Source organism: Pinus tabuliformis, chromosome 1_1, assembly GCF_031772625.1.
Source record: "Pinus tabuliformis cultivar Carrire ecotype Pingquan chromosome 1_1, CPIR1, whole genome shotgun sequence".
NCBI lineage: Eukaryota > Viridiplantae > Streptophyta > Pinopsida > Pinales > Pinaceae > Pinus > Pinus tabuliformis.
The window spans coordinates 644,271,211-644,771,430 of record NC_142297.1 but is presented as its reverse complement, the minus strand read 5'-3'; the positions used below and the strand labels follow the sequence as shown (position 1 = coordinate 644,771,430).

At 39.2% G+C, this 500,220-nt stretch overlaps 2 protein-coding genes across 2 annotated transcripts; both read left to right on the top strand.

The window, feature by feature from the left end:
• The first annotated feature begins 14,800 nt into the window (after positions 1-14,800).
• On the top strand, positions 14,801-371,720 carry LOC149214994 (beta-galactosidase-like). The gene is made up of 15 exons (XM_089392482.1): positions 14,801-14,951; positions 35,072-35,212; positions 135,343-135,437; positions 170,119-170,224; positions 208,732-208,816; positions 208,908-209,026; positions 209,292-209,456; positions 243,520-243,740; positions 277,290-277,399; positions 281,917-282,026; positions 282,323-282,430; positions 322,998-323,102; positions 370,624-370,832; positions 371,126-371,266; positions 371,423-371,720. Exons 2-14 carry the CDS (start codon positions 35,144-35,146, stop codon positions 371,241-371,243), a joined length of 1,620 nt encoding a protein of 539 aa, XP_089248608.1. The 5' UTR covers positions 14,801-14,951; positions 35,072-35,143; the 3' UTR covers positions 371,244-371,266; positions 371,423-371,720.
• LOC149214995 (uncharacterized) lies at positions 166,218-169,744 on the top strand. The gene is made up of 3 exons (XM_089393123.1): positions 166,218-167,105; positions 167,223-167,497; positions 169,703-169,744. Exons 1-3 carry the CDS (start codon positions 166,364-166,366, stop codon positions 169,742-169,744), a joined length of 1,059 nt encoding a protein of 352 aa, XP_089249249.1. The 5' UTR covers positions 166,218-166,363.
• Positions 371,721-500,220: the final 128,500 nt, after the last annotated feature.

Below are 500,220 nucleotides of genomic sequence, written 5' to 3'. Positions count from 1 at the left end.
TCCTATGTGATTTTCCTAAAGATTATCTTTATAAACATTGGCATTGCTGAAGAGAGGATACTTTTGGGTATGTATGAGGAAATATATCGAGAAGTATGTCCAAAATTGTATCATGTGTCAACTAGAAAAGACTAACACTATCATGCAAGTTTGTCTATATTGTTGTTACAGGTCATTTTGTCACATTCACTCAAATGGCCTAAAAAACCAGATCAATCAACATCCTTAACACCTTTGTCATTATCCTTTGCAAATCCCTAAGCATTACTTGTCCAAAAAAGTTTGAGTTTCTAGGCCAATTTGCTCAAAAACTATGTTTTTGGCCCCAACACACTTGCACTTCAGTCCCCCTGCAATGGTTGCATGTTGATCTCCTTTGCTAGTGTGATGGTTCTAGAATTTTGGGGAAAATAAAAAATAATTATGAAAACTTCTCTTTCCAGAAGCTTCTAAGGTGGTTTTAAGTTTTAACCATTTACTATTGATTAAGATCTCGACTTGTATCCTAGAGGTCTTATCTCTTATCCTTAGAGCTTATCATCCTTCATATGTGGGATCTCAAGCCTAGATTGGTAAATCCTAAACTGCCACTTTTACCCTATAAATTCATTGCCTCCCATAGAGTCTAGGTTTCCTTTTGAGATTACTAGTGCCCTAGTGCCCTCATCCTTGCTTCCTCCACCAAATGAGGGAAAGTGTGTTGCAATGTTTCGACTGTCATCCATTTTGCATGTGTTGGTGTGTGTCCCTTCTGACCAATCAGATATGATAAGTAGGTTGTTAGTGTGTATTCCTTTTCCCTAGAGTCAAGAATTGTATTGTCGAGAAGAGGAGGCTGAAAATCTGGAATATTATCTCCTGGATGACGAACTGTAACAAATTCCTCAAACAGAGGTGGTTCAAAGAGCTTGAGATTTTTTAATTTAAGCACATCGTGGATTCCAAGCTAGGAAGGCAAGTCCAAGCGATATGCATTGTCGCCACGTGTTCCAGAACATTATATGGGCCATATCGCAAAGGGTGAAACTTATAGTGGTGGCCCTTGAAGCGTTGCTTGTCCAACAAGAGCCAGAAAGATCTCTAGGTTGAAAATACAAAGGTTTCTGTTGCTTGTCATGCCTTTGTTTGGTGCGATCTTGGGCTTCCTGTAAAGCAACATTTACTTGAGTTTGGCGTTGAGATATGGAGTGTATGAAATGCTGAGATGATTTTTGTTCCTGTTGTTTGTTGAGTGCAGAACCAGAAGGGTGATAGTCAGTGGCATCTTAGAGGGCGCACTTGGCTAAAACACAAAAAAACCTCAAAAGGTGAGAAACCAATTGAGAATTGTGTGGCCCTATTGTATCTATGTTGAATGATGTGCAAATATGTATCCACTATTTGCTTCTGGAAAAAGAATTGCGAAGGGAGTGAACCAAAGTACGATTGACAACTTCGTTTGTCCATCTGTTTGTGGGTGAAAGGAAGTCGAGAAACAAAGTTGGAAATCCAACAAAGACCAAGAGTACGCCAAAATGTATTGAGAAAATGAGAGTCACGATTAGAAATAATGCTACTTGCAACCAAAGTGTGGCCAAACATGTCAAAAGAAGAGATTCGTGGTCTAAGCAACAGAGGTAGTCTTATGACAAGGAAGAAAGATAAACATCTTGGAGAAACTACATACACTACCCAAATAACATCATGTTTATGGAAAGTAGTAGGAAGACCACTTAAAAAGTCCATGGAAATGGATTCCCAAGGACGAGAGGGAATTGGTAATGGCTGATACAAACCATGCTTACGGTTTGAGGGATTTCTTTGTGAATAGAGAGAACATGCGCGAATGAATTTTTCCACTTGCTTGGGTAATGCAGCCAATAGAAGTGGCATTGAAGATTGAGAATGGTCTTGGTTGTGCCAAAATCCCTCCACATGAGAGACATGTGCATCACAGATGAGAAGGAGACGATCATCAGATTGTGGCACACAAATGATTAAGTTTATACAACCAACCATCATGGATGGTATAATCAAGAAAGGGAGTTTGGTTGATGACTGTAGGTTGTTGCAGAGCTTCCCATATCTTCCAAAGACCGATCTGTTGCATACATATATTTCTAGGCATCATATGCAGCACAACGCACCTCTAGAATGTGTAGGACCTGAGTAGGTGGTCGACTTAACAAATCAACCATTTTATTTGTTGTCCCCTTCTTAAATTTAATCACCAGATGGAATTGTTGAATGTAAGCAGCCCACTTTAGATGGCGTTGCTCTTGAATCTTGTGTTGTGAGTTGATGAAGATCAGTGGATGATGATCTGTATGGAGGATGGTCTCTTTTCCAAGAATGTAATGGTGCCACTACTTCAAAACTTGCACTAAACTGTAGAATTCCTTGTCATATGTGTTGTACATGAGCTTAGCATCCGCAAGCGCCTCAGAATGGTATGCCACAGGGTGGCCTCCCTATTTAAGAACAACCCCAATGGTGAATTGAGAGGCATCATTTCCAGCTCAAATGGTTGATTCATAAATGGTAAACGAAGAACAGGGGCTGAGCATAATGCATTCTTGAGGTGAGAAAACCGCTCACTCAGATTTGACATCCAAATAAACTTTGCATGAAATTGACAATTGGTGCAAAGGGCGAGCCAACTGTGAGAAATGAGAGACAAATTTTATGTAGAAATTAATACCTCCCATGAAATCTCTTGAGGTCATGTGCATTGGAAGGTGTTGGCCATGTTCCAAAGCCTATATCCGAGAGGGATATGGGCTAACCCCTGTGCTGTCAATAATATTGAACTGATGTTTGTCCAAACAGGATTTCTTCTCTTTGACCTAAGTTGATGTGTTCGCAATAACTCAAGTATGTTGTGAAAGTGTTGAAGGTGATCTTCCCAAGTTCTGTTGAATACCAAAATATCATCAAGGTAAATGACCACAAACTTACCCAAGTGTGCCTTGAAAAACATCACTAATGAATCTCATAAAGGTGGTTGGTGCATTGGTCAATCCAAATGGCATGATCAACCATTCAAATAGCCCAAACTAGTTTTGAAAGTAGTTTTCCATGTGTCAGATGCATGCATGCGAACTTGATGGTAGCCTGCAGTCAAATCCATCTTTGTCAAGAAACAAGCCCCATGTAAGTGGTCCAACAAATCCTCAATGCGCGGGTAGGGGGTAGCGGTTTTTAACAGTGGATTTCAAAGAGGTGGATGGCTTCCAAGATCTTATGCTCTAATACCAATTGATCTACCTGAAGATCTGAAAAACTGATCAGAGAATCACATAAACAGAAAAGAGGATAACATAACGACTATGGAAAAATATCATCATTTATTATGAGGGAGAGATGAAAATTTTATAAACAATGCAAACATTCTCCTTATTTTTAATTTTGTAATTACAAAAGATATTGCATAAAAATCAAATACATTATTAGATAAAGCAAATACATTGAGATGTTTCCTTCTTTCCTAGTTTTTTAGATGTTTCTGTCTTTTCTACTCTTAGATGTTTCCAAGGAAAGGAGTGCGCTTTTTCTTGGTTGCCCAATCAGTTAGAAGTTTTTGATTTGTGTGATTGTCTTCGTTGCCCACTCTCACTCTAAAGCTCACAGCGTGCGCCCCCACATGACACATCCTCCACACCAAGTGCCATTCACTCCCCCTCCTGCACGTCAATTGCCTTCATACGGGACCTCTCTACTCTCGTGCCCCATTATTAATTTCATCGTCCCCATGTCATTCATTCCTTTCTCTTGCTTACACTCTCCTTCCAACATTCTCCTCAGCGCTCTTCTTGACTTCTTGTTTGCAATTCTTCTCTGTGTGAGCATGAATCATGATAGGGGGAGAGGTTGGCACTTGGCAAAGGGAGAGGTCGGGGGTGCCCCCCAACCACTTTCAATGATAAACACCATCCCACCATGTTTGATAGCGGGATTCCAAACTCCATACGTAGGGAGGTCATGGCTATGGAAGAAGTTGAACTATGCAGGGGTTTCCCGACACTTTGGGCACCCAAGAACCTCCTTGCGCGCCAGTTGAAGGAACGTGCCCAAGAGAAAATGAAAGCAGCTAGTTGGATATCTGAACTCTCCACTCACCAAAGTCATGGTGTCTCCTCTATCAGGAAACTTGCTAGAGACCTTCGTTTGAATTCCCACCCAACATTCCCTCCTCCTCTTCCCAACTCCTTCCCCCTCCAACTCTTCATCGGTTGGCTCCTCCTCCCCTCCCTTTCCTCGTGCTCCTGTGGCTCATCCCCCTCCTTCCCAGGCTCCCATCCCCTCGATGGTTGAGGCGCCCTTGTCTCCTCCTCGCCCCAACCCTTGGGGCTACTACATTCTTGAGGAGCACCTAGCAGACACAGGCAACATGCAGGCTCATGGCACTGGCCAGGTGCAATGCGGTTCCACCATGGCCATGATGCAGTTTCAATGTGCAGATTTAGCTCTTGAACGACATGGAAACTCTTAGGTCAGTTTTTCCACTATATTTTGGTCTCTTTGCAAGTCACTTCAGTTCCATCTCCTTCAAGGAAAACAACTCAGAGCCCCATGGCTCTTTGGCTCAATTATGCACCATTTTTTGGCACATTGTGCATCATTTTGTTATTTCATGCAACAAATATGTATTTTCTATTCTCAGAAGCATGATTTTGATCAACATCTGTCTTGTAATGCAAACTATAAAACTACAAGACCCTGGTTTCTCCTTCCTGGGGCAGAGTCCTTCTGATCCCTATCTTTGGTTTCCTCCTTTAGAGGAAGAGAATGGACGCTTGACTGCAATTTTGTAACTTCTCGCTTGTTATATAATGTGAATACATTTGCTTTATAATAATAATAATAATAATAATAAGAGTTATAATTTAATTATTTTTTATATTTTTGAAAATGTGAGATGTATCATGAAATGTTTTGATATTTATAATACGTTGATGTTCAATTGATATTTACCAACCATTTATTTATATGGTTGTACTAGTTACATCATTACTACATTAAAAGAAGAAGAAAGTTTTGTTTTCACAAATCAACATCATCAATACAAAAATAAATAAAATAATCCTAAAATCAACATCAAACTAATATTTTTACCTTTTATTTTATTATATTGCAATGTTCAAAACCTTAATCTTCCATGGTAGAAGTCACGAAGCCCAAGTGAGATATCTCAACTGGCGATGGTTGTGTAAGTGAGGACTTTGGTCCCCTGAGGTTCCGGGTTCAATCATCCCTAGGTAATGTACTACTAGCCTACAAAAAAAAAGAGATAGAATTCATGAAATACAACATACACCAGATATTTCTATAAATAACACCCAACATAATAGTCTTGATTTGTATCACAATAGCCATAAAAAGTTGTAAAACTAAATTCACCAAAACATTATATGGCTTTTAAAAAATAAAGTAATTTAGTTTTTGCAATTCTTTCATTGCATCATACTTAAGTTTCTATACCAAACTTAGCTTCTTTATAACTAAAGGCGAGACTACACCAAATTTAACTTCTTTACACCCAAAAAGGTCAGACCAACCACTTTGTGGATCCCCTTGTTTAATGTTTTTTTTTGGTCAATCAAACTTCCTTCATTAATTCGTCAAAACAGTGCATGAGATTTTCAATGGACTCCCAACTCTCTCGGTCTCACTCCAACTAGATTTGTTGGCCAGGAGAGATAGGCAAAAATTAGAACCAAAATGCCGAAAACTACAACATGCCTAGATACACCTAAACACCAAAAGACATTGAGAATACATACTTGACCAGTTAGCATTAAAATGGGTTGAACTGGGGGGCCACCAGCTTGACGAGGATCATGAGGGCCTGGCCCCTCGTGTGCATGAAACTCCATATGTTCCATCCACCCCTCCAATTGATATAGCCTTGCTGTGATGTAACACGAGCCTATACAAACGAAGTATAACCTGTTAAGCATAACCCATCGTTTGTGCTGAAGATTGTTCATGAAGGCTATAATTTTGTTCCTGTCATCATGTCGTTGTTGTTGCTTCTTAGCCAAGCTCCCTACTACCCATGAATTTGCGGGCAATGGACTCCAGCGAGGGTGGCTCTTGCACTAGGTCAGGAGAGCAGGGATGTTTTCCCTCGTCAACTCTCCATCCAAAATCACCTTCGTACCCCCTTCCTCGCCGACAACCTCCCTTCTTTCTCGACCTGTCCCTTTTCCACATGGGGCCCATCCATGTTTTGGCATGCCCGCATTGCGGAGCATGACTCCACCAGTGACCCTAACACACAATTCAGACCACCTCCTTCACACACGAACCCCCTTGAAGATCGTATGGATTCCCTTCAATTGAGAGATGGTGGCCAAACTTGTTCCAGGTAAGGATCCAGCCAACACCACTAGCACTCGAAAATTTCTAGAGCCAACACCCGAGAAGGAATGAGACCAAAACTCTCCCACTTGGAGATATTCTAAGCAACTTCTCCCACCTACTCCAGAAAATTACCGCCAATGCTAGACACCAGGTGTAGAATGTGGACTTCCTCCCACAATTCACTATACTTCTCAGGCAACCAACCCACACAGACAACCAGAAAATAGGGATGATAGAACATGATCCTCTATCTACATAACTCCAAGAAATGAAATTGGCATCATTGCCACTTACCCAAATTGCAACAACACCTGAGCCAGGGTAGAATGATGTCACCACCACGCTGTGCTACGACCCTCAGCTCTACTCTACATCTAGCCACCCTCTCTCACTAGGGTCCCAAACCCACACATTCCATCGCCTACCTAAGACCCACTCTCCTTCACTCCGATGTGCATAAATCACTATGTAATAAATGTACCAGAGAATGAGCATGCACAGGTGACGCTCTTGTGCATACTCGACATTCAAATTGCCACCTTCAACTCCCATTACCTGTCATAACGATTGCTGAAAACCCTACTACGCGTCCCATATGACCCTCCTCAACTTCTCGAAAGGTTCAGGACCAGGTTTGCTGCACACCACTTGTCATAAACACTCATCATTCCTTGTCCGATTTCTTTTGGGATGGCGTACTCACCACCTCCTAAATTTATTATTCTGCTCTCTCACCCACCAGGGTAAAAATTTCTAATGTTGTTTTGCAAGTGTATATCAAATTAAATTTTGTAACAACATTTTTGACATTTAGGTGGGTGCCTTTCCTGTACATGTTTGTATATATTAGTGTAGTTGTGTGTGTGTGTGTTAGATCTTAATTTTAGGTTTAAAATTTGAATGAAGCATAAATGTATAGTTTCCCAAAATATTGATATTTAGATGGTTTTGTTTTATTTTTTCAAATGTAGTAATATTATCATAATTTAGTTGTCAATTGATAGTAAGGACATAGATTATTGGTTGCTATATGTGAATGTGAGTTGACTCCTCAATGTTATTTAAGGAAATCATGTATCACTTGAAATGATCCACTAGTAGTATGCATATGGGAAGACTTTCACTTAGAATAGTCTAATGATGCCACAATTTTCCCTCGAAAAATAATGGAAATTCCAACAATATTTTGACAAAATTCGACTGAATTTTTTAGAAATATGGATTGACGCAATTAAGCTTCAGGATTTTGGGTCCCTTAGGGGTTCTTGATGATGTTGAATCCATTTCCACCATAAAAAAAGTAATTCGAACGCTCCAACAATTAGATTTTTTGAAATTTTTCTTGCCAGATTTCGACGAGAAATTTGTCGCCCGAGAAAAATTGTGGACTCCGTAGACAATAACCTTTCATTTTGGCCAAATACCTCTAGGTCTAGGTCATTAAATTATTTTATTAAGTTTAAGGAAGATGAAATGTTAGTCAATTTGTGATAGCTCAAGTTACTTTTAATAAATCATGTGCTTTCTAATAACATATAACATTCTCATATTGAAAAATTGATCTCATCCTCGAATAAATTACTCAACATGTTACCAATTCCCTTGGATTAAAAAACTTTTAACCTTTTATATATATATATTTATATATTAATTTAAAATTTTTCTCATGAAACTTTGAAGTCTCAATGTTTGTGTTACATCTATTAATATTAGAATACATTAAATATTCATAATACAATAATATACAATTTCAAAAAAATAAAAATAAAAATAAAAAATAAAAATTCCACATGTAGCTCAAGCGGCAAGGGCGTGGAAATGAAGTCTCATCGAACCGGAAATTTGGGCTACCTTCCCCGTAGAGGGGTAATAATGGACATGTAAATGGAGAATCCCACCGAGCTTACAAAAAAAATAAAAATAAAACATTAAATATATCACATGTTAAAAAGGTAAATTATGTAGGGTCTGGAGTATACCTTAAAATTGTTTTTGTTTGGCTAAGAGCTCATCTTTCTCAGAGGTAAGGAAACAAGTTAACAACCCAAGACCTAGAGACATCTAGTAGGAGCGAAACCCTGTCCCCCCTGTCCCCATATCCCCTTACAAACCACCAATGAGAAATTCCAGGTGATGTGGTTCTCCTTGAATAATAATGATAAGTCAACTTGCACTTGTGAATAACAACTCGTGATGACGTTCCCCTTGTCCCCCTTTCCCCTTACAAACCACCAATGAGAAATTCCAGGTGATGTGGTTCTCCTTGAATAACAGTGATGAGTCAACTTGCACTTGTGAATAAAAACTCGTGATGACATCCCCACAGTTGGTTTGACAACTAACTTATAATAAGTTTTCCCATTGTAGAGGGAAAAAAAATGATATATTTAACATTACCTACATACACATAATGATAAATTTCCCCAACTTAAAACTAAAAAGACCTTAGTATATCAACTAAGTGAGACGATGACAACCAACCGCCTTCATCTTAAAAATAACCCATTCGAAAAAATAATTTTTAAATATTAAAATAAATTAATAAACTATTTAAAACTAAAATTTAATAAATATATATTGTTTTTATAAATAATTATAATAATTTTCATATTGCATATATATTAATTTAGGCGTTAAACCGCTTTTATCTTTCTTTATTTTAATAAATGCAAAAGTATTAATCTAACATGCTTCTAATAATTTATGGGAAAAAACTGGTTACATACTAATCATGTATAATAAAAGGGGAAAAACTGGTTACACCTAATCATGTAAAGGGTAACTGTCAATTGTATAATAAAGGGACAAGTGTCCTTTGAAGGTGGCCTCGCTCCCTAGTATGTTTTTTTTAATGTCAAAAAAATATAAAACAAAATTATAGTAAAATTAATTTAAAAATTGATTATTAAAAATTTAATATTTAATTATTTATAATTTGGTTTTTTTTTAATGTTTTTTTTAGAATATTTATCGTGATATTAATTTGGAACTAGAGAATCTAAGTGATTATAATATATTCTATAATGTATATGAGACTCCAAGTGATTATAATATATCGAATTGTTTTTAGTGAGATTTTTTAGGGTTTGTTTTTGGTGGTTTTTTTTAGTTTAATTTCTCTAAAATCTGGCACGAATTTATTGAAATCACAAATTTGATGGGTAACCTTTCCATAATTAAAGTGCCATCGGGTATTTTAGGTGTTGAATACCAATTTAAATAACACAAATAAAGAAATCACACTGAAAACAATTCCATAATATGCTCCATAACTTATATGATATTTAGTTCAATTGAAACTAAGTGGAAATATATCAATCAATCTTTTTAATCACTCCATCAATCATTTCTCCAACTCTTTTAATTAAATTTAATTAATTTTTAATATATTTAAATTTATATTATAATTTTTAATATATTAAAATTTGTATTCTTATAATATAATATAAGAAATTTGATTTTTTATTTATAATTAAATAATAATTAAAAAAATTAAAAATTTAATTTAAAATATTGATATAAAATCAAGTGTAGTTATTAGTATTATTTTTAATGATAATGATGATGATTAATCTCCACTAACACCAATATGATCTATTGGACCTTAAGAGTGAAACGTTAATTGATATTATTTAAGATTTTATTTTTGTGATAAAAAAGAGGGAAATAAGCGTTCTTTCCTTACTGAAGAAGTCAACAAGGTTGGTAGTGGGGCAAATGTTATGGAAAAGAGAACGAATGTAAGGGTCAGACAATCCGAGAAAGTGTTTTTCTTTCGTCCAAGGAACCTTGGGAATAGACCAATCCAATTTCACTCTAGAGCTCATGAGAATTAGTTCTATCCTTGCAATATTCATTTGCTTCTTAGCACTGGTTAATACATAAAGGTAATTCTGGTTAGCAAGTGTGGGGTTGATTACCTCCTTATAGTATCTTAACTTTCTTTTCCCCTCTAACTCCTTATCACTCCACAACTTATCCTTAAATTTGGAAGTAATGATGTTCTTAATATTATCCTTATTCCCCAAGAGGATCTCTTCCCTTATCTCCAATGGTTGAGCCAGGACTTGAGATTCTAATGCCACCCTTACTTGAGCCAAAGGTGGTTTTGACTAGAGTTAGAAGCAATTTTTGGGAGCCTCTTGGCTTTCATGTTGTACAATTTCTTCTTGTACATTAGGTACCTAAACATAGGAGAAAACTAGCTTTAACCAAGAGAATAGGGTAGGAAGTATTACCTTTAATCTTGAGGTTGTAGGTTATGAATTGCTTTTGGATCATTTCAATCTTTATCCAAGAATCTCTAGATAGACTACAACCCTACACCTCGCATCCATATAAATTAATAGGGGCGACAAGAGTCTCGAAGAACTTTTTTTTACTCCAAACCCAAAGATCAATTGTCTTACAATTGTTTTCAAGCTCATAGTAAGCTTTCCAACCTCCTAAAATCTTTTTCTCAATGCGATAATTCCAGTTGAGTTGATGGCGAATGCCAATACCTAAATATTTGTAAGAAGAAACACTCTCTAAGTAATTTTTATTATAAATGAAATTGTCATAAGTGATCTTTTTGGATTTAATAATCATAACTTTATTCTTATCAGTATTAATAGTCATATCCATCTTGATATAGTAGTCACGAAGGGTTTTAAGTTGCTTGTCGAGATCGTTGGGGCTCCTGGCAAGAAGGAAAATATCATCAACATAAAGGAGAAGAGTAATGACTATACAACCAAGCTTCGCTCCTTCACAACCAACAACTTCTAAGCATTCCTCAAGCTTGTCAATGTAATTGCCGAAAAGGGTAGGGGATATGGGACACCCTTTGCTTAACACTGATGTTGCATTTAATTTTAGTAGACCAACCCTCGGTGGTCTTAAGCTTGGCAATAACATTCTCATATAATCTAATAACAACGACCCTTAACTCGGGAGGAACCATTATTTCATTGATCCTTTTCCATAACTTCTCTCTAGGAATAGTGTTGAAAGCTTTTCTAAAGTCAACAAAACAACAAAGAGATCAGTCTTACTATTACGACAATCCTCGGCAATGGTCCTAAGAGTGACAAGGTGGTCAATCGTAGAGTGGTGCCTTCTAAAACCAACTTGCCCAATGACTCTTTTACCATGGGTTTCAAGCCAAGCACTAATCTTCTTTTCCAAAATGAGCCCATATAACTTGGCTAAAATGTGGCTAATCATGATAGTCCTATAGTTAGAGGGAACATTTTTATCCCCACTTTTAAAGATAGGCATGATAAGGCTCTATGTCCACAACTTGGGGAAACCATGTTTAACCACCAAGTTGAGGAGATTGTGCAAGTGCGGGTGAGGATGGACCTTCCAATTTTGAGAATTTCAGCTTGGTATCCTTCAATATCCCTAGCTTTCCCATTAGTGAGCTTCTTAATCCCAGACTCCACGTCTTCCAAAGAAAAGGTATCTCCCTCTATATGAGTGTTTCTGATGTTGCCCATGGTGCTCGGGGAGTCGTAGAGGTTCTAAGATAGACATCCCATTCCTTTAAGGGGATCAAATTGTTCTCTTTTGATTTACAGACAATAATGCTTCTCCAAAACTTTCTAGGCTCAACTTTAGAGAGGTTAAGGAGAAGATATTTTCTCTTGTTTATACAGTCTATTTTTTTCCTTTTGATAAGAGCTTTGTACACCTTGATTTTCTCATCCTTGATAGTTTCGTTGGGAGCATCTCTAATTGCTTTCCTGGCATATTTACAATCATTGTCATACTAGGGGTTGGAATTCCTATTGTTCTTGTTATATGATACCTCCTTATAGAAGTTGTTAATCATAGTGGAGAGGATAGTAGTAAAATTATGGTAGATGTGATCAATGTTGTCATTATATGTTAAGGAACCTAGTTCTCTTGTTAAAACATCTAAGAAGAGATATGTTTTACTTTTGTCAAATGCATGTGTCTTTGACTCTCGCCATTCTTATGCATGTGGTTAGTGTACATATCAAGGTTAAGGGTTAAGGAGAGAGGTCTATGGTTAGAGTCAAGCTCATGGTCATTTAAGAGATCAAAATTAACTGTACGATGGAGAACCTGGGTATCGGATATTGCATAGTCCACAACACTGCTACCACGCCCATGAATACAAGTCATTTGACTAGAGGAAGGCCACTTATTGATCCCATTACAAATAATCAGGTCTTGGGAACTGCAAAGCTTAATTAGCTCAGTGCCGAAAAGGTTCTCGGTGGTGTCTTCAGAGTTTCTTTGGAATTTACCAATTAGAACATAATCCTCATCAAGCCATAAGGGGATAGGGTTAGAGTTATTACTTAATAGAGTGGCTTGGTTAGTGGTAGTTCGAGCATTAAAATCCCCAAGAATGAGGATGTTTCCTTCATTCCTTAGGTTGTGGATATCACACTCTAAGTTAATGAAAGGACAATTCTTATCTAGGTTGTTCTTCTTGTAAGAAGACTTAATGAGAGCAAAGTAACAAGTTGCAAGGAAAATTTTGTTGGAATTGGAGTCAGAGATTTCGATCCAAATGTATTGATTAAGGGGGTCAATCTTATGAAGCCGCATGTGGGAAGCAATGTTATTTTTGATACAATAGGCTATAACACCCACCCCACGACATGAGGATCTCTTGTTTCAGGTAGACCAAAGAATGAATCCATCAATGTGGGGAACCCTACGTTCGTCATGCTCCCAAGTTTTGACCAAGAGAATAAGATTAGTATCACTCGGGATCCAACTTAACATAGGACCTTTGCACCATGGAAAACCATGACAGTTCCAAAAGAGGATCCAAAGTGTTCTTAATTCCTATTTATCACTTTTATTTTGGACTCTATTTCTAATAATATCTTTTTTATTTATAATGATTGCCCATTTGCCTTCCTTTCTAACCTCTTTTACCTTTTGGACCTCTTTCCTTAATTCAACTTGGTCTTCTGGGATAAGATCCTCATTTATAAAGATTCCTTACCCTTTTAGACTGAGAGATTTACTAAGTATATTTAATTTGTGGTTATTGCAACTTGTCTTAGATTAGTCAATGCTTATGCTCAAGAATCTTGCCCACCCTTTATGCTTCTATTAGATAAGTTGTTTGAATTTGTGAGTGAGTTTTCAGTGGTTATTTTACTATAGCTAATGTGCCCTCATCTTCTTGCTCTTTATACCAACAATGATAAGGTTTAGGGCTGTTTTGTGTCGTTCATGATCCAATTCGATTAATTTGTTCATTTCTTCTTTTATGTGTTTGATATCAAGTTGATTCGTTGCGTTGAGTTATCATCTTGTTTTATTTTTAAAGCTTTAATCTCATCTCTCGAGGTGCGATCTTCTTGGACCATTAATTGTTTTTCGTGTTCTAAATCTTGCATCCTATATTTCATTTTTTGAATTTCAGTCAAGAAAATTTTAATTTTATCTTCTAATGATTTGTAGTTATTACTAAACATTGTGGATAATTCAACTTTATGTTTTGTAAACATTGTGGACAATTTGTATTTATACCAGGTTTCTCTTTCTTCCCTTTATTGTTTTAAAGACTTAATGTGTTTTTAGAGAATCTAGTATAATTTTGTTTGGCCTCCCTCCACTCCAAATAGATTTAGAAACATGGAGAAAAGTACTCATATTTTAATAAATATAATTTATTTATTCAAGCTTATGTGGTCGATAATGAATTAAGCAAAATTCTTTCATCATCTCATGATGAGCCACACTTATTGGTTAAAAAGCATCATCATTTCTATCAAAAGACTTTGGTTAAATATAATTTAATAAAAAAAATAATTTAATAAAATAAAGAGACAGAAGAGCCGGTGCACCTGAAATGGTTGAAGAGGCCAGTTACATTGCACAGAACAAAACGGTAGAAAGACTCCCTCCGGGATCCAAGAAAAACTCGAACAAAGACACAAAAGCGAACCGAGTATAAGTGATCCTCAACAGAAGGCGAACCGCAGAACCACCGAGAGATTGATAAAATCACCGAAGGAACAAAGATACAAAGGCGAATCGATTATAAGTCATCCTCAACAGAAGGCGAACCCCAGAACCACCGAGAGATTGATAAAATCACTGAGGCAACACAGAGAGAGCACTTATCCTCAACAAAAGGCGAACTGTTTATAAGCGAGTCGCAGATCCACCCACCGAGAGATTGAAGTCGATGTTTCAGGTCTCCCAAGAAGCACAATGCATATGTCTACAATAAAATTCGTGGAGTGCCCTCAACCCTCCCGTGCCGCCGAGATTTCACCACAGACAGGGTTAACGCAGGTCCAATCAGAGTTCACTCGAAGACCGCAGAGTTCACCTGAAGACCGCATAGTTCACCCGAAGACCACAGAGTTCAACTGAAGACCGCATAGTTCACCCGAAAGACACAGAGTGTTGACAATCGATTTAAATACAATATTTTAATATTAAATTTGTTTTTTCTTCTCGTGTATACCCCAAGATCGCAGAGTTCAGACCGCAAAGTTCAAATACCTGAAGACTACAGGGTTCAGACCGCAAAGTTCAAATACCAGAAGACCACAGAGTTCAGACCGCCGAGAAATGTTAGTTCTCAATTTCAGACCGCAGAGTTCAAATACGCGAACACCGTAGAGTTCAAACCCTATAAACCTTCTAATGTGGATTTTTACTATATTTTTTAATAATTATCTTTTTTATTTTAATTAATAAAATTAATTAAAATAATTAATTCTGATATATAAAGCACTGTGATTTTATGGTATTCATTTTTGGCTTTTTAAATTCTATGATCTTTAATTTTCTTAATTTATTTTTTCTCGGTAATGGTTTCGGATTAGCGGCACTCTGCCTCAATGCCACACTGCAAATGAAGCCTCCCACGGTTCACCACTCTTCAAAAGACTGCGCACTCGCCAAAACCTTCCCGGGCCCGCAGTTGTCTATAAAGCGACTTTTTGAAAGTTTTTTTTGGTGGGTTTTTCCGGTTGAAATTCGGAGGAATTTATTGGAATCGCAAGTTTGATAGTTAATTTCTGCACAATGAAAGCGTTTCAGAAGTTTTTCAGGGTGCTGAATCCAAATATGCAGTTTAAAAACCATTTTAACTGCAACAAATCAAGATTTAACCTTAATATCTTCCGCCTGATTCCGTCACCTGATAAAGTCACCTCTAATGTATTCCGTACAACATTTTGGTTAAGGACAACGCATTTTGAAAGGCTCGCTATCTTGCCATCATTCAGTTCCGAAAAACCTTAATTGCAGGTGCTCTGCTAAATTAGCCCTTTGCCACCACTCAGTTCCCAAAAAGGGCCTCTGCTAACCTGGCCCTCTGCCAGAATTCGGTTTCGAAACACAATGGCAGGAGCTCTGCGAACCGCCGCGATATTAGATGCTGCAATTCTTTTCAGGACGTTGTACACGGTGACCACAAATTTTGCGTTGGAATGCAGTTATTTATTTAAGAAAAAAAGTCTAATAATAAGAGTGTCTAAATAAGATACCCAAAATCCCCAAATTTTTAATAAAATAGCGCAGTCTCTCGTAAACATTCACGTTTTTGCCTTTGTATATTTCCGCGGGAATATTTTTATATTATATTCTTTGATCGTAATTTATATTAGTTTGGTTAAAATCCGAATAAAAAATGTTAGAATCATAGATGGTATTTTTAACTTTGAATATGTTTATATATTCAACCATGCATTTCAAGAATACTTAGGCGTCTCCTTCCATAACGCTACACAAAACGGGCAAGAACAAACCTTCCGAGGTCTATATAAATGATACCCACAACACATTCCCTCATAAATTCTTGGTTCCATACGATGAACCATCAAAAAGCACCTGAAGAATCTTAAAGCATAGAAACACTAGAATTCAGGCATGGTACAAGCTACTGCAGTCCTAAAGTTTTTTCCTACCGAGAACTTATAAAATGGCGTGCCAGGAGATGTAACCCACAAATTTCAAAAGGTGTTCTTAATCAAAGGACGGATAATCCATTACTTCGCATCCAAACGGTATTGCTGGTATGTGACTTCTTATCAGACCCACAATTTTTTCTTTCAGGGAAGCCCATCATTTCTTTATAGGTGATTCATCGCCCTATGTGTCCATAGATCCTTGGTTCGAGACTTTACTGCTATTTCTTGCATGAAGGAAGTAATTTGAAATTAGCAGGTCCTGTGTACTCATAAATTCTTGGTTCGAGACTGCGCTGCTATATCTTGCATGGGGGAAGGGATTTGAAATTAGCAAAGTCAGGTTTCTATAGCCGGGCTCCTCTATATAATGTTTGTTCAGCAGAATACCCACATGATAGATTATTATATGGTTTGGACAATTGACTAGGTTACAATGCACTAAGCGATGTTCAGACAGGAGCAGATAATTTCACTGAAAGCTTTTTAAATACAGCTATTGGCGACCTATCAATGGGTGGGACACGGTGTCGCAGTTAATGACATATGACCTCGTAACCCAACTTAACTACCATGATAGTTTTCGCTAAGACAGGCGAACATGACATGCGGGGATCGAAACGGGCCGATAGCAACACCAGCTTTTATTGACCCAACAAGAAAATCATGGCACCTTCCACTTATCAAACGGTTTTCCTGCCTGGGAAATCGAAACCAGGGGAGGGAATAACATCACCCCATTTGCCAAGCCCTTTTTTAGAGGGGCATATACTTTTTGACCCGATTTGTAGGCACTTAGCATGATTGCCTAGGATACTGCATTCTACCTTTAATCATATGTGGTTTATACATTAATGTACCATCAAACATGTCCAGGATGCTTATTAAAATCACTGTAAACAAAATCTGTACTCCCATTCAATTTTGGTACCCAGTGTTTGGAGGCAGAATTATAGAAAATATTTCTATGTAATCAATGAAAGGTTTGTGTTCGATGGGTTAAAAATATTAGATAACTATCAAGATCACAAAGATACTAAACAATCCTTGAAGGATACAGCTGATTAGTACTTAAACAATACACACATAAGGGTATTTGAATTTCAGGATACCTTCTATCTTTTCCCTAACAAAAATACACTAAACCAAGTGAAATTTAACGCATATATACAAATAATAAAAAAGGGAGGTCGATTATTTTGTTGTTGTTTGCTGCAGGTTCGAAGAGTTTGACGGCGGCAGGGAGAGAAAAATTCGACGACATAATAGTGAAGGTCGACGGAATGGAGAAGGATGAGAGTTCAAAGAGTTTTGTTTGCAGATGTGCAGCGACGGCCGAGATGAAGAGCAGGTCGAGCAGCAAGAGTTGAAACGCTGAAGGGTTTGGACAGCAGTTCGCTTGCAGGTTGACGAAAAGGAATGCAGGTTATGGTGGCAGCTATGCCGTTTGGGAGCACTAGTGAGGAGGGCAAGGGAGAAATGAGCAGCTCGGACCAGGTTTGCGGAGGAAGTGGCAGCGTGAAGGGTGAGGGATGGTACGCGGAGCTGCGTGAGGGTTTAAGGGTCAGGTGGGAATGGGTGCAGCAGATGGAAAGGAGAGACGCCAGAGAAGGGAAGGCAGATAGGGAATGAAGGCAATGAAACGCGTGAATGAAGAGATGGACGACTGAAAGAAACGCTGGTTTTGTTGCAGAGGCTTGAATGGTGAATCGATGGAGAAATATGGCTGCGGCAAGGGAGGTTGAATAGCATGGATAGAGCAGAAGAAGGTTTGCAGCAACGCTTCTTCCACAAATACGTAAAACTTCTTCAACAAGATGTGAAACCTCAACCCCAGGCAGCGACAAAAATACCTAGAGACTTCCAAAAAAATTTATGTTTGAAATTTTCAATTTAAATGTTGAATCCAATGCTTCAGATTTATTTGAAAAACCCTCAAAATTTTTCTTTAGATTTAAAATATTTTGGAACTCTTAAATTTTCTTCCAGATTTAAAGAAATTCAAACCCTTAGACTGCAAAATGCTAGATAGTTTCCTACAAAAACAATGTTGATTGACCTCCAAAGATCCAGATCTTACCCTCCGGGGCCTAGATTTGGACTCTGCACAACCTTTAGCTTCAGATCTGCCATCTGTCCCTGAAAACATAAACAGCGAGAATCTGAATATGCAAAAATAAATGAATCCCGAAAAACCCTAAGTCAGAAAAATGAAGAAAATTACAAATCTATATACAAAAATGGCAGATCTATCAGATCTAGGGATTGTGACTCCGACACCGCTCCCAGATTTGATGATCTGCGGCTCTCAACAGCTGGATCTAATGATTTAGCATAGAAAAAATAATTTCTTTTTGGATTTTCAAAGGAGGTACTAAGCTTTAAACCCTTTATGCATCACCCATAAAAATATCTTATGATAAGCCCGGGATCAAAATCAAATTGGGTTCTTCAGAAAACGTGGATCGAGAGTTGGCTGGTTCAGCCAAAAACTTCCCCAAATGCTTGACGATCTGATAATCAAGGATTTTCCTGCACAACTCAATTCAGTCCTCAATCATAGAGCGAGAGAACAGTAATAAAATTCAGATCTAATAGAGATACCTATTATTATATTCAAAACTTAAATTACCATTCAAACCCCAGTGACTAAGCAAGATACATGTACTCAGATCGCTCTTCAGAAAGCTATATCAATGGCCAAAAAGAAATATATGCATGAAAATAATACATCTTACAACATTTCGATGAAGAGTAACACCAACAAGAATTTAACCCCAAAGTTTTTTTTTATTGCTCATAAAAAAAAAATTACAAGAGAGAGCTTTTCGCTTAGTACACGATCAAAAGATCGGATGATTTCAATTGACAACTGACCTCCTATTTAAAGACAAATCTTCCAACGGCTAGTTCAAGTGATCACTGTCAAAACAATCTCGATCGTTGATGAGGATCAAAATTCCTTTTAATCTCATCCGTCGAAATTTTAAATATTAAGAAATTTCGAAATTATCAATTAAATGTATTTTAATTAAGTTAAATTTTTGAACCCTATTACTCCTAAAATCTATGGTCTCCCCAAGATTCACAAGGAAGGAGCCCCCTTAAGGCCCATCGTCAACACCATTGGAGGTCCTACCTACCTTCTTGCGAAGTTCCTTGCGTTAAAGCTTAAGCCCTTAGTTGGTCATACGGAGTCCTTCGTGAAAGACTCTGCTTCCTTTATTGAAGAACTCAAGGACATTAAGCTTGAACCTGGGGACATTCTTGTTAGTTTTGATGTTGTCTCCTGTTCACTTGCATCCCTATTAATGAGGCCATGGAGGTGATCAACCGCCTAATAGATCCTGACACTGCCAGATTGGTTGAGATCTGTCTCACTTCCACCTTCTTCAGTTTTGAGGGAGAATTCTTCGAGCAAACCTGTGGGGTTGCGATGGGCTCACCCCTTTCCCCTATCGTTGTTAATCTGTTTATGGAGGATTTTGAGTCCAAGGCTCTTAACTCTTCCAGGCTTTTGCCAAAGAAGGTATGTGGATGACACCAATGTCATCTGGTCTCATGGCCAGGATGAGCTTGATCTCTTCTTTGATCATCTCAACAATCAATCCTCAGCCATTAAGTTCACTAAGGAGTAGGAAGTTGATGGATGCCTTGCATTCCTTGATATTCTTATTTCTAAGAATAGTGATGGTTCCCTCGCCCATTGAGTTTTTCGGAAGAAAACTCATACGAAGCAGTATCTTCATGCCAGTTCCCACCATTTACCGGCTTAAAAGATGGGTGTTCTCAATACCCTTGCTGCTCGGGCCCTAAGGATCTCGGATGAAAAGAGCTTTGAGAATGAAAAATCCCATCTGCTTGATGTCTTTGTTGAGAATGGTTATAGTAGATACTTGGGTCAGAGGGCTTTCCTTAAAGCTTCCAAGAATTCTCTGACTAAAAGGGAACTGAAGGAACGAATTCCAGGTGTCCATCTTCCGTATGTTCAGGGGACCACTGATAGAATTGGAAGGATTCTCAGGAAGCATAGTATCCCTGTGACCTTTAGGCCCTTGAACACCATTCGTATGTCCCTCAGATCAGTGAAGGATCCCATCGACCCTAAGGATATGAAAGGTGTTTATATGATCCCCTGTTCCTGTGGGACCCCCTATATTGGGGAGACTGGTCGCTCCATTAATCAAAGGATTAGCGAGCACGCAGCGGACCTTAAGCATAGGAGAGCTAAGTCTTCCGCTTTAGCTGAACATGCTGAGAAAACCAATCATCATGTTTGTATTGAGGAGGCTAGTGTTATTGCTAAGGTTTCGCATTTCCATCATCGAAAATTTCTCATTTCCCACACCGGTTTTCAGTTTCACCTTATTTCTCCAAAATAGTTAAATGCCCTTTCCCATATCCATACATTCAACAACAGAAAAATAAATTTTGTTGAAAACACAAATTCTGGAAATATAACAAAATGCTGGAAAATGCAGAAATAAATATCAGCACATACAGATATCCATTTAACACATTTAAACACAGTGATTTTTGGTCATGGTGACCTTAGAAAAACCCCCTACAACTCTTGGGGAAAACCAGTTCAAAAGCTCCTTATTTCTGAAAAATGCTTTTACAGTAAGAGAAGTATTCAGCGAAAAAACGACAAGCAAACTTTTACAACTTATCTCGTTTTCCGTGCCTCACAGCCAACTGGAAAAACTTGCAAACAACAAAATAGAACAGCAATAAATGCTGTATGGCCTCGATTTTTGTGCCCAAATTTCAGCCTTAAATGTTGATGTACGGACTGCCTAGAAAAGCGTGCATGTTGCCATAAATGCTGTTGTACAGTTTTCCTCGATTTCTGTGCAGAAAACAACAGTACAACTATACGGATTTCTGCCTAGAAAAGCGTGCCAAGGTACAACCACTTGCTGTACAGCCTCCCTTGAAAAATGTGCCAACAAATTTCAGATTTTCTGCTCCTCGATTTCTGTGCTAACTTGTTGTACGACCTCCTTGGAATCTGAGCCAAAACTGCTGTACGGCCTTTCTAGAAAATTGTACGCAAAACCTGCCTTTCACTATGTGCTAACTTAGTTGTACGGACTTGCTGAAACGCTGCCTTGGAATGTGTTCCAAGCTACTGCCTCATTCTCCTCACTGTCCATAAATCTCCCTTGCTCTCTTGCTCTTCTTCTCTCAATCTGCTCATGTAAGAATGAGTGACCTTTTCCTCCTTTAATCTAACCCTAAGTGACTTTTGGGGAATCCCTAAATCCAATGGCTGAAATAGATTGAGATCTAGGACTGAGATTAAATGCTCATTTAAATCTCACTTTCTATTTTTTAATTCACCCCACTTTAATAGAGACCCACTTAGTCATTTATTTTCAAAGTCACTTTTCCTTTCTAATTTTACATTGACTTTATTAAAGTCACTTTAAAATTAGACTTTAGTAACTTTATCACTTAAAGTCACTTTTAAATTAGATTTGACTTTATAAAAATTATAAAGTCACTTTAGGAGAAAAATTAAATTCTTTTGGACACTTTTCTTTAGGCCAAAGATCAAAGCCTTAGGGAACCACCTGTCCTCCGGTACCAAATTTCAACACTCCCTCTTACCGAGGAAGGTGTTCCTCACCACACCCATCTTGTCTCTAAAGTAGACATGCTTGCTCCGTGGTAAGGCTTTGGTAAGAATATCTGCAACCTGCTCATCAGTGGGAATATACTCAAGCTTCACAGCTCCCTTCTGAACATAGTCTCTGATGAAATGATATTTGATCCCGATATGCTTTGACCTGTCATGAAACACTGGATTCTCCGTGAGTTTAATGCAACTCTGATTATCACAGTAAATTGCGGAAGGTTTCAACGGCTGACCAAATAAGCCAAACATCTTGCGAAGCCAGATGGCCTCACAACTAGCTAGACTGGCTGCCATATACTCTGCTTCAGCTAAACTCAATGCTACTGACTGCTGCTTCCGGCTGAACCATGACACTACTGCCGAACCCAACCCAAAACAACACCCTGAAGTGCTCTTCCTATTAGAAGCACAACTTGCCCAATCAGAATCAGTATAACCTGCCAATCTTACTCCATCCCCCTGCCTGTAGTCCAGACCATAATCCACTGTCCCCTGCAAGTACCGCAAAATGTGTTTTGCAGCCACCCGGTGAACCTTCCTAGGCTCACACATAAACTGACTCATCGTATTGACTGCAAAACAAATATTTGGTCTAGTGTTGACCAAATACATCAAGGAACCAATCAGCTGCCTGTACAATGTGGGATCCACCAACTCGGAATCCGAAGCATGAAGCTTCTTCCAGTTGGTGATCATCGGTGTCGACATGGGTTTACTATCCTCCATGTGGAATCTGCCAAGGATGTCCACAATATACTTCCCCTGCCCCAGGAAGAAATGCCCCTCCTCCTGCCACACCTCCAAACCAAAAAGTAATGCATCAAGCTGATGTCCTTCATCTCAAACTCCACTGCAAGATCTCTCTTGCAGTGCTCTATGAGTCTCTCTGCACCTGTAATGACCAAGTCATCCACATACAACACTAGAATGAGAGGCTCCTCACCTATCACAATATAGTAAAGGTTCGGATTTGCCTCACTCTTTGTGAAACCCATCCCCTGCAAGTATGTATCTATCATGGAGTACCAAGCTCTGGGAGCTTGCTTCAGGCCATAAAGGGCCTTCTTCAGTTTGCACACATGGGACTCCTTCCCATGCACCTCAAAGCCCTGTGGCTGCTCAATGTACACCTCTTCTTGTATGAAGTCATTGAGAAATGCGGTCTTCACATCCATCTGGTGGATCTTCCAACCCATCTCTATTGCTATCAATATAATGGAGCAGATCGAAGTATATCGAGCCACGAGAGCGAAGGTCTCCTCATAATCAACTCCCTCTACCTGGGAGAACCCTCTAGCCACAAACCTCGCTTTGAATTTCTCAATGCTGCCATTTGCAACATGCTTTACCTTGAAAAGCCATCTGGAAGTAACCACGGATTTGCCTTCAGGCCTCGGCACAACCTCCCAAACATCATTCTTCATGATAGAAGAATACTCCTCCTGCATGGCCTCTCTCCAGGCCTGCTAGCCAGCTGCCTCCTTATAGCTAGAAGGCTCTGAGTCAAGGATGCTGGTCCATTGCCAAATAGCTACAAAACCTCTCAGGTGGTCTACTCTCTTTGACCGGCCTCTTAGGCTCAGCAACAGATGTGGCATCTTCAAGGTGTCCTGAACCCACAGATCAACAAATAGTGATGTCAGTGCCAATGCTAAAAAATGCTTAAAATAGTAAAAATTGCCAAACTTGATGAAAAATCAATTTTTAGGATATTTTTAAGGGTTGGACTAAGAAAATTTCAGATCTGATATACTTATTTCAGCCGTGAAATAGTGGCAGATTAGCAAGATAAAATTGCCAGAAATAGATAACCAATATTTTTAGAAATGGCAAAATATACTAAAACTTGAAAATTTCCAATTTGAGGGCTTTAAGAGAGTTTGATTCAACAATTTTCAGAACTGATAATTTTATGATAGATCAAAAGATTGAAAATACTACATATAATTCCCACAATGTTTAAAAATAGTAAGTTTGCTGAAAAAACTGAAAATTCAGATTTTTTAGACTTTAATTAGGATGTGATTAAGAAATGTTCAGATCTGATTTTTATAATTTTGCAAAATTTTCCAGCAAACTAAAATGTCAAATCTAGGTCAAATTAGAGATGCCCGAGTGGCAAAAAATTGTGAAAACAAATATTTTGCAATTCTAAAGAATTTTGACCATATAGAATTTGATTTTAGGGCCTAATTATCTGTGATTTAGTTGCTGTAATGAAATTGAAGCAAACTAAGGGTTTGGAGGTCAAACCCTATGCCTAAGGCCTTGAAGATCCCACTGTTGAAAATTGTTGAAATTTTGGGATTACCTTGCCGCTTGCTAGATATGAATTTTGAGATCTTAATCCTGCAAAACCGTCAAGTATTTAGCCTTAAAACTTCAGCTTAGGGTTTTGGGTCAATTTTGGGGCAAAAGAGGCTAAGAATTGGAGAACAGGGCTAAGAAAAGCCAATTTGTAGGGATAAAAGGGCTGAAATGATAGATCGGGGGTTGAAATGGCAAGAGGAGGCCAAAAATTGAAAACCATTGTCTTGAAAATTTCTAGATTTGAATTTTGCCGTCAAATCTTCAGTGAATGGCCCTGCAAAATTGTATAGAGACTAGATCTTACCTTTAAGGGCCTAGATCTAGCTCTTCTCTCACTTGATCCCTTTATCCAACCTGCAAAAAATGAAAATAAAAACACCCAAACCCCAAATATATACAAAACCCCAACCCAAGTTAGAAAAAATAAATTACAATTACAATTTACAATTTAATTCACAAAATATACATGCGTTTTTAAATGGAATTTGAGAAAATAAAATTTTCAATATTTTTTACTTGAAAGAATGACTAAAATGCTTCAAAAAAATTAATGATTCACTATAGCCCAAGCGAAGTTTAAATCCACCATATAAAAACTAGGGATTCAAGCAACAGTGATTCTTGCCCAAGTTTGTGAACTTGGAGACCAAGGACTAGAGTACTTGCAAACACTATGTATTTATCTCAAAAAATAATCTGTTAGATCACATGGGGAATCAAACCACCTAAGATTAGCTCAAAACTATCAATAATATGATTTTATCTCCATCTAATGAAAAACATAGCTTACCAATATTCAACGCAACATAGAGATGCCCATAGTCAGCACATACCACAAATCAATAAACAAGAACACCTTCAATTGCACCCCAAAGTCTTTTATTATGATAGAAAAAATAGTTCCCAGCAGGACAATAGTTTACACAATGCTTCAACAACGAGAGATCAAGATGACTAGAGAGTCAGAGACTCAAATGACTTTCTAATTTATAGATAACGACTAGATTCCTTGATCCTTGTCAAAATAAGCTTGGCCGTTGATAAACACTTCAAGATCTTTTAATCATGGCCCTTGATTTTTTATTTTTGAGGAATTTTCGAATTTATCACTTAATTCCATTTTAATTAGCTCAAAATTATTATTTATTTATTTATTTTTTTCCTGAATTGGACTAATTCTATTAAGCAAAAATATGGTACAAGAGGATACATTCAAGAGAGACAGAAAACCGCAACCAGAAATGATAGGACTATCAACCTCGGTTCCGGAGAAGGAGTAAGACAAACAAGGAGCTACAACATGTGGCTGGGAGCCTAAAGAAGCACGGACTTCTACCCTAAAAGGGTAGAGGCCTCAACACGAAGCTTTTTCCCTTTCTTTTTTTTGACTTCGACCTAACCATTTTGGGGTGGATGAGCAATAACAACTTGAAGATTGGGGTCCTCCACAGGGGAGCCCTCCTTTTCTGAATCAGAGGAGGAGGACAAATGGACGCGTTTCTGAGCAGTGGCTGTATCAGAGGAAGGCGCCAGACCATCGGTGGAAGGGACCACGAAATGAGGGGCCTGATTCAATTCTTCATCGCTATCTTCATCTTCAGAGCTGGAGGAATCAGAATCCACGACTGGAGGTGGAGAGCAAGGAGCCCATCGTTTGGACTTAGGCTTGGAGATGTTGGCCTTATTCTTTTTTGCTGGGCGAGATGGGTAGGTGTTCTGCAAATGCCCAGATTGGTGGCAATGGCGGCAACGAAATGCAATATTCTCGTAATCCAGTGTCTGGGTCCAGACAAAGTCGTTTATCTTGAGATTGATTTGTTCTGGAAGTCCTTTGCTCAAGTCTAACTCCACACATACTCTTGCATATGAGTAGAGACCTTTGGATTCCCGCCATAAATCTCCCCTAATGAAGCTGCCCAAGGTGTCGCCTATAGCTCTAAAGACACGAGTATTCCATAGGTGGGCAGGTAAGTTTGGAAGCCTGATCCATACAGGTGTCTTGGTAATCACTGCAGTTGCTGGATCAAAATCTGGGAACCAAGGAGTCAAGAAGAGCCCTGCAGTTCCCATGAACCAAGGGCCCTCTTCTAAGGCCTTTTCATAATGCTTACTGTTATCAAATAGAACAATGAAGTAACCTTTTGAACAAAAAAAGATCTTACAATGATGTGTCCAGTTTGCATGGATCCATGCATAGAGATCCTGAGATCGCGGCCACAGTCCATTAAATCTGCAAATGATGGCTCTTTCTGCAAATTCTTGAAGTTGGGTTGCCAGATCTTCATGGGTGAGTTCAGCAGAGGGAACTTCTTCAATCTTGTCAACCAAGAAGGCCTTAGATTTAAGGGCTTCCGGGGGTTTGGGGTTCTCAGAGTGTACTGCATCTTTGTATGAGAAGGGCCGAGCAGAGGATGACTGTCCCGCTGCACCTCCTCTCAGACGAAGGGTTACCACCACAGAGCTGTTCCTGGAAATGCTGTAAGAAGAGAGGGGAAGAGGGTCTTCAAGTTGTTTACCTTGAAAGAGAAGTCGCTGAAGGCTTGATGGGATCCCCATCCGGCGTTCTAGATTCAGTTTGAGTTCCTGCACCAGATCTGAAGGACTGACCCATTGCATGATGGTTCTGCCTGTAGGCTGAGAAATTTGGATCTGAAAGGAGTCAGAGAAGTGCCTTGACCCCATGCCAGGGCTTCTTGTGCTTCCTAGAGCAGATCTGCCGTGGCTATTTCCCATCCGGGGTGTCGGACCTGCAAGATCTTGGCCGATCTGTTTGTTGAGAGCCCGATCTGATTGATCAGCGGCGGATCTGGGGATTTTGTACCTTCTTATGCTTGAAGTGAACATCCCGGCCCCTTGCATCGTTCTCCCAGGGGCGGAGGTAGCAGATCCGTGAAGTGGGGTTGCTAGTCCTGCGCTGACGGCGATGCAAAACCTGTTTTTCTGATTGCGAGTGTCTGGGAGCCTGAAGGGCCATGCGTGATCAATGAGGAAGACGTTGGAGTCCTTGGCCGTGGCATTGCAGGATAGCACCAGGCGCCTCTGCTTACCCTCTTCACCGAGATCGATCTGGAGGAAGTTGCTTCCAACGAAAGTTTCCGTGGAAAGCTTGTCTAACAAATGTTGAAAAAGGATTTGGGGAACGCCTGGAGCTGCTAATAAAATGGCCTGGCCCTCTAGATCTTTGGGTGTGGACTTGGAAAGATTCACCGCTTGAAAAACATCATTGCACCCAGTGACGGCGGCGTTTAAACTGCCTTCTCCCAACAGTTCCACTCGGAAGGGCTCGAGCCTTTCTGCAGCGCCCGGTGTGCCCAAGAGATGGCGTATCTTCGTCTCATTCTCTAGATCGCTCACTGAGGCATGAACGTTGTAACCCTGGTTGAGGAAGCCCTTCACTAGCCAGGAATCCATGAAACCAGTCGCTCCCGACGCGCGCACAGAGGTTGCATGGACCTTGACCATCGCAGGAGCCATTCTCATGTTGCCCCAATTAGCTCAAAATTATTTATTTAGAGCTAATTTCCTAAAAAATTTGACTTTGACTTGACCACCAAGGTCCATGGGTCCAAATTTTCTATGAAAAGACAGTACTCCCTTGGTGGAGGACTTTTTAAATTTGATTCTTTCAAGACCCACGAATTTTTCCATTTGGAGAATTTATTTTCCTAGACAATTTAATTTTGACTCTAATTAATTAATTTTCTGGCTTAGGATTTAATTTTATTTTGCTTGAAAAATTAGTTAATTTATACATGAGGGGATTAATTATTTTTCCAACCCTCTATTACATATGATTTTTCCTTTAAAGACCCAAAGAGGAGATACACATTTGTCTTAGATCCTCAAGACACATAACTCATCTGCGACTCAATATGATCTAGTAAACCAAGTGATTTGTAATAAAATAATTTAGCTAATTAGCCTAAATTATTCCCAAACCACTTTTACATTGGACTCTACTAAAACACTAGGACTCACCTAATAATTCAACAATAAATTTCACCCTAGCTTTGGGGGTTTAAGCTGGAGGGAAAAACTCTTCTAATTAGCTGTGTCGAAAAACACTGGTAATCAATGAGGTTAAAAAACCTCCTAGGATGGAACTCGTTATCAAATTATAGACTTACTTAGGTTGTTACATAGACTCATAGTTTTACTAAGATCATTTACAATATATAACTTGCAGAATGAGATGACTATGACACACAATTTGCTAATATGTGATCCGATCCTTGTTGAAAAATTTGGTACTTCCATTTCCTTGGAACTTTGACAGTTTGAGTGCAACATCTTGCTCCATATGCGGACACGTTGCTTCCATGATGTAACGTGAGAACCCCAGAATCCTACATCCAAGGAAACAAAAGTCCATCAAATAGATATCCATTCAACATTGAAATCATCATGCATATATAGAAAATACCACTAGAATATAAAATCTATCTTAGCAAAATGAAATATAAAAAACATAATATAAATGCGTGAAACAAACTAGCTAATGCCCTAAATGAAAGGGAGTAGGGTTAGAGATACTATAGGAGATGCCCTATGGCATCATATGTCTTCAACATGGTGCATACTGAGGATCTGTCGACTCTCTGGCAAGTCTGTGGGCTGCTTTTCGGATGTGCCACGCTGAATTCTGAAAATGCTAGGACTGTGACTCATCTGAATATCCACCTATTCTCAGCCATCAAATTCATGAAACTTCTTTCTCTTTCCTTTTCTTTTTGGTAGGCCATGATTTCAATAATGTGACTACCATAGATTTTCATTCTTGATTCTGAGAATGCCTGGATGAAGGATCTGAACAATCTAAAATATGCCCAACCTTATTATGAATGTACTTTGTCAAAGGTGGTACATACATCTGATCTTGCTCAATTTCTTTTCCAACCTTGGCACTTCCAATTGACCTGTATTGAGTGGGGCAAGTAACCTCCTGGCAATGAGTTGAGAACTGCTCTGGCGGCCTAGGAGACCTGTGATTCGTGAAAAGCCCTTTGTGCTTCCCCTCTAAATCCTTCAGTTTGTGCTGAAGTCCCAAAATCTGTATCTTTTCCATTATTTGTAGCTTATTCTGAAGAGTGGTCTTTTCAATTCTGACGACATCCATCTGGTTAGAGTGTTCAACCTTTAGAGCATTGATCTCTTTGGCATGGCCTTCCTCCATGATCAACAACTTATTCTGAAGGCATATATGATTGGCTTCCATATCCTTAATTACTTTGTCACTATCCGTTTTTATGGTAATCAAATTATCCTGCATATTGGACATCATAGCTTCCATCTCTTGAGCGCACTTTTCTTCTATAGTTGACAACCTGCTCTGAGAATTGATTTCCATGTCCCTTATCACGTTATTATGAATTACTTGAATATAATCAATTTCTTCCTTATGATTTATTTCCATGGTGACCAGGCAACTTTGCATGGTGGCCATCTGATTAGAATGAGCAATTTCCATGGTTTTTAGATCCTCAGCATGCTGCCTTTCTATGGCTAATAATCGGTTTCGAAGATTGACCTCCACATCCTGAATAGAGCTTATTTCATTCTTATGATTTTTCTTTTATGGAGCTTAAGCTCTTCAACATGCTTTTTCTCCATAGCCATCCACCTAATGTGTAAGGATTTCATTTCCTTGGAGTGATCTGCCACTAATCTCTCTTGATTAAGTTCCATTGTTTTCATCAATTGAGCTTGATTGACTTGCATGTCTCTAAGCCTTTGGGTTAATTCCCTGATAAGATCTGCTTGATCACTTGTTCTCGCGTTTCCACTATCTCGGATTCTGATCGCAAAGGCACATGTGGATTCATCATGAAAGTGGTCACAAGGTCTACAATATGGGACTTCTTGATCCTTATTATGCGGCAACTCATTCTCTTGATACCTTTCTATGATATTTGGATCCTTCACATGACCACTTTCATCTTTTTGCTCAGCACTAGAGGCACAAGGTGAGCCCCTTTGACTTTCATATTTATCTTTAAAAGCATTGATGATGTCTTGTAAAGAATCAAAGGAGTCATCAAGAAACTTGCAAAACCAATCTCTAGCATCATCTTCCAAAGATAAGTCCATATTGATGTCTTCATGATCATAACATGAAGATCTACAACACATGATCATACAACGAGTAACCATAAGATATGTTTTGCAACAATAATTTCATCATTACCCATGAACAAAGGCAATTTATTAATGTCATTTTTTGGAATATCGTGAAGAATGTTAGTAAAATGACACGGGGAAGACAAGTCATCCATTATGTTCTGCTTTATGGGAAAGGGGGCTAATGGATGTCAGAGAGAAATCTTTGTTCAAGAAAAACAAGAGATCCACAAGAAGCGAACTTCTTGCAGAAATTATTGTAAGAAATGAAAGAAATGGAGTCGCCACATGAATCTAGCTCCAAGATCCAAAAGGCAAAAAACCGAAAAATTAGTCAAGGATCAAGCAGATGGATATCAGGGAGAGCTTCCTGCTTGAGAAAAATGGATGAATAAGTGGAGTCGCCACCCATACAGGAAACCAACTTAAATGTCCAGGTGCTAAAAGTGTGAATGAACAAAGTGATAAAGTGATGAGAAGATGAAAAATGATGAGATCTAGGTGCCAAAAATGTGGTGTTGGTGGGATAAATGAAAAGATGGAATATGATTTCGAAGATTATGAGAAATTGTCGTAAAGCCAAGGTCCAATAAATTGGTCCCTGCCAATGGCGCCAAAAAATGTTGTGCCACTTGACAGGGTAATGAAATGATAGCGAAATGAAGGATTGTAGGATAGGAAGATTGTCGTAAACCCCAACAATGAGCAACCTCGTACTCGGCAACGACGCCAAAAAATGTTGTGCTGCTTGACGGGCTAGACGGAAAAATGAGAGATCAATAATGAGAATGACATAAATCTCGATAACGAGATAAACTCGTCCCTGGCAGCAACGCCAAAAAATATTGTCGCCCGTGTTGTAGAGACACCGCGACAATGCTCAGGATAGGGGTTGTCACTCTGATTCCCGCCCACTCCATTCTAGCTGTCTCCCAACAACAGGCTATGGGGGTAGTCCCTATGGAATGAGGTGAAGGGAAGTAAGTTGAGAAATCAACTTACCTGAGAGACACGGATGAGTGGCCTAGCCACTTGGTTGGCCTTCAAGATTATAATTAAATTAGATTTTCTATTATGAGACTAGTGCCTTAATGGAGTCATAAATTCTTTCTTCTTATGAATTGGGACCAAATGACCGGATGGACACCCGTTGCTCGAATGGTTGACTAACCTATGTGAGATGCTTATGCAAGAGATTATGAGTGACTGCTATCTTGGATTAAGATTGGTTAGATTACTTAAGTACTTATGTGAGATTTATCTTAAGAGTACTTAACAATGTTATGATGCAATCTTAAACAAGATAAGCTTCAAGAGATACGCGTGTAAACTTCAAGTAACCAATTCACCAATTAACACAAGATGTAATGCCAAGCTACGAGATCAATGAGATTAGCCAATTTCAGATGTATTTCAACAATAAATATTTAGAAAATTCAGACTTGATCAATGTTATAACAACATTAAGAAAATGCTAAACCAACAATGCTTATGTTTGCCCATGATCACAAAAATATGTCAACTTAGAAAATATGTATGTTAGCTTTCTCAAGATATATCTTTCAGTAAAATTTCTGATTTGAAGTATAATTTGCAGCAATAAGTTAACCCACAGATCAACAATAATGATGTCAACACCAATGCTAAAAAATGCCTAAATATAGTAAAAATTGCCAAACTTGAGGAAAAATGAATTTTTAGGAATTTTTTAGGGTTGGACTAGGAAAATTTTAGATCTGATATACTTATTTCAACAATGAAACAGTGGCAGATCAGCAATATAAAATTTCCATAAATAGATAACCAATATTTCCAGAAATGGCAAAATACACTAAAACTTGAAAATTTCCAATTTGAGGGCTTTAGGAGACTTTGATTCAGCAATTTTCAGAACTGATAAGTTTATGACAGCAGTATATTAATGAAAGATTAATAGACTGAAAATACTACAAATAATTCCCACAATGTTTAAAAATAGTAAGATTGCCAAAAAACTGAAAATCCAGATTTTTTAGACTTTAATTAGGATGTGATTAAAAAATGTTCAGATCTGATTTTTATAATTATGCAGAAATTTCCTGAGAACTAAAATGTTAGATCTAGGTCAAATTAGAGATGCCCAAGTGGCAAAAAATTGTGAAAACGAAGGTTTTTGCAATTCTAAACAATTTTGACCATATATAATTTGATTCTAGGGTCTAATTATCTGTGATTAACTGTTGTAATGAAACTAAAGCAAAATGAGGGTTTGGAAGTCAAACCTTAGGCCCAAGGCCTTGAAGATCCCACTGTTGAAAATCGTTGAAATTTTGGGATTACCTTGCCACTTGCTAGATATGAATTTTGAGACTTTAATCTTGCAAAAATGCCAAGTATATAGCCTTCAAACTTCATCTTAGGGTTTTGGGTCAACTTTGGGGAAAAGAGGCCAAGAATTGGAGAACAAGGCTAAGGAAAGTCAATTTGTGGGGATAAAATCGCTAAAATGATATATCGGGGGCTGAAATGGCAAGAGGAGGCCAAAAATTGAAACCCGTGTCTTGAAAATTTCTAGATCTGAATTTTGCCATCAAATCTTCCATAAATGGCCCTGCAAAATTGTTTATAGACTAGATCTTACCCTCAAGGGCCTAGATCTAGCTCTTCTCTCACTTGATCCCTTGACCCAACTTGCAAAAATGAAAATAAAAACACTCAAACTCCAAAAATATACAAAATAGATCTAAAACACCAACCCAAGTTAGAAAAAATAAATTACAATTTAATTTACAAAATATACATGGGTTTTTAAATGGATTTTGAGAAAATATTTTTTTCAATATTTTTTACTTGAAAGAATGACTAAAATGCTTCAGAAAAATTAATGATTCACTATAGCCCAAGCGAAGATTAAATCCACTATGTAAAAAACTAGAGATCCAAGCAATACTGATTCTTGCCCAAGTTTGTGAACTTGGAGGCCAATGATTGAAGTACCTGCAAACACTATGTATTTATCTCAAAAAATAATCTGTTAGATCACATGGGGAATCAAACCACCTAAGATTAGCTCAAAACTATCAATAGTATGATTTTATCTCCATCTAATGAAAAAACAGATCTTACCAATATTCACCACAACATAGGGATTCCCGTAGTCAGCACATACCACAAATCAATAAGCAAGAACACCTTCAATTGCACCCCAAAACATTTTATTATGATAGAAAAAATAGTTCCCAGCTGACAATAGTTTACACAATGCTTCAACAACAATTCTAGTAAGAGATCAAGATGACTAGAGACTCAAATGACTCTAATTTATAGATAAATCTTCCAAATGGAAAAATAATGGCTAGTTTCTTTGATCCTTGTCAAAATAATCTTGGCCATTGATAAACACTTCAAGATCTTTTAATCTTGGCCCTTGATATTTTATTTTTGAGGAATTTTCGAATTTATCATTTAATTCCATTTTAATTAGCTCAAAATTAATTATTAGATCTAATTTCTTCAAAAATGTGACTTTGACTTAACCACCAAGTTCCAAGAGTCCAAATTTTACTTGAAAAAGACAATATTCCCTTGGAGGACCTTTAAAATTTGATTCTTTCAAGACCCACGAATTTTTCCATTTGGAAAATTTATTTCCCTAGACAATTTAATTTTTGACTCTAATTAATTAATTTTCTAGCTTAGGATTTAATTTTATTTTCTTGAAAAGTTAATTAATTTACACATGAGGGGATTAATTATTTTTCCAATTCTCTATTACATATGATTTTTCTTTTAAAGACTCAATGAGGGAATACAATTTGTCTTAGACCCTCAAGACACATAACCCATCTGCGACTCAATCTGATTTAGTAAACCAAGTGATTTGTAATAAAATAATTTAGCCAATTAGCGTAAATTATTCTCAAACCACTTTTATAGGACTCGACTAAAACAATAGAACTCACATAATAATTCAACAATAAATTTCACCTTAGCTTTGGGTTTTAAGCTGGAGGGAAAAAAAGTCTCGTGATTAGCCATGTCGAAAAACTCAGATGATCAGTGAAGTTAAAAAACCTCCTAGGATGGATTTCGTCATCAAATTATAGGCTTACCTAGGTTGTTACATAGACTCATGGTTTTAGTAAGATCATTTACAATATATAACTTGCAGAATGGGATAACTATGACACACGGACTGCTGATATGTGATCCGATTCTTGTTGAAAAAATTGGTACTTCCGCTTCCCTGAACTTTGACAATTTGAGTGCAATAGGGTCTACATGTTTTTACTAATTATCTTAAAAGTACTGTCTTATACCCAGGAATTCTTTGTGTCTCATTGATTGAGTGTCGTGTATGTTTAATAACATAGGCTTTAAATTGATTCTTGTTAATTATGTTGCACATTCTTGTGTTCCAAGATGTGTTGGTAGAGTTTTTAAGCAAAAATAATGATACTCCATTGTGATATGATAAGTTAGACCTTTGTGTGCATATGACATTTCATGCCTTATTCAGGTTGGCACGTTTGATCTATCAAGATATGAAATGTAATACATTGTGCATAGTTTTCATATTTGATTACAAGAAATAGCGACTATTTTACTATTTATGACATTTTTGTATTCAGTGAATATTATCAATAACAATCAGCAAAATGAATGCCTAATGAGGCTATTTTGATAACATAAATACAGTTGGATTTTTTTGTTTCAGTCTGAAATTTAATTTTATGCTAATATATCTAAAAGTCAATAGCTGTTCGTTTTGTAGATAGAGAATGAATATGGAAATGTTGAAGCTGCTTTTCCAGGCGGTTCTTCATATGTGAAATGGGCAGCAAGTATGGCAGTGGGATTGAATACCGGTGTTCCTTGGGTCATGTGTAAACAACCTGATGCACCAGATCCAGTAGTAAGTATCATCTAGTTATATGTCATTTTTTATTATATTTAGTAGTTAACTTTCTTAAAAATCTACAAAGGTATGGCTCTATTGTTTATTTTTGTGTTTTTAATATTCATGAATCAGACCGGGGAAATGAGTAACTTGGAAGAATCTCACCTGCAGGACACAGTCTTGAAACCTTTGTGCTGCCACTATAAACCCCAATTTTTACACTCAAAGCCTAGGATTTGAATCAAGATGGGCACATTAACACTAGTAATACCAACCACTCAGTCTACCCTTGACGGGTGTATAGCTCTATTGTTCATTTACTAGAGATTTTTTTATTTTAAGAAACTTTTTATTTTTATTTTTTTTGGTTTTCTTATATAAAAAATACGAACAAATAATTAAATTTTGAATTGACCATTATAGATGACATTGATATAAGGATATAATTCTTATTTTTATTGTTTATCTTATTATAAGGTTCACAGACTCACATCTGGTCTTAGAAATGCGTAAATTTTGAGAAATATTGTTTAATGCAAATTCAGAAATTTTTCCTCAACCTTGTGGTTCCCAACTTTATTGTCTGTGGACTTTTAGCATTAGGCTGGCTCTGAAATAACTGCAACAGTATATATTTCACTCAAGTCAAACCAAATACACAAGCCAGTCCAAGAATATAAATATCAAACAATTGTACTGCAAGGAAAAATATGTTCCCAACATTTAAGACACAATTCCTCACAAATAATATCTGAAAATAACTTAATGATGGCAGATTTCTTACATGCCAAATCTGCCCTCTTAGCTTCTATATACTTGTCAAATCACTCAATAAAACCTTCTAAATGTTCATGATAAATTAGCATACCAAACAGTCATAAAAACTATTCATTCACCATGAGAATATAAACCGAAATCAGACCTGCAAGTACACAAAGTTTGGGCAGTGTTACTGCCCAAAACATTGTTTTATGTGATAAAGTTCTAAAGCACAAGACAGACCCTAGGGACACTACATAAGACATACCCATTGTCACCAGGTAGCTCCTTGACACTTTTTTGGTTGGCTCCCCTCCAGCATAAGAGGTGTATCCCTAAAGTCCCTCGACCTAAAATGTGATGGATTAAAGGAATAATGATAAGACTTAGGAGGACAGATCTGATCTCTTTTTTTATAATTGAATATATTTCACATTTATTAACAACAAAAGGAATTGTTGATTTTATAATATTTAGAGGTGGTTGAATGGGATATTAACACCTAGAACAGTTTTGGGCATATGGAGTCGCAAAAGACAATTCAATGGGCTGTTTTATTATTATATATGGATAGTATGTGGCTGAGATAAATTTGCAACAATTACGTAACTTTGTTGCCCTATTGCAGAAAATCAACTAGAGGTACTTGTTACCCACCAAAAGTGGGTAACTCATAGGAGAAATTTTTTCTCGTCATTTGAAAGCCAGCCAGCCATCAGGCCCTATGATGGTCTTCAGATAGCTTTATGCCAGAGCTCTCCACCTATTGCTCCAGTTAGTGCTCTCGCCCATCTAGCATTCTTCTTGAAGGAAGGTGGGTCATCTATCAATAAGTACTTCAACCATTTTAGCAATCATGTGCTTTCATTTAATGTTATGGGCATATTAATATGAATTGCAGGGCAAATTGAATGATTGACCTCTCCTGATTGTATCCTTGTTCCCACACTTCTCTAAGGAGGCTAGTCTTTGACCGCAAATTGAATGATTGACCTCTCCTGATTGTATCCTTGTTCCCACACTTCTCTAAGGAGGCTAGTCTTTGACTCTAGTCTAGTGGGACCTCCTCTAAGGCCTTATGGTTTAGGAAAAGCACTAATAAGGGGCACTGATTGATATAGCATGTCCATGATAATCAATACATACTAATTTTCATCCTTACCTATTATTCATCTCCATTCTTTGGCTTGAAACTTGATTGTCATTGGTCATTGGGATTGGCACCCTATGTCCACATCCTTGAATCAGGGCTTGGAAACTTGGGTCCAAAGTTTGATGTAGTTGAAAGAATGATAAAAGCATATAAATCCATGATAGAAAGAAAATGTAAAATGCAAAGGATGTCTGGGACTTATGTAGCACGTGGGCAAAAGCCTAGCATGAGCTCTACCCGCCTCACTAGCCATCACCCAGTTCCTTAAGCATTTAATGCTTCATCTAAAATAAAGGAACTCTTGAATATCCTGATATTGATCCAATTAGCAGGGTTGCTAATGTCTTGGCAACGTGTTGGATGGACACACATAGGGTAGGGGTCCATTGTTACCTTGAGACAAGCGCCCGCTGTTTAGGATGAACAACCTACTAAATGGGCATTGAAGGAGTCCCTATGATAAACCCCAAATGATCCCAACAAGATTAGTGCCTTATATGGGGTCACTTGAAGTGGAGGTGTTAAATTCCTGGAACTGCGTAGCTGTAAAAGATGTTACTGTCCAATAGAATACTAAAAAGTGAATTTAGTACTGCCTAAACATAAAAGATATGGTCTGTGACCAGTGGATTTTGGTATACATAAGATAATCTAACCAATATGTGATATAGAAAGTTATAGGTCAAAATAGTTTGTTGTCCTATATGTCAGACTGTAAAGCTTGCGTACAAATGCATGGGAAACAACTTATTTGGACCACAACAACCACCCTACAAGTGCCTAATCACTTGGAGAGGTAGGAGGGTCAATCTTGAGGGTTTTGGGGCCTCCATCAACCTAAAATGACTGGAAAAATGAATTTCCATCAAGCCATAAATTACTTTTCAGAATTCTTGGTGAAATATTCTTGGTAAATTCAACCAGATATATCCAAACTTAGATTTTTGCTTTAAATATTGTTGGAAATTATCTAAAGTTTACTCTAAACACAAGAAACTGTGGAATTTAAGTACAATAGAGTAAATGGAGGAGGTTTAGTGATATATTAACTTACTTGGATGGCTAAAACCTCTCTTTTATCGCAGATCCAGATCGTTACAACAACGAAATCTTTAGATATACAAGACAAATTAGCTAGATACAAATGTAAAATACCGGAAATGAGACTTGTACCTGTCCTTGGTTTAGATTTAACAAATTGCCCAATTTTCCTTGATTAGATGTTTGCTAACAAAAATAAATTTTAAAAAACCAGTAAGCTAATTTACCATAAACTAATTCCAAAAATTAAGAAGTTTTAGAGTTTTTAATAAGTAGTTGTTGGATTATACTCGTGCTTTTACTTACCCCACCCTTGTGAGAGCATGAAATTGACAACCTCTTAGGTTGATATAGCCGACTAAACTCAAGGGAGTGGGTTGGTGTTGAATGGAAATGCCCCCACTATTGACTTAACTTAATTGGTAGTTTACGAACCCAATTAGGGGCAGCCTCTCTCAAAGTGGCATCTCTAGCCTTCAACTCCTATGTGCAACGAATACAAGATCCTGCACAATTCAAAACTCCCTCTTGCAATGGTTTGATTGTTTGGATCAATCAACCTGCAAAATCAATTGATAAAGCGGGGTTGCCCTTTAGTTTTCCCCTTCCATGTGACTATGTAGCCCCTCAATGGCAAGATGCCAAGATCTGTTAGCTTTAGCGTGATTTTATTTTTTATTATTATAAGTTTTTTTCCACAGGTACAACGTTGTATTCCATATGAGGAATATACGGATACTGTCAGCATCTGTTATGTCACTTGCAGAAATTGAACCTAGGTGGGGAGGATTCTATTCTTTACTCCCAACCACTCGATATAACCCCAATTAACAACATGATTTTATTTATTACCAATAAAATTTGAATAAAAATCCCAGAACATATATCAAGAAAAATAATGAAAATAAGAATCACTCCATAGTGTATATTGAAGGCATATACAAAGGTTTTCAAGAATGAGTTCTTCTATTATGATCGAACTAATTTGAAATGACAACAACATTACAAATGAGGGGAAACTAGCCTTTATATACAAAATTGTAACGACTATATCATGGCTAGCTAACGACTAGTTTTGAATCAAGAAAATATTTTAATTTTTACTGTTCATCCACATGTTGAAGACATTGTAAATAATTCATGAAATATTACAAAATAATTTCTAATCCACCCACTAGGGGGTTGACTTGGACAACTGTTAAAATTGGAAACTAGGGCCAAACTCCATATGGGTCATCTTATTTATGGCAGCTGATATTTTTCTTGTATTCTTCTCGTCAAGAGGTGTAGGATTGATCTAAAGATCATCCGATTCTGATATGTATTCATGGAGATATGAATTTATTTGTGTTATGGGACAATTCGTCAAGGTTGGCCAACAACCAAATTGCCCCCACTTGTGCTCAACGTTTTAGTATAAAAAGAGGTGGCTTGCTAGTCATTTGGACACACACTCTTCTTGTGATCTCTTCTTCCCCACTTGTCTTTGGGTTTTGGTGGGAGGTGAGATCCTAAGAATATACGCTGCCCTAAGAGGAGCTGCCGTAGATGCTGTGTTAATTTTAGGTATGTTCTATGCTTAGAACAATTTATTTCAATTTTCACAGTTAGCTCAATATCTTTTCCAGATTAGCAATCACATCAGCATTAAAAGCAAATTACAGATAGAACATAAACATAGATTGCAGAAGATAAGCCAAGACAAGAGGACACAAGATGTGGCACTAGCTAGGGACAAACCCCAATGTGGGGAAACCCTTGATCAATTCTTTTTATATGTTTCTTCAATAGTTCAGTGGAGAGAGAGAGAGAGAGAGAGAGAGAGAGAGTACATTTACAATAGAAGTCAACCCTTTGAATTATCTAAATAAGAGCATAGATCATCTTTAAGTAGATGATACATGAGGTAGCTAAACTCAGTTGAAGACATGCTGCTTCAACTGATTCTCCCAGGTGACTCCATCACCATGCTGCGCCTATCATTCTGTTGCTCTGTATCATCATGTTGCACCTCACCATGCTGCACCCATCATCACTATGTTGCATCTCATCATGCTTCATCAATCATGACTGTACCCATCGCTGTACTACATCATGTACCATCATGTGCCATAGCTGCCCCATGTTTGCCATACTGTTCCATGTGCTTGCTGCACAATGCATGGCACCATGTGCTTACTGCACCTTGTTTACCATACTGTTGTTTCATTGTTAGCATGCCTTTGTTGTTGACCCATTGTTACATTGCTATACCATGCCATCATTGTAACATTGCTGCTATCATGTTGTCATTGTAACATTGATGTACCATGCCATCATTGCTATCATGCTGCCCATGCATCTTGCTGCGCAGTGCACTATCATGCATTCAAACTTCATGGGTCACCTTGCTCTCACATTCCTATGATTGCTTGCTATCCCATTTGTGTTTGCAGCACCATGTGACCTTGCTGTCCCATCTTCCTTCGCTGCACCATGTGACCTTGCTGTCCCATCTTCCTTCGCTGCCAACATTGTTGTACCATGCCACTGTCCCAATGTGTTAGCAGCACCATCCTATTGCTACTGTCCCAATGTGTTTTCTGTCACAATGTGTTAGCAACATCATCCTATTGCTATTATCCCAATGTGTCAGCAACATCATCCTATTATTGTTGTCCCAATGTGTTTGCAACGCCATCCTATTGTTGTTGTCCCAATGTGTTAGCAGCAACATCTTATTGTTGCTATCCCAATGTGTTAGCAGTAGCATCCTATTGTTGCTGTCCCAATGTGTTTGCAGCACCATCCTATTGCTGCGGTCCCAATTTGTATCACAACTCCCTTCCAACACTTTCAGATCCCTATTTGTCCTTAAGACAGTCCTGAAATCCACGCTGTAATTTCCTTTCTTTGCCACAGCCTAACTCAGAAGTTATCCTTCTCAACGAGCTCCTTTCTAATGTATTGAGTGTTGCACAATGGATTGCGGCTAGGGCATCCTTAGGACTGCAGCTAGGGCTTCCTTAGGATTGCATCTAGGGCTTCTTTAGGACAACATTTAGGGCTTCTTTAGGACAACGTCTAGGGCTTCTTTAACACAACGTCTATTGCTTGTTAAGGACAACGTTTAGGGCTTCTTTAGGTCAACGTATAGATCCCTTCCATAGCTTCGTTGGTCTGTCTTTTTTGCTACGGCTAGGGCAACCTCCTTTCCTCCAACGTCTAGGGCTTCCTCTCCTAGATTTCTCTTCCACTAAAACCCAAAGTGAGTGGAGAGAAATCAAGAGAGAAGTGTGTGTAAAATGCCTCTCAAGTCATCTCCTTTTATACTAAAACGTTGAGCACATGTGGGTGTTATTTAGTTGCTGGCCGACCTTGACGAATTGTTTTATAACACAAATAAATTCACAACTTCATGAATACTTATCAGAATCGGATGATCTTTAGATCAATCCTACACCTCTCGATGAGAGGGATCCAAGAAAAATATTAGCTGCCATAAATAAGATGACGCACATGGAGTTTGCCCTAGTCGCCAATTTTAACATGCTGCCATGGGAAAGAAGGATCTAAGTTGCCCTAGCCCCTAATGCTGAAATGGAGATAAAGGCTTAACACAGTCAGGAAGATGGGATTCTAATGCTGTTCTAATGTTGCCCTAATAGAAAGACCTAGCCGTAGTCAAGTAGGAGGTTTCTATACCCAACAAGCGCAGTCCTAATGGAAGGACTACAGTCTTACCCTAGCCACAGTAAATGACAAGATTTGGCCACAGTCCTAGGGGATCTCTAGAGCTTCAATACGCTGCCTGAATGATTCCTAATCTGCAGTCTCAAGTCTGCCCTAGCCGCAATAAAAAGAGAAGGTTACAGTCACCAAAATGGAGGACTATAGCAACTGTCCATTTGTGCTTCTAACCGCAGTCAAAGGAGGGCTAGTACCAACCTAAGTTGCACGAAATGGGCAAACGGAAACGAGTTTCCGAAACGGGAAGCGATACGAAACGCGACCTCCCCAAATTTTGGAAACAGGGAAACACGAATATCTATATATATATATATATATTAAAAAATATTTAAAAATTATTATATATATGTGCAATCATAAAGCATTAATGATACATTATAATTGATTACATTTAAACATTAAGATTAAATTTACATCACATTTACTCATGAGTCATGAATGATCACATAATGAAAATAAAAATATAGGAAAATCCAAAAGCAACCTTTATTATATATCCAAGGGAAAAATCTCAAAATCAACCTTTATTTATATTAGTATATGAGGTTGCAAGTACAATAAAGACTATAAGGCTGCAAGAACTATAGAGACAAAAGACTAATCCTCATCATAACAATCCTCATCAAAAATAGAAGCAGCACAATGCTCAACAGTGGATGGTGGTGCTGAAGAAAATGATGCACCAATTCCACTTCCAGACTCGGCCTCAATATTCAGGGCAGCAAGAGAGAGCTCCAAATCAGGATTTTCTGCATCCACATCCCATTCTTTAGAAGGACCAGTGTTGTATTCTGGACCCCTACGAGATGCAAGGTGAAGGTTGGAGTGCACATAAACAAGATCCTCTGCCTTCTGTGAGCCCAACCTATTGCGCTTCACAGAATGAATAAAACCATAAGTGCTCCAATTCCTTTCTGCTGATGAAGAGCTTGCCACTTGTGAAAGAATACGAATGGCAAGGTTTTGCAAATTTACACCATTTGCTCCATGACAAATCCACCACCTAACTGGATTCATGGTGCTTCTCTCCTCCAAAGCTGATATATCTGCATAATCATCTATTCCTGTAGCAAAACTGGCAAATTCCTCCTTTACCTCCCTGTGTAGATGAGAAGGAAACATTCTCATAAGGGCTTTTTTCACCCCATTAGCCACCTCTCTATCCTTATGGGGTGCCTTCCTCTTCCCATTGCTTTGAGCAATAAGCTCCTCATCATAAAATTTGGGGTTCAAAGCATGTGCTAAAGTGTGCAATGGAGTATTGAAATTGTTCCACCTATCAACAATGATTTTCTTGATCAAACCAGCAAAATGATCATCAACAAACAAAAGTTGTGGAGACTCTTGCGAAATGATTTCCATAGTTTTCTCAACCATGGAATCCATGCCATCATATACCTCTCCCAAGAAAGGTTGGTCAGTGTCAGCACTTCGGAGAAGCTCAAATGCAGGGGTTGTGAACTTTAGCAAGAAATCTACCTTGCTCCACCAATCCTCATCAAGGCACAATCTACGCACCATAGATCCCCGCTCTGAATCTGCTTGTCTCCACTCAATCCAAATTTGACTCACCACCATAGAAACTAATGCCTGCTTAACCTCAACAAGGCGGCGCAACATCACGAAGTTTGAGGCATATCTTGTCTCAGCAACTTTTAACAACTCCAATTTGGAGTACTCTCGAAATATGGCCTGAGACTGGTGGTGGTTGGTGATGAATTTGATAATCTCCCTTGCTTCCCCTGTGAGTTCCTTTATCCATGAAAGTTTGTTGTCGATCTCCTCTAGGATCAGATTCAGATTATGGACAATGCATGGTGTCCAAAAGATGTGGTCATACCTCCCCTCAATAATTAAACCTGCAGCTTTGCAAACTGGTGCATTATCCGTGATAACTTGCACCACCCTGTTAGGCCCTATTTGTTCAATAGCTTTTATAATAACATCAGCAATGAACTGTGCATCTTTCACCTCTCCTGAGCAGTCTTCTGCCTTGATAAACATTGCTCCTTTTGGGGAAGTGGCAATGATATTTATCAATGGTCTGCGCCTTATATCTGTCCAACCATTTGAGACTATGGTAACCCCAGAGCTACTCCAGGAAGAACGAATTGGAGCTAAAATTTCCTCCACAAGGTCCTTCTCATTTTTGAGAAGCTGGGTTCTGACTTTTTCATAGTTGGGCCCCTTGTACCCTTGAGGAGCTTTGTTAACTGCCCTTATCATATCTTGCCAGTAAGGAGAGCGAACAACATTGAATGGGATACCACATGCATAAATGCACCTAGCCACTCTGGAATCAGTTTCTTCTCTTGCTTGCACATTCACCAATCTAGCAATTTTGCTATCCTGAACTGAAGGGGATGCCCTTGGGCCTCTGGTATTTTTGGGTGCTGGTTGTTCATGTTGTTGAGTGTGACCAGCTCTCCTCTTTCTTGCTTCAGCTACAATCCTTGGCTCAATGTTAGATGGAGTTTGAGTAAGGTCATCATGCCTTCTCTTAGTACCATCCGCCTCATCTTGCTCTCTTTGATATGCCCTCCTTGCCAATGGATCTGCTGTTTTTGTGCAACCTGAAACCCCCTGTCCTCCTCCATGCAATAGATGTGCCTTCACTCTTAGGTAGGAGCCCTTGTACGTATTATTGCAAAGATTGCATCGCCATTCCCATGAGCCACCACCTCCACATCTTTGAAGCTTCGTCACATGCCTCCAAAGAGGATAATATTCAGCCCTTGGGTTGGCCCTAGGGCTTGAACTTGCAGCTGCACTTTGGCTAGAAGCCATTGCTGCAAAAATAAATTAAAAAAACAAATCTGTAAATAAAAAACATTTTTCATATTTTTGGCTGCATAAACCTCAAAAAAATTGAAGAAATAGTAAGAAAAAACTAACAAAATGAATGTGGCTTACCCAAATTAATTTTTTGTAGCTGAAACTACCCTAAAATGCCAGAAAAGAGGAGAAATATTGCTGTAGCTGAGCCAAATCTGCTGCAAAAATAAATTTAAAAATCAAATCTATAAATAAAAAACGTTTTTCATATTTTTGGCAACATAAACCCTATAAAAATTGAAGAAACAGTAGGAAAAAACTGACAAAATGAATGTTGCTTACCCAAATTAATTTTCTATAGCTGAAGCTACCCCAAAATTCTAGAAAAGAGGAGAAATATGGCTGTAGCTGAGCCAAATTTGCTGCTGCTGAAATCTCTTTCTCTTGCTGCTGAAATCTCTTTCTCCTACTGCTGAAATCTACTTTGCTCACTGCTCAAAACACTCTAGCTGAAACAACTGCCAGTCTCCAAGAGAACGACTTGCTGAATAGTGTGATGAGAGAATGAGACAAGCTTCTCTTTTATAAGTTTAGACAGGCTTCTAGAACTCACTAGATAACCCTAAAAAAAATTAAAAAACAAATTAAAAAAAAAAAATTAAAAAAAAACACAAGTTATTTGGGAAACGTCGGCTGTACGGCCGTGAAACGCGTTTCCGGCCGTATTGGCCATGTTTCCGTTTCGGGAAACGTGGCAGTACGGCCGGAAACGCGTTTCACAGCTGTACCAAACACGTTTCCACGTTTCGCCCCCGTTTCCGTACGGAAACGGACCTGCCCCCCACGTTTCCTGCAACATAGGTACCAACCCTCAAGGAGGTCATCATGGCTGCAGTTGGAGAGGAGTCTATCAGCCAAATGATGAAGGAGATGCTGTAAGGTAACTCAACTATCATCTCACATTTTGGAGGATGTGTCCTTATGCCACTTTGTTGTAGGTGACAATGTGGCTCATTTAGGAGTGCTGAAGAAGGGTGACCGTAGCCTTGGGAGAGATATTGCAACTGATGTGTGAGGGCTGGTAGGACTTCATTAATGCCCTAACCAATCCATGACCACATTGTGAAGGCTGTCTGAATTGCTGTTTGAGTCCAGCGATGCAAAAAACAACATGATACGATATGATGTGATAACATTGTAATAAAGTGCATCATGATGATGAATGCTGCAACATGATGATGGGCATAGTGATGAAGTGTATCATAGTGTGATGAGTGCAAAACAAATGTAACAAAGTGCATCACAGTGATGATGAATGCTGCAATGAGGTGCAACAGTATGATGTATTGCAGCAGTAGTATTGTGATATACTGCAGTATGCATTGAGTGCATAAAGGGTACAACATAGTGTAGCATGAAGGATGCAGCAGAATGTTGATGAAGCACAACATGATGGGTACATCATGATGATTGGGTGCAACTCAGTGATGAGAGCAATATAGTGGTGAAGAGCAGCTGAGTGATTGGGTGCAGCACAGTGACAGGGGCAGCACAGTGATGGGTGTTGCATGGTGATGGAGTCACCTTGGAGGATCAGTTGAAGCCAGTGTTTTTAAACCCGGCCGGCTCGGAACCGACTTGGCCGAGTTGGTCCGAGTCGGTCAAAAAAATTTCAACTCGGCCATTGAACCGACTCGGCCGAGTCCATATCAACCCGGCCGGGTTACGTACAGCAGCCAGTGAACCCAAAAAAACGTCTTTTTTTTATTTTTGGGAACTCCCTGGGTTTCCCTGTCTGACTCATGGGTTTCCCTGTTTGACTCTGATCCCTAGTATTGATATGTTATTTATGGTAATGTTAAATTCTTAAAGTAATCTTAATTTTCATCCTTTTACTTAAATTTTTAACATTACCGTGAAATGACTTAGGATGTTTGAGAGTGGTTCCGGCCTCATTGGATTTCATATGGAGAAAGTAGAATTTTAGATTTCATTCAAGATCCAGTAGACTTATCAGTTTTTCAGGATTTCAGGATTGGGGGATGGCAATGTTTCCATTGAATTTTGTCATGTATTAGGGTATGGAACTCTTATTTAATCAAGAGCACCAATCCCTCTATGTACCTTGATGTTAGGGACATTGGTTGTCGAACTCCTCCGGGATTCGCTCCCAAACTGGGAGCTTCTGAAAATGTCGCTCTCGTTCCCTGCTTTCGCTCTCGCTCCCAAGTAACACTGAGCCAGATGATGTTGGCAACTCTAGTAGTAGCTAGTAGTATTGGTCACAGACTTTTGTTGTAGAGGCCATTTCTAGCCCCCTTGGTTATGTGTTTTTGTTTTGATTTCTATATCATCATCGTGTATGTATTGGACAGTGCACTAGGTGCCATTTTGATATAATGGATATATTCATGAGCCTACTTTGATCATATGTGGTCTTCTATCTATATTCTAATGCTGTGTGTTTGGAAACATGAATGAAATTTTTTAAAATTATGTATTTTTATAAAAAATAAATATTTAATGTATTTTTTACAATGATCGAGTCACTGAAATCGAGCCGATCGAGGCGATACGGAGTCGGAGTTTTAAAACATTGGTTGAAGTAGTATGCCTTCACCTGAGTTCAGATTAGCTACCTCATGTGCCTTCTTCTTAGAGATCTCTACTCTTATTTAGATAAGTCAAAATGTTGATTTCTGATGTATATGTACTATCTCTCTCTCTGCTGAACTATTGAAAAACATAAAAAGAATTGATCAAGGGTTTCCCCACATTGGGGTTTGTCCCTTGCGCCACATCTTGTGTCTTCTTGTCTTGGCTTGTTTTCTACGATTTATGTTTATGTTCTATCTACATTTTACTATCATGCTAAATGTGATTGCTAATCTGGAATTGATATTGAGCTAATATGGAAAATCGAAGTAAATTTGTTCTCAGCATAGAACATACCTAAAATTAACATGGTATTAGAGGTGAGGTGAAGACAAAGCCCAAGCAAGAGTGAAAGAGAAATCATCGAAAACAGTTGGAAAGGACAAAAGGCTCAATGGGTTCCTCATCCCACTTCAAATTCACCAAGGGTGAAGTCCAAGCAGAGAATATTATCCGAGTGGCGAAACGGAAGCATATGATGGCCTACCTAAAGATCATTTCAATGGGAAGTCCGGATCTAAGGGTGGAAGGAAAAGAAGATGCCTGCCTTGCAATACATTCAGCCATTATGTGAAGAAGTGTCCCAATGGTAGGGACACATGATCCAGGTGGATATTGGTGGCCACCTGCCAAGTCCACCTAGACCCCCACCATTGTCCCTCTTGACATTTTCAGTTTCCTTAATTATAGCACAATTTACTATTTTTAGCAGTTTTCGGGTCCTAAACTTCCGGAGCAGTTTTGAGGCCCTAAACGACGTTTTTTGGGAAATCCCGCTCTTTGCGATTTTTTAGTTAAAAAATCGTTGTTTGCGTTATAGTCCTCAGAAAGATCTTTTCAACGGGCTATCATGCGCGTAAAACGGAGATCGTATGCCAAAGTTACGACCCCGGGAAGTTGATGTACCAATTTACCCAAACGGGGCCCATAGTTTGGCGTTTTCATCTTCTAGGGTTAGGTTTTGGAATGTTAAGGGTTTTCCATTGTTTCTCAATAATAAATAGGCCTTCGAGCCTCATTGTAAAGACAGTTCGAAACAGTTCAGAGGCATGTAGCCGACACATCTCTTCTCAGAGATAAGCTACCATCGCCCTAGCTGGGTTATTTCTATTTGTAAGCATATTTCAGTATTCTCCATTAATTAAATGAAGTATTATTTCCGCGACATCTCTGTTTTTATGGTTATCGCATATTATTATTTCTGTTGCATCTCTGTTTTTATGGTTATCGCATCTCTGTATTTATGGTTATCTCTGTAATCTATTGCGTTCCTACTTAAATCCGGATCAACACATCACTTGATGATGATGACAATCATTCCAGGGACATCTTCAATGACCGGAGGAATGACAGGTAATGCAGGTCATCAAGGAAATGGCCGACTCTTCAAAGAAAGCAAGGAACTCTAGGTATGAAGAATCAAATGTTGTTTCTGATAAGCTAAAGAAGTATTATCTTATATTGGACCTCTCCACTACTTCTCCTCCAGACTCTTTGTGAATCTGGCTTATTGATAGTAGTGCTTCAAGGCACTTGATTGGATATAAGGAAGCTCTCTCTAATAATTAATTCGATAGAGAAGGAGACAATCGTGGAGATTATTCTTGGAGACGATGCCACCCATCCGGGAAAGGGTGTAGGGAATGTTACCCCTCAATTGAATGAGGGTAACACGATTCATTTAAAAGTTCTTTATGTACCTGATCTCAAGAAGAACTTGGTGTCCATTTCGGCAATGGAAGTCAAAGGTTTCAAGGTGGCATTCATCGATGGAAACATACGTGTTTGAAAATAGAATTTTCAAGATGCTTTTACTCATGGGTTCAGGGATTTGCAATTTGTATCAAGTTGCAGGAAGTCCATTGGGGACCATGTTGTGTGACACATATCTTCAATGGCACCGGAGGGTTGCTCATCTTCATTGTAAGACCCTACCTGATGTGAGTCAGATGGTGACAGGCATGCCTGAATTCAAGAAGAGAATGAAGGTACATGTCTGAGATGTACTGAAGGAAAACTTACAAGGGGACCATTCCCCTCATGTAGCAAGACCCCAGATGTGGAACAACCTGAGGGGTTTGAGATTCATGATTGGGAATCTCAAGTATGCAGGTGGAAGAAAACTCTGTATGTTTTAGAGCAAACACCCTGGGCTTGATATGAGAGGATTAATAACTGTCTAATGAAGCTGAGATTCATTAAGAGTGAAGCCAATCCAAACCATTACTTGAAGGTGGTGGATGATAGACCTCTCATACTAGAACCTTATGAGGACGACCTCTCTCTGACAGGTGCAAACCCTCTCATTTGCAAAAGTAAGGGGGAGTTGGATTTTGGAATTGGAATGGTGAACTGCAAGCCCATGCCTACCTCGATGGAACTTAGCTTTCAGAAGTTATGTGGTAGTGATGTCGGACTTGATTTGGGAAATGCCTCTGAGTTCCATAAACTCATTCGCATTGATGTTCTTGGTGAACTTTCGTCCAGATATATGTTTTGCATGTTGGGCTCATATATGGTTGAGCCTCACTGGTTTGGTGTAAAGAATCTTCTGAGATATCTTCGGGGCACAATCCCTCATGGATTGAGATACACTGCTGGAAATATGAAGCTACATGATTATTCTGATGCTGATTAAGCATGCAGTGTGGAAGATCGCAAGAGCACTTTTGAGTGTTGGTTCTCCTTGGGTTCTGCTTTGATATCCTAGATGAGCAGGAAGCAGAAGTCGGTTGCTTTGAGCACCACTGAGATCGAATACATAGCTACAAGTATGACCTCGTGTGAAGCTTCCTGGTTGAGGAAGTGTTGTAGCGGCTACAACCACCCTCCAAAATTTTTCCTTGGCTTTGTTTTGGAGCGTCCCTACCAACCTTTCACAGCAACATGTCTTGCTTCGTCAAGTACACAAGCTTCAATGATTTTCTTGTAGAATGACAGCCTGTCCATCAGAGCTTGTTGCATTCCCCTCATAGGTTGTTCCTCTGGACTTGGTCTAGCTGTATGCTGAGCAACTCCCTCAAGAAATTGCGCAATTTTGGAGGGTAACCAGCCTTCCCTCCAAAAATTGCGCAATTTTGTCTGGCCGCCTACTGGGCTCCAAAAATTACACAATTATGCCAGTCAGGCTTTATCTAGAAAATTGCGCAATTCCTCCCAACAGGGCCGATTTGCCCCAGAATTGCGGAATCCTGGGCAACAGTCAGCTACTCTGCCCAGAAATTGCGCAAATCTCCTGGGCAGCCAGCCCAGCTCCCTTCCAGAAATGCGCATTTTCTCCCAGCAGTTGAGCAGCCTCTTGCATGTGTAGTTGAGTTGACTGGTTCCCTCCGAGACTGAGCAAAATTGATTTGCATGCATGGGTTGCTTCTCCCAAGGTAGCATGCAAAGGCATCCTTTGATTCAGGGATCTACTTTTAGTAGTTGGAGGTTGCATGCAAGGATCATCTCGGAAACCTCCCACCAAGTGTCAGTCTTCCTAGATTTGTGGCATGCATGTTACGTCTTCTATTTTATGAAAACTCATGAACCGGACACTGCAGACCTCATTCCTAACATCAACCTTGCAGCTTTGACATCCCACACCGCATCAAGGAGCCATCGACACATTCAGCTCAACTGTTTTTGGGTAAGCCCGCTTTCCATGTCTTGCGTTGCATTTCTGACGCTTTTTGTGTTTTGCTTAGTGTGAATGTTGTTTGCTTGATTTCAGTGAGCGCTTGCTATCATTTTGATACATACTAGCTTGTTCTAGCACCATTTCAGTTTTTGTTAACATCTCACTACTGTCGCATGCATGAAACTGTTTTTCACGAACGGTCGTCGATTTAGCGACTCGCCTCACCCACATGCATTTTGTTCCATTTTTTGAATCTTTCATTCACTATTTGCATACACGATCATTCACTTATGTTTACACTCAGTATTGCCATGCATTCGCATTCACATTCGCTTTCAGTTGCTTGTGGCGAGTCTAGGCAGCTTTGTGCCAGACTCTGCCTCACCAAGACAACATTGCACAATCCAAAGAGGGAAGGCTCTGTCTTCCTCTCAGGAAATGCGCATTTCTGCCTAGTGACTGTCCTCCAATCTTGCATTGCGCAATTATGAGGGACAATGACTGTTGGCCCAGAAAATTGCGCAATGCAGTCACTGAGCCTACAACCATTGCCAGTTGAGATTGCGCATTGCGCAATTCCAGTAGTCAACAACCAGACTGGACTGTGCATTGCGTAGTTCCAACAGTTAGTTAGCCTCCCATCAGCCTAGACTGTGCCTTGCGCAGTCTTGGCAGTCAGTTTCCCGACCTCTCGACGGAAATTGGGCAACCTTCATGATCAGTCACACAAGTATGTTGCAAGTCAGTTCTCAAGTTCATTTTGGTTTTTGACAGACAGATTGCTTGCCATGAGTGTTGCCATGTCTCCAGGTATTGCAGGTGTTCATTTGCCTCTCAGCAGGACAATTACAATGGTTTCCAAGAGAGCAGAGTCGAAGACACTATTCAGAGCATGCTTGGCGATGCAGTTGATCAAGTGTCTATGAACTTGCCTACGCATGAAGACATCAAGTTGTTCGTAGACAAGGACATCAAGATATGACGGCAGCAACATCACAACGAGAGGCATAATGAGCAACAACTAAAGGCAACATACCAGATGCAAGGAATGCAAGGGGAAGGTTGTTGACAACACAGTGGCAGAACAAAGTTGCAAGCTCACGCAGATCCACTTGTGGTGAAAGCAACTTTGGAGGCTCAGGCTATGAGGTGACGGTGCGACATGAAGATCACGTGAAGGCAGAGAATGGAACAGAGAAGGAGTTGCATGTGCTCAAACAACAACTCAAGGAAGAAAAGGAGTTGCATAGACAAGAGAATGAGTTGTAGCAAGAACAGGTACAGCAGCGGGCGCAACATGCACTCATGGATGAAACTGTGCCCGTACAAGTTAAAGATCCATCCCAACAGCTGGCACGGAGCAGACATGGTGAGCAGTGTTGTTGATCGCATGCAAGGGAATTTAGCAGCATGCATGTCATTGTGTGTACGCATGCGATCCCACCCATTCAGCACACTCACTGAGGCAAAGACAAGAAGCAAGTCCAACTGGAGCTGAACATGTAGTTGACAGTTGATGCACATGACCACCAGCACACACTGGAAGATCAACATGGACACTATGCATCAGTGTGTTGCCGGTTTGGCCACACCCAAGAAGACCATGTGCATGTTAGCAGACGAGTTGGATGGAGGAGCCACACCAATGCACCTGGATGCAATGGAGGCAAGAGTTCGCTTCAACAAGATGTCACCATGGAGCGCATGCACACCATCACGGACGACTAAGCTTGGCATCAACTCACCACCTTGACCATCACAAGCATGTCAAAGAGTTGGTCTCACCAAAACAGATCGAGTGCCAGTGATGTCTTGCATGGCTTGCTCAAGCCATTTTGTCTCACATGGGCACATGTGCATTGTAATGTAACGTCTTGTCAAGTGGAAGTTCAAGTGTCGATAGTTGGATGTAACAGCCATGGAGTAGATGAAGATTCATGAGGGTAGATGAACTGTCATAAAGGGGAATGTCAAGGGCCACCCCACCATTTGCTATAAATAGAACCTCATAACTCATTGTAAAGGCTTTTGGTCAGCCAAGCTTCCGATAAGACTATCTTGGAGAGAGATTGGACAGTATTGTAATGAGCCTTGGCTTCTCCACTGCGCAGAGCTAGTATATCTCTTTGGAGGAGTAGGCGGTTGTGGCTGTAACGTTCCGCTGTCGGAACTAGTGGTTAGACATGGATGTATTGTATGACTGGAACTTACTTAATATAACAGAGCCAACATGTTTCATGCATATGTTGTATTGTATTCTATGCTATCTGGTTTACTCTAAATGGTATATGTATTTGTTTTCTTATGCATGCATGTATGGACTATTTTGTATAAGTATGTATGGCTCTTTCTGAAATGTGCTATTGGTTTAAGCATCACTTTGGATTGCTTGCTAACTTGCTTTCTAGCTTGTGATGTGTTGACCACTACTGGTCAACTACCCATGTAGTACCCCCCCCCTTTTCTTTGCAAAAAGGGGCAGCACCTGATCAGCGTTTCCGTGCCATCCTGCAGTCATCAGCAGTTTGATCATTTTGATTGTAAACCCAGTCTGCATGTATGAATTGTAAATAATCTTAGCAGACATGAGTCGTGTATGTGTATTGCCTAGGTGGACCTAACTTTCTAGTGGAAATCTACGTCCCGGAAAGTTTTTCGTCTCACCGATCCATGGATCGGCAATGTTTTCCTTCAAACCTGACCCCAAAGCCGGGATGGATTTTGTTGTTGAGATTGCAACAAGATGATGGAGCTTAGTGAAAAGAGTCGCCTTCACTAAGTGGGCCCGCAGGCTATTTTTGGCGCAAGTCTATTTTTAGACTATGTCTATTTTTAGACATGTGGATCATGTCTATGTTTATGGATGATTGATCAAGTTGGGAAAAATAGATGGACTTCTATTTTTGATGAAAGTGTGAGTGATCACAGTGTGAGTGATCAAAGTCTATTTTTAGACTGGCTATCAAAAATGGAAAAGTCAAATATTATTATCTCACAATAATATTTGGACTATAAACTTAATCTTATTCTCTTGGAGCACTTCAGTTTGAGCTACAGAAGTGGCACATGCAGCTGTCAGAAGGAAATACGCTTTTCTTATGAGTCAGTTGAGTTGTTGCATGCATGACTTCAGTTAGAACTCAATCAGTTGAGTTTGGTGGAGTTGATTGTGGAGTTGATGGAGTTGTGTTCAGTTTAGCTTTGTTAAATTGGTTGTATTTAGTCTAACTGGCAAATAGACTAGAGATGAGTTGGGTGAATTAGTTATTAATTAATTCACAAGTTATTAACTCATAATACAACTAATGAATACATCAGTTAACTCAGTTGCATGTCAGTGCATGTTCAGTTCAACAGGGACAGGTGGTAGAGAATCAGATTGCTATCAGTTGTGACTATAGTTGTGCATCAGATCTTGCACAATCAAGGGATTGAGTATGCCAATGAGTTTGCTCACATATTTGGCCCACATTTTAGCCTTTGCTCACGTCCACAAAGAGTGAGTGACTATTTTGCAGGTGAAAAACGAGTTTGGGAAGCCATTCTCATCAGTTCTTGAGCAGGTATTGAGCAGTGGAGGCAGGCAAGCAGTGGAAGAGATTTGGAGATCAGATCTGAGCTGTATTGTGTGTAACAGAGGTGGAGATACTTGTGAGAAGTATTATGCTATGTAATGTTACATGACTCAATCATTAATATACAGATAGTTGGGGTTTTTAGCGCGATGCTTTCCCCGGGATACATACTGTGTTAATGTGTGAATGCTCTTGATGTTTTATTGTTATTGATGCTGCTATATTGTTGATCAACGTAGAGGAGCTTATGTATTGTGTATGTTTTCCGCAATAGTACATGATCAAGATAATCTTTGTTGAATATGTGTTAAATTATTCAAAATTTCTACATGGTATCAGAGCGAGCTAGATAATTGTAGAAAACGTTTCTACATGGTATCAGAGCTGTTGATCATCAGATCTACTATTCAGGGAGTGTTTACATTCTATTTCTCTAGGCAGAGCCTGTAATCGGGCCAGGTAGCCTCTGGATTCATCCTTCCTTTGGAAGGTGAAATATCCGGTAAAAGCCCATACAGTCAATCTCTGTACGAGAAATATTGTGTTCTCACGAATCTTAGATCCGAGGCGGTTGAGTTGGTTGCTGGTGGAATTCGAATTTGCAGCAGTGTTTTCTTGGTGACAACGCAGCAATGTCTTTCAACGGATTGCGATTGGAGTATGCTCTTGAGGGCAGCTCAAACTATATTGCATGGAAGGACAGGATGGAGGCAGTATTGGATGATAACGGGCTGAAGGAGTTCATAGATACGGATATCCCAAAGCCTACTGATGCTACTCAAGCTGATGCTTGGCAAAAGAAGATCACAAAATGTCGAAGGATTCTGTTGGAGGGCGTGAAGGATCACATTGTGTCCAGCCTCCATGGAAAGGCTACTCCATATTTGATGTGGAAATCATTAACAGAATTATTCCAAAGCAAGAGCGATCAGAGGAAGCTGGCGCTCAAAGATAAACTCAGAAACATCAAATGCGAGAAGGGAGACAGTATTCCCAAGTATCTCACGAAGTTCACTCAGTGTCGAGATGAGCTGGGAAGTGTGGGGGTTACTGTCGATGATGAGGACTTGGTGAGCTTGGCTCTCCTTGGTCTTCCGAAGAGTTGGCATTCCTATCAGGACTCAGTCAATGGTCGGGAGAAGTTGCCAGGATGGGAAAGACTATGGTCAGATTTTGTGCAGGAGGAGATCAGGCGGAGTACCAGGGACGGATCTTCGTCAAAGGGAGCTGATGAAGAGAATTGTGCTTTGGCTGCCAAAGCAAAGAAAGGGAAGAGCAAGAAAGCTTCTCAATCTGGTGCGAAAGGCAAGAAGCAGGATATGTCCAAGGTGAAGTGTTTTCACTGTCACCAGCATGGACACTATGCCACAAATTGTCCGCAGAAGAAGAAGAACAAGCAAGCTGCTGGATCTACAGGGGGAGAGGCCTTAGCTTCTCAGTTTGAGCTTGATTTTTCATTGATCGCATGCTTGGTTTCAAGTGTGATGGGATCAGTGTGGTTCTTGGACAGTGGTGCGTCTTTTCACATGACGGGAGATAGAGATTTGTTCTCTGATCTGGAGGACAAAGATCTTGGAGTGCACATCGAGATGGGCGATGATGGTAGATACAGTGCGACCGGTATCGGTACCATTTCCTTTGAGAGGGAGTCTGGTAAACCCTTTGTATTTAAGGAAGTCATGCATGTTCCAGGATTGAAGAAGAATCTCATCTCAGTGGCGATGTTAGAAGACAAGGGGTATGATGTTGTTTTCAGCGAGGGAAAGGCCTTCCTGCGCAGCAAGACAACTGGTGAGACCCGGAAGATAGGGGTTCGAGTGAGGAACCTTTATCAGTTGCATGTAGATGGATGTGCAGCAATGGCAGGCAAGGCAGAAGGATTGGTGAGCCGGGATGATGGCGAGTTGTGGCACAGGAGATTGGGTCACCTTCACCATGGAGCCTTGAAGATACTGCAGCAGATCACTACAGGGCTTCCTAAAGGCACACTTGCACAGTCAGATCAGTGCAAGGGGTGTACTTTGGGGAAGTTTGTGAAAGCCACCTTTCACGAGAAGGATAGTCGCGCCACGACGATCCTTGAGAGAATTCACACAGACGTGTGTGGACCTTTCTCAGTTGCTTCGACAGCAAAACACAGGTATTATGTGATTTTTGTTGATGATTTCTCTCGTAAGTGCTGGATCTTCTTCATGCAGAAGAAGAGCGAGACATATTCAAAGTTCTGTGAATTCAAAGCACTAGTCGAGAAGGAGTCGGGGAAGAAGGTGAAGGCTCTTAGGAGCGATAATGGTGGTGAATACATCTCGGACGAGTTCAAGGATTTCTGCAAGGCAGAAGGGATTCGTAGAGAGCTCATAGCTCCCCATAACCCACAGCAGAACGGGGTAGCTGAGCGGAAGAACAGAACGATTGTGGGTGCTGCACGGGCAATGTTGCATGATCAGGGCCTACCCCTTCACTTGTGGGCGGAAGCATGCAATACAACAGTTTATGTGCAGAACCGTTGTCCTCATAGGATACTTGGCATGAGTACACCCGAGGAGGCTTATTCTGGTAAGAAGCCTGATCTTTCTCATTTGAGGATTTTTGGTGCTAACGTTTACATGCATGTGACGAAGGATGCCAGAAAGAAGTTGGAGCCGACTGCAGAGGTTGGGATATTTGTGGGGTACACTGATACGCCCCACAACTATCGTGTGTATTTGCCAGACAGTGGTAAAACTGTTATGCGACGGGATATAAAATTTCAGGAGGAGAAAGCCATGAAGTGTTCGCTTGAGAGGGAGCTACACTTGCATGCAGATGAGGAGCTATTAGTTCCTAAGGATGAGCTTCAGGACGTGGATCAGCCACAGGACGAGGTTCATGGAGTGGAAGAGACCACTCATGCAGCGCCAACCATCAGAGGGCGAAAGCGCTTGACAGAAGCTGAGCGACTGGCTCAAGATGCAGAGAAAGTTGTAGGACCACCTACAGCCCAACGCAGGCAGAGATAGTCACCTGATCGGTACACTGGATACATGGCTCTTATGAGCAAGTGTGTCGTGACTGAGCCATCCTCTTTCGAGGAAGCTGTGGAGGATCCCGCATGGGTAGATGCCATGGTGGAAGAGTATGATTCTATTGTCAGAAACAGTGCATGGGAGATTGTTCCTAGACCGGAAGGGAAATCAGTGGTGGGTTCGAGATGGATCTACAAAGTTAAGCAGGCAGCTGACGGGAGTGTGGAGAAGTACAAGGCAAGATTTGTTGCCCGAGGCTTTTCACAGATTGAGGGGATCGATTATGAGGAGACCTTTGCACCTGTCGCAAGGTATTCTTCCATACGGACGATTCTTGCTCTCTCAGCGCAGATGGGATGGCACATTCATCAGATGGATGTGAAGACTGCGTTCCTCAACGGAGTCATTGAGGAGGAGGTGTACATTGAGCAACCCGAAGGCTTTGAAGTCTTCAGCAGTGAGTCGCATGTGTGCAGGCTCAAGAGAGCGCTGTATGGGTTGAAGCAAGCACCACGTGCTTGGTACACACGGATAGACAGCTATTTCACAGGACTTGGATTCTCCAAGAGCGAGGCGGATCCGAACCTATACCAGATTGTGGTGGAGGGTAAGTTGCTTATCATTGTACTGTATGTTGATGATTTGATTCTAACGGGTGATGAGCTGTTGATACTGTCATGCAAGAAGGATCTTGCTACAGAGTTTGAGATGAAGGATTTGGGCCTCCTTCACTATTTCCTAGGATTGGAAATATGGCAGCGCAGTGGTGGACTGTTTGTTTCTCAGGGCAAGTATGCTCGGGAGATACTGGAGAAGTTCAACATGCATGGCTGCAAGCCTGTTGATACTCCTCTTCCTGGAGGTTGGAGGAAGGAGGATGCCACTTCGGGAGAAGTGGATGCCACTGTTTATCGACAGTTGGTGGGGTCGCTGATGTATTTGGTCAATACACGACCTGATATATGCTATGCAGTTAATCAGCTTTCACAAGCTATGGTTAAGCCTACCAAGCTCTTCTGGAAGGCGGGCAAGCATGTATTGCGCTACTTGAGAGGCACATCGGGATATGGTTTGTGGTACAGACATGAGGATGAGGTGAAGCTATGTGGCTTCACGGATGCAGATTGGGCAGGGAGCCCAACAGACAGAAAGAGCACATCAGGAGGGGTCTTCAGTATCGGATCGACAACAGTTTCTTGGTACAGCAGGAAGCAGAGATCCGTGGCACTCAGTTCAGCGGAGGCCTAGTATATGGCAGCAAGTTTGGCTGCATGCGAGGCTATATGGATGAGGAAGATCCTGGTTGGTTTGTTCGGTTCTCATTTGGATCCTACTGTGATTTACTGTGATAACCAGAGTTGCATTAAACTCTCGGCTAATCCTGTATTTCATGATAGATCTAAACATATTGACATCAGGTACCATCATATCAGAGATTGTGTGCAGCGGAGGATCATGTTACTTTCGTACATTCCAACGGAGGATCAGGATGCTGATATTCTGACGAAGGCTCTCACTAGGAGCAAATTCGAGTACCACCGAGGCAGGATAGGGGTTGTTGATAATCCATATCTTGTCGAGAGGGAGTGTTGAGATTGCAACAAGATGATGGAGCTTAGTGAAAAGAGTCGCCTTCACTAAGTGGGCCCGCAGGCTATTTTTGGCGCAAGTCTATTTTTAGACTGTCTATTTTTAGACATATGGATCATGTCTATGTTTATGGATGATTGATCAAGTTGGGAAAAATAGATGGACTTCTATTTTTGATGAAAGTGTGAGTGATCAAATTCTATTTTTAGACTGGGTGTCAAAAATAGAAAAGTCAAATATTATTATCTCACAATAATATTTGGACTATAAACTTAATCTTATTCTCTTGGAGCACTTCAGTTTGAGCTACAGAAGTGGCACATGCAACTGTCAGAAGGAAATACGCTTTTCTTATGAGTCAGTTGAGTTGTTGCATGCATGACTTCAGTTAGAACTCAATCAGTTGAGTTTGGTGGAGTTGATTGTGGAGTTGATGGAGTTGTGTTCAGTTTAACTTTGTTAAACTGGTTGTATTTAGTCTAACTGGCAAATAGACTAGAGATGAGTTGGGTGAATTAGTTATTAATTAATTCACAAGTTATTAACTCATAATACAACTAATGAATACATCAGTTAACTCAGTTGCATGTCAGTGCATGTTCAGTTCAACAGGGACAGGTGGTAGAGAATCAGATTGCTATCAGTTGTGACTATAGTTGTGCATCAGATCTTGCACAATCAAGGGATTGAGTATGCCAATGAGTTTGCTCACGTATTTGGCCCACATTTTAGCCTTTGCTCACGTCCACAAAGAGTGAGTGACTATTTTGCAGGTGAAAAACGAGTTTGGGAAGCCATTCTCATCAGTTCTTGAGCAGGTATTGAGCAGTGGAGGCAGGCAAGCAGTGGAAGAGATTTGGAGATCAGATCTGAGCTGTATTGTGTGTAACAGAGGTGGAGATACTTGTGAGAAGTATTATGCTGTGTAATGTTACATGACTCAATCATTAATATACAGATAGTTGGGGTTTTTAGCGTGATGCTTTCCCCGGGATACATACTGTGTTAATGTGTGAATGCTCTTGATGTTTTATTGTTATTGATGCTGCTATATTGTTGATCAACGTAGAGGAGCTTATGTATTGTGTATGTTTTCCGCAATAGTAAATGATCAGGATAATCTCTGTTGAATATGTGTTAAATTATTCAAAATTTCTACATTTGTCATTAGAGCTTTAGGAGAATCCTAGTGTGTTGATCTGCTAGATTATAGTTGTGTCGCAGAACTGAGTGTTTTGTGAGGGTCTGTATTAAGTGGGTTTGTCCCCTTGAGATGTAAAATGTAAAAAGTCATCATGAAATGTGTCTTGAGGGTTGAAAATGTTTTAAATCCCCTCGTGAGTCCTAAGTCTGAGGTCCTAGGTGATGTTTCCAAAGGCTTAGTTCGATAATCCATTTAAAAAATGAGATAAAATAATAAAATAAATAAAAATTAAGAAATTTAAAAATTTTAAAAATGAAATAAATAAAAAATAATAAAAAAAATTTTAAAATTTTAAAATTTAAAAAATAATAATAAAATAATAAATAATAAAATTTTTTAAAATTTAAAAAATAATAATAAAAAATTAATTGAATAAATCGACGGATGAGATCAAGAGATGTCTTGATCCTCATCAACGGTCGAGATCATTTCTACATGGATCATTCGAACTAGCCCTTGGGATCATTTCCTTTATATAGAGTCTTAGGTGGTCATTTCAGATTCAATTGGATCTGTGAGTCTAAGACTGAAGAAGCTCTCTTGTAAATCTGTTTCTGGTTAATAAAGGAAGACTTTGGGGTTCATATCTTGCTGGTGTTACTCTCTTGGAATGCTGTGAGATCATTTCATTTTCTGCATTTGTTATTTTCAGCCATTAATAATAGCTTTTTGTAGAGTATTGTGAGCACAGGTATCTTGTTCACTTGCTGGGGTTTGAGTGCTGTTAGGGTTTCTGAAGTAATGGCAGGTATCTCCATTACTGTTTGAGATCTAACAGCGTTTTTGCCCTCTTTATTGACAGTTGTTTTGAGCTGTGCATAAAACATCATTGAAGGAAATTTTGTGGGCATTCGGGGAAGTTCTCGGCTGAACCAGCCAACTCCCGCAAGCATTTTGTGTTGAGCCCAGTTGGATTTGATCCTGGGTCTATCATTCGGTTTATTTTTTTTAAATTTGCATGAGAGATTTTCTGAAGTTCTTCACAGTGAAAATTTGAAATCTTTATTTATTTAAAATATCCCTGTTCTTATTGTCGAATCTGGCCGTTAAGGGGCCAAATCTGTATGTTAAATAAGCTGTCTTAGGGTTTCGAATTTTTCTGATCTAGGGTTTCAAATTTTAGTACAGTTTTTATTGGGGTTTTGTCTTTTTTGCAATTGCAGGATCGCCATCAAGGTTGACACGCCGACACACTGTGCATAACCAACAGATTTCAACGTGATGCATTCTTTGGTTGCTGGGTCTTGAGCTGGCCGTTTTTGTGGGCACTTTCTGGCGTTTAATCTTCAACGTACACCTTGGGGTCTTATCGGACCTCTAGACAACAGCCACGTCCTGCCGTCCTCACCTGTAAAATTGCGTATGGATGCCGTTGGGAAAATTGTGTAGTCCTGCAAACGTTTAGGGTTTTTCCTTCAAGGTCATCCGCAGGCAGAAGCGAGCTCATCTTATCATGCAAATGGTGCTTCACGCAGTGGACGTGCTGTGATCTCAAATTTTCATTCTCATTTATCTGTTCTGATATGGCAAGGACGTGCTGTGTGTGAGCATCAGCAATGCTCAGAATCGACCCGCTTTCAGTAGCAGACAGTGAAGCTCTAAACCGATTTTGATCAGAGGCAAATCACTCCAGGTAATGCGTATCAGGTATGCGGCTATGGTAAGATCGATTCACGGTTTCTGAGCGTATTGCGTGATTGCCGTCTGCGCATTTCAAGGATGACCAACGATTTCCTTTCATCACGCCAGGTAACAAAGCCAGGTAACAGTTTAAATCGTGCTGAGAAACATCGTGTGGGTTTTTGTTTTCATCGTAAGTCTGCAGTCGGCGAACTCATTCAAATTATGCCGTAGTCATAGTTGCGTTTAATACGTTTTGTTCCTTTGGTTCTTCGATTTTTTTTGGTTAGCGTAGATTCCGTAGCAGTGTTTTAGTTTTATTTTGCATTTAAAATTTAGTTTTATGAATTGACGTAGTCATGCTTTAGGCTGAATTAGATTAAGTTTTAATAATAAAGATTTTAGATAAGCTTAGTTTAGTTCTAGAGTTTTACGATTTCTCTGTAGCGTAAATTTAGAATTTAGTTTCTTTTATTTATTTTTATTTTTGACTTTAATGTTTAGATTTTAATCTTAGGCTTTTGTTAGATTAGAATGTGATTTAGATTTCAATTTTTTTTTTTTTTTTTTTAAATAGTTTAGGTTTTGTTTTATGTAGTTTTTTAATTTAGTCTTTTTTTTTTGGGTATTTTGAAAATATAAAAAAAAATAAAAAAGATTTATTTAATTTTAGTTTAGTTTTTTTTAGATTTTTTCCTTTTTTAGATTTTTATCATATAAAAAAAAAAATAAATAAAAAATATAAAAAAGATTTGTTTAGGCTTAGTTTTAGTTAGATTTTGATTTTATTTTTGTTTTATTTAGATTTTAAAATAATTTTAAATTTTGTTATAAAAAATTAAAAATTAAAAAAAATAATAAAATTTAGGGTTTTAGTTTAGATTTAGTTTTAAAATTTCATTTTCTTTTAAAAATCTTGAAAAATATAATTTTTTTTTTTGAAAATTCTCTGTTTTGTCAGATTTCAGTCATTTTCGGGAGCTATCATGTTATATCTTTCATGCTGAGATCTAAATTTTCAAGTCGAGATGCGAAATTGATATCTGGTTAATGGTTTATGATTCGTGGTGGTTTCAAGCATTCATTCTCGTCATTCTAAGAGCATTGTGATTTAGCTGATGATAGATGATTGCTGTTCACGGTCCATATTTTTATATCATTTAACAAGTAATCGTTTTAACCACAATCTCTTAAGGCACTGGTCTGCTAAATTAATCAAATCCATCTAGTGCTTTTCATATCGTATCTCGTGTCTCCCAACCAACTGGTCGACAGTTGGTCTCATCATCTCACAGGGACTACCCCCCTTAGCCGCGGGAGACAGGCTTAAACGGAGGGATCGGGGATCAGAGTGACAGCCCCCGGTCTGAGCGTTGTTGTGTCAATCCGCGCGACAACATTTTTTGGCGCCGTTGCCGGGGACATTTTATTCTCGGCGTTTCAACGACAATCTTCCTTCTCATTGTTATCTTTGCATCTGGCCCGGCAACACCAACATTTTTTGGCGCCATTGCTGGGGAGTCTTTGTTATCGGTGTTTCAACGACAATCATCCTTCTCTTTTTTATCTTTTCATCTGGCCCGACAACGCCAACATTGTTTGGCGCCGTTGTCGGGGACAAAGTTTTTCTGTTCCTGGAGGTTTCATCGACTTTCACCTTCTCATCTTTCTCATCTCTCATTTTGAGCTGGCAAATTCAGCCTTTTGGGTTATCATTTGCATCTTTTATTGCCTTATTTGTCGCCATATCAGTAGCATCTCTTCGGTTTGTTTCTTGTTTGGGTGGCGACTCCACTTTCTCATTTTTTCCCAGACAAGAAGCTTTCCTCATATCTGCTTGTGATTCCTTTTTGAATCTTAGAATCAGATTCATTGTTCAAGTGGCGACTCCACTTCTTTCATCTCTTGATTTTCTTGAGCAGAGATCTAGTTGTATCATTCATCTAATCCCTTATCATTCATCATGGATTATTCATTTAAGCCATGTCGTTTTACTGAACGTCTCCATGATTTTCCGGAAGATGCCATTCCTAAGTTACCTATGTTCTCGGGTGGTGATCCAATCGCTGTTAGAAGGCATATAGTCTTGTTTACTCGCATCATGACCATATACTGTAGATCCCCTCAGTTTCATCATGATGATATCAAAATGCGTCTATTCGTCCTTTCTTTAGAAGATGATGCTTTGAATTGGTTTAACAATTTTCCTAAGGATTCTTTCACTTCTTTGGTTGATATTATCAATGCTTTTGAAGATAGATATGGTTATCCAAACAGCTTGCCTTCTGCCTCTAAAATTGTGCAACAGAATGAAAGTAATTTGATAAGCGGTCCAGCTGAAAGATCCCAAGACGATTCATCATGTCAGAATGTGTCATCCACCGGAAATATTGCAGATCAAGTTTATGATAGTGAAAAATCAGGGACAAATGACAATGAAAGGGAAGAGCAAAAGCAAATTTTACGAGATCTAATGATGCTGGTGAGAAATATGGAAATCAATCAAACTAATTATGTCAATGATGTGAAAACTTTATGCACCCACCTGGAAAAACGTAATAGGGAGATTGAGGTCACGCAAAATCAGCATGCTAAAGAAATGGAGGCCATGAAAACTAAATATGAAACAGAAATTGGAAACATGCATAGCAAGATGTCAGTCTTAGAAGAAAATATGGTGACCATGAAAGCTGATCATGATAGGGAAATTGACTCTATGCAAAATAAGTTATTAACTATGGATGAGGAAATGACTATCATGACATTCAATCATAATAATCAGTTGGCTGACATGCAAGCGAATCACAAAGAAGAAATAAATTTTATGCAGCATTGCTTGATGGACATAAAGGAAGAGAATGTTAAAATAATAAAAGACATGCAGGAGCACCATGCCAGACAAATCGGTGATATAAAGGTTGAACACTTTAGACAGATGGATGCATTTAGAATACAGGTTCAAAGGTTTCAGCAATTGGAAGATGAAAGAAACCAGGTAACATCAACAGATCAGGAGTCTTCTCATTTGCTGCAACAAGCTCCATCTTATTATGAGGAGGTTATTGATTCGATTGAAAGATGGTTAATTGAAGGTGATCCGGATAGACTTAAGAATGATAAAGATCAGATGCAGGATAAAGAAAGACATATCACGCATACTTCATCTGATAGTTTTGAAACAGAAAGTTCCAGGTCATCAGTAATTCAACCTGCCAGAAAGAAAAAACGTAAGAGAAAGAAAATAAGAAGAAGATTTGATGCATCAGACGGCCGTGAGCAGCTTGATTTTCGGATAGGAAAAAGTCCTACCTTATGCAGAATTGGACATGGTACATCCGACAAGCAGCCGACAGATTTGCTTGAAAGCAGGCAAATGCTCAGTATGCACTATATTGAACACATCTAATGCCGTAGGGCATCCTTTGTATCGTATTTCTAACCCTACTCCTTGTTTTTTCCGCATTTTCGTTTTTGCTTTAGATAGTTAATAAATGAAGAGCTTTTATCTTTATTGTGCTTAATGTATATGATGATTTTGGAATGGACGCTACTTATTTTTATCTGTGTGTTGTATGGGTGCAGATTCTGGATTCTCACATTCCTACAGTGCAGCAACGTGTCCCCAAGTAGAGCCAGATGTTGACCACTACTGGTCAACTACCCATGCAGTACCCCCCCCCTTTTCTTTGCAAAAAGGGGCAGCACCTGATCAGCGTTTCCGTGCCATCCTGCAGTCATCAGCAGTTTGATCATTTTGATTGTAAACCCAGTCTGCATGTATGAATTGTAAATAATCTTAGCAGACATGAGTCGTGTATGTGTATTGCCTAGGTGGACCTAACTTTCTAGTGGAAATCTACGTCCCGGAAGGTTTTTCGTCTCACCGATCCATGGATCGGCAGAGTTTTCCTTCAAACCTGACCCCAAAGCCGGGATGGATTTTGTCATTAAAACTTTAGGAGAATCCTAGTGTGTTGATCTGCTAGATTATAGTTGTGTCGCAGAACTGGGTGTTTTGTGAGGGTCTGTATTAAGTGGGTTTGTCCCCTTGAGATGTAAAATGTAAAAAGTCATCATGAAATGTGTCTTGAGGGTTGAAAATGTTTTAAATCCCCTCGTGAGTCCTAAGTCCTAGGTCCTAGGTGATGTTTCCAAAGGCTTAGTTCGATGATCCATTTAAAAAATGAGATAAAATAATAAAATAAATAAAAATTAAGAAATTTAAAAATTTTAAAAATGAAATAAATAAAAAATAATAAAAAAAATTTAAAAATTTTAAAATTTAAAAAATAATAATAAAATAATAAATAATAAGAAATTTTAAAAATTTTAAAAATAATAATAAAAAATTAATTGAATAAATCGACGGATGAGATCAAGAGATGTCTTGATCCTCATCAACGGTCGAGATCATTTCTACATGGATCATTCGAACTAGCCGTTGGGATCTTTTCCTTTATATAGAGTCTTAGGTGGTCATTTCAGATTCAATTGGATCTGTGAGTCTAAGACTGAAGAAGCTCTCTTGTAAATCTGTTTCTGGTTAATAAAGGAAGACTTTGGGGTCCATATCTTGCTGGTGTTACTCTCTTGGAATGCTGTGAGATCATTTCATTTTCTGCATATGTTATTTTCAGCCATTAATAATAGCTTTTTGTAGAGTATTGTGAGCACAGGTATCTTGTTCACTTGCTGGGGTTTGAGTGCTGTTAGGGTTTCTGAAGTAATGGCAGGTATCTCCATTACTGTTTGAGATCTAGCAGCATTTTTGCCCTCTTTATTGACAGTTGTTTTGAGCTGTGCAGAAAACATCATTGAAGGAAATTTTGTGGGCGTTCGGGGAAGTTCTCGGCTGAACCAGCCAACTCCCGCAAGCATTTTGTGTTGAGCCCAGTTGGATTTGATCCTGGGTCTATCATTCGGTTTATTTTTTTTAAATTTGCATGAGAGATTTTCTGAAGTTCTTCACAGTGAAAATCTGAAATCTTTATTTCTTTAAAATATCCCTGTTCTTATTGTCGAATCTGGCCGTTAAGGGGCCAAATCTGTACGTTAAATAAGCTGTCTTAGGGTTTCGAATTTTTCTGATCTAGGGTTTCAAATTTTTGTACAGTTTTTATTAGGGTTTTGTCTTTTTTGCAATTGCAGGATCGCCATCAAGGTTGACACGCCGACACACTGTGCATAACCAGCAGATTTCAACGTGATGCATTCTTTGGTTGCTGGGTCTTGAGCTGGCCGTTTTTGTGGGCACTTTCTGGCGTTTAATCTTCAACGTATACCTTGGGGTCTTATCGGACCTCCAGACAACAGCCACGTCCTGTCGTCCTCACCTGTAAAATTGCGTATGGATGCCGTTGGGAAAATTGTGTAGTCCTGCAAACGTTTAGGGTTTTTCCTTCAAGGTCATCCGCAGGCAGAAGCGAGCTCATCTTATCATGCAAATGGTGCTTCACGCAGTGGACGTGCTGTGATCTCAAATTTTCATTCTCATTTATCTGTTCTGATATGGCAAGGACGTGCTGTGTGTGAGCATCAGCAATGCTCAGAATCGACCCGCTTTCAGTAGCAGACAGTGAAGCTCTAAACCAATTTTGATCAGAGGCAAATCACTCCAGGTAATGCGTATCAGGTATGCGGCTATGGTAAGATCGATTCACGGTTTCTGAGCGTATTGCGTGATTGCCGTCTGCGCATTTCAAGGATGACCAACGATTTCCTTTCATCACGCCAGGTAACAAAGCCAGGTAACAGTTTAAATCGTGCTGAGAAACATCATGTGGGTTTTTGTTTTCATCGTAAGTCTGCAGTCGGCGAACTCATTCAAATTATGCCGTAGTCATAGTTGCGTTTAATACGTTTTGTTCCTTTGGTTCTTCGATTTTTTTTGGTTAGCGTAGATTCCGTAGCAGTGTTTTAGTTTTATTTTGCATTTAAAATTTAGTTTTATGAATTGACGTAGTCATGCTTTAGGCTGAATTAGATTAAGTTTTAATAATAAAGATTTTAGATAAGCTTAGTTTAGTTCTAGAGTTTTACGATTTCTCTGTAGCGTAAATTTAGAATTTAGTTTCTTTTATTTATTTTTATTTTTGACTTTAATGTTTAGATTTTAATCTTAGGCTTTTGTTAGATTAGAATGTGATTTAGATTTCAATTTTTTTTTTTCTAAATAGTTTAGGTTTTGTTTTATGTAGTTTTTTAATTTAGTCTTTTTTTTTGGGTATTTTGAAAATATAAAAAAAATAAAAAAGATTTATTTAATTTTTGTTTAGTTTTTTTTAGATTTTTTCGTTTTTTAGATTTTTATCATATAAAAAAAATAAATAAATAAAAAAAATAAAAAAGATTTGTTTAGGCTTAGTTTTAGTTAGATTTTGATTTTATTTTTGTTTTATTTAGATTTTAAAATAATTTTAAATTTTGTTATAAAAAATTAAAAATTAAAAAAAATAATAAAATTTAGGGTTTTAGTTTAGATTTAGTTTTAAAATTTCGTTTTCTTTTAAAAATCTTGAAAAATATATATATATTTTTTTGAAAATTCTCTGTTTTGTCAGATTTCAGTCATTTTCGGGAGCTATCATGTTATATCTTTCATGCTGAGGTCTAAATTTTCAAGTCGAGATGCGAAATTGATATCTGGTTAATGGTTTATGATTCGTGGTGGTTTCAAGCATTCATTCTCGTCATTCTAAGAGCATTGTGATTTAGCTGATGATAGATGATTGCTGTTCATGGTCCATATTTTTATATCATTTAACAAGTAATCGTTTTAACCACAATCTCTTAAGGCACTGGTCTGCTAAATTAATCAAATCCATCTAGTGCTTTTCATATCGTATCTCGTGTCTCCCAACCAACTGGTCGACAGTTGGTCTCATCATCTCACAGGGACTACCCCCCTTAGCCGCGGGAGACAGGCTTAAACGGAGGGATCGGGGATCAGAGTGACAGCCCCCGGTCTGAGCGTTGTCGTGTCAATCCGCGCGACAACATGATGCATCTTCACTCATTTATTCTCTTCCAATCCGTGTACTATTACAGGTTTCCAAGGGGCGCACTCACCTCACCCTCAGTGTGTTAGAACCTCTCATGCACCTTCCTTGACTTACTGCAGCTGTCACACCCTTGCTACCAACAGGGACATCTTACTTGCCTCTATGTGAAATCGTAGTCAAGGCATTACCGTACGACCCACTGCTAGGACTCCTACACCAAACAGTCTGAGGTCTAATTGGGACTTCTTACCGGGGAGATCCCCTTACATGTTGGTGGGTCCAACACCGTCAACAGGAAGCTCTTCAGTGAGCTGTTTAGACATGTGCTGCATACCATCGTGATATTCCGTGGCAACTAGAGGGGGATTTGATTGTTGAGGTATCTCGTATCGCTCCAAGCATATAGACATTAGGTACCACTTTATTTGGGATATGGTACATAGAGGAGCAAGAAGGCTCCATCGCATTGGGACTGATGCGCAAGTCGTTGACATTTTGCTGAAGCCCCTGGGAATGGTCAAATTTGTGACTTTCTGAGAACGACTAGGAGTCATGGAGAGACTCTCTCCTAAGGGTCTTGTATGATATGGACATTGAGCTCTGGCAGCTCCAGGGGCTTGGGGGTACTTCTTGGAGCGATGAGCAACCATAGGGTGAGTAGTTCAACCTTCCCCTAGTGGTCTGCTATGTAGGCAGGATAAGTGGTTCATCCTTCTCCTGTTGGGACACAGTCATTGGGTGAGTGGTTCAGCCTTCCCCTAGTGATTTATTGTGTACAGGGTGAGTGGTTCAACCTTCCCCTGGGATATCCCTGGCGACATGTAGGCAGGATGAGTCGTTCGTCCTTCTCCTGCTGAGACATCCTACCCATGTAGTCTGGGACTCATGGGAAGTACCTCTCATCTGGCCAATGAATAGGGAAATGAGGATAGGGACCATAGTGGTACCGATGGACGCATTGTGTTACTACCGTACTCCCTATGCTAGGATGATATTGATCTGGGATCAATTGGAATTGAATTCGGGTTAGTAAGAGTGATATAACTCACTCTCTTTTGGAACTAATTTTAGATTAGTAAGAGTGGTATGATACACTCTCTTTATTTGGCACTGATTTCGGATCAGTAAGAGTGGTATGAGACACTCTCTTTTATATGGGACTGACTTTGGGTTAATAGAGGATGGTATGATACATTCTCGATCACTTCTTCTTCTTCATAGTTCAGCAGAGCATAGCAGAGTTGAGCAGAGCAATGCAAGGCACTGATGATAGAGCTGGTACAGTTTGGCAGATGGATTAGCAGATGGAGTTCTCCTTAGTTGAGAGGGAGTGTTAAAATTGGCAACTAGGGCCAAACTCCATATGGATCATCTTATCTATGGCAGTTGATATTTTTCTTAGCTTCCTCTCGATGAGAGGTGTAGGATTGATATAAAGATCATCCGATTCCGACATGTATTCATGGAGATATGAATTTATTTGTGTTATGGGAATATTCGTCAAGGTCGGCCAACAACCAAGTTGCCCCCACTTGTGCTTAACGTTTTAGTATAAAAAGAGGTGGTTTGCTAGTCATTTGGACACACACTCTTCTTGTGATCTCTTCCTCCCCACTTGTCTTTGGGTTTTGGTGGGAGGTGAGATCCTAAGAATATACACTGCCCTAAGAAGAGCTGCCCTGGATGCTGCCATGGGAAAGAAGGATCAACGCTGCCCTAAAGAACATGCCCTAGTCCCTAACGCTGGCATGGAGATAAAGGTTTAACGCAGTCAGGAAGATGGGCTTCTAATGTTGTTCTAGCGCTACCCTAATGAAGCCCTAACATTGCCCTAATAAAGAAGCCTTAATGCTGCCCTAATAGAAAGACCTAGTTGCAGTCAAGTAGGAGGTTTCTATACCCAGCAAGCCGCAGTCCTAATGGGAGGACTATAGTCTTACCCTAGCTGTAGTAAATGACAAGATTTGGCCACAGTCCTAGGGGATCTCTAGAGCTACAATACGTTGCCTGAATGATTACTAATCTGCAGTCTCAAGTCTACCCTAGCTGCAGTAAAAAGAGAAGGTTACAGTCACCAAAATGGAGGACTATAGCAGCTGTCCATTTGTGCTTCTAACCGCAGTCAAAGGAGGGCTAGTATCAGCCCTCAAGGAGGTCATCATGGTTGCAGTTGGAGAGGAGTCTATCAACCAAATGATGAAGGAGACATTGTAAGGTAAGTCAGCTATCATATCACATTCTGGAGGATGTGTCCTTATGCCACTTTGCTGTAGGTGACAATGTGGCTCATTTAGGAGTGTTGAAGAAGAGTGACCGTAGCCTTGAGAGAGATATTGCAATTGATGTGTGAAGGCTGGTAGGACTTCCTTAATGCCCTAACCAGTCGATGACCACATTGTGAAGGCTGTTTGAATTGCTGTTTGAGTCCAATGATGCAACAAACAACAACATGATACAATATGATGTGACAACATTGTAATAAGGTGTATCATGATGATGAATGTTGTAGCATGATGATGGGCTAATGAAGAAGTGTATCATAGCATGATGAGTGCAGCACAAATGTAACAAAGTGCAACACAGTGATGATGAATGCTGCAATGAGGTGTAGCAGTATGAGTTGTATCATGATGATGAATGCTGTAGCATGATGATGGGCTAGTGAAGAAGTGTATCATAGCATGATGAGTGCAGCACAAATGTAACAAAGTGCAACACAGTGATGATGAATGCTGCAATGAGGTGTAGCAGTATGATGTATTGCAGCAACAGTATTGTGATATATTGCAGTATGCATTGAGTGCATAAAGGGTACAACATAGTGCAACATGAAGGATGCAACGGAATGTTGAAGTACAACATGATGGGCACATCATGATGATTGGGTGCAGCTTAGTGATGAGAGCAGCATAGTGATGAAGAGTAGTTGAGTGATTGGGTGCAACATAGTGACAGGTGCAGCATGATGATGAGGTGCAACACAGTGATGTGTGCCGCATGGTGATGGAGTCACCTTGGAGGACCAGTTGAAGCAGTATGCCTTCAACTTGTGCCATCTTCTTAGAGAAGATCTCTGCTCTTAGTTAGATAAGTCAAAATGTTGACTTCTAATGTATATGTACTATCTCTCTCTATGCTGAACTATTGAAAAACATAAGAAGAATTGATCAAGGGTTTCCCCACATTAGGGTTTGTCCCTGGCTGATGCCACATATTTTGTCCTCTTGTCTTGGCTTGTTTTCTACGATTTATGTTTATGTTCTATCTGCATTTTACTATCATGCTAAATGTGATTGCTAATCTGGAATTGATATTGAGCTAATATGGAAAATTGAAGTAAATTTGCTCTCAGCATAGAACATACCTAAAATTAACAACAACTCACCACAATTTAGCTCAAAAGATCCCTTTTCTTGTGGTCCACAATGTTCAATAGTCAAAATAGTAAACTTTGAAGGCTCAACATTCCACTGGCTTGGTCCATGACAATTTTGACTTCATCCATGGAAGAGTAGGACTTGGTCATTTGGTGGACCTAATCATCTTGCAATGGCTACCCTCTTGGTCCAATGCTCAAGTTCCTGGTCCATCTTCCTTCTAACGGCTAGTTCCCTTCAATAGCTAGATTGACTTGACTATTCCCTTTGAATAATTGGACTTAGTCACCCTATTGTTGGATCTTCAATGCCTTAGCTCACTTGGAAATTTTGGAACCTAGGTATTAGTCTACTAGTGTTGATCTGTACTAGATATTTCTTAGATTTTTCATATCCCGTAGGGCGTTGCCACATCATCACCTTGTATGCCATGTCATCACCTCCTTGTGTTGGTTCTATAATGCCCTAACTGATCTCTGAAATCTGACACGAGTATTGTTTGTCTCTTCATGCTGATCACTTTTGACGCAATGCACATACAATTTTGCCCAAGCTTATCTTGCTCCTGGAAACTTGCTTTGACGTGTTGACGAAGCTTGACCAAGTTGTAACTAGCCATTGGATGCTTTGATAAAAAAAAATCATGTGGCATGGAATCCTCTAATCAAAATGCACATTCTGAGACCAAGTTGACTTTTGAGCATTGGGACCATGTTACATTGGGAACTATGAATTTCCTCGGGAAACGTGAAATGTTGTGAAATGAGATTGCCATGCTCTTAGCGTTGTCATGGGGAATACTGCACAAAAACCAAGGTCGCCTATGGACTCAATAGACCCTAACCACACGGAATGGCATAGGTGCATCTTGATGTGGGATGGACTGGCCCCTAAGTCACATGACACGAGGACACGAGACACGGAGGACACGTAAATACGAGTATTCAATACGAAACGCAGCGACCTGGAAACAGGACACAGGGGACACGTTTTATATATATTTAATAATATATATATATATATATATATATATATATATATATATATATATATATATATATATATACTGAAATATAGTTTTTTATCCATAATATATATATATATATATACTGAAATATAGTTTTTTATCCATATTAAATTGCAGGTTGCAGCTTATCTAATCAAATTAAAATATAATTACTTCTCAAAGTTCATAGTTCACTTTAAAAAAATAAATAGAATCAAAATTTACAACTTACAAGCACATAAGAAACTAAGTAGTAAGTACTTACTACTAATTATAAATTTAGAACTTAGATATTAAAACCATAAAATGCAGATTTTCCATTAAGTCATCAAAATCAAAATGTATCACTGTTCAGTGTTTACAATGTACATAGATAGATCATAGACTATAGTAGATACTGACTCCTGAGAGAATGCCAATGGAAAATACAAAAGAGTAGATACTAGATACAAAATAAGTAGGAATATCATAGCTCGGTACTGGTCCATGAGTCATGACTCATCACTCTATCAATAGTCCATGTCCTCTATGTCATAGTCACCATCACTGCCACTGCTATCTGACTGTACTCCATCCTCCTCCTCTATGCCCAATCCAGGATCTGCTGCTGTGGAGGATGACCCCTCAAGATGCTGTGTCTCATCATCAAAAGTCACTGGCTCTAGCACTGGGTCATTAAGATCCATGTTGGCTAATGCCAACTCAATACTGTCGTCCAAGCCCATATCATCAGGAAACACATCCCACATCTTTGTTTTTCCCTTCAACCACTCCTGTCTCTGCCTGTAAATAAGACGAAGGTTGGTGTGCACATACACCATTGTCTCCGCCCTGGATTGCTCAAGCCTGCTCTTTTTCAAACTATATAGATTCCCGTAAGTGCTCCAATTCCTCTCACAACAAGAAGATGAAGTAATTTGAGAGAGGACCCTCAAGGCTAACTGTTGTAGAATAGGGCATGCTGCCCCATGAGTTGCCCACCATGCATAGGCACTTTTGACCCCCCTATCTCCAAGTACATCATACGCCCCAAATCTCCTGGTGCCAGTGGAGAACTCTACAAAGCCTTCCTCCACCTCAAGAAAAGATGTGTTATCCTGAAACATCCTTCTGAATGCTATCTTCCTCCCCTGTGAAATCTCTCCATCCATGTGAGGAGGGTATCTGTGTGAGGTCCCACCATGGAGCCACTCTTGACTGTAGTACTTGGGATTCAAAGAGTGAGCTAAGCAATGCAAAGGTGTGCAATTCTTATCCCACCTAGAGATAAGAATATCCTGTATGGTGGACCATAAGCTCTCTGCTGATGTCTCATATGCAGGGCACTCATTCTCCATAACAATAGTCTTCGCAGACTCAATCATGGAATCCCAACCCTCATAAACCTCTCCTAAGATGGGCTGGTCCGTGTCTGCAAACCGCAAGAAAGAAATGATAGGGTTCATGATCTTTATGGTAAGATCCACCCTTTCCCACCAACCATCATCTAACACTATGTCCTTTACCTTTTTTGAAGCTGTTTGATCCGTCTTTCTCCAAAAAGACCAAAGATCTGAAATAACCATGGCCCCAAGAGCAGCCTTCACCTCCTTCAACCTCTTAAGCATGATGAATGAGGAAGCAAATCGAGTATCTGCAATCTTCAACAAGGATAGATGTGTGTACTCTTTATATATTGTGAGGGCATTGGTATGGTTTTGCACAAAATTTCGGATATGGCGTGCATCCTCAATAAGATTGCCAATCCATGTCACATCTGAAGCAATAGATTTGAGTGCCAAATTCAAAGAGTGAACAATGCATGGTGTCCAAAATATTTGTGGATATTTAGTTTCCACAATCAAGCCAGCTGCTTTGCAAACAGGTGCATTATCTGTGATAATTTGCACACAACTTTCAATGCCTACTTCTTCAATAACTTTAATAAACAGCTCACCCATATATTGTGCATCCTTGTATTGTCCAAGAGCATCAACTGCTTTCAAGAAAACCGGTCCATTTTGAGAATATACCATGAAATTGATGAGAGGATGGCGTGCTGTATCTGTCCATCCATCAGAGACAATACTGACACCAGATGAGATCCATGATGATTTAATAGGTTGTAGAATTTTATCCACCTCCTTCCTTGCCTTCACCAACAATGTGGTTCTAAGTTTTTCTGAACTTGGAGGCACATACCCAATTGGAGCCTTATCAACTAGAGCTCGACACATCTCAATAAACATAGGAGACCGTGCAACATTAAAAGAAATGAAGTTGAGATAGAAAAAGAATGCCAATGTAAGATCAACCTCATCTCGCTGCTCACGCCGAAAAATCTTGTCCATTGGACCACTATAAGTTTGGGCTGCCCTCTTTTTTGTTGGCTGAATTTCTTTTCTCCCAAATCTACTAATATTAGAATTCCTCAAGAATGGAAGAGGATCTTCATTTTTACTAGTTTTCCTGCTTGTTGCCACCACATTCACAGAGCCAGCTGCATCCTCCCTTTTCAAATCCATTCTTTTGTCCTGACTGATCTTCTTGCATGCTCCAATTCCACAAGGAAGGCCCAACAAATGGCCCTTAACTCGAAAGTAAGTGCTCTTAAATTCACCCTTGTAGAAATTACAAGACCAATTCACATTCCCTCCCGGACCAGTCTTTGGCACTCGCTTCTTGGTTACATACTTCCAGAGAGGGTATTTTTTTAGCTGTGCTTGTTGTCTTGCTGCAACAACATCACTTGGCTGAGAAACACCTACAGCCTCACTTGAAACACTTGGGGCACTATGACCAAGAGAAGGTGAAACTGAAACAGAAACACTTGGAGGGGGGGGACCACGAAAAGCACCGCCCTTCCTTTGACCTCTGCCGGCTGCCTTGGATGATTGAGCCATTAATCTTCTCACTGTTATAAAGTACCTTCACCTACAAAAAAAACAATTAAAGTCACAATTAAAGTCTTGCTGTTTCTTACTGTTTACAAAAAATTGTCACAAACCGCAATAATTATGCACTGTCAAAGGTCACAATAATCTATCATTGTCATATATGTGTTTCACTGTTTTAAGAATTTTTCAATTTTAATTCAATATTCAGTTTGTTACAAATTGTTGGGGTGTCTTTGATGTGATTAATGACAATTACAAATTGTTAAAAGTTAGGAAAAGGCTCTGTTTTCTGTCTTGCTGTCTGATCCCTTTAAATGCTAAATTGCTAATAGTTTTTAGTTTCACTGATACGTCTTTCATCTGCAATAAACTGCAACAGATAACTAATTTTTTCTGCAGAGCCAATTATATATAGAGCCAAATTTCCAGTTCCAATGAAAACCAACGGAACAATGTAGAAGCAGCTGAACTTTCTGATATTTTATTAGATCTTAAGAACTTTGCTAGTTTAATAGGAGCATATATAAAAGAGGAAGAAACCCTCCTTGCCACCTGGAAAGAAACGACTGCACCTAATACTAATATGGCAGATCAGAAAACATTACATAAACAGAGGCATTAGATTGAAGCCTGAAGGACCAAGGTTAATGACAAAGAGAATCTGTCCATATGGAATGTGTATCGGATCAGCAGTATTTGGTCTTGTGGTGTAACGTTAATCAAAAACAATTTCACCCAGTTTGTTGATGTTGTCAACAGTAGCTTGCCAGGTTGTGCTTGTACTCGCACTTGTGGATATGTTGTTCACCAGTGCACAGACAGGAGGTTGGGACCAGATGCAAAGTCCTGGGAAGCTTTGGTGTAATAGATTTAGGCTCCTTAGCCTATAAAAGGAAGATACAGTTCTAAAAAGAAGCAGTTTGTCGATGACATAATTTTGCCTGATGGTGCATCTACAATCATGGGAAAAAGATTTAAAAAAATTCTAGACAATTTCCTCACAACCTCTGAAGAAAAACTAAACAGCAGGAGATCCAACAAATATGATGATATCTACGCAGGATATCTATAATCCTTGACTTCAGTTATGAAGCAGGGTAATAGCATGCCTTGGAATTTCAATTGCTGTAGAGGAAGGTTAGCTTCCAAGAACTGGTATCCAGTTTTAGAAGAGTTTATAAGGTAAATTCAACGTTGGGATGACCCTTATACAGGTTCTCCACTCTCATGGCTCTGCAAGGAGTGCGAAGTGAAATATAGAAAGTTAAAACAGTTTGGAAAGGATGGAAGTAGCTTTCAAATCTTCCCATTCATTTGATAAAGCAGAAAGAAATGGTCCTAGCCCTGAAAGATTTAGCTCCAACTGCTTTCAGAAAAGAGAAATACTCCTCATGGGGAAACACGAGGACTATAACACTGTAAAGCAAGTGTAACTTACTAACTTACTATTTTGAAGCAGTCTACTCCTGGATTATGAGTTTCCATCATGTGGCAAGCATGGCTGAGCAGAAACAATCCCATTTAGTTGAGCACTTGAAAAGTTCCATGTGTTGCCATAATCACAGAATCGATTATGAGTCTATGACAGATTACCAAAAGAATAAAGGGAATAGAGGCTCAATCCCAAAGTGAAACAGTCAGAAATAGAGGTTTAGTCAGAAAACCTTCATTTCATCTTAATCTCTCTGGGAAAAGCATAAAAGACTAGATAATCTCCCAGGAAATCTTTGTTCACTTCTTTGATCAAGGTAAAGGAAATGCTGGGCCTTCAGGATCTAGTGGTCTAAAAATAATTGACTCTGACGGAGCCATAGTCCGCAAATTCCCTTGGAATTTAGGAGATGCCACAGACAGCCTGGCAGAATACTTGGTAATTCTCCAAGCAGCTGAATGCCTATTTACAACAATCCAAATCAGATGGTTTGTGGTTCCACATGTAATACTATGTTGCTAATATTATAAAACAACTAGGCTAACCTATTTATTGTAAAATCCCTTGGTAAGAGGTTCATTGTAGGATCAAATATCTATCCCAAATTCCATTGCATTACGATGTTGAAGTTACAACGTCGATTATTTATTGGTCCGAAATATACATATTGGCAACAGACAGGATATTGGATAAGGATTACGGCACTGGTGGAGTGTTCCATTAGCACAGATGTAAAGAGAAGTTACCCCAGTGATGTTTAGAGTACCTCAGGCCTGAAATCAGAGCGGAGGGTCTTTGGCCCAGCAATGCCTGAATGCTGCACACTGGCACACTTTGCTCGCAGCTCCAGACTTCAAATAGATCCAGACTTCAGCTATAATGCTAACTTCAAAGACAAACACCCTGCTACAGCTCCAGACGACGGCTCCAGACGACAGTTGGACGAAAATAACCCGGAATAGACCAACGCGTCGGCTTTAAACTATGGTTTTTTCGCAGTACGTATTCAAACAGTCGAAATATGTTAGGGCAACGTATTCTACCTACGAAATACGCGTATTCGGAATGTGGGACACGAAAGAAAACTTCGAATACGTATTCAAATTTTGATGACACGTTGAAAATCGTATTGGACACGTATTAGGGCCGTTTTCGTGTCCAATACGAAAAATATGGGACACGGGGCCCTAGGGGACGTGTCCTGTGACTTAGACTGGCCCATACACTGGTGATCACCCCTACAAATATAGGTTCCCATAAAACCATGAGTCCACAACAGAGTTCGTCTAAGGTCCTCCAATCCTATATAGGATGAGAGTAACCCAAAGTGAGACTTTAAGGGAACTGTCATGGTTTGACCAAGACAACAAAATACAGACTCAATGACAAAGACAGGTCTAGGATACCTAATACAGGGCGTCACATGGTTTTTACATCACTTTTGATTTGTGACCTTGACTTGCATTGTTGGTGATAAATATTGCAAAGTGTTCATATGCACCCTTGTTGACATGATGGGTAATAGTTGGCTCCAACTCCAGGACACATGCTCTTCTCAAGAGGATGTGAGAACCACAAAATCTTCCACTTGTCACTTGAAAACTTGACAATATAACATCAAATATAGTAAGAGAGTCATATTGAAGTCCTATCCCTTCCTAATATGCCAACACAAATAAAAATGAAATGACAACTAATCTAGGAAATGAAATAACATCAGATCTTCCATTGGACCTTAGTTTTATGGAGAGCGTTTTACTCCTTAGTGATTTGTTGATGTCATGGGCCGCCTCACTAGCATGGCAGTATGATCAGTAGGAGGAGACTATGGTTAGCTCATGCGAATAAAGATCCTTTTCTGCAGGAGTTGGATTATACCTTCAGGAGTTCATTCTTGAGGTACACAAGATTAGTTCCCTAGTAGGGCAACTTCTCGAGGAGTTGATCAAGATTTTGCATTATTGAGATGCTCTACTTATTGGCGGTGTTCAGAGGGCCTCTGGTGCCTATACCTTGTTGGACAGTGAATGGAGTGAGGAATGCTTCACGTTGAATAGGATGGTTTGGGATCCCGGTATCAAGGGATTCATTCATGTTGGGGTAGTACAGTGGCTTGGAGTGGCTTAGTGGCACATTTGGGACCCTGGTATTAGTTTCAGTTTGGGTTAGCTTGTTAAGCGACAACTTGTGATGACATTGCTTGAGGAAAAGCAATTTTAGGGAGGGAGTGTTCAAAAATGTGTAACTAGGTTCGGTCTTCATAAATATGAAATGTACTTTTGATTCTTGTATATTGTAAAACAAAAGAAAATTATTATTATTATTTTTGGAGCATGGGTTTCATGCTCAAGGTCTTTTATTTTATAGGTCAAGCACCCATTGAGTGCTTCTAGGGTTTGTCCTAGGTCAAGAAGTCATAAGAGTCATTGTCATAAGTTGAATACCCCATCGAGCACATTGTAACTTGTAAAGAAAATTATTTTTGTCCTTAAAAGTGTCAAAATAACCTTCAAGATCAAGCCAACCTGGCAGCTCGTAAGTCGGCCTAATTTGAGGAGCCATGTCCACCCTTGAGAAGCCTATATAAAGGAGGAATCTTGACCTCCTTGAAGCACATTCATCTCACTCACCCAAGTGAAGGAGGAAGAAGAAGGAAGCGAAGAAGGAAGAGGACAAAAAGAAGACTTATTTTGGGTTATTTCTCTCTCACATGTGCGAAGGAAGGCTAGGGTTTTTGCAGCAGATCTAGGGTTTTTCTTCCATAAGTTTGCTCTTGAAGAAGGGGAGGAAAGAAGGTCAAGCGAAGGTCACAAGAAGCCATCCACAAGCAACGGAAGGATGAGAAAGCCAAGCGAAGGTCTAAGGAAACCTTGGAAGGCTAAACGAAGCTCACACGTGTGGCGGAAACAACCGCAGGAGGGCTGAAAAATTCAAGTCTGCAGTGGAGGCTGAAATTCTGCAGCCGGGGGTGAAAGTTGTGCTACTAGAAGAGATTTGACTGGGTTTGACTTGGACAAGGAAAGCACATCATCCGGAAAGGTTGGCCCTGGTCTTGGTCTAGAGGTCTTGGAATTCGTCATTTGAAATACCTATAAGGAAGAGAAGAGATTTACGGGTTTTCCTCTCAAGTGGAAAGGTTTTGGCCCTGGCTTGCAGCCTATATTTTGTGTTCTTGTTCTTCTTGTTTTCGGTAGCTGTTTACTGATATACAAATATAATAATAAAAGAAGCTAATAAGTAAGAAAAAGTAAAAATACATCACAAGCAGTTTCACTGCCATATAGATATCTTAACATGGTATCGGAGATAAGGTTGGCTAAGGGCATTATGAAGATCTCTACTACATTGAAGAAGTTTCTCAAGAAGTGTTCACAGGTGGAAAGTCATCTCAATAAGGGTATTAAAGAAGTATTGAATCTCCTATTTTCTCCAAAGAAGGAAGCAACCAAGACAAAGGACGAAGGACTCTTCTCAACACTCAACGGCACATTTCAAGATGAGAGTATTTGGGTGATTTATAGTGGAGCATCAAGACACATGAATGGTCATCACAAGCAACTAAAAACATTGTCAAAACAAAAGTCTTCTTAATTCGTAGAACTTGGTGATAATAAGAGCTATCCTATGAGAGGAATTGGATCAACCTCGATAGAGTTGGAGAATGGAGGCAATATTCATCTCAACAAGATCCTATTTGTTCTAGGTTTGCATAAGAATTTACTTTCTATTTCAAGTCTAGGAGATAAAGGTGAAAGAGTAGCCTTCACTCATGGAAAAGTTGTAGTATGGGGTAAAAACTCAAGTATAAAAAATGCTAGAGTGATTTGCTATCTCCCCTTGCTCAAGCTCTAGCTCACATTGAAATCATCCCATGTGAACTTTGACATAGAAGATTCGGTCATCTCCATTTCAAAATCCTTCCAACCCTAAATTCGATAGTAGATAGAACCCCCGAACTGAAGGAAGATCACGAAGGAGTATGCAAGGGATGTGCATTGGATGAGAACACTAAGAGACCATTTGGAAGCAATGCTTCGAGGTCAAAAGAAATCTTGGATCTTATTCATTCTGATTTCTGTGGTCCTATGACTCCTAAACCTCTTGGAGGTCATCTATACTATGTCACATTTATGGATGACCATTTAAGGAAAACTTGGGTTTACTTAGTGAAATCCAAGGATGAAGTATTTACCAAATTTCAAGAATTTAAAGCTAAAGTAGAGAACCTTACAGAAAGAAGAATCAAGGTATTAAGATTTGATAATGGAGGAGAATACACATCTAAGGAAATCATCGCTTTCTGTAAAGAGTCTGGGATTAAGAGGGAGTTGATAGTCCCATATAGTCCTGAAAAAAATGGAGTAGCAGAACAAAAGAATCAATCCATTGAAGAAAGTGTGAAAACAATGTTACGTGATCAAGATTTACCGAAATTTATATGGGGTGAAGCTACAAAGACAACTGTATGCATACAAAATTGAAGTCCCCATAGGTCACTGGATAACAAAACTCTTGAAGAATTGTTCCTGTCTATATTCATATACATGAGGACAAGAGAAAGAAGTTGGATCCATCAGGCATGAAGGGAACATTCGTTGGCTACAACAACTCTTCTAAGGCCTATAGGATCTACATAAAACAAGGGCACCGAATAGAAGTCAACCAAGATGTGATATTTGATGAAAGTATTCCTTTCAAGAAATCAAAGGATGTCCCTAAGGACTCTGATGATAGAGAATTTCCTGTATTTGAAGAAGAAGTTACTAAGGAAGAAGAAGAATCAAATCTTGAAGATGAAGGTCCCAGTGAACCTATACAACCTATGGCTATCCCTGAATCTAGAAAAAGACCTAACTGGTTGAAGTCTACACTTCCAGATGCAGAAGGTCATGAACCAACTCAAGGTACATTTAGGGAAAGCAAAAAGCCCAAATGATATTCTGGATATGCAGCCTACATGACAAAACTAATAGAAGCAGAGGCATCCACTTTTTAAGAAGATGTCAATCACCAAGAATGGAAGGATGCCATGAATGGAGAATATAAATCTATAATGAAGAATGGAGTTTGGGATATCGTACCTAGGCCTGAAGACTGTTGGGCTAAGTTGTAGGAAACGTGGGAAGAGGGTCCGTTTCCATACGGAAATGGGGAAACCCATACGGTATGGCCCAAAAACTTGTTTTTGGCCATATTGGCCCGCTTCTTGAGGAGGAAATGTGGCTAGTATGGTCGGAAGCGAGTTTCCACGCAGTATGGCGGAGTTTCCCCACGCAGTTGATGGATTTACATTGTGGGTTTTCCTAATTACTTTAAACCCTTAACCAAGATCTACTCCTTTGTAAGAAATCAAAATCAATGCACAGCGGAACTTACTTTCCATCTTCAAAGGCTCCTGGTCTTTGACTTGAGTTATTGGCTCTTGAATCCTTCCAAGAACTTGCAATCCTTTTCTCTGGCTATCCTAAATGATAGAGTATCTAGTCTTCAATGGAGCAGACAATCTTTCTGAGATGATTGCAAGCCTTGGAGACTCAGCCCTTTTATAGCAGTGCAAAACCCCAATCCTAGGGCAGCTGAAATTTAGCTGAAACAAGTCTGTCAAGAAATCTGAAATTTCAGATTTTGAAATCAATCAATCAATCAGAATAGATTCTGATTTCCTTATTCAGCTCAAATTTATTACTGCTATTATTTTAATCAATTATAATCGGTCCATTAACAATTATAATTGTTTAATTTTATTCTATATGTATTTGTATCCAAATCCTTTATTTAAATACGTATAATGCCATGACTTAATTAATCACATTATTTGGCATATTTTAATCACTACATAAATGTAATCTTGCTGACAGTATTTGACATCATAATCATAATGCACGCATGTCCAACTTAATTATTGTAATTAGACGTCTCTAAATCCAACAATCTCCCACATGGACAAGTGCAACCTTTTGATTATATATCCTTAACTTTATTGCATGCAACTTTTCTGTCTTTACTTATCGTATTTCTTAAACAATTCCGTCCATCAATTATGCTAACAAAGGACTTAAGCGGCATTTGTCACATTTATTCGCAACTAAACTGACATAAATCACGCTACCAACATAACTGAATGACATGAATCTGATTTGGACATATAGTTTAGAAATTACACGCAAGTGTGATTAGACGTGCCTATTTCTAATTGAGTCACCTTTACTTTACTGTATGAGGCCAAAAACTTAAACTTTAAAGAAAGAAATAATGAAACTGAAACTGAATGCAACTTGTATATATCATCAAAATTGTTTACAATTGCATTACATAGAACATCAAAACAGAACTTAAAACATATTCCGACTCCCACATTTTTCTAATTATCCTAAACAGATATTACACCCATACAAGCAACATGTTGGTGAAACTTCTTGGGTGGTAATCCTTTAGTAAGAGGATCCGCAATCATGGAGTCTGTACCTATGTGTTTTATACATAATTCATTATTCTGCACTCTCTCTTTTACAACCAAAAACTTAATGTCAATGTACTTCGACTTTGACGAACTTCGGTTGTTGGTTGCGTATAACACTGCTGAATTGTTGTCACATAATAATTTGAGTGGTTTCTGAATAGAATCCACAATTTTCAGACTTGTGACGAAGTTCTTCAGCCATACGCCATGATTTGATGCTTCAAAACATGCAACAAATTCAGCTGCCATAGTGGAGGAGGCTACCAATGACTGTTTAGCGCTCTTCCATGACACAGCACCACCTGCCATCATGAAGATGTATCCTGATGTTGATTTCATGCTGTCGACACATCCTCCAAAATCAGAATCGGTGTATCCAATGACCTCGAGCTGTTCCGATCTCCGATACGTGAGCATATAGTCCCTTGTTCTCTTTAGGTATCTCAACACTCGCTTGGCTGCCTTCCAGTGTTCCATACTTGGGTTACTCAAATATCTCCCTAGCATTCCGGTAATGAACGCAATATCCGGACGCGTGCATACTTGTGCATACATGATGCTACCCACGGCTGAGGCATAGGGAATATCTTTCATGAGGTTTTTATCTAAGTCAGTTTGGGGACATTGTTTCAGACTAAACTTATCTCCTTTTGATATAGGGGTATCTCCTGGTTTGCTGTTTTGCATGCCAAATCTTGTTAGAATCTTATCGATATAGTTCCTCTGGGATAACCTCAGAATACCTTGAGATCTATCTCTAAGCATTTCAATCCCTAGAACAAATGATGCATCACCAAGATCTTTCATTTCAAAGTTCTTAAATAAAAAATTCTTAGTTTGATGCAACATGTCCTTGTCGTTATTGGCAAGCAATATGTCATCTACATATAAAACCAAGAAAATAAATTTACTCCCACAGAACTTAAGGTATATACATTCATCTACTATGTTAGACTCAAAACCAAATGAGCTAATAACTTGGTGAAACTTATAATACCATTGTCGAGATGCTTGTTTTAGCCCATAGATAGATTTCTTAAGTCTGCAAACCATAGACCCTGCATCACCTGATACAAAGTTTTCTGGCTGCTTCATATAGATCGTTTCATTAATGTCACCATTGAGAAACGCCGTCTTTACATCCATCTGATGAAGTTCTAAATCATAATGTGCTACAAGCGCCAATATAATCCTTAAAGAGTCTTTCGATGAAACTGGAGAGAAAGTCTCTTTATAATCAATGCCTTCTTTCTGTGTGAAACCTTTCGCAACAAGACGTGCCTTGTATTTTTCAACATTGCCTTTAGAATCCCGCTTAGTCTTAAATATCCATTTGCAACCAACGGGTTTCTTGTCTTTAGGCAATGGAACGATATCCCAAACATCATTGTCATACATAGATTTCATCTCTTCATTCATGGCATTAATCCACATTTGAGAGTTAGAGCTTTCCACAGCGTGTTTGATATTAACAGGATCATTTTCAAACATGCCAATGTCAAACTCATGTTCTTGAAGATATGCATAATCCTTTGATTGTGTAGATCTTTTCTCTCTAGTAGATCTCCTAATTGGCACAGGCTCTAGATTTTCTTGAGGTTCATTTACAACTTGATCTTCAACAGGAGGAAGAACATCATTACCAACTTCTGAATCTCCCACAGGCCCTAGGCCATCAACATTTGTCATGTCAATGTGAGGGTTTGGGTTGGGTTCAGGTCCATTTGTGTTCTCTATTCCCTGTTGAGTTTCTAACTGAGTTGTTTGGGATGATGAAGTTTGCACATTGTCAAAAGATGTATTTCTAAACGCAATCGGAATTTGAACAAAACTAGGACTTTGGTCCATAGTCTCATTCGCATTCGTCTCTTCTTCTTCAAAAATATTTCTAAACGCAATCGGAATTTGAACAAAACTAGGACTTTGGTCCATAGTCTCATTCGCATTCATCTCTTCTTCTTCAAAAATACTATCTTTTGTCATATTTCCCCCCACAAACTCATTATCCTCAAAAAAATTTGCACTTCCTGACTCGAAAACTGTATGTTCTGTTGGATTATAGAATTTGAACCCCCTAGATCGTTCAGAATAGCCTATAAAGTAACAACTAACGGTTCTTTCGTCCAGTTTCTTTTTGCTTGGCTTATAAGGCCTAGCTTCACATGGACATCCCCAAACTCTCAAATGATTCAAGCTAGGCTTGCGCCCAACCCATAACTCGTAAGGGGTCTTGTTAGCTGCTTTAGTAGGCACTCTATTAAGTATGTATGCTGCAGTCTTTAAGGCTTCTCCCCACAAATTCTCAGGTAGAGTTGTACGAGCAATCATACTTCTCACCATGTCTTTAAGGGTGCGATTTCGTCGCTCAGCAACACCATTCATTGCAGGCGAACCTGGCAACGTATACTGAGGCACAATTCCGCATTCCTCTAAGTATTTTGCAAAGGGACCTTGATGCTGTTCTCCTGATCCATCATAACGACCGTAGTATTCACCACCACGATCAGAACGAATGGACTTTATACGTTTGTTAAGTTGTAACTCAACTTCCGTTTTGAACTTTATGAACACGTCTAATGCTTCCGCCTTTTCTTTTATTAAGTAAATATGACCATATCTTGAATAATCATCTATGAATGTGATAAAGTAACGGTCACCATTTCTTGTAGCCTTTGGAAAAGGACCACAGATATCCGTATGAATTAATTCTAAGACATCATTACACCTTTTTGCATCATACTTACGTTTATTAGTTTGTTTTCCCTTTATACAATTTACACAATCACTTAAGTTTGTAAAATCTAAAGGTTGGAGAATATCATTAGACACAAGACGTTCTATCCTTTTCATAGAGATATGTCCTAATCGCTTGTGCCATAATGTTGCAGATTTCTCACAAGTTAATTTACGTTTTCTATTATCTATATGCAGTGCCTCTGAATGTGAAGTGTCTATATCTAGAAAATAAAGATTATCATAAGAAGATAGGATACCAGAAGCAAGAAGCTTAGAATCTTGACACAAACTGAAATTTCCTTTACCAAATGAACATACATAACCATTTTTGTCCAAATAAGATATAGAAATTAGGTTCCTTCTGAAAGATGGAACCACTAAAGCATCAAAACTTAAATAAAATCCTGTCTTACATAATAATCTAAATTTTCCTATGCTTTCCACTTCTACTTTATTGCCATTTCCTACGTAAACGTAGCGCTCTGCCTCACTTGGCTTGCGATGGCTTAGGCAACCCTGCATCGACATACTGATGTTAGTCGTTGCACCTGAATCTATCCACCAAGTATATCTAGATACAGAACTTAAATTAACTTCAGAACAAACCAAAGCAAGAGACATACCTTTCTTTGCCAACCATGCGTGATAGTTGGTGCAGAATTTCTTTGTATGTCCTGGCGCTTTGCAGAAAAAACAGTGCCTTTCTCCTGCTTTCGCAGAAGTATCTTCCTTCTTGCTTTTCTGCGCGGCATTGTTTGCAGCTACCTTGGTAGGTCCCTTTTCCTTGGCAGTAAACTTGCGCTTCTTGCCTTTACCCTTAGGATTAGATGTTACTACATGAGCACTTTCTCCCTTAGTCATTTTCTGTCTCTCTTCCTCCTGCACCAACCGAGCCTCAAACTCAGGTAATGTCCACGTCTCTTTTTGACAATTATAAGTCATCTTGAATTGACTAAAGTTGGACGGGAGAGACAAAAAAATGAACTCAATGAGAACCTCATCAGAGATGTCATAATTATGCCCTTTCAAGGCACGTTGAAGTCTTGTCATCTCAATGACATGCTCTCTAACCCCTTCTTTTCCCTTGTATTTTATTGTTGCCAACTTCACAAAGAGTGTACTAACATCAGTCTTTTTACTCTTTGTGAATTTTTCTTCAAGGGCCTTAAGGTATGCAACAGCGCCTGTCTCTGTATCAGGTATGATGCCTCGAAAGGTCTCATGGATCGTTTGCTTCATCACCATTATGCACATGCGATCTGAATGCTCCCATCTAGCAATATCAGCCTTCTCTTGAGGAGTTACCTCACTCTCTTTATTAGGCTTGGGGCGATCAAATCTCAGTGCTGTGTCCAATTGCATGATCCCTAAGACTAATTTCAGCTTTTCCTCCCACTGTTTGAAATTGTTCCCCATGAGGGGCTTAATCTGACTTAGACTTGACATTATGTTTGGATCTGAAAAATTCAAGAACAAGGAAATAATTTAGATATGATGCGTCACGATTTGATCCTTAATCATAATTCTAAAATCTATCTAAAGGCATGTGTAAAACTATTTGCTCCATTAAAACTTTAGCCAAAACACCATTCAGTAATGAAACACCTTTGGGTGCAATCATTACCTTCAGGCAACCCTTATGCACCAAACAACTTAGCAGGCGCCAACCCTCCTTTGGGAAAGCTAACACCCACGTCCATTGCCAGCACGTTACTTCAACTTGTCATGAGTCATCCTTGCAATCGTCTTACAGAGAGCGGTTCGTTTGCGGACATCAATGCTTGACTCATGCGAAAACAACACATGTATACCAAACACCGTCTTTAGTTAGATTCCAAAAATTATGTCTAAAACCTAATCTAGGACGTACCTATAGAATCTACTCGTCCTATATAGAATACAGTATCTCATAACTCTTTTAAATTTAATATGTCAACTATATTCATCAAAATAATTATTAGGTTTTAGTAAAACTTTAGCAGTTTCTACAATGATTACCTTTTAGAAATGCTTCAATAATTTATTTAGAGAATACTAAATAATTTATTTAGAGAATACTAAATAATTTTATGGTTGCCAATATTGTACATAGCAGAAGAAGAGAAGAATTAAAGAGAGGAAAAATTGTTAACTGAGATCCATAAATATTAAAACAACAGTGTTAATGCAAATGAAGACTGTCATGACCAGGGTTCTGCATATGACAAGCACTTTGAAAATGGCCCTCTCCAGAAAGCCAGATCCCAAAGATAAATCAACGCCACAACTCAGCTAGATTTATTATATAACATTGTCAACCAACACGCTGAAAATGCTCAGAATTAAACATACCATTTTGTTGTTTTGGACAGCATTGCACACAAACCCACCAGAGCAGACAACAATAAAAAAGATTTTGAAAATGGGCAATAACTTAGTTAGAATACTTCATAATTATAATTTATATCATTTTGTTGTTTTGGGCCAGCATTGTATACAGAGCCACCATAACCTTCTTGAAACATGGAAATTTTGAAATAAAAGTACAATTTTGTTGTGTTGCACAACACTGCATTCAAAACCACCATCACCCACTTCCCCAACAACGAAATACAGCGTTTGAGCATGGGCAGTGAGAATTCACATTATTAAAAATAACAAATTTGTTGTTTTGGAAAGCCTTGCAACAGAGACACCATAACTCGCTTCCGCGACAATGAAGTACGGAGGTTTTGAAAATAGGCAGTAAGCATATTCAAAATCAAAGTTGAAAAATTCAATTTGGCAAACGATTCTAACGGTTTAACTCAGACTTGACGAAAACTCAACAGTAGAATTCATTCCAAATGAGGGTTTTTCCTTTCGCTTTTGGTAGTTATAATTGATGGCAACGATCTTTTTCCATCCTGCTGAGAGTTCGACTTGCAGGGCAGTGAATAGCCTACAAGTCCTAGAGGGTCTGCCTTGCTGCTAGCCAGTTTGACTCACCAGCAGAGTATCAAACTGACTGAGTTAACTCGTCTCAGCAGGACCGATCATGACCCCGGAGAATATGGAAGATATGGCGTCTTTTTTCAAATATGTTCAGAATCATACAGCATTGCAAACGATTACAAACCCACTACAACCCACTTCCCTAATACTAAAGCACAAATATTTTGGGAATGTGTAGCAACAATACTCAGAACTAAAATATCCTTGTGTTGCTTTCGACAGAACTGCATGCCAAACCAAATAGTTCTATGATCTGACCTTGTTTACTTTTCTGCTGATATGTTATGAACAGGGTATTACAGTGACCTTCACGGTAACTGAGCATTCCAGAGCAATGCATTGAAAAGTTTTACTTTAGCACATATATTTCTGAATTCAACTGGATCAAACTCTGGATCAAACTATTTACTTGACATTTTGAAATTGAAACCTGGTTTTTCTGTCTCATTGAAATAAAAAATACGATTAAGCAAGTCCGTCCGCCAGTAATTGAAACAGTACGTTCGTAAGTGCCTAATAACATGAAGTTACAGTTGGCCCTGATCTTTGGCAGCTCAAACTCAAAACGAAATTTAAAAATCAGTTAATCTTCAAAAAAAAATAAAAATCAGTTAATCTTCAAAAATCAAGCACGGATTCTTACATAAGGGTGCTCCGATACCAATTGATGGATTTACTTTGTGGGTTTTCCTAATTACTTTAAACCCCTTAACCAAGATCTACTCCTTTGTAAGAAATCAAAATCAATGCACAGTGGAACTTACTTTCCATCTTCAAAGGCTCCTGGTCTTGACTTGAGTTATTGGCTCTTGAATCCTTCCAAGAACTTGCAATCCTTTTCTCTGGCTATCCTAAATGACAGAGTATCTAGTCTTCAATGGAGCAGACAATCTTTCTGAGATGATTGCAAGCCTTGGAGACTCAGCCCTTTTATAGCAGTGCAAAACCCCAATCCTAGGGCAGCTGAAATTTAGCTGAAACAAGTCTGTCAAGAAATCTGAAATTTCAGATTTTGAAATCAATCAATCAGAATAGATTCTGATTTCCTTATTCAGCTCAAATTTATTACTGCTATTATTTTAATCAATTATAATCGGTCCATTAACAATTATAATTGTTTAATTTTATTCTATATGTATTTGTATCCAAATCCTTTATTTAAATACGTATAATGCCATGACTTAATTAATCACATTATTTGGCATCTTTGACATTTTCTTAATTTTTATTTTATTTTATTTTGTTTCCTATTATTTAATTGGGTGACTAAAGTGGCTTCTCGCTGCTTCGAGATGCCTCTCTCAAGTTATAAAAGTGACCTTCGCCTCATTCTCTCATCACACAGTTGAGCAAGTCGTTTATCTTGGAGACTAACGATTTTTGCAAAGGAGAAGAGAGGAAGAGAGCAGTGGTTCCAGCTAGGCTGTTTTCAACAATGAGCAAAGGAGATTTCAGTAGCAAGAGAAAGATATTTCAGCAGCAAGAGAAAAAGATTTTAGTAGCAGATTTGGAGTGTAGACTCTAGAGTTTCTGGCTATGGCATTCTTGGTTTTTTGGCTCAGCTACAACCATATTTCTCTTGTCTTTTTTGGCATTTTGGGGTAGCTTCAGCTACAGAAAATTAATTTGGGTAAGCAACATTCATTTTCTTAGTTTTTTTCCTTCTATTTCTTCAATTTTTCGAGGGTTTATGTTGCCAAAAATATGAAAAACGTTTTTTATTTACAGATTTGTTTTTTTCATTTATTTTTGTAGCAATAGCTTCCAACCAAAGTGCAGCTGCAAGTTCAAGCCCTAGGGCCAACCTAAGGGCTGAATATTATCCTCTTTGGAGGCATGTTTAGAAGCTTCAAAAATGTGGAGGTGGTGGCTCATGGGAATGGCGATGTAATCTTTGTGATAATTCGTACAAGGGCTCCTACCCAAGAGTGAAGGCACATCTTTTGTGTGGAGGAGGACAGGGGGTTGTGGGTTGCACAAAAACAACAGATCCATTGGCAAGGAGGGCATATCAAAGAGAGCAAGATGAGGCGGATGTTATTAAGAGAAGACATGATGAGCTTACTCAAGCTACTCCTCAAGCTCCATCTAACATTGAGCCAAGGATTGTAGTTGAAGCAAGAAAGAGGAGAGCCGGTGCCACTCAACAACATGAACAACCAGCACCCAAAATACTAGAGGGGCATCCTCTTCAGTTTAAGATAGCGGAATTGCTAAATTGGTGAATGTGCAAGCGAGAGAAGAAACTGATTCCAGAGTGGCTAGGTGCATTTATGCATGTGGTATCACACTCAATGTTGTTCGCTCTCCTTATTGGCAAGATATGATAAGGGAAATTAACAAAGCTCCTCAAGGGTACAAGGGACCCAACTATGAGAAAGTCAGAACTCAGCTTAATGAGAAGGAGCTTGTGGAGGATATTTTATCACCAATTCGTTCTTCCTGGAGTAGCTCTGGGGTTACCATAGTCTTAGGTGGATGGACAGATACAAGGCGCAGACCATTGATAAATATCATTGCCACTTCCCCCAAAGGAGCAATGTTTATCAAGGCAGAATATTGCTCAGGAGAGGTAAAAGATGCATAGTTCATTGCTGATGTTATTATAAAAGCTATTGAACAAATAGGGCCTAACAAGGTGGTGCAAGTTATCACGAATAATGCACTAGTTTGCAAAGTTGCAGGTTTAATTATTGAGGGGAGGTATGACCACATCTTTTGGACACTGTGCATTGTCCATAATTTGAATCTGATCTTAGAGGAGATTGACAACAAAGTTTCCTGGATAAAGGAAATCACAGGGGAAGCAAGGGAGATTGTCAAATTCATCACCAACCACCACCAATATCAGGCCATATTTCGAGAGTACTCCAAATTGGAGTTGTTAAAAGTTGCTGAGACAAGATATGCCTCAAACTTCTTGATGTTGCGCCTCCTAGTTGAGGTTAAACATGCATTAGTTCCTATGGTGGTGAGTCAACTTTGGATTGAGTGGAGACAAGCAGATTCAGAGCGGGGATATATGGTGCATAGATTGTGCCTTGATGAGGATTGGTGGAGCAAGGTAGATTTCTTGCTAAAGTTCACAACCCCTGCATTTGAGCTTCTTCAGAGCGCTGACGCTGACCAACCTTTCATAGGAGAGGTATATGATGGCATGGATTCCATGTTTGAGAAAACTATGGAAATCATTTTGCAAGAGTCTCCACAACTTTTGTTTGTTGATGATCATTTTGCTGGTTTAGTCAAGAAAATCATTGTTGATAGGTGGAACAATTTCAACACTCCATTGCACACTTTAGCACATGCCTTGAACCCCAAATTTTATGATGAGGAGCTTATTGCTCAAAGCAATGGGAAGAGGAAGGCACCCCATAAGGATAGAGAGGTGGCTAATGGGGTGAAAAAGGCCCTTATGAGAATGTTTCCTTCTTATCTACACAGGGAGGTAAAGGAAGAATTTGCTAGTTTTGCTGCAGGAATAGATGATTATGCAAATATTTCAGCTTTGGAGGAGAGAAGCACCATGAATCCAGTTAAGTGGTGGATTTGTCATGGAGAAAGTACATTTGCAAAACCTTGCCATTTGTAGTCTTTTACAAGTGGCAACCTCTTTACCAACAGAAATTAATTGGAGCACTTATGGTTTTATTCATTCTGTGAAGTGCAATAGGTTGGGCTTACAGAAGGTAGAGGATCTTGTTTATGTGCACTCCAATCTTCTCCTTGCATCTCGTAGGGGTCCAGAATACAACAACGGTCCTTCTAAAGAATGGGATGTGGATGCAGAAAGTCCTGATTTGGATCTCTCTCTTGCTGCCTTGAATATTGAGGTCTAGACTGGAAGTGGAATTGGCCCATCATCTTCTTCAGCACCACCATCCATTGTTGAGCATGCTTCTGCTTCTATTTTTGATGAGGATTAGTCTTTTGTCTCTATAGTTCTTGCAGCCTTATAGTCTTTATTGTACTTGCAACCTCATTTATTAATATATAATAAAGGCTGATTTTGAGATTTGGATATATAATAAAGGTTGCTTTTGGATATTCCGATATTTTTATTTTCATTATGTGATCATTCATGAGTAAATGTGATGTAAATTTAATCATAATTTTTAAATGTAATAAATTATAATGTATCATGTATGCTTTATGATTGCACACACACACACACACATATATATATTTACGTTTCCTCGTTTCCAAAATTTGGGGAGGTCGTGTTTCGTACCTGTGCCCGTTTGGGAAACTCGTACCCGTTTCCCCGTTTCGTGCAACCTAGCTGTTGGGAAATCAGAAAGGTAGAAATATTTTCTTTTGTTGATAATTACTTGTGATATTCTTATGTTCTTATTAAATTCCTTGTGTTCTTTTATCTTAATTCATCAAGCAATTACCAAAACCATAACACGAAGATCAAAAGCACCAGATGTAAGCGGACGAGGGAAAAACCCCTATACAGGGGAAAACCCAGTCAACAACTCTTCCTTTCGTAGATTCATATGATAGTGAGACAACCAAGACCCTAGACCAACAAACCTTCGTCCTCCACCAAGTCAACCATTTGATATTATGCAACAACCTTCAATTTTTACCTTTTGTTTAGCAGCTTCATCCCAACAATATTCTAGAAACTTCAACTTTGATGCAACTTCCAAGCTTCGACCTTGATGCAGCCACTTTGCAGCTTCGGCCTTGATGCAACAGCTTCACAACTTTGACCTTGATGCATCAACTTCACAGCTTCGGCCTTGATGCAACAGCTTCACAACTTTGACCTTGATGCATCAACTTCACAGCTTCGATATATAGGCTTCTTGTGAGATCGAATTACCTTGTTTGAGGCCGACTTGATCTTCTTGAGGCCGACTAGTGGAGGAGGACTAAATGACCTAATGTTACAATAGAATAATTTTCTTTTTTGACAAATAATTCCCCAAAAGGGTTCTTTATAATATCACAACAAGGACACTTGACATAAACCCTAGAGGTCTACAATGGAGACCTTGAACTAAAAACAATTGACCCAAGCATGAAACCCATGCTTTAATAAGTCAATATATATAATAAAATTTCTTTTTCTTTCTTTTGATAAATACATTTCATTATGATTCAAATACAATTATGAAGACCAAACTTAGTTACATTCTTCAACACTCCCTTTTAATTAGGGACGTATTCATAATTACATATATATACAAGTACATGGAAGATCTCAAAACACATGAACTACAAAGAGTTTAGGCGCACACGATGCCATGGACTAGATTCCTGACCAGGGCAATCTATCTGGGTGGGACTAAGATGGACTAAAGCTTTCAGCCAGTCTAGATACCATCAAGCTTACTTGCTAACCATCAACCCAGGGAACTAGGTGCATAATGCAAGGTCATAGCTCTATGACCAACTCCACCCTCCCTACCTCGAGAACTAGATACCAACACACATGCCGACCAGATGTCCTCCCAGGAATTTTGTATTACATACAATGCATCAACACTCTTGATTATTCAATTCGGGAACAACAAATCTCTCGCGATCAAACAAATCAGTAACATCAAACATGCTTCCAAAACTTCGAGAGATTTACCTGTACAAACACAAGCCCAATCAGTAAAAAACTTTCAAATACACATAACACAAACCTTCGGGGTATTCAATCATCTTGATGCCACTTATATCAAGTTATGCATATGCAATTAGTCGGAAGCTTTTCTTCTTTAATTTCTTTAGTAGCACAAATACATCCTCAATATATATTCTCCAATTTCTTCTTCAGTTTATCCATCATGACTATCATAATATGCCCTCCCTCTCAACTTGGGAGATATACCCTTCATTTCATCCAGGCTCCCTCTTAACTTAGGGAGATCAACTACTTTCTATAACATCAAAGAGTCTTTCATGGCTTCATTCCTTCTTATCAAAGTCATCTTGATCATCCTCATTCATATATCTTCCTTCATCATGCTTACCAATATTATCAAGTCAACTTTATTTATTAATATCTTCAATATCTTGAAGATTATGTACCTGCACAACTTAAACAACAAGTACAACCAAGTACATAGCTTGAAGTTAACTATATCATAATCATATAATAATGGAAGCATTAGACTTTAGACATCAAATACCTACACTTGGTTAGGTTCATCATTAGCAAGAGACACACACTTCTGTACTTCAACTTCTTGCTCGGGTTTGGTTACAAACCCTAAATCACATTAGTAACTCAATCAAGATATCAGCCTCATTATATTTAGGGCCTCAATATTTCTTTCAGAGATATGACAGACTCTACTATGATATATTGCAAACTCTAGAAGCAATTCAAACAAGTCCAATTCTACAATGCATCTAACAATTTTCAGAATTTATATGTGAGACTTCTACAACGATTTAATGCAAACCCTAGATGCCATCTTAGATATCAAATCATAGCACAATCTGAGGTTTCAACAATATGACCAACGTTTTGTAAACCCTAGACTTTATCATCACATTTGAAACAATATCATCATGTCCTAGAATATCAAACTTCTAGTAGGGCTTAGTTACAAACCCTAGAATTTACACACTATGAGCATCAATAATTAGGTTAGCACATATACATATCTAGGATTTCATAATCATGCATAAGCATATCACAACAACGTATATCAGGCAAACCCAAGACACAAATATTAATACATTAAAGTTAGACATATAACAATTTTGATCAAGCTAGTGTTTCGATCATACAGACAAATATACATGTTAGGGTCCCACCCTAACCCCCTTATTTATGTAATGGGATCACGTCATAGTCAAGAGTCAATAAATCCCATATTAATAATTGTAAGTGGTTAATCCGCAATTAATGACGGAACCACAGTTAGTTGCAAATGGGCCGTAGTATTAGATAGATGGTATTAATGAAACCCACGATATTGGCCTGTGGTATTGCATGTATGAGTCATATATAAAGGATAGAGACTCCCTGCGAGGAGCATTGTGTCTTATTTTTGTAATCGAGCTCTGCTCTATTGGAGGTTGCCCCCTCGAAGAGGCAACTGAACATTACTCTCTGAATAATAAAATCATTGCTATTCTGTGTTCTGGGTATCTTTTCTTCGCATATTCTGTATTTGGGTATCATTTTGCAGGTTAAGAGCATAACAAGTGGTATCAGAGCACTTTCCAGGGCCGGTGGGATCTCCATTTCTTAGCAGAATTTTTTTTTTGGCTAGAGACGTGTTCCGGCGTCTTTAAACCACGGGATCTGTCGTTGAGCGCATAAACCTGTGGATTTGGGGAGGCATGCACGCAGGAAATACAAGAGGTGGTCATGTTTGTTGGACTCCCTTGTAACCCCTGTGGGTACCCCTTCGAGTAGTAGCGCATTAGACAGAACCGCGCACGGATTGTCTTCCATGTACCCTCTGGGTATATTGGAAGCCCCCTAGGCTCCCTTGAAACCTCGCCATAGATAAACCGTCGGCCGTCTTGTGGCTACAGTACATCGAGAACAGCACTCGGGGAGATTACTCGCCCGTACGATAGGGTAGTCGGGTTGTACAGCTAAGGGTACGGTTGATCCTCCTTAGTTAGAGCCCTGAAACATTGGGCCGAGTACTACTGCCAGACCCTTATGTATATTGCGATCTGTAGCACCTGACACTCCTCAAGACCATAGTTCCCTTTTTCTATCAGGGGATCACACAGCATCTCTTCCAGACCCGCTTGTGCAAAAGGGTGCAGCAGCAGCAGACATCAGTCTCGCAGTCTCGAGTTCGCAGATCAGCCATTCCGATCTATTATATCCATCAGATCCGCAGAAGCAGTCTGTTCCGCTATCAGATCCGCCATTCAGATCTCTCAGATCCACCAGATCGGAGTCGTTGTGAAGGGTTCCTATACCGGGGTATAATTCTCGCAGGACTTTTGGCCACATTGACATTTTGAGGATTTGGCCACTGCAGTATTGATAAGGAAGGAGTTTTCAGAAAAAAAAAAAAAGAACGTCTGAGATCTTCCGGGGCGCTTATTGGTGATCTAGCCCATCAGAATCAGGACGACGAGCTGAGCATGGTGGTACCATTCAATTATTAGTGAAAATTTTTAGGCGGTCCCAAATTTTCATCAGGTTGGTGTATGGTAGAAACTAGAGCTCAAGCGATGGCCAATGAAAGGATCGTCAAACTTGAAGAATCCATGCAAGCCCTCACCCTTCAGCTTAATGGACTAAGTATCCAGGTTGCGCAACTCATCGCGAAGGACAAGGAGCCAGCCCACGAGGAGGCGTATAATGGCAATGGATACAATGAGGGTGAGTCTAACCACTCTCCTCACGTCTGGCACACCCACCAACCACCCAGTCAGCGACCTCCCAAGTTGGATATGCATAAATTTGACGGTTCTCACCCGTCGGCATAGATAGCACAAATGGACCAGTATTTCAAATTGAATCGTATCTTAGATGATGCGACTCAGCTTATGTTGGGGAGCATGTACTTGGACAATGAAAGGTGGCAATGGTGGGAATGGCATCAACGTTGCAATGGACCTTTTAGGACTTGGACCCAATTTACAAAAACTCTTCAAAGCCGCTTTGAACAGGAGGACTCTTTTTTGGGTCGTCTTACTAAGCTCCGACAGATTGGTACAGTGGATGAATATATTACAACTTTTGAAGCCTTAGCCTTCCGCACTTGGGGTCTCTCAGATGCGTTCTACACGAAATGTTTTATCAGCGGTCTTAAAGAAGCCATAAAAGCTCAGGTCCTACTGCACCACCCTCCCACATGGACGGAGGCTTGCAAGGTAGCTCCTAACGTGGAACGTGCATTAGCAGCCCAATACAGTCGCCCAAATTTCTCCGCTAAAGGTCGCCCCCCACAGGCTCACCACACGACTCAAACAATTAAGGTCCAAAAGGTGTCACCTGCGGAAATGGCCGAAAGAAGAAAGCAAGGACTATGTTACTACTATGATGAAAAATACTCCCCAGGTCATAAATGCAAGGAGCCCAAATTTTTTCAAATAGATGCCACTGACTACAGCTCAACAGAGGAAGATCCACCACTTGAGGACCATGAGGCGCTAGAAGAAGACAACCAACAGGACAATGTCCCTGATGAACCAGTTATTTCGCTGCATGCGTTGGCAGGGATTTCTTCCCCTCAAACTCTCAAAATCAGAGGTTTTATTAAACATCGCCCAATAGTAGTTTTGATTGATAGTGGAAGTACACATAATTTCATCCATCAAAAAGTCGTAGAAGCAATGCATTGTTTTGTATGCGCAGTTTCTAACTTCCAAGTTCAAATTGCGGATGGAGGCACAATGAAATGTGAAGGCCGCTGTGAAAATGTCAAACTTCAAATGGGGGATTATCAGTTGAAAACCCACATGTTTGCCATACACATGGGGGGTTGTGACATTGTCCTCGGCGCTGAATGGCTTCGCACTCTTGGGCCAATCACAATGGATTTCCAGGAATTATATATGAGTTTTAAGCAGAACAACTACACACATACCCTCCGTGGACTCCAGGCGGGAGCCCCCTCTATCATCAGCTCGCATAGAATGGAAAAATTGTTAAAAAAGGGCAATCATGGAGTTGTAGCTCAATTTAATGCCATCCAGGCAGTCGAAACAAAGCCTCTGCCAATTCATCCTGAGATGCAACAGATTTTAAATAACCATCTGTCGGTCTTTGACAAGCCTCATGAGCTTCCACCCTCGCGAGGGGAACATGATCATAGCATCACCTTGGTTCCAAGGGCCCAACCCCCAAATGTGCGCCCATACAGATATCCGTTCACCCAAAAGAATGAAATAGAAAAAATCATCAAGGAACTTTTGGAAGCAGGTGTCATTCGTCCCAGCATTAGTCCTTATTCATCCCCAGTGGTCATGGTGCTCAAGAAAGATGGGGAGTGACGGATGTGTCCCGACTTCAGGGCCCTCAATAAGTTGACAGTCAAAGATAAATTTCCCAGCTCGGTGGTTGATGATTCGCTGGATGAACTCAATGGGGCTCAATTCTTCACTAAGCTGGATCTTTGCTCAGGCTACCACCAAATTCGCATGAAGGAAGTCGACATCCCCAAGACTGCTTTCAGAACTCATGAAGGCCATTATGAATTCCTGGTCATGCCATTTGGTCTTTGTAATGCCCCCTCTACTTTTCAGAGCCTTATGAACCACATTCTCAAACCATATCTCAGGAAATTTGTCCTTGTCTTCTTCGATGACATCCTCATCTATAGTTGCACTTGGGCCGCACATCTTCAGCATGTAGATCTACTCTTGCAACTGCTCCGCAAGCATAAATTATTTGTCAAGATGTCCAAGTATTCGTTTGGCATGGCAGAAGTAGAGTATTTGGGCCACATTGTGGGGCGTGAAGGTGTCAAGGTGGACTCCAAAAAGATCCAGGCAATGCAGGGATGGCCTCAACCTAAGACCTTGAAGAGCTTGAGAGGATTTTTGGGTCTCACAGGCTATTATCGTAAATTTGTCTGCAACTATGGTCGCATAGCGAAGCCCCTCACCCAACTCCTAAAGAAAAATTCATTCTTCTGGAATGAGGAAGCACAACAAGCCTTTACAGCTCTAAAAAATGCCATGTGTTCCACTCCAGTCTTAGCACTCCCTGACTTCACCAAATCTTTTGTCATTGAATGTGATGCTTCAGGTACAGGTATTGGGGCGGTCTTAATGCAGGAAGGGCGACCGTTGGCCTTCACAAGCCAACAACTCAGTGGGAGGAATCTGGGCCAATCTACCTACGAGAAGGAAATGATGGCCATCTTACATGCAGTCGAGACCTGGCAACCTTACTTATTGGGGCGACGTTTCCAAATCCGCACAGATCATCACAGTCTTAAATATTTTTTGGAGCAACGCCTATCCTCCCCACAACAAAATAAATGGCTAGCCAAAATGCTGGGATATGATTATGAGATCATTTACAAGAAAGGGAAAGACAATAGTGTAGCAGATGCATTATCTCGCCAATTTGAGGAGGAAAGTACTCTGCTAGCAATTTCCCTCTCCATTCCAGAATGGATTGAAGAGGCTCGCAGGGAATGGTTTTCACACCCCGGGCTCTCCCAACTCATTTCTCAATTGCAGGTAGATCCAAATTCCACCAAGGGCTACTCGTGGCAGGATGATATTCTTCGCTACAAGGACAGAGTCGTAATATCACCAACATCCACCCTCAAAAGTCGCATTTTGGCAGAATTGCACTCATCTCCCATTGCAGGACATTCGGGCTTTCAGAAGACGTATGCTCGCACCAGAAGATCATTTTTTTGGACAGGCATGAAAAAGGACATCTTTACTTTTGTAGCAGAATGTGATGTTTGTCAACGCCACAAAGGGGAAACCGTCAACACACCAGGCACATTACAACCATTGCCCATTCCGACATCAATTTGGACGGAGGTTTCTATGGATTTCATTACAGGTCTTCCAAAGTCAGGGAACAAGTCAGTCATCATGGTGGTTGTAGACCGACTGTCGAAGTATGCTCATTTCTGTTCCCTACCCCACCCGTTTACACCAACTTTGGTGGCTCAATCTTTCATGGATCAGATCTTCAAATTGCATGGCATGCCCACTTCTATTGTGTCCGACCGCGACCCGATCTTCACCAGTAATTTTTGGCAAGAACTCTTCAGAATACAAGGCACTCAACTCAAACTCAGTACTTCCTATCATCCGCAAACAGATGGTCAAACTGAAGCCGTCAACAAATGTCTAGAAACCTACCTTAGGTGTTTCACTTCAGAAAAGCAACACCTTTGGGTACAGTGGTTACCTCTGGCAGAATGGTGGTATAACACCAACTACCATGCCACCACCAAAATAACTCCCTATGAAGCAGTATATGGTCAGCTCCCACCTTCACCTACTTCATATCTCAAGGGATGCTCAAAAGTACAAGCAGTGGATCAACTCCTACAACACCGCGCAACCATGCTCGCCCATCTTCGAGAAAATCTTCATCAAGCTCAGAACCGCATGAAGCAACAGGTAGACCAACATCGCTCAGAGCGCCAATTTCAAGAAGGGGATCACGTCTTTTTACGGCTACAACCATATAAGCAAACATCACTCAAGGACAAGGGGTGTCAGAAACTCTCTCCCAAATTCTACGGACCATATCAAGTACTTCAGCGCATTGGAGAAGTGGCATACAAGTTGGCCTTGCCACCTACTGCAAAAATCCATCCAGTTTTCCATGTCTCATGCCTCAAGAAAGTGATTGGGAACAATTGTAGAATTCAGACCAGTCTACCTGAATTGGACGAAGAAGGGTCCATCTGGCTTCAACCCGAACAGGTCCTAGACACACGAGACAAGCAACTGCGCGGCCGCATGATTAAGGAAGTCCTCGTCAAATGGAAAGACACCTCTCCGAAAGATGCAACTTGGGAACCAGCCACTATTCTTCAATAGTTTCCGCAGCTTCAGCCTTGAGGACAAGGCTCGTCTTAAGGGGGAGGGCATGTTAGGGTCCCACCCTAACCCCCTTATTTATGTAATGGGATCACGTCATAGTCAAGAGTCAATAAAGCCCATATTAATAATTGTAAGTGGTTAATCCGCAATTAATGACGGAACCACGGTTAGTTGCAAATGGGCCGTAGTATTAGATAGATGGTATTAATAAAACCCACGGTATTGGCCCATGGTATTGCATGTATGAGTCATATATAAAGGATAGAGACTCCTTGCGAGGAGCATTGTGTCTTATTTTTGTAATCGAGCTCTGCTCTATTGGAGGTTGCCCCCTCGAAGAGGCAAGTGAACATTACTCTCTGAATAATAAAATCATTGCTATTCTGTGTTCTGGGTATCTTTTCTTCGCATATTCTGTATTTGGGTATCATTTTGCAGGTTAAGAGCATAACAATACACCTAGGGTTTCATTCCTAGGAGCTTACTCTAGATATTGTAAGGGTTTTGCTCATAAACCCTAATTTACCAAAACCTTAATGGTCTAGGAATTCGATACATAGACATTACCATCCAACCCTAAAGGACTAGGGTTTCCATAACAATATCAAAACCCCAAACATCAAAAGAATAGTATTTACTAGATTTCATCAATAACCCTAAGAAGACTAGGGTTTCACAATCAATATTGGCACACCCTTAGGTTAGGATTTTATAGAGAACCTTTTCAGGGTTCCATAAGAATGATCAAATGTATAACGAGGGTAGATTCTACTAGGGCTTAGTTACAAACCCTAGAATTTACACGCTATGAGCATCAATAATTAGGTTAGCACATATACATATCTAGGATTTCATAATCATGCACAAGCATATCACAACGTATATCAGGCAAACCCAAGACACAAATATTAATGCATTTAAGTTAGACATACAACAATTTTGATCAGGCTAGCGTTTCGATCATACAGACAAATATACACCTAGGGTTTCATTCCTAGGAGTTTACTCTAGTTATTGTAAGGGTTTTGCTCATAAACCCTAATTTACCAAAACCTTAATGGTCTAGGAATTCAATACATAGACATTACCATCCAACCCTAAAGGACTAGGGTTTCCATAACAATATCAAAACCCCAAACATCAAAAGAATAGTATTTTCTAGATTTCATCAATAACCCTAAGAAGACTAGGGTTTCACAATCAATATTGGCACACCCTTAGGTCAGGGTTTTATAGAGAACCTTTTTAGGGTTCCATAAGAATGATAAATGTATAATGAGGGTAGATTCAATCTAATGATTAATCATCCAAGTAAGAATCTTTATGATTCAAAGGTTCTAGACATAACGATGTTAGTAATGTAAAGCATATTTTAAAAGAAATGAATATACGTTTGTTATGAAGAGAACAAAGCTTATGGTCTTAAGACATACCTTTGAGTTGTTCCTTAACAAACCTTGTAGGATGTCAATTCTTGGAGAGATTCTTTTGTAATGGAACTTCTACCATGCTTATCTTGTGAGGCCTTCTCCATAATTTATAACCCTAGAGTATTCAACAAGCTTTCCTAAACAAGGAAACTATGAAAAGAAATGTTATTAGCATCTAATACAAACACATATAGATAAGAGAGGGAAACCAAATATAAAGGATAATGCAAGGAGTAAGATACTTATCTTTGGTAAATGGTGAGGGCTCCCTCTTAATCCAATCTTGAGGGATACCTATAACTTTATCAAAACAATTCAAAAATGTTCTTCCAAAGCAAGTTATAAGTACTAGAAATCAAAACATAAAAGAAAACAATGTAGAGTAGAGGACTAAGAGAGGGAGGACTTAGTAGTGTAAGCCCTTTATTTCTGATTCTTCAGACTTGTTCTTCTTTGGTGATCCTTCATCGACAACATTTTCTCGATCTTTGTGCCTTCTTTTATTCCTTGGATTCTCAGGACAATTACTTCTATAGTGACCCATTTTGTGACAATTGTAACATTCAATCTTGGATAGGTCTATCTTCTTCCTTGGCCCTTTGAACTTCTTGAAGGTTCCTTTATTCTTGTGATGAGCGGAATAGGCATTTGAGATGTTCTCCTCTTCATTCTCCTTGTTGCTTACTAATGATATTCTGACTTCTTCTTGACTACATGCATTCCATAATTGTTCGAATGTAGGAGTATCCTTCCAACTGTTGATTCATGATGCAAAGGCACTCCAAGATGTTGGTAATCCTAGAAGAACAATAATCACAAGCTCCTTTTCAAGTACTATTTCATCTATTTCCTAGAGTTCATCTATGATTCTAGCTATCCTTACAAAGAAGGATGCCACAGTATCATCTTTTGTCACCTTCATAGTTCTTACTTCATTCTTGAGGCTTGCAATTTGACCAACGTTCTTGATTGTAAACAATTTGGATAGGGCCTCATACATTTCTTGAGCAGAATCTATGTTGGATATATATGGAATGAGGTTGTCCTTTATTCCATCCACTATTAGGCTCATGGCTAATATATCTGTTTCTCTAAACTTTTGTTTCTCTGCTTCACTTGATTCATTTGTAGGCTTCTTTCTTTTCCTTTGACTAGATCCAAAACCTTATTCTTCTCAAGGATGAGATTTTTCCTCTTTTTCCATACCCTATAATTGGAGGCTCCTTCGAGTTTGTTTTCTCCCTTCAATGAGTTAGACATGGTTCTTGAAGATAGTAGGCTTTATCTCCTTATATGATCCCTTTTTCTTGATGAATCTTCTTCAATCTTTTTAAGATTCCTTATTCTCCTTTCAATAGATCTTCAGACTACCTTTTTCTTCCTTCTTCACATTAGCTCTAATACCATGCTGGAAAATCAGAAAGGCAGAAAAAATTTCTTTTGTTGATAATTACTTATGATATTCTTATGCTCTTATTAACTTTCTTGTGTTCTTCTTTTATCTTAGTTCATCAAGAAATTACCAAACCCATAACACGAAGATCAAAGACACTAGATGTAGGCAGACAATCAGGGAAAAACCCCTATACAAGGGGAAACCCAGTCAACAACTCTTCCTTTAGTAAATTCATATGATAGTGAGACAACCAACAAAACTTCCTCCTCCACCAAGTCAGCCTTTTGATATGATGCAACAACCTTCAATATTCACCTTTTGTTTAGCAACGTCTGTTATCGCTCCAAGAAACTCTCCTGGGTTGTAGCTCGGAGATGCCTGGTAACATATAATCTTCAATATTGTTCTAGGAACTATTGGAATGGATGATGGTTTGGTTCAAGCCAGATAACCACTTCAACTTTGTTTCACTCCAGACATGCATGAACACCCTCAACTTACAAGGCTTTAGACCATTAATGCTCAATAGTTTGCAGATTAAGTGAATGAATGAAGAATACTAGCCACACCAGCAGATGCATACATAACATATGATGGCCAGCTGCAGCTAGTGAGTGAAGCTTGCAACTCTAATTTATCTAAGCAGAGATAAGATGACAGTTATCTAACGTTAGATACAGAAGAAACACAGATGACCTATTCAATAGCCAATCCAATTCACCAAGGCAAGGATAAGATCACAGTTATCTAGCATTGGACATAGGAGAAAGCATGAATAAACCTATCTAGGTGCAAGTTTAGAACAGAGGGGAAATGGACATTGAACATATAACAGCAAAAGAAGCTTGTATTACTGAAAATGAAGATGAGACGCTGCAAGGAACAGAGTATCTACAGTCTCCAGAATTTGAACCGAAAAACAACAACACTTATTACATTTTCCTTTATACTATTTATAGTTTTCCTTTACAATGATCCTTAGCCGTTTAGGGCTGGAGATGTCTCAATCGACCACCTACTGTCATTAACTGTTTGATTGCGTTTCAGGATGCAATTTCCCTTCCATCACGAAAACATTAATCAATTCTGGTATTGTGTTGTCCTGTTAGGTGGTTGGCTTGATTGTGGCAGTGGAGCTCCATGACTGTTTAATTCTGTTTGTTGAGTCGTGTTGTGTCCTTCTTCCTTCGGCCATGCTTTTTGTTAATTCGGTTCAGCAGTCAGACTGTCCCTAGGCTGACAGAGCCGGCCATCTTCTCCTTCGGGTAACAGATTGGGAGTGGAGTATGGAGTGCATGGGTGGATGGACGTGTCGAATCGGACAGTCAGAGAGGTGACAGAGTGTTGGAGGACGATTGGGGACAATCGTGAACAAGGGTCGTCGGATCGGGGAAATGCACTGTGGAGATTGTCTGTAGGGGATTTGAGGTTGTGGTAGGAGAGGGACATGTTCAGACCGTTAGATCTTGGGTGGACAGATAGGACGATTATCGGGTGGAAGAGGCGCGCGGATGATAACACCCGGGGGTGGTTTGGTTAGAGCGGTTATGGTTGATATCGGGTTCTCATTGGGCAGTAAGTGGTAAACGGTGGAGTCCGTCCAATTCCATTCAGTGGATGACACGTCGCAACAGAAGAGAGAGAAAAACCGCTCTCATCGGGTGAGTACTTTTCGCGCTAGTTGTCCGTGTGATATGAGTGAGAGTTGTTAGATCTGGCAGGGATGATCTAACAACGGGGAAAGATCGGGCATGTTTCAATGATCAGGTGAAATGTGGGTTGTGAGATCAGCGGGGAAATATCAACAGTGGAGGACGCGGAGGTACGGGGTGTCCTCGGGAAATGTGCGGATGGTGCGCATGGCGGAAAGGTGAGGTTTTGCGGGGGTTTTGGGTTAATTTGCTTAAGGCTAAGGAGAAAGGGGGTTTCGTCGGGATGTGAGGGTTAGGTTAGGAAACGAGCAGAGCGAAATGTGAGTGGAGTAAGTGAGAAAGTGGGGTAATGATCTGTGTGGGACCCTCTTTAAGGATAGCAAAGTAGATCAGGTCCTTCCTTCAACCTTCAAAAATGGTAGCGCTGCATCTTATGGCTAACACTGGCTCCTTCTGGAGATGAAAGCCTCCTTGTGAGGTTTCAAGAACTGTAGACCACTGCCTTTCCAGTAAACAACAAGATTAAATCTACTACATAGTGTTCCATTGGGCATGGAGTCTAACCAGTATGAAATAAAACCGAAAAACATATTTACAATACCAAGGCTTTAAAGCCTTAAACGAAATAGGGTTTCAAAAACTACCCATTGACTGAGCCATCAAAAACATCTTCTCCCTCTAATTTTTGCAGAGTGAAAGTGTTGTTCATCTGAGCTCGAGCAATGATAAACGGTCCTGTCCATAAGGCATCAAATTCACCATGGTTTCCCTTCTTTTCCTTAAATGCATCCCATTTGAGAACCCAGTCACCAACCTAAAAACTGTCCATCTTTGCTTTTTTATCAAAGACCTCCTTGATCTTCTTTTGATGCACTATTGATTTCTCAATCAGTTGATCTCTAATCTGGCGAACTTCAACTAAGTCACTCATTCTTCTTGCCATGTCACTTTCCTCATCCTGCTCTTCTTGCAAGAATTTAGCCACAGGGAGGGTCAATTGGATTGGAAAAACAGCCTTAGTACCATACACCAGCTTGAATGGAGAGTTCCCTATGGATTTCTTAGTGGTAACTTTGTTAGCCCACAGTGCAAACTTCAACCTGGAATCCCAGTTTCGTTTGTTGTCTTCCAGCAGTTTTTTATTATACTTACCAGGCTTTTATTGGATGATTCTGCTAAGCCATTGCCTTGAGGATAATATGAGGTAGAGTGCACTAGTTTAATGCCCATTGATTCACACATATCCACCAATTCCTTTGCTCTGAAAGCTGCTGCATTATCAGTAACCAGTTTGGTTGGGCATCCAAATCTAGTGAAAATATTCTCAGTTAAGAACTTGATGACAACCTGGTGATCAACTTTCTTAGTGGGGATGGCTTCAATCCATTTGGTAAAATAGTCAGTGGCCACCAAAATCCACCTATGCTGGCCACTGGAATGTGGATGAATCTCCCCTATGAAATCTAAACCGCACTGCTGAAAGGGACCATTGGTGTGTATTGGCTTCAGGGGAAAAGATTTCAGCTGTTGTCTTCCTGCAAACCTTTGGCATTTGTCACAAGACTTCACAAATGAAAATACATTAGAGAATAGAGTAGGCCAATAATATCCAGCCCTTAGGATCTTGTGGGTCGTGGTTTTCTAGTAATAACGACCTCCACAGATGCTGGAATGAAACTGGTGCATGACCCCGACAGATTGTTCTTTGTCTAGACATCTCAGGGGGATTCCAGATGGATCCCTCCAATAAAGCAGGTTCTTATTAATACAAAACTTGGCTGCTCTGAGCTTGATGGTCCTAGCCTGACTTGAGCTAAGCCCTGGAGGGATTTCCAGCTTCAACAAGAAATGAGATATACTAGAATACCACTTACAAGTAGTCAAATTCTCAGCCAATGACTGGTTTTGCCCTTGTTCTCCTGTTGCTTCCTCTCCCTGTTCAACATCTGAATTTGCACCCATGCAATTTATGTCTAGCAGACTGCAATTCTCCTCAGACATAAGCTGGGCCAGGCCTTGGGCTCTTTGCCTCTTTGCATGATCTGCAACTGCTCATTTGCTCTTCTATATGGATTCAGATTTCTAAGAGCAAAAGTATTAGGAATTCTTCCTTTCACAGGGAGTTGCTCCACTTTTAATTTGGAGATTTCAGAGGCTAGTGACTCTATCATCTTGGTCATCTTATCTATCTTGGGGTCTGAAGATGAGGAAGATTCACCCCTCTGTCTCCTTCGGTCAACATGTCCCTTGAGTTTTTCTGCAGCCATGATGTTGGACTCTACCTCCAAGGCAGCATCCTGCATTTCAGCCAAAGAAGCACATCTTCTCTCCCTCAATAGTAGATAGAAATCAGAATCGAAGGCATTGGCATAGGTGAGCTTAGCAGAGGTAGGGGTGGGTTTCACTTCAGCTAGTATCTTGTTGTACATGCGGTTAAACCTTTTATTGAAATCAGAAAGTGACTCCCCATTTTCCCTTTTCAGGTTCCCAAACTCGGTATGATAATAGAGCAGATCTTTCTTATCACCCCAATGCTTTGGGAATACATCATCTAAGGCCTCAATATCAGTTATAGATCTAGGGGTTAATTCTCTGAACCATTTTCTGGCCTGTCCATCTAGGCTTTGGACAAATACTCTCATCCACACATCATGTTCACTGATGTCTAGATTATCAGCATAGCTATAAAAGGACTCAAGATGTTCTTCCGCTGTAACTCCTTCGGTCCTAGTGAACTTAGGCATGTATTTCTGATATTCTCCAGTAGGCATTGCATTCAAAGAAGTGGGCAGTACTAGAGGTCCATACCTAGCAGCTATGATTATTTCCATTTTGGTGAGTGCTTGTGGACTTGCCATGGATGTGGTGGATACAAGAGTGCTGGCAGTATGAAAGGTAGGGAGTTGAGGAGTGACTGACACACAATTTGACTTAAGTCTCTTCCTCTTCCTGAAGATTGTCCTCTACCTCTGCTTTGACTTCTATTTTGAGATTGTCCTCTACCTTGATTATTATTTCCTTGTCCTTGAAAGTAGCCTCTTCCTTGGTTGTTTCCTCTACCTTGAAACTTATTCCTTCCTGAACTGTTGCCTCTATTAAAGTTGTATCCTCTGCTTTGGCTTCGACCTCGGCTTTGTACATTATGTGCTGTTTGATTCTGATTGAAATTCCCTCTGCCTCTGCCTTGAGAACTGCCAGTTGATGATTTACTAGTGCTGGCCTCTGTGAAAAAGACATCTTCACCAACTTTCTTCTTCCCAAAGGTTGTATCATGTTGGGTCAACATTTCACAGAGCTCATCAAAATTTAGTTTCTTTAATTTCCCAGTTTATTGTAGAGTCTCCAAAAAATGCGTGTAGGAAGAAGGAAGTCGAGCAATTACAATTGTGACCATAAAGCTATCATCTATTGCTGGAAAACCAACATTAATGATTTCCTGCCTAATATTCTTAAGTCTTGAGATATATTCAAGAACATCACCTTCTTCAGTCAATTTTTGTTGCAACAATTTTAATTGTAGATCAAATTTCTTTGAGTATCAAAGAGGTCTTTAAAACTTTTCAAAGCAGACCATGCATCTGTAGTATTTTCTATATGGACATACATTTCATCATTGACATTTAATAAGAGCTAAGGCTTTGACATTATTAACTTTCCATTTTGCTAGTGCAGCTGCATCTGTGGGTTTATTTGGCTTAATGTCACCATCACATATACCCTGCCATAATTCTTTGTAAGTGAGAGTGCTTTTGATGAGGCGGTGCCATGTTTTATAGGATTTTGTACCTTCAAGTTTGTCGGAATCAGAGAACAAATTAATTAACTTCGACATTGTAGTGTTGAAGCTTTGCACCAAGAATTAGAACAAATATGTCAAGATGGGCAACACAACATGCAACACACCACGCAAAAACACGATCTATCGGGGCTTGGCCTTGACCCTCATATAGTTGTTGAAACAGGAGAAAAATGACTGAGCTTTGCACTTGGCTCTAGTTAATTTCTCAAAAAATTACAAGTTAACTTTCAAAATTTGATTTTTACAACTATGCTCTTGCAGGGCTTGGTAAAAAAAAAGTTACCCCCCTCAAAGTAAAATTACTTTGAGTTACACTTATCCCTTCAAAAAATAACAATTGAAATCCCCTTGTTACTCCAAAAATTCACAAATCACCTTATTACTCCAGAAACAATAAATTCCCAAAATTAAAAAATCATCAGACCTCTCCAAAATACAATATTCCTTATTTCTCCATTACAAAAAAACTTTATGATCCACCTTATTTCTCCATTACAAAAAAACTTTATTATCCACCTTATCCCTCCATTAACATTACTCTCTTTTCTTTTAAAACTCCCATTAAAAAAAGGTGAATTTTACGTGAACTTTAAAAATGTGAATAAATCTACTTTTAAAGCATACATCATGCTTAAAAAAAAAAACACATCCTTTGACCATTTAAACTAACTCACGTGCATGCTTTTAGCAATCCACGCTTGTTTGCTCACGCTGGCTCTTTGTAGTAAATTATGAATGCTCACGTTTTTGCTAAGTCACCGGATTCGTCCTAAACCCCCTACGAATCCCGAATCCAGCGAATCCGACACGATTCGGTCTGGATTCGTGTCCAAATCATATGACATGTCGTGTCCTTTTCCGACACGTCGAATCCGAGGTCGTGTCACGATTTTCAAAAGCGTGTCGCGATTTTGGGAAACGTGTCCTGTTCATGGTAATGTTAAATTCTTAAAGTAAAAGTGACATTCTCCTTAATCTTCATTTTCATCCTTTTACTTAAATTTTTAACATTACCATGAAATGACTCAGGATGTTTGAGAGTGGTTCCGGCCTCATTGGATTTCATATGGAGAAAGTAGAATTTTAGATTTCATTCAAAATCCAGCAGACTTATTAGTTTTTCAGGATTTTAGGATTGGGGGATTGCAATGTTTCCATTGAATTTTGTCATGTATTAGGGTATGGAACTCGTATTTAATCAAGAGCACCAATCCCTCTATGTACCTTGATGTTAGTGACATTGGTTGTCGAACCCCTGTATCATGACCCTCCTAAAAATGTACTCATCACTCAAACAAAATCTTAACTTGACATGTTATGCTTGTTCTATCTTATGTTAATGCTTAAAGGGTGATATTAATGACAAAGATCCCTATACAGATACAGAGGTAATGACAAAGATACCTCTGGATATTAATGCTTAGAGGGTGATATTAATGACAAAGATCCTGATTTTCCAACAAGACTAAAAAATTAGACTCGAGGTGGCAAGAGGGCCAAGCATAAGAAATAGATAATAGATTGACATGTATTTGAATTTTGTATGTACTATGCATGCTAATAGTTATAGATGAAGATCTATGTTTGAAATCAATAAATTTGTATCATTAATTAAAATTCGTGTAAGAAATATGATAATATCTAATTTTTAATATATATATATATATATATATATATATATATATTTAATAAAATAATATATAACGTGTCCTAACGTGTCCTGTTCCGGGGGGTCAGCGTGTCCGAATCCAACACCACGAATCTCGAATCCTACGTGTCCCGAATGTCCGTGTCAGGTGACTTAGCGTTTTTGTCAAAAATCCTTGGGACGCTTGGGGTTTCGAAAGGCCTTAAAGTTGCTGCTGTTGCTGAGGGAAATTGAAGGGTCACTCCTCCAATTCAACCAATGAATTGGAATTTCTATAGGCTTCCCAAAAGTGAGAAGAAGCCCGCTGAGAAGAAGCTGGTTGCAGAGAAATCTTTTGCGGCCGAGAAGAAACCTAAGCCAAAGGCAAAGAAGAAGCTCCTGAAGGAAAGTTTGAAGGCAATGGAATTACGTTGAGTAGCTGGCTATGGCTATTCCGTGTTTCTCTTGCAGCAGCAACGCGGAAGCAATGACATGAACTTGGTGATGCCAGCACATTGATTTGAGGTGAAAATGGCTCGCTTGACTTCTATGCATGGATCTGAGTCGCAAACAGCAAAGAAACAACCCAACGATGAAATACCAATGGCTCACCTCACGGATCTGATATCAGCGCATCCCCATAGTGGCAAGCCAACAACAGAATGGCCAATTTTCTCCGTTTTTCAATTTTTCTAGCCTGATATTTTAGCGGTGATGGCGAAATGTGGCTGTGGCTAGTAGTAGTGGGCGCAGATATTCATTTGTAGGTGAGACTCAACATTGAATCCCACTGAAAAGCAGAGTCTCCTGTTCACCGTTGAACACACCACACAAAACAATAACAAAAAAAAATGGCAAGTGCAACTTTAACGGACTTCGATTGATTCGTCTTCACTGTTAGTATTGCAGCAAGACTCGTGGAAACTCCTCCTTACGATGCGTTATTCCGAAGGCTGCGATTTCGTGAATTGTCAACAGTGCCACGTTCCATTTATCCAAATCGATACAGGATAGTTTGGTGCAGTAATCACTTTATTTTGATGAAAACCTCAAATGATCTAGTTTTTTTATAAAAAACTGAAATTAAACTAAAATATAAACTGGACAATTTTCATACGCATCATTTGCTCATCAATTCAATGGAATTTTCCAAAAACTTTTAGAGCTAGAATCTCCTCCAATTCACTGTAGCATTACTGGAGCTCTCATACCACAATAATGGCAGAAGTGTCCTCAGACACATAATTTTATTAATCAGGAAAAAATAAAAAAATTACATATTTGATTTTGCAAGAGGTTACACTCGAACAACAAAACACTCTTGCAATGAGCTATTTATAAGCTTAATGCCCTAACTACCTCTAATTATGGATCACTTATTAAATAACAAGTGTCCATTTACAATAAATGCTATTCAAAACAACTAGCTAACAAATCTCTTAAAATAGAGTCTAAGATACGACACATTTGGAGAGTCATATCTTTTTACAACAATATACTAATTCTAAATGTCTCCATAAAATAATTAAATATTGTAGAATAATAATTATTAATTTAATATCTTAAATTAATAATTATTTTATTCCAAATTTATAACCTATGATAATATTTTATTTTTGGATCATCTAACAGAGATCAAACCCTTAGGCCTTAGGCTCTGAAGGTCACTTGCCCAAGTTGCCAAAAAAATTTCAATACCTGAAGCACAAATTTTTACCAATTTTTCTGCAAAAGCCCACCAATGATTAGCTTCAGAAAATCAAATATTCAAATTAGAAATGGAGCAAGGGGAATCTAAGGCCAATGAGAACTAGCACTAGGCCCAATAGAAACTAGCGTTGGGCTAGGAGAAGGCATATCTGGGCTTAGGAGCCCCAAAACTTGAAACTTTTGTTCTAAAAAAATATATTTTGCTTCATGTCTTCAAATTTATTGCAAAATCTTTAATGGTTGGCCTTGCAAAAATATTTGGGACAAGATATTGCCCTCTAGGGTCTAGATCTGTCTCAAAACCCCCAGATTTGCTTAAAAAATCTCAGATTTGAAGATTTATTTGGCTGATTTTCTAGATCTATTCCCGAAAACAATCTTTGAGCCTAGATCTTGCCCTCTAGGGTTTAGATCTAGCTCAGATCTGAAGATTTTCTTGGCTGATTTCTCAAATCTATTCTTGCAAACAATCTTTGAGCCCAGATCTTGCCCTCCAGGGTCGAGATCTAGCTCAGCTTTGAAGATTTTCTTGGTTGATTTCTCAAATCTATTCCTGCACAAGTGAAAAGAGAAAACCCAATACTCAATATGTACAAAAATAGAGAAAATCCCCAAAACCTAAGTGTTAAAATTCAAAATTATGTTTCAAAATTTCAGATCTACACAAGTAAATAACAGATTTATACAAATAATTTACAGATCTATACAAATAATCTACAGATATATCAGATCTGAGGAGTATGAGTCTAACTCTGCTCCCATATTTGATAATCTAAGGCTCTTAATAGCCAGATCTATCAAAATTTCTACAAAATATTTAAAAGATTTTGCAATTTTAGAGTTACTAGCCCAAAAACACCTTGCAGAAAAAAGATTATCGTTAGATAAATCTTGAGGCTTATATGAAGTAGGTGTTTCAAAAAATATGTGTTGAGATTTCGTTGGTTCAACCGAAGACTATCCCTAAATGCTCAATGAGAACTTGAGAGATCTTTTGCAAACACTAGATCAACCATCAAATCAAGTAGAGAAATAGAACAACAATAAAATTATGAAGAAATAGAGATACTTGTTACTTCAATCAAAATTAAAAATGTTACCCTAGATCCAACAAACTGAATAAGATACTCGTATTCAGATTATTTTAAGAGAGCTATTGATTGATGGTTTTCAAATAATATTAAGCAGAAATTAAAACAATGTTACCATGAATTCATGATGATGAACACTACAGCACGTTGAAACTCCAAAGACTTGCATTAATTCAAAAAAGTATACAAGAGAGCTTGAGAGCTTCGTATACGATCTAGAGATCAGATGAATTGACTTACAAATGACCTCTTATTTAAAGATAAATCCTCTAACGGCTAGTTCAAGTGATCCTCGTCAAAGCAATATCGATCGTTGATGAGGATCAAACTTTCTTTTTAATCTCATCCGTCGAAATTTTAAATTCTTGAGGGAATTCGAATTTTTCAATTAAATGTATTTTAATTAATTAAAAAATTAAAATTTTGAATTAATTTCTTCAAAATTTTGACTTTGACTTAACCCTAGGGACCAAAGGCTTAAAATTTAGCAAAATAATCAATTTACCTTAGTCCAGGGACCTTTTAAATTTTGATTTTAAGGACCGATGAATTTTACCTTTGGAGAATTTAAATTTACCTAGGACCTAGAATTAATTAAATTTCTGGCTTAGGATTTTAATTAATTTTTTTGGCCAAAAATTTAATTAATTAACTTATGAGGGGATAAATTATTTTTTCCAACCCTCAAGACACTTTACATCATAAGGGGTAAAACCTATTTTTGAAAAAGGCTCTCACAGACTACCAATTTTTGCGACACAAATATAATCAAATAGATCAAACAATTTATAATAAATAAACTAACCAAATAGTTAGGATTATTTCCAAATCACTTTTACATAGACTCGATCTATAACACTAGGATTTTCCTAAGATCCCAGTGACAATCCATTCCGGTTTTGGGGTAACGCTGAAGGAAAACTCTGCCGACCATTCGAGAATGGATCGGTGAGACAAAAAACCTCTCGGAATGTAGATCATCACTAGAAAAGTAGGTTTCCCTAGGAAATTACATACATGACACGGATCTGTTGAGATTATTTACATTATATACATGCAGAATGGGTTTACATTATATCATGATGATCAAGCTGATGATGATAGCTGAATGGCACAGACACGTCGACAAGGCGCTATTCCTTTTGCGAAAAAAGGGGTTGTACTGCTATGGGTCGTTGACACGTAGTGGTCAACACTTTGTTAGCAAACCGTCAGGCTCCATCCAGCGGGATGAGCTATCCTGGAAGGGTCCTCGCGCTGCTACTAGGAGTCAATAAAAACTTGGTCAGGTTGAGTAAGCTCCGAGTCATCTCAATGCCCAGTGATCTCGCTAATTCTCTATTGTGCTGCGCCAAAATCTTTTGGGCTCCTGCTAGCGGGATGATGTCATATTGATATCACAACTACCATGTGTCAACCAATGACTGGTGACAGGTGTCACATAGAAATGGGCCATTCGGGTGTTCAAAAACACCAATATGACTGCCATGTGTCCACCGCTGATTGGCCTATGCTGACATCATCACCTATGTCATCTGGGCCAATCGCATGCCTCCACCTGTCCTACTGAAGGAGAGAGAAAGGGTCCTGGAGGCCCATTTTGCGAGCAATTTCTTTTGTTAAAAAAAAAACCACTGGGTCCAAGAAATCGTTCTCGACACCACTCCTATGCAATTTGTGTTTTTGGAGGAGAGGTCCCGTAGTAAACGTCTGCTTTTGATCTACACAATCGGCGGTGTGGGAAACCACCCCTCTGACCACTAACCATATCTAAAGGGTTGTGTCAGGTGCTGTTAGAATGTTGCCACATGGCTCGACACTTACCTCCCTGTGCTCTTCTACCGGGCCGACTCTCTACTGCACTACAACTTTGTTAAACCTCTGAACTAGCCCTTAGCTGGCTGAGCTCTCGGAGTGGGATCCTCCATTCAAATCTCATTGGTCAACTCTTTGCTGCTGTGTCCCAGTGCCAGTCTCTCGATTTATTCCTTTTGTGCGCCAAAAGGGTTGTGCCAGGGTGATTCCGTAGGGCTATCACTGCCGAGTGGGCTCCACCTATGGCGAAGGAAATGTCTCCCCACTGCTTTGCTGTCGGCCACGTCTGCTTGGGGCTTCGCGTAGAGGTTCCATCAACCTTGCCGCTGCACTTTGGCAATGTGCCAAACTTCCCTTTGCGCCAAGGCTCCTCCAAACTCCCTCTAACTCTGATATCTTTTGACATGGGGACACCGACTTTGACTGGCTCTATTTCACGATCCAGGAGGCCATTTTCGAATTTCCACATACCGTTGGAAAGCTCTGTCAAATCTCTATCCATATAAGTGGGTTTCACCTGCATCTGAGATGATTTGCTGGTCCAGAACTAGCTCCAAAGCCTCTGCTCCATTCTGACTACCTTTGCTATTCTTTGCTATTGCCTTTACCAGTTGCAATGGTTTTGCCTTTGCCTTTTCATTGCTTGTGCCACCTCTGCTATTGCCTTTGCTTTTGCTTGTGCCACCTCTGCTATTGCCTTTGCCATCAATTTTTACCTTGACCACCAATGACAACATATTTACCATTGCAGTTACTTTTCCATTGCCTTTGCCTTTGCATTTGCTTTGCGATTATCACCTTTGCCATTGCCTTTTCCATCAATGACAACATATTTTAACAATCTCCTCCTTTGGCATTGATGGCAACACCAAGATCAAACAACACATTATTACCAATGATCAATAATTTTCTTAGATATTTCTCCCTATGCTTTGCCAATGATCATTTACCATCTTGTGTTTAATCAACAATACTTATCCCCCTTTGACATCAATGGCAAAGATACTAACATGCTCCCCTTGTCAACAATCTCCCTCTGTCTTCTGATCTTGTGGACCTGTCAACTGCTTCTTATGCTAGAAACTTCAGGTACCTTTGATATGATCCAAGCAGCATCCTCTCTGTCTTGTGAAGAAGATTGAGTTGAAGGGAAAGGAATATTTACTCCCAATCTCTGCCTCAAGTAGGCAAGAGGGATCTCTTGCTGAAACAACACATGCTTGTGCAATTGAGTCATGAGAAAATGATTCCTGCTGGTCTGAGTCTCAGCTAGGATTACATTCATAACAATGCCTACCTAGACACATACACCTGACCTCTAGCAACAAGAACAACCTTTCCTATGCATGACACCATCAAAAGACAACTGTTAGAGTGCATAGAGGGACTCTCATCAATGCATGCCTAGACCAACAACTTAGCTTGTATCTCTCCTGGCAGACTTCTAATGACAACAGATTCACCATGATGCTTTTGAGTCATAATCATATAAATCAGTACTTGCCTACCAACAATTGGACCTACAGACAACATGAACACCATTACTCTTTGACAAAGAATCTAATGAATGTAAATACCAATTGATAGTACCTTTGATACCAATTTAAAATGACGCTAATTGTTGAATCGATGCTACTTTTAGCATTTGTTGAGCACTTAATGACTGAGTGTCCTCATCTTCTAATCGTTCTCCTTTCACCACTATGTTTGATACCAATTACCAATTGGAACATCATAACAATCAATCCATTTATCATATCAGCAAATCAAGATAACATGCAGCGAGAACATTAGCCTCTATCACGCAACACACAACTGATACTAGTTAATGATACCAATTGTTAATGCATAATCTGGTACTTAAATATTGACTTGAGTATACTCCCCCTGTGGCCATGCTCCCTCTTTGCATTAGTTATTTGCAAAGAATACTTGCATTAGTAGTAAATAGATCATCACCATCTATCTATCAATCTGATTTGACAACAACATTCAATACTTCTCTTATCCTTTAGACGCATTTCTTGGCATGTTCCTTTTTGATCCTTGCATTTGACCTTTCTGGCTTCCCTTGAAGCCAACCTCTTCTCTTTAATGAAGAGGAACAAGGGGTCTACTCTTCCTGAGTAGATTATCTTCCTTTTTCTTCCACACTTGGATATGAGCTGATTTCTTGTGCTGGTTTGCCTGACTGGGTACTTTCTCCCATTGCCTGAGCATACAAACCATTGTCCATTCTTTTTGTTTTCTCTAATTAAAGCCAATTTGCAATTTACTTGTTGCTCTTCTTTCTCTCCATATTGCTTTAGAGGACTGTCATGGTTGATGTTGCTTCTTTTGTCTGATTGGAGTCTCTGCCTATCTGTTAATTTTAGGTATGTTCTATGCTTAGAGCAATTTATTTCAATTTTCACAGTTAGCTCCATATCTTTTCCAGATTAGCAATCACATCAGCATTAAAGTAAACTGTAGATAGAACATAAACATAAATTGCAGAAGACAAGCCAAGACAAGAGGACACAAGATGTGGCACTAGCCAAGGACAAACCCCAATGTGGGGAAACCCTTGATCAATTCTTCTTATATGTTCTTCAATAGTTCAACAGAGAGAGAGAGAGATAGTACGTTTACAACAGAAGTCAACACTTTGACTTATCTAGATAAGAGCATAGATCATCTTTAAGAAGATGATACATGAGATCAGTTGAAGACACGCTGCTTCAACTAATTCTCCAAGGTGACTCCTTCACCTATCATTGTGTTGCGTTTCGTCATCATGCTGCACCTCACCACGCTGCACCCATCATCACTATGCTGCATGATTGCATCTCATCACGCTTCATTAATCATGACTGTACCCATCACTGTACTGCATTATGTGCCATTGCTGCACCATGTTGCCATCTTGACCTATGTGTTGGCTGCACCTTGCTTGCTTGTTGTCCCTAGCATGCTTATTGTTGTATGTTAGTTGTCCCTTGCATGCTAGCTGTAACATTATATGCTTGGTGTATTTGCTGCTAAGTACCATACAACTATCCCAATGTTAGTTAGTTGTCCCTTGTATGTTGCTCTCCTTCGAAGGCAGATGCTCCTGCTGTTTTGGCAGTTCTCGACAATTCTGGCAGTTCCGCCTATTCTCGGCAGTTCTGGCTGTTCAGTTTGTTCCCGACAATTCTGAAAGTCCTGGCAATCCCGGTAGTTCCATCTTTTCCGGCAATTCTGGCTTTTCCGGCATTTCTAGCATTTTTGGCTTTTCTAGCAGTTTTGGCTTTTCCGACATTTTTGGCTTTTTTGGCTTTTTTGGTAATTCCGTCTTTTTCGGTAGTTTTGGCTTTTCCTGCAGTTTCTGCTTTTCCTGCTTTTTTGGCAGTTCCGACATTTTCGGTTTTTCCGGCAGTTCCGACTTTTCCCGCTTTTCTTGCTTTTCTGGCAATTCCGACTTTTCTGGGCATTTATAGCGGTTCCAACAGTTCTGGCTTTTTCGGTAGTTCCGACTTTCTGCCCTCTAGATCAGTGCAATGTTATTCCTTAGGATCTCTCCTCCTACTAAAACCCAGTAGAGAGAGGAAGAGATCCCAAGTGTCTTGAAATGACTTGAAGGCCATCTCTATTTACACTAAAACGTTGAGCACATGTGGGGTTTATTTGGTTGCTGGCCGACCTTGATGAATTGTCTTATAATGCAAATAAATTCATAACTCCATGAATACTTATTGGAATCGGATGATCTTTAGATCAATCCTACACCTCTCGATGAGAGAGATCCAAGAAAAATATTAGCTGCCATAAATATGATGACTCACATGGAGTTTGGCCCTAGTTTCCAATTTTAACACTCCCTCTCAACTAGGGAGAACTCCATCCGTTGATCCATATGTCCGACTGTACTATCTCTGCCATTAGTGCCCTGCACTGCTCTGCTCTGCTTTGCTGAGCTCTACTCTGCTGAACCATGAAGAAGAAGAATTGATTGAGAATGTCTCATACCATTATCTACTGATTCGAAGTCAATTTCATCTTAAGAGAGTGTGTCACATCACTCTTACTGACCCGAAGTCAGTTTTATTGATCCCAGATCAATATCACAAGAGAGAGTCTCAAACCACTCATACTGATCCCAGATTAGTTTCATTGATCCTAGATCAGTTTCATTGATCCCAGATGACAAGCCAAGACAAGACGACACAAGATGTGGCACTAGCCAGGGACAAACCCCAATGTGGGGCAACCCTTGATCAATTCTTCTTATATGTTCTTCAATAGTTCAACAGAGAGAGAGAGAGATAGTACGTTTACAACAGAAGTCAACACTTGACTTATCTAGATAAGAGCATAGATCATCTCTAAGAAGATGATACATGAGGTCAGTTGAAGACACGCTGCTTCAACTAATTCTCCAAGGTGACTCCTTTACCTATCATTGTGATGCATTTTGTCATCATGCTGCACCTCACCGCGCTGCACCATGCTGCACCCATCATCACTATGCTGCATCTCATCACGCTTCATTAATCATGACTGTACCCATCACTGTACTGCATTATGTGCCATTGTTGCACCATGTTGCCATCCTGACCTATGTGTTGGCTGCACCTTGCTTGCTTGTTGTCCCTAGCATGCTTATTGTTGCATTCTAGTTGTCCCTTGCATGCTAGCTGTAACATTGCATGCTTGGTGTATTTGCTGCTAAGTACCATACAACTATCCCAATGTTAGTTAGTTGTCCCTTGCATGCTGCTCTCCTTCGGAGCCAGATGCTCTAGCTATTTCGGTAGTTCCCGACAGTTCTGGCAGTTCCGGCTGTTCCTGGCAGTTCCGGCAGTTTTGGTTGTTCCTGGCAATTTCGATAGTCCCAACAGTCCCGACAGTGCCGGCTTTTCCAGCAGTTTCGACTTTTCCAGTAGTTCCAACATTTCTGGCTTTTCTGGCAGTTCCGGCTTTTTCGGCATTTCCGACTTTTCTTTTTCGGTAGTTTCATCTTTTCTGGCAGTTTCAGCTTTTTCGGCAGTTCCGGCTTTTCCTGCAGTTCCAGCAGTTCCGACTTTTCCGGCAGTTTCAGCTTTTCTGGTAGTTTCGGCAGTTCCGGCTTTTCCGGCATTTTCGGATTTTCTAGCAGTTCTGACTTTTCCGGCTTTTCCAACAGTTTCGGCTTTTCTGGTAGTTCCGGATTTCTGCCCTCTAGATCAAGGCAACGTTATTCCTTAGGATCTCTCCTCCTACTAAAACCCAATAGAGAGAGGAAGAGATTGCAAGTGTCCTGAAATGACTTGAAGGCCACCTCTATTTATTCTAAAACGTTGAGCACATGTGGGGTTTATTTGGTTGCTGGCCGACCTTGACGAATTGTGTTACAACGCAAATAAATTCATAACTCCATGAATACTTATCGGAATCAGATGATTTTTGGATCAATCCTACACCTCTTGATGAGAGGGATCCAAGAAAAATATCAGCTGCCATAAATAAGATGATCCACATGGAGTTTGGCCCTAGTTGCTAATTTTAACAGTTGGTTACATAGGAGAGGTCAACATTTTGCTGATTATATTCAAAGTCTAACACTGTTCTATGTTGCCTCCTTGCACCATTTGATTTGCCTTTCTTCTGAATGTTGAAATAACTCTTGTGCAGTTCTCTTTGCTTGCTCTCCTCATGATCCAGACCTTCGTTTGTAGCATTTTGAAATGAGGATTTCTTTCCCGATCTGCATGTGGCTGCGTTATGCCCAAATTGCTTGCACCTGTAGCATTCATCGTTATTTAAGAATGGGACAAAGAAATTGAACTTCTTACCAAAGCTTAGACATGCTCAATTTCCAGGACTATAATTCTCTCTCTTGTTGCTATTGGGCCGCTGAAAATATATCCTTTGAGAGAAAAAGGCTCTTTGTGCTTGGCTATTCAAATTGCTCTTAGCAACTTGTGATTGTGGTTGAAATAATGAGTTCCACCTCTGTTGCTGCACGTTCTTTTTATTTTCTGTACAGTTGGAGGCAAATTGCCCTGTGTTACTGCAATAGAAACATATGAGGGGCTGCATACCTTTGTTTTGATTTTTGGAGGTCTTTTGGTCTCCTTGGTGCTGCAGTATTTTCTCTTCCACTGTTGTGTGGTGGGATCTTCCTTTAACCCAATTTGTGGGTCCTTTTGATGATGTTGCTGGGTCACTGCCAACTTTAACTGTTGTCTCGACTTGAGAGAAAAAATGGTTGGTTTGAATCTCCTTAAATACTTCAGAATACTTTGCATTCTTTTGAAGATTCATCAACTACTCATTTAATGTCTTATTTTCTTCTTCCAACTTCATATTTATAGCTCTGAATTTCGTAATCTCCTCAAGAGCTGATATGAGCTCCTTCTTCAAATAGATATTTTCTTCAAGATTTTTCAAATCAATAGAGGAGCAATTGGATTCACAACGAGTGTCTATTTCACGCTCATCTCGTTCAAGAGTTTGTTCCTCTTCACCAGAGGTGGTCCCATTGTCTTCTTGACCAATGTCTAGATCTGTTATTCCTATTAAGGTAGCTTTATATTCACTACAACTTAATAGGCAACTCTCACTTTCACTAGTACTTACAACTGCGTAGTTTGAAGATAAATGGTTTATTGTTCTACAATAACAACAAAACAACAACTTACTTGCAGATTTCATCTTCTCTAGGTGTTGATCGTTGACTTGGCCTATTGATATAAAATAATCATCATCTGATTCATGATCTTCAACGCTCTTTAAATCTTTGACTACTTCATCCTCCATGGAAAGCCTCTTGACATCACATGCAACTTGCATGTCTACTTCATAGATGGACTGCAATTTGTCCCATATCTCCTTAGTAGTTTTAAAACAAATTATTTTTTCAATATCTGACTTAGACAACCCTCTCATGATTTCTTCTTGGCTTGCAGATTTAAGCCATTCAAAAATGGAACTCCATCTGAGGTAATCCTTTCCTGATTCTCCATGATCCTTGATCTTACTTCCAACTGTTAAACTGATCTTGAAGGACACTGGCTCTGATACCAATTGTTATAAACAATGGAAACCAGGACACTACTGAGAGGGGGGTTGAATCAGTCGTGTTGCCAAATTATACAATTTTCACAAATTAACTCTTCAATCACTTTAGAAATTTATTCATGGATCAACAACACAATCACACAAAACATATCATAACATGCACATGAGCAACATATACACAAGACACCATTTCTTTTTTTATTACAAGCTTCAACTTGATTACATCATTGCCCTACAAGCTACCACTTGTAGGTTTATTAGCTGCTACTGAAAGGAACTCTTATCCCCACTCGTTTATCAGCTACCATGAAAAGGGACTGCTTCCCCTGCTCATTTATCAGTACTCATTGGAAGCGACTCTTGCCCTTGCTTGTTTATCCGTCTCTATTAGAAGGGACTCTTGCCCCCAAATATTGGCTAGCACCCACTAGGAGCTTCAACCCTTGATTTTCAAGCTACCTCTTGCTGGCTCTATTCCATCTTTTCATCCATTTTCAAACTCAAATCAATAGTCCACTTATGCCACAATCAAATAAATATCGCTCACTGCTACTGCTCACCAAAGACACCATACAAACACCTTTAGCAATTTCACATCACCGTTGCAAACACCTTCAACAATATCTGATTACTGATGCAAAACACCAATAAGATCACCTTCAGCAATTTATAATTACTGATACAAAACACTAATAAGATCACCTTCAACAATTTATAATTACTGATACAAAACACCATGCTTTGCTCACCATTAACATCAACATCAATCACTAATAATGCATACCAGCATCATGCAACCTCTAATCCACACACTCTGCTCTTACATGCAACACCTCAACAACATTCTGTTGCTCCCACAATTCTGTTACACACTCCAACAATAGCCCTCTCACTTCCATCTCTCTGCTGCTTGAATTCTGCATTATTATTTTTGAATTGATCTTTAGTTATCTTGCTGTCAAATTTGCTGCATGAGTTAATATTTTTTCCTTTGTCTTATTAATTTCAGTCCTATGACTATGTTCACAAATTTTAAAACTTTGATCTGTAGTTTTGGGCTCAATTTTTGAGTTAAACTGATGTTCTCCTCAATTTTGGTCTTGTTATTGGATTTAGCTGGGCTCCTGCTATTTTTAACTGCAGTTAAATTTGGCTTAATTGCCAAATTTACTGCTAAACTGACAGTTCCACCGAATTTGAGCTTAAGTCCTTTTTCTCTGTTGCTTATTTGTTTCTTCTGCCAAATTTGCCACCTAAACAGGTAGTCTTGTAAAAAACAAGCTTCTGACTGTTCGTGCCAAAGCCCAAAGGCTTTGTTGAATATCGCTGCCAACTGTTCTTTTCTGCATGTGCATCATGCCACTGCCACTAAATTGGTCGTGCTCCCAAATTTTGCTTCCCTGGGCCTTTTTCTTCCAATTTTGCCAAATTTGGCCTTTAGGCCCCTTTTGTTGGCACCTTTCCTGTTATCCACCATAAGATCGGGTCTTCATGACCATCAGATTATGCCCTGGGTGCTAAGCTCTTTTAGTCCTACGCGGGCCAATATTTCTTTGTTAACGGCTTTGCACCGTTGTTCACATTTCCACGCGAAATGACCAACCACAAGCCTAAAGGCCAAAGCTCTTTATTATGACTCTTTTCATTTTTTCCGCCCCCCTTGGTCCTGTTTCTACATGAAACAAGCCAAGGGACAAGTCCAGGCGCTTGGTCGGATCTCCCAAGAGCCTTTGCAAATCTTTTCTCTGCAAATTTTTACACGAAATGACCCAAGGGTTAGGTCTAGACGCTAAGCTCGGAACATTCCCTTTCCGCCGCGCCTGTGGCCAATATCTTTGTGAAATGACCAAGGGTCAGGGCTTGGCCTATAGCCCTCTCCATCCCGTCGCTTTTGTTTTGTGCACCATAATAAACCCGCCAGGGTCATGTCACCAGGTCGACGTGTCCTGTGGGGACCACCTGCCTGTGCTCCGATTGGTTGTCGCTGTGTGCCTTTGTGTCCCAATGCCTGCTGCCTGACGTTTTTTGTTGTGCTCTATTAACAAACTGTCGGGCTCCATCCAACGGGATGAGCTGTCCTGGCAGGGTCCTCCCTTTGCTACCAGGAGCAAATAAAAACTCATTCGGGCTGAGTCAACTCCTTGTCATCTCGATGCCTAGTCATCCTGCTAATTCTCTATTGTGCTGCGCCAAAATGTTTCGGCCTCCTGCTAGTGGGATGATGTCACACCTACCACGTGTCGACCAATGATTGGTGATATGTGTCACCTAGAAATGGGCCATTCGGGTCCCCAAAAACACCAAATATGATTGCCACATGTCCGTCGTTGATAGGTCGGTGCTGACATCATCGCTTGCGTCATCTAGGCCAAACACATTCCATTACCTATCATGTCGGAGGAGAGAGAAAGGGTTCTGGCGGCCTGTTCTGTGAGCAATTTCTTTTGTTTCAAAAAAAACCACCGGGTCCAAGAAACTAGTTTCGACACCACTCTTGTCTGGTTTGTGGTTTTTGCAGGAGAGGTCCTGGACTAAACCTCCATCATTGATCTACGCGATTGATGGTGTGGGAAACCATCTCCACTGACCACCAAGCCTATCTAAAGGGTTGTCTCAGGTTCCGTCGAAATGCTTCTGCGTGGCCCGACGCTTACTCCATGTGCTCTTATGCCGGGTCAGCTCTCTGCTCCACTACAACTCTGTTAAACCGTCCGGCTAGCCCTCAGTGGGCTGAGCTGTCAGAGTGGGATCCTCCACTAAAATCTCATTGGTCGGCTCTTTGCTACCGCCCGTCTCTTGGTCCATTCCTTTTGTGCGCCAAAAGGGTTGCGCTGGGGTGATACGCTGGCTATCAATGAAGGGTGGCCTCCACGCGTGGCCAATGAAATGTCTCCCCACTGCTTTGCTGTCGGCCACATCTTCCTAGAGCTTCGCGTAGAGGCTCCTCCAACCTTGCCACTGCACTTTGGCAATGTGCCAAATTTGGCTACGCGCTAAGGCTCCTCCAAACTCCTAACTCTGATATCGTTGACTTGGGGTCACCGACTTTGACTGGCTCTATCTCACGATCCATTAGGTCATTTTTAGATTTCAACATACCATTGGAAATCTCTTTCAAGGCTCTATCCATCTGAGTGGGTTTCACTTGCATTTGAGTTGATCTGCTGCTCCAGAACTAGCTCCAAAGCCTCTTCACCATTCTGGCTACCTTTTCCATTCGTTACTATTGCCTTTACCAGTTGCAATGCTTTTTCCTTTGGCTTTGCTTTGCATGTGCCACCTCAACTATTTCCTTTTCTTTTGCTTGTGCCACCTTTGCCATTGCCTTTGCTTTTGCCTGTGCCACCTCTGCTATTGCCTTTGCCATCAATCTTTACCTTGGACACCAATGACAACATATTTACTAATGCAGTTACTTTGCCATTGCCTTTGCATTTGCTTTGCCATTATCACCTTTGCCATTGCCTTTGCCATCAATGACAACATATTTCAACACTCAGAGCCTTAATGCTCTCTGGGTCAATGTCCTTAGCCACATTATATGGCACCTGGTCAGTATCCTTGACCTAAGGAGAATGTTTGCCCTTGATGCTATAACATCAACACTCCCTCTAACTGAGGGAAGCATTCTCAACCACTCCAAGCTTGTCCCTGAAGTAGACAAAGTTCATTTGGGACAGAGGCTTTATGCAAATGTTAGTAGCCTACTCGTTTATAGAAATGTATAGGAGCCTCACTGCTCCCTTTTGTACCATGTCTTGGATGTAGTGGTACTTGATCTCAACATGCTTCGACTTGTCATCACAACCGTCTCTAGCACCTAATCGAACAATCCCGTGAGCAACTTCCTAATCCACACTGCTTCACAACTTGCCAAATTCGCTGTAATATACTTAGCCTCTGCAATGTTGAGTGCAACAGATGTCTGCTTCTTACTCATCCATGATATCATAGCAGAACCCAAACTGAAGCAACATCTTGATGTACTCCTTCTGTCTTCTGCACTCTCTCCTTTGAATCTGTATGTCCTTGCAGATGTACTTCATCATTTGAGGCATATCTCAATCCATATCCAACTGTACCATCTCGGTACCTCAACACATGTTATGTCGCATGCCTTGGCTCAACCATAAACTGACCGACTTCCTTCACTAAATCCATTACCACAACTGCTTTTCGGTCACCTGACTTGCTTCTTATGATATAATTCAACAAGTACTAAACTCATATAAATTTCAAGGAAATCCTCAATTTGAGGGGGAAAGAACTAAGGTTTCCCTCTTGGAGCAACACCTAGGGCAAGATATTTTATGGATGAAATTTGAGTGGGTGCCCACTGTTAAACACACATGGACAGCAAGAGAGATATGAAAGATAAACATGCAAGTATATTTTTATTAACAAGAGATATACATTTATAGTACATGTGGTGACCGTTGGGTTTCACATCCCAAGGTCTCTTGGACTCCTTTTGTCCATTTGGCTTCCACACTAACCCATTGAGGATTAGGTGTCCAACATTCCCCCCTTAATCCGAAGGGTTATGTATGAGTCCAAGAAGAGAGCTGTAATACAAAATGTGCAAAAAATGCATGGCAGCACTAGGTTGAATGTGCTCTATGAAATGTTGGTAAAAAGGGCGGTCGTTTAAGGATGACCACCAACACTGGAACGCTTAGTGCAGTTCCTGGAACTCTTCCAAAACTGGCAAGAAGCTGAAGTCTTCTGCTAGAGGAAGTGCTCCTATTGTTTTGAAGAGGGAAACCTTCAACCAATAAAGGGAGGTCTCACCCCACATAAAAGGGAGAACTTCAACCTGAAAAGGGAAGGCTCAACCTGTGATGGTTTAAGGATGACCAACAACTCTGGAATGCTTAATGCAATTCCTGGAACTCTTCCAAAATTGGCAAGAAGCTGGTGTCTTCTGCTAGAGGAAGTGTTCTCAATTGTGTTCCTGGAATGCTTCCGAAACTTGCAAGAAGCTGAAGTCTTCTGCTAGAGGAAGTGTCCCAGATTGCCAACTGAAGGCATGTTCACGGGCATATTTGTATCTGGCTACAACTCTGAAACTGGTGTGGCAGGTTGTGGCTCAGGCTCGCTTGATGTGACTTTGAAGCTTGTAGATGACCATCATTTCCCCCCCTGTCAGATACAAGGTGAGAAGATGGAGAAAACTCAAGTGCAAGACTATTCAATACTCTGGAACAAGTTCTGACATGTGTTTGGAATATCTTCTTGGCTGCTGATGCCCATTGCCAAGAAGCGATCCATCCAAGATGAATCTTTGTTCTTGCAGGACGTTTATTTCTGAAGCATCTGTGTGAAGAATGATTGGTTTTATGACAGTGCTTACATGGATGAAGATCAAAACAATGATCTTTCAAATGGCCAACTCGGTCACAGTGTTGGCATTTCACGATGTTGTTGTTGTTGTTGATGTGGAAGAGGGGCAGAGTTTGGAACAGCTGAAGCTGAACTGTCATGAAGAGCAGGTGAACTGTCATGAATGAATCCAGCACTCTGAAACTGAATGGGCTTGGCATAGTCTGGAATATGAAAGGACAAGTCCTTGTCATATCCAAGACCAGTTCTGTGCTTGTTGTGGACAAGCTGTTCCCAAGGTCTGATGATGGGCTTAGGAAGTGCAGACTGAGTTTCTGCATCTGCATGTACAATTGCTGCTTTATTTGAATGAACAGTAACATTATTGACTTGTTGTTGATGGGTTGCAGTCTCAATGTTCTGAACAAAAACAGGTTCAGAATGATGTCTATTTTGATGTAGCTCTTCTTGCTGTAGCTGTGATTCAATCTGCAAAAAATCAATCTTTTCCTGTGCATTTTGTAGACATGTCTGAATTTCTGAGAGAAAATCCTTACTGATTTTGACTGTCCCATCAACAGTGGAAAAGATTAGACTATTTAATAACTGTAATGCATCATCAATTTTCTCCATTTAATGACAATGTTGCACAAATATCTCACACAATGCCAAATAACCGCAACTTTAAAGAATATAGACAGCCCCCAATGCTTATGAACATTGAACTCTGTCGTTCCAATTAATCCTCCAATTGATGAGGGTGCCCTTTTAACAGCTCAGACCACATTAATAGAAATGTCTCAGTTCTTTGATGGAATGGATGAGGATGGAAATCTTCGAAATACCAATGGACATGACAAAGATGGAGATGCTGGTTATTTTGAAAAATAATGCAAAGTGGCACCTTCTAGTAATGGCAAGCAACAATGCTATAAGGGAAGGTGCAATCAGTGGTAAACAAGGAACCCAACCGGAATAACTGAGAGAAAACCACAAGGAGTCCTGAGTTTGTATGGTTTGGTCCACTGTTCAACAGAGCATTGCTATAAGGGAAGGTGCAATCAGTGCTCAGAGAAGAATGGTTGAACGAATGCTGGGATTTCAGTCGTTTAACAAACAACTCAGTGCGGTACGAGAGATCAACAAACTTCTAGAAAATGCTCGTTCTGTTGCTTCCAGGGATAATGGTAAATCTGTTTGTACAACTATAGAGTGGCTGGAGAGAAATAACATTCTCCATCACACGTTGCGATCCCAGGTCCAAAATATTATGAGGCTTCTGCGAGACATTATATGGCTCGATAATGAGAAACCCTTTTACAAGGGTCAGGTTTCTCGACAGATGCGCCTGCAGCAGCTAATTAATGATCATAACTTGATTGATCTGGTTGTAAGCAGTCTTGTGCAGTATATTGCTATGCCGCATAAATTTACTCTTTCAAAACCTCTAAGCACACTCCTCTTAACTATAGATCTCTTACGTTTGCCGTTGTATGGAACTGGAAAGCATCAAATGCGCAGGACATTAGCTTCACTTGTCAACTTTTTAAATCTTTCAATCGAGCTTGAAAACAGCGGCGTTATGGAATCGGGAGCTTCGAATCCCCGGAGCCCTGCCCATTAACCCTGTCAAGCGCTCAAAGCACAAATAAAACAGAGACTTGGCTTTGGAGCCTGAAAGATACTCTCCTTTTCTCTTCTCGAAGCTTTTCAACGTGAAAATATGCAATTTACCCACTGGACAACCTGAAAATAACAGTCTCTCGAGTCTTTCCACCTCTAGACCACCAAAGATATAAGCACTCCGAACGTCAAACTCTCAAAACCCTTGCGTTGTACTACAAATATCGTACGATACACAATGTCCCTCTCGCTCCAATCTTTAAGCATCGCAACACTGGAAATTTAAACTTCAGGAATTCAAAGTCCCCTTACTGACTAATTCTCTCATCATCAAAATGAACTCAGACGTCAAAATAATCGTAGTCCAACTCGAAGACATCCAAATACACTCGGTAGAAGCTTCAAATCATCAAAATAAAAGCACTCCCTTCAAATCATCAAAATAAAAGCACTCCCAGCAGCAAAACTCCGTGATTTGTTCAATTACAAGACTAGAAACAGGAATACTTCAATTTCCTTATTTTTGAGATTCGAAATTGCTTAGACTCTGCCCTTTGTCATGAAATTTCACTTTTAATGAAATCTTGGAAAGTCTTGCTCAGAACGTCCATAAACTTACCAGCAATGATGCACCCCGAGGCCGATTTAACCGCCGAAAAACCACAGTCTTGTTTCTCGAGCAATAACCACAACTGTAGTTGCTCATTCAGCATCCGCAGACCATAACGACTCCATACCATCAACGCCTGAAAGTTTTACTGTCTTTTTTTCAGAAAAATGAAATGGCTCCTTCCACCATTCACGCAGCCTCAGTTTGAAGAATCTCAAACGTTCACCATGTCAGGCGTTAACCATGTCAGGCGTTAACCAACGGATGCACAATAGCAGACAGATGCGTTATGGCAGAGTATGGGACAGAGGAGTTACAAGTCACGCCAAAAAAGGAGCCTGGGACCTGTGCTCCGATACAGCGTGCCACAGTGTTCAAGTTTAATGGCTATTCAAACACATTCAGTAACGCAGGTGAGAATAATCAGGTGAATTGTCAGGCAGTAGAGGCGCAGGTGTAATGACGCTCTTTTTTTAAATGTTTATGACAGTCAGAGAGCGATTATTGTATTCAGAAGAACAGGCAGGCAGAATTAATGGAGCGTTACAGGTAATGAAGACTAGGCCAACACTATTCAAGGCAGCTCAGACCGGTTGCTCAGGGAATAACAACATCTCATTTTTTAACTAAAGGATAAACCCTGAGGAAGAAAACTACACAGGCCACACATCATGGCTCTGATACCATGTTAAACACACATGGACAACAAGAGAGATATGAAAGATAAACATGCAAGTATATTTTTATTAACAAGAGATATACATTTATAGTACATGTGGTGACCCTTGGGTTTCACATCCCAAGGTCTCTTGGACTCCTTTTGTCCATTCGGCTTCCACACTAACCCATTGAGGATTAGGTGTCCAACACCCACTAAACTTGGAGAATAGGTAGCCTAGAACCGAAGCGTGATGTTTAGGCTCTCAAATCTCCAAAAAGCCTCCCTAAAATTTCACTGCAAGCCCTAGATTTTCACCCTAGCCTTAAAGGGATTGATTTTAAGGGAGAAAATTATAGAGAATATTTAGGATTGATCACCAATGACTTGGACTAGTGCCTTTTCCTTTAGGTATATGGAGTCCAGGATGAAATAGATAAGCTAAATTCTTTCTAAGAAGGCTAAAAATTGATTCCCTAGGTATCAACTTTCAACATTTACCCACTTCAAAAGAAAATAGAGTTTGATGGGGAGTTTAAATATTTCCTCCTCTAAGAACATCCATTACATGTTGTACAATGAATAACATATGCAATACTCAACTAGATAGCCTTTCAAGATTAATTTTCAACAATCAGGGCACAAAATAACATAACCTAGAAGCAACAATTCCATACATTAGACAATTTCCAAATAAAAAATATTCAACAATAAACACTTACAAGACAAAATGTAGTATATCCATCCATTATGCAAAGAAGTGGCTCCAATGACAATAAAAAATAGCTTCCAAATATCAAAATGCATCCAATAGATCTCCAATAGCCAAGAGGGAACAAGCGCAAAAATATTCTAATATATCGAATTCCACGTGTGATGATGATGAGAGACTAAATAAGGTCTCTCATATTGATACATGTCCAATCAAGTCTAATATTGGCTTAAATCCCCTCTTAGTTGTGAAATGGAGGGAAAAAAATAATCGTGGTTACAAGCAAACCACATAGCCAATGTGAAATCATAAAGATAAACCCACAAGAGGGCCGAAATGATGACATCATCATTGCGTGGGCCTCTTGGAGGCATGCATTGAACTCTCTTGGTGCCAAACTGAAGGAAGAGGGCTCCAAAAATCATCCTATAGGGGTAGGACCCTAGATACCAATGTAAATCAACCTCCTAAAGAAATGTTTCTAGTCCCGACCCAGATATGTGGACAAGGGGAGGGGGTGTGCCAGTGCCTTGTAGACCTAATGGTAATGTGGATCCAGAGAAGGAAAATGATGAAATTGAGCTTGTAATGTGTGGAGGGGAGTGAAAAATATGTAACAAGAAAATGAGACCATGCTACCAAGATCGAGGTTTCCCAAGTAGTGCCCTTCCTAAAGCCATGGGCTAGTAGGGGAGATCCCATGTGACTAGGATTGAAGATTAACCCCCCATTTAAGGTGAGGGAACAAAACCATGGTCAAAGCCCTTCCTTCTTCCAAGTTACCTAATAATCCATGCCCAAGATGCCCAAATGAAAAACAAGCATAAGCACCTGACTGCACAATGACAAAAGTACTTTTTGGGTCGGATTGCCCACCTTCTAACATATGCTCTTGACAGATGGGTGAGGAAACATACAAGTAATGTAGTGAGCATAGATAAAGTGGCACAACACATTTGTTATGAGTTGGCTCTCAGGTGCTGTTGGCTGCCCGCTGGAAGAAGATGAATAGGAGAAAAAACTCTCCTAGGAGTACCCAATTTTTGTGGGAAACAACCCCAACTGGTTAAAACCTGCTAATTTGTGTGTTTTATTGATCTGGTAAAACCTGCTGTATTAACTGTACAGGTTGAATTGCCTCCTTGCGCAAGCTATCTCGGCCTCCTTAAGTGATGCGCTCTCCCTAACCTCATGCGCCGATTTGGAACTATTTTCGTGAGCTCAAAACACAAATTCTCACTAGTGCATGATCATATGATTCACCAAGTCTGCGCTCTTCCCTTTATAGGATCAAACTGCTCTTCAACTCAAGTGAATTGGCTCCTTGAACCCAAGTCGAACTGCCTCACTAAACTCAAGTCTAACTGACATCTAGAACTCAAGTGAACTGGCCTTTTGAACTTGAGTCAAACTGCCTCACTGAATTGAAGTCGAACTGAGATAAAATCTCCATGCATGGTCATTTCGATTTACTAGTTTTGACTATAGGAAAATTAGAGAAATTTCCCAAGTCAACAATAAGAGAAAGTAAGACTGCGCCTTAGCTTCGCATGCGGGTTCTTCTGCCAAATATATTGCACTGCTAAATTTAGCATAATCCTTCCATCTCTAACTTCAATTAACAAATGATGGGTCAACAATATATATCAAGTCTCAAATATGATTCTGAAGTGGTCAAGAACTGAAAAATCAAACAAAAAATAGAGCGAGTTCATACTTCCATCTCTAACTTCAATTAACAAATGATGGGTCAACAATATATATCAAGTCTCAAATATGATTCTGAAGTGGTCAAGAACTGAAAATCAAACAAAAAATAGAGCGAATTCATATTAATTTGTGCATGTAAAATGTTTGTTACAGTAATATAATCCATGGGGATTTTATTAGCCATAAAGAAAAATATCCATGTTGGTTCATGCGTCTATATGGACATGCATCCGATGGATATTTATAATTTTGGCTTGAATGGCATAAGCACTTGGGCATGTATGAGCCATGGTCTAGAGGCTAAAAGGCCCACAAGGTGTGTTCTTGATAGGTCTCCAAGCTACAAATAGTGCCACAATGATGTATATACTATAAACAACTTTGAATATCTAATTACTCATAGGAACCAAGTATTTTATCATGTTAAGTTTGTATTTTCAAAAGTTCATGTACACATAAAACTTTGATTATATGTGTCTCTATTGACGTATCTCCAACTGTGCCTTCCCTTCTTATGGGCTCATCTTTTGGGCCTAGATGATATGATCCATGTGGGCTTGCATGACATTATCCTGGTGGTCATGTAGATCTTATGCCATAGAAATGGGTCCTATATGCCCATGAGATAAGGGTTAACACGATAATGGACAAAATATTGATTATTTGGTAAGAGTCCATATTAGTGTGTGTATATGTGTGGGTTTGTGTATATAATGCAATATAAATGTAGCTATATATTTTACTCTTTTTGAATCTAAATGCAATCATTAAATTCCACATTTTGAATTACTTGTTCTCATTCTACTTTTTCTTTTTCTTCCATTAGAGCAAATTTTAATACCAAGTACTTTGTAGTATTTGTAACATCCCATTGAATAATTTAAAGTTGCTGTTACAGGCATTAATATGGCACTTTGTTTTTCAGATCAACACTTGTAATGGTATGTCTTGTGGAGATACATTTGTTGGCCCCAACTCAAACAACAAGCCTAAGATGTGGACAGAGGCTTGGACTGCTTGGTATGTCTAAATAGCAAATAAATCAGTTTCCTTATTATGAAGTGTTACTTTAGCTTTTATGACAAAGAAATTGACATATCGTCATGCAGATATGGTTTCCTATCTCTATAATCAAGATGTTAAAATTTGTTATTACTAAAACTGTAAACATAACAACATATTTTGTAATACAAGAAATATGAAGAAATCCGGGGTTCTGCAAAACTATCAGAGTTGTATACATTTCTAGGTGAAGGGACTAACAATGCACTAGGTGCTTGTTGATCACATGCAACCTTATATGATACCGGTGCAGGTTTTGTGTCACACAATCTTCATATAATAATATAGTACTTTTGGTTAGCATTGTTGCACAACAAGTATCCGTACTAAGCTCCAAAACACCACAACTTTTTTTCTTCTAGGTAACATAGCTCGGGGAAAATCCTTAGACATTTTCCCTCATTCCGAGGATTGTAGCTACGTAGATTCTTTGTGGTGCAAGGCTAGGTCAACAATAGGGCTCAAAGCTGTCATAACAATATACTCATTCGGAGGACAACATGTCATTTATGAGGATATAACGTGGGGGGTGGGCATTAGGGGAATTTTGAGGTTAATAAATGGGCCTTTTTATCCACCAAAATGGGTAATCCTATAGAAGAAAACTTTTCCCCTATCTTGGATAGCCAACCAGCCGACAGCCCTACACATTGCTCAGTGATGATGATATGCTACATTCCTCCACCATTTGCACGGGTCATACACTTCTCTCACCATCCAATATTCCTCTTGAATGAATATGGGCTACCAATCAGTAGCTACTTTAACCATTTTGCATTCAAGTGCTTATAGTTAAAGTTATGGGCATTCTAACATGGATAAAAGGGTGATCTGGATGATTGACCGATATTCACTGTAAACTTGTTCTCTCACCTTACCAGGGGGGTTCAGTCTTTAGCCCTAGCCTAGTGGACCTCCTCTAAGGTCTTAGGGTTATAGGAGAGGGGCACTACTTGGGAAACTTGGATTGAAGTAGCATGTCCATAACCATTCCATACTTAACATCTTCCATCATTCCCTTGATACTACATCCATCCTTTAGGTTATCTGTCTTTAGACTTTGGCTCATTGGAATTTGGCACTCATACATCAACATCCTAAAGTAGGTCTAGAAATTTTTTCTATCTTTTAGGTTATCTGTCATTGGCTTATTGGAATTTGGCACTCATACATCCACATCCTTAAGTAGGTCTGGAAAATTTTGTTAATTTTAGGTATGTTCTATGCTTAGAGCAATTTATTTCAATTTTCACAGTTAGCTCAATATCTTTTCCAGATTAGCAATCACATCAGCATTAAACTAAACTGCAGATAGAACATAAACATAAATCGCAGAAGACAAGCCAAGACAGAGTATACAAGATGTGGCGCTAGCCAGGGACAAACCCCAATGTGGGGAAACCCTTGATCAATTCTTCTTATATGTTCTTTAATAGTTCAGCAGAGAGAGAGAGAGTACGTTTACAACAGAAGTCAACACTTTGACTTATCTAGATAAGAGAATAGATCTTCTCTAAGAAGATGATACATGAGATCAGTTGAAGACATGCTACTTCAACTGATTCTCCAAAGGTGACTCTTTCACCTATCATTGTGCTACATCTCGTCATCATGCTGCATCTCACCATGCTGCATCCATCATCACAATGCTGGACCTCATAACTGCTGCACCTTATGCTGCATTTTTGTCCCATATGCCTTTGTTGAATTATGATTGCTGTTGTCCATGCTTGCTGTCCCATTGTGCCACTGCTGCACAATGTCATTGCTGTCCCATCATTGTTCTGTCTCATCATACTGTTGTCTCAACATCTTACAACTGTTCCATTGAACATTGCTGCACTGTACCATTGCTGCCCCAACATAGTGCTGTCCATGCTTGCTGCTGGCATGTCACAGTTGCTGTCCTACTTTTCTGCCAGGTCATATCACAGATGTCCTACTTTTCTGCTGCTGCACAATGTCTACTGTCCTATGTCATAGGGCTGTCCTATCATAGTTGCTGCCCCAACATCTTACAGTCCCATTGAACATTGCTGCACTCTACCATTGCTGTCCCAACATAGTTGCTGTACCTAGCTGCTAGTACTGCTGTCCAACATAGTTGCTGTACCTAGCTGCTAGTACTGCTGTCCCATCACAGCTTGTTATCTCAAGCAACCCAATATTGCTGCTGTCCCAACAAACTTACGCTGCTCCAAATATGTATGTACCATTACCTAGCTGTCTTAGTTGTACTGTTGCACTACTGTACCTAACAGTCATGCCCAAAACACTGCTGTTCTGGGCATATGGCAGCCCCTAACACTTCCTTCAGCTCACAGTTCTAGGGTCCTTTGATTGCAGCAATCTTGGACTGGTTAGGGTACTTCCTAACACTTTTCAATCTGCCTAGAAGTGCCCTCCTTTACTGCGACTGCCCTTCTAAGAGAGGAGGAGACCCTACACTGCATTTTCTGGGCAGTCTATCCCTCATCAACAACTTCGACCTTCCTCTGTTTGTTGCGGCTTGCTATATCGAGTCTCTTATTGACTGCGGCAGCCCAACACTCTTCCAAATGTCCTAAAACAGTCCTTATTGCTGCGGCATAAGGCCTGCAGTTAGGGACCCCTGGACATTGACTAGGGCACAAACTGAACTGCGGTTTAGGGCCTGTCTTCCACGTATAATTAGGCCTCATCCTTGGCTACGACTAGGGCACGTTGAGGCCTCCTTTATACATCATTCATTTGCGTCTATAATGTTGCATTAGTCTTTCTATTCTCTGTGGCTAGGGCACAACATGACCCTTCTTTCTCTGCGGTTAGATGTCTTTTCCTAGGACAGCGTTTAGGGCTTTTAAGGACAGCTGCATAGGGTCTCTTCTGGACCTGCGTTTAGGGCAGTTAGAACTCCTCCTTGCTACACTATAGAAGTCTCCTCCATGACTGTGTTAAGGCTTCTTCATTGACTGCGTTAGGGCTTCTTCATTAGGGCAACATTTAGCCTAGGGCACTCCCTCTAGATCTCTCCTTCATCACAACCCAAAACAGAATGAAGAGAGAGATCACAAGAGTGTGAGTGTGTCAAAATGACTTGAAGGCCATCTCTATTTATACTAAAACGTTGAACACAAGTGGGGGCAATTTGGTTGCTGGTCGACCTTGACGAGATGTCTTATAACACAATTAAATTCATATCTCCATGAATACTTATCGGAATCGGATGATCTTTAGATCAATCCTACACCTCTTGATGAGAGGGATCCAAGAAAAATATCAGCTGGCATAAATAATATGACCCACATGGAGTTTGGCCCTAGCTTCCAATTTTAACAAATTTTTCCCTGGAGGTAGATGTAGTTGCAAGAAAGATAAAAGCATGAGATGGACACAATAAAAGAAAAAGAAAATTTAAAATGGAAAAGATGGCCAAGACATAATTATCACAGGGGCAAAAGCCTAGCATGAGCTCCACCCTCCTCATTAGCCATCACCCGATTCCTGAGCACTAGATGCTCCATCTCATCATAAGGAACCCTTGCATGTGCCAACCCCGATGAGCAAGAAACTGACATATCTTAAAGGGGTAAATAAATGATATCTAATAGAAAAGAAGCTTGGACCTTTGAAATATGATCCATATAAAATCATTATCAAAAAGAAGTAAAAGGTGCACTAGAGGGGTGGAAAAAGTAGGTCGAGGAAAGGGGTAACTCATGCTTCCATGATTTCTCCCTCCATTACATCTATACACTCATGATGTAGACCTCCATTAGTTGATCCCATGGCCATGGCACTTGGCCATAAAGTATTTCCCCCTCCATTGCCACCTATTGTCACTAATAGCTATGAATTGAACGATTGACTTTGGAAATGTCACCTCCCTTTAGGGGCTGGAAGCACCTAATAGGGTAGACTTATTTGTGGCCATCAAATTTATTCTACTTTTTCCTTTTTCTTTTATGAGTGCCGATCTACTGATGATCAACTGTGTTCAATATCAATGATCTAGCATTAACTTTTTTCTTTTTTTATTTTCTGCCTTTTTGTCTTATTTTGTGTAAATTGATGTGATGCCAAAACCATTTTTGATCCGTTTGCCTTGCTTGATTCAAAATGTGTTGATAAAAGACTTAATGTACCAAGGTGTCCCGCGGAATTCCCAACCTCTTTATTCTTGATCTGCTCTGTCATAGGTGTTGGAAAGTTCGCCAAAACTGCATAACTTCTTGGCTTGTAATACTAAGAAGGAAAGAAAGAATTTTTTTTTAATGTCCACGAGGCTAAATATAACCTATGGGACAGGCTACTTTGCCATTTGATTTTTGTATTCAACCCTTTTCTTGTGCAACCTCTCAATGAATGCTCCCAACTTCTCAGCAATCCCCTTGTTGAATAAATTATCCCAAGAGCTAGCTGTTAGGATATTTACATAACTATCTCTATTGTCTTTGAAGGCCTCACATTCTAAAATGAAATGCTTTTCAGTTTCCACTTTTCCATGTGCAAAAAATAAACGCTTTTTCTTCCCAAGATTCTTTTGGTCTTTTCCAGCACCTTGTTTCACAACGAAGTTGATGAGAAATAGTCCTTAGCTGAGCAATAACAATTTTGGCCCTCCAAGAAATATTGCCCCCTATGTACGCTTTTCGATGATGATTACGGGTGGGATTAAATTCTTCAATATATTTCTTTCACTTTCTCCCTAACTCTTTATCCCGAGTGAAACTTTTCCATAACAAAAGCATTTATCTCGTTACTATTTGTGGGACACATGTTCAAGTAAATACCCCATTTACTAAACCATTTGTTATTTTGCTGCATCCAAGTCTTCTTTCTTTTGTAAAATATGTCATTGAAGACAACCTTAGGCCATCTGCCCTCTTCCATTTGCTTGATTGTTTTTAATTATCTTATGATTTGAACCATAGTGATTGCTTCAATAGGAAGAACCCCCATTTCACTTAGAAAGATATCATAAGGAACTAGAATTTTAATTTTGAACTTGTTTGTAATCAAGCGCTTCTGAATTTTCTCAATTTGCTTCCACAAATGATCCATAAATGTATGAGCCACAAATGCTCTCATTGTTTTGTTCCTTTGGGTTTTCAACATGAAATTTTCTTTCCAATTCTTTGTCCAACCTAACCATGATGCCATCAATGTTGGGATTGGTGGCATATGTCACGTCCATTTGCAGGTTACCACCCAAATCAGTTGCCCACTTCCTTGATAAAAGCATCCCCCATGCATCAGGTACATCAATCACCACAATATCCACAGTGATCATAATATCAGGATATCTTGCCAATTGGACTTGGAGATCCTTAACTAAACCACATACTTCAATCCTTTTGGAGTCCATTACACAAATGTTGTGGTAAGTCCTAAATATCCTTCGATTTAGTTGATTCGTGACCTTCTTGGTTATAATGTTTGAAGAGGTCCCTAAATCCAACATACAATTGTGCACAAGATGGCCATTTACCAATAAGGTAATGAAAAAGGGTTGATGATGTTGATTTTCCACATAACTATCCATATTTTGCAGTGTTATTTGAGTGTCTTCATGTGCATCCCTAGGCACTTTTGCACTAACTTCTCCTTGAGACACTTTAATAGCTTCTAATAGCTTTGATCTTTGAGATGGTACCTTCAAAAGTTATGATACTAGAACTAAAAACTTTACATTGTTAATCCAACCACTTAAGTCAAAGTCCAAATTAGAAGTGGAGGAGAGAAAATTCTAGGAGTGCTTTGTTTCTGATCATTCCGTCTCTGGTAAGTTACCCTTTTATTTTTTGCCATGGAATGGCCTGTTAAGATGAGGAATTTCCCCCAAAAAGTTTGGTGACATTATCATTGGTACAAATCATGCTATGAACCCCACAAGAATCAAACACATTATCAACACCTTGAATTTTTTCCATGGTTTTAACGTTTTGCTTCTTTTAATGGTCTCCGTCCAATCCTCCATGGCAATGGTGAACATGTTAATTTTCTAACTAGTTCTAGTTCAATCTCCTCCAACAATGCCACTTTTAATGATCCTTCTAACAATGGGGCAAGTGAACTCCTCGTGGAATGCATCACAATTTATATAATAAGGAGGAGCTTGATCCACCATGTTGGTTGATTCTAATGGGTTGGGTGGTCTTTGATGTTGCGATGGGCCCTTCTTTTTCCGCCTATCATTTTGTTTAGGAGGAGATTTTTTTGTTTGAGACCTATCCATAGCCACCAACTTGTTTTGTAGGCATTCATTTGGTTGGCATGATTGTTAAAATTGGCAACTAGGGCCAAGCTCCAAGTGGGTCATCTTATTTATGGCAACTGATATTTTTCCTGGACTCCTCTCATCGAGAGGTGTAGGATTGATCTAAAGATCATCCAATTCCAATAAGTATTCATGGATTTATAAATTTATTTGTGTTATAAGACAATTCGTCAAGGTCGGCCAGCAACCAAATAACCCCCACATGTGCTCAACGTTTTAGTATAAAAGGAGATGACTTAAGAGTCATTTCATACACACTTCACTCTTGATTTCTCTCCACTCGCTTTGGGTTTTAGTGGAAGAGAAATCTAGGAGAGGAAGCCCTAAACGCAGGAGGGAAGGAGGCTGATCTATGCTGCCCTAATGGAGATCAAACCATAGTTATGGAAGGGACCTATACGCTGACCTAAAGAAGATGTCATTACCATTAACAAAGTCATGGAAGGAGTGTTAACGTAGCTATGAAGGAGGCTAAACAAGCTCCCCTATCCGCAGTTCTAAAAGGATACCTAGTTGCAGTCAAGGAGGGTTACATGATGCCCTAGCCATAGGTCCATGGTGCCCTAGCCGCAGACCACTTCAAGTGACTGAATTAATGGATGGAGGGCCAAGGTTCTAGGGCCGAGAGGGAAAGCTCCTAGGCTGAGTAAAGGAGGAACATAACACTGTATGGAGAGGCCTAAACGCAGGCCTAATGCTGCTTTCCTAGAATACCATAGACGCAGTCATTCACTGCCATATGCTATTCTAAATGAGGTCTATTCATACTTGCAGGGAGGCTGATTTTGGAAAGGAGAATTACAGATTGTTTGAGGGTAGCAAAAGGTAAGGTAAGACTGTTTCGGAAGGCTCTTAGTGTGCAGTAGAGGTCTGTGGTAAGCCACAGGCCTAGCCACTCCAAAATAGGCTAGCGTGTAAGTGTTAGGGGCTACCATATGCTCAGAACAACAACATGAGGAGGCAGCCATCTACCTTGACTAGGCCGCAGTTCATTAAGGTTGTTCAAGGTATGTTTTCGGGCATGATTGTTGGGTTGCTATAGGTTACAATGGGACTCCAGCAAGCACGGTGCTGCAAACACAAATGGGACAACAAGCAATCATAGGAGCAACAATGACATGTGGCAGCCAAAGCACATGGGACAACAGTAGCAATGCTAAACAATGGGACAACATCATGGTGCTGCAAGGGATAGTAGCATGGTCAATTGTATAGCAGGACATGGTGCTTGTTGGGGCTTGGTACTTGGTTGAAGTTGGGACAACAAGCTATGACATGGCACAACAATGCTAAACAGTGGGACAACAACAAATGCAATCATGGTGGAGCATGGTAGATAGATCATAGGATAGCAAGGAAATGGTGCTTGCATGGGACTGCAAGCAATCATGGTGCAACAATATGATGTGTGCAACAAAGTAATGAGGTCTAGCATAGTGATGATGAGTGCAGCATGATGACGAGGTGCAACACTATGATGGGTGATGGAGTCACCTGGGAGAATCAGTTGAAGCAACATGTTTTCAACTGAGTTGAGTCATCGTCTTAGAGATGATCTATGCTCTTAAATAAGATAAGTCAAAGCGTTGACTTTTGTTGTAAATGTACTCTCTCTCTCTCTCTGTTGAACTATTGAAGAACATATAAGAAGAATTGATCAAGGGCTTCTCCACATTGGGGTTTGCCCCTGGCTAGTGCCACATCTTGTGTCCTCTTTCTTGGCTTGTCTTTTGCGATCTATGTTTATATTCTATCTGCAATTTTACTTTAATGCTGATGTGATTACTAATCTGGAAAATATATTGACCTAACTATGAAAATTGAAATAAATTGATCTAAGCATAAACATACCTAAAATCAACAATGGTTTATTTCAATAGCCTTGATTAATTGAGTTAGCTCTTTGATAGGGTCATGTTCAACTTCCTTAGCCTCAACTTTGTTCCTTGAAGGGTTTCTTCTTGTGAATCCTAGAATGTCTGATTTTCCTGAAGCCCTTTTAGTTGCGGTTTGAGATTCCCTTAGACTGGATGTCTCCTTATCGCACGACTCATATTGATAATCAGTGTTAAAAGCCTCAATACAAGAGATGATAACATTCTTCTCTGGGGGTTTGATATCTTGGGGTAGACATTTGACTATGTCATTGAACTTTTTATTGAACTTTTCCATTATTTCATTTATATTCTTGTTGATTCTGTTCAATGCAACCAAAAGGTGGTGTTAAAATTGGCAACTAGGGCCAAATTCCACCTTGGGACAACTCATTTGACGGAGATGATGATTGCATTAAATTCCTCTTTTCAAGAGGACCAAAATTAATATAAAGATCATCCAATTTGGACAAGCAGAAATGTGTTTTTGAATTTATGCCCACACATGTGCAAATTGTTCAGGTCGACCACATCATCATGTAGGCTCACGAAGCCCAATGGACGTGACTCTTCACCCTCAACGACTTGTATAAATACAAGTGCCCTCTCACCTCATTTGGCATCATCATCACATGCATTTCTTCTCTTTCCTTCTCTCATTGGTTCATACAACGATTGGGCAGATCTTCTCTGTCTCACACGTGTGGTAGAAGCAATGTTTTTAAAACCGGAACCGGTGACCGGACCGGTCCACCTAATGAACCGGTTTACCGACCGGAACCGGTCTAATCGGGACTGGTTTGGTCTAAATGAACCGGTTTTAAAAAAATACATTAAATAATTAATTTTTAATGAAACAAAACTATTTTTAAGATGTAAAACCATGATTCCAAGCCAATAGAGACAAAATATGCAAATTTTGCTCATTTATATACCATGTAAAGGTGAATATATCAAAATGGCACCGAGTGCAATACATATCATCAACAAAATAGCAAAATACATAAGAAATGAGGCTCTAAATGGCCTATAAAGTCCAAAAACAATGCTGCAAGCTATGAGGCCATTGGCCTACTACAAGTCTACAGTGTACACATGATCAATCATCAAGTTCATCACCACTACTAGACACAAGATCACCATCGGGAGCTACATAGACATCATCTGGTTCAGAGTCTGAGGATGCCTCAGCCTGATCTGCAACCTCAGTATCAATGCCACCAATGACAATAGAAGTGGACCTAATGGAAGCACGAGTTTGTCGACCTGCATGAATAGTGCCTTCCATTGGTTCTTTCCTTTCCTTGATGACGCTATTGATCCTGGTTCTGATGCCACCACATAATCTGCTTCATCCCCTGCCAAAGCCATGTCGATATCAAAATCAGCCTCAAACACAGGTTCTTCAGTCTCCTCCACCCATTCTGATGTTGGATCAATATCGTCCAACACAATGGGATCTAGATCAGGAGTTTTTCTCATCATTTGGAGCTCTACTTGCATTTATTGTTTACCCCCAAACCATGAAATCCTAAAAACCATTAAGTCTGCTGAATTTTGAGTGAAATCTAAAATTCTAGTTTCTCCATATGAAATCCAATGAGGTCGAAACCACTCTCAAACATCCTGAGTCATTTCATGGTAATGTTAAAAATTTAAGTAAAAGAATGAAAATGAAAATTAAAGGAAATGTCACTTTTACTTTAAGAATTTAACATTACCATTGATTGCCAACATTGTTAGGGTTGAAACACCCTTAGTTCCCCCCCAAAACCCCTCAAACACAGTAAAAAATATGTTTTTTTAACTTTATGGTGGGTGTGCCTAAAACCGGCCGGTTTAGGACAGCAAACTGGCCGGTTCCGTCCTAAACCGGCCGGTTTTCACCGGTTAGGGCAAAAAAATGGAGAAATCAGCATTTAAACCGGGTTTTTTGGCCGGTTTAGACTGGCGGGCTTGCTAACCAGCCGGTTAGACCGGTAATCGGTTTTTAAAAAAGGTTTTTAAAACACTGGGTAGAAGGATGAATTTTCTAGGCAAATTGTAGGGCCGAATTTCAGGACTGTTGCAGGAGTTTGGCCAGCATTGACCGAGCACTTTGACTATGATTTTTGTGGGAAAATATTGTGTTTGGCAGGCTGTACAGTTTGGCACAGGAACCGAGAATTTATGGGCACTTTAACCACAGGGCTGACTTTAGGGTTGACCATAGAGTTGACCAAGTTTGACCACAGTTTTCAGGACTGTTTTGGGTTGACTTTGACCACCTTATCAGGCTGAGTTTGACTGGGTATGACAAAGCTCCAAAAAGGAAGATATGTTGTTGCATTGACCATCTTTGACTTTTTGGTTAAGGCTGAATTTGACTGTAGTTGGCGGTAGATTTGTCAGGGCATTTTTTACTATTATTTGGCAAGTCAAATTTTGACTTTTGTACTCTCTCTCTCTGCTGAACATTTGATATAATAATAAGAAGATTTGATCAAAGGGTTTTCTCCACATTGGGGTTTTTCCCCGACATCCGCCAACTCTGGTGTCCTCTTGTCTTGGCTTGTCTTCTACATTTTATTTTATATTGTATCTACAATTATTGTCAATTTGATTTATGGTTTATGTGATTGCTATTGAAAACTAAATTGGAAATTTTCATCGGGCTGCTAAAAGTACATTGAAGTAATTGTGCTAAGCATAGAACATACCATTGTTAACTAAAATTAACAGGTGGCGATCATCTTTCTTATCCACCCATTTAGTGTTGAAAGCAACTATTATTCCAGCAATGGTTGTGAAACTATTGTCATTTTGATCCAAGAACTAGTCCATGGCATCCTCTTCCAATGATAGCACAAATAGCTTGATCTTCACATCTTCATGGTTGTAATTCTGACCACTACACCAATTGGATACACAGGTTGAAATTTTTGACATGTATGATGTGGCTTGGCACTTATTGCATTGTTTCCTTGGAAGGAAGGCTACTTCTCTATGGCCTTGTCAAGCAATGGATGAGGACACCCATGGATGGTAGCAAAATTGAAAGGTCTATTTGCATCATCCATATCTATGACTACTTTAATGTTAGCTTCAAACAAGAAATGGATATCAGAAATTTCTTCCTATCAAAGATTATCAAGAAGTCTACTAGAAGAGAGTTTGATTAACTACTTCCTATAAGCCCTTTCAAGCTCAAGGATGGGGCTAAGCAAGCTACTTGGATTCCCCCTAGTAGATTGCTTTTGCACTATTTTGATTCAGTGGAGTCACCTCTTGAACACAAAACAACCTATAAAATCCAATCATGCAAGAATATCGTATTTTCGGTTTAAAAAAATTTATCCTCAGCAACGATGCCAAAAATGTTGCCACCTTAATCCACACCTGGGATTATCGTGGAGAAAATATTTAACTCCAGTTGGTGTGGCCTTGAGGGAAAGCCTAGAGTTGAGACTGACACTCAATTCGCAAATCCTCTATCGAGGCTCACTCCTAGTTGAAGCCAAGGGGGAATGGACCCTAAAAGATATCTAAGGCTTAACTAATTAAGTTTTAAGAGTTAGTAAGGATGACCAAGATACAATCCATGATATAGAATTAAAGTACATTCATGAGCATATACATCCGCAAGTATTGAAATTGCAAAATGAAACCAAAAGACCTGTTGCTGCACAAACTAGCAGGCCCAGTAAATAGGCTAAAGCTAGAGGGCACAACAACACCTTGAGATAAAGGCCCACTATCACCACATCCTATGTCTCCTCTTCTCAAGGTTTCATTGATGGGAGGAGTCCCAATATTGCTCACTTGTGATATATGTTCCTAGGATAGGTTTGAAGTGAGGCTAGGTGGCTCATTCAATGGAAAGGTTCAATTAAAGTATGAGCTTTGGGAGAAGCTAGGAGGATTTTCCACAAAAAACTGCGTGAAAGAACTACTATGCAAGACCTAGGGTTGAGATGTTTGACGGGATAAGAGTTCATCCATGGTTAGGATAGTGAAGAGAAAAGGTTTCAAATGATATACTACTAAAGTACAAACCTTCAAGAAATCCCTAAGCTGAAGGGAAACTTCAAGGGTTCCCACTTGGTGTGATAGCTAGGGCATCAATTTTCTTGAGATTCCATAGTTGAAATTCGTTCAAAACTTGCAGATGCCAAGAGGAGAAACTATAGAAAAGGTCCATCCAATCAGAATTTCAAACACACTCTAAAGAATTTTACACTAAGCCATAGAGAGGCTTCCTTAGCCTTAAAGGGACGAGGGAAAGAGAGAGAAAGAAGTGAAGAAAGAACAAATTATCTTGCAGAATGTGATCACCAAGTGCCCTAGACCTAGTGCTTACCTATTGGGAGAAAATGGAGTCACAATAAACTATGAAATGGCAACTGGCTATTCAAGGAGACCTGGGAAGGATTTTCACTACCCTAGATGGAAGCAACAACAAAACAACTTCTAGATTTAAATATTTTGATGACCCTTTTGTGGAGTTTCGAGGATGAACATGCAATTAATCTCTTAGGAATATTCATTCATTATTTGTCCAATGAGTAATACATGCAAAAATTTCCAATAGTTTTCAATGCTTCAAACACATTTGCATTAATTAGGGCACATTTAATCACCATAAGAGAATTATTCCATGCATTAGAAATTCATTAAAACAAAAATATAGCATCATATAGCACTTACAAGACAAAGAAGCGTCGGAAATACTGAGAGGGGGTTGAATTAGTATTTCCCTTCTTTTCAATTGGTTAGTTGATTATTCAAAGCATTCAATAAAAACATGAGACAATCACATCAAGATAGTGTGCAAGAGAGTTGACTTTAACAAAAGCTTTGTTATGTATGAATGTACATATAATCGTTTACCATAGAAATCTAGAAGGAAGTAGAAGACTCCCTAAGCTTTATCCAACAAGTTGGAAGGAAGCAAAGCTCCTTAAAGGTTGGGCTCCCGTACTAGGGAAAATAGCCCAACTACAATAAGACAATCAACTGCTACTACTGCTTCTACTGCTCCCACTGCTTGTTGTAATTGATCCACTGCTACTGCCCATACATTTGTTGTTGCTCTTGTTATACTTGTTGTTATCCCTATCTGCTGCTCACTGTTGTTATTATCATCGGTGCTACCAACACTACTGCTATTGTTGCCACAATTTTCACTGTTGCTGTCTACACCTGTCTCCACTACTGATGTCCATTATTATCTCTGCTTCAACTGCTGACCTCTGTCCATTTCTGTCCTCTGCCATTGCTATCTTCAATTGCTAATGTTACAGTCCACTCTAGGCTATTTCTACTGCCCACTTGTCTATCCATTGCTACCTCATCCACTACACACTACTACAACACTCACATCAACAACAATTCCAAATCTGCAAAGTACCGTTACTACTGCATATCTTAAAGTCACTTGTGAAAATGTCAAGTCTAAAATCCTATTGCAGTGACTGGTATTATTTCTTCTAACTATTAATTAAATTAGTAGTTTATTGCTATGGAAACAACGAAATAAACACAAGCAATCTCGACAGAAGCAGTACTGACACAACCTGACTTCCAAAAAATTGGCCTCCCGAAGCCTCTGCGTTAGCCTTTGCGCTGCTCTGCGCAGTCTCTTTGATGTCAAGCCTCAAACAATCTATGATGAAGTTTTTATATCTGCCTTTGCTAAGGAAACCGTCTCTTCGACACTCTGAAACCTCTACCCGACCTCTGGATTTGAGAACGAATTTTTCTCCAGCAAATCAAATTGCCAATATGGAGCAACTACACAGTCCTCTGTGCTTCCTCACTGGGAATAACTTGACCCTCTTGCTGCTGCCTCTTTGGATTTGGAAAACTTCCTCCGAACTCACTGCCCCTAGCCCTCACTCATTGCTAAGGTCTCTGGCTCTTCTGGCAGCTGACTGCTGCTACTCTCGAAATCGATCTGCCAAGGAAATCGAATTTCTGGTCATTTCAAGTGTATTCTTCGAGTGCCCATAAACTTCCTCTTATAATTAACTGTTGGGGCACCAACGACCAAGATTAAAACTTAATCAGTAGCTAGGATCATCTTGGAATCGATCCATGTGAGTTTTTAGATGATTCTCACCTTGACTTAATTAATATTGATTAATCAACCAGTTTTTCTAAGTTTAGATTTAGGAAACATTTAAAAAATTGGTTAATAATCTAATTAAGTCACTTCTGGGTGGAATTTTCAGAAAAGATTTTTGGGTCTTAGAAATCTCATGTATTCTAGCCTCTCCACCAAATTTCGTGGCTAGAACACATTCGATGCTACAAAAACTAACATGTACCTAATGGGAGGTATCGTTAATCAAACCTCTGCTTGCTTCCCCTTGGCCTCTTTCTCACAACCTACCCTAGAGACTAGCTTTGAAATAGTTAAGAGGAAGGATACTCCTAGAATAGGCATATAATTAAAATAAACCAAGATCTTGCATCTCACCTTAGTCATAGGCATTGCATCTCATCTAGGATAGATATGCATTCATTAAGCAATGATTGTTCATCCAGTTACTTGGTCTCTAATTGATTCAAAACAAGTAGTTGACTCCATAAGGCACTGGTCTCATAATATTCTAATTGAATCCTTTAAAACTTGCTAAATCAACCAAGTGGCTAGGACATTCAATTGTGTCTCTCGGACTCATTGGTTGCCAACTTGTCCTTCACCTCCATCTTTGGACTACCCCCCATAGCCTGCTATTGGAAGACAACTAGAATGGAGTGGGCAAGGATCGGAGTGATAGCCCCTGACCTGAGTCGTTGTCGCACCATGCCTGTAAAATCTAAGTGACAACATTTTTTTGGCGTTGTTGCCAGGGATATCTTATTCTCGGCGCTTCAACGACATCTCTTCAATCTTTAATCATTCCTTGTCCCATCAACGCCACATTTTTTGGTACCATTGTGTCAATATCTTCATCTTTTCATCACCTTATCCTTTTTCCTCTCACTAATATGCTCATCTTTTCTTTCTGCACCTTTAGCACCTGGGCATTTCAGTTGGTTCCTGTTTGGGTGGCGACTCCATTTATTCATCCATTTACAAGAATCTATTCTAGAAGAAATCTTGGTAACTTGGTTAACCTTGCTCCCGATCCTAAAAAGGCTCTAAGAGCTCAGTTAAACAAATTACATTCTAGAAAGCATTTAATCTTTCTCGGATAGGAAGCCCTCCCCAATATCCACTTGCTTTTCTCTAATCCTATAAATCAAAACTTCATGGGTTACTTCAGCCCTTGCAACTTTGCCAACATCTAGGGGTATCCTCATGATCTTCTACATGATTTTGTTATGAACAAGCTTTTGACATTCCAGGGGAATAATGCAATCAATGCTATTGATCATATAAAGAAGTTCAACACCTTTTTGAAAAGATATGCTAATGTGATTGCATACAATCATGAGGATGTTAGAATGACAATGTTTGTCCTTTCATTAGAAGTCACATTGGATTGGTTTCAGGACAAGTCAGATAATACTTTTGATTCTTTGCGAACCCTTACTGATGCATTCAAAGATAAATTTGGGGACAAAAGAGAAGGAAAATATTTGGTTAAAGAGCTTAATTCTATTAAGAAAAGGGAAAATGAGACAATTAAAGAATTCAATCAAAGATTTAATGGTCTTCTAAAGGATATGACTCAAGATTACAAACCACCTGACAAGACAATATTAGAACAATATCTTGAAGCCTTTGGTGTTGATACTCAATACAATATTAGACGTGCCAAACCTGCTACTTTAGCTGCTGCTCAGAATGAAGCTGAGGAATTAGAAAAGGATAAGAAAGCCTCGGGTAAATTAGAGATTCCTTATTTCGAAAGAGCCTGATTAAGTCTAAAGGGAAGGAATAGAGCATGACCCCATTAAAGAGTTAACACAAATGATAAAGGAAACCATCGGAAAAACCATCAAGCCTCCTCAAGTGGAGGAACCCAAAACTCCTTCGTTGTGTCTTCCATGTAGTGATTTTGTTGAAATCGAGAAAGTTCCTGAAAAGATTCCCCCTCCCAAGGATCCTCAGGAGCATCTCATTGTGAAATAGTCTAGCATTGGGAATTATGTTGTCCTTTCTGATCTTATAACTTTACCAGAAAATAAAGATGATCCTAAGAAATAGATCTGGCACATGAGTTTCGATGGTTCTTGCTCTAAGCAGGGTAAAGGGGTTGGAATTGTTCTTACATCACCTTCAAGACACGTATTTAAATTTTCTTTCCGATTAGTTTGAAGCTACTAACAATGTATTTGAGTACGAGGCTCTCCTAATGGGTCTTGAAATAGCCAGGGATCTCAAGATAAAATTGTTGAGTGTCAAAGGGGATTATGATCTTATCATCAAGCAAGTCAAAGGTACCTTCTCATGTAAGAGTGATAGGCTTAAAAGATACATAAATGTTGTATGGGACACTATTGAATTATTTGATTTTTTTGGTATCCAGATCATCCCTAGGGAAGAAAATAGTCAGTTTTGCTTCTCGACTTTCCTATGGAGGTATAGTTTGCCTCTACTTCAAGGGCATCAGTTTGGATCAGGTCCAAGGTAGGAGATTTCCTTTCTCTAAGAGTAAAACCAAATTTTGAATCAAATGTCCCAGCAAAGACCACTCGGGTAGCGGCCAGTGCAGGTGTGATTTCAGCAGGCAGATTATTGTACATCTTATTAAATCTTTTAATAAAATCTGAGATATCCTCACCAGATTTCTTCTTGATAGCATTAAACTCTGTGAGGATGTACCCATGGTCTCTCTTCTCACCCCATCTCTACAAGAAGGAATTCTCCATTTCTTCCCAAGTGTTAATGGAAGCATTTGGCAAGGATTTAAACCATTTCCTGACCTCCCCATCCAAAGATTGGACGAAAAGCCTCAACACTACATCTTGATGTTCAATATTTTGATTCTCTGCAAGGCACAAAAAATTTATGTGTCTCTATGTTGTTACATCAACTTCTTCATTATACTTGGGTAGGAGCTTGAGGTAGTCCAATAGCATAGCATGTGGAGGTTGAGGCAGGTTTAAGGGGGCATACTTGTTTAGTAAGAAACTTGGGACAACGATTTGGACAAGGGGTGGTGGTGCTTGAATTCCTAGAGGAGCTTAAGGTATTACCAACGATAAGACAACTGAGTGACAGTGGAATGAGGGACTGTTCACACTGTGGGTAGGGCCGCTTTGGGGTTTATCTTTTATTTCCTCAACTTCTTCTTTGTCCTCTAGGGAGGTTGCGCTGAGGGGCGGACCACTCTCGGGAGGATATACCAGAACTCTAGGAGTTTCGGAATAATGAATTACAACCTTCTGTGTACTGGATAAGGAATTTTTAGGAAACGAGAACACAGTAGCATTAATATTGGAGATTTTTTCCTCTCTAGTCTTTCTGGATATAGGCTTTTCTGGATCAGAGACAACTGGCGGTTTTTGTTGAGAGGGGTTTGCACGGGTATGGGGCCTCATAGGAGCTAGAATGATCAAATAAAAATATAGATAGTGGAGTTGCAAGGGTGAGAGATTTTCAACCCACACTTTCCTCGCTCACCTAACTGAGGGAATGTAATGATTTGTCGTACCCAGGAAAAAATATTTCACAATTCCTTCCCTGACAACGGCGCCAAAAAGATGTTGTGGCTAATTCTAGCACCTGTAGCAGCAATGCTTTAGGGGATATGAAAAGCCTCCTAGAGACAACCTCTGGGTTGATTATAGACCAGTGCCTAGGACATCTTAAATAGTGCTATCAGATTTATCTTGAGGACTTGTAGCACTAATAGTTTTGTCACAAGTAATTTAAATGGGATTGATTCAGAACTGTTCATGAAAGCACAATGTAAGAAATAACATATGCACAAAAATTCATAGGGAGTAATCCTCAATCAGTGGTGGCCAAAGCAGATTGAAAGCTTGCAACAAATCAATTGTTAAGGGAGATGTAATAGTAGAAGACAATAGAGAGTAAATCCATCAAACATAGCTTAGACTTTAAGGATTCTATATCTCTAGATTTAGAGAGAAGCGGGAGTAATGAAAGGCTTATGAAATGCTAAGATGCATGGAGCGCCTTTTAAAGACCTTATTACCATATCAATACAGGCATTCTTTATCAATGACTTGATTTAAATGAATCTGCATATAATGGGAATATATCTAGCTACTACATACATGCAGTCTGAGGAGAATATCAAACATACATGAAAACACTAAGGGAGAAAAACATACTGCAATCCAAGAAGTCAAAATCACCACAAATCTTGTATTAATCCTTTGAGAGAGTGCATACATCAATATTCATATCACTACCTTTGTGAAACAAGAAAAGGATCCTCACAAGAGTTTCTTTCCAAAATTTTTGAACCTTTCAGAACCGTTGCTTCCTCTATTTATATGGAGAGGGGAGCTTTGAACAATAGCTACAAAAAATATCTCAGTCGAGCCTCAGCTGGCAGACTGACTAGCTGTCTCAGCCTCGGATGGCTCTATTGCCCAAAAATGACTACGACAGACTTGATTGTTTCATTAAATTGCGACAAAGAACAGAATAAAAAAAAAAGTGAACAAATAGATGAAATCTACAGTAAAATATCTCCATGCTCATCTGTGTGATCACCTTTGATCAGGCCACTGCTTGGTTGTGATATTCCTCCGCTAGTACTCGACTGGTTCTCGTCGATTTCGCCTTTACTGTTAGAATCGCTCGTCCTCTAGAGCTGGGAGTGATCAATTATTGGTTTCATGCCATGGTGCATAAACAAGGGTCATCCATGCGTACTTCATCTCCCCACTGCATGGAGCTCCATGCTGAGTCATTAAGTCCTGAGCTCCCATACCTTCATTTATTCACTGTAGGCTTGGGCATAGGGCAGTCGAATTCATTTCCCCTATCAGTATTGACCTTGGTTTCTTGTCACAAGGGGTTTCATAGGATCAACCCATGCCAATCTCCAAATGCTCCATGTCCTCCTTTAATGCTTGAGTTGCCGACCCATTATGCCTTTAAAGATTTGTATTCCATTATCGGGACATTATTACATCAAGACTTTTATTCTTAAAGACCTTACAAAACAATAAATTCCGATCCTCCTTAGCACCCTTTGCTTTGAGCCATTTCCCTTTTTGGTCATATGACCGGGGGATATGACCGGATGCTTAGCCCTCGGGCGCTAGAGCCTTTGGACTCGTGTCTGGGAACCCCTTTCCTTTGTTAAATGAAATATCAAAGCTCAACGAATTAACAACTTTCAACTGAAGAACCTTTGCGAAACTGCGAATGCTGATCTCTGATTGGGCCCACTTGTAATGTCCCAATCAACATATCTGCGATTTCCGATCCATGTCTTTGGTGCCACCTACCAGAACTTGCGATCGCCGATATGCAGGAGTGCTTGTATTGCTTAGCTCTTGATTCCTCGCTCTTCTTGTGTCCATAGGCCAGCCCCTAAATCGGAGGTTTTCAATCGGCGTTTCCCCTTTGATGCATAATACGCTTCGACCTGATCTCCAATCATTGACATCATCATTGGCACGTGTGGCTTCTTGAGTGGTGACACATGTCACCTGGATATGCCCCCATAGGACCCTTAAAAATGCCAGATCAACATGCCATGTGTCCTTCCGCTTCGTACTGCCACGTCAAGATGACGTCATCTGCCATGTGGTCCTTATCGGAACCAATCTCATTGCACCACATGTCCAGTTGGAGGAGAGAGAAAAGGCCCCGCCTGCCCTTGGTTTTTCGTTGATTTCCTTTGTTACATTTTTCGAGGCATTCCTGGTGATTTTGCACTATCGGCGTTTTTTCCTGCAATTCCATAATAGAGGTCACTTGAAGATCGCTAGGACTTCTGATTTGCGACGTGATATGGCTTGAAACTGCGGATTCAACGTTATTGGCGTTCGACGATCGGGAGTTTGCTGTGGTTGACACTTTGAACACGCCGATTGCCAATATGTTGACATGCCTTGGACCTATGATCTTTGATTTCGGTGATCATTGATCGTTTGTTTGCTCAGACGTCCCCTGCTGCTACTGTAGAAAACTCCTATTGCGGCTTGCGATATGCTCCTAGACCTCCAATATGTTCTTCCTTCCTTCTTTTCAAGGGCGACAAAACCCATAAACTTCAACTGGCCATATCTCTTGATCAAGAAGTCCATTTTCGGACTTCCATATACCATTGGAAAGCTCATTCTGAGCACTATGCAATGGAGGGGGTCCGATTTAGCTTTGAGTGCTTCTGTGGCTGGGAATATGGCTGCAAAATTTTCTGCCCTATTGCATCTTTTTAACGGCTGAAGACAAATTTTACAGAGGGTGACAACAACCTCAAAGGGGAAATGATACTCTTTCCAAGATATAACAAGTAATATAATTTTCAGCTAAAGGTTACAAAATAGATTAAGCAAATATTTACAACTTTTTGGCTTGGTTCCTCTCACCAATAAGATTAAGACAAAAAGATCTAAAGTTCCCTTATAAGTAAATGGGATATATTTACAAAAGTGTTACCAGAAGGAAATCCTAAAGGATTTTCTAATGGAAGAAAAAGCTTGAAGAAGGCTACAATGCTGGAAATTCAATAATCCTTCAAGGTATTCTGTGAGCATGCCAAGTACCAACTTCAGTTGCCTTTTCTTAGTTTTTGTAGCATCGGATGGTGTTCTACTCTAGATACTTTGTGGAGAGGCTAAAACATAGGAGTTCTCCAAAATCCAAAAATCATTTATGGAAATTCCACCTAGAGATGGCTCAATTAAATTAATTGACCATAATTAAAAATTTCCTAAGTCTAACTTAGGAAAAGTGGTTAATTAATAGGAATTAATTGAGAAAGGTGTGAATCATCTAGAAACTCACACAGATCGACTTGGAGATGATCTCAACCATCGATTAAGTTTTAATTGTGGTTGTTGGAGTCCAACTAGAGATTATAAGAAGAGGTCGATGGGTAGATGGAGAACATAACAGGGTAGATACTCAGTGATCTGGGCAATTCGATTTTCCAGTGTAGGTGATTTAGTAGAAGAAATCGAGCCAGTGGATCGAGTAGCAGGTGGTAGAGGGGCAATAGAGTATTCCGGAGGAGATTCTAGTTCCGAAGAGTCAGAAAGAGGAGGCATAAATTATTCTCTAGGAGGCTACATAGGGGTAGTGCAGAGCCTCAATTGAGCAGTTCAATTCAGTTGAAGAGAAGCTTGTTTTCAGTTCTGGAGGCTGGGAGTATTTTCCAGAGTGCTGGAGAGACAATTTGCGAGTCACCAACAGGGAAGACGACTTGATTTGTAGGAGTTCTGGGCTGAGCATGAAAGGATCCGTGCTAGGGTAACGCAGGGACTGTGCAGAGCTGGGTGGACAACTTGCTTTTCAGAGGTAGTCAGGTGCCATGACTGTTCAAAGAGAGGGTAAAGTCTCTTGGTATATTTTTCCCAGTGTTTCTCTTGGGTAGAATTGTCATTTTGGCGACATTTTATTGTATTCAGAAATTATGCTACTACATAATAATAAAAACCCTCACTACTGCACTGATTTTCCCACATTGGGTTTTTCCGGGGACATTTGTCCAAAAATAACGATGTTAAAATTTTTGTGTGTGCTCCTAATTGTTGTCCTAATTTTTGTGTGCGCTCCTAATTGTTGTCCTAATCATTCGTGGAAATATGGAATGAGAGAGATTAGTTAGTGTTGAAAAATGTAACCAGGTTCGATCTTCATAATGTCATGTGTAATTGTGATTTTATGTATTTAATGTAAAGAAAAAAAATAAAATTAGTACTAATGCTTGTCTCATGGGTTTCATGATCAAGGAATTTTATTTTTAGTTATGGCTCCCATTGTGAGTCCTTAGGATTGGTCATAAAGTCAAATTGAGTCAATGTCATGTATGAAGGACCCTTCTTGGGCATGTTACATATTTGTGTAAGTTATTAAAAGAGTAAAAAGGCCTTCCAAGACCAAGCAAAGGAACCTCCAACAAGTTGGCCTCAAGATGAAGTGATGAACCTACACCCACATCTCAAGTCGACTTATTTGATGGGAAAACCACTATAAATAGGCAGCTCAGCCTCCATTTGGATCTCAGAATTCAGTCAAGGAGAAGTCTACAATAAGAAGTGTGAGAATCACTAGGAAAGGAGCCTCATGACTAGCAAAGAGTAGAAAAGGAAGAGATAAGTGTTTGATAATACTTTTCGGTCTGTTTTTGGGTTAGGTACACTCTATATTTGCTAGAATCTGCTGCTACCTATTGCAGGAAGAATGAGTTACCACAGTCACATTGGAAGACAATTTTTGGGTAAAGAACAAGGAAGATCTCAAGATAATTGGCAAGAAGAAGTCTCCTTCTAGAGTGAGGATAATCAAGGGTCATAGTTGGTCATCCACATGTGCTAAGGGTTTTTGAATTAGGGCCGAAAGTTGCAGATCTGTCCTAGGAATCAAAACACTTCAAGGTAGCCAAGAAGGAGGAAGAAACGAGTTTGACTATTGTTCATTAACGAAGAAGAGGAAGCTTTGTGACTTGGTCTTGGAGAGGTCAAATAGGTCAAGGGTCTTGGTCTTGGTATTCGTCAATTGAAGTCTCTATAAGAAAGAGAATTCGTTTGGGTTTTCCTTTCAAGTCAAACAAAGGTTTTGGCTTTGGCTGATCGCCTACATTCTGTGTCTCTTGTCTCTTTATGGTTTATGCATTGGTAGTTGTTTGATAAAGAAGAACACTATAATAATCTAAATAAAAGAAGATCCTAATCTAAGAAGTAAAAAAAAATTCACAAGCAGTTATCTAAAGAAGAGAAATCAACTAATCTTAATGCCCTAGATTTCTCAACGGTTAGGTCCCCTTAAAATGGGTGCCTTGGTGAGCTTATCTTTCAATCCTTCAAAAACAACTTGACAATGTTCATCCCTAGAAAAGTTAGCAGATTTAGCAAGTGATTTAAATAGAGGAGCAACTATTTTTATGAAATTTTCTATAAATTTCCTATAAAAACTAGCATGCCCTAGAATGCTTCTCACCTCCTTTGGAGATTTTGGAGTTGGTAGCTTGGTAGTTAGTTCAATCTTTGCATGATCAACTTGTATTTCTGCATCAAATATGAACTGTCTAACTTGTTCGACAATTTATATTGCTCAAAGCAAGGTTAGTTTCTTGATGCCTAATTAAAACCTTCTCAAGATTATTTGAGGCTTCATCAAAAGAGTTACCATACACATAAAGTTCATCCATATAAAGTTCAACAAAATCATGAATAAGATCAGAAAAGATGGCAAACACAACTCTTTGGAAAGTAGTGGGAGCTTTGCATAATCAGAAGGGTGACACCTAGTAAGCATAAGTTTCACAGGGTCATGTAAAAATGGTATTTTCTTGGTCTTTTAGAGTTATCTGTTTCTAGTTATATCCATTGAAACTATCCAGAAATGAGAATTATTTCTTACCATCCAAAGTTTCCTAAACTTGGTCAATGAAATGAAGGGCAAAATAGTCTTTTAACTTGGCCTTATTTAATTCTCTGTAATCCATGCAAATTCACCACTTGCCATTCTTTTTAGGAACTATCACCAAGGGTGAAACCCATTGGCTATTTGAAGTAAGGTAAATAAAATCACCATCCAATGGCTTTCACAACTCCTTTACTATCTCTTTAAGGGCTGGGTTCAATCATCTTTGAGGCTATCTAACAGGGCGAGCATCCACCCAAGAATAGATGTGGTGTGGATAAAAAGTGTTGGTGGTTGATGTAATCACTAGTAGTGATGGTGGATCATAAGGATCACAATGTTCTTATAAATATGAACTAAAGATATGACCAAGTGAGTAAGAGTTTTGCAAGGGTTCCAGATTGACAAAAAAATCTTGGATCTGTCTTTCTTTAGTTTGTTCTTTAAGTTGCACAATTCAAGCCATTGTAAAGATTGATTCAATATTTTCTTCGTCACTATTAGTGTTTTCAAGCCCTAAGGTTTCTTCCTCAGTGGTTTTTGCGAGTGGATACAAAGTCACATTTTGCATGGAATCTTATATGAAATAAGCATATATCCGAATCGAGAACCAATAAATGCTTTTGTCGTAGCCAACCATGGTCTACGAACCTTTCCCATTGGGTCTTTTTATTTTCTCAGGCATCGCAAGTGAAAGCTTGATCTTTGGCATCATTCAGAGAGAACTCCTGTTGGTTGAGTAGTTTAATAGGGAAAACCTTTTAGCCATTTATCGTGAGTTTTGGGAAGGATTGTTGACTTGTGAAATCAGGGGAATGCCTTGAACCTAAGATTTTTTCTGTTGGATCTCCGAACAACCTTCTTGATCTCATTTGAATGATAAAGGTGAAAGATGAAACAAACGTTAGAGTAGTTTTACTTTTCCCGCAATCACACAGATCACATATCCGTCTTTTCATTACACTTACTAATAATCCAAGTGAAATCTAAATTGATAAAATTAACCAAGAGCACAAATTCAAAACCTTTCATGGCATCTTTTGGGCCACAATTACCGTTTGCCTTTTCAAGCTAGCATTTACTTTTCTGGCACTAGTTTTTATTGTCATTTTATATTGTTTGCTTATGAATTGTTTATTTATATGCTTGTAAGTTACATGTTGTTCATTTTATGCTTTTTGCAATTCAATTGAACTCCTAGAATAATTTGTTTAACATTGCTAATAGCTTATTTAGCCTTAGCTTATTTTCTTAGGATCTACCTCTCTTGGCTTCACTAGGAGTTAGCCTAGATGGAGGAGTTGAGATTGAATGACAACAACTCGATTCGAGACTTGCCCCTAAGGGCACACTTAGTGGATTAAAGATTTCTTCCACATAACCCAAGGTGTGGATTAAGCAACGACAAGTTCCATTCCAATGGGCAGTTCTAGCACCTCAGGGCAGCCATGGAGGCACCTTGCATAGGAGTTGAACTTACGGCACCAGGAGGTCCTGAAATTCACATTTTATGGATCCAAGCCTTCCCTATGTTCTTAAATCCCACCATTTGTTTAGTCAGTTGGGTTGTTCTGAGACATCTCTGTTGGACACCTAATCCTCAATGGGTTAGTGTGGAAGCCGAATAGACAAAAGGAGTCCAAGAGACCTTGGGATGTGAAACCCAACGGTCACAATATGTACTATAAATGTATATCTCTTGTTAATAAAAATTGATTCTCATGTTTTATCTTTCATATTCATTTGCTGCCCATGTGTGTTTAACATGGTATCAGAGCAGACGTATTCCTGCCCTGCATAATTACTTTGAGCCATTTGTTTTATGGCCTTTATGTGCAAGTCATTTCTGCCATCACTTATGCATTTCATGAATATTTACTCAGCTAAATTCTAGCTGCAATCTCTGTCATTTCTCCAATCCTATTTTTAGCATTCCTAAAATTAGTTATACCTCCTTGACTGCGCCCTCTGCGCTCCCTGGGCTGCGCATAATTGTTCTTTCTGCGCTCTTTGGGCCCTCTACGTGATAATCTGGGTAACGCTTGAGCGAGGAGGCCATAAACGCTGCTGCTCTCTCCACACGGGTATTAACAGCTCTCCATTGCTAACTGCTCCTATATGCTGCTACTCTCTTCGCGCTGGTAATAACTGAGTGCCTAATTTATCTACTCCTGTGCTCCAACATAAAAAAAAATCTTCTCCAATCTTCACATCGCCATAGAAATAACATCGTCTCTCGCTAGCTCATTGTAATTAATTCCATGAATCCAAAGGTGATATAACTGCTCCATCTGCTATTTACCTTGTCGCTATTTTTCTGGTTGCGTATCTCTGTACGGTGCACTTGTTTAGTATTGGGATTACTTTCTCTGCTCTTTGGCTTCCTAAAGTGGTTTACACTGCCTTGAACTTAGCAGTTTAGTGGTTTACATTCTCTAAACTTCCGCAGTTAGCCTACATTGAAGCCAACGCAGTACCCACAAAAATATCTGAAACACCAACTTGTCGGGATTTATGCCTGAGCGTTGCGTTTGATAATACATCCTCAATGCTTCCATATAAAAGCCCTTTTTGACATAACCTCTGACGGTTTCCATATCACAGCATTGCTCTGCTTGTGTTTGTGCGTCTTTTTCTGTATTGCATCAAAGATCAAAATTGATTGGTTTTCTCAGCCGGAGCAAAAGCTGGCTTTGGGAAGAACGCAACAGAAGCTCGTGGAATCCATCAAGGAGACAAGCATCTGACGGAGGATTTTCGCTATGAGATTCGAATGTTGGAGCGACTAATTCTCTGGTTGTGTGCGGATATTGTCTGTATTAGAAGTTTGCTGATTCGACCTCTAAAAATATGTCTTTGATTCCCTGCACTGTGCATTGAATGCTCTATCTCCTCACCGTCCACTATTTTCTGTGTTGAGGACTGTTGATACTCACCAAATCAAAGCCAAGGGCCTGCAACTTCCGGTTGGAAGGATTGCTCAAATGTGAGATCAGGCGACTGGCATTGTCCATAATCTGCCAATCCCTCAAGCGCTCCCGTAGTCGTGGATGGGATGATCCAGGAATGTCTAAATGATGGAATTCATTCAATTTGATAGCAATCTTTTAAGATATGCCCGGATCACGTAAATCTTTTGCTGAAAGCGTCCGAGCATCAAGAAATTCCTCGAGACGACCATTTGGGAATCGACCCAACAGCCTTGGCCCATGACCCAGCTGATACATGCGCTCAAACGTTATAATTTCATTTTCTCTTTCGAACAGCAGATTGGCGCTATTGTTGTAGATTCTGACAAGCACATTCACTATGCCATTCCATTGGCTTGCAATCTTATGAAGCAGAGAGTATGCCTCTACTGGTATATCATCCCCCTCTTCCGCTGCGCATCAGTATCCCCATCGTCACAGCTCATTTTCTCATATAGTCAAATTCAGCGGCAGATCTCCTTTGCAAGAAAACACTATTCGGATTTATATGTTGGGGAGTTCAAAGGGGCTTCGTGGTAATGGGAAGTATTATGATGACATTCAGTTAAGATATTGCGAGAATCCTTTTGTGGGTTTCTAGAATATTAAAAAAAAAGGCAGACTCATAATCACATTCGGGAGAATATATTTTTCTAGGTAGATTCTTGATAAGATCCAGATAAATGCTTTGTCAATGGGTTGTGGGTGTTTTCAAGGAAATGCTCGAGGGAAACATACAAGTGTACTGCGCCTTTATGCAGAGTGCTGTGTCACCTTTGACAAATAAAAATAATATATGTGCAGAGACGCCAAACGATCAACAACTGACAGAGGCATTATAATTTTGTCACCAGTTTCCAGTTGAGGCTTATCAACAAAAGAAGCCGCAACAACGGAATTCACATTTGTATTGCTAAGCTATCAACGATCATGTCGAATCATAATGTCGGGTATGGTACATTGGTGTGCTTAAACAATGGCCATTTCTATGAGATGATTAAATTCATTTTCTAAACGCTGGTCCATCTACTTGTTTCTTGCACATAATGCCTGGTTCAGTCGCTCATGTCTTATGGTCCAATGTCTTGCTTTTGCTGGTGCGTATGACCTCTGGTTAGTATGCTTTGAAGGAAGCAATGTATCGTATGCAAGAAAAGGTTGAATGTTGAAGCTTAATTCCAACATTGTTTTTTGAGTTATTTTGAAACAATCAAGTTTTGAAATCGTAAGAGATCCATTTCATAAATCCATCGTTGCAGCGCATTTTTTCTCTTGATATTTGGATCTTGCACCACTCTTACATTTGGTGTTTGTGCCAGTGTTTCTGTAACATTCAAATACATCTTATTTTTAAGAAAGTTAGCAATTCTTTATTTGGTTTTGAGAGTACATTTGGATTCAAGAATTTAAACCTTTGGAAAATGGCTAGATTTGATGATGTATTAGAGTTACTGAATGCACTAATACACTCCACTATTGGTGGGATGGTAAATGTCAGCAAAGACACTCTTTGTGACATTCAGACCTGCCTGCATGATGCACAAGAAAAGATTGATTTTTGCAACTAGAATCTCAGTTCCAACAAGATGAGCTTCAACAGATTTGTCATTCCAAATTGTTTTCTGCTCAAAACAATATGTTGTTCAAGGTTAAAACAAACACCCATCAACAACCAACAAGTGATGAAATTAGTAAGATTGAGGTTGAATCAGATCCAGAACCCAATAAAGCAGCAGTTGTACATGCAAATGTAGAAACTCAGTGTGCACTTCCCAAGCCCATCATCAGACCTGGGGAACAACTTGTCCACAACAAGCACAGAATTGGTCTTGGATATGACAAGGACTTGTCCTTTCATATTCCAGACTACTCAAAGCCCATTCAGTTTCAGAGTGCTGGATTCATTCATGACAGTTCACCTGCTCTTCATTCTGCTCCTCTTTCACAGCAACAACAACAGATTGTGAAATGCTAACACTGTGACCGAGTTGGCCATTTGAAAGATCACTGTTTTGATCTTCATCCATGTAAGCACTGTCATAAAACCAGTCATTATTCACACAGATGGTTCAGAAATAAACGTCATGCAAGAACAAAGATTTATCTTGGATGGATCGCTTCTTGGCAATGGGCATTAACAGCCAAGAAGATATTCCAAACACATGTCAGAATTTGTTCCAGAGTATTGAACAGTCTTGCAGTTGATATTTCTCCATCATCTCACCTTGTATCTGACAGGGGGGGAAATGATGGTCATCTACAAGCTTCAAAGTCACATCAAGCGAGCCTGAGCCACAACCTGCCATGCCAGTTTCAGAGTTGTAGCCAGAGACAAAGATGCCTGTGAACATGCCTTCAGTTGGTAATCTGGGACACTTCCCCTAGCAGAAGACTCCAACTTCTTGCCAGTTTCGGAAGAATTCCAAGAACAAAATTGAGAACACTTCCTCTAGCAGAAGACTCCAGCTTCTTGCCAGTTTTGGAAGAGTTCCAGGAATTGCATTAAGCATTCCAGAGTTATTGGTCATCCTTAAACCATCACAGGTTGAGACCATTGTTTTACGAAACGGCCGTACCGAAACGGAAACGGCCGTTTCGTTCCGGGTTATTAAAAAAAATTTCAAAACGGCCTTTGACCCGGCTCGGTTGACCGGGTCAGCTATGACCCGGCCGAGTCAGCCAATGACTCGGCCGGGTCATAGCTGACCCGGTCAACCCGGCCGGGTCCCGTCAAAAAACGGCCGAGTCAATAGCAGACCGGCTGGGCAGCGATTTAAGTTAAAAAAAAATTCTTTTTTGCTGATTTGGAGCTGAGTTAGTTAGGGTTTGTGGACATGAAAAGGTTATTGTGATTTGTTAAATGCATTTGGGGTCCATTTCCCCCTCCCAAACTCTATTTAAGACAGCCAAATGCTCTCATTTCACTCACAACAGTCTTATGCATTTGAGTGAGAGTCTTCTTTGAGAGTTAGTGAGCAGTTCTTGAGCTTGTTTTGGAGCAGCAGTGAGGAGTCTTGGAGGAGCATTGTAGCTGGAGTGAGGAGCTTCTTGGGCAGCCATTTGGAGCAGCATTGAGGAGCTGATTTTTGGAGCAAGTTTGAGGAGGCAGTTTGTGCCTGGAGGTATTTTTTTCCACCTCTATAAATCTGTTTTTACTTATTAAATTTTAGGTGCATATAAAGATAGCTTAGAGAGTGTTTTTAGTCAAATAAATGAACATTGAATCAATTTTTTTTTTTTTTTCATTTTCAGATTGTTTTCCTAGTCAAAAAATGGCACCTAGAGCAAAAGATGCTGCTTGGGCATATGTTGAAATGGTTGATGATGAGATGTGTTGCAAGTTTTGCCATAGGAAAATTAAGTCAGGTCCTGGGGGGATTCATAGGCTGAAACAACACTTGGCAGGGATTAAAGGCAATATTACTGCATGTAAATCCCCCGAAATTGGGGAGATTAGAAAGACTTTGTTGGAAAGCTTTGAAAAATTTCAAGAAGAAAAGACTAGGCAAAAAGAGATACAGGCTGAAATTGGGAGGAAGAGGGAGATACAAAGAATGATGGCTGCCAACCCCCACTATGAGTTTGAGGGTTCTTCCTCTATCCCTCAAACTGATGCATCAAACCCTTTCCGTTATGTTCCTCCCTCTTTTGCTTCTGTTCAAGATAAGGGAAAGGGTAGAATGAAGGGTGATGGGACTATCAAAAGTTTTTTCACTCACTCAGGCTCCTCTCCATCAGATGCACATGGTCCTGAAGTTAGTAAAGGTCTTTCTCAGCCCACTTTAGATGACCATTGGAAGAAAGAATTGAGGGAGACTGCTTGTGACTACATAGCTTGATGGTGGTATGATGCTGATATCCCCTTTAATGCTGCTCGTTCACCATATTATGAGCCTATGTTTGAGGCCATACATGCTGCTGGAAAAGGCTTCAAAGGCCCTACTATGCAAGAGCTAAGGGGGTTTCGTTTGCAGAAAGAAATTACATCAATTAATGAGTATTTGCAAGATTTCAAGGAATCATGGGCAAGAACAGGGTGTACCATCATGTCAGATGGATGGACTGATCAAAGAAACCGTACCATCATAAACTTTCTTGTCTTCTGCCCACAGGGAACCATGTTTTTAAAATCAGTTGATACATCTGATAAGGTAAAAGATGGCCACTTGTTGTTTTAGCTATTGGATGAGGTTATTCAGGGTGTGGGGGTGGCTAATGTTGTTCAAATCATCACAGACAATGCCTCTAACTATGTTCTTGCTGGTAGACTGTTAGAGGAAAAACACAAGACCATCTTTTGGACCCCATGCGCTGCACATTGCATAGACCTCATGCTTGAGGATATTGGGAAATTAGATTGGGTCAGAAACACTGTAGATAATGCCAAAAGCATAACAAAATTTATCTACAATCATACACTGGTTTTGAGTATCATGAGGAAACACACTGGAGGCAAGGATATTATTAGGCCTGCCATCACTAGATTTGCTACACATTTTTTGACATTGCAATCTATGCTTTCCCAACATAGAAACTTGCAAAAGATGTTTTCCAGTGATGATTGGAATAATAGCAGTTGGTCTAACAAACCAGAAGGCAGAGAATTGAGAAGGAAAGTCCATGATGAAACTTTTTGGAGAAAGGCAACAGAGATTGTGAAGGTTGCTGAGCCACTAGTTAAGGTGTTGCGGTTGGTGGATGGGGAAAGGTTGGCTATGGGCTTCATTTATGAGGCTATGGATCAAGCAAAGGAGCAAATAAAGGCAGCATACAAGGATAGAGTGGCAAAGTATGGGCCCATTTGGGCAATCATTGATGAAAGATGGAACAATCAACTCCATCGCCCTATACATGCAGCTGGGTATTTTTTGAACCCACGGTATCATTATAAAGCTAAGGAGTCAGGAGCTTTGAGGGGGGAGGTCAGAGATGGACTGGTTGATTGCATTGAGCGCATGGTCCCATCGGAGTCTGATCAGCTACTGATACATCAGCAGGTCACATCCTTCAGCAATGCAACAGGTACCTTTGGGAAGAACCTAGCAAAGATTGCAAGAGAAGCAGATGAGCCAGGTAAACAAAAATTTCAATTTTCAATTTCTCAATTTCAAGTTAGATATAATTTGTAATTTTGTTGAGCTTCAGCCTTCATCTAACTCATAATTCATTACACTCCTATGTTTTTTGCAGCACAATGGTGGGAGGCCTTTGGTGGCCAGTGCCCTGAATTGCAAAGGTTTGCAATTCGTATTTTGAGTCAAACTTGCAGTGCATCTGGGTGTGAGCGCAATTGGTCTGTCTTTGAGAGGATTCACACAAAGAAGAGAAACCGTTTGGAGCAAAAACGGTTGAATGATCTAGTTTTTGTCCAATACAACCTTCGGCTCAGACGGAACCAATTGCTGAACAAAAGACCTGATTCAGATCCCTTTGTGTTGGAAGACATTGATCCAACATCAGATTGGGTAGTGGAGAGTCGTCTACCAGAGTTTGATCCTGATGAGGATCTTGATGAAATTGATGTTGGAGATCCACTGCAGCGTGTTCAGTTGAATGCAGATCCCAATCCACCAGCCTCAGTCTCACAGCCAGCTAGTAGGACTCCAGTTGTAGGTGCTTCGCCTTCCTCTGCTCAGCCACGACAGAAGCGCAGCCGCATTTGTACTCTATCTCAGCTTGCATCTGCTGCACAGCCTAGTGGTACTGGTACTGGCACCACTTCTACAGTTGCAGTTGGAGACGATGATGATGAGGAGGAGCCATGGGGCCCCTTGTCTGGCTCTGATGATGATGATCCAGAGATTGGTCGAGATGATCTTGGCTCCTCTGGCAGTAGCCAGTAGCTACTAGCCTCCTTGGTTATTTGTATTTTGTTTTGACTCTTGAGTCTTTGATCATGTATGACAGACTACAGTTGACTATGTATTTACTATTGCCATTGGGTACACCGTACCATTTTGATATAATGGATTGGTTCATGAGCCTACTTTGATCATATGTTGTCTTCCATGTATATTATAATGTTGTGTGTTTGGAAACTTGAATGAAAATCTTTAAAATTATGTTTAAAATATTTAAAATTATGTTTTTTTATAAAAAAAATAAATATTTAATGTATTTTTTACAACGACCGAGTCATTGAAATCGAGCCGGCCGAGTCATTGCCGTTTCCGTTTCCGTTTCCGAGTCGATCCTCGGCCGAGTCCGAATCCGAGTCCGTTTTGTAAAACATTGGTTGAGACTTCCCTTTTCAGGTTGAAATTCTCCCTTTTATGCGGGGTGAGACCTCCCTTTCATGGTTGAAGGTTTCCCTCTTCAAAACAATAGGAGCACTTCCTCTAGCAGAAGACTTCAGCTTCTTGCCAGTTTTGGAAGAGTTCCAAGAACTGCACTAAGTGTTCTAGTGTTGGTGGTCATCCTTAAACCACCACCTTTTATACCAACATTTCAGAGAGCACATTTAGCCTAGTGCTGCCATGCATTTTTGCACATTTTGTATTATAACGCTCTTCTTGGACTCATACATAACCCTTCAGATTAAGGGGGGAATGTTGGACACCTAATCCTCAATGGGTTAGTGTGGAAGCCGAATAGACAAAAGAAGTCCAAGAGACCTTGGGATGTGAAACCCAATGGTCACAATATGTACTATAAATGTATATCTCTTGTTAATAAAAATTGATTCTCATGTTTTATCTTTCATATTCGTTTGCTGCCCATGTGTGTTTAACAATCTCTGACCAAAACTTTGATGGTTTCTATAAAATAAAAGGGACTGGACTTCTCCAAAATGCAAGGTATGCATTCTAAACTAGGAAGGTTATGTTGCTCAAACATCAAAATCTTTTCTTCTTCAGTTAATTATGAACAAACTTTGACCTAAATAACCATCAAACAAGGTCCCACATCCAACACTTTTAAATTTGCAGCACTGAATTTTCAAAGCAATGAACCATTAAACCTAAGCATACTGTCTTTGAATCAATAATCAATCTCCAAACTTCAAATGTTCCAGAACCCACATAAATATTACACCAACCAATAATTACTTAAATTATATGTATAACCTGCCATTATTTCATAGTTCATTCCCTTGAATTTGTTGAGAAATTGTAGCTGCAGTCAGTATTTTCATCATCAAAATCAAACGAGAAATAATTTGTCTTCTAGCTGTCCAAGTCGGCCCTACCTCTTGAAGGGGTTTGGCCCAAGGTCAAAACCCACCTATTTGAACTACTATATATTGGCATTTGATTCACTCCACTTGGGCATCCATCCACAATAATTCGGACCTGTTCTGTAAGAAAAGATCTGCTCACACGTGCAAAGAAGAAGACTATCTTGACCAGTGAGTTGACTTTCCGTTCTCTGCGTTGACCATATTTGACTTGGACTTTTCTCCTGCTGTTTGTCCGAGCTGTTGACTGAAGTTGGAGGCTGAATATTCCTAGCATCTTTAACTTTCTGTTGACTGAAGTTGCAGCTGTTTCTGGGGCGTTGACTAAGGTTTGATCGAACTTTCTCTGTGAAATTGCAGGACCGAATTTCGGCACTTTGACCAGTAGCTACAGGCTAAAATTCAGCCCCTTGAACAGACTTTGACCAGTGAACAGATCATTGATTTTTCTCTCTTTTGACTGATTTTGACTTGGCATTTATTGTGGTCAAAGGTTGACATTTTGACTGGAAAATTAGATGTACAAATTGGATGAATTAGACAATTTATCCTAAGGTTGGTGGGTTTTTTTCAGGGTAATTTTGGTGTCTCTTGTTTCATTTTCTCATTGTGATCTCTACTGCTCTATTGATCTTAATGGTTGAAATTTTCGTAAGTGTAACTGCTTGTTGATTTGAATACTCTAAAGAAGTTAAAATTGTATCAATGGAAGTAGCTATCAAGAAGAAAAATGTTCTAGTCTATCTTGTTACTAGAAAATCAACAGAATCCCTAAGAAAATTTGACTCATGGCAACTTGTTAAATTGGATGTGTGGATTTATGCATTAAAAATCATTATTATCAAAATTGATTGGAATAAGGAATATATTTTAGCGTTGCCACTAACAAGAGCTGTTTTGCTTATACAGGTTTCAAGTATTTGGAGGATCAAAACCTCGCAGGCCAGTAGAAAATATTGCATATGCAGTTGCACGTTTTTTTGCACAAAAGGGCACCTTTGTCAACTATTACATGGTATGGAAATTTTGAAATTTCATGCTCAAGAATCAGAAATTTCACCTCGATACCTGAGGTTCTCTGAATCTGTTTTCTGTGAAGATTAAGTGTTATGGCTGAATCTGAAATATTAATTACAACAACATATATTTCACTTCTGTCCAACCAGATTCACTAGGAAGTCCAAGAATCAAGCACTGAAAAAATGCACTTTAAAGGGAGATGATTCACAGCCCCAAGGGCTTAATCACTTCACAATTCAGATATGGAAAATACTTTATAATCACAGATTTATTACAGCCGGAAATCTGCTCCTTTAGTTTCTTCTTAGCTTGTTAAATCACTTAACAAATCTTCCAACTGTCCATGATAAATCAGCATAGCAAAAAAACCCTAGAAACTATTCATTAACATGAGAAACATAAGTCTAGTTTTCAGATCTGCAATGCACAATATTTGGACAGCAAAGTTATTTTCATATTACAATGTAATGAAGGTACAAGTACAGACCATCAGCTCCTCACAATCTAGTAGAACAGGTTCTATTTGCTTATCAAGCATGGACACTTCAATTGCATCCAAACCCTAGATAGGGCATCCACCATCATGAACAAACCCTAACCAAACAGCCTAGCAAGGCGTCACACCAAGCTACTCCTAGCCACTCAAAAGCCTCAACAAGAAGCTAGTACCAACACCAACAAGTCCACCCTTCATCTTTCACTATTATCATGCAAGTCTTCTTGGAGATTCATCAAGCTTGCATCACACAAACTCTCAGTGGTCTTCACTCCTTTAGTGCACATACCTTACTCTAGGCTTTAAATTACTCAGACCCTAGGTCTTCTTTGCATCACACAAGTACAAAGACTCCAGGGCAAACCCTTGTGCTATCTTTCCAAGTTTCTTACCCATACTAGGGTTCGACAAATGATAGATCTTCTTCTCCTACATCACACAAGCATCAAGACATCTAGTCAATGTTACAATTGAATATCAAGAGCACATCAATGTAAACTGTAAGTCTTCTTCAAGCTAAGCATCACAAAAGCTCCAAGTCTCCTTTACTCTTGCAGTGCTTCATGTTCTTGCGATATGGTTTACATCACACAATCCATAAGTTTTCTTCTATTGTATCACTCAAACTTGCAGATTTTAGCTCATCCCTAGCACTAGCATTCCTCTTCATGTCTCCTTTAAGGTTTACATCATAGACCCTAGGGTTTGCTTCCTACAAGGCTTCTCCAAGACAATTACTAAGATAGAATAATGAGTACATCAATAGTGATTAATGACAAGGTTTCTCCTCCCTTCATAACATATATAAAAGTAGGCGAGGGAGTTCAACATAAAATGTGGACTAGGTCCACACAAGTAATTTCAGACTTAATTCAACAAGGTAACCCCACGTGAAGTGCCTTACAATTCAAGCATGACAAGTGCCACACTAGGGTTTTACCCAATAATAAGGTGGTGTGCTCTCCAAACATGATCCTTCTTGGGCCCAACACACCTCCTCCATGATGGTGTGCTATCCAAAAAGTTGTTAGCCCAACACTCCTTCTTAGATGGTGGTTCATTCTCCAAGTGTCCTCATGTAAGACACTTGTTGATTTGGGGTAGCATCAGATGTGCTCTAGCCACGAAAATTGGTGGAGAGGCTAAGGAACATGCGATCTCCAATACCCAGAAAGAGTTTGGGCTGATTCTAAACAGTTTGGGAGATATTAAAATAATTGATATTTTTAATGGAGTCCCTAAGTCTAAACTTAGGGAAAATAAAATATTAATGTGAATTAATATGAAATTGTGTTAGAATGGTCCAAAAGTCATGGATCAAGCCAGATCTAATCTTAGCCTTTGATTAGGGACTTAATCTCGGCCGTTGATTTGTCAACGAGAAAAATATAAGAGGAGGCTTGAGGGTCACTTGGAGAACACACTGAAGAGATCAAGATTTCAACTTTCGGAGGCTGGGTTTGTTGAGAAAGTTGAGAGAGTGATCAGAGTTGCAGCTGAGGGGCAGTGAATATAAAAGCAGAGAGGCAGAGATAGCACCGGGAGGATCAACATAGTAGCTGGAGAGAGGGACGCAGAAGCAGCCAAGGGTTCACGTAGAGCCAGCCAGGGCTCACGCAGAGGCAGCCAGGAGCTGCGCAATGCCTCAAAGGGCCAGCGTAGGTGACGCAGAGGGCTAGAGGATTGACGCAGTGCCTCCAGAGGTTGACACAGGCCAAGCCAAAGTGACACTGGGCTAACGCTAGGCCAGAGAGAGGCTGATGCGGTCCCTAGAGGTTGACGCTCTGGGGTTTCCTGTGGCAGATTGAAGCTGTGGAGCTGCCGGAGTGTTTATTCGGGGTTTCAGCCGGAATATCTACTTCCGAGTAGAGAGGTACTACTGTCGAGATTTTCCTCTGTTGGGTGAGTCGGATTTGGCACCCAGATTGGATTCTGAAACTGCTTAATAAACAAAACCCTCAGATAGCTGCACTAGTTTTCCCGCATAGGGTTTTTCCGGGGACATTGGTCCAGAAACAACGGTGTCACTTGTGTGCTTGTTTAGTTTCCTTCAGTTGATGATCTGTAATGTGTTGACCATGTACTTGTATTTATTTTCAGTATTTACATGGTAAATAACTTGTTAATTAATCAGCACAAGTAGGCAGAAATAAATCAGAAAAGTACATGAAGGGTTTCTAACAGTTAGTCTTAGAAATTCGAACATGGTATCAGAGGGTGGTTGCAGATCACAGGAGAACTGAGGACATCAGCCGAGCAGAGCAGCAGCAGCAGAAAACAGCAGTCCCGAGTGACAAAACTTGTTCCTAGCAGAGTAGCAGCAGGGAAGGGGTGACGCAATGCCTGCGTCATCAAGATTGAACTAGGAAAAGGTAGCGTAGAGGTTGAGGGAGGCAAAGACAGGCTCACGGTGAGGCCAAGAGGGCTGACGCAGTTGGCTAAGGAAGTTGATTTGCCAGTGCCGAGATGGCGCAGAGCCTAGGAGCTCTAACCTTCGGTTTGCTGGGGTTTAGGAGGCTGTGGGTAAGTTGCAGAGTGGAGATGGTGGGGTATCATAGTCAGAACAACACCTAACAGGGCAAGGCCAAGGAGGAAGGAGTTGCTACCGAGGATCTCTAGCCAAGAAATCCGGATCAATGGTGCAACTGCACTAACGATCGGAGTGGGGGAATCTCGACATTGGCGGAAGGGTTTCCAGGAGGGAAATTGAGGCTCAAAGGGAGTCACACCAAGAACTTCCAGGAGGGAAGTGGAGGAGTAGTGAGATGGCAGTGAACAGGGTAAGAGACCAGGACAGACTAGACAGAGCCTCAAACTTCGTAGTCTGGAAGGTCAGAATCCTATCCGTTCTAGACAAGAATCGTGTCAAGCACTTTGCCTTGAGGACGATAGCTATCCCAGTTGACCTGGCTGATAATGACAAGTATGAGCAGGTAATGGTGAGGGCCAAGAGCATCATTCTTGACGAGGTCAAGGACCATGTAGTACCACATATTGCCGAAAAGGAAATGACAAATGAGATGTGGGAGGCCCTAAAAAATTGTACCAGCATAATTTTGTCAGAGAAGGATGTTACTAGAAAATCAACTGCAATCATACCAGATGTAGAAGGGAGAATAGATCGACCCATTCCTCGGTCGATTGAAGGAGATCCGAGATCAGCTGACTTCCATAGGGGCCACGCCTGATAAAAATTGATGGTGAGAACAACCTTGAACGCAGTCTCAGAAGACTGGGAGGTGTTTGTCCAGAGCATACTAGGCAGGGTGACCCTTCTAGATTGGGTGGAAATGTGGTCTGCTCTTCGCCAAGAAGAGATTAGAAGGCTGAGTAAGGCGAGAAGCAGTGGCAAGGGGATTAGAATCAATGAGGAGGATGAGGTGGATGCTGCCCTAGCATCTGGGGGAAAGCAGGAGAAACGGAAGAAGAAGGACCTCTCCAAGGTCAAATTATTCCACTATGGGGAGCTGGGTCACTATGCGACCCAATGTACAAGGAAGAAGAGCAAGGGAGAGGCCTCCAAGACCAAGGCTGCGCCAACAAGGGCAGAGAAGGAAGTGGAGACAGATGATAACTATGCCATGAGTGCGCACACACCACTTGAGTGGAAGTGGGGAGACATCGAGTTGTAGTCAGACAGACTATAGGCGATGAGGGGTAGGATTCCTAAGGTATCCAGCCTCTTGGATTAGACCTTGCTATGGGAGCCCTGAAACGGTGAAGAGTAGCAGTACTGGCAGATGTTAGTAGAGACGAATGTTACAGAGGGAACTACAGTGTAGGAGTCCTAGGACAACGTGAGGTAGCAGTGCGAGAAGCACGGGAGTGTTGCACCAGTGCAGGATGGCACAAAGAGGTGTGCAACGGTGCGAGATGCATGGCGTTGTTGCAGCAGCGCGGAGTTCAGAGTGGGAGCACTTGTCAGTGACAAAGGAAGCTTCAACATCGGGAGTGTTTCTAGCCTGATAGAGATTTTAGAGTTGGGAGATAAGTTACTTACTTCTCAGTAACTGAGTTGCAGTGCAACAGTTAGTAGTGGTAGTGCTATGGGCAACATGATGCAGCATGATGAGAGGGGTTGCAGTGCAGATGCAACAGTGGTAGTTGCAGGGCCATGGGCAACAACACAAATGTAGAGGGAGTTGTAGTATGGATGTAGCCGTGGTAGTGGCAGGGCCATGGGTACCAGTACAGGATGCAACAATGCAGATGATGGGCAGTAGGCCTAGCATCAACATAGGGACCGATGCCGGATGATTAGGGTGATACTCAGTGAGGAGTATTGCTAGAGCACAGTCCTTGCTAAGAGGGAGTGTTGATTTGGGGTAGCATCATATGTGCTCTAGCCACGAAAATTGGTGGAGAGGCTAAGGCACATGAGATCTCTAATACCCAGAAAGGGTTTGGGCAGATTCTAAACAGTTTGGGAGATATTAAAATAATTAATATTTTTAATGGAGTTCCTAAGTCTAAACTTAGGGGAAATAAAATATCAATTCGAATTAATATAAAACTATGTTAGAATGGTCCAAAAGTCATGGATCAAGCCAGATCTAATCTTAGCCGTTGATTAGGGACTTAATCTCGATCGTTGATTTGTCAACGAGAAAAGTATAAGAGGAGGCTTGAGGGTCACTTGGAGAACACACCGAAGAGATCAAGATTTCGACTTTCTGGGGCTGGGTTTGATGAGAGAGTGATTAGAGTTACAACTAAGGGGCAGTGAATACAGAAGCAGAGAGGCAGAGATAGCACCGCGAGGATTAGCGCAGTAGCCGGAGAGAGGGATGCAGAAGCAACCAAGGGTTCACGCAAAGCCAGCCAGGGCTCATGTAGAGGCAGCCAGGAGTTGTGCAATGCCTTAGAGGGCTAGCGTGGGTGATGCAGAGGACCAAAGGACTAACACAGTGCCTCCAGAGGCTGACGTAGGCCAAGCCAGAGTGACGCTGGGCCAGAGAGGGGCTGACAGTGGGGTTTCGTGGGGCAGATTGAAGCTGTGGAGCTGCCAGAGTGTTTATTCGGGGTTTGAGCTAGAATATCTGCTTCCGAGTAGAAAGGTACTACTACCGAGATTTTTCTCTGTTGAGTGAGCTGGATTTGGCACCCAAATTGTATTCTAAAACTGCTTAAATAAATAAAACTCTCAGATAGCTGCACCGGTTTTCCTGCATTGGGGTTTTCTGGGGACATTGGTCCAAAAACAACAGTGTCACTTGTGTGCTTGTTTAGTTTCTTTTAGTTGATGATCTGTAATGCGTTGAGCATGTACTTGTATTTATTTTCAGTATTTACATGGTAAATAACTTGTTAATTAATCAGAACAAGTAGGAAGAAATAAATCAGAAAAGTACATGAAGGGTTTCTAACAATTAGACTTAGAAATTCCAACAACACTCCTCCTCTAGCTTTATGTCACATGTTCTCTTGTGCCAATCACTTTTCAGTACGTGTGCCAAAGCAGTTGCTTCAATGCCTTCTTCCCAACATGTGTCTTGTCCACAACCAACCTCCATGAAGTATGATCCTTAACCCAAGCATCCTCAAGTGAAGTATCCAATCTTCATGGTCTATGTCACATGGTGCCATGCTCTTAGGGTTACTCCAAGTGCCTAACACTTATCCTCCGGTAGGTACCTCTTCTAATCAAACAACCGACTCCCATTTTGTGCATCCAGTGGGTTAGTTGTGAAAATTTGGAAACCCAAATTTCTACTGCAAGAAACTGATTAAGTTTCTTCTATTTGTTAAATAAATGTACAAATTATTTATTGTGTTCTATGGTAAATATCAAAACCAATACACTACAGCCTTCACTCATTAAATTATATGCGGAAACAAGAACTGAGCAAGAAAGAAATAGCACACATAAGTTACACATAGTCTTTGGAGGGCTACTTGACAATCCTATAGACTCATATACATTGTAATGTGCCCAAGAAGGGTTCTTCATGACATTGACTCTTTTGACAAATCCTAAATGCTCATAATGGGAGCCATCTAAAAATAAAATCCCTTGCTCATGAAACCCATGAAGCAAGCATTACAATAATAATTTTATTTTTCTTCTTTTCATCATTTACAAAAATCACAATTACATGTTAATATGAAGATCAAACCTAGTTACACTTTTCAACAAAGTAGAAGTCTTGTACTTGCCTTGGAGAGATTTTCAAACCTGTTAAATGACATATAAAATGTAACATGCCCAAGAAGGATCCTTCTTACATGACATAGACTCAAATTGGCTTTTATCAGTAGATGACAAATCCTAAAGGATCACAATGGGAGCCATCACTAAAATAAAATTCCTTGCTCATGAAACCCATGAGACAAGCATTACAATAATAATTTTGTTTTTCTTCTTTTCATCAATTACATAAAATCACAACTAAGCATGTTATTATGAAGACCAAACCTAGCTACACCTTTCAACAATAGAAAGAGTCTATCATATCTCTGAAAGAAATATCGAGGTCCTAGATATAATGAGGCTGATATCTTGATTGAGTTACTGATGTGATCCAAGGTTTGTAAGAAAACGCTAGCAAGAAGTTGAAGTATAGAAGTATGTGTCTCTTGCTGATTATGAACCTAACTAAGTTTAGGTATTTGATGTCTAAAGTCTAATGCTTCCATTATTATATGATTTCGATATAGATAACTTCATGCTTCTATATATGTATTTGGTTGTACTTGCTGTTTAAGTTGTGCAGGTACATATTCTTCAAGATGTTGAAGATATTCGTAAAGAAAGTTGACTTGTTTGGTAAGCATGATGAAGGAAGCTATATGAATGATGTTGATCAAGATGATTTCTATAAGAAGGAAAGAAGTCATGAAAAACTCTCTGATGTTAAAGAAAGTTGTTGATCTCCCTAAGTTAAGAGGGAGCTTGGATAAAAGAAAGGATATATCTCCCCAAGTTAAGAGGGTGGGCTAATTATGATAGTTATGGTGGATGTTTTAGTTTGGGATTTGCTATGATTTTGTGAATGAATAGAAAGAAAGATCTGGTTGCAGAATATGTTGCTGCATGTGAAGTATGAAAGGAAATTGTATGGTAGAGGAAACTTTTGCCAGATTTGTTTGGGAAGCTGTTAGGATATTCTGACACATAGGAAGTAGTTAAGTATAACTTGGTCTAGTGTAGAGTTAGGTAAAGTGTGTTTCTTTACTATGTACTTTTGTAACTTACAATCCGACGGTCACGATATGTTCTAGACATGAAGTGATCCACGGTTCATTCTCTCCTCGGTATTACCGACGCTTGATCCGTGGCTTAACACCCGATTGGTCCATGATCGGAGGGTCATTTGTAGTGTAACTATTCATGAGAGAAGCTTATGTAAATTTTAATTCTTTTATTAATAAATTTCCTGACGTGGCCGTGTTGGCTTAGGCCGTGGACTGTTTCACTCTTTGAGGGTTTTAACCACGTCAAGAATACTGGTGTATTGATCTGTGATCTGTTTGTGAGTGGTGTCCTACATGGTATCAGAGCTATTTAAGGGCTACATCTGATGGTGATCCAAATCTGAAGCCGGTACAACTGCATCCGACTGTCGTTTCCTAGATCTACTATTTCTGACTACTTTCGTGCCGAGAGGACTGCTCTATTGTGTTAGGAGCATCTGTTCTAGTGAGGAACCCCTTTCGTTTCACGCGAAAAGGTTTCCAGTAGCCCTAGCTACGTCAGTTTAAAGATATGGAGGTATACAGTGTTTATTTGCAGTTCTAGCTATTCATCTCTCTGTTTATTTCAGTGTATTTAGCTCTCTGGCTTTCTATTACCAGATCTATACCTTTCATTTCTGTGTATGCTCTTTGCCCCACGACTCTATGCGATTTGGGCAAATCAGAAACAGAAAGGAAGGATTTTTCTCATGCATATGCTCTTTTCCGTCGCGCCTTAGTGTGATCTCTGAAAATCAGAAACATTGAGGAAAATATTTAGTTCTCGGCTAAAGTTAACTTCAAGCCGTAAGGTTTGTTTTTTTTATATGACCATGTTGGGTTTTGTGGTTTTTGTATTGTAGGAAAAAAGGAACTTTTTCAAGTAAGCATGCGCCCCAAAGCTTCATTAACTAAAAAAAATAAAAAACCCCTTCTTCCTTTCCAAAAATTACTAACCTTTTAAACTAACTTACTTGGTCCAAAGTTACTTTATGAGAATAGAGGTCTTGAGTTCAAGTCATTCTTTTTATTGAGTTACTTTTTCAAAAACACATGTAACTTATGTTTTAAAGTTACTTTATGTAAAAGTGTTCTCACCCATTATAAAAAGTGAGTCACTTATAATTCTAAAGTCTTTTTATCTTTTATTTAAGTTACAATTTAGTGGGTAGCTTATAAAGTACCATTGTAAAAATGACTTTCACTTATTTATAAAAATGAGTCACATAATTTTATTTTTTTAAAGTGAGCTAATTAGATTAAGTTTGGAAAGGGGGGGGGGGGGGTTAAATTTAACATTATCATTCATTTCCGCACATTCACGCACTTTGTCGGCATCTTCAACAACTTTTCTTCAAAAAGCCATAACTTCTTCATCCGGAAGCCGTTTTTAGAGTGTTTTTTGAATCAGCCTAATTTTTCGAGATCTTTCCATTGGAACACTTAGTTTCAGCATCTACAACTTCAGTTTCAGTTAAAATGAAAAGTCCATGCCAAGTTATTCTTGACATCACCAACTACTTCCAATGGTGGTCCTACATTGTGGATTTACTTAGAAGTAAGGCCAAATGGGAAAATAGGCAAGATCAATCACGTGGGTTGATAGGGATGTCTATTTCTCCAGACCTTAGCTTCCATATCGCAGAACTTGATACTCCTAATGAAGCAATGAAACAGCTCACTAAAGTTTTTTATTTTAAAAATGAAATTAGAGCCCATCAACTCGAAAATGAGTTGCTTACATTGGACCCTAATAATTTTTTTCCATTGAAGATTTTTTTTCCAATTTCAAGACCCTTAGGCTTCTGTTGGAAGGTGTTAAGGGTAAGAAAGAAGATGGTAAACTTATCTATTCCATTCTTACTAAGTTGGGACCAGCCTACTCTGAGTTTGTTTCCACCTTCCATTCTACTAGAGAAGCCTTTATTTCTTAAGGACAAGACTACAAGTCCCCTCTTTTGATGCCTTTTGTGATTCTTTAATAAGAGAACAAGAAAAACTCTTATATCTTGGTCTTCTTAATCTTGGAAACTCTTCTAAGAAAGCCTTAGCCGCCCAACAACAACCAAATTCAAAGAATCTAAGAAGCAATACCCTAAAAAGAATGGTCCTAAACCAAACAAGGGTCCTAAGCAATTTCAGTCTTAAAATGAAAAATCATTTCAACAAAATGATAAGGCAAATAAAAACAAAGGGAAGAATATTGATAGACATTGCCACTTTTGTAATCGAGATGACCACTTAGAATCCAAATGCTTTAAGAAGATGGAAGCCTTGGAAGCAACAATGAAGAAGAATAACATTCATTTGGAGCACTCTTCAACTTCAACTTCATCTTCAGGAATAACACTTTCTGCATGTGGTTGTCAAGCATCTCGGTCTGGTTATGCACTAAATGCGTCTTTTTCTTTTCATTCTCATGAGTGGCTCATTGATTCTGGAGCTTCTTATCACATGGCCAAAAACATAGCCATGTTTTCTTCTTTAAATGATTGTAACACCAAAAATATATATGTTGGTGATGATAGATCTCTTAGTATTGTAGGGACTAGAACTGTTCATCTAGACTATGGTCAATTTAATGATGTATTATGTGTTCCAACCTTATCTTGCAACCTTCTATCTGTATATCAGATAACTCATTCAGGTGAAGGTAAAATCGTTGAATTTTCACCTCACGATGTTGTAATTAAGGACCTAAGAGATCCTAGACAGATTTTAGCTACTGACATTGTTGATGATTCTACAAGGTTGTATAAGTTTAACAACTTTGGGTCATCAAATCTTCCCTCGGTATCTGTTGTTCATAATGATGAAGTGAGCAAACTTGGCATGAGCGATTTGGTCACTTGAACTATCGCTCCCTTCAGAATCTATGTAAAGAAAATATGGTGACAGGTCTTCCAATGGTATCTTGCAGAGATGGTGTTTGTTCCAGATGTGTACTCGGAAAACATCATCGGGATAGTTTTGAAAAACATGCCTCTTGGCATGCCTCAACCCCTTTATAGCTTGTGCATAGTGATTTATGTGGTCCACTTCCAGTTGTTTCATTCTCTGGCTACAAGTATTTCTTAACTTTCATTGATGATTTCTCTAGATGCACTTGGGTATACTTCTTAAAACTCAAGAGTGAAGTATTTAACATGTTCTTGGCCTTTAAGGCCTTTGTTGAAAGACAATCTGGACATCAAATTCTTAAGCTAAGATCTGATAATGGCGCAGAATATGTTAACAACAAATTCATCAACTTTTGCACTGAGAATGGAATTCAAATGCAACATACTATTCCATATACTCCACAACAAAATGGTGTAGTTGAAAGGAAGAATCACACCTTAAAGGAAATGGCTAATTGTATGCTTCAATCTAAAGAACTTAGTCTTAATTTTTGGGCAGAAGCAATTAACTGTGCAAATTACATAGTAAATTGCACTCCTAGTAAGGTTTTAAAGAATATCACTCTAGAAGAAGCATGGAGCTCAATTAAACCAGGTGTAAGTCACTTTCGTGTTTTTGGAAGTGAAGCATGGGCCCATATTCCAGATGAGAAACATAAAGCTTTAGAACCTAAGAGTGAAAAATGTATTTTTGTTGGATATTCTGAAGATGTCAAAGGATATAGACTTATTCCACTTAAGTCCAAAAATGTTTTCATTAGAAGAGACGTAAAGTTTGCTGAAAATATATTACCCTACAAGCCTAGTTCGGCGGATGTGCCACCTCTCTCTATCCCTTCTACTTCTGAAAATATTTCTTCTTCCGATGATGACAGCGAGGATGACACTGCTCCCCCACCTTCTCAGGATCCTCCTTCAGCTCTTCTGCTTCCAAAATGGGTCCGTGCTACTTGGGATATAGCAGGTGCTCTTGTCGGTGATCCTACAGATCAACGACGTACACGTTCTCAATTCGATAGAGCCTCTTCTTTACTGGCTCAAGCTTTAGTGAATTATGATCCTGACACCTTTGCAGAAGCTTCAGGCCATCCAGATTGGGATGCAGCTATGAATGAAGAATATCGTTCATTATTGCCAAATGATACATGGGATCTTGTTCCTCTTCCAAAGGGATGAAAACTTGTTAGATGCAAATGGTTTTACGGAACCAAGTATGGACTAGATGGAAAAGTTGATAAACATAAAGCTCATCTTGTTGCTAAGGGTTTTTCACAAGTTGAAGGCATTGACTATACTCAAACCTTCTCCCCTGTTGCCAAAATGAATTCTATCCGCCTTGTTCTTTCCCTTGCTGCCTCTTTCAAATGGGAAGTCCATCAAATGGATGTTAAATTTGCCTTCTTGCATGGGGGCTTGCATGAAGAAATCTATATGGAACAACCTATTGGATTTATACAAACAGACTCCAACCTTGTATGTTGGCTTAAGAAATCCCTTTATGGTCTCAAGCAAGCCCCTCTGGCTTGGTATGCCAAAATGGATAGCTTTCTTTTAGAAACTGGCTTTTCTAGGTGTCATTCTGACAGTACTGTCTACACCAAGAAAGTGGGCAAGTCCTTTATCATTCTTGTTCTTTATGTTGATGATCTTATCCTTATTGGTAGTGATCCCAACCTTATAAAACATGTGAAGTCTAGCCTTAAAAAGAAGTTTGAAATGACAGATTTAGGACACTTGCATTATTTTCTTGGTCTTCAATTCTTGCAATCTAAGGAAGGTATTTCCCTTTCCCAGTCCATGTATGCCTGTGATCTTCTACGCCATTTGCACATGGAAGACTGTAAGCCAGCCCCTTCTCCCTTTCAGTTTGGAGCCAAAATTTTAGTCACTTGTACTTCCCCTTAAGTTGATGCTACCTTATACCGTCAACTTGTAGGAGAACTTTTGTATCTGACCCATACTCGTCCTGGCCTTTCCTTTGTTGTTGGCCTTACTGCTCAGTTTATGCAAAACCCACATGAAAGTCATTGGAAAGCAGCTAAAAGAATACTTCGTTATGTTCGAGGTACAGTTCAGTTTGGGATTCATTACAGTGTAGTAGCATCTCCTCTTTTGGTTGGTTTCACTGATTCCGATTGGGCTGGTGACCTTGATGATCGGAAGTCTACTACAGGTTATGTGTTCACTCTTGGTTCAGGACCTATTACATGGGCTTGCAAGAAACAAAGTGCCATTTCTCTTTCTTCAGTAGAAGCAGAGTATCATGATGTCGTAAAAGCTAGTAAGAAAGCCTTGTGGCTTCGTCAGATCCTATCAGAGTTTGGCTTTCAGCAACAACATCCGACTACACTTTGATGTGATAATCAAAGTGCCATTCAACTATGCAAAGATCCAGTCCAACATCAGAGCAGCAAACACATTGAACTGCACATGCACTTCATCAGAAAGCTCATTCATGACCATGTTCTTGAAGTGCAATATTGTTCAACAGATGATCAAGTTGCAAACATCTTTACAAAGGCTCCCATAGAGGCGAAGTTTACTAAACTTCGATTTATGGTTGGAGTTTAGGAAGTTGTCACTAAGGGGGGATAGGCTCTAATGCCTCCTTCCTACTCCTATTGTGTCATATTTGTACATCCTTCAATCCTATCCCAAGTTGTTCTTAAGGGGGGATGTTAGGATATTCCAACACATAGGAAATAGTTAAGTATAACTTGGTCTAGTGTAGAGTTAGGTAAAGTGTGTTTCTTTACTATGTACTTTTGTAACTTACAATCCGACAGTCACGATATGTTATAGTCATGAAGTGATGCGACTGTTCATTCTCTCCTCGGTATTATCGACACTTGATTCGTGGTTTAACACCCGATTGGTCCATGATCTCTATTTAAAGAGCATGGAGGGTCATTTGTAGTGTAACCGTTTATGAGAGAAGCTTATGTAAATTTTCATTCTCTTATTAATAAATTGCTTGAAGTGGCTGCATTGGCTTAGGGCATGGACTGTTTCCCTCTTTGAGGGTTTTAACCACGTCAAGAACACTGGTGTATTGATCTGTGATCTGTTTGTGAGCGGTGTCCTTTGGTGTTCTGTCTGAGGAACTTACCCTGTAAATTCCTACATCTAAGTTCTAATGTGATAAATTGTGAAGCTACATCAAGATGATTGAAGACCCCGAAGGTTTGTGTTTACTTATGTGTATTTGAAAGTTTGTTATTGATTGGGTTTATGATTGTTCAGGTAAATCTCTCAAATTTTTGGAAGCATGCTTGATGTTACCAATCTGTTTGATTGGTAGAGACTTGATGTTACCAATCTGTTTGATCGGGAGAGATTTGATGTTACCGATTTGAATAATCAGGAGTGTTGAGGCATCGTGTGTATTACACAATGCCTGGGAAGACATCTGGTCGGCTTGTGTGTTGATGTCTAGTTCCCGAAGTAGGGAGGGTGGTGTTGGTCATAGATCTCTGACCTTGCATTACGCACCTAGTTCCCTGGGTTGATGGTTAGCAAGTAAGCTTGATGGTACCTAGAGTGGCTGAAAGATTTACTCCATCTTAGTCCCACCCGGATAGATCGCCCTAGTTAGGAATCTAATCCATGGCACTGTGTGTGCTTAAACTCTTTGTGTTTCATGTGTTTTGAGATCTTCCATGTACTTGTATATATGTGTAAATATGAATACCTCCTTAGTTAAGAGGGAGTGTTGAAGAATGTAACTAGGTTCGGTCTTCATAATTGTATTTGAGTCATAATGAAATGTATTTAGCAAAAGAAAGAAAACTAAATTATTATTATTATTATTAAAGCATGGGTTTCATGCTTGGGTCATCATTTTATAGGTCAAAGTCTCCATTGAGGACTTCTAGGCTTTATATTGAGTCATTAGAGTCATTGTCCATTTTATGATACCTTTATTGGGATTCTGAATCATGTAAAAATAATTATTTTTGAGTAAAATAGGTCATTGGTCACCTCTACACCAATTCAACCCTTACCTAATCATGTCGGCCTACATTAGGGTAATTCGACCCACAAAAGAAGCTATAAATAAAGTGCAGTTCGATTCATTTGGAGGACATCTCACACAAGTTTGATATACAAGCAGAAGAATACGAAATTGCAAGAGGAGAAGGAGAAGGATTATAGAAAGGGTCAAGATCGAAGTTTTGGGGCATCTATTTATCTCATGTGTGAGGTTACTAGGCTACTGCTAGGAGATCGAAGTTTCTGCTATTGCGTCAAGGACAAAATTTTGCCACTGCTTCCAGATCGAAGTGATGTTGCTTCTAGGTCGAAATGTTGTTGCTTGAAGGTCGAAGTGTTGTTGCTTCTAGAGGTGGTGCTGCTTCAAGGTCAAAGTTTTGCTACTGCTACTAGGTCAAAGATCTGCTGCTGCTACTAGGACAAAGATCTGCAGCTGCTTCTAGGTAAAAGTTTCAATTGTTGCTTTTAGGTCGAAGTTGCTACTGGAAGGTCATCATCTGCAGAAGGAGGGGTGACTTGTTGATTGGAGAAAGTCTGTGTCTAGGTCAAAGGGTCTTGGATTATCTCGTGAAACTACTGAAGGAAGAGTTGTTGAATAGGTTTTCCCCTAGATAGGGGTTTTTCCTTGGCTGACTGGTTACATTTGGTGTCTTTGATCTTCGTGCTATGGTTTTGGTAATTGCTTGATGAACTAAGATAAAAGAAGAACACAAGAAAACTAATAAGAACATAAGAATATCACAAGTAATTATCAACATAAGGAAATTCTTTCTAACTTTCTGATTTTCTAACACATGGGCTGCCTAAGACGATTGTCAGTGACAGGGATGCCAAACTTATGGGTGGATTTTGGCAGGAGTTATTTTGCCTTGTGGGCACGAAGCTGACTCCCAACACTAGCTATCACCCTCATACAGATGGGTAGACAGAGATAGTGAATAAGTGGCTAGAGGGATACCTGCGCAACTATGTGACTGGACAACAGAGAGCGTGGGTGAAGTGGCTGCACCTTAGGGAGTATTGCTACAACACCACATACCACATGTCCATAGGTGTGACACTCTTTCGTGCTTTGTATGGTTACGATGCACTGGCTTTTGCTAGTATGGTTTTTGGAGATAACAGAGCTCCAAGGGCCAAAGATTGGATACAATAGAGCTAGGATATCCTTAGAGCACTCAAGGATAACTTGTAGATGGCATAAAACCAATAGAAGTTATATGCAGATAGGGGCAGAGTAGAGTGACATTTTGAGGTGGGAGATTTGGTTTTCCTGAGATTGCAACCATACAAGCAATCCACATTGAAGCAGAAGGGAGCTGAAAAGCTTCAACCTCATTTTTATGGGCCATATAGGGTGATCCAACGAGTGGGAGAGGTAGCTTATGAGTTGGAGCTTCCACCAGGAAGCAGGGTGCATAATGTATTCCATGTCTCTTTCTTGAAAAAGGCTTTGGGACAACGAGTGATGGTTGCCACTGAGTTACCACCATTAGATGATGAGGGGCATTTGATTTTGACAGTAGAGGCCATTAGTGAATTCCTTGTAAAGTGGAAATATTTTCCTGAATAAGATGGCACTTGGGAGGGAGAACAATTTTTGCAGCATCCAACACTACAGTTGTTTAAGGACAAGCAACATTTTGGGGGGGGGGGGAGGACTATCATATTCCCAATTAAAAATTTTGACATGGAAATTCCCAATTTTGCAATTTGGGCGATTAATATATATAGTTAGCTATATAAAATTAGGAGAAATAAGTTGTGGAGGTATTTAATAAATTTTGGAGAAAAGGCAATGGTTGGGACTTAGGAAAAGAAGAAAAATTAAAGTTAAGTTGTGGAAATTACCAAGCATGGAAATCGAACCATGGGAAGGATCAAACCATGGTATGGGAAAAGTCGAACCAAGGTATGAGGAAGTGAAAGCAAAAATAAAGGGAAGGTTAGAGCCTCATTTTGATCATTTTTGTTTTGGCATTTCATTTCTAAATTGGAGGTTTGCTTAAGCTGTTGAGCTAAGTCAACTAGTGCTATTTAGCACAGCGATTTCAAAGCGGAGAATACCAACTCTCTTTCGGTGAACTTAGAGTGTCACCCTAGGAGAGAAAATTTGGAGTTGATTGGATATTTCTTGTTCTACATTTTGTGAGCCATCTCATCTCTACAACAGGTAGGATGAATTTTTCAGTGGGACACAGTAGCAGAAGTAGAGTTGCTTAGAAGAAGAGATTGCTGGGGAGTTTTTCCTTGAGAATTTGCAGAAATTTTGCTTGGAGGATGACGGATTTCCTTGTGGAGTTTTGGAGCCCGGAACTGTTGCATTTGTGTGGGTCGTATTGTTCTTTCTCAGGGCTTGCGCAGGGGTTTTTCGGGCCATTTTTTCTACATCAGTTGTTGCAATCTTGTGTTGGGGAATAGCTGGAATTTCACTCTATCTTTTTCAGTGCTATCTTTCAATTTCTTAGTTATTTTTTTGGAAGATTTTGGGTGGAGTCACTGTAGATTTTCTGGTGGGACGTAGAGCTGGGCAGTGGGTGATTTCACTTGAATTTTGGGTAATTCTGGGAGGTTGGAATTAGCCCAGAATCTTTTTGGGTTTTGTTTGTCTGAGGTTGGAGATCATTCTCCTAATTTTTAGAATTTTTGGAGCAAATATGGGGCCTCAAATATCAGTTTTCCTCCAACAACAATAATAGTAAATTTATGGATAGAGCATACAACCAGTGGTCCATTTTTAGCGTGGAGTTTCCTTCATTCTCATCTAGGTTTTGCGTGCTTGCTTTGGCAAACTCAAGTGTACACATTCCACTATATTTTGTACTCAACTTCACATTGGATATTTAATAAAATGGCTCAGCTCTATTTCAACTCAATGGTGTTCTGAATTTGCTATTCTTGTGGAGTTTTCAGATTGCATGTTTATTTGTTGCTGTGGCTAGTTCATGTTTTGATATTTCACTGTATTTCTCTAGCTAAATTATTACAGAATCTAACAAAAATCTTTTCAACTGTGTAGAAAATAATATTGTTGATCAGATCTTGGATATTTGGGGACATTCTTGGTTGAATTAACTAACTATTCAGGGCATAGAAGCTGAAGAACACATAGTTGGTCATCTCAAGACTTATCATTCGAAATAAGAAAATGACTTTTCTTGTCATTTTCTCTAGATCAAATTTTATCTATCTTTAAAATCTTTCAAGCTTATTTTAGAGCTTTAAATGAATAAATTTGCTATTTGAAATTCTGTAGAGTTCATTATTGTAAATTTGTAGATAAATCTTATATATATTTTCTCCTAACCTTGTATATAATTTCCATCTATTTTGTATATAATTGTTGGGTTTTCTTAAGTTTTCTTTGTAGATTTGAAGACAAGGCATCGATTTTGGCCTAGATCTAGTTGCATGTATTTTTTGCAGGATTGATCGCATTGAAAACTTGAAGGAGAATTGTTTATGAAGCCAAGATCACGCTCCTAGACTAGACGACTAGGGTTTTGAGGGCAATGAAGAAAATTTTGAAGCCATCTAGCCTTTCTCTCATGGCTGCAAGGATTTGGAGGCTTGTTTTGCATCAAAATCACATTCTCTCCAAGGGTTCTCACTCCATATAATTTTTGCAAATTTTTTTGAGGAGTTTCGCTCAGTGTTGTGAACATCGCGATTAAGATTAAATTAGACAGGGTCTGAAATTGGAAAAAAATCGGGGAAAATCGTTAAAAATCGGGAAAAAATCGGCAAATACAAAATATTCATTTTTTTTCAAATTTTTTAATATCTAAAGCATCTAGAACATAAAATAAATGCATTGACACATAAATATGATAAAAGAACTAATATATAAGATGTGTAATATAATTTCTAGTGATACATCACACATAACAGTGAATCGAGTCCTGAATACTAAGTCTTGAGTCCCAACTCAGCCCCAAAATATCAACAAAAATAATGTATCTCAGATCATGATTCATAATGTCATATACAATGAAATGAACCAAATAACTAATACTATTGGTTTCCTCTACCCCTCTTGTGAGAAAATGCAATAGCTTTCCTCTAGATGTAGATGGTGGTGGAGTTGGCAATGGACTCTGGCGTGCCCTAGAAGCTGAAGAACTAGGAGTTGTAGGATGTAGACCACGTTCTCTATTGGTGATAGGGGTAGCCTGGGTAGGTGTTGTTACCTCCTCCTCCTGTTGCTACTCCTCATACTCTACCCCCTCCACTACCTCCTACTCTAACCAATTAGCGACCGACTCCATGAGAGGCCTCTCGGCCTCAACCCTCCATGCAACACTAGTGTCAATCCCATCCAATGAGATGGCCTCCACGTTAGGTGTCCTCTCAAGTTGCCTCACCCACAATCGAAGATTGTAGTAGACATAGACCATGTCATAAAGTCACTGGGACTCTAACCTGTACAATGGTCATAAATTAATAAATTATAAATAATAAAATAAAATTAAAAATAATATTATTTAATGAATTCAAAAAATTAATTGGAAATGTGGAATATTTTAAGTTTTAACCTGTTGCGCTTCTTGGTGTGTATTTTTTCAAATACACTTTGGTTGCGCTCGCATCCTGAGGAGCTACATGTTTGGTTGAGCACTCGCATGGCAAGCCTTTGGAGATTGGGTAATCTACCACCATAGCTTCTCCACCATGCATCTACAACAAAGAGACATTGAAATTGGTGATAATATCGGCTCAGCGAAAAATCGCCATTAAATTGTGATGTTCGCAACATTGGTTTCACTTGGGGTTGTGGCCATTTTCACTTTTCACATCTAATTTTATGGTAGCCGCTAGCCTTGGAAGGATTGTTTTGGTATATAACAAGGGTTTGATTCATATTTTGTGGCTCAAATAATGTTTTTGAGAACCTTTCTTGATGGCTGCTAGTATTTTGGGCGATTTCTCTAGGCTACAAGCCCTCTAGGGCCTTAATTTTTTTCCTTTGATTTTATTTGGTAACCCTTGTCAATTTTGCAGAGATTCAACAAAAACTTGAGAGGGTTTCACCATAATTTTTGGGCATAGAATCGATTTCTTAGAGGCTTATTCTCCTTTGCATTTTTTTTGAAGAGGTCGAATATCATTAGAGCCTTTTTCCTCAAGGCCGAGAGCTCCTAGAGGAGCTTTCTCTTTGACTGGTGCGAAGAGTTGATTGGTGTGGGAAGACCAAAAATTATTTGAAATTTTTTGAGCCTTCATCCTTAATCAGTCACCATAAAAAATTTAATAAAATTCAAATAAAAATTAAAAGTTATTTTCTGAGCAAGCTGTAAGGTCTTGGAGGCCTTCCTTCACCTAGGTCGTGGGCATTCAATGACTCGTATCCATCCTTGTTGAAGGCCGAGAGTTCTTGGAGGGTTAGATCGATTGTTTGGTCTATTTGCAATCATAATAATAAACTGATCTGATTTGACTTTGTATCTTGAGGATGTTGCGTTGTGAAATTCTTTCATCATTTTAATTCTCCGTGAGTTGAAGAGTCCTTTCTCTTTGTCAAAAAGAATTCTTCCTTTGTAATATAATTATAAGGATCTTGTTCATGAGGGAGCTTGGGACCTTAATCCCATGGTATCCCACCTCCTTATTTAAAAGGGAGGGCTCCTCTTTCGCTTTCCCTTTCTCTTATTCTTTAGATCTAACTTACTAACTTGTCTCTCTTGCATTGCTAGTTTCATGGCTATCATAGTTTAGATTTGATCTCTTTAGTTGCATTCATTAATTGGTTATTTGATCTAGTTGCATTTGGAGAAGTTCTTGTCTTTGTTTCACTTGCAATTGAAGATTTCAAGTAGTCTCTCCAATATCTTGTTAGCAATCTCATTTGCCATCATTCACTTGTGCTTTCATTATATAACTCTACTTGTTTCCATTGCCTAATATAAGTAAAGACATCTTAAGAAGCATTTCTTGTTAAAGGCATTTGGGACACTGCCCTAACATCTAATCTAATTATGTTTCTCTTCTTTCATTGAGTAATCTTAAAATTTGCTTCATTAGTCATCATGTTGTAATCTTGTGTTTTGAGTGACTATAAATAAATCTTGATTATAAGTTTTCTCTATTGAAGCATCACTGTTGTAATTAAACCTCATTGGAATATTTTCATTTGCATCCTAGATCTAGATTTGCATTTTTTTAAATCTACCTCCAAGCATAATCTTGGTTGATAGAGAATTAGGATCACCTTCTTCATATCCAATTTGAGAAGCCTAACCCTTAAACAATGGTTAAAACGAGTGACCTTGGAGTTCTCTTGTGGCTGAGCCCTTGTAGGAATGAAGGCACTTGGGTTGCTAGAAGTCCTAGGTAGGTATCTGTTAAAATTGGCAACTAGGGCCAAACTCCATGTGGGTCATCTTATTAATGGAAGCTGATATTTTTCTTGGATCCCTCTCATCGAGAGGTGTAGGATTGATCTAAAGATCATCCGATTCTGATAAGCATTCATGGAGATATGAATTTATTTGTGTTATGGGACAATTCGTCAAGGTCGGCCAACAACCAAATAACCCCCTCTTGTGCTCTACGTTTTAGTATAAATAGAAGAGGACTTTAAGTCATTTAACACACACTCACTCTTGTGATCTCTCTTTATCCTGTTTTTGGGTTTGATGAAGATGAGATCTAGAGGGAGTGCCCTAGGATATACACTGGCCTAATGATGCCCTAATCAGCAGTAAAAGGAAGAAGCCTCATGATGCCCTAATGCCCTAAGGAAGATCAAATCATAGCCATGGAAGGAGATACTCTATAATGTTGTCAAAAAGGTGAAGGATGATCCCATTATGCTTCAAGGAGAGGCCTATATGCCAAGCAACCTAATGTTGTCCTAAAGGGGTCGTATCCGCAGAAAAGGAAGACTCCTAGGCCACAATCAATGAGGGTTTCATAGGCACCAAAAGGAGGCATGTATTCGCTGTAAAGAGAAAGGCTTGACAAGCTCTAACCGCAGTCCAATCAAGTGTCACAATCTAGTGCCCTAGGCGCAATCAAGGGAGAGATGCACACACAGTCAAGGAAGAGAGTTATATGATGTCCAAGGAAGGGATTTAATCCGCAGTTTTAACGCAGTCAAGAGACACTAATACGTAGCCCAATCTAGGAGCCCTAATCCGCAGTTTGATGAGGCTCCTATCTGCCCTAACAACAGTCCAAGAAGGAGGTTCAAGCATTGTTTTACAACCCGGCCGAGTCAACTCCGAAACGGCCGTTTCGAACCGAGCCATTACCAAAATCTTTGACCCGGCCAGCAACCCGGCTCGGTTGACCGAGTCAACTATGACTCGGCCGAGTCATCCAATGACTCGACCGAGTCATAGTTGACTCGGTCAACCCGGTCGGGTCATGTATTAACTTGGCCGAGTCAATGAAACTACAGCTGGGCAGCGTAAAACATGAAATTTATTCATTTTTTTGTGATTTTTGGTAAAGTTAAAGAACTACAAGTTCTTTTTGAGACAATATTTCAGGATTATGAGAGTTGAGACATAAGATCTTGATAAATTACACCTCAGATTTGAAAGAAGCTTAAAGTCTGTACATAAAATGTTTGTATTACCACCAATATTATATTGAGGGCAATAAGAACCACTACAATTACATATTGAAATTCAGATCCTCATTATTCCTTAAGGTGATTTGATTACTCGTTTTCTAATTGCCTCCCTTTAAGAAATGAGTGGATACTATCAATGCCTGTGACTCTGTTCACTGCTTGGCTCAGCATGATGACAGTGAAGTGTATTTCTTGCCTATTTGACTCATATTTCAATAGTGAGCACTAGGAAAAGTCTGTTTGAAACTTTTATCTATATGTCACCTCAAGAGATTGGAATTCTTTTATCGTTCAATAAATTTTGGTAAATATCGAAGGAACCATTTCAATTACATGCTGCACTCAAATACTGCCTTGATGCATCTTTCCATGCACTCTGCAACAAATGATATTGATGCAATTTGGATTAGAATTCCAAGGTTCAGGGAGACACTGATAAAGAATTGGAGACCAAGGCCTGATTACACTATCAAGATATTAATGAAGACTAAAAGTATCAGTCCTCTTCCTCTTAACTTCATCGACAATTCATATATACAATTATATTAATTTCCTAATGACTCATCCCCTTCCTGCTTGCTGCTTGCCCAGCACCAGAATAATTGTCCATCCCCATCAATATTTAAAATTATGTTTTTTTATAAAAAAAATAAATATTTAATGTATTTTTTACAATGACCGAGTCATTGAAATCGAGCCGGCCGAGTCATTACCGAGTCGGAGTCGGAGTCGGAGTCGATCCTCGGCCGAGTCCGAGTTGTAAAACATTGGATTCAAGCCACTGCTAACAAGGTTCCTAGCAGTTGTCAAAGTGTCCATTAAACCGCTCTCCAAACAGAAGTTTAAGATGCGTTCCTGTATGCCCTCATCCACTGTCAAAGGAGGGCTAGTGTTGCCCTTTGTCACAATCTTAATGGAGGACATCCTAACTGCGACAAATATAGGAGGAAAACCTTAATTAAATGAGCCCTTATCTATGTATGAAAGGACCCTTAGACACAGCAAGGAAAGTGGATCTAAAATTGCAGCAAGAGTTATTGTATTACAACAAGATGCTGTAGGTGGCAGCATATATGTTTGGACATGATTTGTTCCTTGGACTATTTACTTGGTTGGTGAATCAAAGTGCTGACAACAAAGTCAAGTGTAGCAAATAGCATTGTAACAAGATTATGTCTGGGTATGTATAAAGGGTTCATGATATCTGTTGGAAGAATCTCTTGCTACAGCTAGCTACTTTGCTGGGCTGCAAGCCATAGCAAGCAGCTAAGGCTATTCCATGACAGAGCTACAATATTGCTGTATGCAGCATGTAGGTGACAACAAGACAGTGGTGCAACTGATGATGAAGTGCATCATAGGAGTCATTAAGTACAGATCAGTGATGGTGCAGCATTGGGTGCAGATCAGCGATGAGTACAACATTAGGTGCAGATCCGTGATAAGAGCAGCTCACTGATTGGAGTAGCATAGTGACAAGAGCTGCAACATGAAGTGCATAGCATGGTCATTAGGTCCAGCATTGTGATGATAAGTGCAGCATGGTGCAGCATGAAGAGCTACAGCAAGTGGACGAGATGCAGCACTATGATAGATGAAGAAGTCACCTTGGAGAATCAGGGGAAGAAGCATGTCTTCAACTGATCTCATGAAGATATAGAAAGTCAAAGTGTTGACTTCTGTTGTAAATGTACTATCACTCTCTCTCTCTGCTGAACTATTGAAGAACATAGAAGAAGAATTGATCAAGGGTTTCCCCACATTGGGGTTTGTCCCTGGCTAGTACCACATCTTGTGTCCTCTTGTCTTGGCTTGTCTTCTGTGATTTATGTTTATGTTCTATCTGTAGTTTACCTTAATGCTGATGTGATTTCTAATTTGGAAAAGATATTGAGCTAAATGTGTAAATTGAAATAAATTGCTCTAAGCATAGAACATACCTAAAATTAACATGGTATTGGAGCTGAGGTGAAGACAAAGCCCAAGCAAGAGTGAAAGAGCAATCACCAAAGACAGTTGGGAAAGGACAAAAGGATCAATGGGTTCCTCATCCCTCTTCAAATTCACCAAGGGTGAAGTCAAAGCAGAGAATATTATCAGAACAGCACAGCGGAAGCTTCTGATGGCCTTAAGATCACTTCAATGAGAAGTCCAGATCTAAGGGTGGAAGGAAAAGCAGATGCCTTGGTTGTAATAAGTTCGGCCATTATGCGAAGGAGTGTCCGAATGGCAGAGACACATCTCTAGATGAAGATAACAATCATTCCAGGGACATCTTCAATGGTTAGAGGAATGACAAGTAATGCGGGTCATCAAGGAAATGGCCGACTCTTCAATGAAAGCAAGGAACCCCAGGTATGAAGAATCAAACGTTGTTTTTGATAAGATAAAGAAGCGTTATGTTGTATTGGCCCTCTCCTTCAGATTCTTTGGGAATCTGGCTTATTGATTGTAGTGCTTCAAGGCACTTCATCGGATAGAAGGGTGCTCTCTCGAATTTGGTAGAGGTCGAAACAACCATGGGATTATACTTGGAGTCGAGGCCACCTATCCTAGAAAGGGTGTAGGGAATGTTACCACTCAATTGAATGAGGGTAGCTCGATTCATTTACATAATCTCTTTTATGTACCTGATCGCAAAAAGAACCTAGTGTCCATTTCGACAATGGAAGTCTATGTTACAGGGTGGCACTCATCGATGGAAAGGTACGTGTTTAAAAATAGAATTTTCAAAGATTTTTTTGAGTTCAGGGTTGTATCAAGTTGCATGAAGTCCACTGGGGACCATGTCCATTGACACATAGCACTGAAGGTCTGTGAGTCAGATGGTGACAAGGATGCCATAATTCAAAAAGACCATGAAAGCACATGTCTGAGATGTAACGAAGGAAAATCTTACAAGGGGACCATTCCCCTCATGTAGCAGGTCCACAGGTTTGGAACAACCCGAGAGGTTTGAGATTCATGATCAGGAGTCTCACGTATACAGGTGGAAGAAAGCCCTCTATGGCTTGAAGCAAAATTCCCCGGGCGTAGTATGAGAGGATTGATAACTGTTAGATGAAGCTAAGATTCACTAAGAGTGAAGCCTATCCAAACCATTGTTTGAAGGTTGTGGATGATAGACCTCTCATACCAACACCTTCTGAGGACGACCTATTTCAAACAGGTGCAGACCCTCTCATTTGCAGAAGTAAGAGGGAGTTGGATTCCGGATGTGGAATGGTAAATTGCAAGCCCATGACTACCTCGAGGATCTTAACTTTCAGAAGTTAAATGGTGATGATGTCGGACCAGATTTAGGAAATGCCTCTGAGTTCCATAAACCCATTTTGCATTAATGTTCTTGGTGAACTTCCGTCCGGACATATGTTTTGTAGTTAGCATGGTAAGCTCATATTTGGTTGAGCCTCATTGGATTGGTGCTAAGAATCTTTTGAGATATCTTCGGGGCACAATCTCTCATGGATTGAGATACACTGCCGTAAATATGAAACTGCATGATTATTCGAATGCTGACTGGGTAGGCAGTGTGGAGGATCACTAGAGCACTTCTCAGCGCTGTTTCTCTTTGGGTTCTGCTTCGATATCATGGATAAGCAAGAAGCAGAAGTCGGTTGCTATAAGCACCGTCGAGACTAAATACATAGCTACGAGTATGATCTTGTATGAAGCTGCCTAGTTGTAGAAGCTCTTCAGTGAGCTGTTTGTACACATGATGAATACCACTGTGATTCTTTGTGAGAACCAGAGGGGGGATTCGATTATTGAGGAATCCCGTATTTGATGATTGCTCTAGTAGATAGACATTAGATACTGCCTTATCTGGGATATGGTAATTCGATGAGCAAGGAGGCTCCATTGCATTGAGACTGATGTACAGGTCATAGACATTTTGTCAAAGCCCCGGGGAAAGGTCAAATCTGTTACTTACCTAAACAACTTGGAGTCGTTGAGAGACCCTCTTATGAGGGTCGAGTATGATGTATTGAGCTCTAGGAGCTCCAGGGGGTGCGGGGTACTTCTTGGAGCGACATGTGACCACAGGGCGACTCACCATCACTTGGTGGTGCACTATGTACAAAGTAAAAGGTTCTCCCTTCCCCTGTGACACCCCATGGCGACTGTGGAACAGGATGATTATTTCTCCTATGGGCCAGGATGATTCGTTCTCTGTGGCAACTGTGGAACAGGATGATTAGTTCTCCTGTAGGCTAGGATGATTAGTTCTCCGTGGCATCCACTGGACAGGATGATTCGTTCTCTTGTGGACAGGATGATTAGTTCTCCTGTCGAGGCATCCTACCCATGCAATCTGGGACTCATGGGAAGTACCTCTCATTTGATCAAAGAGTAGGGAAATGAGGATAGGGACCATAGTAGTACTATCGATGGATGCATCGTTGTATCTACCGTACTCCCTATGCTAGGATGACCTCCATTGATCTAGGATCAATGAAACTGATCTGGGATCATTATGAGTGGTTTGAGACACTCTCTTGTGATATTGATCTAGGATCAATAAAACTGACTTCGAGTTAGTAAGAGTAATGTGACACACTCTCTTCAGATAAAACTGACTTCGGGTCAGTAGAGAATGGTATGAGACATTCTCAATCAATTCTTCTTCTTCATGGTTCAGCAGAGCAGAGCAAAGCAGAGTAAAGCAGAGCAGAGTTTAGCACAGCAGAGCAGAGCAAAGTAAAGCAGAGCTTAGCAGAGCAGAGCAGTGCAGGGCACTGATGGCAGAGATAGTATAGTTGGACATATGGATCAGAGGATGGAGTTCTCCCTAGTTGAGAGGGAGTGTTAAAATTGGCAACTAGGGCCAAACTCCATGTGGGTCATCTTATTAATGGAAGCTAATATTTTTCTTAGATCCCTCTCATCGAGAGGTGTAGGATTGATCTAAAGATCATCCGATTCCGATAAGCATTCATGGATATATGAATTTATTTGTGTTATGGGACAATTTGTCAAGGTCGGCCAGCAACCAAATAACCCCCTCTTGTGCTCTACGTTTTAGTATAAATAGAAGAGGACTTTAAGTCATTTGACACGCACTCACTCTTGTGATCTCTCTTTATCCTGTTTTTGGGTTTAATGAAGATGAGATCTAGAGGGAGTTCCCTAGGATATATGCTAGCCTAATGATGCCCTAATTAGTAGTAAAATGAAGAAGCCTCATGATGCCCTAATGCCCTAAGGAAGATCAAATCACAGCCATGGAAGGAGATATTCTATAATGTTGTCAAGAAGGTTAAGGACGATTCCATTACGCTTCATGGAAAGGCCTATATGCCAAGCAACCTAACGTTGTCCTAAAGGGGTCGTATCTACAGAAAAAGAAGACTCCTAGGCCATAGTCAATGAGGGTTTCATAGGCACCAAAAGGAGGCATGTATTCGCTGTAAAGAGAAAGCCTTGACAAGCTCTAACCGCAGTCCAATCAAGTGTCACAATCTGGTGCCCTAGACGCAGTCAAGGGAGAGATGGACGCACAATCAAGGAAGAGAGTTATATGATGTCCAAGGAAGGGATTTAACCCACAGTTTTAATGTAGTCAAGAGGCACTAATACGTAGCCCAATGTAGGAGCCCTAATCCGCAGTTTGATGAGGCTCCTATTTGCCCTAACAACAGTCCAAGAATGAGGTTCAAGCCACTGCTAACAAGGTTCCTAGCAGTTGTCAAAGTGTCCATTAAACCGCTATCCAAACAGAAGTTTAAGATGTGTTCTGGTATGCCCTCATCCGCTGTCAAATGAGGGCTAGTGTTGCCCATTGTCATAGTCTTAATGGAGGACATCCTGGCTGCAGCAAATATAGGAGGAAAACCTTAATTAAATGAGCCCTTATCTATGTATGAAAGGACCCTTAGACACGACAAGGAAAGTGGATCTAAAACTGCAACAAGAGTTATTGTATTACAGCGAGATGCTGTAGGTGGCAGCATATATGCTTGGACATGATTTGTTCCTAGGATTGTTTACTTGGTTGGTGAATCAAAGTGCTGATAGCAAAGTCAAGTATAGCAAACAACGTTGTAACAAGATTATGTCTGGGTATGTATAAAGGGTTCATGAGATCTGTTGGAAGAATCTCTTGCTACAGCTAGCTGCTTTGCTAGGCTGCAAGCCATAGCAAGCAGCTAAGACTGTTCCATGACAGAGTTACAGTATTGTCGTATGCAGCATGTAGGTGACAACAAGACAGTGGTGCAACTGTTGATGAAGTGTAACATAGCAGTCATTAAGTACAGATTAGTGATGGTGCAACATTGAGTGCAGATCAACGATGAGTACAACATTAGGTGTAGATCCGTGATAAGAGCAGCTCAGTGATTGGAGCAGCATAGTGACAGGAGCAGCAACATGAAGTGCATAGCATGGTCATTAGGTCCAGCACTGTGATGATAAGTGCAACATGGTGCAGCACAGAGAGGTACAACAAGTGGACGAGATGCAACACTATGATAGATGAAGAAGTCACCTTGGAGAATCAGTTGAAGCAACATGTCTTCAACTGATCTCATGAAGATATAGAAAATCAAAGTGTTGACTTCTGTTGTAAGTATACTATCTCTCTCTCTCTCTCTCTGCTGAACTATTGAAGAACATAGAAGAAGAATTGATCAAGGGTTTCCCCACATTAGGGTTTGTCCCTGGCTAGCGCCACATATTGTGTCCTCTTGTCTTGGCTTGTCTTCTGCGATTTATGTTTATGTTCTATTTGCATTTTACTTTAATGTTGATGTGATTGCTAATCTAGAAAAGATATTGAGCTAACTGTGAAAATTGAAATAAGTTGCTCTAAGCATAGAACATACCTAAAATTAACAGTATCGTTAATGGGGCCTTAACCTCCTTTCCCAACACTTCTCCCAACAACCTTGTTCTAAGACTTGCTTCGATAATTGAGGAGAAGGCTGAAGCAAACAAAGGCCTTCACCTTAGAATAGGCATATAATTAAAATTAACCAAGATCTTGCATCTCACATAGGTAGATCTTGCATTTGAATTGATTTTTGTAAATTGGATTGTGGGCTCATTTCATACTTGCAAATCTTACATTGTTGTATTTGTCATTTTCAAGTCTATTGTCTCTTGAATTTCATCTTTACTTGAAGAAAAAATCATGTTTATATTGCAATCTGATCTCTGATTGCTCGTATCCAATTGTTTTAATCCCTTAATCTCTCGTTCTGGCCTTGTTTTGCAGCATTGCTTATCTCATAACTTGAGATATGGTGTATTGTTATGGAAGTACTTTAGTTCATATTTTGAGCTTTGTTATTATGGCACTTGTCTCTCACTCTATCATTTTAAGTGTCTCATTTATCTAATTAAATCTATTTTTAACACTTACGGTGCTCATTAATAATCACACTTGCCAATTATCTTCAAATCAAGTTGTGTAGAGAAGTAATTTCCTTGCCCTTAGTCTCCTAGAACTTGTTGTTCCAACAAGTTTTCCCCTTTCATTTACCTTTAGGGACTATGCCCCATAGCTTGTCTAGGAGAGAGCTTAAACAAAGTGAGTAGGGAATAGGTGGCAGCCCCTACTCTGAGCGTTGCGCTTTAGGTGTAGACTTTGTGTGACAACATGTCCCTAGGGTTTTCTAATTCAAAACCTTGCTAGGGTTTACAAACCCTAGTTGCTTCAATATCTTGTCATACTTCAAATTTGCAAATTCTAGAAATATAGAAATGTGTTAGCTGCAATTCGTAGAAATGCTATTGACAAGCCTTCTATGTGGTGAAGTTTCTTGATATTAGGATCACTGATTTACAGAAATCTAATCTTTGTGTAGGGAAAGAGTCCAAGCACTTATCATAGTCTTTGTCCTCAAAAGAGAAGACATGACTCCTTATTCAAGGATCCTTTCATACCACAACATGTATCAATAATTTCTTTCATAAGATTTGTAGTTCATACTTCACGTTGATTCTCATCTAAACTTTAAAGTGGTTCTTTCATATCTATTATATAAAATAATTAGTTAGTTTATGGTTTATTAGGCAAAGGGCATGATCAAAGTTCATGCTTGTTCACTAAGAGGCACCCAAGGCAGTATATAGCCAGGGCCTCTCACAAAATCTAAACATCATCTATCAATTATTAATAAAATATTTATCATGGCTTTCAATTATTGAACTTGTGTGTTCCATCTGGTATCAGAGCAGGTCGCTCCTCATTGCTGAGAGGTCACCAATTTTTCTAGTGTTGTTTTTCTCTGCTCATCCGTTGTCGTCCAGGTCATCGATTTTTCTAGTGTTGTTTTCCTCTACTCATCCGTTGTCGTCCGTCTCCCTGTTTCTTTTGTTGCCATCGATTTCCCTTGCCGTCTATGTTTCCGTACCTCCGCTGCAGGAAATCACAAGCCCATTCTCATCCGTTGTTTTTACCTGCCCATTCTTTTGCTCCACTGTCAAGCTGCCCAAGTTTCAACTCTCTGCCATCATCTCGGTTTCAAATTCCTTTCGCCCAGAACTCCATCTCACTGCCTCCCGCATCCATTAAGTCTGCCACTGTCCGTCGTCTTCTTTCACGCCAAGCCACGCAACCCCCAACAGTCAATCCTTGTTCCAACGGCTGACTCGTCTTTTCCACGGCAGATTAAGGCGGATTAATCGATATAGTTATAAACATATACTATATCATTATTATTATATATGATATATAATTTATATATATATATATATATATATATATATATATATATATATATACATTTTATATAGCTATATATATATATATAATAAAAAATAAAAATAAAAACTGGTGGACAAATATACATCCCCACAAACTCGTTCAATGTCGTCAATGTTACTGGCTGATTTCAGAAAAAAAATTGATTGACTTGGAGAATAGGATTACTAGCCACTTCGATAATTTCAACAAAAAATTAGTCGATCTTGAGAGTAAGTTTATCGGGCATTCCGACGATATCAAGAAATTTCAGGATACGACAAATCGGATAGAACTACAGCTTGGGCAGAACCAGATCCAATCCAAAATGAATCATAATCAGACATTAGCGTTGTTGGACACCTTGTGTGGAAGGCCGAAGGTTACACCCTAACAACTACTCCAAGATGATGGAGGAAATCAAGAGCACAATTCATCAGATTCAACAAAGTCAACAGTTTCTCACGAAAAAGCAAAATCTCTAAAAAAATCAGCGACGCCCATCAAGGAAATAGTAATGCGACTTTTTCAAATAAGAAACTCAGGGATACATTCACCAATCAACACCCTCTTTTCGCTCCACCGTTAGTAACATATCAGCGAAAGGCAAAAATCGAGATGCTGAAATTATATGGGAACGAAAAATGCAACGTCACGTGGTTGAATAAAGCAGAAGAATACTTCGAGATTTACGACATCGACAATGATGACGAAAAGATTAGGCACGCTTCCATGAAAATGGAAGGAGAAGCATATAATTGGTATATGTAGTGGAAGAAGAAGACAATCGCCATCAGTTGGAGAAAATTTAAGGATGCATTCTTTAAAAGATTCCAAGGTGTAAAGGAAGAAGAGTTCTTTTCAACACTCATCAAATTATGACAAAAAGGAAGTGTGGATGAGTACACTCGAGAATGGGAGACCTTAGCAACACGAGTACCCAAGTTATTAGAATCTCGTCTAATTCAATCATACATCTTTGGACTTAAAACTCATCTACAAGTAGAACATGAGCTTCATGACATTATGTCAATAGAAGTAGCAAAGGAAAAAGCAAAAACTGCTGAAAAGAAATTTGAACAGATACTGTGGTCAAAACCGGAAAAAGTATATTCGAGACGAAGAATGCTCCAGTCCGTGGATATGAATAATACAAGATATGTTCCACCACATCGTCGTGAAGGTGAAAAATCTAACATGGAAATACAAAGGATAAAAGAAGGCAAATGCAAACGCTGTGGCGAGAAGTGGGACCCTAAACATAGGTGTGCTAAAGGAAAAGAATCAAAGAACCTATATAACTGTGAAGCAACTAATGATTCAAACAATGATGATTCCGACATAGAAGAAACAGAAGATGCCCCAGAATTCTCTCCAAAATTAGATGACGGAAGTATTTCGCAAGTGTCACTATCAGCTATGACAGGTGTATCACAACCTCAAACTCTAAAATTGAAAGGACATATAAAGAAGAGCAACGTAGTGGTTCTCATCGACTCTGGTAGCACCCACAATTTTTTAGATGCAACCGTGGGAAAGAGACTCAACATTTTCTCATTTCCCTTACCGAACATGAAGGTGATGGTAGCTGACGGTAAGAAGATTGAAAAGGTAGGGCAATGACATAAGGTCAAATTGTAGATTCAAGAATTTAATTTAGAATCCCCATTCTTCACTGTACCATTAGGTGGAGTAGATGTGGTCTTAGGTATCCAATGGCTACGAACTCTAGGCACTTATGTTGCCAACCATCAAGTACAGTTCATAAGATTTCACTGGGGAGGGTAGAGGTACAAATTATATGGATTCCAAGCACCAAAGAATCAAATCGTATCGTCATCTCAGATGATGAAGATGATTCGAAAAGGAGCACCAGCTTATGTAGTACAATGTCACCAATTAGAAATGTTATCTGCAAATATGATCAGCGAAGAGTCACCAGAAGTACAAGATCTAATTCAGAAGCATGAAAAGGTATTTCAAGACTTGCTTATGAAAATGCCTCCTAACAAGGAAATTGAACATACAATAGAAGTCAAAGGAGGGCCACACCCTGTCAACATCAAGCCGTATTGATATCCACATCACTAAAAGATGGAAATCGAGAGATTAATCCAAGACCTTTTAAAGTGTGGGATCATCTCGAAAAGTAAAAGTCTTGTACGTTGCTCCAGTGGTATTGGTAAGGAAGAAGGATGGTTCATTCAGGCTATGCATTAACTATAGAGGATTAAAAAAAATAACGATTAAAAACAAATTCCCAATTCCCTTTATCAACGAAATGTTGGATGAGCTACATGGCGCAAAATACTTCTCAAAATTGGACTTAAGGTCAGGCTATTACCAAATCAGAATCAGGTTGGAAGACATACCAAAAACGACATTCCGAACACACGAAGGTCACTGTGAATTTAAAGTAATGTTGTTTGTGTTAACCAATGCGCCAACAACGTTCCAAGCCACTATGAACGAATTATTTCGTCCATATTTTAGGAAGTTTGCATTAGTATTCTTTGACAATATTTTAATTTACAGTAAAACTTGGAAGCATCACTTACAACATGTGGATAAAGTTCTTACACTACTGAAAGAGCATCAGTTCTATGCAAAAAAATCCAAATGCACCTTTGGAAAGGAAGAAGTAGAATACCTCGGACACATTATATCCCATGAAGGCGTAAAAGTGGACCCTAATAAAATCAAAGCTATAAAGGAATGGACCAAACTAGTTAATATATCTAAGCTAAGAAGGTTCTTAGGATTAATTGGATATTACCAAAGATTTATTAAAAACTGTGCACATATAACTGCACCTCTGACAAACCTTTTAAAGAAGAATTCATTTCAATGGGATGAGGAAGCAGGAAGTTGTTTTGAAGAACTGAAGGAAGTTATGTCTAATGCCCCAGTATTGGCAACTCCAGATTTATCTAAACCATTTATCATCGAGTGTGATGCTTCCGGATTCGATATAGGTGTAGTGTTAATGCAAGAAGGGCATCCAATAGCTTTTGAAAGCAGGAAGCTCAATAAAAGAGAACGTCTTAAGTCCACATACAACAAGGAAATGCTCGCTATTATGCACGCACTGGCTAAGTGGAGACAATATCTTTTGGGAAGTAAGTTCTCCATACGAACAGACCATAATAGTCTCCAGCACCTCCTTCAACAAAAGACACTTTCCGAAGAACAACAAAAATGGATTGAAAAAATTGCCGCCTTTGACATGGAAATACTACATAAAAGGGGAAAAGACAATGTAGTAGCAGATGCCCTGTCTAGGAAAGACGAAGAACCAACACTACTTGCAGTCTCAGTTGTTGTTCCTGAATGGCTTAATGAGATTCGAAGTGTGTATGCCAAGGATCCAGAAATAACTGCGATAATCAATAACCTTCCAGACAACTCAAAATTTGAATGGAAGAATGATATTCTATGGTACAAAGGAAGAATCTATCTGAATGCAAACTCCAAGTTTAAATCCAAGATACTCAAGGAGTCACACGATTCACTGTCAACTAGACATGTAGGATCCTTTAAACCTTACTACAGTGCATGTCAATCATTCTTTTGGAAGGGGATGAGTCACGATATTCAGAAGTATGTAGCAGAGTGTGACACATGTCAAAGAAATAAAAGTGAAAATATTTTGACACCTGGATTACTTCACCCCTTAAACATTCCGAATCAGAAATGGGAAGAAATATCAATGGATTTTATTGAGGGATTACTCGTATCTGAAGGCAAGGACAAGATTTTCGTAGTGGTCAACAGACTCACCAAATATGCTCACTTTATGGCAATAAAGAAATCAGACTTAGCTAAACAAATCGCTGAAATATTTTGCAAAAATATATATAAATTACACGGTTTTCCGAAAGTCATTGTGAGTGATAGAGATGCCAAATTCAAGGGTAATTTCTGGAAGGAATTGTTCAACCACATAGGAACCTACCTAAATATGAGTTCCGCTTATCACCCTCAAATAAATGGACAAACAGAGGTTGTCAATAAATGTTTAGATGCCTACCTACGTTGTTACGCTACAGAAAAACAAAATAAGTGGGCTCAATGGTTGCATCTCGCTGAGTGGTGGTATCATTCGACTTATCATACACCATCAAAAATGATGCCATTCCAAGCTTTGTATGGATATGAACCCCCAAAATGGAAGGATCTAGCTACCGTCCAGAAAAATCTACCTGCTGTTAAAAACCAACTAGAAGAAACCCAAAAAATTGTCCAAACCCTAAAAGAAAACTTGAATAATGCAAGGAACTGTATGAAGCAACAAGTAGACCGAAACAAAACCGTAAGAGAATTTGAAGTCAGAGAATGGGTATTTGTCAAGCTCCAACCATACAAACAATTGTCCTTGAAACAAAAAGGAAAAAATAAATTGGCACCGAAGTTCTATGGACCATATCAGATCAATAAAAAGATCAGCCAAGTTGCATATAGTTTAAGCCTTCCAGAGAAAAGTCGTGTTCACAACGTCTTCCATGTCTTCTGCCTTAAAAGGGCATTGGGCGACCATCAATCAGTGCAAACAACGCTTCCATCCCTAGATGATGAAGGAAGCATCATTTTAGAACCAAAAGGTATCTTATCAACCAGAGAAAGGAAGCTTTGATCTCATGCAATCAAGGAATACTTGATCAAGTGGAAGGACTTACCAGAAGAAGAAGCTTCTTGGGAGACTGAAGCGTTTTGTCAGCAACATCTGTCGTTACGTATGCTTTGAGGACAAAGCATTCTTTTGAGAGGGAGGCAATGTTATATAAAAAAAATTAGTTAGTTTATAGTTTATTAGGCAAAGGGCATGATCAAAGATCATGCCTGTTCACCAAGAGGCACCCAAAGCAGTATATAGCCAGACCTCTCACAAAATGTAAACATCATCTATCAATTATTAATAAGATATTTATCATGGCTTTCAATTATTAAACTCGTGTGTTCCAATAACATATCAGATCTAGCAATGTGATAGATGAGATCTTCTAGGAGCATAAATCTTAGATGTAGAACTTTAACATAGATCTATGCCTAATTTATGAAAAACAAGATTATATGTACCTCTTGAGAAACTTTACTTGTCTTCTTGAATACGGTGCCATATCATAAATTCTTGATGTTGCTTGCAATGCTACTAGGATGTCATATACCACAGAAAATATACTTTAGGACCTTCTCTTGTCACAAAGGAGTAATGCTTCAGTTTTTGCTATCTTCCACAGATGTTGCTCGAACTTATACTTAGAATCTTCGCATCTTTCTTCATCTTGTCTCCATAGGTATAGTAGCTTTTTGGTCTTGAACTAATTATTCTTCCACAACAATTTGTTTTAAATTTCTCACTGTTGTACCATTCAATTCAGACTCAATTACTCTTTTTTGCACAAAGATGAATTATATGGGATGCGGCCCAATAACATGGAGATACATTGCATATAACCTGCAAAATTTGCTTCAGGGATCTCAACCCTAAACCACAGAGATTTGTCACAGAATGTATTAGTAATCCGATCATTAATACAGTCCTTTAGACTTCGGCCTCCAATCAAACTTTGGTCATATTATAGGCCTGCGGTAACCTTAGTCTCGTCCTGTAACAGCCCGCCACCATACCTCTTCTGTTCTCTGAGGGTACTTGGGCCTCTGGTCTGCAACTATACATGCCTCTTGACCTTCATATAGCAACTAAATAGGATCCTTGGTCCATACTTCAGATATATAACTCGGATGTTAGTACAGTTGTAAACTCGGATCACCAAAATACCAACACAAAACTCGGATTGCTGAAGTTGTATGTAAATGATACCACAGGACTAGGAGGTGCCACTGGGTTTGCATAAGGTGCCACAGTGATGAGCTTGAATAATGCACAAATCACAGATCATACACAGATTTGTATAACTCCAGTCATATATGTGTTATTCCTTGGTGTAATGTATAAAGAATCCGCACAGAAAATTAAAGCCTCATGCCCATATTGAAGTAGGTGATCACTTGTATGAATTCCATAAGGAATATATAGTCCTCTGTTACAGTTGTTTATCATAGGCTTGGATCTCCTTGCATTGGTACAAAATTTGGTTTTCTCTTAAAGAACCAAACCATAGAATTTGGTTCCTGCACTGTATACCAATACCACGAATTGTGGAGAAACCAGACAATTCGAATCAGATATGATGTATGCGCGAGCTACAACCCGACTTAGCCATCACCGGAATGGCTCATGCTAACCCGTTAGGGGCGAGAGGAATTGGTACTAAATGGTCGGTTGAATTTACTTTTGCCCAGGTTCATGGATTTGCCTAGGTACTAACTTTGTCCCACTTCTTTGATTCATATGCCCAAAAATTTCCACAGACAGCCTTTTATTAATTCAGCCTTGCTAGATCAATCTGCTCTTCAACTTCCTTCAGCCTATCTCTGATACCATGTTGAAATTCAGATACAAGGTAGAATTTCTTAACTTGATAATTACTTGTAACTGTTATCTATGATTCTTATTAGCATTTGTTTCATTTATTTATGTCCTCAAGCAATAATACATTCAAATATATAGAGAAAATGCACAACAGACAAGAGACACCAGAGATTAGGCCAGAGGCCAGGGAAAAACCCACAATGGGAAGACCCGTCAATCCTTTCCTTATAGATTCTTCATCAACAAGAGAAATCCAAGTCACATCTAACTGACTAGAAGATCCAATTGCCAAGTCAATCCTCCAAATCTGAACATGAAGTCTGCACATAAGTCTTCCATAAGTCACAGAAGATATATGTTTCAAATAGCTCACATATCATGTAAGAAGGTGCATCAAAGAACTCACATCATCACATAGTAGGTGCCTTAGTAGAACTCGCATCATCACAGAGTAGGTGCCTCAGGAAAATTTATATTGTTACAGAGAGAATGCCTCAGAGAAACTCACATTTACATAGAGAAAAGATACCACAAGGAGTTAGCTTTATTTTAGAAGAATGTGCTTCAGATTCCATGCCACAGACCCAAATTTCTCTTCCGTAGATGATCATCGAGTTGCTTTCCAAATGGTGGAGGATAGGTGCCAATATATAGTTGTTCCTTCATGCGAAGAGACAAGTCCTTTGGGCAGGCCAACTTGTCTTTCTTGAGGGCCGACTTTGAAACTTGGAAGGACAAAAAACACTTACAAAAATTCAAATTTTCTTCTTTTCACAAGGGTCACGAAGTACATGCCCATTTACATTTTCTTTTGACCAAAATAAAGCATGAAAAACATGCTTGACAATAAGAATAATAATATTTTTTCTTCTTTTTGTTTTTACATGAAATACATATTGATATAAGTACAATAATTATGAAGGCTGAGCCTAGTTACAATTTCAACACACATGTCCATCAAGCATTACCAAGGGACTGTAAGACTAGCAATCTCTTAGTTAGGTGAGAAATTTTTGGTGTAACCCCAAAAGCTAACAATATGAATAAAATATTTGATGTATGTTACCATTTTTGGATATGGACTTGACATTATTCATGCAAATCATGTTCTACTTTAAAGAATTTACTTTTGTCATTACAGATGATTTTTTTTGGTCAATTTTAAACTGGTGAAGCCGAGGGCTTAAAGGTAACTCTATGCTTATTAGCCACACATGTTCTCATATGTTCGTATTTCAGTATCATGGAGGGACAAACTTTGGAAGATCAGGAGGGCCATTTATCACTACAAGCTATGATTATGATGCACCAATAGATGAATATGGTTAACCCCAATTCCATATTACTTCATATTTTCCTTTGTGCTAAATGGAATAATTTCTTCTCTGATATAGCATTGATTATTGGCATTGCAGGTGATATTCGACAACCCAAATGGGGCCATCTAAGAGATTTGAATATGGCAATCAAGCTTTGCAGCGATAGCTTACTTTTGGGAACACCTGAGTATTTATCACTAGGTCCTGCTCAAGAGGTATTTAATATTTTGTGAGTACGTATTTGTGCTTATTAGGGAATGCAAGTATTAGTATTGCTTAATAAATTTATTTTTTATTCTTTATTATATCGGAGGTGCAATAACACTAAACTTGTGTATATCAGGTGCATTTCTTTCAACTTGGAATATAGTTTGAACTTTATTTTATGGGGATAATGCATGTTGTTAAATCCATTCCAACCTTTCTAGCAAAGAGTTTGAATCTGCTTGATTGAAATTTGTCGCATGCATGATGCTACAGGCACATGTTTACAGAGGAGAACCAGGGTTATGTGCTGCTTTTCTGTCAAACAGGGATGCTCACTCTGATACAACTGTCAACTTCCAGGGTTTGACATATACTCTGCCTGCATGGTCCGTCAGCATACTTCCTGATTGCAAGAATGTGGCATTCAATACTGCAAAGGTGAGTTTAATGGTTTGTCTTCTTTGCGTGAAAGTTGGTTTATGCATTTGGCATTGAATTGTCACCCATCTAGCCAGTATTTGGTGTATTCTCTGATCATCTTGTGAAAAATAATAGTCTTATCATGCAAGCCTACAAGGTAGAACTGTGACATATTCAATGTTCAACAGGGGAACACTTCAGACCAAATAACCCCATGCAAATAGATAAAAAAAATTGAAAAAACAAAATACAGGTAGAATTATGGGGTCTCATCGCAGACACCAGTGCATCAGGACTGAGCAGTCATAAGTGTTTAGTCTGGACAGGAACTGAATTGCTTTATTTTTAATGCTGTTAATGGGTTGGTGGTTGATGCATGCTCCTTTAGAGGGAATAACTGCTTTCATGCATTTTTATGGACTCTGGTATTTTATTGCCCCTTCTAAATTAATTCCTAAATATGCCAATAATGCTTAAAATTTTCCTAGGGACATTTCGTCAAACATATTGGAAGCATACATTGTTACACTCATTTTTCCGTAATGAGAACAAGGAGAGGCTTCACAGAATACACCATAGAACAATTTTGCAAAAGGGAACACCAGCCAAGTCTTTATTCAATAGATGGTGGAATTTATACAATAATGCAATAAATAGAAAACATGGAAACATGGCATATCTCTACTGCAAGTGCTGTTGAGAAACCAAGTACTATAAGATAATGATTGATTTCTTTTGATAATTACTTGTGAATGTTTGTTGGCTTCTTATTAGTTATATTATCTTCTTCATCAAGTAATTATACAAATGTATGGAAATATAAAGATCACAAAGAGACAAAGAACATCAGAAATTAGGCTCCAAGCCAAGGGCAAAACCCCACAAGGGGGAAAATCCAACAATCCTTCTTATAGAATCAAATTAAAATGAGATATCCAAGACCCAAGACGAAGACCAAAAACTGCCACAGTGTTGCGGGGGAGCGCCCCCCCCCCCTTCGAACCCGCTCCCGAAGCGCGCTCCGGGCGGGAGCAGGTCGGGAGCGCGCTCCCGTAAAAAAATTTACGCTCCCTGGTCTGTTAGGGAGCGATTCAGGGAGCGACCGCTCCCGCGCTCCCGGAGCGTTTTTTAATGCCCGGGAACGATCGGGGAGCGATTTCAGACGGGCCGGGAGCGGTTCGGCGGAAAAAAAATCCGTCGGACCCGAAATTTCCAAAAATTTTAGAAATTATTTTTATTTTATAAGCCCAATGGGCCAAAAAAATTTCATTTCAACTTCATTGAGCAAGAGATTGAGAGCTGGAGCAAGAGCAAAGGAGCAAGGAGCAAGAACTGAGGAGCAAGGAGCAAGGAGCCAGAGCTGAGGAGCGAGGAGCAAGTGCCAAGGAGCGAGGAGCAAGCCTGCAGAGGTAAGTAACTTAATCATTTAGTTAGTTTAGCTGGTTAGGTAGGTAATTTGGTTAGTTTAATTTAGCTGTTTGAGTTTAAAGATCATGTATTTAAATTAAATTAATAAATTAAATGAATTAATCCCAATAAACTAAATTAATTTGCAGATTCAAGACTCAAACCCTACAAACATCAAACACCATGGACCTGGGGATATTTATTGGCATTTTCCTCTTCCTGGTCCCTTCTATGGTTATTATGGTGGTGGAGAGTAGGAAACAGAGGGGGCCTGAAACTGAAGAGGTGGATGAAGAAGTCGGAGGAAGTCAAATGGGTGAAAACCCCAGTGAGGAGGAGGTGGAGGAGGGTGAACATGACCCTCAAAAAACTAAACAAGACCAAACTCCATTGTGGAAATATGTTCACAGGGCTGAAACAGGGAGAGGGGGTGGAACCACTAAATTTCATTGCCCCCATTGCAACACTGATTACACAGGCTCATACACCCGTGCTAGAAGACACCTCTGCGGGAAAAGGCCATGGGATGGAGAGAAACAAATAGGAATCAAAACTTGTGCAGCGGTGTCAACAACAGATAGAGCCAAATACATAAAGGAAGAGGAGGACGCCCAATACAAAACAAAAAGATCAAGGGGTTTCTTTGAACCAATCTCACCATCACAAAGAACTCCTTCAGCATCCTCCCAAGGCAGTGGATATGGACATGGAGGCACAGGGTCATCATCTTTAAGGCGTAGAACCATATCAGATTTCCTTGATGAGGGGTGTAGGAATGATGTGGATTCAAAAGTTTACAGGTTCCTCTATGCATGTGGGATACCATTCAATGTTCTACGCTCACCTTATTGGCACGAAATGGTTTCTGCCATAAATGATGCCCCTAAAGGATACAAGAGCCCTGGGTGTGACAAGGCAAGAACTGTTGGCCTTGATCATGAAAAAGCAAAAATATCACATTCTTTGAATAAAATGACAAGTTCTTGGACTGACAATGGGGTGTCCATTGTATCTGATGGATGGACAAATGTAAAAGGCAAACCATTGATAAGTGTTCTTGCTGTGTCCCGAAGTGGTCCCATCTTTCTAGCTGCACATGATTACTCAGACAAGTTCAAGACCGCTATCAACATTGCAGAAGCATTGCTTGAAACAATTGAGCGTATTGGCCCATACAATGTCATCCAAGTCATCACTGATAATGCTCCTAAGTGTAAGGCAGCGGGAGCAATTATTGAGGATAAATACCCGAACATATTTTGGTCTGGATGTTTGGTTCACACATTGAACCTTCTGTTGCATGATATTGTCAAAAACAAAAATGAACAATACCAATGGATTGGTGATTTGTACAAGAAAGGAAAAAAAATGATAAAATTTATTACAAATCATAGCAATACCCATGGCCTTTTCCGTAGTCACTCGAGATTGGAGTTGCTGAAGATTGCGAGGACTAGATTTGGTAGCTATTACCTCACCTTCAGGCGCCTTTTGAAGGTAAGAGAGGCATTAGCTAGCATGGTATCAAGTCCACATTGGCAGGTGTTAAAGGAAAGGGCTACAAATGTAGCTGACATGGCAGGTTTTGAAACGGTGGAGGAGGCCGCTCTTGATGGGCAGTTTTGGACAACTGTGAGACAGGTATTGGATTTCACCAAGCCAATTTATAACATGATTCGGTTTGCAGATACAGACAAACCAGTGATTGGCGAGGTGTATGAGCAAATGGATACCATGTTGGGGGAAATAAAAGACATTGTTCATAATAAAGATCCCAACTTGTACAAACTGATTCATGATTGTGTGTGTGAACGGTGGAATAGGCTTAACCTTCCACTACATTGCTTGGCGTATATCCTTACGCCAAAATACTACTCAGAATCTTGGTTGGGCAAACCTGCAGCAGGGGGTGGTGTTAGGACCAAACCCCATTTAGATCAAGAGGTAACTAGAGGATATCTGGAAGCATTAGAAAAGTTGGTGCCTGACAGGGAGGAATGTGCAGCTGTGCGCCTTGAAATAGGCAGATACTTCAGTGGCAGTGGTTTGTATGGTAACTTCCATGCAATGGACGACAAAGATAAATTTGATTCTCTCACATGGTGGGAAACATATGGCGGCCACGGACTTTTGCCAAAATTGGCAAAAAAAGTTCTTTCACAGGTTGTAAATTCTTCTTCTGCAGAGAGGTGTTGGAGCACCTACAGTTATATACATAATGTGAAAAGAAACAGACTCAACGAAAACCGAGCAGAAAGCTTGGTTTATGTGCACTACAACTTGAGGTTGTTGAGCCATTACTGTGATCGGGCTAATGAAGATCCCACATATAAAATTTGGGACAATCACCCTGAGGACGACAATTTGGAGGATGGCATTGTACATATTGAAGAACTAGAAGAGGAGCTTGTACGGGATGAAAATGAACCAGTTGCAGCAGCCATGCCACCTCCACCTCCACCTCCACCATCCAGTAGCAGTTCTCGGGGCCCGAGTCTTGTTCCATTGCTGTCGCCACCTCCATCGACACCCTCGCGTGGAGGCTCTAGTTCTGGTCGTCGGTCTGTGCAGGAGACTCCTAGAAGACCACCACGACCTGCTTACACTCCTGGAGACTCTCGTGGCAAGGGCCACTTGTAGATTTACAGTTTACTTGTCTTTTTTAGTTTCTATTAGACTTTAGTTTTCATAACTGTTGAGTTTTAAGTCCTTGACTCTTGACTCTTGACTCTTTCATATCATTATGACATTATGATATTTTTTGTAAACATTATATCACCGTGACAATGAAAATTTGAAGTTTGAAGTTGGGCCTTGGCAATTATAACTCATTGGTAATGATTGTGAATTATGAATGTGATGCTTTGTGAAAGACTAAAGTTGTTTCATTTCATCTCATTATTCATGTTTCATTTTATAAATTTTTAACATTTCATATCATGTTAACAGTTAGAAGTTAGGACTTAGAAATATCTTCGATATTACTTCTTGTAATGGTTAAACTTGGCTTACAAGTACAACTTGTTACTTTGGTGATCAATGATGATAAATGTTATTGAATTTTCAATTCTGAAAGCTTGAAGTTGAAACTTTAATATTGAATTTGATGAATCATGATTTATAAGACTCATGGACATGGTTGATGACGATTATAATTTCTAGATGATTGATGTGATATGGTTCAATGATCAATTTATGTTTTTTTATGTTTTTTATGTCTATTTCATCATTCTACATGTTTTTATTGACATATATGTATCAAAAATAAAAAAATATAAAAAATATATATATTTTTAAAAAATCGCTCCCCGATTCGCTCCCAAACCGGGAGCTTCTGAAAATGGTCGCTCCCGCTCCCGCTTCCGCTCCCGCTCCCCGCTCCTGCTCCCGCTCCCAAGTAACATTGCTGCCACAAAGATCCATGTCAACCCTCCTCAAGTCTCCTCCAATCAAGTCAAAGTCAATAAAAGTGAACGTTGGTCAAACTCTTCTGAAATCTGGTCAAATCACAGAATTTTCAGACCTGCAGCGAAGGCCAAAGTTTGGGCCTATAATTTTCACAGAGATTCCACAAAATCTTCACATGTGTGAGCAGAAACAAGATTGAAAACCCAAATTTTTATCTCTCTTTTGACTTCTCTCTCATTTGACTTTGTCTCTCTTTCTTCTTGATTAGGCACAAAAATCAATGGATGATGTGATGTGTGAGGGTATGTCTGCAAGAGGTCAAGTTGACTCATATATATACCTGTCTAGGAGGGTCGAATAGCTGCCACATAGGCTGACTTGTCCAAGAAGGGCTGACTTGGTGTTGTGTTGACTCTTGACTCAAAATCAAAATTCTTTTTCTTTTTCTTTTTCTTACAAAGGTCCAAGTGGGACTTGACTCAAATATATTTCTTTTGACTCATAATAAATTATTTTTGACTCTTTTGACTCTATAAGCATGAAAAACATGCTTTGACCAAAAATAAAATAATAATAATAATGAATATAATAAATATTTTGATGATGAAATTACGTTACATTATGAAGACCGACACTAGTTACAATTTCAACAAGTGCAACCTAGTCTTGATGAACATAATGCAACTGCTATTGAAACCCGACAATGAATTCGACATCCCACAAATCAATTCAGTCTTTGAAAACACCAATGAAGGATCTGTATAACCCCTCCTTCCTCTTTCTCCATTGAAGCACAAATGAAAGATTTGATATGATCTCTCCTTGTAGATCGGCTAGGGTGTATAGTTTCAACATAGAAGACAATTTCGACCAGATTAGCCAAGGTGGATCTTGCACCACCGAAATTACTCTCCTCACTTTGGGTTTGCACCCAACCTTCAAGCTGTGAAAATTTCCGAATCTAACAAACCATAAATCCTACTGCAGTAAACCGATTTGCATTACCTACTTGTGTTCTTCAGCTTAACAAGTTATTTTCAAAATTATTCAGAAAATATTAATGCAAATACATTGTTGCCTACACCAATATACAAATCAAGTGTGGAAAAATAAATAAGACAACCATACAAAGGACACACTTATTTTTGTTCTAAATGTCCCCGGAAAAACCTAGTGTGGGAAAACCGGTGCATCAAATATGAGGGTTTTATTATTAAGCAGATTTATGAATACAACTAGGGTGTCAAATCTGGCTCGCTCAACAGAGAATAAACCCAACAAAAGTACCTCTATCTTGAGACAGATATTTTGTCTAATCTAGCAACTGGATGAACAAACCCCACAGGTGACTGTGTTGTCCCCAGTGTTGTGCAGCAATGGCTGCTCCTAGCTCTGTGCTGGAACTGCGTCACCTCCTCTAGGAGCTACGTCACCCTCCCAGTGAGCCTTTCTGGCTCAGAAATCAATTTGTTGAACTGATGCTCGATGTGCCTCACAGAAACCCCAGTGTTGCCCTAGGTGACTGCGTCAGCTCCTCTAGCCTCTGCGTCACCCCTTTTGGAGCTGTGTTGTCTCCCCCTGGTGCTATGCTGCCTCTCTGCTATGTATTCTCGGCCTTGGACGGAAGTCCCTTTGCTGAATTGCCCCTCTTTGCACTAGAAGCTTACTTTGAAATCCTCAGCAAACCACGCCTCAAAATTTAGAATTAGCTCAAGTGTTGCTCTGTGTGTGTGTGTTCTCCAACTGACCCCAAACCTCCCTTTATACTTTTCCTATTGAGAAATCAATGACCGTGATCTAATCTCTAATCAATGACTAAGATTAAATTAGACTTGATCCTCTTCTCTTAGAAGCTTCTCACCCATATTTTCATTAATACCCATTAATATTTTAATTTTCCTAAGTTTAGACTTAGGAACCCCATTAAAAATAATAATTATTTTAATAAAATACAATTCGGGTGGAATTTCACTAAACGATTTCTGGGTCTTGGAGATCTCATGTGTTCTAGCCCCTCCACAAAATTTTGGAGCTAGAGCACATCCGATGCTACCCAAAAAATCAACACAAGCTCCAAGAGCTCTCAGATCAATTATCAAAACGATCATCCAATTCAACATATCAAAGAGTGAGCTCTAGTAATCTTTTTAATGTCATGAGTAATCATAATGTTAGTTTTGTTAAAAAGTAACTAGGTTCGGTTTTCATAATGACGTGTAATTGTGATTTTATGTAATTGATGAAAAAAAGAAAAATAAAATTATTATTGTAATTCTTGTCTCATGGGTTCCATGAGCAAGGAATTTTATTTTAGTATGACTCCCATTGTGAGTCCTTAGGATTGGTCATAAAATCAATTTAAGTCTATGTCATGTATGATGGACCCTTCTTGGGCATATTACACTTATGTAAGAGTCGATAGAAATGTTAAGTAGCCCTCCAAGACAAGCACAAGGCATCCCTCTTCAAGTCGGCTTATTACAGTGGAAAACCGCTATAAATAGGGGCATCTGAATTTCATTTAGACACAAATTTTTGGTCACCAAGTCTAAAGCAGAAAGTGCGAAGTACAACAGAAAAAAGAGCCGAGATAAGGTAGCCGAGAAAGTACGAGGTTTGAAGTTTAGGTGCAGACGAAAGACCCGAGAAAGGGTGGCCAAGAAAGTGTGAAGTCTGAAGCCTAATTGCAGCAGAAAGAACCGAGAAAGGGTAGTCGATAAAGTGCAAAGTCTTAAGCTTAGTGGCAGCAAAAGAGAGGCCGAGACAAAGAAGGTAAAGTTTGGAAGGAAGGCCAAAGATTTGAAGCTAAAGAAGATCAAAGTGGAAGAGGAGTCGAGAAAAGGAAAGGAGCAGAAGGTTGATTGTCGTTGTCAAAAGAGAACTTGTGTCTTGGTCTTGGAGTGGCAGATAGGTCAAGGGTCTTGCTCTTGGTATACATCAATTAGAATCTCTATAAGAAGAAATTGTGCGGGTTTTCCTCCCAAAGAGTGAGAGGTTTTAGTCTTGGATGACAACCTATATTTTGTCTCTCTTGTCTCTTTATGGTTTATGCATTGGTAGTTGTTTGATGAAGAAAAACACTAATAACCTAAGTAAAAGAAGATCCTAATCTAATGAAGTAAAAAGCACTAATAAGTAGTTACTAATAGAAGATAAATCACTTAATTGCTATGCCCTAGATTTCTCAACATGGTATTAGAGCTAAGGTGACTAAGTCAAGGAAGGGCATCTTATCAAGAGACACTCAAGGATCAAATCTCAAGGAAGCCATCAAAGCGAAGATCATCTTGAAGTCAAATGAAGCATCATAACCCTAAATCAAAGAAGTCTACAAAGAAGTATTGGGATTGTCATCAAGAGGAAGAAGGCCAAAACCCTACATCTACTCAAGACAAAGTGTTTTGAAGACTATTCATCCAAAGGAAGCAAGATCAAAAGGTGGTATTATCTCACTCTCTATGGGATAAAGGATCATTATTGAAGAATACTACCTTCATCAAGGAGAAGTTTTCTATCCTCTATATAATCATCAACATCAAGGAAGCAACAAGAAGAAGGAGCATCCTATCAATTAAGTATATTTATGTTCACATCTGAATTTGTCAAAATGGCCTTGTTGACCTCTACTGGTCAACTACCCATGCAGTGCACCCCGTTTTTTTGACAGAAAGAAGCAGCACCTGATCAGCATGTCCGTGCCATCCTGCCATCATCAACAGCTTGATCATTTTTTTTGTAAACCCAGTCTGCATGTATGAATTGTAAATAATCTAAGCAGATCAGAGTCATGTATGTAAAATTGCCTAGGTGGACCTAACTTTCTATGATAATCTATGTCCCGGAAGGTTTTTCGTCTCACCGATCCATGGATCGACAGAGTTTTCCTTCAAACCTGACCCCAAAGCCGGGATGGATTTTGTCATTAGAACTTTAGGAGAATCCTAGTAAGTTAATCTGCTAGATTATAGTAGTGTCGCAGAACTGGGTGTTTTGTGAGGGTCTGTATTAAATGGGTTTGTCCCTTAAGATGTAATTTTGTAAAAGTCATGATGTAATGTGTCCTGAGGGTCGAGAAATGTTTTAAATCCCCTCATGAATCCTAAGTCCTAGGTCCTAGGTGATGTTTCCGAAGGCTTAGTTCAGTGATCCATTTTAAAATGAATTAAAAAAATTAAAAAATGAATAAAAATAATAAAATAATAAAAAATAAATAAAAATTATAAAATGGAGCAAAAACCCTAACTAATAAAATAATAATATTTTAAGTTAATAAATCGACGGATGAGATCAAGAGATGTCTTGATCCTCATCAACGGTCGAGATCATTTCTACATGGATCACTCGAACTAGCCGTTGGGATCATTTCCTTTAAATAGGTTGCTAGGGGTCATTTCAGATCAATCTGATCTGTGAGTCTGTACTGAAAAGCTCTCTTGTAATCTGATTTTCTGGTTAATAAAAAGACTTTGGGGTCCAAATCGTGCTGGTGTTACTCTCTGGGATTGCTATGAGATCTTTAATTTTCTGCATATTTCAGTTTTTAGCCGTTAATCATAGCTTTTTTTTTTAAGAGTAGTGTGAGCACAGGTATCTTGTTCACCTGCTAGGGTTTGAGGGCTGCTAGGGTTTCTGAAATAATGGCAGGTATCTCCATTATTTTCTGAGATCTAGCAGCATTCTTTCTCTCTGTGCTGATGGTTGCTTGAGATGTGCAGGGAAACTTTTTAGTGAAGGATATTTGTGGGCGTTTGGGGAAGTTCTAGGCTGAACCAGCCGACTCCCACAGGCTCTTCTGTGCAGAGCCCAACTGATTGTGCCCTGGGTTAATCATTAAGAGTTTCTTTTCTGTTTTACATTGAGAGATTTTCTTTCTGTTCACAGTGAAGTTCAAAATTTCTGATATATTGAAAACATTACTGCAATTATTGTCAAATCTAGCATTTCAGGGGCCAAATTTGTAAATTAATCAGCTGTCTTAGGGTTTAAAATTTTCTGTTCTAGGGTTTCAAATTTTTGTTCATTTTTTCATTAGGGTTTTGTCCTTTTTGCAACTTGCAGGAGCCGGGTTTTTTCTTCAATGGTTTGCCAAGCATAAGTCTGTGAGAAACCCTATTGTTTCAAAGACTTTCTGTCTCTCGGAGGATCGCTTTATTCTGCTACATGCATCAGCTGTTTGTTAATGCCATTCTGAGCTGTTTTCAAGCATTGCTAAACTATACATCGTTCATATATCTGTGCAAATTTTTCCAAAGGGTGGTCTCTGCGACGGTTGGTTCCAGACGTGATTAGCGTGAGAACCCCCAAAGAAATCAGCGGATTTATTCCTCTCGCAGTCAGGGTTCTGGTCAGAGTTTTCACATGTTGAATTTATCATTGCAAGCGTCCAGCCATAAGTCCAGATCGATCACGCCATAAAAAAAAAAGTGGCCAGCCTGAGCAGTGAAACAGCTCTTGAATATTTCGCGTGGATACCCTTCAGCATAAGCATTTGGCGGCGGCGGAAAAGGACAACTGAGGATCCCGATTGCAGTTGTTTTGTATCATGATTAATCTGACGGCTAGCATTCCCTGGAAAATCCGAGCCCAGTCGAAAGTCTTTTAGCAGAATTTCTTCAGTGATCAAAGCATTCGAATATTGGATTTTCCTCGTTGACATTTGCGTGGCCTGGTCGTGGATCTCCTGGATACATTTCATCAAGCGCCGAGAGCTGTAGCGTACAGAGTATTTCTTTGATGGCTGTGATGCACATTCGATTGGCTGCGTTTTAAGACGGCCTCAATTCAGGCGTATACACCGAGCGCTAGCCTGTCAATACACCTGCAAAATACAAAGAAAAATCATTGCGTGAGTGCCAACCCTCGTCGGTGCATAATCCAAACTTACAGGTATTCGGATTTGGGCTCAACAGGTAAACTGAAACTCTAACCCAAAATCGTATTTGCCGTCGAAAGCCGCATTCAAATCGATTTTAAGCCGTCGGCAGCAGGAGGAAAGCTAAAGGGGCGTACAGCGTATATCCTTTGACGGCTTTGAGCGAATATCTCTGAGTGTTAAGCTAAGAAAACATCAAACCGCTTCAAATCTTTTCTGTCCGCCCGCAGCGTGAACGCATTCCCTTCATTACGCAGATGATCGACGCTCAGTTTGGTCATAATTACGCAGATCAGGGTAGCGTTTCCACTTCTATGCGTTCGATTTTTTTAAATCCGCAGGTAATCGTTTACTGTTTTACGCATTAGTTAGGGCAGTCGTATTTTGATTTTTTTTTTGATTTAGTTTTGTAAATGATTATGTATATATTGGTTGCATAGTTTAGACTTAGGTTATTTGATTTCTTTTTCGTTTTGTTTTTAAAATATATGAAAATGCAAAAAAAAAGGTACGTAGGGTTTCGTTAGATTTTTTTTAATTAAACTTTTTTTATATATATTTATTATTTTAGTTTAAAACTTTATAGTTGTTTAGATTTTAAATAATTTCATAATATAAAAAAAAAAAAAAAAAAGAAAAAAAAAGATTCTAGATTTAGTTTCATTTTTAAAATAGTTTTTAGAATAAAATTTTAGATTTTTTGATTTTCATTATAAAAAAAAAAAAAAAAAAAGATTTATTTATAAAAATTTTTTAGATTTAGTTTTATTTTTATAGTCTAGTTTTAGATAAATTTTAGATTTCATTTTTTACTTTTGCTTTTTTTTAGTTCAAAAAAAAATAAAAATTGAAAAATATAAAAAATTTTGTGGAAAATTATTTTTGCCAGTTTCAGTGGTTTTCATGTTATATCTTTTATGCTGAGGTCTAAATTTTTCAAGTCGAGATGCGAATACGATGTCTGGTTAATAATTCATGATTCGTGGTGGTTTGAAACATTAATCTTTTTAAATTTTCAGTTGCTGGATATCGTTTTCATCCTTCTAAGAGCATTGTGATTTAGCTGATTGCTGTTCATGGTCCACATTTTTATATCATTTAACAAGTAATCGTTTTAACCTCAATCTCTTAAGGCACTGGTCTGCTAAGTTAATCAAATCCATCGAGTGCTTTTCATATCGCGTCTCGTGTCTCCCAACCAACTGGTCGACAGTTGGTCTCATTCATCTCACAGGGACTACCCCCCTTAGCCGCGGGAGACAGGCTTAAACGGAGGGACCGGGGATCAGAGTGACAGCCCCCGGTCTGAGGGTTGTCGTGTCAATCTGCGCGACAACATTTTTTGGCGCCGTTGCCGGGGACAGAGTTTTTCTGTTCTTGAGGTTTCATCGACATTCAGCTTCTCATCTTCTCATCTCTCATTTGAGCTGGCAGATTCAAATATTTTGGCATCTTTTCATCACATATCAGCAGCATCTCTTCAGTTTTGTTTCTTGTTTGGGTGGCGACTCCATTTTTCTCATTTTTCCCAGACAAGAAGCTTTCCTCATATCTTCTTGTGTTTACTTTTTGGATCCTAGAATCAGATTCGTTGTTCAAGTGGCGACTCCACTTCTCTCATCTCTTAATTTTCTTGAGCAGAAATCTCTTTCTATCATCCATTTCATCCCCTGTTGTTCATCATGGATTATTCATGTAAACCATGTCATTTTACTAATAATCTCCATGATCTTCCGAAAGAGGCCATTTCTAAATTATTTAAGTTCTCGGGTAATGATCCGGTCGCTGTTTAACATCATTTAAACATGTTTACTTGTGTAAAGATCTTATATTGTAGATTTCCTCAATATAATCATGAAGATTTCAAGATGCGTCTATTTGTCCATTCTTTAGAGGGTGATGCCTTGAATTGGTTTAATAATTTTCCTAATGATTTTTTCACTTCTTTACAAGACATTCTCGATGCTTTTAAAGATAGATATAATAATCCAAACAGCTTGCCTTCTACCTCTAAAATTGTGCAAAAAGAAGAAAGTAATCATATTAAAGGTCAAGCTGTTGAAGAAAGAGTTCAAGATCAGAATATGTCATTAGCCGGAACTATTGCAGATCAAGTTCATGACAGTGAAAAATCGGGAATAAATGACAATGAAAAGGAGGAGCAAAAGCAAATAATACAAGATTTAAAGATGATGGTGAAAAATATGGAAAGCAACCAAACTAATCTTATCAATGATGTTAAAACTTTGCGCACCCATCTGGAAAAACGTAATAAGGAGATTGAGGACACGCAAAATCAGCATGCTAAGGAAATTGAGGCCATGAAAATTAAATATGAAACAGAAATTAGAAGCATGCAAAGCAAGATGTCAGTCTTAGAGGAAAATATGGTGACCATGAAAGCTGATCATGATAGGGAAATTGACTCTATGACGTTCAATCATAACAATCAGTTGGCTGACATGCAAGCGACTCATAAAGAAGAGATAAATTTCATGCAACATTGCTTGATGGACATAGAGGAAAGGAATGATAAGGTAATAAAACACATGCAAGAACACCATGCCATGCAAATCAGTGCTATAAGGGATGAATGCTCTAGTCAGATGGATACCATTAGAATACAGGTTCAAAAGTTTCAGCAATTGGAAAATGAAAGAAACCAGATAACATCAATAGATCAGGAGCCTTCTCATTTGTTGCAACAAGCTCCATCTTATTATGAGGAGGTTATTAGTTCAGTTGAAAGATGGTTGATTGAAGATGGACTTAAGAATGATAAAAATCAGATGCGGGCAAAAGAGAGACATATCATGCATACTTCATCTGATAGTTTCGAGACAGAAAGTTCCACCTCATCAGTAATTCATCTTGCCAGAAAGAAAAAGCACAAAAGGAAGAAAATGAGAAGAAGATTTGACACATCAGACGACCGCGAGCAGCTTGATTTTCGGATAGGAAAAAGTCCTACCATATGCAAAATTGGACATGGCACATCCGACAAGCAGCCGACAGATTTGCCTGAAAGCAGGCAAATGCTCAGTATGCACTATATTGAACACATCTGATGCCGTAGGGCATCCTTTGTATCGTATTTCTAACCCTACTCCTTGTTTTTTCCGCATTTTTGTTTCTGCTTTAGATAGTTAATAAATGAAGAGCTTTTATCTTTATTGTGCTTAACGTATATGTTGATTTTTGGATGGACGCTACTTATTTTTGTGTTGTATGGATGCAGATTCTGGATTCTCACATTCCTGCAAGCAGCAACGTGTCCCCAAGTAGAGCCAGATGTTGACCTCTACTGGTCAACTACCCATGCAGTGCACCCCGTTTTTTTGACAGAAAGAAGCAGCACCTGATCAGCATGTCCGTGCCATCCTGCCATCATCAACAGCTTGATCATTTTTTTTGTAAACCCAGTCTGCATGTATGAATTGTAAATAATCTAAGCAGATCAGAGTCATGTATGTAAAATTGCCTAGGTGGACCTAACTTTCTATGATAATCTATGTCCCGGAAAGTTTTTCGTCTCACCGATCCATGGATCGACAGAGTTTTCCTTCAAACCTGACCCCAAAGCCGGGATGGATTTTGTCATTAGAACTTTAGGAGAATCCTAGTAAGTTAATCTGCTAGATTATAGTAGTGTCGCAGAACTGGGTGTTTTGTGAGGGTCTGTATTAAATGGGTTTGTCCCTTAAGATGTAATTTTGTAAAAGTCATGATGTAATGTGTCCTGAGGGTCGAGAAATGTTTTAAATCCCCTCATGAATCCTAAGTCCTAGGTCCTAGGTGATGTTTCCGAAGGCTTAGTTCAGTGATCCATTTTAAAATGAATTAAAAAATTAAAAAATGAATAAAAATAATAAATAATAAAAAATAAATAAAAATTATAAAATGGAGCAAAAACCCTAACTAATAAAATAATAATATTTTAAGTTAATAAATCGACGGATGAGATCAAGAGATGTCTTGATCCTCATCAACGGTCGAGATCATTTCTACATGGATCACTCGAACTAGCCGTTGGGATCATTTCCTTTAAATAGGTTGCTAGGGGTCATTTCAGATCAATCTGATCTGTGAGTCTGTACTGAAAAGCTCTCTTGTAATCTGATTTTCTGGTTAATAAAAAGACTTTGGGGTCCAAATCGTGCTGGTGTTACTCTCTGGGATTGCTGTGAGATCTCTAATTTTCTGCATATTTCAGTTTTTAGCCGTTAATCATAGCTTTTTTTTTAAGAGTAGTGTGAGCACAGGTATCTTGTTCACCTGCTAGGGTTTGAGGGCTGCTAGGGTTTCTGAAATAATGGCAGGTATCTCCATTATTTTCTGAGATCTAGCAGCATTCTTTCTCTCTGTGCTGATGGTTGCTTGAGATGTGCAGGGAAACTTTTTAGTGAAGGATATTTGTGGGCGTTTGGGAAAGTTCTAGGCTGAACCAGCCGACTCCCACAGGCTCTTCTGTGCAGAGCCCAACTGATTGTGCCCTGGGTTAATCATTAAGAGTTTCTTTTCTGTTTTACATTGAGAGATTTTCTTTCTGTTCACAGTGAAGTTCAAAATTTCTGATATATTGAAAACATTACTGCAATTATTGTCAAATCTAGCATTTCAGGGGCCAAATTTGTAAATTAATCAGCTGTCTTAGGGTTTCAAATTTTTCTGTTCTAGGGTTTCAAATTTTTGTTCATTTTTTCATTAGGGTTTTGTCCTTTTTGCAACTTGCAGGAGCCGGGTTTTTCTTCAAGGGTTTGCCAAGCATAAGTCTGTGAGAAACCCTACTGTTTCAAAGACTTTCTGTCTCTCGGAGGATCGCTTTATTCTACTACATGCATCAGCTGTTTGTTAATGCCATTCTGAGCTGTTTTCAAGCATTGCTAAACTATACATCGTTCATATATCTGTGCAAATTTTTCCAAAGGGTGGTCTCTGCGACAGTTGGTTCCAGACGTGATTAGCGTGAGAACCCCCAAAGACATCAGCGGATTATTCCTCTCGCAGTCAGGGTTCTGATCAGAGTTTTCACATGTTGAATTTATCATTGCAAGCGTCCAGCCATAAGTTCAGATCGATCACGCCATAAAAAAAAAAAAGTGGCCAGCTTGAGCAGTGAAACAGCTCTTGAATATTTCGCGTGGATACCCTTCAGCATAAGCATTTGGCGGCGGCGGAAAAGGACAACTGAGGATCCCGATTGCAGTTGTTTTGTATCATGATTAATCTGACGGCTAGCATTCCCTGGAAAATCCGAGCCCAGTGGAAAGTCTTTTAGCAGAATTTCTTCAGTGATCAAAGCATTCGAATATTGGATTTTCCTCGTTGACATTTGCGTGGCCTGGTCGTGGATCTCCTGGATACATTTCATCAAGCGCCGAGAGCTGTAGCGTACAGAGTATTTCTTTGATGGCTGTGATGCACATTCGATTGGCTGCATTTTAAGACGGCCTCAATTCAGGCGTATACACCGAGCGCTGGCCTGTCAATACACCTGCAAAATACAAAGAAAAATCATTGCGTGAGTGCCAGCCCTCGTCGGTGCATAATCCAAACTTACAGGTATTCGGATTTGGGCTCAACAGGTAAATTGAAACTCTAACCCAAAATCGTATTTGCCGTCGAAAGCCGCATTCAAATCGATTTTAAGCCGTCGGCAGCAGGAGGAAAGCTAAAGGGGCGTACAGCATATATCCTTTGACGGCTTTGAGCGAATATCTCTGAGTGTTAAGCTAAGAAAACATCAAACCGCTTCAAATCTTTTCTGTCCGCCCGCAGCGTGAACGCATTCCCTTCATTACGCAGATGATCGACGCTCAGTTTGGTCATAATTACGCAGATCAGGGTAGCGTTTCCACTTCTATGCGTTCGATTTTTTTTAAATCCGCAGGTAATGGTTTACTGTTTTACGCATTAGTTAGGGCAGTCGTATTTTGATTTTTTTTTTGATTTAGTTTTGTAAATGATTATGTATATATTGGTTGCATAGTTTAGACTTAGGTTATTTGATTTCTTTTCGTTTTGTTTGTTTTTTTTTTTTTTATATATATATATATATGAAAATGCAAAAGAAGTACGTAGGGTTTCGTTAGATTTTTAATTAAACTTTTTTTTCATATATATTTATTATTTTAGTTTAAAACTTTATAGTTGTTTAGATTTAGAATAATTTCATAATATAAAAAAGAAAAAAGAAAAAAAAAGATTCTAGATTTAGTTTCATTTTTAAAATAGTTTTTAGAATAAAATTTTAGATTTTTTTATTTTCATTATATAAAAAAAAAAAAAAAAAAAAAAAGATTTATTTATAAATTTTTTTTAGATTTAGTTTTATTTTTATAGTCTAGTTTTAGATAAATTTTAGATTTCATTTTTTACTTTTGCTTTTTTTTAGTTCAAAAAAAAAAAAAAATTGAAAAATATAAAAAAATTTGTGGAAAATTATTTTTGCCAGTTTCAGTGGTTTTCACGTTATATCTTTTATGCTGAGGTCTAAATTTTTCAAGTCGAGATGCGAATACGATGTCTGGTTAATAATTCATGATTCGTGGTGGTTTGAAACATTCATCTTTTTAAATTTTCAGTTGCTGGATATCGTTTTCATCCTTCTAAGAGCATTGTGATTTAGCTGATTGCTGTTCATGGTCCACATTTTTATATCATTTAACAAGTAATCGTTTTAACCTCAATCTCTTAAGGCACTGGTCTGCTAAGTTAATCAAATCCATCGAGTGCTTTTCATATCGCGTCTCGTGTCTCCCAACCAACTGGTCGACAGTTGGTCTCATCATCTCACAGGGACTACCCCCCTTAGCCGCGGGAGACAGGCTTAAACGGAGGGACCGGGGATTAGAGTGACAGCCCCCGGTCTGAGGGTTGTCGTGTCATTCTGCGCGACAACAGGCCTTTTGCAAGGAAAGCAACAAATTTGTAATGACCCACTTATAGTAAATTAATATTTATGAAATTGAATAAATTAATTAAATTTAAAATTAAATAAATTAAAATTAAATCATTAAAATAAATAAATAAACTTTATTTCAAATTAAGATATGCAAATAAAATAAAATCAGATTTTGTTTATAAAAATCGACACGTATCATAATTTAGACACGGTGATGGATGATGTTGGTAAAATTGAAACTTATAAGAAGGAAGGGACAGTTGGAGGCAGGGAGGAGAAAAACAGGAGAAAAGCTGATACACAGAGTTTGTTATACACAGAGTTTGTTTATCATCAGGAACAGTTGGGCCTTGCTTGTTTTGAGGTTTCTGGGCACGGGAGAAACAGTCTGCTTCAACTGAGAAGTTTACTGGACTGAGAAGCGAGGTTCTACTCAGTTTGGTTGGTTGGTTTCGGTCTTTTGGTAACTGAAGCAGGAGTAGTTTGAGGCATCATCGACTGTAGGATTACAGGTAAGTACTTTCACTGGTTCTTTCAGTTAAATTTATAAAATTCAGGAATTTTTATCACAGGATCATGATGTTTAATTTTAGAAGCCCTTATTGTCTCTGCAATGGTTGTAATATTCTGTTATTCATATTCTGTTCATAGGGAATAGTTGTTTAACTCATTCACAGTTCTTACAAAATTGGTTGGGGCTTCAAACTATCTTGCATGGAAGAAAAGGACAAATTTGAATCTCATTGAAAATGAGTTTATGGAACATGTCAAAGGTTCTATCACTAAACCAAGAGAGGAAGATGTTCAAGCTCTTGCCAAGTATATGAAAGGGGAAGTTAGGGCTCAAAGGATTCTCATAGAATCCATCAAGGATCCCCTCATCCCATATGTATCTAAACTCAAAACTTCAAAAGAAATCTATGACAAACTGGTAGAATTATATTTTGTAAGCACTGTTGGAGAAGTCATCTCCTTAAGGCAAGAACTCTACAAGTTGAATATGTCAAGGGAAGATGGAATAACATCATATTTTATGAGGATATTTGAGATTCGAGATCAACTACAAGATTTGGTAGAAGTAATGTCTGACAGAGAAATGACTACAGTTGTATTAAATGCACTAATAGAGGAATGGGGTAACTTCATTGCAAGTATCTATGGGAAGAAAGAAGCTACTCCATTTCAGGATGTATGGTCACAATGCAAGATTGAAGAATCTAGACTAAAGGCCAAATTTGATGTGGGAGCAGGTAAGAAAAATCAATCTTATGCTGCAATGACAAGAAGAAAGGGACAATTTGGAAAGTTTAGTCCTCAGAAAATGAAAAAGAATATGGCTAAAATCCAATGCTATGGGTGTCAAGAATATGGACACTACAAAAGAGATTGTTCTAAGATCAAGAAGGACAATAACAAAAGAAGAAGAGAAGAAGCTCATATCATCGAAGAAGTGGAGGAAGTTGAAAAGAAGAAGTCCAAGATAGAGAAAGTAAGAGATCTCTACTATGACTGAGATAGTCTTCCTCACCTAGGTTCTTTTCAAATTCCTAAGTCTTATGTTGTAAGATATGGCTATCATAATTCATTAAATGGGATGCATCAACGCATCATAGAAGCATTGAAAGAAAGAGCTCGGGATATCATCATAGAGAAGCATGAAAGATGGTTAGAATCTATGGAAGTCAAGGATATAGCCCTTGGGAATCTCATTGGAAACATTAGTGGCAAGGTCATCTAGTAAAAGGTTCATCATACATATGACAAAAGGAAACAATTGCTGATGGGAATACTTTAGATCCTTAAGATTCTTTGATACAATCTTCATCGAAAGGTTCACCGATGAAGCCACTTATTCTGGTATTATATGTAGATGACTTGTTTCTAACTGGGTCATCCAGGCTCATATAGGATTGCAAGAAGAATCTTGAAGCTGAATTTGACATGAAGAACATGGGGTTGATGCATTATTCTCTAGGGTTGGAACTCTGGCAGAAGAATGGGGAGATCTTCCTTGGACAAGAAAGATATGCTACAGAAATTCTGAAGAGATTCAGAATGCAGGATTGTTGACCCATGGCTACTCCAATGATCACCAACTAGAAGAAAATAGGTGCATCAGGAGACAAGGAAGTAGACCCCACCTTGTACAAGAAACTTGTTGGGTCGCTCATGTATCTGGTCAACACTAGGTCGGACATTTGGTTTGTTGTCAATACTCTTAGCTAGTTCATGGTAGAATCAAGAAGGGTGCATTGGGCAGCAACTAGGCACATTCTTAGGTATGTGTGCGAAATAGTCAGATATGGGTTGAAATACTCCTGAGGGGAGGATGCTAGATTGAATGGGTTCATAGATGCAGATTGGGCAGGTAGTTTAGTAGACCAAAAAAGTACCTCGGGGTACTGCTTCAGTGTTGGATCGGGGATGATATCTTGGTGCAATAGGAAGAAGAAATCGGTAGCTCTGAGCTTAGCAGAAGCAAAATATATGGCAACCAGCACAACTACGTGTGAAGCTTTATGGCTTAGAAAATTGCTTGTGAGCTTGTTCAGAAAAAGGATGGAGGCGACCAGGGTTTACTGTGATAATCAGAGTTGTATCAAACTATCTGAGAATCCAGTATTTCATGATCAATCGAAACACATAAATATCCGATGTCACTTTATTAGAGACTGTGTTTAGTGTGGGGCAGTACAACTACAATATGTCCCCATAAGAGAGCAGGTAGCATATATACTCAAAAAGGCTCTCGGAAGAGCTAAGCTCACTCAGTTTAGAGAGATGGGTATGGTAGAAAATTCGTTTCAATAGCAGCAGTAGTTGCAGTACGGATGTAGTGTCTACAGTGGCAAGGTCAGGAGTAGTACAGATGCAACATTTGTGCAGAAGTTGGTGGATAGCATGACAGACATCAGCAGCACAGAGGGAGATGTTACAGAACTGAGTGATTCTTCCGCAGGTTGCATTGCTAGAGCACATTCCTCGCTAAGAGGGAGTGTTGATTTCTGGTAGCATCGGATGTGCTCTAAGTCTCAAAATTTGTAGGGAGGCTTAGACACATGCATTCTCCAATACCAATTTTTTTTATGGGAAATTCGTCCCGGAGACAATTTTATTTAAATAATTAATTATTTTTAATGGGGCCCTAAATCTAAACTTATGGAATTAAAATAATTAATGGGTATTAATCTAAACTGTGGGTGAAACTTCTAGAAGAAGGCAGAGATCAAGTCAATATGATCCTAGCCATTGATTAGAATCTAATCCAGGCCATTGATTAATCAACGAGAGGATTATAAGAGGAGACTTGATGGGGACTTGGAGAACAGAGCAGAGGCAGATACTCAATTACCCAAGTAAGATCGATTTTCTCATTGGTCGAAGTTTGGCAAGAGAAAATCGAATAAGAGGGAGAGTTGCAGGTGAGAAAGGAAGAGAGGGCATCAGCATCTTTTGAGAGTGCAAGGCAGCAAGACGCAGAGCAAGAATAGGGTGACGCAGAAAGAGGCAACACAGAGGCAGATTGATGCAGAGCCTGCGTGGGCAGCTAGACACTGAGCTAGTTTGAGAAGTTTGACGTAGAGGGATGCAAAAGGATTCCGGGGAAGAGGAGTACTTCACCTGGATCAGAAATTTGTCAGGAAGCATTTCTAAAATTTCTCACTCCTGTTTCGCTGTTTGTTATTTGTACATGAGAATTTGCTAAAGAATAATAAAGAAACCCTCATATGTTGCACCAGTTTTCCCACATTGGGTTTTTTCGGGGACGATTGTCCAATATAACCGTGTCATTGTGATTGTATTTGTGCCAATGTTTTTCTTTACATTTACTTTCTGCAATATTTTAATTGTGAACGCTGCAGTAGAATATATTTCGATATTTGTTGGAAGAACATTGTGAATAACTTATTTATGAGATAATAAGTAGAAGAAATAATATTAACCACTGCAGTAAGATTTCTATTTAGAAATTTTCACATCCTACGCACTCCCTGCTGGGGTTACTAGATTTGCTCCTCTCTACCGCTGCTCAACACTTGAGAAATTGAATTCCTTGGCTAGGAATTCTTTTAGGAAGAAATTCCCTCAAAAGTTTCTCCTTCTTTTGACATTTTTCTGCCCCATCAACCGCTGCAGAAAACTGCTTCTCACTTGAATATTGCTCTGTGTTGAATCTGTTGCTGCGCTGCTCCCTCTGCCACTGACAAAATCATGAAATGGAAATTTTACCTCTTTGTCAACTCATTGAGAAAGAGATTTTCCTCAAGAATCTTGTCCTCCTGCCCTGGACTGCGTAATCCCTCCGAGGATTCGATTTGTTGTCTACGCAGCACTTTGATCTCCCTCCTTTTCTTCAACACTTGACTCTTCGGTCTGCTCTATTGCTTCACCTGCGCTCTGATACCATGTGAAAATTCAGAATCCCGAATCCCCTATTGCAGCAATTGATTAAGTTTCTTCTATTTGTTAAATAACTGAACAAATTATTTATTGTGTTCTAAGGTAAATATTGATAGCAATACACTGCAACCTTCACAACTTAAAATAATATGCGGAAACAAGAACTGAGCAAGAAAGAAATAACACACACAAGTGACACCGTTATTTTTGGACAAACGTCCTTGGAAAAACCTAATGCAGGAAAAGCAATGCAACAGTTGAGGGTTTGTATTATTATGCAGTAGTTTTTGAATACAATCTTTGGATGCCTTATTGGCTATCTAATACAGAGAATCTGACTGACAGGGAGATGAGTGAGATATACCTCACATTATCACGGCGATCCAATATTGATCCAGCCTCTGGATGGCAAGCCCCACATTGTTTCTGCGCTGCCTCTGCGTCATCCTACACAATTGAGCCTCACAACTACTGGGCTCTGCATCACCCTTCTTGCTGAATGATTTGCCTCTAGAACTTCGAATTTCTGCCTTTTTGGTCTCACACCCCGACTTCTGGCTCTAGAACTCGACCCTCCAACAAATTTTGAATCTCCTCTCAGGCTCTGCGCTGCCTTTGCGTGGGTTTGCACTGCCTCTTCTGGATCTCTCTCTACCTCTTCTGCAATGTATCCTCGGATTAGGAAACTCTCCAATTGGAAAACTATCCCTGCCCCTCACTCCAAGAAATCTCCTTGATCACCTTCTCCAGCAGCCACTGCGCTGCTCTCTTGAGAAAATCAATCTCTGGTCTCTCACTCGATACGTCTTCCAAATGCCCATCGATGTCTTTCTTATAATCCTTCAGTTGAGTAATCAACGACCCATATTAATCAATGGATTAGATCATATTGACTCAATCTTTGTCTTCTTCTAGAAGATTCACACCCAGTTTCATAAATATTCTTTAATTATTTTAATTTCCTAAGTTTAGACTTAGGCACCCATTAAAAATAATGAATTATTTTAATAAAACTGTCTCTGGGTGGAATTTCCCAAAACAATTTCTGGGTATTCTGGAATACATGTGTCCCAACCTCCCTGCAAATTTTGAGGCTTAAAGCACATCTGATGCTACCTGAAATCAACACTTTTCCCTCCAAACCCCGAACACTGGGGCTTGGAGTACCTCCCAAGCTACACAAAAATCAACGAACTGTAACCTGTATAACTTGTTGCTTTTGACCCCAATTTGAATCACTAACTTCCAATTCTAGTGTTTTAAATACACCTTTTGTCCTCGAAAGTAGACATCATATCCCTTATCATGAAGAGCAGAAACTGAAATCAAGTTCATTCTAAACCCGATACATGCAACACATGTGTAACATCTGTACTCTTTCCTGACTCCCTCTGAAAGGTAACCATCCCTCTCCCAACTGGAGTGCACTTGGACTTATTTCCCATCTGAATCTAGAAGCATATCTCCTCTTCCTTGTAGTTGGAGAAATATTCTCTAACCTCTGTCATATGACACGACACCCCATTGTCAATATACCAGACCCCTGTGGAGGTAGAGCTAGATAAGAAAGCTATGAGAGCTCCTCTTCAACTCTTGAAGATAGCTTGTCAATATCCGTTGAAGCTACTGTCTGCTACTTCTTCTTCTTGTCACCCTTCTTTTGATTCATACATTGACTAACACAGTGACCATGCTGATTGCATAAAAAACACTTGATTTTACTCAAGTCCTTTTTCTTTTTCTCTCCTTTAGAGTTAGTCCCTTTGCTTGAGCCCTTCTTGGCTTTGCCCTTTCTTGCTAGAGCAACATTCTCATCCTCCTCACATTTCTCGATTCTACTGTTGCTGCCATTGACAAGGCTCAGCCTAAGCTCATGTTGAGTGAAATCGCTCTACAAACGATCACAATCAGGTACCTTGTCCTCCATTAATCACTTGGACAAACATGTCCAACTGATTTGAGAAACTGTTTAAGGAAGTTCTCACAAGCTCGTTATCACTAATCTTCTCTTCGACAAATGTTAACTTGTCCTTGACAAGTTTGATTCTGGTGAAGTAAATGAATACGCCTTCTCCTTTGTTGTTCCTGGTGTTTCTTAGCTTCTCTTTTAGGATCAAGTTCATGTTTATAGTAGCATTCCGAAATAACTTCAAGATGGAAACCCACATCTTCTTAGCTATATCCAATTCTGTGACACAGGGAATGATGTGATCTTTAACCCTGTCCTAGATAATACACCTATCTTTGGCATACTCCTGGTAAACTGTTAATTGCGCCAGATCTGTTGGTATGGCTACAACTCTCGTTGCATACTCCCTTAGTCCATGCTCCTCCAACAATAATAAGATTTTGGATTTCCAAACACCAAATTTTGATTCACCATCAAGTTTGTCTTGATCTTTTAACCTAGCTAAAGCCATTTCTCAAACTCTAGAACAATAAACCCCAATAAATTTGAATAGATTTGGAGAAAAATAACCTATGTGAAACTTTTGATTTCTCCTATGAAACCCTTGTGCTCAAATCACAAATAACCTTAGCACTTCACAACATTGATACCATGTGAAATTCTGGTTACCCTGAAGGTGATATTAACCAGTTAATTATTTTTTGTCACTTATTTCCAACAAATTAATTGATTTACTGGAAGCAACAAATAACAACATAAGCAATACCAATCAGAAATTGAAAATGCAGGAAATATGTGAGAAACCAATCAGACAATTTACACTAGTATTTTTGGACAAAACGTCCCTCGAAAAACCCCAATGTGGAGAAAAATAGTTTTTAGATATGAGAGATTCTATAATTATCTTCGACAAATAATCTGCTATTGAGAAATACAACTAGTTGCCTCTCATTGGCAAAGCTCTGAAAAAATATATCTTTACTTTTGCTAATCTGGAAAACTCCACGACTTCCCTTTTTTGCAATTCACACTGCTTCTGGCAATTTGCACTGGCCTCTGACAATTTGCACTGGCTTCCGACAAACTTGATCTGCCTTCTGGAAGTTGAATGGCCTTCAACAAATTTGCACTAGCTTTTGGTGAATTAATAATGGCACTAGAAAACTTGATTTGACCTTTGGAAGACTCACACTGCTTTCCGACAAATAATCTCGGTCTCCTTCGAATGCACTGAGTAATTTGGCCTCCTCCTGAAACTCATGGCCTCACTAGGAAAAACTCGGCCAACTGCGGAAAATACTAATAGCAAGAATCTCTAGAAATTTTTTCCTCATCATTCTTGCTCAACCCCCTGGTGCCTTATGAAAATCACCCACTCGAATATCTTTATAATCTCCAAAGTTGTCCATCGATTTGCTTTATAATCTCTCATTCACGAATGAATGGCCATGATTAGAAGTTCACTTGATTTAATTGATGGCTAAGATTGTCTTAGAAACTTTCTACAAGCTTCTAGAGGAAAATCGACCTTATCCCAATTAATATCAATTAATTATTCGCTTTTCCTAAGTTAGGCTTAGGAAGTATTTAAAAAATCACTAATTGACTTAATTAAGATATTTTTCCTAGGTGATCTTAGGAAAAGTTACATGGGCTTGGAGATAGTTAACTCCTCTATGTCTCTAGCCTCAATGACACCTCTCGAGACTGGAACACCTGTCCTAGTTACAAAAACTAATAGCTAGAAGGACTTGGTTGGGTCGTGATGATTTGACTAGAGGAGATATATAATCTTCTCCTGAGAAGCCAGAAGGACTTGGCTAGGTCATGCTGATTTGACCAAAGGAGATAGATGAAATTCACCTAAGAAGCCAATAGGACTTGGCTGGGCCATGCTGATTCAGCCAATGGTGAATGCCCCATGAGTCACATTGCCTACTCTAGGATGGAGTGATTTATAGAAATGCATCAACATAGCGAGCTCATAAACTTTGATTATGAAGGAGAAATTTCAGCGAAAAGGAAATCTTTTGTAGCCAAGGAGAATACCTCCCTCACAAAGAGGGAGTGTTGATTTTTGTAGCATCAGGAGGTATTCTCGCATGCCAAGAGATCACCTAAGTTGGCCTAGAAGAATTGAAAATTAAAATAATTTTTTTTATTTTTTGGGCACCATGTAGGCTAAAAAGAGTGGACAAGTCGGCCCCACCATGAAAGGGTGTGTCCCTTGGTTAAAATTCAACCCATTCGACTTGTATATATACATGATTTGACACTTCACTTTGATCATTTATGATCACATCCTCTCTCTTCTAGAGTAGCCGCACGTGTGAACATAAAGAGGCCAAATTGACTGAAATTTGACCAAGTTTGATTGTTGACCAGAGTTGACCACAGTACATATCTAACCGCATGACCGAGCTTGACTATAGGCTGAAATTTGGCTGTTTGACCAACACTGACTTTTGTATTTTTGGTTGGTTTGACCAATGTTAACTTGCTAGAAATTAACCAGGTTTGATTGGTATTTGGACTTGGATATAGACAGATTTCTAGACAATTTGGATTGTAAACCTTGCTGAAGAATAATTTCTCCTATAAGAAAATTTGTTGGGTTTTCTCCCAAGATTGGGTTTCCCAGGGTAAAATTGTTGTCTATATTGTGCATGGTTGTCTCTTTATGATCTTACTATTTTCACTTTATTTATTGTTGAGATTTTCCATGTATAATTGCTCAATGATTTTAGTGGCATGAAATAAGTTGATAAAGATCATTAGGTAGTAATTATCAGTTCGGAAAATTAGTTTCTAATATACATCTTATAGAAAATTCAGCAAATAATGCTTAAAATTTTCCTAGAGAGATTTTCCTCTAACATATTGCAAGCCTACATTGTTATAATCATTTTTGCAATAATGAGAACAAGGAGAGACTTCACACAATACACCATAGAACAATTTTTCAAAAGGGAACACCTGCCAAGTATTTATTCAATAGATGGTGGAATTTATACAATAATGCAGTAAATAGAAAACTTGGAAACTTCGCATATGTGAAAATTCTATCACTACAGCAACTGATTTACTTTTCCTACTTATTTCATCATAAGTTATTCATGAAATTACTTCAACAAACATTAAAATAAATATTGCTGCAGTTATCACATCGTAATACAGAAACAAAAATATGCACACATTGACATAGTTCTTTAGGACTAATGTCCCTGGAAAAACCCAATGTGGGAAAACCGGTGTAGCAAGGGAGGATTTTATTATTCAACAATTTTCTTGTATAGCAGGGTGCTAAACTGGCTTACCCATAGATAGACAAACTTCCAGCACTTTCCTAAACCTAGCGTGGGCCCAACTGACCTCTGCTACAACTTGAAACCCTCTGTGTCAGCCTGAAACCCTCTGCATCAGCCTACTGAGGCTCTGCACAACCTCTCTGGGCTTTTGCGTCACTCCTGCAGGCTCTAGGTGGATGACGCAGGCCCTTTTGGCTCTGCACAGCCTCTGCTGCCTCTGTGTGGCTTCCTCTGGCTCTGCGTCTACCTCTTCTGCGTTAATCTCCCATCTTTCTGTTCAGTACTTGCTGCTTCCTGACTGCTCTCCAGACCACTGGTTCAGTTTCTCAACAAACCCCACTCCAGAAATTGAACTGACTGATCTCCCTCAGTGTGTTCTCTAAGTGCCCCTCAAGCCTTCTCTTATACTTTTTCTGTTGACATCTCAACGGCCGAGATTAAGTCCCTAATCAATGGCTAAGATTAGATCTGGCTTGATCCATTTCTTTTGGACCATTCTAACACAGATTCATATTAATACACATTAATATTTTATTTTCCCTAAGTTTAGACTTAGGGACTCCATTAAAAATATTAATTATTGTAATATCTCCTGATCTGTTTAGAATCAGCCCAAACCCTTTCTGGGTATTGGAGATCTCATGTACCCCAACCTCTCCACCAAATTTCGTGGCTAGAGCACATCCGATGCTACCCCAAATCAACACTCCCTCTTAGCAAGGACTGTGCTCTAGCAATACTCCTCACTGAGTATTACTGTGATCATTCGGCATCAGTACCTGTGTTGATGCTAGGCCTCCCTGCCCAACATCCTCTGCATTTCTGCATCCTGTACTGCTGCCCATGGTTCTGCCATCGCCACTGTTGCATCTGTACAACAGCTCCCTCTACATTCGTGTTGTTGTTGGTCCTTTCCCCAGCACTGCGTTCGCACTGCACTTTCCTTTGTATCTGTGCTGCTGTTGGTCCTTTCTCCCAACACTGCATCTCCCTCTGCATCTGTGTTGCTGTTGGTCCTTTCTCCCAACACTGCATTTGCACTGCAACTCCCTCTTCATTCGTGCTGCTAACACACTACTTCTGAAAGGGGTTCTTTACCATCCCCATATTTTCCTCGAAGTAGTCAAATTTTGACTTTACAAGGGCCTTGGTGAGGATATCTGCCACTTGTTCCCCTGTAGGAGTGTAGCTCAATTGTACAGCTCCACGTTGGACACAATCTCTGACAAAGTGACACCAGATATCAATATGCTTTGATCTGTCATGAAATACTGGATTCTTAGAGAGTTTGAAGCAACTTTGATTATCACACATGATCCTGGTCGCCTCCATATTTCTGCTGAATAGGTTTACTAGCAGTTTTCTAAGCCATATGGCCTCACACGAAGTTGTGCTTGCTGCCATATATTCTGCCTTAGAGGAGCTCAGAGCCACGGACTTTTGTTTCCTATTGCACCAGGAGGTTATTCCTGATCCAATGTTGAAATAGTACCCAGAGGTACTTTTCCGATCCAGTAAACTTCCTGCCCAATCTGCGTCAGTAAATCCACTCAACCTGATATCCTTCCCCTTGTACAAGAGCCCATAATCAACTGTTCTCTGTAAATACCTGAGAACGTGCTTGGTTGCTGCTTAGTGAGCTCTTTCTGGTTCCACCATGAACTGACTGAGGGTGTTGACAGTGTAGCAAATATTTGGCCTGGTATTGACTAGATACATCAAGGACCCTATGAGTTGTCGGTATAGGGTGGGATCGACATCCTTGTCTTCTGATGCATCAATCTTCTTCTAGTTGGTGATCATTGGCGTAGCCATAGGTCTATAGTCTCCCATCTCGAACCTTTTCAAAATTTTTGTAGCATACCTTCCTTGACCAAGGAAGATTTCTCCTTTCCGTTGCCAAACTTCCAACCCTAGAAAATGGTGCATTCATCCCAGATCCTTCATATCGAACTCTGTGGCTAGATTCTTCTTGCAGTCTTCAATGAGTCTAGATGATCCTGTCAGGAAGAGATCATCCGCATATAATACTAAGATAAGTGGCTCGCTCTCTACGACCAGATAGTAGAGATTCGGATTCGCGTCACTCTTGACAAACCCCATCTTCTGCAAGTATCCATCTATTCGACCATACCACGCTCTTGGTACCTACTTCAGCTCATACAAGGCTTTCTTCAGTCTGCATACATGAGACTTCTTCTCATGAGTTTCAAAACCCTCTGGTTGTTCAATGTATAGTTCTTCTTCTATTACCCCATTCAGAAATGTCATCTTCACATCCATCTGATAGATCTCCCATCCCACCTGGGCTGCAAGAGATATCACGGTCCTAATAGAGGTATACCTGGCTACGGGGTGAAGGTTTTCTCATAGTCAATCCCTTCCTTTTGAGCATACCCCTTAGCCACAAACCTGGCCTTGTATTTTTCAATACTGTCGTCCGCAGCATATTTGATCTTGTAGATCCATCTTGAACCTACCACAGATCTGTCTTGAGGCCTTGACACCACCTCCCAGACATCGTTTACCATTATGGAGTTATACTCCTCCACCATTGCATCTAGCTAGACCTGATGTTGTGTTGCCTCCTTGAAGCTGGCAGGCTCTCCATCCTGAGCTACTAACGCCTGATACCTGTCTGGCTGTTTTCGCTCCCTTTTACTGTTCCTTGGCTCTCCAATGAAGTTCTCTGCATCACATAGAATCTGACGAAGTTCCCTGCTGGTTCTTCCTTTGCCAACAGGTGCTTTTGTTTTCTCCTCTTCCTCATCCTGAGAATCTTCCTGATCTGAGGAAGGATTCTTCACTTCCGTTGGTTGAAGAGGCATGACCAACGGATCCTCTTTCGACTGCTCCTTGGAAGGCATTTCGCGAGATCTTCTAAAAGCTCTGTCCTCCATAAACTTTACATCTCATCGTACTATTACCTTCCTGCTCCCTGGAAGATAGATCCTGTATGCTTTATCATTCTCGCTATATCCTTCCAGATACCCCTTTCCTGTAGTCTGATCCAACTTCTTCCTCTTTTCTTCGGGTATGCGACTATATGCCAAACTCCCAAATACCCTGAAATGACTGACTTCAGGTGTCTTCCCAATGAAGACTTTCTCTGGAGTAATCTTGCCCAATGCCTGATGAGGAGTCCTGTTCTGAACGTAGATAGCTATGTTGCATGCTTCTGCCCACAAAAATTTTGGCATATCTTGATCATACATCATGGTCCTAGCTGTTTTTACAATAGTCCTGTTTTTCCTTTCTACCACCCCATTCTGCTCCGGATTGTAGGGAGTTGTCCACTCTCTTCTGATGCCCTCCTTAGCGCAAAAATCAGTGAAGTCCTTCTCGACATATTCTCCACCATTATCTGAGCACAAGACTTTTATTTTCTTACCTGCCAGATTCTCCACTAGAGCCTTGAACTCCTTGAATCAACTGAAAACCTCATCCTTGGTTTTCAAAAAATAGATCCAGGTTTTCCTCTAGTGGTCATCAATGAAAGTAAGGAAATACTCGGCACTGCTAAGAGCTTTGACGGACATAGTTCCGCAGATATTTGAGTGTATCAATACTAGTGCACTCTTAGCCCTGTGGTTGCTCCTAGGAAATGCCGCCTTGGCATACTTTCCTAGAGCGCATCCCCTACATACATCATCTGGTTTCGTACTCAGATCCGAAACTCCTGTTACAGTGCTCCTAAGAATTCTTAGAGCTCCATGGTGCAAGTGACCCATCCTTTTGTGCCATACTTCGTTCAAGTCTTTGTCCCCATGACTGCCTATTAGTGCCATTGGAGATTCTAGTTGTAATTTGTACAACCGATTATATTTGATCTCAATCTGCACTTTCTTTGTCCAGCTCGGGTGTTTGACATATACCTTTTCCTTGATGAAGTAGACGTCATAGCCCTTGCCTTGTAGTTGTGACATGGAAAGTAAGTTCGTCCCCAATCCTGGCACATGCAGCACATTTGTGGCACGGAACCACTCTCCCGATTTTGTTTGAAAAGCTATGGTACCCTTTCCTACTGGAGTACACTTTGCCTTGTTCCCCATGGTGATCTGAAAGTTCATCTTCTCTTCTCGATATTCTGAGAAACACTCCTTGATTCTCGTCATATGCCACGAGGCTCCACTATCTATATACCATACTTCTGATGATGCAACACTAGTCATGCACGCCACTTCTTCTTCCAACCTGGAAGCCAACACAGAGAAATCGAAATCTCTCTCTCTTGTGCAATCTTCTGAAAATCTGCTTGAGTCCCATGAGGTGGATGCCTCTGCATCGTGGTCTCAACCCATAACTGATTTTCCCTTTCTGTTTTTGATTCCTTGCTCTGATACCATGTGAAAATTCTATCACTGCAACAACTGATTTACTTTTCGTACTTATTTCATCATAAGTTATTCATGAAATTACTTCAACAAACATTAAAATAAATACTGCTGCAGTTATCACATCGTAATATAGAAACAAAAATATGCACACATTCACATAGTTATTTTGGACTAATGTCCTCGGAAAAACCCAATGTGGGGAAAACCGGTGTAGCAACGGAGGATTTTATTATTCAGCAATTTTCTTATACAACAGGGTGCCAAACTAGCTTACCCACAGATAGACAAACTTCCAGCACTTTCCTAAACACAGTGTAGGCTCTACTGATCTCTGCTACAACTTGAAACCCTCTGCATCAGCCTACTGAGGCTCTGTGCAGCCTCTCTGGGCTTCTGCGTCACTCCTGCAGCCTCTACGTGGATGACGCAGGCCCTTCTGGCTCTGCGCAGTCCCTGTTGCCTCTGCGTGGCTTCCTTTGGCTCTACGTCTGCCTCTTCTGCACTGATCTCTCGTCTCTTTGTTCCGTACTTGCTGCCTCTTGACTGCTCTCTAGACCACTAGTTGAGTTTCTCAGTAAACCCCGCTCCAGAAATTGAACTGACTAGTCTCCCTCAGTGTGTTCTCCAAGTGCCCCTCAAGCCTCCTCTTATACTTTTTCTGTTGACATCTCAACGGTCGAGATTAAGTCCCTAATCAACGGCTAAGATTAGATTTGGCTTTATCCATGTCTTTTGGACCATTTTAACATAGATTCATATTAATACACATTAATATTTTATTTTCCCTAAGTTTAGACTTAGGGACTCCATTAAAAATATTAATTATTTTAATATCTCCCGATCTGTTTAGAAGCTGCCCAAACCCTTTCTGTGTATTGGAGATCTCATGTGCCCCAACCTCTCCACCATATTTCGTGGCTAGAGCACATCCGATGCTACCCCAAATCAACAACATATTTCTGTTGCAAGGGCAACCCGGTCTTGATGAGCATAACACAACTGCTACTAGAACTCTACTATGGATTCGACGTCCCATGAATAAATTCAGTCTTCTAAAGCACCAGTGAAGAATTTCTATGACCCCTCTTTCCTCTTTCTTCATTGAAGCACAAATGAGAGACATGAGATGATCTCTCGTTGTAGATCAGCTAGGGTGTATAGCTTCAACACGGAAGTCAATTCTGGACGAATCAATTAAGGTGGATCTCGCACCACTGAAACTACCCTCTTAACTCTTGGCTTGCACCCAACCTTCAAGTTCCAAGAGCTCTTAGATCAATTATCACAAAAATCATTCAATTCAACATATCCAAGAGCAAGCTCCAATCTTCCTTTTAATGTCATGAGTAATCAGAATACCATGGGCAATTACCATGGGTCACCTCAATACCATGGGTGCATTTTTCCACTTTTTTATTAAAGTAACTTTATAAGGTTTTATTTTTAATCAAATTACTTATATCACTTTAGAAATGACATCCAATAATTAAACTACTGGAGTCTCTTTGCTTGTCCCCAGGGAATCCGACCCTATCACTTCACCATTTATTGACTCTCCTCGGAAAGGGACATTACAGGTATCTTGCCATTTTGCTTTCCTAGATTTCAGGCTCTCGGATGTGAGTAGTTACTGAATGCATGGAAATTTCGTAGGTACTTGTTGGCATGCCATTTGATGAACCCATTTTTATTTATTTATTTTTTGTAATATGTGTTTTACTGCATTGTTTATACAATAAAAATTTGAAGCATATCAAAAAACAAGTAAAATTGTGAATAAACTACATCTGCATTGTCCAAAGACAAAAGAAGACCAATCTTTACAGAGACAAGAGTGACTTACGTAACCCACTAACATCCACAGTATAAGAGGGATGGTAGTCTGAGAATGATAAGCATCCTACCCTGATCATATGTATGATATTTTTATTCTGGATGGCATCCTAGTAATAGAAAAAAGAAAAAAAAAGGTAAAAATTATAAAAATAATAATTTAAAGACACAAAATTACAGTTCGGACTATCAAAAAGCAATTCCTATAACATGAATACCTAAACAAAAAGATCAATGAATGTTGACATGGGACCCATTGAAACCCTTCTTATACATATTCATGGCTTCCCAAAATTATATTTTTTAGAAGCACGATTTGTGGTGGCCATTGTTGTTTTTGGAAATTGAAATCCTCCTACAAAATGGGGGCATTCCTATTCCGCTCTATACCATTGCACCTGAATAAGCTTAATTTCAGTTATTAGGAACTCCTGTACGATGTTGAAAACAGATACCTCACTATTTCTTTTCAGATAGTCATTGTCCATACAATTTTGAAAGGTTGGAAAATTATATAAACGAATTAGATGCATGTAGAAGAGACTGTGATTTCAGTGCCATGTTGCATACATGTTTTAAATTATCCTATCTATATAATTTTTTAACATTTTAATTAGTCTAACAACTTTTATGTGTTTGTCAAACCAATCATGAGTTTTTCCTAGCGTTAAAAGATAAATACTAATCTCTGGTTGTTTGCAGCAGATAAATGTTCAATCAAACTCTGCTACACTCATTGCTCCTCGGCTAAAGCTTGGGTCATCAAACAAATTACTAAATCAGAAAATGGAGCAATTGATTAGTTGGGAAACATTCCAAGAGAACTTTGGAGATCTTGGAAATGCTCAATTTCAGAGACAGGGTCTGTTGGAACATATCAGTACAACCAAGGATACAACAGACTACCTCTGGTACAAAATTAGGTAAAATAATTTTCTCACATGTTTTGGCATTGTAAATTAGTTTGGATGTACTGAAACTAAAGGTGATAGGTAATTGGATAACTAACTCATTGACTTATCTAGAATGACATTTAATATTAGAGGTTTGCATGCATTCTCTTAAACCTTTCATGAAATCAGTTCATTTTAATAACAGGTTAGCAATACACTGGTAAGATAAGATAAGATAAGGTAATTTTATTAATGTCCAACAAGTAATCACAAATAGGTCAATGGGACTTGTTACCCACCACCAGTGGGTGATACCCATAGGAGAAGTTTTTCTCCTAGATTTGTTTTTGTTGAAAAGTGTAACTAGGTTTGGTCTTCATAATGACATGTAATTGTGATTTTATGTAAAGAGATGTAAAAAAGAAAAAGAAAATTATTGTATTGCATCATGGGTTTCATGAGCAAGAGATTTTATTTTGAGTCAAGGGTCCCATTGAGAGCCTTTAGGAATTTTGTCATCTAGTCATAAAAGAATAAAAGAGTCATTGTCATGTAATGAAGTCATGTTACACATTGTAAAGAGTCGTTCTTGTCTATGTAAAAGTCATCCTCCAAGACTTTGTCACTAGCCCTCATTATGTCGGCCTACATCAAAGCGATGAATCTAGAAGATGAAGTCGGCTTCCCTCCAAGAGATCATGTCAGCCTAGAGGTCATGAACAAACTTGTATATATACCCATACTCGGCCTCATTTGGACACAACGAATTCAGTCAAGCAAGTCGAGAAAGAGTGCGAAGTATGTGAAAATTCGAGAATCCCACCCGAATCACCTGCTACAGCAATTGATTAAACTTCTCCCATCTGTTAAATACTGAAACAAATTATTCACTATTTCTTACAGCAAATATTGAAGCTAACACACTGCAACCTTCACTTAATTAATTAATTTTCCCAAAACAAGAACATAACAAATAGAGAAAGATGCTCAAGTGACAGTTTTTTTGGACAAATGTCCCCAAAAAAACCCAATGTGGGAAAACTGTGCAGCAACTCTAAGGGTTTATATTATTATGCAGTAGTTTTTGAATACCACTTTGGATGCCCTTTCGACAATCCAGTTACAGAGAAAATAAACTGCTAGAAAAACTTAGTGAGATTACCTCACTCTACCCAGCAATTCCGGTTGTTCCGGCAGCTGAACCAACTATCCCCGACTATCTTTGCGCAGGCCCTGCGTAAGCCTTGCATCAGCCTCAACAAGCTCTGGGTCAACCCAACTGGGAAATTTCTTAGTTTGCCCTTTGGAGCAGTTTCCAGCCCTCCCAGCTTAGAAATCTCAGCTCCTCGGTAGATTTCAGGCTTTTGCACTGGAAGATTACGTTGCTTCTGCATGAGCCCTTCTGACTCTGCGTGGGCCTTTCTGGCTTTGTGTGGGCCCTTTTTGCCCAACGTCAACCCCTCTTGGGTCTGCGTTGCCTCCTCCTGGTGTCTCTCTGCCTCTCTGCTGTTGATTCCGGGTCCTAGAGAAGATACTCCAACTCAACTATCCCTGCCCCTCACTGGAAAAGCTCCCTATCAAAAATCTCCTGATAACTGCTCTGCTTCAAAAATCGATTCTTTGAATTCTCTTTGTGTGTCTTTCAAAGTGACCCTCAAGCTTCCTTAAATAATCTCCTCCTTGACATTCAACGGCCCAGATTAGAAGCTAATCAATGGCTAAGATCATTTCTGCTTGATCCTCATCTTCTTCTAGAAGTTACATCCACAGTTTATATTAATACCCTTTAATTATTTTATTTTCCTAAGTTTAGACTTAGGGTCCCTTTAAAAATAATTAATTATTTTAATACCACTGTTTCTGGGTGGAATTACCCAAAACACTTTCTTGGTTCTTTAGAATACATGTGCCTAAGCCTCCTTGCAAAATTTGGGACTTAGAGCGCATCCAATGCTACCAGAAATCAACACTCCCTCTTAGTGAGGAATGTGCTCTAGTAATGCCTTCAATCTGAAGCATCACACTAACTTCATAACATTTTCCTCTCTGTGTTGCTGATGGCTGACATGCTGTCCACCAACCACTGCGCAAATGATCCATGCTACAACTCCCTTTGAAACTCTACATCTGTGATGTTGCTGACGCTGCCACTGCCACCGCACTGCAAATTGTTGCTGCTACTCCATCAGTGACAGAAAAATATCCCAAATTACTAAACTAATTGTGTTCAGTATGATACCATGTGAATGTTGGAGCCTAACTGTTGCTAGTCGTTGCACTGATCCTCTGAGTCTATTGCATTGCTGCTGACTATTGCTTTGTGCCATCTGTACTACTACCAACTCTGCTTTGCGCTGCTCAGTCTCTGGCGCTCCTAGCCATTGTAGTTGTCTCTTCAACACTCCTCGACACCATACGACACTAGTCCATCCTGCTACTTTTGATTTGGGCTCGTATAGCAAGGAATTGATCCAAGAGATGGGCTCCTCAAGGATCCTTCCCATCTATAGCTCTTTCGAACTAGAGCTCCAAATTAGCCCACCTCCCTCCTGGAGGTATCTTGCCTATCATGATGAACTCCTCAATCTTCGTGGCGCAACCTTCGAATCGTACTTCTCATCTTTGTCCTTCTTCCTGAGTGGACACTGTGTAGTGTAGTGACCCATCTCACTACACTTGAAACACTTGATCTTCGAGATGTCCTTCTTACGTCTTCGTTGCTCCTGTTGTCCCTTTGATGCAAGGGCTGCATTATCCCCCTCCTCCTTGGGCTTTCGACCCATTGCTGTTGCTTCCGTCAAGCTTGCACTTGACCAAGTCTCTCCTCAACTCCTCTTGGTTGAGAGCTACCCACATTTCATCCCGATTCGGCAAAGCGCCCTGCCCAAGATTCTCTAGACAAAGACTTGCCACTCATTTGAGACAGGAATCGAGGGCCAGTCTCACTAACTCTGAGTCTTGTGTAGACCCCACAACAAATAACTCATCATGGATCTCCTGAAGCTTCGTGAGGAATGGATCCACACGCTCCCCCTTTTGCATCTGAGCAGATCGCAACTTCTGTTCAAGGTACATCTTCCGCTGCTCAGAAGATCCCGATATAATGTAGACGATGTGTCCCACATCTCCTTAGCAGTTCCTCTGCTAGCAATGTGACAAACCACATGATCCTTCACTCCGTCGAGGATCATTCTTTTCGCCTTTGCCATCTCAGCGTTGTATTTCTTCAACGTATCTGCATCTGTAGGTTCAGTCACCACACTATCTACATATGTCTTGAGGGCATGCTCATTTAGAAGGAACGTCATTCTTGCCTTCCAGATGACGTAGTTGGATGCCCCATCCAACCTGTCCTAATCCCTCAATCCACTGGTTGCCATTTTTGCCACAAGAACTCTCAAATGATCTCCTCTCTCCTCTGCGCAACACTAGACTGGCCTATGCACTCCCTGCTGGAGCTGTAGATTTTCCTCTCTTCGCTACTGCTCAGCAAGTGAGAATTCAGACTCCTTGGCTGGAAGTCCTCTGATGAGAAATTCCCTCAACCGTGCTCCTTCCTTCTCCTCTAACGTCTTTTTGCCCAACAAAACGACCTGCAGAAAATATTGCGTCCCACCAGCTCTCCTCACGTTGAGGCTTCTGCACTGCTCCCTCTGCCCCGAAAAAAACTTGATCTAGAAGCCCTTCTCTCCGTCGACTCATTCGGAGAGAGACTGCGTCGAAATTTTAGCCCTCTACCTAGAACTACAGAAACCCTCTGGATTTCGAACTACTTCGAACTCCCTCTTTTGCTCAACCCTGGGTCTCTGGTACTGTTCTTTCTTGCTTCACCTGCAATTCTCTGATACCATGTGAAAATTCGAGAATCCCACCCGAATCACCTATTGCAACAACTGATTAAACTTCTCCTATCTGTTAAATACTGAAACAAATTATTTCCTGTTTCCTACAACAAATATCGAAGCTAACACACTGCAACCTTCACTTAATTAATTAATTTGCCTAAAACAAGAACATAACAAATAGAGAAAGATGCACAAGTAACATAGTAATTTTTGGACAAATGTCCCCGGAAAAACCTGATGTGGGGAAACCGGTGCAGCAGTTCTGAGGGTTTTTATTATTATGCAATAGTTTCTGAATAAAACTATAGATTCCCTTCTGACAATCCAGTTACAGAGAAAATAAACTGACAAAAAAACTTAGTGAGATTACCTTACTCTACCTGGCAATTTTCGTTGTTTCGGCAGCTGAACCAATTGTCCCTGGCTATCTCTGCGCTGGCCCTGCGTAGGCCTTGCGTTAGCCTCAACAGGCTCTGCATCAGCCCAACTGGGAAACACCTGCCCTTTGGAGCAGTTTCCAGCTCTCCCGGCTCAGAAATCTCAGCTCCCCCACAGATTTCGGACTTCTACACTGGAAGACTGTGCTACTTCTGCGTGAGCCCTTCTGGCTTTGCGGGAGCTCTGTGTGGGCCCTTCTGGCCGTGTGTCAACCCCTCCTAGGTCTACGCTGCCTCCTCGTGGTGTCTCTCTGCCTCTCTGCTGTTGATTCTGGGTCTTGGAGAAGATACTTCAACCCAACTATCCTTGCCCCTCACTGCAAAAGCTCCCTATCGAAAATCTCCTGGCAGCTGCTTTGCTTCAGAAAATTGATTCTCTGAACTCTCGTTGTGTGTCTTTCCAAGTGACCCTCGAGCCTCAAATAATTTCCTCGTTGACATATTATGACCCAAATTAGAAGTTAATCAATGACTAAGATCATTTCTGCTTGATCCTCGTCTTCTTATAGAAGTTACACCTATAGTCTATATTAATACCCTTTAATTATTTTATTTTCCTAAGTTTAGACCTAGGGTCCCTTTAAAAATAATTAATTATTTTAATACGACTGTTTTTGGGTGGACTTTCCCAAAATGCTTTTTGGGTTCTTTGGAATACATGTGCCTAAGCTTCCCTGCAAAATTTGAGACTTAGATCACATCCGATGCTACCAGAAATCAACAAAGTACACACCAAAAGAAGCCTCCATATCATCACAACAAAGAGGAAAGATAGTGAAGGAAGTCAAGTGTTGTTTTGGGTTAGTTTGTTCTCCCACGTGCAAAGATAACAGAACCGAAGGTATCCAGAAGAAGTCGAAGGAGTTGTTGTCACCTTGAGGTGACTATTGTTTGGGTCTAGAGCCTCGCTAGGAGAAGCCGAGTCAAGGTACAAGAAGTCTCTCTCCTAAGACTATAAAGGAAGTGAAGACAAAGCTAGGGTTTCTGTGGTGGGTTGGCGAGCCTACAAGAAGAGATCGAGGGTCAAAGGAAGTCGAGATATAGAAGGGAAGAAGTCGAGAACAAGAAGAAAAAGGAAGCCAAGATCAAGCTGAAGAAAAGCATTGTTAAAGAAGGGGTTAGTGACAAGGGTCTTGGGAGGACATTAGAGTCAAGTGTCCTTGTCATGGTCTTGGTATTTGTCAATTGAAGATCTATAAGATGAATTTCTCATTGGGTTTTCCTCTCAGAGAGTGAGAGGTTTTGGCCCTGGCTGACAAGCCTACATACTATGTCTCTTGTCTTCTATTGTTCATTTGGTAATTGTCATGATGAAAAGAACACAATAATAATATAACAAAGAGAAGATCATAATCCAAGTAGTAAAAGTATATGACAAGAAATTATTAAGAAGAGAAATCTCCTAACTTATGATGCCCTATATTTCTCAACAATTTTCAGCGGACAGCCAGTAGCTAGCAGCCCCTTGCAGCCACCAGATAGCTCGATGTGCCACCATTCTCTGCCACTTGATCCAACCTTTATGTGCCCTCGCCCATCTGTTATGATTGTATGTTTGAAGGTGGGCCTTCCAACCGTTAAGGTATGGCCTTTCATTATGTAATTGGATATCTTTGCTTACTTGTCATGGACACAGCTGGACATGGATTAGTGGGGGGATTCGGCAGAAAGAATGGGCTTGGTATGTACTCTTGTCTTTTTGTCCAACTTGGTGGTTAGTCTTGTATCCTAGTCCCGTGGGATCTCCTTTATTGGCTGCTAGCTTCAGGAGCAACACTACATGGGAAAACCTAATTTTGGCTATGTGGCCCCGCTTCCTGACACCACATACATCACTCCCCTCCACTCATTATAACCCTTTTTCACATGTTTCCCATCTGGGTCCACATTTTTCCATTGGGTCCACAAGGGATTAACCTCCCCCTCCCCTTGTCCAGACTTTGGGTCAGGCCAGGAACGATGCCCCAGAGGTTGATGTAGTTAAGAAGAAAGTTAAAAGCATAATTTGGCCACTTACAATAGGAAATGTACCACAAAATGAAAAAGATGGGCGGGACATTAAAATTTAGCGTGTGGGAAAAAGCTAAGCATGAGTCTATCCCCTACCATTATGGCCATTACCCTGGTTCCTAGGGCCCCTATATGAGTCCCCTGCATCATTAAGGAACACATGATTGTCCCAACCCCTGGTGGGCGATGAATTGCCCAACCTTAAGGGGGTATTCACTGCTATATCATACACATCATGCTCTCATTCCTTGGAGCCCCGAGCAGTTAAAAGAAATAAAAATCAATAAAAGGAAAAAGGCATATGAAGAAGAGTGGAAAAACAAAGGTTGGGGTAACTCATATACCATGATTGCTCCTTTCCGTATCTATACATCCATGTGTGGGCTTCCCTTATTATAGCTACCCTGGTACCATGGCATGTGGATTGGAGCCTTCCCCTGCTACCCCACTACATTCCACCATTATTTCACATGACACTTTCCATTTGACGGATGTACCTTGTGTTGAGAAATCTAGGTCATTCAATGTTAACAATTTCCCTGCTTAATAATTGCTTATGATATGCTTGTTCTTCTTTTACTTATGATCTTTCACTTTATTAGCTTATTAGTGTGTTCTTTTCATCAATACAATTATCAAAATAAAGACAAGTGACACAAAATATAGGCTTCTCTAGCCAAGGCCAAAACCTCTCACCTCTAGAGAGGAAAACTCGATAAAATTCTTCTTCTAGATCTTCAATTCATAAGTACCAAGACCATGACACTGAACCCTTGACTATAGTATCCTTCCAAGGAACTTGTCACCCACCTTGATCCGCTTCTTCCTTCCTTTGTCTTTCCTTCTAGAGAAACTTGGTCTCTATCTCATTGTATTGCACCTTTACAACATCCCTAGAGAATCTTCGTTTCTAGTTTCTCTCTTGCTGCCCTAGAAGAAGTTGTTGCCCAAACTTCGTACTTCCTAGAAGAATTTGTTGCCCAAACTTCGCATTGCCCAGAAGATTTTGCTGTCCAGACTTTGCACTTCCCAGAAGAATCTTCACAATAACCAGCAGATGATGACCCAGAAGAATCTTCGTCCTTCCCTTTTGCTGTTTCTTCTTCGTCCTCCCTTTAGCTCTCATTCTTTTGCCTTCTTATTCGCACCTTTTCCAGTGAATGCTTGTCCAAATTCGATGTTTCCAAATGAGGCCGAGTAGGGCTATTTAGACTCTTCTTCGCTACGCTTTAGGCCGACTTGACAGCTGGAGTTTAGTCCGACTTGGCAGCTGGAGTTTAGGTCGACTTCCTTTTACAACTTCCTCTTAGTTTGTAGGCTGACTTGAAGGGGTTTGGTGACAAGTTCTTGGAGGATACTTTCCATAGACAATATTGACCTATTACAAGGTGTAACATGACTTCAATTACATGACAATGACTCTTTTATGATTAGATGAATAAACCCTAAAGACTCTCAATGGGAGTCTTTTATGATTAGATGAATAAACCCTAAAGACTCTCAATGGGAGTCTTGACTCAAATGAAAAATCCTTGCTTATGAAACCCATGAAGCAAGTCAATATATTAATTTCATTTTTCTTATTTACATCTCTTTACATACAATCATAATTACATGTCATTATGAAGACCGAACCTAGTTACACCTTTTAACACCATGGACCTATCACTCCCTTAGAGGTTGAAACCACCTTATAGGGTCCTTCATTAGCCTCCTTGAGCTTGGGAGCATCTGTACATTCTAAAGCCCATTTGGAAGGTCATGCCACTATGAAGTGTCCACTTGTACCCCTTATTTGTAAGCTTATTTACTCAATTGCTCTAATGAATTGTTGTACTGGAAGGTCAGGAGACGCATTAGATCTTATACTGGATTGCAATGTGAAAATTCCTGAATTTAACACATTAGAAACCCCTACTGCAATTACTAGTTTACAATCTCCTACTTGTTCTTTACATTAACAAGTTATTTAATTGCATAAACATCGAAGTAAACGCTATTGCATCCTTCACAAATATAAAGATCATGCACTGAAATAAACAGAGACAATAACACAAGGGACACCGTTATTTTTGGGCAATCATCCTCGGAAAAACCCAATTCGGGAAAACCGGTGCAACATATAGAGGGTTTATATAATTTCGCAGATTCGTGAATACAATTAGGGTGCCATAAATGGCTCAACCAACAGAGAATACCCTTGGCAGTAGTACCTCTATCTGGAGACAGAGATTCCGGCAAATCAACAACCGAATGATCAAACCCCACAGCGACTCTGACTGTTCCCTATGCTCGACAGTGAAAGATGCTCCAAGCACTACTTTGGAATTGCGTCACTCCTCCAGGAGCTGCATCACTCTCTCCCGGCTCAAAATCTGCTATTCTGCTCCCAGTCTGCCCCGCAGAATCTCCCTAGCGCTGCCTTTGAGGCCTAGTGTCAGCCTTTGAGGCTTCTGCGTCAGCTTTACTACCTCTGCATCAGCCCTTCTAGGGCTTGCGCTGTCTCTCCCGACACTACGCTGCCTCTCTGCTATGTATTCTTCAGCCTCAGATGAAAATCCCTTGCTGAACTACCCCTCACTGCAACTCTGGTCACTAACTCGATTTCCTCAGCAAACCTTGCCCCAGAAAATCGAATTCTTTGATCACTTGCTGTATCTCCAACTGACCCTCAAGCCTCCTCTTATACTTTTCTTGTTGAGTCTTCAATGATCGAAATTAAGTCCCTAATCAACGGATAAGATTAGAAATAGATTGATCCTCGTCACTTAGAACTTTCTCACCCATATTTTATTAATACACATTAATATTTTTATTTTCCTAAGTTTAGACTTAGGAACTCATTAAAAATATTAATTATTTTAATAACTCTTCATCCGAGTGGAATTTCTCCAAATGATTTCTGGGTCTTCTAGATTTCATGTGCCTTAGCCTCTCCACCAAATTTCATGGCTAGAGCACATCCGATGCTAACCACAATCAACATGCAGGTGAGTCTTGACCTTGGGTTTGGCCTTCTTATACGAGATCCAAACCCTCTAGAGAGTCATGATGGCACTTGTAGGGTGAGCGTTGAGAGCCATGGGCTTCCTCTACAACAGAGTGTTGATTTCCACACCATGGGATCCTTTAGCACCATATTTGGCTTTCTCGTGCCCCACTCATGCTGTGATGATGATGCGCTTGGGCCACATTGACCAGCCGACCACATACGTTGCCTTTTACATGTTGAGGTGACTCCATACCCCAATGGGTTAGACACTGCTTAGCTTTATTTTCATTTGCAATAGCTGGTTGTTTGTTGTGGGGCTTGATGATGAATAAGAACGATTTTAGATCATAGCAGGTTACTGGTTTCAATTTACAGGTAAAGTTACAATGATTGAAAGGATTGGTATGACTCCATAGACCAATGAATAAGACACTGCTACTGATCTCTTTTCCTTTTCAAATGGAACAATTGGTATTCAGTAAATTCAGTTTGAACAAGTTACAAGTTGCAGTGATGGAATTTGGTTTGTAGTAGTTGGTTGTTTGTTGTTTGGCTTGGTGAGGATCATGAATGGTTACAGGCTAAGTTGCAGGAAACATTGGCAGGGGAGGAGTTTCCATACGGAAACAGAAACAAAACGTGGAAACGCGTATGGTACGGCCCATAAATGTGTTTTTGGCCGTATTGGCACATTTCTCGAGGTGGAAACATGCCCAGTACGGCCAGAAACGCGTTTCTGGGCCGTACGACACTGTTTCCACATGCAACTTGACTTTTTTTTTTTAATTAATTTGTCTTCTAACTTTTAATTAGGTTTTTCTAATGCCTTCTAGTTACTTCTAGATGCCTGTCTAAAGTTATAAAAGTGAACTTTTGCCCTAGTGTTGATATGCAGTTTATCAGGAAGTTTGGGGCATATGTAATTCATGGTAATGTTAAATTTTTAAATTAAAAGTGATATTCTCCTTTATTTTTCATTTTCATCCTTTTACTTAAATTTTTAACATTACCATGAAATGACCCAGGATGTTTGAGAGTGGTTTCACCCTCATTGGATTTCATATGGAGAAAGTAGAATTTTAGATCTCACTCAAAATCCAGCAAACTTATTTGTTTTTCAGGATTTCAGGATTGGGAGGATTGCAATGTTTCCATTGGATTTTATCATGTACTAGGGTATGGAACTTGTATTTAATCAAGAGAACCAAGCTCTCTATGCAGGGGAGACTCCCAATAATCAAGAGCATGTAGGGTACTAGGTTATGAAACTTGTATTTAATCAAGAGCACTAAGGTCGTTCGACTCTGTAGGAGGAGACTCCCAATCAAGCACGAGACAAGAAATTAGAAATTTCTTGTGGCTGATTTTGGATATTTCTATTTTCATTATGTGATTATTCAAAATTTGGGGGGGTCACGTTTCGTACCCGTGCCCGTTTCGGAAACTCGTACACGTTTCCCCGTTTCGTGCAACCTTGGTTACAAGTCATAGGTTATAAGTATGATTCCATGCCCAAAAAGTTCAAGGCAGAAATCTATTGTTCTTTGCATCCCACAAGGGGAAGTAGTCCACAATTGGAGCCTATGTTGTAACATCTTCGCAGAATGTCACAATTTTTTTTCAAATTTGCTAGTTTATTTCATGGTCTTTGGGTTATTTTTAATACTAGTTTTAATTTTAAATAAATTTAATCTTTAGAAATATTACTATATATATTTTTATAAATTATTTATTTAACCATGCAACGTTGTTTCAACAATTCACTACATTCTCTTTGGTAAACTCACAATGCTAGAAATAACCACGACGTTCACTGAAAATCAAGCCACAAGCTGGGAATTGCGTCTCCTCTACAAATTTATCTGACTATCAAAGTACCTCTTTACCCCGACAACTCCCTCTGCCTCAGTCAACTTGCACTTTTGGAGAGTCTGCATCCTCCCTGGAGTAATTCACATTCCAATTCTGTAAATAAAATTGATCTCCTTTTGCCACTGAGAAACTTGAAATCTCTGTGAAGAAAATCCTTCGGTAATCACTCTCCACCATGCTATCACTGTGCTACTCTGATTCACCTGCTACATGTTGTAGTTGAACAATCTGCCCTACTTTGATCACATTGTAATAGTGAATGACTTGCATGGAAAACTAGGGGGCATCCCCTAATTCATCTTTATTGGAGCCCTCTCTCATCATGGCACTTAGAGGACTCAATATGGCCTTCCAGCGACTCTACATCATCATGATGCCATCAACTCGGCTTGCATATGGATGGCTAATTCGTAACTTGTGATAGCTACTTGGTCGGCTTGTGACCAAGACTTGTTTTTAGCACATTATTTTATAATTTTGGGGGCTCATTATGCTAATTAGAATTAGAGGGACTCATATAAATAGAAGTGAGTCTCATTTGTTAGAACTCATCATCATCACTTGGATTCTTCTCTTGTAAAAGAACTCGCACTTTTTCTTTGGAGTTTATTGGAGATTCTTTGATGCATTTTGACATTTGGAGATGAAATTTTTGATCTTCTTTGGAGCTATCTCATGATTTATGGATGGATATATCATATTTTCACCTTTTAAGTGTTTCTTGTTGAATATTTTCTTGGAATTATGTCTAATGTATGGAATTGTTGCAACTAGGTTAATGCTATTGTGCCCTGACTGTAGAAAATCAATTTTGGAAAGCTTATTGGTTGGCAATTGCATATGTTACTCATTGTATGGAAAATTATGAATGCCCTTGTGGATGAAATTTTGTCTTTCTTCCATAAAGCTCCATAATCTTGAGTGGGTAAATGTTAACAGTTGGTTGCTAGGGCATCAATCTTTAGCCTCCTTAAGGACGGTTTTGGCCAATTTTAAATCATCTATGACTCCATAGCCCAAAGGACTAGGAACTAGTCCAAGAAGTTTGGTGATCAGCTCTTCTCTTCTCGATATTTTCTCCTCCTAAATTTTGGTCCCCTAAAGGTAGGGCGAAAATCTAGGACTTGCAGCAAAATTTTAGGGAGGTGATTTTTCAGGAATCTGAGAGTCCACACATCAAGCTTAGCATCTAGGCTTCGTATGCTCCCAGTTTAGAGGGAATCTGCCCAAGTTTCATCCATAAAATCTCTTGCCCTAGGTGCCACTCCAAGAGGGAAAGCCTAGGTCTTTCTCTCTCACTTTGGGGACTTCTTTGAGGTGTTAGAAATCTAGGGCTGTAAGATTAGGTGATTTCTGTTCTTTAGATAACTTCTTGTGAATGCTTTTTACTTCTTAGATTATGATCTTGTTTTACTTACATTATTATAGTGTTCTTCTCCATCAAACAACTACCAATGCATAAACCATAAAGAGACGAGACACAGAATGTAGGCGATCAGCCAGGGCCGAAACCTCTCCCACTTGAGAGGAAAACCCAAACAAATTCTTCTTCTAATAGAGACTTCAATTGATGAATACCAAGACCAAGATCCTTGACCTATTTGACCTCTCCAGGACCAAGTCACAAAGCTTCCTCTTCTTCCTTGAGTCAATGATAGTCAAACTCCTTGTTTCATCCTCCTTCTTGGCTACCTTGCAGTGTTTTGGTTCCTAGGACAACTCTACAACTTTCGGCCCTAATTTAGAAACGCTAGTTGCAGCACTTGGACAGTGTCACTTTCTAGATAATTCCCTTGACTCCTTCGCTTAGGATAGAAACTCTTTCTAGCTTAACTCGGCTTCCCTTTTGACTTGTCCTTCTCCAAATTTGGTTACCCAAGATGACTACAATTTTTCTTGGCTTCTCCTGTAGCAGATGATGCCTCTCTTCTTCACACGTGTGACATCAAAGTAGCCCTAAATAGATCCAAAATGAACTCCGCTTCTAGTCCCTTCTTCTTCGCTTGGATGAAGGTTCTTCTCTAGTGTATTTCACAATTCTTCTTACTTCAGACCTTGACTGAATTGCTTGTATTCAAATGAGAGTCGAGCTACCTATTTATAGTGATTTGCCCATGTATATAAGCTGACTTGACAGAGATCTAAGCCAACATGTCATGTCCTTTGGTGAGGTTCCATTACTCCATCTTGAAGCCGACTTGTTGGAGGTGCTTTAACTTGGTCTTTGAGGGCCTTTTTACGCTTTTAATAACTCATACAAATATGTAACATGCCCAAGAAGGGTCCTTCATACATGACATTGACTAAATTTGACTTTATGACTGATTTTAATGGCTCACATTGGGAGCCATAACTAAAAATAAAATTCCTTTCTCATGAAACCCATGAGACAAGCATTACAATAATAATTTTTTATTTTTTATTTTTTTTACATTAGATACATAAAATCACAGTTACACATGTCATTATGAAGATCAAACCTAGTTACATTTTTCAACACTCCCTCTTAACTAGGGAGGTATTCATAATCCATACGAGGTACTTGGTCATTCTCAATCTGAAGAATTCTCATAAGAAGAGTTGGATTGGTAACCCATTTGTTTAACATCATATCAATCAACATTGTCATATTGGAAGGCCTCGACTAACAACTCTATCTCTCCACAAGATTAGAGCTTAATGCTGGTAAGACCAATGATGTATAGACACCCTCGTCATTGTCTCTCTCGGAACATACTCCACCTAGGTTCTTAGAGTGTGTTCCACTAGGACTATACTTATCTTGGATTCCCAATCCTCAAAGAATATCGGTCCTCTACAACTACTCTTATCTTGGATGCCCTAACTCATCCTCTAAGAGTATCAAATGCTAGATGTTTACCCAATCCTCCATTCTGTCTTCCCAAGTGAAGACAAGAATGATGTGTCTATCTCTCTCCTCATGGCCTTCACTAAGAATTACGGTTGTTAGTCCTGGTCTAGTGCATGACACATGAGATAGAGAACCACAACTGTCACTCCCTCTTAACCAGGGATGACCAACCCATTCCATAAAGGAATGTACCCAAGCTCCCTCTTGACCAGGGACTTGCTTCCAGCAGCTCTCTAGGTGGAAATCAAGGAACAACCAACTACTTGTAGAACTCCTTCCTTTGATGTCATGAATTTTTCTTCTTTGTCAAGGAGTCTACATTTTACGGGACTTCTTCATAGGGCATAATCCATCCATTACTTTCATCATGAGTTAGTCATGTCTTTATTCCTTTTATCGGAAAGTGATCCATCGGTTCATATATGGCCTTCCTTCATGCCATGTTGCTTTCTTCATGCCATGTTTCCTTAAAGATCTTTCATCCTATTACATGGATATCATGGGTGGAAGTTATCCATAGATCTTCCCTTCGCAGCCCTGCATAAGCCCATCCAGATTTCATTTAAAAATAAAGTAATGAACATTAAATCAAAATTACCTTTGTGATGGTCTTTTATCATGACATATTCTAGTTTGCATCAGTGTCCTGCATACATATTGACACATCTCCAAAAGATATATACCGTTAAGGGTCTCTTTCTTTTTCACACTTCATTAGAGTCTTCATATCTTTCATGGAAATATCCTAGTCAAATCTCTCAGACCTTGGATGTTGATTTCCTTCTTCATGGTTGCATATTCAACGATCTCTTTTCTTTTTTCTTCACACATTTTCTTCTGAGGAACCTTTAATTAGAGTTCCTCCAATCACTGTCAACCACCTCATATTTCATATGAGGACATATTATGTTGATTTCATCTAGACAATGTGTGACTCATGCCTTCCTACATCCTTCCAAAGGAGGAGATCCTTTCTTTTGATCATGCTCACGGGATGGAGCATTTATCCATGTTACCTACAACCATATGTCATGGCTCTACAATATTGAATACAAGCATTCATACTTCATTTTCCTTTAGGTCATCCAGACTTCCTTCAAGAACTTCCTTGATTGAAGGAACTTCAATCCCTTGATCTGCTTCACTCTTTTTGTCATCATACCACCATCCCATGAATTCCCACAAGATGGAATTCTTTATGAAATCCTTGCTTCTTTTTGATTGGTGAACCTTCCGATGATGATTCCAATAGAGGATCTTGAGCATCCTCATTCAACAAATGTTCCACCTTAACTGATATATGATGAGCCTTGTGCTAGATGGCCTTTTCTTCGTTTTCCCATAAGTACCACTTATGTTTCTAATGAGGTTACCAAGAGATATATCCTTCCATAGGTGATTGCCATAGACTTCAACTATTTTTCATGCTTCTCTATGATGAAGTCACAAGCTCTTGCTTTTAATGCTTCTTATGATGCCATGATGCATCCTATCATCATGATAGCCATATCTTACAACAAAAAAACTTTAAAATAGGAACTTGAAAAGAATTAGGTGAGGAAGACTATCTCAATCATAGTAGAGATATTTTACTTCCTCTTTTTTGGACTTCTTCTTCTCAACTTCCAACACTTCTTCGGTGATATGGGCTTCTTCTCTACCTCTCTTCTTATTGTCATTCTTGAGCTAAGGACAATATCTTTTGTAAGGCCCATATGCTTGACATCCATAGCATTGGATCTTAGCCATGTTCCTTTTTTTTTTCTAAGGAGCAAATTTCCCAGATTTTCCTCTTCTCGTTGTCATAGTAGCATATGCTTGATTTTGATCACTTGATCCCACATCAGTTTTAGCCTTTAGCCTGGTTTCTTGTATTTTACACAATGACCATAGATCCTGAAATGGAATGGCTTATTGCTTCCAATAGATGCTTGAAGTAAAGTTATCTCATTCCTTTAGTAATGCATTTAGTACTACGGTGGTCATCTCATTGTCAGACATTACCTCTCCCAGATCTTGAAGTTGATCCCTTATTTCAGATATCCTCATAAAGTATGAGGCTATCCTGTCTTCTTTTGATATTGTTAGCTTGTAGAGTTCTTGCCTTAGAGAGATAACTTCTCCTGCAGTGCTGATAGAAAACAACTCTATCGATTTGTCACATATTTCTTTTGAGGTGTCGAGTTTAGATACATATGGAATGAGGGGATCATTGATGGATTCTATGAGAATCCTTTTTCCCTTTTCATAAACTTTGCAAGTGCTTGAGCATCTTCTTTTGCTGGTTTGGTGATAGATCCTTTAGTTGATTTCTAGCAGCATCGGATGTGCTCTTAGCCTCAAAATTTGTAGGGAGGCTAGGACACATGCATTCTCCAATACCCAGAAATCGTTTTGGGAAATTCAACCCGAAGACAGTTTTATTAAAATAATTAATTATTTTTAATGGGTCCCTAAGTCTAAACATAACAAATTAAAATAATTAATGGGTATTAATCTAAACTGTGGGTGAAACTTCTAGAAGAAGACTGAGATAGAGTCCAAATGATCTAAGCCATTGATTAGAATCCAATTTGGGTCGTTGGTTCTCAACTGGAGGATTATAAGGACATCAGTGGGCACTTGGAGAACACATCGAGTGAAGATCAGAAGATTGAATTTTTGAAGTATAGCAGCTGCCGGAGAGAATTTCAAAATGATATTTTGCAGTGAGGGGCAGGGATAGCTTCGTTTGGAGATTTCTCCTGATCCGAGAATACTCAGTGTTGTCGCGCGGATTGACACGACAACGCTCAGACCGGGGGCTGTCACTTTGATCCCCGATCCCTCCGTTTAAGCCTGTCTCCCGCAGCTAAGGGGGGTAGACCCTATGAGATAATGAAGACCAACTGCCAAACAGTTGGTTGGGAGACACGAGACACGATTAAGATAAGCACTAAAATGATTTGATTAGTTAGCAGACCAGTGCCTTGAGAGATTGTTATTAAAATGATTACTTGTTAAATGATATAGAAAAATAAACCATGAACAGTAATCATCTATCATCAGCTAAATCACAATGCTCAAAAACGATATCCAGCAACTGAAAGTTTTAAAAGATGAATGCTTTAAACCACCACGAATCATAACCATTAACCAGATATCAATTTCGCATCTCGGCTTGAAAATTTAATAATCCTGCAAACCATGAAAGGAAAAGATCACCCAAAGAAAAAATATGCCTAAAACCAAGAAACTGAAAACCCTAATGAAAACTGAATAAAACAAAAATTTGGAACCCTAGGTCAGCCTAATAATTTACAGATTTAGCCCCTTAGCAGCCAGATTTAGCAGTAAGCACATAAATATTTTAAAGACAAGAAATTTCAGATTGTCACTGTGAAAAAAAACTTCAGAAATTCTCTCATGCAAACTAAAAAATAAAACCGAATGATAGACCCAGGATCAAATCCAACTAGGCTCAACAAAAAATGCTTGCAGGAGCTGGCTGGTTCAGCCGAGAACTTCCCCGAACGCCCACAAAATTCCTTCAGAAAATGTTTTCTGCACAGCTCAAAACAACCGTCAACAAAGAGGGCAAAAATGCTACTAGATCTCAAACAGTAATGGAGATACCTGCCATTACTTCAGAAACCCTGACAACACTCAAACCCCAGCAAGTGAACAAGATACCTGTGCTCACAATACTCTACAAAAAGCTATTATTAATGGCTGAAAATAACATATGCAGAAAATGAAATGATCTCACAGCATTCCAAGAGAGTAACACCAGCAAGATATGGACCCCAAAGTCTTCCTTTATTAACCAGAAACATATTTACAAAAGAGCTTCTTCAATCTTAGACTCACAGATCGAATGAATGGACAATGACTCCTAGCACCCTATTTAAAGGAAATGACTCCAACGGCTAGTTCGATTGATCCATGTAGAAATGATCTCAACCGTTGATGAGGATCAAGACATCTCTTGATCTCATCTGTCGATTTATTCCCTTAAATTTTTTTTAATTTTTTATTATTTATTATTTTATTTTTATATTTTTTTTTAAAATTTTAAAATTTCTTAATTTTTATTTATTTTATTATTTTATTATTATTTTTAAAATATTTAAAATTTTAAAATTTTTTTATTATTATTTTTAAAATTTTTAAATTTTTAAATTTTTTATTATTATTATTTTTTTTAATTTTTAAATTTTTTAAATTTTTTATTATTATTTTTAAAATTTTTAAATTTTTAAATTTTTTATTATTATTTTTTAAATTTTTAAATTTTTATTTATTTTATTATTTTATTTTTATTTTTTAAATTTTTAAAATTTTAAAATTTTTTTATTATTATTTTTAAAATTTTTATTATTATTATTATTTTTAAATTTTTTATTATTATTTTTTAAATTTTTTATTATTATTTTTTAAATTTTTATTTATTTTATTATTTTATTTCATTTTTTTAAATGGATCATCGAACTAAGCCTTTGGAAACATCACCTAGGACCTAGGACTTAGGACTCACGAGGGGATTTAAAACATTTTCAACCCTCAAGACACATTTCATGATGACTTTTTACAATTTACATCTCAAGGGGACAAACCCACTTAATACAGACCCTCACAAAACACCCAGTTCTGCGACACAACTATAATCTAGCAGATCAACACACTAGGATTCTCCTAAAGTTCTAATGACAAAATCCATCCCGGCTTTGGGGTCAGGTTTGAAGGAAAACTTTGCCGATCCGTGGATCGGTGAGACGAAAAACCTTCCGGGACGTAGATTACCACTAGAAAGTTAGGTCCACCTAGGCAAATTTACATACATGACTCATGTCTGCTAAGATTATTTACAATTAATACATGCAGACTGGGTTTACAATCAGATGATCAAGCTGTTGATGACTGCTGGATGGCACGGACACGCTGATCAGGTGCTGCCCCTTTTTGCAAAGAAAAGGGGGGTGTACTGCATGGGTAGTTGACCAGTAGAGGTCAACATCTGGCTCTACTTGGGGACACGTTGCTGCTTGCAGGAATGTGAGAATCCAGAATCTGCATCCATGCAACACACAACAAAATATAAGTAGCGTCCGCCCAAAATCATCATATACATTAAGCACAGGAAAGATAAAAGCTCTTCATTTATTAACTAACTAATAACATGAAAAGTAAATCTAATCCTAAAAACAGAAATGAAATGCTGAAAAGACAAGGAGTAGGGTTAGAAACACGATACAAAGGATGCCCCATGGCATCAGATGTGTTCAATATAGTGCATACTGAGCATTTGCCTGCTTTCAGGCAAATCTGTCGGCTGCTTGTCGGATGTGCCATGTCCAATTTTGCATATGGTAGGACTCTTTCCTATCCGAAAATCAAGCTGCTCGCGGCCGTCTGATGCATCAAATCTTCGTCTAATCTTCTTTCTCTTACGTTTTTTCTTTCTGGTAGGCTGAATCACTGATGATCTGGTACTTTCTGTTTCAAAGCTATCAGATGAAGTATGTAAGATATGCGTGCTATGTCTTTCTTCATCTTGCATCTGATCTTTATCATTCTTAAGTTTGTCTGGATCACCCTCAATCAACCATCTTTCAATCGAATCAACAACCTCCCAATAATAAGATGAATCTTGTTGCGGCAAATGAGAAGACTCCTGATCTGTTGATGTTTGCTGGTTTCTCTTATCCTCTGCCAGTTGCTGAAACCTTTGAACTTGTATTTTAATGGCATCCATCTGACTAGAGTGTTCAACCTTTGTAGCACTGATTTGTCTGGCATGGTGTTCTTGCATATCTTTTATTACTTTAACATTCTCTTCCTTTACGTCCATCAAGCAATGCTGCATGAAATATATTTCTTCTTTATGATTCGCTTGCATGTCAGCCAACTGATTATTATGATTGAACATCATGATAGTCATTTCCTCATCCATAGTTAATAACTTGTTTTGCATAGAATTATTTTCTCTATCATGATCAACTTTCATAGTCACCATATTTTCCTCTAATCCTGAGATCTTACTTCGCATGTCTCCAATTTCTATTTCATACTTAGTTTTTATGGCCTCAATTTCTTTAGCATGGTGACTTTGCGTGACCTCAATCTCCCTAATACGTTTTTCCAGATGAGTGCATAAAGTTTTCACATCATTGACATAATTAGTTTGATTGTTTTCCATATTTCTCACCAGCATCATTAGATCTAACAAAATTTTCTTTTGCTCTTCCCTTTCATTGTCATTTGCCCCTGATTTTTCATTATCATGAACTTGATCTACAGTATTTTCGGTTGATGACACATTTTGACATGAAGAATCGTCCTGGGATCTTTCAGCTGGACCTCCTATCAAATTACTTACATTCTGTTGCACAATTTTGGAGGAAGAAGGCAAGCTGTTTGGATAACCATATCTATCTTCAAAAGCATTGATAATATCAGCCAAAGAAGAGAAAGAATCCTTAGGAAAATTGTTAAACCAATTCAAAGCATCATCTTCTAAAGAAAGGACAAATAGACGCATTTTGATATCACCATGATGAAACTGAGGGGGTCTGCAATATATGATCATGAAGCGAATAAACAAGTCAATATGCCTTTTAGCAGCGATTGGATCACCATCTGAAAAAATAGGCAATTTAGGAAGGGCCTCCTCCGGAAAATCATGGAGACGGTGAGTAAAACGACATGGTTTAAATGAATAATCCATGATGAACAATAAGGGATGATAGAACTAGATCTTTGCTCAAGAAAATCAAAAGATGAAAGAAGTGGAGTCGCCACTTGAACAACAAATCTGATTCTAAGATCCGAGAAGCAATCAACAAACAGATATGCGGTAGGCTTCTTGTCTAGGAAAAATAAGAAAAATGGAGTCGCCACCCAAACAGGAAACAAACCCAAGAGGTACTGCTGATACGTGATGAAAAGATGCAAAATATTGAATCTGAGAGATGAGAAGATGTATAAAAAGTCGTTGAAACACTGAGAAAAAGTATCCTCGGCAACGGCGCCAAAAATGTTGGCGTTGCCGGCTCAAATGAATGATAAAAAGATGAACGATGAATGATGAAAAGTCGTTGAAACACCAAGGACAGAAAAACTCTATCCTCGGCAACGACGCCAAAAAATGTTGTTGGCGTTGCCGGCTCAAACGAATGATAGACAGATGAACGATGAATGATGAAAAGATGATGAAATGCCGAGAAAACAAACTCCCCGGCAACGGCGCCAAAAAATGTTGTCGCGCGGATTGACACGACAACGCTCAGACCGGGGGCTGTCACTTTGATCCCCGATCCCTCCGTTTAAGCCTGTCTCCCGCAGCTAAGAGGGGTAGACCCTATGAGATAATGAAGACCAACTGCCAAACAGTTGGTTGGGAGACACGAGACACGATTAAGATAAGCACTAAAATGATTTGATTAGTTAGCAGACCAGTGCCTTGAGAGATTGTTATTAAAATGATTACTTGTTAAATGATATAGAAAAATAAACCATGAACAGTAATCATCTATCATCAGCTAAATCACAATGCTAAAAAACGATATCCAGCAACTGAAAGTTTTAAAAGATGAATGCTTTAAACCACCACAAATCATAACCATTAACCAGATATCAATTTCGCATCTCGGCTTGAAAATTTAATAATCCTGCAAACCATGAAAGGAAAAGATCACCCAAAGAAAAAATATGCCTAAAACCAAGAAACTGAAAACCCTAATGAAAACTGAATAAAACAAAAATTTGGAACCCTAGGTCAGCCTAATAATTTACAGATTTAGCCCCTTAGCAGCCAGATTTAGCAGTAAGCACATAAATATTTTAAAGAAAAGAAATTTCAGATTGTCACTGTGAAAAAAAAACTTCAGAAATTCTCTCATGCAAACTAAAAAATAAAACCGAATGATAGACCCAGGATCAAATCCAACTGGGCTCAACAAAAAATGCTTGCGGGAGTTGGCTGGTTCAGCCGAGAACTTCCCCGAACGCCCACAAAATTCCTTCAGAAAATGTTTTCTGCACAGCTCAAAACAACCGTCAACAAAGAGGGCAAAAATGCTGCTAGATCTCAAACAGTAATGGAGATACCTGCCATTACTTCAGAAACCCTAACAACACTCAAACCCCAGCAAGTGAACAAGATACCTGTGCTCACAATACTCTACAAAAAGCTATTATTAATGGCTGAAAATAACATATGCAGAAAATGAAATGATCTCACAGCATTCCAAGAGAGTAACACCAGCAAGATATGGACCCCAAAGTCTTCCTTTATTAACCAGAAACAGATTTACAAAAGAGCTTCTTCAGTCTTCGACTCACAGATCCGAATGAATCGACAATGACTCCTAGCACCCTATTTAAAGGAAATGACTCCAACGGCTAGTTCGATTGATCCATGTAGAAATGATCTCGACCGTTGATGAGGATCAAGACATCTCTTGATCTCATCCGTCGATTTATTCCCTTAAATTTTTTTTAATTTTTTATTATTTATTATTTTATTTTTATATTTTTTTTTTAAATTTTTAAATTTCTTAATTTTTATTTATTTTATTATTTTATTATTATTTTTAAAATTTTTAAAATTTTAAAATTTTTTTATTATTATTTTTAAAATTTTTAAATTTTTAAATTTTTTATTATTATTATTTTTTTAAATTTTTAAATTTTTTAAATTTTTTATTATTATTTTTTAAATTTTTAAATTTTTAAATTTTTTATTATTATTTTTTAAATTTTTATTTATTTTATTATTTTATTTTTATTTTTTAAATTTTTAAAATTTTAAAATTTTTTTATTATTATTTTTAAAATTTTTATTATTATTATTATTTTTAAATTTTTTATTATTATTTTTTAAATTTTTTATTATTATTTTTTATATTTTTATTTATTTTATTATTTTATTTCATTTTTTTAAATGGATCATCGAACTAAGCCTTTGGAAACATCACCTAGGACCTAGGACTTAGGACTCACGAGGGGATTTAAAACATTTTCAACCCTCAAGACACATTTCATGATGACTTTTTACAATTTACATCTCAAGGGGACAAACCCACTTAATACAGACCCTCACAAAACACCCAGTTCTGCGACACAACTATAATCTAGCAGATCAACACACTAGGATTCTCCTAAAGTTCTAATGACAAAATCCATCCCGGCTTTGGGGTCAGGTTTGAAGGAAAACTCTGCCGATCCGTGGATCGGTGAGACGAAAAACCTTCCGGGACGTAGATTACCACTAGAAAGTTAGGTCCACCTAGGCAAATTTACATACATGACTCATGTCTGCTAAGATTATTTACAATTAATACATGCAGACTGGGTTTACAATCAGATGATCAAGCTGTTGATGACTGTTGGATGGCACGGACACGCTGATCAGGTGCTGCCCCTTTTTGCAAAGAAAAGGGGGGTGTACTGCATGGGTAGTTGACCAGTAGAGGTCAACAACTCAGCAAAGCAGTCAGAGAGAGATCCAGTAGAGACAACACAAAGCTAGAGAGGCTGACGTAGGGTCATGTAGAGGCAACGCAGAAGCATTGAGGAGGTCCGTATTTTTTCTGGAGGAATCGATTTCTGGAGTCGGAAGCCGGGGTGTGAGACTGGGAGGTGGGAATCGAAGTTCCTGGGAGGCAAATCGATTAGCAGAGGGAGTGACACTAGGTTGACGCAGTGACTGTGTAGAGGCAACAAAAAAACAGCAAGGGGCAAGCCATTCTATCGTTGGATCAATCAGGATTGCCTATGATAGTGTGAGGTACTTCTCACTATTCTTCTGTCAGTGATATTTTTTGTACTGGATAGCTAGCAAGGCATACAGAGATTGTATTCAGAAAAACTACTGCTTAATAATAACACCCTTAGCTGCTACACCGGTTTTCCACACTGGGTTTTTCCGGGGACATTTGTCCAAAAACAACTGTGTAGATGTGTTGTGTATTTCTTTCTTGCTCAGTTTCTTGTTTCCACATTTTATTTAAATGGTGAAGGCTGCAATGTATTAGTTTCGATGTTTACCATAGGAAACAGTAAATAAATTTGTTCAGTAATGAACAAATAGGAGAAACATAATTAGTTGTTGCAGTAGAAATTTGGGCATCCAAAATTTCACATGGTATCAGAGTTGCAGGTGAAACAAGAGAGCAATGCCGAAAGAGCCCAGCACTGAAGGAAGAAGGGAGTTCGAAATTCCTACAGAGGCAACAATTCAAATCTCGAGAGGGATTGCATAGTCCAAGCCAGGAGGGCAATATTTTCGTGGAAAATCTCTCTCTGAGTGAGTTGACAGAGAGGTAGGATTTCCAGATCAAAAATTTTCAGCGCCAGAGGGAGCAGCGTAGCAGTACCTTTAGCGAAGCGGAGGTTTTCTGGTGGGATGCAGTTTTCTACAAGCAGTTGTTGGGTAGAAAGATGTTAGAAGGAAGAACAGAGACACTTGAGGAAATTTCTTCCTTAGAGAATTCCTGGCAAGGCAATTCAAATTCTTATTTGTTGAGCAGCAACAGGGAGTAGCAGATCTACTGACTCCAGCAGGGAGTGCGTAGGCTAGCCTAGTACTGCGTAAAGGAGAGAGGAGGTCATTCAACAATCTGTTGGCAGAGATGGTAGCCAGTGAGTTGAGAGATCAGGACCGGTTGAATGGTGCATCTAACTATGTGATCTGGAAGGCAAGGATGTCGTGCCTTCTGGATGAACATTTTCTCAAGACGTACGTCGACATTGTGCTAGCTATGCTCGTGGATCCAGATTTGCTCAAAAAGTAGAAGGGAGAGATGGCGAAGACCAAGCGGATGATCCTCGACGGAGTGAAGGATCATGTAGTCTGTCACATCGCTGGCAGAGGGACTGCCAAAGAGATGTGGGATGCTTTGTCGACGCTGTATCAGGGATATTTCGAGCAGTCGAAGATGCACTTGGAGCAAAAGATGAGATCCACGCAGATGCAGAAGGGGGAACACATTGATCTGTTCCTTGCTAAGCTTAAGGAGTCCCGAGACGAGTTGGCAATTGTGGGGTCAACACCTCAAGCTTCCGAGATGGTAAGCCTGGCCCTAAATTCACTTTTAGAGGAGTGGCAAGTTTTTGTCCAGGGCGTCCTGGGCAGTACGATTTTGCCAGAATGGGATGGAATGTGGGTAGCTCTTAAGCAGGAAGAGTGAGGAGAGACTTGGTCAAGTGTAAACTTGATGGGAGAAGCAACAGTGGGTTGAAACCCAAGGAGGAAGATGAGAATGCAGCCCTTGCATCAAAGGGGCAATAGGAGCAGCGAAGGCGAAAGGACATCCCGAAGATCAAATGCTTCAAGTGTGGTGAATTCGGTCACTAAGCTACATAGTGTCCTCTCAAGAAGAAGGACAAGGATGAGAAGCATGATCCGAAGGTTGCAGTCGCAAAGATCGAGGAGGAGGAGTTTGCCATGAAAGCCCAAGAGTCTCCAGGAGGGAGATGGTGAGATCTAGAATTGTAGTTCAAAAGAGTTGCAGATGGGTAGGATTGTTGAGGTGTCCACCTCTCGGATCAATACCTTGCTACGGGAGCCCATATCAATAATAGCAGGATGGACTAGTGTCAATTGGTGCAGAGGAGTGCCGAAGTGACAGTTGCAGTGGCTAGGAGCGCCAAAGACTGAGAAGTGCAAAGCAGAGTTGGCAACAGTGCAGATGGCAAAGAGAAGAGGTCAGCAGCAGCGCAGAGGCTTCAGAGGGTCAGCGCAAAGACTAGTAATAGTAAGAATTCCAGCAACAAGATGTATCATACTAAACACCTGTTCAGTTATTTTGGATGTTTTTCCATTGCTGATGCAGTGGCACCAACAGTTGGCGAAGGTTGTAGTGCAGATGCAGTGTTGGTAGTGGCAGGGCCAACAGCGGCATGGATGCAGAATTTCAGAGGGAGTTGCAGTACAAATGCAGTGTTGATAGTGGCAGCGTCAGCAGCAGTACAAATGCAACATTTGCGCAGTAGTTGATGGGCAATGATGTCAGACATCAACAACACAAAAGGAGTTGTTACAGAACAGGGCGATGCTTCATCAAGTTGCATTGCTAGAGCACATTCCTCGCTAAGAGGGAGTGTTGATTTTTGGTAGCATCGAATGTGCTCTTAGTCTCGAAATTTGTAGGGAAGTTAGGACACATGCATTCTCCAATACCCAGAAATTGTTTTAAGAAATTCCACTCAGAGACAATTTTATTAAAATAATTAATTATTTTTAATGGGTCCCTAAGTCTAAACTTAGGAAATTAAAATAATTAATGGGTATTAATCTAAACTATGGGTGAAACTTCTAGAAGGCGGCGAATATCGAGTCCAAATGATCTAAGCTATTGATTAGAATCTAATCTGGGTTGTTGGTTATCAACTGGAGGATTATAAGGACATCAATGGGCACCTGGAGAAACATCGAGTGATGATCAGAAGATCAAATTTCTGAAGCAGAGCAGCTGCCGGAGAGAATTTCGAAGTGGTCTTTTGCAGTGAGGGGCAGGGATAGTTCCGGTTGGAGATTTCTCTTGATCCGGGAATACTCAGCAGAGGAGGCAGAGAGAGATCCAAAGAGGTTGACATAGGGCCATACAGACATTGAAGCCTTGAGGAGGTCCGTATTTTTGTTGGAGGAATCGATTTCTGGAGCAAGAAGCGGGGGTGTGAGACTGGGAGGCGGAAATTGAAGTTCTGGGAGGGAATTCAATCAACAGAGGAAGTGACATTGTCCCTAGAGGCTGTGACGCTGGGATGACACAGTGACTGCATATAGGCAGCGTAGAGGCGGCGCAGAAGTAGCAAGGGGCAAGCCATTCTATGGCTGGATCAGTCGGGATTGCCTGTGATAGTGTGAGGTACTTCTCACTATTCTTTTGTCGGTGATATTGTTTGTAGTGGAATAGCCAACAAAGCATCCTGAGATTGTATTCAGAAAGACTACTGCTTAATAATAAAACCCTCAACTGCTGCACCGGTTTTCCCACACAGGTATTTTCCGGGGACATTTATCCAAAAACAACTGTGTTGATGTGTTGTGTATTTCTTTCTTGCTCAGTTTCTTGTTTCCGCATTTTATTTAAATGGGAAGGCTGCAATGTATTAGTTTCAGTGTTTACTGTTGTAAACAATAAATAAATTTGTTCAGTAATTAACAAATAGGAGAAACATAGTTAGTTGTTGCAGTAGAAATTTGGGCATCCAAATTTTCACATGGTATCAGAGCTATAGGTGAAACAATAGAGCAGTGCGGGAAGAGCCCAACGTTGAAGGAAGAAGGGAGTTCAAAATTCCTGCAGAGGCAACAATTTGAATCCCTAGAGTGATTGCACAGTCCAAGCCAAGAGGACAAGATTTTCGTGGAAAATCTCTCTCTGAGTGAATCGACAAAGTGGCAGGATTTCCAGATCGAAATTTGTGAGTGGCAAAGGGAGCAGTGCAATAGTAGCTTCAGCGAAGAGGAGGTTTTCTGGTGGGACGTAGTTTTCTACAGGCAGTTGTTGGGCAGAAAGACATTAGAAGGAAGAAGAGAGATACTTGAGTGAATTTCTTCCTCAGAGAATTCCTAGCTAGGGAATTCGAATTCTCATTTGCTGAGCAGCAGCAAGGAGCAATAGATCTACTCACTCCAGTAGGGACTGTGTAGGCTAGCTTAGTGTTGTGTAGAGGAGAGAGGACGACATTTGACAGTTCGTTGGCAAAGATGGCAACCAGTGGGTTGAGAGATCAAGATAGGTTGGATGGTGCATCCAACTATGTGATCTAGAAGGCAAGGATGTTGTGCCTTCTGGATGAACATTCTCTCAAGACCTACATTGATAGCGTGGTAGATGTGCCTACGGATCCATATCTGCTCAAAAAGTAGAAGGGAGAGATGGTGAAGACCAAGTGGATGATCCTCGACGGAGTGAAGGATCATGTAGTTTGTCACATCACTGGCAGAGGCACTACCAAGGAGATCTGTGATGCTTTGTCGATGCTATATCAGGGATCCTCCGAGCAGAAGATGAAATCGACATAGATGTAGAAGGGGGAACACATTGATCCATTCCTTGCTAAGCTTTAGGAGACCCGAGACAAGTTGGTAGTTGTGGGGTCAACACCTCAAGCTTCTGAGATGGTAAGATTGGCCCTGAATTCAATTTCAAAGGAGTGGCAATTTTTTTTCCAGAGCATCTGTAACAGCCCTGAATTAACAATACGTAATTAATTAGATTAATCAAGCGATTTATAATCAACACACAATTTATTAACTAGTTAACATTAAATTTCAAAAGAAATGTGAGGAGAGACAACTTACCTGTGGAATGCTAGTTGAATTCTGCTAACTGCAACAAAGTCTTGGGGACGACTCTCCACCCAACCGTAGGCTCAATTGCACAAAATCTTGCTACAACTGGCTACCCCCGAGCCCTCAATCAACTTACTACTTCCAGGGTATCCTTTGTCTCACAACACTTATTCTCCCAAGAGAATGGATGATGGAATCATGGAATGATGGAATGCCTCTCATCTTCCTCATAATCTATTAAATAGAGCAAACATTGGAAGGGGAACCACATGCACACACTCCATGTGTCAACATGCAACTTTATTGTTTTCTTGTTTTATTCTTTTGTTTTTACTTTTTGATAGCTTTACTGATTTTTACTGCTTTCTTGTTTTATTTCTATTTATATTTATTTAGAGGTTTAGTATTGTTATTTATTATTTATTATTTTTTTACTATTACTATTTTTATTTCTTGTTTATTATTTATTTTCTTGTATTTTAATATTATATTATATTATTTATTATTTGTTTATTATTATTATTAATTATTATTAAGGGACATTACAGCATCCCGGGCAGGGTGACTTTGCCAGACAGGGATGGAATGTGGGCAGCTCTTAAGCAGGAAGAGTTGAGGAGAGACTTGGTCAAGTGTAAACTTGATGGGAGCAAAAATAGTGGGTCAAAGCCCGAGGAGGAGGATGAGAATGCAACCCTTGCATCCAAGGGGCAGTAGGAGCAGTGGAGGCGGAAGAAGGATGTCTCGAAGATCAAATGCCTCAAGTGTGGTGAATTCGGTCACTACGCTACCTAGTGTCCTCTCAGGAAGAAGGGCAAGGATGAGAAGCATGATTCGAAGGTTGCAGCTGCGAAGATCGAGGAGGAGTTCGCCATGATAGCCCAGGAGGGAGATGGGGAGATCTAGAGTTGTAGTTCGAAAGAGCTGCAGATGGGAAGGATCCTTGAGGAGTCCACCTCTTGGATCAATACCTTGCTACGGGAGCCCAAATCAGTAGTAGCAGGATGGACTAGTGTCAGTGGGTGCAAAGGGGTATCGAAGTGACAGTTGCAGTGGCTAGGAGCGCCAGAGACTGAGCAACGCAAAGTAGAGTTGGCAGCAGTGCAGATGGCACAAAGCATAGGTCAGCAACAATGCAGAGGCTTCAGAGTGTCAGCGCAGAGACTAGCAGCAGTCAAAATCCAACAACAAGATGTATCATACTGCCCAACCCTCCGTGCAAAATTTGAGGCTTAGAGCACATCCGATGCTAACCCAAATCAACACAGAGAAGGACTTCAGGAGGCAGACAATAGCAAATTTGCGCATTCCAGAATGGGGTGCAAGCAACAGAAGAGGTCGAGCGGGAAACATAAGGAGATTTCCAGATCTAGTCTCCAGCTATTTGAGTTTTGCAGATTTTGCAGCTTTGCAAAGATCGTCATACAAGATTGCTAAAGGAGGTTGTGCGAGTTAGCCAAAATGGAGATTTGGGCGGTAGATCGACTTCCAGTTGTTGGACACAGGTGTCGGAGGAAGTATGAGTTATCCAGTACGAGTTGCAAAGCGAAGAAGTGTCCCAGACAGGAACTGAGCTCAAAAGGAGATAGTGGGGCATCAGATCCAGGAGGAGTATGAAACTCTAGTGTGTCGGATGGGCAAGATCCTGTGCAAAAGCAATAGAGAGATCATTATATCAGGTCCATTCATTGCAACATGATCATCACCTTTGCTACAGGAGCCGATAGTATCATAGTAGCAGGATTCAATGTCAGCGGAGCTAGTTGCAGTCAGTACATGTGAGATAGTGCATAGCTAGCTACAATGAGATAGTGTCAGCAGGATGCAGTTAGATGACAGTTACAGAACTAGTTGCAGTCAATACACGTGAAACAGTTGCAAGGCTAGTTGCAGTGACACAGGTAGTGTGAATTACCTAGTTGCAATATGCAGGTGCAATTCCAGCCAGAAGATTCCGAGCACAAAGCCACACAGTCCAGTTTCCAGTACAGGAGGACAGTGTGAGTTGCTAGGAGGGAGCGGAGATATTTCCCATAGCGAGATCGAGACTTAGAGCGAGTCTATCTTCAGAGGAAGCATCCCTATGGAAGCTAGCGATTTAGGATCGTGGGAGATCAGACTAATTATTATAGCAGCTGCAGTTGTAGTGTAGAGCAGTAGCAACAACAGTATGAGAAGATTAGAGTTCAAATTTGCAAAGATTTGGGCAGGGTCCATCGAGGTGAGCATCAGATGGTGTTTCGTCATGAATCAATGCCCTTGCTGTAGGGGCCCACAATATTCAGTAGCAAGAGAATCAGTTTCAGTTGATGCAATCAGATTCTAGAGTGACAGTTGCAGACACTAGTTGCAGTCAGACGCTGAGAAGCACAAAGCAATGTTGATAGAAGAGAATGAGACTCAGTAACAGAATCAACAACAACACAAATTTCCCAATGAACAGTGCAGAGGCTAGTAATAGTGAGAGACTTAGGAGACAATTGCAACACAAAGACACAGTTGATTTAGATACTTCTCAGTTGCAGAAGCTGCAGCAACAACAACGACAATTGAGAGGAAGTATTAGTTGGAATGCAGTGTAGATGCAGAGTTGGCAGCAATACATGATGTACAGTGCAGTGTCAGCGACAACACAAATGCAGCATGGTTTAACTACAGCTAGTGGCAGATGAATTAGAGTTAGCATAGTGTTTGATGGACAATGACCGAGGGAACAACATAGTAACTATGGGAACAAAGTAGTGACTGAGGGAGTAGAGTTTCCTATTAGACATCAACATCATGTATGGGAGGATGATGGAGAGACAAGGTGTTGTAGTAGTTCAGCACTAGAACACCTTCCTCGCTAAGAAGGAGTGTTAGTTTTTGTAGCATCGGACGGTGTTCTAGTCTCGAAACTTTGTGGAGAGGCTAAAACACAAGAGTTCTCCAAAACCCATAAATCGTTTCTAGAAATTCCACCTAAAGATAGCTCAATTAAATTAATTGACCATAATTAAAAATTTCCCAAGTCTAACTTACGAAAAGTGGTTAATTAATAAGAAATAATTGAGAAAGGTATGAATCTTCTACAAACTCACACAGATCGACTTGGAGATGATCTCAACCATCGGTTAAGTTTTAATCGTGCTTGTTGTAGTCCCATCTCGAGATTATAAGAAGAGGTCGATGGGTAGATGGAGAACATACCAGAGTAGCGAGTTCCTTGGCAGATTGAGCTATCCAGCTGCAACAATAGAGCAAGGAAGAAGAGTTCGAGCAAAAATTAACGCAGGTGTGAGAGGGGTAGAGACAGTGAGTCTGGACAAAGTTTTCCAGTTCCAGAGAGTGAGCGATAAGAGGGACGAGTTTCCTTAGTGAGGTTGCACAAGGACTATGCAGGCAACATAAAGGATAGAGTTCAATTTAGCTGAAGTGAGGGTCAATTCAGTTGTTGGAGGCTGGGAGAATTTCTGGAAGTAACAACGAGTCATTCTCAGAGGCTGAGTTGAGGTAGATGCCCTAACTAAAGTAGCTTCCAGGCCAAGCGTGTGAGGGACTGCACAACATTGGCGTAAAGGCTGACGCAGGGGTTTTGTGGAGCCCAGTTGATGCTAGTTTCGAGGTTGGATCAGTGTCCGATGAGGCATAATTTGTCTCACTAATTTTTGTAGCCAAATTATCTTGTAGAGGATCACCAGTTTTGGGCATCTAGTTGTACTCAAAATTTCTCATTGCTGCTTAAGAATAAAAACCCTCAGTTTTGCACCAGTTCTCCCACATTGGTTTTTCCGGGACATTTTTCAAAACTAATGGTGTCATAATATTTGTGTGTGCTAGCATTTCTCAGTTTCCAGCATTTTTATTTCCGCGACGTTTATTTTATTTTATAAAGAAATTGTAGTGTGATTAATTCGATATTAATCAGAAAATTAATAAACTGAATAATCAGCTAGGAGGATTAATTCCAGTTGCTGCATTTCAAAGAGTTTCACAGTAATGGACTACCTGGTGTCTTCTAAAAATATTGGCAGTTTCAAATATCTTCGTGAGCATGAAACACATCATATTTACCAGAATATATAGCCATTCCAGAAATATTTTCAGAAGATATTACAAGTTTGACACTTCTAACAAGATGTCAAGATGACTCAGTAATTTTCCCTTTTCAAAAGTTACATGGATAATTTGTCGGAAAATAATTCCTAAAGGTACACAACTAAGCAATTAAGCAATTTTTTCCGCTTTACTTTCATTTTGTTAGTTGAAAGTCATTTTCTTGTTACATCTGCTCGTTTTAAGCTCTGGAAGGGGGACTGCTAATGACCAATTGTGTTAGGTGCACCAAATGGCTAATCTGGGAATGCTTTAGGCTGTTTCATCTTATGTCAAAGATTTTCCCTGACTATGCTTTATGCCCAAATTTGAAGGTGGGCCTTTACTGCAGCATGCAGTAATATAAGTGATGTGCTAGACATAGGTTCTGGTTGCGGAAATGAGTGTGGCATACATGCCTACATGTTACACAATTATATATTCGTCAAGCAGCTTTAATAAGCAGTAGTTTTCTCCTTACCTGCTTCATATCCACGGATATGGATGCCGAAGTAGCAGGATCTCATTCTACCTGTACAAAATCTTCTTATTTCCTTGCCAAAATATTCCTCCTAATTTGTACTTTATCCTGATCTATCTCTGAGAAATTCACCAGTTTCATGCTTCTGGACATAATCGAATCTAGAACATATTCACAAAACTAGTTAAACAATCCATCTCTGAGAAATTCATTAGTTTCATGCTTCTGGACATAACTGAATCTTGAACTATATTAGCTAATCAACTTAAACAATATCATTTGCAGTTATCAACAAGTTTGCATGGTGTATGCATATAAAATCATTCACAGTTATCAACAATCTTGTATGATGTATGCATATAAAATCATTCACAGTTATCAACAATCTTGCATGACGTATGCAGAGAAAATTACTCTTAGCATATTCAAAATAATAAAGTCTAAATGAATGAGCATTGCTAATGCATTGTTTGTAACTCAATATTCAAATTATCGTTTTGATCAATATTAAAATTATTACTAGATGTCTTTAATGCATGTAGTCAATTTTTTTTTTCATGTATGACTTCTGAGGTAAGAATAATTTTGTAGTTAAATTATCAATCTGATCGTTGATGCAAAATATCTTCTGAGGCATGCTTTTCTTTGTATTATAGTGCTGTTAAAAAGTTGTGCTTGGCAGTAAATTCCCTAATTTAACTCTGAACTGCAGTGTTGATGTCAATGAAGGTGAGCCCTTTCTAATGAGTAACATTCCACCAGTCCTGGCTATTGGGTCTCAAGGTCATGTTGTTCATGTTTTTATCAACAATAATTATGCAGGTGATTCCTCATGTCTTTAGATCAATTATTACATTGTTCTTCTGTAGATATGATTTGCCATCTTGCTGCTGTGATGAAAAATGTAGTAAAATGTTATTCCAGTTCTTTATTTTGTGTTTGTAAAAGTGATTTTCTATTGAGGACTTTGGAAACTTCATCCTCAAGTTTAAACTAAGTGTTCAGCTTCATGCTATCTTAGCTTTAAATCAGTTTCTTAAAAATGACTGTTTTGGAAACACTCTGGTTGTCCAAGATGCTGGTGAAGTTCACTATAACAATATTGTTGTTGATGCAAAACACCCTGTATTTTATGATGCATGTTAGATAAGATAAGATAATTATATTAATTTTTGATGAATAACCACAAAAGTAGGTCAATGGGACGAAAGAATACAACTAGTATGAATACAATGTGGGAGTGCAAGCACAACATGTGAAATTTCATTAATTGCAGCAACTGGAATTTAATCTTCTATCTACTGGAGATTATTTGTCTTCAAAATTGAATTACGGAAAATAACGATTAAATCATTACTGCAATTTTCACAAATAATAACTGAGAAATAATGTACACACAAAATAATTGACAACAGTATTTTTGGACAAATTGTCCTTGGAAAAACCCTAGTGTGGAGAAAACTAGTTCAGCGGATGAGGGTTTTATTATTATTCAACAAAATCTATAATTGAAATGTTACAACTGATTGCCGTAAAATAGGAAAATTAATTTCTTCACTTCTACAGTCAAACCTCCTGGAAGCAACTCGGCCCCTCAGATCAAATTCAACTCTCATCTAGAGCTTCGATCTGGCTCACATGTGCGGACTTGGCAAAATAATTCGGCCCTCCTGACAACTCACACTAGATGAGAAAATATGCTTGGCTTCCATTGAAAATACGCCTCCTTTGGCAAATTGATCCTCTTCTGGGAATTTCTTTTTTTCCACCAACAACTCAGCCTCCTTGATCAATTTGCACCACTATTGGGAATTCAGCCACTTTGCAAAAAATCGATCTCCCTCTGTCTCTGAGAACCTTGAAATCACTCTGAAATTTTTTGTCTTCAGAAACTTGATCTTCAATCAATGTGAAACCCCTACTGCTAGTGTCTCCCTTGCTCAAACTGTGCCCTTGCTATCACTGCAAACTGGGTGATTCAAAATCCTTGATGTGTCTCCAACTAAGCCATCGATTTTCTTTTACAGTCTCTCGTTGAGCAACCAACGACCATGATCTAATCACAATCGATGGCTAAAGACAAGATAGTAAGATAAAGACACTGACAACTGTAGTTCTCTCATTAAGTCATCAAAATCAAAATGTGTTACATAGGTAGTGCAATGCCGATGGCAAATAGAAATAAAAAATACATAACAACTACAGGTGTACAAGCCTCAAGGCAATAGGTAGCCCATGACTCATGAGTCATCAATTCTCATAGTCATCACAGAATCAACATCACTGTCCTCATCATCATGGTCACCACTGCTCTCCTCTGCATCCTCCTCCTCCCCTGTATCCATAGTCATCTTTGCATCTGCTGGTGTGGAGGATGACCCCTCTACAATATCACCTTCATCAAATCTAATAGGCTCTAGCATTGGATCATTGAAATCCATGTTGGCCAATGCCAACTCAACGCTGTTGTCTAGACCCATATCATCTGGAAAGACATCCCACATCTTTGTCTTTCCCTTCAACCACTCTGAGTCTTCCCTCTGCCTGTAAATAAGACGAAGGTTGGTGTGCACATACACCATTGTCTCTGCCTTGGACTGCTCAAGCCTGCTCTTCTTAACACTATACAAATTCCCATATGTGCTCTAATACCTCTCGCAACAAGAGGATGAAGTCACCTGAGAGAGGAGCCTCATGGCTAACTACTATAGAGGAGGGCTTGTTGCCCCATGATTTTCCCACCAAGAATAGGGCTTCTTAGCCCCCCTGTCTCTAATCAATCATATCCTACAAATCGACCAGTGCCAGTTGAAAACTCTGCAAAGGCATCCTCCACCTTATCAAGCAATGTTCTATCCTGAAAAACTCGCCTGAATGCATCTTTCCTCCCTTGTCAGATTTCACCATCCATGTGAGGAGGGAATCTGCAGGAAGGTCCACCATTCAGCCACTCATGGCTATAGTATTTTGGGTTCAATCAGTGAGCCAAACAATGTAAAGGTGTGTAATTCTTGTCCCATCTACTGATAAGAATATCCTGTATAGTACCACAGAAGGCCTCTAGTGATGTCTCATACTCGGGGCACTCACTCTGTAGAATAATGCTCCTCACAGACTTAATCATGGAATCCCATCCCTCATAAACCTCTCCTAGGATGGGTTTGTCTGTATCAACAAATCGAAGCAAAGAAATGATAGGGTCCATGATCTAAATAATTAGATCTACCCTCTGCCACCAAGCATCATCTAGCATTGTGTCCTTCACTCTTTTAGAGGCTAGTTGATTTGTTTTTCTCCAAAAAGACCAAAAATCTGAAATAACCATGGCCCCAAGAGTGGTCTTGACCTCCCTCAACCTCTTCAACATGATGAATGAAGAGGAAAACTGTGTATCCGCAATCTTCAACAATGATAGATTGTTGTACTCCTTGTAGATAGTGAGGGCATTTGTATGATTTTGTACAAAGTTACGGATATGTCGTGCATCCTCAATAATGTTACCAATCCAAAGCACATCAGAAGCAATGGATTTCAATGCTAAGTTCAATGAATGGACAATGCAAGGTGTCCAAAACACTTGTGGATATTCAGCTTCCACAATCATGTCAACAGCCTTGCAAACAGGTGCATTATCTATAATGATTTGCACACAAGAATCAACACCTACATCTTCAATAACTTTAATAAACAACTCACCCATATATTGTGCATCCTTGTATTCTCCATGTGTATCCACTGCTTTCAAGAAAACTGGACCATTCAAGGAAGAAACCATGAAGTTGATGAGTGGGTGTCGTGTTGGATCTGTCCATCCATCAGAAACAATGCTAACCCCAAATGTTGGCCATGATGCTTTAGTAGGCTCTAGCATTTTTTGCACCTCTTTTTTTGCCTTTGTCAACAATGTGGTTCTAAGCTTTTCTGAACCAGGAAGCACATACCATGATGAAGACCCGTGAGTTAGAGCTCGGCACATCTCAATAAATAGAGGTGAGCGTGTAATATTAAAGGGTATGAAGTTTTGATAGAAAAAAAAAAAAGCAATGGTGAGATCAAGCTCTTTCCGTTTCTCTTTTTGAAAAATCTTGTCCATTGGACCAAGTGAAATTGCCTTTCTTGTTGCTTGTCCCCCAATAGAACTCTCAAATGGAAATTTGTTGATGCCTTTCCTCAAAAAATAGAAGGGGGTCATCATTCTTGGTTTTTATTTTTATTTTGCAGCCACATTTGCCTTACCAACAGTGAACTCTTTTTCCATTTCTTTCCTCTTTTGTAAATGAACTTGTGTACAAGCTCCAACTCCACAACCTGGTAACACTAACAAATGTCCTTTCACACGAAAATATGTGCTTGTGAAAGTATTGTGACAAAAGTTGCATCTCCAATTCACATTGTCTCCTCCCTTCCCCTTGCTGCTTGGCCCATCCTCCCTTGTGACATATTTCCACAAGCGATATTTCTCAATGTTACCTTTAGGAGGAAGTCTTCCCTCAACATTACTTGCAGCAGACTTTGATGAAATTGGGGGAGGAGGGGCATCTCCAATGGGGACATTCTTCCCCTTCCTTTGCCCCCTACCTGCTGCCCTTGATTGGGCCATGAATACTGTTAAAAAAAATAAACAAAACATGCACAAATTTGTAAAAGAAATGCATATACAAACTGCTGTAATACAAATGCAAAAAAATAGAAAGGAAATGCACTTACCTATTGCTTGAATCTCCTTGAAAACGCTCCAAACCCTTGGCTCCTTGTTTCAAACTCCTAACAGCAAACCGATAACTCACCTCTTGCAAAAGGAATGACACAAAATGATACAAAACAAAAGCATTTTCGCCCTTTTATGGCCGCGCGGGTCCTGGTTTATCGGATTCGTGTTCAGATTTCGTGACATGTTGTGTCCGAATGGGACACGATCTGGATTTGATCGTGTCCCATTCGAACACGACGTGTCACAAAATCCGGACACGAATTAGGTCGAATCGAATCTGATTCGCCAGATTCGGACATGTAGCCCTCAAACAACAAATCTGGTTTCAGAGCTAATAAAAGCACCAGAAAGTCCATTAATTAACAGAAAATTATAAATGGAAAATAAGAAACTAATGACCCACATAGAGTACCAATTGCTAACACTGAAGCAAGTTGTCTTTAGACATTACAACACTGTAGTAATCATCTTTTATAAGCATAATCCAAGTCAGTGAAAATTTGTATTGTTGATGCATATTAGTGCATTCGTTAGTATCATTGATTATAATTTATGGTTATATGAAGTAGACAAAATTTGAATTATTGAAATGCTCATGAGGACATCTTAAGCATGATGCAAATTTCAGGAAGTGCACATGGCAATAAAACAAATCCATCCTTCATGTTCGAGCTACCTATTTCTCTAACTTTGGGGAAGAATGATATAGCTCTATTGAGTGTGATGGTCGGACTACCGGTAAATATCATAACTCAATTGAATCTTTGATTTTTCCTTTCATGCTATTTTGTTTATTGGCCTCTAACTAAAATACCAAAACTTTAAATGAAGTTACATCTTTTTCTGACACTTGTGGCTACGGTACTGTGATAATTATTGAATTAATATGAATGTTTTCTCTAATTGTCATGTACATGCAAATTATCTATTTCTATTTCCATGAATTTATTCTCTAAAATGTTTTTTTATTTCAAATGTATGCATAGAAGAAACACTAAGGTGCTGATTGGATTGATTTTAATTTGTGGTGAAAGAATTCGGGGGCACACTTTGAGCAAAAAAGTGCAGGAATAAGCACTGTTACGCTTCAAGGTTTTAAGGATGGAACACATGACTTGTCACAAGAATTATGGACATACCAGGTATGTATGTGAAAATGATTTTTCACAACGACAATTTTGCATTATATATACCTGGGAAGGAAATATACTTACATCTGTGAAACTGTTGGTAGCACAACATTTAGGAGAGCGGCATTATATATAGTTTCATTTGGTACCCATTTAAAGTTTAAACAATAATTTTTTTACAATCTATACTTGGCTAATTTCTAGTTTTATAATTTATTATTTAGTATTATTTCATTTATCTGGAGTTAGATCAATTATCCCAGTCCCCGGTGGCTGGAAAATTATTTGTGCATCATCCTTCCCCTGTCATGCTTGCAAATTGTATGAATATTTATATCTGTAGTTTATATTCTCAATCATTAAAACACCTAGATAGTTGTATCAAACACTAAATCACTTATAGAATTAGGAATTTTCAGCTATATAGACTTCTCTAGATATGTTTATGCATTTTTAATGGAAGATTATGACACTAATTCAATTTTGAGCTATGCACTCTTCCAATGGTGTGGAAGTTGAACCTTCTTGGTGTTCATTGTTATTGCTCGACCTGGTCAGTGAACCCTTCAGAAGATCTTCGTAAGACCAGAAGATTTGTGTCAATATATTTGAATGACTATTTTATGAACATAACTATTATCTGCATGTTTAGATAAAAGATGACTAATCTATTAGGGCATAGTGTGTAGCAATTAGGAACTCATATATATATATATATATATATATATATATATATATAGACAGACAGACAGACTCTTTATAGTTACAAATATTAGTGCATAGTGTGTAGCAATTAGGAACTCCTATTTACGTTTTAGTATTCTTATTCTTTTTTTTTTAAATTATATATATCTATAGACAGACAGACAGAGACTTTTTATATTTACAAAAAAATATTTACATTACTAAAACAAAAACTTAAAAGTGAAAGGCTATATACAATGGAATTTACATCATCTTAAAGCAACAAGAACAACAATAAAATCAGAATAGGCACTGGAATCTAACACTTTGCCATTCTTTGTCAAAAAAAAGTGTTTTGGAAGCAGCTGCACACATACCTCTTCTCTTCCACATAAAACAAAATACAGACAAAGAGTTGACCTTGTTCTCAAAACCATATTTGCACTGAAGCTTCTAGAGAAGCTTGCTTTGTGGTTGCCTCTAGGTTCTTACCAATTGTACTTGGGACCCTTACACCTAGAGAAGATTTGAATGGTAACAGTATCATCATCTATGAACATTGAAAAGATATTTGCAAAAAGCTATACAAAAAATGGAAAGGTTTATACAATGGATATGATAGACTCTCCTTTAGAGCAACTAATGCCAAAATAAAGTCAGAATACTCCAAGGGATCCAAATATTTGGCATTTTGTGTACATTGTCCCTAGGCATAAAACAAATGGTCTTAGAGAATTGAAGCCATGATCAAAAACAATTGTGCACCTAAACTTCCAAACTATAAATAAGGTGGAGATCCTCAAGTAGTGCCATATCTTTACAAATGTAGGATGGACTTGAGATACAATCTCTAGGCAAGGAAGAGCACCAACAGATCTTGTCATGGGGCAACAATGAATATTGATAGTCACAATGCTTATAGCTGTGAAAATTCCTACTCTGAAGGAACCCCTACTGCAGCAAATCTGAATCTACAATCTCTAGGCAAGGAAGAGCACCAACAGATCTTGTCATGGAGCAACAATGAATATTGATGGTCACAATGCTTATAGCTGTGAAAATTCCTACTCTGAAGGAACCCCTATTGCAGCAAATCTGAATCTACTTCCCCTACTTGATTTTTAAATTACATTCATCAAGTTATTCTTCTGAATACTGAAGCAAATTACTTCTGCAGCCTACACTAATTAAATATTTGATCTCATGAAATAGAAAACAGAGCAAAGAATGAGATACATAGGATAGACTTATTTTTTGACACAATAGTCCCCGGAAAAACCCAATGCATGAAAACCGGTGCAGCAATTCTAAGGGTTTATTATTATGCAAGAGAAATATCTGAATACAAATCTAGGATGCTCATCTAGCAATCCTTTACAGAGAAAAATACTAGCGTAAAATCTGAGTGAGTTTTACCTCACTTCACCCAGCAAAATTACGGCTGATCTGGCACAAGACTGGCTAACCCCAGCTACTTCTACGCTGGCCCTGCATCAGCCTTTCAAGCTCTGCGTCAGCCCTACATCAGCGTCTCTGCCCTCTGCGTCAGTTATCCCGAATGTTCTGGTAATTCTTGGCAGCTCTAGATTCTGCGTGACAGACAACTTTTCTGCTCTGCGCTAGCCTTTCTGGCTCTGCATCAAGACTGTGTGGGCCCAGACTGGCCCAACGTCAGCTCTTTCGGCTACTGCTTGCCACTTTGCAAGCTCTCTCCGCCTCTCTGTCAGTATTCTCCAAAAAGTCCTTCTCCCGGATTCTCACAACCCCTCTACTGCTGAATGATCACTTAGTTTGAATTTCTCAGCTTCCTAGCCCCAGAAATCGAACTCTAGATTAATTCTCTCTCTCTCTCTCTGTGTTTCGAAATGAACCCCAAGCCTCCATTTTATACTTTTCCTGTTGAGTCTTCAACGACCGAGATTAAGTCTCTAATCAACGGGTTAGATTAAAACATGACTTTTTTTTCCCTGAAAGAAAATTCATAATTTCATTATAGGTGAAATTACATGCTATAGATGCCCATGGGCATATGCTGTACTGTGGTCGAAAATCCATTGTCATAAGATCGGAATAATTACAATAAGACCTCGAGGGGTGTACTGTGTTGGTCTATGACCAAAATAGATATCAAAAATGTCACCCCGGAAGGTGATGACTGTAATATATATATTATTTACATCAGTTTCAACAAAAAACTGCATATGAACAAAATTTATAAGCAAAATATTCTGAAAATTAGGGGTTGTTCCCCCTCTGTAGATCCCTGTCAATGTATGGCCTGTGGAAGTACCGATATGTTCCATCTGGTGTGTGTTCTATGATCATCCATTCTCCTAGAGGGCGATTCGTCGCTTCTTTTGAAAGCCTGTTCGCGCTTTCATTTCGCTCCCTGTAGATATGAGAGCAAGAAATCTGATCAAAATATGTTTTAAAAAAAAACAATTTCGTCCATTATAGATCTCAGAGTGTATGCATTACAAGAAGCAGTGTTGTTAAACCAATCAACCACAATCTTTGAGTGCCCAAAAATTTGTATTTTCCTGCAATGTTGAAGGATGGCAAAGTAAATCAGGTGTCGGAGAGATATCAGTTCTGCATGATTATTTGTACCATGGCCTAATCCCATGCTAATATGAAAAAAGTGTGATTTCTGTGAGGTGAAAGATGATGCCGCCCCCACAACCATGTGGCTGAGCAGCCCCATCAAAATAGGCCCAAGGGGTTGATTTGTCTATCTCCTCTTGTCTAATAATCATGGGTCTGTAGTTATTTTCCTCTGCAGGTAGCTCTTCAAATGCTGAGCAGATTTTCGAAGGGATCAGATTCCAAATCACAGGCTTGTCTTGAAAGATTATGAGATTTCGCTTGAGCCAGATATGCCATGAGACCAGCAGGGGCAAATTTCTTGTTTTTTCCACTGCTACTCCCCACCAAGTGTCCCATGCAAATAGTATATCAGCTCCATGCCATCTCATGTTCAAATTGAGAGTTGAGAGAACTTGTGTCCAAATTGTAGTTGTAATGGGACAAGTGAGGAAGAGATGTTGTGTTGATTCCTCCTCCTGATGGCAGAGTACACACCATGTAGGACCCGTGAAAGCCCTTTTTTTAAGATAGGTTCCAGTGGGAATCTTATTTTCAAGTATACTCCACATAAGAAGTCTTTTGCGCATGGGGGCTTTCAGTTTCCAAAGGGACTTCCACCAGCTTCTTATGCTTTCTGGTTTAGACTCAACGATAATGATGTCGTAGCCCTGTTTAGAGGAATATTGGCCCTTTTTGGAGTGACCCCAGATAAGTTCATCATCTTCATTTTTTAATCTGACATGTGATTCTGTGAGTGCTTGGATAAAATTTTGCCATGTCCTGTCCCATTCAATGGGAATGTTCCAGTTTTGTCCGAAAAGCCAGCCTTGTGAAAGAAATGTGGAGTTTTGATGATCACCGAGTTGTTCTATATATTTTATGCCTCTCCTGTTTAAGTAATTTATAAGCTCGGGTGGGAGTTGATAAGAGTTCCCACTTCCGGTCCAGGGATCAATCCCAATACGAACTGAAGCTCCATTTCCAATTTTCCATAGGAGTCCTTCCTTTATAATGGTAAGCATGTTTAGGATGGCCCTCTAGATAACCGAGATGCCCTTTCTGTTCCAGGAGGGTCGCCTTATCTAGTCAGTGATAGATAAAAGCCAAATGTATTTGTGGGTGATTACCTCCGACTAGAGGCTATTTTGCTTTAGTAATAGCCAGCCCTGTTTTGCAGCTAAGGCTTGTGCAAAAGCAAGGAGTTTCTTGAGTCCCCATCCTCCCCATTTTTTGGGAGTGGCTATTCTGATCCATTTGACCCAGGCAAAAGGTTTCCCTTCCTTTCTTCCTTTCCAAAGAAATTGACAACAAACTTGTTGTATTCTGTGAAGAATCCCTCTTGGGATCCAAGTCAGAGACATCCAAAACACTTGAGTGGCTTCCAAAACTGATTTGATAAGAATTAATCTTCCAGCTCTAGACAGGAATCTGTGACACCAACAATTTATTCTTTTCTCCACTTTGGTGATGAGCCAGGTCCAATCAACAATTTTGTATCCATCAGGCTTGAGCCTAAAGCCTAGATACTTCAGTCCATCCTTTAGTTCAGTGACTTGAAAAGGAAATTTTTGAAGTGAAAGTTGAATTTCCTGCTATGTGCATTCCGAGAATGAGATGGTAGATTTTCCCCTATTGATTTCCATCCCCATGGCTCTGTTGAAGAGATTTAGTACCTCATTCATGGATGTGGTGTCCAGAACACTTCCACTCAGGAAAATTAGAATGTCGTCCACAAAGAGGAGATGAGTCAGATTGAAATGTTCAGTGATCTTTAGTCCCCTGAGTCTCCCCCTTCTTTTTTCAGTATCAATCAACCTACTCAGTCCTTCCATGACTAGGAGGAAGAGTAAAGGGGATAGAGGGCAACCTTGTCTTATGCCCCTATCAACATGAAAGGAGGGAGTGGCTGACCCATTGATGAGGATAGCAAATGATACAGAGGAGATGCATCCCATTATCCAGTTTGAGAAAGCCAGGGGGAAGCCCAAATGAGTAATGATCATTCTTATGTATAACCAACTGACTTTGTCAAAAGCTTTTCATAAGTCTATTTTGAGAGTCAGTCCTTTGAGCTCCTTGAGTTTTATTGAGTGAAGGGCTTCCTGGGTCGAGCCAATAGCATCCTGGATATGTCTATGGTGAAGAAATGCAAATTGCTCCTGGGATATTTGATTGGATAAGATGGGCTTTAAACGATTGTCATTGATTTTGGATATAATTTTGTATAGACAATTGCAAAGAGAGATTGGTCGGAATTCATTGAAAGAGGCTGGGGAGTCTGATTTAGGGATTAGAGCTAAGTAGGTGAAGTTTATAGGGGGATAGATATGGCCAGAAGTCCTACTTTCTTCAATAACCGCCAGAAGGTCCTGCCCCAGAATATCAAGAAATGCAGTGTAGAATTCGACAGGCCATCCATCCGGGCCTGGACTTTTGTCCTTCTTAAACCATTTTAGGGTGCTTTCAAGCTCCCCCATAGTGACCGGTTTTAGAAGATCTTCAAATTCATCAGGATTCACAAAACTAGGGAAATGTCCAGCCAGATTAATTATATCAGGGAGGGTGATGGCAGCGGGAGCTGTAAACTAATTTTTGAAATGTGATATCCCCAACCTAGCTAACTGGGGATGAGTGGAGGCCCATCCATCTTGATCCCTTGGCAACTGCCAAATGGTATTTTTAGCCTTTCTACCATTAGCGAAATTATGAAAAAACTTTGTGTTTCCATCGCCAGCTTGGAGCCAAATAGCTCTGCTTCTAAGCCTCCAAAGTTCTTCTTTTTCTAATAAGATCTTTGCTTTGTGTGATTCTAGATTTACAAGTTGGAGCTTTGAATCATTTGAGAGGTACCCAAGCCCCTTTTCATCCGTGAGGTAGGCAATTTGTTCTTCTATATCCTTCAGGGTCTGTTCATCTCTCACTTTTTTCCTTTTTGACCAATCCATAGTAAGTGTTCTAAGTTTGTTTAGGCGACCACAGAAATCAGCAGCCATTCTTTGCTCCCTTAGAGGGGATTGAGCATTCCAAAAATTAGAGGCTAGTTTGATGTAGTTAGGGTCTTTTAAGTAACCAAAATTGAATTTGAAAGGGGCTCGAGGCTTTTTAGAAGGGCCAGAGATTTGTAAGTATATGGGAGAATGGTCAGATAGTCCCCCAGTACCAACCCATTGCCTGTATAGGGTGAGGGAACGGAGGAGATCTTCATGAATTAGAAAACGATCCAGCCTCCGACCCAGGGCAGCCTCACTGGTTCTTCTATTATGCCAAGTGGGCATTTTCTTGTTCATGGGCACTGTTGTCGCGCGGATTGACACGACAACGCTCAGACCGGGGGCTGTCACCCTGATCCCCGGTCTCTCCGTTTAAGCCTGTCTCCCACAGCTAAGGGGGGTAGACCCTGCGATATGATGAAGGCCAACTGCCAAACAGTTGGGCTGGGAGACGAGATGCACTAAAATAATTTTATTAATTTGATAGAACAGTGCCTTAAGAGATTGTGGTTAAAATGATTACTTGTTAAATGATATAAAAAAAAACATGGGCCATGAACAACGATCATCTATCATCAGCTAAATGACAATGCTCTTAGAATGATGAAAACGATATCCAGCAACTGAAAATTTAAAAAAAAAAAAAAAAAATTGAATGCTTTAAACCACCACGAATCATAAACCATTAACCAGATATCAACTTCGCATCTCGACTTGAAAATTCAGATCTCAACATGAAAGACAATTCCCGAAAAATAACTGGATCTGAAAAATTTCCACAAAATTTTTATTTCTTTTAAATTTTTTAATTTTTTTTTTTTTTTTTTTTTTTTTTTTAAATAAAATTTAAAAAAAAAACTAAATCTAAGAGCTAAATTCTAAAAAAACTAAGCTAAAATTTTAAGCTTAAAATCTAAGAAAAAATCAAAATCTAACTAAACTACGCTAATGATCAAAACAACAAATCGTATTTCTTTTTATTTTTGATATGATTTAAAATTAAATCTAAAACTAATGAAACATAATTAACATAACTCTAAAAATTTAAAATCTAACAGAATCGAAATTTAACTGGAATTTAAATCCTAAACATTAAATTAAAATCTAAAAAATTAACAAACCCTAAATTCAAAACTTGAATTACACTAACGTATTAACTCAATCATACAATACGCTGAAACAAAAAAAATCAAAACGACGGCGGCATAGCAGCGGGAAACAGTTCAAAATTTACCTTGATGAACCACGTGATCTCCCTCAGCAAAATTCAAAAGGGATTTATGCTATTACCTGAGCAGCGTGACAGTGATTGACGGCAGACAAGGAATCGATGTAAGTTCTCGTATGGCGGCTATGAAGACGGCGGAGGCATATGAGAGTAATCTGAGCATAAGACGGTAACCATGGTAGATACGCCAAAACTTGTGAATAATGCCTACGCAACCACATAGATATCATACGTGCAGATTGAAACTATTCTTGCGGTCATGACCGAAACCACTGAGCGACTATCTCTCGGCCACTGATGATTTAACGTGCTGCAGATGAAGCGGTCCACTGCTTTTGCGATTTAAAGAGTGCCAGAAGTCATATTCCTTCATGAAACAAATACACCCTTTGATTCTGCAAATTTTCGTGACCCTGGACAGTTCCTTGATGGCAGACGGCGGATGCGAACGAAATATTGCAATGTCAAAATTTCAGAACATTAAACGCAGGAGACGTGAAAGAAGCCTCCGATGGATGCACAGTGGACTACATTACCACACAGGGCTGCGAATTGCGTGAGAAATCTACGCATGAATAGCTGATGTGTGTGGGTTAATACCCTGTTTCCAGCATAAACGCCGTCTCACCCGAGAATCCCTTCGCTGTTGTGATCTTTGGTGCGTGAAACAGAATCGGGCGTTGATTGAATTTTTCGAGTGGAACCGATACTGCCGGCGAAAAACTGAGATTCGTGCATATATAAACCAGCAACCAAAAAATGCCTCTCGCTAGAATCTGCTGCTTATGCACAGTGTGTCAGCGTATCAACTTTGATGGCAATCCTGCAAATAAAAAAGACAAAACCCTAATCAAAACTGCATAAAGAAAAAAAAAAAAAATTTGAAACCCTAGAACAGCTAGTAAATGTACAGATTTGGCCCCTTTGACAGCCAGATTTGACAATAATTGCAGTAATTGTTTTCAATATATCAGAAATTTTGAACTTCACTGTGAACAGAAAGAAAATCTCTCAATGTAAAACAGAAAAGAAACTCTTAATGATTAACCCAGGGCACAATCAGCTGGGCTCTGCACAGAAGAGCCTGTGGGAGTCGGCTGGTTCAGCCTAGAACTTCCCCAAACGCCCACCTGTACCCTTTACCTAAAGATCTCCTGCACACCTCAAGCAAACATCAGTAAAGAGGGCAAGAAATGCTGCTAGATTTCAAGGAATAATGGAGATACCTGCCATTATTCCAGAAACCCTACAACATTCAAACCCTAGCACGTGAGCAAGATACCTGTACTCACAATACTCTGAAAACCAGCTATTATTAACTGCTGAAAACTGAAATATGCAGAAAAACAATCATCTCACAGCAATTCCGGAGAGTAACACCAGCCAGTTTTGAACCCCAAAGTCTTTTTATTAACCAGAAAATCAGATTACAAGAGAGCTTTTTCAGTACAGACTCACAGATCAGATGATCTGAAATGACCCCTAGCACCCTACTTAAAGGAAATGCCTCCAACGGCTAGTTCGAGTGATCCATGTAGAAATGATCTCGACCGTTGATGAGGATCAAGACATCTCTTGATCTCATCCGTCGATTTATTAACTTAAAATATTATTATTTTATTAGTTAGGGTTTTTGCTTCATTTTTTTAATTTTTTTTTTTTATTATTTTATTATTTTTATTCATTTTTTAATTTTTTAATTCATTTAACATGGATCACTGAACTAAGCTTTCGGAAACATCACCTAGGACCTAGGACTTAGGACTCATGAGGGGATTTAAAACATTTCTCGATCCTCAGGACACATTACATCATGACTTTTACAATTTACATCTCAAGGGGACAAGCCCACTTAATACAGACCCTCAAAAATCACCCAGCTCTGCGACACCACGATAATCTAGCAGATCAACACACTAGGATTCTCCTAAAGTTCTAATGACAAAATCAATCCCGGCTTTGGGGTCAGGTTTGAAGGAAAACTCTGCCGATTCGTGGATCGGTGAGACGAAAAACCTTCCGGGACGTAGATTATCATCAGAAAGTTAGGTCCACCTAGGCAAAATACATACATGACTCATGTCTGCTAAGATTATTTAAAATTAATACATGCAGACTGGGTTTACAATCAAAAAGATCAAGCTGCTGATGATGGCAGGATGGCACGGACATGCTGATCAGGTGCTGCTTCTTTCTGTCGAGAAAAACGGGGTGCACTGCATGGGTAGTTGACCAGTAGAGGTCAACAGGCACATCAATGAGTTTATGGTTCTCCAGTAGAATGCCCATCGGGTCCGTAATAGGGTCAATCTGAGAGTGATGGCCCCAGGATTCCTCGATCCCCATTGAAAAATTTAAATCTCCTCCGATGATGGTGGATCCTGTGACAAAAGGGTAGTCCAGCAAGGAGTGCCAAAATTCAAGTCTGTTCTAATTTGGAGCATATATGTTTAGCACTTTTAATTGGATCCCTAGTTCACTCACAAAAACATCCATGCCAATGAACCCTTTCCCACCCCAGGATGAAATATGATTGACTGTTTTGGGGTTGATTCCCATGGCAAGTCCCCCTGATCTGCGTACCGCATCCAATCCTTGGAAATACCAGCCCGGGAGGATGGAGTGAAGGGTTTTGGATATGAATTCAGATGAACCAAGAGTTTCCTGGAGAAGGAGGATGTCGCAGTTGGAGTTGTTCAAAAGATGCTTGAGAGCCAATCTCTTTTGGGGTTGGCTAGTCCCCTACAGTTGAAGGATAGCCAGATCATGGGGGAACAGGAGCAGAGAGCTTAGATGCTCTAAGTGCCCTTTCAATAGTGGATTGACGACCCTGTGCAACATCAGCCACCGCCGATCTGATGGCTTTTGTAATCTTGGATGGGCACCCTCTGGTGGGTTTCGAGTCATTTGTGATTGGAGATGTACCCAATCCAAGGAGGGGAGTATTGTGCAGAGATCTGGATCGGAGGTTGTAGGGATGTGACCCCATCGCAGAGGGGGAGAGGGAGAGTTTCCCCGGAATGATGGAGGAGTAGTGGAGAATGTGGGGGGGGGGTAATGATGGTGCAAGTAATGGTGGGGAGAGGGCATAGGGAAATGGCAAGGGGGGGTGCTAGAATATGCAAAGAAGAAGTCATAACATCTGAAAGAAAAACAGAGGTTATGGGAGCAGAGTCATTACCCGGAGGGGGAACCGATCCCATAGCCGATTTGGAGCACGTGCAAGGTGGAGAAGGAGGGGTCTTCTGTGGATTTTTTGCCTTCTGTGTCACCCCATCAGCTGCCTCAAGAGGGACTTGACCTTATAGCTAGTCGCTCATGTTCCGCTCTTCCGAGAGACGATGTTTGACCCCCCGAGAAGTCTCTAAATCCGGCGATGAGAGAAGCCGACAATCCTTGTACAGGTGTCCCACTTTGTGGCACCTTCTACAGCTTAAGGGCACTCCTTCATAGTTGAGGATTTGTCTACAAGAGAAATGCCTCCTGTGGAGTGTGATTTTCTCCTCGAGTCCCTCCCTGGTATCAAGATGAACTAGAATCCTAGCCATGGTCATGATTCCCGTTTTTTCGTAGGACTGGTCATGCTCAAGGTAAGTCCCTAGTGCATCGCCAATGCGCTTGAAAACCTGAGGGGTCCAGAATTGCATGGGTAACCTTGGTAGTTTGACCCAAATTGGTCCCGCTCCCAACTGCTCTCGTTCCGGATCAAATAGAGGATCCCATCTCTTTAGTAGCACAGGTGCTAACTCAATATGCTAGTAACAGGAAAGAATCCAGTCCATATACTCCTCTCTATGAAAATGGAGGGCAAACCAACCACGAGCCAAAACCCTAATGACCAGGAGTTCTTTTAACAGGGAACCCCAAACTTCCATGGTCCATTGTCGGAGGCACTCCACCGAATAGTTTTTGCCCCGCACGCGCCCAACGAGAACCTTCCTTGCCGTATCAACCGCATCTCCCATCGGAACGTCCTCGCCAAAGGTCAAGTTAATGTCTGAATCCACTGCTTTGAGGCACCTTCCCTTTTTTGGCTTGTCCGTGCGCCGACCCATGGGGTGCTCCCTTAGTATACTTTTGCATGCCTCAGTGGAACCGCGAGGAGTAGACAGAGTGGGTCTAGGGTTCGGGATGGGTGAGCTAAAGCATCCAGAGCAAATCAGAGAATTAGGGTTAATGCTGCAGGACCCAGGATGTGTAAAGGAATGTGCAGGGTGAGTAGGGTTTGATGAACCAGCCTGAGCAAAAGAGTATGAGGGCACGATCAATGGCATGGAAGGAGGCAGAGACGTAACTAGGGGTGAGTCAAAGGTGGGAGAGGCTTGAATGTTGGTGCCGAGCAGGTTTATGGTAGTCGGAGAGAGTGGAGGGCATTCCAAACTGGGGAAGTTTCAATGTGGACATCAGTCGGGAGCCGTTTTCCGGTGGAGAGCGGGTGGAGAGGCGTCAGTTGTGCATCTGTCACCTGATGTGCTTTTAGATGCTTGGGACCAGTGTCAGGGCCAACTTGATATGCCCATATCTCTTGTTCGGGCATCGGGTCCTCCTCGTAGTCCACGAGGTCCTCCTTAACCATCGAGAACCGATAGTTAACAGACATTCGTAAAACCAAGGGAGGGTAAGACAAAATGGTGAATGGGGTTCCCGCAAGCCCGATCGGCAACCAAACCACAGTAATAACAGCTGAGTATGGGTCATGGGGTCAAAACGATTGTTATATCAGGCGTATTCATGGTCAGACCCGCAAGGTTAACCCTCGGAACCGCCATGATACCAGTCGCGAGTGTACAGAGCCAGGTCTTCCATCGAAACCCTAGGGTTTTTTCACCTTCATCGCCTAGGGTTCATCTCTACCAATTACATCAAGTAATTCCTAGTAAACTCTTAAAACATGACTTGATTTGCCTTCTAGATCATTTTCACCCATATTTTGATTAATACCTATTAATATTTTAATTTTCCTAAGTTTAGACTTAGGAACCCCATTAAAAATATTAATTATTTTAATAAATTACAATCCGGGTGAAATTTCACCAAACGGTTTCTGGGTTCTTTAAAATTCATGTGCCTTAGCCTCTCCACTAATTTTCAAGGCTACAACACTTCCAATGCTACCAAAAACTAACACTCCCTCTTAGCAAGGAAAGTGCTCTAGCAACAATGTCCCCCTGTATGTTGCTTTGTTTCTGAAGCATCTCCTTTCTGCACTACTACTTCCACCAACATTGTGATGTTGCTGCTACTATACTACTACCCATGACACTACCACTACCACTGTTGCATCTATACTACATCTCCCTCTTAAACACTGCATCTTCTATGTTACTAGCACTGACACTGCTAACATTGCATTCATACTGCAACTCGTTCGCTGAGAGAAGCAACTAAAAAACATCTAAAATTAACTGAACTTAACTATGTTCAGCATAATACAATGAATGTTGGAATCTGACTGCTGTTGATTCTAACCCTCTAAATCTTTTGTGCTACTACTAACTCCTGCACTGTGCCAACTACATTGCTGCCAACCTTGCTCTGCACTAAGCAGTCTCTGGTCCCAAGCTACTGCATCTGTTCTCCAAACACTCCACTGCATCATCTGACACTAAGTCCATCTCGCTACTTATGAATCTTGGGCTCCCGTTGCAAGGAATTGATCCAAGAGGTGGACTCCTCAAGGATCCTGCCCACATGTAGTCCTCCCAACTACAATTCAATATCGCCCCATCTCCCTCCTAGAGATGCGTGGGCACTCATGGCATACTCATCCTCGTTAATCTTTGCTGAAGCAGCCTTAGGATCATGCTTCTTATCCTTATCCTTTTTCTTCAAAGGACACTGGGATGCATAGTGGTCCATCTCGCCACAACTGAAACATTTCACCTTCAAAATGTCCTTCTTCCGCTTTGGCTTATACTGTCACTTCGATGCTAGAGCTTCGTTTTCCTCCTCCTCCTGCATCTTTGTGCCACTCCCACTGCTGCCATTGAGGTTGAACTTCACCAGTTCCCTCCTTAACTCCTCCTGTTGAAGAGTCGCCCACATCTCCTCCCATGAAGGTAGTATTTCTCTACTCAATATGCTTTGGGCGAAAACTTGCCAATCATCCGAAACTCCATTAAGGGCTATCCTCACCATCGCAGTTGGCTGAGGAGTGGACCCCACTGCAACAAGCTGGTCTCTAGTGTCCTAAAGACGCTGAAGATAGAGGTTCACCCCTTCTCCTTTCTGCATCAAAGCCCGCTACAACTTCTGCTCTAAATACATCTTCCGCTGTTTGAAAGAGCCTTCATATAGAGACGACAAGGCTTCCCACATCTCTCGAGTTGTATCCTTGCCTTGCAAGTGTGAGACCACATGATCTCGAACTCCATTGAGAATGAGCCTCTTTGCATTCCCCTACTCAGCCTTGTACTTCTTCTTTTGATCGTTGTCAACAGGAACAACTACAACACTTTTGACGTAGGCCTCGAGATCATATTCCTCCATAACAGCTAAGATTCTAGTCTTCCATATGACATAGTTTAAGACTACGCTCAACCTATCCTAATCTCTGAGCCCATGCAATGCCATCTCACCCAATTGTTGAACTGACTCCTCTAGTCACTGCTCAGCTGCTCATCAAGTGAAAAATTTGAACTTTCTAGCGGAAAGTTCTCTGAAGAGAAAATTCAGCGTCTATGTGTCTTTGTTCTTTTCCAGCAGATTTCTACCTCGGCAGAAACTGCGCCCTTCAAGCACTGCGTTGAGGCTTTGGGTCACTCCCTCTGCCTCTACAAACTCCTGAACTGGAAATCGTACCTCTTTTTCATCTCACTCAGAGAGAGATTTCCTCGGATCGAGTTCTCGGCAAGGACTGTGCAATCCCTTCAAGGGGATTCGAATTGCTGCCAAGTGCAGCTTTCAGCCTCACTGCTTAGCACTGGATCTGCTCTTCTTGTTTCAAAATCAATGCTCTGATTCCATGTGAAAATTCCTACTCTGAAGGAACCCTTACTGCAGCAAATCTGAATCTACTTCACGTACTTGATTTTTAAATTACATTCATCAAGTTATTCTTCTGAATACTGAAGCAAATTACTTCTATAGCCTACATTAATTAAATATTTGATCTCATGAAATAGAAAATAGAGCAAAGAACGAGCTACATAGGACACACTTATTTATTGACACAATAGTCCTTGGAAAAACCCAATGCAGGAAAACCCATGCAACAGTTATGCGGGTTTATTATTATGCAAGAGAAATATCTAAATACAAATCTAGGATGCTCATCTAGCAATCATTTACAGAGAAAAATATTGGCGGAAATTCTAAGTGAGTTTTACCTCACTTCACCTGGCAAATTTTGGTTGATCTGACACAAGATTGGGTAACCCTGGCTACTTCTGCTTGGCCCTGCATCAGCTTTGCATCAGCGTCTCTGCCCTCTGTGTCAGCTATCCTGGCAGTTCCGGCAATTCTGGATTCTGCGTGATAGGCAACTTTTCTGCTCTGCGTCAAGATTGTGTGGGCCCAGACTGGCCCAGCGTCATCTCTTTCGGCTACTGCGCTGCCTCTCTACAAGCTCTCTCTGCCTCTTTGTCAATATTCTTCGGAAAGTCCTCTCGGATTCTCACTACCCCTTTGCTGTTGAATGATCAATTAGTTCGAATTTTTCATCTCCCTAGCCCTAGTAATCGAACTCTAGATCAAGTATCTCTCTCTCTCTCACTGTTTTTCGAAATGAACCCTAAGCCTCCATTTTATACTTTTCCTATTGAGTCTTCAACAGCCGAGATTAAGTCTCTAATCAACGGATAAGATTAAAACATGACTTCATCCGCCTTCTAGATCGTTTTCACCCATATTTTGATTTTTAATTTTCATATGTTTAGACTTAGGAACCACATTAAAAATATTAATTATTTTAATAAAATACAATCTGGGTGGAATTTCACCAAACGGTTTCTGGGTTCTTTAGAACCCATGTACCTTAGCCTCTCCACCAATTTTCAAGGCTAGAGCACTTCTGATGCTACCAAAAGCTAACACTAGAATCATTTGACAAATTGACACTTCCAAAAGAGATGCTTAATTTTTACGGAAAGCATGACAAAGGCTACAAAAGAGTCCACTTTTGGCCAACCTAGCCTTGGATAGAATTCCCTAATAAATACCAAGCAAGCAAAACCTCTCAACTTGTAATAAAGCAAACATTGTGAAACCTACGAATCCATCTATCCTCTAGCTTTGTGGAGAGCCATCATGCGTTAAGCACTAAGGATAACAAATGCATCTAAAGAATCATGGACTACAATTGTCAGAAGTCAAAATGGAGAGCTGCATGACCAAAGCACCATCCCTATTCCCTCCAAAATGACCTAGGTATCCTAGTATACATTTTAAGTCACTTGTATTTAGAATAATCCATTTTACTCCTCATTTTGAATGAGAATTGTTGCCACAAAATTTAGTAGACCTTGGAGAGGGGCACCCTACAAGGAAAACACTTAACTAAGTGACAACAATGGGGTGATGGCCCACTATCACCACAGCGAAAACCCCCTACTCTTTATGGATTTTCACCAATCTGAGGAGTCTCGGTATGTATATAGGTCACCTAATAGGTATTCTAAGCTTAAAGGTGCAAGGTGACAAAGAGGCCTCAAAGCGAAAGACACAATTTAGGCATAAGGCTCCAAGAGGAGGCAATTCGCCTTCCTTGAAAGAGGCCAAATTGTTTATTTTCTAGGGTATAAGCTAGAAATAATTTTCTTCATCATGATAACTACTTCAAATGATTGCATTAATTCCACATGGCATTTGATCAAAATCGTTAAGCAGTTATACAGAATAAAATATAAACCATTAAAGATGTAAGAGCAGTAGAAAATAACCATGAAACCATGAGACAAGAGACACAAAAATTAGGCCTAAGGCCAGGGAAAAACCCACAAGGGGAAAACCCATAAATCCTTCCTTATGAAAGAGAGAGTTCATAGTTCATCAATACATCAAAATGATAGCCAAACCGGAAATCAAAAGCTTCCAAGCCTCTCGTTCTTCCTTCTAAAATTCCAGCCCTCCTTTCTTCTTTTTCCTTCATTAGAACATAGACAAGACAAGAGAAATCGATGTGCCAAATGCGGAGGAAGTATCTTGTATTTATAGTCTTTGTTGTCCCCTAGATTTTACAGGCTCGCGACAACCACTCAAGGCGAGGGCCAAGGTTGCGACGGAGCACCCCCCCCCCGAACCCACTTCTACTCCGCACTTCACTCGAGAGCGGATAGGGAGCGAACTCGAGAGTGTGCTCCCCAAATCGCTCCCGAAGGGAGCGAATTTCAGGATTGTGGTCCCTTCAAAAAATTTGCTCCCTGGTTTTTCGGGAGCGATTTAGGGAGTGGTGAGGAGCAGTTGCTCCTTATTACTCCGGGAGCGAAATTTAAAAGAGGGAGCAGTTAGGGAGCGATTTCTTCCGACCGCTCCCTCTTTTAAAATTTCGCTACTGTCGACGGGCGAAATGGTCCGTGCAGCGGAGAGGGAGGGTTGACCGGCGGATAGAGAGGGACGAAGAGGAAAGGGAGGGAAGGGGGGGGGAGGTTAAAATGGCCCTCTCCCCTCCCATTATTTACCATTTGTCTTGTTGCAAGAGAGAGGAACTTGGAGCTTGAGTTGAGGAGGGAGATTGAAGGAGCTTGAGGAGCTTTCAAGGGAGATTGGAGCTTGGGATTGAAGGCCAAAGAGGTAGGATCTACATAGTACACACTTAGCATTTTTGTTTTTTATATGTTCATTGCTAAACAAAAATGTTCTTCTCTCTATTTCCCATTCGCATTCCTTCATTTTTTTGCAGATTCAAAACTTCAAACATCATGGCTATATGGCTTGCCATTTTCTTGTTGTTGGTTCCTTTTTTTGTTATTATGGTGTTGGAGAGTAGAAGGAGGGTTGATCATGATGAAGAAGATGAATAAGTGAGTTATAATGGACTTGATGAAAACCCTAGAGAGGAGTACCTTGGTGAGGAGGAAGAGAGTGGAGATGATGAGGGAACAAAAACTAAACAAGACCAATCCTCATTGTGGAAATATGTTCTTAGGTTTGAAGCAGGGAAAGGGGGTGGAACCACTAAATTTACATGCACCCATTTTAACAACACTTACATAGGTTCATACACCCATGCCAGAAGGCACCTTTGTGGGAAAAGGCCGTGGGAAGGAGATAAACAAATAGGAATCAAAGCCTTTATAAGTGTGTCAGCAACACAAAGAGCCAAATACATAAGGGAAGAGGAGGAATCCCAGTACAAATCTAAAAGATCAAAGGGTTTCTTTGAACATAGCTCACAATCACATGGACAAAGAACTCCATCAGCATCCTCCCATGGCAATGGATATGGAGGCACAGGGATAAGTGTTCTTACTGTGTCTGTTAGTGGTGCCATCTTCCTTTTAACATATGATTACTCAAAGAAGTTCAAGACCAACATCAACATTGCAGAACCATTACTTGAAACAATTGAACGTATGGGGCCATACAATGTCATCCAAGTCATCACTGATAATACTGCTAATTGTAAGGCAACGGGAGTAATTATTGAGGATAAATACCCCAACATATTTTGGTATGGGTGTTTGGTTCACACAATGAACTTTTTGATGCATGATATTATTAAGAACAAAAACCAACAATACAAATGGATCGTGATTTGTACAAGAGAGAAAAAGATGATAAAATTTATTACAAATCATAGCAATACCCATGGGATTTTTCACAGTCACTCAAGATTGGAGTTGTTGAAGATTGAAAGACTAGATTTGTTAGCTATTACGTCACCTTCAGGTGCCTTTTGAAGGTAAGAGAGTCATTGGCTAGCATGGTATCAAGTCAACACTTAAAGAGGAAGTTTATGTAAAACAACTCGAGGGGTTCAAAGTTCAAGATCGTAAGATACATGTATGCACGTTGAAGAAATCCCTCTATGGGTTGAAGCAAGCCCTAAGGCATGGTATGAGAGGATTGATAGCTATCTTATGAAGTTGGGATTTACAAGGAGTGATGTTGACCCAAACCTATACTTCAAGGTTGAAAAGGATAGGCCTCTCATTCTGGTCCTTTATGTGGATGATCTCTTTCTGACAGGTGATGACCCTCTCATTCATCAATGCAAGAGGGAGTTGGCTTTCGAATTCGAGATGAAGGACCTAGGACTAATGCACTATTTCCTAGGACTGGAGGTATAGCAAAATCCAGGTGAGATTTTATTTCTCAAGGAAAATACATTGTGAAGCTACTTGAGTGATGTGGGATGGCAGATTGCAAATCTCTGTCTACTCTGATGGAACTCAACTTCAAGAAGCTATGTGGAAGTGTTGTTAGGCCTGGATTAGCTAACCCTTCCGAGTATCGTCAACTTGTGGGGGGCCTGATGTTCTTGGTAAACTCTTGTCCTGACATATGCTTCGTTGTGAACACGTTGAGTCAATTTATGGTCGAGCCTCATCACATTCATTGGATTGCTGCTAAGAATCTCTTGAGGTATCTCTGAGGCACCATCCACTATGGTCTGAGATACACTGTCGGGAATTTGAGGCTACATGGATATACAGATGTTGATTGGACTAGCAGTGTGGTGGATCATAAGAGCACGTCTGGGTGTTGCTTCTCATTAGGGTCTGCTTCAATATCTTGGATGAGCAGGAAGCAGAAATCTATTGCTTTAAGCACCGCCGAGGCCGAATACGTTGTTGTGAGTATGGTCTGTTGTGAAGTTGTTTGGTTGAGGAATCTCTTCAGTGAGCTATTTGAGCAAGTGCTAAACAACACTGTGATCTTCTACGACAACCATAGTGGGATTCGCCTTTCATAGAATCCCTTGTTCCACAATCGCTCCAAGCACATTGATATCAGTACCACTTTATCCGGGATATGGTACAACGGGGAGCTATAAGGCTCCAACACATTAGGACAGATGAGCAGGTTGCAGACATTCTCATGAAGCCTTTGGGGAAATTCAAATTCTTAACCTTCCGAGAGAGACTTGGAGTCATGGAAAGACCCTCCTATGAGGGTCCCGTATGAGTTGGACATTGAGCTCCTGGAGGATTGGGGTACTTCTTGGAGCTATGAGCGACCATAGGGTGAGTGGTTCACCTTCCCCTAGTGGTGCACTAGATATAGGGTGAGTGGTTCACCTTCCCTTGTGATACCCCATGATGATTGTCATGTGTGTAGGGTGAGTGGTTCACTGTCCCCTATGATTGCGGACACATGTATGTAGGGTGAGTGGTTCACCTTCCCCTACGATTGACATATGCATAGGATGAATGGTTCACCTTCTCCTATGGCATATGAGCAAGATGAGTGGTTCACCTTCTCCTGCGATGCCCCAACAGACACCCTACCCATGGAGTCTGGTACTCATGGGAAGTACCTCTCATCTAGCCAATGAGTTGGGAAAAGTGGTTACAGACCATAGCACTACTGATGGACGCATCGTGTACTGTCATACTCCCTATGACTAGGATGCATGGTGTTCAACAACTTGATGTAGGATCAAGCACTGACTTTTGTCAATGGAGAGTGGTAAAGTCTTGTGACTCACTCTCGATCACTTCTTCTCCATTATTACTTCATGATTCAGTAGAGCAGAGCAGTGATGCCATAGATGGTACATGATGACAGATGGATTGGCAGGCGGAATTCTCCCTAGTTGAGAGGGAGTGTTAAAATTGGTAATTAGGGCCAAATTCCAGCTTGGGACAGCTCATATGATGGAGATGATTATTGCATTAAGTTCCTCTTTTCGAGAGGTCCAAGTTTGATATAAAGATCATCTCATTTGAGCAAGCAGAAGTGGAATTTTGAATTTATTCTCTCTCATGCACAAATTGTCAAGGTCGGCCTCAGTCAAATGTAGGTTCAAGAAGCCCATGGATGTGTCTTCTCACCCTCAATGAATTGTATTAATAGGAGTGACCTCTCTCTTCATTTGGACATCACTCACTCACACATCCTTCTCTCTATCCACATCAGATTGGTTCGTAACTTCGTACAGCTTGGGATCTTCTCTCTCTCTCACACATGTGGTAAGGAGGCCGAAATTCTAGATTGCAAACCAGCGTTGACCAGTGTTGACTAAGGATAGTTTGACTTGTTTTGACTATGTTTTCTTTGTCAGATTTCTGATTTCTAAAGGCCGTAAGTGCTGGCACAGAAATAGAGGCATTTGGGGTAGCTTGACCTGCATTGACTGCAGGACTGTTTGACCGCAGCATGTTGATTTGGGGTAGCATCAGATGTGCTCTAGCCACGAAATTTGGTAAAGAGGTTGGGGCACATGAGATCTCCAATACTTAAAAAGGGTTTGGGCAGATTCTAAACAGATCAGGAGATATTAAAATAATTAATATTTTAATGGAGTCCCTAAGTCTAAACTTAGGGAAAATAAAATATTAATGTGTATTAATATGAATCTGTGTTAGAGTGGTCCAGAAGACATGGATCAAGCCAGATCTAATCTTAGTCGTTGATTAGAGACTTAATCTCAGACGTTGAGATGTCAACAAGAAAAGTATAAGAGGAGGCTTGAGGGTCACTTAGAGAGCACACTAGAGTGATTAGTCATTCTATTTTCTAGAGCAGGGTTTGCTAAGAGAGATAGCACTAGTGATCGGGAGAGCAACTGAGGGGCATTGAGTACAGAGAAACAGAGAAGGCAGAGATTGTGCCGGGAGAGTAGCGCAGCAGCCAAGGAGAGTAATACAGAGCCAGCAAGGGCTCACACGGGGCCACGCAAAGACAACCAAGTGTTGCGCAGAGCACTAGAGAGGCCAACGTGTCTGACGTAGAAGCCCAGAAAGCTGACGCAGACGCAGGGCCAGCGTGAGACAGAGAGGGGCTGACGCAGTCCAGATTGGGCAGACACTGGCATTGTAGAACAATTTTGTGCTGAGGAGCTGTCAGAAGGATTTTCTGGGGTTTCAACCAGGAGATTTCTCTCAAACTGTGAAGTATAGCTGCTAAGGAAATTCTCTGTTGGGTAGGCTAGTTTCGGCACCCAGATTGTACTTTGATATTGCTTAATAAGAAAACCATCAAATAGTTGCACCAGTTTTTCTGCATTGAGTTTTTCCGAGAACATTGGTCCAAAAATAATGGTGTCATGTGGTGTGTTTGTTCTTGTTTCTTTTAGTTGTTGATCTATAATAGGTTGAGCATGCACTGGTGTTTATTTTCAGTATTTACTTTGTAAATAACTTGTTAAAGAAAAATAACAAGTAGGTAGGAATAAATCAGAAAAAGTGCATGAAGGGTTTCTAAACTAAGTAAACTTAGAAACTTCAACATGGTATCAGAGCGTGATTGCAGATCACAAGAGGACTAAAATACATCAGCCGAGCAGAGAAATAGCAGCAGAAAACCGTTGTCCCGAGGTGACAGAGGTTCTTTCTAGCAACGTAGAAGCCAAGAAGTATGACGCAGAGCCTGCCAGAGCCACGCAGAAGAAGTTGGGATCTGTGCAGAGCCTCAAAGAGGCCAGTGTTATTGACGTAGAGGGCTAGAGGGCTGACGCAAACCCATCTGGGGTGACGTAGAGCCAGTGTGAGGCAGAGAGGGGCTGACACAGTTCACAAAGAGGCAGTTCCAAGTGAAAAAATAATGGCTAGTTTGCTTGATCCTTGTCAAAATAATCTTAGTCGTAAAAAAATACTTGATCATCTTTTAATCTTGGCTGTTGAATTTTAATTTTTGAGGAATTTTCGAATTTATCATTTAATTCCATTTTGATTAGCTCAAAATTAATTATTTTGAACTAATTTCCTCAAAAAAATGGCTTTGACTTAACGACCAAGGTCCAAGGGTCCAATTTTTCTTGAAATATCCAATAATTTCTTGGTGGAGGACCTTCAAAAATTAGTTTTTTTAAGACCCACAAGTTTTTCCACTTGGAGAATTTAATTTCTCTAAAGACATTTTAATTTGACTCTAATTAATTAATTTTCTGGCTTAGGATTTAATTTTTGCCAGAAAAATTAATTAATTGACACTTAAGGGGATTTAATGTTTTTCCTACTCTCTAATATTTTAACCATGGTGTCTAAGTATGAGGGACCGTGCATTAAATTTTTTGTTTACATAAGATTTACAATTCAATCGTCAAAGGGGGAATACTCTTTTGGCTTAGACCCTCAAAATACATACCCAATCTGCGACACAACATGATCTAGTAGACCAAGTGATTTGTAGTAAAATAATTTAGCCAACTAACTTAAATTATTTCCAAATCACTTTTACATAAGGCTCAACTAAAACACTAAGACTCACTTAAGACTTTGACAAAGAATTCCACCCTAGCTTTGTGGTAAAGTTGGAGGGAAAAAATATACCGACCATCTGTGTTTAGAAACACAAATAATTCAGTGAGACGAAAAACCTCCTAGGAAAAAACTCTCACCAAAATAATAGGCTTACCTAGGTTGTTACATACATTCATGATCTTACTAGCATCATTTACATTACAAAACTTGTAGAATGGGTTTACAATGACACATAAATTGCTAACAAATGATCCGATCTTGTTGAAAAAATTGGTACTTCCACTTCCTTGGAACTTTGACAAATATGAGCGCAACATGACCCATTTTGGTGGGTAATAGGCCCACCATATCCTTCATTTAAAAAATGCCTAACAAATTCACCTTATCATTTAAGAAAATGTTGAGGTTGGTTCAAGCCACAATCTGGTTAGCAAAGCATTTTTCTTTAGTTCAAAAATATGCCATAATAGGTCATCTCAATAAACTCTACAAGGTTGGCCCTAGTTAAATCCTTTATGCGCACACATATAACAAGTGATTCCATATGTTTAAACCTCCATCTAGGGATCCTGTTATTGCAAGTCACTACTATCCTACAATCAAACTGGGCTTTTGTAGGTATAGATTAGGGCCTTAATCCTCCAACAAAGGTAGAAGCATTGGAGTTAATAATCTCATATGCAACTTGTTGGGTTACTCCATCAGTTCATTGGGAAAAGATTTATTCTGCAAACACAATTCATCACTTGGATATAGGTTCAAGCTTTGTTGTTTGTTTGCAAACTTGTCATAATACCTACCAGGTGTCCTCTTATCTATTGGAGCCAACCTGGCATAACACCTACCAGGTGTCCTCTTATTTATTGGAGACAACCTTCAAGCCAACCTGTCATAACACCTACCGGGTTTCATAGCAATGATCGCCCAATATGGGTGCAAAAATCTGTTGAAGATGGTCTTCAATTATCTTGAGCTGCCCAATGATTATAGCAGATTAATCAAAGGTTGTTGGTATAGGCTTTATTTTTATCTATTTTTGTTGAGGTACAGTGTTGTGGACTGCAATAATCAATGTCCCTGGACCCATACTCTACTACTTGTGCCTTAAGTCTGGAAGAGAGGATAGGCTTGGGCCATAGATAAGAGGTAAAGCATAACTAGAAAATGTGATGTGATGACTACTGGATGAATTGCCTCATGATGAAACCTTATCCCTACAAGATACAGTCTTCAGGATGTCTTACAAGTGCATGCCATAGATCCATATTTCTCATTTATGACAGTAGGGTCCACCATGCCATCACTGAGTAGGTGCAATATCATACATAGTAATGGATAATAGTTACCTAAACAAGTGGTGGGTAACAAGACCAATGGATGAACATTGATAAACATTTGCTGAGAAATTCTGGATGGAATTGTGTATAGGATATTTAATCATGTCCAACGTTTCCGGTGGACACTCCACCCAACATCAAGGACCAGAGAGTATAGAATGAATACAAACGAGTGCTAGTGAGCCTCTAAAAAGATAAGAAAATAATTAGGCTTTAGGGAAAAATAATAAATTAATGAAGAAGCCATTAAGGGTCAAGCCAAAAAAGTTAACAATTAAGATTTGAATAATAAAAATTAAATAATTTACAAAGAGGAAAAAGTTTTAAATGTTAACTCAAAAGAGGTTAGATAAATTTATGATTAAAAATAACAATAATAATAAAAAAGAGTAAATTTTTTATATTAAATAATTAACAAGGGGGGAAATATTTAAAAATCATGTCAAAAGGTTAGAAAAATATTTTTGATTCAAATATTAAGAATAACAATACAAAAAAATTCAAAAAAAAGGAAAGAAGGGGGAACAACGAAGGATAATAAATAATATCGTTCTGAACGGAACAAATAGGGAAGAAATCAAGAAAAAATTGTTATTTTATAATTTTATTTTATTTTATTTTGAAAAAGAATGAAAAACCAAACACAAATCTGAATGGAACAAATAGGGAAGAAATCAAGAAAAAATTGTTATTTTATAATTTTATTTTATTTTATTTTGAAAAAGAATGAAAAACCAAACACAAATTAGTGAGATTAGATCAATTTAGAGAGAATAAATCGATCATAATAAATTAAACAAACAAGAAAGAGAAAGAGAACCGATTTAAGATCAATAGAGAAGAAACGAGGAAATGAGTAGAGAAAAAAACCGAGAGGAATGAAAATAATTTAATGAGAAGGGTGATGGATAACAAGTTTCTAGGATTGGCTCAATTTAAATCCATCTTCTCTATTGAAATTATTGGGGTGCTTCTCGATTTCAAAGGCCTCCCTGATGATGTGAGCATTGTGAAAAGGAATAAGGGCTAAGATTTTGGATTGATCAAAGCAAACAAGATGTTTAGAATTAAATGAGTGTTCAGCAATGGTTGACTTTGATAAACGAAGATGGTTGGTGTCAGCAATATGCTCCTTCTAGCGAGCTTTGAAGGGACGACCTGTCTGACCAATATAAGACTTCCCATATGAACAGGGAATTTAGTAAACCCTTGAACATAGCAAGGGGTCAGTCTTATCTTTGGATGAGTGAAACATCTGCTTCAAAGTTCTCTGCAGTTTAAAGGTGTTTTTAATTTTTCTTTTTAATAAGATTTTTGAAATGAGGTCAGTGGTCCCTTTAATATAGGGAAGAGAGACTTGGGCTTGGGGAGGAGTGGAGTGTGAAAATTCCTATCTTCAAGGAACCCCTACTGCAGCAAAACTGAATTTACTTTTCCTACTTGATTTTAATATACATTATCAAGTTATTTTATGAAAAATGTTGAAGTAAATTACTTTTGCAGCTTACACCAATTTAATTTGATTACATGAAACAAGAAACTAAGCAAAGAACAAGAATCAAGATACATAGGACACCATTATTTTTGGACAAAATAGTCCCTGGAAAGATCCAATGTGGGAAAACTGGTGCAGCAGTTGTGAAGGTTTTATATTATTAAGCAATAGTTCTGAATACAATGTTGGATGCCCTCCTGGCAATCCAGTTACAGAGAAAAATATAATGGAAGAAAACAGAGTGAGATACCTCACTTCACCTGGCAATTTCCGACAGATCCGGCAGCAGAACTGGCTAACCCCGACTATCTCTGCGTTGTCTCTTCTGCCTCTTGGATCTTCTGCATCAACCTTCCCAGGCTGCTCTGGCAGCTCCTCAGCAGTTCAGATTTTTGCACGAGGGTAGCCTCACTTCTGTGCTGGCCCTTCTGGCTCCGCATCAAGATTGTGTGGGCCCAAACTGGCCCAACATCAGTCCCTCTAGGTATTGCGCTGACTCCACTAGTGGCTCTCTGATCCGGACTTAAACAGGAACGCAACAAATTATAGAGATAACCATATACACAAAGATGCAGCAGAAATAATACTTCTTTTCATTAATGGAAAATACTGAAATATGCTTACAACCAGAAATGGAAATAAACCAGCTAGGGCGATGGTAGCTTATCTCTGAGAAGAGATGTGTGGCTACATGCCTCTGGACTGTTCTGAACTGTGTTACAATGAGGCTCGAAGGCCTATTTATTGTTGAGAAACAATGGAAAACCATTCACATTCCAAAACCTAACCCTAGAAGATGAAACACCAAATTGTGGGCCCCATTTTTTGGGTAAGTTGGTACATCAACTTCCCGTGGTCGCGAATTGGTCGTATTATCTCCATTTGACGTGCATGATAGCCCGTTGGAAAGATCTCTCCGAGGACTATGACAGAAAAGATGATTTTTTGAAAGAAAAATTGATGTCGGTAGATTTCCCAAAAAATGTCGTTTAGGGCCTCAAAACGGCTCCGGAAGTTTAGGACCCGAAAAACTGCTAAAAATAGTAAACTGCGCTATAATTAAGGAAACTGAAAAACTGAAAGGGACAGTTGTGGGGGTCCAGATGGGATAGGTGGGTGGCCACCAACATCCACTTGGATCATTCCTCCCCCCTTAGGAAGCAATGGTCCCCATTGCGTTGAGTTCCTCCCTGAGATGAGGAAGCTTTTGCTGAGCTGGGTCTCTGGTGAGCTGTTCTGCAATCTCTGATGTGTCCAGAAATGGTGGGAAGCATGGTCGACGATGGTCCACATTGAACACTCGGTGCAAGCGAAGGAATGGAGGAATGTTGTGCTTCCAAGCATTGTTTCCTGTAGCCTTGGTACTAGTGTAAGAACAATGTCGGAGTGGTCTAGGTTTCTGATGGGTTTTGGTAAGGCATTCTTTCTGCAGATGTAACCAAACTTTGTTGCCCACCTGAAACTTGTGTGGTACCCCTGTGGGTGAGGAGAAGTTGTTCCTGTGTTCTGTCATGACCGTATCCCTTTGTTGCTGCTGCTGTGTGGAGGAACCCTTTGCGGGGGTCATGGATGTAGCAACGATCTTCCCCTTACTTTGGGAGCGAACTAGACAGAAAATGAATTTCCTAGTCTGGGAGATGAGCTTACTTCCTTTCTTGGCAGTGATCAAAGAGGTGGCGGTAGGTGGGGCTCCCTTCGGTATCCTGTATAATGAATTATCCAAAGAAATAATGACAATGCGAGGCCTTGACTCATACACAGCATGTTGCCTCCACAAGTATGGCTGGCCTAATAGTACATCGCAAACATCCAGAGGTGTAACATCACACAATACCTCGTCTGTGAAGGGCTTGATGCTGTAGGGAAGGTGGCACTGCTGGCGAACTTTGAGATCTCATCCTTCATGAAGCCACCCGATGCTGTACGGTTGTGGGTGTGGTGTAGTCGGTAGGCCCAACCGCTTCACGACCTCTGCTGAAATAAGGTTCTTTTGGCTGCCACTGTCGACAATGAATTGCAGTGGCGAACCCTTCACCCACATCTGTGAGTGGAAAAGACGCTCCCCCTCCTCTGGGTCTTTGGGCTCATTCTTCTGGATCTTGGCAGTGGCAACAGTGGCACTAGGATCCGCATCAATGATTTGCTTCCCTTTGCCATTCCCCTTGTCAGGTTCTGGCTTAGGGTCGGAACATGCATCTGATTCGGAAGCCTTCAACTCGGCCACCAGCGACTGCTTGGTCCGACACTCACTTGTGTTATGAGTGGGACTCTTGTGGAACTCACACCACTTTCCTGTGTCCTTCTTCGGCTTCGTGGTGGTGTTCTTTTCTTGCGGCTTCGAGGGGTTTTCTTGGGTCACCCCGCCTTGGCTTTGTCCTTTGGGCTTCGGATTTGTAGATCCAAAGTCTCGCTTCTTCTGTTTGAACTTTTGTTCGATTTTGACAGTGTATCGGTATGTTGTGCCGAATGAGGAGATGTTCAAGAACTCCATCTCTTCCTAGATGTATCTGTGTAAGCAGTTGCGGTATTTGAGTACCAGATGCAGCTCAGAATCTTTGATACCCAATTGTGTGCGAAAGGTATGAAAAATGTTTGTGAGCTCCAGCACATCTTGGTCTCGTCCCTGCCGCAGTGTGGTCCCTTTGATGTATTTGTCCTCATAGCTTTTGACAGGGTTGTACTGCTCCTTGATGGCATCCTGGAAGTCATTCCAAGTGGGTGCGGCTGAAAATAGTGAGCCTGTACTTTCATCCTTCTCCTCGCAGTAGGTTTCCCACCAGTCCTTGACGTGGGGGGCTACTTTGAGAAGAGCGAGAACAAGCTTTTCCCAACTTGAAAATTCATGAACAGAAAAATACCCATCTAGCAGATTTAACCATTTATCTATGGCATCTATGTCTATTTGACCCTCGAAGATGGGGATTTCAAAATTAACTTGTACCTTAAAGGGTGTGACATTTCCAGAGTAGCTGTTGGAAGCTGATGCGTCGCCTCTGAGTATCCGCTGAAGGATCTGGGCAAAGTTGTCCATCATCGCGTTCCTTTGTCGCTCAAGGGCTTCTTCGAGCAAGATTTTGATAGGATCTCCTGCCCCCTCGTTTTTCTTCTCATCCGCCATGGGAGGTCGTCGAGATTTGCGAGGCTGGTCTTGCAAAGGTTCGACCAGTTCAAGCCCTAACTCCTCATATCCCGACCTCGTTGGTGACATGCAAAGAAAAAACAGAGAAAAAACAGACCACTCTAATACCACTGATCCGGACTTAAACAGGAACGCAACAAATTATAGAGATAACCATATACACAAAGATGCAGCAGAAATAATACTTCATTTCATTAATGGAAAACACTGAAATATGCTTACAACCAGAAATGGAAATAAACCAGCTAGGGCGATGGTAGCTTATCTCTGAGAAGAGATGTGTGGCTACATGCCTCTGGACTGTTCTGAACTGTGTTACAATGAGGCTCGAAGGCCTATTTATTGTTGAGAAACAATGGAAAACCCTTCACATTCCAAAACCTAACCCTAGAAGATGAAACGCCAAATTGTGGGCCCCGTTTTTTTGGGTAAGTTGGTCATCAACTTCCCAAGGTCGCGAATTGGTCGTATTATCTCCGTTTGACGCGCATGATAGCCCGTTGGAAAGATCTCTCCGAGGACTACGACGTAAAAGACGATTTTTTAAAACAAAAATCGCTATCAGGTAGATTTCTCAAAAAACGTCGTTTCGGGCCTCAAAACGGCTCCGGAAGTTTAGGACCTGAAAAACTGCTAAAAATAGTAAACTGCGCTATAATTAAGGAAACTGAAAAACTGAAAGGGACAGTTGTGGGGGTCCAGATGGGATAGGTGGGTGGCCACCAACATCCACCTGGATCACTCTTTGCCTCTCTGCCTAGTATTCCTGAACTATCCTTGCCCCTCTGTTGCAAAATGATCACTTAGTTCGAATTTCTCAACTTCGTAGCCACAGAAATTGAACTCTAGATCAATTTGTTCTCTTTGTGTGTCTTTCTAAATGAACCCCAAGCCTCCTTCTTATATTTTTCTCATTAACACTTCAACGGCCGAGATTAAGTCTCTAATCAACGGCTAAGATTAAAACTTGACTTGATCTACTTTTTAGAACATTCTCACCCTAAGTTGCACAAAACAGGGAAACGAGTACGAGTTTCCGAAACGGGCACGGGTACGAAACGCGACCTCCCCAAATTTTGGAAACAGGGAAACGTGAATATATATATATATATATATATATATTAGAAATTATGACATTTAAGAAATGTTATGTGCAATCATAAAGCATACATGATACATTATAATTTATTACATTTAAACATTATGATGAAATTTACATCACATTTACTCATGAATGATCACATAATGAAGATAAAAATATTGGAATATCCAAAAGCAACCTTTATTATATAGCCAAATCTCAAAATCAGCCTTCATTATATATATGAGGCTGCAAGTACAATAAAGACTATAAGGCTGCAAGAACTATAGAGACAAAAGACTAATCCTCATCATCATAATCCTCATCAAAAATAGAAGAACCATGCTCAACAGTGGATGGTGGTGTTGAAGAAAATGATGGGCCAATTCCACTTCCAGGCTGGACCTCAATATTTAGGGCAGCAAGAGAGATCCAAATCAAGACTTTCTGCATCCACATCCCATTTTTTAAAAGGACCACTAGCAACTAGAAGCCACTTTAGTCTCCCAATAAAAAAATAGAAAACAAAATAATTAAAAAAATCATAAGAAAAAGTCAAGTTGCATGAGAAAACTCCACCGTACAGTCCAGAAACTCGTTTCTGGCCGTATTGGCCATGTTTCCTCCTCAAGAAATGGGCCAGTATGGTCGGAAACAAGTTTCTGGGCCGTACGGTACAAGTTTCCTCGTTTCCATTTCGACCCACGTTTCCTGCAACTTAGTTCTCACCCATATTTTGAATAATACCCATTAATACTTTAATTTTCCTAAGTTTAGACTTAGGAACCCCATTAAAAATATTAACTATTTTAATAAAATACAATCCAGTTGGAATTTCACCAAATGGTTTTTGGATTCTTTAGAAGTCATGTGTCTTAGCCTCTCCACCAATTTTCATGGCTAGAGCACATCCGATGCTACCAAAAACTAATGCTCCCTCTTAGCGAGGAATGTGCTCTAGCAACAATGTCACTGCATGCTGCTCTATCTTTGAAGCATCTCCTTTCCACACTATCGTTGCCACCAACATTGTGCTGCTGCTACTCTATTGTTGCCCATGATACTGCCACTGCCACTGTTGTATCTGTACTATAGCTCCCTTTGCATCTGCTGCTAACACTGCCACTGCTAGCTCTGCACTACATCATTTTCCAATTGTTGTTGCTCAACAATGGAAAAACATCCAAAATTTCTGAACTAACTGTGTTCAGCATAATACCATGTGAATGTTGGAATCTGACTGCCCTCTGAACCTTTTGCGCTACTGCTGAATTCTGCACTACTACGAACCTTGCTCTGCACTAATCAATCTTTGGTCTCAGGCTACTGCATCTATCTCTCCAACCAACCCACTGTGTCATCTGACACTAAGTCTATCTCGCTACTACTGAATATTGGGCTCCCGTAGCAAGGAATTGATCCAAGAGGTGTGTTCCTCAAGGATCCTGCCCACATGTAGTCCTCTCGAATACAATTCAATATCGTCCCATTTCCCTCCTAGAGATGCGTGGGCACTCATGGAAAATCCATGTTCGTCAATTTTTGCTAGAGCAACGTTAGGATCATGTTTCTCATCCTTATCCTTTTTCTTCAAAGGACACTGGGATGCAAAGTGGCCCATCTCGCCACATCTGAAACATTTCACCTTCGAAATGTCCTTCTTCTGCTTCTGTGTATGTTGTCCCTTTGATGCTAGAGTTGCGTTCTCCTCCTCCTCCTTAGTCTTTGTGCCACTCTCACTTCTGCCATTGAGGTTGACCTTAACTAGATCCTTCCTTAATTCTTCCTGTTGAAGGGCTACCCATATCTCCTCCCATGAATGTAGTCTTTCCTTGCCCAATATAGTTTGGACGAAAACTTGCCATTCATCTGAGTCTCCATTCAGGGTTGTCCTTATCATCGCGGTAGACTGAGTAGACCCCACTGTAGCAAGTTGGTCTCTAGTGTCCTGAAGACGTTGAAGATAAGAGTTAACCCCTTCTTTCTGCATCAATGTCCGTTGCAACTTTTGTTCTAGGTACATCTTCTGCTATTCGGAAGAACCTTCATACAGTGAAGACAAAGCTTCCCACATTTCTCGGGTTGTATCTTTACCCTGCAAGTGTGAGACCACATAATCTTGAATTGCATGGAGTATGAACCCCTTCGCCTTTCCTTGCTCAGCCTTGTAGTTCTTCTTCTGATCATTGTCTGCGAGAACAACCACAACACTCTTGACGTAAGCTTTGAGATCGTACTCCTCCAGAACAGTGAAGATTCTGGTCTTCCATATGACAGTTGGAAACTCCTCCAACCTGTCTTGATCTCGAAGCCCATGTGATGCCATCTCACCCAAATTGTCGAACTGACTCCTCTAGTCACTACGTAGCACTAGTCTGTTGCCCGACAAGTGAAAAAGTTGAACTTTTGGCGAAAAAAGTCCTCTTAGGAGAAAATTCCCCTTCTCTGTGTCTTTTCTCTTTTCTGACGGATTTCTGCCCTGGTAGAAACTACACCCTTCAAGCACTGCGTTGATGGTCTGTGTCACTCCCTCTGCCTCTGCAAGCTCACGAACCAAAAATTGTACCTCTCTGTCGACTCTCTCAGAGAGAGATTTCCTCGAAATCTCTGCTTTCCCGGCAAGGACTGCGCAATTCCTTAAAGGGGATTCGAATTGCTACCAAATGCAGCTATTGCCCTCTTTGCTCAGCGCTGGATCTGCTTTTCCTGTTTCAAAATCAATGCTCTGATACCATGTGAAAATTCCTGTCCTCAAGGAACCCCTACTGCAACAAAACTGAATTTACTTCTCCTACTTGATTTTAATATACATTATCAAATTATTTTCTGAAAAATACGGAAGTAAATTACTTCTACAGCCTACACCAATTTAATTTGATTACATGAAACAAGAAACTGATCAAAGAACAAGATACATAGGACACCGTTATTTTTGGACGAAATAGTCCCCAGAAAAACCCAATGCAGGAAAACCAATGCAACAACTCTGAAGGTTTTATATTATTAAGCAGTAGTTTGGAATACAATGATGGATGCCCTCCCGACAATCCAGTTACAGAGAAAAATATAATGGCAGAAAACTAAATGATATTACCTCACTTCACCCAGTAGTTTCCGGCTAAACGAGCAGCAGAACTAGCTAACCCTGGCTATCTCTGCATTGGCCCTGTGTAGGCCCTGCATCAGCTCTGCGTTGTCTCTTCTGCCTCCTGGAGCTTCTACGTCAACCTTCCCCAGCTGTTCCGACAGTTCCGGATTTCTACATGAGGGTAGCCTCACTTCTGCACTAGCCCTTCTAGCTCTGCGTCAAGACTGCGTGTGTGAAAATTCTATCACTGCAACAACTTATTTATTTTACCTACTTATTTCCCAATAACTATTTATGAAACTCCTTCAGTAAACATTAAAATAAATTTTGTTGCAAATATCGCACCATAATACAAAAACAAACACATGCACAAGAATCAACACATCGACACAAATATTTTGGACAACAGCCCTCGAAAAACCCAATGTGGTAAAACCAGCACAGCAAGGGAGGATTTTATTATTCAACAATTCTTCAGTACAACTGGGTGCCAAACTGGCTTACCCAACTGAGAGAAAATTCTCCAGCACGTCCCTAGTCCCAGCGTCAGGCTAGCTGACCTCTGTGTAGCTCCCAGTGTAATATCCCTTCCCTTAATAATACATAATAAATAATAATATAATAATATAATAATAAATAATAAAAGTAATAAATAATACAAATAAATAATAATAATATAAATAATAAATCACTTAATAATAAATAATAAAAATAATAAATCATAAATAATAAATGAATTTAAAAATATACAAGAAAATAAATAAAAATAATAAAAATAAAAATAGTAATAACTATACTAAAACTCTAAATCAGAATAAATAGAAATAAAACAAGAAAACTATCAAAAAGAAGGAAATAAAACAAGAAAGCTAAAAAAATCAAAAGAAAAGTACAGAAATAAAACAAGAAAGCTAAAAATCAAAAGAAAGTTGCATGTAGACACATGGAGTGTGTGCATGTGGTTCCCCTTCCAATGTTGTTCTATTTAATAGATGGTGAGGAAGATGAGAGGCATTCTGGCATTCCATCTTTCTGAGATTCTGTCTTTCATTCTCTTGGGAGAATGGTATACTAAGACCTAGGAGTCACTGGCAGTAGTATGTTGATTGAGGGCTCGGGGGTGGCCAGTTGTAGCAAGACGTTGCACAATTGAGCCTACGGTTGGGTGGAGAGTCGTCCCCAAAACCTTGTTGCGGTAAGCCTACTTCGACCACAGGTAAACAGGTAAGCACTATTCATTCAATTTGAATTTAGTTAATTAATTACATGTTTGTTGGGTGCCACTCCCATTTAAATTAATGTTAAATTAGATACTTATTTTTGGACTGTTACACCCAGATCCTCTGCGTCATCATTGGGCCTCTCTGCGTCACCCACGCAGGCCCTCTAGTGACTGCGCAGTCTACTGCCTCTGTATCTCCCTAAGAAGCTCTGTGTCTGCCTCTCCAACCTCTGCGCTGGTCTTCTGGTGTTGTTCGCGACTCTCTGTTCTGTACTTGCTACCTCCTGCTGCTCTCTAGACCACTAGTTCGAATTTCTCAGCTAAACCCGCTCCAAAAATCAAACTGACTGGTCTCCCTCAGTGTGTTCTCCAACTGACCCTCAAACCTCTTCTTATACTTTTCCCGTTGGTCCATCAACAGTCAAGATTAAATCTCTAATCAACGACTAAGATTAGATTTGGCTTGATCCATGACTTTTGGAACCTTCTAACCCAATTTTATATTAATACCCATTAATATTTTATTTTTCCTAAGTTTCGACTTAGGAACTCCATTAAAAATATTAATTATTTTAATATCTCCCAATCCGGGTACAATCTGTCCAAACCATTTCTTGGTCTTGGAGATTTCATGTGCTTTAGCCTCTCCACCAATTTTCATGGCTAGACCATATTTGATGCTACCCCAAATCAGCACTCCCTCTTAGCGAGGATTGTGCTCTAATAATAATCCACACTGAGCATTCCCTCATCATCTGGCACTGGTCCCTATGCCGATGCTAGGCCTCCCCGCCCAACATCCTCTGCACTGCTGCATCCTGTATTGCTACCCATGGCTCTGTCTCTGCCACTGCTGCATCCGTATGGCAGCTCCCTCTGCATCCGTGCTGCTGCTGGTCCTTCTTCCCAACACTGCATCATCACCCCCATTTCTGCTACTGAAATGGATTCTTTATCATCCCCATCTTTTCCCTAAAGTATCAAACTTTGTTCTTCCAAGGGCCTTGGTGAAGATGTCTGCCACATGTTCTCATGTAGGAGTGTAGCTCAACTGTGCAACTCCTCATTGGACACAGTCTCTGACAAAGTGACACCAGATATCAATATGCTTTGACAGATCATGAAACATTGGATTCTCAGAGAGCTTCATGCAACTCTGATTATCGCACATGGTCCTGGTCGCCTCCATCTTTCTTCTAAATATGTTCACAAGCAATTTTCTAAGCCATACGCCCTCACACGAAGTTGTGCTTGCAATGATATATTCTACCTCAACTGAGCTCAGAGCCATGGATTTATGTTTCGTACTACAACATGAGGTCATTCCTGATCCAATGTTGAAACAGTACCTAGAGGTACTTTTCTAATCCACTAAACTTCCTGCCCAATCTGCATCAATAAATCCACTCAATTTGATATCCTTACTCTTGATGTACAAGAGTCCATAATCGACTATTTCGTATAAATAACTGAGAACATGTTTTGCTACTGCCCAATGCACCCTCTTTGGCACCACCATGAACTGACTGAGGGTGTTGACAGCGTAGCAAATGTCTGACCTGGTATTGACCAGATAAATCAAGGACCCTATGAGTTGCCTGTATAAGGCGGAATCAACATCCTTGTCTTTTGATGCATCGATCTTATTCCAATTGGTGATCATTGGAGTAGCCATGGGTCTACAGTCTTCCATCCTGAATCTCTTCAAGATTTTTGTAGCATATATCCTTTGCCCAAGGAAGATCTCCCCCTTTTGTTGCCAAACTTCCAACCCCAGGAAATAATGCATTCGTCCCAAATCCTTCATGTCGAATTTCGTGGCTAGATTCTTCTTGCAGTCCCCGATGAGCATGGATGATCCTATCAGGAAGAGATCATCCACATATAATACTAAGATTAGAGGCTCATTCTCTACAACCAGATAGTAGAGATTTGGATCTGCGTCACTCTTGACAAATCCTATTTTCTGCAAGTAGCCATCGATTCGACCATACCATGCTCTAGGTGCCTGTTTCAGCCCATACAAGGCTTTCTTCAATCTGCATACATGAGACATCTTCTCATGTGTATCAAATCCCTCTAGTTGTTCAATGTATACCTCTTCTTCTATCACTCCATTCAGAAATGTCGTTTTGACATCCATCTGATGAATTTCCCACCCCCTCTATGTTGTAAGAGATATCACAGTTCTAATAGATGTATACCCGGCTATCGGGGCAAAGGTCTCTTCGTAGTCAGTTCCTTCCTTCTGAGCATACCCCTTAGCCACGAACCTAGCTTTGTATTTCTCAACATTGTCATCTGCAGCGTATTTGATCTTGTAGATCCATCTCGAACCTACCACTGATCTGTCTTGAGGCCTTGGCACTACCTCCCAGACATAGTTCACCATTATGGAGTTGTACTCCTCTACCATCACATCTAGTACTCCTCTACCATCACATCTAGACAAACCTAATGTTGAGCTGCCTCCTAAAAATTGGTAGGCTCCCCATCCTAAGCTACTAATGCCTGATATCTATTTGGTTGTTTTCGCTCCCTCCTATTGTTCCTTGGCGCACCGATGAAGTCCTCTGCATCTCGCAGAATCTGACAAAGTTCCTTGCTCGTTCTTCCTTTTCCAGCAAGTGCTTCTGTTAGCTCCTCCTCATCCTGTGATTCTTCCTGACCCGAGGAAGAATTCTTTTCTTTCGTTGGTTGAAGAGGTTTGACCAATGGTTCCTCTTTGAACTGCTCTTTGGAAGGCATTTCTCGAGATTTTCTGAAAGCTCTGTCCTCCATGAACTTCACATCTCGTCGAACTACTACCTTCTTGCTCCCTAGAAGATAGATTCTATATGCCTTAGCATTCTTGCTATATCCCACTAGATATCCTTTCTTTACAGTTTTATCCAGCTTCTTTCTCTTTTCCTCAGGTATGCGGCAATATGCTAAGCTCCCAAATATCCTGAAATGACTGACTTCAGTCATCTTCCCTGTGAAGACTTTCTCTGGAGTAATCTTGCCCAATGCCTGATGAGGAGTTCTATTCTAAACATAGACTATTGTGTTGCATGGTTCTGCCCACAGGAATTTTGGCATATCCTAATCATACATCATGGCCCTAGCTACTTCTACAATAGTCTTGTTCTTCCTTCCTTCTACTCCATTCTGCTACGGATTGTAAGAGTTGTCCACTCTCTTCTGATGCCCTCCTTAGCGCAAAAATCAGTGAAGTCCTTATCGACATACTCTCCACCATTATCTAAGCGCAAAACTTTTATTTTCTTCACAGTCAGATTCTCCACCAGAGCCTTGAACTCTTTGAATCAACAGAAAACTTCGTCCTTAGTTTTCAGAAAATAAATCCAAGTTTTCCTTGAGTGGTCATCAATGAAGGTGAGGAAGTACTTAGCACCACTAAGAGCTTTAGTGGACATGGGTCCGCAGATATCTGAGTGTATCAATCCTAGTACACTCTTGGCCCTGTTTTTACTTCTAGGAAATGTTGCTTTGGCATACTTTCCTAGAGCACATCCTCTACATACATCATCTTGTTCCGTACTAAGATCCGGAACTCCTATCACAGTGCTCTTGAGAATTCTCAGAGCCCCATGGTGAAAATGTCCCATTCTTCTGTGCCATAGTTTGTTCAAATCCTTGTCTCCATGACTACCTATTAGTGCCATTGGTGATTCTAGTTGTAGTCTGTACAACCTGTTACTTTTGATCCTGTTTTGCACTTTCGTTTTCCAGCTCGGGTGTTTGACGTATACTTTCTCCTTGATGAAGAAAATGTCATAGCCTTTGCCTTGAAGTTGCGACATGGAAAGTAAGTTCATCCCCAATCCTGGTACATGAAGCACACTGGTAGCATAGAACCGCTCTCTCGTTTCTGTTTGAAAAACTATGGTACCCCTCCCTACTAGAGTACACTCTGCCTTGTTCCCCATGGTGATCTGAAAGTTCATCTTCTCCTCCTGATAATCTGAGAAAAATTCATGGATTCTCGTCATATGCCAAGAGGCTCCACTGTCTATATACCATACCTCTGATGAGGTAGAGCTAGTCACACAAGCCACTTCTTCCAACCTGGAAGCCAACATAGAGAAATCGAAATCACTTTCTCTTGTGCAATTTTCTAAAAATCTGTGCGAGTCTCTTGACGTAGATGCCTCTGCATCATGGTCTCGACCCATAATTGATTTTTCCTTCCTGTCCCTGATTACTTCCTTTGATACCATGTGAAAATTCTATCACTGCAACAACTGATTTATTTTACCTACTTATTTCCCAACAAGTTATTTATGAAAATCCTTCAATAAACATTAAAATAAATTATGTTGTAGATATCACACCATAATATAGAAACAAACACATGCACAAGAATCAACACATCGACACAGATATTTTGGACAATAGTCCCAGAAAAACACCCAATGTGGGAAAACCAGCGCAGCAAGGGAGGATTTTATTATTTAGGAATTCTTCATTACAACTGGGTGCCAAACTGGCTTACCCAACAGAGAGAAAATTCTCCAACACCTCTCATAGTCCCAGCGTCAGGCTAGCTGACCTCCGCGTAGCTCCCAGACCCTTTGCGTCAGCTCCTACCTCTTTGCGTCACCCACGCAAGCCCTCCAGTGACTGCGCATTTTGCTGCCTCTGTATCTGCCTAAGAGGCTCTACGTCTGCCCCTCCAACCTTTGCGTTGGACTTCTGGTGCTGTTCCCGACTCTCTGTTTCGTATTGTTGCCTCCTGCTACTTTCCAAACCACTAGTTCGAATTTCTCAGCTAACCCTGCTCCATAAATCAAACTAACTGGTCTCCCTCAGTGTGTTCTCCAACTGACCCTCAAGCCTCTTCTTATATTTTTCCCATTGGTCCATCAACGGCCGAGATTAAATCTCTAATCAACGGCTAAGATTAGATTTGACTTGATCCATGGCTTTTGGAACCTTCTAACCCAGTTTTATATTAATACCCATTAATATTTTATTTTTCCGAAGTTTAGACTTAGGAACTCCATTAAAAATATTAATTATTTTAATATCTCCCAAACCAGGTACAATCTGTCCAAACCATTTCTAGGTCTTAGAGATCTCATGTGCTTTAGCCTCTCCACCAATTTGCATGGCTAAAGCACATCTGATGCTACCCCAAATCAACAGCATGGGCCCAGACTGGCACAACGTCAGTCCCTCTAGGTGTTGCGTTGTATCCACTAGTGGCTCTCTACCTCTCTGCCTAGTATTCTCGAACTATCCCTGCCCCTCTACTACAGAATGATTACTTAGTTCGAATTTCTCAGCTTCCTAGCCCCTGAAATTGAACTCTAGATCAGTTCGTTCTCTCTGTGTGTCTTTCTAAATGAACCCCAAGCCTCCTTCTTATACTTTTCTCATTGAGACTTTAACGGCCGAGATTAAGTCTCTAATCAACGGCGAAGATTAAAACTTGACTTGATCCACTTTCTAGAACATTGTCACCCATATTTTGATTAATACCCATTAATACTTTAATTTTCCTAAGTTTAGACTTAGGAACCCCATTAAAAATATTAATTATTTTAATAAAATAAAATCCAAGTAGAATTTCACCAAATGGTTTTTGGGTTCTTTAGAACTCATGTGCCTTAGCCTCTCCACCAGTTATCATAGCTAGTGCACATCCGATGCTATCAAAAACTAACATGGGGGACATAGAGCGGCTTTGGAATTGGAAACATCATGAAAGGCTTTACGAATTTGAGATGAGTAGTCGTTGGCTCTGAAGGCTTGGAAAAGGTGGGCTCTTTCTGAAGGAAGGAATTGAGGGGTAGGATATTTTAAGGGCTGAAGAGATGAAAGTTTTGAGAATAGTTGATTTCTGAGATGGGTGATGGTGAGAATGGGCATGGAGATACCGATCAATGTGAGTCTTTTTTTGTTAGACTTAATGGGTAAAGGAACCATTTGGTTGTCAGGAAACAAGGATCAAGGAAGAGGAGGATCTAAGACAACATAATATCTTAGTAGGAGGAGGGGAGGATCAATTGACCTTCTTCACAAAAAATTGTCCTTCACATATAATGAAGATGATTGTCAATAATAAACTCTTAAATAATTGATCAACATCATTAATCATCATATTGTATTATCATTTGGGAAATGAATAAGTTTATTTTGTTTGTTATATTATACAAGTGATAGACACATTCTTATTCTGGATCATTTTCAATTAAGCTAGTTATTTCTAGAATCTGATGTTATAAATTTTCTAAGCAAATGCTTGAATAACAAAAAGATGGAAAAAACAGAGAAGGTATGTGATACAACATTGTATATTTGTTTTCATAAAGAGAAATGTTTACAATATGTGTTTTCTAACTACTACTTAAAAAAGCAGGTCATTGGCCTATTGTTTTCTTTATTTTAACTTTATTTGTTATATGGAGCTACGCAGATTGGCTTATTTGGAGAAATGTCAACCATCTATTCTGATATTGGTTTTGTTAGAGTGAATTGGACATCTTTATCAACTCCTAATCCACCGCTGACATGGTACAAGGTAATATGTAATCATTAATGTGAATTTACTCTTCCTCATATGTTGACATGGTACAAGGTAATGTAATGTGAATCTACTATTCCTCTTATGTTATTCTAAGCCTCATCTAAGGAACGGTATGTTTAGAAATGCATCTTGAAGATAATTGTAAGGAACATTTTAAGGATCAAAACATTTTAATTGAGTTGGTCAGCAAATTTTAAACATTAGAATGATAAAAATAATTAGATATAGTGTACTTGATGAGATTCGACGTTTAATTAATTGAAGAATGATGATTAATGTTTAATAAAAGCTTTAATTTTATTAATGTCCAATGAATGACCATAAAGGTAGGTCAATGGAAGTAAAAAGAGTGTATCCAATGTAAATATATTGTAGGAGTGCCTAAGTATCTCCTATATATACATTCCAGAAAAAGATCTTTTTGCATAGCTAAAGAAAGAGACACAAAACAAATACATAAGTGAGGTCACAACAAGAACATTTCAAGGCATGCTAGAACTAGATTTCTCTTCAAGAGTTCGGATACCCTAGTGCTGGTTTATATTTCTCTTTATTGCAGAATTTGGGTTTTGTGTTGGTTCCATTTGAGATTTAAGTGGTTACCAAATTCCATCTCTATGGATACCTTTCCATCTCCTTTGACTTCATAGTTGTTATTGTCTCCCAGTTCAACCCTTTGAGACAACTTCTTCTCTATCATGTTTGAAAGATTCCCACGCTCTCATATCATGTGTCGTGATGCTCCACTATATACTAGCCACCTTTCATCATCTTCTGCAAAGGAACCTACCAAAGCAGAGTTGTAGAAAAAATATTTTTCACCCTTGGTCTTCTTTGGTTTTTCATCTTCAACTTACGTTGTGGAAGCATTTTGTTTCCCTTTTCTTTTCTTGTTAGCCATATTAGTACAATTTCTCTTGAAATGTCCATATTCTTGACAACCATAGCATTATATCTTTGATAAGTCTTTATTCTTCTTAGAGGAAGAAGGTGCCTTTCTTGGCTTCTTATGTTGAAGTCCAAACTTCTTTTCCTTGTTCTTGAAGCGAGCTACAAGGGCTCGAACTTCTTCATCTTTATGATCTTTAGGCATCAATCTTGCTTCTTCTTGAGTACATGATGTCCATAATTGCTCAAATGAAGGAGCCTCTTTCCAACTGCGTATGCCTACTGCAAATGCATCCCGTGATCTAGGGAGACCATAAAGGGTTGTAGACACAAGTTCTTGACCGGGAATTGATTCTCCAATAGCTTGAATTTGATCTCTTTTTTGCTAAATCCTCATGAAGTATGAAGCCACAATGTCATCATTAGTCATCTTTGTATTTTGGAGCTCATTCCTTAAACTCATGGACTGACCAACATTCTTGATAATGTAGAGATTTATTAGGGCATCACACATCTTCTTGGAGGTATCGTGCTTTGCAATGTAGGGAATGATATGATCTCTAATGGAGTCCACTATTAGACTCATGGCAATAATGTCATCTTCCTTGAACTTCTCCTTTCCTGTTGCATCAGTAGTCTTCCCTGTCACAATATCCAACACTTTGTTCTTCGCAAGAATAAGATCTATCCTGACTTTCCAAGCTCTGAAGTTTGATGCTCCCTCTAACTTGTTTTTGGATTTCATGGAGGAATCCATATATGCCAATGTAAGGAGGACTTTAATAAAATGATCTCTCTAGGATTTCTACAAAAGTAATCTCAATGTTCCTTCCTTTGACCAAAGCTCTGATCTCGTGTGGACTTTCTAGTGCAATTAGTGTCAGCAAAATATTTCTGAAATTCTAATAATTACTTTTGATTCAGATCTTCTTTTTAACTTATGCCAATATATCATTCAACAATTATACTTTAGAAATTCAACAATAAAGAACAATAGAATAGGAGAGATCCCAATGCAAAAAAGATAGACAAGATTTACCCAGGGAAGACCCACTACAGGGAAAAACCCAACAACCTTTTCAATAGAGAAATTCTTCTTGTTCAATAAAAGGCACTCCTAGACCTACAGTCAAACATGGTCTTCTCCTCCAAGTCAAGTCACTAAAACTGATCTTGCACTTTGTTCTTGATCCTGCACTTCCAGAATTTCGCCCCTCCTAAAATAGCCAGTTACCTAGAAATTTGGCCCTACAACAGTTGCCCCAGTAACCTAGAAAATTTCAGCCCCCAGAAACTACGAATCACAGAGAGAGAGATTCCTTCAGAATGCAAGTTGCTAGAGAGAGATAGGAGAGACAAAATACAGGCCTTCTTCTTCGTCCTTCTTTGTCCTTCGCTAACTTGCCCAAAAACTGTCTTTAGAGAGGAACGCGAATTGCCCAAATGAGGAGCTCAAGGTGCCTTTATATACTACTCTGTCTAGGGTGAATGGACATGTCTCTTGGCTAGGGCTGACTTGAATTGGAGGGAAGGTGATTTTCACTTTTAGAGCCAAAAATTTCATTTCAAAAATTCAAATTTACATCTTTTAAAAGTCGCAATGGGATTTTGACTCAAGAATTTATAAATATGCTTTACAATGATAAATATCATTGCATCAAGTGACCAAAAAGTACATTATGAAGACCGACCATAGGGTCGAATTCAACATGGAGGGTCGAATTCATCTTGAGGGTCAAATTCCTTTCGTTGGTCAAATTCCTCTTGCATTAGTCCACTAATTTTATGGAGGTCGAGTTCATCCTTTGTAGGTTGAATTCATCAATTATGGAGATCGAATGTTGGGGGCTAAATTCACTATTTGTAGAGATTGATTATTGAAGGTCGAGTTATCACCTTGGAGGTCAAATTCATCATTACAAGAGGGATGAATTGATTCCTATTTCTAGAGGTCGAGTTGCCCATAATTGGAGGCTGAATTGCTTAATATCCTTGGAGGTTGAATCTCTAAGTTTCTTGGAGGCCGAATTGCTTAATATCCTTGGAGGCCGAATCACGAAGTTTCTTGGAGGTCGAATCACTAAGTTTCTTGGAGGCCGAATTGCTAAGTGTTGGGGGCCTAAATGCTCAGTGATCATGGAGGACGAATACATCCTTTGTTGGGGCCGAGTTATCAAGTTTATGTTGGGCTGATTTACTTGTGGGCCGAGTACATTTTTAGTGGACTAAGATCATCATCCTTGATTGCCGAGTGGATCCAACTTTTTGTTGGAGTGGGGTTATAGGTCACAAATTGATATTTTGCATGTAAACGCTCCGATCAAGTTAATAAAATTTTGGTTGTGCCCTTGAAATATTTTTTTTTGTAAGTGTTTACTGCTTTAATTACAAATTGTTCGAGGAAAGGCTTTCCCACAAAGTGTTTGACAAAATGTGTTCAAGTAAAATTTTAATATTTTTATCAGTTGTGTTAGCATATTTTAGCATAAGAATATTACAAATTGCTACCTCTCTTTCACTTGAGCTTATCAAGGTGAACATTTTGAGACTTTATGAAGGCTTTTAATTGTGTAATTGAATTTTACGGACTACTTTTAAAATGCTTAAACTTTCCTTCAAGGCTAGCGCAATTTTTTTAGGGTTTCATATGTTTAAACCTTCCTTGAGGGATAGTACATTTTTTCTAAGGTTTTTATTGGTTTTTCCCTTTGGTTTAAAGTTTTAAACCAATGATATTGATAGTGCCCTCCTAGGCCACACTCCTAGCTTGGAAGCATGTCCTAAGCAAGGGCATTTATGGAGTGATCTAGGGAGTGTGCCTCCAAAATTGCCAAAAATGCTCCTAATGGGAGCATTTTAAAAGCATAGTCATGGCCTTCCTAGCACTATCCATACCTCTATCGGGAGATCTACATGTTGAAAAATTGTAGCTTCAGTCGGCCTTTTCATCATCCAAAGCCAAGGAGAATTAACTTGATTCCTAGTTGTCCAAGTCGGCCTCAATTGGGCAGGTCAGCCCCACCACTTGAAGAGGTTTGAACCATGGTTAAAACCCCCCTTGATGAGACTACTATATAGTGGTATTCGTTGCACTCCATTTGGGCATCACATCACTCACTCATTCGACCTGTTCTAGGAAGGAAATTTGCTCACACATATGAAGGAGAGGAACGAGACTTTGACCAACGAATTGAGTTTATGTTTGACTTTTGTTGACTTATGTTTACTTGGCTTGATTCTCTATTTGATTGAATCTTTGACTGTGGATTGGAGACTGGATATTCTTTAGATCTTTGACTATTTGTTGGCTAATTTTTGTCTCTCAATTTGAGCGTTAACCGAGGGTTGACAGTAGGTCAAACCTTTTAGTTTGACCGAAGTTTGACTGTGGAGTTGCAGGCTGAAATTCGTCCCTTTGAGTAGTTGATTGCAAGCCGAAATTTGGCCCCTTGACTAGGCATAGACTTGTGAGCAGATCGTTGACTTTCTCTCTCTTTTGACAGTTTGACTTGGCATTTAATGTGGTCAATGGTTGACCTTTGACTAGAATATTTTGATGTACAAATTGGTTGAATTGGACATTCACTCATAAGGAAAGGTTGTTGGGCTTTTCCCCTTAGAGTGTGGATTTCCTAGAGTAATTTTGGTATCTCTTGTCTCATTTTTTTTCAATATGATCTCTACTGCTCTACTGAAATTAATGGTTGAAATTTTCTAAGTATAACTGCTTGATGATTGGAATGTTCTAAGAAGTTAAAAATGTATCATTGGAAGTAGATATCAGATATAAAATTGCTCTACTCTCCTTAAACCTAGAAAAAAAATCAACATGGTATCAAAGCTTTGGTGAAGGAAAGAGCATTGAGAATCAAGATCACCTATCTGTTAATTTTTTAATCTTCTATGTTGTAACAATCACTTTAAAAAATTCTTCTTTCAATAGCAATCACTTTTTCCAATTAGTTTCAATCGCCCAATGACAGTAAGCAATTGTAGATAGAACAGTAAACAATATGCCCAATAGAAGACAACCAAGATCAAATGAGACAGAGATTTAGGTCAAAGACCATGGAAAAACTCCACAAGGGGGAAAACCCAACCAGATTCTTCTTCTATTAAATGTTCATCAAATGTTCAGCAGAGATACATAGTCCAAGACTCCAAGTACATCCAATAACCAGTGAGAGGTCAAAGCCTTGAATATCCCAATCAATAATAAATATCCAATCAAAAATGAGCAATATAGTCAAATCTAGTCAAACAATAATTCTGCAATTTTCTAGCCCTATCAAAGTCAATGTCAACAATAGTCAACGCAACACCGACCAGTCCAAAGTCAACAGTCAAATCAGATCCAAACAATTTGGTCAAAGTAGCAACAAACTCAGTTTTCCTTGCTTGGTCAAACCCAGTTAAAACAGTCTACAAATCTGCCTCAAAAATTGGTCAGTCAAAGTCAACCCTGCAAAAACCGTAGCTTCAAATCTACAGTCAACATTGGTCAAAGTGCCTAGAAAATTTTGGTCTTCTCTCTCCAGAATTCAGACTTCAAGAACAGATTCGAAAACCAAGTCAAATCACACAAAGTCAACACTGGTCAAAGGTGCCAAAACAAAAGACAAACTTGGCCAACAGATTTCTCTCTCTTCTCTTCGCACATGTGAACTGGGACCCTGCAATTTCTGACCATATCGAACCAATAGAAGATGAAATGATGTGTGTAATAATGCTTCCAAGTGAGGTGTATTTATATGAGGTCTAAGTGGTCGAATCTCTCCTTTAGGACGACTTGTAATTTTTGAGGTGACTTGGTTCCACTTTAAAAATAATATTTTCTCATGTGCAAATTTAATTTTTCCAAGGGAAAGTGGGGTCTCCTTAGGGTTTGTTGGGCTTCGAAATGGGTAAATTTCTCCCATAGCTGCCAATTTCAACATTGCCTCTCAGCTAAGGAGGAATTTCCGACTGCATCATAAGTCTCATCTCAGATGTACCTATTTAATCATCGCTGCATCATATCATATCTCGTCTCATCTATGCTCATCTCAGGTCATCTGTTGAACAATGATGTCTCGATCTAAAGAAGAAGAATCATCATAGGGGAGATTAATTTTCCACCCTATATCCAATGACAATAGGTAGGATAACACTTACCATGAGAGGTAAGGATCACAACCATCCTATTCTCTATTGATCTTCCCACCTTGATCCTCAAGAATCAAGTGGTATAACACCTGCATCCTATCACTTCGAGGAGATACCACTTACCATGAGAGGTAAGGATCACAACCAGCATATTGTCCATGAGTTCCCTCAACCCCAGGAGCTCCCTAGCTCCATTCCCCTCCTTGCAGCTCAACAGGGAGGAAGAGCTTAGCTCATTGTTCTCAATCAGTCGTGACCACTTCCCAGAAGGGTCACCTCCACCAATCCAAGCTTGCTCTCTAAAGACCAAGAACTTCCCCTTCGGCAAAGGCTTGGTAAGAATGTCATTTATCTACTCATCAATCGAAATGTGATGGAGTCTTACAGCTCCTCTCTGCACCATATCTCGGATATAGTGATATTTGATCTCAATGTGCTTGGACCTATCGTGGAACACATGATTCTCTGAAAGTTGGATCCCACTCTTTTTGTCGTAATATATCACAGTTGTATCTAGTACTTGCTCAAATAGCTCTCCAAAGAGCTTCCTCAACCATACTGCCTCATAGCTAGCCATGCTAGCAGCAATGTATTCATATTTGTTCATACTAAGGGCAACAAAATTTTGCTTCCTACTCATCCAAGATATCATGGTAGACCCCAAACTAAAATAGCACCCTGATGTGCTCTTCCTGTCAACAACATTTCCGAACCAATCAACATTAGTGTATCCATGAAGTCTCACATTCTCGACAGTATATCTCAATTCAAGATTGATAGTTCCATGCAGGTATCTCAACACATGCTTAGCAGCAACCCAATGTGCATGTAGTGGCTCCACCATAAATTAACTCGGAGTGTTGATAGCAAAACATATGTTTGGTCTAGTGTTCACTAACAACATCGATGCCCCAATCAACTTTCAGTACTTAGAGGGATTTTCCAAATTAACTCCTACGGCTTCACCACATAAATTCTTGAAATTCATCTCCATCAATGTGGCCATGGACTTTCATTCTACCATTCCAAATCTTTCCAGCAGTTGACAACATATTTCCCTTGAGAAAGGAAAATCTCACCAGGTCTCTGCCACACCTCTAAGCCCAAGAAATAGTGCATCAAACCAAGGCCTTTTATCTAAAATTTAGAGGCCAATTCCCTCTTACACTGGAGAATAAGTGGCTCTCCACCAGTCAGGAATAAATCATCAACATATAATACCAAAATCAGGGGCATACCTTGGTCGACCTTAAGTAGAGATTCGGATCAACATTGCTTCTCGTAAATCCAAGCTTCATCAAATAGCTATCAATGTGAGCATACCAAGTCCTAGGGGTTTGCTTCAATCCATAAAGTGTTTTTTTCAACCTGCACACTTGAGTCTTCCTGCCATGCACTTCAAAGCCCTGTGGTTGCTCCAAGTATACTTCTTCCTTGAGAACTCCATGTAGAAATGCAGTCTTCACATCCATCTAGTGATGTGTCCATCGTTGGCTAGTAGCAAGAGCAACGATAGATTAGATGGTAGTATATCGGGCAACTGACGCAAATGTCTCGTCATAGTCCTCTCCTTTTTGGGAGAATCCTCTAGCCGTGAACCTCCCCTTGTACTTTTCAACACTTCCATCGACACCATGCTTAATTTTATATATCCATTTAGAAGTCACGACGAAATTCCCTTTGGATCTCAAAACCACTTCCTAGACATCATTCTTCATGATGGACTCATATTCCTTGGCCATAACATTCTTCCATACTTGTTCTTTCACTGCTTCCTGAAATGTGCATGGTTCAGTTTGTATAATGTTGCTCATAGAAACAACATATCCCTGATGTCAATATGGCTTCTTGCTTTCCCTAAAGGTTCGTCTTGCAACATGTCTCTCAGCATCCTGGAAAGTGTTACAAAGCCATAATGGCCTTTTTATAGCAAGAGGATCACATGGAGGGGGACCCAAGGGGTCTATAGGTTCTAAGGGATCATCAACAAAATTAGGCTATGGCTCAGGCATTGTAAGGTACTGAATTTGGAAAAGTTCGCAATTTGATACTAATAATACAAGAAGTAACAATACATACAGTAAAATTCTTGATCTAATTAATTAAATACATAGCTACATAAAATTCTCGAGCGGAATTAATTAAATACACAGCTACATACCTAGCTACTGAATTTGAAGTCGATCTAGTGTGGTGTGGTTGTAGCTGCCAATTCGATCTTGTTAGCAAACCGATCGAATCCACCCTGCCAATCTAGGTTCAACCTCTTCGGTACCCAGATCCAAAGGACTTTAAAATTAAGGTCCTCTGCCCCTGTGCTCAAAACTCCAAGGATTGAGGCTCAATTTTTCCAACTCTCCAGCTTACTTCTCGTTTTCACAGTATTCTCTCCAACTACTACACTCCTAAGGAAAGTTCTCCCCCTTCTCAGTCTTCCCCGACTCCCTTATAAGCATAAAGTCCACCGACTCTCCTTCGGGAATCAGTTTTGTACCTTCTAGCATCCTCCTCCTTTCTTTTAGAGTCAGTCATCTTAATAATTTTTATGATACGTAGGTTGATTCTTTTATTTTAGTTAGGATTAACTTTATTTTCTTTAATAAAAACTTTTAATTAAATTAATTTGCTTCATTTATAATTTTAATTAAATTACCTTATTTAGAATTTAAATAATTTATTTTATTTATTTTTAATCAAATTAAATTGTAAATTAAATGAATTTATTTCATAATTCATATATTTCATATTTTCTTTTGATTAAGGAGTATCATGCATATGTCAAGGACTCCATTCAATATATTCCTTATAATTCTGGTGAGTTAGGAATTTACTTCGATAAACGCTTTATTAACCTAAACTTAAACATTTTCCAATATTAGCTAGTACGTATACTAGTGCAATACATGTGGTTCATACATATGTAGCTATAATATGGATGTCCCGTATGCATGATAATATTCTCGTTTTATTTGTAATTGTAGGCGGGTCATTACAGGCATACGAGGCTCTTCTTGTTCATCCATGGCATCATCCTTTCTCTCCACATTGGCAGGAGGAGTGTCCCTTGCTTTCTTAAGGGAAGCATATTCATCAAATGTTACATTTCTGCTAAACTCTATATTCCTTTGATAGGTACATATATTCTATAACCTTTGGAATTTTCACAATAACCAACAAAAGTACCTTTCTTTCCTGAATCATCTTGCTTGGTCCTCTTCTCCTTTGGCACATGAAAGTAGACGGGCCAGCCAAAGATCCTCAAATGTCCAACTTCGAGCTTTACACTGTGAAAGCTTCTTCGGGAGTCTTGTCACCCAAGGCTTGATGAGGAGTTCTATTTTGAACATAGACAGCAGTGTTAGTAGCTTTTGTTGAAGAATCTAGGGCAAGGAGAGTTAATAAGATTCTTCTTGCCATGATAACTATTTGTGAGGTACTTTTAATTTTTCTTATTAGCACATTCTTCACTTGTTAATATTAGAGTGTGTCTTCTTAGTTCATCAAATAGTTACCAAAACAAAAGAGACAAGAACACAATATGTTGGCTTTCTGCCAAGGCCAAAACTTCTCACTCTTTGAGAGGAAAACCTGCACAAAATTCTTCTTATAGAGATTCCAATTGAAGAATACCAATTCCATGACCCTTGACCTATTAGGCCACTCCAAGACCAAGACACCAATCCTCTTCTTTGTCACTGCTTAGTTATCATCATCACCACTGCTTCACCGAGGTCATCATTATTGCACCACAAAGGTCATTATAGTTGCACCATTGTTGTACCTTCACCTAGATCATTGTTGCACTGTCACTGAGATCATCACCATGTCAATGAGGTCTCTATATTGACCTTGTCTTCATCGACATCTTCATCATGACCTTGATTCCATGTCTTCATCAATGCACCGAGATCTTCATCATGACCTTGTCTTCATTAAGATTATGACCAAGACCATGATTGCCATTATGCTGAGATCATGACTATGTCTAGTATGTCGAGAGTGTTTTACTGTGGGATCACAACTATGCCGAGACAATGATCAATGTCTAGAGAGTATGCTGAGAGTGTATCATCTCAATCTTCTTCATCACAAATATGTCGAGATTATGATCAGCACTGAGATCTTCTTCATCACAACTATTTCGAGATAGTGACTGTGTTCTTTCCTTGCACCGAGATCATCATCATAGATATGCCAAGACTGTCACCATCAAGGAGGTTGAGACTGTAATTACTCACTGTAATTATCCAAGAAATTGCAATGGCATCCAAGATTGTGTCTTGTACTTATGCGATGATCAGCAGGGTATATATAGTAGTTTTGTCTCCATAATAAGCCGACTTGTATTCATGAAGAGATGTGTCATTTCAAGTGAGCCGACATGAGTGTATTTAATTCGATTTGCTGGCCGACTTTTTCAAAAGGGATTTTTCTTGTCTTTGGAGGGCTTCTAGACTTTTCTATAGACTTGTATACATTAAACATAGGCTCAAGAAGAGCTTCTTCATACATGACATTGACTCCTTGACCTATTAATAAATCCTAAGGCTCTCAATGGGAGCCATTACCAAATAAACCTCTTTCTCATGAAAACCATGCAGTAAGGTATACAAAAATAATTTTATTTCTTTAATTTCATCATTTATGAAGAACGAACTCAGTTACATTTTCTTCAACACTCCCTCTTAACTAGGGAGGTATTCATAATGGTACTTGGTCATTATCAATCTGAAGAATTCCTCATAAGAAGAATCGGATTGGTAACCCATCTGTATAGCATCATAGTAACCAACATTGTTTCCACAGCAAGGCCTTGACTGACAACTCTATCTCTCATCATATCAAACACTCCCTCTTAACTAGGGAGGTATTCATAATGGTACTTGGTCATTATCAATCTGAAGAATTCCTCATAAGAAGAATCGGATTGGTAACCCATCTGTATAGCATCATAGTAACCAACATTGTTTCCACAGCAAGGCCTTGACTGACAACTCTATCTCTCATCATATTAGAGCACAATGTTGGTGAGACCAATGACTATAGACACCTTCATCATTGTCTCTCAAGGTACATACCCACTCGGGTGTTCACTGAGTATGACCTTCTAGAACTATTATTATCTTAGGTTCCCAGCCCTCAAAGAATAACGATCCTCTTGCCTACTCTTATCTTGGATGCCCTACACATCCTCAAAATGCATCGCATGCCAGATGATTACCCAATCCTCCATTCTTTCTTCCCAAATGAAGACAAGAATGTTGTGTCTGTCTCTTCCTCTCAACTAGGGAAGGCATGCCCATTCCTATAAAGGAATGTACCCAAGTTCCTTCTGACAAGGAACTTGCCTAAGCTCCCTCTCAATTAGGGACTTGTCAAAGCTCCCTCTTAACTAGGGACACTCCTTTTCATCAGCAGCTTCTTCTTTGTGGGTCCTTCAGCTACTGATCAATTTATTTCCTTGATGTCATGAAATTTCAATCGAACTTCTTCCTTGTAGGGCTTTAGCCATCCATCACTTTCCTTCTTGGTTCGTCATGTCATTCTGTTCTTCATGGAAAGCGACCTTCTTGATACATATCTGGAACCTTCGTCATATGACTACTTCTTCCTCATCATGTTTCTTTCAGGAATTTCCATCCACCACATGAATGCTATTTGTACTTGTACTTACAACTCTTGTGCCAGTAGCCCTGCATGAACTCATCTAGATATTATTCAAGAAATCAAAACATAACATAAATCAAATTGTACCTTTCGAGATGGCTCTTCATCATGACATCTTCTTGTAGGTATCAACATCCTACATACATGTTGACATATCTCCGAAAGATATCCATTATCAAGGGTCTCCATCTTTTCCAGACTTTCATCAAAGTCTGATGTTGTACCTCCGAAGATAATTCTAGGTTAGGAATTGTGCCAGAGCATCTAAAATATTTTGTTGGTTTTTTTAATGTTTGGATGGCCAATGTTTTAAACTAATTCAAACAGGTGTTGAATCTTAATTAATCATGATATAATAAAAGGGTTGTTCTTTACCTCTTGACAGAAATTTGGTTTAAAATATGTGTAAGGCAGAAATCAAAGAATTTATGATCTATCAAATATTCAGGCAGTGTTTAATTAACCATATGGAAAAGATGCATGTAACCTATGTTTTTTTTTTTCTGAATATGACTAATTCTATTATCGTACAAAACAAAGATACAAAATAGAGTACATTGGGCAAGGCTAAGAAATTTTTCCTGTCAGCCCTTGCCTTACCCTGCTATCAGTTCCAAAATTGAAAAGTTCAAAATTGGAGTTGTTGCTTGACCATTGCCGACACAATTACATAACATGTATTAACTGAACAGACACCAGGGCCTTGGACTGACCCGGACAAAGACAAACATACAGCTGGACAAAGACAATCGACACCTGTACAATTACAATTGACACCTGAACATTACAGCCGACACATTGACAGAGATAATGCCGCCACTTAGCCGAGTTATACAACGAAATCCCAACAAAAATAGCAGAGATTACCGGGGCGAGTTCAATCATCTTCAGTAGTCTGGGGCGCCTCTTCAATTCGGCACCCGAAACGGAGCGTGTCCTCGGAGTCAGAAAGCTGGATGACCACGTCTGGGCTTCCCTCTTGGGCTGGCCTGCTCGGACCAGCAAGTGAATAACCAGCATGCGTAGAAGGGCCAGCGTCCGGGTCGAAATTGGTTGCTGGGCGCTCAAGATCCGGCCCATGTTCACGTCCAGGTGCCAACCAACCCGTTCCAGCTCCAACCGGAAGGCACGCAATTGGAGATTCTTCTCTGCTGGAGTGCTGCCCATTCGGCCGAGGCTCGGCCTCCATGTTCTGAGTGACGCCAGGCTCTATCATTATAGAAACTACCAAAGTGGAATTAACTTGAGGGCAGGGGAGCCGATACCTGAGCATTGGGAGCTCCATCTGCCCTTCTTCAGAATTTGGGCTTCTGCCATTATGCCCTCCCTCCTCCTCATTGCTGCCCTGAAATCTCTGAGGCAGCGATGTTACCTCAATGGAGGAAGAGGGTGAATTATAATCGTTCTGCTGCAGGAGGGCCCTGCCTCTAATTCCCCCTCTTCGGCTACCCATTCGCGGCCTTTCCCTCGGCATTACAGCACTCCTTCCTCTCTGGAAACCAACACAAGCACTCTGAGCTCCTACAGCTGCAAGAACCAACTCCAGCGCCCTCAGCTCCACACCGTTGCAGGTGGTGTGCTTACCAGGCTCATAAACTGGCGGAATACCCCTCAGATTCTCACTCCCATTTCCATCTGAGCGAGAGCAGGGTCTCACTGCAATGTGCGCACATATTCTTCTGCCGATCCAGCTTGCTCTGTTTTAAACTTTTCTCTGCATCGAAAACCATCTTTCTCCCTCGAGCCGAGTAGACAGGCATTAATGTCGTCGGCCGTCTGCATTCAAGCGGGTTAATACCCTGCTACTCGTGGTACCATCGGACACCGTAGGCATGCCACCTGCCCACGTGATGGCGTGTGCCATTACCATATCCCCTATGCACCCGCATCCGGGAACATGTAACCTATGTTTATAGCCCAAAAAAATATATTTAAATTGATGAAGAAGTGAGATTTTAAATATGTAGAGTTATCTCAGACAAATAGTCCAATAAACTAATCTCTTTAATCTATTATAACTTCACAGGGAAATTCAGACAGGTTGACACAACCTTATCGTACCCAGATATCTTCATTTAAAATTAAATATATGCAAAAATTTACAATATGAAATGAAATAACAATGAAGAACACAGGCTTCTTTGAGGCAAATCCAGAATCCTTTCATTAATATCAGAAAAACTTCAGATGAATACAATTCTACTTGATAGCTTATTCCAAGGGTTCAACCCTTTGTACTTCGATCTATGAAGTATTTATACAATTTTCCTCAAAATATCTTGATTTAAATATCATGATTTCTTTATAAAATATCTAAAAAAATTGTTTACAAAAATAGTCCAAGAATATAGGAAAATTAAAGTAGTGTGGAAAAAGTCTGCAAAAAATCGGGATTAAATCCCAAAATTGCGATTTTTTCAGCAAAATGATTTAATCGGCCAATTTTTTGTAGACTTTTTCAGTCTCGGAAAAATCGCGATTAAATCGTTTTATGCCCGATTTTATCGGGATTCGAACCAAAAAGTCGGTCGTCCTCCCAGGCCGCGGATAAAGAGGCCAAAAAGGCCGAAAATAATATCATTTGCTGCAATTTTCTCTCCCATTCGGCATTGTGGAGATTCATAGTTGTTTTCCATTGCCCTAGAGGAGAATATTTGCTAGTTTTGTGGTGGGGATTTGGAGATTTGTCCATTGCTCAATGTGAGAGATTCAAAGTGCCAAATTGTTGTTGCCATGTATGTATTTTAATTTCTCTCTTAGTTTTTTTACACAAATGGCTTCTTAAATCTTTCTATAATTCTCTATAATTCTATTAGTTTGTTTATATCTTATTTTTGCCTAGAATTTTGAAAGGGAAACATTGTTTAGAATCTAGATTGAAGCAAAACTTCAACTTTCAAGAATAAAACGACAAAAATTCAAACCCTTGTTTACTGAATCTTAGTGTTTTCAAGTGACTGAGAAGAGGCTTTTAAAATCTAAAATCAACTATTGCATTTGTGTTTGCTTCGATTGGGGAGGTCATTCTTGACTAGGAACTTACTATCACTACCCTTGGAGGACTCCCACCCGAGTGTTATATATTTAAAACCACTATTCTCAATAATGATCGAATTCCAGGGTTTGAAGAATTGATGTCGAGATGCATTCAAGAAGAAACAAGAATGGTGGAGCAAGAAATGCCTTCTAATAGAGGCAGCCCCACTGCTTTCTCCATTCATGCCAAAAGGAGAAATAATGCAAGGTCTAAAGGGCATTTCAATGGAAATCCTGGATCCAAGGGTGGAAGGAAAGGCAAGTGCTTTGTTTGCAATAAGTTTGGCCACTATGCACAGGAGTGTCCCAATAGAAGGGACACATCACATGATGATGATCACAATCATTCTAGGGGTAACTTCAACAACAACAATCAAAGGAATGGCAAGTTCAATGGCAAAGGAAAAAGGAATGCGGGACATCAAGGAAATGGTCAACCCTCCAAGAAAGCAAGGAACTCCGGGTATGAAGAATCAAATGTTGTTAGCAATAAGCAAAAGGAAGACTATCTTATATCAGCCCTCTCCACTACCTCTCCTCTGGACACTTTGGGGAATTGGCTAATTGATAGTGGTGCCTCAAGGCACTTCACCAAATACAAGGAAATTCTCTCTAATCTGATAGAGAAGGAAAAAAACTTGGAGATTATTCTTGGAGACGATGCCACCTATCCCATGAAGGGAGTAGGGAATGTTACCCTTCAATTGAATCAAGGTAACACAATTCATTTACAAGAAGTTCTATATGTACCTGATCTCAAGATGAACCTCTTGTCCATTTCGACAATGGAAGACAAAAGATACAAGGTGGCATTCATCGATGGAAAGGTACGTGTTCGGAAAAGGAATTTTAAAGATGCTTTTACTCTTGGGTTCTGGGTTGACACTTTGTATCAAGTTGGAGGAAGTCCATTGGGAGTCATGTCTTGCGACACATCTCTACAATCTGAACTATGGCATCGGAGGTTTTCCCATCTTCATTATAAGGCTCTACTCGATGTGAGACAGATGGTGATAGGTATGCCCGAGTTCAAAGTAGAGCATGAAGGTGTATGTCCGGGATGTGCCGAAGGAAAACTTACAAGGGGACCATTCCCCTCAAGTAATAGCAAGACCACAGATATATTTTAGTTGATCCAGTCCGACATATCTGGTATGATGCATGTAAACCCTTTAGGAGGATACTTATATTATCTCACCTTTACGGATGATTATTCTCGCAAGACTTGGATCTACTTCTTGAAAAAGAAGGATGAAGTGTTCACTTGGTTTCGTCACTTCAAAGCCATGATCAAAAACCAATTTGAAGATATTGGAAAGATTTGGGATGGTGGACTGCAAACATGTGACTACCCTGAGGGAACTTAACTTTAAGAAGTTATGTGGTAGTGTTGTCGGACCTGAATTGGGAAATGCTTCTAAGTATCGTCAACTCATAGGAGCACTGATGTTCCTGGTGAACTCTCGTTCAAATATATGTTTTGCAGTCAACACATTGAGCCAATATATGGTTGAGCCTCATCATATACATTGGATTGGTGCCAAGAATCTTCTGAGATATCTTCGGGGCACAATCACTCATGGACTGAGATACACTGCCAAAGATGTGAGGCTGCATGGTTATTCTGATGATGATTGGGCTGGCAGTGTGGTGGATCGCAAGAGCACTTCTGGATGTTGTTTTTCTTTGGGTTCTGCTTCAATGTCTTGGATGAGCAGGAAGCAGAAATCAGTTGCCTTGAGCACCGCTGAGGCCGAATACATAGCTGCTAGTATGGCCTCCTGTGAAGTTGTCTAGTTGAGGAAGCTCTTCAATGAGTTGTTTGGACATGTGTTGGATACCACCGCGATTCTCTGTGACAACCAGAGTGGGATCCGATTATCATAGAATCTTGTTTTTCATGATCACTCCAACCATATAGATATCAGGTACCACTTTTTCCAAGATATGGTACAACGAGGTGCAATAAGGCTTCATCACATTGGGACTGATGAGCAGGTTGCCGATATTCTGACAAAGCCCTTGGGGAAGGTCAATTCTTGGCCTTCTGAGAACGACTTGGAGTCGTGGAGAGACACTCGTATGAGGGTCCTGTATGATATGGACATTGAGCTCTAGGAGCTCCAGGGGGCTTGGGGTATTTCTTGGAGTGATGAGCAACCATAGGGTGAGTGGTTCACCCTTCCCCTAGTGGTTTGCTGTGTGCAGGGTGAGTGGTTCACCCTTCCCCTGTGATATCCCTAGTGACATGTAGACAGGATGAGTGGTTCAACCTTCTCCTGCTAAGACATCCTACCCATGCAGTTTGGGACTCATGGGAAGTACATCTCATTTGGCCAATGAGTAGGGAAATGAGGATAGGGACCATAGTACTATCGATGGACGCATCGTGTACTACCATACTCCCTATGCTAGGATGATCGATATTGGTCTGGGATCATTTGGAATTGACTTTGGGTTAGTAAGAGTGGTATGAGGCACTCTCTTTTGATTGGAACTGACTTCGGGTCAGTAAAGAGTGGTATGAAACACTCTCTTTTATCTTGGACTGACTTCGGGTCATTAGAGAATGGTATCACACATTCTCGATCACTTCTTCTTCTTCATAGTTCAGCAGAGCAGTGCATTGATGGCAGAGATAGTACCGATTGGTAGATGGATTAGCAGATGAAGTTCTCCCTAGTTGAGAGGGAATGTTAAAATTCGCAACTAGGGCCAAACTCCACATGGATCATCATATTTATGACAGCTGATATTTTCTTGAATTCCTCTCTCCGAGAGGTGTAGGATTGATCTAAATATCATCCGATTCTGACATGTAAAAATGAAGATATGAATTTATTTGTATTATGGACAAATTGTCAAGGTCGGCTAGCAAGCAAAACAGGTATTTTAACCCTTAGCTCAGCCTCAACGTTGCATATAAAAAGAGACCTCAAGTCATTCTTTCATCATCTCATCTCATCACATCTCTCTCTCCTCAGTTAATTGGGTATGCAAATCTGGCAGCTTTCTCTCACACGTGCAAAGGAAGGAGGACGATTTATGTTTTGACTATTTGAATGTGTTGACCAGCGTTGACCGAATTGCAAAACTTTTGTTTGACTGCGTTGACCTATAGTGTTCACTTGTTTTGACTGTGGATTGGGTGAGGTGTCTTCTCCTGGCAGGCCGCAGATTTGGGCACTAAAATCGAGGTGATTTGACCTCCCATTTGACTAGCGTTGACTGCTCTAGATCTGGCCACAGTTTGATTTTCGTTGACCAGCCTTTGACTGGACTTTTTGGGACTATTTTGGGCTGATTGGGCTTGCTATTAGAGACCGAAGTTGACTGGGTTTGACCGAGCTGCTTAGAGGAATAATTTTGCCCTGTTTGACCAGCGTTGACTTTTCTGGTTAGGGCTTTTCTGCAGCTGTCATAAATTATCAAATTTGTAAATGTTGAAGTTTCTAAGTTGACTTAATTTAGAAACCCTTCATGCACTTTTTCTGATTTATTCCTACCTGCTTGTTAGTTTTCTTTAACAAGTTATTTACATAGTAAATACTGAAAATAAACACCAATGCATGCTCAACATATTACAGATCAGCAACTAAAAGAAACAAGAACAAACACACCACATGACACCATTATTTTTGGACCAATTTCCCCGAAAAAACCCAATGCGAGAAAACTGGTGTAGCTATCTAAGGGTTTTCTTATTAAGCAATACCAGAGTACAATCTGGGTGTCGTAACTGGCCTACCCAACAAAGAATTCCCTTAGCAACTATACCTCACAGTTTGAAAGAGATCTCTTGGCTGAAACCTCGGAAAACCCTTCCGGCAGCTCCTCAGTATAAAACTGCTCTTACAACCCCAGCATCTGCCCAATCTGGACTGCGTCAGCCCCTCTCTATCTCACGTTGGCCCTGCATCAGCCTTTCTTGGCCTACATCAGCCCCAGGAGGCTTTGCGTCAACTCTGGGAGCCTCTGCGCCAGATATGCTGGCCCCTCTGGTGCTTTGCGCAGCACTTGGCGGCCTCTACGTGAGCCCTTGTTGGCTCTACGTCACTCTCCTTGGCTGCTGCGCTGCTCTCCCGGCACAATCTCTGCCTTCTTTGTTTCTTTGTACTCAATGTACCTCAGCTACTCTCCCGATCACTGATTCTATCTCTCTTAGCAAACCTCGCTCTAGAGAATAGAATGACTGATCATTTGGTGTACTCTCCAAGTGACCCTTAAGCCTCCTCTTATACTTTTCCTGTTAACATATCAATTGCCGAGATTAAGTCCCTAATCAATGGCTAAGATTAGATCTGGCTTGATCCATGTCTTTTGGACCACTCTAACACAGATTCATATTAATATTTTATTTTCCCTAAGTTTAGACTTAGGGACTCCATTAAAAATATTAATTATTTTAATATCCCCTGAACTGTTTAGAATTTGCCCAAACCCTTTTTGGGTATTGGAGATCTCATGTGCCCCAACCTCTCCACCAAATTTCGTGGCTAGAGCACATCTGATGCTACCCCAAATCAACACTCCCTCTTAGCGAGGACTGTGCTCTAGCAATACTCCTCACTGAGTATTACTCTGATCATCTGGCATCAGTACCTATGCTAATGCTAGGCCTTCCTGCCCAACATCCTCTGCACTGCGCCCTCCTGTACTGTTGCCCATGGTTCTGCCAGTGCCACTGCTGCATCTGTACGACAGCTCCCTCTGCATCTCTGTTGTTGGTGGTCCTTTCTCCCAGCATTGCATCCGCATTGCACCTCTTCTCATCATGTTGCATCGTGCTGCCCACTGCTGCACTACAACTTAGTTACTGAGAAGTAAGTAACTGATCTCCCAACTAACCTCCCGGTTGGTCTAGAGACACCCACTGATGCTGAAGCTCCCTTTTTCACTAACAAGTGCTCCATCTCTGACCTTTGCGCTGCTGCAACAACTCCCTGCATCTCGCACCATTACACACCTCTCTGTGCCTTCCCGCACTGGTGCAACACTCATGTGCCTCTCGCACTGCTGCAGCGTACTAGCTTTGCATTGTCTCGAGACTCCTACACTGTAGCTCTCTTTGCCGCTCCATTTGCATCCATCTCTACCCACCCAACCAGTGCTGCTACTCCTCGTCGAGGCTCCCGTAGCAAGGTCTAATCCAAGAGGCTGGGTACCTCGAGGATCTTGCCCCTCATCCCCTGTAGTCCACCTGACTACAGCTCGATGTCTCCCCACTTCTGCTCAAGTGGTGTGTGTGCACTCATGGCACAATTATCGTCTGTCAAAACTTCCTTCTCTGCCTGTGCTGGCGCTACCTTAGTCTCGGAAGACTCTCCCTTACTCTTCTTCCTTGGGCACTGGGCCACATAATGACCCATCTCCCCACAGTGGAAGCACTTGATCTTGGAGATATCTTCCTTCTTTCGCTTCTCCTGCTTTCCCTCAGATGCTAGGGCCACATCCTCCTCCTCCTGTTTGACCTTGATCCCTTTGTTGCTGCTACCTTGTCTTCAACTGTCATCTAATCTCTTCCTGGCGAAGAGTTTCCCACATCTCGTCCCAAGGTAGGAGAGCCCCTCTGCCCAAGATGCTCTGGACAAACACTTCCCACTCTTCTGAGATAACATTCAGGGCTATCCTCATCATAAGCTCCTGATCCGGTGTCGCTCCTATAGATTCAACTAGTCTCGGATCTCATTCAGTCCGAAGGTGTCAATCGATTGACCCTTATTCATCTGATACGACCTCATCTGGTTCTCGAGCAGCATTCTTCTCTGCACATAAGTATGCTAGTACAGGTTCTTGAGAGCCTCCCACATCTCAACTGTCGTTTCCTTCTCAGCTATACGTGGTACCACATGATCCTTGACCCCGTCAAGGATAATGCACTTGGCCCTCGCCATCGCCTCTTCGTACCTGTCATTATCATTGGGGTCGACTGGGATAGCTACTACCTTTAAGGCGAAGTTCTTGACATGATTCTTGTCAAGCACTGATAAGATTTTGGCCTTCCAAACTGGGAAGTTCGATGCTCCGTCCAGTCTATCCTGGTCTCTTACCCCATGTAGTGCCATGACGCTCCTCTACTTCCCTCCTGGAAGTTCTTTGTTCGACTCCTCTGAGTCTCTACTTCCTGTCTGGAAGTTTTCTTCTGGACTCCCTCTGAGTCTTGATTTCCTTCCTGGAAATCCTTCTGTCGCTTGTCCAGATGCCCCCTACTCTGATTGTCTTGTGCAAGTGCACTGCTGATCCAGGTTCCTCGGCTAGAAACCCTCGGTAACAACTCCTTTGGCCATACTCTGTCAGCTATTGTTTTAACTATAGTACCTCACCAGCTCCACTCTGCAATATTCCTGCAACCTTCTAGAACCTAGCAACTGCCTCTCTGTGAACTGTGTCAGCCCCACTTTGCCTCACGCTAGCTCTGCGTCACCCCAGATGGGTCTACGTCAGCCCTCTGGCCCTCTGCGTCAGGAACACTGGCCTCTCTGAGGCTTTGTGCAGTTCCTGGCTTCTTCTGCGTGGCTCTGACTGGCTCTGCGTCACACTTCCTTTGCTTCTATGTTGCTAGAAACAACTTCTGTCACCTCGGGACAGTTGTTTTCTGTTGTTGTTGCTCCGCTCGGCTGATGTCTTTTAGTCCTCCTGTGATCTGCAATCATGCTCTAATACCATGTTCAATTTTCTAAATTTACTTAATTTAGAAACCCTTCATGCACTTTTTCTAATTTATTCCTACCTACTTGTTATTTTTCTTTAACAAGTTATTTACACAGTAAATACTGAAAATAAACACCAGTGCATGCTCAACATATTACAGATCAACAACTAAAAGAAACAAGAACAAACACACCACATGACACCATTATTTTTGGACCAATGTCCCCGGAAAAACCCAATGCAGGAAAACCGATGCAGCTATCTGAGGGTTTTCTTATTAAGCAAAATCAAAGTACAATCTGGGTGCAGTAACTGGCCTAACCAACAAAGAATTTCCTTAGCAGCTATACCTCATAGTTTGAGAGAAATCTCCTAGCTGAAACCCCGGAAAACCCTTCCAGCAGCTCCTCAGCACAAAACTGCTCTTGCAACCCCAACATCTACCCAATCTGAACTGTGTCAGCCCCCTCTCTGTCTCACATTGGCCCTGCATCAGTGTTTCTTGGCCTGCGTCAGCCCAAGGAGGCCCTGCGTTAGCTACACTGGCCCCTTTGGTGCTCTGCGCAACACTTGGCTGCCTTTGCATGGCCCTGTGTGAGCCCTTCCTGGCTCTGCGACACCCTCCTTGGTTGTTGCGTTGTTCTCCTGGCAGAATCTCTGCCTTCTTTGTTTCTCTGTACTCAATGCCCCTCAACTGCTCTCCCGATGTAATGACCCACCTATAGTAAATTAAAATTTATGAAATTAAATAAAATTAATTAAATTAAATCATTAAAATAAATAAATAAACTTTATTAAATCAAATTAAGATATTCGAATAAAATCAAATCAGATTTTGTTTATAAAATCAACACGTATCATAATTTGGACACGGAGATGGAGGAAGTCGGTGAACGAAGACTTATAAGAAGGAAGGGATGGTTGGTCAAAAAGGGGGGGTCGAAAGGAGGAGGAAAATTTGAAACATAGAGTTTTCAATAGAAAAGACTGAGCCTTGTTTGTTCTGAAGTTTTTGGGCACGGGGGAACAGATTGCAGCAATTGAGAAGCAATCTGAACTGAGTACCTAGGTTGTACTTAGTTTGGCTGGGTGGTTATGATCTTTTGGTAACGAGAGCGAAAGCTAGAGCAAATCTGAAGCCTCTTCATCTGCAGGAAACTAGGTAGGTACTCCTCATCAAATCAATCAATTTGATATATAAAATTTTGTTAAATTTTAATTATTTACAAGCATTACATTAACTGTTTAATTATTTACAGGCATTACAGTTGGTATCAGAGCCTAGTTCAAACTCTTGGACTTGTTAAGTCTGTTAAGGATTTAAATTTATTAAAATAAGGTTGTGCTAAAGCCATTTAAATCATTCACCCAGGAAGACACATATAATAAATTCTATAGCACTCATTGTCTGTTTAGGACTTTAGCTTGATGAACTTTCATAGCTTGTGTTAGTTGCTCAGCGAACTCCTTGTTGTTGTTTTACCATAGGCCTTCTCAATCTCACTGGAAACTGTATCACTAAGCTTTGTGCAAAAACTTGCAACAAATCCCAGCTGCGAAAGATTTCTGAATGCTATCCCACCTGCTCCTCAAGCTAACTGGATCTTCAAAGCTTCTATTTTCCAAAAACTTCGGTGATATTGTCTGCCTGGAAGATGCACCAGGCCATCGCGAGCTTTCGCAGCGTCAATTTAATTAATGTCACTTTCCAAGATGTTTGAGCTTGGAACCTCCCAAGATGCTTGAGCTTGGAATGTGGCTTGGTTGAAGATTAGGATGCGTATACCAAATAATTCATTGGAAAAAAAATGGTGTAAATATGCATATACCAAATAATTCACTTGAAGAAAATGGAGCAAATTTCATTCACCTAAGTTGTACAGTTCAATCGGAGGTAGATGAATTGAGAAATGGAGGAGAAAGCATTGCATCCACTTTTCCAAAAGCAGATGCAGAAGTATGTTGTGCTTAGCTGACTTACAAATGTAGCTCTTGTACCAATAAGATAATAAATAATGACAAAAAAAAAAATACCACTCTGAGAGTGTTGCTAAGTATAGCGGATTCCCATGTTGGCGGAGACAACTGAAATGCGCTAACTGACTACGAAAAAACCCCTGACAATTGTAGCCCGGCGTTGACCGATGTTATTGGGAGTCTTCTGGTGTTTGAACAATTCTCTCGCCTGCGCAGAAGCTTTCTTAGGGCATAAATTGAAGGCTTTAGTACAGGGGGGCAGGGGAAGATTGCCACTGTCGCGGGAAGCTAAAACCACTGTCTTACTTCGACTATTGATCAGTTAACCTTATCCGCACAACCTCAGAGCGGATACACACAAAAGTTAGAAATTGAGTCGTAGTGTACTATAGAACCTTGATCGGACTTTAAAGCTTAGAGATAAACACGAGGCCAGGCTTATATCCGACATTCGCCCAGTTAATCAACTATGTGCTAGGATATGGCGTGAGTTCTATAGCTTATCGAAGTGTAAGGGTATGTATACTCTGTGAGCTCTTACGTTAAAGACCATAATAAATAATATAAGCCATTGTATAAATGAATCAATGAATGTTTTATAATGAGAGGTCGGGTCACTGTTTTCAATATCTACAAACATAAATCTCAACTATATCTGTACCTAGAATTATCGTACCATTTCCGTCATATTAAATTATTATATTTAATTTCCATAATTTAAATTTGGTTATATATGTTAATGCGAATTTTTTTGTATTTAAAGGAAGATATGATAGTAGCAATACAAATAAGAAATATAAAAAAAAGGTAGGTAACAAGATATAGAAATGTATTAAATAGTGGAGTAGATGTATAGCAAATAGAGGAATGCAACGAAAATATATGAAAAGATGGATAGAAATGTAGAAAAAATATAAAATAAAGGTATACAAAAGCACATAAATTATGAAAGGGAAGAATACATAAATAAAGATTACATCTAGTAAGTGTATAATGAAATAGATGATAAATAACTCCCGATCGGGATGAGGAGTAGGGCAGGTAAGAACGGTACGAGTAATCATTTCAAGGGGAGGGTAGCCGGATGTGACTTCAGGGTAGAGGCAGCCCTTCCAACAAAAATAATGAGTAACAGGACAGCTCAAGTTTCAAGAAACCGGAGTGGGGGTGGTGGATTGCAGATGAGTAGCAGGAGTGGCGGCAGTAGTGGCAGAGTGAGGAAGGTGATGAAGAGCCATTATATGAAGATGGCGGAGGGTACAGGTAAGGTCATTCCAAACAGAGTGAAGGAAGAGCTGAACGGGACACAGCCAGGAGAAACCATCAGGGAGGTTCGCGTCTTCGGGTATGTGCAATCTGAGAACTCTGTCTCCTTATTATATATCACAGTAGACAGAATGGATATATTTAGTTATTATGAAACTCGGGAGGATGATAAACATGACCGTCCCTCTGCAATTCATGGAGAAGGTCTTATGGGATTGCCCCGGGTAGGGAACCCGGATAAAAAGGGCAATTGTAGCAGTGAGCACAGTCGGAGAAATTATGATGAAAACTGAGACAAGTACCCCCAGGCAGGAGAAGAGGTGAAGTCTGGTAATGGGGACTCGAAGATTAGGCCATTAGCCCACCATCTGGTCCGCATGACAGAAGGCTTAATAGATCTTCTGTATCCGGAGATGAGAGAGAAGTGCCAGACCCGAAGAAACAAAGGGGATTGCAGCAGAAGCAGAAGAATTACCAAAGGCAATTTAATAAGTGAAGACGATGATGAGAACCTCGAGAAACTGACACCTGTGATTGATGAATGTCTACAAGTGAGGGCAGGAAAAGGGATGGCGCGATCGGGTCGGGGAAGAGGACGAGGAGGCAGGGGCCGCCCAAGGCAAGGGAACTGGGACGGCAGGCCGACAAAAGCACCAGATAATCAGCGCCAAGGAAGAAGATCGACCCTGTCAGCAGTCCAGGAAGCGGCTCGTGCTTACCAGGAAGGCACGGATGAGGATATCCGTCGAATCATCCAAAACATGGAATCCAACGTTTTGGAGGAACAGTCAGATTCTGAGATGGAAGAATGGGCAGAAATGGTTATAGATCCAGGAAATACAAGAGGAAGGCTGACACTGTACAGACAGTCTCTGCATATTTACTGGGTCCTAAAACGCCTCCTGGAAAAAGCACTAGAACAGGTTGCAAAGGAAATGGCGGAAATTGCCAACGGGGTGCCTCCTGGTTCTGAATTTCTCCATTTTACAGTTGCATGCGTAATAGTAGCTTAATAAGTAGTTTCAGTTGCATAGTGCATGTCGCCAATATGGAAAGACTTGTCAAGTTTTGTTTTTGGAACGCTTATAGCAAATTAAGGTGGCCAACAGACCTGGTTTCCCTTCCGGGCAGGTTGAGGCCACTAGAACGATGTATCAAGTTTCCTTGTTTAACATGAATAGAAAGAATGGTACTACCTTTACTTACAAAAAAAAAGAAATAGATGATAAATAAGCACAGTGTTTAAAAAAAAATTAATATATATATATATATATATAAAGTAATATAACATAATGCAAAAGATAACAAGTAGCAATATAATGAAATGATGCGAAATATATATGATGAAATGTATAGATAATATTAAATGATACTCGCAGGTAATATAAATTAATAGCGAATTCAGTAACGTTATATAAAGTAGTGTGAAGTAAAAGTAAAAAAATAAATAAATAAAATATATATCTATATATATATATATATATGTTTAAATTAATCAGTAATGTAAAGTAATGATATTATGTATATCGTTTACTAAAAATATTACGTTTAAAAGAAACTAGACTAAAATCAATCCACTAATAATAAAATGATTATATTACATAGTTAGGCTATGTTACAATGTTAAAAAGAGGTTTTATAAAGACTCATGCATTAGAAAAGTATTATTACACATTAAGATAGGATTCCCTGTATTAGGACAAGGAGGTCGCAAGGCCACCCTCCTTGACCTCGATACTAGTAAGACCTGCCTAGCAGGTAAAAATAGCAAAAGAAAACTATACCTGTTTGTAAATGTGAAATTGCAAAACTATATGTTAAATCTAAAAGTATACCTCAAATTTTTACAAATTGTATTGTGTGTACAGGAAACACTACGATGGTAAGGACATATCAGCGACGACGACGTGATCTGGCAGCATCACCGTCATTAATACCACCATCGTCGTCATCACCATCTCCATCGCCACCACCATCATCATCGCCTCCATTGAGACTATCATCAACACCAATCGCTCCAGCACTAGAGTTGACTGTGATAATGCACTCATTGGAAGCCTTATTGGAAACATTAAAAGGGTCAACAATGGCTAAGACCAAAGAAGAACCTCAACCCTTAGCAACCAATTCAGCGGAACCAACGAATTTTGAGTATAAAAAATCAAAGGAAGATATTTTTAGGGAGCTTCAGAAAATTAAACTCCCGGAATTTTCAGGAGGTCGAGTTGGAGAACGTGTTGAGGCATGGTTAGAAGGAATGAACAGACGTTTTAAATTAAAAGAGTACTCTTCTTCTGCAAAAACAAAAAATGTTGTATTTCAATTAAATGAAAGTGCCTTGATTTGGTGGAGAAATCTGGAAAAACAACTACACCTCACAACGGATAATGTTCCTTGGGAATTGTTCGAGGAAAGATTATGTGCTAAGTATTTACCTCCATATTTTCAAGAATAACAAGTCGGAGCCTTTCATACATTAATTCAAGGCAATAAATCAGTGAAAGAAAATGAAATAAGGTTTATGGAGCTTGTGACATACGTTCACTACTTAGATTCTGATGAACATCAAGTTGAACGCTTCATATTTGGGTTAAACCCTCGTATCACGGCCTTGGTTAGGATGTGGAAACCATCATCAATAGCCGAGGTAGTAGAATGTGGCCACTATGCAGAGGATCATCTAGGAACCAAAAAGGATACCGAGCCAGCAGAACCTCTACAATTAGGGTTTCCAGGAAAGACTCCCCGAAATTTCTTCAAAGGAAGTAGCTCTAGACCACCTTATGGTAATAGATTTACCCCAAGAAATATAGGAGCAAGAGCTCCCATGGCAGTTAATACTATAGCCGTTGAATCATCAAACACAAGTCCATGGAAATCTCGTGGAACTGCTAATAGAGGAAGAAATTCGAGAGGAATCGGTATGAGAGGGCGAAGCTCTTTATCTAGAAACTCACAATATGATTCAAGAGGACTGACCCAGGTTAATTGTTGGGGATGTGGAGGACCACATTTTCAACGTGATTGTCCAGAAGCTTCATCAAGTATATTACAAAGGGCAGAAAAAGGACCAATATCAAATACCCAAGGCAATCATAGAATCCACGCGGTAGTCAACAACAATCAAGCAGCAAACCAGTCCACTGTAGTGGAATCTTCAGGTATTATTAATGGTAGAAAATTCAAAATCTTTTTTTCACTTACTGGTTCACGGATACCCGGGTCAGTGGGTAGCCGCTACGTCCAGGGTTTTAAACACTGAGTGGACGCCACCCGAAGGGCATCAACACCCCTCGGCCTATTTACTGCCCTAACCCCAAGAGCTTTCGGGATTCGACCCTGTGACCTCCCATTGGCGAGGCACTTGATTTGACCGATTGAGCTAACTCTTGGGGCTCAAAAATTCAAAATCTTATTTGATAGTGGTGCCACAGATAGTTTCATTTCGTCATATGTATTAAATAAATGTGGGTTGGCATCTCGCAGGCAAAATGATTTCAAACAGGTAGAAATGGCCTTAGGAGAACTCCAATCCGTAGACTTAAGTGTGGATCAATGCAAAATTGATCCAAGAGTCTGTTCGACTAAATTGAAAGTTTATGTCACAACCTTAGGAAATTATGATCTTGTCATAGGTATATGGATTGGTTAGAAGTTCATCAAGCTTGGGTAGACTGTTATGGGAAAAGAATTCTCGGTATAAATGATGAAGGAGAGGCGATCCAAATTCAAGGTATCAAGAGAAAAGTATCTTTACGCTACATATCAGCAATGAAAATGAAGCGTTGCTTATGGAAAGGTTGTCAGGCATATGTAATTCAAGAAGTAAGTAAAGAAAAAGGACCATCCTTAGAACAATATCCAGTGTTAGCCGAATTTCCAAATGTATTTCCAAAGGAACTACCAGGATTACCTCCTGAACGAGAGCCAAACCCCACCATAGAATTGAAACCTGGTACTCAACCAATCTCTAAAACACCTTATAGAATGACAGCTCCGAAACTTCAAGAATTACAAATTCAATTGAAGGAACTATTCGATATAGGACATATTCGACCCAGTATATCCCCTTGGGGTGCTCCTGTTATTTTTGTCAAGAAGAAAGATGGATCCTTAAGATTATGCATAGATTAGCGAGACTTGAATTGAGCAACAGTAAAGAATTGATATCCTATGCCTCGAATTGATGATCTCTTCGATCAAATGAAAGGAGTTGTTGTCTTTTGAAAAATTGATCTTCGATCAGGCTATCATCAGCTAAGGATTTCCGAAAGCGATATTTCTAAGACTGCATTCTGAACACTCTTTGGGCATTATGGATTTACTATGGTACCATTTGGATTAATTAATGCACCAGCAATATTCATGAATCTTATGAACAGTGTTTTTCGCAAATATCTTGATCAATTTGTACAAGTATTTTTAGATGATATATTCATCTACTCCAAGAATGAGAAAGAGCATGAAGACCATTTACGGATAGTATTATCCTGCCTTAGAAAACACCAGTTGTATGGAAAGTTATCCAAGTGTTCGTTCTTTCAGGAAAAGATTCATTACTTAGGTCATATCATATCAGGTGAAGGGATCTCAGTAGACCCTGAGAAGGTAAAAGCAATCATGGAATGGCCAATACCGAAAAACTCACATGAAGTACGAAGCTTTATGGGTTTAGCCGGTTACTACCGAAGATGTGTGGAAGGATTCTCCAAAATTGCAAAACTGATTACAACTCTTCAACGTAAAGGTGTTAAATATGAATGGACTGAGGCATGTAATAAAGTATTCTCTGAACTCAAAAGACTACTAACCAGTGCACTAATCTTAAGAGACCCGGATATGGACAAATATTTTACGGTATGTACTGATGCATCCAAACATGGGTTAGGTGCAGTATTAATGCAAAATAGAGGAGTAATAGCGTACGTCCCAAGAAATTTAAAGCCTCATGAAGAACTCTACTTTACTCACGATTTAGAGTTAGTTGTTGTAGTACTAGCTTTAAAGATGTGGAGACATCATCTAATGGGGCGAAGTTTTACAATTAAAAGCGACCATCAAAGTCTACAATATTTGTTCACCCAAAGAGACTTGAATGCTAGACAAAGACGATGGAGTGAATTCCTAAGTGAATATGACTTTGGAATATCATATATTAAAGGAAAAGAAAATGTATTGGTAGATGCTTTAAGCAGAAGACCCTGGATATTCTCCCTCATATCTATCAAAGTAGACTTAAGGCAACGAGTACTAGAACATCTCATAAAATATAGTTGGTATTTAAAAGTAAGATCTAGTCTTGAAAGTAAAAAGCCAAAAGAATCTAAATTTGAAGGATATGAACTAGAAGATGATGGAATCTTACGATTTCATGGAAGGATGTATATTCCTGATAATGGGGATCTTCGAGACACCATCCTTAAAGAAGCCCACAGAGCGGTATATTGTGCACATCCTGGAGTAAAGAAAATGTATATTGATACCAAGAAACTCTTCTTCTGGTCGAGCATGAAACGTGATATCATTCAATTCGTTGCAAGATGTTTGGAATGTCAACAAGTAAAAGTTGATCATTGTCATCCAACAGGTCTTTTACAATCTCACGACATTCCTATGACCAAATGGGAGATCATTTCTATGGATTTTATCACTGGGCTACCTCTTACTTCTCAAAGACACAATGCTATTCTAGTGGTAGTAGATAAATTAATGAAAAGTGCCCATTTCATTCCCGTAAGAGATACTTACAAAGTTGCTGACGTAGATAGAGTATTCATAAATGAAATTATTAGATTTCATGGAGTACCTAAGAAGATTATATCAGATAGAGATTCACGATTCACTTCAAGATTTTGGACTTACATGCAATCAGCCTTGGGAACTCAGCTAAATTTGAGCACAGTTTATCATCCTGAAACTGATGGGCAAACAGAAGGGGTAAATCAAATACTTGAAGATATGTTGATATGTTATGAATCAGCATGTTATCACTCAGAACTATAGTTCATGTATATAAGGTTGTCCATAAGTTTCATATAAAGGTTTTAAGTCTTGTGAATAGGTTTATTGGTGTATGTCAATTTGAAATTTGAATTTCAAAAGGTATTGATGTGAATCAGTGTTACTTGGGAGCGGGAGCGGGAGCGGGGAGCGGGAGCGGAAGCGGGAGCGGGAGCGACCATTTTCAGAAGCTCCCGGTTTGGGAGCGAATCCCGGAGCGATTTTTTAAAAATATATATATTTTTTATATTTTTTAATTTTTGATACATATATGTCAACAAAAACATGTAGAATGATGAAATAGACATAAAAAACATAAAAAAACATAAATTGATCATTGAACCATATCACATCAATCATCTAGAAATTATAATCGTCATCAACCTTAGTAAAATAATAAATTAAAATAACATTCAATTCAATAACATTTATCATCATTGATCACCAAAGTAACAAGTTGTACTTGTAAGCCAAGTTTAACCATTACAAGAAGTAATATCGAAGATATTTCTAAGTCCTAACTTGTAACTGTTAACATGATATGAAATGTTAAAAATTTATAAAATGAAACATGAATAATGAGATGAAATGAAACAACTTTAGTCTTTCACAAAGCATCATATTCATAATTCACAATCATTACCAATGAGTTATAATTGCCAAGGCCCAACTTCAAACTTCAAATTTTCATTGTCACAGTGATATAATGTTTACAAAAAATATCATAATGTCATAATGATATGAAAGAGTCAAGAGTCAAGAGTCAAGGACTCAAAACTCAACACTGAACAGTTATGAAAACTAAAGTGACAAGTCTAATAGAAACTAAAAAAGACAAGTAAACTGTAAATCTACAAGTGGCCCTTGCCACGAGAGTCTCCAGGAGTATAAGTAGGTCTTGGCAGTCTTCTAGGAGTCTCCCGCCCAGACCGACGACCAGAACTAGAGCCTCCACGCGAGGGTGTCGATGGAGGTGGCGACAGCAATGGAACAAGACTCGGGCCCCGAGAACTGCTACTGGATGGTGGAGGTGGAGGTGGCATGGCTGCTGCAGCTGCTTCAGCTTCATCCCGTACAAGCTCATCTTCTAGTTCTTCCATATGTACAATGCCATCCTCTAAATTGTCGTCCTCAGGGTGATTGTCCCAAATTTTATATGTGGGATCTTCATTAGCCCGATCACAGTAATGGCTCAACAACCTCAAATTGTAGTGCACATAAACCAAGCTTTCTGCTCGGTTTTCGTTGAGCCTGTTTCTTTTCACATTATGTATATAACTGTAGGTGCTCCAACACCTCTCTGCAGAAGAAGAATTTACAACCTGTGCAAGAACTTTCAATGCCAATTTTCGCAAAAGTCCGTCGCCGCCATATGTTTCCCACCATGTGAGAGAATCAAATTTATCTTTGTCGTCCATTGCATGGAAGTTACCATACAAACCACTGCCAGTGAAGTATCTGCCTATTTCAAGGCGCACAACTGCACATTCCTCCCTGTCAGGCACCAACTTTTCTAATGCATCCAGATATCCTTTAGTTACCTCTCGATCTAAATGGGGTTTGGTCCTAACACCACCCCCTGCTGCAGGTTTGCCCAACCAAGAATCTGAGTAGTATTTTGGCGTAAGGATATACGCCAAGCAATGTAGTGGAAGGTTAAGCTTTTTCCACCGTTCACACACACAATCGTGAATCAGATTGTACAAGTCGGGATCTCTGTTATTAACAATGTCTTTTATTTCCCCCAACATGGTATCCATTTGCTCATACACCTCGCCAATCACTGGTTTGTCTGTATCTGCAAACCGAATCATGTTATAAATTGGCTTGGTGAAATCCAATACCTGTCTCACAGCTGTCCAAAACTGCCCATCAAGAGCGGCCTCCTCCACCGTTTCAAAACCTGCAATGTCAGCTACATTTGTAGCCCTTTCCTTTAACACCTGCCAATTTGGACTTGATACCATGCTAGCTAAACCCTCTCTTACCTTCAAAAGGCGCCTGAAGGTGAGGTAATAGCTACCAAATCTAGTCCTCGCAATCTTCAGCAACTCCAATCTCGAGTGACTGCGGAAAAGGCCATGGGTATTGCTATGATTTGTAATAAATTTTATCATTTTTTTTCCTCTCTTGTACAAATCCCCAATCCATTGGTATTGTTCATTTTTGTTTTTGACAATATCATGCAACAGAAGGTTCAATGTGTGAACCAAACATCCAGACCAAAATATGTTCGGGTATCTATCCTCAATAATTGCTCCCGCTGCCTTACAATTAGGAGCATTATCAGTGATGACTTGGATGACATTGTATGGGCCAATACGCTCAATTGTTTCAAGCAATGCTTCTGCAATGTTGATAGCGGTCTTGAACTTGTCTGAGTAATCATGTGCAGCTAGAAAAATGGGACCACTTCGGGACACAGCAAGAACACTTATCAATGGCTTGCCTTTTACATTTGTCCATCCATCAGATACAATGGACACCCCATTGTCAGTCCAAGAACTTGTCATTTTATTCAAAGAATGCGATATTTTTGCTTTTTCATGATCAAGGCCAACTGTTCTTGCCTTGTCATACCCAGGGCTCTTGTATCCTTTAGGGGCATCATTTATGGCAGAAACCATTTCGTGCCAATAAGGTGAGCGTAGAACATTGAATGGTATCCCATTTGCATAGAGGAACCTGTAAATTTTTGAATCCACATCATTCCTACACCCCTCATCAAGGAAATCTGATATGGTTCTACGGCGTAAAGATGATGACCCTGAGCCTCCATGTCCATATCCACTGCCTTGGGAGGATGCTGAAGGAGTTCTTTGTGAGCTTGGTTCAAAGAAACCCCTTGATCTTTTTGCTTTGTATTGGGCATCCTCCTCTTCCTTTATGTATTTGGCTCTATCAACTGTTGACACCGCGTCGCAAGTTCTGATTCCTATTTGTTTCTCTCCATCCCATGCCCTTTTCCCGCAAAGGTGTCTTCTCAAACGGGTGTATGAGCCTGTGAAATCACTGTTGCAATGGGGGCAATGAAATTTAGTGGTTCCACCCCCTCTCCCTGTTTTAGGCCTCTGAACATATTTCCACAATGGAGTTTGGTCTTGTTTAGTTTTTTGACCCTCATGTTCACCCTCCACATCCTCCTCACTAGGGTTTTCACCTATTTGACTTCCTCCGGCTTCTTCATCCACCTCTTCAGTTTCAGGCCCCCTCCGTTTCCTACTCTCCACCACCATAATAACCAGAAAGGGGACCAGGAAGAGGAAAATGCCAATAAAAATGCTCAGGTCCATCGTGTTTGATGTTTGTAGGGTTTGAGTCTTGAATCTGCAAATTAATTTAGTTTATTGGGATTAATTCATTTAATTTATTAATTTAATTTAAATTAATGATCTTTAAACTCAAACAGGTAAATGAAACTAACCAAATTAACTACCTAACCAGCTAAACTAACTAAATGATTAAGTTACTTACCTCTGCAAGCTTGCTCCTCGCTCCTCGGCTCTGGCTCCTCGCTCCTCAGCTCTTGCTCCTTGCTCCTTTGCTCTCAAACTCAACCTCAATCTCATTAGAATGATTTTGTTTTGGCCCATTGGGCTTATAAATCCAAAAAAATTTGTTTAATTTTTTGTTTTTTTCGCGTCCGCGGATTTTTTTTTCCGCCGAATCGCTCCCGGAAATTTAAAATTCGCTCCCGGAGCGTTTTTTAATGCCCGGGAGCGATCAGGGAGCGATCGCTCCCCGATCGCTCCCGGGCATTAAAAAGCGCTCCGGGAGCGCGGGAGCGATCGCTCCCTGAAGCGCTCCCTCACAGACCAGGGAGCGCAAATTTTTTTACGGGAGCGCGCTCCCGAAAATCGCTCCCGTCCGGGAGCGATTTGGGGAGCGCGCTCCCGACCCGCTCCCGAGCCGCTCCCGCCCGGAGCGCGCTTCGGGAGCGGGTTCGTAGGGGGGGGGGCCGCTCCCCCGCATCACTGATGTGAATTCATGTAAAGAAAAGATCATTGGATAGCCTCCATCATTATTAGTTAAAGCCTGTCATGTCATTAGTACTTTGCGCAGTTTCGCAGCGCATGTTTGTTTGGTCCATTTAGCTGCGCAATGATGATTCTGTCTTTTCGCAGCGTACTGTCAGCAGCCATTTCGTAGCGCGTTTTGTTAAATTTGAACTGTCCGCGCTACGAAATCGGGGTTTCGGGGTGTTTGTAGCGTTTTCTCTTGCAATGTCAAATTCGGGACGGGTGAGTCATAGGTCCGGTCATGTTTGTCAGTTTACGTCCTCTCCAGGTCTTGATAAACCATCATTCCGCCATAAGGTCCAGAGTCATGCATTTGAGTGTCAGTTTAAGGGATTTTACAAGGGATGGTTATATCATAATGGGTTTTTCATAATGTGTAAACATGTTTGCTGTATGAGAAGCCCAAGTTCTTATTTAAAGGGACTATTGCAAGCGAGCCTGCACTCCAAAGCCGAAGTTTGTTTTCGTGCTACAAGCTACCATTAGTTTCCTGTGTGAAAATATTCAAAGCAAGATGGAAAGGAGGGAACACCGATCCGGTAAGTGTGTGAGGACAGAGCCGGAGGGGTTAGATGTTACTCTCAGGGATGAAGGTGTAGCAAGAGCCTTTCGAAATGCTGGCTGCTAGCGGTTTTGCGAAAAATTGAAGGGAGGACATGCAGAGGTGACGAAGGCTTTCGCATTAAATTTCACTGGACTGAATTCGAAGGTGGCAATGTTAGAGTTTCCGGTGTCTCCTGAAGTTATTTCCACTGTCACTGAAATTCCGAGGGGTGGCCAAGAATGGTTCAAAAACTTCAAGTTCGACATGAGTCCCTGTAAAGAGTTTTTGAAGGAACCTTATGTAGATGAAGACCTCACCAAAGCGGTGCCAAGGAGTTATATAAAAGAGAATTATGCTACGCTCCTCACATGCATCCAGAAATACCTGACATGCGAGGGTAGGTACAATAAAGTTTACTCCTACCACTTCAAACTTCTGTTACATTTCACAGGTAAGGTTTCAATAGACATACCTTTCTATTTGTTCAGGAGCATTAGCAAAATGTGTGATAAAATTCAGTTAAAGAAAGATAGTTGTGAAACATCCCTTTTTCATCATGGTCTAGTAAAGTTGCTGGTGTTGGATAGTTTACAAAAAATTGGTAGAGATTGGGATTCATTTGTGTTTATGGCCGGCTTCCCAAGCAAAACAGGCCTCACTCCATTGCCTGTGAGAGAAAGGGAAGAAAGGAGTGAAGAACCCACTTTGGCTGAACTTAGAAGAGAAGTGACAGACCATAAGCAGCCTAAAACTAAATCAAGGAAATCAGAGAAGTCTGTGGCAGCTAAAGAGACACCTGAAGCATCAGTGAAGAAAACTCCTAAGTCATCTAGAGTATCAGAAAAGGAAACTCCTAAGTCATCATCTAAGGAAACACCTCAGTCATCAAAGCAGAAGATTCAGAAAAAGAAGGATGAAACTAAATCAAGTGAAGTTGAAAAGATTTCAAGGGTGAGAACCAGAGGTCAACTAAACAAGGAGAAAGGAAAGTCAGTTACTGTGGAAGAAAGTCCTATTTCAAAAGGTAGTTTAAATGACTTACTTGAAGCCATTGAACTAGAGCAAGATCAGCCAGTACAAATTGAACCACTAGAATTTGAGCAAGATCACTCGGGGCAGCCAATGCATATTGACCTCACTCAGTCCTCACCTGAAAGTTCTAAAAAATCAAGGGCTTCTAAAAGGTTGAAATTTGAAGAGCCAAGTAAAGAATATGCTTTTAAGCCACGCAGACCAGTTACAAGAAGGCAAATCAAAGAAGTGGAGAAAGCGCAGAAAGAGAAGGCACCATTAGAAGTGCCTAGGACAGAGGTACTTGAGGTTTTCACCGGAATAGTTCAAGCAGCCAAAAGCAAGAACAAGAATAATAAGGTTATCATCAGTCAAAGTGGAAATGTTATTGCTATCAAGAAACAAGCTGGAGCAACAAAGGAAGAAATACCTCAGATTAAAAATGTTTCTAAGGAAAGGGCAGTAAGATATACAAATTATAAAAAGGCTGTAATGAAAGGCAGAACAAGTTTGATTAGCCAAACTGATTCAGTATCAGATGCATATGTGTGGACAGTGCCAGCTCTGAAGCAGGCAAAAATCATGAAACAAATGAATACAAGCTTAAGAGCAGAAAACAAGGTGTTAAAGGAAGAAGTTAGCAGCTTGAAAAGGAAGCTAGGCAAACTAGCTAATTGATCCAAGGGGAAATTTGCCTTCCAAATTTTGGTAAATTTTGGCTGTCATCATTTTGAAACTTTTTGAAGTCCTTACACCTGTGTAAAATAGCTGAAGAGATCACAGAGTTAAGTCATTGTTGCTTTAAGGTTCATATGCTTAATTTTGATTACCTACAGCAGTTTCGTAGCGCGCTACGAAACTGCTGTAGATGACTGTTTATATGAAAAATTTGAGATTGATGCTGAGGTCAGCGAATCTTAAAGGGATGACTCGAGGCTAGCATGGAGATTATATAAAGCCATTCAGATGTTTAAAAAGGTGCCAGGTGTAAGTATTTAAGGAAAAGGTGAAATTTTGTCTTTTGTTAAAGTTTTCACTTTATATCCGAATTTTTAGGGTTCTGGTAGGGTTGCCGAGGTGTTGAGTGGTACACCTGTTCAGTTTATGAGATGGCCAGATCATAAGGTTTCTTCCATCATACGTGACTATTAGAGGATTAAATGGCTTGAAGCATAATCTTAAATGCATGAACACTAATGGGAGGCAGAGACCGTGAACATAGGGCACAGATTCTTATCAGTTGATGAATCATCCATATATCAGGCATCCGAAGCTGCTCATTCAGTGAATGTTCTTCCAGCTTGGCTTGGCTATTATTGAAGTGCTACAGGTGTCAAATTTCAAGAACGCATCAATGCACACGAGGAGATAGACTTGAAGTTTCAATGGGAATGGAACCCTCTGTTTTCGCAGCACAATACCTTTGTAATTAATTAGTTTGTTTAAGATATAGATAAGATAATTAATGATAGAATTCCGAGCTCCCTTCATGCTTGTTGAGGAGTCTCAGGTAGTAGTATTTTGGTTTGCTATATATAGAAATGACTCTGATGTAAAAAAGGTTGGACATTTTATACAAAAACAGAGTTATTTGGGCCATTGTAAGACTTGTGACAGTAATAGTAAAACAGTGTTGATTTCTTCTCAAGATTCTCGATGGATTATTGTGTTCAAATATAATGGTGGTGTTTTATATTATATGTTCTTTTACAGCCTTGTTATAGTACAATCACTCAGAATTCATATCCTATGCTCTGACTTCCTATGTATTTGGCAAGCTGTGGTTTTTATGGAATATGTTTGGACATTTAATGCAAAGAGCCTTGACTTCCATGAAATGACTATGTTTTCTTGTTTACTTAGTGTATGAGACTCCATAGCCCAATGAAGACCAGTTTGATATGTATCCAACCAGCTTTTGCTTTCATGAATGAGTAAAGAGTTAGCCATCTGTTGTAGTGAAGGATTTTTATTAAGAGTTTGTGAGAGAGCCCTCTCTGATCAAAGAGGCTAATCTTTGATCTAAAGTTAGGTTGAAAGAGTTACATGAAATCTTGCTTGGTTGCAGCCCTCAGTAGTGATTTTGTGATAACACAGCAATTGCACTGAGAAAAGTATTTATCCTTAGTCGAATTTGCATACAATAACAATTACCACAACTCAATCAGAATGCCTCCATTTGAAGCATTATACGACAGACCTTGCAGAACACCGTTAAGTTGGGACAAGTTAGAAGATCGAGTGATAGTAGGGCCAGAATTAATCTAAGAAATGGAGGAGTAAGTAAAACAAATTAGACAGCGGTTAAAAGAAGCACAGGATAGACAAAAGAGTTATGCTGATGCTCACAGAGCTGATAGGAAGTATGAGGTAGGGGATCAGGTTTTCATCCGCATCAAACCGAATAAAAGCACTATTTGGTTCAGAAAAGGTACAAAGTTGTCACCCCAATTTATTGGACCATTTAAAGTCATGGAAAGAGTTGGCCTGTCGCCTATCGTCTTGCACTGCCACCTCACTTGCATAAAGTTCATAATATATTTCATGTATCTGTATTAAGGCATTACATAGCTGACCAATCTCATAACCTTCAATGGAAGGAATTGCAGGTATCGGACGAAGGAATCATATCAGTCGAACCATTACGTATATTGGAACGTAGGGTTCGACAACTCAGGAATCGTCTAGTAGACCAAGTTAAGGTCCCGTGGGACAAGTATACTCCTGGATCGGCTACTTGGGAAGATATGGAAATCATATGTCGAAATACCCCAACATGTGTCAATTTTGAAAAAAAAAAAAAAACTTTCAACCATGTTTTGTATATATTTACTTTACCTTAAATTAGAAACTCATAACCATTTTGGAATGATCACATATAAACGTGAATTCTTATGATATGCTATATGTTTAATTCCACTAGTACGTGGATACCAAGACGGAATATGTTATTGATCTTACTAAATTATAGTTATCAAAGTAAAGTTTAAATATTTGAGTAATTCTGCTTCTGATGGGAATTAAGATATTATAATTTTGTTTCATTTATGCATATTGATATGATTGATAAGAAAGAAATAAAAGAATGATTACATTTTAAATATGAAAGCTAATAACATGAGTAGAATATGGCCAAGTATGTTATATTGTAGTTAACATGTATGAATTATACATAAACTAATTGTTTTGAATATGTTGATGCATATTTTATAAATGTATGGACAAGCGTTTATGTTGCAGATAATATCGTTACCAAGATGACCACGTCATGACAAAAACTTCAGAACAATTAAGGCTCAAAGAGATTCCATGATAGGGTGTTAACCCTGGTCCCACTAGGAGGGGTGGAGGTATTACCCACCATTTATCCTCCGAAACCTGGAGTCATGGGAGGACTATGTGAATCACGCTCCCCTAGATGTGTGATGATGACTGCCAGATGTCTATTGGGCAATCAGGTTGATATAATCGACGCTGATACCCTTAAAAGCCTATGAATGGTTAGTCAATATAGCTGATGCCATGGCATACTCTAGTAGAGGACGGATAGGATGGAATCGGAAGAGATTAGGAAGGATAGGGTGATTATAGAATAGCTGGAAAACCAACTGAAGCAGAACATGGATATTATAGTTGTAAATTTTAAGAATATTAAAGAAAACAAATTCAATTTTGTAATTATAAAGACCGATATACTCATAATAATCATTAATATATTTTAGAAACCCTAACTTCTGGATGAAGTTTTTGGAAGGAGGAATGTATGTAATGACCCACCTATAGTAAATTAAAATTTATGAAATTAAATAAAATTAATTAAATTATAAATTATAAATTAAATTAAATCATTAAAATAAATAAATAAACTTTATTAAATCAAATTGAGATATTCAAATAAAATCAAATCAGATTTTGTTTATAAAATCAACACGTATCATAATTTGGACATGGAGATGGAGGAAGTCGATGAACGGAGACTTATAAGAAGGAAGGGACGGTTGGTCGAAAAGGGGGGGTCGAAAGGAGGAGGAAAATTTGTAACACAGAGTTTTCAACAGAAAAGACTAAGCCTTGTTTGTTCTGAAGTTTTTGGGCACGAGGGAACAGATTGCAGCAATTGAGAAGCAATCTGGACTGAGTACCTAGGTTGTACTTAGCTTGGCTGGGTGGTTATGGTCTTTTGGTAACAGGAGCGAAAGTTGGAGCAAATCCGAAGCCTCTTCATCTGCAGGAAACCAAATAGGTACTCCTCATCAAATCAGTCAATTTGATATATAAAATTTTGTTAAATTTTAACTATTTACAGGCTTTACATTAGCTGTTTAATTATTTACAGGCATTACACCCGATCACTGATTCTATCTCTCTTAGCAAACTCCGCTCTAGAGAATAGAATGACTAATCATCTGGTGTACTCTCCAAGTGACCCTCAAGCCTCCTCTTATACTTTTCATGTTGACATATCAACGGCCGAGATTAAGTCCGTAATCAACGGCCAAGATTAGATCTGGCTTGATCCATGTCTTTTGGACCACTTTAACACAGATTCATATTAATACACATTAATATTTCATTTTCCCTAAGTTTAGACTTAGGGACTCCATTAAAAATATTAATTATTTTAATATCTCCTGATCTGTTTAGAATCTGTCCAAACCCTTTTTGGGTATTGAATATCTCATGTGCCCCAACCTCTCCACCAAATTTCGTGGCTAGAGCACATCTGATGCTACCCCAAATCAATAGTAAATTTGTACTATCTCTCTCTGCTGAACTATTGAAGAATATAAGAAGAATTGATCAAGGGTTTTCCCACATTGGGGTTTGTCCCTGGCTGGTGCCACATCTTGTGTCCTCTTGACTTGGCTTGTCTTCTACTATTTACGTTTATGTTCTATCTGCATTTTGCTATCACGGTGATGTGATTGCTAAACTGGATATTGATATTGGGCTAATAAAGAAATTGAAGTAAATTGTTCTTAAGCATAGACCATACCAAAAATTAACATATAATTCTTCCTAAACAAAATTGATAACTCTTTCACATAATATTAGACGAGGTAACCATTAGAACACAAAATTTAACCTAAATGTTTTTGAAAATCAAATTTGTGATTGAAATAGATACTTACACCCAAGAAAATTGTAGTGCTCATTCCCCAAACTAAAGATTAAAGAAATACAAGCAAATATTCTTGCTAAGAAATTGATAAATCTGCTAAAAAATACACAGATCTGCTGAAAAATGCTCAAATCTGCTTGATCTAGGCAAAAAAACCTCTCAAGATTACTGAAAATGGTTAGATTTTCTTCAGATTTAACTAGCAAACTCTCTCGTCTGCTGAAAAGTATTGATATCTACTTTAGATTTGGCTAAAAAAACTCTTATGGTTATTAAAAAATGCTTAGATGTGCTTTAGATCTAGCTGGAAAACTCTCAGGGCTACTAAAAAATGCTTAGATTTCCTTCAGGTTTAGTGTAAAAACTCACAGATCTTTTGAAAAAAATAATAAAGAAATTTACCGTGTATTACCCCCCTTTTTTTAATTTTCAGAAAGCTAGACTTCTTTTAAATAAGGAAAAATAACTTAACCTGTCTTTTAAAACTAGAAATAGGACCCTAGTATTTCTCTTTTTGAAAAAATGAACTTGGTTTAAAACCCTCAAACAAAATATACTTAGCTTTCCTTTTTTGTAATCCCTTTGGTTTCTTGGTTTATATCAAACAATGATACCTTGTCTGTCACAGGTCTATGCAGTCCCTAGCTCTTCCCTTGCTTCAACTTCTCCTCACTTTGGCTCTAGTACCATGTAACCAAAAGAAACCGAACACAAGAAAACTTGGAAGCGAGAAATATTTTTTAGATTATGAAATGAAGAGAGCACGTGTCCTTTTACAATAGAGGAATGACAAAATCCCTCTGTGCATGGTGGGTTTTAAAATGTATTAAATATCAGCCTAGATCCATCCTAACCCCGGATCTACCAAGTGCTGAGATGGATCAAATCTTCTTTCACTCTAAGTCAATAGTAAGATATATTTAATTTTTTAAATATAGTTTTAAGTCTTTCTTCAAAAAAATTTAGTTCATTTTCTTACAAGTGTGTAGAAAAAGAATAGGATAAAGGGATGACTCAGCATTTCAAGTTCAGTTGGTTTCAAACATTTATCAAACCTCTCTCAAAACTTAATTTGACCAACGACAAATTTGCAACCACATGTTTAGAGTTATCTACTTATATTCAATTTCAAGTCTAACGTTTATAGATAATAACAATTAATGACTACCACAATCATATAAATTAAACAGCTAATAAATACTAATAGATATCAATTCATGATAAACATCCAAAAAACTTATTTCATAATACATCTCATATTGCCAAAATTAAATTTTAAAAAATGCAACATAAAAATTAATTAAATAATAATAATAATGACGAATATGCATTGTTTCCACATACTATAATTCTTCCTAAAAATAATTGATAACTCTTTGACATAATATTAGACAAGGTAACCATTAGAACGCAAAATTTGGCCTAAATGTTTCTGAAAATCAAATTTGTGATTGAAATAGATATTTACACCCAAGAAAATTGTAGTGTTCATTCCCCAAACTAAAGACTAAAGAAATACAAGCAAATATTCTTGCTAAGAAATTGATAAATCTGCTAAAAAATACACAGATCTGCTGAAAAATGCTCAAATCTGCTTGATCTAGGCAAAACAAACTCTCAAGATTACTGAAAATGGTTAGGTTTTCTTCAGATTTCACTGGCAAACTCTTTCGTCTGCTGAAAGGTATTGTTATCTACTTTAGATTTGGCTAAAAAAACTCTTATGGTTATTGAAAAATGCTTAGATCTGCTTTAGATCTAGCTGCAAAACTCTCAGGGCTACTAAAAAATGCTTAGTTCTCCTTCAGGTTTAGCTTAGAAACTCACAGATCTTTTGAAAAAAATAGTAAAAAAACTTACTGTGTATTACCCCTCTTTTTTTAATTTTTAGAAAGCTAGAATTCCTTTTCAATAAGGAAAAATAACTTAAACTGTCTTTTAAAACCAGAAAGGGGACCCTAGTATTTCTTTTTGGAAAAAATGAACTTGGTTTAAAACCCTCAAACAAAATATACTTAGCTTTCTTTCTTTGAAATCATTTTGGTTTCTTGGTTTATATCAAACAATGATGCCTTGTCTGTCACGTGTCTTTGCAGTCCCTAGGTCTTCCCTTGCTTCAACTTCTCCTCACTTTGGCTCTAGTACCATCTAACAAAAGAAACTGAACACAAGAAAACTTGGAAGCGAGAAATATTTTTGAGATTATGAAATGAAGAGAGCACATATCCTTTTACAATAGAGGAATGACAAAATCTCTCTGTGCATGGTGGGTTTTAAAATGTATTAAATACCAGCCTAGATCCATCTTAACTCCGGATCTACCAAGCGCCGAGATGGACCAAAACTCCTTTCACTGTCAATAGTAAGATGTATTTAATTTTTTAAATATAATTTTAAGTCTTTCTTCAAAAATCTTTAATTCATTTTCTTATAAGTGGGTAGAAAAAAAATGTAATAAGGGGTGACTCAGCATTTGAAGTTCACTTGGTTTCAAACATTTATACAAACTTCTCTCAAAATTTAGTTTGCTCAACGACAAATTTGCAACCACTTCTTTAGAGTTATCTACTTATATTCAATTTCAAGTCTAACATTTATAGATAATAATAATTAATGACTACCACAATCATATAAATTAAACAGCTAATAAATACTAATAGATATCAATTCATGATAAACATCCAAAAAACTTAATTCATAATACATCTCATATTGCCAAAATTAAATTTTCAAAAATGCAATATAAAAATTAATTAAATGATAATAATAATAATGGCGAATATGCATTGTTTCCACATACTATAATTCTTCCTAAAAATAATTGATAACTCTTTGACATAATATTAGACAAGGTAACCATTAGAACGCAAAATTTGGCATAAATGTTTCTGAAAATCAAATTTGTGATTGAAATAGATATTTACACCCAAGAAAATTGTAGTGTTCATTCCCCCAACTAAAGATTAAAGAAATACAAGCAAATATTCTTGCTAAGAAATTGATAAATCTGCTAAAAAATACACAGATCTGCTGAAAAATGCTCAAATCTGCTTGATCTAGGCAAAACAAACTCTCAAGATTACTGAAAATGGTTAAATTTTCTTCAGATTTCACTGGCAAACTCTTTCGTCTGCTGAAAAGTATTGTTATCTGCTTTAGATTTGGCTAAAAAACTCTTATGGTTATTGAAAAATGCTTAGATCTGCTTTAGATCTAGCTGCAAAACTCTCAGGGCTACTAAAAAATGCTTAGTTCTCCTTCAAGTTTAGCTTAGAAACTCACAGATCTTTTGAAAAAAATAGTAAAAAAATTTACTGTGTATTACCCCAATTTTTTTAATTTTCAGAAAGCGAGACTTCCTTTTCAATAAGGAAAAATAACTTAAACTGTCTTTTAAAACTAGAAAGAGGACCCTAGTATTTCTCTTTTTGAAAAAATGAACTTGTTTTAAAACCCTCAAACAAAATATACTTAGCTTTCTTTCTTTGAAATCCCTTTGGTTTCTTGGTTTATATCAAACAATGATACCTTGTCTGTCACGGGTCTTTGCAGTCCCTAGGTCTTCCCTTGTTTCAACTTCGCCTCACTTTGGCTCTAGTACCATGTAACAAAAGAAACTGAACACAGAAAACTTGGAAGCGAGAAATATTTTTTAGATTATGAAATGAAGAGAGCACATATCCTTTTACAATAGAGGAATGACAAAATCTCTCTGTGCATGGTGGGTTTTAAAATGTATTAAATATCAGCCTAGATCCATCTTAACTCTGGATCTACCAAGCGCCGAGATGGACCAAAACTCCTTTCACTCTAAGTCAATAGTAAGATGTATTTAATTTTTTAAATATAATTTTAAGTCTTTCTTCAAAAATCTTTAATTCATTTTCTTATACGTGGGTAGAAAAAAAATGTAATAAAGGGATGACTCAGCATTTGAAGTTCACTTGGTTTCAAACATTTATACAAACTTCTCTCAAAACTTACTTTGCTCAACGACAAATTTGCAACCACATGTTTAGAGTTATCTACTTATATTCAATTTCAAGTCTAACATTTATAGATAATAAAAATTAATGACTACCACAATCATATAAATTAAACAGCTAATAAATACTAATAGATATCAATTCATGATAAACATCCAAAAAACTTAATTCATAATACATCTCATATTGCCAAAACTAAATTTTAAAAAATGCAACATAAAAATCAATTAAATAATAATAATAATGATGTATATGCTTTGTTTTCACATACTATAATTCCTTCTAAAAAAATTTGATAACTCTTTGACATAATATTAGACAAGGTAACCATTAGAACACAAAATTTGGCCTAAATGTTTCTGAAATTCAAATTTGTGATTGAAATAGATACTTACACCCAAGAAAATTGTAGTGTCCACTCCCCAAACTAAAGATTAAAGAAATACATGCAAATATTCTTGCTAAGAAATTGATAAATCTGCTAAAAAAATATACAGATCTGCTGAAAATTGCTCAAATCTGCTTGATCTAGGTTAAAAAACCCTCAAGATTACTGAAAATGATTAGATTTTCTTCAGATTTAATTAACAAACTCTCTCGTCTGCTGAAAAGTATTGATATCTACTGTAGATTTCGCTGAAAAAACCTCTTATGGTTATTGGAAAATGCTTAGATCTTCTTTAGATCGAGCTGGAAAACTGTCGGGGCTACTAAAAAATGCATAGATCTCCTTTGGGTTTAGCTTAAAAACTCAAAGATCTTTTGAAAAAAATAGTAAAGAAATTTACTGTGTATTACCCCTTTTTTTTAACTTTCGGAAAGCTAGACTTCCTTTTAAATAAGGAAAAATAACTTAACCTGTCTTTCAAACTAGAAATAGGACCCTAGTATTTCTCTTTTTGAAAAAACGAACTTGGGTTAAAACCCTTAAACAAAATATACTTAGCGTTCTTTCTTTGAAATCCCTTTGGTTTCATTGTCAAACAATGATACCTTGTCTGTCACGGGTCTATGCAGTACCTAGGCCTTCCCTTGCTTCAACTTCTCCTCACTTTGGCTCTAGTACCATGTAACAAAAAGAAACCGAACACAAGAAAACTTGGAAGCGAGAAATATTTTTTAGATTATGAAATGAAGAGAGCATATATTCTTTTACAATAGAGGAATGACAAAATCCCTCTGTGCATGGTGGGTTTTAAAATGTATTAAATACCAGCTTAGATCCATCTTAACTTCGGATCTATCATGCGTCAAGAGGGATCAAATCTCCGTTCACTCTAAAAGAGGTCTGCATATTAAGAGATTTGATCCCTCTTGGCGTTTGGTAGATCCAGAGTTAAGATAAAATTAGTCTAGTTTAATTATCAATTATAATTAATTGTAAATATAATTATTAATTTTATGTTTTTATTTTATTTTATTTTATATTTTTTAATTTTATTTTATTTTGACTAGGTCAAAATGTTAAACATTAAAGAATAATTTAGACTAAGTCAATAATTGACTTTATTAATAAGAGCGAGTTTATAAGTGGACAAAGTCAACCTTTTTTCTTGAGTCTATTTCTTTTTGGCCGGACAAATTTCCACCCTAATACACATTTTTGGATATATAGACAATCTGGATCTTTCTAAATTGCACTATAACCCTCGAGGACAAAATTCCGAAGTTATCATCAGTTAGAGGGAACTATAATTTCTGACAAAATTCATACCAGATTTGGGGAGAATTTCAACCAAAAAAAAAGAGATCAAGTTTGTCCACTTATTCACTTGTTAATGTGTTTAAGTCCGTAGTCTAGATGACCATTATTAACTGGATAACTACCATAATTTAAATTTTCTACATGGAGGTTAGAACATGAGTCCCTTTGATCTTTGCATTTAACTGTTCTTGCGATGTATATTGCATAGCTCTTTGTTATTGCTAACTCATATCTATCAAACTGTTATGTCTTCCTATTTAGGGAGCTTTTTCATAATGTTTGGAAATGTCTTCTACATTAATCACTTGCACAAAACTACAAAAATCTTACAGGCACTTAGAGTAAAAAGGTTTCAGGTAGTCCTCTGACTGGAACACATGGATTTTCTAAGGTTGGAATAGTGCATTCAAAAAAGCTTCATACATGGTAACCTTTCCCATAGGGCATTTGCGGCTTCTCCTAAATGAATGTCCTCTGATCAATTTTTGTGTATGGCAGGCAGTGATTGGTGTGCCTGATGGGGATGAACCTCTTATGTTAGACCTGAGCAGTATGGGTAAAGGTCAAGCATGGATAAATGGAGAACATATTGGACGTTATTGGACTTCCTTTTTGGCGCCTGTAGGAGACTGTTCAGGGTGTGATTATCGAGGAAATTACAGTTTACACAAATGTGCAACAAAATGTGGACAACCTTCCCAAACGCTGTAAGAACATTCAAATATATTTCTTCTTGCTTTGTTGGTATAATTGCAAGTAGTATCTATCCAGTAATATTCCTAACCGAATATAATTATCAATGTCAATGTACTTCGTAACATTGATTATTGTATAGGGCTCAGAGCATTAGATTGCCTGCTCATAGTTTGTTGTAGATTATCTCCGTACTTGCATCTTCATCTCTGCTTCCAATATAAAGATTCATGAACTCCAGTCCAATAACTGTAGAATTTTGAAATGGGCTATATATATCTACGATGCGTGATGCGTATTTTGTCAGGTATCATGTTCCTCGATCGTGGCTGCGGCCTACTGGGAATTTGTTGGTGTTATTTGAAGAGACAGGAGGTGACTCGTCAAAAGTATCTCTACTTACTGGATCCATTGATGGTGTCTAGAATCAAAAGAGGCTGTGGAAAAGGTATGGCTTAAATTTGCATGCACATATGAACATTTAGGTCTAGATCTCTCTCTCTACATGTATGTTTGCATTTATGTATGCATGCAATATTTAGCAAATATTGAAAATTTATTTAATGCATATGTATCTCTTCTGATTACTTCATGAAAATTGCAGGCTTGTTTAGGACAGCGTGGGTGTTCGATTACCATCTCACCAAAGGAATTTGGAGGAGATGCATGTGTTGGTACAGTTAAAAGTTTAGCAGTTGAAGCAACATGCAGTTGAACATAGCGAAAGGCAAAAGCCTTGTAAAATTATTTTTGGTTTGACATGGAGATGGTGACTTTTCAGTTGCCATTCTATGTCATTATGCATATATTATTGTACTGAATTCTGTCGGTGGAATCACTGGCTGTATATTCATTTCAAATGCTCAGTGCAAATTTTATTGAATGATTTAATTATTCTCTCACGTAAATTGATCAAAATATTTTGTTTTCCTTTATTAGTTGCTAGGAAACTATGATACAATAAGATAAAACAAGAAAATTTCCATGAATCCAGTAAACTAGCTTCTCTTCATCAAAATCATGGTTTATGGTTTGGTTGCTAGCTCGTTTTTCTGATGCTGAGAAGCTCTAGGCTTAAAATGTAACTCCAAGCATATTCAAGAACACATCACATTCTCTGAAGTTTGGGCCCTCCTCTCCAATCGCCATTCTTTTATCATCAAAACTCGAGTTTCTTATAAACAGAAGTATCTTGGTGACGTGCAGCACTGCAGTCAAACAATTGAAGAGAGGAGGTGAACAGTAAAACGAGCCATTGAAGAGAGGAGGTGAATAGTAAAAGCTCCTTAATCATGCCATAGAAAAGGAAATGGTCATTACTATACAAGCATTGGTACAGAGACAAAATCAATATATTTTCGAGAACTGAGACTTTACAGTTTGCATAGATATGTTGAAACTTATCTTCTTGTAGCCTATTTACAAATGTATCCTCTTACTACAAGATGACAGATTGTGTTTTAGTTGTTTTAGTCTAATGCCAGATCAGTTGTATATCGTCACATTTTGCTTACTCAAGGATTAATCCGAGACTCCTTAGCATTGCTTAATAAGCGAGGCTTAAAGCTTAAAGATAAATAAGTTGGGTTTAAAGATATTTTTTCCATGTGGTTCACAGATCTCAGAGATTGGTGATTTCTGCATCCACAAAATATTTGTACCAAGCAAATCAATTTTTTGTTGGTTTAACCACAGAGCCTAACCCCGAGGGTTTAGAAAGAATTGAACTTGCAACTTTTTAATAAGAATGGTACTAATTGTTGGAAACACTGAGAGGGGGGTGAATCAGTATTTCTTTTTCCGACTAGTGTTTTATCAGTTAAAACATTTATATTTAGAACACAAGGTGAACAACAAGAATAAATGATTTTATTAATATAATCTTTGCAGTAAAATAGATACAATATATAGATGGTTGCAATCAGTTGCCAAGCACCAACTTGGACTTTGGTGAGGCTCCAACCTCCAAAGCTCCAACTCTATTTCGCCAAGGTACCAATCTTGACTTAGGAGCACCAACTCCCAAGGACTTCAATCCTTCCATTTCCTGAGACACCAGTCCCAAAGACACCTATCCTTCCTACCTCTGAGGCACCAATCCCAAAGGACTCCTATCCTTCTTACTTCTGAGACATCAGCCCCAAGGACCCCAATCCTTCCCACTTCTGAGGCACCAACCCCAAGGTTTCAACCCAATCTTGTCAAGGCATGTTTGATAGTAATTTTCTACTCTCAGAATTCTTCTCTACTGAGTTCTGTCTGTTTATAGCTTCCCTGTAGTCTCCATGCTACAGCATCAATGACACCTAGTCTTCTTGTGAAGGAGTCTTTACAACTCTTCATATTGCCCACACAGAGTCTCCAATAGCCTTCATAACCTCTGATGATGTCTCCACACAGCTTTAGTTAGTCCACTGTTAGTTGCACTAAACTCTACATAAGAACAACTTTCTATTCAAGCATCTGTTCTAATGTCACAGTGAATGCTTCAGCATGACTGCTTCTCTGCTGGCTACTTCTCCCTTCAAAAAACTTTATTTACTACATCACAGAGTTATTCTTCACACTCCATTGTATACCTGATTTATTCATCATTGGTTTGAGTCTTTCACAGGGTGATACGATCAGCAGAGATGCTCATCCTTTGAGTGCCTCCTTTCCTGTTGGTCCTTCGGCCCTTTCTTGTTCTGTTGGACCCTCTCACTGCCTCTGTTTCCTCCAGCTTATTTCAACAACATTCAACACACCTCTGTATTTTTATGCATCTCTCATACCTTTGTCTATCGGTTTCCTCTTTTCTGCTGGCTCTTTGGCTTCCTCCCCGGTCTCTGTAGTTTCCTCTGCATTGCTTGACCATTGGCTTCCCTCTTCTACATTGATTTTTTCTTTTCGGTTTCATCTGCGTTGGCTTTCCATTCAGCTTCTTCGCTTTTCGGTCGTTGTATGTTAAAATTGTGACAGAGCCTCTTTTTTTCAATGATGACAGGCATACACAGAGACAACATTGTTTAACGGACATGCCTGTACCAATCAGGACGGCCCCTGCTTGCCACATCACCATCGCAATCGGAATCAGCTTTAGTTCAGCCTCCTGAACTATCGGGAGCATTTCTTAAAGCATTTTTTCCTTCAAACCGCGCGCAAGGCCAATATTCAAATACACAGGAAATATGAGAAAAACCACAAGCGAAGCGCTAAGGGCAGACTTCAAAAGTATTATTCTCGAATCTATAACCGCTTCGGGTCCGCCTTGTAATCGTAATCGGCAGTGGCTAATGGCCGATGGACGCGATATATATATTAACTGTGTTCATAACTCCATCGGATCTGTGGCCAGGCCTTACACACTTGCGATATGGCGGATGCGATATCGTATTAAGCCCATCTATAATGTCGCATCGAGTCTGGTCTTGCAATCGCAATCGGTGATTCAGGGGTGACAGCCCTTTATACATTGTGATATGAGAGTCCCAATGGGCGGACGCGATGTTATATAGGGTTGTTGCTATAACTCGTTCGGGTCCGTGTATATACTCCTTTGCTCTTTGACTTAACCCATAACTTGATTTACGCCAATATTATGTTATATCACATTGTAATGGTTCGTGGGTCCACACACACACACACACATATACACATACACACATACATATATATATATATATATATATATTGCAATCGGGGTTTTGGGTAGTGGAACATAAATGAACCCGTTGATTATCATTGTCGCCGATATATATGTATATGCCACTGTCGGGGGTTTGGGGTGATGGCACATAGCTGAACCACTGATTTACACTGTTGCTGATATATATATATATATATATATATATATATATATATATATATATATATATATATATATATTCCGCTCCGATAGTGTATTCCACTATAACTCAATCTTCCGCCTCCGATAGTGTATTTGCCTATATATATCTTTTGGCCTCCGTTTGCACCTCCAATAGTGTAAAGCATATATATATGATATATGCTCCCGATAGTGTATTCCTTTGGAATTCTTGCTTCGATAGCTCTGTTCGCTTCTCTGTTTGCTCTGTTTTAGAATATATATATATATATATGGCTCCTCTTGTAGCTCCTTCTGGTTCTTGGGCATGTATTACATGCAATGCTCCTCCGATATCAGCACCATAACTTGATTTCCACCAATATTATGTTATATCACATTGTAATGGTTTGTGGGTCCATATATATATATATATATATATATATATATATATATATATCAATTGGGGGTTTTGGGTAGTGGCACATAACTGAACCCACCGATTATCATTGTCGTCGATATATCTGTGTATGCCACTGTCAGGGGTTTGGGGTGATGGCACATAGTCGAACAGCTGATTTACACAGTCACCGATATATATATATATATATATATATATATATATGCCCTCCGATAGTGTATTCCACTATAACTCAGTCTTTTGCCTCCGATAGTGTATTTGCCTATATATATGTTTTGGCCTCTGTTTGCGCCTCCAATAGTGTGTATATATATATATATATATATATATATATATATATATGCTCCCGATAGTGCATTCCTTTGGCATTCTTGCTCCGATAGCTTTGTTTGCTTCTCTGTTTTTGGCATATATATGATATACATATATGGCTCCTCCTGTAGCTCCTCCTGGTTCTTCTTGGGCATGTATTATATGCAATGCTCCTCCGATATGGCTCCTCTTGCTCCAATGTGGCTCCTCTGGCTTGGCAGTGTCTTTCGAAGACCTCCTCTTATACCTTCATACCTTGATGGCTTCTAACTTTTCCGATATGCCTCTCTTGCTCTGATATTCTATAATATGCTTTGATATGCCTCCTTTGTTAACTCCTCTAGCTTATGGCTTGGTTGTCCTGATGGCCTTGCTCCGGTCTCTTCATGGATCTGTTTTGCTTCCCCTTGGCTCCATATCATCATCTAATATCTAGAATATTTCCATATTGACATCAATGACAACCTAGGTCAACAATCTCCCCCTTTGTTGTTGATGGTAATATTCTTCTTCTCTCCCCCTTTGACATCAATGGCAAAGGAGTGCTCTGGGACTCCCCCTATCAAACTGCTTCTGGTCTTCATGAATGGTAGATCTTCATGGGTCTGTGACTCCCCCTGTCATAGTGCTCTTCTTTTTACTCAAGATAAAAGGATTGATGCTTTATCATCAATTAGCACATTATTCCCTCTTCATGTCTCAGAACTACTTTATCATGGCTTCAACAATGCTTAAAAAATGCTCTACTGCAATGCTTTCAATCCGATTGCAAATAGCCATACACCAAGTGTCCAAGTCAAGGTTTTTATGCTTCAATCCATATTGTTGTCTCCACAGGCAGAACTGAGAGAACTTCATAGTCCAAATCAAGAGAAAATGCCACTGAGATTGTCTTTCTTTCTATCTTTCTTCAGATTTGAGTTCCTTTGTATCTTTGTGCTTCTCCTTGAGCCACTGCCATCAAGTATTCAACATCACTACATTTGGATGAAATGGTGAGAGGTTGTGCCTTATTGTTGCTATATTTTCTCAGTGACCAGTCTTAGCATAAGTTATATTTGACTGCACAACATTCTCCTTTCTATGAACCATATTTTCCATGTGTTCTTGTACATATCTCAGTAAGTTATTTCACTAGCAAATTTAGGTATCCAATGACTGTCTTTTAAAAAATCATTCCGCTGATTTGCATCTTTTTGCAATGCTTCAGTTTTGTTGTATGTTGCCAGCTGCTCTTACTTCAAAATCCATTCTAGATGTATCTGTTTGTTTGAAGATTGCCTCTATTAGTGTCCATAATTTTTGTTCTCACGTCAAATCCCTAAGTCAAGACATTTAGCATCTGTAATATCAGCACCATAGTTATTTGCCCTATTTCTCTAGCATTAGATGATTTTCTCTGTTGCTCCAAATACTACTTAGTGATTAAGTGGAAAGCATCTTTAACAACAGTCCAAAGAATGATTACAGGATCATATTCTTCAATGGAGTACCCTTGAGAAATGATCTTTGTCAAAGAATGACTGTTAACATAGCTCAACAAGGATTTCATAAGGACCCTTTCACTAATAGCTTCTGCAATAATGATCACGGATCACAGGCTCCCCCTAACTGTATGCATCATCTCCTTTTGGCAGAGTCTTCCCATCAAATTTAGATTGTCAAAATTCAGGCCAATGACATATGTTGTTGGCTGGAGAGCTTAAGGGGCTTTCGGATTGTATTTGCTTCCTTCTCCATACATGTGTAACTTTCTTCTTTTGCATGGTTCTAGCTTGTGTAAGAGCCCAAGTTAAGTTACAATCACGTGCCATATGACCAATGTTATGACACTTGAAGTATTCTACATTGTTCATGAATAGGAATTCATGATTTCTTCCTGCAAAATTGTTTCTTGGAGATTGTTGGAAACCATAATATCTATCTCTATGATATGGTTGTGGACCATAACATCTATCTTTATGATATGCTTTACAGTCTTTTGCCATGTGACCAAAGTTTGTACAAGAATAACAATAACCAAAAAATGAACTTTGGTACTTGGGAGATGGAGATTTCCTTAATGTACTTCTGAAGTCTTTCTGCCTTGAGATCCTTTAATGATAACCATTGCCTCTCGCATCTTTGACATCATCTACATTTCTTCTTGGAGCAGGATTTCTTCTATTGTAGCCTTGATTTTTCTGCTTGCCTTTGCTGGAAATGGGAGCATCACCATTTCTTTTTGGCTTCTTCACATCCCTTTTGTTTAAATCATTTTCATTCTTGTTTGAGGATTCACCTGCATACCCGAGACCTGATTTATCAAATGGACATCTGTGATAGCTGAGCATGTCATCTAAGGCTTGAGAGCTCTTCAAGATTTTGTTCATCCCTTCAACCTTTATTCTAAGGAAGACAATCTCTTCTTCCAATCTTTCACTCATTATTCTTCTTAGCAAGTTGTTTCTCAATTTCTTCCTTGATACGAGTAGCTTCATCTACTTCTATTTTAAGAGAGATGATATCTGACTTCATTTTGAAGATTTCTTCATTCTTTGCTTGATTGCTCTCCATTGCTTCCTTGATCCTTGTAGCTTTATATGTTTCAGCCTTGAGCAACTTGATGTTAGATTTTAATTTGAAGATTTCTTCATCCTTTGCTTTCAGTTGACAGATCATGGTGTTTCTTTCCTTTCCTGCTTCATCAACCTGCCCTTCTATGACTTCAATGCTTCCATGGTCTTTTCAGCTCCTTGTGCATGTTTCCTTGCTTCTTGTAGTTGAGACTTGAGAAAGGAGACCTCTACCTTGTATTGACCAATCTCTTCTTCAAGTTTGTTCAAGCTCTTGTGCCTTTGTTCAAGTTGACTTGACAAGGTAGCTTCCTTATTCTTTCCTTTATTCAATTGATTTGTCATGGATATGACTTCTTCATGATGCTTTCTTTTGCTTTGATGAAATTCCTTCTTAAGCTTGGTAAGCTCTTCATCCCTTTCTTGTACTTGAAGCTTGATGAAATCAACTTTCTTCCTTGTTTGATCTTGGTCACCAACCAATGCTATCTTCGTAAAGTCCTCATTTTCCTTTTTCAAATTGTTAATCTCTTCCATGACAGCCATAAGTTGAGCGAGGAGTTCTTCTACAAAATCTTTTTCATTCTCTTCATCTTCTAGGTCTGCTTTATCCTTGATGTCATCATTCTCATTTTTAGCTTCTATGATGGATTCTGGATTTCCTTATTGATTTCCATCATCTTTTTGACTGATGGTCATGGTCAATGCCCCTCTTGAGTGAAGGTCATGAAGTTTGTCCCATATACCTTTTGTTGATGAATATTTTCCTAGATTGTTCTTTATAGAATCAGGTAGCCCATTCAAAATTGCTTTTGCATTGTACTCCTTGGATTCTTCATCCATCCTGCTATCAACAATCACTGATTTCTAGATTCCAATGCCTTGAGTCTGTAAGAAATTATTCATTCTTGCTTCCCATATATTAAAGTTCCCATTGAGCCTTGGAGCCTCCTTAAATTGATTGTCTTCTATTTTCGTAGTAGAGGGAGACATATCCTTAGGAGGATTGGAGACTTTCTACCTTGACTTCGCCATTTGTGTTCTAAAGATCAACCTTATGTTAGGTTTTGAGTGAAGGTATTGGCTCTGATACCAATTGTTGGAAACACTGAGATGGGGGGTGAATCAGTGTTTCTTTTTCCGACTAGTGTTTTACCAATTAAAACATTTATATTCAAAACACAAAGTGAACAACAAGAATAAATGCTTTTATTAATATAATCTTTGCAGTAAAATAGATACAATATATAGATGGTTGCAATCAATTGCCAAGCACCAACTTGGACTTTGGTGAGGCTCCAACCTCCAGAGCTCCAACTCTATTTCGCCAAGGTACCAATCTTGGACTTAGGAGCACCAACTCCCAAGGACTTCAATGCTTCCATTTCCTGAGACACCAATCCCAAGGACACCTATCCTTCTTACTTCTGAGGCACCAATCCCAAAGGACTCCTATCCTTCTTACTTCTGAGGCATCAGCCCCAAGGACTCCAATCCCTTTCACTTCTGAGGCACCAACCCAATCTTGTCAAGGCATGTTTGATAGTAATTTTTTGCTCTCAGAACTCATCTCTACTGAGTCATTTCTGTTGATAGCTTCCTTGTAGTCTCCAGGCTACAACATCAATGACAACCAGTTTTCTTGTGAAGGAGTCTTTACAACTCTTCATACTACCTACAGAGTCTCCAATAGCCTTCATGACCTTTGATGATGTCTCCACACAGCTTTAGTTAGTCCACTGTTAGCTGTACTAAACTCTGCATAAGAACAACTTTCTGTTCAAGCATTTGTTCTAATGTCACAGTGAATGCTTCAGCATGACTGCTTCTCTATTGGCTACTTCTCCCTTCAAAAAACTTTATTCACTACATCACAGAGTTATTCTTCACACTCCATTGTATACTTGATTTATTCACCATTGGTTTGAGTCTTTCACAGGGTGATATGATCAGCAGAGATCATCCTTTGAGTGCCTCCTTTCCCATTGGTCCTTCGACCCTTTCTTGTTCTGTTGGACCCTCTCACTGCCTCTGTTTCCTCCAGCTTATTTCAACAACATTCAACACACCTCTGTTGTTCCTGTTTTTATGCATTCCTCATATCTCTGTCTATCGGCTTCCTCTTTTCCACTAGCTCTTTGGCTTCCTCCTTGGTCTTTGTAGTTTCCTCTGCATCACTTGACCATTGGCTTCCCTCTTCTCCGTTGATTTTTGCTTTTCGATTTCCTATGCACTGGCTTTCCATTCAGCTTCCTGGCTTTTCGGTCGTTGTATGTTAAAACTGTGACAGAGCCCCATTTTTTCAATGATAATAGGCATACACAAAGACAACATTGTTTAACAGACATGCCTGTACTAATCAGGACGGCCCCTGCCTGCCACATCACCATTGCAATCGCAATCGGCTTTAGTTCAGCCTCCTGAACTATCGAGAGCATTTCTTAAAGCATTTTTTGCCTTCAAACCGCGTGCAAGGCCAATATTCAAATACACAGGAAATATGAGAAAAACCATGAGCGAAGCGCTAAGGGCGAACTTCAAAAGTATTATTCTCACATCTATAACTGCTTTGGGTCCGCCTTGTAATTGCAATCAGCAGCCACCAATGGCCGATGGACGTGATAGATATATTAACTGTGTTGATAACTCCATCGGATCCACGGCAAGGCCTTACACACTTGCGATATGGCGGATGTGATATCGTATTAAGCCCATCTATAATGTTGCATCGGGTTCGGTCTTGCAATTGCAATCGGCAATTCGAGGGTGACAGCCCTTTATACATTGTGATATGAGAGTCCCAATCTGTGGACATGATGTTATATAGGGTTGTTGCTATAACCCGTTCGGGTCCGTGTATATACTCCTCCGCTCTTTGACTTAACCCATAACTTGATTTCCGCCAATATTATGTTATATCACATTGTAATGGTCTGTGGGTCAACATATATATATATATATATATATATATATATATATATATTGCAATCGGGGGTTTTGGGTAGTGGCACATAACCGAACCCGCCGATTATCAATGTCGCCGATATATATGTATATGTCACTGTCGGGGGTTTGGGGTGATGGCACATAGCCAAACCGCCAATTTACACTATCGTCGATATATATATATATATATATATATATATATATATATATATATGCCGCTCCGACAGTGTTTTCCACTATAACTCAGTGTGCTGCCTCCAATAGTGTATTTGCCTATATATAGGTTTTGGCCTCCGTTTGCGCCTTCGATAGTGTAAATGCATATATATATATATATATATATATATATGATATATGCTCCCGATAGTGTATTCCTTTGGCATTTTTGCTTCAATAGCTCTGTTTGCTCTGTTTTGGCATATATATATATATATATATATATATATATATATATATATATATGGCTCCTCTTGTAGCTCCTCTTGGTTCTTCTTGGGCATGTATTACATGCAATGCTCCTTTGATATGGCTCCTTTGGCTTGGCAGTGTCTTTCAAAGACCTCCTCTTATACCTTCATACCTTGATGGCTTCTGCGTTTTCCAATATGCCTCTCTTGCTCTGATATTCTGTGATATGTTTTGATATGCCTCCTTTGTTAACTCCTCTAGCTTATGGCTTGGCTATCCTTATGGCCTTGCTCTTGTCTCTTCATAGATTTATTCTACTTCCCCTTAGCTCCATATCATTATCTAGTATCTAAAATATTGCTATATTGATATCAATGACAACCTAGGTCAACACTAATGGTACTTTAATGATAAAAACTCAACCAATTAAAACTTAAGACTTTTCAATAAAAATAATAAGAATAATATTTTCATAATAAAAATTCAACTAATTAAACTAACGCTTAGCCAAACTTTTAAAAATATACCCCTGAGGTAATTCAATCCAAAATACAAATGGCACCATGTGAAAAATAAATAATGTTTCTAAAAGCTTTGCAATGAAGCAATGTTGAAAGTATGCATAGATATTATTTTCAATACATTTCTTACAAAATCTACATTATAATAGGAAATACAGTTTAGAATTATATGAGTATAAATCGGAAAAAGTATGAGAAATGGATAATTATTATTATTAAACAGGATTCTCATGGTTGAGTAGTAAAATAAATTGATATTCATGATTAACAAGTAAAAATTTCATGGAATATTACGATGTTTACAATATTGCAATGTGGAGAAAGATTAAGAAATTTATTGTATGAAAAAATGGGATTATTCTAATTTGATGAAAGTGTAATAATTAAAAATTGTTAAAATTTTAAAAATTAAATATATTATTTTTAATTTGTATAAAATGTTTATAATATGGGGTAGATTTAACATAAAAGCGTAAAAATGTAAAAATAAATGTTTAACATTTAACATTTTTAATTTAATGTTTTCATTATTTAAAAATTAATCTAATTATTATTATGTGCAAACACAATATAAATTTAAAAATTTCACAGAAACATGTAAACATAAACATAATGTTTAAGTTTAACTTTATATAATGTCTCCACTATTTAAAAATCAATCTGATTAATGTTTAACTTCTAACATTTTTAATATAATGTCCTCACTATTTAAAATCAATTTAACTTTTAATATTTTTAATATAATGTCCCTACTATTTAAAAATCAATCTAATTATTATTATGTATAAACACAATATAAATTTAAAGAGTAAACATAATGTTTAACATTTAACATTTTTAATGTAATGTCTCCACTATTTAAAAGTCAATCTAATTTAAAAACAAACATCTAAAAGTAAATGTTTAACATTTAACATTTTTAATCTAATGTCCCCACTATTTAGAAATCAATTTAATTATTATTATATATAAACACAACATAAATTTAAAGAGTAAACATAATGTTTAACATTTAACATTTTTAATATAATGTTTCCACTATTTAAAAATCAATCTAATTTTAAAATGTAAACATATAAAAGTAAATGTTTAATATTTAACATTTTTAATCTAAAGTCTCTACTATTTAAAAATCAATCTAATTATTATTATATATAAACACAACATAAATTTAAAGTTAAATGTTTAACATTTAACATTTTTAATCTTATGTCCCCACAATTTAAAAATCAATCTAATTATTATTATGTATAAACACAATATAAGTTTAAAGGTATTCGAATTTAAGCTTCTGTGATCCATAGACACATTTCTGGAAGAAATCACATTAGAAAAATTTGGTCGACACATTTGGAAACAACCAGTGTGGTTCATCATCAATACAAGATGAAGACTCAGATCATAGCTATAAGTTAAATAGGGAGATGGGCCTTCTAACAACAGAGAGATGGGCCTTCTAACGATTAAAAGGAAACGGCGGCTATATTGACTAGGTTAGAGGCCATTTTTAATTAAAAATTATTTAAATTAGTCTTATTATATATATATATATATATGATTATAAATAAACTAAATAAATATTAGATTCAAACTAAAAAATAATTAATAGTTATATTATCAATCAAACAACTAACTAACTTAGTTGCCAAATGAACATTTTTTATTATTATTTATATTCTCCTGTTATTTAATTTGGGAGGAATGGAGATTAAAAAAAAAAACTGAATTAAAGGAATAGATAAATATATATTTAACGAATAATAAAATAGGTATACCTAACTAAAACAACATAAAATAATAAATTTAAATAAATACTAAGAGACCATAAGAACAAGAAGGGAATGAAAAGATAGAAAAAAGGATAACAAAGGATACACATCAGGGAAAAAGAAAAAGAAACTAGGAGGAGAGGGCAGGAATCCAACAACTACTAATTTTTCAGCCATCCCTATTAAGATTGTTAGGCCTCTTCTCAATTTCTATGGCTTCCCTAAATTTAGGGTGATGGAAAGAGAAATTTTCGCAATGACCTTAGCCTCCTCAATAAAAATATGGTGTTTTGTCTTTGCTAAGGCTGAAGAGTGAGTCCTATTGTGCTTCATATCAGCTCTTATTGTGCTTAATATCAGTTGCATGTTCTTTAATCCTTTGATTAATGGACCTCCATGTGTCACCAATGTAAGAGGTTCCACAAGAACACAGGATGATATAAACACCTGATTCCACAAGAACACGGGATGATATAAACACCTTTCATATCCTTTGGGTCCACTGGGTCTTTTACGGTGACGGAAATCATCCAAATTTTTCTGATGTGATTTCTTCGAAAATGTTTCTATTACTCAAATTTAAAGATCTTAAAAGTAAATGCAAAATTAAACATAATGTTTAACATTTAACATTTTTAATCTAACATCCCCACTATTTAAAAATCAATTTAATTATTATTATGTATAAACACAACAAAAATTTAAAATATAAAGAGATTTAAGAAAACTCAAAAAAGAGGTATGATAAATAAATATAAATATAAATAATCCAAAAGCATGGTAAATAAATAAAACCTTCTTTTTTATATTTATTTTAGAAGTATGGTAAATAAATAAAAATATAAATAAACTAGAGGTATGGTAAATAAATAAAACATTTTTTTATATTTACTCCATAAACCTCTTTATATTTACGGAAACTCAAAAAAAATGTTTTATTTAGGTGAAGCCTAGGGATAAATACCATGGGACAAATAATTATTAATACCATGGGCCAAATATCATATTTATAAATAAATATAAAAGAAGTATAAAAAGGTCTGGTAGATAAATAAAAATATATCAAGTAGGATTAGAAATCAACATCTAATTATATACCAAGCTTATGGGCCAAATAAGGATAATATCTATACATTGTGACCTTTATATATTGTTATTATTATTATTATTATTATTATTAAGGATCATAAAATTGAAGAAAAAGTCCTCTAATGTTAACTTCATCAAATCTTTCTTTTCAATTTATCATTTGTTAATTATAAATTACAATATGTGAACATTTTATTTTTATTCATATATTTTATTTATATATATATATATATATATATATATATATATATATATATATATATATATATATATATATTTTCTAAATGAATATATCAAAATTTGTAAACTTGATATAATAGAATAACATAGTAAAAGTAAAATAATGTGGTAAAGGGTTTATATTTTATATTTTAATGGCTCTATTAATATCTATAAACTCTTTGAAAATACTACCATTTTAAAATAATATTATAAAATTTTATTAAAAAAAAACATAATTGAGTCAATTAGAAAAACATATAAAATTATAAAAAATGTTTAACCTTAAATTTTATTTACATATTGGTAACATTCTTTATATATCGATACAGAATTAATCATTATCACTTTGAATGAAAACATGGTAACCATTGATTCAAAACTTGATTATTAGTCGTCCATGAGGTCTTGGATAAAAGGTGAGCACGTACTCTGATAAGGCACTCCTTGATGTGAAGTCATGTTCAATTCCCCGCCCCGATTGGGTTGATATATTAGACATGATGAAGATGATGTCCTGCCAAACTTACATACAAAAATAATAATAATAAAATAGTAAAATTAGTCTAGATGTTGTTGAATAGTGTTGTCATTGATGCTAAAGTCAGTGTTTGAAATATTAGTTGTCATTTGAAAGCTTCATTGGTCAAAGCTCATGGAAGAACCTAGAAGCCCTTGAAGCTCCAAATAGTCTTGTTCTTATTGATGATTTTTTAGAACAAAGATCATGAATTTGCCTTCCTAACCATTGAATCTCCTCGTCAAATTAATTCAAATTAATTTTGATGGTATGTAACACGCCACAAGAGCATTCACTATTTGTGAGATATCCTTGTTTGAAGATAAAGCCCCCAACTCATAAACAAAAACCCCAAAAGATAATGATGTGGCATGGCATTAGAGGTTGGCCTAACACATGTTAAATGAAGAAATCGAACTTTAATATAGTTTCTCCATGGTCAAAGGTCAAAAGGCAATTTACATTAATTATTAGGGGGGGAATTTAAGTTCAAAAGTGTGCCTTCCGCTGCCATGCAAGTCGACCTCATGTATGGTCTTGATATTCAAATTTAATATTATTTGATTGCCTCCCTCAATGTCTAATCTGAAACCACGAACTAGAGGTTCCAAATGACGGGCCCGCTTGGAAAGGCGACAGGGTACAGGCATTTCTATCCGTTGTTGGAATGGCAATGGATCTTTCTGGTCATTGTCGGGACTCTGGTATGATGCTCTCTAATCAACTGACATCCTCTTCGTGACGGAGACTCATGCGAGCCCTGTTCGACCCCTCCTAGATATTGCAGGTTGCCATTGGATCTTAGTTCGCAGGCAGGAGATGAGGAGCTCAGGAGGGGTCAGAGGATCAGGTGGAGTTGCTTGTTTGGCTAGTGACTCACTCCGGAACAGGGTATCTTTGGTAGCCGAAGATGAGTTTGTCAGGTTTATGTGGATTCGGATTAGCGTCGGAGTCTCTCCTCCAAGCAATATCTACATTGCAGTTTGTTACTTCCCCCCAGCCTCTTCACCATTTGCTGTCCATAATGGCTCAAACGGGGATCCCTTTATAGGCTTGTACATCGACATCACCTAGCATTGTGATGTTGGGGAAGTCATCTTCCTAGGTGACTTCAATGCTCGCACTAGAGATCTCTAGATCCCTCTCCACGGCCGATCAGAGGATGTATTTTGTACCTAGGGGCTAGAACCAAATTCTGTAGGGCTTCACCGAATGTCAGATGATACTTTATGGCCCATTACAGTTTATGGTAAACATCTATTGTAGTTGGGGGAATCTCAGGAGTTGTTGATTCTAAACGGTCTCCCCTGTTTCCCAAACTCTCGCTTTTTCACTTGCCGACCATATGGCGGGGGTGTGAGTGTAGTTGATTATGTACTCGCTAGCCATAACTTGCTCCCTTTTATTCGCCATCTCTCATTCTCCCCCATCCCCCTTGCTGATCATGCACTTCTTTCCTTATCTCCCTAGTTTGACCCTCCCCTTCCACCCCATCCCTCCCCTCAGGGCCCACCCTGAACTACCTTCTGATTTGACGAAGGAGACCCTGACATGTTCTCCTCTACCCTACGCAAGATACTCCCATCGAAAACCCAATTCTCCTTGCTTGGTTCTGATTCCACTAAATACACCTGTCTTTTAGCTGTCATTTGGGAAGCAGCACTCAAATCCTTCCCCCACTCCACTCATTCCACTTCCATCTCCCCTAAAGTTGGATCTTGCCCCATGAACAAATGGTACGATGATGAATGCAAGACTCTACATCAAGAACTTCGATATGCTTTCACCCACTCTCAACCCTTCTACTCTGACCTCAAAGCTTTTTATCATCGTCTCCTTCGTCATAAGAAACGACTCTTTGTCTCCCATAGAAGACAAGAACTTTCTACTCTCCTTGCCCACTCCCCTAAACAATTCTGGCATACCATCCTTCCCCGACGCTCCCCTCTTCCGCTTAACCTCGACCCTACATCCATGTTCTCTCACACTTCCAACCTTTATGATATTCCGGGGCAGCCCCAAATTCATGTTACCTCCCCACCCTCTTCTTGTTATCTATTCTTAGACAGGGATATTAGAGAGGCCATTTGGGTGATGAACAACAGTAAAGCAGCCGATGAGGAAGGCTACCAAGCAGAGTTCTTTAAGCACGGTTTTTGTGCTTTGGTTAGCTACTTGGCTGATCTCTTCAACCATGTAGTCCGTGAAGGTTTTCCACCGACATGGGCACACCACATCATCCATCCGATCCACAAATCAGGTTCCAACTCAAATCCCAATAACTATAGAACGATCATGGTGGGTCACATGTCCTCGAAGTTGTATGCTATTGTTTTACATAGGAAGCTCTCCAGTGACCTTGAGTAGAGACAACTCAAAGCTAGGGGACAGGCAATTTTTCGATCGGATCATCAGACCATTGACCACATCTTCACCCTTCGCGTCGTGATTGAGGAGGCATGACACCGCTCTTCGAAAGTCTACTGTTGTTTCATAGATTTTCAAAAGCCTTTGACTCTATTCCAAGGGAGGCCTTGCTCCAGAGACTCAGAGATATTGGCATCTCTGCAACCCTATTGACTGTTATTATGCGCCTATATGAGTTTGTTCTTTGTCGTCTTCGCGCAACCCATGGGATGTTTGATTTCATTCGAAGCACTATTTGGGTTAAACAAGGTTGTCCACTGTCCACTACCCTGTTTGGGATCTATATTGATGAGTTGGAAGCATTTCTACACGAGCATATCCAAGACACTAATGGATACCTTCTTCACCGGGTTTTGATATCTATTCTACTCTTTACTGACGACGTGGTCCTCCTCTCCTCATCCCCAGAAGGATTACAGAGGTAGTTGGATGCCTTAGCTCTATTTTGTGACCATCGAAAGTTGATGGTCAACCTGGGTAAAATCAAGGTTATGATCTTCAATGGGGTGAAGAAAACATCAGACCTTCACTTTCTATTCAAAGGGGAGGAGATTGAGATCACCAACATATATACTTACTTGGTGGCGCAATTCTCAGGTCCCCACTTCAGTTTGGGACCAGCGCTTCAGCCTCGAATCAACAAAGGATATGGATCCGTAGCCCTTCTCGAGAGAGTGCTTTCAACATCACTTCCATGACAGCTCATCCAAGATGAGCCTCATGGACACCTTGATTCATCCCACTATTCTATATGGCTCAGAGATTTGGGGATTGTCTTTACTTGAGTCAGACTGGGCTTCAGCTGAGAGAATCTAGATTCTTCTTCTTCGCTGCATCATTAGGTGCAAACTGACAGTGTCGCAGCACATAATCCTTGCAAAGTTTGGAGCTCAGCCCTTTCGGCTTGAGACGTTCTTCAGATTGGTTTCATTCTTGCATCATGTCCAGGGCTTGACAGGCTCGATAAAGAGTAGGGACCGTTATCCTTACTTGGCATATTGCTCTTCTGAGACTATTGCTCGTTCTACTCCCTCAGGCCAGCGAGATGTTGGTTTACAAGAGTTTCAAACCTCTTAGAGTTAGTGGGAATTCAGTTGAATCGTCTCCCTCCTTTCCGATATTCCTTAGATGCTCCTGGTCACCTTTTACCTACTAGACAAGAGCTAAATAAGATCATCAGAGAGGACATCTACACGCAGTTTGTCTAGGTCACCTGGGTCAATCCTCCAAGTGGGTTGTTCCCAAAGATGGCCTTCTAGGCTGAGCACTTCTTGGAGTTGAGAGACGGCCTCATTGTTCGACCCCAATATATGTTTCACCACTGAATGCATGCTCTTCACATTCCTCTAGGCTAGTTCAGAGTAGGTTCTCATAGACTTCGTGTAGAGACAGACCACCAGGTGGATAGACTAGATAGACTCTGTCAGGTATGTCATTTACAAGGAGTGGAGACTGAGGTGCACTTCATCCTTGGTTGCCCTATCTACTATGAGATCAAGGGAAGGTTTCATTGCTTGTTCAGATATTCTCGGACCCTTGTCGACTTTTTCAGGTACCCCGATCAGAGATGTTTGGCCCTATATATGCAGGAGGCTCTTAGGTTTCGAGCGCAGATTCTTCAACCTCCCATCAGACTAGACCCCACACAGGATCACGACATTTTTCAGGGTACTACCTTCAGACAAGGGCGCCAAGAGATCGATTGATACCAGTACGTATCCAGACTCCAGATCATTGAGGATCCGTGGGACCTCACCCTGCCACATGAGATCTCAGCAGCGGTTCCATCTGAGATCCATTCCTGGGAGACAGACTTTGTTGAGTTTCTTCAGCGTTATTCATTCAGCCTCAGATGCTAGGGGAGATGGGTCTGATCCTCAGACCTATTAGCCCCTGGATCTTCTCCGCTGGGGCCAGATGTTGATTTACTTCATGCATTGTATCTTTTATAGGAGACCATTTGGTTTTCCCGCTTTGTATATACGTAAGTATACTCAACATTCCCTTTGACCTACTTTGTGGTCATTAGTTGGACATAAATATAATTATTTTTATCTTTATCTTATCTGCGGCTAGGTCTAATCTTCTACAAGGCAAGTAAAATATTACAGATCTGATTAAGTGGACGCACATCTGAGTAAAATCTTAATCAGATCTTACAGATCTGATTAAGTGGACGCACATCTGAGTAAAATCTTAAGTGGACGCACATCTGAACGAGCTCTGTGGCTAATTTTGATTTTGTTTGGATGGTATTCACGAGGGTTCAAATACATTTTGTCTTAGGTTTTGGAACTTGTTTACAACCCTCCGTTAGAGCACTTGCATTATGAAAACAAGCCTCCTCTTGGGCTTCAATAGACCACAAAATCTTGCACAAGTAGTATGATTTGATCATCCAAAAACCTTGATCAGAGATCTCCTGAAAGCATATCTGACTTAAGTATAATTACCATCATCTGTGACTAATCCGTGACTTGTCTGAAACTCGGATCTGAAGCTCTGCGGCATTGAGTAGGAGGTCGAAGATCTGAAGATCAGTAACCTTTCAGCCCTAATTCTGAGACAGACAAATTCACCCTGATTGAGGGTTTACCGTGACAGATACGTGCTACTACGTGGGTTCAAAAGGAATGTGGTATTTCAGCCCATCTAACCTAAGACCAAGCCCTAAACTGACATCTCTACGGTTGAACAATTTTGAAGGCCGAATTTACTGTTCTATCTGAAGGCTCTTTTTGCAGAAGTCGAAACCCTTTCTGAGGTCATACGGCCCTAAATCCGCAGTGACTGATATGATGCATGAATAAGACTTTTGTTTTTGCGGATCTCTTGAGAAGCTATTGCATGAATATCCAGTCCTGCATAGGCATTTACAACTACAATTCATGATACACAGTGCTGAGCATTGTTGGACGATACCTGTAGGCTTCTACAGGAAGTTTCGAGCTCTAGCAGAGACCATTTTCTTAAAATAAATTTGAGTTTAGTATGGTGACATTTCAGTACCCGAGTCTAAGGCTAATCTTTAGATCCCTGCTCTTGATCTAGGTTTTCTGTGTTGAAATCTAATTTCAACTCCATGCGTACCTCACCCAAAACCGCCAAAGCGAAACCGGAAACCCGCTTAACGATCTCGGACCGCCTTCCTGCAGAGAGTGGTTTCCGTACACAAGGGCCCGAGAAATTTTTGTGCAGACGCGTGTCACTCGCCTGACGTAAGCAGAAGTCACTTTCTCGGGCGTTAAAGTTCGGCTACAAACTGCCTCCCGATATTGATCTCCGCCGTCCGATCTGCTCCGGCGCTCTCCACCGTCGATTGTCCAAACCTGCATACGGGCAACATTAAACATTTACGTGGAGTAAAAAAACAAGTCTGGGTGACCGCCACTCCTGTCTGCAAAAGAGTCAAATCAAATTTAAGAAAGTGGGTAAGCCATTTAAGTTTTTCTTATACGGCATGTATTGTTTTGCTTTGGTATACATGTTATGTGTTATATTTTAATGTATGGCATACACATTGAAAAATGTCAAGCCTTTTATTGTGTTGACCATATTTTTGTAAAATGAGAACGCGCGAAGGTTGTAAAAAGAGCAAGGAAAAGAATGTGGAGAGTGTGGTAACATGTGGCACACGGGAGGAAAAAGAACCTGGTTCACTGCAGCGAAAAACAACCAGAGGAACAAAAGAAAGGATGAGTGCATATGTTTGAATGCAACAAAAGGAACCAGGGAGGTGTAATAAAATTTTATTACACCATTAAATGAAAAAGGGAGCGCACGTGAAGCAAGGGAAGATATTGCACACCAGTGGATAGATCAGTTTTTTTTTGTATTGGATTTGCATTGAAATGCAAAAGAAAAAGAAAAGAGCGCACAAGTTTTTTTTAATAGGAATGTAATGAAATTTTACTGCATATGTAAAATAGTTTTACAGCAGTAATGTAAAAAGTGTTTTATAGCAATAAACCCAGCTCAGTAAATTTCTCAGGGTGAAAACAGAGTTTTTGTTTAATATTGTTTTTGGTAAATCCCTCTCAGCAAAGAGGATGAATGTTTGTATGAGGCTTTATATTTTATTCAATAGAAATGTGGTATGGCTGTGTAATGGTTTTTTCTGAGTAATTTTATTTAAAAGCTTCCCTGTGCATAAAGATCCTGAGGCAGAGAAACAGAGCATTACCTCTGTGTGTTTGAATGTTTGGTTTTTGGTATTTTCTCCCATTGAAAAATACCCAACAGTGGTATCAGAGCTAGTCCAGGCTCTTTGAAGATTCAAAGAAGCTGAAGGAAGGTGTTGTTGCTGCAGTCAAACCACTCCAGCAGTGTGAAGTTTCAGCCAAAGGGATTCAGGTATTTCTCAAGTTTTTGAGTTATTATTGAAGACACAGTCAAGTATTTGAAGCCTAGATAAGAATGGCAAGGTCAAAGAAGAAAGCCTCCAAGCCTGTTAAAAATGTGTCTCCCTCCTCTACTAAACTAGAAGGCAATCTATTTGAAAGCATTGTATTTGAGGTTCCAAAGTTTGATGGAAACTTTGATGTATGGGAAATAATGATGAGGGCTTTCCTAATGTCTGAGGGGATTGAAGTCTGGGAGTCAGTGATTGATGACAACAAGATGGATAAAGAATCCATGGAGTATGATGCACAAGCAGCAAAACTAATCTTGGATGGACTCCCTGATTCTGTGAAGAGGAATCTAGGAAAATACACATCAACAAAGGATATATGGGACAGACTGCATGACCTTCATGCAAAGGGAGCACTGACCATGACAATGAGTCAAGAAGAACCCATCATAGAAGCTAAGAATGAAAAGTTTGACCTCATCAAGCTTCAAGTAAAGGAAAGGGATGAAGAGCTTGCCAAGCTTAAGAAGGAGCTTGATCAATGCAAGAGGAAACATCATGAAGAAGTCATATCCATGACAAATCAGCTGAATGAAGCAAAGAAGCAGGAAGACGCCTTGACAAGTCAACTTGAACAAAGGCACATGAGAGTGAATAAGCTTGTAGAAGAGATTGGACAGTACAAGGTAGAGGTCTCCTCCCTTAAGTCCGAACTACAAGAAGCCAGGAAGCAGGCACAAGGAGCCGAAAAGAAAATGAAGAGCAGTCAAGCAAAAGATGAAGAAATCTCCAAAATGAAGACAGATATTATCTCCTTCAAAGTAGTAGCAGCTGAAGCTACTCGTAGCAAGGAGGAAACTGAGGGACAACTAGCAAAGAAAAATAATGAATGTGAAAAGTTAGAAGAAGAGATTGTCCTCCTCAGGAAGAAGGTTGAAGGGATGAACAAGATCATGAAGAGCTCTCAAGCTCTGGATGACATGCTTAGCTATCACATATCTCCATTTGATAAATCAGGACTTGGGTATGTAGGTGAATCCTCAAACAAGGATGAAGATGCTTTAAGCAAAGGAGAAGTGAAGAAGCCAGAAAGAGATGGTGATGCTCCTAGTTCCAGCAAAGGCAAGGAGAAAAATGAAGGCTGTAATAGAAGAAATCCTACTCCAAGTAGAAAACCAGCTCCAAGAAGAAGTGTAGCTGATGTCAAAGAGGTAAGAGGCAATGGTGATCATCAAAGGATCTCAAGGCAGCAAGGCTTCAGAAGTGCATCAAGAAAACCTCCATCTTCCAGGTACCAAAGTTCATTTTTTGGTTATTGTTATGCTTGTTCAAACTTTGGTCATATGGCAAAAGACTGTAGAGCATTTCATGGAGATAGATGTTGTGGTCCCCGACAATCTCCAAGAAATAATTTCACAAGAAGAAATCATGAATTCTTATTCATGAATAATGTTGAATGTTTCAAGTGTCATAACATTGGGCATATGGCACGTGACTGTAACTTAACATGCTCTATTACACAAGCTAGACCCATGCAAAAGAAGAAAGTTACACAAGTATGGAGAAGAAAAGAAATACAGTGTGAAAGCCCCTTAAGCAACGCAGCTGATCTAAGTTTGTTTTGAGAAAACTTGCCAAAAGAAGACAAGCATACATTAAAGGGGAGCTTGAATTTTTTTTTGTTTGCTGAACTGTATTAACAGTCATTTGTTGATGGAGGATGTATTGCAGCGCAGCAGTTGCAAATGAAATCTTTGTTAATCCCTCTAAAAGGTAATATGCAGCAGTGATGAAATCAGCGATGTTTTTGCTTTGTTTTTATGCAATATGCACAGAAATGCATAAAGAAGAAAAGATGACAGCGCTCAAATGTAAAGTGCAGCAGCGCAATAAGAAGTGTGCAAAGCAAGAAGACCCTCACAGTAGTGGGAAGACAGAACATAAAACAGCAGTTTGGAAATTTTTTTTGGAGCACATGGATTAGAATGAACAGCAGTTTTGAATTTTTTGTTATGGAGCACATGCATTGAAATGCATAGCAATGGAATTTAGTTTCCCTTTTATGAAATGTGAAAGAATATACTCACAGCAGAGTGAGTATAATACACAGCAGAAGGAAATGTTTTGTATTGGGAATGAAAATGCAAAGAAATGAGAAGAAAATGAGAAGAAGGCAAAACACAGCAGAGCATAAATGCCCAGTGGCTGAGAATGCAATGAAATTTTTCACACAAATGTAATATTTTTTTTGTATGCAATGCAACATGCACAGAAATGCCTAAAGAAAAACATGGACAACAGATTTTCAATGCACATGGGTGAATGAGAATGTGTGTGGCAGCAGAAAATCGAAAGGAATTGCACAGCAGTGCATTATGAAAATAAAAAAAATGAAGATGAAGATTGTGTGAAGCAAGGGTGTAAAAAGAAAAGGCAGCAGCCCGTGTTAATTTTTTTTGTTGTGTGGAGAATGCAGCACAAAACAGCGTGAGGATGATTTCTCTCTATGTGCAAGTAATGGAGAGTAAAGAGTTAGTGTATGGGCACACAACAGTATAATGAAACAAAAGGCAGCCACAGTGCAAATTGCAGAGGCAACACAGCAGCAAATAAAAACCCAGGGATGACAGTCTATGGTTATGGATATGGACAGCAGTGAATATGAAAAATGTAGCAGCAAGAAGTTATGGACAGCAGCATGATGGCAAGAAGGAGAAGCACACAGCAATGCAAATAAGAAAATGCAGCAGCATGGAGTTTTGTTGAAGAAATAAAAGTTTTGAACAACAGCACATGCAAAAGAAATTTTCCTTACAGCAGTAAAGGTAAATGTAATGAATTTGTTGTTCATTGAATTGAAATGCAATATATGCAACATCAGTGAGTGTAAGAAATGTTTACACACAGCAGTGTAAATTTGTAAATTGGGACAGTGTAATTGTTCCAGAAAAGACAGAGTATTGTGTCTTTGAAAAGTGCAGAAGCAGTGCAAGTGTAGACACAGCAGTGTGGGATAGACACAGTAAAGAAGATGGCACAATAGCGCAGCAAAGAATATGCAGCGGCATAAAAGAACAATGTAATGAGTATGCACAACAGTGCAATGAATGTTTTGTTTTAAAACTGCATGTAAAGCAGTGTCTGTTTGTAATCCCTCTGTCATGAGGAAGGTGCTCTTAAGCACAGTTTCAGGTTAATCCCTCTATTAAGAGGAAGACAACTTTGATTGTTTGTGGAACTGCATCAGAAGCAGTTGGTGAATCCCTCTATGTGAGGAAGATGTCTTTGTAACAGCAATGTTGGTGAATCCCTCGATGTGAGGAAGTGTTTGGGTATGTTTGAACGCCCAGCAGTTGAAATTAAAGGGGAGTGTTGAAATCTAATTTCAACTCCGTGCGTACCTCACCCAAAACCGCCAAAGTGAAACCGGAAACCTGCTTAACGATCTCGGACCGCCTTCCTGCAGAGAGTGGTTTCCGTACACAAGGGCCCGAGAAATTTTTGTGCAGACGCATGTCACTCGCCTGATGTAAGCAGAAGTCACTTTCTCGGGCGTTAAAGTTCGGCTGCAAACTGCCTCCCGATATTGATCTCCGCCGTCCGATCTGCTCCGGCGCTCTCCACCGTCGATTGTCCAAACCTGCATACGGGCAACATTAAACATTTACGTGGAGTAAAAAAACAAGTCTGGTTGACCGCCACTCCTGTCTGCAAAAGAGTCAAATCAAATTTAAGAAAGTGGGTAAGCCATTTAAGTTTTTCTTATACGGCATGTATTGTTTTGCTTTGGTATACACGTTATGTGTTATATTTTAATGTATGGCATACACATTGAAAAATGTCAAGCCTTTTATTGTGTTGACCATATTTTTTGTAAAATGAGAGCGCGCGGAGGTTGTAAAAAGAACAAGGAAAAGAATGTGGAGAGTGTGGTAACATTTGGCACACGGGAGGAAAAAGAACCTGGTTCGCTGCAGCGAAAAACAACCAGAGGAACAAAAGAAAGGATGAGTGCATATGTTTGAATGCAACAAAAGGAACCAGGGAGGTGTAATAAAATTTTATTACACCATTAAATGAAAAAGGGAGCGCACGTGAAGCAAGGGAAGATATTGCACACCAGTGGATAGATCAGTTTTTTTTTGTATTGGATTTGCATTGAAATGCAAAAGAAAAAGAAAAGAGCGCACAAGTTTTTTTTAATAGGAATGTAATGAAATTTTACTGCATATGTAAAATAGTTTTACAGCAGTAATGTAAAAAGTGTTTTACAGCAGTAAACCCAGCTCAGTAAATTTCTCAGGGTGAAAACAGAGTTTTTGTTTAATATTGTTTTTGGTGAATCCCTCTCAGCAAAGAGGATGAATGTTTGTATGAGGCTTTATATTTTATTCAATAGAAATGTGGTATGGCTGTATAATGGTTTGTTCTGAGTAATTTTATTTAAAAGCTTCCCTGTGCATAAAGATCCTGAGGCAGAGAAACAGAGCATTACCTCTGTGTGTTTGAATGTTTGGTTTTTGGTATTTTCTCCCATTGAAAAATACCCAACATTCTGGACACAAAACACAGACGTAGTTTTTTGGCATTTATATCTGGCTTCTGGAGCAGAACATTAACAAAGAAAGTTGTGCAAAGTAGCATTTGATATGGTCGACCTACAATAACCAGCGAATGAAGAAATCACAGGTCTGTCCCCTCTCATTGTCATAGTAAGGTTATCACCTGGATCCCTTTGGAAGCTAATTTGGCAGAGAAAATGTAGAGAGATTTTTCTAAGAGTCGACTTTGTGCCTTGAACATTCCGCATAAAAAAAAATGGGAACGATCTGAACCTGAATACGGAGGTCGATGTCGCGTATTAAGTAACACAGTGAGGTGGCAGATTCATGTTTGGTCGTGCGCTACACTACACGTTGAATCAATAGGAGGATATGCCTTTGAAGGTTGTTGTATTGTGGAGGACATGGTAAATTGATTCACGGAGAGAAATTTTAGCATGGGACTTGGACCCAACTCAATACATAAATAATAATTTTATTCAAGATAAAAGATATTACCAGCTTTGTAATTTATATGGCCCTTTGGTTGCAGGTTTAAAAACTAACAGTGACTAGTACTAAAATCCCTAGTGTTTTTTAAAGAAAGTTCCCTGTACAATCCAATGTGCTTATCTTGAGTTTCTAAAGTCATTATTTGTCCCAATCAAGATTTTGAAAAAGCTAAGCCCTCAGAAATGGATGCATTCATAAGGGTGGAAAAAAGTTAATGTTGCTATAACACTTTGTATATTGACCATGTTAAGGGTGAGACAAAGTTAATGTTGCTATAACACTTTGTATATTAACAATGTTTTAAGCTTTGTATCATTGTTGGTGGAAGTATTTGTATAGTTGAATGAGACTGTCATCTTGGTCATGTTTAAGTGATGATTGATGTTTATATGATCATGTTTATATTGAGTTAAGGTTTTGCAGTTCATATTTAGTGTGAGTAGAAGAGTAATATTAGGGTTTCACAGTTGTGCAGAAATTAGATTGATTACTTGTTAAGTAGTGAATTGTTTGATGAAGCAGATTGATTGATGTTAGGGTTTCATGTGCAGATTAAGTAGAGGCAGAATTGTGTATGACAGTGGATATTGACAGTTAGGGCTTGATGTGCAGATTGGGCAGAGACAGAATCATTTATCACAATTGATATTGACAATTAGGGTTTAACGTGTAGATTGATTTTATTAACATGAAGATTTTTCTTTTACAGTTTCCTATTGATATTGAGCACAAGCGGATCTAGTCTGAAAATTGTGAAACGTGGTCCATCGATTGATCAGGGTGGTAGGGTGGTGCAATGCAGGAGAGAGAAGTCTCCTTAAGGTCAGAGCCTGAAAACACTTCAAGGTGGCAGGGTGTTGTTAGGGCAGGTTGGAGCTTGTGCAGGGTGTTGTAGCAACATGTGAATCAGATAGTTGGAGCTTCCTTCAGGGCGGAGCCTGTAAACTCATGCATTGGAGCATCCATTCAGTAGCAGCAGGTAAACAGGTTGTTGGAGCATCTGTAAGGTTGTAGCCTGTAGACCAGGGGATTGGAGCCTCCCTCAATTGTAGCTTAAAATGATGAAGTTGGAGCTTCCTATTGATGTACTTATTGAAAACAAATATTATTAAGTGTTCGGTGGTTTTTCTCCTTGAAGGGTTTCCACCTAAATATCTCTAGTGTCTACTGTCTTGATTGTGTGCATTGTTGAATGGTGTTAATGATTGTTTATGTTTAACTAATGTTAATAATGTTTAATGCTCTAAAAAGTTAAAAATATTAATTGAAGTAAGAAAATAGATGTGTGGTCCAAAAAAAATAGGCATATTGTTGAAGTCAATCTTCTCTATTTTTGAGTAAAGTGAAACAACGCACAAACTAAACTCAAAAACCATTACAAAAATATGCTTGAAACTAAACCCTAATTCTTGTTCCAAATATGCCCAAAAATATGGGAGAAGTTTACAAGGACAATAAAAAAACATGGCGAAAAAGTGAAATAATGTGATAAAAAAGCTTATATTTTAAATTTTAATGGCTATTAATATCTATAAAATTATTTGAAAACATTAATAACTTAAAAATAATAATATTATAAAATATTATTTACATTAATAATTAAAAAAATAATTCTCACTCTTGGATTTTATATTTAAAGTTATAATTTTTTGTAAGTTACAATGCATAATTGAGTCAATTATAAAAGCACATAAAAAGATAAAATTGTTTAACCTTAAATTTTGTTGATGTATTGATATCACTCTTCATATATTGGTAACACTACAAAATTCATTATCATTTTGAATGCAAATATAGTCATCATTGATTCAAAACCTTATTATGTGTGTAGATATGTGGGCCAAAAAAAACTAAATAGCCATTATTTATGGGGCATTACTAAAGTTGACCTATTGGATAAAGTGAAACAATATGCACGCAAACTAAACCCAACAAACCATTCCACAAAAATGTCGAAAAATGAACCCTAAATCTTATTCCATATATGCCTAAAGATCTGGGAGAAGCCTAAAAGGGGAGTAAAAACATGGTGAATAAAAAATGGTTAGTTGCTACTGAATTTTTGACTATAAAATCCTTTCCTCCCTGTTAGCACTCCTTAGTTTTCCCAAGGCTGAGAAAGGAAGCCAAGGAGGTAACCTCAGACTAACTTTTGACTTGGTAGCTAGCCTTACCAAATCAGAGAGGGCTCTCTCTAAATCAACCTCACAGTGACCAGAATGACTAGATAAAATCGGGGTTTTAGGCTAGATATTCAGCTCATTAGGGTTTGATTTAGGTCAGGGTTTCAAATTATCAGTTGCAGGGATAAGATGATGCATGGTAGGTATGATTAGTTACACAATTGGGTTGTCATTGTGGTATAGGGTTGAAAAATGAAGGATCAAAATGAGCATATGACTATGAATTCATTCATCATAAGAAATGGAACACAAACATGAAGATCTCATCGAAACAAAGCATAAAACTTATGAATTCTACTGAAAAACTAATGATATGCTCACATGAAAGCATACATATGGTTGCACGGAGAAATAAACTTTCAAATTGATGATAAAACTAAGAAGAAACATTGTCAGTAAGCATACCACGAGAATCCCAAGATTATAGCTGCAATTGTCTTTAATATCACTGTAAAATGGTGTACACTAGCTCCACACTATGACTATCAATTATCGAACCCCCTCTATCAGTTCATTTTGACTACATATAGATGAGAAGCAACATTCCCCCTCTCAGGGGTCGAATCCTTCATCCTAGGAGTTAATTACATCAATATCTTTAACCATACCAAAAACTAGGGAGGTTAGAAACCAACTCCCTTTTTGCACTAACTGACTTAGTTTGACTTTAAAAGCATTGATTACAAGTAAATCAAATCTAACCATCTCTAAAATAATTAATTACATCATTTAGAATCATCTCAAGACTAATTACATCAAGAAAAGTCAACTCTTGACCATGAAACTAAGAAACAAACTTTCTTCCACAGAAGCACAGCGTGCATTGCAGAAACGCAGTGAAAAATAGGGGTCAAAGATGAACTAATATCTCTTTAACCATAACACTTATTAAAAAAATGGAAGATTTTTTGTAGATAAGGTTGTTATGAAGAAAACCGTCTCTCATTTTTGTGAAATTCATTCCCATACTATTGGAATCTGTTCCACAAAATAATGACTAAAACAAATTAAATTAGAGAATTTGATTTTCCGAAATAGGCCTCTAAGAAAGTTTGAATATCTTCTAATCCATGAAACCTGTGTATAAACGGAAGGAGGTTATTGTGATTGAGTCCATACTTAACAAAAACCTTCTTCTTTTTTTCCAAAATTCATCTTCATTTGGTCAAAAACCTCTTTTGAAAATTATGACCAAAAATAGATCTAAAAGCGCAACATGCGGGCACAGAAGCGCAACGAAAGTTTGAAGGGTGATTCGGAGGCCTTCTTGGATGAGTTAACTTCTGAAAAATGTATGGTTGGAAATATTAATATGTCTACTACACAATTGAGTCATCAAGCACTGCAAACGCCTACTTCAAACCCTTGAAAAATCAACTTGAAGTCAAATTGTCCAAAAGTGCAGCGCACTAACAGCAAAAGCGCAACGAACTTTGGCGAAATGTTTTGATGACTTTGATGGAGTTTTGAACCTGCAAAATGGCATATAATGAAACTTTAAGTTGTCCTCTTCAGCCTAGAAGCATTCATTCTCACAAAAATTCCTTTTAGATCCCTTGAAACCTTGCTCCAAAAGCATGTGTCTAGAAGCGTAGCGACTGGTCTGAAATAGGGGCAGAAAGGCATAAAAAGGGAACTTTTTTATCACTACTGCAAAATTAAGACTTTACAAGCTACCTCCAGTACTTTTTTGGAATGTTCATGTCTTAATCTTTCTATGGATGCTTGAAATTCTTGATTTGGATGCTCAAGGAAGAAGTGCAATGACTAGTCACTACGTTTTTATAGCTCCTTTTTCACTGTGTACACAAAATTTCCCAAAATTTTCAAAACTTTTTGTTTCCTTGTTTGCTATTTACCTTGCCTTCAAACTACAAGTGATGCATCTGCCAACTCCTCCCTTGGATCTACTTCTATCATTAGTTTTCACCATGTTTTTACTTTGATTATGATAAGAAACCCTAGTTTGAAATAGGAAAGGGAAAGGGAATGAGGCTGCAAAACAGGGGAAACAACGTAGCAAGTTGGGGGAGAGAAATGAAGGGGAAGGGGAGTGAAATAATTTGTAGGAAAATTTTTGGAAATGGGGATGAGTGTTAGGAATAGGAGGGAAGTGGAATTTTTGGGATTGGATGGGGAAAAGGGGTGAAAAAGGACAAAAAAGAGTCCTTGGCTAGAAGCACAGCGAGTAACTAGGGTTGAGGAGAAAAATTATGGGATGAAGGGATTTGAATATGGAGAATGATGGGGAATGTGTATTTAGGGTAACTAGAGATGTATACATTTAGAAACTAGGAAATTTGTCTTTAAAACAATCAAATGACAATAGGGATGAGAAACTAGCAAAAGCGCAGCAGAAACCCTAGGATGCAATTTTGATGATTTTCTGAGGGAAAAATTAACATGCAAGGTTTGTAAAGCTTCACCTACTGGTATAGAGAGGTTTTGAAAGCAATTTGAGGAAATAATTGAGCTAATTGTTGTCCCTTTTACCCTCCAAAGAAAAAGCACAGCAACTGAGTGAGAATAGCAGCAATGGAGAATTTCGACCTTGTGATAGCTATGGCATGAATAAAACTAATGGAGAGGAGCTCTTGGAAGCTTGGCAAGATAGAATGAAGTGTTTGATATTCTTGGTTGATCCTTTATAACTCAAGAATTCGATTTTGGCTCATGACATCATATGTACTTTGAATGGATTCCTATTGACTGATGTGACTGCAACATAATTTCTTCAAAAGGAAATGTTAGCTTGTTTCGCTTTATTCCCTAATTTGCTAACTCCCATGATGGTGATCAAAATGATGACATGACTCCCTTGTTTACTTTTGATGACTGATATAATGATGACAATCAAAGGTGAATCCTAGACCATGATGACACATTAACTCTTTTGATGACCTAAGACAGGGATGATGACATGACCATGATGAGTGATGGTGACCTTAAGCAAGTGGAGGGAGTAGCAATGACCTAGACAGTAATCAATGATCATTTGACCACCAAGAGGTATCAAATTTTATTTGAAAATATAACAATTTGACCTAATGACCCTATCAACCACATGGAAAGAGTACATTTGATCACTAGTGACTCATAGACACTAACACTCCCGATGACGTGCAAACTCTATCCATTTTGTGTATCCTTTCAAGTTTGATTGCATGTATTGCTTCTATCACTTACCAGTAGTGATGCTTTAAACCTAATTTATAGTGCTTTATCCCTAATTTATAGGTATAAATCATATATTATAATAAATGTTTTATATAGTAGACATTAACTCTAAGATAGTTGTAAATTATAAAATATTATATTAAAATATAAAGTATATTGTGTCTCATGCTTTAACCCTAACCAAAAGATATAAACCATATTAAAAGTTGTTATGTATATTAAATTTTATTAACCGTGGGTATAAATTATAAAATGATATATTAAGAATTATATTATTATGGCCATGTTGGTGCTTTGAAACAAACTTATAATGCTTTAACCCTAGCCCTTGGTTATAAATTGTATATTGTAATAAATGTTATGTATGTTAAATCAAATTAATTGTAAGACACTTGTAGATTATAAAATATTATATTTAAAAAATTATAATTCTAACCCACTTAGAAAGATGATAAAAAATGTTGACATACATATTTTCTTACGTTCTTACATTACACCCACACATCTCTCCCATACTGAGTTATAAAGCACCTCTCAGCGGAATCATATATGTATATATTCTTATTTGTAAATGCCTTAGCATGTTATTTGTTGATTTGTGGTAGCATCGGATGTGCTCTAGCGACGAAATTTGGTGGAGAGGTTGGGGCACATGAGATCTCCAATACCCAGAAAGGGTTTGGGAAAATTCTAAACAAATCAGGAGATATTAAAATAATTAATGTTTTTAATGGAGTCCCTAAGTCTAAACTTATGGAAAATAAAATATTAATGTGTTTTAATATGAATTTGTGTTAGAATGGTCCAAAATATGTGGATCAAGCCATATCTAATCTTAGCCATTGATTAGGGACTTAATCTCGGTCGTTGATATGTCAACAGGAAAAGTATAAGAGGAGGCTTGAGGGTCACTTGGAGAAGACACCAGAGTGATCAGTCATTCTATTCTCTAGAGCGGGCTTTGCTAAGAGAGATAGAATCACTAATCAGAGAACAACTGAGGGGAATTGAGTATAAAGATATAGAGAGGCGCAGATAGTGCCGGGAGAGCAGCAGAGCAGCCAGAGAGTGACCCAGGAGCAACCAGTGCTCACGCAGGGCCACGCAGAGCACCAGAGGCCAGCGTAGCTGACACTGAGGGTCGGAGAGATGACGCAAGGCCTCCTGGGATTGACACGGGCCAAGATCGGCTGACAAAGGTCCAACGTTGGGCTAGGAGAGGCTGACACAATCTAGATTGGGTAGACGTTGGGATTTCTGGGGCAAACTAGTGCTGAGTAGCTGCTGGAAGGATTATCCGGGGTTTCAGCCAGTAGATTTGTTAGAAACTGAGAGGTATTACTACCATGGAAATTCTTTGTTGGGTAGGCTAGTTTCGGCACCCAGATTGTACTCTAATATCGCTTAATAAGAAAACCCTCATATAGCTGCACCGATTTTCCCACATTCGGTTTTTCCGTGGACATTAGTCCAAAAATAATGGTGTCATATGGTGTTTTTGTTTCTGTTTCTTTTAGTTGTTGATTTGAAATATGTTGAGCATGCACTAGTGTTTATTTTCAGTGTTTACATTGTAAATAACTTGTTAAGGAAAATAACAAGTAGGTAGGAATAAATCAGATAAAGTGCATGGAGGGTTTCTAACTGAGTAAACTTAGAAACTTCAACATGGGTTTCTAACTAAGTAAACTTAGAAACTTCAACATTATTATGTTTCTATGAATCAAAAAACAAAAACTATAATCATAATATAGATCACGTTTTTCAACGATGAGATGCCTTTAAATTCTAACTGAAGAATATACATATTTTGGTTATGGAGGGAAGACAACAAGGTTCGAAGCCATTACAATGATATTCATTATGAATTCAATATGTTACATGTTAGAGTAGAATCTTGATAAAGATGACAACAATATTTCTCAAACTAAACAAATTACATCCAATTAACAATTATATAGATTATGTTATTTATACACGTGTATATTTTATTTTAAATATTTGTGTTATAAACAAATCCAACAAGTTTAAGCATTAATAATTATAAAAAAAAATAAACCCATAAGGCATCCATTACATAACAAAATATTTTCGCATTCTACTTATTAAATAATAGATCTTATTGTAATTATTCTTTCGAAAAATACTTTTCTCATTTGAATTTATTCTCTAATAATAAATATTTTTAATTATTAAAAAAAAAAACATTATTCATGATCATTTCTTAAAAAAATAAACTAAAATTTAAACAATTTATCATTTCTATCATTAAAAATCATCTAAGCTTATACTCAATTGGACTAGCTAAGCCTTAAAGCAAGTATCTCAACATTGACACCATTGAGCAAGCATCATTAATGCATGGTTTTATCTATGTACCTAGTTAGATAATCTTTTTTCTAGTTATATTATTGTTTTGTGTTGATTTTCTAAGTGTAACATAGACTAGCACAATATTTCTGAAAATCTGATAATTTCTGAATTTAGGCTTCTGTGATCCATAATGAATTAAGAAAAGTCTTTTGGCAGAAATCACTTAGGAGAATTTTTTGCCGATGCGTTTCAAACCATCCAGTGTGGTTCATCATCAAGACCAAATGAAGAGGCAGACCAAGGCTCAGGCAAAAATTCTCGTTCGTGATTTCTACCAAAAGACTTTTCTTAAAACTGATAATTATTTTTTATGTTCATCTCCTTTTAATCATTCCAATATATTATTCAGCAACTATACTTCAGAAATTCCGCCGTGCAAGAATAGTAGAATAGTAGAGATCACAATGCACAAAGAGAAGACGAGATTTACCCTAGGGAAAACCCAGTAACCTTTTCAATAGAGAAATGATTTTGTTCAAAAAGAGACACACCTAGACCTTCTAGTCATTAACTAGGTCATACATGGTCAAACCTCCCAACTTGATCCAACTCTTTGATCTGCCTAATCTAACCAAGAATTTTGGCTCTCTTGCAACTGCCAGAATCCTAGAATTTAGGCCCCCTGCAATTGCCTAGAAATTTCGACCCCTGCAATAGAAACTACCCAGAAATATGTGAACTGCAAAGAGAGAGATTATATCCACACGTGCGAGCTTGAGAGAGAGAGAAAGAGATCAAATTCATCTTTCTTGTCCTTCTTGATCTTTGTAATGATGCCCATAAATTGTCTTCTTATGAGAGTGTGAATTTGGTGGTGGAATATGAGGTAGAGCTGCCTTTATATAGTAATTTGTTGATTTGAATGAGTGTATCCTTTTCCCTAGGCCGACTTGACTTGGAGGGAGGCCAAATTGACAAATTTGGAGCCAAAAATTATAATTTCAAATTTCAAATTTTCTTCTTTTAGTTGCAATGGGAATTTGACTCAAAAAATATTTTTCTTTTGACTCAAGCATTTAAAATATGTTTTACAATAATCAATATAAATACATCAAGTGTCCAAATATACATTATGAAGACTGACCATAGTTATAAAATTCAATACTCCCTCTTAACTACGGAGGTATTCATAATGATTGTCATAAATGTTCTCAAGTTGAAAATTTTCTCTAAGAAAAGGTTATATCAAATCATCATCACTAGCATCATCATCTACTCTCATCTTCTACTAATGGCCATATCTGGGGTGGTACCAAACCAATGGAATATCATCAACATATTAGGACTCACTCCTCTAGAGTGATCGGTCCTTAAATCCGAAGCCCTATCATTAAGCCAAAACGTTGAGTTCTCAACTAGCAAGCAATCACTCACCCTTCTTGTTGAGCACTCTTGACCAATACCTCACTCAATCCTTCCTTAGTTGGTGATAGGTTCTAGATGTTGAAAGGACCCCACTAGACCCTTCCTAGTGTGTGATCGGGTCTAGATGTTGAAGGAGCTCTCTACACCCTTTCCTAGTGTGTGATCAAGTCTAGAGCTTACTCCACCCTTCATGGTGAGTAACTGGGTCTCCTTTGAGAGGCACTCACTCAACCTTACCTAGTGAGCACTCTCGGCCTCTCATACCATTCTCCCCATCAAGAGAATGTCCATCCATGCAGGTATCAATTTAGCACGCCGTCTCAACAAGAGGGGTAATCTTCTCATCGGTGGAGATGTACTCAAACCTTATTTATCTCCTCTATACCATGTCATGGATGTAGTGGTACTTGATCTCAATATGCTTCGACATGTCATGAAACATGGGATTTTCTGAAAGCTTTACACAGCTTTGTTATCACATTATTCCAACTCTTAGTCCAACAGTCTTCCAAAGGACTTTTGAAGCCACACCTCTTTTGTACACACTTCATTTGCTGCAATATATTTTGGTTTTACAATGTTGAGTGTGACATACCTCTGCTTCCTGCTCATCCAAGATATCATAACGGAACCTGTTGAAGAATGTAACTAGGTTCGGTCTTCATAAATTATACTTGAACCAAAAATGTAATATTTGTCAAAATAAAGCAAAAGAAATTTTTTTAATTAATTTAATTGACTTGTTAAAGCATGGGTTTCATGCTTGGGTCAATTGTTATAGGTCAAGCCTCCATTGTAGGCTTTAGGATTGTCAAAGTCAATTTTGTTAGAAGAATTCTCCATCCATCAAAGTCTCTTTGTTGTCAAAGGACTTATTGTTGACAAGGTTAATCCTATCTGTGGACAGAAACGATCCCTCTAGCCCAATGAGTGGATCTAGCAACTTGAGAGGACAATTAGCTAGACATCTTCCTAGATTATGATTGAAAAATAGAACAAGAGAGGAGGCCTACCTTGCTCTGATGTTAATCCGATTTCCTTTGTTGAAATCCTCGAATTGCTTGTGTCAAGGTCTTGTTCCTGCTTCTTTCAATGCTTATGTACTTGTACAAACAACCAAGAGACAAAAAAGCATGCCAAAACCAATAGCAAATCCAATAATAATCTATTTAGCTGATCAAGGAATGCCAAACAAATACATACATGAACATATATATTGGGAAGATGAACTAGCAAGTGTATTATTATTTAAAGAAGAAAGGGTAAACTTACAACCATAGCCTTGATGTTGAAAGGATCTCCTTGAGTGGTAATCCAAGTCCAAGCCAAGAAACTCTCCAACACTCCTTCTCCAAGTCTAATGAATAACCTCTAAGCACAAGCTCAGCATAGGGGTGCAAATGGACATAGATCAACCATTTGGGAATGGTAGAGGGGAAATTTATAGGCTGGGAGAGGGATTTATACCTCCTCCAAAGATAGGATTAGGCCCACATCTTAAGGAGGTATCTCATAGGGATGAGACCAAGAGGTCAAATTAGGAGGATTCGACCTCATCTATGTGAAATCACCTCAAGCTCGCCGCTCTAGAAGCTTTTCATCCTCTTTGGGAAAACTTCCTTTTTGAGACCATCATGAGCATGAGAGAGAATAGAGTGATGTCATCCTTGGCTTAATAGGGTGCAATAGGTGATCATCGCAGTTTTGAGTTTCATAAGGGCGATGATTCTCATTTTAGGTTTTCATGAGCTATTTCTTCAGGGAAATCTCTAGATATTTTCTAGGAAAAGTGAAAGTAGGGATCTCAGTTGTATACATTAATGAGTATATTGTATAATGATCATGTTTAGGGCACTTCAGGGTATGTCATAGGGAAGTGTAGGAGGCGTGACAAAATACTGTGTAATAGATGCCCCCTAAAGCATGAAGGCAGAACGAAGAGTGGTGGCTGAAATGCTTTACGAGCTTTTGGCAAGGACGAGAACGCACACTGTCAGGAGACCTGTAAATCAAGGACACATATACATATACATATTTGAGATGAAGACATGAATCCACAGCATGGACGCAGTCATCTAGATGATGAAGACTATATAAAAAGATCCATGGTGTGGGTTCAGCCATCAAGATAACAAGGATCAGTATAAATATCATGTCTCACAGTATGTTTACAGCCATCCGTATAATAGAAACGTGTGTACATTCATGAATAACATAAAACTCCATGTAGCTTGAGGCATAACAAATAGGACTTAGGGTCTTACACTCCATCCGACCCGATCAATGTACAAATCCCAACATGTGAAGAAATGTGTTGAAGTTGAACATGCTAGAAAACCCCCTGATTAGCGGCCAATGACATGGATCATTAACAGGTACAAGAGAAACCACCAATAATGGTAATAGGCCTCAAGGTACAACAGTACAATCTATGAATGTGATAATGAAGTTGAGGTCGAACACTCGTGGAATCACCCGATCGAAAGCTAATAATGAACCCCTGTCGTCAAATGCAAAGCATTGATCATTAAGGCATGCCATCTCTAAGGTAGTGAAAGGGAGTTTCTAAGTCAACTTTCTAGATAGTGAGCTGAAGTTGACAGGAAGTGACCCATCAAAGGAGGGCAATGATGAATCCCCCATCATCGACACGAAACAAGGAATAAAATGGAATGATATTTAGGACTGTAGCAATGACTCAAAAAATGTATAGGTAAATAACTGCAGATTGGACTTCTCTTGAACATATTGGTGACATGACTTTGGAGTCTGGTAGCATCTAACTCAACAGAGGACTAAAGGTCATGATGACAGTGTGGAATATTCAAATGAGAGGCAAGATGGATCACCCAAACCCGGGAGGACAAGTGACTAAGTGAGGATATCCCAAACCCGACACGAGAGCATAAGAGTGTCATGTCCAAGAGTGACATGTTGCCTATACAAAGGATGTCTCATCTTCATTTTCCCCTGTTATTTCTAGCGAGTACCCCAATTATTTTTAATCACAAGCTTGAACAGGAGAGCATATGCTTGTTATGTAAGTTCATTCTTCCAATTAATCCATCCTAATAAGTTTTATGAGCCCTAGGAAGGAAAAGCTCGGTCCCATCATGGTGATGAGTCTTTCATCGTAAATTTTTAACAAGCCCAGTGTAATAATAGCTCGATATATTTTTCACATTTATAGAGTTTGAAAAAGAAATGAAAAATAAAACTCCATCATGTCCCTTTTCGTAATTTGTCTCTTGAATCTAAAAAGGTAGAAACAATATTCGAGAGAACCTCCTAGCCATGTTCGACTAAGGTGTTCATTTTTCATACAATAGTCTATCTCAGTCTGAAAAGGGTTAAACTTATACTGAGTAGACATCAATTCATTTACTTTAATGAGTTCAAAATGACAAGTACTCGGCAATCTTTTCATATTTTTGGATTCTGAAAAGAGTTGAAAGAAGACTCCATCTAGAGGAACTAGTGGTATAAAAGGATAACAATTGGTTCTGGTAATGATGGAACTGCTCAAAACATGTAATGGTCAAGAGGCTGGTTAATAAAACTACTCATCACAGATGTTCCTCAGGCAAGGGTAAAAAAACAATGTGAAAGCATACAATCAGCCAAAGAGATGGTGACGATGGAATGAAAGAACCAAGGCTCATCAAACAAAAATCAGCTGATAAAAACAACAATCAAGAGATGTAAAGTTGGAATTGTTTCATTTTTACACAAGCTTGAAACATCGGAAACTATGCTTGAGTATACTTGAAGATGGTTTCATTTTTCACAAGCTTGAAACATGAGAAAAAACTATGCTTGGATTTGGTTTCATTTTTACACAAGCTTGAAACAGAAACAAACTATGCTTGGATAAGTTTTCATGTCCCCAACATAATGACGCAATTTGAGGTACATTGTTGGGTCCCTATAATACTAGTGATTACCCCATTACTATTGTAGTTATACCCCTTATTTATATTGTTGTGCCCCTATTACCCCCATATTGTTATTTCTGTGCCCCATAGAATCCCTCTATTGTTATTTTTGTGGCTTTATATTATTATTGTTAGGTCGGCTGGATTATATTGTGACTCCTTAGACTCCTATATATAGAAAGGAGGTTTTTTCATTTGTATCATCCAAGAATTGTTCATTTATGTAATGTAAAGGAGGTTGCCCCCTCGAAGAGGCTGAATTCTAAGGCGTTGATCTATCTTTTCTATCTTTTCTTGAGCTGGTTTCATAACATTTGGTATCAGAGCTTTGGATTCTAGGGTTTCGCTGCTCCAAACAGGTCATCGTGGCATTTTCGCTATAACTTTTTTTCTGTGACGTTTCAGAAGTCGCAAAAAAAACCCATTTGAGAAGAAATCGCGCTGAACCTTGGGTCCAAATTTCAGATCTTTTCGCGCGATATTTGCGGAGATATGATCTGAGGAAGTTGGTCTTTTTGCAGACTCCTGAATTACATTCAAAACAGGTGACCTGGGGAAATCGTCATAACTTTCTCTCTGGGGATCAGATTGAAATTTCGTAAGAAGGTACAGAAAGAGGACGGACTTTAGTTTCTTGGGTGTGTGTTTCAGATTCAAAGGTTGAAACAGTGACTCGTGGCACGTCGTACAAGTTCGCTCTACTGAACCAGTCTAAAAGCAAGTCACTGTGGGAGATTTCACATAACTCTTCCTTGGAGAATCCAATTTGGTTCAGACTTGTGGCATTGGAAAGAGGACGCAGAAGGCTACTACAGGTAGCAATTTCAGAACTGGATGATCCGAAATTACAGAGATACATCAGATTCAATATCAGGCTTCTATAAAGTGAAAAAAAGGTGTGTAGTTTTTTTTTAATTTTTGTGTAAGCTTGGTTTAACGGAATTCAAAGGGCATAGTAAAGCATTATTATCGGTAACTGATGCCCCGAGGAAAGAAAATGCAAACACCTAGTAAGGAACCTGAAAGCTCTAGCATGACTCATGAAGAAGAGGAAGAAATGCTACATGATATATCAAAATTACAAGAACAAGTGCAACAAATGTCACGCTCACAAAAGCTAACAGAAGCTAAGATAAGTGGCGTGGAATCTAAGATAAATGGCGTGGAATCTAAGATAAAGGGCATGGAAGCTAAGATGGAGGATTCGATGGCAGATTTGAAGATAGACTTGAAGACAGACATGGAAGAATTGAAGAAGTTGCTACAAGAAAGGGTCACTAATGGTGAAAAGGTAGTAAAGGAAACTCATGATGAGAACAAAAGAAATGTTAATCATGATTCCATAGATGCTAATGTTGGATCGAAGAATCACCATATTCCAAAAATCGATATGAGGAAGTTTGATGGCAAGGATCCCGCCACATGGATATTACAGATGGAGCAATTCTTCGATCTCAATAATGTGCAAAACGCACAAAAGGTACGTATGGCAACTGTATATTTGGAACCAAATCAGTTTGTATGGTATCAATGGCTTTGCTCTCGTAAACAATTTATCACTTGGGCAATTTTTACGGAAGAATTGATAGCACATTATGAAGATACAAAAAGCAACACTTTTTTTAGCCAATTGATAAGTCTCAAACAAAAGGGTTCAGTAATGGAGCACATTGAGGAGTTCCAAAAATTGAACATAAGGGTAAAAGATATTCCAGAGGAGCATAGGATTGATGTGTTCATAGGGTCTTTAAAGGATAATATCCAACATGATGTTTGCCTTTGGGAACCTGATTCATTAGAGAAGGCATTCAGGTTAGCAAGAAAAATGGAAAGCAAAATTATGGCAACCAGGAAGCATACCATTCACAACTATAAAGACGGAAGTGTTGTTGCCCCTAGTCTTCCACAACCTATAAGGTTGACACCACAACAATTGGAAGAAAAAAGAGCAAAAGGGCTTTGTTACAGTTGTGATAGCAAATACACTAAAGGTCATAAGTGTGCTGAGAAGAAATTATTCTACATAGATTGTGAAGAGGAAGAAGAAAAGGAGCAAGAAAGGTCAAAAGAAGAAGATATACTCCAGGAACAAAGCCTAGATGAAGAACAAATAAATCCGACCATATCTTGTAATGCATTGGCGGGAATTACCACTCCTCAAACCATCAAGATAGAAGGACAAATCAAGAAGAAAAAGGTAATAGTGTTGATTGATTCAGGAAGCACCCACAATTTTATTCATTGTAGGGTAGCAAAAGAATTGAATTGCTTCCTATATCCAGCACCAGAGTGTCAAGTGATGATTGCAAATGGAGGAACAATAAATTGCTCTGGAAAGTGCCATAATATCAAGCTATCCATGGGAGAATATGTATTGACTAGCCCAATGCTTTCCATTCCAATGGGAGGTGCTGATGTTGTACTAGGAGTCCAATGGCTACAATCCTTGGGTACAATAGCTTTTAATTTTCAAGAACTTTTCATCAAATTTTCTACGGAAGGAAAGGAAGTTGAATTAAGGGGTATTGCAGGGAAACCAGGAAAGATAATCAGCTCTAATGGCATGACAAAGCTTCTAAAAAAGGAGCAAAGAGGTGTAATTGCACAATTATGTTCGCTAGATGTTTCCACATTGGAATCATCTATTTCTCCAGATCTCCAAAAAGTCCTGGACAATCATTCCAAGGTATTTGAGACTCCCAAAGGTCTCCCACCTATGCGTGATCATGATCATGCTATTCATCTGATTCCAGGAAGTGTTCCTCCAAACATCAGGCCGTACAGATATCCCTATGTCCAAAAAAGTGAAATTGAACGTATGGTTGCAGAAATGCTAGAGGCTGGTATAATTCAACCAAGTCAAAGTTCTTTCTCAGCTCCAGTAGTATTGGTGCACAAGAAGGATGGATCATGGCGCATGTGTCCGGATTATAGGGAGCTCAACAAGCTCACTATTAAAGATAAGTTCCCCATTCCTGTTATTGATGAATTACTGGATGAATTGCATGGATCAATTTACTTCACCAAGTTGGATCTTCGTTCGGGATATCATCAAATCAGAATGAAGATTGAAGACATTCCGAAAACGGCATTTAGAACTCATGAGGGTCATTATGAATTTTTGGTCATGCCTTTTGGCCTTACCAATGCACCTTCAACATTTCAAGGTTTGATGAATTCAATTTTCAAACCATTCCTTAGAAAATTTGTGTTAGTATTTTTTGATGATATACTAATCTACAGCAAGTCTTGGAAGGATCATGTTGAACATGTTGACAGGGTGCTACAACTATTGGAGGAGAAACAATTATATGCAAAAAGATCCAAATGTTTCTTTGGAGTCCAGGAGGTGGAATATTTGGGTCATATTGTATCTCATGAAGGAGTTAAGGTAGACCCTAGCAAAATTAAAGCCATTAAGGAATGGAAAATCCCCACATCCATAAAGCATCTGCGAGGATTTCTTGGGTTGACAGGGTATTATCGCAAGTTTGTTAAGAATTATGGGAGAATAGCAGCACCTCTAACAACATTATTGAAGAAAGATTCATTTTCATGGACTCCGGAAGCAACAAAGGCCTTTGAACATCTTAAAGAGGCAATGTGCCAAGCACCGGTCTTAGCTACACCGGACTTCACAAAAACCTTTATTGTGGAATGTGATGCTTCAGGAATGGAATTGGTGCTGTTCTAATGCAAGATGAAAGACCCATTGCTTTTGAAAGTCGTCCAATCAAGGGAAAGTTTTTAAGAAAAGCTATTTATGAGAAGGAAATGTTGGCAATACTCCATGCACTTAAGAAATGGCGACCCTACCTAATGGGAAGACACTTCAAGGTAAAAACGGATCATGATAGCCTTAAATACTTTTTAGAACAAAGATTATCCTCTGAAGAGCAACAAAAGTGGGTCACAAAGATGTTGGGTTATGACTTTGAAATCATCTACAAAAAAGGGAAGCAAAATGTGGTGGCAGATGCACTCTCAAGAAAGGATGAGGATGTGGAAGCATTGTTGTGTGCCATTTCTATTATCCAACCAGATTGGATAAACGAAGCAAGGGAGGAATGGAAGAATGACGAAGAAGTGTGGGCACTTATTCGAAAGCTACAACAAGATTCCAGTACTTCTGATACATTTAGCTGGCAAAATGATTCGTTATGGTACAAAGATCGCTTATACCTCTGTAAGAATTCCCAGCTAAAACAAAAGATTCTTATGGAATTGCACACTTCTCCCTTAGGAGGGCACTCAGGATTTTTAAAAACTTACCACAGGGTTAAGAAGGAATTTTTTTGGGATGGCCTTAAATCAGATATTCAAAAGTTTGTGGCGGAATGTTTGGTTTGCCAGCAAAATAAAGTTGAAACAATTAAGACACCGGGTCTATTACAACCTTTATCCATTCCAAGCCAACGTTGGGAGGAGGTTTCAATGGATTTTATCACAGGTTTACCCAAGTCTGAGGGAAAGAGTGTCATCATGGTGGTAGTTGACAGACTTACCAAGTATGCACACTTTTGTGCATTATCACATCCATTTAAAGCCAGTACAGTTTCTACTGCATTTATGGAAACAGTTCAAAAGCTACATGGAAACCCAAAGATTATTGTAAGTGACAGAGATCCCATTTTCACTGGAAATTTTTGGACAGAATTATTTTCTTGTCTTGGTACTCAGTTAGCTCATAGCTCATCTTATCATCCTCAATCTGATGGGCAAACTGAGATAGTAAACAAATGTTTGGAAGGATATCTTCGTTGCTTTGTATCTGATAAACAGACACAATGGGTCAAATGGTTGCCTCTGGCTGAATGGTGGTATAACACTTCCTTCCATACAGCAACAAAAATGACCCCATTTATGGCACTTTATGGGTATCAACCACCATCCATCACATCATATTTAAGAGAAAATTCTAAGGTTCAGGCAGTGGAACATCACATCGAACATCAACAACAAGTCCTCCAACTCTTAAAGGATAACCTCGTGTTGGCACAAAATAGAATGAAACAACAGGCAGATCAACATCGCAGTGAAAGAAGTTTTGATGTAGGTGATTGGGTATTCCTACGGCTACAACCATATAAGCAAATGTCCCTAAAGCAAGCTAAGAAGGATAATAAATTATCACCAAAGTATTATGGTCCATACAAGGTGTTGCAAAAGATTGGTACTATGGCATACAAATTGGAGCTTCCTGCAGCTTCTCGATTGCACCCAGTTTTCCATGTTTCATGTTTAAAGAAGGTTATAGGTGACAAGCTCCCAATTCAAACAATATTGCCAGAACTTGACGAGGAAGGAAAAATTATATTGGTCGGAAGCAGTCACAGAAACAAGAACTCGACAGCTACGAAATCGATCAATTTCAGAGTATCTTATCAAGTGGAAGAACTTATCTGCTGAAGATTCCACATGGGAGGATGAGAATTTTATGCAGAAGTATCCAGAACTACTCAAGCGTTGAGGACAACACTTTTTTGAAGGAGAGGGGCATGTTGGATCCCTATAATACTAGTGATTACCCCATTACTATTGTAGTTATACCCCTTATTTATATTGTTGTGCCCCTATTACCCCCATATTGTTATTTCTGTGCCCCATAGAATCCCTCTATTGTTATTTTTGTGGCTTTATATTATTATTGTTAGGTCGGCTGGATTATATTGTGACTCCTTAGACTCCTATATATAGAAAGGAGGTTTTGTCATTTGTATCATCCAAGAATTGTTCATTTATGTAATGTAAAGGAGGTTTCCCCCTCGAAAAGGCTGAATTCTAAGGCGTTGATCTATCTTTTCGGTTTCATAACATACATGCCCCCCAAGCTTAATTTCATTCACCTAAGTGGATGAAAGAAGGTTCACTTACAAGATCAAGTGAAAGACTCAGCTAGGATTTTATGATATCTAATCTAAGACTCGAATTGGAAGGGAATTTGTTTCATTTTTTAATGAGCTTGACACAGGAAAAGAACTATGCTCATGACACCTATTTCATTTTTTAATGAGGTTGACACAGTAAAAGAACTATCCTCACATCCCTTGTTTCAATTTTTAAGGAGCTTGACACAAGACAAGGAACTCTGCTCCAAGGTCCTTGTTTCATTTTTTATGGAACTTGACACAAGACAAGGAACTTTTCTCCATATCCCTTGTTTCATTTTTTAAGGAGCTTGACACAAGACATGGAACTTTGCTCCAAATCCCTTGTTTCATTTTTAAGGAGCTTGACATAGGACAAGGAACTCTGCTCCAATTCCCTTGTTTCATTTTTTAAGGAGCTTGACACAAGACATGGAACTCTGCTCCAAATCCCTTGTTTAATTTTTTAAGGAGCTTGACACAGGACAGGGAACTCTGCTCCAAATCCCTTGTTTCATTTTTTAAGGATCTTGACACAAAACAAGGAACTCTACTCCAAATCCCTTGTTTCATTTTTTAAGGAGCTTGACACATGACAAGGAAATCTGCTCCAAATCCCTCATCACATACTAAAAGAGGCCATGGCTTCCAATAATTTCTCATCAGATGGGAGAACAACACTCTGGAGGGGATACATGTCCAGGGATCCAAATGAAAATCAGGCTCTAATTCCCCCAGTACACGATGTACTGCTTCACCTACTAGATCATCAGTAGATGTGGGCATGGAACAGGTAGCCACGTAATTAACATGTGGGGTGATACTTCTTGCACATAAGAACCATTTAGGGATGATGGTTGAGTGTGATCTTATTCAGGACCAATGAATGTAAGTTGATCAATGATCAAAAGGTTTCCTTCATGCGGGAAACACATCACTCAAAAGAGGGAACAAATAAGAGCTCCCATGACATAAACATAGTCACTACCAAGGAGTAGATTAAAATATAAAGGGCCTTGGAAAACCATCATGTCTATATAGACCGTCTTTCCTCTGAGCATAGGAAGGATCCCTAATGGTTGACTAGTTCCTCTATTAGAAGCTAACAGATTCTGGGTGATGGGGAGAAGCTGAGGAGAACCTAAAGCTTGCCAAGCAGTTACGGATAGAATGCTAACAAATGCACACTCGTTGATGATTGTGCTAGGTATGGCCAGATGATAAGCCTATACTATAATATGAAAAGGCACATAAGACGGAAGGCAATATCCTGCCAGTCGACTCCAATCAAAAGATGTGACTAAACTACTTGGAGGGGGTGTCACCAGAATGTGAGAGCTGACCTCTTGCTCGATGGGAATAGGAGAAATGCTTTCATGCACCTCGGTAACAAGAGGATTTCCCTTTGGTTCCTTCGAAACTGAAGAAACCAGAAGAACCTGAGCAATATGAGGTTCACTCTCTACCGGAAATGTGCGGTTAACTAAAGGTGGATTCAATTCTACCGGTTTCTCAACCAATGATTGGTCGAGAATGGACTCACAAGACTCACTTTCAGAGAGAGCGGGGTTGACCAAAGATGACTTTGGGCACTGTATCAACTAGGGAAGGATTAAGGGAAAGCTTTCGATACCCAATTGGAAGACGAGGTTGAGAAGCTGTCAGGTTTTCAAACTCTTTGGAAGCTTCATCCATTAAAGGACAAAGGTGAATAGGATGATTACCTTCACACAACTTACAAGGAAATTTAACTTTTCCCTTTCTCCCATGAGCTTTACTGCTACTAGTTGAGGGTTTTCACTAGCATGATCGCCAGAAGCTGACAAAGGTTGATGTGAACCTACGGACCACACTTCTAAGACCTTGGGAATACCAGGATAATTCCAAAGAAGGTGGTCACCCTTACATATCATGCAAGGGAATTTTACTTTCTGGGGCTAATTGGAATATTTTTCTACATCAGTTGCATTTGTAGCAATGGCTTCTTGATTTCCCCATTACTTACTTTTCTTCTTATTCTTCGTCCTCTTCTTCTTCTTAGCTTCCTAGTTACTAGAATCCAGACTTTCACTAGGTGAATATGAATAACGAGGTGAAGAAACAAGCGAAGGAGACGAGGGTTCAACTTTAGGTTGATGTTGTTCAAGTGGAGGAGAACACAGTTGAAAAGCAGTTTCGACACTTGGAACCATCGAGGTACAAAAAAACCAAATTGGCAGACCGATGGTCAACCTAGGAAGGGAGAACGTTGCCATATAAGGAGTACCACTATTTCCAAAAGAAGGAAAAGGACTAGGATTCCCATGAGAAGGGTTTCCTTGACTGGCAGACTCGAGAAATGTTGCCATTTGTATCAACCTAAGATCTTCTAAGTAGTATTTCCACAGGAAGGATGTTGTTCTGCGGTAAATTAAATTTAGAATTTGAAACAAAAACTTTTCCTTTTCATGTTTTAAGAGTCGAGAAAAGGACAAAAGGTGAACCTAGTCACTTTTGTAGGTTTAGCGAGCTTGAAAGGACAAGTTGCTCGATGATATTTTCAAATTTAAAGAGTCAAAAAATATCGAAATGACCACTCAGGTAACTCTAGGCAAAAGGAGTACCAAGTAACCATGAACTGCAATATACACCTCAACAAATAAATTTACCAATGACTTGACGTACATGTAGGCAATCTCCCCGAATGTTGTGTTTGGCGTATCACATTTACAGGGTGGCAGAATCGGCTTCCTATGGATAAAGGTTTGCAACCTATGAGGGTATCCTTTATATACATGATGGTATAGGGATCACAAGTCCGTGCTAGCGTTGCCTAATGCGAAGTGGACGACAGTTGCTAAGTTTTAAAGACGTCGGAACATGTCTCTAGCCTAGACAACTAAGTGTGAATGCTAATGTTTCAAATGATCCTTAGATTAATTGATATATTTTAAAGTTTATCTTCAATTAGTTTCAATTTTGGGCTCAAAACGATGTCACCTGAACAACTAAGATGCAACTAGATGAGAAAAGGAAAAACTTTCCATTTGTATGAAAGCTAGACTAATAGGGAAGAAATTTCAATCAATAATGCATCAAACAAAATGCCTTCCACTAACTTTCACTTCATCTTCCAAATGAAAAATGTGAAAACGAAATATAATCTTTTATTTCACTAAATGCAATGCCAAAAGTAAAAATGATTTCCCCTATCCTAAATGTAACTTTTCGAAAGAAAAATGATTTTGAATTTACTAAGATGCATTTATATGAATTATGCTTTTCTTTTTGTTTTGAATGATTTGATCGAAAAATGTGATCTATTCTCAATGATGAATCTCAAAAAATAACTTCTCAATGCAACTAATCTAATGCAGTTTCACGAAAAGTAATTTCGAATACAAGCTAAAACAAATTCAAAATGATGTTTTCAATGATTTCCACATAAAACAACACTCAATTAATCAGCAAAACAAGCATCTCAATGACACCAACAAGCAGCAAGTGATGAACAATTGACTAGAAACCGTAGAATTCAGTTACGTTTCACTTCGAAGCCAACGAGACAAATTTTGCAAATTAATCAAGGCAATCAATCACAAATCCAAGCATACAGGATGGGAAAATACCTCAGGGGCCAAGACACACTAGATTCTTAGGAAAAAACCTCAAAAACTCTCATATTCAAGGATCATCACTACTTTACATAACCAAACCCGTGATGGCATCACTACTTTGTATAGCAAAAGTAGTGATGCTTTCAGCATAATCCAAAAATGAAGAAAAAACAATCATCGCGACTATAAAGGTAAAAAATTGTGATCATCGCAACTGTAAAGGTAAAAACGCAATGCCATCTCGACTATAAAAGGTAAACCCATGATGGGTGAGGAATATAATAAAAAAACTAAAAATATTCCAAGAAACAATCCATACTTAGCACTCTAAGGTAGTAATCAGTGATGGTATAAACCTAAACTGATTTAGACAAGCCGAAAAATCGACAGTTGGCCCAACTAGTCAAAAGATCAGGGTGAAAGATTGGATGGAAAGGGTCATAGGCTCCCCAGCGGAGTCACGATTTTGTTGACAAGGCTAATCCTCTCTGTGGACAGAGATGATCCTTCTAGACCAATGAGTGGGTCTAGCAACTTGAGAGGACAATCAACTAGACATCTTCCTAGATTATGATTGAAAAATAGAACAAGAGAGAAGGCCTACCTTGCTCTAATGCTAATCCAATTTCCTTTGTTGAAATCCTCGAACTGCTTGTGTCAAGGTCTTGTTCTTGCCTCTTTCGGCACTTATATACCTGTAAAATCAACAAGAGACAACAAAGCATGCTAGAACCAATAGCAAATCTAATAATAATCTATTTAGTTGATCAAGGAATTCCAAATAAATAGATACATGAACATATATATTGGGAAGATGAACCAGTAGTTGTATTATTATTTAAAGAATAAAAGGGAAACTTATAGTCATAGCCTTAATGTTGAAAGGCTCTCCTTGAGTGTTAATCCAAGTCCAAGCCAAGAAACTCCCCAACGCTCCTTCTTCAAGTCTAATGAATAACCTCTAAGCACAAGCTCAGCATAGGGGTGCAAATGGACATAGATCAACCATTTTGGAATGGTAGAGGGGAAATTTATAGGCTGGGAGAGGAAGTTAGACCTCATCCAAAGATAGGATTAGGCCCACATATTAAGGAGGTAGCTCATAGGGATGAGGCCACGAGGTCAAATTAGGAGGATTCGACCTCGTTTATGTGAAACCACCTCCAGCTCGCTGCTCTGGAAGCTTCTAGATCATGAAGCTTCTCATCCTTATTCTATAGGAGCATAGGATTGATGTCTACATAGGGACTTTAAAAGATAACATCCAACATGAGGTCACCTTTGGGAACCTGATTCATTGGAGAAGGCATTCAAGGTGGCAAGAAAAGTTGAAAGAAAACTTCTTAACAAGGTGCAACAGGCAATTATCGCAGTTTTGATTTTCATAAGGGCGATGATTCTCATTTTAGGGTTTCATGAGTTATTTCTTCAGGGAAATCTCTAGATTTTTTCCAGGAAAAGTGAAAGGAGGGATTTGAGTTTTATACATTGATGAGTATACTGTATAATGATCATGTTTCGGGCACTTCAGGGTATGTCACAGGGAAGCACAGGAGGGGTGAAAAAACATTGTGTAACACTCATAATCAAGTTGGATTCCATAAGTAAAGTCAAGCTGACTTAACCTTATGAAGACACAAGTGTTTAAAAGATTGATGTCAGCCTATTTCACTTAGAGACAACTATATATATGAGTATAAGGCCTTTGCCTGAACTACCATAAAAATAAACTCATGGAAATTTCAGAATATGTTTTTGTACTATTTCAGAAGTTCGATACTATTATATGAGCTTGGGTTAATTACAGAGGTGATCTCGCTAGACAGGTTCAGTGGATAGTTTCAGTGCTACCATAGTTTCGGTGATATTACAGTAACCATATATTGATGATATTACAGTGGGTATATCTCGGTGCTACCTCAGTGAATGGCTCAGTGTTATCACAATGATGAAGTCTCGGTTCTCCAGTATATTGGTGCTATCACAGTAATAAAGTCTCGATTCTAGTGTTATCACAGTTGTAAGGTTTTGATGCTAAAGGATAAACATCAATGTTATCACAGTGGACAACTTTCAATGCTATCTCAGTGAGTATGTTCAGTGTTTTCATACAAGGATGGTTCATAGATCATTGCTATCTCCAAATAAAAGTTTGGTGCCATTGCAAGGATCAAAGTGTAAAGAAGAATGACTGCTACAAGAGTTATTGAACTAAAGAATAGCAAGGTTGACTTGATGGATGGAGGTAGTCTCAAGTCTAAGTTGTAAGGGTCTTGGTCATCTCATCTTGAATCTACTGAAGGAAGATTTGACTGGGTTTTCCATTAGAGTGGGGTTTTTCCCTGGCTATGTGCCTACATATTGTGTCCTCTTCTATTTGTTTCTTGGAATTTGTCTTGATGATAAGAAAAATATAATTAGAAATAAATAATAATAATAATAATGAAAACATCACAAGATAATGTCATAATAAGAGAACCCATTTAACTGCCACACTTTGGATTTCTCAACATGGTATCAAAGCTAAGGTCATAATCAAAGGCAGTTTGAATACTTGGTGAAAGGTTTTGTTTGCATTTTTTTTTAAGAACATATCAGTTAGATCAAGATTCTTGCTTAAGAAGGAATTTAGAGTTAGATAATTTGTATCATTTCAGAAATTGGGTTCCTAGATTTTTAGTAAAATAACACTCAAGAAAAATGATACTTCACTTAAATTACAGAGAAGGTTTCGATGAAATCAAGTGACAAGGTCTCATGGCAGTGAAGAAATTCGCACAATAGGATAATTCATATTATGTTTAGGAATTGAGTTCGTAATTTAAAACATCTTGAGAGATGGGGAGAAGTCACAGTCACAATCATGAAGAAGAATTCAGGCTCATTGATATGTTGAAGCACTAAGTGTTGAAGCAGTGATAAGATTGAAGCAATGATATGTGTATACAGTGAATTAGTACACTACAACTCGTTACCAATGATCTAAGGTATCTATGACTACAAGAAGTATTCAATTTGAAGAGAACCTGAAGTCTGTCCTATGGAAAGCACAAAGAACCAACTCAAGGAACTCAAGTAAATATTGTGATTTATATGCTTTAGTTATCTAACAATGTGTTTACAGTTTCCAATGAGAGCATCAAGTCCTATGAAACATAGATCTCTCAATCAATGAAGTTCAAGATATGTAAACTTGAGGCACGAATATTTATAATATTTTATTATATCTAATCTTAGATGGTCCATATAATTCTAGTCTAGATAAAAGAACATACAAGAACCTTAATCCTTATCTTATAGGATTTATAAATTAATCTAGATGTCAAACAAAATAGAATAACTTGATTCCATCCTCCATTATTACATAGAAAATCTAGATTAAGAAATTAAAATCATGTTCTTGGTATGACATGTTTTGCTTGAGAGTATGTATTACAGGTATAATAGATCATGAATGAATACAAGGAAAACACTCCAAGGAATCCTTGCAAGGTTTGAATGTCTCCAGGTATGTCTTAGACTATACATATTATAAAATTCTCTTAATTTAAAAAGCACTTTCCTCTTATTTTGAAATTTATGTTACATTACTAACATTGTTATGTCTAGTTGTCTTGAATCATAAATATTCTTGTTTAGGTTGATCCATATTTTGATAAATCTACGTTGCCTACATCCTTGATTGTTCTTATATAATCCTAGACAGGTTCTCTGGAAAACCCTAACCTAAGGGTATGTTGACAATGAATGAAACCCTAATCTACTTAGGGTTATTGATGGAGTCTAAAGAAATTGCTATTATGTTTGATATATTGATGATGTCATGTTTGGGGTTTTGGTATGATCATGAAAACCCTAACTTGTTAGGGTTGAAATGGTGTTGTCTGAAATCCCGAACCTTTGAAGTTATGGTAAAGTAGGGTTTTCTATGTTATGAATTGAAACCCTAGATCCTTAGGGTTTGGTTGGGCCTATAAGCAAAACCCTTGTTATGTATTTAAAGTCCTAGGAATGAAACCCTAGGTATGTGTTCATTTGGTTGAAACCCTAGCCTAGTTTAGGTCGGTATATTGTATTAATATTGCCTAACATATGATATGATATGCTGATGAATTCCTAGACATATGTGTTGACCTAATTGTTAAAGGTCATGAGTCCTAGGATTTGGAAATAAGACCTAATCAAAGTTTGACGTTCTAGGATGATGTTATTTCGTAAATATAGGGTTTTGCAGCTAAACCCTAGTAGTAGTTAAATTATCTAGTATGTGTGATATGACAACCTGGAACTTATGAATCTATATAGTGATTGCTGAGAATTTGTAGATGGAAATCTAGGGTTTACATCAAACCCTAGTAAATGCTAGTCATGATGTTGATTAAGTTATGATTAGTTTTGATTGTTGGAGCTCATGTATAAAATCTAGGATATGTGTGAAATCCTAGTGAGAAGTATAACATATGAATTCTGATAATTGTTAGACATATTACTTGTTTTAATTGTTTCTAGGTTTCCTATATAAAAGAACTAGTCATGTCATTGAAAGAATATTGAAACCCTAGATATAATGAGTTTGATATCTTGATGATATGTGGATGTGATTTAGGGTGTGTAAATAAATATGGGCAAGAATTTGAAATATAGTCTCTTGTTGATTGTGTTTGTAAATTCTAATTCTTCTATTATTATAATATTTTGATATGGATAACTTCATGCTTCTATAAGATTTCATTGTACTTTCTATCTAAGTTGTGCAGGTACATCATCTTCAAGATGGTGAAGATGATAGTAAGTAAATTTGCTGTGATAAGCATGATATATGAATGACTCTGATAAGAAGGATGGAAGCCGTGAAAAATTCTCCAATAAGAAGAAGAAAACCTCCTTGGGTTACGTGGGATTCTGGATAGAAGAGATCTCCCTGAGGTTAAGAGGGAGCCTGGACAGAAGAAATCTCCCTGGTTGAGAGGGAGGGCATAGCATAGTTTTGATTGGAGAATGAATTTTTGAAGGATATGTTGCTACATGTAGGAAACTAAAGTGTAGGATTGAGGAACTTTTGTTAAAGATTTGGCTAATAGTCCTACTGTGTTGTGAAGAAACATCAGTTGTCTGAAAGACCTCGAAGATTTGTGTTTGTTTATGAACATGTGAAAGTATATTATTGATTGTGTTTGTATTTGTACAGGTAAATCTCTCGAAGTTTTTATAGCACGTTGGTTACCGATCAATTTGATCGAGAGAGATTTGTTGTCCTTGATCTACTGGATCAAGGAGTGTTGAGGCTTTGTGAGTGAAGCATTGCTTGGGAAGACATCTGACCGACACTTTGTGTTGATGTCTAGGTCCCGAAGTTGGGAGAGTGGTGTTGGTCCTAGAGATCTGACCTTAGATACACACCTAGATCATTGGTTTGATGTTTAGCAAGTAAGCTTGATGGTACCTAGAAAGTTTGAAAGCTTGAGTCCATCTTAGTCCCACCCAGATATATTGCCATGTTCAGGAATCTAGTCTGTGGCATTGTTGTGCATAAATTTTTGAGAGACCAATGGATAGATTTCCCTGGTTAGGAATCTATTCCATGGCATTTTGGTTCCTAAACTTCTTCATAGATGATGTGTTTTAGAGATCTTCCATGTACATCTTCGCTTATATGTAAATATGAATACCTCCCTAGTTAAGAGGGAGTGTTGAAGAATGTAACTAGGTTCGGTCTTCATAAATTGTACTTGAGTCAAAATGTAATATTTGTCAAAAGAAAGCAAATTTTTTTTTTATTATTAATTTAATTAACTTGTTAAAGCATGGGTTTCATGCCTAGGTCAATTGTTATAGGTCAAGCCTCCATTGTAGGTTTTAGGATCGTCAAAGTAAATTTTGTTAGAATACTCCTCCATCCATCAAAGTCTCCTTTTTTTCAAAGGACTCATCATCAAGTCAGCTTCCATAAGTAAACTCAAGTCGGCCTATCCTTATGAAGACACAATTGTTCAAAATATTGATGTCGACGTATTTCACTTAGTGACAACTATGTGTGTGTGTGTGTAAGGCCTTCACATTAACTACCACATAAATCAACTCGTAGAAATTTCATAGATATGTTTCGGTACTATTTTAGAAGTTCGATACTATTATATGAGCTCAAGTTAATTACAGAGATGATTCACTAGACAGGTTCAGTGGATAGTTTCGGTGCTACCATAGTTTCAGCGATATTATAGTAACCACATCTCGGTGATATTACAATGGATATATCTTAATACTACCTCAGTGAATGGTTCGGTTTTATCACAACGACAAAGTCTCAGTTCTCCAGTATCTCGGTGTTATCACACTAATAAAGTCTTGATGCTAGTGCTATCACAGAGATAATGTTTTGATGCTAAAGGATAAACATCGATGTTATCACAATGGGAAACTTTCAGTGTTATCTCAGTGAATATGTTTGGTGTTTTCACACAAGGATGGTTCAAATATCATTGTTATCTCCAGATACAAGTTTGGTTCCATTGCAAGGATCAAAGTGTGAATAATAATGATTGCTACAAAGTTATTTAACTGAAGAATGACAAGGTTGACTTGATGGATGGAGGTAGTCTTGAATCTTAGTTGTAAGGGTATTGGTCATCTCATCTTGAATCTACTGAAGGAAGAATTTTGACTAGGTTTTCCCCTGGAGTGGGTTTTTTCCCTGGCTGCATACATCTTGTGTCCTCTTCCATTTTTTGCTTGGCATTCGTCTTGATGATAAGAAAAAGATCATTAGAAACAATTAATAATAATAATGAAAACATCACAGGGTAATGTCACATTAAGAGAAATCATTTAATTTCCACACTTTGGATTTCTCAATGGAACCCAAGTTGAAGCATACTTTTGAAGTGTGATTCCTATCATCAACACTTCCTGCTCAATCAACATTTGTATATCTTTGAATTTGTACATCCTTGTTTGCAACATATTTCAAGGCATATTTCATAGTACCACGTAGATATCTCAAAATGTGCTTTGTTGTAATCCAATTCTTAGGTCTTGGTTCAACCTAGAACTGGCTCAATGTGTTCAAAGTGAAGAAAATTTTCAACCTAGTGTTAACTAGATACATCAATGAGCCAATCAATCGTTGATACATAGATGGATCTACCAAATTGGATTCAGAGCATATTAACTTCTTCAAGTTAGTCGCCATGGGAGTAGCCATGGCTTTATAGTACATGATGCAAAAAAATTGAAGGATTTTAATAACATACTTTCCTTGACCAAGGAAGACTTCGTCGACCTTTTGTCATAGTTCTAATCCAAAGTAATAATGCATCAAACCAAGATCCTTCATGTCAAATTTATATTCCAACTATTTTTTACACTAAATGATGAGAGGCTCGGTACTTGTAAGAAAAAAATCATCAACATATAGCAATAGAACCACAGACGCATTCTTCACAACCTTAAAATAAATGTTTGGATCAACATCGTTCTTGGTAAATCTAGATCTCATAAAATAGTTTCTAATACAAGCATACCAAGCTCTTAGAGATTACTTTAGTCCATACAAGGCCTCCTTTAATTTGCAACCATGGGATTCCTTTCTGTGCACCTCAAAACCTTCAAGTTGCTCTATGTAACCTCTTCCTCAATCACACAATTGAGAAAATTAGTATTCATGTCCATCTTATTTAAATTCCATCCCAACTAAGTAGCAAGAGAAATAATAGATCTAATGGAGGTGTACTTGGAAACTAGAGCAAAGGGCTCATCACAATCTTCTCCCTCTTTCTGAGAGAACCCCCTAGCCATGAATCACGCCTTTTATTTTTCAATACTTCCAATGTCTATAGCATGCTTGATAGTGAATATCCACTTGGAAGTCACCATTGACTTCCCTTCCGATCTTAGCAAAATATTCCAAACATAATTCTTCATGATGGGTTAATATTCTTCATTCATAGCTTCCTTCCATACTTGTTGGCTAATTTCATCTTTTCTTTGCATCAATAATGTTAGTCATTGAGAGTTTCATAGCTATAAAACCTTTTAGGTTTCTTAATTTCTTTGGATGTTCCATTAGGAGCTACATGCCCTTTTACTTCTTCCAATGTAGATCTAAGCCATGCTAGTCCCTTTCTTATTTTTGGAACAATAATTGGTTCCACCGGTTCACAAGGTCTTTCTGGCTATTTGGGACATTTTGTAGAACTTGAATTCTCTTCCTTCAAAGCCTCCTGCTTTACTTAATTATAGGAATCCATGGAGACTTCCTTAGACTTCCAATATTTGAAAGTGACATCCCAATTGACCTCAATCTTTCATTTCTCTAGAATGTAGACTCTATATGCCTTTGATGATTCATTGCAACCAACAAATATGCCCTTATTTCCTAAATGTTCAATCTTGTTCCTTTTATCCTTAGGAACATGAATGTAGACAGGACAACCAAAGATTCTCATAAATTCTAACCTCTGGATTTCATTTAGAGACCACTTCTTCACGAGTCATACATTCCAAAATTCAATGAGGACTTCTATTTTGATTGTATACATTTGTTAACAATTCTTATTCCCATAAGAACATCAACAAATCCTCATTATGCATCATGGCACTGAAATATTCTTCAATAGACCTATTCTTTAATTTTTCTACATCATTTTGTTATGGATTATAGGGGAAAATCATATCCCTCTTAATCCCATCTTTCTTACAAAAAGCAACGAGTTCTTTAGGGGTGTACTCTCCTCCATTGGTAGATCTCAAAATATTGATCTTCTTACTTGTCAAGTTTTCCATTTCAACTCTGAATTCTTGAAACTTGGTGAAGAATTCATCCTTGGTCTTCAATAAATGTCACATAGCATAATGAACCTCTAAGCAATCTCAAAGGCATTGGACCACATACATTAGATTGAATCAAATCTAAAACTTCTTGATGTTCTTTCCAAGTGCACAACCTTTACAAACACCTTGACGATCTATCTACAATTCAAGAACACCTAAAACTATTTGATTCAATTTAGGTAATGTTCTATAATGAAGTCGACCATATCTTCTATGTCATAGCTCATTTGGATTGATTTCATCATGTACTAGGTCTTGAACTAGTTGACTCACGAGTCTAAGCCTTCATGAATCCAAATAACCCTAGCATCATATATACTAGATCCATTGGACCATACAAGTACTTTTCCATCCACAAAAGCTACTCTATCTCCTTTATATTTTAAACATAAAATAAATACTAGATTCTTTTTCAAACCTGGTACATATATAACATTGTTGACATGTACATTGTTACCATATTCAAACTCAATGGATGCCTTTCCAACTCCTTTGAATGCATAGTTGTGGTTGTCTCCAAAATCTACCCTTTGAGACAACCTCTTTTCCATAATGCTATTAAGACTTCCATGATCTCTTGTAATGTGTCTTGAAGCACCACTATCTCCCAGCCACATATCCTCAACATATGCAATAGAACCTGTTAGAGCGGAAAAGTAAAAGAAGTATTTATCACCTTTAGGTTCCTTTGGATCTTTATCTTCAACATCGACTATGGAAGCACGTTGCTTACCTTTTCTCTTTTTGTTATTAGCCATCTCAGGACAATCCCTTTTAAAATGTCCAAATTTTTGACAACCATAACATTTAATCTTTGACATGTTCTTCTTGCTTCAGGAAGGAGGTGATCTTCTTCCTGACTTCTTGTTTTGAGAGAAAAAATTCTTCTTTCCTTTATTATTGAAACGAGATGCAAGTGCTTGATAAGCTTCTTCCTTTCTATTTCTTGATATAATATTTGATTCATCTTGAGCACAAGAGGCCCACAATTCTTCAAATGATGGAGTTTCCTTTTTTCTGCTTACACCTACTGCAAATGCATCCCATGATCTAGGTAGAACATTGAGTGTTGTAGTCACAAGATATTGATCTGAACTAGTTTCTCCAATTTCTTGAATTTGGTCTTGCATTTGAAAATCCTTACAAAATATGAAGCTATGGTGTCATTATTTGTCATCGTTACATCACGAAGTTCATTCTTCAGACTCATGGCTTGACCAACATTGTTAATAGTAAATAGATTTGTTAGGGAATCATACATCATCTTGGAAGTATCAAACTTTGCAATATAGGGGATGAGATGATATTTAATGGATTCCAAATAAGACTCATGGCAGTGATGTCATCCTCCTTAAACATCTCCTTTCCTACAACATTGTTTGGTTCTACAACTTTCCCTATCACAATATCCAAAAATTTGTTCTTTGCGAGAATAAGATCAATCTTAAGTTTCCAAGATCTAAAGTTTGAGGCTCCTTCCAACTTGTTTTCATATTTCATAGAAGAAGCCATGTACATGAAATAAAAATGGCTTCAACAATGGTGATCTCAAAGTAGGGTTTCTTCAAAGGTGATCTCAATGTTCCTTCCTTTACCAAAGCTTTCATACCATGTTGATTTTATAAGTGCAATATAGGCTGGCACAATATTTTCTCAAAAAAATGATAATTACTTTTGATGTTGATCTTCTTTTAATTATTCCAATATATCATTCAACAATTATACTTCAAAATTTCAACCATACAAGAACAGTAGAATAATATAGATCACAATGCACAAAGAGAAGACAAGATTTACCTTATGAAAAACCCAGAAAGGGGAAAAACCTAGCAACTGTTCACTAAAGAAATTATTTTGTTCAACAAGAGACACACTTATACCTTCTAGTAGTTAAGTAGGTCACACCTAGTCAAACCCTTTAAGTCGAGCCTCCCAACCTGATCCAACACTTTGCTCTACCTAATCTGACCTAGAATTTCGACCCTCTTGTAACTGCCCGGATCCCAGAATTTTGGCCCCTTGCAACTGCCCAGAAATTTCGGCCCCTACAACAAAAAAATTCGAGAAATATGTGAATTGCAAAGAGAGAGAGATTCTATCCACGCATGATAGCTTTAGAGCAAGAGAGAAATAAATCTAATTCATCCTTCTTTCCATCCTTCTTATATTTCCTGATCTTCGCTAGGATGCCCAGAAAATGTCTTCTTGAGAGAGTGTGAATTTGGTAGTGGAAGAAATATGTTTATCTACCTTTATATAGTGATCTGCTAGGTCGAATGGGTGTGTTCTTTTCCCTTGGCCGACTTGACTTGGAGGGAGGCCGAATTGACAAACTTGGAGCCAAAATTTACATTTTCAAAATTCAAATTTTCTTCTTTTAAAAGTCATAATGGGACTTTGAATCAAAATATATTTTTATTTTGACTCAACCATTTAAAATATGATTTCCAATAATCAATATAAATACATCAAGTGGCCAAATATACATTATGGAGACGAACCATAGTTACAAAATTCGACATCTTGGAATTGGTTAGTTCATCTTCTTCCTAGTTATATTATTGCCTTGGACTTTTATTAGGTTCTTTGAATAGTTCTTAGTTTAGGTATATTATTCAAGTATCCCTATGTCAACATATTAATGGGTTTACATTGCAAATGATTGTAATGTTTGTAATGCACTTGCTTGACACATATGTAGAGTAGTTATATGGGTTATAGGGAAATGCCAAGAAGTGTATTTTATCATCATGTAATGTTTTAATATATTAATTATATAATAGTTCACATTAGTTCTTATAACTACAAAATCTAAGTTTTAATAATCTAACTTGTTTGACAACTTCATTATTGAATATTGAACCATTTATAGAGTTTTAAAAGCTTCATTGCTACCTCAATTTCAATTTCATTACACTTTCAATATTTTAAGTTGCTGATGTTGCTACATGTCCATATGCACACATTTCTTAGTTAATTTTGACTTGGTTAAGGAGGAATTAATTTAATTTTCATTAGGCCGATGATGTGTTTATCATTGGTGGTTTGTGGGTCCATGCTATCTCATGTGATGAAACCTACTTAAAGGCTTGGTATACTCCATTGTAAAGGGATTCAAGTGGCATATTTTTGCTCGGATTAATGATTGGCCAAGGTGAATGAATAGATATCCTTAAAAGAATTTTTTTCCAACAAATGGATTCTTGGGTAAACACTTGTGTTATTTTGTCCATGTTTTTTATATTTCCTTTGATGTTTCTCTCTCTAGGAATTTTCATGTGGTATCAAAACACGATAAATCTAAATTATTCAATGAGAGAGTTTTTCATAATATGTTTGAAAATTTGTGGTGCCAAATGAAACAACATGGAAGAGTCGTAATCCACAATGAAGATATAAGAAATATTTGAGGCTACACTAGTGATGGCAAGGGGAGGCTCCACTAACCATGTACAACTCATGGTTGTTATGTACGACAATAAAGAAGAAAAGGTGGTATGCTTGATATTTTAATATGTTAGGGAATTTATAAGTCAAATCCTAGTAGATTTAGACTTCTATTACTTGCAAAATTACGCTAAGAAGGGTTTACCATGTTTGTGTAGTTAAGTGTGGTCATACTATGTGAACCTTTTGTTGGTGGCCATTAAAGAGTGTATGATTGGTTGGATATATTCTTGAAAATGGTGTCATAAAATTTAGTATTTTTTATGTGTGAAGCATGGATCAACATGATTTATTGATGATGTCATTCAGAAGACATAAATATATGCTAATATTAATGTTAACAAAGCACTGGAATCAGAAGTGTATAAATCTAAAACTGTGTGGATGAGGCTTCATGTAGCTTGTGAGTTACATGACTATGGGACTATAGATCTATGATTAGACAGTGAGGATGGAGTGTTGATGTTGGGTCCCTATAATACTAGTGATTACCCCATTACTATTATAGTTATACCCCTTATTTATATTGTTGTGCCCCTATTACCCCCATATTGTTATTTCTGTGCCCCATAGAATCCCTCTATTGTTATTTTTGTGGCTTTATATTATTATTGTTAGGTCGGCTGGATTATATTGTGACTCCTTAGACTCTTATATATAGAAAGGAGGTTTTGTCATTTGAATCATCCAAGAATTGTTCATTTATGTAATGTAAAGGAGGTTGCCCCCTCGAAGAGGCTGAATTCTAAGGCGTGGATCTCTCTTTTCTATCTTTTTGTGAGCTAGTTTCATAACATTTGGTATCAGAGCTTTGGATTCTAGGGTTTCGCTGCTCCAAACAGGTCATCGTGGCATTTTCGCTATAACTTTTTTTCTGTGATGTTTCAGAAGTCGCAAAAAAAACCCATTTGAAAAGAAATCGGGCTGAACCTTGGGTCCGAATTTCAGAGCTTTTTGCGTGATATTTGCGGAGATATGATTTGAGGAAGTTGGTCTTTTGGCAGACTCCTGAATTACATTCAAAACAGGTGACCTGGGGAAAATCGTCATAACTTTCTCTCTAAGGATCGGATTGAAGTTTTGTAAGAAGGTACAGAAAGAGGACGGACTGTAGTTTCTTGTGGGTGTTTTTCAGATCCAAAGGTCGAAACAGTGACTCGTGGCATGTCGTACAAGTTCGCTCTACTGAACTAGTCTATAATCAAGTCACTGTGGGAGATTGTGCATAACTCTTTCTTGGAGAATCCAATTTGGATCAGACTGGTGGAATTGGAAAGAGGACACAGAGAGATACTACAGGTCACAAGTTCAGAACTATATGATTGGAAAGTACAGAGATACATCAGAGGCAATATCGAGCTCTTACAAAGTGAAAAAAGGTGTGTAGATTTTTTTAAATTTTTGCTTAAGCTTGGTTTGAAAATTTATTTTGAAGGAATTCAAAGGGCATAGTAGAGCATTATTATCGGTAACTGATGCCCCGAGGAAAGAAAATGCAAACACCTAGTAAGGAACCTGAAAGCTCTAGCATGACTCATGAAGAAGAGGAAGAAATGCTACATGATATATCAAAATTACAAGAACAAGTGCAACAAATGTCACGCTCACAAAAGTTAACAGATGCTAAGATAAATGGCGTGGAAGCTAAGATGAATGGCATGGAAGCTAAGATGGACAATTTGAAGATAGATTTGAACACAAATTTGAAGACAGGCATGGCAGATTTGAAGACAGATTTGACAAATTTTCTACAAGAAATACTTACTAATGGTGAAAAGGTAGTAAAGGAAACTCATGATGAGAACAAAAGAAATGTTAATCATGATTCCATAGACTCTAATGTTGGATCGAAGAATCACCATATTCCAAAAATCGATATGAGGAAGTTTGATGGCAAGGATCCCGCCACATGGATATTACAGATGGAGCAATTCTTCGATCTCAATAATGTGCAAAACACACAAAAGGTACGTATGGCAACTGTATATTTGGAACCAAATCAGTTTGTATGGTATCAATGGCTTTGTTCTCGTAAAAAATTTATCACTTGGGCAATTTTTACGGAAGAATTGATAGCACATTATGAGGATACAAAAAGCAACACTTTTTTTAGCCAATTGATAAGTCTCAAACAAAAGGGTTCAATAATGGAGCACATTGAGGAGTTCCAAAAATTGAACATAAGGGTAAAAGATATTCCAGAGGAGCATAGGATTGATGTGTTCATAGGGTCTTTAAAGGATAATATCCAACATGATGTTCGCCTTTGGGAACCTGATTCATTAGAGAAGGCATTCAGGTTAGCAAGAAAAATGGAAAGCAAAATTATGGCAACTAGGAAGCATACCACTCACAACTATAAAGACGGAAGTGTTGTTGCCCCTAGTCTTCCACAACCTACAAGGTTGACACCACAACAATTGGAAGAAAAAAGAGCAAAAGGGCTTTGTTACAATTGTGATAGCAAATACACAAAAGGTCATAAGTGTGCTGAGAAGAAATTATTCTACATAGATTGTGAAGAGGAAGAAGAAAAGGAGCAAGAAAGGTCAAAAGAAGAGGATATATTCCAGGAACAAAGCCTAGATGAAGAACAAATAAATCCGACCATATCTTGTAATGCATTGGCGGGAATTACCACTCCTCAAACCATCAAGATAGAAGGACAAATCAAGAAGAAAAAGGTAATAGTGTTGATTGATTCAGGAAGCACCCACAATTTTATTCATTGTAGGGTAGCAAAAGAATTGAATTGCTTCCTATATCCAGCACCAGAGTGTCAAGTGATGATTGCAAATGGAGGAACAATAAATTGCTCTGGAAAGTGCCATAATATCAAGCTATCCATGGGAGAATATGTATTGACTAGCCCAATGCTTTCCATTCCAATGGGAGGTGCTGATGTTGTACTAGGAGTCCAATGGCTACAATCCTTGGGTACAATAGCTTTTAATTTTCAAGAACTTTTCATCAAATTTTCTACGGAAGGAAAGGAAGTTGAATTAAGGGGTATTGCAGGGAAACCAGGAAAGATAATCAGCTCTAATGGCATGACAAAGCTTCTAAAAAAGGAGCAAAGAGGTGTAATTGCACAATTATGTTCGCTAGATGTTTCCACATTGGAATCATCTATTTCTCCAGATCTCCAAAAAGTCCTGGACAATCATTCCAAGGTATTTGAGACTCCCAAAGGTCTCCCACCTATGCGTGATCATGATCATGCTATTCATCTGATTCCAGGAAGTGTTCCTCCAAACATCAGGCCGTACAGATATCCCTATGTCCAAAAAAGTGAAATTGAACGTATGGTTGCAGAAATGCTAGAGGCTGGTATAATTCAACCGAGTCAAAGTTCTTTCTCAGCTCCAGTAGTATTGGTGCACAAGAAGGATGGATCATGGCGCATGTGTCCGAATTATAGGGAGCTCAACAAGCTCACTATTAAAGATAAGTTCCCCATTCCTGTCATTGATGAATTACTGGATGAATTGCATGGATCAATTTACTTCACCAAGTTGGATCTTCGTTCGGGATATCATCAAATCAGAATGAAGATTGAAGACATTTCGAAAATGGCATTTAGAACTCATGAGGGTCATTATGAATTTTTGGTCATGCCTTTTGGCCTTACCAATGCACCTTCAACATTTCAAGGTTTGATGAATTCAATTTTCAAACCATTCCTTAGAAAATTTGTGTTAGTATTTTTTGATGATATACTAATCTACAGCAAGTCTTGGAAGGATCATGTTGAACATGTTGACAGGGTGCTACAACTATTGGAGGAGAAACAATTATATGCAAAAAGATCCAAATGTTTCTTTGGAGTCCAGGAGGTGGAATATTTGGGTCATATTGTATCTCATGAAGGAGTTAAGGTAGACCCTAGCAAAATTAAAGCCATTAAGGAATGGAAAATCCCCACATCCATAAAGCATCTGCGAGGATTTCTTGGGTTGACAGGGTATTATCGCAAGTTTGTTAAGAATTATGGGAGAATAGCAGCACCTCTAACAACATTATTGAAGAAAGATTCATTTTCATGGACTCCGGAAGCAACAAAGGCCTTTGAACATCTTAAAGAGGCAATGTGCCAAGCACCGGTCTTAGCTACACCGGACTTCACAAAAACCTTTATTGTGGAATGTGATGCTTCAGGAAATGGAATTGGTGTTTTTCTAATGCAAGATGAAAGACCCATTGCTTTTGAAAGTCGTCCAATCAAGGGAAAGTTTTTAAGCAAAGCTATTTATGAGAAGGAAATGTTGGCAATACTCCATGCACTTAAGAAATGGCGACCCTACCTAATGGGAAGACACTTCAAGGTAAAAACGGATCATGATAGCCTTAAATACTTTTTAGAACAAAGATTATCCTCTGAAGAGCAACAAAAGTGGGTCACAAAGATGTTGGGTTATGACTTTGAAATCATCTACAAAAAAGGGAAGCAAAATGTGGTGGCAGATGCACTCTCAAGAAAGGATGAGGATGTGGAAGCATTGTTGTGTGCCATTTCTATTATCCAACCAGATTGGATAAACGAAGCAAGGGAGGAATGGAAGAATGACGAAGAAGTGTGGGCACTTATTCGAAAGCTACAACAAGATTCCAGTACTTCTGATACATTTAGCTGGAAAAATGATTCGTTATGGTACAAAGATCGCTTATACCTCTGTAAGAATTCCCAGCTAAAACAAAAGATTCTTATGGAATTGCACACTTCTCCCTTAGGAGGGCACTCAGGATTTTTAAAAACTTACCACAGGGTTAAGAAGGAATTTTTTTGGGATGGCCTTAAATCAGATATTCAAAAGTTTGTGGCGGAATGTTTGGTTTGCCAACAAAATAAAGTTGAAACAATTAAGACACCGGGTCTATTACAACCTTTATCCATTCCAAGCCAACGTTGGGAGGAGGTTTCAATGGATTTTATCACAGGTTTACCCAAGTCTGAGGGAAAGAGTGTCATCATGGTGGTAGTTGACAGACTTACCAAGTATGCACACTTTTGTGCATTATCACATCCATTTAAAGCCAGTACAGTTTCTACTGCATTTATGGAAACAGTTCAAAAGCTACATGGAAACCCAAAGATTATTGTAAGTGACAGAGATCCCATTTTCACTGGAAATTTTTGGACAGAATTATTTTCTTGTCTTGGTACTCAGTTAGCTCATAGCTCATCTTATCATCCTCAATCTGATGGGCAAACTGAGATAGTAAACAAATGTTTGGAAGGATATCTTCGTTGCTTTGTATCTGATAAACAGACACAATGGGTCAAATGGTTGCCTCTGGCTGAATGGTGGTATAACACTTCCTTCCATACAGCAACAAAAATGACCCCATTTATGGCACTTTATGGGTATCAACCACCATCCATCACATCATATTTAAGAGAAAATTCTAAGGTTCAGGCAGTGGAACATCACATCGAACATCAACAACAAGTCCTCCAACTCTTAAAGGATAACCTCGTGTTGGCACAAAATAGAATGAAACAACAGGCAGATCAACATCGCAGTGAAAGAAGTTTTGATGTAGGTGATTGGGTATTCCTACGGCTACAACCATATAAGCAAATGTCCCTAAAGCAAGCTAAGAAGGATAATAAACTATCACCAAAGTATTATGGTCCGTACAAGGTGTTGCAAAAGATTGGTACTATGGCATACAAATTGGAGCTTCCTGCAGCTTCTCGATTGCACCCAGTTTTCCATGTTTCATGTTTAAAGAAGGTTATAGGCGACAAGCTCCCAATTCAAACAATATTGCCAGAACTTGACGAGGAAGGAAAAATTATATTGGAACCGGAAGCAGTCACAGAAACAAGAACTCGACAGCTACGAAATCGATCAATTTCAGAGTATCTTATCAAGTGGAAGAACTTATCCGTTGAAGATTCCACATGGGAGGATGAGAATTTTATGCAGAAGTATCCAGAATTACTCAAGCGTTGAGGACAACACTTTTTTGAAGGAGAGGGGCATGTTGGGTCCCTATAATACTAGTGATTACCCCATTACTATTATAGTTATACCCCTTATTTATATTGTTGTGCCCCTATTACCCCCATATTGTTATTTCTGTGCCCCATAGAATCCCTCTATTGTTATTTTTGTGGCTTTATATTATTATTGTTAGGTCGACTGGATTATATTGTGACTCCTTAGACTCCTATATATAGAAAGGAGGCTTTGTCATTTGAATCATCCAAGAATTGTTCATTTATGTAATGTAAAGGAGGTTGCCCCCTCGAAGAGGCTGAATTCTAAGGCGTGGATCTCTCTTTTCTATCTTTTTGTGAGCTGGTTTCATAACAGTTGATGCATTGATTTATCACTGGTATCTTTCCTATGATCTAATAGTGTTATACATCCAAGCACTTTCCCACTCGTGGTGAAAGACGAAATCAACTAAAAGGATAGGAAAGACAATATGAATTGGAAGGGTAGGAAATACATTCTTCTATGTGTTAAGAAAGGTTAAGGTGCAATATTATTTCCCATTTCCAATAGATGAGGAGATGGATGGATTTTTTATGGAGAGGACCATGCTCTTTGTTAAGGAGATCTTATAATTGCCTTGTATCTTAAGAACTCGTGCATGGACTGCCTACGAAAAGATCTAGATCTCATCATGGTGATTCTCGTTTCCATATGTAAGTTGGATAGTGTCAACAAATTAGTTGTTAATTCAAATGTTGTTAGTCAATTTCATTTTCTTTTGGCAAGGAAGCATGTTCGTTTTATGTGTGATTGTATGATGCACAAGCATGATTCAATCCCTAATTAATGACTTGAGTCAATAGTTGAACATGAAGTTAATTAACATTGCATTTTTTTTAGATCGGTAGGACCCATTGGAATAATATGTTGTTTCAACAAACCCAACATCTTTCCTTCATGCTCGAGTACCCTAAGTTGCAATAATATCTACTAGATTTTTCATGAGTGGATCTAAAGGTTTATTAAGTCTAAGGATCGCCTATCATATTGTCGACCGGATAAATCGTTCTTGCGGACAAGACCAATCTCCCTAGTATCAACAGATATATAGCGACAAGTAGGACAATAAAATTTACCTTTCTCTAAATATATTGCAATTTATTAATAAAAAACTAAGAGGTGTTTTAGACCCTACCTTAAGTCCAATGCTAGTTTGTGGCAACCACGCTTCGACCGTCCGAGCGAGTTTCCTTTTGAGAACCTGCAATCACAAACAAGAACACATCAAATAACACCTGCATAGCTAACATAATAAATCATATTCATCATGGTGATCAAGGAATCCATGAAATAAACCATAAAACATAGCTTATTGAGAAAAATAAACTTTATTGTATTAACTTTGAAAAATAGAAGAACTTTACAACCTTTGGTGCCTTGATGTTGTACAAGCTCCTCCCAGGGTCCAAACAGGAATCTCCTCTACTTTGACAAGCCTCACACTCTTCCCAATGAGATCAAGAAAGGTATGTAATCTCTCCTCTCAAGCTCAATTAGGAAGACTAAATTCCAACATCATTTCACCTCAAAAATATTCAACTTTCAACCTCCTCAGTAACTAGCCCAATGCCTCATTTTATAGTGCAGAGGAAGGAAGTTACAGGTCCACCTATGAAGGGATAGAGTCCTCCTTCAAAGGGATAAGCTCCTCACATCAAGGGGTAGCTCCTTAAGGTATGGGATGCATGAACCTTAAAGGAGTGAACTTGCCACTCAAGATTCCCTCTAGAAGCTTCCAGAAATTACTCAAAGTGAGTTTTTAAGAATGTACTTGCGCCTTTTTGGCTTTTACAGGGGTTCGCACCCATTACACAGAGACAGAGCGGTCAGGTACACAGGGGACATGACCAATAGGTGTGGGACCGCAGGTAATAGAGAAAGTGTAGAACCAGAGTTTTAGAGAATTTTAAGGGCTTTCCCTTATTTTTCAAGGCTTGACAGGAAGAACTGAGGTTTAAGACTTTGCAAAGGAGGAAAGTATGAGTGGTGATAGACTCACACTGATTGCAGAATGTCATGGTGACAATATTTTGTGCAACATATTTCACCCTAAAGTGCGAAGTCTGTAATAGATGAGGATAGCATTTGTCATCTAAGAAGAGTGAAGTACTTTATCGTTTCAAGGATCATCCTATGGACACCCTGGTTGGAACCTGTAAAAACATTCAATACAAAATATATATATGTGAATATATCATCGCTGAGGTAGGCATTCCCATACTCAGATCAAAACTGACTAGAAGACTAACTAAACTACTCTGATATAGGAATGATTTTGTAATACATCACAAGTATAGACATATGTAGACACATTATAGGCGCAACCATCTGTTTATGAATAGTCCATTGTAAAATGAATAAAAAAATTCCTTGCAGCCTGGATGGTGGAAACTAGATCCAAGGTCTTAATTTCTGCTTCCCGAACTAGTACGATTCTATCCATGTGAATGAATTTGTCGAAGTTGAACATGGTAGAAACCACTTGATTACCAATCAATGATGTGAACTATTAACAAGTGTGAGAGAAACCACCAGTAATGTCAATGGCTCTCAAAGTACTCAGTACAATCCATGAAATGTGAATGGATGAGCTGATGTCGAACATCTCATAGAATCCTTTGATCGAAGTTCAATGATGCAACCTATCATCAAAGGCAAGAAACCTGCCATTGAGGCATGTAGATTCCAAGGTATTGACGATTTCTAGATCATCTTTCTAGATAATGAGCTGAATTCGATAGAAAGCGATCCGTCATAGGCAAGCCCACAACACGAAATCATAGATCAAGTTTGAAGAAATATATTTGGCAAGGACTAACTCAGGGATGGTCAAGATGGATGACAGATATTTTGCAGATGAATGGTTTATTCGAACTGACCTCTTGAACACATAACGACATTGCAAATGGTGTGGTGACAATTGACCCAAAGCTAATACCCAGAAACCGGCTGAATACTTTCAATATGGTTTGATTACCTATTAGGCAAAGGATTTCCCAACCCAAGTGAACAAAAAGTGTCGTGTTCAAGAGTGGTTAAATTCTTTTCTAAAACACAAAGTATAACAAACAGGTTCGTTTTTCTCTTTTCCCCCACCATTTCTGGCAAGTACCTCTTTATTTTTGACAACCTTGAGGAGGATAACATTTGCTTGGGTATAAGCTCATCCTTCAGATGAGTCCAACTTAGTTTAAAATTCAAACCCTAAGAAGGAGCGGTTCATTCCTGTTTAAAATTGAACAGGTCCTTTACTGTTAAATTTTAATGAATCCAGTATAGGAAAAACTCAGCATTTTTCAATTTTAGGGAGTCAGAAGAAAAACTTAAGAAAACTCCATGGTTGTCCTTTTTCGTAAATTTGTGTCTCCCAAGCCCGAAAAAGTATAAAATAATACTTGAGAGAACCGCTTGACCATTACGATCAAGGAGTACTTTTCATAATTAGTGTCTCTGATCCGAAAAAGTAAAAAAGTGATCAATGACACATCGTTTTATAACCAATATCGAACTTGAAACGACAAAAGCCCGGCAATCTTTTCATGTTTATACGGTCAGAAAAGAGCTGTAAGTGGACCGTCCTTTTAATTCCATTTTAACGAGCTTAAAAAGAAAAACTTGGCAATCTTTTCATATTTTACGAGTCAGAAAAGAGCTTAAAGAGGACTCCAATGTTTTTTTGTTGAAAATGATCAGTTTTCCCTAAAAATCCAATATTATACACAAAAACTCAAACATTACTCATACCTGTTTAAAATAAATAAAAATGCATCAAAAAGTTACCTTTTTAAAGTGAAAAATAAACAAATTAAAAATTCATTTATTCAAAAAAGCTTATAAAAAGGGCTTTTGTAAATTCATTTTTACCGTTTGACTTCAGAGTGAGAAAGAGAGCTTTTGGGTAAGAAACTTCCTGTGAAGATTGTGGAAAATCCGTCCGTTGGAATCGAAAACTGTCAGCTCTAGGTAATCCACATCACCTTTATCTTGCATTTCAATTGTTTGCATTTCGTTTTTAGGCTTCCATTTTGATTTTTTATGGAAAAATTAGTTTAAAAAACCGCTCGCGAGGGTCCGTAGGCGCAACATGCGAAACCTGCGGATCTCGACTTTTTCCTACAAAGGAAAGAGCCAGAGTCTTGCACCTGTTTCTTGGGAAGAGTGCAGACCTATGCACTGTCCCTAACTAACGGGTGCAGACCCTGCAAAATAGGTTTTAAAATTTCAATTTTTCATTTCCACCCAAAAATTTTCGAACTAAAATGTTCTAATACATCTTTTGTGCAATGTCCGACATACAAAATTCTTATTTGGCGGGAACACGAGCATGAAGATGTGGACCTTGCCACAATAAATCATTAACCCTCATTGGATGCATTGAGAGCATGCGGGCTATTTAAATTCTGGGCCATACCTGGCATGAGGGCCCAAGTAGACTTTTTGTAATGGCTGGTAGACAGGTGGAATATACAGGACCAGTGTTTCATTATTGGTAGCCACCAGCTCGAAATCGAGCTAGAGGACATTTATTTCCTGACTGGTTTGCCCAAGAGAGGTGAACGATTATCTCTATTCAGGACTAGGCCAAGTGGCCAGTCTGTTGATAGTCTCCGACAAGAGTTTTGTAATGACCAAACAAAGGACAAAGGGATCGATATCAAAACTATCTCTCGTCCTGAACTTAAAGTGATTGCATTTACTGTCACCAGACTCTGCGGAAGCGCAGCACTGCATGTAGCTACCGGATCCCAAATGCGAATGGCAGTAGACTGTTATCGAGGCACCATCTTCAACTGGTGCGAAGCTGTGTTGGCGAATGTAAAAGGCCAACTAACTAGAGCAAAGAACGGACAACTAAAAAACTTTGGATATGGTTTCCTAGTTGTGAGCTTTGGTCTAGAGAGGGTCTCGATGTTGGTCCCACAACAGCTTTCTGTTGGAGTTGGACTTCCTCGAGAACCTAAGCTAATGCGTTGGGTTGCAGTTATGGCCCGTCATCCTGAGGAGGGTTCAGAGGTTGTTCGATTTCCGCCTGAGTATTTTCGTTGGTTGGAGAACCAAATTTTTGTGATTCAGGATTTTCCATATGCTGGGATGGATTATCGTGGTGACCTAGACATGACTCTTCCACCAAGAGAGCAGTGGGATGATTCAGGTAAAATCATTCTCAAAATTTTCTAAGTTTTAACTATTTTTTTTTTAAATCGTCCAAAACTGATAATAAAAGTTGCAAATGCAAATATGGGTCCACAGCGGCCAGCCGCTCTCCGACCCTATGAGAGGAGACACCCAACTGCAGCAGTATCGGCCCCACGGGAGGAATCTACAGAGACCCTAATTGAATTGGAAAATCATCTAGAGCGTTTGACAACAGATATTCCAGAGACTAGCATAGATGATATTCCATTTAGGTTACATCGCTATGTGATTGGGGTCCCAGGACCTTTCAGGAGGTTCCTTTGTAGGGTGGCCCAAGCAGTGGTTTCTTATCGTGATCATCACCAGTGATAGGATGATCGCCTTTGTAGACTCATACAACATTTTTGCTTTTTGTACTATCATTTTTGCCGATCATAAGGTGTTTTTCAACCTATGATCGAAGACGATGTATATTTGACACACTTCTATGCTATGCTATATCACTATTACTGGCTATCTTGTACAACATGTTATGGAATTTTTTTAAATTTACTGTTTGATTATCGCAAATGTCTATTTAACATTCGAGAAGCAATTGCATCTGCTAATGTATTTAAATATCTTGGAATATGTTGATATTCAATATAGTCAAATTCATGTTCCAAGAGACGAACTCTCAAAAATAATCTTAATAACACTGGATTTCTAATGGCATAAACTCTATTAAGCTGCAATACAATGAGTTCAGAATCTAACCTAACAATCAAACTCTGAATCCTGAATGAGATGGATTCAGATAATAACTCAATCACTGCACTATACTCTGCAATGTTGTTCGTTGTTTGACCGAGGCTTACCCCATGCATAGATACCAACTCATCAGAGGGTGAATAGATAACCCAAGCTGCGAAACAAATGTTTCATGTATTATGACAAGCACCACCAGCGAAACCAATATATGTTTGAAGAGACGTCGACATCTGCAATATCAAGAGTAAAATCAAGATAAGCAGGAATAATGATAAAAACACTCTCTAAACTAGGCACACTTTTCTAATCTAAAACACACCAGCTAGAAAGAAACTAATCTAACTAAAATCTCCACACCTAGATTTAAGCATAATATCTCTTCAGATAAAGACCATTTATGGGTTTACCCAAAGAGACACTGTCAAAATCTACCAATTCATAGGCCCCTTTTGCCAGCTTTCGCTTAACAACATAAGGACCATGCCACATAGGTACAAATTTTCCAGCCCCTAGCTTATCATTTGCTTGATCGTATAGTAAGACTAGGTCTCCTTCCGAAAAATTACGAGGTGTAACATTTCGATCATACTGAGCTTTAATTCGTTTGGCATGAGTTTCAATTGCTAATGCAGCATCATGTTGATTCTCATCTAGTTGAGCTAAGTACAACAAATGTTTCTCCTCTTTGGAAGTGGGTGGGAGTAATTCTATGGCTATTTGCAATGACGGAATTTCACATTCAATGGGTAACACTGCTTCCGAACTGTAAACCAGTTGAAAAGGAGTGAAACCAGTTGATGTTTTTACTAAGGTTCGATACGCCCAAAGTGCTGAAAATAACATGTTATGCCAATTCGACCTATGAATTCCAATGATTCGTCGAATCATAATGACTAGAACTTTGTTGATAGCTTCAACCAGACCATTAGCTGTGGATAATATGGAGTAGAACTATCGTGACGCAAGCCAAGTTGATTTGTTAGTTCAGTCATCGTGATGTTTCGAAAATGACTCCCATGATCAGTAATAATCGCTTGAGGAACACCAAATCTAGTAATTATATGATTGAAAACAAAAATTGCAGCAGTTTTGTCGTCTGCCAAAATTGTAGGCATCGCCTCAGTCCACTTAGTAAAATAATCTACCGCAAGGATGATATATGCATGCCCCTCGGCCGAGTGAGGGTTACATGTAATAAAGTCGATACCCCACTTTGCAAAAGGATCGACGGTAGTTATAGGGTGGAGTGGAGCGGGTGGAGCATGCATCTTTCGATAAAAAATTTGACAATTGTGGCATTTTTGGACCGCATAGATACAATCTTTAAATAAAGACGGCCAAAAATAACCAGCGCGCAGTATCTTTTGGGCTGTGGCATACCCAGACATATGACCACCACATGCTCTAGACTGATAGTCATTTAGAACCTTTTCAGCTTCTTCATGAGTTAAACAACGTCGGAAAATAGAATCTACCCCATGACGATAGAGTTTATCTCCAATGATTTTGTATTTTTGGGATTGGCAACATATTTTCCGTCGCTGAGATCGTGAAATTTCAGGCCGAAAATATTGTTTTTGGAGATAAACAATGATATCTCCATACCATGGATCAAGAGTACTGATAAGAAACAAGGATTCGTCCGCAATGGGCTCTTCCACCACAGTTTCAGTATTAGCACGCAAGAAATCACACATCAGTTCCGCAAAAACCAAATATTTCTTTGCCTTGGATTTTTCAAATTCCAAGTCAAATTCCTACAGGATAAAAATCCATTTGGAATACTTGCCCCCTAGCAATTGTTTGGTCAAAATATAGATCATAGGGTTACAGTCAGAAATTACGGTAGTTTTGCGTAGTAAGATGTAATGACGAAATCTTTGGACAGCTTGAACAGTTGCCAAGGCCAATTTCTCCACATGTGAATATTTAAGCTCAGTCAGATTCAAAGTTCGACTAAGATAGTAAATCACATGTTCACTATTGAATTCATCTTCCTGAACTAAAACCATCCCAATGGTGGAATGAGAAGCGGCGAGGTACAAGAAGTAATCTTGGAGGATGCAACAACGATGCATGGGCCAATGCATGTTTAAGTGAATCAAAATATTTATCAGCTATCTCATCCTAAGAGAATGGAGTATTCTGTTTCAACAACCTGGTAAAACCCTTTGTTATCTCGGCGTAGTTAGGAATGAAACGACGTAAAAAGTTTGCTTTCCCTTGCAAACTTTGGAGTTGGCGAAGAGTTGAAGGAGGAGGCAATTTGATAATAGCTTCAACCTTCGAGGGATCGACATGAATGTCGGCTTTTAAAACAACAAATCCCAGTAAACGACCTGTTTCTATATAGAAAACACATTTGTGTGGATTTCGCCTAATTCAATAATGCCTACATCTCATAAAGATTGCTCGTAAATAAGTGAGATGATCGGCTCTATGTAATGAATGGGCAGGTAAATCATCGAGATAAGGTTGCACAATGTGCTTGATGTCATGAAACGCATAAGACATAGCTCTTTGAAAAGTTGCTCTGGCGTTCTTCAATCCAAAAGGCAATTTGCAGTAAGAAAACGTCCCCCATGGACAAATGAAAGCCGTTTTTGGTTGATCAATAGGGAGTATGTTGATTTGATTGTAACTGGAAAAACCATCCATAAAGGAGAAAATTTCACTGTCGGCACAATCATCAATGATTTGATCGATATAGGGGGTTGGATAATTGTCTTTAGGACAAGCTCGATTAATATCCCTATAATCAATACATATTCTTATCGTTCCTTGCTTTTTGTTAACAGGAACAATATTCGATACCCAATCCGTTAAGGGAATTGGATAAATGAAACCTGCTCGAAGTAATTTCTCAACTTCAGCTTTAATAGCAACAGCTTTTCGCGGATGTATCTGACGCAAACGTTGCCAGATAGGTTTAGCATCCAGGTAAGTTTTAATTTCATGGACAACAATTGATGGATCGATTCCTGGCATTTCTTCATATGACCAGGCAAACACGTCATGGAATTCTTGAAATAGGGCTTTATAAGTTTGGAGTTCATTGTCCGTACAGGAAGCACCTATATGAATGTTTTCAATAATTCCAGGTTTAACTGAAATGTCAATAGGAACCATTCGAGAGATATTTCCCAAATTCAACTCAGAATCAGGATGTTGCAATGGATTCTGTGGTTCTTTGACATAATCAGTAGTAAAAATAGATGAAAAATCATTTTCAAAATGATCAAGCTCAGGTAAAAACGAAGATCGATGATGAAGATCTTCCCATGGTAAATCATCAACAAACAAAAGTTCACGAATCTGCTCATCAGTATGAACAAGCTCGGAAAAAGTTGTTGAATCTGAGGTTGATATTGAAAGTGATTCTCCATGGACCACATTCATTAGATCAATTTCAGTTGAACAAGGGTCATAAAACAACTGTACAGCCTGATATACAATTTCATAGGGACTCAAAGGCATCGCATCACCAAATGACTCCACTTCAGACTCGGAAGGTACCAAGGATCATCAAAGTCAATAGTGTTTGATGAAATCATATGAATATTTGTAGTAGAAGGCGATACGTTAGGAGGAGGAAAGGAAAAAGTTCCTAGTAAACCAGAATCTTTAACCAATCCTACCCCAACATCCTTGTAAGGGATAGTTGTTTTACCGACATGTTGGATACTTTCAGAAGAGGCTGGGTCGGATGAAAAATAAGTCAGCTGGTCTATTGTAATGATCTTTCCATTATGAGGAAACTTTATAAGCTGAAAGATCGATGAAACAACAGCAGTCATAGCGTAAGACCAGCTGCGACCCAAAAGAAGGTTGTAATCTAGAGGGGCATCAACCACTTCCACATCTAGATTAACAGTTTTGCCTTCAACCCCTATAGGTAAATCCTGTAGAATGCCAAAAGGATGGAACCCACAGCCATCAAAATCCTTTAGAATCGTCGGGGATTGATTGAGTGTAGGAGAACCAAGCGATCTCCAACACTGGATCGACGTAATACACATAGAAGCCCCCTCATCAATTATAGTCCTAAAGCAAGGTCTGTTTTTGACTAACACTGGAATCTGGAAAGCCATTTGATGAGGTAGGCGAGGTGTACTATTCTCTAAATCGAAGATTATAAGGTTTGAATCCTGAATATCAACAGCTCCTATAGCCGAAAAAAGTAATTTACGCTGTGCTGGGCATGATTGCAGCACTTCCAAAGCCGACATTGTTGAAGGGGAAATAGCTAAGTCTTCAACAATGTTATAATTTTGAGCAGCTCTCTCATGCGGATTGAAAGCTGACTTCCGAAGTATACCTTCAGTAGGCGGTTTGATTACTAAGTCTGGGTTAGGTTTCTCGATCTGTAGCGGATCAGAACCAAAAGGAGTTGAAGTTGATGGGTTTGAATTAGAAGATTTTGCTTCCTTACCACCAACAAGACTTTTAGTACCATAATCTTGCGATCGTGTCGCAATCCTGACATGAGACGTCATCATTATGGGTTCTTCTGAGGCATTTGAGGAAGAACCAATCATCTTACTATCTTGACTAGGAAAAGGATCCTTCAAGACAACAGATGTTTGAGAACCTTTGACGATTTTTGCAACCTCAGCTCGATGTGGGCAATCTCTTGTAACATTCTCCTCGTCACAAATGAGACAAGGATAGCGAGGTTTACGTTTCTCGTCAGTAGATTCAGTTTTATCTGATTTCTCTTTTGAGTTTTGTTTATTTTTCTTCTTCCCTTTCTTTTTACCACCGGATTTTGATTTGGCCGTAGATGATTCTACAACATGAATACCGGCAGCAATTTCAGCGGAAGAGTCTCCTGTCGGGGAATCTGGTAAATTTATAATAGGAGAAGAATTCTTTGAAGTTTTCTTCTTGCTTTTGGTGCTAACTGAACCAATCATACCATCAGCAGCATGAGACCCTGAAGGAGCTGCAATTATTTGATTTTGTTTCAGAAGGTCGGGGACTTTTTCGTGTAAAGTACCCGACTGCGTATAATGAAGTCAAGGTACTGAGCTTGAACAATTACTTGCTCTTCAGTAACAACTCCTACCTTAGCTACATCCTCAGTGATTTTAGGTAATAATGATTTAACAAACCATTCTGCTAAAATTTGATCCGGAATAAAAACTTTCACTAAACGTCATCTACGTCACCATTCATGAATATGATCTGAAATATATGTGGACGTTGACTGTTTTAATGAAGTTAATAATTTTGTGCCATTGTCATATCTGACAGGCAACTGAAAATGAGTTAAGAATGAAGTAGCTAACTGACTAAAATTATAAAAAGAGGCTCGCGGTAACTCAATGTACCACTTGGCCGCAAGACCAATCAGAGTGCGTTGAAAAAGATGTAAGCGAATTGAATCATCGATAATGGAATTAGATGCACACCATAGGTGATAAGTCATCACATGGTTTGACGGATCCTCTCCTAATTTACCTTCAAACTTTGGGATATCATTGGGCAACTTATTTGGCATTGGCAGCCAAAACGGAAGATAATTAATCGAATCATTCGTAAGGCGCGACAAATCAGGTAAGTCCAAAGTTGCAATAAACGGTAACTAACGGTTAGGGTCACGAAAACCCTGGGTCATAAGACCAGCCCCAGGAGGAGGATATCTAGGATAACTTGGAATTGGAATCGCATTTGGAATATTATATCCTCCCAGAAAACCAGGATTAACCGGACCAAACTGGGGTTGTTGAGGTTGCTGATAAGTATATCCAGGGTATGGTTGATACTATTAAACTGGGCTTTTCACAGCAGGAACGAATTGGTACTGTCCCTGGTATGGTCGATAAGTGAATTGTGGTTGACTTGTGACAACCATACTTAGACCAGGTTGTCCTACAGGCATCTGAACCGAAGTCTGAATTGTAGGTCTCGACTGAGGTAAAGAGGCTTGAGGAGTTGATGCAGGAACAGTAGAAACCAGAGCTGTCGATACTCCAGAAGTAGATGGGGTAGATTGAACAGAAGTTGCAGTGGTTGCAGCAGTCGTTTGAGGCGGAGTTCGAGGTGAACTAGGCCTAGACTGATGAGCTACACCAGGTGCAGACGTTTGAATAGTAGGCTAGACAGGTTGTTGGGTTGAACCAGAAACCAAAGGTTGTCCAGATTGAGATGACAACTGCACATTAGGTTGCAAATATGTTGAGATTGAGATGGGTCCCACACCATGTTCATTCCGGGGTATGGACCCATAGAAGGTTGAGCATATTGAGGACCATAACCGGGTTGAGCATAGCACTGATAATTCAAAAGTACATTTCTAGCTCCTTGTACAAATGATTGACCAGAAGGTGGTTGGAAACCTTGGGTTGGGTACTAACCTTGAGGCATGTACTGAAACTGGGGTTGACCTTGAGGTATATATTGATACTGGGGTTGACCTTGAGGTATGTATTGAGTTTGGGGCTGACCTTGAGGTATGTACTGTCTCGAAGGTATGTATTGTCCTTGAGGTTTCCCCCAGGTGGTAATTGATTACCTTGAGGTTGCCCCCCAAGTTGTAATTGAGTACCTTGAGGTTGCCCCTAGGCGGTAACTAACTACCTTGAGGTTGCAAATTTGGAATAGTACCAAACATCATAAGAATTTCTTCTACGCTCAATGGTTGAGTTCCGTTATTACCAGTTGATATCCCATGTTCAATGGGTTGAGGAGATGCTCCTGAAAAAGTACCAGTAAGTGACTGATACCCAGAAGGAACAGAAGGACCGCCATATAAAAATGTTTCTAGTGATTGGGAAAACATGGATGACTGTCTCGACATATTCAAAGGAGGATAATAACCTCTAGGTGTTGGATGAAAAGGAATTCGAGGTGGTGAAAAACTAAGACCCAGATTTTCTAAAAAGTTGGTCAATGAGACGTACCAAGCGTCCCTCCTAGGTGGACTATAGAAAATTGATTCACGCTCCCTAAGTTCTAAAGTTGGTTGATTTTCAGGGAGAGTTATATCTTCTTCCGGACTAACAAGTTCTTCAATAGAAATGAGTCCAGAAGGAAGATTTTGGGTAATGATCCTTCCTACCCTGGGTGAACTAGGACCACTAGAAGTTGGAGAAGAAAATCCTGAGGATGAAGTAGCAGCAGGTTCAGTTTCAAGCTCAAAAATTTCAGGTTCTTCAGCTAATTCACTAGTAGAAGAAATACTACCAGTAACTTCGGAAAATGAAATTGGTTCAGAAATATACTCTGTTGCTTGAACTTGATAATCAGGATGAACAATTAAAGGAGATTCTCTATCTTCCGGTGACCCAACTCTATTGTCACTAGGTGTTACAAGAGCTCGTAGCCCTTCAAGCTGGCTTGGTGTATACTCGGGAGGTTGCCCCCGAAGTCTACGGGATTATCTCGGTAATTCAGCCACGATTAAATATTTTGATTACTTAACACGCAAACAAATAAAACCTCAATAAAACCACCTAAAGTCTCTAAAGAACCAAACAATTGAATCATACACCTAAAAAATCTAAGAGTTCAAACCACACATAAACAGTAACTTTCTGTACCAAAAACACTAGTTGGTGATGAAATCCAATGTCGCAGAATTCAATACAGAAAGGGTGGTTGGAACAATTACCCCGACAACTTGCTTAATGAAACAGATTGGCACAAGTTTCTTCACAAAACCGTCTCGAGTGAAGAGAACCCCCCAGAGAGTCCAAGTGAGTCTAGTCGACATCTGCTCCAGGTACAGTGGGATCTTCCCTCCACCGTCACCTTAGGAAAGAATCCTATAGATTATGGCCACTAAGGTTACCAACAGAAACAAATATACCTGGGGGAACAGTGTACGATCCGATACACACGCAAGGGCAGAGTAACAAAGCTCAATCCCCTTGAAGGCTCCTTGACATAATCCAAAGTTTACCAACAAGTGACCCAGGCTCCTCGACAATGGTCAATCCGAGGTTTATTGTTTTTAATATGTGTATATCTGTTATCGTTCCCAATGAGGAAGGATTGATTACCTCATTGGTTCAAATATGATCTCGTGCTTGACTCCTTTAGGAGGAGCTTCCCAGAGCATACATGTAACAATTGCAATTTATTTCCTACCGCCAGATATAGCTACTTGTTTGTTTTAACTATCTTGGAGAGTTAATTACTCCCTACTCCAAGATACTAGCCTAAGCTATATTGGTGATAAGAGCCCTAGAAATAAAAAGACTGCTAATCAATTTTACTTTAAGAGTTATTTTTATGGGTTGTTTCTTAAGTCAATAGGTATGGAGATGAAACTTTATGGTGTGAAGACTCGACTCCAAAAACACTAAAAATGCACCTAAGATGATAAACAATTCTTTTTCTTCAATGAATTTCTAGCTAAAAGAAAGAGTTGAGAATGCAATTCTTTGAAAAACAAATCTTTCTTTCAACATATAAATGAAAAGAAATTTTTTTGTCTTTTTCAATAAACTCAAAACGAGACTACTAATTATGCTCACGAAAAATCCCTTTCTTTTTCAACACTCAAAAACTACAGAAAACAATTTCTTTCAAAAGAGATTCTACAATTTCTAGAAAACACTCAAAACTATAAAAAAACTATGCTTGAGATCTAAAAATTTCTAAAAACCTAATGGAAATAAAAGCTTTAAATCTTTTTGAGGACGTTTTACTTAGTTATTCAATAAACTAAGGATTAATTCATTCAGAATAACAAATTAATCAAAAAACACCCAGCTATGTTTTCTTTTATAAAAATGAAATTCAAAACTTTCAAACAAGTTCGTTCAAAGCTTTGCAAAGAGAAAACAAGATCTATTTCTCAGCAAGGGAAAGTTTCACAAATCATTCAGACTCATCAAGAAGACCAAAAGACTAGGGTAATCTAAGGTTTCATAGGCTTCTAATCTCTAATTCACTACAAAGACCAAGCGAAAATCAATCTAGGCACGCAAAACTTCTAGAAAATCACCTAAAACCAAAATGCCAATGGAACTCACTTACAAGAAATTTTTGACAGGACACATGTAGATCTGGGCAGAGACTAAAAAGCATAAATAAATCCTAAGCTTAACTGGACGAAAACATTTTGGGTTTTTCAAAAAGTTTGACAGGGTCCGCAGGCTTCCAGTAGAACCAGATGCGGTACCGCTCTGTGCACTAAAGGAACAGTGCGGGGATGTCCGCATTGTCTTGTAAAAGAAAGTGCGGTCCTCTTCAAAATTTCGGAAAAAAACAAAATATACTCCAGATCCTAAAAACTACCCAATCCCACACACATCAAGCAAAAACCATAAACAAGAAAAAGTTTCTCAAGTCAAAGAAAAAGGAAAACAAAAACCAAATTCCAATCCCCAGTGGAGTCGCCAATTTGTCGACCGGATAAATCGTTCTTGCAGACAAGACCAATCTCTCTAGTATCAATAGATATCTAGCGACAAGTAGGACAAGAAAATTTACCTTTCTCTAAATATATTGTGATTTATTAATAAAAAACTAAGAGGTGTTTTAGACCCTACCTTAAGTCCAACGCTAGTTTGTGGCAGCCATGCTTCGATCATCCGAACGAGTTTCCTTTTGAGAACCTGCAATCACAAACAAGCACACATCAAATAACACCTACATAGCTAATATAATACATCATATTCATCATGGTGATCAAGGAATCCATGAAATAAACCATAAAACATAGCTTATTGAGAAAAATAAACTTTATTGTATTAACTTTGAAAAATAGAAGAACTTTACAGCCTTTGGTGCCTTGATGTTGTACAAGCTCCTCCCAGGGTCCAAACAGGAATCTCCTCTACTTTGAAAAGCCTCACACTCTTCCCAATGAGATCAAAAAAGGTATCTAATCTCTCCTCTCAAGCATAATTAGGAAGACTAAATTCCAACAACATTTCACCTCAAAAATATTCAACTTTCAACCTCCTCAGTAACCAGCCCAATGCCTCATTTTATAGTGCAGAGGAAGGAAGTTACAGGTCCACCTATGAAGGGATAGAGTCCTCCTTCAAAGGGATAAGCTCCTCACATCAAGGGGTTAGCTCCTTAAGGTATGGGATGCATGAACCTTAAAGGAGCGAACTTGCCACCTCAAGATTCCCTCTAGAAGCTTCCAGAAATGACTCAAAGTGAGTTTTTAAGAATGTACTTGCGCCTTTTTTACTTTTACAGGGGTCTGCACCCATTACACAGAGACAGAGTGGTTAGGTACGCAAGGGACATGACCAGTAGGTGCGGGACCACAGGTAATGCTAAGAGAAAGTGCGGAACCAGAGTTTTAGAGACTTTTAAGGGCTTTCCCTTGTTTTTCAAGGCTTGACATGAAGAACTGAGATTTAAGACTTTGCAAAGGAGGAAAGTATGAGTGGTGATAGACTCACACTGATTGCAAATGTCATGGTGACAATATTTTGTGCAACACATATCTCAAGAGCTTGAGTGAGGTTGATTCATTTCAGTTATGAGTGTTGAGGCACAATAGTAGCGAATGACACAATAAGCCATAGAGATAGGATGAATAAGTGCTTGGTTAAGGAGTGCTTTATTTGGTTCAACACATTTGGAGCATGGAGTGATGTGGGTAAAAAAGGCATGTAGGTGCTTCAAACGCCATTTTATTTACCATAGAATTGCAAAAAAAAAATGAGCTAATCATATGTAAATGGGCATACTATGGTAATATCTTGTTTAGGCATGCATACCCCTTGTTTGTTGGTTTACTAGTCTACAGTCTAGACATAGACATAAGCTATAAAAATGAGAGTGATTGGAATGTCTTACTTCTCAATCTATGGTTAATAAAATTTGAGGGAGTATTTATCCCAAGTCAAGTTTAAAATGGGAAATGTTGGGTTAATCTTGCCTTAGTTAAAAAGTAATTAATTTAACCTTGCTTAAGTGAGTGATAGGTTTACTATTGGTGATTCACAGACCCATGGTATTGAGAAACACATGGGACTGACCCATGGTATTTGATGTGATGAAATTTATTTAAGATCTTAGTATCCTCCATTGTAAAGTGACTCAAGAAACCTATTTTTTAGGACTTGAGTAGATTGATAAAAATAAATGAAGATGTATCTCTAAAAAAATGATTCTTTCAATAAAACATTTAGATATAAAGACTAAGGTTTATTTTATCCATAGTTTTTAATGTTTTCTTTTTTGTTTTCCAGTTTATGTGATACCTAAGATGACTACATGAGTAACATGTGGTTTGAGTAGTTGTGATATAGGGACATCTAAGTCGTCAAAATCACCTAGGGATTTCACCCAGCCTGAGCCACACCAACCCTTAGCATGGTTTGATTTTTTCCGACAGAGTTTTAAATTGGTGACCTCTACACCATAGAGTGCCTTAACAAAACACCTTGTCACCATATGCTCTACACCCCGAGGACATACATAATTTTTAATGTTTTCTTTATTGTTTCTTTCTCCAAGAATTTACAAGTTGACAATGTTGGATCACGCCAACATGTAAGGGGGTCTCCTCAATGAAAATTCCTAATTACACTTTGCATGTTTCGTGTAGGAAACCTTTTGAAATTAAGGCCTGACTTCTATTTTTCTTAGAGATTTTCCTTGGCTACAATTATCAGCACAAGAGAGTAATTTACATGTACTTTCAGATGAACAAGTGAGTATACCTTGTGGAATGTTCAGTTGCAGAATGTATCAAGGTTCTTTCACTGGAGGGGGGAATAAAAGTTAGTCTTTAAGAGGAGTAATAGTATTAAACTAATAAAGACACACGAAATACGTGGTTCACCCAAAAAACACAGAAAACACATAAAACAAGATATACATGGTTCACCCAATTTGGGCATCCCATTTTTGGACATTCTAATCATCAGAAAGGAAGATGGCTCTCTAGGCCACAAGGTTTTCAAAAAGTCAACCCACACAGAAAGTTACCTCCATGCGGACTCCCACCATCACCCGGCCCAGAAGTTTGGTGTTCTAAACACCCTTGCCATCAGAGCCCTTCGAATTTCCAACTCAGAGCATCTGAATGAAGAAAAGAGGCATTTGGTTTCAGCTTTTAAGAATATAGGCTACAAAGAGCATGAGATTAAAAAAGCCATAGAGAGAGCTGAAAGAAGGTTGTCATCTCATGAGCATAAGGCGCAAGATCAACCTCAGGGTAAGATTTTTCTACCTTATATCCTTGGTGTTACAGACAAAATCGCTAAAATCCTAAGAAAGAAGAACATTATCACTCATTTCTCAGCTCCCGATACCATTAGACAAGGTTTGAGATTTGTTAAAGATGATATTGACAATCGTCAGCTTAAAGGAGTCTATAAGATAGATTGTTCCTGTGGAAAAAGCTACATAGGTGAAACAGGTCGCTCCCTCCAGACAAGGCTCAAAGAACATGGCGCTGATATCAGGAATGGAAGATCTCGTACCTCGGCACTGGCAGAACACTCCTTGAAGACTAAGCACCATATTTGCGTGGAAAGCGCTTCTATTATCGCAAGAGAGGATCATCATCAAAGACGAAAGATCAGAGAAGCCCTTGAAATTATTAAACATCCTCAGAATCTGAACAGAGACAACGGCATGGAAATTAGCGGAAGCTGGCTGCCCTTGATCAAAGGAATTAAAAGTCGCCAACCCATCCCCAGGTAATGCATCGCTCAGGTATGTTGTCCCCTCTCTTATTCTATAATAATTTAATTTCTATCTATATTTAGCTATCAATTAATATATTTATTATTATATTAGTTAACTATAAATATTAACTATTTATGTTTACTAATATAGTTTAAATAAATATATTAATTTATTTTATATAATAATTATAATAATTACTATATTAATTAATATATTAATAATATATTAATTAATTATTATGATTAATTAATAATTAATAGTTATTATTATAATATTTAATTATTATTATATAATACTAATTAATTAATTATTATATAATAATTGATTATTATTATTATATTAATATTATATTTATTTATATATTAGTTATTATATTAATTGTTATTTGTATTATTATATTAGCTATCTATAAGTATTAATTATTTATATTTACTTATTTAATTTAAAGTTATTAATTAGTTAATATAATTTAAATATATAATTTAAATTTATTAATTAGTTAATATAATTTAAATTTATTATTTAGTCAATTATTACATTAGTTAACTATAAATATTAATCATTTATAACTTCTAATATGATTTAAATATATTAATTTATTTTATAATAATTATTATATTAATTAATATATTAATTAATCAATTATTATTATAATATTTAATAATAATAATTAATTATTTATTATATAATAGTTGATTATTATTATTAATTTATATATTAGTTATTAATTAATATATGAATTATTATATGTATGGATTTATTAGCTGAAATAAACCTAACAATAAAGACTATGTGTGGAACCAGAAGCTTGATTATGAAAGTGTCCTCTTCAGATGTCGATCGTGCTTTTCTAGCCAAAAATTGCCCAAAATATTTTGCTATATCTACATGGTAACATACACTGTCATCAAAGAAGAAGAATATTTAGAGAAAATGAGTCACAAGAAATAACTCTTCAACAGTTATGAGGATTTGAATAAATAAATCTTCATTTAATAGCAAATCAGATCTCCTAAACCAAACTTCTTCTCCGACTATTTTTAGATCGCGAAGCTAAGACACCAATGTCCCAAGAAGCAGAAGAGATGAAGGAGATGCAAGACAAAGGAAGTTGGAAGACCTTAGAGAAAAGAAAGAAAGCTACAACACCAATCTAGTAAAAATTAAGAAAATTGTAGGTCCGATAGACCAATTTGGTCTCAGTGGACGTTAACCACCACCATCATCATCATCATATTAATTTATTTTAAATATGATTTAAATAAATAAATATATTAATTAGTTAGTATGAGTTAAATATATTATTTAGTTAATTTTTATATTAGTTAACTATAAATATTAATCATTTATAATTACCATATGAATTAAAAATATTAATTTAATTAATAATTATTGTTATAATATTTAATTATTATTATTTAATAATAATTAATTATTTATTATATAATAATTGATATATTAGTATTATATTAATTTATATCATTAATTAATGTATGAGTTATTATTATATTAATTTATTTTAAATGTTAATTATTTATAATAATTAATATGAAATAAAAAAGAGAGTAAAATTATAGAAAATTAATGATTCTAGCCGACAGTGTGTTCTTCCTTGAAAATTTATTCCTCATTAGTATTTATTCTGCCTTATTGCTCTTCTTTTATCATCATTTTTCAACCCTGATGATGGATCCCACTTGGGATTTGAAACGTTGGTATAAAGATGTTCATACTGTGGATTCTCCGATCACTGATTCAAAAGACACAAACCACAGATCTCTTAAATCCAAAACCATACAAACTGATTTGGTTCCAAATATAAAGTTGCAATGCGTACCTTTTGTGCGTTTTGCACATTATGCAGATCGAAATATTGCTCCATCTGTATTATCCATGTTATGGGATCCTTGCCATCAAACTTCCTCATATCGATCTTTCAAACATGGTGGGTCTTCAATCCAACTTTAGAGTCTATGAAATCATGATTTACATTTATTTTGTTCTCATCATGAGTTTCCTTTACTAGCCTTTCGCCATTAGTAAGAAATTATTGTAGCGACTTTATCAAATCTGTCTTCAAATATTCCATGTTTCCTTTAAGTTTTTCTTCTATGTCATCCATCTTAGCTTCCACGCCTTTCTTTAAACCATCCATATTAGCTTCCATGCCTTTCTTTAAACCATCCATCTTAGCTTATGTTACTTTTTGGGAGAGTGAATTTTGTTGCACTTGCTCTCGTAATTTTGATATATCATGTTGCATTTATTCCTCTTATTCATGATTCATGTTAGAGCTTTCAGGTTGATTACTAGGTGTTTCCATTTTATTTCTTTGGGACATCAATTACTAATAATTATGCTTCACTATGCCCTCTAAGTTCCTTCAAACTAATTTTTCAAACCAAACTTATGCAAATTTTGAAAAATCTACACACCTTTTTTTACTTTGTATGAATTCAATAATGAATTTGTTGTATCTTTGTAATTTTGTACCTCCAAAGTCTGAAATTTCATCCTACAGTAGGCCCCTGGGTCTTGTGTCCAACCCCACAAGTCTGATCAAGATTGGATTCTCCAAGGAAGATTTATGTCAAATATCCCATGATGACCTGATTATAGACTAGTTCCGTAGAGCAAATTTGTACGAAGTGCCACATGTCATTGTTTTTACCTTAAGGCCTGAAACCAATGCATAGGAAACTAAAGGTCATCCTATTTTTGTAACTTTTTACGAAATTTAAATTTGATGGTCAGAGAGAAAGTTATGACAATTTTCCCAAGGTCACCTATTTTGGATGTAATTCGAGAGCCTGCAAAAACCCTAAATGTCTTGGACCATATTGCCGAAAATATAGTGAAACAATATCTGACATTTGGGCCTGAGCTTCATTAAGATTTCGGCTCAAATGGTTTTTAATTTAAGTTTCTGAAACTTCGTAGGAAAAAACTTATAGTGAAATTTCCACGATGGCCTGTTTGAGATGGAATTCTGGAGCTTGCAAAAACCCTAACTTCCTCAGAACATATCTCTGGAAATATAGCAAGACAAGATCTGAAATTCAGACTCGAGGTTCAAAATGATTTTGGTGTAAATGGGTTTTTTTAGCTTCTGAAACTTCTGTTAGAGTCGGTCTTGAGCCCTCCATCAGCGATCAAAACTCTTTGCATTTGCATAGGTAGGTGTCTCATCAGTGTCAATTTTTGCATCCCATTAGGCATGCCATAACCCTGATGGAGGAGCTGGTGTGTTTATACCCCTCTTGGCATTGCTGGATCAGGTCATTTCAGTCATTAAGCTCTTTCAAGCTTGTCTTGTCTGTCTTGAGGTCAATTTCCTAGGTCTAGGGTTTTGGTCAAATATGTTTACAAGGTCATGTGTCTGAAGGTCAATAAGTGTTCAGCAAGCCAGAGGGATGTTTGTAAAGATGTTTCTTCGAAGTTTTTTATCTTGTACAGTTAATTTTCACCTTGGATTTAAAAACTCTGTTTTTAAAGCCAAGGTCATTTTTCGAATTTTTGTAAAAAGTGATGAAATTTCAAAAGACTTCAGTGGACAGTATGCAACCCTGGTCCCCTTGCCAAGATCCCTCAGATGATCTACCTGCAAAAAGAATCAAGCCAAAGCACTAAATGAGTCAATTTCAGGACGAAGGAAACCAAAAAGTCAATTTTATAAAGTGTCAAGGAGAAACATTAGAAAGTGGGTTTGAACATGAAATTTATTCAAATGGAATTTATAAAGACCCAATCTCCCTCCTTTTACTCTCATTGTGCATCCAAAACCCTTGCAAGAGAGATTGGGCGAGCTTCCAAGCGAATTTGAGCGAAACTGGTTGAAATTGGGAGCAGGACAGTCGCGTGACCCATCAGGCTAGGCGTGCGACCCGTCAGGTGCGCGCGACCCGTCAGAAGGCTTCCCGCAGTTCAAATTTTCAATGGGCGCGACCCGTTGGGTGAGGTGCGCGACCCGTCAAGCAACCTCCCTCCAAACTCATTTCAAATTTGCTCAAGCACGCTCCAAATCATCAAATTGCTTGAGGTAGGTTCTGTAAACTTGGAAATGGTTGCTGGTTATGTTGAAGGACATCATGAGTGTGTTTTTAATGATCAAATTGTGCAAGAGAAAACGCTCCATATGGCTGTATAGTAAATTTGTAAAATGATGCTAGGGTTTATTGTTGTTTCATTGTTTTTCCCCTTGTAATTATTCTCTTCATTCCCATTTCATTTTCCCTATATTTCCATGTCAATTTCCCTTTTAAATTTGTAAAGAAAACAAACCCTACCCCTTTTCCCTTTAAAAATAAAAAAATCACATCCTAACCCTATCTCTCCTTCTGCCCATGTAAACATATGAATTTGATGATGCATATGCAGTGATGTTTGCAGTGTTTTTCCCTAAAATCCCTGTTGTATACATGTATTCCCATTTTCCTTGTAAAAATGTCCCTCCCCTAACATTTCCCTCATGTTCCTTGTCCCCTTGAAACAACATATAAATCAGCATTTTATAAAGCAAAAGCAGCAGTACATTTTGTCCACTTTGCTCCTTAAAAAATGTCAGAAACCGAAACCTATGAGCAGAGTGATGACCAGTCATCAGCTTCAGAGATTGAGGTACAGAGGAGGCCTCATAAGGGTGGTAAGGGTGGACATCATAAGAGAGAGGAGCCCACCTCTTTAGCAGAGTTACAGGCTTGTCCTATGGCAGTCACATGTTTTCAGTATATGTCTTGCTATGAGTTTTGTGAGAGGATCTCACGGATTCATCACCACAGAGAGTTGGCTCGCCTATTTGTTTTACACTTGCATGATGGACATGTCAACCTTGCAGGGGTGAACTTTACATTGACACCCGAGGTGATCTCACATGCCACAGGGATACCTAATGTTGGGGAGGTGTGGAACAAGCGCAAGGTGCTGGATAATGTTCACTTTGAGCCTTTTTTCCGGCCACCATTCATGAGACATTTGGCAGGTGTGTTTCCATTCAGGTTTCTCAGGAGCGAGTATGCTCCCATGGTGAGGCTCATCATGCACTATTTTACCTGTGAGGGCAGATTTTCACAGGTATATTCATATCATATTCGCCTCTTGATGCACTTCACCTGAGTGAGGATGATGAACATCCCTGTTTTCTTCTATCAGAACATTCAGAGGATGGTGCCCATGTTTCAGAGGAAGAGCCCGGCACAGCAGTATAGGAGCCTGTACCATTATGGTTTGATTCAGCTTGTAGTATTGCATCAGTTGGCTCAGCAGGGCATCTCATGGGAGGAGTTCATCTCTCGTGAGCTTTTCACAGCACCACCCTCGCCACATCCTGAGGTTGTTCACGAGGAGGGAGGACCATCCCAGCAGCATGACATCCCTGTCACTAGACATGTCAGCTCCTCACCTTTGGTTACCTATCAGAAAGGCCCGAGGGCCTTATTTGCAGCAGCTCGGCGAGTACTATCTCCACAGCAGGTGGAAGGGGTCTCGCCTTCATCATCAGCTCAGCGAGTGTTATCTCCACATCAGGTGGAAGGGGCCTCGCTCTCTTCAGCAGCACAGGCAGCACAGAGGGGCAAGCAGCCCAAGATTGATGAGGGGCCATCAGGAGTTCCAGATATTGAGGCCATTTCTCCGAGCCAAGAGGCAAAGGAGGTCATTCAGCACCTTAGAGCTGAAAATGAGGTATTGCAAAAGAGACTAGAAGGTGCACAATGGACAATCTCATACCTGGAGCAGCGCAACAAACAGTTGGAGGATGAGAAAGCACTTGATGAGCTGTGGAGGATTCGTAGTGACCGAATCTTGAACCGGAGAAGACCCGGTGATCCATTGCCCGCTGACTGAGAGTCCATGCTCATCCGGGTAAATGCACACTTGGAGAGGCTGTTGGCTAAGGCCAACCAAGAGAAGAGATTACTGAGGAACATGAAGAACCATTACTGGGCAAGAATGCATGTGTGCAAGGCAAAGATGAAAATGTTTCAAAGGCGGTTGACCGAGGCACTGAAACGGAGAAAGAGGCCCAATCCCCTTCGTATCTTGGCTGAGGCTTCACTCAAGGATCAAGGCACTAAATAGCCTAGCCACAGCACCAATCTCAAGAAATTTTGAGAATTTTGGATGAATTTTGGCATTTTTTGGCAATTTGCAGGTTTTTCCCATTAACGGGTCTCACCCCCCGCGCGACCCTACATCAGGGCAACTCCATTTAACAAAAACTCAGCATTTCCAGATTTTTCATGCAAAGTTACATATGCTCATGGATGGACTTGAGATTTGGTGAAGTTTTGGGCCTCCAGAAAGTCAAAAAACTAGTAAAAATTGACTTTCTGCCATTTTTTTGAATTGCAGAAAGCAGTCTTGGGAGATTTGATTTTTGACAGGGAAAATGAACTCCAAATTCAGAAATTCCAGTTGGGTTGGAAAGTAGACTCACAGACCTTTCCAACAAGCCTACTTTTGCTCAATTTGGCCACCTGAAAGTGCCCCAAAGATGGCTCCAAAGGCGCGCGACCCGTCAGGCAGGGGCGCACGACCTGTCAGGCAGATTTTTCCAAAAATGCGCTGTACAGCTCGGAAAAGCACAGTTTGACCCAGTTTGACTTTTTGGGATGAATTGTGATCCTCTTTGATGTAATTATTGTACTTTTTAGACACTTTTACTCTTATGTAACATTTCTAGAAGATTCATTCATGAAAAGGGTAAATATTAAATGAATGAATTGGTTTCCTAGCTTATAGAGGCAAGTTGTTTTGACTGCCTAGTTTGTAGTGATTAGTTTAGAAGTGGTTGAAACAACTCCTAGGATAGTGAGCTCGACCCATGGAGGCAGGGAAAGAGGTTAGATCATCTATATTATGTACTTTCTTGCTCATTTTCATGGTAGGACTCTTGAGGGAGAAGCTATCATTGTATTATTTCACTGTATCTCTGCAATTTTTGGCTAAGGAAGACCAGGGTTTTGCAGTCCTTTTTGGGATTCTTGTGGACTCATGTATTGATGGTGTGTTTCTCAATGTTCTTGTAAGTGTGTTATGTGAATCATTTCCCTTCTTTTACTTCTGCACATTAAACAAATGAAGTGTTAAAGTAAGAATTCATGCTTGCCATGCTCTGCTTTTAAATTTGTTTAATTTCAATGTTTTCTACTGTCTAAGGGGAATTCAAAGTTATTGTTTGCTCTCCTTGGCTCCTCACATGTCATTCCTGATCATCCACCTCAATCAAAGGCATCAATACTGTCTCCTACCTCGCCCCAAAGAACCCCCTGCAGAAACTGTGTCCAATCCCCGCACCCAAAATTGCCATCCCCTCAATTTGCCACCAAAAACCTAAAAATCCCAAAACAACCTTTTTGATCAGTTTACTAGCCTAAAATCAGTGTTAACATATTGGTCATCTCATCCATTGAAGATTTTACCGAGATAGACCGGAGAGAGCCTTCTCCTGCCCCGTAGGGCTAGCTACGAGGCTAAATGGTGTTATGTTGCCTTGAGGTTTACCTTTCTCAGCCTGAGGTGAAATTTCAAGCGCTAACATGCTGGCGACCATACTGGGGAGAACAACTAATCGTTTGCTCATTGTCGTGTTATTTCATAAGTCTTAGACGGAGCCTGAAGTTATGCCAGGTAGCCTTCGAAAACGCTCTTGTTTTACATCAGCGTTAGTAGATAAACGCTGCTTCAGTCAATCTCCGTGAGCTTGTGAACGTAGCGCTTCATTGACACTTTATCCCAGTATAATTGTTAACTCTGAGCCGTTGATGATAGGTTGAGAGTTTTCACAGGCTGAATGGTTTTTCTTTCCTAGTTTTTTGAGAAAAACAAGCTGGCTACTGATCCTAGACCCATTTTCAGATCTCATTCATGCCCAGCTATTTTTGATTATCTTGAAGATTTAGATTTTGACGAAAGCTTTGAGTTGTCTCTGTTCAAAGCCAAGTCTGAAAGTGCGCTCGATTCTCTAGTTCTTGACCCTGATTTTGCAGCTGCTATTGAATTTGAGAAACATAACAAATTGGTTGAAAATTTTATCTTGAGACATCTTCAGTCACGTGTTCAAGCTACTACCCTTGCTGATTTTGTTGAGAATATCTCTGATCACATTGGATCTACTATCACGGCTCACGAAGAATCTTATCCTCCTTATGTTTCAGTTTCGCCTATAATCACCTATCCTGAAACAACAGTCGGTTCTCCTCCTACTTCTCCTACCCCTCCGACTCCCCCAACTCCACAAACTACACCTCCTCTTATTATAGTCCCTGCTATCACAGCTCCTCTTCCTCATATTCATCCTACTCCCCCTCCTAAAGCAATGGCTGCTCGGTTTGCCCCACTTGCTTTGCCTGCAAATCTTCATGATATGCCAGCTGATTATCAAAGTAAAATTCCTATGTTTGATGGCACTCCGCAAAGTATTACCGCTCAGCAACATATCGACAAAATGACCACTTTCTTTGATCTATATGAGTTAGATGAAGAAGATGTTACCATGCGGTTGTTCGTGCAAACATTTGCAGGAGAAGTTAGAAAATGGTTCAGAGGGTTGACAACTAACAGCATTGCCACTTTGGAAGCACTTCAGAATCAGTTTTTAGATCGATGGGAAGTCAGAAAGGATCCGCTTCAGATTAATGCCGAATACAACAACCTCAAGCGTAATCCGAGTGAGTCAGTTCAAGATTACATAATCAGATTCAATACAGTTTATAATGCTATTCCCGATGATTTGAGGCCATCTAGAAAATCTGCACTTCTTAAGTTCCCGGATGGTTTTGATCCGGAGATGGCTTATTCATTGAGAGATAGAGATCCTCCTACCTTGGAGGATATGCAGAAGATTGCTGTCAGCGTTGAGGCAAACTTAAATGACAAAAGGGCGAGAATGAAGGCTGAAAAACGAGTCACAATTAAGGAAGAAGCATCCACCTCAAATCAGCTTCTTCGTGAGGTTGAGCAGCTTAAGAGAGCATTTGAAAATGTTCAGATTGTCAAGCCGGAACCGCAGATCCGTAATCCAAATTTCAGAGGTCAACAGCAGCAACAATATAGGATCAAGCAGTGTGAAACAAAGGCACAAGAGGCAGCAGTTCAGCAGCAAATGAAACCTCCTTTTCAGCAGAATTTTGTTAGCCAAGAATCAGAGGATGAAGGTGATAATGTTGGAGAGGAAAATCACTTCTTCACTCCTGATGATGAGCATTATGAGCAGAAGAAGATGAGTTGGTGAGTAATTCCATCATTCCCCAAGATGAGCATTATATTTTGTCAAACGATGCAATACTTGAAGAAGAATCCGAAGAGTATCAAAGAGGGTATTTGCATGCTTTATCAGCCCAGCAAGGCCAGCAAAGGCAATTGAGAAACCGAGCTATTCCCATAAATCCCATTCAGAAAAGGAAAGATACATCAGCAAAGAATGATTCGGTTTCCTCACACGCAAAAGGAAAAGACATAGTCGGTCCTTCAACAAGTCAATCATCACCAGCAGCTAAGACGGATCAGCCATCAAGTGCACCAAAAGATAAAGCTGAAAAAAGAGATAATCCGGCTAAAGAAGGTGAGAAGGTTTCAGTTTTCAGTTTGGAGAATGAGATTGCAAAGTTGAAAGTGCCCATTCCTTTGACAGAAATCATGAAGAATAGCACCTACCGAGGCCAGCTCTCCAAGATGTTGAATTTTGATCCAATGCTAGACACGGTGAACGTACAAGATGATCAGTGGGAATTGATTTTTGGGCCAGCTTTAAATGGTGAGTCTCCTGAAAGTGATGTTCCTCCATTCTATATCAGTTTACGATTGCATGAGTATGTGTTGCACAATGCCATGTTTGACTCAGGAGCTTCACATAATTTGATGCCGAAAGCGATTATGGAGAAGCTGGGACTTGACATCACAAGGAAGTATCATGATTTGTATTCGTTTGATTCCAGCTGCGTGAAATGTATTGGTTTGATCAAAGACTTGGTGGTGAGTCTTGATCAAATTCCAGCGAAGAATGTTTTGATGGATGTGGTAGTGGCAGATATTCCTCCGCGATTTGGCATGTTGCTTTCGAGATCATGGGGAGCCAAACTCAAAGGTACACTTCAGCTTGATTTTTCATATGCCACCATTCCAGTTTTTGGTCAGATGAGAAAGTTATATCGGGAACAAAAGATGAAATACATGATCACTAGTAAGGAAAAGCCCGTCAATCATCCTGTAAATTATGTACAAACAGATTTAGAATCTTTTGTTTTGTTTGCGGATAATTTCAATGAGGTAGATAGTCAGTTAGTTCAAGTAGAAGATATACCAGACATTTCAGAAAATTTCAGAGAAGTTTTGAGAAAGGAAAGTGAAGAAAGGTCTGCTGTCATAAGGCCAATTGCTGAAACAAATGGGCAGCAAACAGAGCATGTATCAACATCAGATTTTCAGCACTTAGAAGATGATGAGGATGGTCTTTGGACCATGGATTTTGATGGCGCAGTGGGCAGCGATGGTGCTGGTATAGGTGTGTGGATTCGAAGCCCATTTTCGGTCCAAAACCAAGTTCCAAACAAGGTACGGGTATGTTCTTATAAATTGGCATTTGATTGTTCAAATAATGAGGCGGAATACGAAGCTCTTATTGCTGGTCTGAAAATCCTTCGGAAGTTGAAGGCAAAGAAGATAGCGGTATATGGCGACTCCGAGTTGGTTATCAAACAAGTGAAAGGTGAATTTCAGGCCAAACATCCTCGTATGCGAGCATATCGGAATGCTGTCCTAGATATCTTAAAGCGGTTTTCAGAACATACTTTGACATGTGTGCCCCGGATTCAGAATGGTGTTGCGGATGCATTGGCAAAGGCAGCAAGTAATCTGAAAATACCCATGAATTCCAGCAATAAGTTTGAGATATATGTGAAGCATATCCTACAGTTCCAGATAATCAAAGGTGTTGGCAAGTTTTCCAAGATGACGAAGAAATCAAAGATTTTCTGCAAATTGAAGGAAAATTCGAAGACATTTCAATAGACACGGAAGCCGAAGGAGTAAATCAGATGGATGTGTTGCAGCTCAAGGACAATTACATTCCTAAAGGATTAATTCCTTTAGAAGAATTGTTCGATCAAGATGATGTGGCCCGCAAGCCAACTTTGAGGCCAACGGACGAAGGAGTTGAAGATGTGAATCTTGGGACAGCCGAAAATCCAAAGATGGTGAAGCTTTCGAAAGCATTGCCGCCAAAGGTAAAGAATGAGTATATCAGATTATTGTCTTCGTTTTCTAATGTTTTTGCATGGGACTACTCAGATTTGAAAACTTATGACACAAGTATCATTCAGCATACCATTCCCATAAAGCCAAATCAAAAGCCTTTCCGACAAAAGTTGAGAAGAATTAATCCTAAATTGCTGCCATTGATTGAGAAGGAAGTCAACAGGTTGTATAAGTCTGGAATCATAGTGCCAATCCGGTTTTCTGATTGGATTTCCAACTTGGTGCCTGTGAGAAAGAAGACCGGCGAGATTCGATTGTGTATAGACTTCAGAAATCTGAACAAGGTGTCATTAAAGGATAATTATCCGCTGCCCAAAATGGACCATATATTGCAGCGGGTAGTGGGGGCATCGAGGATGTCATTGCTTGATGGTTACTCGGGTATAATCAGATTTTGGTGCATGAAGATGACCGTGACAAGACAACATTTACTACTCCATGGGGTACATTTCATTATGCCAAGATGCCGTTTGGATTGAAGAACGCGGGTGCCACATTTCAACGGGCAATGGACATGGCCTTTGCAAATGAGAAGGATGTCTTTTTGGTTGTTTATCTTGATGATCTGACCGTGTTTTCTAAATCAGATGAAGAGCATTTGTTTCATTTGACTAAGGTGTTCCAAAAGTGCAGAAAGTATGGCATCTCATTGAATCCGAAGAAGAGTCTTTTTGCTATGAGCGAAGGCAAGCTGCTGGGCCATATCATTTCTAAAGATGGCATACGTATAGATCCTGCACGAGTGGAAGCAATTCAAAAATTAGAGCAGCCCCGAAACAAGAAAGAAATTCAGTCCTTTAATGGCAAGTTGAATTTTCTGCGTCGCTTCATCCCCAATCTTGCCGAACATCTTAGAGAGATAACCAACATGCTCAAGAAGAACAACGAGCTCAAATGGACCGAAGAGGCGGTAAAGTCTTTTAATTTGATAAAGGTAATCTTATCTTCAGCCCCAACTTTGATCAGCCCAGATTATACACAGGATTTTATTTTATTTTCATTTGCTTCTGAGCATACGTTGGCAGCTGTGTTGATGCAAAAGAGAGATGGGGTTGAGAGGCCCATCGCTTTTTTCAGCCGTATCATAAGGGATGGAGCGCTGAATTATAATATTATAGAAAAGCAAGCATTGGCGCTGATCAAAGCCTTGAAAGATTTCCGGGTATACATATTGAATTCTCATATTTTAGCATATGTTCCCAATGCAGCTGTAAAGGATGTTTTAGTACAAACGGAACCGGAAGGAAGAAGGGGTAAGTGGATCGCTGCACTATTAGAGTATGATGTAGAAATTAAGCCTACCAAGTTGATTAAAGGTCAAGGTTTTGCTAAGTTGATGGCTGAAACAAATCTTCACGTCCTTGATATCAATTTGATTGCTGCCTTGTCCGATGAAGACGAAGAAAATTCAGCTCTACAAGTATCCGATATCTTTGTGTCTTCTCCTTGGTATGCTGATATAGTTTATGTGCTTCAAAATTTGTCTTCACCCCCTGGCATGCCTAGAAACAAAGCTAGAACATTGAAGCTAAAGGCTGCCAGATATTGTATTATCAAATCAGCACTTTATTGGAAAGATCCCGGTGGCATATTTCTGAACTGTTTGGTCGAAGAAGAAGCTAAGACAACAGTAGAAGATTTTCATAAAGGTGACTGTGGGGGTCACTTGTTTTGGAAGACCACGGCTAATAAGATTTTGAGAGCTGGTTTCTATTGGCCTTCTTTATTTTCTGATGTGTATAAAGCGGTGAAGAGCTGTCACGAATGTCAAATTTTTCAAGGAAAGCAGAAATTACAGCCGTTGCCTCTCAAGCCCGTTGAAATCAGTGCACCATTTCAGCAATGGGGCTTGGATTTTATTGGCGAAATCCACCCAGCATCTTCCGGGCAGCATCGATGGATCTTGACCGCCACAGATTACTTCACGAAGTGGATAGAAGCCATTCCCACCCGGCAAGCCACGGACTCGGTAATTATCTCTTTTCTTGAAAGTAATATATTGTCACGTTTCGACTGTCCACACAAGTTGATTACAGATAATGCAGCAGCATTCAAATCGAAGAAAATGGTTGATTTTTGCTATAAATATAACATCAGCTTGGGGCATTCAACTGCCTACCATCCGCAAGGTAACGGGCTGGTTGAATCTTCGAACAAATCTCTAGTGAACATCATAAAGAAATTGCTGGAAATAAATAAGAAGAACTGGCACAAAAAGTTAGTAAATGCATTATGGGCTGATCGGGTAAGTCAAAAGAAGTCAATTGGTATGTCACCTTTTGAACTGGTTTATGGAGTTGATGCAGTGTTTCCTACTTCACTTAGTGTTCCAGTAGCCAAGTTGTTTCAAGAAGCTGGTGGCGAGGAGGATCCTATGCAACGGCGGATCAGTCAAATGATTCATTTACAGCAGACACGAGAGGAGGTTCATCAAAATTCCCTTAAGTTGCAGGAGCGCATAAAGAAAATCTATGACAAAAAGGCCAAATCAGATGATTTTCAGATCGATGATGTTGTTTTGAGATGGGATGCCCGAAATGAAGACAAAGGGAAACATGGAAAATTCGACAACTTGTGGAAAGGTCCCTATAAAATTGCAGCATACCGTGGTCCAAATGCTTTTCTTCTCAAAGAAATGAATGGTGATGAATGTCTTGGTGGGTCGGTGAATGGCCGGCTGCTCAAAAGGTATCATGCTTGAGCATTTTCTGCTCTAATCACTCTCATTGTAATTACCATTTTACTTTCATTCTGCAGCAAGTGTGAAACTGATCTCCCATCTTTAGTTTGGGGCCCGCGGTGAAGGCTATAATTCTGAAGATGATGATTAGTTGGTGTGAGTTTTTCAAGTTGTTTCAGTCAGTTTATTTTCTGCATAAAGTGAGTCGGTTTGTGTCAAAGTTAGTTTAAATTTTAGTCAAATGTCAAAGTCAAATGAAGTTGTCAAAATTTGGTCACATGTGTAAAAGTTGACTCCATTGCCCAATGTTAATAAAGCACTGGTCTGCTCTCCCAGAGGTCTAAGGTTCTTGGTACCTCCAAGGAGCTACCATCCCCATTGGAGCCAATGTTAGAGTCGGTCTTGAGCCCTCCATCAACGATCAAAACTCTTTGCATTTGCATAGGTAGGTGTCTCATCAGTGTCAATTTTTGCATCCCATTAGGCATGCCATAACCCTGATGGAGGAGCTGGTGTGTTTATACCCCTCTTGGCATTGCTGGATCAGGTCATTTCAGTCATTAAGCTCTTTCAAGCTTGTCTTGTCTGTCTTGAGGTCAATTTCCTAGGTCTAGGGTTTTGGTCAAATATGTTTACAAGGTCATGTGTCTGAAGGTCAATAAGTGTTCAGCAAGCCAGAGGGATGTTTGTAAAGATGTTTCTTCGAAGTTTTTTATCTTGTACAGTTAATTTTCACCTTGGATTTAAAAACTCTGTTTTTAAAGCCAAGGTCATTTTTCGAATTTTTGTAAAAAGTGATGAAATTTCAAAAGACTTCAGTGGACGGTATGCAACCCTGGTCCCCTTGCCAAGATCCCTCAGATGATCTACCTGCAAAAAGAATCAAGCCAAAGCACTAAATGAGTCAATTTCAGGACAAAGGAAACCAAAAAGTCAATTTTATAAAGTGTCAAGGAGAAACATTAGAAAGTGGGTTTGAACATGAAATTTATTCAAATGGAATTTATAAAGACCCAATCTCCCTCCTTTTACTCTCATTGTGCATCCAAAACCCTTGCAAGAGAGATTGGGCGAGCTTCCAAGCGAATTTGAGCGAAACTGGTTGAAATTGGGAGCAGGACAGCCGCGCGACCCGTCAGGCTAGGCGCGCGACCCGTCAGAAGGCTTCCCGCAGTTCAAATTTTCAACGGGCGCGACCCGTCAGGCACACGCGACCCGTTGGGCGAGGTGCGCGACCCGTCAAGCAACCTCCCTCCAAACTCATTTCAAATTTTCTCAAGCACGCTCCAAATCATCAAATTGCTTGAGGTAGGTTCTGTAAACTTGGAAATGGTTGCTGGTTATGTTGAAGGACATCATGAGTGTGTTTTTAATGATCAAATTGTGCAAGAGAAAACACTCCATATGGCTGTATAGTAAATTTGTAAAAAGATGCTAGGGTTTATTGCTGTTTCATTGTTTTTCCCCTTGTAATTATTCTCTTCATTCCCATTTCATTTTCCCTATATTTCCATGTCAATTTCCCTTTTAAATTTGTAAAGAAAACAAAACCTACCCCTTTTCCCTTTAAAAATAAAAAAATCACATCCTAACCCTATCTCTCCTTCTGCCCATGTAAACATATGAATTTGATGATGCATATGCAGTGATGTTTGCAGTGTTTTTCCCTAAAATCCCTGTTGTATACATGTATTCCCATTTTCCTTGTAAAAATGTCCCTCCCCTAACATTTCCCTCATGTTCCTTGTCCCCTTGAAACAACATATAAATCAGCATTTTATAAAGCAGAAGCAGCAGTACATTTTGTCCACTCTGCTCCTTAAACAATGTCAGAAACCGAAACCTATGAGCAGAGTGATGACCAGTCATAAGCTTCAGAGATTGAGGTACAGAGGAGGCCTCATAAGGGTGGTAAGGGTGGACATCATAAGAGAGAGGAGCCCACCTCTTTAGCAGAGTTACAGGCTTGTCCTATGGCAGTCACATGTTTTCAGTATATGTCTTGCTATGAGTTTTGTGAGAGGATCTCACGGATTCAGCACCACAGAGAGTTGGCTCGCCTATTTGTTTTACACTTGCATGATGGACATGTCAACCTTGCAGGGGTGAACTTTACATTGACACCCGAGGTGATCTCACATGCCACAGGGATACCTAATGTTGGGGAGGTGTGGAACAAGCGCAAGGTGCTGGATAATGTTCACTTTGAGCCTTTTTTCCGGCCACCATTCATGAGACATTTGGCAGGTGTGTTTCCATTCAGGTTTCTCAGGAGCGAGTATGCTCCCATGATGAGGCTCATCATGCACTATTTTACCTGTGAGGGCAGATTTTCACAGGTATATTCATATCATATTCGCCTCTTGATGCACTTCACCCGAGTGAGGATGATGAACATCCCTGTTTTCTTCTATCAGAACATTCAGAGGATGGTGCCCATGTTGCAGAGGAAGAGCCCGGCACAGCAGTATAGGAGCCTGTACCATTATGGTTTGATTCAGCTTGTAGTATTGCATCAGTTGGCTCAGCAGGGCATCTCATGGGAGGAGTTCATCTCTCGTGAGCTTTTCACAGCACCACCCTCGCCACATCCTGAGGTTGTTCACGAGGAGGGAGGACCATCCCAGCAGCATGACATCCCTGTCACTAGACATGTCAGCTCCTCACCTCTGGTTACCTATCAGAAAGGCCCGAGGGCCTTATTTGCAGCAGCTCGGCGAGTACTATCTCCACAGCAGGTGGAAGGGGTCTCGCCTTCATCATCAGCTCAGCGAGTGTTATCTCCACATCAGGTGGAAGGGGCCTCGCTCTCTTCAGCAGCACAGGCAGCACAGAGGGGCAAGCAGCCCAAGATTGATGAGGGGCCATCAGGAGTTCCAGATATTGAGCTTGTTGATCTTGAGGCCATTTCTCCGAGCCAAGAGGCAAAGGAGGTCATTCAGCACCTTAGAGCTGAAAATGAGGTATTGCAAAAGAGACTAGAAGGTGCACAATGGACAATCTCATACTTGGAGCAGCGCAACAAACAGTTGGAGGATGAGAAAGCACTTGATGAGCTGTGGAGGATTCGTAGTGACCGAATCTTGAACCGGAGAAGACCCGGTGATCCATTGCCCGCTGACCGAGAGTCCATGCTCATCCGGGTAAATGCACACTTGGAGAGGCTGTTGGCTAAGGCCAACCAAGAGAAGAGATTGCTGAGGAACATGAAGAACCATTACTGGGCAAGAATGCATGTGTGCAAGGCAAAGATGAAAATGTTTCAAAGGCGGTTGACCGAGGCACTGAAACGGAGAAAGAGGCCCAATCCCCTCCGTATCTTGGCTGAGGCTTCACTCAAGGATCAAGGCACTAAATAGCCTAGCCACAACACCAATCCCAAGAAATTTTGAGAATTTTGGGTGAATTTTGGCATTTTTTGGCAATTTGCAGGTTTTTCCCATTAACGGGTCTCACCCCCCGCGCGACCCTACATCAGGGCAACTCCATTTGACAAAAACTCAGCATTTCCAGATTTTTCATGCAAAGTTACATATGCTCATGGATGGACTTGAGATTTGGTGAAGTTTTGGGCCTCCAGAAAGTCAAAAAACTAGTAAAAATTGACTTTCTGCCATTTTTTTGAATTGCAGAAAGCAGTCTTGGGAGATTTGATTTTTGACAGGGCAAATGAACTCCAAATTCAGAAATTCCAGTTGGGTTGGAAAGTAGACTCACAGACCTTTCCAACAAGCCTACTTTTGCTCAATTTGGCCACCTGCAAGTGCCCCAAAGATGGCTCCAAAGGCGCGCGACCCGTTAGGCAGGGGCGCGCGACCCGTCAGGCAGGGGCACGCGACCCGTCAGGCAGGGGCGCACGACCTGTCAGGCAGATTTTTCCAAAAATGCGTTGTACAGCTCGGAAAAGCACAGTTTGACCCAGTTTGACTTTTTGGGATGAATTGTGATCCTCTTTGATGTAATTATTGTACTTTTTAGACACTTTTACTCTTATGTAACATTTCTAGAAGATTCATTCATGAAAAGGGTAAATATTAAATGAATGAATTGGTTTCCTAGCTTATAGAGGCAAGTTGTTTTGACTGCCTAGTTTGTAGTGATTAGTTTAGAAGTGGTTGAAACAACTCCTAGGATAGTGAGCTCGACCCATGGAGGCAGGGAAAGAGGTTAGATCATCTATATTATGTACTTTCTTGCTCATTTTCATGGTAGGACTCTTGAGGGAGAAGCTATCATTGTATTATTTCACTGTATCTTTGCAATTTTTGGCTAAGGAAGACCAGGGTTTTGCAGTCCTTTTTGGGATTCTTGTGGACTCATGTATTGATGGTGTGTTTCTCAATGTTCTTGTAAGTGTGTTATGTGAATCATTTCCCTTCTTTTACTTCTGCACATTAAAAAAATGAAGTGTTAAAGTAATAATTCATGCTTGCCATGCTCTGCTTTTAAATTTGTTTAATTTCAATGTTTTTTACTGTCTAAGGGGAATTCAAAGTTATTGTTTGCTCTCCTTGGCTCCTCACCTGTCATTCCTGATCATCCACCTCAATCAAAGGCATCAATACTGTCTCCTACCTCACCCCAAAGAACCCCCTGCAGAAACTGTGTCCAATCCCCGCACCCAAAATTGCCATCCCCTCAATTTGCCACCAAAAACCCTAAAAATCCCAAAACAACCTTTTTGATCAGTTTACTAGCCTAAAATCAGTGTTAACATATTGGTCATCTCATCCATTGAAGATTTTACCCGAAAAGGATCCCATCAATATGAATACAAGTATCATGCTTATGATATCTCGCTTATGAATGAAGCAAAGTTGGGAAATTAAAATTTCTGGCTTGAAATTTTAAGTATATCTCATGGAAATTAAATGTTATGATAGAGGTGAAACATTGGAGCATGGAACTCAAGGAGGAAGATTGCTCGGGGGACATAATAGCCTTGTGAAATTTTGATTACCTCCTAGGAGCATGTCATAAGTAGTACCTTGACCATAAGACTCCATGAGTAGTGCAGTGGAGCACACCAGACCATTACTTGCCATAAGAATCCATGCAAAATATAATGGAGCATGCCGGAGCAGTACTTGGCTATAAGACTCTAATGACCATTGAGTGCTTACCTTGTTTGTTAAACCACTCAATGCTTATGGTTTTCTTGTTACAAACTGAGTGCTTGCCTCGTTTGTTGAACCAATCAATGCTTATGGTTTGGTTGTTACATCACTAAGTGCTTACCTTGTCTATTAAACCACTTAGTTGATATCAAAAAATTAAACAAACCACTAGGTTCTTACCGTTAAAGTGACAAACCACTTTCACTATGTAATCAATAGGAGCTTGTAGTTAGACTAATGATCCACTTAGTGCTTTCCAATTTCTTGCTAAATTGTTGATGAACCACCTTCATTGTGGAATCAATAGGTGCTTGTAGTTAGATCGAAAAACCACTTAGTTCTTACTAAGTGCATTCTAACTAGCTAAGAAAACACTTATTTCTTACTAAGTGCTTGTAACTATGTGACAAACCACCTTCACTATCGAATCAATAGGTGGTTTAATTTAGACTAACAAACCACTTAGTGCTTGTTAAGTGCTTGCTAACTATTTGACGAACCACCTTCACTACGGAATCAATAGGTGCTTGCAATTAGACTAAAGAACCAATTAGTGCTTTATAAGCACTTTCTAACTAGATAATGAACCACCTCCATTGTGGAATAAATATGTGCTTGCAATTGGACTGACGAACCACTTAGTTCTGTCTAAGTGGCTAAAGAACCACCTTCATTGTGGAATCACTAGGTGCTTGGAATTAGACTGATAAACCACTTAGTGCTTGCTAAGTGCTTTCTAATTGGTTGAAGAACCACCTTCACTGTGGGATCAATAGGTGCTTTCAGTTGGACTAATGAAGCACCTAGTGCATGCTAAGTGCTTTCTAACTGGCTCACAAACCACCTTCATAGTGGAATCAATCCCTTGATACTGAGCACACTCCTCTCAATGATTTGGGTGAAACCCTTGTGTTTGAAATCCAGAAAGTTAGCAAGATGAAGCTTGTTTGGTAAACACGAAGCTTACTTAGAAAATATGGAACTAGACTTATTACCTATGGAGCCAAAGGAAGAAAAGAGTAACCATATATACAAGTATTAGTTTAAAGAATTGTTTGTTGAAATTTTTAGTTTAATTTGATTTAAATATCTATGATTAATCTCATAAGAATCATATGATTATGATATAGGTGAGTCGTTGAAATATCCAACACAGATTTATAGTGTTGATCACCAACAACATTATAGCAGTATCAACATGGTAATATTGGAGTGGTGCAGTGGAAGCATAATGGGGCATAAAACCATAGGGGCTAAGCCATTGTGGTGGCACTTGACCCCTATGATATGAACTAATTGCCAGGAGATATGAAACGAAAAATGTGTTAAGTGTTAGAGAAATCCAAAGTGATGCCTTACCTGTGAGACTCCATCAAGACCTTCCCATGTGAGGAAGCCTTGCCAAGGAATGAATTTCTTGAGGACTAGGGAGGAAAAGCAGGTGATGTCTAAACCTAGAAGGTGTGTCACTGCAAGGAAGAGGAAACTTGAGTAAATTGGTTTTCAAGGAGACATGTGCATATTCATTAGAATCGTAAATGCATTAGGTGTGTCCAAAAAAGTAATGAGTTGAGTTTGTTCCCTGTGGAAGCCTTGAGGAACATCGAACAACGAGGAAGAAATGTGTTGAAATGCCAGGTGTTCTAGAGGTAACTAGATCATGAAATATGAATGATATTGCTCAAAGTGGCAAGTCAGGAAATGGAATATGTTATGGATGTAAGAACTATGAGGCTTAGATTTTGTATATCTTCTTTGTTTATAGAACACCAAGGATGGTGTTCCTTTAAGAGGGCAGGATTTGTGACATCTCTCAAATTACCCCTATTGTTGTAATGTTAAAATTATGATTGCCACACCAACATGGAGAGAGGCATGACTAGTTGAACCTCTTCTTAAATGATCAATATTTAATATTTAAAACTAATTAATTAATTAACACAATTGAGGAAGGGACAACCTTACAAATCCTTGGTCTGAGGGAAGCTTTCCTACTTGTGTATTTTGAAAGCTGTGACCTACCAAATTTAATGCTTGTAGACACTTGCTTTCTTACCTAGTTTAAAAATCCATGACCCATACCAATTGACTTAAATGCTAAAGTTGGTTGAAAACTGAGAAAGCCATTGTCTAGCAGGTTTTATGATGATGTGATTAGGGCCAAATTGGAGTTGGAAAAATTGGTGTCAATAATTTATGAGAGAAAATATTAGATAGGGAAGTGGATGCTGAAAATGAAACAAGAAATTCCTAATTTAATTTTCCCTTGAATTAAATTAGGAGAAACTTGTAATTCCACGTCATAAGACAAATTGAATGAGTTAACTGAGTTAGTATCCCTTAGTTAGCTTAGTTAATTCAATTTGAGGACCTAACATGAGTTGTGTAGAGTGATTCCTAAATTTTAGGAGCCTAAGTTGAGTTAATTTTAGTTGTAACAATTTAATTTAGTTAAATTGAGTTAAAGTTAGCTAAACTAGTTCCAACTATTGGAGGAACTAGTGGGAGGTCTAGCATTGGGGTGTAGCTTTAGTGTTCAACTAGTTAACTGATAAATTAGCCTTAATTAACTCGTGAATGCATGAAATTCGAGTTGCCCAGTTGATATTAGAGTTCAAGGGCAATTACTATCAGTTGTATAATTATCGAAGTTGTATAAGTGGTGCATGCGGTCAGAGAAGGGCATATAGGGATTACATAGTTCTTGATGGGGACTTCCCTAATTAATAGGGGGCTAATTCCTGAGAAATAACGCAAGGAAATAGGAGCTTGGTAGGCAAAAAAATTGGCTAAGTCTTGGCCAGAGTCAGTCTGTGAGGCAGTGAGGTAGATTATAATTGTGTAGAGGTTGCTCAGGCTTGAGCAAGAATTGTATTTCTTCTCTATTTTTTGATTAATGCAATATAGATAGGAAGGGATTTTGAGCAGTTCTTTTCCCTTGGATATATCCTCGTGTATGTGTATTTTTTCATGTCGCATGGTTTTGATATATGCTCTTAATAGTGAATTTCTTTTCGCAGATGCGTAGAGTAGATTTGAGTCTTATCTTTTAGAACATTACATGAGTAGTATTGAATATACAATTAATTTCTACATGGTATCATAGCTAGATTCATAGTAGAGAAGAGAATTCGAAGTTATTGTAGGAGGTTTGAATTTCAAGATCAATGTTGTAGGTTTTCTCCGGGACTAAGAAGATTACTTCCAACGGACTCTGGCTCGAGTATAATTTGGAAGGAACCACAAATTTTGTGGCATGGAAGATCCACATGGAGGAAGTATTAGATGAAAATGGGCTACTAGATTACATCAAGATAGATGTAGTAAAACCCCCAACATTTCATGCCCAAGATATCGCTCAATGGAAGAAGGATGTGGCTAAAGAGAGGAGAATCATATTGGAGGGAGTTTGAGGTCATTTTGTCTTGAATCTCCATGGGAAAGAAACTCCATTCACAATGTGGAAAAAAGTCACAGACTTGTTTAAGAACGATAGTGACCACAGGAAGCTGGTACTCAAGGACAATATTTGAAGCATCAAAATACAAAAGAATGAATCAATTCTGTAGTACTTGAGAAAGTTTACACAATGTCGTGATGAACTTGACAGGGTCGGCGTGACTGTCCCTAAAGAATATTTGGTAGCTCCAGATCTGTTGGGTCTTCCTAAGAGATAGCACAATTATCAAGATTTTGTAAATGGTAGAGACAAACTACCAAGTTGAGAGTGATTATGGTCTGATCTAGTATAGGAAGAAATAAGGCAGAGCAACAGAGATGGGACTTCATCCAAGGTTGAGGATGAGGAAAATTGTTCCTTGGCTGGAAAGGCAAATAAAGGGAAAGGGAATAAATCCCAATCCAAATAAAAATATGGTCAGGTGAGCAAGAAGAAAGACTTGTCGAAAATCAATTGGTTTCATTGTCATGAGCTAGGACACTATGCCACGAAGTGTCCACACAAGAAGGCTGGAAATAAGCCCTCAGGAGGAGCGACAAGTGAAGCTCTAACTTCACAATTCGACTTGGATTTCACCCTAATTACATGCATGGTGTCATCGATGATGGGTAGTGTGTGGTATCTGGATAGTGGAGCCTCATTTTATATGACGAGCAACAAATAATTTTTTCAGTGATTTGAAGGAGAAGAAACTCCAGATGCACATTGAGATGGGAAATGATGGGAGGTATAATGCAACCGGTATTGGTACAATTACTTTTCAGAGGGAGTTTGGATTCCTTCTCAAATTAAAATATGTCATGTATGTTCCAGATCTAAAGAAGAATTTAGTTTCATTTGTTATGTTGGAAGAACATGGTTGTGATTTGATATTTAGCAAAGGGAAGGCTTTCCTTAGACACATCACAATGGGATAAGTGAAGTAGATCGACGTTTGAGTGAAGAACCTCTACAAATTGGATGTAGAAGATTATGCAGCATTGAGCACAAAAGAAGAGAAAGTGTAGAGCTCAGACATCAGTGAATAATGGCATAAGAGACTTGGCCATTTGCACCATCAAACCTTGAAAATCATGCAACAAATTTCTAAAGGACTTCCCAAAGGTGCACTACAGTAGTGAGATACATGCAAAGGGTGTACATTGGGGAAGTACAAAAAAACTACCTTTCATGATCAGGACATTAGAGTGCAAAGAATCATCGAAAGAGTTCACTTAGATGTGTGTGGACCTTTCTCAACAACCTCCACAACCAAGCACAAGTATTATGTTAACAATGTAAACTTTGAAACGGAACATATACTGTTACCCATTTCGTAGAGATAGCAAAAGAGTAACCCGATTTTGAAAAGGGGGGATGCAGAACACACATATTTTTTTTAGAGCATAGTTTTTGGCACTTTAAATTTTTTTATGTGCATTGCGTTTTATAATGTTAGTAATATGCATGTTGATTTAAAAAAGTGGTGATTCTGCATCAGGCCCTTTTTTTAAAAGACCTATTTTTTTGCTTTAAATTTTTTAATGTATGAAATGTAAATAATTATTTTTTAAATTTAACAAATTTTGACACTTTAAATTTTTTATGTCAAATTTTTTATTAAAAAAAACAAATATAAAAATATATAATAATAATAATAAAAAAGACAAAAAAAAACATAAAACGTATATATATGTGTGTGTATGTGTAAACCATAAAAAAAGTTGACCAAAAAAAAACTATAAAATTAAGTCTAAAAATAGAAAAATTTTAAAAAGTATTAACAAAAAATTACCAAAAAAAAAAATTAACAAAATTAAAAACAAAAAAACAACCTAGATTAAAAAAAGAAAAAAAGAAAAAAAAAACCAATAAAAATCTAAAAAACTATTAAAAACAAGATTAAAAACATTAAAAATAAAACCCTAAAAAAACAAAATATACTCAAATTAAAAAAAATAAAAATAAAAAACCAAAAAACAATTAAAAAATATATATATATATATATATATATATATATATATATAACCTAAAAACATTTTAAATTTAATATATATATGATTTATAAAAAAAACATATATTTTCAATTTTTAAAAAATAAAAAACATTTAAAACTTTAAAAAACATATATTTACGATTAAAACTTTAAAAAATATATCTACATGCAGCTCCGCCACCCAGTGCCATGCCCCTACGAGCGGTCGGGCAGTGGCTATCCGATTTTCGGAATCGGATAGCCACCCCCATGGGCGGTCAGGTGGTGGCTATCCTATTCCCGGAATTGGATAACCACGCTCGACTGTCCGTGGGGGTGGTTATCTGATTCTCAGAATCGGATAGCCACCACCCATCCACCTCCACGAGTGGTCGAGCGGTGGCCATCTGATTCTGAGAATCAGATAGCTATCGCTCGGCCACCCCCACGGGTGGCTGGGTAGTGGCTATCCGATTCTGAGAATCAGATAACCACCCCCATGGGCAACTGGGTAATGGCTATTCGATTCCGAGAATTGGATAGCCACCCCCACAGGCATCTGGGCGATCGTTATTCGATTTTGAGAATCAGATAGCCACCCCCATGGGTGGTCGGGTGATGGCTATTTGATTCCGAGAATCAGATAACCACCCCCACTGGTGGTTAGGTGGTGGCTATTCGATTCTCGGAATCGGATAACCACCCCCCGACCGCCCTTGAGGTGGATATCCAATTCTCAGAATCAAATAGCCACTGCTCGGCCTCCCCCACCGGTGGCCGAGCAGTGGCTATCTGATTCTCAGTGTGAGGACCTGCGGTCCAAGGCATCACCGCCGATGCAAAGTGCGACTTGGTTGAGCGCACGAGTTAACAAAATAACCAAGCGAGACACTTGGATACATGTGCGAAGTGTTATTTTATAAAGGATGAACGAGGGCATTCATTCTTGACAGGCCGACGGTAAAGGATTGTGGTTCGGGGTGTTGGTCAATGGGCCGACCAACCAAACAAGCAAACAAAGGCATCAGTTGAGAATAGAAGTGCAGGTCAGCCATGGGTGGCACGACCGTGTGTGAAACATATATATTGCTGGACACATGAGGCATTTGGCATCGAACAATTCGAGCAAGTCTTTCGGTGGACAAGTGAAAGGCGAAGAGGAAGGTAGAGCCGCAACAAGGAAGTCACAGTTCTAATGCGCGCACCCTTGGACAACTCCACACGAAGATAAGCACGCGAACTTGGGAGAAAGGCAAAGGCGCAGGTGAAGGTGCCCGCCGTTCGAGTGAAGGCACGGGTGGTGACTGGGGTGGGTCGCCCGCCCGGCGTACAAAGCGAAACGCGGTGGAGGTGAACGGTGACTCGGGTAGGTCGTCCGCCTGCCGTGTGAAAGTGTGAAGGGTGACTCGGGTAGGTCACCTTCCTGTTGAAACGAAGTTCGGTTGATGAGCGGTTAGCAGGTCGTGTGAGGGCACGCCCACCCAGCGCGGGTAAGGAACTTTGGTTGAAACACAAAGGTGTGGTATGTTGTAAAATTGGCTAAGTATGACACTTGGTGTTTCCAAGTATACTTGTAAAGCTTTGTAAACATTGTAAAGTCGAATAGAATATATTATATTCGGGCAGACTCATTGTTCAGGGAGTTTCCCCTCCCTTTATACTCTGCAATTGTGTTCTTCATGTATAATTGTTGATGATAATGAATGTGTATGGGTGTTCATTGTTATAAAGGAACATTAATAATTACTTGGTTGAGAAACACAAACTAAGTAGGACAAGTGGTTAGGCGTAGTCCATAAACATAAGTATTGGTGAAAAGAAAGTGTTTGGTGGTGCCACACTCGCCAAGTACGGTTGAAAGACTACCGTAGGCTTGGGGGCCGTGACGTGGTATCAGAGCCAAGTTCATAGTGGGTGAAGCCGGTGTATTGAAGCTGATTCAGGGTTGAAGAAGCTTGACAATTGGTGACAACAAGTACTTGCAGGTGAAGAAAGCTGGTTTCACATACAAGTGGAACAAGGGATGGTTCATGTTTTGCAGGGAACTTGGAAAGGATGAAAGGTAAAGATGGTGGATGAACCTGCAACAAGTGAACCTAGCCATAATGCAAGTGAAGTCTTCCAGTACAAAGTGTTGGAACAAATGGATCAATGGAGTTCTAACTGGGTTTCTATGAAGGCTGAGAACATGAATATTCGGGAAGGTTGTTCGAAACTAAGGAGGGAACTTGAAGAACTCAAAAGCCAATGCGGAAGTACGATAGATGGTGAACTCAAGGAACTTGATGAGGAGATCCGACAAAGTGGTCTTGGTATTCAAGAGCTCTTGGATGAAAGAGCCGGTTAAGGAAGAAAAGTGCCATGAGCCGAAGTCAAGCAAATTGAGGAAGAGATAAAGAAGAAGATTCTTGGTAAGAAGGTTGTTGTGATTGAGTAGGAAGAGCTCGACTACATTGACAGGCTGGGAACTCACTACCGAGACAATCCAGAGGATGTTTAGAAGCTTAGTTCTATGAAGGTAGTCAATGGACACTTGATGGCTGGGAACTCACTACCGAGACAATCCAGAGGATGTTTAGAAGCTTAGTTCTATGAAGGTAGTCAATGGACACTTGATTGGTGCACTTGAGAAAAATGCGATGGAGGACAAGCTTGAGGGAAATCAAGCTAAAGCAGGATCGAGTTGCTTAGAAGAGCCAAGCAAGGAAGTGAAGTACCTTAGGAGGAATGTCAAGTTGGATCACAAGCCAATTGACACTTCTAAGGCCGAATTCTTGAAGAAGGTTGCTGATGTGAGACACAAGATAAAGCCGACAGAAGGAGGTGATGCCTTGAAGCTGAGTTTTGTGCAGGTGACCGTGAAAGGCAAGAGATTTGTAGCTTTGGTGGATACAGGAGCTACTCATAGCTTCTTAAGCAAAAAAGCAGCAAAGTCTTTTTGGAAGAAAGCAAAGATGGAGAGGGAATGGAGTGCTTCAAAGCAGTCAACTCTACCATGAAAGTTGTTATTGGTGTGATGGAAAACACTCAGGTAAGAGTGGGATCGTGGTTTGGAAAGTTGGACTTGAGGATTGTGGACATGGATGATCATTCTATTGTGTTGGGGCAATATTTCATGAGGCTTGCACAAGCCATACCAATGGTGGACCAAAACATTCTCTTAATCATAGCTGAAGGAAGAACTATGATGGTTTCGATGAATAGAAGGAGTTTCTTGGGGTATAGACCGAGGATGAATTCTATGACTTTGTATCCCAAATATCCGAATGTGAAGCATGAGGATGTGGAGCAAAGAGGACTTGGGAGTATGACTCAAACAAGGAAGGAAGAGAAGTTGATTGACTTCATTGCAAGAGCGAGGAAGAATGAAGTAAGTGGGAGATCAATCTCATGAACCTTGAAGCACTTGATAGAGACATCTTCTATTGATGATCTTCACAATGGAGTTGCGAAAGAAGGTGTTATAGCTCCAAATCTCACTCTTATGGTTTTTGATGTTGTACTCATGGCCTAGGGAAACCCCTCCTTCCAGACCTGGTCCTAAAATTTAAAAAACAGTGTTTTATCCATTATACGCGACATTGCCCTGAGTTAAATGCGTGTATACGCGGGTCTGTGTATATCCAACCCCGTATATGTATTAAAACAAAATTCCTTATTTTCGGGCGGAGATCACGGGTTTTACCTGCTGATCACCTGTTAGTGCCCGTGGCCCAACTGTTCCCAACCAACTCCCAACTAAAAAACTACTTTGGGAGAGGTATAAAAAGATCTCAAAGGGAAGGCCTAAAGAGGAGAGAAGAGAGAGAAAGTTTATTATGCTGAGATTTTTCCCCTGACCAGGTCTGAAGTCCCTTGTGCCTTCTGAATTTCCCCCATTTGTCCAGGAAACCTTTGTTTCCTTGTGTGTTGATGTTCATCCACCATTTATGACATCATGGAGAGAGTCATGGAAGGAGTTTGTTAAAGGCTTGAGGCTGGAACGGATCTGGAAGGAAGCTTTGCTTGGAGCCTGCTGAAGGTGATTCAGGTGAAAATATTCCTTTTTATGTACTTTATTTGTCTATAATAAAAGAAACACATGTCTTGGTTCCCAAAATGAATCTTCTTTATGTTAATGATAGTCATGTTTAAAATTCATAACTAACTACCTTTATTTATAACATGAAGACGGTTTCTTTATAAGGTTTTGTCCATATACTGTTGTGTTCTTTGAATTGGTTGTTTTGCAGGACGAAAGAGAAGAAGAGAACTCTAAGAAGGGTTTGGACCCTAAAGGCCTTCTCAAACGTAGGACCTAAGGTACGTACCCTTTACAATAGAATTTGCTTATAATAGCATAATGACTGTGTGAACGTGTGCTTCTTTGAATAGACAACTTTTAGTCTGCTAGGGTTTCAACCCAAAAGCCCTAGGGGAACATTTCCCTCCATTAGAAGGGAGTCTAAGTACTACTTTAGAAGCAGTGGTTGGAGAAGATTATGAAGGTAGAAATCCAGCTGATATAGTGGATTTTTGTACGTATGCTATGGGCATATATGACTTTCAGTTGACGAAGGACAAGCTTGGTGGGCTTGGATGTACATGTGAGGAGATTAAGGCTATGCATAGATACTTGAGGACACAACATCAATCTGATACATGGGTGGATGACAGTCAGGGAGGAAACTCCCTGGCCCTCCTTTCTCTATAGACAACCTTGGAGATGGGTTGGTGCAGGGACCTTGATTGGGAGGGGCTGCACCACCTTAGCAAGGGGCCTTGGGAGGAGGCTTCTTCATGACAGATTGAAGACTTCGATGCAGATGGCCAGATGTTGGGATGAAGTCTACATGGGTTGGACATCATGGACAACTAGAGTCATGGACATCAGGTTGGAGACATGGAGCATGACAATTATGCAGGGACATTATGCAGGAGCATGCTAGAGGTGCCATTCATGGACATTCTATGGGGAATGCCGAAGCAAAGGATGTTGTGCCGATGCTATTGTGACATGGAGATGTATGAGCCAGTGGAGAGGGTGTACACTCTTGTGAAACAAGGCCATGGGTTGAACATGTTGCAAATGGGATGGAGATTCCATGGACTTGAGCATGGGGATTAAACAGATTCTTGATGAGTCCGAGATGTAGCAGAAGTCAAGGAAAGACTGATGGGGACATAAGGATGTGCATTCTTATGGTTTGGGAGTATGGTTGGATTCGCTACCCAACTAGTTCGAGTCAGGAGGGGTACCAATGTGCAGAGGTGTGTTCGTATCAGGCTGATCTGAGGCGATGTTTGACAGTGATTTTGGCATTGGTTGGAGTATCTGATGAAAGACTACAGAATGAGTGACGAGAAATGAGGGGGATGGTGGTTCTACATATGTTGCAGGGATGTTTGCAGTATGTGGAAGAGTTGATATCATGGATAAGACTGTTCAGATATAAAAGTCTTGATAACAGGATGGTTACCAAGGGGATGTTGTCGAGGACGATGACAACTTCAGGTGGAGGAGGATGTGAGGACCTGCAGTCCAAGGCATCACTGCCGATGTGAAGTGTGACTTGGTTGAGTGCACGAGTTAACAAAATAACCGAGTGAGACACTTGGATATATGTGTGAAGTGTTAGAGCGGTTGCATATTTATAAAGGATGAGCAAGGGCGTTCATTCTTGACAGGCTGATAGTAAAGGATTGTATTTCGGGGCGTTGGTCAATGGGAAAACCAACCAAACAAGCAAACAAAGGTGTCGGTTGAGCATAGAAGTGCAGGTCGGCCATGGGTGGCACGACTGTGTGTGAAACATATATATTGCTGGACGCATGAGGCATTTGGCATCGAACAATTCGAGCAAGTCTTTCGGTGGACAAGTGAAGTGCAAAGAGGAATATAGAGCCGCAGCAAGGAAGGTGCAGTTCTAATGTGCTCGCCCTTGGGCAACTCCACACGAAGATAAGCACACGGACTTGGGAGAAAGGTGAGGGCGCAGGTGAAGGTGCCCGCTGTTCGGGTGAAGGCACGGGTGGTGACTCGGGTGGGTCGCCCGCCCGGCATACAAAGCGAAACGCGGTGGAGGTGAACGGTGACTCGGGTAGGTCGCCCACCCGTTGAAACGAAATTTGGTTGAGGAGAGTTTGGCAGCTCGTGTGAGGGCGCGCCCGCCCAGCTCAGGCAAGGAACTTTGGTTAACACACGAAGGTGTGGCATGTTGTAAAATTGGCTAAGTATGACACTTGGTGTTTCCAAGCATACTTGTAAAGCTTTGTAAACATTGTAAAGTTGAATAATATATTGTATTCGAGTAGAATTATTGTTCAGGGAGTTGCCACTCCCTTTACACTGTGCAATTGTGTTCTTCATGTATAACTGCTGATGATAATGAATGTGTATGGGTGTTCATTAGTATAAAGGAACATTAATAATTACTTGGTTGAGAAACACAAACTAAGTAGGACAAGTTCTTAGGTGTAGTCTATGAACATAAGTATTGGTGAAAAGAAAGTGTTCGATAGTGCCGCACCTCGCCAAGTACGGTTGAAAGACTACCATAAGCTTGGGGGTTGTGACACTCAGAATCGGATAGCGACTGCTCAGTCGCCCCCACAGGCGGCTGAGTGGTGGCTATCCAATTTCGAGAATCGGATATCCACCACCCAACCGCCCGTAGGGGTGGCTGGGAAGTGGCTATTCGATTCTCGGAATCAAATGGCCACCGCCCAGCAACTCGTGGGGGTGGTGGCCGATAAAATTGTTTTTTTTTTTTAAATAAAAAATAAATTTTGTTTTTCTTAAATACAATAAACATATTTAACAAAATTTATTTTTTATTCAAAAAAAAGAAAAAAAATTTATCGACCACCCCCACGGGCGGTTAGGTAGTGGCTATCCAATTTTTGGAATCAGATAGCCACTGCTTAGCCGCCTATGGGGGTGGCCAGGTGGTGGTTACTTGATTCTCATAATTGGATAGCCACCGCTCAGCCGCCCGTGGGTGGTGGCTATCCGATTCTGAGAATCAGATAAACCACCACCAGGCCACCCGAAAGGCCACTGAGTGGTGGCTATTCGATTCTCGATTAGAATTGGATATTGGCACCCAACTGTGGGGGTGGATTCTCGGAATCGGGAGCCAGTGGCTGATTCGATATCTCTGAGAATCAGATCATCTCGTGGGGGCGGTGGCCGATAAAATTGTTTTTTTTAAATAAAAAATAAATTTTGTTTTTTTAAATACAATAAACATATTTAACAAAATTTATTTTTATTTAAAAAAACAATTTTATTGGCCACCGCCCCCACGAGCGACTGGGCGGTGGCTATTTGATTCCGAGAATCGAATAGCCACTTCCCGGCCACCCCACGGGTGGTTGGGCGATGGCTATCTGATTCTCAGAATCGGATAGCCACCACTCAGCCGCCTGTGGGGGTGGCTGGGTGGTGGTTATCTGATTCTCAGAATCAGATAGCCACCGCTCGGCCGCCCGGTGGCTATCTGATTCTAAGAATTAGATAACCACAACCTAGCCACCCCCACAAGTGGTTGAGTGGTGGCTATCCGATTTTGAGAATCGGATAGGCACCGCCTAACCATCTGTGGGGGTGGCCGGAAAGTGGCTACTCGATTCTCGGAATCAAATAGCCACAGCCTGACCGCTCGTGGGGGCGGTGGCCGATATTTTTTTTTTTAAATAAAAAATAAATTTTGTTTTTTTTAAATACAGTAAACATATTTAACAAAATTTATTTTTAATTTAAAAAAAAAAAACAATTTTATCGGCCACCGCCCCCACGAGCAGCGGGGTGGTGTCTATTTGATTCTGAGAATCGAATAGCCACTTCTCGGCCACCCCCACGAGCGGTTGGACGGTGGCTATCCGATTCTCAGAATCGGATAACCACCACTCAGCCGCCTGTGGGGGTGGCCGGGTGGTGGGTATCTGATTCTCAGAATCAGATAGCCACCACCCACGGGGGCTGAGCAGTGGCTATCCGATTCTAAGAATCAGATAACCACCACCCAATAGCCACCACCCACGGGCGGCCGAGCGGTGGCAATCCGATTCTAAGAATCAGATAACCACCACCTGGCCACCCCCACAGGCAGCTAAGTGGTGACTATCCAATTCCGAGAATCGGATAGCCACCGCCTAACCACCTGTGGGGATGGCCGGGAAGTGGCTATTCGATTCTCGAAATCAAATAACCACCGCCCGACCACTCGTGGGGCGGTGGGCGATAAAATTGTTTTTTTTAATAAAAAATATATTTTTTTTTAAATATGTTTATTGTATTTAAAATAACAAAAAACAAAAAATAAAAATAAAATTTATTTTTTATTAAAAAAAAAAAAACAATTTTATTGGCCACCGCCCCCACGAGCGGCTCGGCAGTGGCTATTTGATTCTGAGAATCAAATAGCCATTTCTTGGCCACCCCGGGCAGTTGGGCGGTGGCTATCCGATTTTCGGAATCAGAGAACCACCACTCAACCTCCTATGGGGGTGGCCGAGTTGTGGTTATCTGATTCTCAGAATCAGATAGCCACTGCTCGGCCGCCTATGGGTGGTGTCTATCCGATTCTGAGAATCAGATAACCACCACCCGGCCACCCCCACAGGCTGCTGAGTGGTGGCTATCTGATTCCGAGAATCGGATAGCCACCGCCCAACCGTCCGTGGGGGTGGACAGGAAATGGTTATTCGATTCTTGGAATCAAATTGCCACCACCTGGGCGCTCGTGGGGGCGATGACCGATACAATTGTTTTTTTAGATAATTTTTTTTTTTTTTTTTAATACAATAAACATATTTAACAAAATTTATTTTTTATATAAAAAAACAATCTTATCGGCCACTGCCCCCACGAGGGGTCGGGCGGTGGCTATTTGATTCCGAGAATCGAATAGCCACTTCCCGACCACCCCCACGGGCGGTTGGGTTGTAGCTATTTGATTCTCGGAATCGGATAGCCACCACTCTGCCACTTGTGGGGGTGGCCGGGTGGTGGTTATCTGATTCTCATAATCGGATAGCCACCACTCGGCCGCCCGTGGGAGTGGCCGTGTGGTGGTTATTTGATTCTCAGAATCAGATAGCTACCACCCACCACGGGCGGCCGAGTGGTGGCTATCCAATTCTAAAAATCGGATAGCGACCGCCCAAACGCCCGTGGGGGTGGCCGAGAAGTGGCTATTCGATTCTCGGAATAAAATAACCACCGCTTGACTGCTCGTGGGGATGGTGGCCGATAAAATTTATTTTTTTAATTAAAAAATAAATTTTGTTATATATATGTATATATAAATTTTAAATGTTTTTTTTAATTTTATATATATTTGTAAAATATATATGTTTTAAATATTTTAAATGTTATTTTAAAAAATAACAAAAATATATTTAGCTTTTTTTAATTTTAATGTTTTTATTTTTTTATTTTTTTTAAATCTAAATTTTAAATCATTTTTAAATCCAAATTTTAAATTTTAAATTTTAAATTTTTTAATATAAAATTTGAAATTTTTTTTTTAAATCAAAATATATTGTTTTTTTTTAATGGTTTTTTTTTTTTTTTTTAATTTGAAAACATGTATTTTTTTTTTTAATTTTAATTGTTTTTTAGGTTTTTATTTTATTTTTAATTTCAACTTATTTTTATTTTTTAGGGTTTTTTGAAAATGTTTTTAATCTTAATTTTTGTTTTTATTTTTATTTTTTTCTTTTTTTTTATTATTTTTCTAATTTTTTTTAATCTAGTTTGTTTTTAATTTTATTTTATTTTTTTAGTTTTTTTTTTTTAAATACTTTTTTAAAATTTCCTATTTTTACTTAATTTTTTATTTTTATTTTTATGGTTTACCACATTAAAAAAAAATGTTATTTTTTTTAAATATGTTTTTCTTTTTATTCATTTCTTTAAATTTTTTCAACTTTTTAATTCTTATATTTTATAGGTTAATTTTGTTTTTTTACATTTTTATGATTGATTCTTTTTTTTGTGTTTTTTTCATTGTTTTTATTTTTAATTTTATGTTTTCATTATTTTTTTGATATTTCAATGTTTTTCGGAGTCATAACAAAATCTTTTACACCATTATTTCAAAATGTTGAAAATTTACCAAAAAAAAAAAGAGTGTTATTCCAGCATCAACACTTTTCGTTTTGAGTGTGTTTTTTGCATAATTTTTGCACATAAAAATTCTGTTTTACTGGCATTTTTTTAAAATGTTGGAAATTGACCCTAAAAAAAAATTCCATCATTCCATTATTAGCACTTTTCATTTTCAGGTTGTTTTTTGCACAATTTTTTGCATAAAAATTTGTTCTCACTACCATTTTCAAAACATGTTCAAAATTGACCCTAAAAAAAAAAACATCATTCTAGTATACACACTTTTAGTTTTTAGCACTGTTTTTCATGTTTTTTCAGGGTTTTTGGGGCAAAGTTCTCGTTTCGAGTTTATAGTTCCCGTTTCAAAGTTTGCATTGTTTGTTATATTTGTAGATGATTTCTCACGTAAGTGCTGGATTTTCTTCACTAGAATAAGGACCAAACATTCTCCAAATTTGTTGAATTTAAAGCACTTGTTGAGAAATAAACTTGCAGGAAAGTGAAGGCTCTCAAGAGCAAAAATTGTGGTAAATATGCGTCGAATGGGTTTAAAAACTTCTGTGCAAAGGAAGGCATTCGACTAGAGTTGACAGCACCCCATAACCCACATCAAAATGGGATGGCTGAGAGGAAGAATAGGAGTATTGTGGGAGCTACAAGGGCGATGTTGCATGATCAAGACCTAGCTCTACACTTATGGGCTAAAGCATGCAACACAATTGTATATGTGTAGAATAGTGGTCCTCATCGGATTCTCAGGATAAGTACACCAGAAGAAGCTTTTTCAGGGAAGAAACCAAATGTGTCAGACTTCAGGGTCTTTGGTTCATCAATTTACTGACATGTTTCCAAGGAATCAAAGAAAAATCTAGAGCCGACATCAGAGTTGAGCATATTTGTAGGGTACACTAATACGCCTCACAACTATCGAGTGTACCTGCGATCTCTCAAGATGACAGTTGTTCGCAGAGATGTGAAGTTCGATGAAGAGAAGGCAATGAGGTGTTCCCTTGAGAGGGAGCTTCATTTGCATGTAGATGAGGAGCTTTTAGCTCCAAAGGAAGAACCTCAAGATGTTGTGGAGCGGCCAAAAGAAGAGGAGCAGAGAGTGGAGGCACCCACTGATGTAGATACATCCAGAGAAGGAAGGAAGCACACCAAGGAAGCTAAAAGATTATTGCATGCTATTAGAGATAATATGGGAGCACCCACATCACATCATAGGTAGAGGGGGTCACTGGATTGGTACATTGGGTACATGGATCTGATGAGTGAGCTAGTTGAGAATGAACCATCCTCATTCGAAAAAGCAGTGAAAAAACTAGTATGGGTTGATGCCATGGTAGAGGAGTATAATTCCATAGTCAAAAACCGTGTTTGAGAAGTGGTCCCAAGAACAGAGAACAAGTCCATGGCGTGTTCCAAGTGGATCTACAAGGTGAATCAAGTAGCAAAAGGAAGCATCAAGAAACACAAGGCTAGATTTGTGGCCAAGGCATTCTCTCAGGTGGAGGGAATTGATTACGAGAAGAACTTTGCTCTAGTAGTAAGGTACTCTTTTATCAGATCAATTCTAGCATTTACAGCGTAGATGGGATGGAAGACCCATAAGATGGATGTGAGGACAACATTCTTAAATGGAGTGATTGAGGAGGAGATGTACATTGAACAACCGAAAGGATTTGAGACCTTCGACAAAGAGTCGAATGTGTGCAGACTCAAGTGAGTGTTGTATGGATTGAAACAAGCACCTCATGCTTGGTACACCAGGATCGATAACTATTTCATGAGGTTGGGATTCACCAAGAGTGAAGTAGATGCAAACCATTACCATATTGTTGTTGAAGGTAAATTGTTGATTATAGTATTATATGTCGATGATTTTATTTTAACTGGTGATGAGAACTTGATCAAATTTTGCAAAGACGACCTTGCAAGAGAATTTAAGATGAAGGACATGGGACTCATGCATTACTTCCTCGGTTTGGAAGTATGGCAAGGAGATGGGGAACTCTTTGTCTCTTAGGGCAAGTATTCCAACGAGATATTGAAGAAGTTTCACATGGAGAGTAGCAAACCCATGTACACTCCTCTAGCAGGTAGTTGGAGGAAAGAGGATGCCACTTCAGGTGAGGCAGTGGAGGCCACTATTTACAAGCAGTGTGTGGGTTCACTTATGTACTTGGTGAATACACAACCACACATGTGTTATGAAGTTAACCATATTAGTCAAGCAATGGTTAAGCCAACCAAACTGTATTGGAAGGAAACCAAACATGTGTTGAGATACCTCAAAGGCACTACTCAGTATGGTCTTTGGTACAAAAGGACAAAGGAAGTGTAGCTGCAAGGCTTCACAAATACAGATTGGGTGGGAAGTCCATCAGACTGGAAGATCACTTCAGGAGGAATTTTCAGTATTGGGTTAGTAACAGTTTCTTGGTACAACAGGAAACAAAGATTAGTTGCACTCAGTTCAACATAAGTAGAGTACATGGTTTCTAGTCAAGAAACTTGTGAGGCTATTTGGATGAGGAAGACTATTTTTGGGTTATTTTGTCAGATGATGGATCCCACTATCATTTACTATGACAATAAGAGTTGTATCAATCTCTCTAAAAATCCAGTTTTTCATGATCAATCCAAGCATATAAACATCTGGTATCACCATCTATGATATGGTGTGCAGAGGCGGATCATGTTGTTCCAATACATTCCTATAGAGGAATAGGATACAGACATTTTGACAAAGGCTTTCTCAAAAGGAAAATTCAAATTCCATAAAGGTGGGATTGGTGTATCTGATAATCCCTTTCTTGTTGAGAAGGAGTGTTGAAAATGCAACAAGAAATTCCTAATTTAATTTTCCCTTGAATTAAATTAGGAGAAAATTGTAATTCCACATCACAAGATAAATTGAATGAGTTAGTTGAGTTAGTATCACTTAGTTAGCTTATTTAATTTGAGTTGAGGACCTAACTTGAGTTGTGTATAGTGATTCCTAAATTTTAGGAGCCCAGTTTGAGTTAATTTCACTTGTAACAATTTAATTCAGTTAAGTTGAGTTAAAGTCAGTTAAACTAGTTCCAACTATTGGAGGAACTAGTGGGAGGTCTAGCAGCGGGGTGCAACTTTAGTGTTCAACCAGTTAACTAATAAATCAACCTTGATTAACTCATGCGTGCATGAAATTCAAGTTACCCAGTTGAGATTGGAGTTCAATGGTAGTGTACTATCAGTTGTATAAGTATCCAAGTTGTACATGTGGTGCATGTAGTTAGAGAAGGGCCTATAGGGATTGCACAATTCTAGATGGGGATTTCCCTAGTTAATAGGAGGTTAATTCCTTGAGAAATAACGCATGGAAATAGGATCTTGGTAGGCAAAAAAATTGATTAAGTGTTGGCCAGAGTCAGTTTGTGAGGCAGTGAGATAGATTATACTTGTGCAGAGGTTTCTCAGGCTTGAGAAAGCATTGTATTTCTTCTCTATTTTCTGATTAATGCAATACAAATAGGAAGGGTTTTTGGGCAATTTCTTTCCCCTAGATATATCCATGTTTATGTGTTTTGATTCATGTCGCATGCTTTTGATATATTCTCTTAATCGTGAATTGATTTCTGCACATGAGTAGAGTAAATTTGAGTCTTATGTTTTAGAACATTACATGAGCAATATTGAATCTACAATTAATTTCTATAGTGGAAAGGAAGGTGGTGCTCATTCCCCATTTTCCCTCACAAATCAAGGAGATGACGACATATGGCCCTTTAAGAAGATGTAGAGAGATACTATGGTGGTTACCCCTCAAACGTGCCAAGGGGACTCGAAAGGAATTCTATATATGTGTATAGCAGAAGTTGTTGGCAATTTGTTTGTTTGGTGATTGGAATATAACTTAGATTCCCAGTATTTTTATTGTTTAAGTCTTTAGTGGTCTTGGATTTCCCATAGCCATCTAAGTTGAGGCTTTGTGACCTCGAGCCTGGATCTTGTGGCCTTTTGTGTTAACTACCATCACTATGTGCCTTTGGTGTTTGCTACTAAATTTTTTGTGTGGGCTTTTGTTTCCAGTTTGCAGTTGAAGGATTGAATATTCAACCACTCATTTATTACCTTGTCTACTAAACCACTTTGTGCTTGTGGTTTGGTTGTTACATCATCGAGGGCTTGTCTAGTCTGTTAAACCACTTATTTATTGTCGAACAATTAACTACACCACTAGGTGATTTATAATTGGCTATTAAACCACCCTCATAGTAGGTTCAATCCTTGGAAAACTTAGCAACACAATTATTACTATAATTTGGGTGAAGCCCCATGATTTGAAGCTCAGAGAGTAAGTGGGTCCTTGGGTGCTTACTACTAGAGAGTGGTTGATGAACCATCAGGCAATGGACTCCATCTCCTAAGTATTTGACCAAATCCATTTGCGTGAATTTATCCCTGTGCTAGCATTACCTCGGACTCTGGATTCGGCTTGGGGGTGGTCAGTTGTGAAAAGGTTATAGTGTAGCTGGCCTTTGGTTGGGTGGAGAGTGGAAGTCCCTTCTCCAATTATGTTCTAATCTAATTCACCCATATAAGTATAATTATTTCTATATGTGTGAGTTATGATTGATAACTATATTCATTTTGTTCATGGCTAATAGTTGAATCTGTATGACTCATGAATGAAAGTGTGAAATTATTGTATACTCATGGTTGACAAGTTGTATATATATATGTGGTTGATAAGTTATATATATTTAATTGTTGGAATTGTGTGCTCTTTAGATATTCATGAATGGCAGGGTCACTTATACGATTATGATTGATTATCTGAAGTTCACTCAGTTAACCTATTATTCTATGAGTTCTTAAGTTGTCTTATATGTTTATGAATTTAGATTACTCACGATCATAATCACTATTGCAAGTGATCTTACATGACATAATTTTAACCTATATGTTGTGTGTTAAATGAGTAGTTAGTGATAGCTAATGATAACTTAGTTTGAGAATGATATTATGATCTTATGAGTTATGCATACTTATATGTTGTTGTAATATGGATTTGTAATTATCTATGACATTATGAGACACATGGTTTTGACAGGGTTTGTAGCCCTCTTGTGTAGTTGCATAAACTTGTGCATCTCCTTGCTAAGGAATGATATAATCCTACCCCAATGATCAAAATTAACTAATCTAGAACATATATTAAAGCTCCAATGCTTAGCCTTTGGAATCCTTACCTTTCTGTTGGCGGTGCTAGACCTGCCAACATGTCAGGGGATCTCCCCAGTAAGAAGTCCCAACTAGACCTCAGACTATTTGGTGAAGGAATCCTAGCAGTGGGTCATATGGTATCACCTTGAGCACAAAGGAAATCAAGATGTCCTTGTTGGTAGCAAGGGTGTGACCATCGCATCAAGCCAAGGAAGGTGCATGAAGGGTTCTAACACATGAAAAGTGGAATAAGTGTGCCCCTTGAAAACCTATGGAAACACGTGGCTTGGAAGGGAACACACAAGAAAAGATACATCACAAGCTTGAAGGCAAGTGAATCAACTATCCAAAGTGATGGTTAAACCAACAATGCATCTCAACAAGATTCATACATACACATATAGAAAGAGTCCATACATACATGTGTAAGAAAACAACTACATATATCGTTAGCACAACAAAGACAACTGAAATACAATAACAAAATATGCACGAAATGTGTTGGCTCTGTTATATTAAGAAAGTGAAAGTTCCAATCATACATGCAATCATGTCCAACTACTAGTCCCGACAACGGAATGCTACAGCCACTACTGCCTGCTCCTCCAAAGGGATATACTAGCTCTGAACTATGGAGAAGTCAAGGCTCATTACAATACAGTCCAAGCTTTCTCTAAGATACACCTATTGGAAGCTTGGCTCCCAAAAGCCTGTACAATGAGTTATGAAGTTCTATAAATAGCAAATGGTGGGGTGACCCTTGACCACCCCTTGACATTCCTCTTTGTGACTCTTCACCTACTCTCATGACTCTTCAACTACTACATGAATGTTACATTCTACTATCGACACTTGTTCTTTCAGTTTTACAAGATGTTACATTAAAATCTATACATGTACCCATGTGAGACAAAATAGGCTTAAGTAATCCATGCAAGACATCACTAAGACTCAGACAGTTGTGGGAAGACCAACTCTTTGACATCCTTGCAATGATCGACGGTGGCGAACCAATGCCAAGCTTGGTAGTTCGTGATGGTGTCCGTGTACTATATGGTGACATCCTTATCGAAGCGAACTCTTGCCTCCATTGCATCCAGGTACACTTATTTGGCCCCTTTGTCCAACTCGTTTGATAACATGTGCATCATAGTCTTGAGTGCAGCCGAACTAGCAACATACTTATGCATAATGTCTACACGGATCTCCAAGTTTGTGTCAGTGACTATGCGCATCGACTCGTCGAAGTACGCGTCCAACTCCAGTTGAACTTGGTTCTTTGTCTTTGCCTTGGTGAGTGTGACAATCGATGGGATCACATGCGTGTGCACAATGACATCCATGCTCCTGAACACTCGTTCATGCAATTGACAACACTGCTCACCTTGTCTACTATGTGCTAGCTGTTGGGATGGGTTTATATCCTATATGGGCAAAATTTCATCAGTTGTGCATGTTTTGCCTCCTGCTGTACTTGTTCCTACTACGCTTCCTTCTCTCTGATGCACAACTCCTATTTTCTCCTGAGTTGCCACTTCAACTCCTACAACTCCTTTGTTTCCTTGATCCTCTGTTTCTCTCTTTTCCTTTGCGCGATCCTCTTTTCATGTTGCCACCTCTTATCCTCAATATCAAAAGTTGCTTTCATCACAAGTGGATCTACTTTAAACTTGCAGCTTTGCTCCACCTCTGCACTGTCAAGAACCTTCCTTTTGCCTTTTTCATGCACAGGTCTGCTACCTTCTGTTGCTACTGATGGTGTTGTTCACTACAATGTCGCTACCATTTCATCTTGATATCATTGTCTATGAACAACTTGGTGTCTTCATAGAAAGACAATCTCATAGACACTTTCTCGACTGCATCCCTAGTTGCATTCTCAACGATGTCCTTTGACTGTGCTCTCCTAGAGGCCATTGTACATGTGCTGCTGAGAGGCATACAAACACCTATGACACCTAGAGACATAGAAACACTCATGGAAAGAAATATGTCAGTTGAAAACCAAAACAAACTTGAGAACTAACTTGCAACATACCTGTGTGACTAATTGTGAAGATTGTGCAATTTATACGAGAAGGATGGGAGATTGACTTCCAAAAATGCGCAAGGCATAGTCCACATTGTTAGGAGGATGAATGATTGTTGGAACTACACAATGCATAGTCCAGCCTAGCTTACTGAGGACTAAAACTGCACAATCCGATGTTTCAATAAGCAAGGGCATGCAAACCCAGCAAATTGCATTGCGCAGTTTTTGGGGCCAGCTAAGCACTACCTCCCAGAATTGCGCAGAGCAAGCCTAGGGGTCATTGTTGGCTAGTTTTGCACATTTTATGGGAGGAAGGCAGAGCTTTCATTCTCAAGGATGTGCATTGTTGGATGGGAACAGCAAGGTGTGGGCCAAGGCAGCCCAAACCCTTCGACGGGCAACTGAAAACATGAGAAGGTTTGAATGCATGGCTAACATACATCAAAATGACAGAAATAATTCATTGAAACCAAGCAGACAACACTAACACAAGCCAAAATACAAAAAGCGCCAGAAAAGTAGCAAAAGACATGAAAATCAAACTTATCCCAAAAAAGTTAGGTTGAATGTGCCGAAGACTCCTAAATGTGATGTGGGATGTCAGAGATGCAAGATCGATGTGAGGAATGAGATCTGAAGTGTTCGATGAATGAGTTTTGATAAGATCGAGGTTATGACGTACATGCCACAAATCTAGGAAAAAGCGACACTTCGTGGGAAGTTTCAAAAATGATCTTTGCATTTAACCTCCAGCTGCTAAAAATAAATCCATAAAATATAGGATTACTTTTTGCATGTTGCTTTTTGCCTTTTTGGGAAAATCAGGCCATGCATTCAAATCAGGATTGCTCAATCTCGGAGGGAACCAGTCAACCTGAAGGCACATGCAACACTTTGCAAGCCTGGGGATGAAATTTGTGCAGTTTCTAGGCTGAGCAAGGTTGGATGTCCCTCAAACATTGCGCAATTTCTAAGGTCAGCAGGTCATTGCCTCCCAGAATTGCGCAATTTCTGGGGTCAACATGTCACTGCCTCCCAGAATTACGCAATTTCTGGGCTGAAGCCCAGTGTTGGGTTGGATTGTGCAATTCTGGAGCCCAGTAGACAGCTCAACAGAATTGCACAATTTCTGGAGGGAAGGTTGGTTCCCCTCCAGAATTGCGTAATTTTTAGGGGGATCATCTCAACCTAAAAATTGTGTAAAGTCCGGAATGACAGCCTATAGGTGAGAGACAAACAAGTTGATATGCATAGGTTGGCAGGACACTAAAACTCAGCTAGAGCCTATGTACTTGACAGTGCAAGACATGCTGCTAAGGATGGTTAGTAAGGAGGCTCCAAAATGAAGTTAAGGAAAAAATTTGGAGGGTGGTTGTAGCCGCTACAACACTTGGCGACACATTGGTAGAACTCCAACTCTCTTAATGGACCTTGTTTCGTGAAAAACAAGTCTAACTCCTCTGAAAGTATTGCTCGATTCTCAAATCAACTTGATTCCCACACTAGCTTGATTGAAATATGTAGCACCTGCCCTGCTCTTGTTTGGTCAGCACACATTCCAAGCCAAGTCAACATAGTTGTTTCGGTTGGGGATGAGGGGTATATTGGTACACAAGCAATATGACAATCATATTTTAAGTTCCATCTTTGGTGTTGCTCCACTGCCAACATGCCTAGATAGTACCCCAGTGGAGTCATGTAGGAACACAAGCACGCTCCACTGCCAGAGAGCCTGGTCAGTAACCCGGTGGAGTTACTTGCATCAATTCTCTGCATGGGAAGCCTTTCTCTTCTTTCGCCTTATTCATTTTCATTTTTTCAAAATTTTCATATTTTCATATTTTCAAAAAACTATGCATATCACTTATTCATTTCAGAGGCGGAAGAGGGATCCTGACTTATTGAGAGCAGAAGAGGTTGTTCCTTCAGAGAAGTATTTTGT

Coding starts and splice junctions, on each gene's coding strand:
- LOC149214994 (XM_089392482.1), top strand. CDS start 35,144: ATGGCAGTGGGATTGAATACCGGTGTTCCTTGGGTCATGTGTAAACAA. Junction 170,225..208,731: donor CCTTTGTCAACTATTACATG/GTATGGAAATTT, acceptor TTCGTATTTCAG/TATCATGGAGGGACAAACTT. Junction 370,833..371,125: donor GGACAACCTTCCCAAACGCT/GTAAGAACATTC, acceptor GTATTTTGTCAG/GTATCATGTTCCTCGATCGT.
- LOC149214995 (XM_089393123.1), top strand. CDS start 166,364: ATGCTTGAGGATATTGGGAAATTAGATTGGGTCAGAAACACTGTAGAT. Junction 167,106..167,222: donor AAGAGAAGCAGATGAGCCAG/GTAAACAAAAAT, acceptor TGTTTTTTGCAG/CACAATGGTGGGAGGCCTTT. Junction 167,498..169,702: donor TTGATCCAACATCAGATTGG/GTAGTGGAGAGT, acceptor TTGTGGTCAAAG/GTTGACATTTTGACTGGAAA.